This window comes from Canis lupus, chromosome 9, assembly GCF_048164855.1.
Source record: "Canis lupus baileyi chromosome 9, mCanLup2.hap1, whole genome shotgun sequence".
In the NCBI taxonomy this organism is placed as follows: domain Eukaryota; kingdom Metazoa; phylum Chordata; class Mammalia; order Carnivora; family Canidae; genus Canis; species Canis lupus.
This window is the reverse complement of record NC_132846.1, coordinates 62,881,954-63,437,870: the sequence shown is the minus strand read 5'-3', so window position 1 is coordinate 63,437,870 and position 555,917 is coordinate 62,881,954. Positions and strand designations below refer to the sequence as shown.

The following is a 555,917-nucleotide window of genomic DNA, read 5'->3' as shown; positions in this document are numbered from 1 at the left end:
TGCTTTTTCCCAATGGACTTTCCTTCAAAAATACCCCTGCCAACTTCCTCCTTCTTCTCCATTAAAAGACAACATTCTAGGGCACCTGGGTGGCTTAGTCGGTTAAGCGACTGCTTTCCTCTCAGGTCATGATCTTAGGGTCTTGGAGCCGAGCCCCGCATCTGGCTCCCATCCCTCTCCCTCTGTATGCCACTCTGCCCACCTGTTCGTTCTCTCTCTCTCTCTGTCAAATAAATACATAAAATCTTAAAAAAAAAATTCCTCTCCTCTGTTTATTGGACTTGTCTATGGTTTAAAAGAGTTTGTGCATCCCAAGTTGTGACTCTCTGAATCAACTCCTTTTGCTGGTAAAATAAACGACTATTTTATTTTTTAGGTTAACAGTTCTATCTTCGCAACAGTATTCCTTTCCTGTCATCTTTCTCCTCAGTCCATCCTTCTCACTGTTACTGAAGCTAACTTCCAAAAAACCAGCTTTGAAATTGTAACTACTCTTTGGGACTCCCCAGCCTGTACTAAATAAAACCTGCCCTGCTTAGCATGGTAGTCAAGGTTCTCCATTGTCTTACACAGAGCACCTTACCTTTTTGTCTCTCTTTTTAGGTCATTCTTCCATCCAGTCTTATCAATCAATCATTTAACCCACCTTTGCCTTCTTTACTTTTAGGCTGACGCTCACAGTTACCGTTTCTGCATGAAATATCTGCTGCTGGTATTTCTATCTTAAGCTGGTTATCTCAAATTCCTCTAAGTTGGTTATCTCAAATTCCTCCTTGCCCTAAAAGCCTTCCTCAGCTCCCCTACGGTGAATAATTATTGCCATCTGTGCAATTCTGTAACACAGTTTATGTAAGACCTTCCCTCCCCACCCCTGCAATTCTGCTTTCTATTTCCTGTGCATATACAAATTCTTTTCTCACGTTTGTACTGAAATCTCTTTAGGGGCAGGGATTGTTCGTACTGCCATTAACCTCTGTATCCATTTGGTGCCTTGGATGTATGCAGCTGCACAAAATGGAAACGTCTATCCTTTGCAAAAGTCCTTAAGGCGAGCTTGGACTGTGAATTTTTGCAGTGTCTGAGCTACCTGCATTTACGCACAAATTCCACTTAACTGGCACCGGGCACACCGGCGCGAGTAACACCTTTGCAGGACGCGCCGCCTTCCCGCTGGGCACACCTCTGCGGATCCGGATCGCCGCTGGTGGGGACCCTCCCTCCCCCCAGGCACCCCTGCAAACACGTGCGTGAGAAGCGCTTCCCTCCAGGCCCCTCCTCTGTCCATGGTGATTGGCGGGCCACACGCTCCAATCAGCCCTCCCCGCCTCTTTCAGCGATAGCCAATCACAGACGCCGAGCGCCTACTGACTACTAGACACTGTTTACTAACAGATCGAAGCTGGGGAATCAGGGGTGTGACCGTTCTGGGGAGGTCAGGGAAGGGGGTCCCGACTGCGCGTGCGCACCGGCGGGAGGGGGCGGGGCAGAGCCTCAGGCCTCACCAATCGGAGGCGCAGCGTTCCTCCCTCTCCTGCCTCCCCGCCAAGCAACAACAACTCGAGGAGCGGGGCGGGGCGGCACCCGTGACGTCAGACGGGGCCGCCCAATGGGAGCCGGCGTTGCCGGGTGCGCGCGCCCCGTGCCCAATGAGCGGCGGCGGCTAGAATGGCTCCTCGCGCTTGCTGCCTGTGGGCGGAGCGGCCCCAAGGAGGAGGCGGCGGAGCAGGGGGCGGTTTGGTTGCGCGGTACTAGCGGTGCCCGCCGAAGGGGGAGGAGGCGGAGGAGCGAGCCGCGCGGCCAGAGCGGGAAAGCGGCTCGTCGCTGCGTCCGAGTTCTGGAGCCGCCGCACCGCGGCTCCCGGGGCTGCAGCGGGAGCTCGGAGGGGGCCGGGCGTCCGCTGTCACCCGGGTCCCCGCGTAGGACCCCGCGGGCTCGGGGAAGGGAGAAGATGGAGGAGGGCGGCGGCGGCGGCGGCGGCGGCGGCGCGGGGAGCAGCGGGGACGGCGGCGCCGGGGGAGAGCAGCTCCTCACTGTCAAGCACGAGCTGCGGACGGGTGAGCGACCCCGCCCTCTGGCGGCCGGGCCCGGCGCGGGGGCGCGCCCCGAGGGCAGGCGGGTGGCCGCGCGGGCCGGGGGCGCGGGGGCTGGGGAGGGGGCGGGCCGGGGCGGGGCCTCGCGGGCGGGGCGGGAGCCCGGGGGTCCCCGCGGGGGTCAGGAGGGGCGCGGGCCGAAAGTTTGGCGGAGCCCGGGAATGCGCGCTGGGGCGGGCGGAGCGGCGGGCGGCTGCCTGTGGGCGCTCGTCTCTGAGGATGCCTGCGCGCCCCCTTGCCGCACAGGTGACAGATGCGTCGCTGCATCCTGTCCGGGGGCCCGAGGTGCGCGTCCTGCCCTCCTCTGCGGCTGCCCCCGGGGAGGTCCCGGCGGGGGCGTGCGGAACCGCGCGCTGAGGTCCCGGCGTCCTGGACCAGCTGACCCCACGGGGCTCTTCACCTGTCGGGTTAGAGACCCGGGTTAGATCCGCGAGCTGGATCGCGGGCTCCAGGGTCTGCGCGCTTTCATCTGCAATTATCTTGAAACGCTACACTTGGCTTTGAATTCTTTCAGAGAAGAAGGCTCCGTGGATCTAAAGCTCTAAGTAGAAGCGACTGAAGCAGCCCGCTTAGGCGCTCACGTGCCGGTGCCCTAACGTGTCCCATCACTAAGCGTCCTCCCGAGCTCTCTACCTGTTAGATCACTTTATTCATTGTGTGGGTCGGAGTTGTTCATGTTGCAAAATGTTTATGTGGACTGGTTGTGTACAGCTTGGGTACAGCTTGGCGCAGCCCGGTCTGGTGTTTAGAGATACTTTTTCATGTCTGGACGATGCGTCTTCATACGTGGAAAGAGTTTGTTGTCACTATTAAATATTCTTGTGAGCATTTATGAAGGTTTATGATTCAGCTTGTTTGGCATAGAGAGATACTTTTTTAATTTTTTTTTTGTTATATAGACACAGAGCTTATGCCGCAGATCTCAGGTGCACGCCAAGTACACCTTGTTACCATTTTGAACAGATTGTAAAGTTAGATCTGTCACCTGTTCTTTTTTAGTTTTTATTTCTGATGAGGTTGCTAGTCAGCATCCCACTGAGTGCCAGCGTGGTGACTTAATTTAAGGGGCATGTCAAATGCATGTTTTCTTGTTTCAACATTTTAAAACAATTTTTTTCGTGTTTTTTTTTTTTTTTTTGGTCGTTGTGAATTTCTTATGTATCTCGAGCTAGTTGCCCCATAATCTTCTTGAGCGCCTAACATAACCTGTGTGGGTTTGGTTGGTTTGGTTTTTCCTCTCTCATTTTAATAGACAACGTTTTCAAAGGGCCATTAAGTCATTTTTTGAGTTAACGTGTATTCAGTATTAATATTTGACTGGTGCGAGGCTCAGCATCAGGTGCTCTCTGATGTGGAGATTTTGAATTTCTTAAAAAATCTTATGTAACAATTCACTGATTTATATGTGCAGAGTTTTGCTGTATCACAAAAGCTACTTGAAGTCATACGCTCCTCAGCCACTGACCATGGTGCAACAAACAGCTTTTTGCTAAATGACCAAAGAGCAACCTACTTGTTATTAGTAGTCAACCAACCGCTCCGTGTCTGGGTTTTGCAAACAATGCTAGTTTTGTAGAAAGCAATGAGTACTGCTTTACTTCTCTTACCCTGCTAACCATGTGAATCATCACCTTCAAGTTTGCATTTTAGAAATTTTTCTGGTGGTGAGATTATACTGAATTCATTAGTACTGTTAACTGTCAAAGGAAGTGAACAGTCATTTTGATTTATTGCTGAACATTGGAACAACTGACCGGATATAGTGGTCAAAAATACTGTTAAAATATAAATTGAAAGATTTGCTCATCTTTGGCCAACTGCACTCTTGTCAGCACATGATGCTATAATAGGCACCAAAGTAATTTGATCTGATATGGTCCTTTGCTTCTCAAAATGTGGACAGGCATTATAGCCATATCAAGTCAGCAGTTGGTGGTTGTGCATTTGTGCCCAGCATTGTATTGTATGCTCTTGGGTGAATGAAAAGGCAATGAAAGTCGCATGGGAAGTGTTCCAGTTGTTTAGATTGAGTAGCATTCACATGGAATTGGAAGACTTAATTCTGAATCCTAGCTCTGCCACTTACTTGCTGTGTAGACTTGAGCAAGCCACTTCACTCTTTCAGACTCACTTTTCTCACTACAAGATGTGAGAATTGAATGCTACCCTGCTGGAAGAGCAGTTTGCTTGGCACATGTGAGGCACAGAGATGTTGGTTGCATGTAAAATCTGAAAATCACTCCATCATGGTACCTTTTCTTAAAGTATACAGATTAATCCAGTGTAACTTAGAAAACAAATCACTCATTTGGTGTTTAGCCTGAGTCACATTGCTGGCTGTCATCTTTCTCTGTGTATATCTTGCCTTCTGAAGTACAAAGTAAACTCCCCATGATCCCTGCTACTGCCTGTGTGTGTATCTTCAATAACATCTAACACACACAGTACTGTGACAATCGAAGTACATGTCTATGCTAGACTGTAGAGTTCTTGAGGGCAGACACTGTGTGCTTTGTCCATTTTCAGCCCCTGGAATATGGTAGGTACTCAGATATTTGTTGGACGAGTTCATCGAATAGGTGAAAATGCAGGACCAAGCAACAAGCTATGATTTATTGTATTTCCCAGTATTTTGTAGATGTTAGGTGGTTGATACATTTGTAGCATTAATTATAAAAGCTGAAGAATGAAGAGTAAAGGATTGATTAAATTAGTTAAATCTACATTTCTTGACACTTTCTGTTTTCTAGGCTAAGTGGTACTGATGATACCAAAAATGACTAAGCAAATGTCTTGCCTTCTGATAGTAGGGGAGGAGGCCATGTAAGCCAGTAATTAGGATATATTGCCTTAAGTCTAGTAATAGATACAGAGTGTAAAGGTAGTAAAAAAAAAATGGTTAGGACTTTTAGGTTTCAAATAATCAAATCTCTCTGTTGAACAACAGGGGAAAAAAAGAGTGGAAGGATATTGGATTATCACCCATTCATTTATTTCATAAATATTTCATCATCCCCTATGTACTGAGTGTTGTTTTAGATAGTGGGGTCACAGGACAGATGCATTCTTCCCATTGGAAGCGTAGGGTTGCTTCAGGAATCCCTGGAACCAGAGATGTATGTTGTCTGTACTCCCCCCATCTTGAACCTTTGCTTGTTTCTGAGTGATGGGCTTCATCCTCCTCTAATTGCTGTCTACCTTTTCCCATGTGGGAAAGAATATAGCTGCTGACAGACACCGAGTTTTACATCCTACAGCTTGAGGTATTGGAGAGATACTGCCTTTTTTGCAACTTCAGATATAGCAATTTCAGGGCAGGACCTTACCGACTTGGCTTTGGTCAGATGCCTACTTTCAGATCATTCAATTAAGGACAGAAAATGGGATCATGATTTAACTAATGTGACAGCAGCTATAGTGAACATGTGGATGGAGGTGAAACAAACTCTTAGGAGAGAAAGGGTTGCTGGGAAGACATTTCCTTAGATGTACTTCATCAGAAGAGAGAGCCTGCCCTGAAGAGAGGATCAAGGAAGGGGTATTAACTATCTCTTGCTCTGTAACAAATTACCCCAAAATTTAGTGGCTTAAAGCAGCTTGATTTCTGTAGGTCAGAAATTCAGGAGTTGCTTAGCTTGATGGCTCTGACTCAGGATCTCTCATGAGGCTGTAGTCAAGATATTGGCCAGAACTGCAGTATTCTGAAGATTTACTTGTCTGGGGCTGGAGACTCCCCTCCTAAGACAGCTTACTTTTATGTTGTTCGCAGGATGCTTCATTGCCTTGCCATGGGAACCTCTCTTGACTGTCCTCATGACATGACAGCTGGCTCCCTCAGAACAAGTGATTGGAGAGAAAGAGCAAGGTGGATGCGGCAATGTTTATTAAGCCAACTTTTTGAGATCTAATTTACATACCATAAATTCCACTTGTTTCAGTTGTACAATTTAGTGAATTTTAGTATATTTATAGAGTTATACAACCATCACCACAATCTAATTTTAGAACATTTCCATCATCCTAAAAAGAAATGTCTTGCCCATTTATATCAGCCACTCCAACATTTTCACCGCCCATCCCCAGCCCTAGGCAACTGCTCATTCTACTTTCTATCTGTACATTTGCCCAGGGACGTTTCATATAATAGAATTTTACAATATATAGTGTTTTATTATTTATTTATTTATTTTAAAAATATGTAGCCTATTATAACTGACTTCTTTCACGGAACATAGTGTTTTCAAGGTTCATCCATGTTGTAGCTTGTATCTGCACTTCATTTTTTTTAATGACAGATACTGTTCTGTTGTATGGATATGCCACGTTTTGTTTATCTGTTCATTTAGTTGACTGACATTTGGGTTGTTTTCACCTTTTGGCTATTGTGAATAATGCTGCTATGTACATTTGTGTACAGGTGTCTTGTGTGGATCTATGTTTTTATTTCTCTTGGGTACATTCCAAGAGTAAGATTACTGGATCACATGGTAAGTCTGCGCTTAACTTTCTAAGTTTTCCAAAGTGGCTGTGCCATTTTAGAGTCCCAGTAGCAATGTACAGAGCTCCAGTTTCTCTACATCCTTGTTAATACTCATTATCTTTTTGCTTGTAGCCATTCTAGTGAGTGTGAGGTGGTATCTCATTGTGATTTTGATTTGTGTTCTAATGACTAATGATGTTAAGCATTTTTTCATGTGCTTATTAGCCATTTGTGTGTTTGGAGAAATGTCTGTTGAGATCCTTTGCCCATTTTTTAATTGGTTAATTTGTCTTTTTATTATTGCAATGTAAATCTTTATGTATTCTAGATATAAATCTCTTACCAGATATGTGACTTGCAAATATTTTCTTCTGCTGAGTAGGTTGTCTTTTTGTTTTTCTTTTGATGGTATCCTTCTAGGCACACAAAAGTCTTTAATTTTGATGTAGTCCATTTTATCTCTTTTCTTTCATTTCTTGTGCTTTTGGTGTTGTATCTAAGAAATCATTGACTAACCCAACGTTAAGAAGACTTAATGCCTGGGGCACCTGGGTGGCTCAGTGGTTGAGCATCTGTCTTCCTTCCTCAGGGTTTGGTCTCGGGGTCCTGGGATCAAATACCGCATCGGGCTACCCTCAAGGAACCTGCTTCCCTCTGCCTGTGTCTCTGCCTCTCCCTCTATGTCTCTCATGAATAAATAAATAAAATCTTAAAAAAAAAAAAAAGACTTATGCCTGTTTTCTTCAAAGAGTAGTCTTAGCTGTTTCATTTAGATTTTTGATCCATTTGTCAAAAGATTATTCTTTCCCCATATTATTGACTTGGCACCATTGTTGAAAATCTTGACCATAGATATATGGGTTTATTTCTAGACTCTATCCTTATACCAGTACCACACTGTGTTGGCTACTGTAACTTTTTGGTAAGTTTTAAAATTCGGAAGTGCGAGTCCTCCAATTTTGTTTTTTTCTTTTTTCCAAATGTTTTTGGAGATTCTGGGTCCCTTGAATTACCATAGGAATTTTAGGATTAGCTTGTCAGTTTCTGCAAAGAAGCCAGCTGGCATTCTGGTAAGGATCCCGTTGAACCTGTAGGTCAGTTTTGGGAGCATTGCCATGTTAGCATATTAAGTCTTGTGTTCCAGCAACGTGGAATGTTTTTCCATTTATTTAGATCTTCTTTCATTTTTTTAAAAAAACATTTGCAGTTTTTTTTTTTAAGATTTTATTTATTTATTTGAGAGAGGGGGCACCTGCACACATGCAGCGGGAGGGGCAGAGGGAGAAGCAGACTCCCCGCTGAGCAGGGGGCTCAGATATGGGCCAATAGCCTCCTTCCCAAGACCCCAGGATCATGAGCCAAAGGCAGTTGTTTAACTGACTGAGCCACTCAGGCACCCAACATTTTGTAGTTTTCAAAGTATAGGTTTGTATTTCTTTTGTTAACTTTATTCCTAAATATTTTGTTCTTTTTTAATGTTATTGTAGAGGGAATTATTTTTTTCTGGATTATTCATTGTAAGTAGATAGAGATATAATTTATTTCCGTATATTGGTCTTGTATGCTGCAGCCTTGCTGAACTAGTTTATTAGTTCCAACAGTTTTTTTTTAGTGGATATCTTAGGATTTTCTACTAATAAGATCATGTCATCTGCAAATAAAAATAGTTCTGTTTCTTCCTTTTCAATGGGCTTCTTATATTTTTTTGTTTCATTGCCTGGCTAGAACCCTTAATATAATGTTCAATAGAATTGGTGAGAGTACGCACATCTCTGCCTTGTTCCTGATCTTAGGGGGGGAGGATTTAGTCTTTTACCATCAAGTATGAGATTAGCTGTGGGTTTTTTATAGATGCTCTGTATAAAGTTGAGGAATTTCTCTTCTTTTCCTAGTCTGTTTGGGTGTCTTTTATCATGAAAAGCCATTAAGTTTGTCCCATGCTGATTTGCATGATCATGTGTTTTGTTTTTTGTTTTATTGATGTGGTGTATTATGTTAATTTGGAGATGTTAAGCCAATCTTGCATTCCTGGGATTAATCTCAGTTCTTAGTCCTTAAAAAGGATTCAAGTATCTTTTGTATTTGCAGTCTACTGGGGAGAAAAATCTTCTCAGGTGGCAAGTCTCCTGTCATATCAGACCCAACATTAATCTCTACTCCAAAGCAAGAAAGAATCTTGAAACCTCAGCTTCCTGGAGACATAAGTGTTTTGGTGGGCAGGATTGAATTCTTCCTGTGAAAAAGAAGCTGATGCTTGGTGAAAACTCCTCTAGGGGAAAATCTAACATAATAACATCATGTGTTGACTGAAACTTCACAATTAAACACACTGTTGAGAGATGTCAGTCCCAGAATGCAGTGAGAGGGAGGGGTTGTCACAGTTATTTCCTTTGCGTTCCCAGGATGATTTACAGATCTCTTTATGCACCTCAAAGGTGTGAGCACTCCTACATTCCTCTGGTTTGTCAGGGAGGATGAATAGGGTCTAAAATAGAATCTCGCCCTCATTACGTTTGTCCCTAGTAATGTCCCTTTCGGTTCAGGTACAGCTGTTCCTCCGAAAATCGTTAGGTGTCTGGACTTTATACCTTCCTATAAAGTGCTGAGTGAGCTGGCTATCTCACCTTTTTTTTTTTTTTTTTTTTTTTTTTTTAATATTCTGTAGGCATTCTCTTCTGTGATTGCAAAGAGAATAGGGAGGTAAAGTTCCCAATTTTTAGTACAGTACTTGATATTGCAGTTACTTTATTTCACACTCAAGTTTTTGTGTAGGTGTGGCTTCTTTTTATAACCAGTGCGTTCCTGACAAAAAAATTGTGTAAATAAGATTTTTGTATATCAGATTACTTGGGATATAGAAGGTGAACTTGCTACTTAAAAGAATTCTGTGATTAACTCGAATTAAAACTTTTTAAATTAAGTTTCCTATTGGTAGCTTTAATGTTACTATGTAACATTATGTTACTATGTAACATAATGTTACTATGTAACATTAATGGCCTTGCATTACTGTTTGCTGATCCCATCCTTACAATTTAGGTGGCTGTGAATAGATAAATGGTGGATTGGAGTCTTATGTGGTAGGCTGAAAAGAGATACCTACACCCCTCAAGATGTCCGTGTCCTAACCTGAAACCTGTGAGTATGTTTCCTTGCATGGCAAAGAGACCTTGCAGGTGTGATTAAGTTAAGGGTCTTGAGATAAGTTTATCCAGGCGGGCCCTATGTAATCCCAGGGTCCTTATAAGAGGGAGACAGGAGGGTCAGAGTCAGAGAGGGGGATGTGAGGATGGAAGTAGAGGGAGAGAAGGGGACGTGGCAGTGGAAACAGAGCCTGGAGTGATGCCACTGATGGAAGGGGGCCATGAGCCAAGGAGTACAGGCAGCTTCTAGAAGCTGACACTTAGATATTTCTCTCTAGTGTCTGCAGAGAACGCAGCTCTGTTGTCTCCTTGATTTTAGCACTGTAAGATCCAGTTTCAGACTTCTGATTTCCAGAGCTGCAAGAAGACAAATGTGGGTTGTTAATAAACCATGTAGTTTATGTTGATTTTTTTCAGCAATAATAGGAAATTAATAAATCGTGTTTAAGATTAGATAAGCCAAGAGATAATTTTGCCCCAGGCCTGGGTAATTGGGTATGATAACAATGTGAAGCAGTCAGTTATTTAAGCAACTATTTTAGTAGAAACTGGTAACAAGTGTTCTTAGTAGAAGTAGAATGGTGTCCTCTCTAAGGAATCCCCAAGAAGACATTCCTTTCTGATCTTAGTACCAGCCCTAGTTGAGCTGCTTTTGACCAGCTGTTTTGTTTCCATAGGAATGCTGTGAAGTGGGTCCCTCTTTTATCAAATTGGTACTAGAAAGCTTCACAGCTCAAGCCTGTACCACATAAAATTGTGGTCTGGCATGCATCTGGAGCCTCTTTCTTATATCATTTTATGTCTCTAATCTTTCTTCTTTTTCTTTCTTCATTCTTATGCTTTAGTTAATCTGAATAACTTGCCTTGAACCTTTTCTGGACTGGGAGAGGAATTAAATAGAGTTACATAAAAACACATATATACAAAGCATAAATAACATGGACAATATGGGAAGATATTTGACTTTCTATTCAGTGTTTTGCTTCTTCAATAAAATCTTTGTCATATGGTGTTCTTGCTATTTTTATATTTCTCCTAAAAGAAAAAAAAAGTGAGGTCTTTGATTAACTAATAGCACGTTTTTTTTAATGATAAAATGAGAGAAATAATGAGAAATCAATAAGATTAGAGGCATACTTTTAAAAATGAATTCCATTGGCAGCAGGGTGGAGAGCATACACAGGGCTGTCTTTGTACCAGGCAGTTTTCAGGCAGTTTTCTACATTAGTGGAATATCCCTTCATTTGCTGGAAAATTCAGTCAACTGAAGCACTCTGTCCTCCCACCACATCAATGCTGGAGTGGAATTATATGTTTTTCCTAAAGGAAAAACTATTGAAAATATGCAGTGAGGATAATGTTGCACCTTATATCTAAATATGTTGTGGCCTTAAGAGGGTGTGAATACTGAATCCTAGCAGGTTTGCAGTGACACTTTCCCATGAACTTGCCCAGGTTTGTCTTTTATATTAACGTCATCTGTTTTGTAAGGAAGCATCATAATTATGGCTAGATTAAGACAAATCTAATGGTGCACACACAAATTAAATTCATAACCTTGACCTAATTTTGCCATGTATGAGTTGGGCAAAACAGCCACAGTTTTATTCATCCGTTAAGGATTGTTGAATTCCTACTGTGTGTCTGGCACTGTGCCAGATGTCAAGTTGTAGCAAGGAGCAAATTTGGTATGGCTCCCCCTCTTCACTGAACTATATCTAAGAGAAAGACCTTAAATACATTATCGTACCACCAACTATATGTTTGCAATTGTGGAAAACTCTTGAAGAAATACAGGGCTCTGTGAGAGAGTCTAACTGGGTGGCCTGGCATCATGTTAGGGGTGAGGGAAGGCTTCTATGAAGTAATAACATTGAAGCTGAGGCCCCAACTATCACCAGGTGGTGAGTGGGGGAAAGTGACACAGATGGTCCTAATGTGGGAGATGGCTTGGCGCACCAGGGTTACTGGAAGGCAGGCTTCTGTGGCTCCAGCATCATATCCAAGCAGGTGAGTCACAGGAGGTGAGGCTGAAAAAGTAGCCAGGGCCACTTTGTTCAGGGGTTTGAGGGCTATGATAAGGTGTTCAGGTATTATCCTGAGGACAGTGTGAGGCCGTGAGGGATTTTTCCAAGGGTAGTTTTGCAAGGTAGTAAATGGCTCCCACTGCTATGAGAATAGGCAGGAGGACTCTGTGAGGGGAAACCAGTTAGGAGCTGTTGCAGAAGTTCAGATGGAACATGCGGTTTGGAGTTAGGTAACAGACTAAGAATGAATATGTTTGAGGTGTATTTAGAAGATGGAATCGGCCGAACTTGGGGTGGTATTAATGAGGGTTTTCCAGCTGGAAAAAATGTATATTTGAAGATGCTCTTTGTTCAAATGGTGTGTTAATTTTCTCTTGCTGCAGAACAAAGCACCACAAATTCAGGGGTTGTAATAGCATCCATTTATTAGCTCATAGTTTGGTGGTTGAAAGTCCTCCCAGCATGGCTGAAATCAAGGCGGTAGTCATACTATTCTTGTCTGGAGGCTCTGGGTAAATATCCACTTCCAAGCTCATTCTTGTAGTTGGCAGATTTTAGTTCCTGTAGCTGTTGGCCTGAGGTCCCAGTTTCCTCGCTGGCTGGCAGCCGAGGGCCTCTGTCAGCTTGTAGAAGCCATCTGCATTCTTTCTCATTTGGCCCTTCGATCTTTAGGCAACGGAGATTCAGGCACTTCCATGCTTGGACACTCTGACTTCTAGATCTTCTTCTCGAGGCCTGTGTGATTGGGTCAGACCCACCCAGATAATCTTATCATTAGGCTGATGACTTGGGACCTTAGTTACATGTACAAAAACCGTAAGAGTGATATCATATTCATTTACTCAAGGAGAAGGAGATCATGTGAAGGACCAGGGGCGGGGCTCATCTTAGAACTCACAGATGGTGAACCACGGATGATGCATATAAGGTGGGTAGAAAAGATAGGATCCAGTTTTATGTGGATCAAAGCAAGTTTGAGATGTCTTCAACATATCCTAATGAACGTATATGGGAACAGTACTCAGGGATGATGGAAGTATGCCATGTGCCACCTACTAGGTGTTTTCATCAACTCATTTAATCCAGGCAACAACCTTATGAAGTGAGAATTATTATTACTCCAGTTTTATAGATGGGATCTGAGTCTTAGAGAGGTTCTATGACTTTTTCAGGATCACCGGGAAGTAAGGAGAAGAACTAGTTTTGAAACACAGGCAGTCTGGTCCAAGGCCCATCTGAACCACTGTGCTTTAATTCATTAGTGGCGTATGGGTCTGAAGCTTGGAAAAGATGTCTGTGCTGCGGGTAATGATCCTAGCATCATTGGCATTTGGCAGACATTGAGAGCCCAGGTGGAGGTGAGATCATCTTGGGAGAGATTGTAGAATGCAGAGAGGAAAAGGACTCAGAACTGAGCCCTGAAAAATTCTAAAATGTAGTAGAGGATATGTAGAGAAGGATTTGCTGTGAAGGGACACCAAAGGGAAACACCCACAGGAAAAACCAGGAGAGAACCTAGGAGTGCCATGGCTTGTGGAAGCCCAGGAGAAACAGAGTTTCTAGGGTGTGTGTCAGATCCAACTGGTTGGCTAACCACCTTATCTAGAGCAACTGGTGGCGAGCTGGTGGGATAAGCCAGAATGGAACAGGATGAGGAACGGGTGTAAGGGAAATAACTTTGAGAGACTTGGTTCTGGAGGAGATTAAAGACAGATTTAGCTAGAAATGGGGGATTCGAGATGGGTATTTTTTTTGTTGTTTTAAGATGAGTAGTGCTAGAACATGCTAGATACCACTAGTCTGAATCAGCTACAGTGAAAGAGAGTGAAAGTACACCAGCAAGGGGGGATAGCTGATGGCAGGAAGGTCCCTGAAAGGAGGGGGGACATGAAGTGGGGGCAGAGATTGGCCTCTGATAAGAGAATGCCACGGCTTCTAGTATAATAAAAGGGAAGAGGGAGAGGATACAGGTGCATTTGTAGATTTGGTGGCAGGAAGATACGGGAGTTTTGAACTCTTTTTTTTTTTTTCGTCTCTGAATTGTGAAGCAAAGGCAATTCTTTTTTCAAGGAGAGAAAAATAACTTCATTGTTCCAAAAAAAATTGTTATTCTGGTCTTTTAAAAATTCTTAGATATAGAAAAACAAAAAAAGTTGACACAGTGTACATGCTATAAGATGAAAGTTTACGGAATGTTGTAGAACAGCTTACAGAGAAGAGGTTTTCAGGCAGAGCCATTGAAATGCTTCTGTGCTTTCACAGAGGTCAGTTCTCTGAACATGTTCTCTGGATCATGCCAAAATTCTTAGTAAGCATAATGTTCTTTTTCTTCTTTTTGAAGTGTTTTATATTTAGTTCAGTTCTTCTAAGTTAAATTTATTTGGTACACGTATTGGAAAAAAAGGCTGTTTGTTACTGCTTCACAAGCATTTGTTTTCCTGTTGACTCAGTTTTCACATTGGCCCAATCATGTAATCCCAAATCAGTTGGATAAGTAAATATTGCTGTTTTATACACTAAAAGTACAGTGAGTCTTCAAGGTAAGTGACCCCAGCAATAAGAGAAAAGTGGGAAGCATTGTTTTAAAGTACACAGATATTAAATATAACTTTGTTCTGCCTCCAGTAGAATGCTGTCCAGAGACATGGTTTGAGGCCCAACCACAAATCTAAACAGCTTCAGAATAGCTTACCACCTGGCAGTTAAAAGGAACCTGATGTGCTAGCTATTTAGCTTATTTTCCAGCCCAAATACATTCCCTGGAGTTAGGCTAATTGGACCCTGCAGACAGGGGTTAAAGATTTTAGAATCCACAGTTATGTGTGTGCTGTCAATACTATGCCGGACACCCCCTTTAGAGCTTATCTGATAAATTGTTTTAGAAGTAATTTATTTCCACCCTGACAAAAAGAAAAAAAGAACTAAAATAGCAGAGGAAGATTTGTTTCTCACTGCATACAATTGTCACCTTTTGACTGAAACTAAAATTAATCCAAGAAGCTTATGTTTTTGTAATGTTGAGGAAGAAAAGGCAGGATTTCATAAGAAAAGTTATTTCATAACTTTATTAGGCTGGTCTCAGCAAATTAGATGCTAAATACACATTTCCTAGTTGGTGTATTAAAAATAAATCCAAGCATATTAAATAAAGAAGATTGAGTCAGATTGTGCTCTCACACCTCCTTTTGCAATCTTCACTTCCTCGGAGAGCTTACTCCATTTTTTTTTTCCTGCCTTTCCTTCATCCTCAAACTCTCCTTCCCACGAATACATTTGAATCGTCTTGTTAAAAAAAAAAAAAAATCTTTGGTGGCCCTCTAGTTTTTGCTATCATTCTCCTTTACACCAATTATTGAGAGGAGTTTATACAGCTGTTTCTACTTCTTTATCTCCCGTTCACTCTTTGATGTGCAGTCACATCAGACTCCGTCTCAATCTCTCCAGCATAACGGTTCCCTCTAAAGTCCCTGAGGTCTCCCCATATTCCTGATCCAGTGGAAACGTCTCTGTTTTCCTTAACCTCTTTCAGAGCCGTCAGTGCTCAAGTGTTGGTCCTGCCTTCCCTTTGCCCAGGGACGCCGTGCCCTTCTTCCCGGTTCTTCTTCACTGGCTGCCCCATCTCCCTTTTTGCCTGGCCTCCATCCCTCTGCATGGCTCGTAAATGTTTGTAATCCATCGTCAGCCCTCTTTTCTTCTAAGTCCACATGCCCTTCCTGGGAAATCAGACATCATCATGGCTTGAACTACTGTCCAAGTCTGATTTCAGCTTAGCTCTCTTCATTGAGCTTCTGATCAGTTACTTCCAACTGCCTGCTGAGCATAAACCATGTGGGTAGCCACAGGTACCTTCCACTCTCAAGGTGAGTAACGCTTCTTCCTCCAACTTCTCATTTTTTATTTAGCAGCACTGTCATTCTCCATCCTGCCAGGACCCTAGCTAGAAACATCCGGGACTGCCTCCCCTGCCTCGCATTCTCCCTACCCACCCATTTGCCCTTCCTGTGGTGTCAGTTGATAACTCTGAAATACGTCCTTCATCTGTTTCTTGCTCACCGTTGCCACTACCACAGTCTTAGATCAGCGTCTAACCTAATGGTGGTAACTATCGTTTATTGAGCTTTGTTAGATCTGCCAAGCATTTTGTGTCTCACTGAATTCTCATAACACACCCGTGTGGTTAGTATTGTCTCTGACACCTTCAGTGCACAAGCTTCTCTCCTGCCTGCCTCACTGTAGAGTGCAGCTGGGACAAACAATTCTGTGTGGGCTTCAACTCATTTCAGTTTGATGGTGTCTGATTTCAAATATGTGTGCTGCACATTTTTCACTTTCTGCCCCAGGACTTCGATTCCTGCTCTAAGGTTTAGGATCCTAGTGGTTGCTGGCTCAGCAGGCACAAGTGCATATCCCAGAAGTGTACAGAGTGAATGTCCCACGGGGGCAACCTTCAGCTAAAGGGGGATGGAAGCTGATAGTAAATGCTTCTCTGTGTTGAACTGGGAGTGGAAGGTTCTGAGGGCCATTCCGTACATTCCTCAAAAGGTCCCAATTAGATTGAATTGATAATGCATCTTTGTCAATACATTGGCTTTTCCTTCTTCCCTCTTTCACTCTCCTGAGTTATTCCTCACTCCTCACTGGAACTCCCTTCCAGATAAATCACATGCACATGAGGCCCAGCTAAGATAGTACCTCAAGTGGCTCTAGGAAGCATACTTCATATGGGGTATTGGAGTGGGTCACTCACTGGTGAGATTACAGCAGGGGCATCATTGCTGGTGGTAACCCCTGGCATGTGTGACAGAACAATTACCAAGACACTCACCTGCAAGGCATTGGAATTGGCAATGAATGGAAGCATAGAATTGGGTGATGCCATAGCTCTGTGACTTGAGTGGTTTGGGGACGGTGGTAATTATAAAAGGACTCTGAAGTTGACTGAGTCATTTTACCTTTGGAAACTTTGAAAACAAGAGCATGACAGATGTAGGCCAGCCAGCTGTCAGTGCAGGGTATACTGTGAAAAGATCCTCTGTGGCAGCATTTGAAAAGATTGTTATTGCCTGCAACGATAGGACAGATGATACTAAAGAAGCGGGCCTGGAATTTAATCTTGAGTGTGGAAGAGCCGTGTATCTTCTTTGGTGGGTTTGTCCTGTGTCAACTGAGCTAAACTGAGAATTACGTTTCCCAGAACTCCTCTCAGGGTTCTGGGTTAACACTGGCCACAAGAGATATTTTGAGCAAGATTCAAAGGCAGAAGTGAGGCAGCAGCCGTATTTCTTTTACATGTGAAGGTTGGTACTAGGCACTGTTGCAGCTCCCACACGTCATTGCCAATCTGCTGTGTCATATTGTTGGCAAGCAGCTTTAACCAGGCCTGCAGCTCTTTTAGCTCCTGTTAGATCACCTCCACCAACTTCTTAGAATCCTTGGTCAGGATGTGCAGCCTTTCCCTAGGTTACCTGTCTCATCACAGTTGGAGGCGTGAAGGTACTAAGAGATTCTTATTTGTCTTCATAGCTTGTCCTTGAGATTGCATTTTATCCTTGCTCTTTCCCACTTCATGTCCACCTTTCCTTCCCATTTGCCCACCCTGCTCTCTTCAGACTGAGCCCCAGTTGCAGAAGCAGCAATATCATATAGATGATTTAACTTTCATGCCTGTGTCGGATCAAACCCCTACATAAGTCCCTTATTCTATGTTGTTCATAGTAGTTCTGCTTCTTCTGTATACCCTCAACAGGTGTTTAGGGCCAAAGTCAACACCCTCATATGGAAAGAGATCTCTGGTGGGAACATCTGAGTGGATGTTCTGGGTGGATGAACCTGACAATATTGGACTCCTGAATTTCTCTGATCCTCTGGATAGGCTAAGGCCTTGTTAGAACAGGACAGACAGCATTTCCTTGTTTGGAGACCATGCAAAGATCTGGTGCTTGTCCTGCCCTCTACAATTGTTGCCTCTAGAACAACTAGAGGCAGCCCTAGCATAATCTAATCAGGGATATTCTTGTTCTGAGAGGAAATACTCAAATATTCCTAGGACCTAGATAATATGTACCAGGAGGAGTATGTTGGGGAGTGGATCTTGAAGATATGGGGCCAGGAGTGGTCAGATAATGAGGCTGCATGGGGGAGATCTTATTAACGTGGGAGCACTATTCATAACTCAGGATTTAATATCCTAGTAACCTCATCCTAATATACTGTGGGGATAGTTTCTTGAAGCTTGGACATGAATATGACCTACAGCAAATTAGATAAATATGCAAGAACGGCTTTGGCAGACTCTCAAGGTCAGAAGTCATAGAGAAGAAAGAATATTAAAAATGATTTATTGTATGAGACTAGAGAACATACTATCTGATCATGTTCCTTAGGCAGATCCAAAGAAAACACTTAACAAGGTAATGCAGAATGCCTTGGTGAGGGGAAACAGGCTGGGGTTGATAGGAGATGTTTCCATGGAACTGGATTCCCAGGTGTCCATAGAAATGATAGGATTCTGGAATCAGAGAGGCCAGATGGTGGTACTTATCAGGGGCAAGGTGGATGTAATTATCATGATGGGCTGGAGTGGCCTTCAGGGTGCTCTGACCCACAGACATCTGTGGCAATGGCTAACAGATCATGGGGCCATCAAAGATGGACAACAGACCAGGATATTAACTTGTTTAAGACCTTCATCTCTGAGGGATCTGAGCCTTCAGTTGCCTTGCCCTTGGACTGTGGTTACTTCACATGCCTCTTCAGCATTATTTATTAGGCACGAAGCGACAACAAACACCCTAGTGAATTCCTTGGGTTCAAGATAAGCTCCTCCCTGTCACCATTATGTAGTAGTGATGCTAGCTCCTCCTTGAAAGACTCTGTGACCAATTAATTTTTTTCTAGCTTCATTTGAGATATAATTGGCATATAACATTGTATAAGTTTAAAGTGTACAATGGGGTGATTTGATACACATGTATTCAGTGACCTCCATGGAAGGGAATCTGAGCTGTAGTCTGTGGGGTTGCCTCTGAAGCACAGCCTCACATAATCTTTAACTCTTTCATGTGGGCCCAACAGTGGCTTGTCTCAAGTATGCTTACTGCCCCTCTTTTCCTTTCTGCTCCAGGGCTTCTCCAGGACCACCGAGCAGGAGATAGAAGGAGGAGGGCTCAGAGGCTTGTTCAGCCTGGAAGCACCTACAAGTTAATGTTCTTCTTGGGGCAACCCTTAACTAGAGCAGGAGCCAATGGAGAAATTCTCTCCTTGTCTTTGCACAGACAATTCAAACAGCTTTCTAATAATTTTCAGAGAGTCTGGCAAGATTGGGCTCCAGGTGCCCACAGCAATGAGCATCTGAATAAGGTATCCTCGTATTGGCTCATGTTCCTTTCCAGTTTCACCCTCCATGGTCCTCTCCTTTTCCTGCCAATTAAATTGTCTCTATACAAGTCCTTTTGTGATACTTTCCTTTGGGAAGAATTCAGGTTCAGACAAGTACAATTGTTACTTGTGTGTGTACGTGTGTGTGTGTGTGCATGCGTCTCCGTTTACCCATCCATCCATCCATCCATCCATCCATCCATTCAACCACAGATTACAAATAAGAGGCTTGGTGGTAGAAATGTTGCTTAGCACAATCTTAGTAACTGGTAGAGATTGAGTTCATCTGAAGCCAGAACACATGCTCTTCTTCCTTGATTTTACTGCCTCCCCAGCTTTAAAGATGAAATCAGTAGACCTTAGCTTGTCTTTCGAAGTCCTTTGTGATCTGATCCTACCTGCCTGTCCTCAGGGGTGGTTCATAGTTCACTGGTCTGCAAGTTGTAACGTGAACATGCTCATTCCTTTCCCTCATTTCTTTCCTTTTCCTGAGGCTTATTGTGGGGGAGATGTACCCCTCACAGCCTATTTGGAAAAAGTGTACTTTTTCTATTTCTTTTCTGAGTTCAACTCTTGTTGCGTTTCTTTTTTCGGTTGTTTGTTTGCTCATTTCTGTTCTTAGTTTTTGTATTTCTGTTTCAGGATTTTTTTTCATATCACAAATGCTTGTTTGAAGATTTTAAATTAAATTTGGAATGTTGTGCTACCATCTTCAGCTTTGTGGCTTTTCAGAAGGAGAGAGAGGGATTTATCAGCTAAAATGTTTTTATCAGCATTTTCTGATTTTCACAGTAGTTTTTCTGTGTCTATGACCTGCTTTTTTTGTGTATCTGGTTATCCCCTATTGAAGAGTTCTATAGCACCCTTCTCTATGCACTTTCTTTTCTGGTGTTGCGGAGTGTGTGGGGGGGAAGGTGGTGTTAGGGACATGTCTTGTTTTTCTTTCATTTCTGTGGCATCCTTTATTCTTTTCTTATTCCCTTCTTTTTCTTCATTTCCATATTCCCCTGGATACATCTCCTTCCATCTGATTTTCCCTCAGAAGCTGTGCTTCTCAGAGGTTGCCATTTCTGTCCAGTCTGGCTGACCCCTGAGCTGCTTTCCTAGTTAGTGTTTTAAAGTACCAGTCCTGGTCTGTGTGTAGTCTTTTGGCTTTTATTTTGGACACTTTCTGGGCATGATTTTTTTTCTTGCTTTGCCTAAGTCCTCAGTGCTCCTCCATTCTTCTCAATGTGTCTTAGGTGTCCCTCCCTGTCTCCAAATCTGCAGACTTGGCTGTGGGGGTGGTGGGAGCTCCGTGGGAATTTGGTCTGTTTTTCTATTACGGGTCATTTGAAGGTTGCGTTATTCCTTAATCCTGCCGAAGGCATGGGTCGTATGTGGCTTTATTTCCTCTCTTTGTTGGTTTTATGGTAGTTTTGTTTCTTTTCTTTTTTTTTTTTTTTTTTGAGGGTGAATAGAAAGATTTGAAATCAGGAAGCCTTTATAATATTCCTCTAACCCAAAATTTCTCTGTACTTTGAAACATTCAGCTCAGACTTTACATTCTTTTCTTCTTTGAAGTCTCCCCTATAGTTTTCCAGTTTCCATGCTCAGATATATGCTACTTCTTTGTGTTCTTAACTACTTTCACTGCTAATAATTATATTTTTTATATTTCTTTATAATTCTATATTTGTGTTTCTTCTCCCCCCATCAAATTGTGAATGTCTCTAAACAGCAAACCACATTTCTTTGTTGTGTTACCATAGTAGGTACTTACTAAATAGATTAATTTACTAAAGGCAGAATAGAAACAATCAGTTGATGAATGCCAACCTTATCAGCTGTGAATAATATGAATATTTAAAAATCATATTGATCTTCAGTTTTAAAATTTGAATGTACCATTTAAGTAGAAAATTTGAATAATGATCAGCTTTGTATTATATTACTACCAAAGTTGAAGATACCAAAAGTACAACTTTCTCCCATAGAGCTTATAATGCTAATTGATGAAGTCAAAAAAATTGCAGTGACTTTCCTCTATGTCTTTTCTTACACCTAATATTGTTTGCTAGTTAAAAATCAAGAATCTGAAATGATTCATGGTTTGTTCTTTTTTCAAACACTTATCTGTGAAAAAGTTTGGCAAAATTAATGTTTTAATGGAACATTTTAATGTATAAATGTCTTCCTACCATTTTCTATATAAGACTGTTTTATGTGCTACATGGCTAAAGTTCCATACTTATGAAAAAGACAAACTTGGGTTCTTAAATGTACAATGATCAATTGCCTGATTAACTTTGGGCATAGGTGTACCAGAATCCCATCTTGAGGTCAGTTACTGCTACTTTGTAGCACCTTGCCTATGTCTGGCCTGTGCTTTTTCTATTAACTGGTTTTGGAACAAAGAATTTCACAGTAAAGAATTTAAGGAAACTGGATATGTGAAAATTCAGGCCCTTTACATAATAATTTTTTTAAAGATTTTATTTATTTATTCATGAGAGACATAGAGAGAGAGGCAGAGACACAGGCAGAGGGAGATGCAGGCTCCAGGCAGGGAGCCCGACGTGGGACTCGATCCCGGGTCTCCAGGATCATGCCCTGGGCTGAAGGTGGTGCCAAACTGCCGAGCCACCAGGGCTGCCCATACATAATAATTATTAAGCATTCTTATTGATAGACTTTTTTTTTCTACCCAACTCATCATAATATAAACATTTTTTTTTTTAAAGATGTCAATTTCAGACTAAGGAATCCATTTAATCCATTTGTCACAATACTCCATTGGGTTTTGTGGGCCATGATTATTAGACACAAAAATTAGACAAAAATTTGGAAGATTAATCAAGAGATACATAAAACTTTATTGTAGTTCATGGGATGAGAAACAAGACTTCAGAATTCCTTGCAGAAAGATATTGTTAAAAATAGCAAGCATTAGTCAACATTGTGTTGCATTGATTTAGTGATGTACAGGTCAGAAGGGAAATTTGTTTCTGTAAATGAATTTGTTCAGAAAATAGATTTGTAGTCTGAAATTAATAAGGAAAAAGAGAAAAGCGAACAGAAGGGATAGTCATCTGATATTTGCGTGCCATAAGTAATAGGCATTCTTTTCAATATTTTTTTGAAAGGCCATTTCCTTAGTTTTACTAGTTGTCAGAAAAAATTTTGAACTCTACCATTCTGTATTTTAACTATTTTTGCTCTATTCAAAAGAAATACCAAGTAATCCACATGAAGCTAGAATTGTGGAGTAATTTCTTTGGAAACACTTTAATTTCAGGTGGACATGACAAGAAGACCTTTGACCCTACTATTTTTATCAGGGTCCCTTGTGAGCCGTTCAGACATGGGAACAAATCACTCTTTTGAGGCCGTGCATGAGATTTACTATATACTACTAACCAGTTGTGTTTGCTGTTATTAGTAGTTTCACTCAGGCAGGTGCTTGAGCCTATGTATTCTCATTAACTGATCAAGTGCCCTGTGCAGTAAACTGCTGTCACTGTCTTTGTGGTGCAGAAGATGAGACTAAGGTTAAGGGGTTTCTTTGCTTGAGTTTACACACATTGCAAGTGGCAAAACTGGGTATGAATACCGATATTTGGACTCTAGAAACAGCTCTAGACCTAATGTTTTTTTCCATGACTCATTTCTCACCCTGCCTGAGAAGAACATACCTTGATTTATTCATTTGTTTATTTTCAAGTTGGGGGTGGTGCAAGGTCTGTGGTGGTGAAGAGTGAGGGTGGCAAGCCAAGGAAGAAAAGCTGCTTTTGTATCTTTAGACATTTGTCAGTTCTCATTACTTTTTTTGTTTTGGTTTGTTTTTTTTAAGAGGTCACTTTTAAAAGCATGGATCTTTTCTGATGGCTATAATGAGTGAATACTCATAAACCTACCAATTAGTATTATCTAATCTCAGTATTTTGTGATGTTGAGCTCATGTCAGTTTTTCAGGAAACAAAGCATTGTTAATTCAGTGGAGGCCTCTGTACTTCTCCTTGATCCTATTCTCTTTGTCTACCTTTCCAGAAGTAACCACTATCCTGAATTTAGTTTTGGTCATCCTAGTTACGCTTCTCTATTTCTATAGCATTAGGTATATGTCCATAAATTACAGTACATAATGATGTTTTACATGTCTTTCCCTTTACATAAATGATGTTATGTTATATACACATGTTAATTACCCATAGGCATGTCCTTATTACCTATATCATCCACATCCTTCTTTGCTAACATTATAAGTGAGAGTTGTTGTATGGACATTTTATAACAGTTTATTTTCACTGCTGAATGGTTATATAAATGATTTATCTGTTGTCCTGTTGATGAACATTTAGGTTTTTAATTTTTTGCTAAAGTAATGTTGACTATTGTATATGTCTTCACATTCATATGTGCAAAAGTTTATCTATGGTATTTGCTTATGAATGGAATCACTGAGTTGGAGGTATGCACACCTTCAACTTTAGTACCAAATTACTTTTGAAATTAATAGTACCAGTTCGCATCGCTACCAGTTTGACACAGGAATTGATTTTACTTTATTTGCCAACTCTTGATATTATTGGGTTTTCCCCTCCCTCCCTCCCTTCCTTCCTTCCTTCCTTCCTTCTTTTCTTTCTTTTCTTTCTTTCTTTCTTTCAAGATTTTATTTATTTATTCATGAGAGACGCAGAGAGAGGGAGAGGCAGAGACACAGGTAGTAAGAGAAGCAGGCTCCCTGCAAGGACACCCATGCGGGACTCGATCCCGGATCCCTGGAATGCTCCCTGAGCTGAAGGCAGACACTCAACTGCTGAGCCATCCAGGCATCCCTATTATTGGATTTTTAATTTTTATTGATTTGATGGAAGTAAAGCAGTCTCTCTTTTTGAGTTAGCAACTCCCTGAAATTGATAGGTTTAATAGGTTTATTGACCATTTGGTTTTCCTCTTTTGTGAAAGTGTTGGTTCTTGTCACTTGCCCCCTTAAAAACTGGGTTTTCTGTTGGATTGTCTTTGTATAAAAATAGTTCTTTTTAAAAAAAATTTCATTTATTCACTCATGAGAGACACAGGCAGAGGGAGAAGCAGGCCCCACTCAGGGAGCCTGATGTGGGACTTGATCCTGGGACTCCAGGATCACACCCCAGGCCAAAGGCAGGTGCTAAACTGCTGAGCCACCCAGGGATCCGCATAAAAATAGTTCTTTATGCTGCATGTCTTGTGGTTACATGTCTTGTATCCCTAAACTTTAACTTTTTTTCTTCCATATTTTTATTTAAATTCCAGATAGTTAACATACAGTGTGATATTAGTTCTGATGAGTACGGGGTATTGTATATAAGTGATGAATCACTAAATCCTACACATGAAACAGATATTCCTAACTTTCTTACAGAGTATTCTTGATATAATTTAACCTTTTCTTTTTAAAAAATTTCTATGAAAAACATTTATTGTGCTGTGTTTTGATAGCAGTGCTGAAGATGTGTTGCTCCCATACTCAGTGGCCCTAGACTGCTGTGCCTTTTAGAGCTACTCTGTTTACTTTTTATAGTATTTCTTTTTTCTTCCTTTATTTCTTATTTCTATTCTTTTTTAAAAATTAAAAAAAATTATTTTTATTTTTTTAAAATTTTATTTATTTATTTATTCATGAGAGACAGAGAGAGAGAGAGAGAGAGAGAGAGAGAGAGAAAGAGGCAGAGACACAGGCAGAGGGAGAAGCAGGCTTCATGCAGAGAGCCTGATGTGGTACTCGTACTCGATCCCAGGACTCCAGGATCATGCCCTGGGCCGAAGGCAGGCGTTAAACCGCTGAACCACCCAGGGATCCCCAGGTTCTTTTTCTTTTTCTTTTTTTTTAGGTTTTATTTATGTATTTATTTGACAGAGAGAGAGAGTATAAGCAGGAGGAGCAGCCAAGGGAGAGGGAGAAGCAGACTCCCTGCTAAGGATGCAGGGCTCCATTCCAGGACCCCAGGATCACAACCTGAGCCTAAGGCAGATGCTCAACTGACTGAGCCACCCAGGCACCCCTCTTGTTTCCATTCTTGATGCTTGCCGTGTTTTCATTGCTGCTTCTCTGCCGTCTGATTTTAGATAAAATTATCTGGGTGAGGCTCTAAGGATTAATGTTGTCTTCTGTGAAGCGAATGTGCTATGATGAGCCAATTTCCTCAAATCTCGGAGGCCCATCTTTCTCAGTTGGGGGCTTGTATTTGAACTCTGGGTGTTAGATTTGCTGAACTTCCAGATTAGTGTGAACATTGATGCCCTATCAGTAGTGAAGATAAGCTTTTGATACTGGCATGTGTTATTGTAAAACCAACATCAAAGTTATTTTTAAAAATTATAAATCACGGCTTTCCTAAGTTGCTTTTTTTCTTTTGGGTTTCTGAGTGTTACTGGATCAGTAACGAAGTCTTTCTGATTTTATGCGTTTGGTTGGGACCCTTCAACTCTGCTTAACAAAAGCTAGTTGAATTTGTCCGCTCAATAGACTTTTCTGTATGTTTTGTTTTGGGCCTCATGGTATCATATGGCCATCCTTCTGCAAGGGAAGCTGTGAAATTGAGTATTTAGCTTCCGGACCTCTCTAGGCAAGGAAAGAGGTGGTGGAGACTTGTGTTGTTGGCTTGGCCAACATGTGGTGTCTGCCATAAAGAGTACTCAACAAAATAATCCATGTAGATATTTTGTCAAATAACACTACAAGGCTTATACCAAAACAAAATCCTGACCCTCCTGACATTCTATTCCCAGTTTCTACTCTCTTCTACTACAGTTTACTAACCATAAATGACATTTAAAAGCTCTGAATCCTCAAATTTAGACCTTCGTTTCTTTGCCCATCTATGATAGTGGAGTGACATTACAATTTTGGTTAAATTCATATTCAACCCATAATATATGGTTAAATAAATATTCATTGCTGAGCTAAGTGTTTTATGTTTTTGTTTCCTTCATTATATAAAAAATTTTTTTCATGGCGTTAAATTATCCCAATCTTTTCATTTATTTAATTTTCTTTGAGTCTCTGAGTGTTGCCACATGGTTTTAACAACTCTGTAAAATACTTGTCAGTATGATTTTCTGTAGATGAGATAACCCATAAGTTTTACTTTTTTTTTTTTTTTTTTTTGATGACATTCCTTCTGGAAATTTCTGTCCTTTTCCATTAGGATTTGTTGCTTTCTCTGGGACTGCATAATGGGATTTTACTTCACCACCATTTTGGGAATGATGCACTTATTCCTGTTTTCTGGATCCTGTGGGTTTCTTTTTCCTAAAGATTTTTCAAATCTGAAAATGTCTTCATTATGTTCTCATTTGTTGTGATACATTGGATTGGTACAGAATTCTAGATTGAATTGTTACTCAAAAGTTTGAGGCATGTTTCATTATCTTCTAGTTTCTAAGGATTCTGATGAGAAGTTTGATGCATTCTGATTCCCAGTACTTTGTATATGATTTTTTTTTTTTAATTTTAGTCCGGTTTTAGGATTTTCTCTTTATCCCTAGTTTGGAATTTTGGAATTTCACACTTACACCGAAATAAAATTTCACATTTACATGTGGGTACTATATTTTTTTATTCGTTATGCTAAGCACTGAGTGTACCCCTTAAAGCTCAGTTCTGGGAGTATTTTTTGAATTATAGATTTGATAATTTCTTCTTCTTGGCTCTTTTATTCACACTTTCTAGAATTCTGTGAGATGTTAAGTTTCCAAGATTATTCTATCACATTCTTACTTTTCTTTCCTATTGTTCATCTCTTTCAATTTTTTACTTTATCTTTGGCCTATTTCTTTTACTTTATCATCCAGATTTTAAAAAGACACCCCCCCCCCAGATTTTAAAAATTTCTAAGCACTTACTTTTTAATTTATTCTTTTTTTTTTTTTTTTTTAAAGTAGGTTCCACACCCAGCATAGGTCCCAACTCATGACTCTGATATCAAGTCCTGAGCTGAGATCAGGAGTTGGCTGCCTAACTGACTGAGCCACCCAGGTGCCCCTTCTTTTTCTTTTGTTAAGATTTTTATTTTTAAGTAATCTCTATCCCAACTTGGGGCTCAAACTCACAATCCCGAGATCAAGAGTCATATGCTCTACCAACTGAGCCAACCAATGCCTCATCAATTTATTTCTTTTTAATTATACCCCATTTCTGTTTTATGGTTAAAATATATTTCTTTATGGATATGAATTATACTTTCTATAATGTTTTATTTTTCTTTTACCTTGAGTTACCACTCTTTCTTCTGATTTCCCTTTTTTCTTATTTATTTTGATGTCTTATAATGTTAGGTATTTTTCTCAATTACCTTGTGATTCTTTTTTTTTTTTTTTTTAATTTTTTTTTTTTTTATGATAGTCACAGAGAGAGAGAGAGAGAGGCAGAGACACAGGCAGAGGGAGAAGCAGGCTCCATGCACCGGGAGCCTGATGTGGGATTCGATCCTGGGTCTCCAGGATCGCGCCCTGGGCCAAAGGCAGGCGCCAAACCGCTGCGCCACCCAGGGATCCCTACCTTGTGATTCTTGACTGGTAACCTGAGTAAGACACTAAACCTCTGGTTAGAAATTCTGTGTGAAGGATACTTGCCTTGCTAGATTGAGGCTTATATGGTAGAGCTTTCGTGTTGGGAACCCCACATTGTCACTATCAATAAGGCTCTTATGCAGGATTGTCATTCTCCCAAGAAGGATCTTCCAGACTATTATTTGAGGAGCACTAGCCTGGCCCTCTGCTTTTGGAGCCAACAGGGGATATGTGGACTTCTATTTAGATATTTGTTTTTGGTCTCCTGCCTCATCCTTGCCCCTTGCTATATCTGATAACCCCAAATCTGGTTCTTTTCCTCTCCAGATTTTTAATCTTGTGTCATGTGAATGTGGGGACCTGGAGAATAAAACTTGAAAGGCTTTCAGTCATCTTTTGTTTTCCTATTTCACTTCCCTCCTCCCAGTCAGTCCTCTGCTGTCTAAGGTTACCTATGCTTCCATATCCCCAGCTTTGTTACCCCAGGGGTAATTTAGCTTGCTCACGTGAATAGCTCCCTCTACAGGCATTTTGACTCGATCTTCCTCCCCTCTGCTCATTTACCATTCTTCTTTTTTCTTTTTTTAGAAAAATATTTTATTTATTTATTTGAGACAGAGAGAGAGAGAGAGAGCATGAGCCGGAGAGAGGGTCAGAGGGAGAGAAGCGGACGCCCCCCTGAGCAGGAAGCCTGACATGGGGCTCGATCCCAGGACCCTGAAATCCCAGCCTGAGCCAAAGTCAGACACTTAACTACTGAGCCACGCAGGCACCCTACCATTCTTTCAAATGTTTTCCATCCTCACACCTTGTAGGATTATAGAATTCTTTGGGCATTATTAATTGTAGAGTGTGTTTCTGTTTCTTGTTTACCTTGTTTGGGAGCAGTTTTTTTGAAGGACTAGGATATAGAAAGGTCTGGATTGTAACCTACACAGTGAGACTCTAAGCCCCTACTGTTCTGGAATGCTATGTGTAATTAGAAGTAGTTAAATATTTGTAGAATAAATGTTTCAAAGTGTATTCGGGGTTTTAATTTTTTAATTAGGATGAGATTTTTATAGGTATGCTTTTGCTTAGTTGTCGCCCAGTTGCTACCCTTTCTAATTTGAAATCTTAATATCTTTTTATTCTCCATTTTGGGGAGTCGATTTCAATATCATAAGTAAGGGCAGCTTAGCAAAGTGGAAAACCCTTCTTTTTGTATATTTTAATTTTTTTAAAGGATTTATTTATTTTATAGAATGCGAGGTTGAGGGGAGGGGCACAGGGAGAAGGAGAAAGATTCTAAGCAGACTCCCTGCTGAGCATGGAGTGCCATGTGGAGCCTGATCCCACAACTCCAAGCCTGGCCAAAATGGCTAGGGTCATGATTTTGGCAAGATCATGACCCTAGCCAAAATCAAGAGTTGGGCACTTAACTGATTGAGCCACCAGGAGCCCCCGGAAAGCCCTTTTTAAAAACTAGTATGTTTTTCATCTTCATTTTAATAGCTATTGAAACGGAAGGCAATAATTAAGCAAATAACAGGAAGGCAGAATTGAATTTTTTATGTAACTTCCCACAAAGAGTTTTTGGGTATTCAATTTTTAATTATTGTAATATTCCTTTAAAGCTCCCTTTTGCAGGTACATAGCAAAGAAAGAAAAAATCTCTCTGTGGTTAATCTTCTTTCATCATGGATGTCCTTGACTTATAAAAAATGTTTATGCTTATAAACTTATTATCGTCTAGATATTATAGATACTTTTTAAAAAATAGTTTTATTTATATATTTATTCATGAGAGAACAGAGAGAGACAAAGACACAGGCAGACAGAGAAGCAGGCCTCCTGTGGGGAGCCTGATGTGGGACTCGATCCCAGGACCCTGGGATTACGCCCAGAGCCAAAGGCAGATTCTCACATGCTGAGCCACCCAAGCATTCCTTGTAGATACTTTAGAAGTTGCCTGTTTATCTTCCTGATACACAGCCCAAATTAAGAACTACTGCAAATCCAAAATTAAATATCTTCTTTTGCGTTTACCACCCTTTCAGCTGTGCTGATATATAAGTTAAACAAGTAATTAATAACATCTATATATATATGTAGATAAATACCTCTGGGTATATAAATGTAAGCTTATGTGTGTGTGTGTGTGTGTGTGTGTGTGTATATATATATATATATATTAGTGGTTCTCTTTATTAAAACTTATGTAATTCTCTCCGGAAGTGTATTATGGATACAATTATCTTCCACAATTTAAAGCTGGCAATAGGCTTGCTTTGGTAATCGCTAAATTTGTTTAAGGGGAAATCTGATTAAAGCATTTTAATTTCTATCATTTGGCCAACTAAAATATTACATGTATTTGACAGGCTTATTTGATTTACTGCTGTCATTTGAATATCATTAGATCACAATTTCTTTGGTTGTAGTATTGAATCAATTTTCAAATGCTAAGACGTACATTTTCTTATTGCTGTTAACAATTATTTAGCATACTTTAGTTTGTTTTTTTTTTTTTTCATACTTTAGTTTTAAGATGCAGTTTCTATATTAGGGATTTCTGGTTCTCCTGCTGGCAGGCAGGTCTATTTGTAGCTGGGTGGAGTGGTGTGACTAGTTCAGGCCAATGAAGTTGATCAGAGGTCACATGTAAGACTTCAGGCCTTGTGGAGTTTTTTTTTTTTAAGATTTTATTTATTCATGAGAGACACACACAGAGAGAGAGAGAGAGAGAGAGAGAGGCAGAGACACAGGCAGAAGGAGAAGCAGGCTTCATGCAGGGAGCCTGATGTGGAACTCGATCCTGGGTCTCCAGGATCACGCCCTGGACCGAAGGCAGTGCTAAACCACTGAGCCACCCAGGCTGCCTGGCCTTGTGGATTTAATTGCTAGTATGACACTTGTCAGAATGGCTAAAATTTAACAACAAATAAAACAATAAATGTTGGTGAGGATGCAGAAAAAGGGGGAATTTCCTTATACTGTTGGTGGGAATGTAAACTGGTGCAACAGCCACTCTGGAAAACAGTATGGAGGGTCCTCAAAAATTAAAAATAGAACTACCTTATGACCCAGTAATTGCACTATGGGATATTTACCGAAAGGATACAAATATACAGGTTCAAAGGAGCATTTGTACCCTGATGTTTATATAGCAGCATTATCAACAATAGCCAAACTGTGGAGAGAGCCCAAGTGCCCATTGACTGATGAAGGGATAAAGATGTGTATACACACACACAATGGAATACTACTCAGCCATCAGAAGAATGAAATCTTGCCATTTGCAACAGTGTAGATGGAGCTAGGGTGTATTGTGCTAAGTGAAATAAGTCAGAGAAAGACAAATACCCTATGATTTCACTCAAGTGGAATTTAAGAAACAAAACAGATGAAGAGGGATCCCTGGGTGGCGCAGCGGTTTGGCGCCTGCCTTTGGCCCAGGGCGCGATCCTGGAGACCTGGGATCGAATCCCACGTCAGGCTCCCGGTGCATGGAGCCTGCTTCTCCCTCTGCCTATGTCTCTGCCTCTCTCTCTCTCTCTCTGTGACTATCATAAATAAATAAAAATTAAAAAAAAATTTTAAAAAAAACAGATGAACATGAGGGAAGGGGGAAAAAAAAGACAGGGAAACAAACCATAAGAGACTCTTTACTATAGAGAACACACTGAGGGTTGCTGGAGGGGAGAAAGGTGGAGGATGGGCTAAATGGGTGATGGGCATTAAGGAAGGCACTTGTTGAGATGAGTCACTGAAATTTTGGGATATGTTACTGTAATATAATTTAGATGATTCTGAGTGATTAAACCTCCTGTAGGGAAAATCTTATATGAAGTTTTCAGAATTTTTTAAGACTACAAAGCTACAAAGAATATACTTTTTTTTTAAAAAAAAAACAAAAAGGATTATAACATTTAGCTTTCCATTGAGGGTCAGGTGGGGATGAATTGGAGGGTTTTTAACTTTTGAAACACCTAAGTTTTTAACTTTTGAAACACCTAAGTTTAAGAAACTCCCAGATCAAGCTGGAAACTTCCTAGTTGCCTTGAGGATTTTCGTGGGGGTTATAGAGGAGAGGGCTTCAGAAATGATACTTTAACCATGAGCAAGGATAGATCTTTTAGATTTGAAAGATAATGACAGTTGCTTGATTCTAAATCTCTACATATAATCCCTCCCCAAGACCCCCATAATATTAATTAGAAGCTGATATAAAACCACCTGTGACCCATATCATCAGCTTTTCTGGGAGATGAGGAATACCATACTCTTCAGATTATATCTAAGTAGGGGAGGAAAACCACACCAAATTCTGGCAGAGCTCTTACTACAGGAATCCTGTGGGGCATAGATAGAGTGGGAGAGGGCAGTCTTAAAAGAGTCTCTAAAAAAGAAGAGAGAGGCACAGAAAACTGAGGTGAAACACAGGCAAAAATCACCCTTAGAGAATGTCAACAGTGTGCCACAAAATGCTGATTCCCAACCTTGGGACTTGGTATCTTACAGCTTTTGGCCAAGGAAAAGCTTGAAAGCGAGCAGGATCAGAAGTGGCATTGTTAAAGAATTGTTTCTAGAGGAGAATAAATAAGGAAGATGTGAGCATCTTATGGATGTGGCCAGTGAAGAGAAAGAAAGAAAGAAAAGGAGAAAGTTACAGACCTTACAGAAACAAGATACCCACCTGTGCCTTCCTGTCACCCATTAAACAAAGTGAACCCCACTAAACTGATAGGCTCCTTTTATACCACTAGGAACCCTTACACCAAAGACCTAAAAATAGAAAAAAAGAAAAGAATACAAAAACTATTATAAAAAGAAAATAGAAAATGCAAATTAGAGATTCCAGCTGATGCAGCCTCTCCTAAGTTCAGCTGTTATGCAGAAGAAACACAGGAGTACAATCCTCCCAAATGAATAAATATCCTTAGAAAAGCACTAAGTGATGTTGAAGAAAATCAGATATTTAAAAACTAAATAAGAAATGGATGGGGTGGGGGAGCCTCCAAAAACTTAGCAATGAGAGTTGAACACATTTAGAAAAAAAAAAAAAAGAAGGAAAAGAATCATATCAGAATGAAGATTAAATAACAAAGACACCAAGGAAGAATAGATTCTAATGAAAATGAGTAAGGGGCATTGGAGAAAAGCAGATAAACAAATTGCTAAAAGTTAGATAAAGAAAGAAAGAAAAAAGGTCAGAGATAAGATAGTTGAAATGGAGGACAAAGAAGGTGTAGTATGTACAACTGGAGTTTTTAAAGAAGAAAAATAAACTGAGAAATGTAATTCCAAAAGTAAAAGACTTGAGTCTACACACTGAAATGACCAGTGGGTGATGGGAAAAATTGATGATATAATGATTGGCTCCCATAGTGATCAGCTCTAAGACATATCCTAGAACTACTATTAGACTTTAAAGATTAAACAGGTTCTCAGAGCTTTGGGCCAAAAGATCAAATAAATTGCACAGTGGTAGGATAATTAGCTGATACCAGACTTTTCAAAAGCAACATGCACAGCAAGGTAACTTGGAGCAACTTAAAAAAAAAAACAATTTAAGGAAAGGAAGTGCAAAACCAAGAATTATATTCAGCCAATTGCCTTCAGGATTGAGGCTATAGAAAAGGTTTTGAGTATGCAAGAACTCAGAGAATGCCCCACACAAGTGGTCTTCCTGCAGAATCTGCTGGACAGTGAGTTCCATCGAAACATACTGGGGAAAAGGACTGATGATGAGCCCATAATATTTATTTATAGAGTTGAGACTGAAACAAGATGGGACTGCACATAAAAGAACAGCATGTAAGCCTGAAATTACATTGTGTATATAACTCTCTGTAATTTATATTGCGTAAGAACCCTTAGAGCATAAGTATGTGTACATGTTTGTTCCCAATTTTAGATTCGATTTCCATTTTACTTAAGGTCACAGCAAAAATCAAGTTTTTCATGATGAAACACCCAGAAGCAGAACTAAGAAACCATGCAAACCATGTAAATATTCTCAAATTTAAGTGTTTATTTCCAAGCTAAAACGGTGGTGGGAAAGGGGTGTAGGATGTGACTCCTCAGATTGCCCATCCTCTTTTTCTGCTTCATCTTCCCCACCAAGTATCCTCTAGTTGCTGACATTCTGATATTTCTTGGATACAGGGAGGTGAGCATATAGGTGGTTTGGTGGGAAGTGGCTTAGTAATGGCCTGGCAGACCATCTAGAGACATGGATGTTGTTGGTATACCTCACATTCTGTGGGTCCAACATTATAACATGTGGGTTTCATCGTTACTCTTGTACTTATCATGTTTTTATTTTTCTGGGTGAGTTGGCCATATGCCTTTTGGTTCACTTCAGATAAACCAGTAAATAAGATTAAGGTCAAATAATTTCATATACAAATAATTTTCTACATTAGAAAATTGTAAACAAACTGAATGAGACATCTCTTACAGTATTTTGAAACACATATACCACATGTGTATATAGTATAAGTCCATGTACAACATAAGTCCATGTACAATATTAAGTATATATATACAAAAGATTTAAATATATATAAAATGGCATAAATATACATTTCCTAGCTCTGTACAGGAAAAGGCCTAGAAGACAAGATCTCCCAGTAGCAGTGCACACACCTGGCACTCAGATCTTGGCTCCTAATAACATTTACCCTTAAAAGGAATTAAGTCGGCTTGTAAGAGGAAGCAAAGAAATGCTAAAAAGGAAGGAAGGAAGAAAATAAATGAAGGGGTCATGTCAGGACATGGAAGCCAGCTTGAAGATGCTTCCACAGACCAAATCTGGGTTAATTTGTGCAGCAAAATATTAAGGACAGGAATGAATTTTAATGCACTGAAAAAAATGGTAATCCATGAGTAGTTTTCTCACAGTACAATGCTAACTGATAAACATAGAAGAAGTGGAAGCGGTAGAAAATTATTATTACAAAAAATTATTAAAAAAAATTATTATTTTGTATCCATATAAAAGATTGGTTTAGGCAAGAATCATCAATGGATGCTAAATCTAAGTGTGGGAGTGTGATGAGGAACAGGAAATATTAATGGCCTTATAGTGTCTCTCCACAAATTTATAGGGGGTAAATTAGTACCTATATACACAAAAACCCAGACAGCACCTTGACTGGGTGATCAAAACTACTTAGCCAGTAGAGCATGTGACTCTTGATCTCAGGGTTGTGAGTTCGAGCCCCACATAGGGTATGGAGCCTATTTAGTACAATAAATGAAGTAAGTAAATAAAAAATAAATCAGTAAAACCAACATCATCATTATGGGATAAATTGATATTTTGTATACTTTTGGTTGTGATAACTCTGAAAGGCACACATCACTTAGGTAGTACTCCAGCTGGTGACCTGAATTGTGAGCAGACTTCAGTCAAACAAAATTCTGTTTAAATAAACAAAAAACAATGATCTCTGTGCTTCAAAAACATCAGTTATAAAAGACCAAGGTTGAGGAAGTCTTCCAGATAAAATAAATCTAAAGAGACATGACAAAATAAATGTGGTATGTGATTGTATACTGGATGTTATACTCAAGGAGAAAGTGCTATGGAAGGATGTGTTAGTTGAAGTTCTCCAGAAAAACAAAATCAATAGAAAGTGTGTGTGTGTAAAGAGATTTATTATAGGGAATAATAAATAGGCTCGTGTAATTCTGGAGGCTAGCAAATCCAAAATCTGCAACGGTGGACCAGCAGGCTCGAGACTAAGGGGAACTGATGGTCCAATTCTAGTCTGAAGGCAGTGTGCTGGAGAATTCTCTTCCTCAGGAAAGACTGGTCTCTGTGTTCTGTTTACCCTTTCAGCTGATCATATGAGGCCCATCCACATTGTGGAGGACAGTCTGCTTTAAGTCCATAGATTTGAGTGTTATTCAAAAACACCATAATAGAAACACCCAGAGTAATGTTTTATTGTTTGACCAAATATCCATATGCATCTCCTTATTTTTCTTAAAGATTTTGTTTATTTATTTGAGAGAGAGAGCATGAGCAGAGGGAGGGGCAGAGGGAAGGAGAAGTATGCTCCCCACTCAGCAGGGAGCCCAATTCAGGGCTCAAACTCAGGACCCTGAGATCATGACCTGAGCCAAAAGCAGATGCTTAACTGACTGAGCCACCCAGGCGGCCCCCCCCGCAATGTATCTCCTTAAATACTTCCAAGTAAAGACAATAACAAGGTCAAACTTGCAGTTTACATGATTCAGCCACCCTGTGTACAGCAGAAAACACTAGCCATTTTTGCAGAAGAGGACTCACAGTTCTTGAGTGTTTATTCTCCTTGATATCCATCTCGTAAGTTAAATGCTGTGATATAAAGTCAGTTCATCATATATTACATGATAAGGGAATAAGAGAGGGGAGAGAACAAAGATATTTATTTTACACACACACACACACACACACACACACAAACACACAGGCACATACACACATTAATGACAAAATAAGGAAGACATATCCATGATACTTGGGATCTTCATTTCTATAACTGGTCACATGGTGCCTTCCCAGTCCTTCAGGAATATCCTCGGAAGAGCTGTGGTATTGTAATTGTCCACATTCAGGTGGTGGCTGCACGTTGTGTAGAACCATCTGTAACCAGGCCTGGGTCATCTTTTTCCATTAGCTGATCTTAGGGAACTCCCCATGAGGCCACAGGTGCAGGCTGGGAGAGTGAAGGTGGTGTGCTGGGAGTGGGGCCCACAGGCATTTGTGTCACTTGTTCACATGACTTGTTTGCTTTCAGGCCCTGTTCAGCCCCGATCTCAGGTGTACCATTTCTATTTGATGATGGAGTCTCCTCTAAACACCTTACTTTATGGAGGACAATCTGCTTTACTCAAAGTCTACCAATGAAATACTAGTCTTATCCAAAAATACCCTCATAGAAGCACTCAATAATATTTGACCATGTATCTGGGCACTATATAGTCCTGCCAAGTTGACACATAAAATTAACTATCACAAAGAACATTAGACAGTTGACAAATCAGAATAGGGACCATAGATTAAAATATTTTATCAATGTTAAATTTTTTGAACTTGATAACTATAGTGAGGCTATTTAAAAGCATTTTTAGGAGATACATACTGAAATATACAAGGGGCCAGGATGCATGATAAGGGGCCAGGATGCATGAAACTACTCTGAATAGAGCAGAAAAAATAAGTCTTATGTGTGAGAGTATGTGCGTATGTGTGAGAATTTTAAAAATTGGTGATTCTGAATATGAGAGTTGTCCATTAGCAATTTTAGATTTTAAAATCATTTTCAGGACAGCCTGGGTGGCTCAGTGGTTTAGCGCCACCTTCAGCCCAGGGTGGGATCCTGGGGACCCGGGATCGAGTCCCGCACTGGGCTCCCTGCATGGAGCCTGCTTCTCCCTCTGCCTGTGTCTCTGCCTCTCTCTCTCTCTCTCTCTCTCTCTCTCTCTATCTCTCACGAATAAATAAAATCTTAAAAAAAGATAAAATAATTTTCAAATAAAATTAAAAATTTAAGTGACTACGGAGCACTATAATAGTGTTTAAGAGGTACAAAAGCTCTATGACTTATTATAGGGCAACACCATTGTGCTCATACCTTTGTCATAAAATCAGAGGCGTTAATTGCTTGACTTGGTTTCAGGGGAATGGGTTACACACTTCATGTTTGAAATAAGAAAAGGAGGGGACAGTAGGGGAGCATGGTCCTGTAGAGCTCTATTGCCCCAAAGTCCTTCCAGAGCACTCCTTGACCTTTTCTTCTGAATTGCAGGCTTGGTGTCAGAGGATGGTTGTGGTGGAGAAAATAGTTAAAACTGAAATAGGAGAGGAAGGATGGGTAAGACGGGAGGAATTTAGTTTCTTCAGTCCCCAGTGTTCATCCGCATTAAATTTGGTAGTCCACTAAAATTAACATTTTTGAAAGTAGAACTGTTTTTTTTTTTTTTTTTTTTTTTTTTTGTAGAACTGTTCTTGAAAAACAAGTTGGCAATAGCCCCTATGAACATTTCTAGCTCTAGGCACATATTATCACAAACTGATTTGATTCAAGGCAGCTGCATTTAAGTGCTGATAGAAACCAAATTGGCACTATTAGCAGCATGTAGTCTGGAAACTAGAAAAAGGAAAGGGTGTTGATAAAGTTCTTTCTCACAATAGAATCAGGCGTAGAGGCGACAATAGAATTGCAGTGGAAAAATGAGGTTATGGCTTAGGAAGGACAAAGTGCTGCTGTATTTTCTTACATCAAATTGAAATCTGACTCTTGGGAATATTACTTTGGACCGTTTGAAAACTACTTCATATTTTGCACAGAAGGTACAATTTAAAATATGTCAACAGATACCAAAATAAATATTTCCGTGGCACTTTGAAATCTGGAGTGTTTACTTTGCTGTGATGATTTAAGTTTTTATCATTTGTAAGTTATCTAATGTTTTGCTTGCCAAAATACTACAACATGACTTCTACCGCAAATGAAGGTATACCTTAAGAATATAAGGAAGGCCATACAAAGTGTCAGGAGTGTAGCTCTGGTCTTTATCCAGATTCAGGTTCAAAGAGGGGTTGTCTTTAAACTGTCAGAGAGTTAATGATTGATAAACTAGTAGTAAGTCATAAACTAATACTGAGGGAGCTTACCTCTTAAGTAAGTCTTCTAAAAACTTCAGGCAGCCCCAGTGGCACAGTGGTTTAGTGCTGCCTGCAGCCTGGAGTGTGATCCTGGAGACCTGGGATCGAGTCCCACGTCGGGCTCCCTGCATGGAGCCTGCTTCTCCCTCTGCCTGTGTCTCTGCCTTTCTCTCTCTTTCTGTGTCTCTATGAATAAATAAATAAAATCTTAAAAAAAAAAAGTCTTCTAAAACTTCACAATCCTTTTGATGTGCTATATATATTGTTTCCTTAATTAGTTTTCTTCACATTTTTGTGTGTACTAAGTTCAGTCATAGGACATGGCCAGGAAATGAAGTATTCAAGTTGACTATTCTTGTAAAGCTGTATGTTTTACAATATTTGTGAATTCTCAAATAATTTACCACAGTAAAATTTTTTACTGTCCATTGATCATCTTCATTTGGAAATCCCACAGACCTTTCACATACTTATTTTTAATTCACAAAGTTTATGTTCACCAAATCTATATACACCCATACACACATCTGCATATATAAATAATGATATGTTATCAAATCACATGCTGTTACAGCAAGGACAGAAAAACTTGTAACATTTAAGAATAATGCATTAATAAATAATCTATTTTTATAAAATCGAAGAACAAGTTGCTTGGATGATGTGGCATAAGATGTCCCAAAAATGTGTGCATCTTGAAAAATAAGTCTTAGAAACTTTATATTGCTATTAGAAAATATGTGGCTTTTCTAAAAAGCAAGCATTCCCTTTGATAAGCAGATATGTGTGTAAAATAATAACCATGTAAACATCAAGAAAATTCTTGTTAAATCTGAAAATCTTCAAGATTTATAACATCCATGTTTAAAAAATATTTTCATGGGGAAAAAAAACCCCAAACAAAAAGATACTTTCATGGTTCTTTACAGCTCTTGTATTTTTGTATCGAGGCATGATTTACATACAGTAGAATTCACCCTTGACATACAGTTCTGAGTTTTAGCAAATGAATAGGGTTCATATACAACACTTTGAAAATATGTCTTGTCCTCTGTTCCAAGCGCTTTATGATTTCTTTTTTTTTAAAGATTTATTTATTTATTTATGATAGACATAGAGAGAGAGAGAGAGAGAGAGAGGCAGAGACACAGGAGGAGGGAGAAGTAGGCTCCATGCCGGGAGCCCAACATGGGACTCGATCCCGGGACTCCAGGATCGTGCCCTGGGCCAAAGGCAGGTGCCAAACCACTGAGCCACCCAGGGATCTGCACTTTATGATTTCATGGGTCACCTAAGGATTGTCATTTTGAATTGAAGAGATTGTGCCACAGCTACTCCGAATTTCATGATTTTAGTAATTTCCGATGTTTTCACTTTGTGCCTAGCAGTATTAATGAATATTAAGGAATTCCCTTTTTTTTTCTTTTCCTAATTTCAGTGCCTAAGTGTAGCCTTTATTATTTCTGGCCTCAACCATTGCATCAACCTGTGTGTTGGCTTTGGTGTCTTCATGTGAATTCCTTTCTAATTCATTGTCCATGCTCCTGCTACTGTTGCTGCTGGTGTTTCTCAGGTACAGAAATGATTATCTTAATCCACAGTTTAAAATCTTTCACTGGCTCCTATTGCTTTTGGAACAAAATATAGACGTTGGTGTTTCTCAGGTACAGAAATGATTATCTTAATCCACAGTTTAAAATCTTTCACTGGCTCCTATTGCTTTTGGAACAAAATATAGACCTTTTCAAATCGGAGTCTCCATGAACTGGTTCCTGCCTTGCATCTCGCTGTGCTTTCTTGCCCTTTCCTTCTTTTGCATTTGCCTGTCTGCACTAATTGCAGATTCTCAGGTATGCCATGTTCTCTGTCATCTTGGTGCTTTTATGTGTTTTTTTCTGATGAATAGGCTTTTTCCCCCTCCCCATCTGTACCTCACTTCCCCAAACCTTCAGATGTGGCAAGATGCCCTCTTGGTACTCTGCCTCTTACCTCTTTGGTAGTGGTTGTACGTTGGGCTTCCTCACTTGCCTGGGTGCCTCCCCTGGACCCTGCCCTGCTTGGCATCAGGGAGTATGTCTGCTCCAGTATTGCCTCTGATTTGCACAATACTGGATTTGCTCAGTCAGTAGACTCTGTAGTTAAATGTAGAGTATAATGACCACATAAAGCCTACAGTACAGGCAGGGAGAAGAAAAATGTATTATCACAGCAGTGGGCACCAGGATTCCTTGTATGGAGGGAACTACCCTGGGGGCATTGTCTTGATATCAAGCCCACTTAGGGGTGTGAGTATGGATGTTAGTTAGGGCTGAGAGGTCAGGAGTGGAGGAAGCTGCTTGACAGAAGACAAGGGGACCAGTTTGTTGGTTTTTGCTCCTAAGAGGGAAGGAGAGAGAGAAAAGGAGGAAAGTCAAAAGAGCATTGCAAGGCCAGGGAATAGGTGAGATAAAGGCCTCCTCCCTCCAGGCTAGAAGATGGTGGGAAATTAGGACTGTTGGGATCCCTGGGTGGCGCAGCGGTTTGGCGCCTGCCTTTGGCCCAGGGCGCAATCCTGGAGACCCGGGATCGAATCCCACGTCGGGCTCCTGGTGCATGGGGCCTCCTTCTCCCTCTGCCTGTGTCTCTGCCTCTCTTTCTCTCTCTCTGTTACTATCATTAAAAAAAAAAAAAAAAAAAAAAAAAAAGAAAGAAATTAGGACTGTTGCTACTTTCAGGTCCCCTTTAGTTGTTGCCATATGTACCAATCCTCTGCCTTTCTCTGGAAATCTTCCCCGAAGTCTCTTATACTAAGGAATGGTTTCTGCATGTGTTCAGGTTTTGTTCCTGCCTTTTATAGAACTCAGAGGTGAACTCAGTGTTGTGTCTGGATTCGTGTGGTGCAGAATAGAGGTGATGCCTGAGGGACCTCAGAGGGGGCTCTGGACCAGCACAGGCTGTGACTCTGCCCATTTGAGTCCCTTTAGCGTACAGAGCTGGCAAGCAAGCCCCAGCTAGTAACTAGGATCCATACATGAGAAAAGACTGGAAATGAATGTACGGAATGAGAGTAGCTCCTATGAGCATGGTGGGGTTATAATCGCCCGCCTTGGAGGCTTTCTCTGTTACAGGTCATGAGAGAAGAAGAGTTTTAAAAAGAGGAAAATGTCTACAGTAATGTGCTGTGTTCTTATTCACACCAGTACTTGGAAATTAGAGATTAATGTTGATGTTAAAATTGAAGGTGCTAGAAAGGGGAAGGTGAAACAGATCATTGAAGAATAGGGAATTTGAGGCAGGACTGAAACTCCTTTCTTTACCAAAAAAAACAGGAACTTTTTTATTAACTTGTTAAGCTTTGTCCCCTCCCCCTTTTATTTAATTGATGCGATAATGTCTCAGGAAGACAAACCTATTAAGAGCCTGAAAGTTGGACAAGTATTTTTGTAGACAAGAGTGTAGTGTTTAAGCTTCCTAAGTTGATGTTCTGTAGATCACAGATTTATAATAAATTGTAGTTTAATTATTTCGGTTTCAGCTGCGGCAAGCTCTTTCCCTACTTCCTACTGCACTCACAGCTGACTCTCACAACGCTGCTTTCTGTAATTGTTCTCCTTTTCTTCTGAGATGAAAACAGTCACAAAACTGTTGACAAGGTCACAGTACACTGCCGCAGTGTCTTGTGTATACTGCTGTTAATGAGGTGTTCCTCGATGGTGACAAATAGGGTTCAATGCTGGATTGTTCTGTTAATTGCATTTCTTTTTCATGCCCCGATTTCATACAGATAGCTATGATTACAATCTCAAAAGACTGATATATCAACCCAGATGATACCTTACCATTTTAGAATGACACATGAGCAATTACATGAAACACTTGTGTTTGCTTGATTAGTGCATTTTTTCCTTTGGGGTAAGAATCTCAGGTTAAAGTTGGATTGGTTGCTGAGTATGGAATTAGAAAAAAGGGGCAGCCTGGGTGGCTCAGCAGTTTAGCGCCACCTTCAGCGCAGGGCCTGATCCTGGAGACCTGGGATGGAGTCCCACATCGGGCTCCCTGCATGGAGCCTGCTTCTCCCTCTGCCTGTGTCTCTGCCTCTCTCTCTCTCTTTCTCTGTCTCTCATGAATAAATAAATAAATTCTTAAAAAAAAAAAAAAGGAAATTGGCTGAGTGCTTTATGAGTGAAAGGCTTAGGAGCATAGTAAGGCCATCTCCAGGTTAGAGGTGTTGCTTCCTAGGGGACCTGACATTTGAAGCTGGTAATCAGGTTGTCCCTTGGAAAATGCTAGAAACACATCACCCAACTTGGCATTCTGTTTTTTAGCTTTCATTTTTTCCAGTCTACCTTTTGTTATCCATTCTCTAAATATTTTAGTTTGTTTTGATTTGCATAGATCAAGTTCTATGCTGTTATAGTGATTTTATCTCATAAGGTGATTTTTATAGATCTTATTTCATCCCCCTGTGTATTTTAGCCATGCTTATTTCTGAGGTGTTTTACTCTTGCTTCAATTGCACTGCTTCTCAGATACTCCCTTCGGAGACCATTTGTGTCCAGTAGAAAGGCTGTATATAATCTTTTTTTCCATCCTTTACATATCCTTATTCTTCACTGTCTTTTAATTCTTTCTTCTAACTCTTTCTGTCTAGATCCCATTATTTATCACTTCCAACCCTCTCTCTCATCTGACTGCTAAGTTGGAAAAATATTTCATATGATTCTTTCCCATTTTCACTCTATTCCGTCCTTTCATATCTTTAAATGAATTATTTATATCCGTTGTTTTTAAGGATGTTATTTTATTTATTCATCTCCATCCATATCCATATACCCTGACCTCCCAACCTAGATTTGAGGGTAAAACTATGACTCTGGAACAGCCAAGTGGAAGAGATTCTTAGGGCAAGTTATTGATAGTAGGGGGAGGGAATGTGGGACTTCCATGTCCTATCAGGGAGCACCACCATCCCACCTCAGCACCTCTGTGTGTGTACCAACCCGAACCTTTCAGAATCACTGTTCAGGGGTTTTTCCTGGAGGTTTCTTGATATAGGCATGGCTGGTTAAATCACTGGCCTTGGTTATTAACTTAATCCCTAGCCCCTCTCCTTTCCCGGAAGGAGGCGCAGGGGTGGTGGGGGCGGTGAAGCTGAGTCTTCTAGGTCTTTCTAGCAGCCAGCCCCCATCCTGAAGATATCTGGGTCCCCTTAGCCTCCAGTCATCTCAGCATACAAAAGACACTCATACCACTCTGGAGAGTCCTAAGCTTCTAGGAGCTGCGTGCTGGGAACCTGGACAAAGACCAAATATATATTTCCCATTCTACCACATTTGACTTCATTGGTAATTGGTGGTGGGATGGGGGTTGGGGGGGAGTAGTGTTGGCATTCTTTCTTTGGATTCTATCCGCTGTTCATTTTTTCAACTTTTCTCTGGCTCTTTCTGCATCCGAACTTCTGGTCTTCATCAAGATCTGCTCTTCTTTCCATGTAGTCTCCCAAGGGCTTTCTTCTTAAAGCATTTGCTCTTCTCTTAATAACTTTTTCCCTTTCTGCCCTTCTAAGTTTTCTGGGATTCCTGTAACAAAAGACAGATTAACAATTTTATGTAGCAACTTTTCTGTGACATGAGAGCCTCTTCCTACATAAGGAAATGAAAACCCAGGAGACAAACTGGAGCATTTTCATGTTAGGTTTGATGGGGTGGAAGGTTGTAGAATGGGTATGAGAGGACAAAGATACAGTGTACATGTAACCTGGGAGAACTTAGTAAGGCCTGTTTGTTCAGACTCTTCCCTGTGTCCTCTGTCCAGAGATAGGCAAGCTCCTTTCTCTGGGTATAGCGAGGGTGCCTCTTGGAGAGTTTTATGATTTGCTTCATGGGGAGGTCAGAAACTCCTTTCCTGTACCTGATGTCGATTTTCTGATTCCTTCAGTTTCAAATAGTCAATGTGCCAAAGTGCCATGTTTGGCAGGTAGCATGTTCTAAACCCCATCAGCATGCTGTCTCTGCCAAACTTCATTTCCTTGTCTAGAACTGTCTACACGGCAGCCTTTTTGGGATGCCCTGCCATCACTTCAAAATCAGTGTTGAAACCCCAAAACTTCCCCTTTCAACCTTCCTTTTCAACTTCCCCTTGCAACAATATTCGTTGACAACACTACCATTTACCAGACTTTCGTGTCTTGTACCTTTTTTTTTTTTTTAAAGATTTATTTATTTCAGAGAGAGAGCACGTGTGTGCAAGTGAGAGGAGGGGCAGAGGGAGAGGGAGAGAAGCAGACTCTGCACTGAGAAAGGAGCCCTACATGGGGTTCGATCCCAGGACCCTGAGATCACCACCTGAGCCAAAATCAAGAGTCTGACATTAACCTAACTGAACCACCCAGCACCCCATTTCTTGTACTCTAGGTATGGGCCAATGGGGGGGATAAAAGTTGAATTTATCTATCTTTGAACGTGGGGACCCTATCCTGTTTGCATTTGTGGTCTCAGCATCCAAGTCAGGTATTCAGCAAGTGTTTCTTGAACTGAACATTTTTCAGTGATTCTTAGGCTCATTCCTGCCTTTTTTATTCTAGTTTCTACCCAGACCAGATTCTTGTTAGCACACATCCAATTGATTGCATTAACCTCTCCCTCTTTTAGCTTTTGTCTTCCCTTGCTTGCTATCCACATGGCATACCGCTGCCAAAGTAATTTTCTAAAACCTTACTTTCATCTTGTCAAGAGCCATTACTGCTTATGGATTCAGTTCAAGCTAATTAGTCTGGCAGGCTAGGTTTTGAATCATCTAGTTTGGGGAACTTATTTGATGTGATATTTTTGCTATTTTTCCAACATAAGCCCATCATAGCTAATTAGAACAATCCTCTTCTTATTCTGTACTAGGGAAGTATTTATTCTCACTTATGCCTTTTCTCCAGATATTTTTCTAGCCCAGAATTCCCTAGCCTTTCTTGCATTTTCAAATCCTGTGTTTCTTAAAGACCTAACAGCTGGCTTTGGTGTCTGTAGGTACTCAGTGAATATTTGTTAAATGAGTAAATGAGAATTTGTATTCTCAATGAACATTTTTAAGTAGTTTCACATGATAGTGATATTCCCCTTATTGTCCATAGACTCCATAATCTTATAAATTTTATTTCTTGTAGCTTATTGCAAATTTAAGAAATAATTAATCTGTTGAATAAAATCTGGTTTATGAGTATCTCACTCATATACCAACAACTGTCTTTAAATGGCTTCAGAAGCATTATTACTTTTCCTTATTTCTACTTTAATTGTAAAAGTGCTTTAAATTAAGCCTTTTCTTAGCTTTAACACAAGTGAATTATTGGATCTAATCAAATGATTTCAGCACATGCTCTGAGCAATTACATTTATGCAGCTTAGCAGAAACTATGGCAACAAAATGAAAAATGTGTTTTTCCTGATTTTTTTCCTCCATAAGATTGGGAAGTTCTGGCTTAAACATCTCAACTTACAAAGAAATGGTCATAAATAATATGCATTATAAATTACATTCGGTAGTAGAATTGCCTAGAAAGTTGGGTTAAGAAGCCATTTATCATTCATAGATTTATGGCTCAAATCCTGGAAGAATATGCCAAGGAATAACAATAGTAATCTTTGGTGGGGATATGGGAGATTTTCAGGGTCTACTTAAGGTTTATTTATATTGTCTATTTTTTTAAAGCCACAAACCAGTATTATTTTATGATAATAGTATAACAAACAACAAAGTTATTTAAAGTTGGGAGAAAAGACAGTTATCTGGTTTTTCTAAATTTATTATTTAAAAAATTACATCGGCCATATTTTTCTACACAACACATAACCATATTATTATTCGATGAGCCAAAGGAATCCAGTTGTAGTGTCAGAAACCAAGTACAGGGCAGCCGGGGTGGCTCAGCGGTTTAGCACCGCCTTCAGCCCAGGGTGTGATCCTGGAGACCCAGGATGAGTCCCATGTTGGGCTCCCTACATGGAGCCTGCTTCTTCCTCTGCCTGTGTCTCTGCCCCTCTCTCTCTGTGTCTCTCATGAATAAATAAATAAAGTCTTAAAAAAAAAAGAAACCAAGTACATTATATTCATTGTGTAAGACAAGATTTTTCTTTTAAGAGCTATTAATAATTCAGACTGATATCTAAAGAGAATCTGTTAAACATTGAAATTCATTTGAGTTTTGGCAGTTTTAAAAGATCCATTGACTTCTTATTAAAGAACTTGTGAAAATCAGTTTTAAAAGTGATTTCCTAACCAGGAGGTACACATTAAAGGATAATAACACTAATGAAGAAGTGAAGGATTTTCAATGGGGTAGTTTCTGATATTTTAATTAAAAAAAATGGTGAAAACTACTTTATGAAAGCATTACAACTGTTCACACAAATGAATAAACTGAATAATGCATTAATGTAAAAACTATAAATGCTGTCTAAGCTGATGAACTGTAGAGAGAGGCCTAATATAGACTTTGAAAAGCTTAAAAATACTTTCTTTTAGCCCGTGCTTACTAATATTTAACAACTCATGAGGTGTAGGCATCAAAATAGCTGCCAGATAAAAACAACTGACTTGGCAATACTATTATGAACCAACTAAATATAAATAGGTCCAGTCTATGTTTGTTGATACCCTTTGTTATTTTATATATTTGTAAAGAGTCTTCACAAGACTTGTTTCTGTGGAAAGGAGGTAATCCTTTTAGTTGGGAATTAGGAGCTGAGGGTAAGGTGTTGGTGCCAAGTTTTACAGCCAGAAATTCAGAAATGCCCAAAGTGCCCAGCCAGTACACTCTTAGCCCTGGAGAGTCATGAGGGAGCTGAGTTGTCTGTGAGGAGCAGCCAGTGGGACTCAGAGTGCCGCATTGGTAAAGGCCGTGCAAACTTCCAGCTCATCACTCTAAGGCAACTCCTTAGAGATGCCTTGGTGCAAGTGGTTCAGGCTTAAGGCCTAAGTCTGGATTCCTTCCCTCCCAGCCTCATCTAGTCACCATATTGGGACCAGTATGTTAGATGTGTGTGAATTAGAAAATGGGGGGGGAGGGGGAGAACAAACTAGTCAGTGAACACCAAGTCCCAAAGAACCTCTGAATCTGCTTTGTCGACTACAGTATACAGTACCTCCCCCGCCTTATCCATGAGAGAGATGTTCCAAGACCCCCAGCAGATACCCAAAACCGTGCATAGTACCAAACCTCCTCTGTACCATGCATTTTCCTCTGCATGCATTCCTATGATAAAATTTAATTTATGAATTAAGCACAGTAAGAGATTAACAATAACTAATAATCAGGACAGTTACAATATACTATAATAAAAGTGGTGTGAATATGATCTCTCTCTCAGACTGTCTTATGGTACTGAATCCACCTTTCTTGTGATGATGGTGAGATAATAAAATGCTTTCGTGATGAGCCGAGGTGAGGTGAGTGATGTAGGCATTGGGACAGAGTGTGAGGCCACAGCTGGCCTTCTGAGAATGCATTAGCAGAAGGATCATCTGCCCCTGACCCATGGCGAACTGCAGGTCACTAAGAGCGCAGGTCACTGAACCTGCAGAAGGTGAAGCTGTGGATAACGAGGAACTGCTGTATAGTGAAGGAGAGGTGCAAGAGAATAGCCATTGGGCCCTAGTGGGTCAGGCTAGGCCAAGAGTTTGAGGCAGTAAAACAGACCTTGTGTAGAGACCGTTATTTGAACACAGTGACCCCATATACTGCTAATTGTGCCCTGTTAGGATTTTAGATTCTTGAGTGATTAGAGTAGTAGCTTCTCTTACCTCTGGAGAGGACTAGACAGGAGGTGGGCAGAGGTATGCCTGGCACAGGAGAAGGAGCTCCTGCAACCACAATAAAGTGCCATTTATTTTCACATATGGAGGAAAACAATGGACAGTTCTGTTTCTCACTTGTAAAGGCTTCCTTCTGGCACAGTCTGGCCCCAGGCGTGAGTAGCTCCTCACCATCTGATCAGTGTGCATCTGGGACTTCACTAAGGCATGTAATGACTCAGAAATGCAGATTTCTGTAATTGACTGATGTTTACTTCACCTCCAAGGTGAAATACGATGTGTAAATATTTTAGGTCTTGTTCTAATAAATGTTGATGGTGTTCCTGGGAAGTTTGAGCTCTTGATCTGAGGTTAACAATTTAAGAGAAATATAGTTTATTTTTAGACTTTCATGTTCAAAGACTTCTAATTATAATGACAAGTAATAGCATAGAAATGAGAACCATTTAGACACCTAGACTCACATGCTCAAATATGTGTTTGTCAGTGCTTAGGATTCTAAATAATATTCTCTTTACCATTTTTTAAAAAGATTTTATTTATCCATTCATGAGAGACACAGAGAGAGGGGCAGAGACACAGGCAGAGGGAGAAGCAGGCTGCATGTAGGGAGCCCGATGTGGGACTCGATCCCCGGTCTCTAGGATCAACCCCTGGACTGAAGGCGGCACTTAACCGCTGAGCCACCAGGGCTGCCCTACCATTTGTTTTTATGTGTTTTGTTGTTAACATGATGAAAAAGATCTTTATAACTAATAAATTCTCCCCATGCCTAAATCTTGATACAGGATGTCTGATTACTTACTTTGCCTATCAGATGTAATGTAAAATATGTAATGTAAAATATATTAAGTTCAAGAACCCTAAAATGAGTTTAAATCACCTTTTTAATTTTATTTTACTTTTTGAAGTTAACTTACTAGAGTAGTAAAGTAAAAACTTTGTAATTGCAGGGGAGAAGAACCTTTCCCTTCTTCTAGGTTCTTTGGCTGGCCTAATAGTTAAATTGACAACACGAATTAACGGGAGAAAAAACATTTAATTTTGTATGTACAGGAGCCTATAGAAATAAGAGACTCAAAGAAGTCACCAAAGCAGGTAGTTTTGTGAAAATTGACAAGATAGAAGGGTTTGGGTTTGGGGTAGAAAATTAGTGAGGAAGTAACAAAGTTTGTTTACATAGCTTTCTGGGCCCCAAATCTCTTATTTCTGGTAATAAGGATGCCTTTTATCCTCCTGGTACAGGGAAGGTACGTTTCAAATGAGAGATTTATTTCCTGCTTTCCTGGGCAGGTGGGGATGGGGGGCAAGAAGAGGAGGTCTGTTTTTCTTTTCTTTCTCTGGCTGTTTCTTAAGTAACTTTAATTCAAAAGAATCAGCATGCCAAAGTGGCACATTTGGGGGTGGCATATTCTGCTCCCCTTCATCCTGTCTACAATATGAAGACTTTTGTTTCTTGTAATTTCAGAAAAAAGACCCCCTACTAGAGAATTCCTTTGTAGAAAACAACTGTAAAACCTGGATTTAATGTTAAAAAGCAACTATTTAAGGCTCTTGAGAGTGAACAGAAGCAGATAGATTCCACTGGGGAGTACACAGTTGGAGGAGGGAAGGAAGGGAGCTATAAGAAGTAACTTTGCCTTTTCACTGATTTTAGCTTCAGGCTAAGTACAGTCTGTACTCTGGAGACTGGTGGAAAAACAATAGTCTCTCTGGCCGGGGAGACTAGAAAACTGAAACCAGAGAACCCTGCTTCTCTGAAGATAGTAGAGAAATCCCAGAAGAAGAAGAGCCAGGGGAGGAAGAGTCCTCACATTTTGTGAGCATACATCTCTTCCTAATCTCTGAGCCATGTATGAGTACAGTGGACTCAGAACAGCCCAGCTGAAGACAAAAAATCTAAACTGAGCTGGAGCTGCCTCCTAAGAAAGAGTTTATAGTTCAAGCCAACCCAAGATATTTGCCAGCTAAACAAAAGAACTCACTGGAGGAAAAAATAACAATCTTTAGTCTTCACATTAACATTTCTACAGTCCATAATTAACCCCATATATGGAGAATCAAGAAAATGGAAATTTTCTGAAGAGGAAGAAATCAGCTGAGTCCTATCCTGAGATGAATGAAATATTTGCAGTAGCAGACAATATTTTAAAAGCAACTGTTAGAATATCCTCAGTGAAATAAAATGTCATGCTCTCAGTGACTAATAAAACAAGAAATCCTATCAGATAAATAGAAACAATGGAAGAGAACCAAATGGAAGTTCTAAAATTAAAAGATACTACATTTGAAATAAAAATTCAGTAGATGGATTTAACAGTTGAATAGAGGTACAGAAGGAAAAGTACATGAACTTGAAGATGGAGCAATAGAAATTAATTTGAAGAACAGAAAGAAAACATATTGGGACAAAAAATGAGTCTCAAGGACCTTTTTGGTTGATTTAAATAATACAACATGCACGTAAATGGAACCTCAGAGGTTAGAGAGAATGGGATAGAAAAACATTTTTGAAAAGTTAAAGCAGAAATTCCCCAAATTTGTTGAAAAACAGAAACTTATAAGATACTCAGTGAATACCAGGCTGACTGAACCCAAAGAAGTACATGTCAAGACACATCATGGCAAAATTTTGGAAAGCCAAAGATAAATGTTGAAAGCAACACTAGAAAAATGATACATTTCAAATAGAGGAGCAATGATCCATTTAATGACTGACTTCCCCTCGGAAACCATGGAGGCTAAAAGAGAGTGGAAGAGCATGGTTAAAGTGCTGGAAGAAAAGAAAAACCTTATCCTGGAATTCTTTGTCAAAGGACAATATCCTTCAGAAATGAAGAGGATTCCAGAATTTGTTAGTGGTGACAGTGACACAATCTGTAAATAGACTAAAAACCTTGGACAGATACCCTTTAAAAGGGTGAGTTTTATAGAATATAGCTCAATGAAAAAACATAAGGCAAGAAAGACTTTTTCAGATAAAAGAAAACTCCAGAGAATTCTGCACTACCATAGATGTCAAAAGAAGTTCTTTCAGGCGAGGAAAACTTACACCGGATGAAATTTTGGATTCTTGGAAGAGATAAGAAAGATCATCAAAATTGAGAAATATCTATAGAAATGAGAAAGTCTCTGTCTTCTTTCTTTATAAATCGTATTATATAAGTTGTTCATATATAGCATGTATAGAAGGTATTAACTCCATATAATATATGTATCAGTATTCCAGAAAGAATGATTGCAAAGTTTCTATATTTGTAGGGAAATGGTACAGTAGTAATTATAAGAGGACTGTAAGTAATTAAAGAAGTATACTGTAATCCTTAGGGCAACAACTATACTAGTAATGCAAAGAAGTAGAGCTAAAATACCACTGTGAAAATTGAAATGAAATTCTAAAAAGCATTTCAGTGTTTTGTTGTTGTTGTTTTAAGTCAGAAAATATGGAACATGGGAACAAACAATAGAAAAGACAAGTTAAGGGGCCCCTGGCTGCCTTGGTTGGAAGAGCATGTAACTTGATCTTGGGGCCATGAGTTCAAGCCCCATGTTGGGTATGGAGATTACTTTAAATAAATAAAACTTAAAAAAAGTTAAAAACAAATAATAAAATGGTAGGCCCAAATCCAGCCATCTCAGCAGTTACATTAAATTGTTAATAAAATTCAGGGAGTATAGTTTTTTTTTGGAACATTAGAAAAGTTCAGAGATCTATTGCAAACATAGAACGTATAATTTTTTTTTGAAACATAGAACGTATAATTAACACCACTGTATTGTACACTTAAAAGTGGCTAAGGTGGGAAATTTATATTATGTGAATTTGACCACATTTAAAAAAATTTTAACTACGGATTTAGTTAAACTTTGGAAGGCCACTGAGGGCAGCCTTGGTGGCTCAGAGGGTTTAGCGCCGCCTCCAGCCCAGGGGTGATCCCAGAGACCCAGGATCGAGTCCCACATCAGGCTCCCTGCATGGAGCCTGCTTCTCCCTCTGCCTCTGTCTCTGCCTCTCTCTCTCTGTGTCTCTATGAATAAATAAATAAAATGCTTTAAAAAAATGAAAGGACACTGAAATCACTTACCTCCCTGAAACTTTTAATTCTAGAAGTTCCTATTTGGGTCTGATTTTCTCAAGTTGTGTTCCCAGAGCATTATTTACTTACAGACACTTATAGTAACACTTAGTTAAGGCATATAGCAAGCTCTGTATAAATTTAACTCACTGAGTCCTCATCACAACCCTGTGAGGTAGGTATTTTATTTTCTGCCGTTTTATTATGCTATATTTTCAAATATACAGAGAATTTGGAAGAATTACATGCCGAACACCCTTACACTCACTATCTAGATTCTGTAATTAACATTTTATCTGTTGGCTTTATCACATATCTGTCTATCCATACCTATATTCATCCATTAATCCATCTTATTTTTTCAATGCTTTTCAAAGCAAATTACAGACATCAGTATGCTTTGTGGGCAGGTATTTTTATTATCCTCATTTCACATGAGAAGGGACCTGAGACACAGAAGTTAAGTAATTAATTTAAGGTCGGATGGCTTTTAAGTGGTAGAACTAGGATTTGAGCTAAGCCTGCCTTAACTACATCTACAGAATGCTGGTTGACTTAATAGGTATTACCATAAAAAATAATTTTGTGATCCAATAAACTTGACAAGTATAGTATCTCGGTTTTGAAGATTCACATGCAGATTTTCATGGTGTGGAATCTGTGAAGTTCAGCAGTAAAGAAACCTGATTAACTTTGTTTAAGCCAACCATTTCAAGTTTAGCATGTTTTCCTCCAGATATAACATCTATTAACATCTTGTAGGATAGGATCAGAATCAATGGAATATAGTTCAGAAGTAATATGTAATTACTTATGGTTTATAAGATATTCTAATTTTGTTTGTTTAGGACAGAATATGCCTTTAAAGAGTTTACACTTTTTAAACAAATTTTAGAGCTGGCAGAGATCTTATACTTTATTGAGACCAGTGCTTTCATTTCAGAGACAAGGGAACTGAGACACAGGGTAGTCAGATGACTAATGCAGGCTATATGGTGTGCAGGTGTTTATTGGCAGAAATGGGAGTAAAGGGGCACCTGGGTGGCTCAGTCAGTTAAGCATCCAAATCCTGATTTTGGCTCAGGTCATGATCTCAGGGTGGTGAAATTGAACCCTGCATGGGGCTCTGCGCTCTGTGCAGAGTCTGCTTGGGATCCTCTCCCTCTGCCTCTCCTTCTGCTCATGTTCTGTCTTTCTCTCCCCCCCCCCTTTTTTTTAAGATTTTTATTTATTTATTTTAGAGAGAAAGTAGATGAAGGCGAGAGAGAGAGAGTATGAGCTGAGGAAGGGGCAGAGGGAGAGGGAGAAGCAGTCTCTCTGCTGAGCAGGGAGCCTGATGTGGGGCTGGATCCCAGGACCCTGGGATCATGACTGAGCTGGAGGCAGATGCCTAATTGACTGAGCCACCCAGGCCCCCCACCCCGCTTTCTAAAATAAACAAAATAAATCTTTTAAAAAAAAGAGATGGAATTAGAACCTAGCTAGATGCTGGGGATGATATTTAGTAGACACTCAATAAATATGTTAAATAAATGAATACATTGCGTAAATATGTCTAGTTTTCTTTATTCTGCGTATCTAGCTGCATGTTGGAATTTGTGTTTATTTCATATTATCTTGATCAGTAGTGAGTCTATTAACACCTTATTTTTATGTTAACCTTAGGTACAAATGATATGTAGCTACTAAATTCTAAAAAAAGTTTTCCTGTAATATATAACATACGGAAAATTGCACAAAACATAGCTTTTTGTTTAACAAATATTTATAAAGTGAACCTTTGCTTAACCACACAAGTCAAGTGATAAAACATTGCTGGTATTTCAGAAGCCCCCTTGGGCGCCCTCCTGTTGCTGATCCCCTTAATTATTTTTTTCTCTTTCTTTTTTTAGCTAATTTAACAGGACATGCAGAGAAGGTGGGGATTGAAAATTTTGAGCTCCTGAAGGTTCTAGGAACTGGAGGTAAGTCTTAAAACATTTTCTTTTAAGCTAAAGTTATTCTTATGACAAAGGACTGATAATCCTCAATACGGAAATCAGTTAAAAATTTAAAAGCATAAGAGATCCAATAGGAGAACTGTCAAAGAACACGAACAAATGATTCATAGAAGAAATACAAAAGAAAAAATTTGGAAGAATTGGCAAGGATGTAGGAAAACCAATTTCTTTTACCCTGCTGTTGGGAATGTAAATTAGCTCGATCTTTACATAGGACGCAATATTAAAATCATAAACATATATAGTGAGCTTGTTACTTGCCAAGTACTCTGTGAAATACTTTATACCGATTAACTCATTCAGTCCTCACTCCACTTTATTCATATCCAATGGTCATCATGTTTCATGATGAAATACCCAAGAACCTTTGGAAACATAACAATATGAGATTGGTTAAATGGAACAAAGATCTTTATGTTCTGTAATCTATACAATTGGAATGAAATGATCTGTATTTAACATTTTTGAAAGTTCTGCATTCTGTCATAAGCTTAAAAAAGGCTACAGAAGAGAGCCATTACCCTGTACCATTTCTGTAAAAAAAATGGTATGAATCCATGTCTGCCTATACACTTGACCCTTGAACAATGCACAGGGTTATGGGCATCAACACCCTGCACTGTTGGAAATCTGTAGGTAACTTTTGATTCCTCCAAAACTTAACTACTAACAGCCTACTTTGACTGGAAGCCTTACTGATAACATAAACAGTTGATTAACACATATTTTTCATGTTGTATTATTATATACTGTATTCTTATACTAAAGCTAGGGAAAAGAAAATGTTATTAAGAAAATAATAAGAAATTGAGGCATCTGGGTGGCCTTTGTGTCGTGGGCCTTGCTGTATGAGCTCTTCCTAATTTTCCTGAGTAGTTTAGCAGATTCTGTGGAGCCAGCTTCTGCAGCTGCCAGCAAATAAACCCCATGACTTATTTTCACCAACTAAGTGTCTTATTGTCAGGAAGAGTATCGTCTGATTGTCATCTTGGGAGATTTTACTGTGCATTCTCTCCTTCAGGTCATTTGTAAAGATGTATTTTTAAAGCAAACTGTCCTCCCCCTACTATATCCCTAAGAAATCCTGCTTTCAAAATACCAAAATAATGTGTTTTATCCTTATGTTTGTTTACTCTTCCAAAGTCAGTATCGACTCAAAGGAGAAAAAGGGTCACAATTGTACGATGATGAGATTTCCTTAGAAATAATGCTTGTGCTATTTTGTCAAAGGTTTTTCCAGGTCAATTTATGTTAAACCCACAGAATTTGTTTTATATGCATGGTTTTTATTTTAATAGCCTTATTGCAATGTAACCACATGCCTTATTGTTCATCCATTTAAGGTCTACAAATTAGGGGCTCCTGGGTGGCTCAGCTGGTTAAGCATCTGCCTTTGGCTCAGGTGATGATCCCAGGGTCCTGGGATCGAGTTCCAGATTGGGCTCCCTGCTCAGTGGGGAGCCTGTTTCTCCCTCTCCCTCTGCCCTTTCCCCAACTTATGAGTGCATGCTTGCTTTCTTTCTCTCTCTCAAATAAATAAATAAAATCTTAAAAAAATAAAGTGTACATTGGTTTTTAGTATATTTAGAGTTGTACAACCATCAGCAAATCAATTTTAGAACATTTTCCTTACCTCAAAAACAAATTATGAACCCTTTATCTATTACCTCTCAAGATCACCATCCTCCCAACCTTAAACAACCACTAACCAAACTACTTTCTGTATCTTTATATTTGCCTATTCTAGACATTTCATGTAATTGAATCATGTAATTTGTGGTCTTTTGTGTCTGACTTCTCTCACTTAGCAGAACGTTTTTTTAGATTCACCCATATTGTAGCTTCTTCCCTTTTTATGGCTTAATCATATCCTACTGTATGGATATATATATATACCACATTTCGTTTATTCATTCATGAGTTGCTGGGTTGTCTCTCCCTTTTGGCTATTATGAACAATGCTACTCTGAGCATTTGTGTATGAGTTTTTGTGTGAACATAAGTTTTCATTTCTTTTGGCTATAGACTTAGCAATGAATTGCTATTTCAGATGTTAATTCTGTGTTTAATTTCTTGGGAACTACTAGACTGTTTTCTAAAGTAGCCACACCATTTTATATTCCCACTAGCAGTATGTGAGGGTTTCAGTATCTCCACGTCCTTATCAACACTTGCAGCTGTTCTTTTAGAAAATAACTTATAAAAATCAGACTAAGATCATGTTTTATTCCAGATACAACCAAAACTGAAAAACTTTTGTTTAATATTACTAGATAACTTCTCTGAAGCAAAATAGACATGGAACCTACAAATCTTCTCAAGCTACTGTTAAAATGTAATATTAATTAATTTTCATCACTGAATTTTATAGTATGTAACAGAAGCCATGAAACTAATTCTGTTCCTTGATCTGTCAATTTTATATTTGGCAGTATATTCCAAATACATAAGTAGAAATAGGAAGGCAGTGTATGTTCTCTTTCGGATAAGATGACAGCTTGCACATCCTGGAAAATCCCCCTCATTTTTAAACCCCTAAAGTGCTGGATAAAATGCCTCTAAAGAAAGTCTACTTGATGGTACAGGTCGGCTAGTAAGAATAAGGAAAATCCTTGGAATCCAAAAAGAAAATAGGAGCAGGAATCTAGAGAATAAATAAGCTCCCTGAAGGCAGAGTTTATTCTGGGGAAATCTACCAGTAAACTGTGAGTTAGTTATTTGGATTTCTCATTTTCATACGTGGGATGAGAGATAATCAGCTAAGGCTCCCGAAAGGTAGAGGAGGCTACTGCTTAGCAAAAGAATAAATAAGAAAAAAATCCAGCATCCAAAGGGAGACACGAGATTCTTCTGTCTCAGCATTGGCTCTAGGTGAAGGGAATAAAAAAAACTTTCCCCAAGCATTCACAACATAAGCCAGGCATTGTGCAGGTTTGCATCTTGAATTTGTACACATTTGTATGATCCCAAAGACAAAACATAGGTAAGAATTTAGTTTACAGTAAGACCAAGTTGGTACTATTCCCAGGTGTCTAGGAAAGGCAAATGTAAATCCTTTTTGAAAGAATAAACTATTACCTGGACCATCAAGAAGTACTGAAGGAAGTTTTACAGACATGATCTTAATTGTCAATGATCACAAGCATCCAAGAAGCAAGTCATCATGAGTGAAAGAAGTAGAAACAACAAATAGCAAAATTAGACCTGCAGAGACCATTGGAATTATTAGGTATGAAATATGATATATATGTTTTATATGGTTTTAAAATTAAACAGGACTTTGATGGTAATATTTTTTTTTGATGGTAATATTAAGGAAAAAAAGACATGCTATGAAATGACTGGACATATTTGAAAGAGAATCAGTCGTACTTCTGGAAGTGAAAAATGATTCAAATCCTAAATTCAGTAGATGGTTACTAGTAGGTAAAGAGATGGTTACTAGTAGGTATAGCTAAAGAGAATTGGCAAATTGAGAGTTGAATTCGAGGAAAATGTGCAGAATATAAAATGGAGAAAAATGAGATGGCATTTATAAAAGAGAGATGAAGACATAGAAGACAGAGAAAAGATACAAATTTATCTAATCAGAATCCCAGAGGGAGCTAATAGAGGAGGAATAGTAGCTGAGAATTTACTAAGATTGACTGAAAATATGAATTCACAGATTGAAGAAACAGGACAATTTCCAAGCAGACAAGTATGTGGAAATTCTTACATGATTCTTACATCATAGAGAAAGGGATGAGCACCAGAGACAGAGAGATACCCTAAAAGCAGCCAGAGCAAAAAGACTTCTTTATGAAGGAAGAATAGTGATCAAACAGATACCTTTTCAGCAGCAACCATGAAAGCCGTGGAAGAGTAGAAGAATGCCTGCAGAATGCCCAGAGAAAATAACTGTCAATTTAGAATTGCATACCCAACAAAACTGTTTTTCAGATGTGTGAGCAAAATAGACATTTTCAGATATATAAAAGCTGAGTGTGTTTTCCACTAACACATCCTCACTAGAAGAATTTCTAACAGATCTTGATGTAGGGAGAAGGAAAGCAGTCTCAGGAGAGTTTCTGAGAAGCAAAAAGGACTGGTGGGTAAAGAAAATCTAAACAACCAACCATAGTTATCATGGTGAAATTGTGAGGTTAAATAAAGAAAACCAAATCACTGGACAAAGCATACAGTTGGGGGTGATAGGAGTTAGTACTCTGAAGTAGTATTCCTCAAACTTTAACATGCTCAAACTTTAGCATGCTCAAATAAATTTTGAAGTGTGTAAATTTCCAAACCTATTGAGAAAAAGAATAGAAAACCTTAATATCCTATAACTGTTTTAAAAATTGGCAAGTAAAAATCTTCCGTCCAGGACCACACTTGATATAGTTTTAAGAATGAGTTCTGCCAAACATTCAAGACATAGATAATTCTAATCTTCCACAAACTGTTTCAGAGAATGGAAAAAGTGCGATTCTTTTTTTCCAGTTCATTGTATGAGGCTGGTATATCTTTGAATCTAAAAACCACAAAGAGAATATTAGGAAGGAAAACTATAGGCAAGTTTCAAATGTGAGATTTTTTTAATATCAAGTTTATAAAATCAAACCTGGTATATATTTTCTTTCAACACAATTAATACTTTGTCTTGTTATCTACCTCAACTTTTTGAGTGGTGTGATCATGGGTCCTGAAGACAACTGCAAAGGTGAGGAAAGAGTTTATCAGTAAAGTTTTACCTTGCATTTTCATTTCATGCTTTTTCACTATTGTATTATTGGTCTATTGTTAGCTGTAGATACTGCTTCTTCTCTTTGTCAGCTGACAGTGTGCTTGCTCTTATGAGAACATGGGATAACTAAGATGTCATTGCAGGTATTTTTGTATTTAAAATCACATTTTTGATGACTAAATGGAGTAGGTGGAAACTTTTCTTATGAATATAATAAAATCTCAATTTTTATTCAAAAATTTCACCACTAATCTTTCAGTTTCATTACCTTTTTAAGATAATTTTTTTCCAGCACTACTTAGAATAATAGAAAAACCTCATCAGATGTCTTCATGTGTCATGCCAGGTTTTCTTTGGAAATGAAACTGAAAATTCTTCTGATGAATTAATTTTTATGTATTTTGAATTATATAAAATGCTATTCATCCAGTATCTTGAAGACTTTGCAGAATATTACAATATCAAAGATTTGCTTTTTGATCTCAAACCTAAATGCATATATTATTTATTTAAAAATCTTTCTTTTGGGGTGCCTGGGTGGCTCAGTCTGTTGAGCGTTGGGCTCTTGATTTCAGCTCAGGTCATGATTTCAGGGTCATGGGATCAAGCCTTGCACTGGGCTCCATGCTCTGTGTAGAGTCTGCATTATCCCTCTTCCTCTGTTCCTCCCCCCACTTGTGAGTTCTGTCTCTGTCTTTCAAATAAGTTAAATCTTTAAAAATAAGTAAAAATCTCTTTTATTCAGACTGTTGATTTAGTTCTCTTTTCAGCTATCTTGTTTCTGTTGGTCTCTCTTTGATATTTTGATCACTTTCCTAAGATAGGAACTTGGAAATAATTTTTAATTTTTTCTCTATCTTTTTATTTCTTGTTTCTCACAAAAATCCTCTAATTTTTCCTTCAAAATGACCCTTGGGTTGATCTTTTCTGTTCCTAGGGCCATCACTCATGATTACCTTGCATATGGATTGTTATTAGGGTTTTCTTAACCATTCTGCCTTTCTACAAGTTCTCTCTTCCATTTTATGCATTTTACATATATTCAGTTATAAATGGCATGCATCCTCATTAAAATTCAACATTATTGTGCTATTCTTCTATTTCAGAACTTATAGTGCCTTTTTTTTCCAGTTAATTAATTCAAATCCAGATTCTTGCCTTGCTTTTAGCTTAGCTTTGTTTTCTACTGTCTTTTCTGTCCAGTTACCCCAATGTTCTACCTACTTTCTAGTCTGCTTACCTTTTCTTTACTCTCCTACAGTTACACACATACTTTCCCGTATTCTGATGCTCTGCTTTATCTTGATCCCATAACCCTGGTGCTCCTCTTCTCTTCTGCCTGCCTAAATTCTGCTCAGATTGATTCATCTCTGAAGGGGACATTGAAAGTCCTTTGCAGAGAATAGAGCACTGAGTGGTTCTCTGAATTTTCCTTCATACCTGCTTTCTCTTCTTGATTGTAAGCTCCTGGGATCATCCCTGCATATTTGTCCAACTCTGTTTTCCCGCCCAATCTCCGTAGCTCACAACAGCATGAAGTATAGTAATAGTTTAGGAAGTATATAACTCATGCTCTTGTCTCTAACATTACTCTTGAGAGTGATACTTTCAAGCAGGAAATAGCATTGGTTCATCTTTTAGATGACCCTTGAACATGTGGGAGTTAGGGGTGCCAACCCTCCACATAGTTAAAAACCCATGTATAACTTTTGACTCCCTGCCCCCCTGAAACTTAACTACTAATACCTTCCTGTTGACTGGAAGCTTTACCCATAACGTAAATGATCGATTAACACGAACTTTGTGTGTTACATGTATTATGTACTGTGAGTTTAACAAATAAGGTAAGCTAGTAGGACCCCTGGGTGGTTCAGTGGTTGAGCGTCTGCCTTTGGCTCAGGTCATGATCCCGGGTCCTGGGATCGAGTCCTGCCTTGGACTCCCCACAGGGAGCCTGCTTCTCCCTCTGCCTATGTCTCTGCCTCTCTCTGTGTGTCCCTCATGAATAAATAAATAAATCTTTAAAAAAAAAAAAGGTAAGCTAGAGAAAAGAAAGTGTTAAAAAAATCATAAGGAAGAGAAAATACATTTACAGTATTGTGCTGTATTTAAAAAAAATTCAGGGGATTCCTAGGTGGCTCAGTGGTTTAGCACCTGCCTTTGGCCCAGGGCGCGATCCTGGAGTCCCAGGATCGAGTCCTGTGTTGGGCTCCTGGCATGGAGCCTGCTTCTCCCTCTGCCTGTGTCTGCCTCTCTCTCTCTCTCTCTCGAATAAATTAAATAAATAAATCTTTTTAAAAATTTCATTTATAAGTGGACCCGTGTAGTTCAAACCCATGTTCAAGAGTCAACTGTATTGTATTTTGTGATGAAATTTTGGATTGTGAGAATACTGATTCTGTTTTAATTTCTGTCCTTTTCTGCTGCTTAACGTTTAACCATTTGCTTTCTCTGAGACGTGTGTCGCAGTATAAGTGAAGAGAGTTTTTAAGTGTATCCACTGTGTGCATTAGTATTTCTGATGCTAATTGGAGCATGATGCTCTTAGCTAAAAGACTTTAGTATTCTCTTTGAATTTTCTTTATTCATCATACAGGATCCTGTACTTTGGAAATCTTTTGTAATTATGCCAAAAATAATTTTGCCATGTAACCGTAAAGGGTGCAGCTGAGTTGATTTCCTCTTCCAGTTTTGGTGCATTCATGATTGTGAATTACGTGGGTATCCAGGATGACATAGAAGATTCAGGTTTGAATCTTGATGTTATCGTTACCAGCTACTTCTGTTCCTCGAGTAAATCACCTGAACTCCTAGAACCTAAATCCCTATTGGCATAAGTCAATAATACCTATCTCACATGGTGGTTATAGGATTAATGAAATAATGGATATGAGTTGCCAATTGCTAATAACCACTAGCCATGGTATTTATGGAACAGGAAACTGCTATAAAGCTGTACCCAGAATTAGAAAAACAAAATTACTTAGGACTTCTTCATAAGGATGATTAGTTTTTTCATATAGTTACTTGTTAGCATATCTTAGAGTAATTTCAACTGAAGTTATATTTTTATTTTTTTAGAAAGAACATGGGTGTGTGTGAGCAGGGTGGGATGGGGGGTGAGGGTGAGAGGCAGAGGGAGAGAGAGAATCTTAAGCAGGCTCCATGCCCAGTGTGGAGCCCCATGTAGGACTGGATCTCACAACCCTGACATCATGACCTGAGCCAAAATCAGGAATTGATTACTTAACAGACTGAGCCACCCAAGCACCTCTCTGAACACCCTTTTTCTGCTTTAGGTTGACAATCTTATGCTAAAATATACAGAAAATGAGTAATAAAACATTTAGATTGCCTGACACATAATAAATGCTGTATAAACTTCAGCTGTTAATGTAACTGAAAGGGAAAGAAGCCTAGATTCTAAAAGAGCTGATATAGTGCATGACCGAGGCCTCAGATTAGCTTGATATGTAAGTGAATGTCATTTCTTAACAAATATTTTCTTGTAAAGCCTAAAATATGTCCAGCAAGAGGGAAGTACAACCACCAAAGATCTTCCAGGTTTCAGCTGGTTCTTCCTGGTCCATTCTCCACATTTACAGCCAGAGTGATCCTTCTTAAGTGCAAAATTGGACATGATACTTCTCTGTATGAAACTTTCAGTTCATTCCCATTGCTTTGGGGATTGATTCATTCAAATGTATTTATCAAGATGCAAGTACTGATTTGGGTGCTGGGGAGACAGAAGTGAGATATATATATATTACATACAGACTTGCAAATTTAATAAGGATAGGGTCTTCATTTAATATAGAATTATTCCTGGGCTTATGAAACCTTGGAATGAGTACTGGCAGAAGATAGAAATTCAAAATGCCTTGCCACCAGGAGTGTCTCATAAGCAACAACCATTTGTGTCTGCCTCAGTCCCCGGTGCTTTTATTAGGTCACTTTTTCCTTGTCATGTGGATTTTTTTTTTTTTTTTTTTTTTTTTTTTTGTCATTAATCAATAGCAAATCTTGCAGGCTGTTCCATGGAAATACTTATTTATCCAGTAGAGAAACCTATCTTTGGTTACTTTTTGCAATCATAAGTGCCAGCCTCCAAATGGTGACTCTGATAGTTCTTTACTCATCATCCCAGACTCTGAAAAATCATCCCTGATGGGACAGCCTTTTTTATTTTTATTTTGAATTTTTACTGCAGAGTTTTCAGAAACACTACTTATTAAATGAGACATTTCTATTTCTCTTGGGTAATTTGCCACTAGAGGGTGCTGGAAATTGCACTAGGTAATTTAAAGACACAGCTACTTTTTGGTGGTGATAGGGTAGAGGGGAACAACTTTGGTGGAAATCAGGTAGACAACTGTTTTATAAAGTATGATGACTTAGTCATCCTTTGTCATTTTATTCTCTTAAGTGTTTGGGAAGTATTCCTATTAAAATAGTACTTTTCAAAGCATGCATTCATTAAATTGTCAATTGTTATGCAAAAAAGTTTATAATTCTGCATTTGTGTATATCCATTCTACCTTGTGCTTCAATGTAAACCTACAGTGTTTATGGAAATCTCAGAGGTTAAATGTTTGTAGTGTTTTATGCCATAATCATAAAATGATTCCATATGAAGACGTTGGTTGACATTGTCTCCCTAGTGTAAATTCAACTTGATTTGTTACTGATGCTGTCATAGGTTGTGTTTGCTAGAAGCAAAGCCCAGACAGGGATTTAGGTGCCTGTGATTTATTGCAGGAATGCTCTCAGAAGAGAGGGAAGCAGGAGGAGCAGGGGAAGAACCTGAGCAGCATGTGGTGCTAGCTGGGGTCTAGATTCAGCCTGAACCCATGGGAAGTTTTGGAGCCAAAGTGAGGATTCCTGGCAAGCCTTTGTACCTGTGGTAGTCGTTGACCATAGCTGCTTGGGTGGGGGCAAGGTAGGGATGACAGAATGTGACCTCCCAGGAGACGTTGTGACTTCTGTCTTCGACCTTTTTCCAGAGGCAGGAGGAGGCAACTGTGGGCTGTTAGCACCTGGGGGGTGGGTACCCCGGCCTAAACGTGTGGCCTGGGAGAGCCCATTCGAATCTGCTGCAGATGGTCATTAACACCAGCCATTAAGACATAACTATGTAGCTAGGCACATGGCTTGTGGTTGAGGTATAGAGAGAATGATTTATGGATGTGCTTCTTAGCCATTCTTATTTACTTGTTTTTATATGTTTTTCTTTTAGTGAGATTCTCTGGTAATCACATCCTTGGGTGATCATTTCCAAGTCTAGACCTCACAGTTGGACATGGTTTCCTTTGTAGCTTTTTCTTCTTTCTTATTGGACCAAAATCTTTGGTTTTCAAGTCATTTGGCATCAGAGGTAACAAATAGCCTTGGGACACCTGGGTGGCTCAGTGGGTTAAGTGTCCACCTTTGGCTCAAGTCATATCCCAGGGCCCTGGGGTCGAGTCCTGCATTGGGCTCCCTGCTTCTCTCTTTCCCTCTGACTCTCCTCCCTGCTTGTGTTCTCTCTCTCTCAAAGAGATAAAATCTTAAAAAAAAAAAAAAAAAAGAGAAATGGCCTATGATTTAAATGGGTCATCCATATGAAGGTAGTCAGGAGTTGGCCATACCCACTGACATATATGCAATTATGAACTAGTTTAATGCATGTAGTGTCTTAGTGCTTTCTCTGAAACTTAAAAAGTGCTAATCTGTAAGATTAATATACGATTACTCTTTAATTACTCAAGCTAATGCAGTATGCATAAATGATACCTGCAGATAGTTAATCCTGTGACAATTTTTACTTTCAGCCTTTGTGCATACTCTTTTGTTGAAGCTGTTTACCAGCTATGAAAAAATGTACTGATTTGTGTTCCTGATTCAGATGTACAGCTTTTCTGACCCTTGAAGGAGTTCAGCAAATGGGTGAAATGGCCCTGGTTAACTTAAAAACTACAATTGGATTAAATCTAGAGTGCTGACACTTTTACTATGTCTCTTCCAGATCCTCTTTATTATGGATCTTCTGCAGGGTATAAATGCCCCAACAAATGGCCTACCTTGGTATCTTTTGTAAAAATTACTGCTTATGATTTTATGTGCTTTCACTGTGTCTCTTCTGTTTACCTTTAACATCTATTTATTTAATCATGTTTTGGTTTCATAGCTTTTCCTTACATGTTAGACAAATAATCTATTTTCATCAGTCTTTCTTCATTAATTTTAGAAATTTTGGGTGTTCTTTATTTTATAAATCAAAACAGTGGCAAATTAAAAAAAATAGTTACATTAAATGGCTCAAACTCTTTTTGTCTTTTAAAATTATATTGAAATACTTAGTTGTATAGTTTCAAAGACAGATAAAAAAGAGAGCCTAAAAAAAAAAAAAAGACAAAGTGAAAGCTGTATAATATAAAAGAGAAGCGAAGTGTGGATGTCACAGACATCTGGGTGAGACAGGCATTGTAACCGAGTCTTACATTTACCTCTGAGGTTACCAATAGGTAGGGGTGAACAGAAAACTCGGTGACTTACATAAGTTTCTTTTTAAAGCAAAAGCATTTAAATTCATTGAGAACAGCAGCTCTCAAGCTCTTCTGGCTATTACCTATAGGATGAAATAGGCACACTTTTATATTGCAAAAATCAGTATGTGTATTCATGTTATGTATATAGACTTATAAACACATGCACGTGTGTGCACAAACACACACACATACTTTTTCCACTAACATTTACACAGTGTGTGTTATCTGCCAGGATGCTTACATTAATTTATTTAACCCCACACCTTATAATGTAGGAACTATTACTATCCCTGAGGAAATTAAGACACTGTTATCTTTTTTTTTTTTTTTTTTCCAGAGAGAGAGTGAGAGCAAGCAAGCTCAGGCAGGGGGAGAAGGAGAGAGAGAGAGAGAGAGAGAGAGAGAGAGAGAATATCTCAAGTAGACTCCTCCCTGAGCATGGAGCCTGACATAGGGCTCTATCTCATGATCCAGAGATCATGGCCTGAGCTGAAACCAAGAGTCAGACACTTGACCGAATGAGCTACCCAAGCACCCCAATAATGTTTCTTTTTGATTCTAAGGTCTAATTGATCAGATGTTTCAGATGAATCTTTAGAAGTACCAAATTATGGTTATTCAGTTTCACCATTTCCCTGTGAGCGTGTGTTTATTGTGGATAATTGTGCTTCAGTAAACACTGAAGTGAAGCTACTTCTCTGAGACTGATGATGTCGGTTTTACTGCGGTTTCATATATACCACTCTAGTGTTACTCATGGTATACATTTGGCTCGCCTGTTGACAAGGATGCTAATTTCCAAGGGCAGGACAAGGGAAATTCAGAATTCCACAAATGTATTTCTTGCTTGGTTCCATTTCTGACATTGCTGTCTTGGGGAGAAGGAAGTTCTACAGGGAGGAGGGAGGTTAGGTGGCCTGAGAGTGCCCAGGACATATCACATGTGGAAAGACAGAAATTTTTCCTCAAGTTAAATTATATTTGAGAAAGGGAATCGGGCCAAGCATTGTAATTCGTTCTTAAGTGGTTGTGGCAGATTACAAAACAGCGGCCATATATGGATGTCACTATGTTAGGACATTTTCCTGCTCTTGAATGGTGGCATCTAAGTTTCCTGAGTTCACTTTCACCAGGGAATGTTGCCCAGAATTGTATTTAATACCCACATTAAAATGAAAATGAAAGCTCACTGTCCCTTCCTCAGAGGGAAAGAGTCAGCTCTGCACTACAGATCTACATTACTGGTTTCTTTTGTTAAAGACTTAGCTTCAACTCCAGATCAAATTTACCAACTGAAAAGAAGGTATTTGCCTATATACTATAGAGCTCTTTCTGTGGTCTTACCCTGTTCCCTAGCTTGTTTGTTCATTTTTTTTCATGTACTCAGCATTATTTGAGTTTCCATGATGTGGCAGCTGGAGTTACTTGCTAATGATACAAAGTGAGTAAAATCAGTGTGGTTTTGTGGAATTTACAGTCCAGTGGAAGTTAGACAATGAAGCAATCATACAAATAAATGAAAAATCATGTTTCTGATCATCTCTGTGACAAAGAATGCATCGTGTCATGAGAACATAAAATTAGAGGAATTGTGCTAGTCTAGGTTGTCAGAAAAGGTTGGCTGTCTGAAGGAGTCAGCTAAATGAGGTGGTGAGAAGGTGGAGAAGGTAGGTAGAAGCCAGAAAATTTAATTATATTAAGAATTCTCCTTATCTTAAGGGCAGTTGGAAAACAACTGATTTGAGTCAGAAGGGTTAAATTTTTATCAACAATTCAGATGGCAGCACAAAAGCTGTGTTTACCAGTTTGAGGATGAAAGTAAGCTGGGAGGCATAGTCAGTGTGGTTGATGGCCAGGTCACCCTTCCAGATTCCAGTAATCTAGAAGGAGGAGAGTCCCAGAGCTGGGTTCCAGCAGTGATGAACACAATCCTTTCTCATATGACATGATTGGTACTTGTGGTTAATCAAAAAAAAGTTGGTTAAAGTGGAAAATCACTTTAAAAGGGTATATATAAATACTTTGAACATATTATTTTCACTTAAAAAAGATAAATATCTATTCACTTACCAGTTTTAGAATGTAAGCACAGGACCTTTTCTTTGAGAATAATTTCTTAAACAATAGTTTATTTTGTGCAAACCACACTTGTGGTGCATCATCTAAAATTAAGTTTTGGATTCTTCAAAGTGGAGTGAGAACCAGACGCATTTTAAGTACTCTGAGTACAAAATCCTGCTAGATTTCCACAATTTTCCCCCAAGCCTTTTATAGTGTTCCACCCACACCTAGCATTGCAGCAGCTCTTTTTTTTAAGTGTCTTGCTTTTATGTAGTTCTTCCAAAGTATTCAACCTCATTTTTCTCATTTCTTTCACATTTACATTTCAGTGGTTTATGTAATATGTAGTTAAATTACATAATAACTGTAACATATACAACAGGAGTAAATGGCTGAGGCCACGCATGGCCACACTTATCCGTGAGCGGTATGAAGCAGATAGCCGAGCTGCATGGAGACAGAAGCACATGGGTGAAGCAGCCCTAGAGGCAGTCAAGGTGCCGCAGTGTGTTGGACCAAGGGAAGGGGAGGTGTCAGTTGTTTAAGTGGAAGTCACTAAGAATTTTTGCCGTGTATGTTTTTTTTTAAAGCCATTGCTCAAGTAGAGTAGTTTCTGCTACAAGTTTGGTATGAACCCAAAGTGTGGCATGGCTGATAAGCAGTGTGTATAATGTACACAGTTTTAAATAGCATTAGTAAAAGTTTGAGTGACAGGAAACCGTGATGGAACCATTTGGATCCCAGTGAGAGCAGCATGTGCTAGGTAATGAAGTAAATAAACCAGAGACCTTCTAGAACAATGGTTCTTAACCTCTTCCTTCAGAATAATGTGTGTAAACAGATGCGAATTTTGCATGCATTTGATCTTATGGCCTTGTAAAGTGATTGCTTTTACAGGCTGTAAAAATATTTTTTAACACATTTTGAGCTCATTATCATTTTAATACAAAGATTAAATGCTGCTTCCTAAAAATTTTTAATGAATTCACATCTTACAAATAAAGTGAAAAGATCAGTTTAATTGTGCTCAAAATAAATTTCAGCTAGAAGGCTGCTTTTGTTTAGCTTGAAAAAGTAGTTGAAATTGTGCAGTGGCTTTTGATACAGCAGCATGAATGTCATCTTGTTTTAAAACTGTCAGTCAGTTTTAGCTTTTCTTTATTACGACAAGCGCTAAAAACCTGATTCATAATGGTAATTGTGGCAAGTGGAATAAGATCCCTGCATTGGAAAAGCAAACTGAGACCTACGCCAAGGAACTAGACATTTCCCCACAGTTCTTGGTTTTAGTTCATTTTACATTATTTGCTTTATCCTCAAGCCATCAAGATCATTGTCAACAAGGTTTGCCAACAGTGTGTTGACTGTGTCAGCTAGGACAGAATTCTAAATGCACATTTCAGTTTGAACAGAAGTAACCTTCATAAGATAGTTGTTGTTTTCCTCTGAGCTGTGGAACTCTTCCTCCAGCTTTGGAGAAGTTGACTGATGTGTCTTGATCTAGTTCTCCCCTCTGAGATGGCTGCTTAGTTAGCAGAGCATGTAGATCTTCAGCAGAACCCAAAATGATGTCTCCAGGGCCTAGAATTGAAGCATTTATTTCATTCTTATGATCACAGATATCTATCAAGCTGAGTCAGGAATTAATCCTTCTTGTCCTGTATTCTTAGAGTTGACTTTCCCAGGTGCCTGGGTGGCTCAGTTGGCTAAATGCCTGCCTTCGGCTTAGATCATGATCCCAGGACCTGAGTCTCATGATGGAGTCCCATGTCAGGGAGCCTGCTTTTCCCTCTGCCTGCTGCCCCATCCGCTTGTGCCACACACTCTCTCTCTCTCTCTCTCGCTCTCGCTCTCGCTCTCTGTGTCAAATAAAAGTATTTAAAAAATACATAGAACTGACTTTCCCTCAGTCTCAAAGTAAGGAGAACTTCTGCCTCTCCATCAAACACCATAACTGGTGAATTCCATGCCTTTGCTCTCATTTCTTCACTTTTCAAGAGTTTCTTGAAAAGGCCCTGTGCTGATGAAATCGTGAAGATGCACAGCAGTACACAAGACTACTGTGAGGATTGCTAATAAAGCATTTGAAACCATTGCGTGTTGGTATGTATGTTAGAGTCACGCTAAAGCAGGAAGCTCATCTCTTTACCAAAGCAGCAAATCCACATGTGTTGCCAAACATCCATTTTAGGGGCTCCATCTGAGCAGGAAGTACTATTGTTTATTTTTTATGGCCAAAGGAGCTTTCACCATTGGTAGCCATTCCAGTTTCCAAAAGATGCTTTCAGAATTGGAATTCTTTAATGACGTCAGCACACACATAAGGGATGAGAGCCAGGAGCTGGCTGCACTAGAGTCATTCGTCTGGTTACAAACCGAAAAGATCTAATGCTGCCATCGATTCCAGGTTTAGTGGCCCCTCATGGTTCTGGAGAGGATGGTACTATTCAGCAGAAGGACTGCTTTACTTTCTCCCTCTGTACTAATCTGCAAACCAGCTCACCCAGGGAGGGTGGCTTCTGTAAAGCCTCTCCAATAGCGACTGTGTTTTCTTCCGCCTTGCAGTGTGATAAGCAGCTTACGGGTGCTTCAAAAACAAGGCTGTTTGGAGACAACTATGTTGCCTGGTTAGGCAGCCAACCCATAAGATCTTGTTTGTCTGAAATATTTGTTATTTGGAATGTTATAAGGCACTTCTTGAATTTTGTTGACAAAAGCATCTTTGGCGCTTACTCTGTGATAAAAGTACTGTAGCTGTAGTTAATCATGGCAATTATAAAAGCAAAAACAGAAGATTTGTAAGCTTTATCACATTTTCCCCCCTGACATTTTCTGATAGATGAGAAAGTAATTGTATTGGCAGGATATATTTAGACTTTTAGCTTATGTTATTGGTAAGCTTCTGGATATCATCACATGGCAAAGAAGATGACTGTTTATTATTTGACAGCTAGTGTGTAATGTAGCAATAGGATACTTTTATATTATTTGACCACATCCATTATCATCCTCTGCTGATATGTATGTGGAGAGTGTAATACAGCATATTTTTAAAGTAACAGGAAAGAAATCAAAGAAAAAATACTTATAACTCACAGAGCACATCAGTGGAACCTCCTAGTGGTGAGAAGTCTCAAAATCATATACTTTAAAATCGGTTTATGAAATAAGGACATTTTGCATAGGTGAGATGGTATGATAGCATTTTTAAATATTAAAAAAATGATAGAAGAAGGGTAATATTCTTTTTTGTAAGGCCAGATTGTGTAGAAGGACCAACAGAGGGGATCCCTGGGTAGCTCAGTGGTTTAGCGCCTGCCTTTGGCCCAGGGCGTGATCCTGGAGTCCCGGGATCAAGTCCTACGTCGGGTCCCTGCATGGAGACTGCTTCTCCCTCTGCCTATGTCTCTGCCTCTCTCTCTCTCTCTCTCTCTCTCTCTCTCTGTGTGTGTCTCTCATGAATAAATAAATAAAATCTGAAAAAAGAAAAAATAAGGACCAACAGATAAATATAGAAAGGCCTGTTTCCACTCAATCTAAGGAACATTTTCTAATATTTCCATCTCCCCTCCCCATCAATAAAATCGGCTGCTTTACAAGACTTTTTTCTCTTAAAAGTTAATAGCACTGTGTCCATTCCACCAATAAAACACCCAACCTCTTTTGTCACTTTTATTTAATGTCTGACTTATTTATTTACCTATGAGGTCATTCACTGAAGGGAGGCAGATGGAGCTTAGCTCAGAGTGTGGGTACAGAGCTAGGTGGGCAAGTATGTTCTTCTGTGCTTCACTTTTTCCATCTGTGAAATGGAGGTAATCCTCCTCACTTACTTACAGGGGCGCTGTAAGAATGGAATGGGTTAATAGACCTCTAAAGTATCTCACAAGGTTTCAGATGTCAGGTGCTAACACCCTGCATTCTGTCTGCCTCATGGTCAACACTTACTGGAAGACTAGCTGGGAGACTAGCTACAAATAAGCTGAGCAGCCATCTTCCAGTGATGATGTAGGAAGATTTTCTTTGTTGGAGAGGATGTATGGATAACAGTTTCTAAGGAGCATTCTGGAGATGGGAATCTCAGAGAACAGCAATTCAGGGCAGGTGCCATGTATGTGTAGGGAACACAAGAGCCCCATACCTCTAGAGGACTTCACTTTCTCCCAAGTTGATATAATGACTGACTCTGGTAGATACAGCACAGTTCGTTAGAATATTTTCCAGTTTCCTTTCAGTGCTTCTGAATGGATGAGCTTTCAGGTTAATTTGTTAGGTTCTGAAAGTTGTCATTTTCTTTTTTTCGGTTCACTTCTACCTAACTAAAATCTCCATCTCTAATTATTTTATTAACAGTGAGATAAGACACAGGCCTTTTGTGAACTTTTTCTGTATTCTAGAATGTGTTTAGTATGTTCATGGTAATGATTTTACTAAAATCCAGGTCATCCGGTCTTGTGAAGACCGGTATTTGTGAAGAATCATTTTATTAAAATCCATTTTGGTAAAAAGCATGGTTCTCTGAAGCTTGAATCAGTCCTGCCAACATCTTACTCAAGGCTTCTAGCCGGTTCCTAAAGTTCCTTGAGCCCATTCCCTTATCCATAAAGTGGAATTACTAAAAGGACCACCTTCACTGGCCATCCCGAGGATTCAGTGAGCCAACATGTGGAATGTGTTTAGCACAGAGGCTGGCATAGACAAGTTCCTTAGGAGGTATTGGTTTTCTTCCTCAGGAGTATTACAGCCTTCTCCAATCCGTATGTGTGTGTATATGGTGTGTTGGTCCTAATTGACTTCCTGATGGATTGACCTGAGTAACACAGAGGGTACAGAGCCCATCCCTCAAAGCTCTCACTGGTTAGTGGATGCACACACAATCATGTGTGGCTTGTGAAGGTGTAGGCAAAGTGCAGGAATGCACTGCCCTGAGTCAGGGCACAGATCGACTCCAGAATGATGGGCTGGCTAAAGTGCTGAACTGCCGAGTGGGACTGGGCTTACCCAATCCAGCGCCATAGAGAGGAACTGGGAACCTACCTCTTTCCTCCCAGGGTCGTTGCCTGCCCCTCTTCTTCCCCCTCTTTTTACCCCTCCCCCTTTCTCTAGGGAAGCAGCCAGGCACACCTGCTCTGATCAAGGAGCACTGTGCTCGTTCCAGTTCCACCACTTGGGGGAGTGGCACCACACACAGGACTGGCCCAACTGAGCCCCAGAGTGGCTTGGTGCCTTAGTGTCCAGAGATGGAAAGGGACCTCTGTCAGGATTGCTTGCCGGTTAGGGTATTTTTAATACTTTTTAAATTTGAAGATCTCTTTTGTTTCTATAATGTCAGCTTATGTTCCTTTAGATTTCTCAAGTATAGAGGGATACTTGAGGTGCTTGATTCAAATATATGAGATTCTTGTTGAGAACTGTTTTCACTTGTTTACATCAATAGCAAGACCTAGAAATTTTATATGTCTAAAATGTCCTAGTTGTTCCAGAATTGGGTTGTGGTTAATTGAGCATAATAACAGCTAGTTTCCTATAGCTAAAAATATTGAGAGAATACCAGTAACATATAACTTTGTCAGCAGTGGTTAGATAAATGCCAAGGTTTAGAAACCTGGAAATATATTTGACATAAAATTGAAGAAATCTATGAAATAATTCTTTTTTAAAAGATTTTATTTATTTTTTTGCAAGAAAGAACAAGCACGAGTGGAGGTGAGGCACAGAGAGAGAAGCAGACTCCTCACTGAGCAGGGAGCCCAACATAGAGCCCTGTCTCAGGATCCTAAGATCATGTCCTGAGCCAAAGACAGATGCTTAACAGACTGAGCCACCCAGAAGCCCCTATGAAAGAACTATCTGGGACAGCAATGAAGATATTTTTTCATCCAAATAGTGTTTGTTTGTTGTGCATTGTAACTTTTAAGTTTCAATAAATTACTGTTCTGTGTGGTATTTTAATTGTTTTTATTTTTTCTTTTCATTTTCAGCTTATGGGAAGGTCTTTCTAGTTCGTAAAATCAGCGGTCACGATGCTGGAAAGCTGTATGCCATGAAAGTCTTAAAAAAGGCCACAATCGTGCAAAAGGCCAAAACCACAGAGCACACGAGGACCGAGCGGCAAGTCCTGGAGCACATCAGGCAGTCGCCATTTTTAGTGACCTTGCACTACGCTTTCCAGACAGAAACCAAACTTCATCTCATTTTAGGTAAGTGTCCATCATCATTAGACTTTTTAACAGGAACACTTTTTCTTGGGTCTTCAGTTGCAAGGAACTCAAAGGGCAGCATACTTCAGACTTAGAAGAAATAAAGTGTTCTGACACTCATTCTTCTCTTTGTGGTGACAATTCCTAGAACACCATGAATTGCTTTGGATTTGGGACTTCCCAACCTGTAGGAATTTATATACGTCTATTCCACATTCCTTTATTAACCCTAAGAAATACTTGGGTCATTAAGAGTGTCTGCTTCCCTGGGCAGTGTGCTTCCACTTAAATGTGAAGTGCTGAATGGTGAAGCTGCAGTCTCTGCTTTAGGAGTTCTTAGGAATGTCTAGGTTTGGGCTGACAAAGGGATATTTATGGAATTCAGTACCTGGGAAAAATAAAAAAGAAAGACTTCTGTTCTTAGAGATGTTTTGCTTTTCTGGTGCTCTGCTAATATTGTACTCTGTCATTGACTATTTCATTTCTTATAATTTTAATTCCATTCTTGTGATAATTTGCATTTATGTATTACCATCTCCTAGTTATCGAACTTTTCTGAGGATTAGATGGGCTAGAATTTCACATAGTGCTCTGTAAGCATTAGCTATTTCTTGAGTGCCTGTGGTATACCAGTACTGTGCTAAGTGTTACCCATGGTGATCACTAACCCTCACAACAGTGCTGCTAGAGTCCCCTCAGTGATGTTGAAGGTCCTAGAGGCTGTATTTCCTAAAGTTATGTATCTTGTGTAAACCTAGGACTGAAGGTTGAAACTTAGGTGTGACATATTTTGAAGTCTGCCAGACAGTACTGCCTATATTCTTTGATTATTGCTAGGACCAACAGGTTCTTAAATATATTTGGCAATTTTATTGAGTGCATTTTGGAAATTATACTTTCATTAATGATACCTAAAATTGTATTCACTTTTTTAGTCATGAAGTTATACTTCAGGTTCAGTTTGCAATGTTTAGTATCAACTAACAATCCTAAATCTATTACATAGAGGCCACACCCTCCCCTGCCTGTCACAGCCCCCATTAACATCATCATCATCATCTGCTTCTTGTGTGTATCTGCTCACCTATGTTCTTTACTCATTCTTAAATATGTATTCCTGGAGTATTTTTACCCAGTTGTAAGAGAGTAGAGCAATTTAATACAATGGTTTCAAATATTCCAGCAGCACAACTCTTATCCTGAGTAAAAACACAAACATTCAAATGGAAAACAAACAGAAATGAGTACCATAGCCTGAACCTGAGCTCAAGGGCACCAGGCCTTACCAGTTTATTTCTATCCCTGCCCTATAAGAACTTCCAGGGAAGCTTTAGGAAGTCCATGAAGACTGGTTGTGAGAAATAATTATCTTGCTCAGGCTTCTCCCTTTACAGTGAATCAGCTCATAAAAGTTAAATCATGTGCCTAAGATCACACAAGTGATAGAAGCCAGAAGTAGCAAGAACCCACCATCCCAGACTCTGCACATCACACGACTTTTCTCTCCCCTCTCCTCTCTCTTCTTCCTGTTTTCTTATCAGAACTCTATTCAACCTTTTTTTTTCTCTTCTTACTGCTTATTATAAATAGTATAGTTTTTGTAAATCATGTTTTTAACTTAAAAGTAGATGAATGGAATATTTTGTATTTGATTTAAAAAGAATAGTTTTTAATAGTGTTGCTTTTTAGCTGTTGGTTCTCCATGAATTTTGTTCTTTGTCAGTGGCCCATAAATAAACAGCTCTACTCTTGCCAGCTCAAGAGTAGAATATGGACTAGAATAGCACATTGGCTCCATCGTGAGTGACACAGTACATTTGGAAAGCATGCCCTCTACTTCCTCTCTGCATAGATATATTTAACATTTCTGTTCGTGCATGTTTCGACTTGAAAGACAAAACTTTTCAGAATCTAAAACAAGACTTTATTGAAAACTGCCATTATGATTCAGTTTGTGGTGCTTAGAATGCAGAGGTCAGTTTTCCAAATATTGTGCTGCTACACCCGTAGTCCTTGTCTTAGTCTGCCCCAGCTCCCATCACAAAATACCACAGATTGGGTGACTGAAACAACAGATTTTATTTCCTCACGGTGCTGGTGGCTGGAAGTCCCTGACCGAGGCGCTGGCAGGGTTGGTTTCCTCTGAGGGCCACGAGGAACATGTCTGCTCCAGGCCTCTCTCCCTGGCTGGCAGATGGCCTGCCTCTGTGCATCACACCCCTAGTGGTGCTGTTCACCCAGACTCTTAGAAGGATACCAGTCAGATTGGACGAGGGCCCACCCTTGATGGTCTCTTTTTATAAAAGTAACTTAATTACCTTTAAAGACCCAATCTCTAAGTATAGTCACATTCTAAGGTACAAGGGGTTAGGGCTTCAGTACATTCCTTTGGGGGTGGGGTGGGGACACAATTCAGCCCAGAACTGTGTCTGAAGTTTATTGATTAACTGACTTTCTCCAGTTTTGTGTACTATTAGAGGTTAATAGCAAGAATTTTCATGTGGAGCTCTTCAGGGACCCAGCTGACCTTTTTGTCTGAAGAATAATTAAACATTATAGACCTTTTAAAAAAACATGATATCTTTTTAAAACCATTTATTACTACAAAAGCACATCTATGCATATAGAAAGTATGGAAAAGCAATAAATGAAAACATTTTCACTACCTCATTATGTAGCACTTAGTTATTACTTAGTATATATCCTTCTGAATCTGTGTGTCTGTGTGCATTGTACATTTTATCAAATGAGGTTGTCTTGTACCTACTGTTTGTAACCAATGTTTTTTTCAGTTAATGATGTCTGCCTTTCTGGTTAATAAACTCTCATTTAATACCCAGTGGTACCAGTTATCTACTGCTCACAACAAACCACTCTACAATTTACTTTTTCATAGTTTTGTGTGCTGGCTGGGCAGATCTCTGCTATTTGGTTCAGGCATGCTCATGTGGTGCTCAGCTAGCTGAAGAGTTGGCTGGGCTCAAAGCACCAACATGGTTTGACTCTCATGTCTGAAAGTTGGTGCTGGCTGTTGTTTGGGGCACCTCCCTTCTCCTCGTGGCCTCTCATCCTCCAGGGCAATATATCAACTTCTTCAGAGCATGGCAGCCTCAGGGCAGCTCACAAAGCCTCAAGAAGGCTGCCAAGAGGGCAAAGATAGAGGCTACAATCCCTCCCCTGGCCAGGCTCTGGAACTCACACAGACTCACCTCTAACACAAGACCAGCCCAGATTCAGCGGCAGAGAAATAGACTTTGCTAGGATTTTTAAGTTTTTTAGCTTTTTTTTTTTTTAATTAAGATATACTAGACATATGGCATTATGTTGGTCTTAGGTATATAACGTAATGATTTGATGTTTGTAGGTATTGCAAAATGATTATCACTGTAAATCTAGTTAATGTCCCTCACCCACATAGTTACAGAATTTTGTTGTTATGATGAGAACTTTGAAGATTTAACCTCTTAGCAAGTTTCAGATGTACCATACAGCGCTGTTACCTATAGTTGCTGTGCTGTGCATTACATCTCCATGACTCACTTATCTTACAACTGAAAGTTTGTACCTTTTGTCTCCCTTCACCCATGTCACCTCCCTCCCCCCACCTTTGTCTCTGGCAACCACCTAACTGTTCTCTATACTTACAGGCTTGGTTTTGTTTGTTTTTTGTGTGTCACTTTAAGGATTCCACATATAAATGATTTCATATGATACTCATCTTTGTCTAATTTATTTCACTTAGTGTAATGCCCTCAGGGTCCATCCATGTTGTCACAAATGACACAATTTCATTCTTTTATCTGACTAATACTCCACTGTATATTCATATACCACGTTTTCTTTATCCATTTACTTGCTAATGGACACTTGTTTCCGTATCTTGGCTATTGTAAGTAATGCTGCGGTGAACATGAGGGTGCAGATAACTTTTTGAGTTAGCATTTTTGTCTTCTTCAGATAAATACCCAGAAGTAGAGTTGGTGGATCATATAGTACTTCTGTTTTTGATTTTTTTTTAATATTTTTTTTAAGTGAGCTCCACACCCAGTGTGGAGCCCAGACTCACAACCCCAAGATCAAGAGCCGCATGCTCTACTGAATGAACCTGACAAGAAACCCCTCTGTTTTTAATTTTTTGAGGAACCTCCATACTGTCTTCCACAGTGGCTGCACCAGTTTATATTCCCACCAACAGTGCATGAGGGTTCCCTTTTCACCACATCCTTGCCAAAGACTTCACTTCCTGGTGAGGAGACTGCAAATATTTGTGGCTATCTACCACATAGGTCCATATTCACTTTTCACTAATTGTCATATAGTATCCTTTACAGCTGATTTGTCCAAACCCTGGTCCAGTCCAGAAACATACACTTGGCTGTAACATGCACTTCCTTAATGTTTCTTAATCTGGAGCACTCCCTTTTTTATATTGGTCTGAGAAAATATCCTGTAGTATCTGTTAGCTCATCCCTCTCTCTCTGCTGAATTCTAGTAATTGGGTAGTTAGATCTAGTCTTGCTAGATTGACATTAAAGGTTTTAGCTAGAATAAATCATAGGTGATGTTGCGTGTTTCATACTGTATCATGTCAGGAGAAACCTATTATCTGGTTGTTAGTAATGCAAAGACTGAATTACAGAGATGACAGTCTGCTCCCCTTATAACAGGGCTATGTTTTTCCCTTAGGAGTGAAAATAACTTGTGTGATGTTTTGACACTTCATGGCTTTAACAATTAACACTTGATAATTACTTGCTTAAACCAGCTCTTTAATTATGAGTCGCAAAATGGTGATTTTCTAAATCTATCATTTCTTCTATATTTATTGGCTGGAGTTTTTTCTTTTCTTTCTTTCTTTTTTTGTCAAGTACAGCTTTCTGTCATCCACTGTCATTCCTTGGTTACCCTGAGATAGTTTCTAATGGAAAGGCAAGAATCACTCCCTTTACCTGTCAGTATTCAAAGTAAGACGTTAAGAAGCTAACTCAAATGGGGCTATATTTCAGAGTACCTGACACCGACTCCCGTCAGTCATAAGCAGAGGTAGCTTGCTCTGCTTCCTGTTCTGAATGTTCTTTTTTTTTTTTTTTTTTTTCACTTAGCAGGGTATCCTAGAGGTCAGGCTGCACAAGTTTGTAAAGGTCTTGTTCTTTTTTATTGCTTCGTAGTATGCCATTCTGTGTTCCATAGTGTGCATGACCAGCTCCCTATTAGAAATGGGAGAGCTTGCTATATGTTGGCAACTTGAACTCCAATAAAAAGAAATTAAAAAAAAAAAAGAAATGGGAGAGCTAGTTCTAATCTTTTTGTTGTTGTTGTTGCTTTGGGTATTACATGCACATATCATTTCCCACCTCCAGAGGAAAAAACTATAGGCTTGATTCCTGGAAGGGGATGACTAAATCTGTATTTTGCGCGATCTTTCCATTGGAGTTGTACCATTTTACACTCCTGCCAGCAATTGTACTTCCACGCAGCATTGTCAAACTTGCAGATATTTATTTACCTGTCCCATAGATGAAGAGTGGCGGCTCCCTGTTAGGCTAACATGCATTCTTTTTCTTAGTGAGAGTGAATATCTCTGCTTGTGTTTAAAAGGTCTTTTTTTTTTCTTGAGAATTATTTATTTGCAACCTTTGGCTATATTTTTGTTTCTTAATTTTCGAGGAGCTGTTAGAGTAACCATTTGCAATATCATTGTAAAAATTTCCCTGCTTTCTATTTGTCTCTTTACTTTATGATGGTTTTACCATGTAAAACATTTAAATTTATGTGTAGTGAAATTTCTTTTGAAACTATTTTTATGGCTTATGGATTTTCAGTCATAAGCCATGAAAGATCTTCTCAACTTTGAGGTTATAAAAGAGTTCACCAGTGTTTTTTCCCAGTGCTCGTATAGTTTTATTTTTTGCATCAAGTATTTTGATATATGGGAACATAAAATTGTATCCAACCTAATATTTTTCAAATGGCTCCTAGTTTTCCCAGCACCACTTAGTGAAAAGTCCCAAGTTTACACTGACTTGAGGATCTGCCTTTCTCATATTTTAAATTCTCATATATAGTAGGGTCTGTTTCTTGATACTTTGTTGAGTTTGGTTTGTTGAATCATCTGCCATAATCATACTGTTTTAGTTTATCAGAGTTCTACAGGGTGCTTTAATACCTTACAAGGCTAGTCCCCCTTATCTCTTATTGCTCTTATTTTTGAGAACCTTTTGGGGGTGCATCATGTTTGTTTATTTTTTAACAAGAACTTTAGAATCAAATTGTATATTTCTAGGGTAAGGGGAGTTTGTTAGGGTGTTTTGATTTGATTTGATTTTTTTGAGAGAGAGAGTGAGTGTGTGTGTGCAAGGTGGGGTGGGCAGAGGGAGAGGAAGAGAGAGAATCCTAAGCAGGCTCCATGCACAAAGCAGAGCTGAACGTGGGGTGGATCTCATGACCCTGAGATCACAACATGAGCCGAAACCAAGAGTCCAACACTTAACAGGTGCCCTGGGATTGTTATAAATTTTTTTAAAAATTTAGGGAGGGGCACTTGGGTGATGCAGTAAGTTAAGCATTGGACTCCTGGTTTTGGCTCGGGTCGTGATCTTAGGGTCATGAGATTGAGCCCTGTGTTGGGCTCTACACTCAGCACAGATTCTGCTTGAGAATCTCTCTCCCTCTGCCCCACCCACTCATGTTCCCTCTCTTTCAAATAAATAAACCTAAAAAAATATTAGAATTGACATTTTTATGACACTAGTTATTCCTGTGTTAAGAACATGGTAAATCTTATTTGTTAAAATCTACTTCTGAGACCTTTGGGAGTATTTTGTCCTTTTCCTCCTACCCAAATTTAAGTTAATCTTAGATATTCTGTCAATGTATAGCTGTTGTATGTGGGGTTTCCCTTCCACCATATCTTCTAGCTGAGAGCTGATAGTCTTTGTATGTTGATTTTATACCCTACTGTCTCACTGCACTTTCTTAGCCTCCCGCAGTTCTTGTATCCTGCCCTGTTCTTTCTCAGCCTGCCCACAGCACGCTGCTTGGTTTTGTCTCAGTTTTGCTGAAGGAACAGGTTATGGGATTTATGATCATTCTGGCTGCTCTTTGGGAGCAGATGTGAGATTCATGTCTAGTTACTACCATACTTCTCCTAGGATTCATGGGGATTTCTTGACCAGTGTTGTTCCATTAGGATAACGTTTGCCTAATTGATGCCAGCTTCTCCAAATGATAAAATTATTATAATGTCAGTATTATCTTGACAAATGCTTACCTTTGACATTTGCCAGCTACGGAGTACAGTTTTCCAATCAGAACTGAGTGTGTACCATTGTTTCCTACAACACACTTTCTTTAATTGCCATTGCCTTCCATTCATTTCTGTGGTTTCTGTGGTCTTCTAACCCAGGGCCCAGGAGCAGTGACTAGACTTCTCCTATGGGCTGTAATTTGTTGGCTGCTCCTGTAAACCCATGGATTAGGAGTCACATTTCTGGTTTTTTTTTTTTTTTTTTAATTCTACACTATTATATCCTCTTAGGCTCTGTTGTAATTTATATCTAGTGGCATCATAAGGATTTAATGGGTTTTCTCCTTTATATACATTTTTTAGCCTTTCTCAAGTCTTATGACATGCAGACCATACTTCCTTTTATAACATTTTCTGTACCTCTCTCTGGTTACAATAAGAAATGTACAGATATTTTCATCTGTTCTCTCTCTCTCTCTCTCTCAAAACTTGTATTCATTTTTAACAGTGGGAGGGACTTCTATGTGGGAAATAATCTATAAAAACAATCTTTCTTTTGGTGTTCTCTGATCTGTTAGTGGTAATTTTGTCAAAATTCCAACTGATTTTTGACTGTGTAAACTACCGGATTTATCAGTGGAATTAAAACACTAAAGAAGACAGAAGAAGCAAGTCCCAAAGTGTTTTATAAAGGTGATGCCAAGGAGCATCGTTAATAATGAGTGCCACCCCAGCCTTGTAGACAGTTCTGTCACCGTGAATCATCCTTTCAATATGAATTAAAGGTATTTAAAGCATTAAAGTTTTACTTCTGAATATTAATATCATCTCAAAATTTACAAGGTGAGGATGTTGCTGAGGTGGTAAGAGTTGGAGTGGATTGTGATACATTGTAGTCAGTAGTATGTAGCAAAATGGTACCTGAAGGGGGTGCCTTGCTTTGGAGTAAATATGACTGATTCACAGTAGATAGAGATGTCTTAGAACTTTGTAACGATTTGGATAAGCTAGAATGCAGTCACAAGGAGGTGCTATTAGAATATTGAGCTAAAACTAAAAGAAAAAATAACTAAGATGACTGTGGCATGACGTTAAAAAGAAATTATTTTCAGGTGTGTGTGGTACATCGTGTTAAGACTGTACTTGAGATACAAGACAAGACGAGGCATAATCAAGAGAGATTTGGGTGGCCTGGAGGAGGGGAGAGTAGGTGGAAATGAGAACTGGAATGTGTAGGAGTTAACATGTTTGAGGCCAATCTGAAGGAAGAGAAAAATCTGTAGGAAAACAAGATAAAGGAAGGCCAAGTAATAGTGCATGGTGAGAGTAAGGGGGGAAGCGCAGGCATGGGACTAAAAGCAGTGAGCCCTTTGGAACTTGCCACCCTAAGAAGAAACATGAGAGAGAAATGCCAAATCAGAGAATTTGAGATTAAAAAGTTTAGAGGGGTACCTGGGTGGCTTAGTCAGTTGAGCATCGACTCCTGATTTCAGCTCAGGTCATGATCTCAGGGTGGTGAGATCGAGCCCCACACTGGGCTCTATGCTGGGCGTGGAGCCTGCTTAAGTCTCTCTACCTCTGGCCCTTCTGCTTGTTCTCTCTCACTCTCTTTCTCTCGAAATAAATAATTCTTAAGGAAGGTTAGATGACTAGAGGTCAGAGTATTACTAGAAATAAGTAGGTCTTTGGAGAGTGAAAGCAGAACTAACAGATCTTTCTTTGAAAGCAGATTTCACCTTTCTTGTCTGTTCATTTTGCTTCCCCTTCTGCCAGCTGATTTCTCTAAGATTGCATAAACAAAACATAGCCTTAAAAAGTTGACCCAACTCTTTCCATGGTTATCATTTTTTTTTATCCTCAGTGGAAAATAGTGCTATGTAGGTCATTTCTGAATCTTCAGTAACATTTGAGGACTCATCACACTCAGTATCTCAAGTGAATTTCAGTTTCTCCACCTCTTAGTAGAAGCACATAACCTAAGAACAGTGGAGAGTGTTCTGGGTTCAACAGTAAGTCAAGTCAGATGCAGAGGTCTTGAGCTGCTGAAACTGTCCTCTACCAACTAACAATGTATGTTCCTTCTCAACGAAGTTAATTTGTTCTGTGTTCTTAATTCTCTTAGAGCATGACTTCTCAACAGTGATGCTCATAGTGTGAATAGAAAAGTTGTGGCAAATACTTAGAAGTGATTTTAAATACCTATTGTTTTGTTTTGAAATTGAAATAATTAAATAATATGTAGACAGTAATAATTGTGATTGAGAGCAGATGTTATTTACTTTCATGTTAATCCCATGATATATTTTCCCAGCCTAATTGAAATATAGTTGACACATAACATTATTAGTTCAAGATGCACAACATAATGATTTGACGTTTGTATGTTGCAAAATGATTACCACAGTGAATTTAGTTAACATTATCACCTCACATAGTTGATTTTTTTTTTTTTTTTTGACGAGAGCTTTTAAGATCTACTCTCTTAGCAACTTTCAAATATACAATACAGTATTGTTAGTGAGAGCCCCATCCTTCCTGAACTATGTGAATAATTTTGATTTGGGGAGTTGCTGGAATCCTGGAAATTTTGTGGGGATATCCAGTTCCGCTTCTTAAGATTAATTCATTGCTTTGAAAAATAAATTTACTTGCTTAAAGGCTAAATTTCTCTTCCATCTCCACCCACTTTCCTGTACACACACACACACACACACACAGACACACATAACATACAGTGTGTTATTTTAAATCCAAAAAGGAAATATGATTGAAGATGGGGTAACCTTACAACAACAAAATAAAAAATCTACCTGATATTAGTAAATATTTGTGTAAATTAAATGTCATTGAAATAAGACATAAATTGCATCCCTCATATGAAAAATAAAATTGACCTAAAGGAACATCATGTTAGTAAAATAGAGAAAAACTGGGTGTTATATGAAACTGATGAATCATTGAAAACTGCATCTGAAACTAATGATTTAGTATATGTTGGCTAATTGAATTTAAATTAAAAAATAGAGAAAAAGATTTTTTATTTTATTTTTTATTTTGGAGAGAGAGAAAACAAGCATGTGGGAGGGGGGAGTGCAGAAGAAGAGGGGGAGAAACAATTCCAAGTAGGCTCCACACCCAGTGCAGAGCCCGACTTGAGGCTCGATCTCACAACCCTGAGATCATGACCTGAGTTGAAACTAAGAGTCGGATACTTAACCAACTGAGCCACCCAGGTGCTCAGAGAAAAAGATTTTTTTTTAAAAAAAGGAAACTAGAATTCAACATTGCAATTTTTTTTAAAGATTTATTTATTTATTTATTTATTTATTCATTCATTCATTCATGATAGACATAGAGAGAGAGAGGCAGAGACACAGGAGGAGGGAGAAGCAGGCTCCATGCCAGGAGCCCGATGCGGGACTCGATCCCAGGACTCCAGGATTGCACCCTGGGCCAAAGGTAGGCGCTAAACCGCTGAGCCATCCAGGGATCCCAACATTGCAATTTTTAGTCATTTTCTACAAGGACATAATGCACTACAGTATTAGAATTGTTTCACATTTGGTGGGAGTCTTTAGGACCATAACGTGTTATCTCTAGACATAAACTTCACCTAAACTTCTGGGTGAAGCCTTTTCCTCCATAGTCCACGGGCCTAATACCGAGCCACTTTAGAAGCACAGGTGCCCTTACAGGACTTGAAAGTTGAAGAATACGTGATGGCTCATATGAGAGATGTTCTGTGGGTTCAAATTTTTCAGGTTCACTCTATGGGTTTCCTGGAGGACTCTGGGATATTGGCCCCGATAGTACAAGAGGTGAACTCCTTCAAGATATTGTCAGTTCTAAAACTCTTCATTCATGCTAAAAATTGTGCCTGCTTACTGTGTGCCCGGTGCTTGGAAATAGTAGCAAACCACCTAGACAAGATTCTTGACCTCAGAGCCTTGTAATCTAAAAGGGGGAAAGACATTAAATAAGTTAGTACACAATTAAGTAATTAATTGAAATAAGTAGTTGGAAGGAAATGTAGAAGGCACTGATGAAAGCACATAATGAAAACACGTAGGTCTAGTTGGGGTTGTCAGGCAAGACCTTCCCAGAAAAGTGACATCTTAAGTGTAATTTACGAGGAAGAATAGAAAGTAGATGAGGAACAGAAGGGATAGGGAAGAACATTCCAGGCACAGGGCTCCACCAGCCTGTGTATAGTCTGAAGACAGGACACAGCAGTAAGAGGGCTACAGAAGGTCAGTGTGAACCCAGTGGGAAGAGTCCTGTGCAGCATGGTTGTGAGGTCAAATCATGTGGGGCTTTTAAATCTTGGAGTGACTTTGAGCAAGTCCCTTGGTTACAAGCATGATCTGCAACTTACTGATGTTTCCATTAGCCTTTTCTGCGTAACAGACTAGCCCAAATTAAGTGGTGTTAATACAGCCATTTGGGGGTATTATTTCAGCTATTTGAAGGTCCATTTCAGCGAGGCCCGCAGGAATGGTTCCCCAGTCTCATTTTGCTTTCCTTGAAATCTTTCTCTTGGTTTGCAAAGTGCAGCTGAAAAGCCAAATAATGCCAGAACTAAAAAGCATCCATTGACTAATGACACAAGGTTGTTTTTAACCTCAGTCTGTGGTGGTATCATGAAGGTAGAAGTTGTTCTGTAGTGTGTGAAGGAGTGAAGAGAGCCTGCAGTAGGCAGAAGGGTGGCCACCCCAAAATGCTAACATCTTAATCCTCAGAACCTGTGAATACATTGGGTTACATGACAGATGAGAATTAAAATTGCAGGTGGAATTAAAATTGTTGGTCAGCTAACCTGAAAATAGGGAGATTTTCCTGGATTATCTGAGTGGGCCCAGTGAAATTACAAGGGGGTTTAAAAGTGGAAGAGGAAGGCAGAAGAATGGAGATATGATTGCAGAAGAGGTTAGAGTCACAGTGTGAGAAGTGACTGGATTGTCATTGCTGCCTTTGAGGACGGAGGGGACCACGAGCCACAGAGTGTAGGCGGCCTCTTGAAGTTGGAAAAGACCAGGAAACAAGACTTTCCCCAAAACTTCCAGAATAGACGCAGCACTACCGACACCTTGATTTTAGCCCAATGACATGCATGTCAGACTTCTGATCTATAGCATGAAGTCATAAATTTGTCTTAAGCCATTAGATCTATAGTAATTTGTTAAAGCAGCAATAGGAAGTGAACAGAGGGTAAGTAAGGAGAGTCAGATATCCACATAGACACTCCAAAGAAGTCTTTGAAGGAAGAAAGAAGAAAGAAACGATGGGACATGCAAGATTTAGGGTAGATGGTAGTGTGTTTTAAAATGGGAGACATTTTGTGATTTTGAATTTTCACATTATTTCTGTGATTTCTGAGTTATTTTTATGCTTCTAGAGACACAGCATCAGAATGCTCATCTGGCACTCCCAACTACTATCACATAAAAATCTTTAAAAGCAAGTTAATTGCACTTGAATAAAAATCACATATATCTGCATCTTTAAAACTTGATTGCACTAAAATATCAATTCTATAAATTTCTCTTTAGCTTAATACTGACTAAAACAAATTATACCCTAATAGTACTTTATGATAATATATGTTAAGCATTTATAAGCCTTGAAATTATGCTTACATTGAGAAAATAGATGTCCAGGCACCATAAATTTTAATTTTATGTTTAAATCATTACAATTAAACTTGGTGTTGTTTTTCAGTCCTATAAGTTGTAATTGATCTGTGTAAATAATAACAGTAGTTAATAATCACCATGCAATAAGTGCTTACTGTACCTCTGGCTAAGTTTAACTCTCCATAGCTCATTGAATCCATATGATAATCTTACATGGGAGTTGGAATTATTTATATTCACATTTTATGGATATAGAATTGAGCCATTAAACATAAAAAGATCCATTTAGCAAATATAAAAGAATTGAGATAGAATCATTTTTTAATCTTAGGTTGGCTTTATTGTGATTTTTTGTATAAATCTCTGCTTTTTAAAATAATTTTTTAAAATTTGCATATAGTTGCATTAGTTTCAGGTGTTCAACATAGTGATTCAACTTTTCTATATGTTTTGCTACCTCACCACAAGTATAGCTAGCTCCCATCTGTTAACCATGCAGCGCTCTTACAATAACATTGACTATGCTGTGCTTTTTTGATGTGCTGTGCTTTTTTTTTTTTTTTTTTTGTGCTGTGCTTTTTGTCGTCATGTCTTATTCATTTCGTAACTGAAACCTTATTGACCCATTTTGCCCATCTCTCCCCTCCCTTCCCTCTGGCAGCCGTCAGTTTGTTCTCTATATTTAAAAGTCTGATTCTGCTTCTTGTTTATTCATTTGTTTTGTTTTTTAGATTCACATATGTGTGAAATCTGGTAGTACTTCTTTTTCTCAGTCTTATTTCATTTGCTGTAATATCCTCTAGGTCCATCCTTGTTGTCGTAAATAGGAAGATATCATTTCTTATGGCTGAGTGGTATTCCGTTATATAAATATACTACATCTTCCTCATCCATTTGTCTGTCAGTGAATACTTCAGTTGCTTCCATATATTGGCTCTTGTAAGGAATGGTGCAATAAATGTAGGGGTGCATATATCTTTTCGAATTTGTGTTTACATTTTCTTTGGGTAAATACCCAGGAGTGGAATTACTGGATTGTATGGTAGTTTTATTTTTAATTTTTTGAGGCACCTCCACACTGTTTTCCGCAGTAGCTACGCTGGTTTGCATTCCCACCAGCAGTGCACAAGAGTTCATCTTTCTCCACATCCTCACCAACAATGATTATCTTTTGTCTTTTTGAGTCTAGCCATTCTGACAGGCGTAAGGTGATAATCTCATTATGGTTTTGATGTGTATTTCGTTGAAGATTAGTGATGTTGAGCACTTTTTCATGTGTCAGTTGACCCCCTGGTTACCTTCTTTGGAAAAACATTTATTCATGTTCTCTGTTTTTTAATCCAACTGTTTTTGGTATTGAGTTGTATAAGTTCTTTATATATTTTTTACATTGACCCCTTGACATATAATTATTTTCATATAAGAAGCTCTTTTTTCTTTTTTTAAGAAGCTTCTTTTCATTTGCTCTAGGAACCAGGAGTCTATACAGGCATCATTTAAGGGATTCCATTGTGTGGGCCATGAAATATATATATCAAGTCCAGCTGCTGCACACTCTCAGATTTTCTTTCCCTCTTCTTTATTTTGCACCTGAAAAATTTTTTATCTTGGAAATGCTTATCAGATTGGTAAAAATTTAAACATAATGATAATATCAAGAGTTGGTGAGAACTTGTTTTTTTTAAGGCATTCATTTATTGTTGGTGGAGAATATAAGTGGCTATAAGCTTTTTTGAGGAAAATACTTATAAAATACTGTCAGCAATTATGAAAATTTAATATGTAAGTATTAGCAATTTAATTCTGTGAATCTGTCCTACTAATTTATACCTGACCAGGCAAACCTAGTCCAGCTGATATAGAGAAGGTATGGTGGAATTAGAAAATCATCATTGGATTGTAGATGAGTAGGCAGTAGTTTGATGGGAATAGGATATTTCTACATAGTCTCAATTCATCTCCCCACAATTTACCAGTTAATTGCAAAAGGAAACAGAGTAACTTTACTATGGAGAAACCTGGCAAACACCATACTAATGATATGATCTAAACTAACATCAGTATTGGGAAAACTAGCTTCACATGCTTATTGATATTTTCTAAGACAAGTAACATTATTTCATTGATATTCCTTCCAAGAGTGCATAACCTGCACCTGATCATGAGAAAACAAATGAAATTGAGGGTTGAAGTCCACACAATAACCGAACTATTCTTTTCATCGATATAAGATCAAGAAAGAAAGAAAGACCGAAGGTCCAGACTAAAGACCGTATCTCCAGTGCATTGTATGGTCATAAACCAAATGCCGGACTGGAAATAAAAGTAGCTAGAGAGAGCATTAGTGGGACAAATGACAAAATTTGAAAGAGTGTAAACTAGATAATAGTTGATTTTTAAAAAGAAAAGATTTTATTTTTAAGCAATCTCCACACCCAACATGGGCTCAAACTCACAACCCAGAGATCAAGAGCTCAAACTCACAACCCAGAGATCAAGAGTCGCATGGTCTACTGACTCAGCACTCCGGGCCCCCCTAGATAATGGTGTTTTTATCCTAAAGTTTCTGATCTTTATAATTATACTGTGGTTCTAGGAAAGGTTTTTTTTTTTTTTCCTTAGGATATGCACACTGAAGGATTTAGGGGTAGGAGTGTCATGTCTCCAACTTATTCTCACGAGGAGTATGCACATATATGAAAACATGAGAGATAGAATACAAAAGCAAATGAAACAAAATGTAAACAGTTGGTGAATCTGCATAATAGTTACGGAGATTCCTTGTACAGTTCTTGCAAATATTTTTGTAAGTGTGAAATTTTATCAAGATAAGTTTAAAAATAAACACAATCCAGAGGTAAGGCATTATGAGCTAGGAAAAAATTTTTTAAATAGGGCCCAGATGTACTGACAGTTCTCACCAGCCTTCCTTGACTAAAGAGAATGCCAGATTTCATGTCACTGTCTCATATAATGTAAGCCTGTAGAACACGGTCCGAGTATAACAGCAAAATAGCGTTACTGAATTTTATAGCTCTCTTCTGCTCTTTGTCTAAAGCCATTCTAGCATATCCAGAAAGATATATGGATTACATGCATGGCCTTGGTATGTATTATTTCTCACAACTGAGTATTTGATGAGATTTGGACACCAGACAATTTGAGGTTCTGATCTCTGGCAGGAACCTAGATGGTACCACTTCTGTGTTGCCAAATTCAGATTCCTTTGCTTTAACAGGCAGGTGGGCTAAGGTGATGGCGTTTTAGGAAAACTTAAGGTGCCTTCCACAGTTGGGGATATTTCTGTGGGCATGGCTAAGTACCCCCCCCCCCTTTAAAAGAAAAGAAAAAAAAAAACAGCCCAGGGTTCATTCCTGTAAGATAGAAATTAACTCTCTTAAATTATGTGCCATAAATGTATCAGTGATAATTTTAGCTTGGCACATTATCAGAAAAGATTGAAACTCATTATTTACTGTGCCTATTAAAAAAAACAAACCAACCAACCTCAGGGGCTCAGGTTAAGTATCTGCTTTGCGCTCAGGTCATGATCTCAGGACCCTGGGATCGAGCCCTGCATTGGGCTCCTTACTCAACAGGGAGTCTGCTTCTCCCTCTCCATCTCCCCCCCCTCCCCTCCCGCGCTCATTCTCTCTCTCTCTCAAATAAATAAAATCTTAAAAAAAAATCCCCTCAGTATAGCCCCCTAGAATGTCTACTTTTGAGTATTGTGAAATTCAGGTGAACCTCTAAAACTTAACTGTGAAAAAGCATGTAAACTAGCAAAGTTATATGACCAAATATATAGAATTATTGGCTCTAAGCCATTTACACATATTATAGAGCTTAATGCAGTTTTTTGGACAGTAATTAGCAAACCAACTGCATGATGACGCTGCTCCTAGTAAGTGACAGTAAAACCATATTTGGAGGGGGTAAAGGACAACTCTAATACATTTTTAAAAATCACTCTTTGGAGTCAGACTGCCCATGTTCATAATTCCTATTCTCCCACTCACAGGATATGCAACTCTGGATAGTTTGTTTAGCTTCATTGTTATCTAGAGAGTACCTGTTTTCCCCGGGGATTATGCTATTAGAATAGTACCTAAGAGCACTGTTTATGAAAGTCAGATTCACTGTCATATCTAAGTGGAACAGGCACTTAGAAGGTATCCAGTCTCTGTGGTTGTTATTACTTCTTTGCCTGATCTCAAAAGCTGTGTTAAGATACAAATTTTAAAGGAGAGCATAAAACAGAACACTGTTTTATGTCACTGAATTCCTTCCTACCTACCAACAGCCCTTTCCTGCTTCGATTTACAGGTTACTGAGATGTTGTGTCCATACAAACAGCAAGAGCCAGGAATGTTCATTGAATCAATGCCACTTGGTCCATTTGTATCATATGTCCAGAGAGGCAAAAAGACTCAGGAATATCAGTAAAAGCAGAATGTTCTCATACTATATCTGACAGTTTCCCTATCATTAAAGAGAATAAAAATAGCGTTGTCTTAAAAAAAAAAAAAAGACCCAAAATCCAAACTTCATGCTTACAGAGAAAGTGGCAGAGCCTTAAGAAATCTAATTTCCAGAAATCTAATGAATCCGTAATTTTTACAGAAAAGTTATTACTCAGGGTAGACAAGTTGGCGTGGACCAAGAGCCCACCAGGCAGATTGGACCTGAAATAATTCTAGTAGTAGATGGTCTTCACTCAGGGGCTTTATTCAGTCTGAGCTTTTTTAGCAAGTCTCTTATGTGAAGAAATTAATTTATTGCTCAATAAGAAAAGATGGGGTGGGAGGTCAGGTTTCCTTGAATTACAAAGCTGAGAAGAAGAATCTTCCTTTCAGACGTCTGTAAGGATGTGGGTTTTTGCAGTGGCCATCTCCGTGCCATTGTAATGGTCCCAGAATCTGCCTGCATTCTTGAGTCTGGTGTTCTCATTCAAGAGCGTATGAATTTTGTAATTCATCTCATATTTAGCAATATCCCTATGGTCTTTTTTAAATTTTCTTTTATTGTTGTCTTGCGGCCTGGCTAAATTGTTTTTCCTTAGGACAAGCCAGCCCCAACCTTACCCTAAAAGAGTTGCTAGATCTCTTGATAAACACATGGGTGTAGGGACACCAGAAACGCAGTCCCAGCACATCCTCAATAGTCCGAGATCTTGTTGAAAATGAAAACTCTTTACTCTGAACCCTGCCAGTCCAATTCTAAATGCAAATAAGCCCTAAGGCAGTTATGACACACAAGGAGAAAAGTCAGTGAGAAGTGAGCTCAGTGCCCTGGAGAAGCCAGAACTAGGTGTGCATGCTGTAATTTTAACATACATGATGCTGGCCAGCTGTGGGATACCACTCTCAGCTGTTTCCCATGTGCTGGCAGCCAGTACTCATTGGTTTGTTTGTAAATAAACTTGATAGGAACTTTTCTATTCAAATTTATCATGTTGTTTCTAGGGGTGATGTTCCTTACAATTTTTTTTTCTTTTTTGCATACAACACCCTGGAGAATCTGATCAAAGCTGTGGCCCCTCTCTTCTTGGGAGAATGCCCAGATTCTTAACATATGCTTGAAAACAATTGTACATAATTTCAAGGAATTTACATGAAGCATTTTCAGGATGGTTTGTGGAATCTCCTCTTCATGCTCTAAACCAGTCCTAAGAAATTTGTCTTCCTCTCCCTCAAAGGGTTCCAGAAGGGTTCTTTTGTATCTCTCAACAGTTGCAGAAAATACAGTTGAGGGTGATGGTCATGATAATGATAACTACCATTTATTGAGCTTTCACTATTTGTCAGACACTGTGCATTCCTCATATCCAGAAGCGAACTCTGGGTCATGCTCTCATTCTCTCCAAACCTCTTCTTCCAACAGCCTTCCCTGTCTCAAGGAACACCAACCCCATCTCTTCAGATGCCCAGATAGAGCTGGATCCATACCCCCACCACTGCTGTCACCTTCCTCCTCACCACCATCATTGCTCACCTTGCTTTATTGCAGGTGATCTCCATATTTCCAGCCTTGCTCTTCCCAGCACAGCAGCCAGAGCTATTGATTCTAGTAAAGTGCAGGTCTTATCATACGACTCTTCTACTCAGAATCCTGTAAATTCATTTTTTATTCAGAGGAAAAGATGAGATCCTTCCAATGGATGGCTCAATTCCAGAGGCCACAGTTCACTTAGATCACAGTATGTTGAGCAGCTGCAGTGAAGGTCTACAAGACCTTGTACGAGCTGCCCCACCCTGCAAACTCAGTTACTTCTGTGACCATGTTCCTCCTCCTACTTTTTCTTCATTCAGTGCATTTTAGCCATGTTAGCTTCCTTTCTGATCCTTAGGTACACCAGGCCCTCTCCTGCCCAAGAGCCTTTGCACTTGTTACTTCTGCCAGGAACAGTCTTACCCCCAGATAACTGCTTAGTTCATGTCTCCACTTTCTTAAATTCTTTGCTCAAAAGTCATCTTGGTGAGGCATACACTGACCACCTTTATTAAAATGCAGTCCTCAGCTCTATCCTAGCATTTCCTGTCTGCCTTTATCTGTGTTATTTTTTCCATAGTAATCATCATCTTCCAAAATATTCATAGTATCCACTTGACTTTTCCCACTGGAATGCAGCCTTCATTAGGATGGAGATCATTGTCTACTTCAGTATATGTGTGCAGTATCTAAGATTGTATGGTAAGGTCTCAGAGTCTGATGAATGAAATGAACAAACTGTAGGAAAATATATTATTTACCAATATGGTTTTAGATTCAAAAAGATTAAGCAACTTGCTCAAAGTCACATAATTGATGAATAGTATAGCTAGGATTTTTGGATTTTCTGACACTCAAGACCTGTGTTCTTAAATACCAAAAATATTTTTCAAGGATATATAAAATAAGAGGTCAAAATTAAGTCCAGAAGAGGCAGTCTTACAAGGCCAAAGGCTAAAGTTGGAGTTTGGGGCCAACAAAGTGGCTGCAAATTGTGGAGGAGAGGCCCCCTGCCAAGAAAGGAACCATGGGAGAGGTGATTCAGAAATCTTTGTGTGTGGACTGCTTTCTCAGCATTGATTGCATGGGGCAAGAATCCTAGTGGCCCAAAGAGCTAAAAAGCTTAAAGAGCTGGATAAAGATTTCAGCAGCTCCAACCTCAAGGGAGACAGTAAATTCTCCCAAGGTACAGGAACTTGGTAAACTCCACAAAGGTTTCATCAAAATTCTAGAAAACCTGTGCCATAAGAATAAGAACCACACTCCAAGAATCAAAACTAAATGATGGTACTGAATTTTAACTCATTGAATAAAATAAACCCACAAGTCCCTCAGATATAAATAAATAAATTGAATTGTGTGGGTTGCAACAGTTACATGGTTTCAAAGCACCTCTCCAAAATTACTTACTAATTACAAAGGTGAAATAGATAACTTCATGGTAGAGAAGCCAAGGAGACACTGCCTTAATCAAATGATCAAAATGAAAATCATTAATATTAGGATGAATTGAAATAATGCCCCACCTGAGATGATGCACCAAGAACAGTGTCCCTTCCATTATTTCCTCCCAATGATGCACGCCTCCCAATGATGCATGCCAGTACATCAGACAAACTCAGATTGTGGGACAGTGTACAACATATGAAGCTTATAATCTTCAAAAGTGTCAAGGTTATGAAAGTCAAAGGAAGACTGAGAAATTATTCCAAACTGAAGAAAAAAGATAACTGAAGTTAACATTTGATTCAGAACTGGAACCTTTTGCTATACTATTTTGGGAACAACTAAGGAAACTTGAAATTAGGATTGAGGATTAGATGGTAACAGTATATTTAGGTTAAAGTCCTAACTTTTTAAATGATTAGGTTGTGGCATGAAATATAAATGCAAGTATGCATATGAGTGATTGGATATCAAGTTGACAAATTACTTTTAGATGGTTCATGAAAAAAAGTTTTATATACTATATTTGAAACATTTCTTTAAATTTATAATTGTTTCAAAATGACAAAAACAATTATAGTTCTATATTCTAGCATCAAACAACTGGAAAATGAAATTTTAGAATATCCTTTACAATATAATTTCTTTAAACATGAGATATTTGGAAATAAGTTTACTCTGTAAATTATACATTGATGAGAGAAATGAAAGAAAACCTAATTAATAGAGAGATACACCATATTCATGGGCAGGAGCACTCAGTATTGTTAGCATGTCAGTTCTCCTTAAGTTGAACTGTACCTGCAAAATTGTCCAAATCAAATCCAAGCAGGCTTTGTTTGGTAGAGATTGACAAACTGATTCAAATTCTATTTATTTATTTATTTATTTATTTATTTATTTATTTATTTATTTATTTATGATAGTCACAGAGAGAGAGAGAGTCAGAGACACAGGCAGAGGGAGAAGCAGGCTCCATGCACCGGGAGCCCAATGTGGGATTCGATCCCGGGTCTCCAGGATCGCGCCCTGGGCCAAAGGCAGGCGCCAAACCGCTGCGCCACCCAGGGATCCCTGATTCAAATTCTTATGCAAAAACAAAGGAACTAGGATAGTCCATCTAGTCTTTAAAGAATAACAAATATATAAGGCTTAAATGATCTGGTTTAAAACTGACTATAAAGTCATAGTAATCAAGGCAGTATGGCATGAAACATATAGATCGGTGAAATAGAAAAGGGACTCCAGAGATAGGCCCACACTTACATAGCCCTTTGATTTTTGACAAAGCAATTCAGTGGGGAAAGAAGTAGTGATCATGTTAGAATAACTGGGTATCTGTATGGGAAAAAAAGTGAATCTCAACCCTTACTTTGCTCTATACACAAATATTAGTTTGAAACAGATAGACCCTAAACATAGAACTTAAGCCTATAAAGCATTAACAAGAAATCATAGGAGAATATCTTTAACTAGGGTAGGTGAAGACTTCTCAAAACACTAACCAAAAGAAGGAGGAGGATGGAAGCAGGATGAGAAAGAGGAGGAGAAGGAGGGGGAGAAGGAGGAGAAAGCTGAACTAATAAAAATTAAACATTTTCTACACATCAAGAGACACTTTTAAGAAAATTAAAGGCAAACCACACACTCAGAGGTAATATTTGCCATTCGTGTACTTGGCAAAGAACTTGATTCCAAAATATACAAGAATGCCTATAAACAATAATTTAAAAAGAAAACAAGAGCTTGCTCCTAGAATGGCAGTGTGAGGAGCTACATGGACCTGCTTTCCAAGGAAACAAAACATAACTAGTAAAAGTTATAAAAAAAAAATTAAAATCTCTGGAGGTTGGCCTGTGGGCAGTTTAAGAAACATTTATTCAAGAAAATCTAAATTCAGTAAGAACAGCAAAAGTGGGTAACACTTGGGCCATGACCTTCTGTCCTCCCCCACACTGTATGACAGAAGCTCCATTGGGTGGGTGTGGCCCAGAAATTGGGACCGTCTCTCCCCTCAGCTTCCAGTTAAGGAATACAATATCTCATCAGAAGGTTGCAGGACACCAGCATTTCTCATTCATCTGGCTCCGTGTTACAGAGGCTAAATTCCTAGCACATGTGGCTGAGAGGTTGAGAGCTCCCTTCTAACACCTGGGCCCTACTTATAGGCCAGAAGCTTTATTCCAGGCTTGGAAGGTTGAGAATACAGAGCTCTGATGCCCTTACCCCACCTCATTTGTAGAGTGAAGGTTCTGCAAGCTGAGAAGACCAGAGACTAGTGCCTTCAAGCAGCACCTTGTTAGTAAAGCAGGAGTGTCACTCTGAGAGAAGTGGGTCACTAACCTTACACCCCCCACCCCCACCCCCACCCTGCCAGCTCCAGAGCAGAGGATCAGAGTTTTCCCTAGAGGGAGAGGTAGTTCATAAGCACAGAGCTCTGAAGTTCCTATCAAAATAACTGACTACTTGAAGCAGAGTATGTGGGAAGTTCAAGCCTAAGGATGCTTTTGAGGGGGAAAAATGGAGATTTTGGTGGTGAGCTCATAAGAGGAGGGTTGGTAGCTGCATTAGAACAACAAAGTAAACTGTTGGAGTACCAGAGAGTACAAGGAAAATAGTCAATTATGAAGAACATTCTTGAGGTCAGATCAAATCTCAAACACTGACCTCAAAAAATAGCCCTACAAAGGAGACTGAATTTACTGAATCAGACTGTGAAGTATTTTATGCCCCAGGGCATTATTGAAAATAATAGGCTAACCAGCCAGCAATTAGTGGAGCCTAACAACTGGGTGTGATACCAACAGAGGCAGACAGCTTAACAGATCAAGAAAAGAGAGTAAAAAAGAGCCCTGCCAAACCATTGTATGAATGCCCAAGGTTGTGCCCTCTAAGGAGAAGCATCAGAGATTTCTTGTAGATAAAACAGTTCTTATTAGAATATACAAGTTATTTAATGAAGAAGAGGGGGATCCCTGGGTGGCTCAGCAGTTTAGCGCCTGCCTTCACGCCCAGGGCATGATCTTGGAGACCCAGGATCGAGTCCTACATCGGGCTCCCTGCATGAAGCTGCTTCTCTCTCTGCCTATGTCTCTGTCTCTCTCTCTATGTGTCTCTCATGAATAAATAAAATATTTTAAAAATAATAATAAATAAGAATAAAATAAAAACAAGCCTTTGGTGGGGATAGGGAATTAGAATCAGATAAGTTGAGTCCACAAGAAAAAGAAGAGAACCAAAAATATAAATAAGAAAGCTAATGTGCTAGTTATAAATATGTACTTGTTCTCTTCTTAGTTTCTTTGAAAGACATAAAATGTATAAAATAGTAATACATATTGTTGGCTTTGTAACATGTAGTTGTACAGTCTATGACAATAATAGCATTAAAAGAAGGAAGAGGGACACTTGGGTGGCTCAGTGGTTGAGCATCTGCCTTCGCCTCAGGGCGTGATCCCTGGGTCCTGGGATCGAGTCCCATATTGGGCTCCCTGCAGGGAGCCTGCTTCTCCCTCTGCCTGTGTGTCTGCCTCTCTCTGTATGTCTCTCATGAATACATAAATAAAATCTTAAAGAAAGGAGAAAGAAAGAATGAGCTGTATAGGAGTAATGTTTATATGTATCACTGCAATTAAATTGATATAAATCTGAAGGTGTTTTTAATGTTAATGTGCATAATAATAAGCCACAGAGCAACCACTAAAAAATAAAAAATAAAAAATGAAATTCATTGAAGGAATTAAAATATCACACTAGAAAATATTCATTTAGTGAAACAGAAGGTTCTAAAGAAGGAATAGCGAAAAAAAACTATATAAATATATATATATAAAACAAAAAAGTAAAACAGTAGGCAGAAACCCAGCTATACCAATAATAACATTAAATGTAAATATACAAGACCATATAATCAAAATGTAGAGATTGTCACATGGGGGAAAAATTCAGTATTATGCTGTTTATAGGAGGTACAGTGTAGATTCAAAGATACGAAGAGATTAAAGAAGGATGGAAAGAGAGAAATCACACAAACAGCAACCACAAGAAAGTAGGAGTGGCTTACTAATATCAGACAAAATAGACTTTAAAACAAACAATGTTACTAGAGATTAAAAAGGGATACTTCACAATGATAAAAGCACCAATTCATCATGAAGACGCAATTATAAACAACTATGTACTTAACAACATACACCCCAAATCTATGAAGCAAAACTGAAGGAATGAAGAGAGAAATAGACAAGTCAGCAATAATACTCCACTTTCAATAATGTATAAGATTGAGCAAAAGAGCATCAAGGAAATAGAAAATAAACCACCTAGATATAGTAGAACTCTCTAAACAACATAGCTGAACACATATTTTTTCTTTTTGTTGTTGTTGTTAAAGATTTTATTTATTTATTCATGAGAATACACAGCAGAGAGAGAGGCAGAGTCACAGGCAGAGGGAGAAGCAGGCTCCATGCAGGGAGCTGACGTGGGACTCGATCCCAGGTCTCCAGGATCATGCCCTGGGCTGAAGGTGCACTAAACCGCTGAGCCACCCAGGCTGCCCCACATATTTTTTTCAAGTGCACTAGGAACTAATTCTTTAGAATAGATCATATGCTAGGCCATTAAAAAAAAAAAAAAACTCAATAAGTTAAAAAAGATTAAAATCATACAAAGTATGTTCTCTGATCACGATGGAATAAAATTAGAAATCAGTAACAGAAAGAAATTTGGGATAACCACAACTGTGAAATTTAACAACATACTCTTATATAACCAATGTGTCAAAGAGAAATCAAGAAATACTTTGAGATGAGAGAAAATTAAGGCACTACATGTCAAATCTTATGAAATGCACCTAAACCAGTGCTTAGTGGGAAATTTATAGCTATTAATTGTCTAAATTTAAAAAGAAAAAATTATTTCTTTTTAAGAAGAAAACATTTTGAAAAGAACTCCAATCAGTAACTTAGTCTTCCACCCTAAGGCAGTGGAAAAAGAAAAGCAAACTAACCCCAAAGTGAGCAGATACAAGGAAAATAATAAAGATTAGGCCAGAAATTAATGAAATAGTGTGCAAACAATAAAATGAATGAAGCCAAAAGATAATTCATTGAAAAGATAAAGAAAATGACAAACCTTTAGTTAGACTGACCAACGAAAATGGAAGAAGACTCAAGTTTGTAAAGTTAGGAATGGAAGAAGGGACATTAATACTGGCGACAGTTGTAAAGGGTCATAAATTAAAACCATGAACAAGTGCATGTCAACAAATTAGGTAGCTAAGATGAAATAAATTCCTAGAAAGGCACAAACTATTAGAATCAAGTGGAGGAAATACAACTTCTGAATAGACCTATAACAAGTAAGGAGATTGAAGAAGAAGAAAAAGTAGTAGTAGTAGTTAGTAGCAGCAGCAATAAAATTAGTAATAGTAGTAAGAATAGTAGTAATAAACTAACCACAATGAAAAGCCCAGACCCACATGGCTTCCATAGTGCATACTACGAAACATTTAAAGACCAATTAATACCAGTTTTTACAAATGTCTAAAATATAGAAGAGGAAGAAACACTTCCCAACTAATTTTACGAGGCCAGTATTATCTTAGTACCAAAACCAAACAAAAATATCAAGATAAAACAAGAAAACTATGGACCAATATCTCTTAAGAATAAAAACACAAAACTCCTCAACAAAATACTCTCAAACTGAAGCCAGCAACAAATTAAAAGGACCATATACCGTGGCCAAGTGGGAATGCATCCCAGGAATGCAAGGCCAACTGAAAATCAATCAAAATACCTTATCAGTCGAATAAGGGACAGAAACCATATTAACATCTTGGTAGACATAGAAAAAGCATTTGACAAAATTAAACACTCCTTCGTGATAAAAACACTCAAAAAAGTAGGAATAGTGAACTTCCTGAAAGTCAGAAGCCTAAAAATCAAGAGGCTTTCTTTCCCCCTAAAATCAGAAACGAGGTAAGACTATTCACTTTCACCCCTTTATTCAACATTTTAGTCAAGAAAAGAATGTAAAAGACCTTCACACTGGAAAGGAAAACTAAAACCTGTGTTTACAGATGACATGACCTTAAAATAGAAAACCCTAAGGGATCCACTACAAAGCTATTCATATGAATGAACAAGTTCAGCACAGTTGCAGGAGGCATGACCAACATGCAAATTCTGTACACCTGCAGCAGGTGAAAAATCTAAAAAAGGAAATTTTAAAAACAATTCCGTTTACAATAAAAAAGTAAAATATTTAGGAATAAATTTAGCATTAAAAAAGTGCAAAACTGGGATCCCTGGGTGGCGCAGCGGTTTGGTGCCTGCCTTTGGCCCAGGGCGCGATCCTGGAGACCCGGGATCAATTCCACGTCGGGCTCCCTGCGTGGAGCCTGCTTCTCCCTCTGCCTGTGTCTCTGCCTCTCTGTCTCTCTCTGTGTGACTATCATGAATAAATAAATAAAATCTTTAAAAAAAAATGCAAAACTGACACTCTGAAAACTACAAAATGTTGTTGAAGGAAGTGAAAGAAGATCTAAATAAATAAAAAGATCCTACGTTTACGGGTTGGAAGACTTAATATTATTAAGATGACAATACTCCCTAAACTGATCTACAGATTCAACACAACCTCTCTCAAAATTCTAGCTTCTTGCTTTGTAGAAATTGACGAAGTGATCCTAAAATTCATAGAGAAGGGCAAGGAACCTTAGAATAGCTATATAACAATTTTGAAAAGGAAGAGTTAAGTTTGGAAGACTGAACCCTTGCCAATTTTAAAATTTACTACAAAGCTAAAATAATCAAAGTATGGGACTAAAATAAAGATTATATATAATATATTTTATATATATATATATATATATCTCTTCTGAGAGTCCAGAAATAAACTTCTACAGTCAGTTGATCTTTCAACAAGGGTGCCAATGAGGAAAGAACAGTCTTTTTAATTAATGGTATTGGGACAACTAGATAGCCAATTTCATGTGGGCTTGTATGAAATTGGGCCCATACCTCACATGATATACAGAATTAATTCAAAATTGATCAAAGATGAAAAGTAAGAGCTAAAACTCTAACTTTCTTAGAGGAAGGCAAAGGTAAATCTTTGTGACCTTGGTTTGGCAGTGGTTTCTTCTTTCTTTCTTTCTTTCTTTCTTTCTTTCTTTCTTTCTTTCTTTCTTTCTTTCTTTCTTCTTTTTTTTTTTTTTTTTTTTTTTGGCAGTGGTTTCTTAAATATGCTATCAAAAGCAAACAACTAAAGAAAAAACAGATAAATTGGGATTTCTGGTAGGGTGGAGTGGTGAGCGTGTTTTAAAATTCAATGTGGTGATAGTTGCCATAACTCTGAATATACTAAAAACCATTGATTTTTACATGTCAGATGAGTGAATTTCATGACATGTGAATTTTATTTCACATAAAAAACAAAATCAAAAGAGGCAAAAAAAAAAGAAAAGCCAACTTTGACACTTCACTAAAGAAGATACAAAAATGTCTAAGAAGCCATGGAAAGATGCTAAATATCATTAGTCAAGAAAATACAAATTAAAACCATAATGAGATACCACTAGACACTTAACAGGACAACTAAAATTATAATGACTGAGAGTACCAAATGCTTACCTTGTAGACATTCCGACTGACGTCATATCCCAGCCACTGATGTAGAGTACCTGCCCTATCAGGAGGTACTCTATAACAGCTCCTGCTGTTATAGCCCTTTAGTAGCTTCTGTATCTGGTTTACAGCTGTGAATACCTGGGCCCCTGCCCTGGCTGGAGGTGGCTGTTGACCTCATGAAATGTGCAGCCACATACCTACAAATGAAACATGTTTGTCTTATTGGAAGCCAGGTCTTCACCTTTGGCTCTTTGTTCTAAAAGTAGGAAGTAGGTTACTTGATGTTGGTTCAGGTTTGTTTTCTTAGATTTGTAGTTACTTTTTCTCAGTCTTCCCAGCAAATGGAAAGTAAACACTGTCTATGTTCCAAGCAACTGCAATCCTCACTAGTTACTATTCCCATTGTAGGGATAAAAAACTACGGCTGAGAGACTTCATTTGCTCAAGGCAGGACACAGTGAAACCATTGTGTAATCCAGGTCCTGTGGACAATATCCAGGTGCCTTAAAGAGAGGAGTTCTTTTTGGGATTCTTTTTTACAACACACTTGCCTTTGAGTTTCAGAGTGATTTTCTTTCAGTCTACTTAATATGAATTCCACTGTAAAGAATTTTTATTTAATTAATAATATATCTATTGAGTGCTTACTGTATGTGGGTACTGTGTTTGTGGAGGTGAATACATCGATTCAGACTTTAAAAAGCTTAGAGTAGAGCAGAGAAAGCCACTGTGCAAATAAACATTTTCAATACAGCAGAATAATTGCAGTGGTTGAAGTCTTTAATAAGTACAGCAGGGAAGTGATCACCTCTAGAGTGGTGATTGCTGGAGTGGTTATCGAGGATGAGAAAATTGTGTAGGACGTACAGGAGTGGGTAGGAGTTTGTCAGTGGGTCAGCTGACCTGTGGGTGTCTATTTCTGTGTCATGACTAACCGTGGAAACCACTTATGCATAAACATCAGCATTAGATTTAAGCAAATAACTAGTTAAAGGTAGAAAAAATTCATTGTTAGTTGGCAGGAATGCTTGTTCCTTTACACCTTTTTAATAATTAGCTTTGTGTTAAGATATAATTAAAACCTCTTAGCAAAATACAGAAGCCTGAGAAGGGCAGTGCTTTTTACTGGCATGCGCTTCATAAAATACATTGCAAAGCAACCAGCTATTAGAGTTCTTTCATTCTGTTGCATCTGCTTTTTGGAATTTAAACAGACAAGATGAAACAAATTTGCAAGTTTATGAAGATTTTGCTTTGTTCATTTTTCAAACTGTGCTGAACTTGACAAACGAATATACTTGGGATACATGCTTTTCAAGTTTTTAGGAGGAAAGCTTTAAACTACATCTGTGACTGTTTTCAAAGTCTGCATTCTTACACATAAATGTGTGTTTTAAGGTCGCAGAGTTTCTGACGAAACTACTATCAGTTCATCAATAAATGTCTTATCAGAGCTAATTACGAACACAGTTCTGTTATTGCTTTTATTACTGTTTTTCAGCTCACTTAGGAATTTCTCACTGCAGCCTGGGTTTTTTTTTTTTTTTCTTTTTAAGATTTGTTTACTTATCTATTTATTTGAGAAAGAGCACCCACGCAAAAGCGAGAGTGGGGAGGAGGAGAGGGAGAGAGAGAATCCCAGGCAGACTCCCTGTTGAGCATGGAGCCCAACTCAGGGCTCAGTCCCTCGACTTTGAGTTCATGACCTGAGCTCACCAAGAATCCAACACTCAACTGACTGAGCCACTCAGGCACTCCTCACTGTAGCCTGTTTTGTCTTTCATTTCATTATTCCTTTTGGGATAAATAGGTCAAATTGAGAGGGAAGTGGGAATATTTTAGTTTCAGGTGTTTGACTCAGCCACATTGCACCACTTTTACTTTTCGGCTGCATGAAGGGTACCTGCTACCTAATAGACATTTTTTGAAAGGGTACATAGAAAATTCTAGAAAATGAGGCCTGCTTAGAAATAGTGACTGGCAGCTATTAGAAAGGAAAAGCTGGGGTTTTTGTGTTTTGTTTTATTCTGTTCATTTTTTATCTTAGTTATTACAGTGGCTAATGTTTTGGTACTCCACAGCAAGTTAAGTATTATGCAGCGATGGCAGAAGTTTCTGATACACTACATTTGGGAAAACATTTAAATATATGCAGATGCATGTAATAGTTTTAATGGCAGTACTCTAGGCAAATCCACTTGATTGCGACTTAGGGTAGTCATTATCTTATGCAAGTGTATTACTATGTAAATTTAGTAATATGTTCTAGATGAAACTGTATACTATACACAAACAATTGTGCAAAAATAATATATTAAAATCAGTGCCTTCTGGTTAATCCAAAATGATTAAAAGGGAATACTACCTTAAGTTTATGAATACAAGTCAAAGAAAGAAAAAATATATTTCATTTTTAGATTATATAAATGGTGGAGAACTTTTTACTCATCTTTCTCAAAGAGAGCGTTTCACAGAGCACGAGGTGCGGATCTATGTTGGAGAGATCGTGCTTGCCCTCGAACATCTCCACAAGGTAAGATGCTCAATCTTTGGGAGTTCTTTTTTTGAAAAATCTGTTAATTGAGGTAATGAGCTAAAAGAGCTAATGTTTTAAACATCACTGTCTTCGTGGAGATTGTGAAAGCATACTTACACGCTGTTGCCAATTTTCTCAATTCTGTAGTTCCCTTTTTAAAAATCTCCTAATTTTTTTGTAGTTCCTGTGATACAGATGAAAAAGATAGAACCTGGCAGTTTTTTTGGTTTTGTTCATGAAAAATCCTAATGCTTATTACAAAGTATCATTAGAATAAAAGCTTTTCACTTTTATGATAACTTTTAAAATGAAACTACAAGTCATAATATATGTTTCCTTAATTGTGATTTACTGCACTGCAGACTCTGCCTCTGTGTCTGCAGGGCATGTTTCTTGATTAGGTTGGAGAATATGAGTTCCTTGACAGAAGTGCCTGCCAGCTCCCAGCTACCCCACTCTCCCACTCTGGTTTGCCTTGGTGATTGCTTTGTCCTCTAGGTGCTCCCTTGCGCCCTCTCCCTCCTTCTCCTCTACTGCCTCATGTAGCAGGAGCTCAGTTGCTAAAAACTAAGTGGAATTCATGTCTGTGATGCTGTTTGAACTCTGTTAAAATCAGTTTGAACTTAAAAATATATATAGTCTTTCACGTACTATTAATCTTGATCCAGGAAATTTTGAACAAAGTTTTTTGAACTTTTAATAAGGAAGCGTTATGACACGTTATGACAAAAGCAGTCACTCTGTGACAAGGCGTGTGTGTATTCCCTTAGAAATAGAATGCACTCAAGTAATTTTCATCAAAGTATGTGAGACCACGTACTTTGGAGACCAGCACAACCGAGTCTCTATGTTAGGATGAGACAAGTATGTCATGGAGCCCCTGTTCATTGTTGAGAATTCAGATCCTGCACTGGATTAGAAATGAACAGAGACTAAAGTGGTGATTATGGAGCAGAGACAGGGTAGAGAGAGATGAAGGGAAAAGGCAAGGAATGGGGAGGAGGTTTTTAAAGGGGCAGAGAGACTGGAATGGCAAGATGGAGGCCATGGACAGGAGGGGCTGTAAGAAAAGATGGCGAGAAGATACGAGCACGGAAGGAAGGGGTCAGGAACAGGGGAGATCTAGTCCAGAGCAGAGCCAGGACTGGGCAGGCGGGGGCTGGGAGTCAGAGGAGGAATCTGAAGGGAAGTGGGTGGAAATGTATACAAACAGGAGGGAAAGAGAAGAGGCCTGGTGGGCGTGGGGGGCGGGGCTGGGTGATGGAGAAAAGGGACAGAGGAACCAGAAGGGAGCTGACCAAGGCCTGCTGTGAGGGGACAGACACCCATCCCTTTTGGTAGTTGTCAGGTCGTGGTCAGCTTTTGCCTGTGAGTATCTCTGTGGGGTATAAAGTAGTTAGGACATCTTCATAAGTGAACCAAATTAAGCCCAGGAATGGGCTGAAAAGATCTTTGAGTTTTATGCTTAGGGATCTTAATTGTAAGTTTTTATAATATAAAAATGATGGTGGAAATCACCATAAATACCAGAGTAAAAACAAAACAAATACAAAGCTCCGATGGGTAAGCTAGTAAACTCATTTTTTTTGTGTGTGAAAGCTTTAATTCCACTAATTCTGTTTATTAAAGGAAAATCTGTGAACATCTGTTATTATTAAAAGAGGGTGATCAGAACCACAGAAGTAGAGAACATGATGAATACTGGGTATACGTGTGATGGATATGGAGTGAAAATAATATAGCAAATCAGACTTCAGCTAAGTTTTTCTTAATCTTACTACCCTAAAAAGATAAGTACAAAGAGATACATGAAGAGATACATGAAGCCAGTAATATTAACCTTGATACAGCTGCTAACATTGAGTTTCCCAGGAAGAGACAAAAATGGAAGTTTACTTGGAAGTGATGAGGTAAAGCAGATAATAAATGATTTATTTCTAAAATTGCTTCCAAAGAGTTTCTTTAAAAAAAAAAAAAAAAAAGAAGTTGCACTTGTTGTTAGATGCTTATGAGGCTTCAAGTCAGATGTCTGTTCAATAGATTGCAGATGTCATCCTTTCTTATAGAACACTGAAGTTCTGGGAGGAAAATTGCCTAGCATTTTTCCTTGTGTAATTTGTTGTTTCAATTTTAAGAAGTTATTAAGAATCTGCTTTTTCATATACTTAGTGTTGTGGAAAGCAGTGTTTCTAAGTTTAAAAACATTTAATTCAGGCTGACATAACATGAAATGTGCAAAGCACATATATCAAGAACTTCTTGTATGACTTGTGTATAGATTTATTTAGCTCGAGAAATAGCTGAAGTGTTTTACTATAGAACTTACATGCAAACAAAAGGGAAGGATATATAAGAACTATCCAATTGACTTATTTCACTTATTTAGAACTAATGATCAACCAAAATTAACCTATGATCTTCACCCTTTGTGTTTAGGAGCCTATTGTTCAACAAGTCTTTATTAATTATCTATTTGGCACTGTACAAGATACTAGAAAAATGCATAAAAATTGAAAAACAGAGTTAGGGTATGGTTATATTGAGACAAGCAGGAAATACCTAGAAAATATCAGTTATTTTTAGGTGAGTAAAATGTATTTTTAGATAAGTGAAGGAATAAAAACAAATACATGACTAGTGTGGATCTAGTTAGAAAGCTCTCTGAATCCTTTAGGATGTGATGGACATGAATTGGCTAGCAGTACCTGAAAAAGATCATCTGCAGTGATACATCCAGAAGATAGAACAGGAAAAACAGAGTTAACAGTAGTCCACAGAGAGACCCCGTGGAAGCTGGTCTAGTGGGAGTAGATCTTCATTACACAGAGAAGAAAGACGTGATAGGAGAGGTCCAGGGAGCCCAGCAGATGAACCCTGAGATGGAGGAATTCACATTGTCCCTAGAGCCCAGCAGATGAACCCTGAGATGGAGGAATTCACATTGGCCCTAGCCAGTGACTAAGAGCCCTTGCAGCATCCTGAGCAGGAAAATCCATTTTTTGGTTTGTTTTTAAGGTAGATAGAGACTTTCCTAATTCATTTTTTGGAAATTATTATTTGAAAATGCATATTTGTTTGTTTTTACAGTTGGGAATTATATACCGTGACATTAAGCTTGAGAACATTCTCCTTGATTCTAATGGCCACGTGGTGCTGACAGATTTTGGTCTGAGTAAGGAGTTTGTGGCTGAAGAAGTAAGTATTATATTTTAATTTGAAGTTAGTAACAGAATGTAAACAATGATAAAAAAAAATTATAGAGTAAGCATTTATCAGGGTAGTACCATATGGATTATGGATTTTTGTACAAGTTTGCCTAGAGGAACATCTTGACATGAATGACTGTAAAGATTTTTAACTTAAAATTATCATCTTGTTGGAATTACAGTAAACCTTTGATGGCTATATCAGAATTCTCTAGTTTAAAGCAAAACTATGCATTTAACTTTCCCTATAAAATATAACTGAAAATTTTAAATAATCCTTTGGACCCTTGAGGAGGATTATGGCTTAGTTGGTAACCAATAGAAAATTACAAAACAAAGGATAGAGTTTCAATTGTATTTACAAAGTAGTATGTTCTGATGGTCCTTTGAATTCACTTGATAAAAATGACAAGGATCTACTAGAACTACTTTTTTAATAACCTTGCTTTTTTGTTTATATGAATTAAAGTGTAATAGGTAATGTGCAGATTTTAAACATGGAAGACTTTGGATTTTAAGTATTGTTAGTATTTGTTTACTGTTACAGGTACATTTAATGACTTTTAAAAATGTACATCTACTAGTTCTAGTTAAATACTTACATAGCAGTTGTGATAAAAATTATGTTTTTATACTACTGGCTATGCAAAATACAAGGTAAATTTGAATGCCAACTCATTCTTATCTAAGAAATTATTGGTATAGAATACCAATAATTTTTGTAGTGAAGGACTCTGTGATTGTAAAACACATCATTCTTGAGTTCCACATGAGGTGTGTCTGTTTCTGATTGTTTGCTTTTTGCAGTATTGCCAAAGCAGTCCTAGGTGAATTCCATAAGTGCTGAAATTATACAACTAAAGATCCCATTTTTTATCATATCCATATTCATTCAGTTCACTTATTCAATAAATATTTATTGACAGCCTCTGCCATACTAGGTACTGGCTAATGGGATGATGAAGAAGATGGAAATGGTATCTGCCTTCATAAAGTTCTGGTTATAATTATACTGATTATCTGTGACAGAAAAATCGTAAAAGAGATGAATTTTTGAGGAATTTACTTCAAAGTCTGATTTTTAAAACTTTTTCTCCTTTGTAGAACTTTTCATGGCAACTTCAGTAAAATGTGACAGATTAAATATGTTTCCTGTTGCTTCCTCATTAAACCCCCTACACAAAAGTAAGGGAGTAAAATAGGCATGTACTCAAAAGAGAATGAAGAAAATAGGAACCACATTTTGGAGGATAGACAGCAGGAATATTAGTGGTAACCAATATAGCATCCCTTGTCACAGTTGAATCCTAAGCTAGTAACATGAGAAACCTCAAAGCAAGCTAATTTGTACTTCAGGAACTGGCAGCACCAGGTGTTCTTCAAAGTAGGAGCATAGGTTATATGGTCAAAAGTCTGTATAAGAAACAGCCCCCCTCAGATCTGCCACATATTTGGTTCACCTAGGCAACCGTGCTTTCCTTACCTTCAGGGAAGACAGAGGGTTGAATAGAAAGACTGGATTCAGGGCAGTGGACTGAAGGTGAGGACAAAACAAGGAAACTGGTGGTTCAGGTGCAAAATGGCACAGTGAGCCATGGAACTCCCGTGGCCTCTTTCTGCTTCTTCACTCTGAGGACATGACTTCCTAGACAGGAGTTTGGAGGATTCCTCTCTGTGAAACTGAGAGCAAAAACTCTGCAGATGCTCTCAGGTGCTGGTGTCACCAGGGAACTAGCCCAGCCAGATCTTTCTACAGAGAGGTCTGTGACTTGACAAGCCCAGCACATGCTGTAGAACCGTTTTGTGATGATGTCATGGTTTCTTTTTCTGTTTTGATGTCACTGTATTTCAGTGTAATTACTTCTTGTGTCTGTATTCCAATGTGATTATAGTTTCCGCTGTCATACTACGTATTTAAAAGCATTATTCTGAGGAGGAGTCTGTGGGCTTCAACAGATGGCCAAGGGATCCTTGGCATGTAAAGCATGCCTGCATAGAGAGATTTGGTGATCATGTTCTCCTCTCTCCATGGAACCATTCATGCATTTGCTTATTCACTCCATCAGTATTTGTTGAGCACCTTCTCCATACTGGACATTAGGCAAGGTCCTGGTAAGACACCAATGAAAGGAATCACTTAGTGACTCCTGTGGTTATGGGTACATGCGGCTGATCATTTGACAGACTTTGGCCCTGGGAAACAGCAAAAATAAACGAAAATCAGACACGGATTAGAGATGCTGAGTTTTAATACAGAAATACAAATTAATCAGAAATGCTGTGCAACTAAGTCAGCTAGATCCCTCCTCACAGGAGAGACTTCTGTGTTCTGTTAACATGTCAACAGTTCCTCAGCAAGAGAGCAAAGAGAGTTTTAGTTGGATGCCATAGGTTTTAAACAGTTGTGTAGGTACAAAAATGAAATATTGGGTGGTGGGGGCACCTGGGTGGCTCAGTCGGTTAAGCACTCAGCTCTTCTTGATTTGGCTCAGGTCATGATCTCAGGGTCATGAGCTCAATCCCCACATCAGGCCCCTTTCTCAGCACAGAGTCTGTTTGAGATTCTCTGCCTCTCTCTCTGCCCCTCTCCCTACTCTCTCAACTAAATACATAAGTAAAACCTTTTTAAAAAATGAAATATTGGGATTCAATCTGAAGTAGAGAAATAATTTATAGATTTTCGTATTATTCCCTGAATACAACCCAACTGTATTTAATATAGTTATGTGTTAGTGTCTGTGTCATTAAGCTTTCCACTTTCATTTCTTCCCCTCAGACCACCAGCTCATTCTTCATCTTCCCATAGAGGACATACTATCACACTAGGCTTCAGGTTTCACTCTCAGGGCTAGGGTGGTGACTACCCTTCTCTGAGACCCCTACAGTGGGATCTAGTGGTCCTTTGCTCCCCTAATTACACCCAGCACCTATTCAGCAAGTTTCCCTGCCTAGACTCTTTCTACCTTAAAAATATTCCTGTTTTGATTAGCTAGCATTCCTTTTTGGTTTCACATGCCTCCCTGACTCACTTATATCAAAAATACTGTCTTTCCTGGAATGCATTTCTTTTTTGTCTATCCCTATTCTATCTCCTTGGTTTTCAGTTTAAACTCTAGTCTAAGGAGTCTCCTCCTTGGTTCCCAGTGTTTATAGAGAGATTCTATAGCCCTAGCTCCAGCTGACCTCTCTCCTCTTCTTCCTCTTCCTTTTGGACCCTTTTGTCACCATTTAAGCCTCGTCTCTCCTTTCTTAAAATTTTAAAGATGGAGAGATGGATGGATGGACAGACTGACTGACTAATAGATAAAATCTCTCTCAGAATTCTATACTCCCTTCCAGCTCTTGTGCTTTTGTTCTCTGTCAGTATCTGTCTACACACTCTCTTTACTTACCCACATGTCACTCACTCCTTCATCTAGTCCAGTTTGGCTTGCATGCCTACTGATGGACTATAAGTCTTGTCAAGGTTACTGTTGACCTCAGTTTTAGGTGCTTTTTAGTCCTTTCTTACTTGACCACCTTGTAATGTTGAACTGGATATTGCCTCCTGCCTTGGCTCCTATGACACCACACTCCCCAGTTTTCCTACTTTCTATCACTGTCTTTTGCAGGCTCTTCCTCTTCTACCCAAGGGTTCCTCACAGTTCAGTACTAAGTACTCTTCTCTGTTTATGCTCTACTCTCTCTCTCTCTATGCTGGTGCCATACATATTTAGGATATGTATGGCAACCTCAACCTCTCTTCTGGGCTCCAGGTCCAAAGATCCTTGTAGTGTATTTCCATTTGAATAGACTCTCATAGACTCCTTGAGCTCAACATTTTCAGAACTGAACTAATCCTCCCCTACCCAAATCTTCTTCTCTTTTAGTGTGTTGCAGTTTTGTGTGTTATAAATTCTGGCCTCATTTGGTCTGGGAAATATATTTCTATTGAATTTTTAGGAATCTACTTAGTATAAAAAACATATGCTTTTAAAATAGTTAAAAGTTTCTGCTCATGGTGTAATATTCATTTTTGAGTGTATTCATTAACTTAATAATTGAGCAAATATTATTTGAGTACTATGTGTCAGGTATTATCCTAGACCCTAGAAATACAGTGGTGAATATAACAAATTCCTTGCCCTAATGAGCCTGTGTATTCTAGAGGTGTTTGTCAAACAGTCATATAATTATTTCTAGAATTATAGTTTGCTAAACTAGGTTGTATACAGTATAAAATTTATTTATTTTAGAAACCTTTAAAATCTTTTATATGATAATGAACACTTTACAAGTTTGATACTTTTGATATGTTCTTTTCTCAGTCATAGAATTGATAAATCCCTTGAGATTCTGAGAATCAAAGAAGATATTAATCACTATTTGCAGGCTAGTCTGTGTCCTTCTTAAGATATCTTGAGAATATAATTCAGCAAACGTTTGTTGAGTTCCTACTATGAGTCAGTCTGCTAGATATTGGGTATATAATTTTAACATTGAAGACTTAAAGATAATGTTTAAAGGGGGTCTGTTTTTACCTGTTTATTAACAAATAATGTCAAAATGATACATTAATGTCCTATTAGTTACTGTGTACTTACATATGGTATATGCATCCTGTCTTTTCGTAATTTCACATTGAACACTTAAAAATATCACAACAGATTATTAATGTGAGTCTACATATAGCTAACTAAAACTAGAAAAATAATGTCCCCAACATTTAAGATAGAAGTAGCTAAACTAATTATAACATATTGTCTTGGGAGCTATACTTTAAAGGAAAAGCCTATGGATTAGAGACTATTTTCTGTTTTCAGAAAATAGAAAAATACCTTTGCTTAGCTAAGATGATATTATTCATTAATTAATTTTTGGAATATTTTAGTGGCCTTTGTATATAGTGGATAGAACATGTACTGAAGGAAGAGGATCTTTTTCAGTTCTCCACTTTGTGTCTGTGTAACATCGGGCAAGCCACGTAGTCATTATCCATTCTCAGTCTTAGTTTCTTCATCTGTAAAATAATAGCTGTCGTATCTAATGTATAGAATCATCGTATCACACAATAAGTTGATGCTCATGAAAGTATGTTCTAAAGTGTGAAGCAGTAAATATCAGTTTCTGCTTGTAGACATATTGTTTAAATTTTAGATTACTGTGAGCAAAACTAAAATATACAAATGAGAATCTTAAGTTACTCTCCTTTTCTGATTTATAGGAAAGTTTAAATTATGCCTCTCTTTAATAAATGCCTCGTTAATAATATTATCTGCAGTATTCTGCTATTGTGACATACATATCTCAAGATGCCTGGGTGAGGCTCAAGATCCATTAAGAGCATGTTTGCTTTAGGAATCAGATTACTCTCTAAGGCAGCTTTTTATTACTTTTGTCCCCTTCTTGATTGACTCATGACATGTGTTCACAATTCTTTTCATTTGCATATGCTCCTAAGGAATGTAATTAGTTCTCTGTAAATAAATCCTACCAGTCATTCACCAAACCAGTGACTTTGGATAGTTTTAGTTATTTTAGGGTAAACGTTAAGATGGAAGTGTTGGGAAAACAGGAGACCCAGAGACTAGTCAGAACATTTTTCCATTGCCTCAATTTTTCTTCTACTCAAACAGTATTACGCAATATAGGGATGGTAGCACATTAGTTTCAGCCATTTTTTTGTAAAGTTCTGCGAGATATCAGAGTAGATCCCTCACATTTGGATGGGTGGAGGGGAGGGAGACAGCAGGGCTTTGCCCTCAGATGTCTGCCTCACAGGTTTCCTTTATAACCTTTCTTACGGTAGAAATTATTGGCTCTAGTAAGATTTATTGTAATGCTCTTTCTTATTTTAAGGCAGGTTCAATGTACAAGTTCAGTGAGCAAGTTTAATGTAAATGTCATCACAGGGCAAGCAGGAACAACTTTTGAGTGGAGATTGTTTTCAAAGAAACTTCTATTATATATTCCATTTGTTCAAATCAGGTTAAAAGCATATCATTTTTATTTACTTGAAAATTATGTTTAGCAGTCACATTCTATATTAATGTAGAATGTATTAATCTGAAAATAGATCATTTTTTATCTATTTTCCAAGAAAAAATGAAAAATTACTTAAGACCCAAGCCTAACTGTCAGAGACTTTCAAACCCTTTAGGCGAATTTAGCAAAAAATATTCTGAAATATTAACTGACATTACATAAATATGATTAATAAGTGTTTATATCTTCTAATTTCTTTTTACATTTTTTGTTATGAAATATTTAAGCATAATAAAAATATAAAAAATGCTATATAACAAAATCTGTGCACCCACTATTCACATATGCAGTTGTAAACATTTTGCATTTTTCCCCACTCATTTGGCAAATATCAATTTAATGTGTCTGCTGTGATTCATCCAGGCACTGTTCTGTCTGGTGTTGTAATCTAATAATGAACAAAATAGTTAAAAATCCCTCCTCTAGACAGAGAGGCAGCCAATAACTAGTAAATAAGTAAGATATGTATGAAATATGTCAGATAATGGTAAGTTACAAGAAGACAAAGAGAAATAGGGAGTATTAGGGTGAGAAAAGGTTGCATTTTTTTTTTTTTAAGAGAGATGGGGTAAAAGGGCAGAGGAAGAGAATCTTAAGCAGGCTCCATGCCCAGTGCAGAGCCTGACACAGGGTTCAACCTCACAACCCTGAGATCATGACCTGAGCCAAAGTCAAGAGTTCACCCTTAACCCACTGAGCCACCCAGGTGCCTGAAAAAATTGCACTTTTAAATCAGATTCAGGAATGGTTTTGCTGAGAAAGTGACCATTTAGTAGAGACGTGAACGAAGTGAGAGTGTGAGCCATATCGGTATCTGAAGGAAGAGATTTCTAGGCAGAGAGATCAGCTGGTGTGAAAGATCCAGGGTGGGAATATACCCGGGCTATGTGTGGAACAATAAGGATTACAAGTATTAAGTGTTTAGAGTGAGTGAGGCTCAGAGTACCAGGAAGTAAGGGCGCAGGGGTGGTCCTATGGATGAAGGATTGTACAGATCATGCAAGACACTGAAGACTGTTGTAAGGACTGTGGCTTCTTCTAGTGAAATGGGGGCCACTGGAGAGTTTTGAGTAGAGAAATGAGATGATCTGACTTATTTTAGAAGAGTAATTCTGTTTGCCAAGCATGATATTCTTTATAGTGGGACATGTCTAGAGACATGGAGACCCGTTAGGAAACTGTTATACTAATCCTAGCAAGAAATAGTAATGCTTTAGACCATGGGGTGGCAGAGTAAGTTGTAATAAGTAGTAAGATTTTAGATCTATTTTGACATTAGAGATAATGAAATTTCTTGATGATTTGGATGTGGGGTGTGAGAGAGCAAGAGGAATCAAGGGAGCCCTAAGGGTTTTGGCCAGGGTGGCTGAAAGGATGACGTTGCTATCAACTAACATGGGGTGGGCTTCTGATGGAAAGAAAGATTTCAGGTAGGTAGAAGAGTGCATCTGAGCAGCTTGAGTTTGAGATGACTATTAGACTTACAGAGATGTCCGGTAGACAGGAGGAGATCTGAGTCTGCAGTTTGAGGGAGAAGTCTCATCTAGAGATGTAAATTTGGAATTTGCCAGTATAGAGGTAATATTTAAAATTGTGAAAATGGAGAAGAATATCAACACAGTAAGTACAGATAGAAAAGAAAAAGGGACAAAGCTTTGAACCCCGGGCTACTCCAAATAAAAAGAGCAGGAGGTGCCAGCAAAGGAGACCGGGGAAAGGGGAGTGGCAAGCTGAGGAAAAAATAGGTAAGTGTGTTGTCTTAGAAGCCAAGTGAAGAAATGTTTCTAGGATGAACATGATCAACCATGTCAGATACTCTTGTTAGGTCAAATAAAATGAGGACTAGAGATTGAGCATTAGCTCAATTTAAATCTCAGGAGAAAGAGACTGGGAATAGATGTATTGTCCTCCGCAACTAAAGGCAATTCTGGGTTTTCTGTAAAAAGGAATAGTGAAATTGTGTTGGGGAGAATAGCAGAGGATTTGAAGTGGGGTTCAGAGAAGCCTTTTGATTTTAAGGTGGGAGAAATGACAGATGTCATATGCTTGTTGACACATTCCTAGAGAGGAAGTGTAGGGGTCAATATAATAATGATAGAAGAGAAGAGGGAAGATTGCTGGAACGCTGACCTTGGGAGAAGTAAACTCAGTGTACAAGTGGGGAGGTCATCCTTAGCTAATGGCTTGGTCAGTGCATCTTTAGGAAGAAAGAAGGGTCAGTTGGAGGACCCAGATGCATGTGGCTGTTAGGAAGCAGTAGTGGGAGTGATAGAAGGTTTTTTATTTTGTTTTGGTTTCGTTTTTTATTGCTTCTATGTTTTCACTGAAAGTGAGGAAGGAAAAGAAGACATTGGAGTTTGAGGAGAAAGAAAAAGATATAAAATAAGCAGCCACATCCATGGAGAGTGAATGGGTTAGGTAATCAGTGTGTTTGCTGGGCAGCATTAAATGCCCGCTTTGAGGGTCTTGGTCATGGATTTAAAATGAAATTGGTCAACTTGATTCTTTGTTTTACTCCAGCCACATTTAGCTTAACAAGTGCAGGCAAAGAGTAGATGGTGGGTTGAATTTAATTTTATTTTAGTACCTCTACTTCATAGGTATATATCCATAAACTATATTAGTGTTAGCTTATGTTCCTAAAATGTACATAAGTGGCATATCATATGCAAAAGTATTTTATTTGACTTATTTTTAATGTATCCAAGTTGATAAATATGAATCTGTTTCATTCATTTAGCTCCTGTATAATATTCTTATTACTTATCCATTCTCCTGTCGAGATACATTTAGGTTTCTGTGTTTTCTCAGTGTTGCAGGTTTTTCCTGATATTACTGGTTTCTGTAGTTCTTTAAATATTCTATATACCCATCATTTGTAATTATATATTTTCTTTTCCAAGTCTTTCACTTGTTTTTAATGGTATTTTTGCCATCATCAGATTTGACATTTTAATAAAATCAACTTGGTCTTTTCATATTAACATTCTTTGATTATTCAAAAAAAATTGTGGTGAAATACACAAAAAGATTATCACCTAAACTATTTTTTAATATTTTATTTATTTATCCACGAGAGACAGAGAGAGAGAGAGAGAGAAAGAGAGGCAGAGACACAGGCAGAGGGAGAAGCAGGCTCCATGCAGGGAGCCCGACGTGGGACTTGATCCCAGGTCTCCAGGATCACACCCCGGGCCAAAGGTGGCGCCAAACCACTGAGCCACCCAGGCTGCCCCATCTAAACTTTTTTTTTTTTTTTTTTACAGACAATGCTTAGTTTATTTACTGAGAACAGTCCTTACAATAAATAAACCATCTAAACTATTTTTAAGTGAATATCAGTAGTATTAACTATATTCATAGTATTGTGCAACAGGTCTCTAGAATTTTTTTTATCTTGCAAAACTTAACTCTATATCCAATGAACAACAACTTCCCAGTTTCCTCTCCTCCTAGCTCCTGGCAGTCACCATTTGACTTTCTGTTTTTGTGAGTTTGACTACTTTAGATACCTCATATAAGTAGAATCATATAGTATTTATCTTTGTGGCTGGCTTACTTCAGTTAACATAATGTCCTCAAGTTTCATTCATGTTGTAGCATGTGACGGGATTGCCTTCTTTTTCAAGGCTAGATAATATTATAATATACGTATATATCATACTTTATTTATCCATTCATCCGCTAGTGGGTATTTGGGTTACTTCTACCTATTGGCTATTGTGAATAGTGCTGAAGTGAACCTAGGCATACAAATATCTGTTGGAGATAATGCTTTCTGTTCTTTTAGGTATATATCCAGAAATAGGATTGCTGGATCTTATGATTATTTTGTTTTATTTATTTTTCACCATGATAATTTTATTTTTAATTTTTTTGAGGAAAGTCTTTAATGTGTCTTATAGTGGCAACACCATTTTACATTCTCACCATAAGGGTGCAAGGGTCCTGGTTTCTCCACGTCATTGCCTATACTTATTATTTCTGTTATTTTGATAGCAGCCCTCCTAGTAAGTGTGAGCTGGTATTTCATTATAGTTTTTATTTGTGTTTCTCTAATGATGAGTGATGTTGAGCATCTTTTCATATGCTTGTTGGCCATTTGCTTATCATCTTTGGAAGAATGTTGAAATTTTCCTAATTTTTAATCAGATTATTTGCTTTTTTGCTGTTGAGTTTGTAGTTCTTTATATATTTTGGATATTAACCACTTATCAGATGTGTGATTTGTAAATTTTCTCTCCTGTTCTGTAGGTTGTGTTTCCACTTTGTTTTCCCTCCACTTTGTTGTCTTTTCACTGTTTGTCCTTCCACTTTGTTTTAACTTTGATATTGTCCCATTTGTCAGCATTTGTTGCTTATGTTTTTGGTATCATACCCAAGAAATGATTGCCAAATCCAGTGCCATGAAACTTTCCCTCTACTTTTTCTTCTAGGAGTTTTATACTTTAAGGTCTTACATTTAGATCTTTAGTCCATTTTGAGTTCATGTTTGTATTTGGTGTAAAGTAATGGTCCAGCTTCATTCTTTTGCATGCAGCTATCCAATTTTCCCAGCATCATTTGTTGAAGAGACCATCCTTTGCTCATTGCATGGTCTTGACACCTATGTTGAAGATCATTTGACCAAATGCTCTATAAGGTTTATTTCTGGGCTCTCAATTTTGTTCCATCATTCTCTGTGCCTGTCTTAATTTCATTACAAAGCTTTATGGTTTATTTGTAGCTTTGTAATACATTTTTAAATCAGGAAGTGTGAGCCTGCCACCTTTGTTGTTCTTTTTCACGATGGTTTTGGCCATTCAGGGTCCCTTGAGATTTCAATATGAATTTTAATATTTTTTTTATTTTTGCTCAAAAATGCCATAGGGATTTTGATAGGAATTACATTGAATCTCTAGATTACTCTTGGTAGGATGGACATTTTCACAATATTATGTCTTCTAATCCATGAGCCATGGATGTTTTTCCTTTTATTTCTATCTTCTTTAATTCCTTTCAGAATATTTTGTAGTGTTCATTGTCAGGTCTTTGGACTTACTGGCTAAATTAATCCCTAAGCATTTTATTATTCTTGATGCTATTTTTTTTAAAGATTTTTTATTTATTCATGAGAGACAGAGAGAGAGAGAGAGGCAGAGACATAGGCAGAGGGAGAAGCAGGCTCCATGCACGGAGCCTGACATGGGACTCCAATCCCGGGTCTCCAGGATCACGCCTGGGCCGAAGGCGGTGCTAAACCTCTGAGCCACCGGGCTGCCCTCTTGATGCTATTTTATTTATTTATTTATTATTTTTTTAAAAGATTTTTTATTTATTTATTCATAAAGAGACAGAGAGAGGGAGAGAGAGAGAGGCAGAGACAGAGACACAGGCAGAGGGAGAAGCAGGCTCCATGCAGGGAGCCCAACGTGGGACTGGATCCCGGGTCTCCAGGATCACGCCCTAGGCTGCAGGCAGCGCTAAACCGCTGCGCCACCGGGGCTGCCCTTGATGCTATTTTAAATGAGATCTTTTCCCCTTGATTTTTTTTTTTTTTTTAGATTGTTCATTGTTAGTGTAAAGAAGTGTGATTTTTGTATGTTGACCTTGTTTTAATTATTTTTTTTTCTTCATTTTTTGATAGTCACACAGAGAGAGAGAAAGAGAGGCAGAGACACAGGCAGAGGGAGAAGCAGGCTCCATGCACCGGGAGCCCGATGTGGGACTCGATCCCGGGTCTCCAGGATCGCGCCCTGGGCCAAAGGCAGGCGCCAAACCACTGCGCCACCCAGGGATCCCTGTTGACCTTGTATCCTGTAACTTTGCTGTATGTGCTTATTCTAAGTCTTTTGGTATGGATTCTTTAGGGTTCTCTACATGTAAGATTATATCATCTACAAGCAAGATAATTTTATTTCTTCCTTTCAAATTTGGATGTCTTTTTCTTGCCTAACTGCTCCACCTAGGACTTCCAGTGATGTTTTGAATAGAAGTGATAAGAACAGCCTTACTTTTTTGTTCCTGATCTTAGAGGAAAAGCTTTGAGTTTTTCATCATTGAGTATGATGTTTACTGTGGGCATTTCATATATGGCTTTAACTATGTGGAGGTAGTTTCTTTCTATTCCTTCTTTGTTGTTGAGTGGTTTTATCATGAAAGGATGTTGAAGTTTATCAAATGCTTTTTCTATATCAATTGAAGTGATTATGTGGTTTTTGTTCTTCATTCTGTTAATATGGTTTTACATTGATTGACTTTCAAATCTTGAACCATCCTTACATTCCAGGAATAAGCCTCACTTGGTCATATTACATAACCTTTTAATGTGCTATTGAATTTGGTTTGCTAGTATTTCATTGGAATTTTGTATCAGTCTTCATCAGAAATATAAAGTTGTAATTTTCTTGCAGTAGCTCTTGCTTTGGTATCAGGGTAATGCTGGCCTCATCCAATGAGTTTGGAAGTATTCTCTTCAGTTTTTTTGGACTTACTACTTATTTGAATGTTTTTTTTTAGAATTTTCCTATAAGCCATCTGATCCTGAGCTTTTCTAGGGGGAAAGTTTTTGATTGTTGAGTCAATCTCCTTACGGATTATGTGTCTGTTTAGATTTTCTATTTCCTCATAATTCAGTCTTGATAAATTGTATTTTTCTAGGAATTTATCCACTCTAGATTATCCAATTTTATGGTGTATAATTGCTAATAGTAACTTCTTATAATATCATGTTTTATTTCTGATTTTACTTATTTGACGCTTCTCTTTTTTAAAATAAATATAGCTAAGATTTTGTCAGTCTTGTTATTTTCAAAAACCAACTCAGTTTTGTCAAAAATTTTTTCTATTGCTTTTCTATTCTCAGTTTCATTTATTTGTGGTCTGCTTATTTCTTTCCTGATGCTAACTTTTGGCTTAGTTTGTTCTTTTTCTAGTTCCTTGAGGTGTAAAACTGGTTGTTGATTTCTTCGAATTTTTCAAAGCAAAATCTCTTTATCTCCGTGCACATTAAAATTTTAACTTACTAGGAATTAATTTTTGTGTATAAAACAAAATGAGGATCTTATTTTATCTCTTTTTATAGATTAACCTAGTTGACTGAACTATCATTGAATAGTCAGTCTTTCCCCTGATTTAAAAGCAACTTCTGTCATATGCTAAATTCCTGTACAGTCTATTTCCTGTGAGCCCATTTCTATTCCTGTTTCTCTTCTTTCAGTTCCATGGGTCTAGTTGCCTCTCTCTGAATCAAAATAAAAAATATTAAACGCTATGGTTTTTTTAAAGATTTTATTTATTCATGAGAGACAGAGACAGAGAGAGAGAAAGAGGCAGAGACACAGGCAGAGGGAGAAGCAGGCTTCATGCAGGGACCCAGTTGTGGTACTCGATCCCAGGTCTCCAGGATCACACCCTGGGCCGAAGGTAGGTGCTAAACCGCTGAGCCGCCCAGGGATCCCAAAGGCTATGATTTTCTAATAAGTTTTGAATCTGGAAAGGTGAGATCTTTCTCTTCATTTTTATCCTACCATTCTCTCCTCCTTTCATCTGACTCTTCACTATATTCTCTATTCCTGATCTTTCATTCCTCCATGTAAATTATGGAATTGAATTTATATATTAATTTGGAAATAACTGTGAACTTTGGATATTTAATCTTCCTATCAATTAGTATAAATGAATATTCATACTTTCCCATTTATTTAGTTATCTTTTATTTCCTTCAAAGTATTTTATTTCTGTGTAATGCTTTATACTTATAATCATTTCTATTAACTTTATAATTTTTATTCCTATCTACAAAATTAGACTATTTATGACTTTTGAGGCAACACATAGGAATGTTGTTGATCTTGTAAATAGTAATGTTACTGAATTCATACTCCACTAATTTACATATTCACTTGGATTTTTTATATAGATGACTATATTAAAAGAATAAAATCAGAACCACTATGTCAATAATGATGGCTTTATTATATCTTTGTGATTCTTTTTATTTTTATTTTGTGTGTACTTGTGGATGGATGGTTTAGTTTGTCTTCATTGTTCTGCCTACTTTTATTTGTGTGTACTCTTGCTTTTCTACTTCAAGGCAATGTACCTTGGGTTTTACAATTTAGTATGGTATTTACTCTAGGTTTTTGATAGATAAATTATATTCTTAGTTTTTAGTTGTTTACTGACATAAAGAAATTCTTACGGTTTTTCTCTTTAATCACCTAGTGTTTTGAGTTATATTAATAGGATTTTTTCTGTTGAAATACAACAGAATTTGCACCTCTGTAACTATCAGGGTGTATATTTTTTTCCTTTTTTTCCCACTTTATAGGTAAGTGTGAGTAGCTTTTCAAATACTTACATAGTTCTCTAAAAATATTTATAATAACATTTAGGTTTTCAATTTCTTCTTAAGTCAATTTTGGCAAGTTATATTTTTATAGAAAATGAATAAATAAATCTTTAAAAAAAGGTGGGGGGGTAGCCCCGGTGGCGCAGCGGTTCAGTGCCGCCTGCAGCCCAGGGTGTGATCCTGGAGACCCGGGATTGAGTCCCACATTGGGCTCCCTGCATGGAGCCTGCTTCTCTCTCTGCCTGTGTCTCTGCCTCTCTCTCTCTCTCTCTGTGTTTCTCATAAATAAATAAATAAATCTTTAAAAAAAAAAAAGAAAATGATATATGTTGTCTTTTTAAAGTTGTTTGGCATCATGTTGTTCATAGAATTCACTTATTTTTTAATCTCTATTGTGAGTGTAGTAATGTTTCCTGTTAAATTACTAATATTATTGATCTGTAACTTTCCTCCTTTATCTCTGGGTCAGTTTGCTAGAAATTTGCCCATTAGTCTTTTCCAAGAAATAACTTTTGTCAAGCTCCTCATTTTTTCTATTTATTTGATTATGTTCCTTTATTACTTTGTTTCTTTTACTTTTTGGAGTTTTTCTTCGGTATGCCTTTTCTAAACTTTTGAGTTGGACCTCCAGCTCACTAATATTTAATTTTTAATGAAACCAAATTTCTAAGAACAGCTTTAGATATATCTCACAGGTTCTAACATATGGCATGTTTATTATTATTCTAATAGTCTAATATTTGTTGTGTGGTTTTTTTGGGCCATGAATTACTTAGAAATAGATTTTTAGGTTTTCAAATATATAGGATTTTTTGGTTGTCTTTTTGTAAATGAGTTCTAATTTTATTGCTTTCTGTTTGGAGAACAAACTATATATGATTTTCTTTATGTGGACTTTATATTTGCATTGTGACCTATTACATGGTTAATTTCTGTAAATATGACATGTATACCTGAAATGATTGTGTATTCTCTGTTATATAAAGTTTTGTGTATTCTCATAAACATCATACAAATCTTCTATAGCTTCACTAATTATTTTCCTGCTTGATTGTTCAGTTTTAAAAGAGATATGTTAAAATGCTCATTACAGTTGTGGATTTGTCCATTTCTACTTGAAGATCTCTCCATTTTTGCTTTATATAGTTAAAGACTTTTCAAAAAATATTGAGGGTATTCAGGTTTGGAATAGTATTATTTCCCTAGTGAAATGTTCCTTTTATTATTACATAATGACTCTCCCTAATTTTAATAATCCTTTTTGCCTTAAAGTTTATTTTCCTGCTATTAATAAAAATACTCCAGCTTTCTGTTGGTTAGGCTGGTCTGATATATCTTTTTCCATCTCTTTACTTTCAATATTTCTTTGTCATTATGTTTTAGGTGTGCCTTTTGTAAATAACATATAGCTGGATTTTGTTTTTGATCCAGAGAGTTTCTATCTTTTAACTGGTGAGTTAAATCTGTATATTATGATTACTGATATATTTTTTACTTATTTCTCTTATCTTGCTATGTGTTTCTCTTTATCATAATTTCTCTTTGCTTTTCCCCCTCCTTTCCTATTTAGATTATTAGGATTTCTTTATTTCATTTCTCCCTAATGGTCTAGAAGTTATATATACTCTATTTTTATTCTTTTAGTGGTTATTACCCAGAAATTTTTAACTTATATTATGTCTGTAATTGTTATGACCACTACAAGAACGTAGAATGTGTTAACTTCAATTATCCATCTCATTTTCTGTGTCATTATTACTTATTATTTAGTCTCACGTTGTGTTATATTCCCCAATTTAATCATTCTGTAATTTTCATTTTATAAATTCAGTACTTGCTTCTGTTTTCTCTCATGTTTATCTGTTTTCTCTGTTCACTTTAGCTTCCTACAACTTAACTCTTTTCTTGTGAGTTCAATTTATTTCTGAAGTACATCCTTCAGATGTCTTTTTAACAACAATTAATGAATAATAAACTCTCTCTGACTTAAAATGCCTTATTTTGCACTGCATATTCATTGTTAATGTAGCTGTCGTAGATATATCTATTATATAGACTGGTGTATCTTTTTATTTTGAAATAAAACATATATAAAAACAAAAGCAAAATAAATATACAGATTAGGGGATTGTTATAAGCCAAACACTTCTTAACCATCTCTCAAGTTAAGAAATAGGAATTTGCCACCCGTGAATATATTTTTATTTAGTTTCCTTGGGACTTTTGCAATATATTCTCAAATGTATCTTCTAGTTTACAGATTCTCTCTTTAGTTGTGTCTACTCTGTTTAATCAGTCTGGTTTTCATTACTCTATTTTTTTCATTTATATAGTTCTGTTTGCTTTTTCATATCTTTCTAATCTTCCCTATGGTTTTCCTTAATGTCTTTCATCTTTTATAAAATATCAATCTTTTATAGATTGTTGTTCTAGTATTTCAGATAATTCTTGTGTTTGGTTTGGGGAGTCCAGTTCACTTAGTAATTTTGAGATTCCAGGGCTGTGTGTACATGAACCCTGGTCCAGCTAGGTTGCGGAAATTTCTCTGGTTCTGTTGTGTGTTCCAGAGTAGCACCATGTTGACCAGATTTTCTCACTTGCCCATACTATGGAGAGAGTAAATTCAGGCCCCAAATCTCCAAGAGGCATAAGCCTTGGGATTTGATTTCACAAGGGGAAATATTTATGTGTTTGTTTTCTAAGATAAGACCTTCCCTTTGTGCAGCTACCACAAAGCATAGGTCATATGCCTACCTCACTGGTTTTCTGCACTCTCTTCATGGCTGGCATCTAGGGATTCCCTTCTTTCTTGTGGGCACAGTCATAGATGATTAACAGTGCTATATTAACTTCGTTTAAAAATCAAACATTTCTAGATATTTGTTGTGATATTTGTAAAATTAGGATAGGGAAAAAATACAGATGGAAAGTAAGTTTATATTTAACTTACAAATTTATCATAAGCAAATAAGATCAGAATAAAACATTGGCAAATAAAAGGTAGGAATGATTTAATCTAGTATTTATTGAAAAATGCTTAAGAATTTGACAGTTGAGTTTGTATTTGGATTCTTCCTTGGAAGGAAATCATTTTTTTGTCCAGTGCTATCTGATCTTTCTCTCTAAGGAACAGTGAAACCTCCTTGATCAGCTGATCACTTAGCACACAAGAATACTCTGTATTATCTGCCAGGATGGCACACACACACCACTTTTACCATTTTTATGTTCAAGGAAATTCTTGAATAATCTTTCACAATCTTTTAACATTCACAATCTTTTGATTCTGTGCTAGCTTTGATCAGTAATGTTGTGTATAAAGTAGTGTGGATTTAAATGCTAAATAGGTTGATTGCCTTGCCTCCTTGAGAAGAATGTTACCATAAAGATATATTGAACAAATGATAAACAATAGAATTTAGCTATATAATCCTATCCTTTTTATATCATAGTTCATACAACATTACCTAGAAAGCTTTCCTGCTCCCACTACTCACCTTCCCCTCTCATACCTCATCAGTTCATCTTCTTGGTAGAATTATTTGAAAGTCATGCAGTATTCAGTCCAGATGACATGCATCTTCCTTGGCAGAGAAACACAAACTGGAAAGTAAACTAGGGATAGATTTACAAATAAAGGATAAATTCTTGGAAAATCAAGGCTGATACACTATAAGTTAAAACCCAGAGGGAGTAGCACTTCCACTAGGGCAGAGGAAGAGGAAGCAGATACAGAATTGCAAGAGGCTAAAATGGCAATGTTTTAAAGTAACACAGAAATGTAAGAAATGCTTTGTTCACTATTATTTCTCAGTAACAGGAATTTCCCAACTCTTAAGCTTTAATTTTTCTATCTCCTGGAATTTCAGTCAAATAGATATTTACTAATATAGATACTACCTGCTCCCTTCCACCACCTCCACCCGAAAAACCACAGCAAACAAACACAAAACAGAAGCTAAAGTGAATTAAAAGGAAGCTTAAGGGACGTCCAGGTGGCTCAGTGGTTGAGCACCTGACTTTGGCTCAGGGCATGATCCCGGGGTCCTGGGATCAAGTCCCATGTTGGGCTCCCTGCGTGGAGCCTGCTTCTCCCTCTCCCTATATCTCTGCCTCTCTCTCTGGGTCTCTCATGAATAAATAAATAAATAAAATCTTTTAAAAAAAAAGAAAAACATCTTTAAATTTCTTAGGAAATTTCAAAAGTAATATAAATCATTTATAATTTCATACCCAGTACAAGAGCTCAAAAATCACACAGAGAAGTTGGACAATATCTCTTTGTGACTTACTGTGGTTCTCAGCTTTCCCCTCTGTTGAGACAATCAAGAACTGAGCTGCATAGTTTTCTTTGTCAGAGAACAGAAGACATGGGAATTGGTAGTGACTATCAGACCTTTCTAGTAATTGGTAAGATCTATGTGTTTCATGCCCTCTTTACACTAAACATATGAATATCCAGTATTTTGAAGAAGAGGGTACATACTTCCATGATCCTCAGCTTGTAAAGTTTAATCATTGTCTCATACTTACAAGGAAATATGTATAATTTCAAAATAGTTTGTGACATGGAGCTGCCTGTAGATGGAAGTGAAAGTTTATATTTGCTAAAAAAAAAAAAAAAAAGACTAGTTTTCTAAATAAATAAAATCTAGAGAAGCTATCAATCAAAACTCATTGTCTTTTTACTCCTAAACCAGTTTGGAGAATTATTTTTATTTTTTTCAGTATATCTAAACTTGATTTAGGATATAATGTTTTAAAGGTATCTTTTAAAGATGAGATCAAATAATAAATACTGTGACTTAGTAATTTTCATGATTCTGTACATCAGCAACACAGTGATTTTTACTTATCCAAAAAAAAGTCTATGGCATAATAAATAGTATATTAGCTTAAAAAAACTGGTTTTATGAAGTTTGGGGGTTTTTTGAAAGTAATTTTGTAGTATTTTTAATAATTCAGTAAATAGATGAATGCTTCCCAATATACACATTTTTTCTAAGCATGTCTAATAAAGTTATTATTCATTACTTTTTATTTGGAAATTAAACGGAATCAATTTTATTTAGCTTCATTTTTTCCAGTAGTTTGATACAAAATTACCACTTGGTACTGAAATGATGAAGCAGAGAGATAATGGCATTTAACATATGGTTTATATTAGCTATTCAATAACATTCTGCTAGGTAACAAAAAAGATTTTATGCAGATATAAGCATAAGTAAATTCTTTTAGTTTCTAGGGACTAGTAATGTTTCAGCATGTGTAGCATAAAAAGAAAGAAATGAATTATGTAACATTAATTATATTATCATTATATAACATATATATTATAGTTAAGTAATTTTAATACATTTGTTACCAAAATGTTTAAATAAATTTATTATATTTATTTTCTCTGGCTTAACTTTCCCTTAATAAAGTAAAGGTCTTCTACTTAATTCTATAACATTGCTAGAGTAGTGTTCTTTACTTTTGAAATTGGTAAATTAGGGGAATTTGTATTTTTCTTAAAACTTTGCTGGTGGAAGAAGAGTAAAGTGTAAATTGAAAAGTTTCCATTAAAGTAATTTTGTAAAATATTTTGATGGCACCAAAGTGCCTTAAAAAGCTTCAGATACAGCCATATGAATGTATCTTGTTAAAGAGGAATTCTTTTTTCCCTATTTAATGTATCTGTATAATAATTTAGATATATACTCTCCTTTGTTTCATTGAGATGAGTCATATGACACATCATTTAAAAATTCAGATTTTTAAATCTAGACCTTTTTAAAGCTCTACAAAAGAGACACAACTGCTTTAAGAGAGTCTTTATAAAAAACAAATTTGCTCATTATTTCTAAACATATGATTGGCAGTGCCAAATCTAAACAAAATAAGGTAGGAAAAACTTTGGGGGGTCATTTTTCATGTTTGGGTTCCCTATCCCCCTTCTTAGGATTTGGTCTCTTTTTTCCCTTAATGTTTCCCAGTGTTTTCCCAATCTTGCCTATCTGGAAATAAAGTACTAACATATTAGACAGGCCCTATAACTCAACTAGGACAGTTTCGAAGTTTACAAAAAGAGTGGTATGAGAAACCAGTAATTGAAATACACGCACATACTGAAAAAAAAGCAATGAATGGGTGGGTGGATGGGTGGATGGATGGGTGGGTGGGTGGGTAGATGGATGGGTGGAAGGACAGGTGTGTGGATGGACGGGTGAGTGGCTGGATGGATAGATGGATGGGAGGATGTCAGTCATGGGAAGGACTCATAGACAGGACTCACTGTATAAGGGGTGGTGTGTCCTAGTGGAAGGGGATAGTCTGTCAAGTGGATTCTACCACTGCTTTTCTACTGGGGTGTATCTCAACCACTAACAGGTAATACTTTTTTTTGTCACTTTTGTGGTTTGAAATCAAATGCCTTTTTGTTTGACTGTTTAAGGCTGAAAGAGCATATTCCTTTTGTGGGACTATTGAATACATGGCACCGGATATTGTCAGAGGGGGAGATTCAGGACATGACAAGGTATGTTCTACACTTCCTTACAGCTCTGTAATATGTATTAGAACTTAGTTAATACCCTAAGTCCAATCTTTTCAATAGAGCCGTTGTTCTGGTATTGTCTTACCTTCATTGTTTTCTCTCCTTTGCTTTGCATACGTGAACACATGATACCTAGTGTTTTAGAGGAAAAAGATAGACTGTGTTGATTACCTCTTCAACAGAAATAAGCATTGTAACAATCCTTGGAGAAAGAAAAAAATCCTACACTCAAGATAGTCCAAGTTTGTTTTCCTCAGCCCTCTGTAAATGAAGACTGTAGAAGAAGCGTCTTAAGTAGTTTTGTTATAAAATCTAGGACACATATATTTTCTTATTATATTAAAAGGTACAGTGCCATCTCAGTGCTTTTGCTGTATGAATAACTTTCCCCAAAAAAGGAATTTTGACTACTTTTTGTTCTTCATCTTCCCCTTGCCCTCATCCCCTTTCAAAATCCCACATATTCAGCCCAGATATCTTAAGTGTAGAGAATCTTTGGTCTCCTTATTAATGACTAATCAAATATTTATTTTTTAAAATATTTTATTTAAATTCAATTTGCCAACATATAGTATATCACCCAGTGCTCATCCCAATTATATATTTAAAGCCTGTTCTTCAAGTTGGTGTGGTATTGGTTTCAGGCTGTATGATTAGGAATCTGATTGTTGATCTGTATCATCTTAAGAGCTGGCTTCAAATGCAACCACAAAACATTCTGAGGATCCTGACTTAGAGGGCAGTAAAACTGCTCGTAAAAAGAAAATAACTGAATTGCTGGTTTCATTTGCTCCATGGTATTCTTTGAAACTACTGTCCACAACAGTTTGTTAGGAATTTATAACTGTTAAAATTTGAAAATTACCTTCTAAGACCTAATGTAATCAACTTTAGGGACAAAAATCTTATAGAACCTCCTACAACTCCTGCATATCTGAGGTCCAGGATATAGCTAGTCAATAAATACTCTTTCCTGTTCACAGAACACTTTGATGTCTTTGAGTTAATTAAATGTGACACAATATGCAAAGTGCTTATTAGTGTACTTGGCTTTACACTGTTCCTTTTACAGTTGCAGTCTGTCTGATTATGTTTTATATGTGATGCTTATGTATTTTCTTTGAAATGGCTCTAAGTTCATAAATTTCGCATTGTCTCTCTGAAACCTTTGTCCTGAAATTTGGAAGCAGGGTTAAAAATTTTAGCATCCAGTTAATATCTTATTGATAGAAGCTTATGTACTCAACAGATACTGAAATCTTGATTTGCCTAATTATAAAATAACTAATTTTCAATATATCAGGATTCTTTAAATTATGTATAATTTACTATGCTCTCAGTTCAGGTAACTATATTTATAAGTTGGTTTCCAATTCAGATCTCATTTTATTTTATATTATTTTAAGTATCTTCATGCTTCCCCGAACCAAGAGTCACACAAATGAAGATATACTGATAGTTTCTGTAAGAAGAATTGTTTTAAGTGGTTCTGAAAATATAATACTTTTAGAAGGGATTTTTAAAAATTTTTGTCCTTTAAGTTCAAGGAATTTCATAATATTTATTGAACCTAAATAATAAAAATGCAGAGTGCTCCCTTTTTTTCCTATCGTAAGTCTAAAGGTTTTACTTAAAAATTTAAATTATGTATTTAAAAATTAACCAAAGTAAAACCATTACTTAATGATTTAGGAAATAATGAAAACACTTTCAGCCCCTTGATTGACTTTGCTGTGTTTAAATTCTACCCTGAGAATACTTGGGATATTTGTTTCTAAATGTCTTTCTTGCACGTGCTTCATTTAATACTTACACAGAAAGCTAGATACAAAATCTTTTTGTTAAAATATTTTTCAAACATGTAGTTTTATTCTGTTCATTTTACTTTCTTATAGAAATGACATTATTGTTTTATAGGCAGTTGACTGGTGGAGTTTAGGTGTTCTAATGTATGAGTTACTAACTGGAGCATCTCCTTTCACTGTCGATGGCGAGAAAAATTCCCAAGCTGAGATATCTAGGTAAGACTTAACAAAATAAAATAAATGTATTGTTTTCCCAAAGGAACTTATCAAATTTCTGAAATTAAGGCTGATAGAAAAGATAATTTTTTAAATGAGGATAGACAAAATAGTGTTCAAATGGTAAATTTCCGTTTATATTCATATAGAATGTAGATATATAACATTTACATTTCTTTATATTTTATACGCCTATTTAGATCTTAATTCTTCTCATAAGGATAGTGTCAAAATGTTTGTGTGCTCCAAAGCACTTCTTATATTGTCTTTACCTAGTACATCGCATATTGAGAAGTGTCTTTGTTGGACACTTTTTTCCCACTGTATGCTGAATGTAAGTCCTTTGCAAATAAAGAAACAGTAGTGATATTTTCAACTCATGGATATATAGGCTCAATAGAAGCAAACACCATAAAATCACCTCCTGTAGGATATCGTAGTAGCATTATCCTATTCTTTTCTTCATAGCAGCTGTCACAATTGCAGTGTTACATTTGTGTTCATAGTTATTTGATTAAGTCTATCCCACTAGATTGTAAGCTCTGTGAGAGCAAGGAGCACGTCTGGCTTTGATCTTCAGGGCAGTGTGTTCATGTTCCAGCACAGTGCTTACCATGCAGAACTCCATAAATATTTTTGGAATGAAATGAGTTAATGAACAAATAAACAAACAGTGTTAAAACATTATACTAATTACTAGTTATGTTTTTGTCCTGTTTTTACTTGAATTTTGTAACTCTGAGAACAGATTTGACATTAAAAATTAAAAATTGAGACTTCCACTTCTTACCAAGATGGAATAACAGGGACTGGATTAACTTTCCTGCCTGAAACAGTTTTTAAAATGAGCCAAATACATGAAACACCAGTATTGAAGACACTGAACATCTAGCAGTGAAGGCCAGTGAAACGAAAATCAACGAGGTGAGCCCTCTGATTGCCCAGCTGACAGCCTTAGAGAGTAGCCAAGCTGCAGGGCAGGGAGGGGATGCGTAGGCAGAGTTGAGGTTGATCTAGGATTCTGGGAAGCCCCAGGCAGCTAGCGCTTGCAGGGCAGAGTCAGAGAGAGAGGTTTGGAGACTTGCAGAAGGTACCCCCTATGGTATTCGATGAAGGTACTGATAAGCACACCTGTGTGAGAGAGCTGCTCAGGATAGTTCAGATGTGATTTCTCTCTAAACTGATCTCTAGATTCAACACAATCCCAACCCCAAGTAGGCTTTGGTTTTCCCGTAGGAGTTGACAACCTAAATTCATAGAGGTACACGGAAGACCTAGAATAGTCAAATCGCCTTTGAAAAAGTAGACCAAAGTTGATTTCTGGGCTTATAAGCTACAATAATTAAGACACTGGGGTGTTCATATCAAGATAGACAAATCATCAATGAACTAGAATAGAAAGCCCAGAAACTGTTTAGATAGAGACAGAGGCAACTGGTTTTGTTTTTGTTTTTACAAAGGTGCAAAGTCAGTTTGGTGGAGAAAACATAGTCTTTTCAACAAATGCTAGAACCACTGTCATATGGGGAGAAGAAATAAACTTCAATAAATACTTCAAAGAAAAATTAAAAATAAATCATAGACCTAAATGTAAAATCTAAAACTACAACATTTCTGGAAGAAAACATAAAGGAAAATCTTTGTGACCTTGGGTTAGGCAAAGATTTCTTAGATACAACACCAAAAGTGCAGTCCATAAAAGAAAACACTGGTGAATTGGACTTCATCAAAAGTACGTGCACTCTTTGAAGGAAACCAAGAGAGTGGAGAGACAAGCCACAGACTGGGAGAAAATGGCAGATCCTGCATTTGATAGAGGACTGGTGTCCAGAATACATAAGGAAGTATCAAAATTCAAGGGGGGAAACATTCTCCCCTTGAAAACTTCTCAAAATTCTCCATTTTGAGAAATGGGCAAAAGATTTTAACAGCTCACCAGAGAAGATCTATGAGTGGCAAATAAGCACGTGAAAAGATGACCAACATCATTAGTCTTTAGGGAAATGCAGACTAAACCACAGTGGAGATGCCACTGTGTACTCACTGGAGTGGCTACAAATAAAGAGCCGGACTGTGGCAGGGTTCTCTAGAGGAACAAAACCATTCGGGTTTATGTATGTAGAGCCAGCACCAGAACTCTCTTCTATATATAAATTTATTTATTTTGTTGTATTATAAGGAATATAATAACCATATATATTTATATATATATAAATGTATTACAAGGAATTGGCTCACATGATTATGGATTCTCAGAAGTCCTAGGATCTGCCACTTGCAAGCCAGAGACCCAGTCCTGAGAATAAGAGGAACCTGTGGGTATAAATCTCAGTCTAATGGCAGAAGACCAGCATCCTTTATTAAGCTGGCAGACAGCAAGGGTGGAATCCTCTCTTCCTCTGCTTTTTTTTTTTTTTTTCCCCTATTCAGGCCCTCAAGGGATTAGTTGTAGCCTACCCAGCGGGAAGAGGATTCTACTTTACTGAGTCCACCAATTCAGATGTTAATTTCATTGGGAAACACCCTCACAGACCCACCCAGAAGCAGTGTTAAATTTGGGCAACCTTTAGCCCAGTCAGGTGACACTGCAGATTAACCATCATAAATCCACCCCTTGTCAGTTTGGCAGCCAAGCACATCTCCTTAAATTGTATTTAATCTCCAAATAAAAACAATAACAAGGTCATAATTATACCAAACATGATATTCCTATCCTGCATACAATAGGAAATGCCCCAACCCCTTACATAAAAAATTAAGAATACTTAATGCCATGATATAAAGTCAACACATCTTACATAATAAAGGAATAAGAGAGGAAAGACATTGTAATATATTAAAATGATTTATGCACACATATTTCTACACAGGTATATTCGTAACAAAATACGGAGGAAATACAGCGATTTCTGTAATGGTTTTGGGATCGTGGGTGGTATTTATAACTACCTTCTTCCGCTACCCGCTCTGTATTCCCTTTGTCTTCAGCAAGTACCTTGTGGAATGATCCAGTCAGTCATTCCTGAAGAATCTGGGCCTTTAGTTCTCCTGCCTGGATTGGGTTGTTAGAGTTTTCAGTTGACCTTAATCACAGGACATGGTAATACTAGTAGATACTCTAAGGGATCTGCTGTATTTCTGGCACTCTTCCTTACTTTCAGTGTGGAGTAAGTAGTCTAATTTCCCCTCGGTGGTGAGGATCCATCACCCCAGCCGGCACCAGAACTCCCTTCTTTGCCTATTGATTCAGGAGGTGACCCCAAAGTGGCTGGGTGGCTGTCTTAATTTCCAACTCAATGGACTCATTTATTGTTTGTCTCTTGGTGGATGCATTCCTTTGCCTAGAACTAAGACTTCTAGGCTAGCACAGCATAAAGTCATGGGAACAGGAAGCAAACATTTTGCCAGGGAGTCACTGGGGAGTAATAGTGAGTGGTGCAACTCTCAACTCCACCTCATGATTTCTGGGTCTGTGAATCCTGGTATGGGAGAAACAGCACCATGCATTGGATGTGGATTCAGAGCATTTACAGCCTCCTGGAGAACCTTGCTAGAGCCCTGCAACATTTTGTTGCCTAGCTAACACTGTAACTGTCTCTTCAAAAAGCCATTCCACTGTCCTGTCAAGCCAGCTACTTCAAGATGGTGGAGAACTTGGTAAGACCAGTGAATTCCATGAGCATGGGCCCACTGCTACATTTCTTTTGCTATGAAGAGAGTTCCTTGATTAGAAGCCATGCTGCATAGAATACGATGACAGTGCATAAAGCATTTCTTAAATCCACAGATGGTAGTTTTGGCAAAAGCACTGCATGCAGGGAAAGCAAATCCATGTCTATAGTAAGCATCTATTTCCAGTTAGAATGGAATATTGCCCCTTACATAATGGAAGCAGGCCCATGTAATCAACCTGTCACCATGTAACTGGCCGATCTCCCTGAGGATTGGTGCCATATTGGGCACTCAGTGTTGGTTTCTACCGCTCGTCGATTGGGCACTCAGCAGTAGCCATAGCCCTGTCAGTCGTGGTGAACAGAAGTCCAGGTTGCTAGGCCCACACTTAACATCTTTCCCTAGCACCACAGCCACTTTGGTCATGGCCCACTGCGTGATAATAAGGTTGGACTGGACTAACTGGTATCTATAGAAGAGATCATCCTATTCTATAAGAGATTATTAAAATCCTCCCTGCTGAGGTTACCCTTTGGTGAGCATCCACATGGAACACAAATATCTCCACCTTTTTCTCCTCGTTCAAAGAGTTCTATCCTTATACCTCTTACTCAAATATCTTTGGCAACCAAACTTGCTTGTCACCAGTATTCTAATCTTCCGAGTCCTTGACCATCCAGCCAAACCATTGGCCGCTGCCCATCAGTCATTAAAATATTGCATATCTGGCCATTTCTCCTTCCAAGCAAAATGAACATCCAAATCCTGTCTGCTGGGAAGATTTCCCTTCACCATGTCCTTTAAGGGATGTGCCAGAAGGTTGCTGTCCTGCTTCAGCTGTCCCCTTGTGGGTAGTGCCTGCAGATGATGTGGAATGATCTGTAAACAAGGCCTGAGTCTTCTCTTCCTCTGTCACCCATCATAGGGAACAACCCATGAAGCCATAGATAAAGGCTAGGAGACAGAAGTGGGCATCTGGGTTGCTTTTTCATGTAACTCTCTGGTGCCTTCGTGACCTACTCAGGCACCATGTGATGATGGAGTGCTGCTGACAGATAATAGCCATGGGTATCTCAGGTTTCATGGAATTTGGGAACCCATAGTTAAGTGTCTAGTCTCTGTTTAGGCCCAAGAGCAGACCAAGAGCTGTTTCTTAAAAGGAGAGTAGTTATCTGCAGAACATAACACGGTTTTGCTCCAAAATCCTAAGGGTTTATACTGTAAATCACCACTAGGGGCCTGCCAGAGGTTCCAGAAGCATCCCTATTTACCACTGACATGTCAGGCACTATGGAATCTGCTGGAACATAGATCCAAGTGGCAGAGCAGCTTGGACAGCAGCCTGGACCTGTTGCAGAGCTTTCTCTTGTTCTGGGCCCCATTCAACAGCGTCTTCTCGGTCACTTGATAAACAGGCTGGAGTCATACTCCCAAATGAGGAATGTATGACCTCCAAAATCCAAAGATCATTCCTCTTTTTAGTTGTAGGTGGGGTCAGATGCAACAAATTATTCTTCACTTTGGAAATAGTATCCCATACCCCTGGAGCCCTAGACATCTCTCACCTAGAAGGTCCCTGATTTTTAGTTAGATTTATTTTCTACCCTCTGACCTACACATGTCTTCCCAGTCTAGAGTAGTTGCTGCTACTTGCTTACCAGGTCCAATCAGCATCAGGTCATCAGTATAAGAGATCAGTGCGATGAAGAAGAGAAAGACAATCAGGAGCTTCACAAAGTAATTTCTGACATTGGCCAGAGAGTTGAAATACCCCTGACAGAGGGCATAAGAGTACATTGCTGGCCTTGGGAGCCGAAAGCAACTCCTTTCCATGGGCCTTACGGACAGTGGTGGAGAAAAAAGGCATGTGCCAGATGAATAGCTGTGTGCCAGGGTGGTGGTAATTTGTTCAAGCAATGAAACCGCATCTGGTATAGCACTGCTGTTGAAGTCCACACCTAGTTAAATTCATGGTACTCCAGTGTCCTCTCCAGATCCATCTGTCTTCTGTACAGGCCAATATGCAAGGGGTAGGTGGGAATCACCACTCCTACATCTTTCAAGTCTCTGATAGTGGCACTAACCAACCTCTGCAGTCCCCCAGGAACTTGATCTTACTTTTGGTTTGACTATTTCCCTAGGTGGAGGCAGTTCTAATGGGTTCCATTTTTGCCTTTCCCACTATTACTGTCTTCAGTCCATAGGTCAGGGAACCAGTATGAGGATTGTGCCAGCTGCTAAGTATGTCTCCTCCAATTATGCGTTCTGGAACTAGGGAGAAAACCACAGGTTGGAGTCAGGGTCCCACTGAAGCCACCATGAGATGGAGGTGAAACTCCATGGGTCACCTGACCTCCAGAAGCCCCTTTTCTGACTGGTGGGCCACATGATGTTTGGGACTCCTGGAATAAGTGTCCCTTTAGAGCCAGAATCCAGTAGTCCCCAGAAAATCTGGTTTCCTTTTCGTCAATGAACAGTTCCTCCAGTAAGAAGCCATAGTCCCCTTTGGGGAAGGCTGGGAGAAAGATTCACAGTATAAAATTTCAGGGTCCTTTAGTCAACCCACCTTCCCCTTCATTCAGGAGGTTCTGGGGTACGTAAACTGCCTCAAGGGTGGGAGTTGATGGCCAGTTTACTAAGGGAAGGCAGAGGAGATGACAAAGGGACACCAGCAACTTTTGGATGGTGGTTGTGTATGTTCCTTTCTTTGGTCATAGCAGTGATTTCACAGGTGTATACATCTTTCAGAACTTACAAAGCATGCACTTTGTATGTGGGAAGTTTATCCTATATTGGTTTTACTTTAATAAAACTTAAATTTTTCTAAACATACCTATTACAGGACAGATTAGGAAGGAAATAATTTCTCACTATTCCAGTTTATTTAACTCCAAAGTGATCAGTAATATTTCTTGTTAAAATCATAAAGTCATACCTGTCATCAAAATTTTTAAAAATATGACTTTGCTTATTTTAAATGGGCCTCTTAACAGTTTGAAAATGCCTCAGAATTATAGGAGACCTTGGTGATGGCCTTAAGAATTTGGGTCCCTTTGAAAGTTCATTCCTGTCATGGTGACAGGTGCGAAGGGGGCAGCCTTAACCTGGTGGTGTTCACTAGTGCCTCCTCGTACTGATTCCCCACTCTCTGATTCCACATCCCCAAGCATTCTCTTCTTACAGTTTTCCTTTCCTCCGTGGATCTGCCTGTAGGGAGGTAATATATTGCTGACTGGGACAACAGAAGTATTCTGCTGAACCAAGTGATGTTCAAATTTAAATTGCTTTTATTGCCTTTCGATCAGTCATTTGGCATTCTGGTTTTAGAAGGAGAAAGAGCCTGAATCAGCGTGCCTGAAATCTTAAAAGTTAGAACATATTTTCCAAGAACTTAAGTAGGATTCTTTCCCTTTAATCAATTAATCATCCATTTTATCAGGTTGTTAACAATTTTTTTTTAAAGCTTAGTGTTAACCTGTGATTTCATGGGGGTTTTTTTGTTGTTGTTACTGAAGTTTGTAATAGTATAATAATTCAGTTATCCTACACTACCTTTTCCTTTCTAGGTAATCATTCTGATTGTCTTTCCTGGTGTAAAGTCATTCATAGTCTGTTCTTTTAAAATTATGCACCATTTAATATATGTATATGTACAGTGGTATATTATTATTCAGCCATTAGAGAGGATGAGATTTTGGCCATTTGGGACAATGTGGTTGGACCTAGAGGTACTATGCTATGTGAAATAATTCAAACAAAGAAAGACAAATACTGTATAATTTCACTTATATGTAGAATCTAAAAAGCTAAACAAAGAAGCAAACAAACAAACAAACAAAAAGCAGAAACAGACCCATAAATACAAAAAACAAACTGATGGTTTGGGGTAGGGTATAGAACAGGCAAAAACAGATGAAGGGAATTGGGAGATACAGGCTTCCAGTGATGGAATGAGTGAGTCTTGGGGATAAGAGGTACAGCACGGGGAATATGGTCAGTGGTGCAGGAATAGTGTGTGGTGACCTGTAGCCACACTTGTGATGAGCAGAACATAACATACAGACTGGCGGAATTACTGTCCTGCACACCTGAAACTCATTGTGCCAACTCTACTTCAATTAAAAAAAAACCAAAAAAAAAAAAACCATACATTTAAAAAGTGAAAGAAAAGGTACCATTCTGATAAATGTATTATTATATTGTCCTTTGTCTTAATTAGCGAAGGGCTCTTTTCACCGTTGAATTCTTCCGTTCCTTCATTTTTGTGATCTTCCCTGAATGCCACATACTTCCCAGAGCTTTGACCTGGGGAGCTCCAAAATAACATCTTGCCCGATGCTGTTGTTCATAGGTCGCCTACAACCAGAACAAGAATGTTTTTCTGGTAAATCAAATTTTAAAATATAATAAGAATTGAGAAGGAGAGGAAGATTTTCTCTGTGCTATGAGACTCCTTCAGCAGGTGCGGGCAGTCCTCTCCCTTCTGTGGGAGTGCCGGCATTGCACGGGTGGCACATAGTGTAAGGCATTTTCAGGGGAGCCCTTTCCATGACTGAACACCTTCAGGTGTATAAAATCATGCCCCCTTGACATCATCTGAAATCTGCTTCCTCTAAGCTCTGCATGGCAACCCTTGTCCCATCCTCTAAAGAACACAGACCGGTTCCGTTGTTTCTTGCAGACGTTGACAGGGATTTGCGGATCGTTTTATCTAAGGTAAAGCTTTTGTTAGCTTTTCCGAGTCTCTGTCTTCTTTTTGTTTCACTTATGCAGCATGTGCTTTTCTTACTTGTGTGTCTCCCACTAGCTTTTACTCCCTGTCTGCGTAGAACTTCTCTTGGGCCCTGGGTTATGGCTGCGTGGGGAGGTGACCCCACCCCCCAAGGTCTCTATCAGTTCTTCTGGCCGCCCCTTGTCCTTCCTGGGGCTTTGCAGTCCATGACAGTTGACTACCGTGTCCTCACCTGAGAGTCAGTTTGTAGGGGTTCTGTTTGCAGTCCTTCATTGTCTCTAACGGGGTTGTTTCTTTGACTTTGAAATGTAGAAAATATTTGCCATGAGATGTTCATTTGGCATTTCACAGCCCACCAGTAAAATATGCTTCATTGATGTGTCTCACTGTACTGTCGTAAGCATGATACTGTATAAACTCAGGTCTCTACATTATCAAAATGATAATCATATTTGCTGGACATTTTAGGTCAGGGTAACGTTCGTACAACTACAATCGGTAGGCCACATCCATTCTGCTTCCTGTTTTTGGGTGGCCTGTGAGCTAAGAATGGTCTTTATAGTCCATCTTACATTCTTAAGTGGTTGAAAAAGTCAAAAGATGAACAATATTTTATGACATGTGTATATGATATGAAATTTGAGTTTCACTGTCTGCCAGTAAAATTTTATTAGGACACAGCCACATGCCTGCATTGGGGTATCATCTCCGGCTGCTTTTGGGGCCACCGCAGCAGAGGTGAATTGCTGCCCTGGAGACTACATAGCTTACAAAGCCGAAAATATTTATCGTCTGGCCTTATATTCGTTATTCTTTATCCATTGCTAAGTAACAAACTGCCTCAAAACTCAACGGCTTAAAACAACACACATGAACTATCTCAGAGTCTCTGTGTGTGAGGAAGCTGGGCACAGCTTAGCTAAACCCTCTACTTCCAGGTCACTCACAGGCTGCAATCAGAGTGGCCAGGCTGTAGTTCTTTCAAGGCTCATCTGGGAAAAGACTTACTTCCATCCTGGGAGAGGTTATGGACGTGGCCTTCTGCATTTATAACTCCTTTCTGGAGGAATCTTACTGTTCCTTATATACTTGTGGTTTGCTATGATGGCCTCCCCACTACGGCCTCATCCTTTTGGATGATAAGTTTGGCTCTGTGTTCTAGCTCTTTGCTCTAACTCTGGCTCTTTTCTGTTTAGCAGTCTATTTGAAATTCTTTGCATCTCATTCTGCTGTTGACTCAGTACTGCCTTTGCTTACTGTCATGTGCAGCGTCTTGGCCCAGGGAACCCCCAAGGTGTGGTTCTCCAGCCTCTCCCATCCCATTCATCTCGCCCATTTTTAAGGAAAGGTTCTCTGACAGAGATAGTGAAGTGAGTGAAGTAAAAGCCTTAAGAGCATCATCTGGGTCACAGAGAAAAAGCAGAAAGGAAGAGGGGCAGGGATGAGGTGTGCCAAAAACCATAGCCCGTGTAGTGGGGTCCCAGCTTTTGCCCAAACCGCACCTACCCTGCAATTAAGACACATTCAGGCATGGCTGATAAAGTGGCCTAGTATACCCACTGGGTGGATGAGAGTGCAAGGCTCCTGCCCAGGCAGAGCAGCTCAGTTCTCAGAGGGCTTAGCCCTTGGGGGGAGGTAGGGGGCAAGTCTGTGTCCTATCCAGGGAGAAAATGCTAAACATTGAAAAGAAAAGAAACCTCTTTTACCAAAATCTTTACAAGCTCCTGCACACATCTTGACTTCCCCGAGCCTCACAAGGAATAAAAGAAATGCCCTCTCTTGTGCACCAGAAGCCATGGCAGGAGTGAGCACCCTTCAGGTGGCTTGTGGGGCATAAGAAGGCAAGGGAATGCTGAGAGGTGATAAGGAGGAAGAGTATCTATAGCTCACATAGGACGTGCCCTGGGGGCCTTGGGGATTACCGGTTGAGAGTGAGTGGAGTTACAGATTTTGCAGGAGTAGTAAAGAATCTCATTTGATTATTCTCACTGGTGATGTCCAGGGAAATACACGGTGGGTCAAGGAAGAATGCAGTAACAGCCAAAGGGGAGCCTTCCCTCTGGGCAGCCAGTGTGTCAGAGCCGCCACGCTCCTGTGCACCAGCCCCACTGAGGGCCCGGCTCATCAGGGCGCAGCTCTGCACCAGTTTCTGGGCTGAGAAGTCACATCCACCGCTTCCTGGAAGCCTCACAACCTGGAAAACAGATAGCTCTGTGTGCTTGCTTTATGGATGAAGAAACCGAGCTTATCCTCCTCAGGACTCAGAGCCACTGGGAGCTGGGACTGGGGTCACGTACAAAGTGACTCCTGAAAAGTTGCTTCGTGCTCTCCCGTGGCTCACACCTGATTCTGTGCTGCTGGGTTTTTTCCCTAGTGAGGTGGATGTTTACTGCAGGTAAGGGGTTGGGAAGTACTGGCCTGCAGACAACTGGGGGACTGATTCCATTCATCTCTGGAATATGTGCTGAGTTATTTTTACCTCCTAAGGCAGAAGAGAAATCCACAGGCAGAGTTCTTGTTCTAAGAAGGCTTCCACACTGTTTGGGGAAATATGGAATAAATATGACAATTCATGATACCAGGGAGTTTTGATAGATATTTGAGTGGTAAGATGAATGCCACGGAAGTGCAAAGGCAGCGTGGACCCCTGGGGACTGGGAGTGTCAAGGAAGCAGTCACTCAGGATGGAGAGACCCCCATGGGCCAGGCCAGGAGGACCGACAGGCTTTTGGAGGCTGAAGGATGCCTTGCAGATGGTGGGAAATAGCCACAGGATCCTGTTCTCGGGAGGCTCAAGACTTGCTGGCCTCCTAGCCCTGCTTGTGTGCTGTTCTCCATGAGCCTGTGATCTTGTAAATTAAGTTCATTTTATTGCTCCTATTCTAAAAGCAATGTTCACTATAGTGTGAGATGTGCAGGTAGTGTAAAATGCGCATGATAACACCCACAGACAAACACTGCTGATATTTTTATATATTTCCTTTTAGCCTTTTATATCCATATGACATTGTACTCATACTAGACATACAATTTCCTATTTTCCAGTTTTCGCTTAAAGTTATACGCATTCCCAATTACAGGCTCTCTGTAAACGACATTTTGCAAGGACTGTATAACATGCCATTGAACAGATATACCAGAGTCTTCTTAACTATTCAGAGTAAGTGAAGTTGGCTGAAAACTCCCACCTCAGGCAGGCATATGAGCAATCCTGTAATTCTGGGATGAAATGGGAGCCAGGAAGTGAAAATTAACAATATTAAGTCACGAAATAGGAACTTTGGAGGACAAATAGAAATAAACAACCAAAGAGAAAACATGCTATCTGCAAAAAATGTTATCTGCAGGCGTCTGTTGCAACTGAGGAAGAAAGATTCTGAGTGAGCAAGATATCATGAATAAAAAACAATCAGACATTTATTCATTCAAGAAGTATTTGTTGAGGGTTGGCTGTGTGCTAAGCAATGCTCTAGGCCCTGGAGGGGGGAGGGGCAGCAGTGAACAAAATTGCTTTTTAAAAAAAAAATCCAAAAAATTTAAATTAAAATTTAAAAAGGAATCCCTTACATTTTAGTTGGGAGAAATAAGTAATTGGCAAATAAATATATAATAGCCTTTAAATTCCATGAAGAAACAAGAAAGGAAAGGGACGAAGAGGTTGGGTATTTCATCAGGATGGTTAGAGAAAGCTGCGCTGATACAGTGACACCTGAACAGAGACTTTAGTAGAGGGACAGGTGAGCATTACCCATTGTTCTAACAACATTGTTGAGACAGCTCCTTAGAGTTATGCATTAGTGAACATATGAAACATGTGAAATTTCATAGGCTCATTGTTTCCACCTCATTATGAAAATGTTACATCTATTAGAGTGCATACCCACCTGCCTGCTGCTGCCGTGATCCTACTGTGACTGTTTTACTATCCCTGCTTGCTCTGTGTCTACCCATCCATTCATCTTGCTTCCCGTCATAGTTTTAACTTTTAGTCTTGGTGTTTGCACCCTTTAATCTATACATTCTTAAGCTAATCAGTTGTGAATTTCTTTTACCACATTCAGAAACTCAGCAGTCATGCATAGAAATGTTATGTTCATTTTTATATTATAGATGTCAGTGTTATTTAATTTTTCCTTTTTCATGTAATTCCTCAATCCATTTGGAGTTTATTTTGGGTGGTGTTATAAGTCAAGGGTCTTATTTTGTTATTTCCCAAATAGCTGGTTTCCTCAACACGTTTGTCAAACAGTTTGGCATTTCCTATGTTGGCTGGTCCCCTTTCAAAAACAGTACAAGTTTGTGGATGTGCCTAGATATTTTTCCTAGTCTCTTTTCATTTGATTTGGCTGTTGATTTGTTTTGCTAGCACCTCAGTTTTACAATTTTGTTTTGTAACATTTTTTAACATGTAGTTAGACAAAACCTTCCCAGTTACTTTATTTTCTAAAATCTTCTTAGCTGGGTTATTTGCTTATTCTTGCAAAAAAAAAAAAAAAATTAAAATCATCTTATGTTCTAAAATACCTGCTTAAAATTTTAATTTGTATATATATTTCTTGCTTTTTTGAAAGGAATCTTGCCTCACCTTTAAAACAGATAATAATAGCTGCCTTTTGAGAGGATTGGTGTATGGATTAAATGCTAACAAACACAAGAAATGTTTACCATGATATATCAGCCTGTTTTGATGTTACAGAGAGCTCTAACATTTATTTGGGCCCTACCCCATTGCAGTTCACTTCTAGAGTTTCCCAGGTTCCCTTTGAAGCTTAAAAAAAAAAAAAAGCTCTGGGCTGCTATGAATTCTGAAATCAAGGACATTTGAAGAGGTGAAGTGACAGCAACACCCGAGAAAGTCTCCCTGCCCTTGTTGCAGGACGTTCCTGCACAGTCATGGTCAGACTAGACAGGCATGGATGGGCCTCCTCTCCCCGCATCCTCCCTCCACAGGATCTGCATTGTTCGGGCCTTCAGATCGGCCTTCGCTGTCACAGGTCACGGGGCTGGAATCCGGCACCAGGCTTCCTTCGCTTTCTAAGGCACAGGTCAGGAAACAGCATGTCAGCATGACAGCATCAAACCTATCTTCCTCCGCGATCCTTCCAGTCACCTCGGCCTGGCTTCCCAGCCCACAGACGACACACTCAGCCGTGAGAGAGGAGACCACGTGGGTGGCTGTAAACACCCCAGCCTGGGAAGCTCAGCACAGAAACTGTGTCTTAAAAGTCCCCTGTGCACCATTTCGAAGCGCTCTTCCAACCTCACCCCCCGCCAACCCAAGGACATCCTTGGGGTAAGAGAGAACACCCAGAAGCTTGTGTTCTCGGAGTTTTAAATAGTCCTGTCCGCTCACACCTCTCAGGGGTAACTTCGCAATGACCAGGCCCGGCTGTCCCTCACACTTCCCTCGGCCCTGTATGGTTTGAAGGAAACAGTAGGAGAGCAAGGTAGCTCCGAGAGCATCTTCCCTTGGAGAAAACACTTGAGCCTGCCGGGGAGCTTTCTCCTCACCACCCCACCTCCATTTCTGGTCGTCGTCCTGGCCCTCCGGGTCTCGGCAGGATCAGGCCTCAGAGCGTCTGCACGCACCGAGGACACCCTGTGCCATTCTGTTCGGGAAGCTTTCCTGGGGCGGGATCTCCGCAGGCTGGCTGGCTGCTCCTGGGGCCGTGGCCAGCGATTCTTCGTGTTCCCTCGTCAGCCCTGTTCTCAGAAATCCCTTCACCTTCCCTCCCCGTGTCTTCTGATGCGAGCCCCGCCGGCCGCGTCCCAATCGAAAACTCCTCTTCCGGCGCGGGGCGTGTGCCCCACCCCTTGGTGGCCCACCGATGCCGCGTGTGTGCCCAGGCCGCCGCCCCTCGTTGCACACGGGGCCTCCTGCTCCTCTCCCCAGTCTGGCACCTCACGGGCCACCCCCGTTTTCAGGTGTTCCCTCTTCTCTCCCTGTGCCTCCGCCTGTGGATGACCCGCCTTGGCCGAGATGACCGGCCGCGGCTCTCCGTGGCGCCTGGCGCCGAGCCGACCTCCCGCACCTGCCATCGCCTCGGGTAGGACGGACGGACGTGGGAATCGGGACCTCGGGACGGCGGCTCGAGGGCTTGTTCCCAGACCCCGAGGCAGCAGACGTGACCGTCAGCAGCAGCGTGTCTAGTGCCCGATCCTGGCTGCAGAAAGCACATGAAAGGTGGAGAAGGTGGGAGTCTGTGCCCCTTTTTCCCTCAGAAGCAGGGCTGCGGGGTCTCTCTCACACCCGCCGTGCCTCAGCTGAGGAGAGACCATCTGTGACGCTGGACGCGCTGCCGAGCAGTGAGCAGTGGGTGGATACTGAGGAACCAAAAAGATCAAAGCACGCTGCTCTTCCCTTGTTCTGCCAACATTTTCTCAGAGTCCAGGGGTGGAAGTGCAAGAAGTAGGATCAGGTCTGACACAAACAACACTGCTGGAATCTTCGGTCACAGATCACTGCTCATTTCCCTGATGCTCAGTGGCGGCTCCAGGGAGGGAGTGTATACAGTTGGCAGCACCAGGTCAAGCATTTGCTACGTCCCAGGTGCAGGGCCGAGCCTGCCCTTCGTGCTTTCACTCACACAGGCGCCCTAATACCCGTTTAGGTTGAGGAGACCGCAGTATAAAGACGTTAATGAACTCTCCGAGGCACACAGCCAGGGTTTGAATTCGGTCCGGCTCCGGAGTCCGTGTTCTTTTTTTTTTTTTTTTTTTTTTTTTTTTTTTTAAATGTCTTTTTTCTAAGCTCATTCTTTTTTTTATTTATTTTTGATAGTCACAGAGAGAGAGAGAGAGAGAGAGAGGCAGAGACACAGGCAGAGGGAGAAGCAGGCTCCATGCACCGGGAGCCCGACGTGGGATTCGATCCCGGGTCTCCAGGATCGCGCCCTGGGCCAAAGGCAGGCGCCAAACCGCTGCGCCACCCAGGGATCCCCGGAGTCCGTGTTCTTACCAACGACGCCGTCTCTTACAAATGTGTTATCGGGTTTTGTTCCATAACAGTTATTAATATATTAGTGTGCACCAGGGAATCGTTTTGCAAATCCAAATAAAGGAAGAACCATTTATCTCCATGTATACCATGTTATGCTTTTTTTTTTTTTCTTTAAAGATTTTACTTATTTATTCATGAGAGACACAGAGAGAGAGAGGCAGACACACAGGCAGAGGGAGAAGCAGGCCCCATACAGGGAGCCTGACGTGGGACTCGATCCCGGGTCTCCAGCATCACGCCGCAGGCTGAAGGCGGCGCTAAACCGCTGAGCCACCCGGGTTGCCCCACGTTACGCTTCTTAATTTCCACCTGTCCCCTTCGTTACTCTTTCTCACTATTGATCTGCCTTTTAACAGGGGCCAAGGTACATTTGGTTGGATTGATTACTTTCATGCCCTTAGGATAAATTCAAACATTTCATCGAGACACTGGGTTATCTTAATTTTTTACCTGCCATAATAAATAGTAGACAATATCTTTGAGTTCCCTATAGGGCTTGCCTGCCTGCTTTATAGGAGCAGATAATGAAGCAGGTGCTTTCACTCCATGAAAAGCCCCAGGTCCGGTGCTCGTGTTAAGATATTAGGAGTGGAGCCATGTCCAGGCGGCTCTGACTCTCCCTGCCTCGGCCTGCCGTCCCTCCCCATTCCTGCTGGGCCCGCTGTTCACTGGCTCACAGCGGGGAGAAGAGAGGCCAGTATGGTTGCAATTGCTTTTATGCAAATCTGAGTGCTGGATTGACTTCCCTGAGTTCATTAGGAGTTGTTTCCATTGGGGAATCTTCCATCAATTTTAGTATATGTGCTGCCGAAGCGAGCACGGAATCTTCCATCAGAATCGAGTCCATAGATGGGAAGTCTAATCTGTCCTGAGCCTTCACATTCTTTTTTTCCAGTTAAATATTTGGGGTGGTGGCTTCCCATTAGGGGTGACTTATACTGAAAAATGATGCAACGCTTTGTTTCTGCTTATTTAAGTTTCAGAAATTTGATTTCATGGTATCTTGCTTTAAATACCCTTGCTCCATTTTTCACTTCTAGTTCAATTTCAAAGTGTGTTGCATGATACTTGTTTTATTAAGAATACTGTCACTATAACTTCATCCTCTGGTTGTTTTAATAGCAAGTTTTATCTGCCTACAGGAGAATATTAAAAAGTGAGCCTCCATATCCTCAAGAAATGAGTGCTTTAGCTAAAGACCTAATTCAGCATCTTTTGATGAAAGATCCCAAAAAAAGATTGGGATGTGGTCCACGTGATGCGGATGAAATCAAAGAACATCTCTTTTTTCAGGTGAAATGTATTGAACAGATGGTTTTGTATGCCCTGCTATTTGGGGGCTTGACATTCTTGGTGAAATGAGTGAACATGGTCCCTTTTGGAAATCTTTGCTCCCTATTTTCACATACATTGCACCTTTTTTTTTTTTTTTAAGTGACAGGGACCCTGGAGGAATCCAAGGATCAGAATTCTACTGGGAGATGCCTAAAAGTGTGTTTCTCCCTAAATGAAGTGAGAATAGGGAGGACCATAATCGCATTAAGTCTTCCATATGCTTATTGGTTCCAGTTTTCAGTATTGGTTTCTATTTACAATCTTGAAATTCAGGCATATGGTCCGAAGAGGCTTTTATTTTTTACTCTGTTCATGAGCCATTTCCACCAATGTATTCCACCTTTTAGAAAGTGATTTCATTTTTTTCTTCTTTTCTCTGGAGTGATCTCAGACAATTAAAAATCTACCTTTTTCTCAGTAGCATATCTGCAACATAGAGTTATTTTTTTTTTTTGGCATATTCTGAAAAAGCCTAATGAGACCATTTCACAGAGCACCAATACATCTGCTCAATTTAGTAACAACAACAACAACAAAAAAAACCCTCCAAAATTTGAGAAATTTGAGATTAATTGGGGGGTGGGAGAAGTCAAGTTGTCTGACTTGACTAGTTATTTTAGTCTACGTGGCCAGCTTGGGACGCCATGACTTTAGTTTTTAAAACCCTGAACTTACAAGCTTTATTTATTTATTTATTTATTTATTTATTTATTTATTTATTTATTGAGAGGGAGGGAGCCTGTGCAAGCAGGGGATGAGGTGAAGAGGGGCAGAGGGAGAGAATCCTAAGCAGGCTCTATGCTCAGCACAGAACCCAGCTGGGGTCTCCATCTCAGGGCCCTGTGATCATGACCCAAGTTGAAGAGTCAGATGCTTAACCAACTGAGCCACCCAGGTGCCCCATGAACTTAACGACTTTTAAATAATTTCATCACCTCAACAAACATGACCTCTAAATATTTATGGTCTAAAGGGACCATCCAAGTTTTATTTTTATTCTGTAAACTGAGTTTTTACAGTATTGTCACCAAAACAAATGAACATATAACAAAACAAAGAAAAAGCTCTGCTGTAGAGTAACCTTTATGTTATCTATTGTTTTTACATCTAGAAAAACAAATAATGGTTGAAAATAAGAACTACCTCTCTATATTTCTATACTCAAAAAAAGAACATCAGTCTCTCGGTTGTAACCTGTTTAAAAATACATTACTGTGATCTTACAGATTCAGTAACAGAAATACATTTAGAATAAAATTAACTTGTCAGTGTATGCATTTCATAAATTAGCATGGCCTACAAAGATTAATATTTGTACAAACTATTTCAAATATGTTGTTGAGAAATCTGGCTCAAAATTTAACAATAAAAAAAAATTTAACAATAAGGTAAAATTCAAGAAAGTACTCAAGCAAAATATCTCAATCATGTTTTCCTAGGGTCCTATTCTCCATGACTCCTTCTATTTGTAAATATTACAGTATGTCTTTCATATGAGAGAAATTTCTCTTTTCTATAGCTTGGAATAGTAATTTTAGGCTATTTAATTGCCTTGTTTTTTAAACAACAAGGACACTTTAGGAAAAACCAGAATCCAACTTGTAAAGACCTAAATGGAGAGGAGGTGGAGAGGAGCATAATAGCATTCAATCTTTTACACACCAAACGTTCTCCTGCTAACAACATATTTCTTTAAATGACCCCTTTACTCTAATAGTTTCTCTTAATGTGTGTATAAATAGCCAAGCACAAATCATATGCTTGTAATGGAAAACATTACAGCCACCCAGAGGACAGAACACTAACTAGAAAAAATCAAGAGACTGACCCTTCCACTAGCTAATGTTTAAGTAAAAAGGTTATCTCTTGCTTCTGGGCTTCAGTTTCCATCTAGATCAAGTAAAGGAGATGAGCTAAATGATCTCTAAAGCCCACTCTAAGCTAGAAAAAATAAAAAAAGTGAAGACCTGTAATCTAGTGATTTTTTTTTCTACATTGCCTCCACAAGAGGGCATAATAAAAACATTTTATGTTGGTTGATTAAACTTAACGACTGTCATCAACCGTCTCTGAAATCGAAATGTGTCTTACAGTGGATATCATAACCATTCCAGCTGGTAATGCCTTTTCTTCCTAAATGGTACATAAAATAATGGTGTATCTCACTATCAGTGATGACATTTTAGATTTGAGGAAGTATGTTAATAGGATAGCTGTAGAATTCAATTCAATAAGTCTTGTCTGAGGTGGTTTTAAGTGACAGAAGGAGCATAAGTTAAATAGAGCACAGAATTGAATTTGAGTACTCTAAAACATAGCACATAGCAGTTTATCAGGCAGTGAGTGTCTGGCATGAGGGAAGAGGGGACCTGGATTATCCTATGGGGGAGAGAAGGAGCAGTATTTAAAAAGCTAGAATACTAGTTAAATGAGAAACAGATGATTACATTAGTATGATAGTACCATTTTCACTTAGAGACCTAAACAAGTGCATGATTTATAGTGAGTTTTTATTTTCTGATCTGTCCAGAGGACCAGGAGGGAAACCAAGTATAGGCAGAGAGTCACTCAACATTGCCTCTAGAAAACAGGAATATTCCTTTAGAATTAATATTCATATCCATAGAGCATTGAAAAGCCCTTTATTACAGTTCAGTTTTGTTTTGTTCTGGCCTCCTTTCTCAGGAGGGTCAGGACAAAAATAATTTTTCTGTTATCCCTAGGGTATCTCGGTGCCCCCCAGAGGACCCAGCAAGACCCCACAGTGACCAAGGGCAGTCTCATCTTTCAGCATTGGCTGGAGCAATCAACTGCAGTCAGAAAATGTGCTCATGCTTTAAAAAAAATAAATAACCCACCATATTTCTAATTATTGATTGGCAATATGTGTACTTTCCGTATCAACCAATGAAAACCGGAATCTGTCCTTGTTATTCTTAGAAAATTCTCAGAAAATACTCCAACTTTGTTGGTTTCTACTCTGTACCAATTTTCTTTTCTCTGTTTTAGAAAATAAATTGGGATGATTTAGCCGCCAAAAAAGTGCCCGCGCCATTTAAGCCAGTCATCCGAGATGAATTAGATGTGAGTAACTTTGCAGAAGAGTTCACAGAGATGGATCCCACCTACTCCCCAGCAGCACTGCCCCAGAGCTCCGAGAGGCTGTTTCAGGTAATCTCCAAGAGTCTGTTCATGCACAGGGGCCATGTGTGCTCAGAAAAAAAAAAAAAGAAAAAAAAAAAAGACTAATTTTCCCATGAACATGTTCTTGGCATCTTAAAAGCAAGATTCTCTAATCTCTTAAACATAGAAATACTGCACATTATCAACTGAAGTTTATGGTCTGTTACATATTGGATATTATGTGTTTTTTTATATATAAAGAAGTGCTGATTTTTTTCCTTGAAATTTCATTTCTGTTCAGGCTCTTTTATAGAAAAATACAATGCTACTGTATTTTACCTCTATCCATACAAAATTTTCTGCAGTTCATTAAAAGTATTATCTGATTCTTTATCTTCAGCCAACAATTTTAACTGCTTTCCAACTCCTGAAAAAGATCCTAGAAAAGATTTTATACTTAGATCTTTCTCAGACTTGCAGTAGACTCACTGTCAAATGGCATCAGAGCTTTCCTTCTTGAGTCCCAGAAGGATCCCATTATGGCCTCATCTGGTCACCTGGGCTGTGTCCCTGGCCCTTAATGACCCAAATGTGTAGTACATGGCTGGGTACATAGTAGATGTTCAAAAAAACATCCTTCGAACTAGTGAATGTTCTAGCTTGAGCAGATTAATCATCTATCCCGATGCCACTTTTGGTTCAGGCCATCATTCTGCCATTTGATTTTATTTCTTTTCCAAAACTCAATTTAAAATTTGAGTCAAATTTAATAATTGAGTCAAATAACTGCTAACTTAGAAACTAACTGTAGTGAACCTTGCTACAAAACAGTAGCCCTTGGACCACTTTGTCTAATGCCTTAAACTCTACCTTTTTGAGAAGTTAGTTGTGTTTTTATAAGCGAACTTTTATCAGCAATGCAAAAGAATCGCAGCTGTGAGTCAGATACTGGGGGTAGATTAGGAAGTAAGGTTTTTCTGCCTTTAATTTTGAATCGGTTTAATTCTACCAGAAGATGGCATTATCTCCTTCTGAAAAGCATTTTTCTATTGATGTGAAATCACCTTGCATTTTAGATCACAAATAAAATGAGATTCATCTTAACACCTATTTGAATGTTTTTCATTCTTTTTTGTTGATTTAAGGAAAAAATTGCTACAGTTTGGTCTGTGCTAACCTGAAAAATTGCAAATCCTCATTCTTTACTCTTCCTTTTCTTTTGAAGGGCTATTCCTTTGTTGCTCCTTCCATTCTGTTCAAGCGTAATGCTGCTGTCATAGATCCTCTTCAGTTTCACACGGGAGTTGACCGTCCTGGAGTGACAAATGTTGCCAGGAGCGCGATGATGAAGGTATAGATGTGGTCAATGAGATGACATAGTTACGATTTAAATACCAACACCAATTAACATTGTCAAGGCCAGTGAACGTGAGACACTTACCATTTGACTAAGATGCAATTTTAGGAAATGAGTAAGTGGAAATAGCAGCATTTGCCCTAGAGAATTAGTCATATCAACTTCAGTGAACTCCTTTTTGCAATGATAACAAATTATCTATCTTAAAAAGTTATATAGATGAAAGTAGAAATGAGCTAAAGCAAGATGAATCTTAGAAGATTATAAATGTATCCCACACATATTTATTAACATTGATAATGTTCTTTTACCCACAATGTTATTTATCCCTCTGCATTCCTAGTATTTTCTGAAGTTAAGTGATGTTGGTTTCTTATCAGGACTCCCCCTTCTATCAGCACTATGACCTGGATCTGAAGGACAAGCCACTGGGAGAGGGAAGTTTTTCAATTTGTCGGAAGTGCATACACAAAAAAAGTAACCAAGCATTCGCAGTCAAAATAATCAGCAAAAGGTAGGACCATTTCTGGCATTCTTTTGTATGGACTCATCCTGGTCAATGAATTCTGTAAATTAGGATTTTTATTTTAAAAGCAGTGGTTTCTTGTAAGGCTTTTCACCCATGAGTTTAGCCATTCAGCTCATTAGTTGATCCATTATCCTTCTGACTCTAATAGATGTTTGCTAGTAAAGTAATCCATTTGAGACATAAATCAGTGTGACAGGCTTTCGAGGTTACTGCGAGAACATTTTCTGTGGCGGTGGCAGTCAGACTTGCTCAGCAGCTGTTGCCGTGCCTAATAGTTATAGATTCGAGATTCTTTTTTTTTCCTGAAATGACTTAGCAATTTGCCGGTAGCTTTGAGAGCCAGCTCATTGTTTTGGAAACACATTATTACCTCCATGATTATGTATTCTTATTACCAAAATGTCAGGGAAGTAAGGCATCCATTTCTTCATATGATTGGCTCTCTTCTGACTCAGAAATAATCGTTGTCTCAGGGATAATGCATTACTTGTTCTGGTGGGTTGTAGGACTCATTGCTGTCAGAAACCTCGCTGTGAGACTTCAACAGTTACATTCCAAATACACAGTAAATAAACACAAAATTCAGGTTGGGATCATCGGGACATAAAAACTTGGTGAAGAGGTGTGTATGTGGAGGCTAACTGCTTTTGTTTTGCAGGATGGAAGCCAATACTCAGAAAGAAATAACAGCTCTGAAGCTCTGTGAAGGACACCCCAATATTGTGAAGCTGCATGAAGTTTTTCATGATCAGGTATTTCACACTATTTTGCTGTGCAGACTGATTCCCATAGAGGGTTCTGTTTCCCACCAGTTTTGTCGGTGCTGCCGGGTCAGAGTCAGGGATGTGAATGTGACCCAGCCACTAGAGAGGGCAGAGAAACTTCTTACCCATCCTTCAATCCGGTGCATCCTTTCACTTCTGCTCTTCTCACTCAGGAGTGGGCGCACATGACATGGACGAAGGACGGCGGGCAGGGGCCAGTGGCAGTCTCACAAGCCGCTTGTCAACACTCCAGCAGCTACTCACCATAGTGTGATCACTGGACAGTTCTCAGGAGTCAATTAGTTATCAGCCCTCCCCTTTCTTTTCACTTCCAGAATAGACTTTAGAGAGTCTTAAACCTAACTAGTGCAAGCTGGAGAATAAAGATGAACCAGGAGGGCAAAGGTCCTCCCTCTCATAGTACTGCAGAGGGCATATTCTGCCCAGACCTCAGGGCAGGTCACACTGACCCCTCTTCTCCTTGTCCTGCTTTCCAACAGGAACCCTGTGCAGAAGCATGGAACTCTGCATGTGGGAGGAAGGCCACTGGATCAAGTCCATGTCTCCTCAGTCCCTCCATGGCCACCTTCCATGACAAAAATTGCTCCATTACAGTTAACTTCCTCCCCAGGACTGGGTGAGGTGACACAGTCCCACTTGAGACAACATGCTGAGCAAAGGAGCCAAAACCAATCCTGGATGTGGCTTACCCTAACTTTACCAAAGAAGAAACAGACTCAGAAGGATCAGGAGCATCTAGCCGGGAAAACCTGGACTCTGGTCCTGGGCTGTCCCCACGTGCTGCTGTAGCACCATGTCCTGGGCAGTCCATGGCCTGGTTCTCTACCATATACCCAGAGTTCCCAGAGTGCCATGGCCAGCAATGACACATCCTAACCACAGTGACTGCTGTCCTTTATTATTGCCTACCTTATGAGGTCCAGGTACTATACCAGGTTCCACATGTGTTATTCAGTCCTTAGAATAACTGAAACTCACAGAAGTTAAATAACAGGATTTCACCGTTTGTAAGTGGTAATGCTGGGCTCTGAACCCAAGCATCCAGCTTCAGAACAAGCTTTTAATTACTCTGCTCTGCTGCCTAAGGGGAGGCAGAAGCATGGAGTAAGCACCCAAAGATGACATTCTCATCTCCTGGCTCTTTGGTTCTCATAGACAGAAAAATGAGTATCTTGGGAGTGAGGACTTGGAGGAGTTGCTCTCAATGCTCCTCTACTGCCTCTACCCTGTTGGGCTATCCAGTTACAGTGGAGGTAATGAGTCCCCCATCCACTGGAGGTACTTAAAAAGAGCACATCATTGGTCATGGGATTGGAGGATGACCTTTGACCCTCCCCCTCTGATTTTGCACTTGTGCACACTTACGTCCCAGCAAAGACATTCAGTGTCTTATATTCAGGCAGATGTCAGATCTCAGGAACTGCATCCCTAGTTTTTTACTTATGCCACAGGTTAAACTTATTATTTGCTATTTTTATATTAAGGAGTTCCTGAAGGATGCCTGAATGGCTCAATGGGTTAAGCATCTAACTCTTGGTTTCCTCTCAGGTCATGATCTCAGGATTGTGAGAGCCACACTGGGACATGGAGCCTCCTTAAGATTCTCTCTCCTCTCCCTCTGCCCCTCTGCATTCTCTCCCTCTCAAAAAAAAAAAAAAAACAAAAAAAAAAAGAGTTGCTGAAAATAAGTTGTCTCATGATGTAATGCTATATATACCGGTACAGATATATTAAAATATATTATCATTCTGCTGTTGATACCTTGAGTTTTCTGTGTAGGTGACATAGTTGCCTAGATCATCCCCAGGTGCACACAATTTTCTCTTCAGCTAATGGTGAAATCCATTAGGGTGGGTCTTTAGCCTCCAACTCTGCAGCCGTGGAGTTCACTCAGTGCATCATGATCTGTACTCGTTTCCTATTGCTGCTGTAACAAATGACCACAGCCTGAGCAATACCAATTTATCATCATGCAGTCTGGAGATCAGAAGTTCAGAATCAGTCTGACTTGTGTAAAGTCCAGGTGTCAGCAGGACTGGTTCCTTCTGGAGACTCTAGGAGATAATCCATTTACTTGCCTTTTTTAGCTTCTGGAGACTGCTCACATTCCTTGGCTTGTGACCCTTCTTTCTATCACTCCAATCTGTTTCCATAATCCCATCCCATACTGTTGGCTCTGAGAGATAATTCAGACATGCTTCCCGTGTCAGCACCCTTAATCACATCCTAAAAGTCCTTTTACCATAGCAGGTAATGTTCACAGGTTCTGGGGATCTGGATATGGACGTCTCTGGAAAGCCATCATCCAACTGTCTCATATACTTTTTCTCACTGTTATCTATTGTATTGGTAAGGTCCTAAAGTTCATCGAGGTTAAGGAGCATCACCAGGGTCATAAATAGAGTCAAACCATGTTTGACTCTAAAACCTCTTTTAAACCACTTACAGGTATCACCCTCTATTTTTTCTTTTTAAAGCTCGCTGGCATATGCTTGTCACAGACTTTCCACTTTGACTTTATCTGTTGTATGTACAAACTCAAACTATTGGAGAGCAATTCTCTTATTGAAAGAGTTCACCTTTTAAAATTTGTCCAGTATGTACAGGATAATTGCCTTTCTATAAAGGTTCTTTCTTTCTTTCTTTCTTTCTTCTTTCTTTCTTTCTTTCTTTCTTTCTTTCTTTCTTTCGTTCTTTCTTTCTTTCTTTCTTTCTTCTTTCTTTCTTTCTTTCTTCTTTCTTTCTCTCTTTTTCTTTTTTTCTTTCTTTCTTTCTTTCTTTCTTTCTTTCTTTCTTTCTTTCTTTTGAATTTTGCTAATTCAAAAGGAAATGTATTTATTGAATAGTGTTGGTTCTGTGATACATAGCACCTGAATCTGTTCTTTGGGTATCTTTTTTTAAACTACATGCTTGTGTTCACTTGAGAGCTGATACAATCCCTTTGCTTTTTGATTGCTCCTGTGTCATTTTCTTTATGGACTAGTATACAAAGCATAGAAAAGAAGTAATTTTTAAACTATATAGTTAATGATAATGCCATTGATAGCTAAAGTAATCATTTAAAAAAAACAAACCCTGCATTGAGCTCTGGGTACTTGACATGGATATTAATAAGAAACCCTGAAACTAATCCCCTGAGCTCTGACAAAGGTTTAGAGTGCCCTCATGAAACAATACCTTTTTTAAAAGATAAATTTGCCATTCACTGGCTGGGTCAGGCCTCTTGTGGGTAGTTGCCCATACTCTGTCATTAATCTTCTATATCGTTTAAAGCCGATGATTTCACATTCTTATCAGCACTAGGTCACACTTTAAAAAGAAAGATACATAAACTTGATAGAGAGGGTTGGAATGGAATTCAAATGAAAGAATTAGTCAAAGAAGAGATATATAAAGATTTCACTGCAGCACTTGAAATTTTCCATTACCAAAATAGAATTCTAAAAACACCACATTATCCTTCAGTTCTTCCCTCTACACTAGTAAGGATTGCTGTTGATTATTTTAACAAGGGATTATCCAAATTTATTGGTGATAGTTAATAGTCCAGGAATGCTTCATCTGTAAATACACTTCTCTTGGTGAAAGCTCTCTGCACTATTCTTTTTTTTTTTCCTTTCTAGCTTCACACATTTCTGGTGATGGAACTTCTGAACGGGGGAGAGCTGTTTGAGCGCATTAAGAAGAAGAAACACTTCAGTGAGACGGAAGCCAGCTACATCATGCGGAAGCTCGTTTCGGCTGTCAGCCACATGCATGACGTCGGCGTGGTGCACAGAGACTTGAAGCCCGAGGTATCGCCCCTGTCACTCAGGCTGTTCCTAAATATTCCCCTGGGACCTGCAGGCTTCTCTTGCTTTGTTTCTTGGGGCTTTCTGCTAAATAGATACTTGCAGGGCACCTGGGTAGCTCAGTGGCTGAGCATCTGCCTTTGGCTCAGGGCATGATCCCAGGTCCTGGGATTGAGTCCTGCATCAGGTTCCCCACAGGGAGCCTGCTTCTCCCTCTGCCTATGACTCTACCTCTCTCTCTGTCTGTGTCTCTCATGAACAATTAAATAAAATCTTAAAAAAAAAAAAAAAAAGATACTTGCAGATATCCCATTTCTTGGATTTTTTTTCTTTTCTATTTTAGTCTAAATAAATTTTTTTTCTTTTCTTTTTCTCTTTTTTTTCTTTTTGCCAGCAGATCATCTTGAGGTTATATTTGTAAGTGTGAGAGCCTTTTATGGAAGAAATACTTTATGCAACAGTTGTGAGCTAAAAATAGCAATGGAAATGTTTTGTAGCAGAAAATAATATCCTTTCTCTATGTGTACCGTTTGAGAGGGATTTTTTCAAATGATATTTTGTGAAAGCTTATTTTTCATTTTTGTAATCAAAGTGATTATCTCATGAATAGCAATGTATATAATTCTATTATGAATATTTAAACATAAAAGAATTGTCTTGGTTTAACTAGTTGTACAGTCCTTTTATGCGCTTCTTTTTGCTCATGTATGATATTTATAGGATTGTGTAGCAATGCGGAAGCAGCAGCTTTTTATATATTCCTACTTTCAAAAGGTTATTAAAGAAGGTTCTAACTCCAGAAAGCCCCTTTTTAGTATCAAAACTATGAAAATTCCCCCCTTTGAGGAAATCATCAAAATAATCATGAAAATTGAAAAACAAAACCCAATAATTTATGAAAGACTAACAATGACTCATCCTTTTTCATTTGCAAAATTATACATATTTCCTCTTTAAAATAGAACTTCATTTTTAATAGCCACGTGATTATAATGCATTGCCAAATTTATTTTTAAGTAATAATTTCTTTGGAGTTTATTTTTTGTGTTAAACCACAAAAGAATATGTCTCTGAAAGCACCGGGTTTTTTTTTGTTTTGTTTTGTTTTTTGTTTTTTTTTTTTTGCCTGCTTAAGTATCTTGATCATTGATAGGAAGAGGATGTTTTAAAAATAGAATTCTGTGCATCCAGATATAATTGACTGATTCTAAAACATCTGAACTTCTGGCTGTGGACTTCCTATTACTGTTACTCATATTACTAGTAATTAATCAAAAGTGAATTGTTTTATGAACTTGCAACTCTGGTAGCTCCCCCTCTGCTTCCTTCATCCGAGTTCTCACTCTCCTACAGAACACCCACTGAAAATATGGTACTCTGTACATCGGAGATTAGAGATCTATTTTTAAATGTGAAAGCACACCACTTAAATGTTTTCTTGATAGACAAGGAACAAGCATGTAATTTTTTTAATTGAAAAGATCTGTTCCATGACTGTATAGAATTCATTTTCACATGTTTTATTCTTTGATAACTGGCCATCTGTCATCCCACGAGTCTCAGATGAGGCAACTGTCCTCTCCAACAGAATTTAAATTTGCCTTCCTATTTTACCGATCAAAAAGATACTTATGTTGCTTAATTCTTCTTGTTTGTTACAAACCTTTTCTTTCAAATAATCGTTTGAAATGAAGAATTGTCAGATTATTTAGGAGATTCTACTACAGTTATAGCCCTAAATCAAAATAGATTTTGGAGAAATGAAAATGTGCCTTTGTACTAACATCTCCATGATAAAATAACTTTCACTTGGTCTTTTAAATGGCAGAGTATATTATTTCCAGACTAAAAGTTTAATACCTTTCCCATTGATGTCATATTTTAAGATCCGATTATATATTTTTTGGTTGATGTTTATGTGGCCTTGGCTTTCTGCTTAGGCAAAATCCTAAATTCTAAGTGAGAAGCAGACAAATTTAGAAGCTGGCTAACACATTCTTAGCGGGCTGCTTTGTACTTTTCAAATTGGGCCCCATACTCTTGAAAGATTAAGAAAAATTACATCAAATTAGTTTCAAGTGGGACTTGAGATCAGGCTGAAAGGCAGTTGCTTCCTGCCACTCCTGCCCTTGCGCATCCAACTCCACTCAGAGAATGGGAGCGGGAGGCCGCGTCTCCTTCACATCAAGAACTGCTGCTAAGGAAGTCCTCTGCCTGTCTTAATATAGAATAAACTGAAGTCATTTCCCAAGGCTTAGCAGGCTCCATGAGGACGAGGGCCAGGTGTGCTTCTCATGCCTCTGTGTTCATAGCACAAGGCTTGCGCTGCAGAGGGGCTCGGGAGTCGTTTGCTGAAAGACTTCTCCCCAGCTCAAGCGGATGAACCCCAGCTGTGACTGGGGTGTTGTGAAGCCTTACATTCAGTTATATCCACATTTTAATTCCATCACAAATTCAGGATCAAGCATTGTATGATAGAACATTTAAGAAAACTCTTTAATATTTTTGCTTTTCTCTCCTCCCACATTTTGCATTTTTAACTTTTGAATGGAAGGTGTAGAAGATTTTTCTTTGTATGAATGATGCTTTCTGCGGTGTCCTTTATTTTAGCTGGAGTAATAGTAACAAACAAATGATGTTCCAGATCTGAGGGATAATTTAATAAAGATGTCACAGGTTTTGTCAGGATGTCTGAAGACAGTATAATCAGATTCACTTACTGTGGGCACTAGCTTGATAATAAAAAGGATGACCATGCATCAGACTGTTAGCATTTATTAAACATGATAAACATAAACATGAGAACAGTAAAGCCTTAGTGACCGAGAAGGCTTGGTGATGAGAGATTCAAGAGAGCACTGTTTTCTGAATAACTGAGGGATAATATCCATAAGCATCAAAAAAATGTTTAATTATTAACTAGGAGAAAATATTTCTGAAATATAATGTATGTCTTTACCATGTCTTCTTTTTTTCTTTCTTTTTTATTTTTTTCTATTTATTCAAGTAATCTCTACACCCAGCGTGGGGCTTGAACTCATGATCCTGAGATTAAGCTTCACATACTCTTCCAACTGAGCCAGCCAGGCATGCCTACCATGTCTTCTTAAATAGGATGTAGTAGATACAGTTATATTTTTTTATGACTGTATTCAATGAGCAGATATGTACCAGAGCACCTACTAGATGACTGTACCAGGTTTTCGGAATAGAGTCATAAGTAAAGTGGACACATAGTCCCTGCCGTTAGGGAATTACTGCCTAATGGGGAAGAAGACATTGAATTGATAATACCAAGATGCTAAGTACCAGAAAGAATAAGAAAATATAATAGCAGAAAATAGAAAAAGTTCTAACTTGAGTTTGGTGGTACATTAGAGTGGTTGTTTCTCAAAACACAGAGTAGGTGTATGTGAACCAGGTCAGAAGGGAGGCTGATAGAGGAGGTAGAGGGCAAACACTGTGAGCAAGAAAAATGTAGACAACGGCTCTGATGTGGGAAGAAGTGTGTTACAGTTGAACAATGTTCCATAAGACATTATAAAATTGAAATAATACAAAAAAACATAAGGCAGAGAACAACAGTACATTGACATCCAGCTCCCAGACCCTCCGCATCAGACCTCTCTCCGTGTCGGAATCCAGTATCAGCGTGTAGATAGTGTTACATAAATGGCATCACCAAGTCTCAGGACAGTTTCATGTGAGACTAATTGAAATGTTTGTATCTTGCAGAATTTATTGTTCACTGATGAAAATGACAATTTGGAAATTAAAGTCATCGATTTTGGGTTTGCACGCTTAAAGCCACCAGATAACCAGCCTCTCAAGACGCCTTGCTTCACCCTGCACTATGCGGCCCCAGAGCTCTTGAATCATAATGGCTATGACGAGTCTTGTGACCTCTGGAGCCTGGGCGTCATCCTGGTGAGTTCTTTTCATTAGAGCCACTAAACCTAGTCACTTTCCGGATGCCCTCTTGCCTGTCTCTCTCTCCCTGCTCTTTTTCTTAAAGTTGTGGGAAAAAATTGACAAATTGATTTATTTTCTGTACAATGAAAGATCTGACCCAAGACAGATCTTTCCCTTTTTTAAAATTGACATTGGAGACAATATAGGAGTTTTTATTTTGGTTTATTTTGAAATATTGAAGGCACTGCATTTTATGTGCATGAAGAGTTTATATAGTGTTTTTCTTTTTAAAAGAGGCAACAGTATATTTTCAAAAGACAGGCATATTGGATATAATGTGAAAATAGCAAAGTGATTTATTAATAGGAAAACATTAAAAAGTACATTCTGTGAGATTTTCAGACTAAAAATGTAATTATAGAAGATAATTTAGGATAAATTAACAAATTAATAGGTAAGCGAGAAATATTTAGAGTAACTTACAGTAATCGTAAGCATGCTTTTCACAAAATGTCCTTGGCTGCCATGATCAGAAACAGAACATTAAAGCTAGAAAAACCTTGGCATGTTTCTTCTCAAAATAGCTTGACTTTTTCTGCATGTAATTTGTAATGCATAATCTTAAGGGAAGAAATTTCAGACAAATACAGAAAGATTTGAGGAACAAGTGAAATCACTCATAATCTCATTGTGTGGAGATGATGTGTGTGAGCTCCCTGGCTCCTAACACCCCCGCCTTTACCACCGTGTTATATGTGCTGTCAGCTATGTGGGTTTTTTTTAACAAACAAGACTATATTACACATGTGGTTTGGGCCTCCAGCATTCATTTAACCATTTCTTTACTAATGAGCAGTCCGCGTTTTCCAGTGTTTCACTAATTACAAACTACACAAATCAGGGTTGGTTTTTTTTTGTTTTTTGTTTTTTTATATATGTGGCTGCATTTGTCTCATTATTTCCTTGGAATAGACTCCTATGAGAAGGGCATGCACATCTTTATTTTGACATATATGCCTGGATTTCCTTCTAGAAGGAAACAGATCATATTCTCATCAACTGTATGCGAATACATCAGATAATATCAATTTCAGTCTTAAGTAACTTCCTACTGTTGTAATTTGCATACATTTCTTTGATGAATATTTAGTTTTGAGCATCTTTTCATGTATTTGGACATTTGTATTTTCTTTTATATGAATTGCTGTTTTTGAGCTTTGCCCATTTTCTTGTGGAGAAATTTTCCTTGTTTTAAAGCTCAGTGAAGGATTTTAATCCTTTGTCTGCCATTGATATTGGAGATGTTTTTTCTGATTTGTCATTTGTGTGAAAACTTTGTTTATAGTAATATGAGATTTTCTTTTGAGTTTTAAAAGGATTTAAATGGAGAATTTTTTATCTCTATGTAGTAAGATGTCAGTCTTTTCCTTTATGATATTTGATTTCAATGTTAGATTATCCCTCCACCCCTACCCCAACCCAAGATTATAAAAACACTCTCCTAAATTTTCCTCTAGAATTATATTTTATTTTTATACTTAAATCTGCACTCCATCTGGGATTTATTTTGGTGTCAGTTTGTATTCCCCCAGAGGCTAAGCCAGTTGTCCCTGCAGGATGGTTCTTCTTTTATTTTTAAGCTTTATATGGTTTTCTTTCCAGCAATTTTAAGTCATCATTTATAATTTTCAAACTAAAATTAAATATTTATGAATAAGATATTGTAAATAAAAATAAACAACTAACTTCTATAGATTTAAGAGTTTCATTTAAGGACTTAAACCAATGACATTTTCATTAGCATTCTCCTAAAAAATTAATCTAAATAAAAAGGAGCTTTCCAATTTTGGCAATAATATAAAATTACCCCATGTAAAAGAGCCTTTACTTTAAATATAGGTCAATAATAATTGTCATGCTCTTTAACATTTTAAAAGACCGTCTTAGAACGCATGGACAGGTATGTTAGAACTTCTGAATGCATGTCTATGGAAGTAACTTTGTGTGATTGCATGGATGTGGAAGCCATGCTTCTCTCTCAATCTGCTTGTCAAGTTGTTAAGACAAGCAGGGAACAAAGAACAGCTTAACTGATACCACAGGAGTTCAGTCACAATATCCAGACTGTGGAAAGTTCTACAGTACAAATAACCCAGTATCTCCTGTGAGAAAAAAGTCCGAGAGCCTGTAGATTAAAAGACACTTGTAAAACAGTATTTACACTGACTTGAATTCTGATTCAAGCAAATTCTAATTACAATTCTATTTATTAAATTCAAACTCTGAGTCATACAGATGTAATTATAATAGATACCTGCAGTGTATGTGATGCAGTTGGAGAAATCTGAATATTGATTGAATACTGAATGATATAAAGGAATTACTGCTAATTTTTTTAAGGTATGATAATGGTGTGGTTGTGTCTTTGTGCCTTTTAGAGATACACAATGAAATACAGATGAACCAAGTTCATTGTGCATTAAATTGTCACAGAAAAACAGAGTGCTTTGCAAGCCTTTCCAAGTGAATGAATGCATATCTCCAGAAGATCTAGATACAAAGCCTTAGTTATTCCATAGGAAGCACAAAGTTTATTTGGAGTCTCCTAATTTGCTTTAGAAATCTATGGCCTTTTGGAACACCAGGCTGGCTCAGTTAGTGGAGCATATGACTCTTGATCTCGGGTTGGGAGTTCAAGCCCCACATTGATTGTAGAGATTACTTAAAAATAAAATCTTAAAAAAAAAAAAAAAAAGGAAATCTATGACCTCTTTGTGTGTTGTATCTAATAAACATGAATGTGGCTATTATAATTTGAAAATAATTTACATTTCTCCTCTTGAGTAATACAAATACCCCAGGAAGCTGCATCCAATAGTCTCATATGGCTCATCTGCCTCATGTATATTGTAGTCCCTATCTGAAACATGCAGGACTTTAATTAAGATAGAGCTTACACAGTGTCTTAGCTTGGTGCTGCCATAACAAAATGCCACCGATTAGATGGCTTGAACAACAGAAATTTTTTCTTTCACAGACTAGAGGCTGGGAAGTCCAATACCAGGATGCCAGCAATGTTGGCATCTGGTGAAGATTTTCTCCTTGGGTTATAAACAGCCACCTGTTCTCTGTATCCTCCCTCACATGGCCTTTCCTCAGTGAGTGTGCTTAGAGAGAGAGCATGACTGAGCAAGCTCTCTGCTGTTCTTTTTATAAGGGCGCTAATCCCGTTGGATCAGGACCCCACCCTTACGACTGCATGTAACTTTAATTACCTCCAGATAGACCCTATCTCTAAAAATACTCACATTGGGGGTTGGGTCTTCAACATATGAATTTCTTTTAAAGATTTATTTATTTTAGAAAGAGAGAGAGTGTGTGTGTGCGTGTGTGTGTGTGCAAGCATGTGCTTGTGAGCGTGAAGGGCAGAGGGAGAGGGAGAGAGAGATTCTCAAGTAGACTCCCCACTGAGGGAGCCTGAAGCAGGCTCAGTAGTATACCCAACTTCACTCTTCACTCTCCATATATATATATATATATATATATATATATATCTCAATTAGCATGTTTCAGAATGCTCCAAACTGGAAACAAATCAAATGTTCATCAACAGTAGAAAGGTATTCTAGTCTGGGGTCCTCAGGAAGCAGAACCTGAAGCTAAGGTATGTTTCCTCGTGTTCCTAAGGAGCAAAATCCCAGGGAGAAGGAAGAAAGCAGAGAAGGAGGGATTGCAGAAGTACACACCTGGGTTGTCACTTATTGTTATCAAGTGCAGCTGATCACTTGAGTTCATGAACCAGGACCTCTAATGAAGCAAACCCTAAGTTTGCAGGGACAGAAACTTGAGTTTTATAAGTGGGCCATGTACCCATAAAACCTAGATATGGGAGATGGGGTGCCTGGGTGGCTTAGTCAGCTAAGCATCTGACTCTTGATTTTTGGCTCAGGTCTGATCTCAGGGTCGTGAGATCGATTCTCTCTCCCTCTCCTCTGCCCCCGCTCCCTACCTCCGCCAACTTGCACATGCTCTCTCTCCCTCTAAAAAAGAATCTAGATATGGGGGACCTGGCACCAGTGGATCATCCATTGGTTCAATGTTATTCTCAAGGACGGAGCTCCAACCCCACACGGTATTGTCTTGAACAGGTGGCTTCACTGAGTTTTTCATGTTCTAATAGGACCATCTATCAACCAGACCCAATTTCCTTTCTTTCCTCATCAAGGAAAAGTCGTAGGGAATTCCTCCTCAGTGAAGCCATTGGCTTGAGTTGAGGAAGAAGTGTTGATGCAATAGAGATAGGTGAATATAACTTAACTCCTGCCTTTTGGACCTCCTGGGGCTGATTCCAAGTGAGCCGTGTCCACAGTACACTGAATTGCTGCTGTGACTCTGTGAATGAGCACAGCTGCTGATCCTAGCACACAATGCACTGCTCTCGGTGTCCCTTCTGTGGGCACTCATGGTCTACTAGGAAGCAGTAGCATCCAGGGTCTGTTTTGCAGATGGCAGTTCTCTGCCACAGGAGGCAAGAATGCCAGCCCAGAATCCTTCAGTTCTGCTCTGCAACACTTCTCATGAAGTTGCCAAAGACTCCACACAGCATTCTTATCTTGCACAGATACCTCTAGCACAGTCGAGTCAGCCAGATCCCATGGCCTAGGTAGCAGGACGACTTGTGCTGCAGCTAGGACCTGCTGCAGAACCCTCTTTACTCCGGGCCCCCCTTGAACCTGGTAGCCTTCCCAGTTACTTGATAAATGGATTAGAGCAGTATTCTCGAGAAGAGCAATATATGCTGTTACCAAGATCCAAAGAGTCTTCTGCCTCTTTCTCGGTGGTACAAGGTATAGCCATTTGTCTTTTGGGGAGAAGTCTCTATGTCCCTAAGCACTGGAGCTCTAAAATCTTTACCAATGTGACAGTCTGCCGAAAGTTTGTACAGTCTATCCACTGCATTCTGGCATCCGTGTGCTTGAAGGCACCTAGGATACTGCAGTTCCTACTCACCGGGTCTCAATGAAGATGTCAAAACAGAGACATCAGAACCCCAGCACGGGGTTCCTGAGGATGCCAAGGTGATCGAGGTCCTAACAGACTATATTACAGCAGAGCAGGAGAGTTCACACAGCTCTTGGACAAGACAGTGAATGCTATCCTTGCCATGCAAAGGCTTACTGCTTCGATCTTTCCTATTGATAGAAGTCAAGAAGAATCTGTTGACCAGGTCAGTGGGTGCTTATCCATGCCAGCACGGTATTGACTTGTACTACATTGAGCCAGGGCCTGCGGTGCCTCTGGCGTGTACACTATCCGCTGTTCTCAATTCTTCCTCCTCAGGGACTGCACTCTTTAATTGTGTGTTAGCTCTTGCTTTAGACTCTGCTCTTTGGGGGAACCCAGGCTAAGATAGTTGGCGCCGGCAGTGATCTGGAAAGTGGACTTTGAGGAAGGGGCTTTCAAGTTGCATGACTGGCTGTTCTGATTCCCCCACTTTCCGTCAGGAATGGGGTTCCTACTGCCTTCCAACTAGAGAAAGAGGAGGAAGGAAAAAAGAGTGAAGTTGGGTATACTACTGAGCTGGCTGCTGCTCCTACCAAGTGCAACGGGTTGCTCAATCCTGTTACATTTATTGTAAAGATGAAGAAATAGTCTAAGGGAGCTTAACTAATTTGCCCGAGCTGGTAACCAAAAAGCTAGAAAATAGAAGCTAGTAAGTGAAAAAGCAGTGGTTGGAAGCCAGGTCTGTGTGACTCAGAAGCTCATGTTCCCCTCCTGCCACGTGTCTTCTCTCTGGAGTAACAATGGCAGATGGTGGGAGGCCCTGGTTACGCATCCTGGAAGGTTACACGGCAGGGTAGGTGGGCCTTCGCCGGCTCGATAGAAAATGGCCTTCTGAGGAGACAGAATATCTAGGGCACAGTCGGGGAGGCCTAGGGCCTGTGGGTGGGGAGCGTGGGTGGGAACTCGGGGACCTTAAGGCCGAGCCGGACGGGCAGTCGAGGTGCCGGGTCAGGGGCGGGAAGCTGGCACCCAAGTCTGAAGAGGGAGGAGAGACGTAGGCTGTGCCAGCGTCACTGTGTGCAAAGGACAAAGGAGAACAGACTCAGGGAGGTTCTGGGATTTTCTGAAACTGTTTTGTCATTGTTCTTCAGGCGTCCACACCTGTCCCTCCTTAGAACAAATATCTTCATGTCATGTGGCTCCAAGTCAGTAACTGAGGTCTCTTCTCCTTGGCGTCTCCATCTGAGGGAGCAGAGGTTTTCTCTTGGGCACGGTTTTCTTGTACAGAGAGTCCCAATTCCCGCCCAGAGCCTCCTGGTGTCTGGTCACCTCAGAGGGTCCAGGTTCCTTCTCCTCTCTGGGGCTCCGTCCTTCTCACCCGGCATTTGTTGACTACTCTCCTCTCTCCTGCTTTCCCCCCTTTTGATGTCCTTTTTATTATCCTGTCTGGGAGCTTCCATCCTTTCTGGGATCCAGTGTGTAAGAGCAGTATCCCCCCCCCCCCAAAAAAAAGAGCAGCGTCCCCCTCTTGCCTTTGTGAGGGTGAGCCTGCCTGTCAGACTCATGGCCGGAAGAGAAATGGCAAGAGTCCTAGGTCACAGGGACTTGTCTGTGGGTGTGTGTCTCCTCCTGAAGGCTGGGCTTGAAATGGAGACCATCCTCCTTGTCCCTTCCTGACTGATGCTGTGGTGAGCTGGCTCCCACCCATACCAGCACTGTCTCCTCGCTGTGCAGCGCATCTGTGTGGTCTGCGCCCCGCCGCCCTGCCTTCACCCCTCCGTGGCCTCTGGGTCTCTCAGGGAACAGAGAGGAAACCTTCTCCCAGAAGTTTAAAGCTTAAATCCAGTCTCTGCTGCAAAGACAAGCCTCACTTAGCTTTTTCAGTTTTTCTGTTGACTTTTTAAAGGGCAAAAAACCTCAAACATAAATTTTTCAAACACATGGCTACAGTGAAAACAGGTGGTTGTAGCAAATTCATCATATTTAACGCGACGATGAGAGAAATAAAGTGGTAATTACAATCAAAACAGGAGGGCCTAACTTAAAAATGTTTGAAGTTCTTAACCACAGTTAATCTCCTAAGGAAAGGGGGTGTGGTATTGAATGGAAAACTAAACAAAAAAACAATTACTGAGGGGTTCGGCTATCTCTATTTTCTACTATCTTTTCTGAAGAACATCCTTGTTTGGTCCTTGCTCTTTAAATTTTGATGTAATAAGCTGTCTGACCTCTTCACAAGGCCTTGAAATGTGTTGGTCGCTTCAGTGGTAGAAGTCTACATGACCTCCTCAACCCCGGCATGCTGGTTGTAGGAGCCGGGAAATATGTTGATGAAGTGAGTAGTGAAGCTCCCAGCGTGGCTTTGACCGTGACTTTGGCAGACATTCTCTTTTCTTCCCTTTCTTTTTTTTCCCTCTTCATAGTACACGATGTTGTCAGGGCAAGTTCCCTTCCAGTCTCACGACAAAAGTCTGACGTGTACCAGTGCAGTGGAAATCATGAAGAAAATTAAAAAGGGAGATTTCTCCTTTGAAGGAGAAGCCTGGAAGAATGTATCCCAAGAAGCTAAAGATTTGATCCAAGGTAAGACTCTAATGAAAGTTCACACCGTGTAGCGACTGAAGTGGAATCATACCCGCTCACCTATGGTTGTTGGTTGCTCAGGGAATTCACGTGTGTTCTAGAAGGTTTCCAGGTCACTCTGCTGAGCCTTAGGAACGCTGTCCCTTATGAATCTTGTCCACATCCAAGGGGTCCACAGGATCTCACTCTAACACCGCCCAAATGAACTGACACTGTGTTACTGTCCTTTCCACCAAATATGCCTCCACCCACTCCCTTCTCCACTGCCAGGTGGCCAGACACTTGGGTGGCACTGTCCGCCCCCCACATCCTCACCCTCAGTCCCTGGGTCCAGCGTCGGTCCTCACCCACCTCAGTCCCCAGGTCTGGTGTCAGTCCTCAACCCACCTCAGTCCCCAGGTCCATCATTGGTCCTCACCCCCCTCAGTCCCCAGGTCCATCATTGGTCCTCACCTCCCTCAGTCCCCGGTTCCAGCATCAGTCCTCACCCCCCTCAGTCCCCAGGTCCAGCGTCGGTCCTCCTCTCCCTCAGTCCCCAGGTCCATCATTGGTCCTCACCTCCCTCAGTCCCCGGTTCCAGCGTCAGTCCTCACCCCCCTCAGTCCCTAGGTCCATCATCGGTCCTCACCCCCCTCAGTCCCCAGGTCCAGCATCGGTTCTCACCCCTGTCAGTCCCTGCTCCAGCGACAGTCCTCACTGCCCACTCGGCCCCATTCATGCAGCCGCCATCGGTTCTCTCCTCAGATCCCAGGCACTGTCTCCATTTTCTCACTGCCTGATGTCACCTGTCCCTTACCAATCAGCAGAGTGACCTTCCTCATACCCAGAGGTGACTATGCCTCTCTCTACTAAATATCCTTCAGAGAGGCCCCATTAGCCCCCGGTCAGACTCCATGGACGAGCACTGGAATTTTAGGGCCCTCCAGGCCCTGCTGCCTGGGCCTCCTGTGAGCCTCGCTCTGCCTTTGAATTCTTCACGTGTGCCTGCGCTCACATTCCTGCATGACTTCACGCTTGCTCTCTGTAATCCCTGGGGCACCCCTCTTCATGGAGCCCACTTGGGCTCATCCCCCAGGACTCATGTTCTGGAAGCCTTCCAGGGTGCCCACCCTCTAGTCAGAGCCTCCCCTTGGGCCACCCACACCCTGTGCATGGGGACTGTCCCCCAGTGCCGTCAGAGTTGGGTTTTGTCTGCGTCTCCTCCTAGCTCCTCCTTGGGTCTCCATCTCCGTGTCCCTGTTGCCTTCCTGCACTCGCTGACTTGGGCATGGTGTGCATACAGGAATGAAGTGCACCTGGCACCCTGTTCATAGCGACCTTGCCCGTGGCCACTGGGAGTCTATGTGTTGGGTGCTGATTCCCTCCTGATTGAGAAGCCGGTCAGCCTACAGTGGGCCTTGTCATTCGGGTTCAGTGTTTACGAGGGGATTTAGATGTATGAAAATGTAACTCCCTTTGTGGGAGGTTGAAGCCTTATCCAAATCACTGTGTCACATGAAGCTACCTGAGATTGATGTTTGAAACAAATCATAAAAACATCTTCATTATTCCCATAGGACTTCTCACAGTTGATCCAAATAAAAGGCTTAAAATGTCAGGCTTGAGATACAACGAATGGCTTCAAGATGGCAGCCAGCTGTCCTCAAATCCTCTTATGACTCCAGACATTCTAGGATCTTCAGGAGCTGCTGTGCAAACCTGTGTGAAAGCAACTTTCCACGTAAGGCCCTGTGGTCCACACAGGTCGGGCGGGTGTGAAAAGGAATCAGTGCATTTACTCCGTAACCTCCAAGGCACACTCTTAGTAGAATATTTAAAATAATGTGTTCTTCTAGGTGTGTTTTTATAAATCCTTCTGTGATATAAACACATTTATTAGCAGAAAGTATGTGGGGGACTGGAGTCACTGCTACCCCACAGAATACGTGACATTCAGGATGAGTTTGTGAGATGAGACAGTAGTTTGATATTTGAAGAGTTGAAAATTTTCAGTAGATAATGAAAACAATATGCATTATATTGGAGCTTTTATCTCTCGAATAGGCTAAATAATTTTCTTTAACAGCCGTAAATAAACATTAGGAACTAAGGCACGTGTGAAAGTCCATCATTCACTTAACAACCATTTGTGCATAACCTGTCCTAGAGACTGTGAGGGATAGGGAGTAAGATTAGGCGCATTTGTGCCAAGCAGATGCAAATACTTTAAGATAATTGTATAAGGAATCGATGAATCAGGGAGAAATAAATTACCTCTGAAGGGATTAGCTCGAGAGAGGAATAGGAATGGCGTTTCTTCTTCAGCTGCAGAAATGGATTAAAAATTAATGAACTAGGATGCGTTGAGGTGTGAAGGGATTAACTCTTAGAGTTTGTATCCCCATCTTCCCTGGTGACATGTGATGCTAAGCCGTGAAGAATAACCCTGGTGACACCCAAACTTGAGGCAAAGAGAAGTGGGCACAGGCAACTGTGAGGAGAAAGCAAGGCCGAGGTGGGTGGAGCTAACCCTCTCTGTGTAGATGAAGTACTCCAGACACACCCCAAGTACCCCGGCCTGGAAGTGGAGAGGAGGATCCAATGTGCTCTGTGTGGGCATTTTGTGGTCAGAATCTTATTTTATTTTACTTTTTTTTTTAAAAAAGATTGTATTTATTCATGAGAGACACAGAAAGAGAGAGGCAGAGACACAGGCAGAGGGAGAAGCAGACTCTCTGCGGGGAGCCCGATGGGGGACTCCATCCCAGGACCCCGGGATCACGACCTGAACCAAAGGCAGACGCTCCACCGCTGAGCCACCCAGGTGCCCCCATGGTCAGAATGTTAAATCTGAGACACTGAACTAGTAAAAGTAATGGGGGTTGAGAGGTTAGTGGTCTTTATTGAAAAGTAGCACTATTGAAGTACTTCAATAGCACTATAGTAGCACTTCAAAAGATTTATGAGAACCCTGAGTCCTAAACGGCCCGGCTGGTGTGGTTTAACGAGAACCCCCCCCCCTTCCCATGAGCCCTGTACCCTGCCAGCAGGTTTGCACACAGTGGTCTTGGGGACTTGGTTCCAGAGCCGTGTGGCCACAGCAGGTTATCTGCAGGAAGTCACAGCTGCCAGAAAAACCACCGTCTCTCTCCCTTCACGGGGGCTCCCTTTCTCTCTCCCCTAGGCCTTTAACAAATACAAGAGAGAGGGCTTTTGCCTTCAAAACGTCGATAAGGCCCCTCTGGCAAAGAGGAGGAAGATGAAGAAGACCAGCACCAGCACGGAGACGCGCAGCAGCTCCAGCGAGAGCTCTCACTCATCCTCGTCCCACTCCCACGGCAAGACCACGCCCACCAAGACCCTGCAGCCCAGCCACCCCGCCGACGCCAGCACCCCCGACGCACTCTTCCAGTTCTCAGACTGAGCAGTGGGCCAGGGGAGGTCACCGCTGACCACCCCGCCCCGCCAGGGCCCTCAGTGTGCCCGAGGTCACCTCTCACGCTTTTAAAAACCTGTCCTGTTGGTCTTTGGAATCTGCTTCTTAGGGAGTTTTTTCAGGAAAACCCAGTATGTTCCCCTCGTCCCAAAGCACTGGACAGAGAATGTTACTGTGAATAGAGCACCCTGTTATACTGGTTAGTGGCCTAGCACGACGCCAACAGGACTGTTCTGGAAAGAGCAGAGGGTTTGTCCGCAGATCTAACTAGGGACTGCTTAGGTGTGAGCTGCTTACTGAGTCGGTCGCAGGTTTTCCAGACATTTGCCAGCAAGAGTCCCTTGTACTGTGATGGTGACACTTTTCGCTTTGCCTTGTGGCCAGCGTGGGTTTTTAAGAGATTTGCACCCCTCCAACAGGGATTTATCAGAGAAAAAGGCCTGACAGTTTTCAAAATGAATCTGTAGTGAATTTTATGTGTGGCGTACACTTACTTCTTGAGAGAGGATTTTAACTTATTGTCTTTATTTTATGGTTACATGTGATGGTGACCTGTTATTATTAATCTTTTTCTAAAAAGTAAAAACAAAAAAACAAAAGCAAAAACAAAAAAGTGCAGGAACTTAAGGTCCCATGCTCTGTTATTTGGGATCCATCTGAGATGCATGCTAAGCTACATATGTTTTTAATTTTGCACTGCTCTTTCCTGGCAGTTTGTTTTAATGGTTATTGCAAAATCTTAAGGTACATGTCTCTGTTTTAAGTAATATTGCACTTTATAAGAGAATATGGATAAAGCAAACTATTTTATAAAGTGCACTGTTTAAAGCATATGTACTGCATTTTTGCCAGTTTTTCCATTATCCACTTTAAATTTGTTCTCACGTCCCTGTTTCTACTTTGTTTGCACAAGTGGAATGGGCATATCATTAGCCAGTTAGGCACCGATGCGAAGAAAATCTAAAGGGAAATTCTATGAAACACTGTGCTTCACATTTGTACACTGTGTTGTGCTACAGGGAGGCGTGCCCTCCTGTAGTCGTATATTATGTACATAATATTTTAGAATCATGACTATGACTTGTCTTGAAATTTTTCTGTTAAATTTTAAATCCAGAAAGCATATTTTATAAACTTATGCAGAGCACTTTTATTGCTCCAAAGCTCTGAATTCCTACAGAAAATAAGTGCTATGTGATGAAGACATTTCATTGAAAGATTGCTGCATTTTTGAATACAATTAATTCACTCCCTATGCAAAAAAAGAAGTGATAGGATTTGTATGTTGTATTTTCTTTTAAAGCCATCACATGAAATGTCAGGACTGAGAAAAGTGATCTTTGCTATGTTTACAAGAATCATGCTTAAAAAGATAATGCCCTACCTGTTTATTTTATAATTTTTGTTAATGGTAACCTCTTGAGCATTGGTTTGGAATTTGGGCATGATATTTATTTATTCCTTTCTTGAGATAATAGCAGCATTAATTTCAACCAGTTGTGAATACTAAAAATATTGCGCTCTATGTAATAGTAGTATATTTATTACTAAATCAATGTATATATTAATAGCACAGGCAAATTGCAAATATTAAAATATTTTCAAAATATCATATTATTTTGTTCACATTTTTGTCCACAATAGTTATTGGAAATAACTCTTTATATATTTCAGTGGCCCAGATGGCTCTATAATTCTCATGAGTCAGTGAAAGTTTTGTGCTCCTAGCTATCTTGTCTTTCTTTCCTGGTAACGCTGGAAATTATTACCAACCTATAGCAAATTCACAGAACATGATTCCATCAGGCTCAGTGCTATAATAACCAAGAAAATGTCCATTTATTATCTATAATTATATTGAATAGATTTGGAAAGGTGTGAGTTAGCTCTTTGGGTCATTTTTTAAACTGTGCAGTCCTAGTAGAAAATACTAAGTTGTCAAGTATAAACCAAAGGGGCTTTGTTGCTAATGGAAAATGATCCAGAAAAATAGTATACTCTAAGGATTGATGATTTCACTGACTCCCGGGTAATTAAATTGAGGGCTTTTCTTTTCATTTACTCTCAGTGAAGGACCCAACAGAAAATGGATGGGTCAAAAAAAAAAAAAAAAAAAAAAGGGCACAGTAAGAGGAGAAAGGAAAGAGACAGCTAACCCATCACAGTGAGGCTCCCTGAATGACCTAGAGTGGGCGTTTGAAAGAACCTCAAAAACCACTTGGATCTGTGCCCCCTTGTCAAACATCTTCATCCTCACCCTACTCGCAAATTCCAGAGGCCCCTGTACCATGGGTCTGCAGCACTGAGATGGTGTGCACGCTGCTAGTTGGCTGGGGACTTGCACTTGGAAATTCGTGAAGCTTTCACTGCATCATCTTGGAAGTAAACAAAAAACTACTTCATATGAAGATTTTCAAGGAAAGAACTCTTTCTTAATATTAGGAGTAAAACAGAAGCAGATCTAAAGAAAACCAAATACATACACTCAATCGTGTATGATACTTTATGATACTAATTTTGGAGATGAGGCCAAATCACCCCTGCCCTTTTTTTGGCTGATTGATTTTATTTGCATGTAGTTTCAGACCATCATAAATCCTGATTCATACATTCTTTGACTCTCTAGGGCTGATTGAAAGTCAAGCAGGTAAAAAAAGAAATACATTTTGAAAGACCAGTTTCTTCTACTTCCTGTGCCAGGTCCTGTGGCTGACTGAGTTAAATTAGCTATTTTAAAATTCATTCATTCTTCCCAGCTCATAAAACAGCAAGTCCATGAACCTGGAACCTGGAAGCGAAAATCAAGCCGCCTGGAGTTAATTTCATCCTGTTTGTTGGTGTCAGAGTTGCGGATTCATTTACCCATTGAAAAAACGCTTTGTTTTGTTTATATTGTGACCGATTTCTTAAATAACTATGTAAAGGCTACATGTAAAATAGAAGGTAAGTTATTTTAAGGAAGCCTATGAGGATAACAGTACTATTTTTTTTAGTGAGGGAATTTCTTTTGTATCTCACTTTACTTTTTTTTAAAGTGTGTCCTCAAGTACTTTATAAAAGGATAACACTTGCCTCCTTGTTCACCTTTCTCCCATACCAACCTCTGTTATTGTCATATTTGAAGATCAGAGCACCTCAAAATGGTGAGAGTCTCTAAATTACTGGCCCTGTGTGTCTGACCACCTGATTACTTTGAGTCTTCTCCCCATGACCAGTCATAAGAATAGGATTTGGGTGTTCGTTTTATCACATTTGAAATATTCTTTAAGATCGAAATAAGGAAGTTAAATTCAGATATGCCACGTACACTGTAAAACGCGATTGTCTTATAGATGAAGTATTGTAACATAATGACGTATCTTACGATTACCTGACCTTTGGCCCCTCAAATGTCCTACTCCGTGACACCTGACTGCTGGCCTATGACCAGTTGGATCCCCTACATGAATGCCCATCTGCATTTGACACCATTGCCCGGCACTAAAAGGAATGTAACAGGCTCTAACGAAATTTTGAATTTAAGTGCAAGTCATTCCAAAACTCAAAGAAAGGGCAACAGAAGAAGTATGCAGAAATAAATATTTAAAAGTCTCATCTACCCAAAAGGAGTTCCTACACCAACTTTGAGGTTTTATTTGCCATCTGATTACGGGACTTCACTTCCAAGTGTGACGTTCTTTGGGGAGAATATTTTTCTTGAGAGCAGTTCTTTAAATCGTGTGTATGAGTACAAGGTGTCTTTTCAAGGGGGCGGTATTCTCTATCCTAACAAGGACACGTGGTTAGCTCCATTTCACTTCCCATTTCCAGCATTTCTTTCTTTTGAGCCTTCAAGATATCACTTCTGAGCCCTGCTCTTTGGCCACCTCACTCTCAGGTAACTCGGTACATGAAGCCTCTGTCCTCCAGGTGCTTGTCTACCTCCTCATTCATGAATTCGTGAGTGAAGCAGGTGCCAGTGGTTTACATTTTCCCACTAGTAGACAGGAAAGGAGTGTGAAACTGAAGTATCTCCCAGTTCCATCTCTTGGCTTCTTTGCAGTCGTGCAAAATAGGTCCTGTTGACTGCCAGCCATTTTCCTTCCATGATGACTTCCCAATCACATGGTAAAAAGCTTGGTATTTTGTATCTAGAAGACTTGGATAAAAGACAGGATTCTGGGTAGTTACTCATCAGGCTTCACTCTAGCATATCTCTGTGGGGATGGGTGGAAGGACGTTTTGTGATATTTTTATAGTTGGGGTGCTGCTTTGGTGATAAGGAGTTGAGGGCTTCAGGTAGATCAAGTTGGTGTTTACTACAGCAACTTATCCAGAGCACAGGCACCTGGGATACTATTCAGCCTTGTGTCATTTCCATTATTCTTTTCTTTTGCTTTTAATTTGTATGGTTTCATAACATTTGTCTCTTCACTAAAACAAATTCCACTTTCATTCTTGTTCCTTCCCATATGAAGAAGGAGTTTTTAATATTTTCATGGATGTTTTAAAGCCCTGTACTAAGAGGGGCGTCTGAGTGGCACAGTCGGTTGAACTTCTAACTCTTGGTTTTGACTCAGGTCATGATTTCAGGGTCATGAGATCAAGCCCTGTGAGGGTCATGAGATCAGGGCTCTGCACTGATCGGGGAGTCTGCTTGAGGTTCTCTCCCTCTACCCTGCCCCCTCCACTAACACATTTTCTCTCTCTCTCTCTCAAAAAAAAAAAAAAAAAGCCCTATACTAAGAAAGAAGAAGAAAATAAAGAACAAAAAACATCATGACTTAGAAAAGGAAATTTAAGTACGAACAGAATACACACTATAAATTTATTTTTCTGCCATTTCCAATTGCAGATAGTTAGGGAAATCATTTTTTTCTCGTGTTTTCTTTGTTTAAAAATCCAGTTAGGCTAACCAACTTGACATTCTTAACTGCAGTTTTATTTTTAACATTCTAAGAGGCTGGTCATGGAAAATGTGCACTGTTGTGTTGAAAGGATGTGTGACAATTATCCTCATGAAAGACTTGCTAGCTGCATAGACATTCAATCATTCATAACAGTTTATTTTAGGTACTATAGTGCTAGCCTATTTGCTAAAGTTATAAATACCAGTAGAAGGAGACATTAAATATACAATAATTCTTCTTTTAATGAATAAGAAGGGAAATAAAAGGCAGTACACATGAGCTAATGCTTTAGGGCTAAAGTTCTGAAAATATTTCTGAGAACTTTACTGCGTGAATTTTCAGAAAGAGGAAGAGGAAACCACATTTATACATACTCAAGAATTTTTGAAAGACTGGCATTTTAACGTACAGTGGGTATACTTCTGTCTAAGACGGTAGGTATCCTGGGGTGTGGAATTGCACACTTGCTGAAAACAATCTAAGCTGCAGTAAACCACGTAGCTCTGCACACTCTTCCTCAGCTTTACAGAAAGACAGGAATTTGTCTTCCTAGAAAGTAAATGGAATATAGAAAAACTTTTTCTTCTGTGTGAATGATTAAGAGGAAAAGTATAGTCCCACCACAGTTCAGCAGAATGCCAGTCCGCCCATGGCCATCTGTGGTGTCTTCACAGCCTGAAGCAATTGTACCATTTCTTGCTTTGTCTTCTGGCTTTCCAGTTGTCCAACCGCACACCGTAACGTCTCCCCACGCTGATATTTCCCTCACTGCTGCTTAGCATATCCACGTGTTGACTGACATTTATAGATCGTAACTAAGACCGGAGGAATACTTGACTGGGGCAGAGAAGGGAGCATTGGGGGATGGAAAGTATGTAGGAATCAGGAAATGACACTGCTTGAGAGTGAGCAGCCCTACATCTGAGATGCAAATAGTTGACAGGAACATGAAGAGGGCTACTTAATAAAAATGCTATTTTAGTAGCCAGATACATAAATGTCCTTTAATACTTTTGTCTGCTGGGTGGTTAGCAGAACTTATTTAACATGTCTGCACAGGCTTTGTAAGGTGGTTTATGTGTTTTTGTAGGAGGCCCATGTGGTTGCTTTCTCCTCGCTTTCCCTGCTCCCTCCCCAGACTTTTTCTACTGCCTTCTGTCCAGACCATTGATGTTCTGTGGCCAGAGACCAGTTCAAATGGAGCACCAAGACCACGTGTGGGTAGTGATCAGATTCTTTAAGAATATTAATGCAGTATAGCATAGAAGGTGCTCAGATCTTAAGTAGGGAGGTCAATGAATGTCTGTGCATGTATGACACCCTTAAAGCCATCACCTAGACCAAGAGGAGGCTCCTGACCCATACTCAGGCTTACCCACCATTCCGACCATCTTCATGGATTTATTGGCCTGTTCTTGCTCTTACTGTAAATGGCATTAGTGTCTAGTCCTCTTGTGTCTGGTTTTATTTGAGATCATTGTGTCCATGAAATTCATCTACGTTGTTGCAGGCAGCAATAGCAATAGTGTGCCCTTTTATCATTACTGTATTTTCTTCCATCAGGTGAGTATATCCCAATTTATTTATCCACTCTACGGTTGATGGACATTTGGGTTGTTTATAACTTTTAGCGTTTACACCTAAGGCTGCCATGAGCATCCCTGGACATAACTGTTGGTGGATATGTGCATTCATTTCTCTCAGGTTTATATACATAAGAGTGAAACTCACTGAACAGATGTATATTCAGGTTAAAAGATAGGCCCAATAGTTTTCGACAGCAGTTGTACCGATTCACATTCCCACCAATGATGTGTGAGAGTTCCAGTTGCTCTACATCCTCATCAATCCTTGGTACCATCAGCCTTTTTAGTTTTAGCCATTCTGTCAAGTGCGTATTTCATTGTGGTTTTAGGCGTTCTGGCAAGTGTGTATTCTATTGTGGTTTTAATGTGCATTTTTCTGAGAAATGATGATGAGTAGAACACCCTTTTATATCTTTATTAGCCATTTGGGTAGTCTCACTTGTTGAGTGCCTATTCAAGTCACTTAACCAGTTTATATCTTTTAGATTGTCTGTCTTCTTCCTATTGATTTGCAGGGGATCTTTGTATTTTATTGATAGGAGGGTTTTTTAAAAGATTTATTTATTTATTCATTAGACACACAGAGAGAGGCAGAGACACAACACAGGCAGAGGGAGAAGCAGGCTCCTCGCAGGGAGCCCAATGTGGGACTTGATCCTGGATCCCAGGATCATGACCTGAGCCGAAGGCAGGCGCCCAACCATTGAGCCACGCAGGTGTCCTGATACGAGGGTTTTGTTTTTCTTTTGTCTGATATATTGTTATAAATCTCGTCTCTTTGGTTTGCTTTTTTTGCTTTTCAATTGCTATCTTTCGATAACAGAAAGTTCTAAATTTTGTGAAGTTCAATATACTGGTTTTTTATGGTTAATGATCTTTGTATCCTGTTTCATAAATCTTTCCCCAAGATGATTATTCTTCTAAAAGCTTTATTATTTTACCATCCACATTAGAACTGTGATCCATCTAGTGCTGATAATTTATATGGTATGAGGTGGTAGTCAAAGTGTTCACTTGACCTAGCACAGGGTCTTGAAAATCTCAGTGCATTGCAGTTGTAACTTTTATAGTTTTCCCATCTAGTAATATAAGATCCCGAACTTTGATTTCCTTCTGGATAGTCTTGGCTACTCTTAACCTTTTGCATTTCCACATACATTTTAGAAAAAAGGTCCATTTCCTTGGGGAGGTTATCTATTAGAATTCAGTTGATATGGCATTAAATATAGAGATCAATTTCAGGTGAATTTATATCTCCTCAATTTTGAGTTTTGTAATCCATAGACATGGTATATGTCTCTGTTTATTTATTTAGGTCTTCTTTAATTTGTCTCAGCAAGTTTTTAAGATTTACATGTACCAGTTATTTTTAGATTTTTGATGTTTACATTTTTGTTAATATGTAGAAATTACATTTTTTAGATTTTATATATTTATTTTGAGAGCAAGAGAGTGTGCAAACATGGGGAGGGCAGAGGGAGAGGGAGAATCTCAAGCAAACTCCATGCTGAGCATGGAGCCAGATGCAGGGCTCAATCTCACAACCATGAGATCATGACCTGAGCTGAAGTCAAAAGTTGGACACTTAACCAACTGCACCACCCAGGTGCCCTGATAATTGTTGTTTTTTTATAATTGTTTTTTTATACTGCCTTTGCATCTAGCAACCTTACTAAATTCTCTTTAATTATGTAAATTCTGTAGAGTCTTTTGTATTTTTTAATGTATACATTCATATATTTTATAAATAATGATAGCTTCATTTCTCTCCTTCCGATTTTTCTTTTTTTTTTTTTTCACATACGGAGCTGACTTGAACTTCTAGCAGAAAGTTGAACAGAAGCGGTGACAACAAACTTCTTTGACTTATTACTGAACTCAAAATAAGAATTTAGTATTTTACCATTCAATATATTTGCTGTAAATTTAAGAGATTCCACTGGCCAAATTAAGGTTTTTTATTCCTACTTTTCATTAAATGCTTTTTCTACCTCTATTGAGATGATCATGTGATTTTTCTCTTTTGTTCTCACATAGTGATTAATTACACTAATTATTTTCAAACGTTGCATTCCTGGAATAAACCCCATTTGGTCATGGTGTGTTATTCTTGTTTATATATCTGGATTCAGTGTGTTAGTATTAGCCTAAGATTCTTGAGTTGTCTTTTATTTGGAATATCTAGTCCATTTATACTTAATGTGATTGTTGATTACTGGTCCCACAGTTTGTTTTCCATTCATCCCATTCCCTCTTTGCTCCTCTATTTTTCCTTTTCTGCCTTTTTTTGAGTAAACCAAGTACTCACGCATTTTTTTTGCTACCACATTAGTGTATTATTAGAGGTTTTTTTTTAATTCATTTAGCAGTAAACTTACAACATGCATCTTTGACTTACCACAGTCTACCTGAAGTTGGTACATTACCACTTCCCAACAATGTAAGAATTTTTTCACAGTGTAAATCTATTTACCTCTTCCTTCCTTGTGTGTTTCTGTCATGTGTTTTACCTCTATAATCTATGTTTTAAACTTTACAGCTCACTGTTTTATTTATTATTATTATTACTACCATTATCTATTTTTAAAAATCAGTATTCAGTTTTGTTTATTCACATATTTACCCTTTCTGATATATTTTTTAAATTTCATCCTGACTTTCCTTTTCTGTCTGGGGTTATTTTCCTTATACCTGGAGAACTCTCTCTAAAACAAAAACAAAAACAAAAAACTTACTTATTTGAGAGACGGAGCATGAGCAAGGAGTAGGGACAGAGGGAGAAGCAGACTCCCCACTGAGCAAGAAGCCCAATGTGGGGCTCAATCTCAGGACCCCAGGATTATGACCTGAGCTGAAAGCAGATACTTAACTGACTGAGCCTCCCAGGTACCCCTGAAGAACTCTCTTTAGTATTTATTTTAGTGCCAGATCTGCTGTCAATGATTTCCCTAGTTTTTGAATTTTGAAACCTTCTTCTGCCTTTATTTCCTTTTATAACAGCTTTATTGAGATGAAATTCACATAAGATATTGCTCACTCACTTAAAGTGTATGATTCATTGTTGCCTTTATTTTTGAAGGATATTTTTGCTGAGTATGTACTTCTGGTTTTGGTGCTTTCAAGATGTCGTTCCATTCTGTAAGTTCTGTGGAAAAGCCAGCCATCAATCTTAACTGTTACTCCTTTGAGAGTCATATGTGTTTTTATTCTAGTCACTTGGAAGATCCTGTCTTTCCCTTTGATTTTTGACAGTTTGACTGTGATACACCTATGTGTGGTTTCTTTACCTTTCCTAAGGATAGTAAATGGTTTGACCTTTTGGTTGATGTTCTTCCTTAATTTTGGCAATTCTTAACCAGTCATTCTTCAAATAACTCTTCCAATCTATCGTCTCTCTCCTCTTTACTAGGATTCTTACAAACCTTCCACCATGTTCCGTATGTATCTTACACTCTGTGTTTTTCTTCCCTGTTCTTCAATCTGTGTCATTTTTACTGATCTGTCTTCCAGTTCATTTATCCTCTGTTCTGCTAGATCTAATGAATTTTAATCTTGATTTCATATATTGTATTTTCAGATCTAAAATATTCAGATTTTTTTTATAGATTGCAGGTCTCTGCCAAAATTCTCAATCTTTTCCTCTCTGTTCTTGAATATATTAATCCAAGGAATTCTGAAGTTCTTTTCTGATAAATCCAATGTCTGAATTACTCCCTAATGGTTGTTTCTGTTGTTCATATATTTTTTTCTTTTGGTTTTCAGTCATTTTGTTCTGTTTTCTAGGATCCCTCATAAGTTTGGTTGAATACTATACATTGTATATTTAAGATTATAGAGGCTCTTCATGGTGTTCTCTCCCTCTAAGATGGTAACGCTTTCTTCTGATTGGTAGGTGGAATATAGGCAGATTACCATGACCCCCTTGAGTTTGACTTCAGACTTGGTAAGGGCTGGTTTCAGTTTTTGCCATTACTCATGCACCAAAAGCTACTATAAGCTCTGCTCTCCAGCTTCATAGCTGCTGCTTCTTGCTGGGTTTCTGGAGGCCTCACCTCATGCACTTGATTTAGGGATGGCCAACTCCTCAAGGAAATAAAGTAGCAGCATTTCTGGCTCACTTCTCTGTGGTTTCCTCCTCTCTGGGATTTTGTCCTTCACGTCCTAGCTGCTTTAGCAGCCCAGACTCTAACTTTGTTTCTTTGACCAAGTAGAATTGCTGCTTTCCACTTGGAATGCATTTCTGTGTGCCATGAATTTACAGTGCCTTCCAAGAAGTCAGAATGAATGTGGGGCTCACACCAGTGTGCCTCCATTATTTCAGGGATCAGGGCTCCTTAGGGCTTCTGTATGGGCTTGCTCCTTGATGCTACATATTTTATTAGCTTTCATGGTTGTTTTTAGGGGGAATGTTAGTTCTGATTACAAGCGACTCTATTGTGGCCAAAAGCAGGAATGTGGAGGTAATCACTTTTAATCACCAAAGTCATTTCCCCACAGTGGCTTCTTGCAATGATAACTTGATTGTCATGGGTTCACATAGGAGGACACCCAGTTTATTTTGTTCTTTCACCCGCATTTTTAAGCTCCTACAAGCCAGATAATGTTCTAGATGCAAGTAATAACAGTAGTATAAAAGATTCCTGCCACTTTGATAATTAGAGCCTGTTATTTCATAGAAGGACTGGCCACTAGAGGGTTTCTGTGTCATGCTTGTACTATTTAAATGCTTTTTCTTATGTGTGGGTGAATGAGAGACAGACTGAGCTCAAGACCTTTAGGATAACAGCACCTTCCTATTTTATACAAATATTTTTAGACTTTAAAAAGTTCTGCCAAGATTAACCCAGTTCACAGTTCACATCAATACTAGGCCACCTTTTGAAAGCTAAGGCATTATGCTTAATTCCCTCTCTATGAGTTTCTACATCATTCAGACAAGACAAACACATGAAAGACTTACTTTGGAGCAGAAGTATATGGCAATTTGAGTTAAAATTCCAAGAACTGATTTATGGAAAGCAAATGTTAGTTCTGAGAGCAAATCTTTCTGTGAGCATCAACATGAGATCTAATCAGCCTACTTGTGGCTTCTCATTTTAACTTCAGTTTTTAGAAAACATTTCACATGCTACAAAGCACTTATTAAGTGTTTTGAGATACTAAAAAAAAAAAAAAAAAAAAAAGGCTCGGTTTTCCTAGGCTTCCAGAATAGCTTGAATGTCACTGGTACCAAGAGAAAAATAGAACCGGAGCACATGTTTCTCTTAAGACACTGTGGTCAAATCAAGAATTTTACTCCTCTGTTCTTTGTTACTCTTTCCCATTTTAGACACTTCACATATTCTCGGGAATGATAATTTGTAGTTCCCATTTTAATCCATTTCCATGTGATCAAAAGGCAGTCGAAGAACTAGAACATCCTATATGGAAGCTCTGTGGAAGCTACAGTACACTCATGAGGATGGATCAGGAATCTTGAGCGCTTATGGTTTGGTGTCCTTGGAATTCCAACCCCTCTGGAATTAAGAACTACTAGTTAAGGGCAGCCCGGGTGGCTCAACGGTTTAGCGCTGCCTTCAGTCCAGGGCGTGATCCTGGAGACCCGGGATGGAGTCCCACATCGGGCTCCCTGCATGGAGCCTGCTTCTCCCTCAGCCTGTGTCTCTGCCTCTCTCTCTCTATCTCTCATGAATAAATAAATAAAATCTTAAAAAAAAAAAAAGAACTACTAGTTAAAATAGACCAAGCCAGACACCAAAGGCCATTTATTGTATAAGTTCATGTATATGAGATGTCCATAATAGGCATATCCGTAGAGATGGAAAATAGATGAGGTTTCCAGAGGTTGGTGGGAGGGAAAAATGGGGACTGACTTCTAATGCATGATGTAAGTGATGCCTATAGGTGATGTTTTGGGGCGATGAAGATGTTCTGGAATTAAATAGGGTAATGGTCGTACAACATTGTAAATGTACTAAAACCCACTGAATTGTACATTTAAAATGTTATGTGAACATTATCCTAATCTTTCAGAAGTCACACACACACACACGAACTACCAGCTAGAAAACAGAGTTATTTTGATGGAGTCAGTTCTAACACCTTGCTATTCTGAGAATACCATCCCCACTGTCATTTATTTGGCAGCAACTCTAAGGCATAATTAATATTATGGTTAGAAAATCTTCACTTACAAACAGAAATTAAGTTTTGGGGGACAAAGTGAATTGGTTTCTTGCAGATAACACCAAAATTGCAGCCTAACAGAGAGGGCACCTCCTCTGGATCATATTTTTCCCAATGTGGGGTAATACCTGGGTAGATATCAAAGTTCTATATGTTTTAATGATGGTCTCATTTAGTTTATCATTACTTTTATCTCTGTTCTAAAGGTTAATCTCTTGCTTTTGGCTTCTTTATCCTCATGAGATCACCAGGCCATGTACACCCAAATGTTGGGTATACTTTTTGATGAATACTTTTCTCAAATCTTTCTTATCTTACCAATATTAACTTTCAGAAGCTGGTTCATGTGTGCAGTTGACTGAAATATTATTTTATTTATTCATGAAATCATTTGGAGAAGTTGTCTTTTTCTCAAACATAGTACCATCGGAACACCAGAGTCGTACCAGCATGACCTTGCCATCTTACTAAGCAGTAGGAGGCTATACTTGTTTCTCTTAACTCCACTGTATAGGGTTAAAATATCTTTATCCTCGATAATTAATTTATACTCATTAAAAATAGAAGTGTTTTCAGTGTGAGAGGGAACTTACAATTTTTTTTATTCACCGACTGAGACATCACTGAAAACTTAGCTTTTGTTTCTGGCCAGCGATGAACTCTATTGAGGAAAAGTAGACTTTGAAATTTTCAAAATGCTTTCATAGCAAATGTAAATAAACTTGTTTCAAACTGCAAATTATTTCACCTAAATTATTTGTGTGGAGAATATATGTTATAACACACTAAAACAGTACTTTTTATACATTTTGAATGGTAAATGTTTTGAAGGTATTTTTCAATGACTTTTTAGACTTTTAAAGTCTAAAGTCTAGCTATTGAAAATTCTTTCTTAAAGGGGCACCTGGCTGGCTCAGTCAGTGGAGCATGTGACTTTGGGTCTCAGGGTTGTAAGTTCAAACCCCATGTTGGGTGTAGATTATAAAAATAAAATCTTAAAAAAAAAAAAAGATGTTTTAGAATTACTCAGTAAAATAATACTACAAACAAATATTTATCTTCCCAGTCCATTCTTGTTTCAAAACATATATTCCATTACACCAATGATACAACACAATACTTAGACTAGCTTGTACATTTTTGGTATGTGAGAACCAAAGAACCACGAGATGGAGAGTCACATATTCCACCAGCCAAACCAGCCAGGCTCCCTAATTCTGATAAATCTTCTAGATATGGAAGTAAAGTCTGCTGTCAAAGTATTCTGACTTTTCCATTTCAGTGTCCTTGCTTTTGAGCCTAGTGTTAGCTTTCTAAAGTCAGAATAATCAAACCCTACTTCCCTAAAAGTTCAGAAGACTTGTTCTAATGATGTATCTAATGATACATCCCATGGAAAACTCAAGTGTTTAGAAATTCTAATTAGGGTTTAAGCTGACTTCTCTGTGCCCTGTGTATGTTATGAAACTTAAGAAGTACTTGTGGCTATTACACTTAATGTACAGTCTTCATTAGAGAGGCTTTTTCTTTTTTTTTTTTTAATAAATTTATTTTTTATTGGTGTTCAATTTGCCAACATATAGAATAACACCCAGTGCTCATCCCATCAAGTGCCCATTTTAGACACTTCACATATTCACCCAGTGCTCATCCCCTCAGTGCCCGTCACCCAGTCACCCCCACCCCCCGCCCACCTCCCCTTCCACCACCCCTAGTTCGTTTCCATGGAGGCTTTTTCTTTTCATCAGTTTCTATACTGGTTTCATGTTAAGTTTTTCAAATGTTAGCAGACAAAGGGTTTTGTTTTAAGGTATAGCGTATTGAGGGACTGACTAGTAAATGTCAAATTTCCATAATTGCATCATAATTACTTAAGGTGATCTGTCTGTCCTGCTGCGATCCCTGCATGTATCAGAATACTCTCTGGAATGAATGGTCAACCAACCAAAGGGGGTGAGATAGCTGTTTTAGTTTCCTTTTAAATGGAAGCTACCTGGGCCTCTGGGTGGCTCCCACCCAGCATTGAGTCTTGATTTCAGCTCAGGTCATGTCTCAGGATGAGATGGAGCCCCATATGGGGCTCCACTCAGGGCGGAGTCTGCTTGACCCTCCCCGTCCCCCTCTTCCCCCACCCACCCCACCTCGTGCTTGCTTGCTCTCAAAGTAGTTCAAACCAGGAACTCCAGATTGGTCTCCTAAAGAATTAATACGGCTGTAACATTCCAGAGTTCCAGGATTATTTTGATGTAGAGTTAAGGATGGTTAGACTTTGATTTAATGCAAAGACTTCAGAGTGCTAAATGCTGTGTATTTAAAGCATCCATGACGAGTTGGCATTTGTTTTTTAAAGCTGAAGTAAAGAATGCACTTTATTTACTTGGTTGACTTCATTTAGACATAAATGTGATACTTTTTTATAAACTACTTCACTGTTGCTAAGCTATTTAATGGGAAATTTTAGTGTGATTAGTCAACTCTTTCTGCTAGGTTTTGGATTTTTAAATTTTTTGTCTAGTTGGTTTGGGGTTTTTTGTTTGTTTTTTTAGGGCGGTGGAGGGTGGTACCCTAAGAAGTTTCTACAGCAGAAACTATCATGAAACTATATATGTTCCTTATATAGTTGTGGCATTTAGAGGAATTTTTCAAAGCTTATGTTGGGAGATAGGCAAGGTAAGGAAAGTATTCACAACAAATTCTTTTTTTTTTTTTTGTAGTAAATTCTTCTTATGTATAGAATGTCAAGCATATTTTTCACTTTGGGGTAACACTGGACTGTTTTTCATTGGGATCACTTTGCAATCTTATTAATGTTTCTCCCTGATAAGAGTATGACTGGAACTGATTTTTGTTTCAAGATAAATATTTTTAACACAGAGAAGATAAAAGTTGCATGTATGCCTCTCACATGGAAAACTGTAAATTAGCAATATGCCACAGCAGCATCAGATTCCACCCATACTCCTAGCATGCACGTATGCATTCAACTTTACATGGAAAGTGTTTTCGAATCAGATCTTTCCTTGGGTGGGTTTCCTGTGATTGGACTAATACATACATATTGGCTCCTTTGGAAATTAATTTCCAATATTTGCATCTTTGGAAATTAATTATTTGCTTATGAACCACAGACTTGAGGAACATTTTTAGATGAAATTGCCATTCTTAACTTTTTTGTCAATGGATTGCTTAGGCCTGATGCTCTGTTTCTCTATTCTAGGACCATTAGTGAATAAATACTATTTATTTCTTTATATCAACAAATGTATTATTAAATTAGCTCTCTTGTATTTAGAAGACCCCTGAGATGCTGGAGGATACTGTATGGTGAAGTTAGAGGCAAAGTGACCTCTAGTGCAGCAAGCCCCTGGTGAGAACCAGAGCCTGCCATTCAGGTCTGGTGTGGCCTGTGCCCCAGCTCTGCTTCTTGGCACTCTGTTTTTAACAATTGCACATATCAGCATCTTAGGAAAAGCACATTTTTCCTCTCAAAGAAAATAGAGAGGAAGGAAGGAAGGAAGGAAGGAAGGAAGGAAGGAAGGAAGGAAGGAAGGAAGGAAGGAAGGAAAGGAGTGCTCACATGATTCCTCTGTCTTCCCTGAACCCTTGGCTGTCATTGAAGAGTAACAAGTACTGTGTGTGACACTTCTCACGAGTATTGCTGTTGATTTTATGGAAGGAGGCAGGGAGGCAGGTGGTCCTACATTTCCAGACCGGCCACAGACTTGGTGAATCTGAGCGAGTCACTCAGCCTCCCTCTGCCTCCATTTCTTCAGCCGTGAAATGGGAATAACTGTGCCTGCCCATCCCTGCCTCGCCTGAATACTGAAGGGTCAGGTAAAGAAGAGGGGAAAAATACCTGCAAGGTGCCTTGATCCTAAAGATGCCCAGAATATTGATGTTGCCATTGTTTAATAATGAAGACTGACTGTTATACAGCCAACGTAATTGTAAAAGTATCTTTGCCTGGTTCTGTGTAGTGAATGTCAACTGGTAATTTTTAAATAGAACTTGAGAATAGGTAGGTTTAAAATTAAATAGATGTTTAATATTTTCGGCCATCAAATAGTAAACATTTACAATGTGTATTATGGTTCTGAGTGTGAGTTTAAGGTCTGCCATTGCCCTCAGCTCATTTGTAGAAGGTCTTGTTATTTGAACCAACTTTGTGTATCTTATTGGAGCTACTCCATAGTGGATCAGACCAAACCGTCGTCATAGCAGGATTTTTAGCACATCTAGAATCTTAGAGCTCGCCCTGTGCGGTTTCCTACCGGAGGCAAGGTTCCTTCTGGTGCCATCACTTGGGGGGTGTGGAGGGTGCTGGTCTTGCTGAGGACTCTGGGGCAGGGAGTAGGCTGCTTTCCTGCTTGTTGGCTGTGGCTATGTACATTTTGTTCAAGAATTTCCTAAAACTTGGAAGTAGTCGTTACATTAGAACATGCAAACATTTTTAATTTTTAATGGAATACCATCTTTTTAAAAGGCCTAGGTTTGTAATATTTTCTGGGTTTCTTTTCATAGTTTCTCCCATTGATTGCTGGTTTTTGCCATTTTCTTAATAGATAATTTGAAGATATTCTCTTCCCTTTTTATTTTTTTATTTTTATTTTCTTTAAAGATTTTATTTATTTATTCATGAGAGATGCACAGAGAGAGAGAGAGAGAGAGGCAGAGACACAGAGACACAGGCGGAGGGAGAAGCAGGCTCCATGCAGGGAGCCCGATGCAGGACTCAATCCCAGGTCTCCAGGATCAGGCCCTGGTCTGAAGGTGGCACTAATCCGCTGAGCCACCAGGGCTCTTCCCTTTTTATATGTACCTTCTTCCATTTAGCATTTATGGTATCAAGAAAGGAAGGGCTGTTTATTTTTTTTTGAAGTTTATTTAAGTCATCTCTATACCCAACCAGGAGCTCAAACTCACAACCCCAAAACCTGGAGTCACACGCTCCACAAGCCAAACAAGCCAGGCACCCCAAGAGTTGTTCATTTTTAAAATAGACGGAAATCATGACTCGTTCTTGTCTTATGTGGCAACTGGATTGACTACAATCTCATTTAAAGGTCCTTCAAAACCAGAAGCCATTCTTTTCAGGAAATGCCTGGGAAGTGGCATTGGGGAGCTCAGAGGAAGAGGAAGCCATGCCACTCCAGAGTAGAGTAGGGTGTCCCAATGCCCCGAGGCTGTATTTCGTTCTGAGGGGCACATTTCCCGGAGATGTGGCATTCCAGAGGAACTAGCTGCATGGTAGGAAGGATGTGAGACAGTTTGTTGACTTTCCTTTAGCAGGTCAGGTTTGCGGGCATCGTCCAGCCTTGATGTTCAAGTCTACCCTTTGTCTTTGGAAAATGAAGGTTTTGCTAACTTGTCCAAATTTGCATCAATAAAGTAAATCACTTGACTCATACCTTTTCCTTTAGTTTTCACTTTCCTCTCTCTCTCACTGTGGATTCCTTCTGCTTTCTCCCACCTTCCTAACCCCTGTCACTGATTATCTGTGTATAGCCACCAGATGACTTTAGACAGTCTTCAACATCTGCTTGCTGTCCAGTCGCCCCAGCTATGTAGCCGTCCAGGGTGGCCTGTGGGGCAGAAGAATCACCAACCAGAGTGGATTTGTTTCTAAAATAAAAGACCCGTATTCAATGCCCCACTTAAAATCTCTTTTGAGACAGGTGGGTGCATGTTGCCTCTGGCCAAAACTTGTTTCTGGTTTCAAAGGGCTGGTCTGGAAGGTGTGTTTGTAACCTGTGTGTTTTGAGCTCTGTTAGTTGCCTGAGACACAGAAGCAAATCCTTCTGGGGCCTGAATAGGAGAGGAGGGTCTTAGGTTCCCTTCCCCAGGCTGCCTGCTGGGGTTTCCGGCCTCGGACCAAGTACTCACCTGCCTTTGCCTTTCAGGAGGGCACCCAGTCTATTTGCAGAGACTTGCTTGTGTTTTTCTTTTTTTGATCGTTCTTGAGTTTTTCTTTTTTTGACTGTTGGGTTCCGTGACTTAGTAGGTTCCTTGACTGGCATAGCTTGTCTCTTTCTCTCCTGCTCTTACTCCGTTTTCTAATATAGGAAATTCCTTTTTATTCAAGCAAGAAGCAAAAAAGTGCTCTTAGGTGAAGTCTCTAGATAGGGTTTGCTTTGGGAGTAGACGATGTCATATGTTGGTTATAAACGTCAATTTGGATGGCAATTAGGACGGCTTTTTAACCTCTTCGAAAAAGCCCTTCTGGGGCAAACCTTTGACAAAGTCACTCAACTGGCATGTAATTAGAATTTTATATGCATGGCTTTTTTTCTAAGTCTCTCTAGAAGAACATAAGACCTTCTTACAATGCAAGAAATGAAATTATTCTCACATTAAGGATCAACTTTATTTTGTATCTGCCTTTTATGCCACCTTTTATTATTTTTATTAGTATTACTCTAGTACTAAATCTCCCCAAAGGGAGTAGCATTTTTCTTCTTCCTTTTTTTTTTTTTTTTTTTTTTTGCTTGATGCCTCCTGCCTTTAGTAAGGAGTAGCTTTTCTTTTTTATTTTAGCTGCTTTCTTGAAATCCATATTTAAAATATTTTATGGTTGATTTTTAAAAATTGATTAATTCTAGCTGGGCTAGAATTGTCAAGTATTAATTTGTCGTAAACTTTCCCTCTTCTGGGATTTATGTAGGGGAGCTAACTGTTACAAATGTTTCTTTTGTTGCTGTAAATATGCATAGTTATTTTAATGTTCTTTGAATGCTTTATTATAGCGATAACTGGTACTGCCACCGATTAAAGGGAAACAATACGGAGCTGAGGATTTTTATACTATGAACTATTTATTGAGGATTTTCAGAATTCCATAGCTACTTGTCTTGAACACGTATAAGAGGCATGTTATTTTCTTCTCTTCATGGTCTTCAAGTTCGTTTTCCCTTTTTTCAGGCAGGTCCGGGTGAGTTGTATCGACTGGAAAACATACACGTGTCCAAAACCCAAACCGGGTGTATTGTAGAAATGTGACGTTTTCTTGCTCTGGGGGTTCGGCCAGAAAGTTTTGTGTGTGGGTTTTATTTTTAACAAAGCAGTAAGGGCTTACTTTTTACCAACTTTTTGTAGTGCGTAAAGATTTGTTCAAGCTTTAAGAAAAGAATAAACCTGTCGATGTACAAACACCTGATACCTGATTTGGATTTGTGGGTTTTTTTTTTTCTTTTTCGAATTAAATAAGATTCTTAAAGAACCACCACTATATATATATATACCTCAGTAACTCTGTGTCTTAGAAGAATGACTCAAGTTCACTTGTACTAAAACCATGTAGTGGGACACCTGGGTGGCTCAGTGGTTGAGCGTCTGCCTTCGGCTCAGGTCGTGATCCTGGGATCCTGGGATTGAGTCCCACGTCGGGCTCCCTGCATGGAGCCTGCTTCTCCCCCTGCCTGTGTCTCTGCCTCTCTCTCTCTTTCTCATGAATGGATAAAATCTTTAAAAAAATAAAATAAAAAAATAAAATAAAATAAATAAAATAAAATAAATAAATAAAATAAAATAAAATAAAACCATGTAGCTAACTGCACGCAGAGTTCTGCTAACCGCACCTGTCTGCTCTGCTCTGCAGTGTCTGGAACAAGTGGAAGCTTCTCTCTGCACAGCGGTCTCCAAAGGCCTTGTCTTCTACTTGCCTGTCCATCACTCTTCCCTCAGACCCCCTGTCATGTGGCCCGAGGGCTCCAGAAGGGACCAGCCCCAGCACATGTGAGAGGAGGCAGGCCTAGGCCGTCACTACTACTACAGGTCTCTTCGGCTGCTTCTCTGGTCTCCTTGTGCCCCTCTCCCCCCTCCCCAGTGCTCTGGGACTCAGGCCGCCCTGAGAAGCGACCCTCCCCCGCTACCCTGGCCTCTTCTCCCTCACTTTATCCTCTGAAACACCCACCTTCCATCCCCCAAGGCCAGCTTCTCTCGGTTCTCCAAAGAAATAGTGACCCAGCGTGATGGTGTCTCAAGGCAGCAGCAGTTGATGGGCTGAATCTAAGCTCAGGTCCTGTCTGGGTTACCTGTTACTGCATAAGCACGAAACCCCAAAACACGGTGGCTTAAAACCGTGACCATTTCTTACACTGCAGTCCCCGTGGGTCAGGAATCCAGAGCAGCTCAGCTGGACGGTCCTGGCTCGGAGGGAGTCTCTCACGTGTCTGGGTCAGGGTGAGGGTGTTGGCCAGGGCTGCCGGCCTTTGAACACCCCCAGATGGTCCCACGGGGCTGGACCGGCCCCGCAGCCGTATCTTCTGTGTCTCCTGGCTGGGCCAGGGCTGAGGCAGGACCGGGCCAGCCTCTGAGCTGGAGGCCGCTCCGTCTTTCCTTCCGCTTGTCACCCCGTAGTGGCTGGAAAGATGCTCCCGTGCTAATCGCGCACCCCGCGAAGGTGGCCCCCCTCTGTGGCAGAGGAGCCGTCCTGGGGGGACTCAGGTGAGTCTTGAGATGAGAGGTGGTCCGGGCTGACCCAAGGGGGGCCTGATGTAATGGGAGGTGTCTTCCTGTGAGAGGCAGGGGCCAGAGTGCCGGGAAGACGCTGTGCGGCAGGCGGAGGAAGGAATGGGCGCTCTCCGCAAGGGCGAGGACATGGGTTCTCTGCAAGAGCCTCCGAAGAGAGCCAGGCTGCTGCCCGACGTGGACAGCGACATTGGTTTTGGACTTGCGACGTGCACTCGGCCGCAGCCCAGGATGCAGGGGCCGGCCCCCGGGGGAGGGCTCTCTTTCTGGGGGGGGCGGGCAGGATGTCAGCATTTTGCAACTGCCCAGCCACCTGTCGCTGAGGCCAAGTCCTGGGCCTGGGGGCCCCCTTCCTGTGCTCAGCCCCAGTGGTGAGGCGGAGGCCCCACTGTGGGCACAGTGCGCTGGGAACGCGGGGCCCCCACGGGCAGATGTTCCCCGCGGGGGGCGGGGGAGGCCCGGACACCCCGAGGCCGCTGCCCACCCCGGGGCCCACCCAGCACTCAGCTCCTGAGACAGGGTGTCACTGAGGGGGCGGCAGGCCATCACCTCCAGCCGCGGACAGACGGACGGAGACTCGGCCTCGGCTGCCTGGGGCCCGGAGGTGGGGGCGGGCAGCAGGGGGCGGCTCCTGCTGGCAGCGCCTGGCATTTGGGCAGGGGGGACTCCTCACCCACCTTGGGGGAGACAGCTCTTAAACCTCACAGCAAAACAGACACAGCACCAGGACGCAAGGGCCCTCGGAGGAGCACATCCCCCCTTTCCACCGAGCTCCGGGAGCACCCCGCCTCGCACCAATGCCCCCAAGAGCTTTTCTTGACACATTAGATCCTGAGCTCAACCAGCTAGAACCAAACTTGGGAGTGAAAGAAATGCCTCCAACATCATGCTCAGTTCAATATCTGGCCCGGGAGTAAAGCCCCCTTGTCTTCTGCTGACCCCGGAGCCCGGGCCCGGCGGGTCCAGCACAGGTTGCTCATATGCTGCCTCCAGTTTAAAGCCACGAGGTAGCTTCCCTAAGGCTTAGTTTTAAACAAAGTGCATATAAAAGAGCAATTTTTTTTTTTAAATTTGCTGAAACGAAAGCCTGCTTGTCAATTGTTCAGGGCTTCGCAGCCCGGCTCTTTCTGCACTTGAGTTTTTTCTATTTCTCGGAAACCGTGAGCCAACCCCCCGCTTCCGGAGCCCTCCTCTCGGTTCCCATCCCACCCCCCCTCCATCTCTCTGGGCCCGAAACCTCCTGACCCAGGGGGAGATGTTCACTTTGGCCGAGAAGGGTTCCCAAGGGCCGGCAGGGGCTTCCCTGGGGCCTGCAGCCTGAGGCCGTGACAAAGTGACGGGCGATGACACCAGCAGGGTGGCTCGGTGAGGACCCCGTCCTTCGTGTGATGCACCCTGAGCGGGTCCAGACGCAGCCACAGACGCAGGACCGCAGGCTTGGCGCTCTGCTCAGGTGGGCGGCGGGGGCCGGGGCTCGGGCCGAAGGGGGCGCCTCCCAAATCTGAGTGCCCGTGCAGCGGATTAGCGGCTTAGTCTGGGCACATGTCCCACTATTTATAGGGCAAAGAAGAAATAATCCGCAGGGTAGAACCGGGGATGCCACTGGCCTTCCGGACTGAGCCGAGGATCTCATTTTGCAACGATAACAATGTGTGTCCAGCAAGGCCACCAGCCAGGACTTTGCACACCATGGCCCTGTGCTGGTATCGAGGTGGAAGTCCCAGGACACACTGGGTAGGGCCCCCCTGGGTCTATCCCCTGAACACTGGGGCTGAAGAAGCACCCCAAAAGCGTGGATGGGCCAGCCTAGCAAAAACCAGAATGAGCCCGGGGTGGAGGGCCTGGGGAGGACCTCCGCCTGGAAGCCCTGCCTCCTTGGCCGGCTTGGCACCACCGCTCAGCACCGCCTGAGCTCCGACCCCTGGAGGGTAAACTGCTCTCTGGGCCTCAGTTTCCTCACCTGCAAAACAGAGGTGACATTATAGTCATCCTTCTGTCTCAGGCAATTGGAACATTCTCTGGGGTACTTCTTGGTACTGCAAGGGGTCTTGCGGCTTTCAGACCGCTCGGAAATTATAGTTGTTATGAAGAACGACAAATATTGAGGGAGGGTCTAAGGCCAGTCGGAGGCCATGAGCCCAAGAGGGGAGTTGGTGGTGTAGCACCTGAAGGTGCTGGGCATGGCGGCCTGACCCCCCACCCCAGCCCTCTCCCTGCCAGCACTGGGGTCATGATGAGAATAGAAGGGGCCATGGAGCGCTGGGCCCTGAATCTCAACGCATCCACTCCGGAGGCAGAGAGCAGTAGGGATAATCCTGGGAGCGATGTTCGAGACCCAGGTGACTCCGCCGTGTCATCGCCGCTCACACCCCAAAGCTCCGCTCCCTCAAGGCCCACCTTGACCTGCCATTGGTCCCAAACTTAGGAGCAGGTTGCAAACAAAGCTCTGCTTTCGAGTTTGTGGCTCTTTGGGCAAGCCCTGGCACGGGAGGCTCCAGAGGCCTGTTTTTGATGTCCTGAGGTCAGAGCTCCCACACGGGTGGTCGCCGTACCACTCCGGGCGTGCCTCTCTGCACATCACAAGTAGTTGGTGAGGAATTTCCAAAGGACAACGGAGGCCTAGCACTGCCCGCCAAAAGCCGTCAATTCTGGATCTCAGAGCCTGGAGCTCAGTGGTCGGGGTGAGGGAGGGCGCCACCACCCCAGAGCGGCTCCCACCAGTTTTAAAATATTCCCCTGAACAACGGGCAAGGCAGACGGTCTGTCCTGAGCATGCTGGACTGTGAGAGAGGGCCACCCAAGGACTGAAATTTCAGCCGGGGCCCCTGGGCTGTCGAGTCGGTTGAGTGTCCAGCTCTCAGTTCCAGCTCAGGTCATGCTCTCAGGGTTGTGGGAGGGAGCTGTCCCTGTGGGAGGGAGCTGTCCCCGTGGAGTCTGCTTGAGGCTCTCTCCCTCTCCCCTCTTGCTTGTGCTCTTTCTCTCTCTCTCTCTCAAATAAATACATAAACCTTTAAAAAAAAATAAAGTAAAATGTTAACCCAGATGATCCTTGGGGGCACTGAGCAGATGGTACGAAGTTCAGCCTGAGAAGCCACGTGCTCACTCGGGCAGACCATTAGGCGGGGGGGGGGGGGGGGGGGGGGGGGGGGGGGGGTGCACAGGCCTGGCCTGAACGCCTCCTCGGGGCCCACTACGTGGGGCACCCTATAGTGAGCATGCAGGGGGGTAGGCGGGAGGGCAGGGAGGGCATATTAAGATCTCTGCTCATCTGATCAGCACAGGCCTTCTGTGCTCTCCATAGTTAGGGTCGATTTGCTTCTCTCCTCAGAGCTCCTGGCCCCAGGGCCAGCCGTTCTATGCCTGAGTCCGGGCTCTGGACAGTTCTGTCAGTTTTCCTGAGTTTTGGACACGTTCTCTAATCTTTTCCAACCCTGAGGGATGTAAAAATAATCTCCCAGTGTCTCACTCAGGTTCTTTGTGCAAAGGCAATGAAAACTACCTCTGAATAACTTAAGCAAAAAGGGACTGGATGACAGGGACAGGGAGGCAGGCTTGGCGGGCGCCTGAGGAACAAACCCTAAAGGATTGCTTCCCCCCAGGCCTCAGGGCCTCCACGCTGAGCAGAGTCTGAGCCACCGTGGGGGAGTGGGCCATGTGCGGCTGTGCGCGTGCATCTGTCTGTGTCCATCCTTGTGTTCCTCCAGGCAGGGGCCCACCTGCAGGGGCTGGAGGACGGCCGGGCATCTTCCCTGACAGGCACTGCATGACTCCTGCTAGTTTGAGGTCCTTACTCATAAGCCAGATGGGAGCAGAACCAGAAGACAGGAGTCTGAACTAGGGGACAAACATAATCGGGTCCCCCTGCCCCACCCACCGTGTCCACTCTGCCTTGTGATGTTTGTCCAGCTTTTTAATAATGATCCATCTGTCTCCCCGGCATATCCCCAAGTCCAGGACAGGGACATTTCCCTGCACTTTGACTTGCCTAAGGAGTGGGGGTGGGGGGAATCCGGCAGCCGCCTGACCCTCCGAACCCCTGAGCAGTGGCCTGACAACCTCTGATGGGACGGAGTCCGATACGATCAAAGAGCAGAGAAGTAAAATGCGGCTCTTTTGAAGGTGCTTTCTGGTAGCTGGAGACACGCGTGCTGTGTAAGAGGGTTTGTATCTGCGCGGCCCCGCGCCCCGGAAGCCCCCCCACCCCTGGCCCATGGTTCCCCCTCACCCACCCCAGGTGCACGGCTCCCTGTCAGGTCCAGAATACTAGAATGACTTTGCCTTTTACCGCCAAGACGGCACATCCAACGATGGGGGCTTTAAGCCTAGATACAGTATGAAAGAAGGCTCGCTAGATGCCGGGTACTCGTTGCCATCCTTGAGGAAGAAAGGAATGCAAATTACAGCAGGGTTGTGCTGACTTCCTCAGTCCCCCACCCCGGCTCCCATCCCTTTGCCAGTCCCTCGACGACGGTCCCCTACACGCTCCCAGCAGCTGGTGCCCCTTCCATTCCGAGTGCGGACGACGTAGCCTCAGTGATTCTCGGGGCGATCCCCCTCCGGGGCGACCCAGGGCTCGGTGGGAAGACTCCCTGGCCAACTCCTGCACCATCCCGCACTTCTACAGTTTCCATCCCAGAGATACTCACAAAAACAGAACAAAACCAAAAAAAAACAACTTGAAACAAATGAACAAAACCCTATTTGCTCCCTGATGACTGTCCTTTGATAAGTGGTGGTTTCCCGGGGTTCCAGGCCGGGGCTGGAGCCACTCTGGGGTCGTGCAGCACAGATGCACCCCCCTCCGCCTCCTGGGGCTTCTCCACTGCGAACCCCCAGGTGAACCCCGGCCGGTGCCTCGGGGACAGACGCCCAGGGACTCACTGCACTGGGGCTTCTGGCCACCGCCCCACCGGCCACCGACTCGTCCGGGGCGTCCACACGCTCCTCCTCTGGGACACGTTGGGGGCAAGAGAAGTTTGCAACCAGAACACCGAGGCCCAGAAGGGTGAGTGACGTGCCGCAGTCTGGGGAGGAGACCCGCGGGGACGGCTCGCCTGCAGGTCCTGTGGCTCTTGGATCTCGGAAAGTTTTCGGAGAAAGAGAGAAACACAGACATCGCTCCCACTCTGTAGACAGACACCCCAAATAAACAGAGCACGGGGGGGGCACAGGTAATTCAGAATCTGGTTTCTGGACAAGGGGCTGGTTGGACAGCAGCCCCCGCGGTGCAGAGCCCACTGCCTGGGACCAGGTGCCCCGCGCCCCTGTCACAGGGTGGCTCGGAGGCTCTCCCCAGGGCTTCGGGGAGGGGCAGAGGCCTGGGGGGAGGGTACCTCTGCCTCCAGGCACAATCAGGGCCCTGCCAGCCCAGAAATGCCCCTGTGCTCTGTGTCCCGGCTCTTCAGCTGGAAGGGGGGGGGCAGCCTAGGGCGCCCCGACAGCCAGAAAGTCTCCCTGGAGCTGAGGGCTAAGAGTGCGTTTAAATGTCCCCTGGTCTTCAGTAAATAAAACGAGGCTCGAGCTCTGGTTTCTGCACAAGGGCCACTGATCTGCTGGCAGAGGAGGCAGCTGGCCTCCCCCGAGGCCCTCCGAGGTGGGGGGCCTGAGACCTTGCGCAGGGATTTTAGACGTGGGCCTCACCTCGATGGCCATCAGAACATTCAAGTCCGATCATGTCACGTTCCCACTGAAACCCGTCTGTGGCTCCCAGCTGATCCTGGTGGAAGCCCCAGCGCGCCCAGTGGTCCTGCTCACGCCTTACCCACCCCAGGGCAGGCCCTGGGCCCTGAGCTCCCTGCCCTTCCCGCTCCTCCCCCTGCACTCCCCGACCCTTCCTGACAGGACACCTCCGCTGCCATCTGCCAGGATGCGACCCTGGTCCCCATCCTCCCCGGGGGCTTTCCAATTGCTAATCTCCCTAAAGGAGCCTTCCCAGACCCCACACATCTTCCTAACATAACTAGGAGTTATAAGTAAGTGACTTCATGGCCATCGAATGGATGGGTCTCCCCCGGAGTCAGCTGTCAGCATCCCCCTGCAGGTCTCCAGTACCCAGCTTTGTCCCCATGCCACAGTGGACACTCAGTGAATCTGGGAGGAATGGCCACGGCTGGTCCGCAGCCCGACCCATAACACAGAGAAGCTCCGGCCTTCTCTGAGCCGGGCTTACCTCCGTACTGCACGCATGTCCCTTGGATGCGCTGACCCGGTTTCTTCCTCTGTGGTGTTTACACTGGCTGCTCCCTCAGGACTTCCCTCAGGCCCTAACATTCTTAACCACTGGGAACTGGTTAGGGCCTGGTCTGGGAAATCAGGATGTCAGCCGAGTTTCTCCTAGGCGCCCTCCCACACCTCCCTGGGCAGGCAGGGCCTCTGCTGCTCCCTCCCTGGCTTCTCTCACAGCTCCTGCCACCCCCTCCCCGGCAGGACCTCACCCAGGGAGGGGCAGCCCCTGCCCACAGCCAGGGAAACGGAGGGAAGAAACGGACTTCAGCCACCAGACCACGGAGACTAGAGCTTCCGTGTTATCCTCAGACATATTCGCATGTTAGCAGGCACCTGCCCAAGACAAGAATCTCTAAGGACTTTGGGAAGGAAGGGTGAAACCTTGGGGGTAGAAGCCTTTATGGTGGTCTTTAGACAGACATGGGGGGCATTGTTTGCCTGAGTGACTTGATCATTTATGCAACAGAAATATTTGAGGCTGCATGTATAAAAGCCAACCTATTGTGGGCTTAATGTAGTGGAGGTTCCTGTAGACTCAGCTGGGAGCATTTGCTGATCAAGCCTAGGGTGGAAAGAAGCCCTGAAATTGCATCCAGATTGGGGGCCACGAATTCTGGCAATTATGCAGGAGATGGTCCTACCAGAAGCTGAGCCTTGATCCCCAAGGGTCTCTGGGAGAAACGGCAAACCTCTTCTCTGATTTCAGGAACCAGATGCCCAACAGGCCCCTAAAACACAGCAAATCCAGCTCCCGGCCTCTTATGAACAGCAGCAACTTTGCACAGTCAAGGGACACGTAGAAAACAGATGAGACAGTATTCTTAAGATATCAGTACTCACCAAATAAACCTACAGACTCAACACAATCCCTGCCGCCAGCTTTTGCAGAAATGAGCCCAAACTTTACTATGAAACTGCTCCAAATTTTAATATAAAAATGCAAGGGACCCTCAATGGTCAAAATAATCTTTAAAGGACAAAGTTAAGAACTCATATTTCTCAATTTCAAAAGTTACTATGAAGCTATGGTAAGCAAGACAGTGTGATACTGACGTAAGAATAGGCATATAGATCTATGGAATAAGCATCAGAGTTCAGAAATAAACCCTTTATGGTCATTTTATGGTCGACTGGTTTTTTTTTATAAGAGTGCCAATACCATTCAGTGGCGGAATGGTATTTGGTAGCCTTTTCAATAACAGGCGCTGGGACAACTGGATATCCACATGTAAAAGAATGAATTTGAAAAAAAAAAAAAAAGAATGAATTTGGACCCCCACCTCACACCATATACAAAAATTAGTTCAAAAATGGATCACAGACCTAATCATAAGAACCAAAACTACAAAATTCTTGGAAGAAAACATAGGTGCAAATCTTCATGACCTTAGGTTAGGCGTCGGTATCTTAAAAACAATACCAAAAGCACAGGTGACAAAAGAAAAAATTAGATAAACTGGATTTCACCAAAATTAAAAACATTTGTGCTTCAAAGGGGACACAAACAAGAGAGAAAAAAAAATCCACAGAATGGGAGAAATATTTGCAAACCATATACCTGATGAGAGACTTATATTCAGAATATATAAAAAACTATCATGACTCAATAATAAAAAGACAACAATCTAATTTTAAAATGGGCAAAGGATTAAAAATGGGCAGAAGACCTGAATAGACATTTTCCAAAGCAGACATCCAGATGGTGAACAGACACGCGAAAAGATGCTCACCATCACTCATCACCAGGAAAATGCAAATAAAAATCACAATGAGATAATCACCTCACACTTTTTGGAATGGCTAAAATAAAAAAGATGAGATAACAAGTATTGACCAGGAAATGGAGAAAAGGAAACCCTCATGCACTGTTGATGGGAATGCAGACTGGTGTAGCCACTGTGGAAAACAGTATGGCGGTTCCTCAAAAAAACTAAAAATAGAACTACTATATATATGATCCAATAATTCCACGACTAGGTATTTACCTGAAGAAAATGAAAACACTAATTCGAAAAGTTATACACACCTCTATGTTTACTGCAGCATTATTTGCAATAACCAAGGTATAGAAGCAACTCAAGTGTCCGTCGGTAAATGACTAGTTTGGAAGATGTGGTGTATATACACAATGGACTATCACTCAGCCATAAAAAAGAATGAGGCCTTGCCATTTGTGACAACATGGATGGATCTAAAGGGTGTCACATTATGTGAAATAAATCAGAAAAAGAAAAATACCATATGATTTCACTTATATGTGGAATCTAAAAAACAAATGAACAAAAAAACAACAATGACAAAAAAAGTGGAAAAAAACTCATAAATATGGAAAACAAACTAGTGGTTGCCAGAGGGTTAGGGGCGGGGAGATAGAAGAAATAGGTGAAGGGGATCAAAAGGTGCAAACCCTGAGCTATAAAATAAATAAGTCATAAGGAAGAGATGTCCAGCATAAGGAATATAGTCAATAATACTGGAATAACTGGAATAACTTTGTGTGATGACAGACGGTAACTATATTTATCATGGTGAACATCTTCTAATGTATATAATTGTCAAATCACTCTGTCATCACCTGAAACTAATATAATATGTCAACGATACTTCAATTAAAATTTTTAAAAATTAAAAATAGGCAATGGATTTGAATTTTCTGTGGAAGACAAATAGCTAATAAGGACACAAAAAGTTGGTCAATAACATTATTCATCAAGGAAATGCAAATCAAAACCATAATGAGATATACCTCACATCCACTAGGATGGCTAGAATCAAAAAGACAGATAATAGCAAGTGTTGGCAAGACCGTTGAGAAACTGGAACCCTTATGTATTGTGGGTGAGAATGTAAAATGGTGCAGCTGTTTTAAAAAAATGGTTTGATAATTCCTCAAAAGGTTAAATATAGACTTAACATATGACCCCACAATTCCCACTCCTGGGTATATACCTAAGCAAAATGAAAATGTGTGTCTACTCCAAACTCTGCACACAATTGTACACAGCAGCATCGTTCACAATGGTCCAAAAATGGAAACAACCCAATGTCCGCAACTGATGAATGGATGAATAAAATGTGGTATCCACACAATGAAACGTTATTTGACCATAAAACTGAATGAGGGGCTGATCTATGCTACAATGTGGAGAAATCTTGAAAACATTACGCTAAGTCAAAGAAGCCAGTTAAAACACACACACACACACACACACACACATATTGTGTGATTCCATTTATATGAAATGGACAGAACTGACAAGTCCATAAAGACAGAAAATCAACTAGTATTTGCTGAGAGCTGAGGGAGAGCAGGTAGGAATGATGGCTAAGGGGTCTAAGATTTTTTTGGGGGGGGATGATAGAATGTTCTAAAATTGATATTAATGATGGTGGCACAACTCTGTGAATATATTGCTTAACTGTTAAATGATATGCCTTAAATTAAGACTACATGTTGACCTACGTCTAAAACTTTTTAAAAACTTTTAAAAAAAATTTTTATTTGTTTATTTGAGAGAGAGAGATAGCGACAGAGAGAGCACAGCAGGGAGGAGAGGGAGAAATAGGCTCCCCGCTGAGCAGGGAGCTCAATCCCTGCTCAATTCCCCATTCCTGGGGCTCAATCCCAGGAGCCTGAGATCATGACCTGAGCTGAAGGCAGAAGCCTAACTGACTGAGCCACCCACGCGCCCCTAAAATTTTTTTAAATGACACATTCTAACACGCTACACAGATGTTATGGGGGTAGGTGGCCTCTCCTATGACAACTCTATTCCATGAATGTTCCCTCATTCCAAAACTATCACATGCCAACCGTGTACCAGATGACATCAGGGTTGTTGAAGTGACCAAGACCCAGTCCTGGCCTTTCTGACACCCACCATCTCTCCAGAGGAGCAAAGGCACCCCCAGATGCCTCTAGCAGGAAAGGGACTGTCTGTGCCTGTTAGAAGGCACAGAGTGTAAGAAAGAATGACGACGGAGAGAACTGGAAATCCCAACTATTCCTTCCTCTTGGGGAAGGAGATGGGCCTGGTGCAGACGGAAGCAGGGTTAGCAGAAATTTCCCCTCTCCTTCCTTTGGGGGATCTCCAAGGCCCACCCCCCGCCTGCCCCCGCTGGCTGGCTGGCTGAACTGATGAGTACCTGTTGGGTCGGTGCCATGGGGGATACATGGAGGGCTAAGACATGGCCTGTAGTGCCCGGATCCACAGCCCCCCAAGGCACAGACACTGAGTTGTTAAACGGAACCCATGACCTGTAGAAGGTGGCATGTGACAGATGCTGGTTTGGGTGCCCCAGATGGTAAGTGCAGCAGGGGTGTCATATTCTACTTCAGCTCTTCCTCCTTAAGCCCCCCTGTATGGGCCCCTGCTGCCCGGCCTGTCTACGTGGGCCTGGGCTTGCATGAAGGGCTGTGTGGCACTTAGTTTACACTGGGCTTAGGAATGAGATGAGAGCAGGAGAGGGAGGCCAGTCTATAGGGCACCTGACTCTGTTCCCACCTTTAGAGGCCTGACCCTCCTCCCCCTCCTCCTCCATGTGTAAGTACCCTGGCTGCTCTTGCTCATTCAAACTCTGCTCCCAGAAAGGACATGATCCCTGGCCCTGCAGGGTGCATCAGCTCCTCCCCATGTGGGGTGAAGCCCCACTACAGGGACCCCTCAGCTGCTTAGGAGTGGGGTCCCCAAACCCTTCCTGCCCATGCCCCATAGGCTTAAGCCGAGGAGCCCATTCGAATGCACAGAGGGGCAAGGGCCCAACCCACTGGGGTTAGTTGCTTCCATCAAGGTGGAGATGCAACAGCTGTGCTGAAGATGTGGGGGAGGAGGGGGCAGGGAAGAGTATTTTAAGCTATGCTTTTCCTTGTGAAAAGAGAGTCCACCCCCAATTAAAATAATACCTTGGGTGAAGGACTTGGCTTTTTGGGCTCCGGGTGGGAGTGTACACTGAGGCTTGCCCATCAAACCCAAGAAGCCACCCACGATGAGGATGAGGTAGTCCAATTAATGTTCTTTTTTTTTTTTTAAGATTGTATTTATTTATTCATCACACACACACACAGAGAGGGAGAAGCAAGCTCCCCATGGGGAGCCCGATGTGGGACTGGATCCCAGGACCCCGGGATCATGCCCTGAGCCGAAGGCAGACACTCAACCATTGAGCCCCCTGGGGGCCCCAATCGGTGTTCTTGAAGGAAAGGCTCAAAAAGCAGCAAAGGAAAAGCAGCCAGACTTGCAGGAAAACCCTCCAGCCCGTGACCCTCCGGACCCCGAGTGAGGCGCTGGAGGATAGGCCTGCTTCCAGGTGACTTACTTCCCTCCTCATCACCTGTGACTTGGTGTCAAGGACAACAGTGCTACAGTACCTCTCCCTGCCCAAATGCCACTTCCTCTGCCTGGGCGCCCTCGCCCTCTTCTTGCTCCTCCAGCACCTGCCCCCACCCCCTTCTGGAAGCCTCCTCCCTCAGTCCTGCTCTCTACAGAAATCAACTCTCGCTGCTTTAGACGTCAACAGAATTAATCCCAGGTGGCTCACAATCTCTGGGATGACAGTGACCAGGACAGAAGCTGGGGAGCCCTGGTCGTAGGCCAGAAATCCTCTTCAGGACTGGTCTGGAGAGGAGAGACCACGGCCACCACTGCTGGGCGCAGACACAGGGGGGCACCCGGGCCAGCGCCACCCACAGCTGCCACAACAACCTTGGCTGGACTGGGATGCTGCCACAGGCCGAGGTGTCTGCCCATCGGGGCCCAGGTTACCCACCCTCGCTGTGGCCACGCAGGAGTCGGGCATGGTGAGTGCCCAACATGCCCAACCTCTCTGGGGGGAGGATGACTCTCCCTCATCAGGTGAGGGATTCCCCAGATGGAGGAAGGAGATAAAGGTCACAAAGGATGACAGATGACCATTTATCGCTGGATAAATACCTGCCGTGAGGGCATCCAACTGCAGTCTTCCTGCTCCTGGCCTTCCCAAGCCAGCAGGATCTCTGAGCTGGACAACCGCCACTCAGGCCATCACAGCTACTCAACACATATCTGCTGAGGTCCTAGGTCAAGTGCAAGGTGCCGTCACCTGGTTAGCTCCTTAGAAAGGTGTTCTGCACACAGCAGTTACAACTGTTTCCTCTGGGCCAAAGGCTCTGCTTCCCTGGACTGCAGTAAACCAGACGCTGCAACACGTTTTTTTAAATTAAAAAAATTTCAATTTTTAAAAACAGATATTTAAATATATAAAGTTATATAGTTTCAGGTATATTTGTACATGTTGTGAAGTGAGCATAATTAGTCTAGCTAACATCCACCACCACATGGTTGCAAATTTCTTATGATGAGAACCTTAAAGATTTACTCTCTTGACAAATATCAAATATGCAATACAGTATTATTAATTATAGTCACCATGCTGTACATTACATCCCATGTCTTTGTTTTATAACTTTATTTATAACTGGAAATTTGTGCTTTTTGACCCCCTTCACTCATTTTGCTCATCCCCCCACCCACCCCCAGCCTCTGACAATCACCAATCTGTTCTTTGTACCTGTGAGCTCATTTTTTTTTATTTTGTTTCAATTTAGATGCTGCATATAAGAGGCAGTCGTACAGTACTTGTCTATCCCTGTCTGACTTACTTCACTGAGCATAATACCACCAAAGTCCATCTATGCTTGGCATATGGCAAGACTTCATTCTCTTTTTTATGGCTGAGTAATATTCCATTATGTACATATACCATATCTTCTTTATCTAGACATCTGTCTGTGGACACTTAGGCTGATTCCATTTCTTGGCTCCTGTAAATAATTCTGTAATGAAAATGGGGGTGCAGACATCTTTTCAAATTAGTATTTTTGTTTTCTTTGGATAAATACCCAGAAATATACATCCTCAAAAGAGAAATCTGGGTGGAGTGAGGATCAATGTGACATCTGTCATGCTCTTGCAGCAACAGTGAGTTTCAAACCATCCATCCCACTATAGTTCATCAGAAAATAACTTCCTGTGATGGACAGTGCCGACAGCATCTTTCTGCTGACCACTATGCAGAGCAGTATTTTGAAAATGAAACTGATTTATTAAAAGCTTATGCGAGGAGGCAAAAGGCCTGAGGTTGACCCGACTGCTTTGCTGTGGGGAGTGACCCAAGATCATGAAGGGGGAGGGGGGAGTACTCTGGGGACAGAGAAGTGGCCTGAGAGCTTAGTTCTCTTGTCCTTGCTGTCCCACTGACTGGCCACATAATGCTGGGCAAGTCACTTAGGTCTCAATTTTCTTTCTGCAAAGCAAGGGCGAACCCCTCTGGAGTCCTTGGGTGGCAAACATTAGGAATCCACATGGCTTCTTGTGATCAGAGAACATAGGCTGGGGGGATTCCTGCCACCTGAGGGCTGGAAGCAGCTGACCTCAGGAAGGTTGGGAAAGTGATCTTTTCAACTAACATTGACTGAGCTACCCCTCCACGTGTCAGGCCACTTTAAGGCCCTGGGATCTGGTGATGAACAAAGCCCTGGGATCTCTGCTGTCAAGACATTTATGGTGACCTGGTAAGCACCTGTGAGTGCATGAAAGATGTCACATGCGATGAAGACATGAGAAAGCCGGCTGATGTGATAGAGTGTGGCTGCAGGAGGGGCCCGTATAGAGCGTCACTCCCTGAGGAGGTGTCATTTAAGAACATTCCTGATTGTTGGGAATGAGGCAGCATGGGAGAGATAGGGGTAAGAGTTCCAGCCAGAGGGAACAACGTGCACCAAACCTCTGATGGGAATAGGTTGTGCTTGGGCTTGTAGACTAATGTGTCCGGAGCTCGATCAGCCAGAGCTGGTGGCCTGCATTAAGTCCCAGAGGGAAGCAGGGCCTGGCAGTGCAGGGCCTGGAGGGCATCTTGGCGTGGATTCTTTCCCACCTCCCCTCTTGGGGCCTATGTGTCTGCTTCACTGTTCCTTCTGCAGACTGGTTTCCTCTGCTGCCCCGGCCACACGGCACAACAGGATTGCCCTTGGGTACCAAGTTCACCCTTAGTCGACTCACTTGCAGGGACTGTCTCAATCATTTTCCAGGAAAGCACCGGTCACATATGCATCGTTGGTCCAATCACTGTAGCCCAAACCATGGCAGATGCCAGGACCTGAGCTGGGCTCCAGGAGTTCCATGGTGAGAATGGGAAAAGCACCCCAAAGTTACCTCCCCAAGATGGGACTGGACTAGGGGACCCTCTCCCCGACCTGATTCTGAGAGTGCAGAATCCACGCTGCTCTGAAGCAGTCTCAAAGTTCAGGAGGAGCTGATTTAGATCAGTTCTCACACCTAAGTGAGCACCAGAGCTACCTGGAGGGTTTGGCAAAAACAAGATGGCTGCACGGCCTCAAAATGGGCATTTCTAACAAGTTCTGAGGATGTTTTCAGTGCTTTGGTTCCCAAAGCGGGGTCCAGCTCCCTGGCCCTGCCAGCTTCTTCAACCTGCCCGTTTCAGAGCCAGCAGGACTGGAGCCAGGGGTAGGGCCTGGCAGATGCAAGCCCATTCTGGATCCCTCTGTACACCTGAGAATCACGGTTTTAAAATGTTTCAAAACATCAGAAATGGGTTTGAGAATCACGGTTTTAAAATGTTTCAAAACAGAAATGTCTTTGTTCCAGCCTTGAGTGTCACCGCGGGGAAATAAAAAGGTGGCCAGCCATTGGAAGTCTGCTCAGTGTCCTTAAATGGTTAAAATGGCTCGTTAATCAGTGTGTTTGGATTGCAGCAGCACAAAAACCAACCTTCCACTGTCACCGGAGAAGATGAGGGTTTTCTCATAAGAGCTCTTTTTTTCTGGGCATTTTCATTTCTCCCTGCAGGAGGAGACGGGGACCCACTCCTGGCGTGGTTCGCTGCTCAGCACCCTTAAATACTGGGAGAAAGCTCGGGGCGCGCCCTCCCGGCCCGGGGTCCGGTCTGGAGGTCAGCGCCCAGGCCCCGCGGGGGGTGGGGGGGCGGTCCGCCAATGGAGCGCCGAGGAACGCCATGACCTCATCGGGAGACTCTCTCATTGGCTGCCGCCGCGCGCGCCGGGCCCACCCCTCCCCTTAGAGCGCGGGGCGTCCGCGCGGGCCCCGCCCCCTGGAGCGCAGGCCCCTCGGGTCCCTAACCCGGTCTGCAAGCTTTGCAGAAGAAAACTTCTGCTTCCTGAGAAAGACCTGAGCGTTCCTTCAGACCTGCCAAGGCACTGGTTTCCGCGCTGGCTTTTCGCTGGTGTGTTCCTGGGGCGTAGCCGGTGCTTTCATCCTTTCCGAAGTACCTGGCACAGCACACTTATTTCCCACTTATTTTAATCGTGTATTCCCACGAGTTTCGTCTTCCTTCCCAGTGGAGGCTTTCTCAAGCCCCATCATACTGTAGAACGCTAGTGATCTTCCTTCCTCCCACATTTAACCTGGGAATTAACTGACGTCCAGAGAGGAAAGAGGACTTTCACAAGGTCACAGAGCAGATCAATTACAGGGATGGAAATCAGATCCAGGGCTCCTAACTCCAACTTCGGTGTCACACATTCGCCACTTTGGCAAGCAGACCAGAGCAGAAATCACTTTTCCAGGCTTGGCTCAGGGGTTACCGCTGGCAGGAGGACTTCCTGAGGGTTCCCTCAGGCCTCGGTGCTCCTCTGAGTCCAACGACAGAGCTATCCCTGACTTTCTCCTTTTTCCCAATTGGACTGTAAGTTCCTTGAGGGATGGCATCACATTTTATACAATTTTGTATCCTCAGAACCTAACACTGGCACACGATAGATGCTTATCAATGCTTGTTGAATTAAACTGTGGAAACTCTGCACGCTAGTGGCCTTGTCCAGGGAAAGATCAGTCACAATTCCTTACAAAAGTAGATTCCGTGTTTTTGAGGCTCTTTCACACAGAATGAGAATTAGCTAGTAAAGTGTTTGAAATGAAAATGTCACCACTGTTAGCTGTGTAGGAACAACCAGACCCTTTGTGCTCACCTAGTTCCCTATTGGCTCCCTAAAGCTCCAGAAGTGTGAACCAACAACTTTTCAAATTAAACCACCCCACGTATGTACTTTTGTGCATGGTCTGCCAGGAAGCTTACACGTCATTCCAGGTACACTCTTGACTAGGTGACAGGGACAGTGTTCTCGCCTATATTCATGGAGTTTCTGATCTTTGTGTTGCTGTTATTTCATATGTGCAGGTGGGTGTTTTATCCTAAGCTCACTCTTTGCCTTTCCGGGAGAAGGTAGGACAGGTGGTATACAAGGTAACAGGAAAGTGTCCCCAGAACTCTGACTGTGAAAAAAACACTCATGAAGATAAGGGATTCCTATCACACAAGCTTAAACCAAAACCAAATTTGGTTGGTTGTTACTATGGTGTCCAAAGTCTTTGCAAGGTCGTCATGCATGGAGATGGGCGTTGGAAATTCTCAGAACTGGTTAGCTTCTTCCAGAACTGGGCACAGGACACAGATCTGGGACATGTGGATATTCTCAGCCTTGGAGAGGCAGGCTCAAGAATGGGAACAAGACAGTCCTCAGAGCCTTTCCAGGGCCTGAATGATGACCTTTTAAAGATTTTCTCTTCTCTGGTTCCAGAACCACACTCACCAAGCAACCTCTTAATGGTTTCAGCGTTGCATGCATCCTAACACTGGGAACAGGTCTCCAGGGATAGGACACTGGGGGAATGGCTTCCATCATAAATGAAAGTTGCCATGGGGTGTCAACAATGGTCTGTGGTGAGCTTCATTAGCAGGAGTCAGTGGGGCAAGCTCCTGAAGCATCCACATATTTCTGGACTTGGCAAAGCCAAAGGGCATCCTAGGAACATGGTTCTACATGCAGCTCATGCCATGCCCGGGCCCTCCTGGAGTGGCTGGCCAGCCTCCTCTCCCTGGCCATCTGGCTAGCCCCAACAAACGGCAACAGGTGGTAAACCACACACACCAGCTTCAGTGCTTGCAGTGGGGCTGCGCAGGAGGGTTCCACTGGTTCGTCCCTACGGTGGGAACCCTGACTCCAGGCAGCAGCAGATGACCTTTGGGAAGAAACTCAGGAGGCCCCCTCAGGCACGTCAAGGGAGAGGGGCATAGAGCCCTCTTGAGTCATCTTCGGAAACCCTGCTCCTAACAACAGCACTGATGCAGCTTCTAAACGGCAGCCTGTTCATAAAAGTGTGGGTGCTGAGGTACGATACATGGAGGGCGGCCAACAGGGGTGTTACCAGCACCACCACCCCCAAGAGCATTACACACCAGAGATCAGGACGCAATCACAGCCTTCACCAAGGCCAGACCCAAGATCACGATGAGCAAAGAAGCAAGTAACACAACAGGACACCGTCTTTGCAGAGCCGGAAAGCAGACAGCATCACACAATGGGTTACAGACGACATTCCCAGGACAAGGGGCAGCGGAAAGCCGCTTAAGAAACAAAAACGAGGGTAAAATGAATACAAACAGCAAGATTCTGGTTAACTCGGGGAGGGTCTGTTGGGGCCCTGGTATTCATTTTATTATTTTATTACATAGGTGCCCCAATCATGTGTTTTGTACATATTAAATATTTCATAATTATAAACCATCGAAAGGCGCGGCAGCTGTCATCACTCAAGCCCCAGGCCTGCAGGCTCTGGCATGCTTTGCCCGTTGCTTAGGGGCACAGCTATAGGGCCCACCTGCCTACAGGGTGGCTGCTTATAGCTAAATCCTCCCAGGGGTACCAGCAGCCAGAAGACAGGGCTGCTGTCCCGCAAGGTGAGGTCAAAGGTTAGAAGCGACTGTGCAGCACACCGAGGCCTCTGCTACTTCCGGATTTCCGTCTCCCCCTGAAATCTGACCTACCTGCTTTAGTAACCTGATTCCCACTTCCCCTGGGCCTGTCTGTCCTCTGGGATGCCCAGGCCTCGGGTACCCCATCCAGCCCAGCCCCACCACCTTCCTTCCACTCATTCTCACATTCAGCAAACATCTGTGGAGCACCGGCTATGTGCCAGGCACCATACATAATGCTGGGGATACAGCAGGGAATAAAAGCCCACAAACCCCTCTGCCCTCATGGAGCTTACGTTTGAGTGAGGGGAGACTGACAAAGAACACTGAGTGACTACCTAGAAATCAAGAAGAAAGGAAGAAACAACCATGGCAGAGCAGAAGGATAGGGAAAGGCAGGGGGCAGGTCTGGATCAGGTGGTTGGGGAAGGAGGTGACCTTAGGATGGAGGTGACCTGGGCCAGAGGCCAAGAGGGAGGGAGGGGGACCACATGAATATCTAGGGAAGAGACCTCCAGACTGAGGCCACGGGACCCTGCCCTGACCTTCCTCTAGCCTTCTCCTCCTCCTCCTGGGGTTTTGCCGGCCCCACCCCAGCCCACACCTCTCTGAAGCACTCTCTCCCCCTGCTACTCACCTCATCCCCTATTCTAGTCTTAAAGGGGACCCAGGCTTTCGGCGGCGGCGGGGGGGGGGGCGATTGGGAGGTTTCCAGACGGGCTGTGATTTTTCACATCCTTGTCAAACCTGAAATACCAGTCCCTGGAAAAAAAAAAGATGTTGGCTTAATTACTATTATTATCATGAACAACTCGCTACTCCTGAATTTCCCTGAGAGCCACCAGCAGGTAGACATACCTGGAACTTCTCCACAGGCCATCTCTTGTATGTCTCCAGGGTTGTGATGGCAGTTGCGAGGGGTGGGACTGAGTCCAGACCCCATTGGGCCCATCTCCGGGGCTCTGCACAGTGAAGACCCAGAAGGTTCTTCCTCTTGGTAGGTCAGGCTGACCATGTCTGGTAGCTTCTGCTCCTGCCTCCTGTACCCCAGCAGCCGCAGGGCTCAAGCACATGGTCTTGAGTACTCTTTTGGGTGTCCACTGCTTCCAGGGTGGCCTGCAGTGAAGGTGGGGGCCTCAGACACAGTCACAAATACTTACTGTTCCGTGGAGTCCTAAAGGAAAACATTCACAGGCTGATTCCAGACCCTGAAGATCTCCAGCCTCATTCATTCATTTTTTTTTTTTTTTTTTAAGATTTTAGGTATTTATTCATGAGAGACACAGAGAGAGAGGTAGAGACACCGGCAGAGGGAGAAGCAGGCTTCATGCAGGGAGCTGGATGTGGGACTTGATCCCAGGACCCCGGGGTCACGCCCTGGGCCAAAGGCAGATGCTCAACCACTGAGCAACCCGGATGCTCACATTCACTCTTTCGTTCTCGCTCCTACACTGTGGGTGCAAGGGGGCCAGGGACGCAGAACGAGGGCTCACGCTTTGGCCCTCACATCGTGGGCCTCTACCCCTCCAGGTGCTTTACTTGCATCTTCCCGTTGAACTCTCAGCCGGCTGCACCGGGGTAGGTGTTCCCCCTCCAGCTGCGGGCACCTTAGGGATGGAGGGGCTCAATGCCGCAGGCCAGGCAGCACCTGCCGAGCAGGGGTGGCCACCGGCCAGCGTGGCAGCTGAGGCGGGCCTGCACGCTCCTCACTGCAGAGCTGGTGGTTAGAAGCCCCGTCGCAGAGGGAGGTGGCCCCGCCGGGGGGTCACACAGGATCGGTCAGCAGTGGAGCAAGGCTCCTGGGCCTGCATCTCACAGACCACACACCAGTGTCCTTCCTGGACCAGAGGGGAGGGAACATTCCAGGCAAACGTTGCAGAGACAGTTCTCTGAGCTCGAGCTCAGAGGACAATGTGAGGGCCTGAGAGGGAGGGGCAGTGTCCGCTGTGGAGAGGCCTCCTCCGGGTCTCCCTATTCCCTCTTGGTGGAACCCAAGGCACCAGGCACCCAAAGGTCCGTTTCCTGGGGCTGTCCTCAGCATCTGAGACCCTCAGGTCAACCTTCGACATGGGTCCTCAGGGGTGCCCGAAGGGTATGCAGTCACGGCGCAAGTTCCTCCGGACCTTCCCTGCTCAGGTCCAATGGCTCGTTTCAGCTTCCGCGGGGTGAGCCGCCGTCCACCGGGGCTGCTGAGGAGATGAGAGGCGCAGGAACCTGAGTGAAGCTCCTGGAGAGCAGCAAGAATGTTAAATTCTGATGCTGATGAGGACAGCACTTCCTCACCCCCGTTCCAGAGTGTCAGCGCCATCCTCAAATGCAGGGTCCGGAATCCAGCACCCTCACCCCAGCCACAGCTATCATCTGGGGGGGCCCCACCGCCAGCTCTCTCCTCACCTTCCGACAGTATTCTCAGCACAGCAGCCACAGTGAACTTCCTAAAATACAGGTCAAAAGGTCACACCCTTTTCTTATAAATTCTCAGGGACCTCCCATTTCCCTGGAGGAAAAGCCAGGGTATTTATAAAGGCCCTCAAGGCCCAGCAAGAACCAAAACTCCTCCTCCCACCTCTGGGCGCTTCCTACTTCACCTTGCCTCTCCCCCTGCACTCCAGGCACACTGGTCTCTTTGGTGCGTCTCCAACACACCGAATATGCTCTCACCCCAGGGCCTTTGCACTGCTGTTTTCTCTGCCAAGAGCTGTCTTCCCCCAGAGATGTCCTCCCCACGGCTCTCTCTCACCCTTTTTGACTCTTGATCAAATGTCACTTCCGTGAGGCGGTTCCTAACGCCCTTTGAAAACTGCAACATGCTCCACAACCCCTGGCCCCCAACTCTTTATTCTCCTCACTTGGCCCTGCTCTGTTTCTTCCACCTTACCTTGACTTTCTAACTTACTACTTTATTTTGCTTATTTTTTCCCCTGGCTGGAATGAAAGCTCTACCAAGGCAGGCCTTTCGCCTGTTTCGTTGTGCCATATTCCCTCCCAGCTCCCAGCGCCTAAAAGTGCCCAGCAGGTAGGGACGATCCCTACCTAGTCATCCAATAACTGAGAGCTTGCACACCTTGGACACCTGTCCCAGCTCTCAGTCTGCAGAGCCCAGGCAAGGCAACCCCCCACCCCCCCAGGTGAGGAGGCCGCCTCCTGAGAGGCCCGGAGTGGGGGTGGCAGGCATCTCAGCTCAAGGAGCCCCTGGGCAGGTGCAGTGCGGCTGACTCCCCGCTGCCTCCTCTGGGCGGGGGCGGGGTTAGGGCCGCCTGGGGCGCAGGGGGGCCTGCTGGGGGCCCCGGGGGCGGGGGCGGGGGCGGGGGGTATCTACCTGAAACCCTAGATGGCGGTGGCAGGCCAGGCGCAGGGGGCCTCCCGCTCAACCCGCCTCGCCGGGCCCCAGGCCTGCTAGTCCCGTGGGTGACCTTGCCCCGTTTAGGCCACAGGCCACCGCGCCCTCCAGCTTCTCCCCCTCCCCCCGCCCCCACCCCCTGCGCCCCGCCCCCCCGCCTGCCGCTCCGGCCCTGGCCGGCAGGGGCCGCTCCTCGCGGCGCCCGGGGCCCCGCCGCCCGCCGCCGCCGCCCGCCTCCCCGCCCCTTCCCCAGCCGGCGCTCCCGTTACGCCGCGGAGCCGGGAGCCGGGAGCCGGAGCCCGCGCCCGCGGCGGCAGCGGGAGGCGGCGGCGGGGGCGCCCGGGCGGCGGCGGCGGGGCCTGCGGGGCCTGCGGGGCCTGCGGGGCCTGCGGGCGGGCGGGCGGGCGGCCGGGCCGGGCCGCGATGGCGACCAGGAAGGCGGGCTCGCGGCTGGAGACGGAGATCGAGCGCTGCCGCTCCGAGTGCCAGTGGGAGCGGATCCCCGAGCTCGTCAAGCAGCTGTCGGCCAAGCTCATCGCCAACGGTAGGCGCCGGGCGCGCCGCGCTCTCGGCCGGGCCGGGCTCCCGGGCTCCGGGGCTCCGCGGGGTCGCGGCCGGGGCGCGGGGCGCGGGGCGCGGGGCGCGGCGGGGGAGGTGCGCGGGCCGGGGCCGGGGCCGGGGCCGGGGCCGGGGCCGGGGCCGGGCCTGGGCGGCGCGGGGTCCCGGGCGTCACGCGGTCGGGGCGTCCAGCGGCCCGGGCCCCGCGCGCGGAGTTCGGGGGGGGGGGCCCAGGGCCCGGCTGCCCGGCCCGCGCCCCGCCGAGCCCGGGGCCTTCGGTCCTAGGAAGTTGGAGGCGGGGGGTGGGGGGGGAGGGCACGCCGGCAAGTGTGCAGCAGATCACGGGGTGTGCGTGCCCAATGCACCCCCGGGGTGGGGGGCGGGGGTCGAACACGGACCCCTGGGAAATAGGGTTTGTAAACACATGACGTTCAGGGGGCTCCAGGCGGAAGCTCAGACCTGGGGCGTGTGTAGGGGGTGGTGGGGGAAGGCAGGTGAGACGTGTGTCCCGGGGTTCAGCGAGTAGGAGGTCGAAGCTGTGGACCTAGGGAGGTGGGGTTTGGGAAGGCAGGGGAAATAGAGTCAGAAGAGTCTGAGCGACAGTACTGTAGACCAGGGTGGGAATGTGGCGAAAGCATGGGACTGGGTGGGCGAGGGGCCTGGTGCCCGGAGGAGGAAGGGGGTCCGAGAGAGCCCCTGAGTAGGAGTCTGGTGCTTGGAGTTAATCTATGGTCCCATTGACTGAATTGGTTCTTGTACCCAATCGAATCGAAATTGCATCCCAAATCCCATTCAGTGCGCAGCTCCACGTGGCCTTATTTGTTTTGGAAGCAAGTATCAGTTAATATTTGCTGGTCTTTTAGTGCCCGCCAAAACTGCGGGCACCGATGGACTGGTGAGAGGGCAGAGGTTCTGTGTCATTCCATCTCTGGCAGCCCGGGGCTGGGTGAGCAAATGTTGGCCGAACAAATGAATGAAAGAATGAATGAATGAAAGATAGTGCTCTGAGAGAGGACATGGCACTATTTATGACCTTCTAACCTCAAACTACCCAGGAATGGAGACGGACGTCAAGTGTCTTCTTCGAGGGCGGTTTATGATCGTGTCTTTTAACGGTACTGGTGCCTTGAAAGAAGAACTTGGTTTTGCACACTCTCGACTGTGGTCCCTTGCTTCGGGCAGAGGTTTCCTGCGTGGATGCAGGTGCCATGAGTGCCTTAGGGGCATGGAGGAAGCATAGACCCACCTGGGCTCAACTCGGTGGAAAATGTTGAGTCCTCTCTAAGTCAATATTCCAGGAAATTGCATTCAGGGCCATGGGTCCCAATGGCAGCTTGACCTTGGCCTTCCTGTAAGGCTCACCAGCTTGTCCTCTTGCTTCTCCTCTCCTTATCGGCGGCATTTTCTCATTTCCTCTTGGAGTTGGACAGTCTTGGGTCCACTTCCCAGCTGTGCAGGCATAAAATACCTTCAGGACAGGTTGATGTTAGGGTTAAGTGGCTCCATTTGTGAGCCCCTTGGTTCTTTCCTTCCGAACCCACTTGTTTTCTGCTTTATTTACTCAACCATTCAACCGGTATTTGCATGCCCACCTGTGCCAGGAATAGAACAGAGGTGAATAACACTGACCATACTCCTAGCCTCCCGAACTGGACCTCTTCTGAGGAGACAGGCAATGGCAAATACGGAAATCAATAAACGGGATAGCTTCAGATGGTAAGAAGTGCTTTGAAGAAAACAGATGAGGTAATGTGATGCAGAGTGATGAGTAGGGGAGGAGGGGCGACTCACTATGATGGTCTTTGGAATAAGAGGGTAGATGGACTTTGGTGGTATAGGTGCATCTTACTTTCACAGCCCCACAAGGCTTCCTTCCCAGGGCCTGGTCCCTGGGGTCTGGGCCTGAGTCATTATGGGGCTTGTGGGGGAGTGGGTCGTGCAGGGCACTGTGGCCCATGGGCCCGTGTGCAGGTTTGGTTTGGGGGAGTTCATGAGAGATAGATTTCTGCTCTAGACATGACTTGTAGCAGTCATTGAAGGCCAAAGGTCACCCAGACTTGAAAAGGTCAAAGAGATTGCTCAGGAACATAACAAAACAAAATAAAGTGAAGAAAAAGATGAAACACAACCAGAATTATTGTGGCTCTTCTTTGGGGTTTAGAGAACTTTTTAAAGGAGGGTCTTCTCCTTCCTTTGGCCAATGGAGGCTTCTTTAGGCTACTGGTGGGACTTCCTCCTGGCTTGGAGGGCATGAGCTCCCCCTAGACCCTTTTGCAGGCACTGGACTTCACGTTCTGGGCAGATCTGGCAAAGTCCTTAAGCAAAAGCATTTGCTGCTTACAATAAGGAAAGCGAGTTAATGTCATGTTTGTCATAGGAAGACAGTTTGAAGGCAGCCACAGGCAGAAAAGAACACAGTCTTTGGAAGCTGGCAGACCCGGTGCCTGAGCCTAACTCTGTGTCCTTGGCCAAATCGCTTAACTAACCACTTAGAGTTTTAGTCTCCTCATCTTAGAATGCAGGAGGGAAAGACTGAGTTTTCAGGGGAGTTAAGAGAACCACAGGAACTGATGACTCCCAGGTCTAGTCACAAAGTCTGACCCGTTAGCATGCAGACCAGACCCTTCATTCATTCATTCCACAAATATTGAGTACTTGCTACGTGCTAGGCGCTGTTGTAGGCACTGGGGATGTACCAGTGAACAAAACAGACAAAAATGACAGATGTCTCTGCCTTTATGAAGTCCACATTACAGTGGGGAAGGGGCAGGGAGACATAAATCAAAATCACTAAGTAAAATTTATAGGATGCCAGATGGTGATAAGTGGTATTAGAGGGGAGTCAAGAGGGGAAGAGGCAGCAGTGCTTTGGGAGTGGGGTGGGGGTGGGGGGCACAGAGGTTACTAGTTTAACTGGTGGCCAGGGAGGACCTTACCGGGAAGGTGGCATTTAAGAGAGGACCAGAGGCTGCGGAGGGGACATCAAGGGCAGAGGGCTGATGAGGGCAGAGGGATGGTGGGGCCAGATCACATGCGGCCTTGGAGGTCATGGTTAAGGCTTTGGCTTTTCTCTGAGGTGGGAGCCCTCTCTGAGCCGAGTCGCTCGGTTTTCCATGCTCTTGCTTACAGAGGCATCCCTACTCCTCAGCATTTGCTGCTTCTGGGATGGGAGCATGGCAGCCCCTCCCAGTAAGGGCTTGAAATAGTGGACACTTTGAGAGCGCACAGCTCCAGCCTGACTCCTTTGAGATAAATTAGTTTAGACAGTTTGGCCGAGAGGTGGATAAGGAAGAAAAGGGCAAATGCCAAGCTGAAAAGAGACCCGGGAAATCCATTTTCTGCCTCATGCTCCACTGTGGGTACCATTTTAATCATCCATGTCAAAAAGCAAGAACAAAAACAACCCCAACAAAATCTGTGGCAGCTACATGCCAGGCCCCTGTGAGTTCCAGCAAGACAGTGATCACGCAAGGTAAGAAGGGCGCGGTGTGGGGTGGGAGAAAATTTGACTCAAGTCTTGCTTCTGCCTGAGGTGTGGTCAGCGAAGCAGCAGCTTGGCCATCACATGGGAGCATGTGAGGAAGGCAGACTCTCGGCCCCACCCCAGACCTGCATCTTCACCAGGTATCCAGGGGATCTGTGGGCACAGGGGATTCTGAGGTGCCCCGGCCTGGGCTGGGGGTAGAGATGGAGAAAAGCACATCAGCTCCCTGTTGGCTCACAGGTCAGTCCTGGCCCTAGGAGGGCAGTCCCGGCTGCCCTCTCTCCCCAGAATGTCACCTTTTAGCCTCCCAAAGGCGAGGTTCACTAGTGTGTGACAAAATGCAGTGGCTTGGCACCTGGGCTTTAATCCAGACTCTACCTGCGGCTGGCTAGGTGACCCTGAGCCGGTCACTTAGCCTCTCAGACCCTGTGTTCTTCATTGCTGTGATCAGGTTAATAATCGTCCTCCGTTAAGGTGGCTGTGAGGAAGAAATGGGTCGATATATGCTACATGCAAAATGCTGGCATTTACTCCCTCCAGCTGGCTCAGTGTAACCCTGGACGAGGCAGGCCACGTCCTGGATATCACCTGGCTGGGAAGAGAGTGAGAGCCCTGAAATGACACACCTGGTCGAGACTCCCATGTTTTTCAGTAACAGAAACAGGCATTTTGGAGCTTGCGCCAGCCCCAACAGACAGCCACTCCCTTTCTGAGGCAGCGTCTGCTTCTCCTTCATTTCCCTGTCAGTCTTTGTAGGTAAGCTCACCTAACTGAGCTTCTCCTTTAAGGGATCATCACAGTTCTGACTGGGTGTGATTTTGAGACATTTTAATTACCTCTTGGTGATGGACAGGTAGGGAAATGGTGTCTGAAACAAAGAATATTTCTGGGGCAAAGTTTGGTTACAGAATGTATGGAGACCACTGAGTGGGACTGAAGTTTTTGCATTTGCCACTGGCTGGTATTCCCAGTGGCCTTGGTGCCTTCCTCCTGGTGGCATCCCCCGCTGGAGGTGGGCTGACTTCTTGGACAGCCCTCTGGTCTCAGGCCTCTGGAGGTTTTCCTGGAGGTCCTGGGGCTTCTTTGGAAACAAGGTTGAGGTTTACCTGAGAGCCTGCTGGCGAATGGGAAAGAGGCACTGTTGCTTGGATGTTCCCAGGGTACTGCAGACTCCTGGGAGTCAGACTGTCTCCGGACGGTGGGGAGGGACACTAGTGAGACCTTGATGACACTCTGTCCTAGTCTTCCCAGGGCAGCTGTCCTGCTTTCAGATACTCTGTTTTGTTGTCCTCTGAAGGACACACCTTTGTGGCTGACCATATGTCCTGACTTTTGGATTTTCAAAGATTCCCCTATTTGACAATAATGTATTGATAGCTCTGGAGCTAAGCACTGGGGCTCATGGTCACTGTAGTCAGGACAGGAGAACTATGACCATGTGGCTCCATACAGGGGACCAGGACTGCTCAGCTTTCCCCTGGCCTCCTGCTTAGAGGGATTCTAGGTTCTGAGGATTCCTGACATTGATCTGCTTGGTAAGCCAGCCTTTCCAGTGTGTCTTCCCATTACCTGGGCTTCCCTTGTGCCCTGCTCCCACCCTGCCCCCACTGGCTGGTCTGGCCTCTTGGACCCCCTCACTCGCCTTGCTCATTGTCTTTCCACCTGCGCTCATGCTGTTTGCTCTGAAGGCCCCTCTGCAGGCCAGAAGCCTACGTGTCTGTCAAGGTCTGGTTCAGGTTCCTCCCAGCTGTCCTTCTGTCACAGAAAAGGATGTTTGCCTCAGACAAAACAACCATACAGTGTTAGAACCAGATGGGTCTTGAGAAATCACACTGGATAGCAGTTTTCAAACTGTCTTGTTGAGGAACCCCTCTGGGAACGTGCTTTAGGGGCCTGGCGGCTGGGTGGGCAGGCCTCACTCACTGGAGCAGTGATACTTTTTCCTAAGCTTTCCTTTGATTGAGGAGCTAATTGGCTTTTAAAAACACATTTGAAAGCTACTGCTCTAGTCTGAAGCTCCCCATTTTACAGATGAAAAAACAGGCTCATAGAGGCATCTTCCTTAAAGCCACCAGCTGGCGAGCGGCAGAAGCAAGTGAGATGGGTCAGAGCTCTGGCCTTGAGTTCAGTTGCTCCAAGTGAGTTGCTGGTGCTTCCTAAGAGAGGTACTTCACCTTGGGAAGCTCGTGTGTAAAGAACCCCTCTTCTGAAACTCCTGGTGCCAGCTGTGTTTCAGAGTGCAGAATTTTCCAGAATATGGTACATATACCGGCCAGTACGTGACACTCGCAGCGGGTCCAGGGACAGCACTTCATCATGAAACACGTCACTATTTCTGCATTAAAACATGCAAACAGTCCTCAAGAGGATAAATAGATTATAAATAGCTTTTGTTGCCCAACAAGTCAACAAAAACAAAACCAGCTTTTGGTTTTTAGAGAGTTCTAGATTTGGGAAATTATGGATAAGGGATTATGGACCTGTAACAACAGTGACAAACGTGTAGGGCTGTGATAAGGCCCGAATGTGCGAACGGGAGACAAACCGCGGTGCCCGCGCCGAGTAAGCTGGGGGAGGGTCATCGCCGCCGTCCCCAGTTCCTCAGTTGGGGGCTGTGCCCCTTCCCCCCCTTCCCCCCGGTGGCCTTCCAGAGCCCTGCCCGATGAGCCGAGGCCCCTACGGTGCCCTCGGAGGCCAAGGCAGGCCTCTGGCCCGGCCCGGGCTGTTCCCCCCTGGGGCTGGCAGCGACTGGGGGCCAGCCAGAACCGCCCCCCGCCCTCGTCAGTCCGGCATTCTCCCCGCAGCTCCTTTCCTCCTCCCTGCCCGAGCCCCACTTTTGTCTCACGTGGGCACGTGTGGTCACCAGCCCCGCCCCGTGCCACGTGCTTCCCTGTGGGCGGGCCCGGGCCTGGATGGGGCCACCTCTGCCTGTGATTGGTCGAGGCATAGCATGTGACTTAGTTCTAGCCAATGAGACGTCAGGGACGTTGCTGTGGGAGGGGCTTCTGGCAAAGAGTTCCTCCTGCCTCCGGGTGACGTCCGCGCTTTCCAGGTGACCCGAGTGGGCTCTTCCCGCGGGACTCGGGGCGGGCGCTTCTGAGGCTGGGCGCTGCTGCTGCCTGGTGGCCGCGAGGCCGACCCTCCGAGGGCCGCAGCGCGGGGCCGCAAGAAGGATGTGGCCCCACGCCCGGAGGGGCTCTTGTCCGGACTTCGTTTATGTGGGATGATGACCGCCTTCCCGTGGAAGCCACCGAGGTGGATGTTCGGTGGTTCCCCGCTGCTGAAGGCGTTGCATCCGGCACCCCTGCCCCGCCAGCCCCGCACCGGGCACCCGGCGGGCACGGCCTTCGCTCCTGCTTCACACTCACCTCGCTGCGGTAGACTCCTGCCCCTCTGGGCGCCCTCATGCTTGGCAGGTGGTAGAGGGTTGCAGGCCTTTCTGGAAAGCCAGTGTTTCCCATTTGAGAAGCCAAGAAAAGGGAAGAGGTTTTCTGAGATCTCTCAAAACCATCCTCGTCAGCTACCAGGACAAGAACGAGTGGAGTTTGGCAGATGGGTCGGATGGGTACCACATAAAGACATAAAGGGCAGCGGCAAGCCACAGGAAACCCAACAGTGTGGCTCCAGCCCCCATCTGTCTGCCCGTGCTCACCGAGTGTGGTGGAGGTGCAAGTGCCAGAGCGAGGCAGAACAGATGGCTTTTGGTCCCTTTGGAGGCCTGCCAGAGCTGGAGTCAGAATCTCCATGCATTCACCCTCACAGTGACCTTGTGCACCTCACTTGATTCTCTTGACACCTTAGTTTTTTCGGCTTCACGGGTGTTAAAACGTTGTTCAAGCATTGCTTGAACTTTTGCTGTGTGCCATGTGTGGGCCTGAACTTTTACGTGGATTCCAGTTAATCATCACAACAACCACATGTGGAACGAGATCGAGGGTCATAATTCTTATTCAGGGATAAGTAGACTGAGGTTTGGAGATGTTCATTGAGCTGAATTTTAACCCATTTCTAACTCTAGTTGCATTATTCTTTATACCAACAAATGGTTTTCTAAACTTGTTGGATCAAAGAATCACCAAGTTGGCTTGTTGGGCCACATTCCCAGTGGTTCTGATGCAGCAGGTCTGGGGCAGGGCCTGAGGCTCCTGCAGGCTTAGCAAAGCTCCCGTGTGATGCCAGTGCTGCTGCTCCGTGGACCCGCTCTGAGTGGCACTGAGCTAAGGGAACCTGGATGTTACAGGTTCCCAGATCCCTCCTGTGGGGAGGTGATTTCCTTGGTCTGAGTTGGGGCCTGGAAATCTGCATTTTAAAATAGAGCCTTAGGTGAATTGTGAAGGCAGGTCTGAAGCTATCCCCTGAACCGTAATCTTTAGCATTTAATGAGTACGTCCTATGTATGGGGCCTGCACTAGAACAGATAGACTGAGTGGGTCACCAGCCACAGAAGCTAACAGCTCAGAACAGTCACACAGTCTTTGGGCAGCTGAGCACCTGGGGGCTGGTTAGCAACTCAGATTCCCTGGCTGGGCCCAAGTCCTGCTTCAGTCCTGCTTTTTAGTGGGGTTGGGGTTCAGGAAGCAGGATTGGTTTTTGTTGTTTGTTTTTTTAAGGTTTTATTTATTTATTTATTTACTTGAGAGAGAGTGTATGCATAAGCAGGGGGAGCAGCAGAGGGAGAGGGAGAAGCAGACTCACCACTGAACAGGGAGCCTGATGTGGGACTCAGTCCCAGGACCCCAGGATCATGAGCCAGGTGTCCCAGGAAACAGGATAGGTAACTAGTATAGGTGGTTGTAACACATGAGGTTCCAGGACCAGATTTTAGACACGATTGTCCAAATGGTGGGACAGAGTATCACCCTGTGGCTTAGAGGAGAACAATGACAGCATTACTTACAAGGCTTCAGGGTGCGGCTGGTTATTGGGGGGCTGAGGGCAGGGTACGCTTAGTGAGTAAAGCCTGGCAGAGAGCCAGGAGGGGGATCTTGGGCAGAGCTGTGGCTTTCCGGTGACCACCTTGTCTCAGTTGGCCTGAGACTCGCTTGGTTTTAAGCATTGGAGGTCCTGTGCCTGGGGAAGCCCCTCAGCCCTGGGCAAGCACGACTGTAGTTTACCTTTTTGGGCAGTTGGAGGTATTTTCCAAAGAGAAAAGGAACCTGGTGCAGGAGAAACCAGTGGGCTTTGTCCCATTAGATCTGGGATTAGATCCCGAGTCTGGCACTTACTGCTTGTCTGGCCTTGGGTGAGTTACTCAGCTTCCCCAAGCCTCACTCTTTAGCTCAGACTTTGTTTTGAGGAGCAAAAGAGATAATGCAGTTAGTTCAGGCCCCAGCAATCATCTGAAGCAGTCTGCCTGAATCAGGAGTACTCTGTGTAGAAGAAGGGTAGAAAGGTCCAGATACTCGGCCCTTTACAGGTGGAAGAGGCAGGCAGGGTAACAGAAACAGCGATGATCGCAGAGCTGTGCAGTGGGGGTTGGGGGCAGGTTCTGTGGTTTGGAATTGTCACCGAGGCCCAAAGCCGATGGCAGGGTCCCGCACTAGTCAGAGCAGACCTAGGGCCTCAGCCAGACAGACTCCCCAGGCCTCACCTGGTGGCCATTCATTCTGCACTCTAGTGAGTGGGTTAGGATGTGGGGGCGCTGGAACGTGTACTTGGGACACAACAGTGAATGTGACCCTGGGCTGCTGGCCCCACGAGGGCAGGGCTTGTTTGTTATTTTGTACGTTGCTCTATCTCCAGCACCAATAACACCTCTGACACACAGTAGGTACTCAGTTGTTCAGTGAACAACTTGGCTGTTGCCCTTGAGGGCTTACCTTGGATTCATTTGCTCATCAAACACCTACCAAGCACGTACCGGGTGCCTGTCCCCATCCGCCCCTGCCGGAGGACCTGGAGTATAGTGATCATTAAGACCACGCTTACGCTCAAGTCTAGAACTTGGAGACCTGGCATACATGTGCTCAGGGCTGCGTGTGGTAGCAGACGGGGTGGTGGAGGCCCAGGGGAGGGAGTGCCCACCAGAGACCCTAAGACTCTTGGTGCTGTCCCTCTGGTGACCGGATGGCCCTGCCCGCCTAGGGCTCTGGTGAGTTCTGGCTGAGGGATTGCTGATCTGGCTGACTGGATGTTGGTGACCTTCTCTTCCTGTGTCTCTTGTGCACCTGGAGGGTCAATGCTAGCTGAGTGGCCCTTCCCAGGGAGGGTTCCTGGTCTTTCCCTGGCCTCTCTCTGCCCCTCCAAACTCCTCACCTATGGACTGGTGCAGCCCCTGGGCTCCTTCTCTGGCCCTGGAAGATTGGAGGCCTAACAAGAAGCAGTTTTTTTTTATTCTCAAGTAAGGAGTGTTGGGTTGATGAGGTGATATTGCCAGGGATGCTGAGCACAGAGACCTGCAGTAAATGCCTTTCCTTTCTCTGGCCCCTGCCAGGCCAAAGGAGGCAGCTCTCCACTGAGTCTTGGACCTAGAGGCCTGGGAACGTGGGTCCCTCAAGTCTTCTACAGCTGCTGCATGGTCTGTGGTAGCCTCCTTCCTGCCTCTGCCCGACCCCACACACCAGTTGTGGCATCTCCCTTCCGCCTGGACTATTCACTTGGGGAAGTCCTACCTCACTTGGAGAAATTCCTGAGGCCCAGCTCAGACCACACTTACCTTTGACAGTCTTCTGAGTGGGCCTGATGGTCTTTCCACCCCACCATACCGGGACTCGGTGGTCCCTGGCTCTCTATAGACCATACTCTTTGAGGGCAGGGAGTGGCTTAGGGCTTTGAATCTTCAAAAGATGCTTGCTGACTTGGTGTGGGTGTGCATTTCACTTGTCTGTATGGAGCTGGCTTCCTGAGAGAGCCATTTCCAAGCCTTCTGGGCTGGCCTGATAACATCCCCCTGCCCTGTTAGAGTCATTTCCTGCCCTGCGGAGCCCTGGGGACAGGCCAAACCAACTCCAAGATGACTTTCAAGTTACCTTTGCTCTTATTAAACTAGGTTTTCTAGGGGAAGTGTGTGTGTGTACACGTGCATGTGTACGTGTCATTCCAGTATACTTGTCTATTCAGCCAGCGCGGTGGAAGTATTGTCTTCTGTTCCCACATTTTACTCTTTCATCCTGTCCTTCCAGCATCTGCATTGTGTGTGAACATGGGGAGGAGGCTTTGGCATGAAGCCTGGACTCCAGCTACCAAGATTTTCCCAGAGTATCATTTCTGCCAACTTCTTTGAGCTCTTTAGTCTTTGACTTATGGCATCGTTGCCTTTCAGTCAAGGTCCAAATAGCAGGTCCTTTGAACTGGGTCATAATTTAAGTAAAGATATTGGACGGGGAACAACGGGAGCCCTGAGGTAGAAATGGGAAGGCCTGGGTCTTGGTCAGCAGTCATGTCCCAGCTCTGTGCCAGGCACCCTGGGTGGGTGGGTGGGGGAGCTGAGTCTCCAGAGACTGAGATACTTGATTAGGTCCTGTCCATGAAAGGGAGACCTATTGATTGATTCACTCATTTCAGAAACATTTTTTTTTACTTAAATTCAATTAGCCTACATATAATACATCATTAGTTTCAGATGTAGTGTTCAATAATTCATCAGTTGTGTATAACATCCAGTGCTCATCACATCACGTGCCCTCCTTAATGCCCATCACTCAAGGACCCCGTTCCCCTCCCCCTCCCCTCCAGCGACCCTCAGTGTGTTTCCTAGAGTTAAGAGTTTTTCATGGTTTGTCTCCCTCTCTGATGACTTGCCCTTCAGTTTTTCCTCCCTTCCCCTTCTGTGCTGTTTCTTATATTCCAAATATGAGGGAAACCATACGATAATTGTCTTTCTCTGATTGACTTATTTCGCTCAGTGTAATACCCTCCAGTTCCATCCACATCAATGCAGATGATAAGTATTCATCCTTTCTGATGGCTGAGGAATATTCCACTGCACATATATATACACACCACATCGTTATCCACTCATCTGTCAATGGACATCTCGGCTCTTTCCACAGTTTGGCTACTGTGAACATTGCTGCTATGAGCGTTGGGGTGAGCACTACTTGGTATTTACAAAAGGATACAAAAATACTGATTTGAAGGAGCATATGAACCCCGATGTTTATAGCAGCAGCATCAACAATAGCTAAATTATGGAAAGAGCCCAGATGTCCATCAACTGATGAATGGATAAAGAAGGTGTGGTCTATATACAATGGAACATTACTCTAACATCAAAAAGAATGAAATCTTGCCATTTGCAATGGTGTGCATGGAACTAGAGATTATTATGCTCAGCAAAATAAGTCAGTCACAGAAAGACAAATACCATATGATTTCACTCATATGTGGGATTGAAGAAACAAAACAGATGAACATAGGGGAAGGGAAGGAAAAATAAAGTAAGATGAAAACAGAGAGAGGCAAGCCATAAGAGACTCTTCATGATAGAGAACAAAGGGAGGGTGCTGGAGGGATGTGGTAGGGGATGGGCTAGATGGGTGATGGGCATTAAGGAGGGCACTTATGATGAGCACTAGGTGTTAGATGTAAGTGATGAATCACTAAATGCTACACCTGAAACCAAGTTTACCATATGTGTTAACTAACTAGAATTTAAATAAAAACTTAAAATTATAAAAAAAAAACTTAAAATTAAAAAAAAAAAGAAATATTTACAGAACACCCACCACGTGCTAAATCCTGGAGATGGAGCATGAATGTGAGAGTGACAGGCTGGAGGTCAGAGCCAAGGTGAGAAGGTACAGGATTTGGGCTTTCACTTTGGATGAGAGGGGAGCCCCTGGAGGGTTTCAAGGGGGCGGGTGACCTGAACCTCTTCTGCACCCTGCTGCTTGACCATGACCTGCCCCTGCGTGCTGCTGAGCAGCTGTGTGTAGCGGGAGGAAGGCCTCAACCTTGCCGGTCCTTTGCACTTGATGGTCGGTGACCTCAGAGGCCCTGTCATGCATCCGGTCAGTTCGGTTTGTTCGTATCCCTGCTCTCACATATTCTTCCCTTTGTAGGCCTTTTATCTGGATGCCATCCTGTCCCTCCTAGCTCACGGGCTGGCCTCCTACTTTACTGAGGACAAAGAAGCAGTTAGGAAAGCCCCTTGTTTCCTACCAACAAGTCATCCTGTTTCCCCTCCTGTCACTGTGTGGAGGCTCCAGTTCCTTCCAAGGCCTCAGAACCCCTCTGTTCACACCTCCTTGGGACTTTCTCATCTCTTCTGGATCAATTCTCTGTCTCTGTTAGTTTCCTGGTCATTCCCTGGAGGACTCACAGATACCCTAGGGTCGCCTGTAAAAACCTTCCCTAAACCCACGTCTCTCTCCTTACTGCCCACCTCCCTGCGCTGTCTCAGCGAAGCCTCTTCAAAGAACCATTGTCTCCGCAGCCTGCTCCTTTGAGCTTGTACCCCCACACACCCTGAGCCTTCCCATGTCAAGGTCACCCTGTGATGTGGCCTCCCTGTTGCCAAATCTAACGGTCATGTTTGTGTTCTTATCTTCCTCCTTATTCCAGTCGCCTTTATCCCTCTTGGCCACTCCCTCCTTCCGGAAACTTCTAGTCTGTTACTGTAACAAACATGGTCCTGGGTTCTTTTCACTGGATCCGTCCACTTGCTCTCCTCCAGCTTTGATGCCAGCCTCCATCCACTGACTTGATTTCTCTACTTGGGTATCGAAGGGTATTTAAGTCAGAACAGAACTCTTGGTTTTTATTCCTGTTCACCTCAGTAGATGGCAAGAGGGTACCCCTATTTCCGCCTAGTGTTGGCCCAGAACTGAAATGAAAGAATTTCTCTTTGGTCCCTCTCCACTCCCCACCCCTCTTGCATTAGTTTCCTATCGCCCCTGTAACTAATTAATACATGTGGACAGGCTTAGAATAATGCCGACTTGTTCTCTGGCAGCTCCGGAGGTCGGAAGGTGGGAATGGGCCTCATTCGGCTCGGTGTCCACGGGGCTATCTTCCTCCTGGAGGCTCTAGGGAAGAACCGGTGCCCTGTCTTTCCCGGCCCCCGCACTGCACGGGTGGCTGGGCCCTCGGTCCCCCTCTATCCTTAGAGCCAGGAGCCTAGCTTTCTCTGTGACTGGACCTGCTTCTGTCACCACACCTCCTCCTCCTTCTCTGACCCACCTACTTCCCTCTCCTAAGGCCCCCATGTGCCCACCCATGTAATCCAAGATAATCCCATCTCAACATCCGTAACTTCATCCCACCTGCAAAGTCCCTGCTGCCAGGTAAGGTGACACAGTCACCTCTGGGGTCAGGCCGTTAGTGAGTCTTGTTTATCTTACCTGCGGATTGTGTCCTCCCTCTACCTGCCTCTCCCCTTCTACACTATTTCTCACCTCCGCCCCCTTGTCCCAGGGTCGTCACTCCTCCGCTGGACTCCCAGAGTGACCTTCCAACCCTGCCATCGCTCGGCTGCTCCCACCCCAAGTGCATTCTCCACGTAGCAGATGGAGGGGTCTTCGCAAAGCCCAAACCTGGTCCCTTCACCCACTGCTGGCATGCTCCCTGCCCCCTGCAGAGGCTTCCAGGTGCGCCTAGAAGGAAAGCCACAATGCTGACCACAATGTCCAGGCATGTTCACGGCTGCCCTTCCCCTCCGACCGCCCTGCCCGGATCCATCCCCACCGCTCCAGCCTCTCAGCCCCCTGGCTGCTCCTGTAACATGCCAGCTGTGTTTCGGCCCCGAGGCCCTTCTGTGGGCCACAGGAGTGCTCTCCCTGCCAGCGCTTTGTGTGGCTGACTCTGTCTCAAACTCAGACTCCTCGGAGACTCTGCCCCGATCTGCCTTCCCAGTCTCAAGTAGTCACCCAGTTACTCACTGTCACGTCACCCTGTTTAACTCTCTGCTCATCTCTTAACCACTCTCTGGCTTTTTTTTTATGGTTTGTCTCCCCTTCTGGAACATAAGCAGCACAAGGGCAGAAACCCCTCTGTCTCCTTCACTGCTGTGCGTGCTGGGTGCTGGCAGGTGCTAAATAATTGCTGACTGGGGTGTGCATTTGTGCACAGTGCTGCAAGGAGCGTGGGGGTTCAGGCCGGGGGAGCGGGGAAAGCTTCTCCAAGGTGACCCTGGAGGGCATCTCACACGATGCCTGGATTTTGGCAGGAGAAGGGAGGGAGGCACAACCTGTCCAGACACCCTCAGGTGAGTCAGAGTGCCACAGTCTGGGAAGGATTCGGGGGCCTGGAGAGGGTGCACATGGGAGGCCAAGGAGAGCAGGTGACGAGCACTCGGTGATAACCGCAGACTCAGACCTCCTCCACCTGGTTCTGAGATGATGGGCCAGGCTGGGTAAACCCCCCCACGGGGGCAGCAGACAGGCGTTCCAGACTCAGAGCACACTCCAACACGGGCCTCTTCTTTTCCTTTTAAATTAACTAGTTAATGTTTTGTGCAGGTAACGAATGCAATAAAGATCAAATAATATGAGAGAGAGTAGAAACTTCTGGAACCTGCGTCATCTCTGTGTCCTCTTGCTCCTTTCCAGAGACATAGCCACTCTTAAGACTTTCCTGGGGGTCCTTTTGGAAACATTCAGCATATCTGTAGATTTATAAGAAAGTGTGTTGTTACTTTTTGTTTTTATATACAGTGGTAACATACCGCACATCCTATTTTGTGTCTCTCTCTCACATTGTTAGCTATTGCTGTGTAACAAACCATCCCAAACTTCCGGCCTTAAAACAGCCACCTTTTACTATTTTTCACCATTCTGGGCTTGCCGGGTCTTGTTCATCTGCATCTGCTACCAGCTGCGGGTCGGTTCCGTGACATGATGGCCCTTGGCTGGGCTCTCTGCAGGCCAGGCCTGGCTGAGGTGACTCAGCTCTGTTCCCTGTGGCCTTTCTGAGATCCAGGCCAGCCCCAACAGAGAAGGGCAGAGGGGAGCAAGAGGGAAGTAGGGTGGGCACAAATGCCCGAGGGAAGCGGACGTGAGTAAGCGCTTTTCCCAGTGGCTGCGTGGGTCACGTGACAGTGTCCTGTCCATCAGAGCAAGTCACGGCCAAGCCAGGCTCAGCCTGAGTGGCCACAGAGCTTGTAGACGAGGCAGGGTCTGGGGTGGTTTGTGTAGTCGGGCTAGCAGGGGGCTGTGTGTAGATGGCTTTCCTTTGCATCATGGACACGTTATGTCCCATCACGTGGCAGGTACTGTAATTCACTGGACGGATTCCCGCCGAGGACCATGCGGGTTGGTTCTGGTCCTTTGCTGTTAGCACCAGGGCTGCATGGAGCCAGCATCCCTGTATGTGCATCTTGGTGCTCGAGGGCCCACATATGCAGGGGATGTGCTACTACAACTGGACGTTCTGGGTCAGATGTTGCTGACTTGCCCTCTGTGGCACTCGTGGCACTCGTCCTGACCTGTGCTCCTACCAACGCTGTCCAGCACTGTCTGGTTTTTTTTTTTTTTTTTTGGTCACTTTTTGGTGGGTAGGGGGATGGCAAGTACTGCAAGTGCTGTGTCTTACAAGAAGCCGGATAAGTGAGGGACGCAATTCACTGAGGCTGTGCTGAGACCATGGAATGGAGAACCTGGCTGAGTTTGCTGCGTAACAGACGAGATGCTGAAGAACCAGCTCCTACTTGAAAAGGGGTTTGTTTTTCCCTTTGGATCACAGCCATGGCAGGAATGGTATGAATAGACCTAAATACTTCTCTATTGACAAATTCTTGTGGTTGAGATTTTTTTGGGGGGGGGGTATTGATATCAAGTACTCCCTGCATGAGAAAGCCTAAGCTTTTTCTTCCCCATCCTATCAAATCTCTGGGTGTCAGCTGTTTATCCCAGGAGGGGAAGGCTGGGAGGAGGGGGCAGTCACCTCAAGTAGCAAGGGCCACAGCCCCCCATCCTTGGGATAGTCAGGGAGGCTGAGCACCCCCATCCCCCCAGCTGTGGCATGGGGATCGTGTGTTTGGAGGTGAAGCACCAGAGTGCCCTGCTGGGGCTGATTGCCCATATTCTGCTCAGGGAGGGTCCTTAGGAGTGGTCTCTGTTCGGCTTTAGGATTTAGCTCAGCTAAGTCCATTGGGAGCTGGTTTCTGCAGCCTCACTTAAACCCCGAAAAATGCCCATGGGAAAGGTGGAATGAGCCCTGGGCACCCTCAAGTCCCTCCCCACTCCAGTCCCCTGAGAGTCCTAGCAAGTGGAGCAGGAAGGGGACTTAGGGATGGCCTGCTGGGCCCTGCAGCAGAAGGATGAAGTGGTTTGGCCAGGGTCACACGGCTGATTGGGAGGGAAGCTGGGCCCTTTTTCTGGATGCCAGTGTCTCCATGCCAGAGCCACCGTGAAGAGAGACGGCCCAGGTTCAACATCCCAGCTCCAGGACCGACTGGCTCTGTGACATTTGGCATGTGGCTTCGCCTCTTGTGTCCGGTTCTCCATCTGTGAGGTGGGGGTGCCAGCAGGTCCCCGGGAGGTTTGGAGGACTAATGGGATGATGTCAGCATCTCAGCACACTGTGCAGCACATAGTAAGACCCCGCATGGCTTGTCTAGTACTGAAGGTCGCACAATGTTCTTACCTTCCTACTGGCCTCTTGAGCCAGGGATTGTGTCTCACAGAGCTTTCTGACTGGTTAGATCCCGTGTAACCATTCTGGGAAATGGCAAGTCCAAAACGAAAGGCAGTAATAGTAACCATAACTCGCATCTATTCAACTCCTGCTTTGTACTCTATGCATTACATGCATTATGTCTAATCCCCGTGGTAGTCAGGCGAGGAAACTAAGGCTCAGAAAGGTGAAGTGACTTGCCCAGTGCCACACAGCTAGTAAGCAGCGGAGCTGGTAGTAAGCCTAGGGCTGCCTGAGCCCAGAGCTCTGTCCCCCATATAATCCTGGGTTTTGCATTCTGGAAAGTATGTGCCTGGGCCCCCTGTGCCTGCCGAGTGTGAGTAGCCAAACGAGTGGGGGAGAGATACTCAGATTTAAGTCTTTCACGAGGCAGGATCCCTTTTTTTTTTTTTTTTTTTTTAAGATTTTATTTATTCACGTGAGACATACAGAGAGAGGCAGAGACACAGGCAGAGGAAGAAACAGGCTCCATGTAGGGAGCCCGATGTGGGATTCGATCCCAGGACCCCGGGATCACGCCCTGAGCTGAAGGCAGACGCTCAACCACGGAGCCCCCCGGGAGCCCCTTGAGGCAGAATCCTGATGTAAGGGTTCCCTGTGCCTGCAGGGCAGCCGGAAACTCTCAAGACAATCACAGAGCTCCCCCCTTGTTCGCTACCCACTTTTCAGGAATCACTTTTCTCTGTGGTCCCACATCCAGTGTTTTGAAAATTGTTTTTTCACATATTCCATCTTGTGTCTGTGGTTATTTTATACAGAAGGATAAATTTGTTCCATCTTGGCTAGCAGTGAAAGTCTATTTTTACTTTTTTTATCCTCTTTTATTTCACACCTAATTGTTTAATCTAGCTAGAATTAATTTTCTTTTTTAAAAAGCATTTTTATTTATTTATTTGAGAGAGAGAGAGAGAGAGAGAGCGAGCCCATGAGCCGGGGAGAGGGAGAAGCAGACTCCTTGCTGAGCAGGGAGCCTGACCCAGGGCTTGAACTCAGGACCCTGAGATCATGACCTGAGCTGAAGGCAGACGCTTCACCAACTGAGCCACCCAGGCACCCCTGGAATTAATTTTCTTGTATGTCCTGAAGTGCTTTTCCCGCCGTGTCCCTCACTGTGCTAGTATGTAAGCAGACACACTATGGGCAGTAACAGCTGGCTAGGTGACATCTGTTTGTTTTGTCACCTCCGGACTGTGAATTGGGAGCCCAGAGGCCCTTGACAAGAGCAGCCACCCCTGCAGAGTGTCAGTCGGGCTGCTGAGCCCCCGCCTCATGAGAATGGAGCCTTGCAGTCTCTGTGTGATGGGCTCACATCTGGGTTCACAGATGTCTTTCAGACCTTTGCCCTCCTGGTTGGGAGAGTGAGCGGTAGGGAAGTCATCATTTTTGAAGGAGAGCAAGGTAAGCATAGTTTGCCTGGGAGATTCACTGGAGCCTGAAAATTTTAAAAATTTCACAAATTACTTTGCAACCACGGTACTAATTTCAAATTGGGTTGTAAGCTCTTTGCTCAGAGTACACAGCTCCTTTCAGACCTGAGGAGCTAATCCTTGCCCACCTGGCAGGAGACTCTTCGCTCTTCCCCCCTCTGCCCTTCATGTTTCAGCGCTCACAAATTCCTCGGAGTTCCCCAAACAGCTAGACCGTGTCATGCCTCTGCATATTCTGTTTCTTCTGCTTGAAAGAACTTTCCTTGCATTTTCCATCTTATAAGCATGTACCTGGAACATTCTTGGTGAAGGCTTTGTCTCCTCCTCCACGCATCCAGGTCTGTACACGTCTCCAGTAGAGCTTCAGCATGTGGGGGGCTGCTGAAAGCCTAGAACTTCCATGAGGAGAAGGACTGCATCTCCTAATTCTGCAAGAAGTCTCTTCCTCTCAGCTGAACCTTTCCCAGGGCTCACTTGGTTGTTCCGATAGAGTGAGGCTGCACATCTCAGCAGCAAGACTGTGGTGTGTTCCCCTAGTATCAGGAGATCAAGAAACTCAAAGGCTGGGGTACCCGGGTGGCTCATAGGTTAAGCATTTGCCTTCGGCTCAGGTCATGATCTCAGGGTCCTGGGATCAAGTCCCCTAGTCAGGCTCTCTGCTCATTCTGGAGCCTGTTTCTCCCTCTCCCCCATCCCTCCCCCTGCTTGTACTCTGTCTCTCTCTCTTTCTCAAATAAATAAAAGCTTTAAAAAAAAAGAAACTAAAAGGCTATAAATCCTACAAAGCACTAAAGATGGTGGTTTCATGTTTCTCTTTATGTAGTCCTTTGTTTAAATATTTTTTGCAAGTTTAGGATATAAAACCAGTGAAACAGAAGAGGTGATGTCAAAGTGTTGTACCAAAGCCGTCAGCTGGGTTCTGTGGTTTTCCTTCTAGACATAAGTGACGCTGGGAATGAGTATTGATTGGTAAGGGGCTCTCTGATAGCCGTTGTTTGGTGGTAGGGAGACCTAGCTGAGTTAACAGTTTGGCCACTGTAACCAAGCCAGAGTAGCAGTGACTGGAGCAGGAGCAAGGTAGAGGTTACTGTTTCTTTCTGATCACAAGCAGTCCAGGGTGCAGTGGCAACTTCTGGGCATTAGAGACCATGGCTCCTAATGTTGTGCTGCCCTGTGTTGCTCACGATGGCTTCCATCCTGAGGACCGGAATGGATGCCCTATTTCCCATCAGCACAGACCCATTCCAGCTGATGAGGTAGGGTGAAGAGGACCTAGAGGGTAAGCTCATTCCCTGCCAAGGCCCAGCAGAGAAACTGCATATAGGACTTCTGCTCACATCGCACCGGCCATAACAGTATTGTGGCAGCATCCGGCCCCCAGGGAGCCAAGGAAGTAGCCTTTACCTTGGCAGCTCTGTACATGGATAAAACTCAGGGACTCTAATACTAGAGGAAGAAGAGGAGCATGAGTACTTGGGGACAACTGGCAGATCGTGCCGCAGGCAGGACCAGGCCTCACACTGGAGGGTGTAGTCCAAGTGCCTTGGCCTCTCTTTGAATTAAGTCACCATTTATTGAACCCTGACTCTGTCCCAGACATTGGCTCTGAGACTAGAAAGTAAGTGACACAGATTCTGCCTCCGGGCCTCTCAGTACAGTGTGGAAGGGGCAGCAGGTATGTAAGCCCTAGGTTGGGGTGCTCGAGGTTCCTGGGGGCAGCTGGGTGTGGCCTGGGATAGGGCTTGTGTGGGGCGAGATGAGCAGTACTTGAAGAGTTAATATGTCTTTATCAAGATGAATGGTGTTCTCAGCATTTGGAGTTACCCCAGGAGCATGGAGGAGGTTCGCTGGGCCTGCGCATGGAGAACTGCATGTGGAAAGTGCCAGGATCTGTTTTCCATGGGGATGGGCCTGAGTGGGGAGAAGAGAAACGTTAGTCCCATGTTCTGCTCCCCACTTGTCCCCTCACTCACCCACACCCCCTTCTCTGGCCACTTGGTCCAGTGGGCTTTCGCCTTTGTGCTTTTCTTACGCCCTGCTGTTCCCTCAGCCTGGTCTGCCCTTCCCTGTACTCATCCTGTGAGGTCTAGTTGACAGGTGTGGCAGGCCAGGCATTCCCCTTGCTGAGAACGCACCAGCTCTCATCCACAGCCTTGCTGTGGTCGTGGTATTGTTCCCATTTCATAAATGGAGGCTGGAGCTTCAAGAGGGTAAGCAGTCCCCCCTGGGCCCACAGCTAGAGAGAGGCAGCACACACAGAGGGCCCCAGATGCTGTCCTTTCTGCTGCCTGGCCATTTTCAGCTGCAAGGTCAGAGGAGCCGCAGCAGGGAGGTCATTGGAGTGGGGGGAATAACGGGGAACAACGCGGAGAGAGGCATCCTCAGCTCGGATGTACAGAGGGGTTTTCTTAGAATTGCCCCCTAAAACACCGAGGTTAAATCCTGGGGCCGCAGACACAGTGTGACAAACTGGGATTTAATTCTACGACTCTTAATCTCCTGTTATTTTATTTTTTGGAAATTTAAAATATACAGGAAAGAAAGTCAATGTACGCTAAGAGTTTCCCCACTCAGAATAACCACCATCAATGTCCCAACATATATACTTCCAATTTTTAAAGAGCTACAGTTTTTGCTAAAAATAATGTAAAATGATTCTGCTCAATAAAAATAATCGAAACTGCAAAGATGAGACTGAAAAAATTATCCCAAAAACTATCATTCAGAAGTTTTTATTACTTATTCTTAAGCGATACTCATTCTAGACACATATTTTCAGGGATACAAAATAAAGATAAATAGGCGTACTTCTGTAAATAGTGATCATGCTCCCGCCGATATCACAGCCATTAGCCATGGCTAGCTGCTGACCACTTGCAATGTGGCGAGTTCGAATTGAGCTGTCATACGTGCAAAGTACATGCTAGATTTGGGAAACTTTCTTTCTTTCTTTCTTTTCTTTTTTTTTTTTTTTTTTAAGTCAGCTCTACACCCAACATGGGGCTTGAACTCCCACCCTGAGATCAAGAGTCACACACTCTACTGAGCCAGCCAGGTGCCCCTAGGTTTGGAAAACTTAATACGAAAGAGAATGTAAAACATTTTGATAATTTAAAGATATGGATACTTGTTAAACTAACAATATTTTGGATATATTGAGTTAAATGAAAGATTATCAAAATTAATTTCATGAGTTTTTTAACATAGCTCCTGTAACTTCTAAAATAACATGTGACTTGCGTCTATATCTATTGGGCAGCAGCTATTTTAAAAATAAAGTATTGGGCAGCCCTGGTGGCCCAGTGGTTTTAGCGCAGCCTTCGGCCCAGGGTGTAATCCTGGAGACCTGGGATCGAGTCCCACGTTGGGCTCCCTGCACAGAGCCTGCTTCTCCCTTTGCCTCTCTCTCTCTCTCTCTGTCATGAATAAATAAATAAAATCTTTAAAAAATAAAAATAAAAAATAAAAATAAAGTATTAATAAGTACTGATGGGAAGAAGGAAATGAAAGTGAATCTAAAGGAATTGTTGAGCTCTTGATAAATGCTTCCCCATGTGGCATCGTTTCCCAAAACAGGAATAAAGTCTTAAAAAGATTGGAGTCATGTTTTTTTTTTCTTTAAGCATATACTCCCGTGTTCTGAAAGCTGGTCACCTGGAACGCCTCCCGATTTTTATACGGTGTTATTTTTGCCTGGTGTTGGTTTCTCGTAGTTTTTGTCTCAGGCATTTAGTATCCAGTGTGCAAGTGCTCTGGTCCTCACTATCAGGCCTTTGCCCACACAGCCTTTGTCCCCGAGTCCTGCATTTCTTTATTAGTGGCATTTCATTCTCACTAAGGGCTCACACTTCTGGGAGGATGCTGCTTGCCGCTCTCCCACGTGACCAGTGTGGGCAGCTCTGGTGCACTTGGGTTATGCTGTGTGTCCCTGTGCCCTGTGCAGATGGCGCCTCATTTTCTCCTGGTGTAGGTTGCTGCTGTGGGTCCTGTCTGGTGCTCCCCTCATCTTGTAGACAGCGCCCTGGAGAGTTCTTGGGTTCAGTGACTTAACTCAGTCCTGTTCTGGTGTTGCTTGGCCCACTGCAGGACTGAGGTCTCATCCCTGAGGGACTATTTTGGGCTCCCCAGTACACACACGGAGGCTTTGCAAGAACTTTAGATTTGGTAGATTTGGGTCACTGACCAGAGGACTGGGAAGGCTCTCCTTGCAGCTCACAGCTTGCTCTGGGCCTACCACTCAGAAGCTCAGTGGGTCCTCTGTGACATTTCCTGGAGTTAATTTTAGATTACCTAAATAATAGGCAGATCTGGTCTCTGTTGTGGGGCTGGAAAGTTAAAAAGATAAAACTAAAGTATATTGGCCCCTAACTCCAGTTGAGGTCTTCCTGGCTTGGCATGCATTTGAGGTGTATCCTTCCAGACCTCTTATGCTGTTTATATATATATATATATATATACACACACACACACACACACACACACATTTTAAAGATTCAATTTATTTATTCATGAGAGACACAGAGAACAAGAGGCAGAGACACAGGCAGAGGGAGAAGCAGGCTCCATGCAGGGAGCCCCATATAGGACTCGATCTGAGGACTCCAGGATCATGCCCCGGGAGGAAGGCAGGCGCTAAACCGCTGAGCCATCCAGGGATCCCCACTGTTCTTATATTTTAATACAATTATGTCCTGTCTCATCACAGAAGAAATAGGTCATGCTCAGGCTGGTGTATGAATTGTTCTGGGTTTATTCCGAACATCTACATGTGTGGATTCCAAAGAGCTGCTTGGGGAGGGAGCTCTTCATTGTAATTAACAAGACAACACAGACAGTAACAAAATTGTAGCTGTCAGTAGTGTGCGCTTAGGAGTGAAACCCTCCTTGAGACGATCCTAGTTGTCAGTGTGTGTGTATAGCTTCGACTTTTAGGCAGAGACAGGTCATTTTGACATATACTCCTTTTTTTTTTTTTTTAAGATTTTATTTATTTATTCATGAGAGACACACACACACACACACACAGAGGCAGAGACACAGGCAGAGGGAGAAACAGGCTCCACACAGAGAGCACGATGTGGGACTCGATCCCAGGACTCCAGGATCAGGCCCCGCGCTGAAGACCGCGCTAAACTGCTGAGCCACCCGGGCTGCCCGACACCTACTCTTTATAAAAATCTGATTGTAAAAAAAAAAAAAAAAAAAAAAAATGATTGTAGGGGCGCCTGGTGGCTCAGGGGTTGAGCATCTGCCTTTGGCTCAGGTCGTGATCCCGGGGTCCTGGGATCGAGTCCCGCATGGGGCTCGGCGCAGGGAGCCCGCTTCTCCGTCGCCTGTGTCTCGGCCTCCCTCTCGGTGTCTCTGAGCCTGATCCTAGGAGGCATCCGCCGTGCGGATCCAGGTGTGAAGAGCACAGAAGGCAAACGAGCTAGGAGACCTCAGCGGCCCCTCTTGGAAAATACATGGTGTCTCTCACAGACGGTGCCGAGAACTCGGGAGACAGCCGTGTTTCCTGCCGAGCTTGGGCGCTCCGCGTCGGTACATGTCTCGGCTTCCTAGGTCCAGTGACTCTGTGATAAAGGGCGAGCTCCCAGCCGCGCGGCTACAAAGCCTGGAACCTTCCTACTAGTGAGCGGCCGTGGCTGTCGCGTGGGGCCCGCCGGGCCTGCGCCCGAGGCCGAGGTCCAGAGGGGCCTTGCGGGCGCGCGGGCGAGGCGGCGGGGCCTGCGGTCCTTGGCGGCGCGGGCGAGGCGGCCCGGCTCCCGCTCAGCTTCTCCCTGTGTTCTTTGTAGATGACATGGCAGAGCTCCTGCTCGGGGAGTCGAAGCTGGAGCAGTCGCTGAAGGAGCAGCCCCTGCGGCCGGGCGCCAGCCCCCGAGGCCCGCGGCCCCAGCTGACCGAGGTCCGCAAGCATCTGACCGCCGCCCTGGACCGCGGGAACCTCAAGGTACCGAGGGTCTCCGGGCCGGGGAGGGCGGCCGCGGGGGGAGGCCGCGGAGGGCGGCACGTGGGCCGCGGTAGAGGAAGCGGCCGCCCGACGGGGAAGCCGCCGCCTGACGGGGAAGCGGCCGCCGCGCACCCGCGCCCCTGGGGGCCTCCAGTGACGCTCCTCCCGCAAAGCTGTGGGAGGCCCTCCGCGCCCAGCCCCTGCCCGCCATGACGGCCCCCACGGGAGCGGCCCCGCCGCGTGGTGCGGCCGCCGGGACCGCGTGCCCCTGCCTGGCCGAGGCGTCAGCCCCAGGGCCCGGCCGCAGGCGCCGCGCCCTGCTCCTCCCCGACCCGCCTGCTGTCCCTCACCCAGCGCGCCCGCTCGGCCCCGCCCCCTCCTGCTCCCCTTGAGCCTCCCCCATTTCGCCCCCCGCCCCGCCAGCTCGCTGGGCGCCAACCCTGCCCTGCCCTGCCCTGAAGGCTGGCCCTTCTGCTCTTCTGGAGTGATCTGTGCAGGCTCCTCCTGGTGGCCGCTGCGCCCAGCCCCCGCCCGCCAGCTCCGCCAGCTCCGCCAGCTCCCCCAGCTCCCCCAGCTGTGCGCCTGCCGGGGTGCAGCCCCGAGCGTTACCCCGTCTGCAGAACCTTTTTATCATCGCGGACAAACTCCGTGCGGTGAACCCAACCTGCGTTCTCCCCCGCCCGGCCCTGGCAACCCCGCATCTACTCACTGTGTCCCTGACTCTGACTGCTCCAGGTCCCTAGATTAGGGGAATTGTAGAGTATCTGTCGCTTTTTACCACTGGCTTATTTCATTAACATAACAATGTCCTCAAGGTTCACCCATGTTGTAGCATGTGCCAGAAATCCCTTCCTTTTTTTTTTTTTTTTTTTTTAAGGTTTTATTTTTTTATGAGACAGAGAGAGAGGCAGAGACACAGGCAGAGGGAGAAGCAGGCTCCATGCGGGGAGCCCGAGGAGCCCGACGGGGACTCGATCCCAGGACCCAGGGATCACGCCCTGAGCCGAAGGCAGATGCTCAACCACTGAGCCACCAGGGGCCCCAATTCCCTTCCTTTTTAAGGCTGAATAATAGTCCACTGTATGTTTATACTGTGTTTTGTTTATCCATCTGTCAATGGGCACTGGGGTTGCTTCGGCCTTTTGGTACTTTGAATGATGTTGTTTTAATACAGGCTTTTTTTTTTTTTTTCCTAGAGAGGGAGAGAGAAAGGGAGAGACAGGAAGGGCAGAGGGAGAGGGAGAGAGAATCTTCAGCGGGCTCCATGCCCAGTGCAGAGTCTGATATGGGGCTTGAACTCACAACCCTGAGATCATGACCTGATCCGAAACCCAGAGTTGGATGCTTAATGGACGGAGCCACCCCAGTGCCCCGAATAATGCTGCTATGAATGTGGGTTCACAATTTCTCTTCCAGATCTTGCTTTCAGTTCTTTTGGGCATATGCCCAAAAGCGGAATTGCTGAATCATATGGTAATTCTGTTGAAGTCTTTAAGGAACTTCCATACTATTTTCCATAACAGCTGCACCATTTCACATTTTACATTCTCACCAATACTAAGTTACAATTTCACCACTTTCTTGCCCCATGCTTTTTTGTTTGTTTGTTTTTCAGTATTGTTTTGTTTTTGGATAGTAGCTATCTGAATAGTCTTGAGGTGATATCTCATTGTGGTTTTGATTTGCATTTCCCTGATGATCAGGGATGTTGAGCATCTTTTCATGTGTTCCTTGGCCATTTGTATGTCTTCTTTGGAGAAATACCTATTCAAGTGCTTTGCCCCTTTTTTATTCGGGTTGGGTTTTGCTGTTGTTGTTCAGTTGTGTCTCTTTGCTTTTAACCTCGATGATTTCTCTTTCTTCTTTCTTCACTTCCCATCAGAATCCTCCGGGGCTACTTCTTTGGATTTTACTCCCAAGCTTGTGTACACTCCCCTCAGAGAAGCCATGTTTTTCTTGGCTTTACTTTTTGTGTCTGTTTTGGGAGCTTGTGCCGGTTCCCAAATTGCTGTGTGACCCCAAGGAAGTCACTTCCCTCTCTGGGGCTTAGTTTCCTGTTGGTTTGAACAGGGTGGGCTGTTGGAGGGCTGAGCTTGGACCCTCTCAGCTCCCATATATTCTAAGCCTGTGAGCTTTCATTCTGAGATGTTCTAGGAAGACCTCGTCATCTGGTCACCTCCTTGGCCCTAGAGCTGTTGGGGGCTTGGGTAACATTTGAATTAGTATTAGCGTTTGTCAGTTATGTGGCCACAGGCTTCTCCTAATGCTGGCAGAAAGCCTCCTTTCTAAATGGCCTTTGTGTTTGTCTGTCTCCGCTGAACATAGCTCCAGGCTCCTCAGGCTGGCTTGAAAGCATCATTATTTTTTTTTTTTTCAAGATTTATTTATTTTAAAGCTAGAATGAGTGGGGGTGGGGGGAGGAGCAGAGGGAGAGGAACAAGCAGACTCCATGCTGAGCAGAGAGCCCAGTGCGGGTCTGGATCCCACAACCCCGAAACCATGACCTGAGCCAGAATCAAGAGTCAGACACTCAACTGACTGAGCCCCCCAGGTGCCTGGGGCATCACTTGAATATAGGAAGCTCAATTTACTACGCACTTGGTGCTGCATTTGGGCCTTTAAAAATGCATGTTCTCTCTTTCCCTATTTCTTTCAAAGGGCCATGCCACACTTCTCTTCAGAATCAGCTCCTGATATTTGTCGGTCTTCATCAGTGAGAAGGGGTGGAGGGACAGCGGACACGTGGGCTGCGCTTCCCAGTCACGGTGATTAGGCTCAAGCATCCCTTCAGGAGGCGAGTGGGTGTGGCTGTGTGCTGGGGGCGAAAGGTCTAGGATCCATCCTGCTCCAGGCCTGACATCTGGCTAGTCTCTTTCCCCCTTTCAGACTCCTCTAACTTCATTGTGAAAAATTAACTTTTCAGTTTACCAGGTGCCAATGTTTTTTGCTCTGTACCCAGTATAGGAGTAAGAATGTGGACTTTCAAGTTAGAATTCCTGAGTTTGGGTTCTAGTTCTTTCTAGTTTTATAAGCTATGCGATTTGGGGAAGTTACTTACCCTCTCTGAGCGTCACATTTCTCTTCCTTCAGCATAGCTCAGGGTCGTCCTGAGGCTCTGATGTGGAAGCTCCTTCACAACTCTGCGGCACTACCGGCGTGTCACTGACTGCCATGCTATGGGCTCTACCTAGAGAGATTTTTCTCCTGTGGCCATATTTTCGCTACCTCCACCCTATAAAGAATGTTCCCAAGTTGCACCGCTCTTGCGCCGGTGCGTTGCCTCAGTAACTGGCTAAAGTGATGCTGATTCTCTTCATGACCTTAAGTCAGTGTGTCTCCGGGTAGGGCGCTTGCTGGAGCCCAGTGCGGCCAAGGCGCCCACTCCCACCCGCGCAGTGAAGCGGTGGGGCAGAGCCAGCTTGGCCCCGGAGTCCGGACACCTGCTCTGGTTCGAGTCAGGAGGACTGTCTGTCGTGGGCAGGGCAGCACACGCGCGGTGCCAGGGCTTTCTCCCTCGGCCTGCAGCCCGCGGCCGTGGTCCGTGGCTTCTCCCCCGAGTGCTGCCTCCCACGAGGCTCGCTTGGCAGGGCCCTCCCAGGGCCTCCATCCTGTGCCTTTACACTTGGAATTTTGTTCTAACTCCTGCATCTTTTCCATCTGGCCTTGTAGTTTACTTTTCTTTAAAAAAAAAAAAAAAAGTTTTTTTCGAGTTGAATTAAAAATCTTTTTCTTTTGGTAAAATACAACACAAACTTTGCCATCACAACCATTTTTTAAGTGTACGGTTCATCAAATGATGGTAAGTACATCCGCACAGTTGTGCGACCCCTACCGCCACCATCCCCAGGACCTGTTCACTATTCCCGTTGGAAGCTCTGTGCCTGTTACACACTCACTTCGGCTCCCCTCCCCCTCCCATTTGCTTCATGCTCTTGGTCCCAGTGCCCCACGGCCTAATGTCCAACGGAAGCTCTAGTCTCCTCTCTCAGGAAGCCTTTTCTCTGGGCGGAGAACCCCTGGCGCTGGGTGTTTTGTTGTTGTTTTTTTTTTTCATGGCTCTTTTTCTCTTATGTCTGTGTTGATTTCTCTTTTTGCAGATATAATTCTAATTTCTTGCATTGGTCTCTCTCTCTCTCTCTCTCTCTCTCTCTCTCGGCCACTCAAAACCACCTCCCATTTTTTGTTCCTTTCAGGGTGCCTGGCTGGCTTAGTCAGTGGAGCTTGCCACTCTTAATCTCCGGGTCATGAGTTCAAGCCGCATGGTTGGGCATGGAACCTACTTTAAAAATAATAATAATAATAAAATTTAATTTAATTAAGAAAACCTCTTTTGTTCCCATCATTCCCTTCACCCATTTAACCATCTCTCCAGTGCTGCCTGTTGTCCCTTGTCCCTTTCAAGAAATACCTTATAATTTCACTTATATGTGGACTCTGAAAAACAAAGAATCTAAAAAACAAAGGAGTAAACAGACAAAAAGCAGACAGAGACCCCTGAATACAGAGAACAAACTGATGGTTGTCAGAGGGGAGGGGCCTGGGGGTATGACAAAATAGATGAAGGGGAGCGGGAGATACAGGTATGGAGTGAATGATGAGTCATGGCAATAAAAGGCACAGCACTGGGAATATAGTCCGTGGTATCCTAACAGCGTTGTATGGTGACAGCTGGTAGCTGCACTTGTAGTGAGCATAGCATAACTGACGGAGTTGTCCGATCCCTACACTATTATCTGGAAAGTATGTGGCAACTATACTCATTAAGAAAAAAAAGAAGAAGAAAGAAATGCCTGGAAGCTGAGGATCCTGGCAGGCAGCTGCTCTTGCTGGTTACCTGCGCCTTGCCCACCCCATCGCGGTCACAGGTTATAAAACAGTGCAGCTTCCTGGCATGCTTCTGTAAGCGGGAAAATCTAGCCTTGCATAGCTTGGGTTCCAAGGAGCAGGCCTGTGAGAGGGTGATAAATCTGTTTCCTTATATAGAAGGCTAGGCTGTCTCCTCTCTTCCTGCTGATGAGTGCTGGCCAGGGAGTAGGGCAGGGGATAAGGCTGATGGGTGTGGACTGGGGAGGCCAGCCTCTCCTGACGAGAGGAACGAGGACTTGAGGACTCATCAGAGGACTGCTAGAGCTTGCAGCCTCTGTGGGGCGGACTGGGGCTCAGTTACCCTAACGAGCTGGAGTGGCTCAGTGGGAAGAGTTCACCACTGGACAGAAAGCAAGTCCTGGTTCTTGCACCAACTTCAAAAGCCTCTCTCTTTGGCTTATTTGGGTTACAGTCTTGTTTGTTTTATGGCAGTTTTATTGAAGGATAGTTCATATGCCATATAATTCACCCATTTAAAACGCTAGAATTCGGTGGTTTTTAGTATATTCACAGACTCGTGCAATCATCGTCCCTATTTTAGAACATTTTCATTACCCCAAAAATAAACCTGTACCCATAAGCAGTCACCTGTCTTCCCCCCCTGCCCCCCAGCCCCTGGCAAACACGCTTTCTGCCTCCATAACTTTGACCACTCAGGCCATTTCACGTAAGTGGAAGCATTCAATATGTAGCCTTTTGTGACTGGCTCTTTCACTTGCCATAAGTTTCTGAGGTTCATCCCTGTTGTAAGCATGGGGCAGTACTTCTTTTGGTGGCTGAGTAATAGTCTACCGTAAGGCCATGCCACATTTTCCTTGTCCATTCACCAGTGGATGGGCATTTGGGTTGTTGCCACTCCAAGGGCCATCCTGAAAAGTACTGCTCTGAACGTTTTTGTGTGCATTTTTTTGTGGAGAGCCGTAGGGCTTTGTGGCAGCAGGTGGCGGCGGGTCCCCGAGGGAGCATTACTCACAGCACCGTAGGAAAATGTTTTTCTCTCTCCTTTTCCTTCTAGTCAGAGTTCCTACAAGAATCCAATCTGATCATGGCCAAGTTGAATTATGTGGAAGGAGATTATAAGGAGGCTCTCAACATCTATGCCCGGGTGGGCCTCGATGACCTGCCGCTGACAGCCGTCCCTCCTTACAGGCTGCGCATGATTGCGGAAGCCTACGCCACCAAAGGTGAGCCCGTGCCTTCCCTCCCGGGAGGCTGACCCTGGGGCCACTCTGGGTGAAGCCCATGGGCCAACCCCAGGCCCTGGGCCAGCACCTCCCAGCAAGCCCGAGGGGTTGGCCCCGCCACACGCTTCTTCCTCAAACCCTCAGTTCTTCAGTTATCCCTGAAGCAGATGAGGGGTAAATGTATCAGTAGAGGATCCTGATAATTAATATGCAATGAAGGCAAGGAATTTATTTATTTTATTTATTTTTTTTTGTGATTAAGGTACTGCACAGCACACATTGAGATTCTTGTCATAGGGCCCCTTGGCCACGTGTCTGACCAGTTTTATTCATTAATACCGCCTCTGGACTGATTAAGGCTAACTGGTCCCTGCCCATGGCAGTCACTGTGACAGCTGGCCATCCCATGTTTGCTGTGTGCCTGGGGGCTTTGGGCTGGAAGGAAGGGTGAACATCGGCTGGGTTGCCGTGCAGGAACTTGCTATCCCATGTGAGAGAAGGCAGTGCCATGGAGAGGAAAATGATAGACACAGGACACACGCATCGTTTGGCCTTTCCAAGCTGCCACTTCCTCATCTGAGAAATGCGTATAATTACATTCACTTCATAGATTTACTCTAAGGTTCAAATAACGTAGCAAAGCACTGGCCTTGGTACCTGACACATACTACATGCTTATTAAGTAATATTTTAAAATATCAGCCCCAAACAAGGCAGTGCATGATAAAAGCCAGGCTTGGCTGATAGCTCCGTAGAGACCTGAGTGGTCACACAGGCCTGTGGGGCCAGGAAGGCTTCCTGGAAGAGGAGGGGACACTTTGAACTCAGAAGGCCACAGTAAGAAAAGGACCATTTGCAGCAGCTCCTCCTCCCTCCTGCCACCTACTGTCCAAACCATGCCTTGTGCCTGACAGTGCTGGCACAGCGGCTGGGCCCCTGGGCGGCCTGACGCACCAGCACGGCTGTGAGCTGGGCCCTTGTGTGCTGCCAGCTGTCCGATTTGGTTGTCCTGCGCGATGTGGAACAAAGACCCAGCCTGAGGCGCACTTGAGGGCTTTATGTTGGGGGTGACAGAGTCAGCCAGTTCCCAGGGAGCCTTGAGTACTGCCAGGTTCATCTAATTAATTTCCTCAACACCCGCGTGTCCGGGGAAGATGCTGTCACGGTTGGCAAGGCGTTGTGGCGGTCAGCAGGCACCGGCCTGGGAGACCATCGGAGGGGCCCTGAGCACTGGGCCGTGTCTGCATCTGAGCCGCGGGGCATACTGGGGCCAGCCTGCTCAGTCACCTCATGCGCCTTTGGCTCGGGGGGCTCTGTGTGTGATTCGGGGCCAGGGACGATGTTCCGCAAGGGCAGAGCCTCAGCTGGCAGTTTCCAGCCTCCCGGGGCCTGGCGGAGCGTGGCCAGGGTGCTTTGCTGGGCGCTGCCAGTGTGGCTCTGGGGCCTGCTCTGCAGCAAGAGCTCAGGGCCTCGTCTCGGCTCTAGGACGGTCTGGTGATGGCAGATCATCTGCAGGTGGCCCTGCCAGCTCCGTCTGGTGGCTGCAAGTGGGCAGGGACAACAGGAGACTCGATCCCTGGGTCTGGCCCCAGGTCGTGCGTGCTTAGCAGGGGTCCCCCAGCCATGGTGCCCCCAGCCTCGTGGCTCTTGGGACGTGTTGGCTGGCTCCTGGGAGACTCAAGGAGCCTGGCTCCTTCTGTAGGCACACACACATCCCACGTGTACGGGAGAGGGAAGGGTCACTTGTGCCAGAGGAAGTGGCCTGCACCCCAGGAGGCCCTGGTCTTGAGATGTGTGTCAGCCAGATGAGAGGCCGAGTGGAGGGCTGGTTCTGAGCACCGGTGCTGAGCCGTGTGCCTGGATGCAACTCCCACTGCCATCGCACACTGGCTCTGTGCCCTCCTGCCAGTTCCTACCGGCTCTACACCTCAGTTTTTCCATCTATCCTGTTCTCCTTGGATTGTGAGGATTACATGAGATTGTATATATACAAGGCTACAACAGTGCCTGGCACATAGTGTACATGATATAAACATTAGCTATAAGCAAAGTGTGTGATGGGGGGACCAGAAGAAGCAGCTTACAGGGACACCTGGGTGGCTCAGTGGTTGAGCGTCTGCCTTTGGCTCAGGGCATGATCCCAGGGTCCTGGGATCGAGTCCCACATTGGGCTCCACGCAGGGAGCCTGCTTCTCCCTCTGCCTGTGTCTCTGCCTGTCTCCCTGTGGCTTTCATGAATAAATATATAAAATCCTTTTTTTTTTTTTTAAAAGAGTGACTTACAGTAACAAAAATTGTCCCTTTAATTTGTAGAGATGCCCAAAGGCAGGCCAGTTCTCTGGGGCGTTCAAGAGTTTCTTGGTCCTGACTCTATGTAGCAACACTCTCTAGTTCTTCTTTCATCCTCAAGGTCCTTGAGAAATTTTCAGGAGAGACTGTGGACACATGTTCGATGAATGCTAGCATACAGAGTACTCTCCATTGGGAACCACAAGCCCACTGGCCCTGAGGCAGGATGGGTGTCGTCTACTCAATATTTCCAGTGCTTTTGAATTAGCTGCTGATGTTTCCAAATTGGGATCATCCAGTTAAAAAATATGGGTTTCTGGCTTCTTTGGGAAGAAGGGAAGAGCCGTCCCCCCATTCGCCCCAGGCAAGCCCTGGCTGGAGCTGCGCTCAGCTGCCCCTGCCATAGGCATCCACCCAGCCCACACCCCTCCCCGGGCCTCCGCATGCTGCTGTAGGTGGAGGAGCTGGCCTCTCACGAGTCACCTAAACGTTTCCATGACCTCCAGAGGTCCGACTAGACCGGAGCTTTCAGCCAGAGCCTAGAAGTGTCACTGAGCTTCATCCATGGCTGGGAGCTCTTCCCCTGGCCAGATAATGTTAGCCTTGGCTCTTTGTGAATCAGAAGCCAAGATCATTCAGTGATCACGAGGGCTTTACTGTCTCTTAAATCCTCCAAACCCATTATTTACAGACAAAGGAACTGAGACCTGGGCGAGGGTACTGTGATACTCACCATATGCCCTTTATGTGAGTGTCTTGTCCAGTCTTCACCACCACACTATGAGGTGGGCTCTGTTATTCTTTCCATTTTACAGATGAGAAAACCAAAGCACAGGGTGGTTAGATAAGCTGCCCAGGGTCCCAAAGCCAGAAGCAGTTGAGCCAGGACTTGATCTCTGAGACCAGTGTCAGAGCCCATCATGCTCTGTGTCTGAGAGGCAGAGGGAGGCTTCCTTCTGGAGCCCACGTTCTCAGCTGTTCTGCTCTCTCGGCATGTGGATCAGAGCCTGCTTGGGCCAGGTAAGGCTTCCTCACATAGGAAACATCCAGATCACTAGAGAATACCCTTGATTTGCGCCTACACCCTTCCTGGCAGCCTTGCCTTCATTGTTCCTCCACTCTCATTCCTGCCCCTTGCCCAGATTTCTTCCTGTAAATTCTGTGCCTCTGGCTCACATGTCCTATCTTCTCTGAGGCCCTCTGGGACTCATCCATGCAGAGTCAACCATACTCAGTGCTGTCTTTGCGCAGTAGATTATAGATTCCATGTAATCATATTGGACTTAGCTCTCCCATTATCCAGCACCCCCGCCCCAACCGCCCCCCAGTCTGTGAGTTGCCCTAAAGGAGGAGAGCTCCTCCTCCTTTGGCACAGTGTTTGGCACACAATCGGTGCTCAGTTGTTGAGTGAAATTTGTAAAAGTTCCCTTGCTTGGATTCTTACTGAGATGCCCACCTTGTAATTCAGGTGACCTGGGCGCCTTTGCTCCTAGCCTGTCACAGCGAGCCATGTTTTCTTTGCAGATAACATATTGGGCATATTTTAGTGATTTAGAGTCACTCCCTGACAGTTATGGGCAGTACCTATGAGAGCAGGCTGACATCACACGGTAGCGGAGCCTGACGTGGGTCTCTTCCTGGAAGCTGGTACAGTTCAGCTCATTTCCACGATCAGGGAAGTTCTGAAGTAGATCGCTACACCCCCCCCTCTTCCTCCAACTCTCCTTCCTTCAATCTCTTTTTAACAATTTTTAAAAAGATTGTATTTATTTATTTGACAGAGCGAGCACACAAGCAGGGGGAGTGGGAGGGGAGAAGTAAGCTCCCCAATGAGCAGGGAGCCCGATGTGGGGTTTGATCCCAGGATCCTGGGATCATGACCTGAGCTGAAGGCCAATGCTTAACCAGCTGAACCTCCCAGGCATCCCCTTTCCTTCTATCTCTTAAACCTAAACAGGCAAACAGAGAATGGGAGTAGAGGAAATGGAGGTACTCTTTAGCTTTTGGTAGTACTGATTTAATCAAGTGAGTAGATATCTTTGCTCTAGGATACAGACTGGGGTAGCACATGAAATCTCCAGGACACCAAGTGGCCACAGATGTTCTTTTCACAAGTAGGAAAGCTTGGGAATAGTGGACACATGACCACTGTCTATTTTGGGATTTAGATCTGCTGGACATGGGGTGACTTTCTGCAGATAGGACAGTGGGAGCTGCAAGTGGCTTGCCTTCCTAGATGTGGCCTTTATAAATAGCCTCATATGTATCCTGTTGTCTTACGGGGACCAAATATGCTCTGGCTCCAATATGAGGGAAGTGCAGCAACGGTCCAGCTGGTTGGTCCCAGCTGGGGGGGCAGCTGTGTGTCCTCTGAGGTTACGGTTTCTCCCCATCCACTAGGGTGTTATCTTCATTGGTATGGCTGAAGCTGGCGTGCTGGTGTGGTGCTGCTCTTGGGGGGGTGGAGGAGGAAAGAGGCAGATGTCTAGGGTGAGCAGAAGTAGCACACATCAGTTCTGCCAATGGTCCACTGGTGAGAGGTGGCTACAGGACCAGAGCCACCAGGTACTTGGGAAGAAGAAGGCTGGGACCCCACATGAGCCTCTGATTAGACATGTCCAGCAGAGCTCGGTCGGTCTCTCACCCAGCTGGCAGCTGTTGGAGGGTGTAGAGAGAAGGAAGTAGCCTGTACTCGGTGAATGAAAGGGGATGTGGACGACCTGAGGCTCTAGTGCCCAAGAGGAGGGATATTATGAAGCTGGAAATAGTGGCATGGGGTTAAACTTCCTTTCTAGATTGTACAGTACTAAGCAGAGAAGGGCTGATTGCAATGGGTGAATGGGGCCTTCCCAATCATCCCTTGTATAGACATTGTCTTCTCCACTGGGGGAGACTGTGGCAGAGAGCCTAAAGGACTTGCCTGATGACACCCAGTAACCTGGAGGCAGGGCCAGGAGGAGGTAGGAGACCTTTCTGTCAAGTGGAATGACCTCCATGTCCAGGTGGAGGAGGCGGCACCATGTTGGGGAGCTCTCGGGAGCCTCTGTGTTTTTCTCTTCCTCCTTGGCTCCTGGGTTTGAACTTGCTCCTTTGATGCATTGGTGAAGAGCCTGGGCTTTGGAGCCAGACTGCTGGGTTTGATCTCTAGCTTTGTCACTTATTAGCTGTAAGATCTTGGGCAAGTACTTTCAGCTTTCTGGGGCTCAGGTTTCTCATCTATAAAACAGAGATAATAATAGTACCTACATTAGAGGGTTATTGTAGGGAGGGATGGGGTACATGGACAGCTCTTAGCACAGTGCCTGGCAGATCAACAACATTTAGCTATTTGTGTCCTTGGGGTGTGACCTCAAATGGATAGACCTCTTCAGGAGCCCCAGGTAACATCCAGTTATGGGGAGAGGCTAGAGTTGCCTTAGTATATGTGCCTTGTCTGGCAGAGGGTGTGAACCTGGGAGCAGTGCACGTCAGGGAAACGTTAGAGGCAGATCGAGCAGAGATCTGAGGTCTGGAGTGCCCCTCGGGGAGGAAGAGGTGTGGACGGTGCTAGAGGATGGACAGCACCCAGTGGCCAGGGCAGATCAAGAGGTTTCCCTGAGGGTGGGGCCCAAGACACACTCCCTCTGCGCCTCACCGGTCTTGCCCGAGGCTGACCCAGAAGGTCAGAGGTCTTTGGAATTGGCCCCACATTACTGGTTTTTTCCACAAAAGGCCATTCACACTGGAATGGATCAGTTGATTCAAGTAGTGGTCTTTTAAGAGGCGAGAACCACTCACATGGTTCTCAGACAGCTGTCTTCATGAGGAACATGCTAAATCCACTGGCTGAGAAGAGGAGAGAGAGAGCCCAGGAGGAGAAACCATCTCGTGGTTGGGCTCCAGGGCTTGTCTCTTCTGCCTGGACTCTCCTTCCTGGCCAGGGGCCGGGGGCCCATCCTTAAAGATCTCCGCTTCTCTAGTGTCTGCAGAGCTCACGGACCTCCTGCTCTTCCCAGAGTGCAGGTGCAACGAAGACTAGCATTCAGGTTACATAATGACCTCCCCGTGGAAGCTGGTACGGACTGTTTTCCCTGCCTCATGTAGAGCGGGCCCTGGGGCTCTCTTTGGGCTGCCCCCTGTGTGCTTTCTGAGCATCCGGTCTCAGAGCACCATGTCAGGGAAGGAATGAAGACACCTGCCTTCTGCTGTGGGCAGGGCAAAGGGGCCAGGGAGCTCTCCAGGGAGGCTTCTCAGAGGTGCTGCCTTTTCTCCGAAGCTGTTAAGCACTAGTCTTTAAATAGAGACCCCATCTCCAGAAGGCTTGGATCCCAGCCTTGCTCTGCCCAGCTTGAAACTGAGCGTCTTCACACACCCACGGGCTTCAGCATAGCCTATGCAGTTGTTAGACCAGGAGATGTACAACATTCACCCACAGATGTTTTCTGAAGAGGCACCTGGGGATTGCTCTTTCTCCTTGTGGGCTTCCCACCAGAGCAAAATTTAGGTAAGTCAGCACAAGGGACGCAGTCTATTGATGAGGTGTTTTGTCCGGTGTCACTCAGGTGTTTCTTCAGCACACTTTTGCCCGGTCCTGGGCATCCGGGTGACACGGGAAAATCTTGGAACACGTTGAGTTGGAAATTCTTCAGATAGTGGGTGAACTTGAGAACTTACTCCCAAAAGGCTGCCATGTATTTGGACCAGAGAGGAAGCACACATCTTTAATCAGGGCTTCCCTGGATGAAAGAGAGAAGAGAATGAAAGTCTATCTGCTCCCTCCTTTTAGGGCCTGATACCAGCACTGTGTGTTGAGGTGAGGCCAGACCCCCGATATGGTGACTCGAGGGATGCGTTTCCTACAGGGTGTTTTACTTTTCTGCTTCAAAGCTTAGTTGTCCATCCTCCAATATTGGCTCCCAGGAGCAGCCCCCGTTCCGCCCAGCAAAGTGGGAACATTTATTGGGGCTTCTCAGTCTGCCCCTGATGTGGGCTCCATCCTTGGAGATGTTAGTTTGCTGGGCCTGGGGAAGCCTGGCTGTGATGAGTTGGTTGCAGGCTGGTCATGCTCTGCCAAAGGCATCTGGGGGTCACATGCACACATAGCCCCCCCTCCCCACCCCGCTCCCTCCCCACCCTCTCGGGGCCAGGGGTTGTCTTCTGAGCCAGTTGGTCCCTTTGCTAAGCTTCAACTCAGGCATGGTGACCAGGGCTTATCTCTTGAACTGACTCACATAGGCAGGTGGAAGCTTCCATGGATGGCAGAGGGACTACAGAGAAGATGTGAGGCCGCTTGTGTGCTTGGTGGAACAGAGTGTCACTAGAGAGATGTGATGGTTGCTGGGGACCTAGGAGCCGGGAGGAGGTGGACAAGTGGCAGGGTGTCCGTCCAGCCCCAGCCAGCTGCTCAGCAGATGCAGTAAACGAACGTGCTCTGTTGACAGTTGGGGATGGAGGTGGCAGGGCAAATCCAGGTCCATCCTGCAAGGCTTTCTGGTGGATGTGCAGGAGTGGGGGAAAGGGGGGAGCAGTGCACAGAGAGCTGAGGTCCTGACCCCAGATGAAGACTCATTGTGAAGTTCTGCCACGGTCTGGGGGTGAGGGCCCTTTCAGTTGCAGGTGACAGCAAACCCAACCCAGCCTGACCAGTGGCAGCTGGATTCAGGGCTCAAAGATGGATGCTCTCTCTCCATTTCTTGTGTTCCGTGTTGATCCCATCTCAGCCTCCAGGTGGCTGGCTGGAGTAGCTCCAGACTCTTGATTCTCTTAGGTGTAAGTCTCAGAAACCTGGGCCACATCCTCACTGTGTCTCATTGACCCTGGTGCCTTATATTCCCATCCCTGATCTAGTGATGGTGGCCAGCTGTGCCCCGGGACTGGCCCAGGTCTGGCATGAGGGCTGTGATGAAGAGGGTGGTCCCACCAGGACAGAGGGACCGTCCACGACAGACATTCCCAGCACAGCTCTTCTGAAGGGAGCCCCCTCATCAAAGAGGCCCAGGGGCCTATGTGCCCTTCTGTCTTTGGAGACGGTCCCTGTAGGGGAAAAGGAGAAGGGATATTGGGGAGGAGCCAGGTGACCACTCTGTGACAGGGTCACTGTGGACTGGACTGGAGATGCCCTGCCACCAGACCATCCTGTGGGTAAGTGCTGAAAGAATGGGGCTCTTTGGGGAGAGTAGTCCTCAGGGGTGGAGGGCCTCGGGAAGGGGACCAGAGCTGGGCAGTGGAGACTGCCCCAAGTCCAACGTTAGGTCTGCATCTGGACGTCTTTCTCATAGCAGCAGCCATCTCAGGGCTTGGCCACCCTGAGAGGTGGGGGTTCGCAATGGAGTAGTGTTTCTAGAGCCCTGCCCAGAGTCACGTGTGATGCTTGCTGATTCACCTGTGTGATGGCACCTCATTCTGGCAACAGTCCTGTGCCTAGGGATTATCATTCCCTGTGAGGACTCCAGAGGCGGAATTTCAGAGGCGAGGTAGGATTCACATCAAGGCCCACCGACTCCAGAACCCCTCCTCTATCTGCTCTATCGAGGTGCCTTTCAGCTGGAACATAAACTCTCATTAGGAGTGGGGATGCTGTTGACAAGGGGGCAGGTGTCTGATAACCTGGGAACCCGTGATTCTGTTCTGTGATTCTTCAGCCTTTTGATTGAAGTCTCTAGGTCTCACTTTCCTTATCTGCCAAATGAGGATAATACTACTCAGATAAGAGTACTGAGAAGGCTGAATAAAACAAAAGGGGGAAATATACCTTGAAATATATAAATCCAAGGTTGACGGAAGGGGATCTGTGTAGTCCTGCCTCATGTACACTTGCGTTTGGGAGCAGCTGGTGGTTGTGACAGCCTTTCTGTCCCCATGCTCCCCGCCTCCCCGGGGTCCCGTGTAGCATGCTCCTTTCCTTGGGCAGTAGGGCTTCTAGATGCCATTGAGGTTGATTGCCTGCCCCTTCCCCTATGATTTTATTTTACTACTCTTCAGAGAGACAACCTATGTAGATGTTATATAAAAATCAGAAATACAGTCGAAAGAACGTAAAAATACCCATCACCTGGTCTACCCAGAGCCAACCTCTGTTAACATTTTAGTGCATTTACTTTTAGATCTCTATAATTATCAAGGGTGATTTTTTTATATAAAAATGAAATTATACCACACATACTGCTTTATGACCTGCTTTTTCCACTTCACTACAGATCATAAACACTTTTAGCAGCTGTACAGCATTTCAGTATATGGATAAGCTATAATATATTTAACTAAAAAGCCTCTATTTTTGGACATGTAGGTTGTTTTCAGCTTTTTACTGTTACAAGTAAAGCTGTGACGAACGCCCTCTCAGCCTGGTCTTTGTGCTTGTCCTTAATGATTTCCCTAGGAGAGATTTCCAGAAGTGGAGTTTCTGGGTCAAAAGAGAAGTATTTCCAGACTGCTCTGCAGAACGGCTGTACCTTTGTGCTTTCCTGCCCACAGGGTGTGGGACCAGCTGCCTCTCCTTCTGGCCAACACTGGACAGAGTCCCTTTGATCTGAAAGTGAACTTTGATTCTTTGGTTGTGTGTTGAGTATAGACTGTTCAGAAAATAAAGAAAAATATAAAGCAGAAAGTAAAATTAGTCACCATACTACCACTTGAGCTAGTGAACCACTGTCGAAGTTATATATATATATACACACACACACACACACACACACATATATGTCTTTAAATATAGAAAAAATATAAAGATATATATTTATATAATGTTTTATACACAATTAGGATTATGCTACATATACTATTTTATAGTCTATTTTTTCACTCTATATATGTGTGTGTACAATTATTTTTCCATTTGACAAGTTTTTTTTTTTTTTTTTTTTTTAATTTTATTTATTTATGATAGTCACAGAGAGAGAGAGAGAGAGAGAGAGAGAGGCAGAGACACAGGCAGAGGGAGAAGCAGGCTCCATGTACCGGGAGCCTGACGTGGGATTCGATCCTGGGTCTCCAGGATCGCGCCCTGGGCCAAAGGCAGGCGCCAAACCGCTGCGCCACCCAGGGATCCCCCATTTGACAAGTTTTTAGTGACTCCACAGTGTTGTGCCTTGTGGATATTTTTGAACAGTTGCCTATGGAACATCTGTTTATTGTTTCAATTTTTCATATTACAAATAGAGTCTGCAGCTTTAAAAAAAAACAGATTTATTGAGATATAATTCAGATACCATGAAATACAACCTTTTAAAGTATATAATTCAGTGGCTTTTAGTATATTCGGAATTATGCAGTTATCACCACACCCACAAAAGAAATCTGTACTCATCAGTGGCCACTTCTCATTACCTAATTATTGTCCCCTCAGCCCTAGTCAACCACTAGCCTACTTTTTGTCTCTGTAGGTTTGTGTATTCTAGGCATTTTATAAAAAATGGGATCACATAATATTGTGCTGTTTTGTGCCTGGCTTCTTTCACTTAATATGTTTTCAGGGTTCATCCATGTTGTAGCATGAATCCATGCTTCATTCCTTTTTTGGCCAAATAATATTCCATCGTATGGATATACCACATTTTGCACATTTTATGAATCCATATGCATCAGTTGATGGATGTGGGATTGTTTCTACATTTGGACTATCATCGGTAATGCTGCTGTGAACATTTATGTACAAAATTTGGGGTGCATTTCTCTTCTCATTCCTCTTGGATATGTACCTAGGAGTGGAATAACCAGGTCGTGTGACTACTCAGTGTTTAATGTTTTAAGGAAACACAATTGTTTTCCAAAGTAGCTGCCCTACTCTGAAGCTTCCAGTTGCTTCACAGCTTGTCAGCACTGTATTATCCATCTTCTTGATTCTAGCCATCCTAGTGGGTGTGAAGTGGTATCTCACTGTGGGTTTTATTTGCATCTCCCTAATGACTAATGATGTTGAGCAATATTTCTTGGGCTTATGTGCCATTTGTGTATCTCCTTTGGAGAAATGTGTAGTCAGATCTTGAGCCCAGCTTTAAATTGTCTTTTTTTATTTTTATTATTATTGAGTTGTAATAGTTCTTTGTATGTGCTAAATACAGGTATAGGAGACATGGTTTATAGATGTATGGTTTACGGATATTTAGTTTTAAAATATTTGCTGCCATTCTGTGGGTTGTATTTTCATTTTCTTGATGGTAGCCTTGGGTACACAAATGTTTTAAATTTTGATTAAGTTCAGTTTTTCTTTTCTTCTTCTTTTTGGTTGCTTTGTGCTTTTGGTGTTGTAACTAAGAAACTACTGCCTAATTGAGGTCACAAAGATTTACTCCTATGTTTTCTTCTAACAGTTTTATAGTTTTAGCTCTTACAATTAGATCTATAATCTACTTTGAATTAATTTTTCTATATGGTATGAGGTAAGGTTCCAACTTCATTCTTTTGCATTTGACTATCCAGTGATCAGAGCAGCTTTTGTTGAAAAGACTGTTTTCTCCCTCATTGACTTGTTTTGATGTCTTTGTTGAAATCAATTGAACATCAATGTAAGGGTTTATTTCTGGATTCACAATTCTAGCCTGTATGTCTATCCTTATGCTAATAACCACACTATCTTTATTACTATAGTAATAAAGTAGTAGTATCTTTATTATTGTAGTTTAAGTTATGAGATGGGGAATGTGTGAGTCTTCCAACTTTGTTCTGTTTCAAGATTATTTAGGCTTCACTGGGTCCCTTACATTTCCATATAAATTTTAGGATTATGTGGTCAGTTGCTGGGGGGAAAAAAAAGACACCTTACTGGGAATTTGGTAAGGATTCTGTTGAATCTGAAGATCAGTTTGGGGGAATATTGCTGTCTTCTCAATATTAAGTCTTCAATCCATGAACATGGGATGTCTTCTTTAATTTCTTTTAAAAATGTTTTGTAATTTTCATTGTGTAAGCCTTACCTTCTTTTTGTTAAGTTTATTCCTAAGTATTTGATTCTCTTGGTGCTATCACAAATGGTATAGTTTTCTTAATTTCATTTTCAGATTGTTCATTACTGGTGTATAGAAAATGCAGGTGATTTTTGTGTATTGGTTTCTTATCCTATGACCTTGCTGAACTCATTTAATAGCTAATAATGAACTAATTTATTATTAACTCTAATAATTTTTATGTGTGTGGAATCCTTAGGATTTTCTCTATATAAGTTCATGTCACTTGTAAATAAGATAGTTTTTCTTCTTCCTTTCCAATCTGATGCATTTTTTTGTTGCTGTTGCATAATTGCATTGGCTACAACCTCCATTACAATGTTTAATAGAAATGACCAGAGCAGAGACCTTCTTTGATAGGGGGAAAGCTTTCAGTCTTTTGTCATTAAGTATGATGTTAAGGTGTGGCTTTTTCATAGATGCCCTTTATCAGATTGAAGAAGTTTCCCTTTATTGTTAGTTTGTTGAGTTTTTATCATGAAAGAAAGTTAGATTTTGTCAAACACTTTTGCTAATGAGATAGTCATATGATTTTTGTGCTTTATCCTTCTAATACAGTGTATTACATTGGATGATTTTTCATATGTTAAATCAGCCTTGCATTCCAGAAATAAATCCCATTTGGTCATGGCACACACTTTTGTTTCTATATGTTGCTGGGTTTGATGCACTAATATTTTGTTGAGGATTTTTTACTTCTATATTCAGAACAGATAACTGGTGTAATTTTTTGGTGATGTCTTTGTCTGGTTTTGGTGTCAAGGTAACACTGCTGTTATAGACTTAAGTTTTGAGGTGTTTCTCCTTTTTACTCTTTGGAAGCATTTATGAAGTATTCTGTTAATTCTTTAAACATTTGGTAGAATTCACCAGTAAGCCATCTGAGCCTGGGTTTTTATTTTTAGGTTTTTTTGATTACTCAATTCAATCTATTGTTTATATTAATAGAGTTTGATAACCTTTACTTGTTCTCCACTTTCTTTGACATAGCATCTTTTCATTGGAGCTCTGAGCCTCTTGATCATGGCAAACAACCCTGGTCAGAAAGGAATGATGCTTAGCTAGTTAAGGGGTTTCAGAGTGGATGACTTTGAGGACTAGTCTCTGTTTTCTTGTACAGTAGCACTGGGAGCAGCAGCTCATCCTGTGTTCTACAGTAAACTAAGTGCATGTTGCTGTCAAGGGAAGCAGCACTTCCTATATTTGCAATTGATTGACAAAGTCAGCTAGGTGGATGAGACTTGGTTTTCCCTGGCAGGAAACTGCCAGCCACTACCAGGTTTTAAGCAGAAGGAATGATTTCAGTTTATAAGTAAGAATGATCTTTCTGGCACAAAATGGAGAATTGATTAGAAGGAATTAAAGATTAAAGTGAGGGAGACTGACCTGGGAGGTAAGCTGACTTCGGGCCCTTCCGGTACATCCAGGGGGCCTGACTTCTGCAGGCTGTTTCCAGGATGCCCTAGTTAGTTGGTTTCTGCTGGGTTCTGTCTCTCACCCAGTAGCCCCAGCTTCTGGGCTCTTGTGACTCCATCTGTTCCCTCTGTCCTGTCTAGCTCTGAGGATGTTAGTGGCCTCCTGCTGTTTCAGAGTTCTGGGATGTGATACCATCCTGTTTCTCATTGGTTTCATACCCTTAACGCTCCTTTATCTGAAAGAACTCGAGTGATTTCTTTTGTCCTAGCTGGATCCTGACAGATTTTGCAAAAGCCTGGATTCCAGCAGGCCAAGGAGACAGTGTGCTGGGGGAGTTGCAGTGGGAGGGTGGTTGAGGGGGGAATCAAGATGATTGAAATGTTTAGCTTCACTGGCTGGGCAAGGAAGGATGTTAAACTGGGGTAAGGATTACAGGAGGATGAGCCAGCTTCCCTGGAGGGTGGGGGAAGAGACTGGGTTGGAGGTAAACATGGTGATCCCTTTGTGACCGCAAGGGGGTGCTGTCCAGGGAACCAGTCTGATTCTATGGCCTTTGCTCAGCACATGGGTCTCTAGGCTATGGGTTTGTTGGTCAGGATTTAGGAATTGATTGTGTATCAATTTGGTCACAACTCAGCAGTGGCTGAAGCTCCCTCAGAGGAATACAGAGAGTGATGAAGGCAAGAACTGAACCTGGAGCCCCGAGGCCCCAGGATGTACCAGGGGAGCTCTCCTTAGAGGCAGAGCACCCACCAGGGCTCTGGGATGCTGAAGTGCAGGGGGGGATGCAGATGACACAGAGCTTTTCCCTGGGCTTTACATGCCCTAAAACATACAAGCATTTGTATATTTGTTTTTTTATTTTATTGTTTATTTTATTTTTTATTTTTCTTATTTATGATAGTCACAGGGAGAGAGAGAGGCAGAGACATAGGCAGAGGGAGAAGTAGGCTCCATGCCAGGAGCCCAACATGGGACTCGATCCTGGGACTCCAGGATCACACCCTGGGCCAAAGGCAGGCGCTAAACCACTGAGCCACCCAGGGATCCCCTCATTTGTATATTTGTGGCAGATTTATATTCTTAAGTAGATTGAAGTTAAAATGTGGGAAAAGCAGTAAGTAAACAGTGGCCCAAGTGTCAGGACTAGTCAGTCTGAAGTTTAATATACTATGGAAGATTCCACACTCAGGTAATCAAGAGTGGAGCCCTCCTGCCTCCCCAAAGTCTTCTTTTCCTGTATGACGGAAGCTCAGGTTCTTGATGAGCGCTCCTGCTAATCAAGACAGGTGTAGGCATGGCTGAGCACTTTTTTCAGATTCTGGAGGTCCTGTCCTGGTCTTCCCTCCTCTGTCCCGCCTGTGGTCTGCTCCAGGTTGCCGCTGGCCTGCCTGCCTGCCTGCCTGCCCTCACCACTCCCAGGCCCACTTCCTGCCTCTGCTTGTCTTCCTCCTCCAACTGGGGTCTCCTCCCTTTCCCTGCGAGGAGTCCACCCTGGCTCACATGTCAGTTATAGCCCCGCTAGTTCTATTGTCCACTTCCTTTTTTTTTTTTAAGATTTATTTATTTATTCATGAGAGACACAGACTGAGAGAGAGGCAGAGACATAGGCCAAGGGAGAAGCAGGCTCCTCATAGGGAGCCTGATGCAGAACTCAATCCAGATCCGGAGATCACCACCTGAGCTGAAGGCAGACGCTCAACCACTGAGCACCCAGGTGTCCCCTGTTGTCCACTTCCATTTCTCCTTCTCTTCCACTTCTATTTATAGTTAGTACCATCCAATTTGGCATTCGGCTTTTGTGTAATTATTTATCTGTCACTTGCCTCTCTCAAACTAGATGGTATGTTTAGTTAATTTATTAACCTAGCAAATAATATGAGTGCCTGCTCTGGGTTGGGTTCTGAGGCTGTGTCATGTCTAAACTGTGTTTTGTGTCCCCACATTTGCACCAGGAATAGTGCTTGCCACACAGGGCTACTTGTGATGGGATGGTTCTTTAAACATTTTTCCCTGACAATCCTGGGGTTATCTACTCAGGTAGATCAACTCTACCTGAGTAACACACAACTTGCTTAAGCCAAAGTACAGTGTCTTCATTGTATTCTGAAATCCTCTCCCTTTTAGATAAAAATAGATTTTGGTTTGGGCCTGATATGAAACAATTAATCTTGTCTCTAACTCCTACTATGTTCAGTTTCTGATTGGATTATCCCAGTCTGTGGACTACCTTTCAGGTGGTGGGGCTCTAGAAAACCTGTCTCCATGACTCCTTTTCTTTAAAAGCCACTGACTGGGTGTGCTTAATGCTGTTTTTTCTCTCCTGCCTTATGTGCTAGCTGATGTATTTTTCACTCTTAGGATCTGGGTCCTTACTGCTAGGATCTCCTTGGGGCCTAGACTCATACAAAGCGGGCCAGGTTTTAAAAGATCACTTAGTTCATACTCTTGTTTGATATTTTAAAAACCAGGACTCCTTACTCCTGAGACAGTGCTCACTGTGCCACTACCCATCACTTGGCTTCCATCATTTCCAAACCATGTCTGGTGTTCATTTTCTTCCCCCAAATGTTCCTGATGCTTCGGGAATGAAAAAAGCATCCATATTTGGAAAGCTCCGAGCTCTCTGGGGGCGGGAGCAGAGCACAGACTGTTCTGTGGAGAAGGAGGGTGTCAGAGCTGGCTCTCCAGGCTCTCTCCCTTAGGCTGGGGCTAGAGCAGGAGAGTGGGCAGCTGTGGTCGCTGGGGCTGGTGCTCGTGCTCCCTGGGCAGAGCCTTGACCCGCCAAGCAGGCAGGGGCCCGTGCTACCCTGCAGGATACACCGCAGCCCCACAAGACAGGGAGGGGCCTCAGCTTTGGTGAGCTCCTACTGTGTGCCTCCTTCTGGAATACTAGTGGCAAATGATTAATAACTACGGCATTAAAGACAATTCCTTCTAAATACCATTGTAAGCCCTTGCCCCCTAGCGCCCTTAGTCCCCACAGCAACCCTGCTAGACAGAAGTGGGTAGCTGGGTGGGAGGGGGGTCCCCTGTTCCAGCCCCTGGAAGGGGCGCCCTTTTTCTCTTTTGCTGTCAAGGGCTTGCTTCCTAGATTGGGACTGGCGTGTCGTGTAGGGAGGACCGCCCCCACAGGTGACCTCCAGGGACTGCCGTGTGGACCCCGGGGTCCCCGGGGGCCTCTGCGCGAGCCGCTCCCAGGAGCTCTTGGAGACCTTCCAGCTCCCTGAACAGCACAGACAGCATTCGGGGTTCTTGTTTAAGCAGTGCAGTTCCCTGGTGCTGTGGGCACGTCCCAGAGCCCGCACCCCATAGGCCCCGAGCCAGACCACCTGCTCCGGGCCCCGGGGCCGCCGCGAAGGGGACCACCGCCAGCAGCCGCTCCAGGGCTGCCGCGCCGCCTGCCGCCGCCAGGGGGCGCGAGAGCCGCGTCCTCGCCGGACGCCCGGGGCCGCGCATGCGCAGAGCACGCCCCAGCCCCCAACGCCCCAGCGCCCCAGCCCCCCGCGGCTCCCGCCCGCCCGCGGCCTCCCCTGCTCTCGCCGGGGTGACTCGCCGCAGGCCCCGAAATCGGGGTGGTAGTGAGGTTGCTCGCTGGGTCAGGGGTCGGCGGGACTCCCGGCGGTTCTGGAAGCCGTGCCCCCGGAGCCCCCACCGCGCCCCAGCGGCCCCCTGCGGGCGTCCGCGCTCCCGGGGCCTGGCAGCCTGCGGTGCGGGCATCGCGGGGGGGGGGGGGGGGGAGGGGGAGGGAGATGGGGGATAGAGGGGGTGTGCCCGCCGGGCTGGCAGCCAGCGGTGCGGGCATCGCGGGGGGGGGGGGGGTAGAGGGGGATGGGGAGGGGGCGGGGGTGTGCCCGCCGGGCTGGCAGCCTGCGGTGCGGGCATCGCGGGGGGGGGGGGGAGGGGGATGGGGGATAGAGGGGGTGTGCCCGCCGGGCTGGCAGCCAGCGGTGCGGGCATCGCGGGGGGGGGGGGGTGTGCCGGCCGGGGCTGGCCGCCTGCGGTGCGGGCATCGCGGGGGGGGGGGGGGGGGATGGGGGATGGGGGGGAGGGAGATGGATGGGGAGGGGATAGAGGGGGTGTGCCCCCTGGGGCTGGCAGCCTGCGGTGCGGGCATGGGGGCGGGAGGGAGTAAAGGGGGATGGGGAGGGGGCGGGGGTGTGCCCGCAGGGGCCTGGCAGACTTCGGTGCGGACATCGCGGGGGGGGGGGGGGGGGGGGGGAGGGGGGGTAGAGGGGGATGGGGAGGGGGCGGGGGTGTGCCCGCTAGGGCCTGGCAGACTTGCTAGGGCCTGGCAGACTTCCGTGCGGGCATTACGGGGGGGGGGGTGCGGGGGGGGGGCCCGCCGGGGCTGGCAGCCTTCGGTGCGGGCATCACCGGGGGGGTGGGGGGGGGTGGAGGGGGTACCCGCGGGGGCCTGGCAGCAGTTTCAGCGGCTCCCTTTGGTCGTGGCCAACCCCCCCCCCCCCCAGTAAGGACCCCGCCCAGGGAAGGTGATCCCGGGGGACTGCTCAGTTCGGATGTACCAGCCTTCACGTGACGGTGCCTAGGCCCGGCCTTTAGGAAGGGGATGCTTGCTCATGACCCTCTAGGCATCCCGGGGGCGAAGTCCTGACCTGGAATCACTGACGGCGCCTCCCCGCTAGCGGAGTGCTCGGGGGGTGGGCAGTTGGGCCCGGGGCTCCAGGCTCGGGGTGCCAGCGCCCCTATGTGACCTTGGGCCCCTCAGGAACCCTTGGAGCCTGGACTTCAGCTGCAGAGTGAGCAGAGAAGATAGGGGAGCCAGTTTTTTCCCTTGAGAAGCTGCCTTCCTTTCTCTTTCTTTCTTTCTTTCTTTCTTTCTTTCTTTCTTTCTTTCTTTCTTTTTCTTTCTTTCTTTCTTTCTTTCTTTCTTTCTTTCTTTCTTTCTTTTTCTCTTTTCTTTCTTTTCTTTTCTTTCTTTTTTTTCTTTTCTTTCTTTCTTTCACCTTTAGATCCCTTTAGGGACAGTGGAAAAAAAAAGAAAAGAAAAGAAAAGTCGATGGGTGGAGGGAACAGGGTGAAAGAGGTGGGGCCTGGGGAGCCCTCGCTAAGTGCTGGCTCTTGCCAGTGTGCCAAACCCAGAAAAAGTGGCTGCGGGGGCACAAGGGTGGGAGGAGCTTTGAGGGCAGGGCGTTGGGGGGGGATGTCGTGTGGGCACAAGCCTTCCCACTGGTGATCTCAGGCCTCCTCCCAGCGATGTCACGGTGCTGCCATTGGTGGGAGGCTGCATGCAGTGGAGCTGTTCATCTCAGGTTGCTAGTCAAAGCTTCCTGTTTATATTTAGATGGTGTAAGAAGAGTAAGAGCCCTTTTATTGCCACTGACCCATATTCATATTTAATGTTGGTTGTGTTAATAGGCTCCTCGTTGATTCTCCTTTCGGAAGCAACCAGAGACTCAAAGAGCCCAAAGAGAGTTGGGGGGCTGGAGTCTGAAGGGAAAGTCAACTGACTTTCTTGTTCTACTTTTTCTGGGATGCCTGGTCTGTGTGCGTCCCCGCACATCTTACACTGTTTTGAAAATGTCTTTCTCCTCAGTTGCACTGTAGGTGAGCTGCTCCAGTGAGAAGACTGTGGCCTGTTCTGCAAAGCCCATCCCTTCCCAGAGTGCTGCACACAGGTGGTGCTCAGTGATAATTTTGGAAATGAGGAAAGGACAGGCACATCTGTTAACCGGCAGCCTTCATTCCTTGCTGTAGTTCGGGTACCCAGGGCCTACACTTTGCACTCTAGGGGGACCTCCTAGGATGAGGAGTCTACTTTTCTTAGAAAAGAAACTAGAGCTGAGACCAGAGTTTACATGGCATCATGAGTGGTTAAGACTGAGGATGTGTGCTAAAATGTTAAGTGTGTTTAATTCTGAATGGTGGGGATATGGAGGATTGTTATTTTCTTCTCAGTGCTCTTGTCTTTTTCAGACTCCTCTCAAAAAAGATGAGGTTTGTCGTTGCCCCCAGGAAAGGTGCTTGTTGGTGATAGTAGTTACTATTTATTAAGTACTTACCTCACTGTGTGCCAGGCATGAGCTAGTGCTGTTATTCTTATTTACCTGATGAGGAAACAGAGAGGCTCCAAGACCCTGAACAGTTTTCTCAAAGCCACTGAACTAATAAATGAAAAGCAAGGGTTTTTGAGTCCAGATCTGTCTACTGAGAAGCCCTTGTATTTTCACTTCTTAGTATTTTACCCAGAAGTGTGGCAGTTAGATAGTAATATGATTTTTTAGAACACGGGTTGGAAGTAATATAATTTTGATATTATATAATTATAATAATACTCTATGTCATGTATCAGTTTTGTCCTAGGTATATATACCCAAGACAATTGAAAACATACATCCACACTTCTAATGGGCACTGAGTCAAATGTACAGAATTGTGAATCACTGTGTTGTACACCTGAAACTAATACAACAATGTTACTACACTGGAATTAAAATAAAAAACTTAAGGGCAGCCTGGGTGGCTCAGTGGTTTAGTGCCACCTTCGGCCCAGGGCCTGATCCTGGAGACTGTTAGATCGAGTCCCATGTCAGGTTTCCTGCATGGAGCCTGCTTCTCCCTCTGCCTGTGTCTCTGCTTCTTTCTCTCTGTGTGTCTCCCATGAATAAATAAATAAAATCTTAAAAAAAATAAAATTAAACTTAATAAACAAAATGAAACAAAATAAAGACCAAATGTTAGAACGACAATAAGAAAACATACGTCCACACAAAGACCATGAATATTAATAGCACCATTTTTCATAATTTCTAGAAAATGCAAACAACCCAAATGGCCATCAACTGATGAATGGATGAGTAAATGTGTTATACATGCACCATGGAATATCATTCAGCAATAAAAGGAATAGAGTATTTGGAACTGGATAGAGATGTAGGTTAAACAGTATTGTGAATGTGATAAATGCCATTAAATGTTTAAAAATGGCTTATTTTGTGCTATGTGAATTTCCCCTCAATTAAAAAAAGGAAGTTCTGATACTCCTGATACTTGCTACAAGAGGCATGAACCTTGAAAACATGCTGAGTGAAAGAAGCCAGAAACAAAAGGTCTCATACTGTAGGATTCCACTAATATGAAATACAACAGTACAATCCATAGAGACAAAGTGGCTGCCGGGGTCTGGGAGGAGCGTGGGATGGGGGGGACCTGCCCATGGGTATGGGACTTCCCTTTGGGGTGATTAGAATGTTCTTGAATTAGCTAGTGGGAATAGTTTCACGGCTATGAAAGTATACTACCACTGACTTGTGATTTTTTTTTAAAACAGGTAAATTTTGTGGCATATGTGTAATATCTTAATAAAGCTATTATTATTTTTCTTTTTTTTAAATGATTTTATTCATAAGACAGAGGGGTAGGGGCAGAGACACAGGTAGAGGGAGAAACAGGCTCCATGCAGGGAGCCTGACACGGGACTCGATCCTCGGACTCCAGGATCATGCCCTGGACTAAAGGCAGGCGCTAAACCGCTGAGCCACCCAGGCATCACTCAATAAAGCTATTATTAAAATATGTATGAAAATTTAGCACATGGGTAAAATGCTCCCACTTGGAGACCTTCCAGCCTACTGTTACCTAAAGATAATAGTGGTCTTGAGAATAATCATGGTAGTTACTATTTTTTAGGTGCTTACTATATGTTGGGTACTGTTCCAAGCACATAACATTTTTCTGTAGAAAGTCAGCTGTGGATCGGAAACCAGAGCATCTGGCCCAGAGCTCATGTTCTTAACCACTATATAGTATTGCTTTACATATGGAGACAGATAAATCAGAGACATGAGAGAATATAATGAAAAAGCTAAGAACAAAAACTCAAGTAAGAGGATCTGGTTGGAATCCTAGCTCTGTCACTTACTAGTTGCATAATCTTGGGCAGGCTACTTAATAGCACAGGGATCAGTTCCCTCATCTCTAAAATGGAGTGATAGTGAATACTCTCAGAGCATTTTTGTGACGGTCAGGTCACTTATGTCAAACTCTCAAAAGTGTCTTATGTGTAGCTAGTACTACATGTTGTTACTACTATCATGTCGTTACTAAGTAGTGACTTAATGAGCATAAGTTCAGATTGCACACTTAGCAGTGAACATTTCAGGTTGACTTAGCATCTCATCTGTTCACAGAATTATGGAAGGTCATTGAATGATAATCTGTTCTAGCAGGTGAATGTCTGATTCAGGATCTGGCATCTTCTTTTAGGAGTGGTGTGTGTGTGTGTGTGTGTGTGTGTGTGTACATGCACATTTTCTTTTTTTTTTAAGATTTATTTATGTATTTATGATAGACATAGAGAGAGAGAGGCAGAGACACAGGAGGAGGGAGAAGCAGGCTCTATGCTGGGAGCCCGACGCGGGACTTGATCCCGGGACTCCAGGATCGCGCTCTGGGCCAAAGGCAGGTGCTAAACCGTTGAGCCACCCAGGGTTCCCCACATGCCCATTTTCTAAGAAGAAGATGGTGACTCTGGCAAGACAACAGTTTCCAAAAGCACCCAGAAGGGGCCAACCAAGGCTCCCAGCCTAGAGACCACTAAAAATCAGAGAAGCTCTGGATTGACAGGGACTTCATAGGAAGTCTGGGCCAGCTGCCCCCATCCCTGACCCCCCTCCCCCCACCATCATTTTGTGGTTTCCATTGGTTTTTGCTCCTCTCTATACCCTATACTGTGGCTTGTCCTTCCACTGAGTTGAGTATATGTGACACCTGTGGGAACCTGGCCATCTTAGAGGTGACAACACAGGGCCAGCAGTCTAGAGCTGCCTTTGCCAAGACTTTGCTTTAAAGATCTCAAATCTCTTTTCCTGAGTTTCTTTTCAGCCTTGGAAATTGAGATCCCTAGAAATTGTCTTACTGTCTTTGAAATCCATACCACAGGACTGGGTTATCAGAGACAGGGTATTATAAATGAAGTTTTTCTGGTACTTCCAATTATAAAGTCCCTCATGGGTCATGTTACAGCAAAGCATCAGAGTGTACCTGTCCTGAGTCTGGCTTCCAGGGATGTGGTTAAGATAAATGTGGAAACAATGCCTAATGTTGTAGCACATAGTCCATATATTTTATAGCCCTTTCATCATGTTGCATAACTTTGGAAGAAATTAATTCCTTGTTCATTTTAATGCGATTAAAAACTTCAAAATATTTGTTTTGGCTGTTAGTCCTCTAAAGTTATACAGCTCAAGCTGGTATCCCAGTAGTTGAGCCCTTCCTGATGCAGACAAGGAGCGGGAGGCCAGTGAGCCACAGAACTGGTACAGCTCTGGGTGGGAGCGATCACTGCCTTTGGGCTCCAGACTTTGACTTCTGTGCCTTTACAATTTGAAACCCATTTTTATTGTCATTGCTCTTATCAGACGCTGAATATGCTGTCAGCAGCTCAGTGGGACTGGATATTATGAGAAGGGTTTGGTGGTCAGATAGACCAGGGGTCAAGACTTGGCTTTATCATTTACTAGCTGTGGAGCCCAAAGGTCAGCCTTATCTGAAAGGTGCTGTTCACACCTTCCCTGCGAGGTGGCTGTGGGGATTATAAATGGTGCATGTCAAACCCCAGGCAGAGCTCTGGGTGCAGAGGAGGCCTTGATAAATGAACCCTTATCATTATTGAAACTGTTCAGCCTTCCATACCCAGATCAGGCTCCTCATTCATGGTTCTCAAATGTGAACAGTCCTGCAAGAATTTTGGGGTGATTACCCCTCCGTGATCACCAGAGGTTTGGCAGTGTGATGGACAGCTTTCCACTTCCTCAGCCAGACCTCCAGCTATGCAGAGCCCTTGGGGGAATAAGGTGGAGTTCCCTTCCAGAGACAAGGGAGACTAGCTTGGAGGGAAATAAAGGGCGGGGAGTCCAGGGTGCCGTGGGAAGTTCTCTACCCACATCTCGATAGAATGATTCAGAGGCTGCATACGTTTGAGCTTTTGACAGTGTCCAGGGTCCTCAGCCTGTCCCCAGCCACCTAGTGCCCCCTCCCAACTGTGATGTCCCCCTGGTCTGCTGGTGTCTGTACGGCACTCCTCCTGCATCAGACATAGTAGTGTTTGTTTCTTCCCTTGGGTTACTACTACCTGGGGCAGGATGCATTTGCCCCAGCTCCTGGGCCTTCTTATAGTTTCCTTCTGGCCCCTGTACATACCTTCGGCATGTCACTTCACTTTTCTGGGATTTTCTTTCTTTTTTTTTTTTTTTTTTTAAGATTTTATTTACTTATTCATGAGAGACACAGAAAGAGAGGCAGAGACACAGGCAGAGGGAGAAGCAGGCTCCATGCAGGGAGCCCGATGCAGGACTTGATCCCAGGACCCCAGGGTCACACCCTGAGCCGAAGGCAGATGTTCAACCACTGAGCCACCCAGGTGCCCGAGATTTTCTTTTTCCCCAAGATTGGAAGGAAGATGGTCCTATTAAACAGGACCATAGGCCACTGTCCACGGAAGAGCTTTGAAAGCAGTCAGTCTGGTGTGATCTACGTGCTTTTCTTATAATTAATTTATTTAAATGTATTACCCTTCCTAGGAAGGACCTTTCAGAAGTGAGCTTACCTGTGGGAATTCCCTCCTGGGGCAGGAGATACATTTTGGGGTCAGTTGGCTACTCAGCATTCTTTAAATCCTAGCATGCAGTCTGCCACTGTTTTCATCCATGCTTTAAAGTTGACCATGATGCAGGGCCCGCGACCATTTGATTTCTACCCTTTGTATGCAGCTTTGATTTGGTAGGTGCAGAGCTTATCAAGATGTGCATCAGGAATCACTGTCACACCAGCTATTTGTCAAGCCTGTTTTTCACTTTTTTGGTCAGGCATTTCTCTGGAAAAAAGAAAGGGACTAAAAACATTATTGATGATAGCTTTCCAAACTGACAAGGTGTCATCTGACATTTTAATGGGGGCCAGTTTGGGAAATGACCTCAGGGCTTGCTTCTCAGACAGTGTTGATCTGATCCCAGACGCTTGAAAATTTATAGTCTAGTCGAGAGGTCCTTTAAGTAGCTTTTGACAGAGAATGAAATATTCTGGAACTGAGCTGCAGAGCCACGAATTGATGGTGGTAAATCAAGGCTCTGCTATTGCTCTGGGATGTGCCCAGTGACACATGGAAAGAATGTCATAGCATTTGGTAGAAGGAAAGGAATAGTGTTTACCATGAAGGGCCCCCTATCTAAGAATGGACTCCTTGCCAAGGACCCATGTGTCACCCTAATCCTTGTTTGTCCACGTATCTCCCCAGTTAGAACACAGGCCCACGGAAAACACCAGTCTCTCCCCACAGTGGAAGTTTTCATTGTGTAATGAGTTGGATGTTCTTACCAACTATGCATGTGGATGGATCGCAGCCCTAGATGACTGGATTTCAAATATCTCAGACCTCCAAATACAGATGGTAGACAAACTGTTGAATTAGATTTGGCTTTTCTTTGATTTAGGGGGCCTGGCGGGGCCCTGAGGGCCTTGGTCATCTTCAGGAGCATTGGTGGTCAGGGGCCAGACTGCAGTGAGAGCAAATGCCAAAGAATAGACTCATTTATTTCTCCTGGCCCTTTGACACACTCTGGAGAATTTTTTCTTTATATTAAATTCCTGATATTGACTTGCACATTATTTGGTTATTTCTCATACAAGCAGAGGGCAGATTATGAAACAATTTATCTCTTTTTGTTGTTTTCTAGTGGTTTAAATTTTGCACAAGTGAGCACTCAAAGCACATTTAGGAAGCTCCAGTCAAGTGCACGCTTCTGGGTCGTTTTAGAGCTGTTCTGCCAAATGGTAAATTTGTCCAGTTTTGTTTGGTTTTGGAATATAAGACGATTTGTTGTGATAGTAATAATATCTTAATAATAATAGCAAACCCTTGTTGAGTACTTTATATAAATAAACTCGACTAATACTCCCATTAAATTTGTTCAGTTTATCTTGAATTCGCCTCCAAAGAAAATTTCAAGAGGTCATAAGAGAATTCACACTGGAGAGAGGCGCTTAGTGATTTTTTAATTTTTTTTTTTTTTTTGGCAACTGCATAAACAAATTTGGCTCTAAATGGGAAGGGAATGAATATTGAGCATCTAGTAGTGGAGGGGCATTAAAATAGGTATTAGAACTGTATTCCTCCCGTTTAAAAATTTAGTAGAGACATGGAAGGTAAAAATAGACATAAGTCAAGTTTCTAGAAATGAAAACTACAATGTCTGAGATGTAGAATAGACTGGATGTGATTAATGGCAGATTAGACATTGAAGAAACCGATAAACTTGAAGGCAAGTAATAGAAACTATCTATAATGAAATAGAGAGAAAGATATTCTTTGTAAAGAGTGGAGAGAGCATAAATGAGCGATGGGATGACTCTAAGTGGCCTAATATGTATGTAATTGGAGTCCCCTAAGAGGGGAGGGGCGTGTAGATTAGAAATTTTTGAAGAAATAATGGCTGGACATTTTTCAAATGTTATGAAAACTATAAAGCCTCAGATCTAGAAGAGCTCAATGAAGCCCAAGCACAAGAGACATGAAGGAAGCCGAATCAAAACACTTTCATAATCCAAATTGCTCACAACCAGTGATAAAGTGAAAATCTTAGTAGCAGCCGGAAAGAAAGACACACTACATGCAGATGGACACATATAATGGTGACGGTAGATTTATTATCAGAAACCATGCAAGTGAGACTATAGTGAGGGGATACCTTTAGAGTGCGGGATGGGTGGGGGGTGAACTATCTGCTCTGAATTCCATACCTAGTGACAATATCTCTCAAAAATGAGGGCCAAGAAAAGCCTTTTTCAGACATAACTGGCTGAGAGAAACCATCATTAGCTGGACTGCAACAATAAGCAATGTTAAAGGAGTCCCTTTAGGTAGAAGGAAAGTGATACAGTAAAGAAATACGAATCCACACAAAGGAATGAAGAGCGCTAGAAGTCACAGCTCTATTGATGGCTGTATGAGTTCTTCCTTATTATTTAAATGTCTATAAAAGATAAATGATCATTCCAATGAAAATGATAACCATGTAGGGTGGAACTTATAATCTATGTGAAAGTAAAATGTACATAATAAGAGGATAAAGACTGGAAGGAGAGAAATGGGAGGATGCGATTGGAAGGGTGTTGTGCTATATGTGACATGGCGTACTGTTGTTATGTCGTACTGTCAAAGTAGACCATGAGGAGTTCAGCCCTAACGCAACCACTGACAGTTCCTCTCAGAGATGTCAATACCCGTTTCCATCCTTGATGGAACAAGTACACAGTCGATTGGTCAGTGAAGACAGAAGACCCTGGCACAAAACAGTCTACCAATTTGACCTCATTGACATTTATATGACACTCCACCCAACAACAGAATACGCATTCTTTTCGAGGGTGATGGAGTATTTACCAAGATTGACCATAATCTGGGCCAGAAACAAGTTTCAACATGTTGGAAAGGTTCAAGTATGTTCTCTGACCTGTGTCAACCCTTAGGTCAGTGATTGACTAGAAAGACTCGCAGAGTTCAGAAAAGCTGTTATACTCATGGTCTCAGTTGATTGCAAAAAAGGCTTCAGGTTACAATACTTAAAGGGAAAGGTGCTCAAGGTGGAGTCCAGGAAAGACCAGGCTCAAGCTTTCAGTGGCCTTCCTCCACTGGGCTCAAGTGGATAGCACTTAATTCTCCCAGGAATGATGGGGGACAACACTTAGGGAGTATTGCCAGTCAGGGAAGCTCACTCATACCTTGGTGTTTTGGGTTTTTACTGGAGTTTTGTCATGTAGAAATGGAGTGCTCCTGGAACTAACCTTAATTATTCAGTGTTTAGCACTTCCAGAGTGTGATACAGTGTGGCCCAAGACCTTCACCATAAATCACATCATAAATATAACTATCTGGTATGGCCTGAGGCCCCAGAAATACAAAGACACTTATATGAGGTGGGATATTCAAGGGCTTAGAGGATGTTCCCCAAAAGCTGCACAGGAGTCAAACCTTTCTTTGGAATGTGCCTCTTACTGCACAGACTATAATAGAATTAATTTAGGAATCAGTGATAGGAAGATCCCCAAGTATTTGATAACTATTCATTCCTTTTTAAAATTTTTAATTTCAATTCGATTTTATTAACATATACTGTGTAATTCAGTGATTCATCAGTTGCATGCAACACCCAATGCTCATTACTTCAGGCACCCTCCTTTTTTTTTTATAATAAATTTATTTTTTATTGGTGTTCAATTTGCCAACATACAGAATAACACCCAGTGCTCATCCCGTCAAGTGCCCCCCTCAGTGCCCATCACCCATTCACCCCCACCCCCCGCCCTCCTCCCCTTCCACTACCCCTAGTTCGTTTCCCAGAGTTAGGAGTCTTTATGTTCTGTCTCCATTTCTGATATTTCCCACACACTTCTTCTCCCTTCCCTTATATTCCCTTTCACTATTATTTATATTCCCCAAATGAATGAGAACATATAATGTTTGTCCTTCTCCGACTGGCTTACTTCACTCAGCAAAATACCCTCCAGTTCCATCCACGTTGAAGCAAATGGTGGGTATTTGTCATTTCTAATGGCTGAGTAATATTCCATTGTATACATAAACCACATCTTCTTTATCCATTCATCTTTCGATGGACACCGAGGCTCCTTCCACAGTTTGGCTATTGTAGGCACCCTCCTTAATGCCCATCATCCAGTAACCCCATCCCGTCACCCACCGCCCCCCCAGCAACCTTCAGGTTGCTTCCTGTAGAGTCTCTTATGATTTGCCTCCCTCTCTGTTTTTGTCTTATTTTATGTCTCCTTTCTTTCCTACATGTTTATTTGGTTTGTTTTCTTAAGTTCCATATATGAGTGAAATCATATGATATTTGTCTTCTCTGACTTATTTCACTTAGTGGAATACCCTCTAGTTCTATCCACATCATTGCAAATGATTTCATCTTTCTGATGGGTGAATAATATTCCATTTGTGTGTGTGTGTGTGTATATACACTGTGTGTGTGTGTGTGTGTGTGTGTGTGTGTATGCTGCATCTTCTTTATCTATTCATGTATCAGTGGACATCTGTGCTCTTTCCATAGTTTGGCTACTGTGGACATTGCTGCTATAAACATTGGGGGGGAGGTGTCCCTTCGAATCACTATGTATTTATCACTTTGGATAAATACCCAATGGTGCAATTGCTGGGTCATAGAGAGTAGCTCTATTTTTAACTTTTTGAGAACCTCCCCACTGTTTTCTAGAGTGGCTGTACCAGTTCGCATTCCCACCAATAGTGTAAGAGGGTTCCCCTTTCTCCTCATCCTTGCCAACATCTGTTGTTTCCTGAGTTGTTAATTTTAGCCATTTTGACCAGTGTGAGATGGTATCTCATTGTGGTTTTGATTTGTATTTCCCTGATGCTGAGTGATGTTGAGCATTTTTTCATGTGTCTTTTGGCCATTGTATGTCTTCCTTGGAGAAATGTCTCTTCATGTCTTCTGCCCATATCTTGACTGGATTTTTTTTTTTAAGATTTTTTTTTATTTATCTGAGAGAGAGAGAGAGCACAAGCAGGGGGAGGGCCAAAGGGAGAAGGAGAAGCAGACTCCCCACTGAGCAGGGAGCCTGATGCTGGGTTCAATCTCAGGACCCTGAGATCATGATCTGAGCCGAAGGTGACCACTTAACCGACTGAGCCACCCAGATGCCTGTGGATTTTTTGTTTTTTGGGTGTTGAATTTGATGAGTTCTTTATAGATCTTGGATACTAGCCCTTAATCCAATGTGTCATTTGCAAATATCTTCTCCCATTCTGTAGGTTGCTTTTTAGTTTTATTGACTGTTTCCTTTGCTGTGCAAAAGTTTTTTATTTTGATGAAGTTCCAATAGTTAATTTTTGCTTTTGTTTCTCTTGCCTTTGGAGACATGTCTAGCAAGGAGTGGCTGTGGCTGAAGTGAAAGAGATTGCTGCCTCTGTTCTCTTCTAGGATTTTAATGGATTCCTGTCTCACATTTAGGTTTTTCATTCATTTTGAGTTTATTTTTGTGTAGGTGTAAGAAAGTGGTCCAGTTTCATTCTTCTGGATGTGGCTCTGCATGTGGCTGTCCAGTTTTCCCAACACCATTTGTTGAAGAAACTTTTTTCCATTGATATTCTTTCTTGCCTTGTTGAAGATTACTTGACCATAGAGTTGAGGGTCCATTTCTGGGTTCTGTATTCAGTTCCATTGATCTGTGTGTGTCTGTTTTTTTTTTTTTTTTTTTTTTTAATGTGTCTGTTTTTGTGCCAGTACCACACTGTCTTGATGATCACAGCTTTCTGATATATCTTGAAGTCAGGCATTGTGATGCCTCCAGCTTTGATTTTCTTTTTCAACATTCCTTTGGCTAATTAGGGTCATGAATAAAAGAGGAGAAATAAAAAAAAAATAAAGAGGAGAAATAAAATCATAAATAAACAATGTATTTCTAAAGAAGCAATAAAAAGTTAAATGAGTATTGGGAAATGAATGAAAATGAAAACATATTTGTAGGATATTGCTAAAAGAGTACTTAGGGAAAAATTTGTGACTAAATGCTTATATTAGGGAAGAAAAAAGGTCTTAGATTTATACTTTTGTATCCACCGTAAGAAATGAGAAAAGGAAGAATAAATCAAATCCTGTGTATGCAGAAGAAAAGGAGTAATACAAATCAGAACAGAAATAAATAGAAAACAGGAAAATAATAGAGATAAATTGGTGAAACCAAATCAATGAAATCAACAGATCTTTATTGAGAGTTTCAAGAAAAGTGATAAACCATTAGCCAGACTATTTCAGGATAAAAAGAGAGAATACAAGTTGCCTAAATCAGGAATGAGACAGATGCCATCATTAGAGATTCTATAGATATTAAAAAGATCAGGGAATATTATAAAAAACACTATGTCGATAAATTTGACAACTCAGAAGAAATGGACAAACTACTCAAAAGATAAAAACTACCAAAGTCACTTAAGAAGAAAGAGATCATCTGAACAGTCCCAGATCAAAGATATTAAATATATAGTTAAAAAGCTTCCCACAAAGAAAACTCTAGGTCCAGATGGCTTTCCTGGTAAATTCTACCAAAAATTTAAGAACAAAATAACAATTCCACACCAACTCCTCCTGAAAATTGAAGAGGAGGTAATATTTCTCAAGTCATTTTATGAAGTTAGCATTTACACAAATACCAAAACCATTACAGAAAAACTACAGACAGATATGCTTCATGCATGTAGATGAAACACATTTTAAGCAAAAATTTAACATTAGTCAAATCTGACAGCATAAAAAAGGTTAATATATCATGGTAATTGGGGTTTATCTCAGGAAAGGAAGTTTGTTTTAATATTTGAAGATCAGTCAGTGTAATTCACCAGTTGAAAAAACTACAAGAGAGACACCTGGGGACTCAGTTACGCATTTGCCTTCAGCTCAGGTCATGGTCCTGGGATCAAGCCCCAGATTGGGCTCCCTGCTCAGCGGGGAGCCAGCTTCTCCCTCTTCCTTTGTCCTCCACTGCCACTCATGCCTGCTCACTCTCTCTCAAATAAGTAAAATATTTTTTTAAAAAAAGAACGAAAAAAAGCCATATGGTTATCTCAATGAACAAAGAAAAAGGATTTGAGAAAATCCAGCATCCATTCTTGATATAAACTCAGAGCAGAGTTGATGTGTAAGAGCTTCTCCTTAACCTGATAAAGGGCATCTGTGAAATACTCACAGTTAACATCAAACTTAATGGTGGAAAGACTGAGTGCTTTCTTCGTAACAGAAATGAGATAAGGATGTCTGTCCTCACCATTACATTCAACATTGTGCTGGCGGTTCTTGTGTAATAAGGCATAAGGCAATACAGAGGAATAAAAGGCACCTGGATTAGAAAGGATGAAGCAAAACTGCCTGTATTTGCAAACATGATTGTCTTGTATACAAATTCTGAGAGAATCCACAAAAATGATGGGTGAACTAATAAGTAAACTTAGCAAGGTTACAGAATTCAAGATCACTATTCAAGAATCTATTGTATTTTTTAAGGATTTACTTACTTATATTAGGTGGGGACGGGGAGAGGGAGAGACAGACTCTTCAGCAGATTCCACTCTGAGGGAGGAGCCTGGCACAGGACTCTATCCTATGACCCCGAAATCATGACCTGAGCCAAAATCAAGAGTTGGACACTTAACCTACTGAGCCACCCAGGGACCCACAAAATCTATAGCAATGGACCAAAGAGAATTGAAATTAAAATAATACCGTTTGCAACACTATAGTAAATATGAAATACTTAAGGGTAAGTCTGAGAGAAAAGGTTTGCAATACATGTATACTGAAAACGACAAATCATTACCAAGAGATGTTAAAGACCTACATAAATGAAAGGGCGTGTTGTGATCTTGGGTCAGAAAGCTTGATATTGTTAAAATGCCAGTTCACCCCAAATTGATCTATAAATTCAACATAATCTCAATCAAAATCCTAGCCAACTTAAAAATATATATATTGACAAGCAGATTTTATATAGAAGTGTAAAAGACTATGGTTAGCCAAGAAAACTGATAAATGAGAACACAATTGGAACACTAACACTACTTTCAGATTTATAAAAGTACAGTAGTCAAGAAAGGGTGATACTGGCATAAATATAGACAAATGGCTCCTTGGCACAGCATAGAGAATCCAGAAAAAGACTCAAATGTAGATATGTCTATCTGATTTTTCACAAAACTGCAAAGGCAGATCTTTGATAAGTAGCACCGGCACACTTGGGTATCTATCTGTAAAGAAGTAAGCTTCGACCTCTACCTTGCAACATGTACAAAGTTATTTTAAAATGGATCATAGACCTTGATGTAAAATCTAACCCTATAAAAGTTTTATAAGAATATATAAGAAAAGAAACCTCAGGTTGAGCAAAGATTTCCTAGATATGAAGTTCAAAGGACAATTTAGAAGAGAAAATACTGATAAATCTGACTTCATCAAAATTTAAGATTTCTAGTCTTCAAAAGACATGTTAAGAGAATGACAAAACTTCATGGATGAGAGAAAATATTAGCAAATCACATATCTGATAGAAAAGTTGTATTCACAATATATAGAGAACTCTCAAAACTCAGTAATAAGAAAACAACCCAATGAAAATGGCTAAAAGATCTTAATAGACATTTCACAAAAAAAGATATATGGGTAACAAAGAAGCACATGAAAAGATGGCCAGTATCATTAGTCATTACAGAAACGGCCATTAAACCACAATGAGATACCACTTTACACCCACTAGGATGGCTATTATCAAACTGACAATAATGAGTGTTGGCCAGCATATGCAGAAATTGGACCCCCCCCCCCCATAAATCGCTGGTGGGAATAGTAAGATGGTATTGCCACTTTGGAAAACAGGAAAACAGTTTGGTATTTCTTAAATAGTTAAAAATAAATGTATTATCTGACCTAATAATTCCACTTCTAAGTATATACCCATTAAAAGAGAATTAAAAACATATGTCCACACAAAAAATTATGCATGAATGCTCATGGCAGCATTATTCCTAATAGCCCCAAATTGGCAACAACCCAAATGTCCATTTCTGGCAAATGGGCAGATAAAATGCCATCTATCTGTACAGCAATAAAAAGAAATGGAATACTGCTATAATTTGAATGCACACTGAAGACATTCTGCTAAATGAAAGAAACTCAACACAAAAGGCCACATATTATGTAGTTCTGTTTTTATGAAATGTCAGAAAAGGTAAATGTATAGAAATAGAAAGCAAATTAGTGGTTGCTTGAAGCAAGGGTGGGAATTGACTTCCTTGGCGTGGAAGGATCATTTGGGGACAATGGGAATGTTCTCCAACTACACTGTGTGTGGTTGCACAACTCTGAGTTTATTAAAAGTTGTTGAGGGGTGTGCTCAGAGCAGGGGGCCTGAAGAAATGGCCCCTCTGTTTACAACACACCCAACAGGAATCTGGGTTCATTGTGACAAGGGGCACAAAACCTGTGGCCTTCCTATGAACAAATACCCTACATGTGTCAAAAAATAAAATAAAGGTTGTTGAATTGTACCTAACCTAGTGAATTTTATGGCATATAAATTATCCCTCAGTAAAGCTATTTAAAATAAAATGGTGTACAGTAATCACGACAGCATAGTATTGGGGAAATGGGGAAAGAATAGACAAATAAATGAAAGGAACAGAACAGAGATGCCAGAAATATACCCAACTGATTTTTGACAAAGGTGTGAAGGCAATTCAATGGGGAAAAGATAGTTTCTTCCACAAATGGTGCTGGTGCAACTGGACATCCTCATGCAAAAGACAAAAATGTAGACACAAACCTTAGGCTTTTCACAAATGTTAACTCAGAATGGACTGTAGCCCTAAGTGTAAAATGCAAAACTGTAAAACTTCTAGAAGATAACATAGAAAATCTAGATGACCTTGGGTTTGGCACTGTAGTTTTATTTATTATTATTTTTAAAGATTTTATTTATTTATTCAGGAGAGACACAGAGAGAGAGACAGAGACAGAGACACAGGCAGAGGGAGAAGCAGGCTCCATGCAGGGAGCCCGATGTGGGACTCGATCCCGGGACTCCAGGACCATGCCCTGGGCCGAAGGCAGGTGCAAAATCACTAAGCCACCCAGGAATCCCCAAGCAGTGTGGTTTCAGATACCATACCAAAATTGTTGTTCATGCCAGAAAAAACTGATAGTTTAGACAGTATTAAAACTAAAAACTGGGATGCCTGGGTGGCTCAGCGGTTGAGCATCTGCCTTCAGCCCGGGGCATGAACCTGGAGTCCCAGGATCCAGTCCCACATTGGGCTCCCCACAGAGAGCCTGCTTCTTTCTCCCTCTGCCTATGTCTCTGCCTCTCTCTTTCTCTGTGTCTCTCATGAATAAATAAATAAATCTTTAAAAAAACAAAACTAAAAACTTTCATTCTGTGAAAGGCACTGTTGAGAGAATGAAGACAAGTCATAGACTGGAAGGAAATATTTGCAGATATGTGATGAATGACCAGTATCCAAAATATACAAAGAACTCGTAAAACTCAACAATAAGAAAACAAACAGCCCTGTTGAAAAAAGGGCCAACGATCTGAGCAGACACTTCACCAAAGGAAGTATACTGATGGAAAATAAGCATCGGGGGATCCCTGGGTGGCTCAGCAGTTTAGCTCCTGCCTTCAGCCCAGGATGTTATCCTGGAGACCTGGGATCGAGTCCCACATCAGGTTCCCTGCATGGAGCCTGCTTCTCCCTCTGCCTGTGTCTCTGCCTCTCTCTCTCTGTGTCTCTCATGAATAAATAAATCTTAAAAAAAAAAAAAAAGCATTGTATGTCTTTAGGGATTACAACAACAGGGATACACTACCATACACCTATTAGAATGACTAAACTCAGGGTGCCTGGATGGCTAAGTCATGTAAGCATCTGTCTTCAGCTCAGGTCATGACCTTGGGGTCCTGGGATAGAGCCCTGAGTTGGGCTCCATGCTCAGTGGGGAGTCTGCTTCTCCCTCTTCCTTTCCCCCTCCTCTACTCCCGCTTGTGCTCTATCTCAAATAAATAAATAAATAAATAAATAAATAAATAAATAAATAAATAAAATCTTTTTTTTTTTTTTTTTTTTAAAAGAATGACTAAAATCCAAAAAACTGATTAACACGAAATGCTGACAAGGATGCTGAGCAACAGTAAGTCTCATTCCTTGCTGATGAGAATGCAAAATGGTTAACAGCCACTCTGGAAGACAGTTTGGCAGTGTCTTACAAAGCTAACTATAATATTGTTTCAAAGCTATTTGTTCTTTTTTTAAAGATTTCATTCATTCATTCATTCATTCATTCATTCATTCATTCATGAGAGACACACAGAGAGAAGCAGAGACACAGGCAGAGGGAGAAGCAGGCTCCATGCAGGGAGCCAGATGCGGGACTTGATCCTGGATCCCGGATCGTGCCCTGAGCTGAAGGCAGATAGATGCTCAACCGCTGAGCCACCCAGGTGTCCTGCTATTTGTAAACAAAGTATATTTATTTAGCTATTTATTACAGAGTCTCACTCATATTTAAGCATTTCAGTTGAAGGCTATGTTCACACAATAACCTGCCCATGAATGTTTATAGCAGCTTTATTCATGATTGCCAAAACTTGGAATCAATTGCCTTTCAATGGATTAATGAGTAAATGGGATATTATGTAGAAACAAAAAGAAGTGATCATGATCAGTCCACAAAAAGGTGTGCAGGGACCTTAAATGCTACGTGAAAGAAGTGAAAGAAGCCAGTCTGAAAAGGCTGGTACTGAAAACGCTGTGTGCTGCAGGATTACAAGTGTGTGACACTCTGGACAGGGCAAGACGGTAAAGACAGTGAAAAGATGAGTGGTGGGGCCAGGGGCTCAGGAGGAGGAAGGTAGGGATGAATTAGAGGGGCATGGGATGTTTTTAGGGCAGCAAATCTGTACAGTGCTGTAACGGTAGACATGACCTTATGAATTTGTTAAAACTTGTGAACGACAGAACACAGTGAACCCTGATGCAGTTTTAACTGTAGACTTTGGTATTAATAAAAAAAATTAAATAAGAACAAAAAAACCCATCATGATGAAATATTGACAAAATGTTTTGCTTGTTATATGCCAATGTTACCTCAATAACAGCTGTCAAAAAAATAAATAAAATAAAATATAAAATAATAAATAAAATAAAATAAAATAAAAATAAAATAAAACCTTCGAGCCATACCTTCTGCGATGGACTCATAATCTGTGAGCTCCCAGGCACGCTGCCTGCCGTTGCTGGCTCCTTGTGAACAGAAGTGATTTCTCCTCCTTTCTGTTTGGTACAGCTGTCTCTCGTGGATTTTTGCAGCCTGGAGGGACAAGCACTGTTTGATAAGAGCAGCTTGGAAGAGGCCATTCTCAAAATGATGGCACATGAAACTGTGGGTCATTTGCTGATGTGTCTGGCGCCCTGTCTGGAGTGGCATCCGCTCTGAGAGTTAGCAACCAAGTGGATGACTATTGTTTGGAAGGCCAAAGACTTGAGTTCAGATTCCTGTTGTGTCATGGGCTGGCTGCATGACTCGCCAGGTTTGGGGCGAGTCACTTGCGTTACTGTGGCTGATCTCAGCTTCTTGGTCTGTAAAATGAGTGGGTTCTCTGGGGGCATTTCTCTGGCTTCTTCCAGTTCCAGACCCCATTTCTGTCAGTATCAAACCCTATCCTGCGCCATTGCCTGGAGTGGAATGAGTGTCCCATGTGTGTATATATGTGTCCCAGGGCACTCACGGCAGCAGAGGCCCTCCTGTGTGGAGGCACCAGCCCCCCTCCCTGCAGTGTGCCCTCTCTCTACCAGGTTGTGAGTGGAGCCCCGGGGCCTGCTGCTCCCTGCTGGTTGCCCAGAGCAGACCTACAGGTTGGTGGTCATTCAGGCACCAGCTGCTCCTCCCAACACTGGTTGTTTTGTTTTGTTTCGTTTTTTAGCCCTTTGTGCTTTCATACATCCCGGCCCTGAGCTCTCTCTTGGCAAGGAGGATCTCCATCTCCAAAGAAATGCCCACAAAGCAGTTCTGGTATTTTCTTAGCCCATAACTGATCTCTGGTCTGTGGTGCTATGGTGACTGCAAAACTCTGAAGCTCCGGAGATACTAGGAAGATTTTCCTAGTAACTGAGACTCCCAAGATCGTTTAATATCATGTTTATGTTCAATCAGTTAAGTGGACCTTTTGGGATAGAAGATATTCCTTAGCTAGTATTGTGCTGTGAGCCTAGCTTTGCTTTACTCCAAGGACCTTGCAATGTCCTTGGATGAGAAGCTCTGTGACATCTGAATGGGATCATGGTATAGTACCTGATCAGATTCTCCACCTGGATACTAACGTCAAATGTTCTCAGTGAGGGAGGGTAGAAGGCAGAGCATTTGCTTCTTTGGACAGTTGGTGCCATCCTCGTGCCATCTTCTGGCCCTCTAGAGTGATGTTGAAAAACTAAGCTCCACGAAAAACAACTCAACCAGGTTTTGTATTTTTTTTTTTTTTTTAAGGACTTTGTTTAGAGAAGTTGCCTGTTTCCTCTTCTACCAGTAACCTCCACGTGGACCGGGAACAGGATGTCATCACCTGTTATGAGAAAGCAGGGGACATTGCTCTCCTCTACCTCCAAGAGATAGAAAGGGTAAGTGAGGACCGTGTGTTCGTTCCAGTTGATAATTTTTAAAAATTTCCAGTCCGACTCTAGAGAACTGTGCTCATCCTCTGGAAAACCTTCAGCACATCTGCCTCTGGATGCAAAGCTTTACTTATGTTCTTCAGTGCAAAGGAGCTGGTGGTGATTGTAGCACCTCGGGAAAAGCGTTTGGGAAGCGTTTTAACATCCCCAGAGCAGAAATGACAGTGCGCCCCGGAGCTGGTTAGTCATTCACGTTCTCCTGTGCAAAGTAGGTTGAGCTCCATTTGTACTTGTCTGGACAATATGCCAACATGATGTGCATCTGGGGTTTGGGAGGCTTTACCTCAGTAGCTACATGGAAAGGCTGCTGGGGACTCCTGGCTGACCGACTTGGAGCAGGTGTGGATCCCCTGAGATCTTCAGGGAGGGTTTACTGCCAGCAGTCAGCAGTCACCTGTGGTGGAACCAGCAGCTGACAAGGGGGCCACCGGAGCAGGAGGCCCTGAGTTCACACCCTTGGGCAGAGGAGGTTAGAGGCCCCATCAGGCACACCAGCCAGGTTTGCACAACTTGTCCATTTGGAAGGATCGCTGGCTTTTGGCTTTGCTCTTTACTGTTCCTTCATGCTCTGCCTCAATTTCACCATCTATAAAAGGAGCATAATAGCTTCTACTTCATTTCTGGTAGGGACTGTAAAAGATCCTGTAAATAAAGGGATTTTTTCCCGCATCCTGTCCCGATGCAGAAATATACTGGATTCTTCGTAAATGTCACTTACTTTTGCTGATAACAATGGGCTCCAGCCATCTCTGCCCATGGCAGAGTTTCCTGGCATTCGAACCAAGGCTTGACATTAATATTTTCCCCTTCACACCCAGAGATGTGTTCTGTGAGGTTATTTAAAATGACTAGAAATCCCGTGAAACTGAAAATGACTCGTGTGGTTTCCCATCAATTTTTGGATGCTCTCTGTCCCTAAGGATCAGAATGGGGGAGGCTGCCGAAGTCTGGTTAGCTTTGTTTTGCTGTAAGTGTACAGACGGAAGTGATTTTGTTTTCGTAAGTCTTCCAGCGTGCTGATGTGTGTGACGAGGATCAGAGTTTCTGTGTAACGGGCCAGGAGTGCAGATGAGAGCCACAGAGAAGACTAGGGAGGAATAATGGGACTAGCTTTGGACCTGGGTGGCACCAGCATGGGTTATAAATCACGGGTCGTGACAGCTAGGAATTCAGGAAGATACCTGACCATCTTGCCAAAATGTCCTATCGGAAGGCTTCTATGAGAAAGGGAAGTTTTGGTTATTCATAATTTATGGTATGATCTTTAGAAAAATGATCACGCAGCCTGCTTTCAGAATCCACATTGTCTTCACTGTGTGCGTCTTTGGTGGCCAGCACTTGAAAGTGGAGACGTCTGCTTAGCGCAGCCAACCTGTTGTCGCTGCACCCACAGCCCTTGCCATGTAGGGACCCTTGCTTTGTACCTTACTGTCCACCAGTTGTCCAGCCCTGTCATCTTGGCATCTCCTGGCTGGCAGAGAGGAGGTGCATCTGTTACACGGGTCTTTAATGACTTGGGGATTGGCAGGCCTGGGTGTACTTGCCATTGTGCTCACATAGAGCCACCTATTCACTGTTGGTTCTTTGGTCAGACTGTTATATCACGGCATTTTAAAAAATGCTATAATCACAGCATTTAAAAAAATTTTATTTATTTATTTGAGAGAGAGAGAGTGTGTGAGGAGGAGGGGCAGAAGGAGAGGGAGAGAATCTCAAGCACACTTCACGCTGAACATGGAGCCCAACATGGGGCTCGATCCTGCTGCCCTGAGATCACAACCTGAGACAAAGCCAAGGGTTGGACGCTTAACTGACTGTGCCACCCAGGTGCCCCTAATCATAGGACTTAAAAGAGATTTTTGCATGCGTTTTTGGGGAGACAAGGGTCAGAGGATATCAGATTGGAAGATGAAACAGAGGCCCAGACAGAGAGGATGCACAGAAGTCAGGGCTGAAGCTAGGACTAGAACTCTGCCGACACTCATTTCAGGGCTCACTCATGTCATTACCTTGAACCCTGCACACAGGCACACGCTGTGTCATTCCTCATACCCTTACCTGCACGAAGGGCTCAGTAAGTGTTCAGCCAAGCCAGCCATAGTGCTGGGTAGCGTGGGGAAGCTGCCTCAGCTTGGGGTGCAATCTTAGCAGTCAAAGGTGATGTTCACCTTTCTGGCTCTGATTTTCCAGCATGACTTTTCCTTTATGGGAAGCCGCTTGAGGCCTCAGCAAGCTGGGATATTAGTACCAGGAGAGACTGAGCGAACCAAATGCCTGTTTGACTGTAGTAAGTGCTCAAGAAACCATTTGTGGATTGATGGGAAGTCTAGGGGGAAAGCGGTCTTCCTTAAGTGACTGCGGAGAATGGTGGATGTTCAAGGTCTTTAAAGGGCAAGGTGGGGGTGCTATGCAGAAGATACCTGCCTGGACTTTTTTTTTTTTTTTTTTTAATTTTGAACTTAAATAGACTTTTAAGAATTATGCTAAATTGAAAACAGAAATGTTAGGGAAATAGAATCTGAATCTGTTGGGGAAATCTGAATAGAATCTGTTAGGGAAATAGGCAGGCTGGGACAAGCCTAGCTAAATAGTGCTTTGTTTTTCTGGGTCTATAGGCCTTGACTGTAGAAAGCCCCACACGCTCTGTTCCTGTTTTGGTTCTGCTGAGCACAGGCCATGGGTTTCAGTGGTTTCCCTCCATTTCCCAGCTATTCCATAGTGAAGAAAATTCTGTTGGCCAGGACCTTTTGACATTTTACTTATAAGTGTTGGTTCTTAACTTCATTCACTAGCAAGAAAAAATTGGGGAAGAACTTTTGGGGACAGATTGGGGTGTCATGGTCAATATCTTTTCATGATCTGAAGCCCCCAAATCATGTATCTGAGGCAGCCAGATTCTCTGAATAGGGGAAGTGTTTGATGGGCAATAACTCTTCAGGAGGCAGGCGGCCATGGCTGCCCCTCGAGGCAGCTAACTTGAGCTGTGAGATGGAACAGAGCACAGTGGTAAAGTGATGGTCAGTGCTGGGATCCTGGATTTGCCACCTCTGAGCTGTGGGACTTTGGGCAAGTTACTCAACCTCTCTGTGCCACCCCAGGATCCTCATATGTAACATAGCTATAAGGCTATGGTGAGGGAAAGTGGGTTAACTCAGTACTTCCTAGTGTGTGATTAGCAACAGTTATATGGTCTGTATCTGTGTCACCTGGCAGTATACTCTTTACTAATCTTAGAAGATTTCAGATCAATAAAAATCTGGAATACTCTAAACATGCTGTTTTATTAAAAATGTCAAATAAGTTTTTATAAAGATTTTATTTATTTATTTGAGAGAGAGAGAGTGAGTGAGAGAAGGCACAAGTAGGGGGGAGAGGAAGAGGGAGAAACAGACCCCCAGCTGAGCAGGAAGCCTGACCTAGGACTTGATCCAAGACCCTGGGATCATGACCAGAGCCAAAGGCAGACTTTGACCAACGGAGCCACTTCACGCACCCAGAATGTTAAATAATTTCTAACAGAATATTTATGGAGTAATTTTTCTCAGGAGGACTTGGTTCTCCCTTTCCTGTACAGAAGATAATGGGGACAGCAGCTTGCCCTGGAGTCCTGGTATCATATCTAGGTTCTGGACTTGTGTTTGCCTCTGACTGTTGGGCCTTGGTCCATTCGTGTGTTTCTGTGTGCTTCAGCTTTCCATTTTCATGTTGGGGCTCACACCACCTGATTTGTCTGGAACTAAAGAGCCAGCGAGCCACCAGGGTTCCTCACGTGGCATGGGACATTTCCACATGTCCTTGTCCCCCCAACCCCTTGTCCAAAGGTGGAGGCAGGGCCAAAGAAAACTGAATACACAAAAGCAGGGCGATGAAATATTTGTTTAGTGCTGTCCTTGTTATATTAGGGTTATGGGAGTCACCTAATTTTCTCTGATAGTTTGTTCTCTGAAGGGGAATAAGAGATACTTCTAAAATTGTGCATATACCATGATTTAATCAAAAAATTGAATTAGAACAGATAGAATTAGAAATGACAGAGGCTGTCCTTGATTTGTTTATCTTCAGATGGTGGCAGTGTGCCAACAGTAAATAAAGTTACCTGCCCCACGAGGAGCTTCTTGTGGTGCCATGATAGGAATAAAGATGACTTCACTTTTGAATATCATAATATGAGCCCTGCTTTTGGCAAATGAAATCATCCTGTCTCTGTCCTTTGCAGGCATCAGCCAACCAGCTGGTTAGGGCTTTCTTGAGCAGACGCCGTGCCAGGGTGGAACTTTACCTTCTGCCGACAGTTCACTTCTTCACACCCTATTTTAGAAAAGAAGTTAATGCTAAGTTGTGGGATCCCCGCAGACTTTTTATGGGCGGCCTTAGCGCTCAGGTTTTGAGGAGACACAGCTGGTCCCCGTGTGTTGCTGGACGCCCCCCGGAATTCCTCTGTGGCCATCAGAGAGGGGCTCCCTGGTCAGCAAGGCCGGGCCCTGCCTGTGTTACCTCCTCACTAGAGGACAAGCTTGCAGTCACAGGGCCGAGGTGCTGGACACCTAGGTGGACTAGATGATGTCTCAGGAGAAGGACTCAGTGCTGCCCATGGGAGAGGCAGGGTGTGACTCTGGGAGTCCACACAGCCATGCTTTTAGCTGTAAAATGGAAGACAAAAAAAAAAAAAAAATTCTTCCTTCTCATCCCCTCTCCCTTCCTTCTCATCCCCCCTCCCTTCCCCAGCTCCCCACTGGAGCCAGAGCAGCAGGGAACTGTTCATTCTTCCCAAGCTGCTTCCTTAAAACATCAGGAGACTGCCCAGCCAGCCACTAAATGTGCTCTGACCCAGGCCTGCCGTCTGCCGACTGCACGCACTTAAAAGCTGAGTTAGAAAAGTCTGGAAGCCAGAGAAGAACAGTAGCTTATTTTAATTTTCGCACATTCTCGTTCAGTCTTGGCCCTCGTACCATTACGGCGTTATGGAGCTCTGTGTCCGTGTTCTTTCACTCACCATCATGTCAGAAGCCTGCCGTGTTTTCATGGAGAGGTGGCTGGCCTCTGCTGGTTGGGACCCCCCGCTGGGCTCCCTGCGGGTGGCGCCCTCCTGGCCTGCCTTGTTTCCCAAGGGTGGGTTCCCACACCTGGACATATTTTTGACATCCCCATTAACTACATATTATGTCTCATTTGCTTTCCGCAAGGCCTCCTGACATCTCCTCCCTTTGGCAGTTCGGGAGGATAGTGGTTGCTTTGTGCTCCCGACGGGGTTGCTATCCTGCCGAAGTCATTTTTGCTGGGCTGCCAGGTGGAATGGTCCCTTGCTTGAGGTTTGAGTTTGCAGTTCTTTGTCAGTCAGGTTGAAGTTTTTCCCATCTATTCGCTTATGGGTTATGTTTCACTTCTTTTTTGGATTACAGCATAATAGAGCTAGAATTCACATCCCATCTCATTCACCCATTTAAAGTATACAATTCAGTACTTTTTAATATATTTAGAGTCATGAAACTATCACCAGTATTTAACTCTGGACCATTTTTGTTGCCCCAAAAAGAAACCCTGTACCTACTAGCACTCACTCCCCATTTACCCCTGATCTCCCCTAGTCTGAATGGGTTTGTATATTCTAGACATTTCATACAAATAAAATCCCACAAATGTGGTCTTTTATGGCTGGCTTCTTTGGCACGTGCCAGGGCTTCATTTCTTTTTACTGACAAATAATATGCCATTTTATGGATGTACTGCACTGGGTTTATCCATTCATCATTTATCATTTATCATTTATCATTTGGGTTGCTTCTACTTTTGGGCCATTATAGTAATGCTTCTACGAATGTTCGCATACCTGATTCTGTGTGGGCAATGTTTTCATTTTTTCTTGGGTATATACCTAGGAGTGGAATTGCTGGGTCATATGGTAACTTTATGTTTAACCTAATTATATCCCTTTTGTTTCTGTGTATACTTTCTGTCCAGTTTTTGGGTGAAATCTTTTTCTGATAATTTGAATAAAGCCTATATCACAAATATGTTAACCCTTTAATCATATTTGCTCTAAATATTTTCTCAGTAAATTTCCATTTTTAAGTTGCTCATAAATTTAAAAATCTGTATATAGTTGAATCTGATTTTCTTCAGTCACATTTATTTCATTGTTTTAAAGCTGAAATATTGGGATAAGCTCCCTCTAGTATTTAAAAATTTTTCAGTCCTTTTTCATATTTTCAAAAACAACTTTTAATTTCCAAATGTTCTCAGGATTTATTTTGTTGTGTGATATTAGATATGACTCTAATGTTTTTCTCAAATTTTGCTACCACTTTAAGGTGATCTTATCTCTATTTTTTCATATTTGCTGTTATATATTTCAAGTCATTCAATAAAATTTTAGATACAACAGTAATTTCTGGCTTTTGTATTTTGTTCTGCTAATCTTATATCACACCAGTATGACATCATTCAATAACTACTTTATCATGGGTTTTAACATCTGAAAGGATTGTTAACTACATATTACTCCTATTTTTCAGAATATCCCTTATTCTTTTCTGATGATACTTCTAGGTCAATTTTAGAATAATTTTGTTGAGTTCTAGAAAAATCCTGTTAGGATTGGTTGGATTTTTATGAACCCTATATATAATTCGGAGAATTCTATTTAGTCTTCACTCATCCATGACCATGATATCTCTTGCCATTTTACAATACTTTGTTTCAGAGATTTTAGTAGGTCTATTTTATTCCCACATCTTTTCTGTTTGTATTGCTTTGTGAATAGGATCGTTATTTTTTTTTCATATATTTTCCCATATAGCAATGCTTTTGAATTTTTTAATCCGCTTACACAAATATTGAGTGCTTTCTATGTTCTACAGTGTGCTTAACACCGGGAGCACTGTAGTCAATAAGCCTCAGAGCCTGTCCTTAGGAAACGTATGATCTCATGAGGACCCAAGTCCATAGCCAGTGTGGGCAGTGCTTTGGCGGGAACCTCTCAGAGGATTCTGTAAGCCCAGAGAAGGGTCTTGGGGGACCAGCGTGCTAGTGCAGGGATGGCTTCTAAAAGAGAGGACCCTTGAACTGAATTTTGAATTTCTCTCGTACCCTATCTCCAGGTTTTTTTCCCCTATCTCCAGGTTTTCTAAACAATATTAAAAAATAAAAGTGGTAGAAAATGTCATTATTTTGTTCCTACTTGAAGGTAACTCTTTAATATATCTCCATTAAGGATTATAATGTTTATATGCTCACTAAGTTTCCCACTTACAATTCATAACAATAGTGTCAGGTATATATTACTATCCCCATTACACAGATGAGGATAGTGAAAGTCTGAGAGATTGAAAGAATTGTCTTAAGTCCACAAGTAGTGAGGAGTATTAGAACCTGACCTTGAACCTGGGTCTTTTTATTTTTTATTATTTTTTTTAATTTTAGAGAGAGAGAGAAAGAGAGCATGAGTGGAGTGAGGGGACAGAGGGAGAGGGAGAATCCTAAGTAGACTCCATGCTGAGCATGGAGCCTGATGCAGGGCTCGATCCCAGGACCCTGAGATCATGACCTGAGCCAAAATCAAGAGTCAGATGCTTAACTGACTGAGCCACCCAGATGCCCCTAAACCTGGGAGTTTTGACCTAAAGTCTTTGACCTCTGCCTCCTTGCTATCATGCTTCCTTAGTCATTAAGTGTATGCTATTGCCAAAGCAGGCTGCACTTGTTAAGGATGCTTGTTGGCAGTCCTCTTGCAGGGAAGTGTTTATCCTCAGAACAAGTGGCTTCGCCACTGCCAAACAATACTCCTGCCCAGGCCCATGTGTTAGAGATGTGAAGAAGGGATGAAATCCAAGGTGCTTAGACTGAAGGGTAAACCCTGAGCCGAGCTATTCTGTCTCCCTCCCCCCTTGTGTCTTTCCCATTCTTCCCATTTGTAACCTAAACCCTCATCCTAGGAGCTCTGACTTCTAGTCTTTTGGACTTTGTTTTGCAAGTAAACGAAGACTGATGGGACAAGGGGAAGGAGCTGGACTACAGAGTCTGGGGGACCTGAGTTTTCAGCACCAACTCTAACACTTGCCAGCCATGCAATTTGGGCAACCCACACAGTGGAACAAAGCCTCGCTTCCTTCTATAGTGAAGAGGGGGTAGTAGTGTGTATCTCTTTTTGGGGAGGAGTAAATGAGAGAGCCTGTGTACCTACATAGTACCTAGTGCACAGTAGGTTACTATCTTACTGCTTTTTTTCTGCATTTCTGATTGGTCTTGCAAATTCACTCATTCATTCATTATGTATTTCATTCATTTATTATATATATTCAATGCTTACCCTGTACCAAACACTGCCGTAGACACTGAACATATTAGTAAATGAAATAGATGTGGCCTGACTTTGTGTAAGTTTCTGCACCACAGAGGGAGACAGCCAATAATCAAGTAAAAAAATATACTAATAAGTGCAGTGAAGGATTAGGATAGGCTGCTTGCTGTGAGAGGGAATAACAGAGGCAGGCCTACATGATGTTAGGTAGCCAGAGAAGGCCTTCCAACAAGGTGATAATCAAGGTGATGCCTGAAGGGTGAGGAAGATCACAAGGGCAACATGACCCAGACTGTGTTATAGAAAGTGATTCAGGCTGCTTGTAGAAAGTGGGAAAGAAAAGGAGCAGGAGGTGACATGGAGACTCTATTTAGGAGGCTATTGTGGAAATCTTATAAGAAGTGATTACCTTCCATGAAGGTAATGGTTGTAGAAATAGAATAGATTACAGACATACTTGAGAAATAATTAGGAGGGATGTGGTAATAAATTTGAGAGTGTTAGGGTATCAAGCCTTGCTACAACCCCTCTTCCTTTCCCCGCCCCAGTGTCTGATTTGGGCAGCTGGGTGGATGATGTTATTTATTAAGATAACTAGAGATTTATATTTTAGGGTTAATCTGGACTTCTAGGAGCTTTAATCATGCTCAGAGTTTTCCTGGAAGTGGAAGTTAGGTGGTTCTTGTCCCAGAAGGCATTCTGGGAGTTAGGAGGGAGGTGCCCAAAAAGGACCCCCTGAGGATGAACTTCATCCCTGAGCTCCAGCTATATAGACTCTTTCTGAGACTGAAGCTGGACCAGGAAAATCCAAGAATTTCCCCCTCACCACCAACCATGTAACAAACACAGTACCAACTAATGCATAATGGCAGAATGCCATGGGGAAAGGGCCATGAAATTGGAGGGAAATCCCCTCTGTAGTGCAAGCCTACAAGGACTGCTGAAAATAGGATGGAACAGAAACACTGAGAAAAACACTCTGTCATCCCAGGTCCCACAGTAAGCACAAGTTGGTAGCCCACTGCTTGAGGAATTTGAAGTCTGTGGTGCATTGAAGGTATCTCTAGAAACAACAAAACCCAGCCCAACTTCAACTACTGACTAGATTGACTCAAGTTCCCCACATTTGTTGCCTTATAGATGAAAAAGAGTGCCCATTTTCAGGTATAAATATTTACCTCAGTCTATTTCTCCACACACAATCTTCAACATTGAATTTAAAAATATGAGATATACACAAATACACACAGAAACAGGAATAAGCAAACTATTGTAAAGAACAGTAAACAGAACCAAACTTAAAAATGACCAAGGTGTTGGAACTATCAGATAGGAACTTAAAAATGTCAATGAATAATATGTCAGAGGATATTGTGGAAAAGGCATACAACATACATAAAAAGATGGGAATTGCAACAGAGAGATGGAAACTATGAAAATATAAAATTGAAATCCTAGAAATAATAAAATATAAGATATGAAGAAAATTTTTTAAAAGATTTTATTTTAGGGGCACCTGGATGACTCAGTCAATTAAGTGTCCCACTTTTGGTTTTGGCTGAGGTCTTGATCTTATGGGTCTTGGGGTTAACCCCATGTCAGGACCACACTCAGCGGGGAGTCTGCTTGAAGATTCTCTTCTTCTGCCCCTTGCCCCACTCATACACATTCTCTCTCTCTCTCTCTCTTTCAAATAAGTAAGTAAATCTTTAAAAAAAAAAAAAGATGTTATTTTTAAGTAATCTCTACCCTCAATATGGGACTCAAACTTACAACCCTGAGATCAAGAGTCACATTGTTCCCCAGGTGCCCTGAGATAAAGGAAGTTTTTGATGACATATTAGAATACTGGGCACAGCTAAGAAAAAAATCTTTTAGTTGAAGATAGGTTAATAGAGATGATTCAAATAGAAATACAAAAAGAACAAAAAGAGTGGGGAAAAAATCAAAACAGAGCATCCAAGACATACAGAAAAAATATGTATTTGGTGTCCCAAAAGTAGAGGAGAGAGAAACTGAAGCAAAAGAAAAATTTGAAAACAATTGAGAGTTTTTAAAAATTACTGAAATGCAGCAAACCATATATTCAAGAATCTCAGAACCCTAAGCAGGATAAATAAAAACATACATATAGACATATTATAGGTAAACTATTGAAAATCAAAGAATCTTGAAGGAAGCCAGAGAAGAAGAAACTTTAAAGACAGAAGAATAAAGCTAATAGTTAAAGCAGATTTGTCATTAGAAACAATGCAAGTGAGAAGATATCACAGAGATGCCTTTAAAGTAGTGGATGAAAAATTTCAAAACTCCTCTGAAGAAAAAAGACAAAGATTTTGTTTTTTATAGAACAAACAAAAATTGAAAGAACACATTACCAACAGACCTGTATAACAAGAAATGTTAAAGAAGTTCAAGCAGAAGAAAATACAGATACATACAATGAGAGGAAGATCATCATAAATGGTGACAACGAGCATGCATATAAAAGACTTTTTCTTATTTTTAATTTTTTAAAATTATAATTCATCACCTAAACCAACAATGCTAACAACATATTATGGATTATATAACATAGAAGTAAAATGTGTGACTACCATAACACAAAAGTTTAGGGAAGAAATGTAAGTATACTATTATATGGTGTTTATAATATTTATAAATTGATGTAATATTATTTGAACATACACTGTGATAAGCTAAAGAGCTATGTTGCATACTGTTGGGGGGCAGAGAGGAAAAAAAGAGCAGATGGACAGATAGACAAACATAATTAACTGTCATTAGTGAAAATGAAATGGAATCATCAATACAAAAAAAGAAGAATGAGAGAGAAAAAAGGAACAAAGAACAGATGGGATGATTAAAAAAAAAAAAAAAGAGGGATCCCTGGGTGGCGCAGCGGTTTAGCGCCTACCTTTGGCCCAGGGCGCGATCCTAGAGACCCGGGATCGAATCCCACGTTGGGCTCCCGGTGCATGGAGCCTGCTTCTCCCTCTGCCTGTGTCTCTGCCTCTCTCTCTGTGTGACTATCATAAATAAATAAAAATTAAAAAAAAAAAAGAAACAGCAAGCAAGACGGTTCCAATCATGTCAATAGTTACATTAAATAACTATTTATTAAATAACCAAATAAATGGTCTGAACAGTTTCAAATTGGATGAAAATGCAAGGCCTAATATATGCTATCTATAAGAAAACCATTTAAAATTAATATATAGGTAGAAAAAATGTAAAATTATATACAATGAAAACAATTCATTAAAACAAAGCCACAGTGACTGTATTACATCAGAAAGTAGAATTTAGAACAAGGAATATTTACGGGAGATAAAGGGAGATGTTATGTAAGAAAAGGATCAATTAACAAGATATAATTCTAAAAGTGTATGTACCTAATGATAGAGCTTCTACAAATCTAAAACAATATAACAATTTATAACTTTAAATGCATGTCTTAGGAAAATATTCAAATCAGTGGTCAAAATTTACAATTCAAGAAACTAGAAAATGAAAAAATTAAAGCCAAAGCAAGCAAAAAGAAGTAAATAATAAAGATCAGAACATTAATCAGTGAAGTAGGAAGATAAACAGAGAAAATCAGTGAAACTAAAAAAGGATTCTTTGGAAAGATCCATAAAGTTTGTAAACTGTTAACAAGATTGAACAAGAATAAAAGAGAGAAGACATAAATTACCAACAACACCCAAGAAGAAGAGACAATTTTATAGATACGTAAACATTAAATGGCTGCGAGGGAAGGGTGCCTGGCTGGCTCAGTTGGTGGAGCAAGTGACTCTCGATTTCTAGGTTGTGAGCTTGAGCCCCATGTGTTGGGTGTAGATATTACTTTAAAAATAAAATCTTTTTTTTTAAAAAGAGATCATAAGGGAAAATTATGACCAACTTTATGCCAGTAAATGTGATCACTTAAAGAAAATGACAGATTCCCTGAAAGACACAAACTATTGAAGTTCAAAAAGGAATAAATAACCCAAATATTCCTGTGTCTATTAAAGAAATTAATTTTGTAGTTAAAAACCTTCCCATAAAGAAAACTACAGGTCAAGTTGACTTCACTGCTAAATTATACCAAATATTAAAGAAATGACAGCACTACTATAAAAACTTCCAGAATACAGAAAAGGAGGAAAATATTCCCTCTTTTTATGAGATTGATATCCCTTATGAATATAGATGCAAATATCCTCAACAAAATACCAGGAAATGGAATCCAAAAACATATAGAAAGGATTATACACCATGACTGAGCACAATTTGTTTCAGGAATGCAAGGTTGACTTAATATTTGAAAATCAATTAATGTAATATATCAGTTGAATAAAATGCAAAACCTACATGATAGTGATAACTTCAGTCGATGTAGAGAAAGCCCATGACAAAATGCAGCACCCTTTCATGATAAAAACATTCAACACACTAGGAATGGAAGTTCCCATCTTCAACCTGATAGAAGGCACCTATGAAAAATCCATATTTAACAACATATATAATGGTGAAAGACGATTTTCCCCCCTAAGATCAGGAGCAAGACAAGGATGTTTGTTCTCACTACCTCTATTCAATATTGTAGTTTATGTTCTAGCCAATGCAATTAGGCAAGATAAAGAAATAAAAGGCATCTAGATTAAAAAGGGAGAAGTAAGTATCTATTTGCAGATGACATTATCTTGTATACAGGAGACCCTAAGTGATTCACACATACACACTCTATTTTAACTAGTAAAGGATTTCAGCAAAGTTATAGAATATAGGGTCAATATCAAAACATCACTCTTGGGGCAGCCCGGGTGGCTCAGTGGTTTAGCGCCGCACTCGGTCCAGGACCTGATCCTGGAGACCTGGGATCGAGTCCCACATCAGGCTCCCTTCATGGAGCCTGCTTCTCCCTCTGCCTGTGTCTTTGCCTGCCTCTCTCTCTCTCTCTCTTTCTCATAAATAAAATATTTTTTAAAAACCACTCTTATTTCTCTACATGAGCAATGAACAATCTGAAAATGAGATTAAGTAAACAATTCCATTTATAATAGCATCAAAAAGATTAAAATATGTGGGGATAATAAAAAAGTGCAAACCTTATACCCTGAAAACTACAAATCAGTGTTGAAAGAAATTAAATAAATGGGAAGACATCCTACTTCTATGGATCAAAAAACTTAATTTGTTAAGATGTATCTGTGTCTATATCATTATTCTCTCTCTCTCTCTACACACACACACACACACACACACACACACACACATGTATAATAAATATAAGATCTGCTTTTATCTTTAGGACAAGTGCCCAGACCTTTAATGACTACCTATAGAAAAACCCCACATTTTTCTGAAATTGAGTGATTCCTTTGGTCACGTTTTAGTTTCTCTTGTTAAGTTTAAGCGAAATTAAATGTAATGGTTCAGATTTAAAACTCGTACATAACAATCTCAATTTTCGTAAAATGATTTTTATCTTTTTTTCCTTGATTCATATGTTTAGAGGTACCTGGATTCTTGTTCAACATATGTTAACTGGCTATTTCTGTGTGGTAGAATTTCCAGACAATTTTAAAAGTTTCCTTCTGTGCTGTGGCGAATTGTTTTTGCTTTAAAGTAATTGTGGTGGGTTTTTGTTTTGTTTTGTTGTTTTTAAAACGATTCTTGAAAGCAAATGAAGGCTAATTTTTTAACGTTTAAGTGTTGGGCCTCCAAGGGGAGATGTCAAGGAAGCCGTTGCACATATGAGTCTAGTGTTCAGAGGGAAAGTCTGTGGCAAAGAGGATGACTCTGGGAGTTGGCAGCATGTGGACGATTTCTGAAGCTTGGAGGAATGGATGAGATCATCTTGAGAGAGACTTACAAGAGACCACACTCGGTGCATGTGCAGCACTGGGAAGATGCCTTAGGGAGGAGCCTATAGTAGAGCCAAAATGACAGTTCGCAGGGGTAGGAGGAACACCTACCCCTCAGCACTTGCAGAGCCAAGTGCTAAGTCGGGAGGGAGCCAGGCAGTTTTGATAAGATGCTGGGATGGAGTTCAAATCCAAGGGTTGCCCACCTGGATTTCATCCCACAACATCTGCTCATTGTGTGCTTTCTTTGCTATTTCCCGAAGCTCGAAAGTTAGAGATCTAGCAATTGCTTCAATGCTGTATGGAGAATAATTGTGAGACCTCTAGAATGCTTGGGCTTTGGCTTACAGCTGGGCCTCTGAAGGGCTTCTGACTTCAGCAAATGTGGGCAGCAGGTTTGGAGAGCACGTGTAGGGTTTTTTAAACGGGCTGCAAGTAGCTTCTGTCTGATAAATGCTTCATTTGACTTGACAGCTTAAAGAGAATGGCCCCTGTAACAAACAATAGATATGTGTTTACCCTTCGCTATGACCGTCCCCCCCCAACTTGAAGATCTTTCTCGTGATCAGTTGGCAGTCTTTCTCGTGGGGCCAAAAATTTAGACCTTTAAAACCTTGTTATCCGTTGACAAAAGATCAAGTTTTGGGAGAGAGGGAGAGAAAGAGAGAGCTCAGGTTGTTTTTCTCCACACTCCCCTTGAGACTCCATTGGTTTTGACTTTGAAGCCTAGAGAGTTCACCCTCCCTGGGGAATTTCAGGGCCAATGCCAATCACAGCGCTTCTCAGCTCAGCTTTCTTCAGAGTTCATCAAGCTTCTGTAGGGCTGGCCCTGCAGTCCGCCCGTCAGTGACCTCTGCCATCATTGGTGGATGATCCTGGGACCTGTGTCCTTCTCACTCAGACTCTGTCCATATCCTGGCATCCAACAGAGCCCCTCCACCTCAATGCTTCTCCTGGCATCCTGCACCCGTCAGCACCCGCCATGCCAGGAGGGCCTCCCGTGCCCCAGCTTGGAGGTGTCATTCTCTTGGCTTTCCTGATCTCTGCACTCATGTCTGCACCAGTCCCTGGGCACCAATGTGGGTGTGAGGAAGCCGATTCGTCAGGTTGGGCAGTGCGTTTAGAGATGCGGTATGAAGGGACTAGGCTTGGATGTGGATCTCATTAGTTTTCCGATTTTCTCCCCTTCTAGGTAATACTTACCAATATTCAAAACAGAAGCCCTAAGCCTGGCCCTGCTCCCCACGATCAAGAACTAGGTTTTTTCCTAGAAACAGGACTTCAGAGAGCTCATGTCCTCTATTTCAAAAATGGGTAAGCCTTCTTCATTTTTTAAATCAGGTTCCTAAAGAAGGAAAATAGCCTGACCACACCGGCTCTGGTTTAGCTGTTGTAACAAAGCAACTTTAAACATGAACTATGGTTGGAATCTTTTTTTTTTTTTTTAATTTGTTTTTAAATAACAAATGTAGGCTCTTTTGTCTCTTCTCCCCCGGCTCTCCCACTTTGCCATGAGGTTTGAAGGTGGGAGAAGGGAGGAAGGAGGGCTCCTTGGTGAGGATGAGTCACAGGCTGGAAGTCCTGGGCCAGCGGGTGTGTAATGGGAGTGTGCCATATGCTGCCCTCCTTGATGTCAGTGGTCCTTACTGCACAGACCAACAACCCCTTTTGTCGGGGGGTGACTTGGAAGTCCCAGCACACTGGTTCAGAGAATTGGGTCTGCCAAACCTCCAACAGTTTGTAGGAAAGTGAGTGTGGCTGTGACGTCACACAGGCACATTTTCCACCCGAGCTGCCTTGGGAAAAGGTGTATGAAAGTTTCATAATGTGAACGTGAGGGATGCTCTCTGACAAATTGGTCATTGCTTTTCCTTTGTGTGTTGCTCTTACAAGAAATGCGATGAATCTGTTCCAAATTTCTTCAGCTGTCCCTTGTTTTGACCTTGTGCTGCAGGATAGACGTGCACGAAGACCCACAGTAGGTATCCGGCCTCTCACCCATAGCTCCTCGCAGGCCTGTTTCCCTCCCACTAGGGACCGTCACGTAGTGCTTTAAACGAGAGAGGGGACACGAGTCCCAGCCTTTGCATAAATGAACAGGGGTTTGCGCCCTCTTCATTTTTAAGAGCGTCAAACCTTGGGGCAGACCTCATGGAAGGGGCATTTCTTCTGCTTGACGACTCAGAGCCACAGGCACCCATCTTTCATTAGTTGTGGGTAAAAGCTTGTTTTCCAAATCCTGCTAAATTGTTGGTGGAGAAGACCTGCTTGGCCCCAGAGGACATTGGTTCAGATCGGCACGACATGCAAAAGGCCGCAGTAATGCCCCAAGGTTTGGACTGGCTAGAGAAGATGCCCTCAAGTTTGATCTCATCTGCCACTGATCAGATCATGTGAGCAGTAGTGCATGTCCTCCACACTGACGCTTTAGTTCTAGCTCCTGTGATGTTATAAATAGAGGGAGAAGAGGGCAAGCAGGGCATCTTTGAGTGACCTGTTTCTTCTCCCTCTTAACAATAAATGGTAGTCATCCCAGAGGAGCCCCAACCTTGCTGTCTCCCCCTCTAACCTGCAAATGTATGTGGTTGACTCCCAGATGCAAGTCCAGAGGCAGGAATGTGCTCCCTCGGAGCTCTTGGGGGCACCAAACCAATGCCTTCTATTGAAAATGCCCCCTGTAGGACTGGTAAAGGTGGGCTGGGTAATTTATTTTCATCCGAGGCCTGTTCATGGAAGAGGAAGAAGCTAGTCCTCTTGGGCTCCAACCTCCTGCCCTGAAATGTTGGCTGGCCCCTGGAATCCAACTAAAAAATAATAATGATGAGAGGTTTGCACTAGATGATGGATTACATGCCAGCAATTGCTTACCGGCTCATTTCTCTTTTCATTTTTTACTCAAGTTCAAGGAGATTCCCACTGATGTAGCCAAAGTGAAGACACTGCTTAACTTGGAAGCCTTTTCTCCTCCTTTCTCGTCCTCTCACTCTCTTCTTTGGGCTCCAAAGGCCAGGGATAGGATTGGCCAGCCACTCCAGACAGTCCTTGCCAACTGCAATGTCCTTTGCAGCAGTCATGAGACATTACTTTGGGGTAGGTGGAGATGAAGGCCAGTTTGGAGACCACAAAATATGAATGAAAGAAGAGGGAGCAGCAGGAGCTTTGGGGCATGTCTGGTGCTGCCAGACGTCTGACTTAGAGCGGTGGGTTTCTCGGGGCTTGAGAGCCACACCCAGGTCATTTGTCAGTGGACGGATGTTCACAGCCAGTATCTCTGTGGAGGGGGCGAGGACACCTAGAGGTGGCTGCTGCCCCTAAGCACCAGTGGCTTCCAACATCCCATTTTTGGATATGTTTGCTCCTTTTTGTTTTTCTACACTTTATTTTTTTTATTATTCTTATTTTTATTTATTTTTTAGAGAGAGAGATAGAGAGAGAGAGAGAGAGAGAGAGAGAATCTTAAGCAGGCTTCATGCCCAGCGTGGAGCCCGACACGGGGCTCAATCTCACAACCCTGAGATCATGACGAGCCGAAACCAAGAGTCGGATGCTTAACCCACTGAGCCATCCATACGCCCCTCTGCACTTTAAAGATATGTACCTGAAAAGATATTGTGGAAAGGGTTTGGCTGATTTGCAAGGATGAGAAAATGGGCTGTAGAAGAGCTTCACAATGGGAGATGGGAATTGATAAAGCACTTTTTCTTTAGAAACGTACTGTGATGTCTTCAGCCTTTTAGTTGTCATCCCAGAGGACTTAATGATTAGTAATTAATCTTATTCTTGTATAATCCTCCCATCTTTTCCAAGAGTGTGTGCCAAGCTAGTGAACTTGAATCTCTCCCAGAAAGAACCTGAGTTCCAGAGCAAGGCTCTTATGTCATCGTCATCAATGGTCACCAGGCTCTGCCCTCAGCACTTCCAGTGCCGCTCCACTCAGGGGAGAGTCCAGCTGTGTGGAGAGGCTGGGGCCGGCCCCTAGCAACGAGGGGGCTGTCATCATCCTGCCCCTCTGGGAGGAGGCACCAGACCCAAGGACGAGATGTTGCTGGGGCAGGTTGGGGTTTTCTCATCACACTTTTCCTCGTGTCTCATCCAGAGCATCCCACAGATTATCTATCTCCTCCCCTGTCCCCTGCCCCCCAGGCCCCTCCTGCGGCCTGTCTCCCCCTGGAGGGAAAGAATGCACGGTGACCTCCCAGCCCCACACAGCCACATCTATTCCATGTCTCGTGCTCCTATCCCTTTGGATGGCAGGAGCAGGCCTGCTAAGGATGAAAGAGACCGTCTTGCTCAGCTCTGCAGAGGGTAAAATGAGAGAGTGTTAGCCTCCGAGGGCCAGGACGCAATCTCCAGGGGTCTTAGAGCGGCCTTGCCCAGGCAGGCACTCAGATGAGGGGCAGCAAGCATGTTGGAGGCAGAGGCTTTGGGTTTGGAACCAGTCCTCCTCACTGGGTCTCAGTTTCTCTATCTGTCAAATGGGTCCAACCCCACCTATGTCACAGAGCTGAGGAGAGGCACAAGTATGAAAATGCACGTGGAAGCCCTTTGTGAAGCGTCAGGCAGGCAGCAGGTGCCACCTTGTCATTTCCAGGGATGATGATGCCAGATAACCTTCTGGCAGGAGGTGGCACCAGGTGAAGGTCAGCCTCCAGCTGAAGTGGAAGTTCACAAAGCAGACATCACCCATTTGATTGCTGAGCCTCACACCACACATTTTTCGGGGAAGGGCATTTGTTATTTATGACTACTGGTTTAGGTGAGCCCTGCTCATGAGGTGTATCAGTTAGCTGGGATGGTGCTCATGACCAGCCGCCTCGATGTGCACCCAAGAAGGGAGATGGGCTGACTGGTCTGACGTGGTTCAAATGGGCATCCACCAGACAGTGTAGCTAGTGGCCCAGAAACGGCCCCAGCCTGGGGGTCCCTTCAACCTTTTTTTTCCCCCTAAGATTTCTAAAAATTTCATTTTTAAGTAATCTCTACACCCAATGTGGGGCTTGAACTCGCAACCCCGAGATCAAGAATCACACATTCCGTCAACTGAGCCAGCCGGGTGCCCCTCGGCCTTCTAAGGAGAAGAGAAATGATACTCCCCACTTGAGTCCTTGTGGCCAGGATTTCCAGGAAGCTTGGGTTTGGGATGCCAGTTATTGACTGTGTGCTGTTTTAAGGATATTTGACCATCTCTTATAAACAAAGGGTAGCGAAGTCAAGTAACTTTGCTTCATGTCAGATGCACTGGCTGACCAAAATGGGTAGTTGGATGGCAGAGAGTGTTTTGCCCTGATTCCAAATTGGTTTTAATTCAGGGAGGGAGGGGGTTAAGCTAAAACAAAAAGGCAAATGCCCAGTGACCCTTGGGAGATGTGCCTGGGGGTTGTATTCTTGCTGGAGTACATGCCAGAGTCCTGCCTGTGAGACCCTGACATGAAGATGGTGGGAAGTCAGGGGGATGGTCAGACTCTGAGTTGCCCTGTGGTGTTTGGTGCCACGCTGGGGAATAAAGTGGTGTAGAGGGGCTTTTTGGAGTTTTGTTATTATAGTCCATCAAATAAGACCACTAATCACCACTGTGCATTGGCTTTAAAAATCCCTAGACTTGCTCAGTAATTTTGTTGGCCTTTGTGACTGTTCAGCCCTGCTTAATGTAGACTAGAATTAGGAGGCTGACAAGGGGATACTGAGGTCCACAGTGTACCAGGGGCTGCTGAGGAGGGCGCTTCCTGTGCTTCTGGCCCCAGAGACAGCAGCGGCAGCAGCTGGGCTCCCACAGCCCTGCGGTCATGGAGAGGGTCCGGCCAGGACACATGGGGGGCCATGCTGGCTCCCCAGGCACTGGAGCAGCCTGACCCTGGCCTGTACACTCGAGCATTCAGGCAGTCTTCCCTCCCACAGCACTAAGATGTGTTCACTTTTTAAATTGCACACGACTCTGTACATCATAAGTCAAATGCAGTGACCAGGAGAGAATTCAGACACGTTTCCAGGAAGCATTTAATACATATCAACTTTTGGTCCCTGGCAGTTTTTGAGAGATTCAGAGATTGGAAGGAAATGGGCCTGCACTCTAGGAGACGGTAGGAGAAAAGAAAAGGTTAAGACAGAAACGTAAGTAATGCAGTACTGTTTTATGAAGGAGTAAACGATGGGCAAACACCTGATCGCTTAACTGAGCAAGGTGAGCACTTGTTTCTGGGCCCCATTTATTCATTCATTCAGGGAGGTCATTTGTTCATTCATTTGAGGAGGCTTCCTTGCATACTGATCAGGTCCCCGACCATCTCTTAGGCTGGGGTGAAGAGGAGGGACAGAGTCCTGCCCGCCTGCAACTCACAGTCCCATAGGGAATTAAGAATGAAAACAAGCAATTTCAGGATAGCTTGTGCATGTTGACAGGGCGAGTCCAGGTTGCTGCAAAAGCGAAGAAGAAAGCTGCCGTATGGACATGGCTACACCACCTGTAAAGGGGAATAAAGCTTTGGAGGAGAAGTGGGCTTGGAGTGATGTCAATGCAAATAGATGGGGGAGAGCCAGGGCCACCTCCCCAATAGTGGGTAGAGGTACGCCGTTAGAGCTCTGAGCAGCACCGGGTACATTCTGCAGGCTATGAGACCAGGCTGGCTGGGATGAGCATTTATATAGAGATCTGTGGATTTTTATATAACCCTCTCAGCATGGGACCTGGCGTGCAGTGGGTTTGGCCAGGCATCCAAGGATTTGTTGAGTTCTCCTGTGTGTCAAGTACTGTGCTTGGCACTACTTTGTTGAATAGAAGAGATACAGTCAAGGTTTGTGGGAGGCATGCTGTCTCCCAAGGGAAATGGATAATAATGTATACGATTACAAATTCGAATACGTGTCAGGGAATGAATGGGTGCCATGAATGCAGATTAATAGAGGGCACCTGCTTAGGTAGGGTGGTCAGGCCAGGCGTCCTGAGGAGGTGACACAGAGCCCAGGACTGGATGGTGAGAAAGAGGTAATAACCTTGCCGAGACCAGGAGAAGTAGGATTCCAAGTGGAGGATCCAGCGTGTGCAAAGCCTTGAGCCAGGCAGGACCTTGATGTGTTTCAGAATCTGAAAGGAGTCCCGTGTGGCTGAAGCCATTGGAAGGGGAGAGGTGCAGACTGGGTGCAGAAGTCTAGGCTTTTGGTCACCCGAGCTCACTGTGCTGAGCCATCTCACTCTTAAGGAAAATTGCCGTAATAGTTGGACTGATGGGGGGGAGGGGGTACAGAGTCTGGAAGTCCTAGAGGTTTGTCAGACACATTGGTTTTACTCGCTACCCTTTATAGATGTGGAGTCTAAGAGAGAAATCCCATTCAGTATCGCTGAATAAGTATTTCTCGAGAATCTTACTAGGCTACTTAATAGTGCCCAACGCTGTTCTAAGAGAGCAAGTGAGGCCCAGTCACTGCCCCTGTGGAGTTTACATTTTGGTTGGCAAAACAGTCAACAAATAAGGCAACGCGATCTCCTTCAGGGCCATGCAGCTGGTTGGTGGCAGAGCCGGGACCTGTATCTCCTTCTCCTGACCCCCCATCCTGTTTTATCACCACTTGGACCATAAGGACCATGCCTGGTTAGTACCCTGTTCTTGAAGGTGGGGCACCAAGAGCTTGCAGGATTACGTTATACCTAGGAAACAAGGACCTTTAAAAGCCAGTCTAGATGTAATTATTTATGTAACAGAAAGCATCAGCCAAATCTTTTCTGTTTTGTTTAAACGTAGACTAGCTCTGGCTAATCCCTTAATGCCATCAAAATTTCAGTATGGAAACAAAGGAACCTTTGTCAATTTTAATTACGAAACTCCAAGACCACTTTCCGTGATGAATTATGGGGCCTGAATCATAGGGAATGGGTACTTGATTTCAGTGTACTAACAATGAACGTTTAGGGTCCTGTGTTGTCTGGGAGCTTTATGAGCACAACCAGGTGGGGGCATCCATACTGGTCTGCCCTTGTCTTTGGCAAAAGAACAGGGTGGGTCATTGTAGGCTTCCAAAGTGCTGAGGTTGGGGGTGAAGGAGGAGGGACCAGTGAGCTTGCCGGCAGTTCATTGCATCTCATATGGCCCCCTCCCTGCCTGGTTTTGACCAGCTGTGCACTGCCTCCTTTAGCCACCATTTAGAATTGGAATTCTCTGAATGATGAACTGGTACAGGAGTTTATTTTAGTTTTTTTTTTTTAAGATTTTATCTATTTATTCATGACAGAGAGAGAGAGAGAGAGAGAGAGAGAGAGAGAGAGAAAGGCAGAGGAAGAAGCAGGCTCCGTGCAGGGAGCCTGACGTGGGACTTGATCCTGGGTCTCCAGGATCACACCCCAGGCTGAAGGCGGCACTAAACCGCTGGGCCACCGGGGCTGCCCTATTTTAGTTCTTCATGAGAGATTTCTCTCGGGTAGTGACGCTCTATTTTAATGGGGGCAGGAGGAGAGGGAGAGATTATTTATTTATTTATTCACTCACTTATTTATCCATCTGTCAAGTATTCACAGGCTAGGAGCTGGGGTCAAGAAAGCAAATGATCCCCGTGGATTTTCTAGTTCAGCAGGAAAATAGATAATAATGAGCAGGGGGTGAAGCCTTAAGAAAGAAGAAGAAGACAATGCTGACATTTTAAAATTTACCCTTTCATTTTGCAAGTTTTCCCCCAAAGAGGGAGTTGTACGATACAGTGTCTAACCATCAAAATTAACTTAATTCTTTAATATCCCCCATACCTCTTGATATGACTGGAGATTGATCCCCTGGGAATTGCCGATGGCAATGGCAATAGTTGCAGAGCAACTCTGGGTCGTGCTCTGGATGGGAGTAGCACGAGTAGACACACACAGGAACAGGCATTGTGGTATGAGGAATACTACCCACCTCTGTTTGGCTTCAGATATGTTGTGATACTCACTTGTTCTGCCAGCATTTATTCAGCTCCTGTTCTGTGCCAGACATTCTTCAGGTGCTAGGGATAAAATGGTGAGCAGCCAGACATGCTTCTTGCTCTCAGAGAGAAATTAGATCATTATATTCTTGGATGTATAGCACGGAGACAGTGCTCAGGAAGGAATGTACCCATTTCTGTGAGAGTCCATTTTAAAACGAGATTGGCCTAGATTTGGCGGTTAGGGGCGGTTTTCCTGAGGGAGTGATGGAGCCCGAAGACATGACAGCTAACTAAGTCAGGGTGGGGTTGGAGTGGTGCTTATGATATGGACCTGAAGGGATCTTCAAAAGCATCCTGGCCAACTTACCTCTTCTTTTTATCTGCCTTATTTTTCTCCTTAACATTTAACCAGCCTCAAGTATACTATGAATATGCTTACCAGGGTCTTCTTAGGTTCAGTTAAACATTCTGACTCACAAGACTTTCATAGGCCACAGTTGACACCGATCTAAATAGAAAGATCTAGAACAAGATCATAAATTGCCAGCCAGGCAGTGTCAGGGATTTCTCTTCTATGTGAATCATGCTCTCAGCAGTCCATATGGCCACCCAGGAGTTGTTCTATTTGTCCCTCCCTCCTCAAGTGACAGCTCAGCTGGTAGAGAATGAGCCTCACAATTAGTAAGTGTGGGATCTGTCCCAAGTATTCAGGATTTCCCGAGGGATATGCTCAGTTTTAAGTCCTCACATTAGAGGAAGTGCAAGCTATGATGTACCCAACAGATATGTGTGGTTCCTTCTAGTCCAGATGCAAGTTATCAATCAGTGGTCATTTTTATCATAAGCAGTGTTGCCTAGTAACATAATTGACATTTTTATCTTTATTAGGTTTCCAGAGAAACAGAACTAGGAAGTTAACCTCAGGTCAAATTCTCAAGCAGACGAGGAAAAGAATTTGTTAACCCTTTACTCGCATTGTAATTTTTTTTCTTATCTAATTTGTCTGTCTCCTATCACTAGACTATAAGTTCTACTTGAGCAGAAATTTCCGTTTTGTTTGGAGAGGAATCTGTACCTTGAGCAATGTTTGGTATAGAGTTATACATGAATGAACGAATGAGTGGATGAACTTCTCATTCTCAGTGGAGATGGCTGTGGCTCACAGATGCCTAATGGTTGCATGCTTCCTTTAAAATTAGGTAATGCGTAGCATATGTTTATTGAGAGCTAGGTGGAACTCACTGCCCCAGTTACTGCTTCTCAGTGGTAAAGAGAGAGATGTGCTCTGTTCATCTAGGTCTTTCTGCAGATGATGCCTTTCTGTTAAATGAGGGGCGGAGGGGGACAGATATAAAATACTTTCCTTGACCTCGATCAGAAATAATACGTTTTCTGGATAAATCATAGGGACCACTGCTTTCTGCCCTATCTCTGTGATTGAAGGGTATTTAGAATAATGGTGGCTTAATTATCAGAATGTCCTCAGGGCGCTTGGGTGGCTCAGTTAGTCAAGTCTGCCTTTAGCTCGGGTCATGATCTCAGGGTCCTGGGATGAAGTCCCACATTGCACTCCCTGCTCGGCAAGGAGTCTGCTTTTCCCTCTGCCTCTGCCCCCTGCCCCTCACTTATGCTCTCTGTCTCTCTCTCTCTCTCAAATAAATAAATAAATAAATAAATAAATAAATAAATAAAATCTTTAAAAAGAGAAAAGAAAAGTCCTCAAGAAGGCCCTGACAGACTCCTAGCTTAGTGGAATTTCAGTGATTATAGGCCTCCTCACTTAAGCCTAGCATGGACACATCTGGATGGGCATCCAGAGTTCCCACAGCAGGAAAGAGAATGATCGTCTCCAGTGGCTTAGTTGTTAAAAAAGTTTGCTCCCAGGGCCTCCCAGACCTGAATTTTTTAAGCCAGTATCTCTTCTACTTGAAACTTTGTGGGGGGAAGTTGGACCTAGCAGCCTATGAGAGTATTTGTGGGCTTTGTGTGCAGCCCCTGAAGGGCAGACGGTTGAAATGACACATGTGTGTCAGGAAAGAGGAATTTGCATCCTGTCTGGTCAAGAAGGCAGCCAAATTTCACCCTCTGTGAGCCTGTCAGACTGCGGGGAACTGTCCCAGTAATTTGGTGACATCTGTGCCACAGAGTGGGTCCAGATGTATTCGCCCTGGAAGCCGGGTAGATAGTAAGGCAGGGAGACCTCTGGCTCTAGGCCAGAGCAGACTCATTAACCTGCTGTTCTCCTTCCCTGGTCTGGGTGTCAGATGCATTAATATTTCACATGAGAGCAGGGTTGGAGGGGATGAGGGCCCCAGCTCTTTTCAAGGGATACTTCCTACCTATTTCTTTTTAAATCATTGTTTTTCTCTCCATTTTTTCCCCCAGAGGTATTTTTAGTCAACTCTTGGAGTTGCAAAGAGAGAGATTGAGCTAAAGCCCAGAACATGACTAAGATGTCTTTGCAGAATTTCTGACTTTTCTTAGGAAATACTAGAACCTTCTATCGAAAATGAGAGGGGCTATAAATTTTCTTACAAGTATCTGCCTTTATATTGGTATGGCAATGTCCACCATCGATCTGTACACCAACAAGGAAATCTACAATGCAGTTGTATTGCATATTGTAGATTGCATGTTGTTCTCATAGCAAAATCCTGCATAAAATTACTGGATTTTTAAAAAATTAATGAATTGTTTTTTTTTTTTTTTCCCAATTGACATTTGACTTCTTTTTCCACCTTCCTCCCTATTTTTGGCTTGAATTTTTCCTGTTTATTCATAGGTGACTTTGGTGGTAATTAAGCCTGGCACAGACACATAGTCCCTTCCTTCTGCTAGTTCTTCTCCTTTATCCTCTCTCTGCTGGCAGGTGCTTGGTTGGAGGGTATAGTAGCTGGTTCTCCTTTGAATCTCCCTGGCAAATTAGCATCAGAAGCAACAATCTCTGCATGTTGGGAATAAGCAGCTAAAATATCAGGAAGAATCAGATGCTGTGTTTCTTCTGAAGAATACCCCAGAAAAACTCATTAGCCAGACTTGGTAAAACCTCTGAATTACAGGTTTTTTTTTTTTTTTTAAAGATGCAGTTATGTTGCTTTCAAGTACATTTTGAGCTAGTTTTTAAAAGAACCAACTATTGCCCACTCAGTTCCATGCATGTTTATTGAGAGCCTGCTGGGCGCCAGTCACTAGGGTAAGCTCCGTGATATGAGATGAATAAAAAATGTTCTCTGAGCTCATGAAGAAGACACAGATGTCAGCAGATCATTATAACACCTGGTGAAAAAGCACTATCATAAAAGGATGGGCCAGAGAAAAGAGAGAGGAGGAAGAAGGAACCACCTGCTGATGTGAGTTCATCCAGTTTCCTAGAAGAATTGACACTTGAACTTGGTCCTTGAAGGAGGGGTACAATTTCCCATCTTAAAGAGGACTGAGGGGGACAAGGATGTGAGTCATGGGTGAATGCTAGATCTTTCAGGCCAGAAACACTTTATATGTTCATTAGAGGCAGCATTGTCTAGTGGTTAAATAGTGCAGACTCTAGATTTTATAAGAGACATTTGCTTGCACTATGACCTTGGCAAGTTACTTAACCTGTCAGTGCTTCAGTGTCCCCTTTCATAAACTGGGGATAGTAATAGTACCTACATCACAGTGTTATTAGGTGGGTTAAGTGAGTTAATAATCATAGTGTGCTTGATAGTGTCTGGCATGTAGTAAGCACTTATACCAAGGTCTGGTCCGCCCACAGAGTGAAGGATTTGTCCATTCCCTAGAGGGAAAGGTAAGACTTGGCAGCTGAGAAATCTGGGAGCATGATGACAGTAGTAGCAGGATGGTTTTTGAATCTTCTCATATATCCACATAAAAGACTAACCAGGTAGCAAAACCAAAGCCCATGACCAGCATTGACAATAGGGCTAGCTGACAAGGTATACTCAGGAACTCCAAAGTACAAGCTGATGTTCATGTGACAGACCTCTGGACAGCAATGGCCTGGCATGTTACCTGCATTTGGGTGGGAGAAAGCAGAAGGAAGCAGTGGGGCCTCTCATGGGCCTGAGAACAAGAGACCCTGGAAGAGCCAACAAGTATTTTCTGGACAGCTTGTCTGGCCAACTAGGATTAGCCAACTAAGATCCAATGGGCTGGAGCAGCCTGGCCCCTCTGAAGACTTGGAAATGGACCACGGGGCTCTTTGCTGGGACTGTGCCCCACAGTGAGGGGAAACTGGGGAGCATGAATAGAAATCCACAGAGAAGTGACCCAAGAGACAAAAGAACAAAAAGGTAGATGTAAATGTGGGTGGGGTGGGGGGAGGTAGCCAGGAAGGATCATAAAGCAAGCTGCTATATTTTTTAGCAGCTTCATTCAGGTTTAATAGATACATCAAAAATTCACCTGTTGTAAATACACACTTCAGTTGTTGTTGTTAAGATTATTTATTTATTCATGAGGGAGGCAGAGACACAGACAGGGAGAAGCAGGCTCCCTGCGGGGAGCCTGATGCGGAACTCCATCCCAGGACCTCTGGATCATGACCTAAGCCGAAGGCAGACACTCAACCACTGAGCCACCCAGGCACCCCAGTTCAATTGTTCTTAGTAAGTCTTGACAGTGGTGTGATCATCACACTTCAGCTTTAGAATGTTTCCATCACCTTAAAAAGGGTACCTGCCTATTTGTCTGTTCCCACTCCCACTCTGTAGCCCAGGCAACCACTGAACTATTATCTGTCTCTCTTGGTTTGCCTTTCCTACAAATCTCACATAAATGGAACCCTAGTGTATGTGGTCCTTTGTGTCCTGCCTCTTTCACTTAGCATGGTTTTGATGTTCACCCACATTGCAGCATATCTCAGGAGGTCATTCCTTTTTATTGCTAAATAGCTATTTCATTGCGTGGATATGCTATGCTGTTTTTTGTTGACTCATTTACCAATTGATGAACATTTGGGTTGTTTGCACTTTTTAGCTATTATGAGTAATGCGGCTATGAACCTTCATGTGCAAATCTTTCTGTAGACACATGTTTTCATTTCCCTTGGATAGATTCACAGGAGTGGAATTGATGGGTCATATGATTGTTTATGTGTAACTTTTTAAGAAAACTGACAAGCTGTTTTCCAAAGTGGTTGTGCCATTTTACATTCCTGCCAGTAATGTGTGAGCATTCCAGCTTCTTTCCATTCTCTTCGACACTCAGGATTGCCAGTTTTTATATCAAAGCCAGTCTTGTGGGTTTGTAATGGTCATTGTGATTTGAATTTGCCATTTTTCTAATGATTAATAAGGTTCAGCAGTTTCTGTTTGCTTCTTAGCTCTTCTTCTATCTTCTGTGGTGAAACATCTATCCAAATTTTTTTACCTGTTTTCTGTTGGATTGTCTTATTATCAAGTTGTAGGAGTTCTTTATATATTTTGGATACAAGTTTTTTTAATCACTTATATAATTTGCAAATATTTTCTGCCTGTCTGGGGCATGTATTCATTTTTTAAATGATGTCACTAAAGGAGGAAAAGTTGATTTTGATGAAGTCCAGTTTATCAGTTTTTTTTTTTATGGTTCATCCTTTTGGTATCATATCTATGAAAATTTTGCCTAATCTAAGATCACAAAGATTTTCTCCTCTGTTTTATTCAAGAAATATTATGGTTTTAGCTTTTTATATGTAGGTCTATTATCTGTTTTTTTGATATTTGTGTATGGTGTGAGGTAAGGGTCTAAGTAAATTTTTTTGCATCTAGGTATTCAGTTGTCTGACCACATTTGTTGAAGTCTCTTTTCCCACTAAATTGCTTTGACACTTCAGTAAAAAAATTAGTTAACTGAACCTAAATTTAAAGGTTTATTTCTGGAGTCTCTGTATTGTTTCATTGATTTATATGTCTACCTTTAGGCCAATACCATGTTGTCTTTAATATGTAGCTTTACAGCAAGTTTTGAAATTAGTGTAAGTTCTGCACTTTGTTCTTTTTCAAAATTATTTTGGCTACTCTCAGTCCTTGATATTTCCATATACAATTTAGAATCAGCTTGTCAATCTCTACACAAAAAGCCTGCCAGGATTTTGATAAGGTTAGCATTGAATCTCTAGATCAATTTAGGGAGAATTGCCACATAAGTGATAGTGAATCTTCTAATCCAGTACCTCTCCATTTATTTAGATTTTCTTTAATTTCTCTCAGAAATGTTTTGTAGTTTTTATTGTTCAAGTTTTACATTTTTTGTTAAGTTTGTCCTAAGTATTTTATTAATTTCCATGCTCTTGTGAATGGAATTATTTTCTTAATGTCACTTTCAGATTACTCTGCTGTCATATAAGATGTACTGTTGATTTTGTATATCAATATTATATCTTGCAACCTTGCCAAACAATTAATTAGTGTAATTTTTAAATAGATTACTTAGAATTTTTATATATGGGATTATGTCATCAGTGAATAAAAAGTTTTACGTCTCATTTCCAAACTGTAGGTCTTTTATTTCCATTTATTACCTTATTGCACTGACGAAAGGTGGTAACGTTGAGGAGAGGTGGTAAGAGCAGACATCTGCTTAAGAAGAAAACATTTGGGGTTTCACTATAACATAAGATGTTAGCTGTAGGTTCTTCATAAATACTTCTTTATCTCTAGTAATGTTTCATCACTTAAGGACCATCTTACATGATATTAACATAACCACACTAGCTATCTTGTTGCCGTTTATAGAGGTATATTTTTAGACACAGACTCTTTGTGTCTGTGACACAAAATGATGTCTTTGGAGTAATGTACCTCTCTCGTATATTTCTTGTAGATAGCTTATAGTTGGATATTGCTGTTTTTATTCAGTATAAAAATATTTGCCTTTTAATTGGAGTGTCTAGTCCATTTACATTTAACGTAACTGTTGATATGGTTAGAGTTTTGTCTGCCATCTTGCTGTTTTCTATATGTCTGGCATCTTTTTAAATTCTTTATTCTTCTCTATCACATTCTTTTGTATTAAATAAATACTTTTTAATATTACATTTTAATTCTTCTGTTGATTTTTATAGCTGTATTTTAAAAAATTACAGTGGTTTCTCTGAATTATCATGTACATCTTAAATTATCACTGTACTTCAGGTTCATACTGACTTCATTTTAGTAAAATATACAACTTTACTCTAATATAGCTTCATCCCTTCTTTGTGCTATTAGTGTCTATATGATATAAGCAGAACAATGTGGAAAAATAATTATTCCCTTGTAACAATCTTATTTTTATAGAAGTTCAAAATGATTTAAAAATGTATTTATACAATATTTTTTATTTACCCACATATTTACATTTCTAGTGTTCTTAAATAATTTTTTCCTATGGATTCAGATTACCCTCTGTTGTCATTTCCTTGCAGTCTGATGGACTTCCTTTAAGATTTCGTATTGGGCATGTCTGCTAGCTATGAATTCTCTCACGTTTTTTGTATCTGGGAACATCTTTATTTGCCTTCATTTCTTTTTTTCTTTTTTAAAGATTTTATTTATTCATTCATGAGAGACAGAGACAGAGAGAGAGAGAGAGAGAGAGAGAGCAGAGACACAGGCAGAGGGAGAAGCAGGCTCCATGCAGGGAGCCTGACGTGGGACTCGATCCCAGGTCTCCAGGATCACGCCCTGGGCTTAAAGTGGCACTAAACCACTGGGCCACTGGGGCTGCCCAGCCTTCATTTCTGAATGACAGTTTTACTGCGTATAGAATTCTTGGTCATAGTTTCTTCTCTTTCAGCATCTTGAATATAGCTTCCACTATGTCTGATAAGAAGTCACTGTCATCTCATTATTGCTCCCCTCTATGTGATTAATTCGGTTGTTACTTTCAAGGTTTTGTTTTGTTCTGGTTTTTTTTTTTTTTTTTTTTTTTTTTTTGGTCTTTTAGCAGTTTTATAATTATGATTTTCTTCAGTCCTTTTCTCTCTGTTCTTTAGACTGGATAATTTTTATTCATTTATCTTTAAGGTCAGTGGTTTTTCTGCCATCTCAAAGCTGCTGTTGAGCCAATTTAGGGAATTGTTCATCGTACTTACATTTTTAATTCTAAAAATCTCCATTTAGTTAATTTCTATCATTTCTATTTCGCTATTGAGAGTCCCCATTTTTGAATTATCATCATCTGATCCTGAAAAAAATCTTTATATATGGTTTCTATTAAATCTTTGATCGTACTTATAATAGCTTCTTTGAAGTCTTTGCTAAATCTAACATGTGGGCCTATTTGGAGTGAGTTTATATTGATTGCTCTTTTCTCTGTTGATGGGTCATGGTTTTCTGTTTTTTGTGTGTCTCATAACAGAGTAGGATCATATATTTCAAAATGCAAGGAGAATGCTAATAACACATGCAGAAAATAAGTTTTTAACATTTCAGTAATCAAAATGATGATAGTATTATTGGCATTGCAGTTCTGAACCACTTTTGTGTGACATGGAATAAAGCAAGTGAACACTTATGGAATGGTCTATTATCCCCTGTGTCCTTGAGAGCCAGGGATCTTGGTGTGGGAGAAAGGCAAAATAGATTTAAGGTAGGAGAAGTCAAAAACAAACGATCAGTCCTGAATTCAGGTGATTAAATTGGAAATATTGGAAATGATTGAAATCATGTGGTATTGTATATGTGTGCATATGTACACATGTACATGTGTGTATATGCACATAAACACATGTGTGCATGTGATAAAGGGAGAGAGAGAGAGAGAGAGGTCCATATCAGTGACTGACCCAGGTGCAGTGAACATCCCCAGTGCCCGACCAATCTTGAAGTATCATTTACCAATAAAAGAAACCTCATTCCAGTTCTAGAATAAGAAATGAATAGGATGAGCTTGGAACATCTTTCCATACCAGATAGCAAGGAAGCTCAAAAGATTTCTAGGATCACGTTAAAAGAATTCAGGCCAAATATGGGACAATTTGAATTTCAAGAATGATGAAAGTTGCAATAGCCTCATCAAATATGTTTAAATTCATGAGCTCTAAATTAGTGTCTAACAAAGTAAATAAAGAGAACTGGAAAACCAAATATTAGATGAAAGGAGCCACCTTCCCATATGATTTTTCCAGCTAATGAATGAAAATACTGTGAGAGGATCATAATATCACCATTTTGCAACTCCCAGTGAATTCATGTATCTAACCATTGAGCATCAAGGGCTGCTAACACACACACACAAAAAAAAGTGACAGCCAGTTTTGATGTGGCTCCTGAAAGAAGAACCCACCACTGGCAAAGTCTTGAGCAAAAGGGACAGATCCTGGACTGGTCAAGCCTTGCAATCCAGCTGCCAAGTGAAAGAAACACAGAGAACAGAAGAATAATATATGAAGCTGTGCAGTTTTCTGGCCAAGGGGAAACTCTACAGGTCAAACGGGTTAGATTCTTTAACAGATAAATTGTAGAGAACAGAAAGAGCTAGAAAAAGCACCTGCAGATGAAGAGATTTTAAAGACTCCTTGAGTAAGGGAAAAAAGTGGCCAAGACTAAACTCTAGTGTAGACGTGTAGACTAGTGATTAAGCCATAAGGAAATGGAATGAAGTGATTATTCCAAAAGCCAGAGTAGCAGTTACTTTTGGGTAGAGAGGGGAGCCTGTTCATTGGGATGGGGTGATTGGGATGGGAGATGGTTTGTTTTTAGCCCGCGTGGTAAATACAGGGAGTTTGCATGGTAAGAATTCCCCAGGCCACAGCTTTCTTTTACGTGGCTTTCTGTGTCTTTTACACAATAAAAAGGTTGAAAAAGGACGGGGGAGGGCGGGCAGTCAAAGCTGAGATAGAACACTGCCTGACAGATAGGATCCGGGTGCTGGGAATCCAGAGGCTGCTCCCTCATGGAGCTGCTGGGCAGGCCTCTTCCTTTCTGGCTCAGGCATTCTGTTTCCTGCCCTGTTAGTAGAAGATAATGAAACCCTGTGCACCTCACTAAGTTGGTGACAGAACCATCTGGAATAATGGGGTTGGGGGGATGGCATGGAATCGGTTAGTGGTTAGTGTTGCATCAGGAGATGGTGATGGTGGAGCTCACATTCACTCACATTTACTGTTACCTCGTGTTATCCTCACAGTATGCAGCTGGGTCTTGTTCTTCTTGGAGCACGTGAGAACCCAGTCTCTGTCCTGAAGGAGCCAAAAGTGTCTGGGGCGAGGCAGGGAGGGGGTGCTTTCTTGATTAGGGAGTGAAATGTGTATAAATTGTCTTGTCTGGGTCTCCTGGGGGTATCTGTCATTTAAGCGCCTACCTCTAGCTCAGGTCATGATCCCGGAGTCCGGGATCGAGCCCCGTGTTGGGTTCCCAGCTCAGCAGAGAGTCTGCTTCCCCCTCTCCCTCTGCCCATGTTCTCTTTCTCTCTCTCTCTCTCTCTCTCTGTTGCTATCTTTGTAGCTCTCAAATAAATAAATCTTTTAATAAATAAATAAATACATAAGAAATAATCTTGCCAGTGGTTTATTGATAAATGCCAGCTTTTCTGAACAGCTTCGAGGGGCTCGAAAACATCTTATTCCCTCGAGCAAATTAAATATGCTCCTCCTAGATCACTCTTGTGCTCCTGTGCTTGGCGGAGCTCTTTTCCGATAGGTGGCCCAAGGGCACTGTTGAGCTCACCATCTGGGGTGGTTGGTTGCGAATCCTGCCTGGGAAGGGCCAGCTACAGCGGGTGCTCCCGGATGGAAGAATTTGCTTTATAAGCTTGTCCTAATGATAGTGGACAGGCCCATTTCTGTATTGTCATCCTATTTTCACTGTTAATTCTCTTTGTCCCCGTCTTATTTACCCAGAGTTCTGGAGGTCTGCTCAGACCACTCACAGAGCTTCCCTGCTGTCCCTGTGTCACCCACCCCCATGGGAGGGGCCTTGAAGCCCATCCCTTCTTTGGAAACAAGCGTGTCCAGGTGGACACTTGATCTGGGCCTGGCTGCTCCCAGCCTTTCTGGCTTCTCTCCCGACTTTGTCTTTGTGTCATGGAAAGGAGTCACAGTTTCCAGTTGTTCATCTTCAGCGTCTGCCCTGAGTTCAGATACCAGCTCTTCTTCCTGTGGGCTGGATGCTGACCATGGACATGTTACCTAATCTTTTGAGCCTTTGTTTCCCCACATAGAAAACTACAGAAGGTGCCAAATAAATGCTTGTGGGTTGAGAAGGAGATTTTGACATAGCATATGATCGAACCTAGTTCTGATTTTGCAGCATTTTCTGCTAAACCAGAGGTACTCAAACATACCAGTGGCTGCTTTTGGCTTTTGCCCAGTGGATGTTTACACGTGGCGTGGAGGGTCAGGTGGGGGAGGCAGTGGAGGGTTGGGGACTGGGAAGGTTGATGTGATTCTGAACAGAGGGCCAGGAGCTTTACATGGGTCATCTTACTGGGGCATTGAGGGCAGGGATGGTCCCATTTTCTCGGTGAGGAAACAGGCATAGCAGGGCGAAGCCCGATTGCCTAGGTTTTGCTCCTTCTTACACATGCCTTGCATCTGGCACTGTTTTCCCTTCCCTCTGGTTCTAGATGTCTCACATTCCATTCTCCTTTCCTCCTCCTATTCTCATGATCACTCTCAACCTTTGCCCTTTTTTTCTGCCCCCAACTGACTAGCCTCTCCCAGGCCCAAGCAAATTGTCTGGCATGACTCACGAGACTTAATGAGAATCCCAAACAGCACCTGTGCTGCCTCGAGCCGAGCAAGACTGTGATGCTTTAGTCCCCCGAGAAAAATATTGGAGGCTTTTATCTGCCCAGTTGATAGCCAAGCCCCTCCTCCCCTCTACTGGGTGCATCTGCCTGGTTTTGAACCAGATACCTCAGGCACCCCAGGGGCCTGGGCACCGCCCCCCTAGAGCTGCTGCCCCTCCTGCCCACGTCGCTGCCTGCTTGGCTCCCACAGGCATTTGGTCCAGTGACCCCTGTACCTTTAAAGGTCTTTCTTTTTCCTTTTTCTTTTTTTTCAACTGGTCCTTTGGATTTTTTTCTTCCTTGTCCCCAGACGTTATTTTGGAAATGCGGTTGTGTTTCTGCTAATTGAAAGGGAAGTGGACGTTGCCCGCTGACCCTTGTACTTAACGCTCAGGCTCTAGCCCTGTGGTATGTTTGGAAGGACTGTCCTCCCCTCAAAGTCGCTCGTGCCTTTTCCTCTCTCCGGAGCACAACCAATGGGATGAACAGGAGGTCAAAAGTCCTTTCATCTATGTGACTTTGCTGCTCAATGTTGATCAGTATTTGAGGTCGTATTGTTAGCAGTGTCTCTACGTCTGAGATTGGCTTTTTGCCACCTCTTTGTCAAAATATAAAATGTATATTAAATTGACCCAGTGCTCATCAGTGTTGTATGTGATTGTGTCCCTTCCTAGGAAGCAGGTCATGTTGGAACTCCAACCACTCCTGTCCCCCTCACGCTAAATGTGATGTTTGCCAGCTTGGGAGGAAAGCCAGGCAAACGCTTGTCTCAGCAGAAGTCGGTTATGTCAGTGCTGAACTTTTCTCCGGTCAGCTCTGTATTATATCCTTGTGAGACTTTAGTAGTTCCACCCCCACCTCACCACTTAGAGCCACTAAAGGTAGCCACTAAACTACCTTTAGTGGCTCAGCCACCCAGTAACATTTTTTAGTATTGGCCTGGCCCTTGTTGATTGGTTCCAGAACAGTCTCTGGCAGTTGGCTCTGTTAAACAGAGATGAAACCAGGATTTACTTCAACACCCTGAGGTCCTCAACTTTTCAGTGTTGCATTTGCCCCTCCCTCTGGCCATTGCTGGAGACTCTGCACTCCTCCCTGTGGGCACTCTGAGGAGATGTCTCCCTCATTTCCTGGGGGAGTAACCACAGGGTCCCAGAGAAAGAGCTCCCGTCAGCCTCACATGATGTTGGCTGCTACCTTTGTCTTTGAGGACATGGCAAGCTCTCAGTAAATAACAAAGTAAATGAACGAATCATACTAGGGAATACCTTTTTTTTTTTTCCTTGCCAAAATTAAATGTCACCAAAGCAGTAAAACAGACTTTCTTGTTCTATAAATTGATTGGAAGGTAGATTCTGGAATTCCAAAACTGTTCAGAGCAATGGCAGAGTCTTGAGGATAATAGTGGTAATAATGGGGAACTCTTAAAAGCACTTACTGTGTGTATTAACTCGTGTAGTTCTTAGAACCAATAAATGAGTGGGGAGGCACATTGGTTATCACCACTTTATGGATGAGGAAGCTGAGGCATAGGCCCTGGCCCCAGGTCAGCTAGTGAGTGTAAAGCTGGGATTTGAGCCCTTACCATCTGGCTCCAGGGACCATATTCTATTTTGTCTCTCCAAGTGTAGGGATATAGACAAGTATATGGCTTCATCTATGGCTTCTTTCCAGGCCTTCCATGTTAGACAAGTTCCGGTTTGTTTGGTACAAGTGTTATTAAGTTGAGGGACCCAGCCTGGTGGTGAACACCGTTTGGCTTCCGAGGTGAAGTTGAGCGTAGTTGCAGTATGGCTTGTGAGGATGCATGTTTATTGGCTGGCTCACAGTTGTGCCCCTGGGCCCTTTCCTGGTACACAGTAGGCACTCAGTGTATGCTGTTGTAAGGAGGATCGACATCCTCTGACCCATTCTGAAAAGTCAGGGAGGAAGAACACAAGAGGAGGCAAGCCTGTCCATACTCTGTTTCCTCAGAGAGTGGGGCTGGGGCCCTGGGCGAATGTCAAGGAGCAGGTTGTTGAGGGAGGTGGGGTTGCTGTCTCTCGGGGTCTGGCTTGCATCTTGAGCCTCAAGCATGCCACACGGGAAGGACCTGTCTACATGTCCCTGCCCCAACATGGGGATAGCTCTTTCTGCTCTGTTGGACTTGTACCTAGGCTGCCCAGACACCGCCTGGTACCCGGTGGCTGCTCAGCATGCTGCCTGCTGTCTAACCAGCTGACCAAAGCACCTAGTCTACTCTGCTTTTGTCCCAGGGAAGCCTCAGTTGCTGAGGTAGTCAAAAAAAATGTTGTTAAGCCTAGTACAACTCTCATTAGGTTTGAAATGAGACTTCCGGAAGCTTGGCCTGCTTGTTCACATCCCAGCGTGGATGGTTGTCACATCCCCCGTCACCATATCTAGGCGGCAGCTGGCTTGCTCCGGTGATGGGACAGAGTCCTCTGCTAACGAGGCCAAGGTTGTGGGTTTGATCCCTGGCCTCTGACTGCGGCCGGCCATCTGTCTTCACAAATGCATGTTATTGGATACGAGGCGAAGGGTGCGTGACAGAGGGAGAAGCTGGAGTCCATTCTGGGAAAAACAGCTCCCTGACAGCCGGCCAGAAGTGCCCTTTGGGACTGTGAACGATGTCTTTTCCTCCTCCCACTTTCCAGACCTGGATATCTGGTTTTGATTTCAGGCTTTTTCCAAATAGGTGATGCTAAGATTATAGAAATGAAGAGGCAGCAATTCTCAAGCCTGAGAACTGAGAGAAAGTGCCCTAGAGCAACATGGTTTATTTCCGTTTTTTTCTGGGGTTGTGTTGACAACGTCTCACATACTAGTGGGCTGTATCTTATGACGTCAGAAGTGTTGTTCCGTTCGTAGTTGAGAAAATGCTTCTTAGCAAGGAGCTGGGGAAAGAGATTTCAGAATAAAGATGGCTCTAAGCCTTTGCTTTCTTTTGAGGGCACTCAGCTCCCTACGTGTCACTTGGGTGCCTGGTTGGCTCTGGGTAGCAGTTGGGACAAAGAGGGCTGTTGCTTCTAAGATGATCACAGTTTGGTGGGCCAATAGATGTAAATATGAATGAAAATCAGTGTGTTGAGTGCTCTCTGTGCCCAAAATGTGTGCACGCTTGTTGGGAGCACCCAGGAAACAGGAAGCTGGGGAAATAGCTCCCAATGGTGGCCTTTGATCTGGGCCTGGAAGGGTAACTAAGAGTTCCGAGGCCACTTCTGACAGAGGGGCATATGTAAAGGCACATGGGCAGGAAAGCTGCCCAGAAATGTCTGGACGCTTTCTAAAGAGGTCTTCAAAGATCTTTCTTATCCATGCAGTCCTCTGAAAGCTGTCAGGCCAGGCATGCCCAGCTGCGTCACTCGGTCCAGACATGTGTGTCAGTGCTGCCACAGACACCCATGCTGCAAGGCCACCAACGGCGTATGGGACATATTCTGTTTAAGAGGGTGCTTTGCTGGGCTGCCTGCCAATCCAGTGCAGTAAGAAAAAAGGGGACAAGGAACAGGAAGAAAATGCATCCCCCCTTGTGGTCTTGGTGTCTCCTGCTCACAATCGATCTGAAATTCATTCAAAAAGTACTTACTGAGCACTTGCTGTATGCCAGGCTCTGTTTGAGGGGTTTGGGGTATGTCAACGAGCAAACATGGTGCCTGCGTTCTTATGGGGGATGTGGAGGCCTCTCAACTCCCTGAGGTTGGATGGTGTCCCTTGCTCACCAGTGTGTCCCCAGGGATGGATGATGTCCCTTGCTCACCAGTGTGTCCCCAGGGATGAGCCTGGAACCCAATGTACAATAGTACTTAGTCACTGTTGACATGACCTGCTGCTTAAGAGCTTCAGGGGTGCCACTTGGTAAGAAAGGACCTGGGAAGAGCCACGATTTCTAGTCGCTGAGAGATCTATGAGTGTCGACTTGTTCTGTAGTTGATCACAGAGAAGGACAAAAATACCTTGTCCTTACTATCCAGGAGTTTGACTAAACAGCATAAAAAAGTATTCTATTTGCCCCAGAACTTTGAGTTTGCATCACAGTGACAGTTGATATGGAATTGAAGTGCTTTGGTGGCCTGAGCCACACTCCAAGAAAATAATTTGGAAGCCTGTGTTAAGGGGAAGAGTTGTCTCTCCTCCACTTAGTCCCAAGAAATGAAAAGAGAAATAACAACAAAAAAAGTGTATTGAGCTTGCTGTTGAGTGGCCGCCCATCACAAGGTGAAATGTTTCTCAAAGTCTCCGAGTTTCTCCCAGCCCTGGTTTTCCATTTTGGTTTTGATTTTAGAGGTCTGACTTCCTTCCCCAGAGAGCTCCCCCTTGTTTGGTGGCACAGAGGCACAGCCAGCAGGGCAGGCGCTGCCATGGGCTTGTACATGAGAGTGCAGATTTCAGAGACCAGCTTACAGAAGTGCTGCCATGGGGCCCACGGGGTCAAGAGGGAAGCCAAGCACTAGCGAGTCCACCCCCACCTCCCCCCCCCCCCCCGTGTCCTCAGGGCCAGTAGATGAGACCTGGAAGGAAGGAGGAGGAGGATGCAACCAGGTAGAAAAAGGAGGTGGGAAAAAAATGCAAGTAGGTCACCAGGAGTAGCATGTGTCCCTGTGAAAAGTGGGTGGGCTTTCTTGTCAGGACAGGGCAACGGGTTACCAGGGTTTGAATGCGAGCAAGGCGGTGGGAGTGGCCCAGGGTCCCCCTGCAGGGTCGGGGACAGACAGTGCTGTTGGCAAGCGCAAGCAGGGTTGTGGTTGCTCATGGACTGGACCGGCAGCTGGTGCTCAAGGGACGTGCAGGCCCTTTCTCCCTGGTAATAGCTGAGCTGTTGGGAACTGTTCCACGTGGAGGGAAACGCACTCGGCTCGGGAAGCTTACCCAAGCAGGATGCGGGAGGTGAACCCCAAGTTCTGACAGCTTGCCAAAGTGCCCGCTGCTCAGAAGCTGGCAGGAACACTCGTTTTGAGAATAGTTTGCCGTAATGAATTCTGACATCATCGCGCTCTCAGTCAAGGATGTTGAAATGGAATAAATGACCTAATGCGAAGGGTCTATGGAAACCCTCAGGACCAGGGAAAGTCCTTGGCTCCCTTGTCTTCATTTTTGAGTGGAGTTTTTAAGCGACAGTTCATTCTGGATATGTAATGAGCTCAACATTTAAAGAATAAACTAATAGTTCAGAGACATGAAAGCAATCATGTGGCTTTTATTTCCCTCAAAATAGGAGTCTTTCATAGCACTTTGAATATAATTCTTTTAAGTTAATTTACCCTTCTTGCTCCTTTCTATCACCATTATCCATCTAGCTTAAAAAAAAGAAAAAAAAAAAAACTTTTCCCCCCGGCTGTCATAGTGGAAATGATTGGTTGAATAAAATTATAAGATTAAACAAAATGTTTGAATGGTGCAGGAGTCGCCGCTGAGAATGAGATACTTTTGTATTTGAGAAACTTTCTTCCTCTTCTGATATTTAAAATCCTTCCCCTCCTTCCTTGCTGTCAGACCCATCCGTGGTTGTCCTTGAGGGGGCCTGAATTCATTTGCTGAGTGGGGTGTCAGGTCTTTGGGGGGTTACTGTGGATTCTTTATTTACAAGCAGGACCTCCCCTAGCCGGAGGGAGAATTTGATTCCGAATCCTAGGCTCTCTCCAGAAATAATCAGGGAACAGTTGAAAGAAACTATATTTGCTTGAAGGCCAGGCTACCTGCGTAGTGAGTAGGCCCCCAGAGGCAGCCCCCCCACGTCCCAGGCACTTCCCCCAGGCCTCCAGCAGGGGGCGTCGGGCCCGCGCGGGAGAATCCAACCTCTCCAGCCACCCTCCCTCCCTCAAGGCAGCGGTCCCGGGGCAGTACCTCGGCCACCAGACTGCTTCGCCTGCACCGTCGGATTTTCTTTCCAATTTTGAGCCACTTCCCGGGAGTATCTCATCAGCCGTGATCACCGGGACGTGTAAAAATTTGCGTTATGTATATATGAAGTAATTTGCATATATATGATCAAGACCGCAGGCCTGAGCTCTCCTCTTGGTATTTTTGTTCTTTCCTTCCAGAGCGGCACCTCCTCTGTCTTACAGCTGATATTTCTTTTGCCCAGGAAGGTGATAGAATCTAATAGAAAGCTTCCAGCTCACTCTTTCACTGGGTTCGTGAAGCTGAGCAAGCCATTTCGCTTCTGTGTCACAGTGGACTAGATTGGGTTGTCTTGCAGCTAGCTAGAAAATTCTGTGCTTCTCTAACTGGATAAGTATCTCATTCTGTCGGGAAGGCGAAGAGAGATGGTCCCAATGCCCAGTTCTTATCTTGGAGGGTGCCCTGGCTTATCGTATATAGATTTGATGCTGCCTTTTCAGAGCTCCTTGCCACCCTGGGAAAACAGCCCTGTGAACATGGGTCTCCAATTATGTCCCCTTAGCCCCACCCTTATGACACACAGTCCAACTGCTCTCCCTTGTGCACGCAGTAGGAGCTTAGTCTGAGATTCTGGGGCAAAAAATTCGAACGCTGTGTCCATGCCCATCCCTGGTTAGTTATAGCTGTTTGCTTCCCCCTGTTACTTAAGAGCACTGAGCTTCAGTCCAAAGCAAATGTACTTTGTTGCCTGTGAACATGGATCCCATAAAAACAAACGAAGGGAAAAGCAGACTAGATTGAATATCCTGGGGCCCATTACCTGATTTTCATTCATGTCTCTGTTAGAGTTCCTTCAGCACTGCTTGGAGTCCTGAGCACTAGCGTCTCTTTTTTATGCCACCCTGAAGCTTCTGATCTGATACCATCTGATATGTGTGGGTGATAGGAATCCGGGAGTTTATGTACTCATGCCAATAAACTATTATCTTAAAGTTCCGGGGCTGCTGTTCTTGTGAATGAGAGTCCTAGGATGATGGGTAGGTATAAGATACAAATTAATAGCCCTTGTGAGGGCCTGCAGCATGCAGAGCCCATATTCAATTTGATTAAATAGCTTTGCACGATTTAAAATGTCATCCAAGAAGAGAGCCAAATACCTAGAGCATCTGCCACAGCCCGCAGAGGCTGGCTGACAGGTCTGCACCGGCTGACCTGTTCTGCGGCTTTTTGGAAAGATGAGATGTGTCCTAATGAGCAAGTTATAAATATCACCGAGTTATGTCATAGGTGGTGGAGCACTCAATGTAAAGGGTCTGGCTAGGAAGCGTTCTTGGCTGAACAGGCTGGGCACGGCTTTCAGGGAGGACAAGTGGGGGCCTGGATATAGTGACCAGGATGTCGCTATAGAATGATCTGTCCTTTAGTGCAATGTGTCACCAAACGTGACCCGGTGAGGTGTGGGTGGTGAGATAAGATGTGTTCTGATCCTCGTGGGGAAGCTCAATGTTCTAATTCTCATGCATTTGCTCTCTCTCAGAAGGGGCCTTTGACCATTTGCTTCTTGTTGATGCAGATTTGGGAGGAGGAGGGTCAGCTCGGTGGCTTTTGGAGATAGTGACTCATGTTTCGAAGATGCAGAGTGATTGCTTGGTAGAGCCCCTCAGTTTTCATACCTGTTCTCTTTGTCCTGCCCATAAAGATGGCGAGTTATAGGAACCCTATACCACACTGCATTTGGTGCCATGTCACTATTCCTATAACCCTCTTGCCACGGACCTTTTAAGTGAAAAGAGATTTAGCATCATCAGGAAAGCAGGAAAACTATGGAACCATTGTGAGGTCGAAGATAAACTTTACAAGATATTTTCCATATTTTTTCTTCCTTCCTTCCACTCATTCATTCATTCATTCATTCATTCTTTTTTTTTTTTCCTTTTTGCCTCAGAACTGATTTTTTTTCTCTCTGAGAAAATTTGATTGTGGGAGCACAAAAGACCAGGCCAAATTTTTCAGAGTCGAACAAAGATGGACAGGCATATGCAGACTAATTGTTTGCTTAAAATCTAGCCAACAGCTTTTATGTAGACAAAATGCATTGAAATATGTGTATAAAATATTTAATATTAATGCACGCCAGATGGAAACCCTGTCAAATTCTGTGTGCACGCAGGAACTTGACAAGAGGCGTCGGGAGATTTAGAGAGATCCTCAGAGCAGTAGAAACGAGAACAACTCAAAACCTGCGAATGGTGAGTGCGATGGGTGATTTGATTGAGGCCAGAAGGGCACCTCGGGTGTTATCTCCTCACTTCCTCTCCCTGCCTGTCCCCTCCCCTCCATATATATATGAAATATATATGTATATATAGAGAGAAATATATATGTGTGTGTATATATATACATATACACACACACATACTTTAGTGAGATGTAATTTCCACATCACACAGTTCACCCATTTAAAGTCAGCTGATCTTAGTGTACTCACAAGAGTGTTTAGCCATCACTAATATTTAATTTCAGAACATTCTCACCCCCCCAAAGAACCCCTGTGCCTATCAGCTATCAACCCGCATCCTCTCTTTTCCCCCCAGCCTCTGGCAACCACTGTTTTATTTTTTGCTTTTATGGATTTGCCTGTTTTGTAAATTTCATGTTAATGGAATTACATACTAGGTGGTCTTCTTTGTGACTGGCCTGCTTTACGTAGCATGGTATCTCAGGGTTCAGCCATGCTGTAGCATGGATCTGCACTTCGCTCCTTTTTGTGACCAAGTACTATTCCACTGCGTGGATATAAGACATTCTGTGTGTCTATTCATCTGTTGATGGACATTTGGATTGTTTCCCTGTGTTGACTATTATGGGTAATCCCTCTGTGGACATTCTTACACAACTTTTTAGGTGGACATGGGTGTGTTCAGGTGCCTAGGAGTGGAATTGCTGGATCCCATGGTGACTCCACGTTTAACATTTGGAGCAATTGCCAGACAATTTTCCAAAGCAGCTACACCATTTTATATTCCCAGCAGCCGTTGTGAGGGCTCCGATTTCTCCGTATCCTTAACAGCACTTGTTATTGTCTGTCTTTTTTAGTCCTGGGCATCCTAGTATGTATGAAGTGCTGTCTCATTGTGGTTTTTAATTTACATTTCCCTGATGGCTAGTGACATTGAGCATCTTTTTGTGTACTTTGGTAGTGCTACCTCCTGAAACAGAACAAGTGCATCCTGTAAGGCAGGGAGAATATAAGCCTTGCCTGATGCCATTGTGGTCAAGGGGTTGGTTGTATGTTAATGATTTCATACCAAAACCCAGCCTGAGCAAAGCAGATTGGATCCTGAAGAGTACCTGGTTGTTCGACTAATTGCATTGGTGCTAAAACTTTGAGGAGAAATATAAAAGCTAGTTAAATAAACTTGTTCATCAGCATCAAATCAGCAATTTGACTGTCTTGTTGGCATAAGTTCTCTCTCTTCCTTTGAATCCTTAAACTTTCCTGCCTGGGAGGATTATTAATGATACCTCCATATCTGGGTGAAGGCCTGGTGTTTACCGGAGACTAAGCAAATACCCCTTTCACAACTGACATAACAACCCCATATAAGATTCCACTCTTGTCTTGTTACAGTGTACCACTGTCCTCCCATTGTCACGACCCCTTAAAATATACGGGAGCATTTTCAGTTGGGCAAGGCTCAGTGACTCCTGTCATGGGAAGTGAGGCTGTATCTTTATTTTGGTGTCTCCAGGGTTTTAGGATGCAGATATCCAACTTGTGGACGCAGATGGCTAAGCAGTAGGCTTTCCTAGAATTAGGGGTGAGACAAGATGAGCAACTTTATACATGCCCCCGCCACTAAGACCTCACTTGGTCTTTGGTATTTATTTATATATTGATGTGATTTTGGGGGTGCCTTAAGAGGTTCAATCCAGATATTTCAATTTGTAGAGTTCTTTAAGGAAAAAAAAAACCCTGAAAAAATATGGATAAAAATTGTTGACAAGTGTCTTTTCTCTCAAATTGACCTACTCCCAACATTTCATAAAGCTTCTTGCCTGGTCAGCATGAACAGTTTCTTTTAAGATTTAGAAGCACAATAAAGTAACTGGTTGTATTGGCAAGTGTTCTTATAATTGTTTTGAAAGCTGATTAAAAAGCCAATCTTCCAAAATTGCTTAAGTATGGAGCATTTGTTCATATTGTTGTCTCAAAAGCATATATATTTTATGAAGGAGATTAATGGTTTCTCCCCCACTAGAAGGTGTGAGTGCATCCGAATACGCTGTAGGCATATGCCAGCTGCTTACGTCAACGGTATTCCTCACAGAATTCGAGAATATCTTCCATGATTGCCTGAGGTTTATGATATTCAAATCAATGTACTTTAACTTCTAAAAATCCTATGAGGTGGGATTCTGAATAAAGACACGTCAGGAGTGGAGAGAGGTTTCTTCAAGCATTTTTTTCTTTTTTTGAGAAGAGTGAAGAGGCTTCTAGAGAAGTTTGGGTAGACCAGAGCTGCTGCCCCTGGGCATTTTCAGCTGTAAACTGTTTAGTGGTGACATGTGGCGGGGTCACTTTTGCTCTGTGTTGGACTTGAGGTGCAAGTAGGTATTTAGCTTTTGGCCTTGGCTGATGAGCCTCAAGTAACAAGGTCGAACTGCTTCCAGTTCCTTGAGTGCTTAACCAATGGCGTGCATCAGAATTATCTGAGGAACTGTGAACAAATGCTCATCCCGGTCCCTGACCTCAGAAATGCCAAGGAAGTAGGTTTGGGACAGTACCCGAAAACCTTAGTTTCTCATTTCCATGAGGCATTCTTTGCCTTCCCTATTGAGAAGTACTTTGTGGGTCTTATTTACTGGTTTCTTGATCTACAGTGGCCATCTTCAAACTTGTCCAGTTAATGCAGCTCGTAACTATATGATTCCTTAAAATTAGCTGATTTTGCAAATTTATGACACTCCTGTGAGATGGAAAAGTTGCTTTGTAAACTCCATCTGGGGTGCAACCATAGCCGAGAAGGATTTACAAATACATTTACAGCAACCCTGTTCTTAGATAAATACTTCGAAGAACTGAAAGCAGGTGTTCCAACAGAAACTTGCACGTGAATGTTCGTAGCAGCACTGTTTATGCTAGCCAGAAGCTAGAAACCATCTGAATTCTATCAGTTGATGACTAGATAAACAAAATGTGGTATGTCCACACAACAGAGTATTATTCAGCCACAAAAAGGAACGTGACACTGACCCAGGCTACGGCATGAGTGATCCTTGATGCTGAGTGAAAAAGCCAGACCCAAAAGGCCCCATGTTACATGATTCCATTTACATGATATGTCCCCAGCAGGCAGATCTCCTCAAAGCAGGCTTATTATTCCTGGAGGCTGGGAGGAGGGAATGGGAAGTAACCACTACACGGGTGCAGGGTTTCCTCTGGAAGTGATATTCTGGAACCAGAGAGGTGATGGTTGCATAGCACTGTAAATGGACTAAGCACCATTAGCTCAGACACTAAAATGGTTAAAATGATGAGTTTTAATGTTACATGATTTTTGCCACAATTAAAAAAATACATACAAAATGAAAAATTTTTTAAAGATTTTATTTGTTTATTCATGAGAGACACAAGGGGGGGTGTGGGGGTGGGGGGTGGGGCAGAGACCTAGGCAGAGAGAGAAACAGGCTCCATGCAGGAAGCCCAATGCAGGACTCCATCCTGGGACTCCAGCATCATGCCCTAAGCCAAAGGCAAATGTTCAACCTCTGAGCCACCCAGGCATCCCCAAAATGGATTTAATGACCAAGTTTATACATAAAAGTTTGACTTCTTTCTTTCTGGCTCCCTTCCTTTCCTTTCTTTCCTTCTGACTTTATTTGATAGCTACCAACAATTTATAAGCATTTCACTGCAAGTAAATGAAACCCAAGTATAAAAAAGTAAAAGGTCTGATCGATATTGGTGATCTGCTGGTCATTTCTCATATTTATCTCCCGTTCTGAACTTCCGTTTGAGCTGTCAGTGCACACAGCAGACATCTTTCCTGATCGTCAGTGCAGTGGTGAAGTGATACATTTAAAATATGCAATCACATCTAAACCTCATTTTCAAAGTTTCTCTGGAAGGTTAGTACTTGTAGGTAAAGTGAGATCTAGCACAAGCTATCTTGTAATGGACAAGCAAACTGTGGAGGGCAGAGATTTTTATAACTTTAGAATCCCTCCATGGCAGGTATATCCAGAAAATGAAGTTCCTTGTTCATTTTTTTTTTTTCCCTTTGACTTTTTTTTTCTCCACTATGGTGAGTGGAGGCTATTTTTGCCAGTCGATGCTTCCAGCAGAAGTCATTAGCTTATATGACTGCAGGGAGATCGAAATGAAACTGTAATGAAGGGCTTAAGAAAACAGTTCAGGAACTGTTTAGGTCCTGAAAATTGTGTTCTTATGAGATCTTTACAGATGGCTCAGTTGGGGATGATAGGAATGCATTTAATTTCTCATTTTTATAGACATTAAAGCCAGTGGGCCTTGCTTGGGAATAATCAAGAAAATTTGCCTTTACCCAGTGGTTATCAGAAGCCACTGAGCTAGTGATTTGGTTGCATTTAAATTTCCTTGTGGTGTTTTAGGAGATTTCACATGGATGAAAACCCAGCAAAGTTTCTTCTGGAACATATTTATTTAAAAGTCTCACTCTCAGGGAAGATAAGCATTCTTTGCCTGCGTATTTCCAAAGAAAGTGAAAACTTTGTGGAAAAACTCGATGGTTGAAGTTTTATTTTGCCACCTTTGGCTGATTGTGGGGTAGCATGGACCACCCCCTACCCCTACCCCCCGAGGTGCCCTGCTTCTGTTTTCAGGGAGATTTTGTGGGGTTTTTTTGTTTGTTTTTATTCTTCCTCTTCTTTACCAGTGGAAGATTATGAGGTAAGTGAACTGATACGCATCAGCTAACAAAATATTTCTTAGTAGGTGCCACATCCCCCCTCCTCCCATTCATCATCCAGCATCCTGTTCTACTATAGAGTTTGAAGAGCATAGTAATCTGGGTCTTACTTAGGATGACAAGACCCGGATATGGTCTGGGTTTTCACAGCAAAGAAAACGAGATACCTAACCAGCTTTGAAAAGAGGTCTTGATCAGTCGCCACACTCGCCACCTTGCTTTCTCTTTTGCATAGGCCAGCAGTATAGCCTCTGGGCTGGGAGGCCCAGGGTGTAACTGGAGCAGACATTCCGGTGCTGAGTCCCAGAATGGGGCCACTGTGGTACTGGCCCTTGGCACTTCAAAGAGGGAAGGCATTCCAAAAATCTGTCCTGGATACCATCTTATCAGCAATGAAGAGATTTTTCTCCCCCCAAGAATGACATCATCTAGGTTGAGCACCGGCTTTTTCCCAAGTTTGGGTTTTAGCAGGGATCTGTTGGGAGGTGACAAAAAATATTTGCAGTTCACCTATTATAAGAACTTTCAGGAAGGAGCTTAACTAAAGTTTCAGTAGCTTCAGGCATAAAACCCTTGAGCGCTTTAGAGTGCCACAGAGGTAGGGTGGCATGTGAAGGGTATAGGCTTGTCTTTTAAGATGGTCCAAATACCTTAGTGTATTTTCTTTCCTTTTCTTTTTTGCCATCAACTGATACAATTTTCATCAGAGAAGTAAAAACGTTTAGCCATGAGTCCTGGAATAGTGCCTTGCACAAAGCAATGACTGAAAAATATTTACTGAATGAACGAATGAGTGAATGAATGATACAAAATAGATTCATGGCTGTGCCTTTGCTCTTTTGTATTCCCAGACAATAGCCAGGCAATTGGCGGAGATCTTGTTGCGGGGTATGTGTGAACAGAGCTACTGGAACCCTCTGGAGGATCCACCCTGCCAGTCACCTCTGGACGATCCTCTCCGGAAAGGAGCAAACACAAAAACCTACACCCTCACTCGGAAAGCTCGAGTCTACTCAGGAGAGAAGTATGACAGTTGGTGTCCTCACTTGTGGGTTGGGGGATGGGAGGGAAGCTTTGGGAAAACTCAAAGATGAGTAGATGTTCAAGGGCAGATTCTTCTGCTGAAAGAGGAACAAAACAGACAGGTCTCATTTGCTAGTTTGATGGACATACCTCATTATTTTTCATAACATCTGTGAATATCTATGCACCAGTGGGCACATTGTAAGTAGGAAAGTTTCTCTCATCTTAGTGCTTGGCTACCATTCTCAGCCATCACCATTGGTCTTTTGGATTCTCATTCTGTTTGTTATAAGAACCCCAGCATTACCCAGCAATCATTGACAATGCTGTTTATAAGTTGGACTTAACCTTCTTTTTTTCATCGAGTCGTTGATCCTTTTGTTTAAAAATTAGTTTTCAACTGAATTAGCCATAAAAAGAAGGAAGATTAAATAATTTGTGATTGGAAGATGATGTCTTTTTAGAACTTCTTAATTTTTTTAAGTTTTGAATCTAAGACTTGACCAACCTGGAGGAAGATGAGCTAGGGAACCACTAGATCCTCAGCATGGGTCTTCCCCAGGTTGGGGGCACTAGGGGATGGCAGGCAGAGACCATGAGGAGAGCCAGGAGACCAGAGATTATTGACTCACTCTTGATTCCTCATCTTCGAGCCTCACTCTCATATCTTTGCCAGTTCCTGCAAGGACAAGGCATGATGGCTCTTCAGAATCTCTCCATGAGGGGAAGGAGGCATGTATGAATAAATACGGAAACTTCCCTTGATGGCTGTCAAATTGGAAAAATGGGAGAGAGACTGCAGGCTGCTGTTTCTGGGGCCCCAGAGCAAGTGCTGTTAGATCTGCGGGGAGGGGTGGTGGTGACTAGATGCTGACTGGGTATGTGACTTCTGTAAATGATTGTCCCATTTTCCAAGGGGGCAGCACTTCTCCAGCAGGCAGGCTCCTCTTAATCCCCTTATGTTGACCCTAGCATTTCTCTCCCTCATCCTCCTCTTGTTCAGACCCCATTTCTCCTATGGATTCAGACAAATGAGCATATTCTTAACTTTTTCCCTAGGCTTATTTTAGTTTGTGTTTAATCCGCCTTTTAACTTAATCCCCCTTTTTTATGGCCTTGTTGACGATGAGTTTGCTGAATTCACAGCCTGTGTTTACTTCTTAGTCCTTATCTGGATTCACAGAACATCTGTTCTAGCACGTCCTGAACTCTCACTTTAAAAATGCTGACCCCTCATTATGAACTATTTAGTAGCAGGTTTGGGGCTCATGTTTAAAGTGAAATTTAAATCCTAGAAATAGGCCTGAGATTTTTTTTTTCCACCTGCTTTCTATGCTGCTTAATAGACAGGTATATAAGGTGCCAGGTATATTGAGAAACTCAGCTCTTGTTCCCTTCCCTAATCAAGCTGGACATGTGGGTAGAGCTCTGTGTCTCTTTGGGTGTTATTCCAATGTGGCCTTACCTCTTGAAGGCAGAAAAGCTCATAATGTTGGCCACTTCTCCTTTATCTGGTGAACCACTGAGACTTTGTCACTCTTCTGACATCAGCTTTCTCCTGTCCAAGGAGAATTATGGAGGCAATATGCAGATCTAGAAAGTGCAGTTACTAGTTAAAGGGAGATTCCCATAACAGGACTGGGTGCTGAGTCACAATTTCATTCCACACAGATGCAATCATTTTTTTTTTAACCATGTTATTGAGCTATGATTCACCTGCTATACAATTCACTCATTTAAAGTATACAGTTCAGGGGGCACCTGGCTGGCTCAGTCAAAAGCATGTGCCTCAGTCTTGGGCTCATGAGTTCAAGCTCCACATGGGATGTAGAGATCATGTAAATAAATTTAAAAACCAAAAAAAAAAAAAAAAAAAATACAGTTCAGGGGCTTAGTTGTGCTTCCATCACCATAACCAACTTTAGAACATTTTTATAACCCTGGAAAGAAATCTAGCATCCCTGAGCTGTCACCCCCCTATCTGCCAATCCCTTGCATTTTCATATGAATTTTAGTATCAGTTTGTCCATTTCTGGAAGAAAAAAGAAAGAAAAGGCAGCTAGGATTTTGATAGGAATTGCATTGAATCTATAGATCAATTTGGAGGAGTATTGCCATCTTAACAATATTAAGTCTTCTGATCCATGAATATGGGATGCCTTTTCATTTGTTTAGATATAATTTAGTTTCTTCCAACAATTATTTGTTGTTTTCAGGGTATAAGTTTTGCACTTACTTTGTGAAACTTACTGTGTTTTATGCTATTCTTTTGGATGCTATCATAAGTGGAATTATTTTCTTAATTTCATTTTTAGTTTGTTCATTGCAAGTATAGAGAAATACAATTGATTTTCTATATTGATCTTGTATACTGCAGTCTTGCTGAATTTGTTCATTAGTTCAAATAGTGTTTTAGGGATCCCTGGGTGGCGCAGCAGTTTGGCGCCTGCCTTTGGCCCAGGGCACGATCCTGGAGACCCGGGATCAAATCCCACGTCGGGCTCCTGGTGCATGGAGCCTGCTTCTCCTTCTGCCTGTGTCTCTGCCTCTCTCTCTCTCTCTCTCTGTGTGACTATCATAAATAATAAATAAAATAAAATAAAAAGAAGAAAACAAATAGTGTTTTAGATTCCTTAGGATTTTCCACAAGATCAAGCCCCCCAAGTCATCTGTAAATAAGTGTAGTTTTACTTTTTCTTTTCTAACCTAGATGCCTTTTATTTCATTTTCTTCCCTAATTGCTTTGGCTAGAACCTCCAGCACAATGTTGAATAGAAGTGGCAAGCATAGTGGATATCCTTGATACCACTTGATACCTGATGTTACGAGGGGGAAAAGTGTCCAGTCTTTCACCATTAAGTGTGAAATTAGCTATGGGTTTTCATAAATACCTTTTATCAGGTTGAGAACATTCCTTTCTATCACTATTTTGTTGAATTCTTTTTATCTTGAGAAGGTATTTAATTCTGTCAAATGCTTTTTCTGCATCTATCAATAATCATGTACATTTTATCCTGTACTTTATCCTGTTGATTTAATGTATTACGTTAATTGATTTTCAGATGCTAAGCCAACTTTTGTCAAATTTCATTGATCTTTTTGAAGAACCAACTTTTGGTTTTGTTCATTTTTTTAATTCACTATTTCCTTAATTTCCCCATTGATCCTTATTCTTTCTGTTATCACCATCAGTTTTTAGCTTTCTCGTTTTGTGAGTTCACAATGATACTTCTAGTTTTTTAGTAAAGACAGAAAGCGTGCTGGGATTATACTTGTCTTGGGGCTCCCTGATGACCAGGACTATCTGATTAGTCAATTCTATGGCAAAAAGGATGTTATCACCAGTTCAATTATATGGCTTAGCAGGTGAAAAAGGGAATCCACAGATGAGAATGAAACCCCATCTTGGCCAGTAGTCCCAAACACTTTCCCCTCCTCGGTCTCTTATGAGAAATACAAGCACACAGTAGGCTTTAGAAAGCACAGAGCCTTCCAGCTCCAGTAGATCACAAGGACCATTCAGAATAGCTGGTCATAATGGAATATAACAGAAAAACGAACTCTGTCAGAAAACTCCACTCCTTCTCATTGTATCCTGGACCTGAAATGGAAACAGGATGCTCATTCTCTCCCCATCTTGAACTTTGAAAGGAAATCAAATGTTGACAATCCTAGATAGGAAAGAGAGAAGGAGTCACATGCCGTGGGCCTCTTTACTTCCTTCCTTCTAGGTCTTTCTGTGAAGAATTCTTTGACCTTTGCATATATATATATAAAATTTATTTATTTATATATTTGTGAGAGAGAGAAAGGAGAGGGTCAGAGGGAGAGAATCTCAAGCAGACTCCATGCTGAGCACAGGGCCAGGCTTGGGGCTCAATCTCAAGACCGTGAGATCATGACATAACCAGGAACAAGAGTCAGACAGTTAACTAACTGTGCCACTGAGGTGCCCCTGCTTATTTATTTTTTAGGTAAGCTTTTTATTGACACATAGCACATATTGAGAGAAATACACAAACCAAAAGTGTAACACTTGATGAATTTTTACCAAGTGAACACATTCACGTAATTGGTACCTTGATCAAGAAATAAACACTGTTCAGTGGACTTGATCTGAATGAAAGACCCTCATGTCCTGAGGGGGTGTTGACCTGTATGGAATTTTGTGCCTGAGTGATCCTCAGATTGGGTTAGCTGATCCCTCATAATCAACAGGTACTCCTAATGACTGATTTAAGTCCTTTTCCTTTCTTGGAACCCTTATCCTTCCATACAAACCTAGACTGATGTACTCTCTGCCTCTGCATGTTTCACAGGTGACCTGGGGGTGGGGCAGAGCTGCAGCCATTGTTGGCTTTGGTTCTTCTTCTTTTTTTTTTTTTTTCTTAAAAATTTTATTTATTTACTCATGAGACACACAGAGAGAGAGGCAGAGACACAGGCAGAGGGAGAAGCAGGCTCCATGCAGGAAGCCCAACGCGGGACTCGATCCTGGGTCTCCAGAATCACGCCCTGGACTGAAGGTGACGCTAAACCACTGAGCCACCTGGGCTGCCCTGTTGGCTTTGATTCTTTAATTCTTATCCATCGGCTATGGTTCAGCGACTGTAGATCTCTGGGAATTCTCTAGTGGTATCACACCCAGACAAGGCATAGTAAAACTGGAAAGGCAAGGGTACCTAGGCAAAGGCTTAGCTGATTGAGCGTCCAGCTCTTGATTTCAGCTCAGGTCGTGATCTCACGGGTCATGGGATTGAGCTCCTGCATTGGCGCTCCATACTTGGGGAGCATCTGCTGGAGATTCTTTCTCTCTCTCTGCTTCTTCCTCTTTCCCCACTCCTGCTCTCTCTCTCTCTCAAAATAAATAAATCTTTAAGAACCTGAAGAGACCATTGCTGGGCCTTAGGGTTGCTGTTGTCACTTACACATAACTTGCTTGTGGGTTGGAGGTGTTTGGGGCCCTCCTTGGATCTAACTAGAGTCTGCACTGATGTCTGGATGGTGCCATTGACTTCCAGACATCCAACTCGATATTGGCTGTGTAATAGCTAACGATGACAGAAAGATAACCTGCAGTTAGATAAAATTGGATTAATTTCTTTTGTAGGATTGTTTCTACCATGTACAGTGACATCTTTCATCCAGCTGGGAAAATTTTAAGAAAGGGGGGTTATCTGGCAGCCTGGGCAAGGTCATGATCACTGTTTATATTTGAAGATTCTTGCCCTTGTTCCCATTGTATAGAGTCAGACAATGAATCAGTTCATCCAAAATAAGAAAACAAGCAACTTGCCTAAAGGTCAGCCCATGAGTTAGTCGGGTGGCTGGGCTGAGAATGTAGCCATTCCATCTTATTTGGTGTGCTGTGGATCTAGGACCCCAGTTTTTCCACTTCACAGGGTTAAGGCCTGGGTACCCCAATATCTTCCCTGAGGCTCTTGGGCCCCTAGAGGAGATTGTCGCAAAAGAAAAACAGTTTTGGCCCCACCACCACCCTGAGCTCCTTCAATGGAAAACAAGGGAGGAATGGCCAGAAGTAGGTCTGGAGAATCCACGAGCATTGGAAGGGGGTACTCTGGGGTTTAGTTTTTCAGCATGTCTCTTAAAACTACCCTTCCTACCCCTCCGACCCCTCACTTCTTTCTGCCAGCTCTGAGAGCTTGCAGTGCTTGAGAATACCCATCTCACCTGCCTCAAAAGGAAGGGTAGAGGAAGTGGAATTAGAATCAGTTAATGTGCTACTTGTTAGCAGCTCTGGTAAAAATAACACAACTTAGCATTTAAGCAGGCTAGATGGCTCAGATGGAATTTGGGGATTATCCATGGACTGAATTGGCTGGTGTTAAGTCACAATTAGCATGGGCTCTCTCTTCTCTTCAATTAGTCTGGACAATGCAGAACTAGCTAGCCATGAAAAAAAAAAGGTTAATGTTACTGCTTTATTTGTAAGGTCCCAATTGTATGTAAGCAAAGGCCAGAATATCAGGAAATGATTGCTGAGTGGACCCTCCCCCCCAACACACACACATTCACACGAGAGTACTCTTTATTGAAAGGCTGTAGACTCTATTTCTGAATTTAAGGGGAAAGAAGAGTTCCGTCTTTGAAAAACCCAGCTCCTCTCAAACTATCTGTTTAAAGAAGTTCACTGCAAATCCTAGAATCTTGCTCCTCATTTCTAGGTCAGCCTTTTCATCAAATTGCAGCCCTGCAAGAGCAATGGGAACCATTCCACAGGTGGTTTCCTTACCTCTAGTGACGTCAGAGTTGTAAAAAGAGAACCAGGCCCTGTGCTTTTTCTGTCTTTCTCTTCACGGTCCTTTGATGCCATACAAAAGTTGCCAGCACTTCAAAGAGACCAAGTATTTATGATGCTGTGGATGATATGGAAGCCTTTTTTTTTTTCATTTTTTGCCATTTTGAGGTGAGGGCGAATCATCCCATCTCTTAAATTAAATGATTGTGATGTCACTGCTGGGAAGATGTAAGTTTAGTCTTTACTTAATAATCTCCAAAACACCCAGGAGTTTTTTTTTGTTTTTTTTTTTTTTTTTTTGTTTTTTTTTTTTTACCAAGATCATTTTTATTGCACTCTTCTTCCATTCCATGAAAAAAAGAATCAAGTTTGGCTCAAATGGTGATAACACTCTGAATTCTACTCAAAGGATTCAAGAGCTTTTAGAACAGGGAAAAATGCTGCAAGTCTCTAAAAATGTTCAAAGCACACATACAAAAAAAATAGGCTATACAGGATGGAGATTGGGGTTATGTTTGACTTTTTTTTTTTTTGTTCTCTAATCTTGAGCAACATTGAGCTTAAAAGCTTTTTCTTTTAATCCCAGATGTTAGAGCTCGGCCAACTTCAGTAAAATAGATTAATAAGACAGCTAGCTCTTGCATACCACACTATAATAGAACATGTGTGTTTAATTAAGGTGGCTTGCCAAGTTCTTACAGTATTCTAGAAATGATTCAAACTCTAAAATTGCTTCCAATCTCTTATTCCGTAAGGACAATATGAGGTATGGCAGTTAGCAAGTAAGAGGTAAGAAGAGTACTGCTTAGTGAAGTGTCTACATGATGCCCCCATAATGGGTTTAGGAGAAAGCTTTATCATTGAGATAATGGCAGTTTGTAGCAATCTAAATTTCTGCCTCTATAATAGGTGTGTATATTATTTGGGCTTTTAATGTGGTTTTTATAGCTTTATTTCGCTCTGCTGCCTGCTATTAAAATGCACAGTTAGAATGTATAAATTCTGTAGATTACCACAAACATAGCAAATTAATTCAAGTGTCCAAATGAGACAATGTTTTTGTGGCTCCTGCATAAAAATCCAGAAGATTTTAATATTCAGTGCTGTCCATTATCATGCATTTTATATTATTTTGAATTGCCATATATAAAATTTGATTTTCTTCACACAGCATTTTTTGTCCTCAAGAAAATACTGAAGAAGCCCTGTTGTTACTGCTGATTAGTGAATCAATGGTAAGTAGACTGTCCTTTTACATTTTTCTTTTGCCCATTCCTACAGTCCTGTTTTCAATATGGTGACTCCCTCTGTACAGTGGCCGTTTTTCTTGGGAGAAGAATACTTTCTCAAGGGGATACCCCCGGTCAATGGTGGGAGGAACAACGGGTTAAAGGAGGGAGCTGTTTCTTAATTCCTGGACTAGTTAGAAGTATCCCTCATAGGTTAATCTCAGCCTGGAACATGGAGCTTTTCTTATGGTAGCAGCAAACAGGCATCTGAGTTCATTCGCTTGCCCACTGAGTGTTGAGGGAACACTACCACAGTTGTGGATAGGTAAGCTGCAGCTAGAAGGACCACCAAAGGAACCCTGGAAAGAGGAGGAAGCCCCCAGAGGATAACCTTTTTGAGCCCTCTCCACCTGCCTGGGTGGGAGGGAAACTTCAGGGATAAATCACTGGTGGTTTTGTAGCAAGAGCCTGATGAAGCAGCCTCCTCCTCTTGGACCAGCCTCCCGCCTGCTCCCCAGGCACTGCGAGAGCTCTCTCCTATTACCTGGCTCCACTGTCTTGAGAGAGTTTTTGCCAGGCCATCAGATTGCTTTGGAATGTTTTCTTAATGTCTGGCCAGGATATCAAAGTTTACGTCTAGAATTTCATTACTCACCATTTATTGGGTTTCTGCTCTGCGTATTGCTAGGCATGACCGCCCTGGCTTGAAACTGTGGGAAGCAGTCTGTGTCACAGTAGTTATCACCTTGGCATGTAGGTGGTATGTGCTGAGCACCTGAGCAGAATGGCGAGGCCCCTGGCACTTGGAAGGACTGAGCTATCCTCACACCCATTCCCTCGTTCTATAGATGAGGAACCTGAGGACTGGAGCGGAATGAGTGCATCCTGAAATGGTCTGTTGTTCCTACTAGATCACACTGCCTCCTCCCATATCTCCCACCTCACCATCAGGCGGGAGGAGAAGGAGGAGGGAAAAAAAAATGTAACTGAAGCAAGAAAGGTATTTTCCTTCTTCCCCAAGTGTGCAGTGGCAGGAAATACATCCAACTGAAGAGCATTTAGAAATGGAGCACAAGAAGAATGTCCATGTGCTGAGTGGAGGAGGGATCAAGAGAGGCTGGGATGAGTCAGGGAGGCTAACATTCTTCTTTTTTTTAAAAAAAAGATTTTATTTATTTATTCATGAGAGTCACAGAGACAGAGACACAGGCAGAGGGGAAGCAGGCTTCCTGCAGGAAGCCTGATGTGGGACTTGATCCCAGGACCCCAGGATCATGACCTGAGCCGAAGGCAGAGGCTTAACCACTGAGCCACCCAAGCATCCCAGGGAGGCTAGTATTCTTGCCTTAATTTCGAGCTTTGGATTTTCTTGTTCTGTGAAGTGACCCAGCAATGTTTACAAGAGCAAGACTGCTTGAGTTACCACTGCTTTTTATTTGGAACCTCTTTGACGTCATTGGCCTTACTTCCTCTGAGGGATGTAAGGTTGCCCCCCTTGACTCATCTTTCCTTGACTGTCAGCTGTTAACTCAGAATGGTGTCATTTACATTCTCTACTCTGCCTTGGCACAATCAGGGAAGGCATATATGTGAGCAGGCTGGCACTTCGTGGCATTCAGTGACTGCTTTTCCAATGAGCCAGTCTCACCACGCTTTGTCATCCATTCTTGGTGGTGGTGGGGAGCTTATGTTGGCCCCCAAGCTCACATTCCCTCATCCTAAGCTGGGCTCCTCGCAACTTGGCAGTTAGTTTCCCTTGGGCAGACTTGGTTGGTTATGTTGGGGAAGTTCTGAAAGACTGACGACCACACATTTTTGATTTCTTGGACAATTCTGATTGAAAATATTGTGTTCCAGTTTAGAACTTGGAAAACATAGCCACATCTCTAAAATGCCTATTCAAAGTGTAGATGTCTTGGGAATGACATCTCCAACTTTCCTCTCCTTAATTGAAATGATAGAAACTAATAATACTCAAAATTGAGATCCCTTTGAGACCACCAGATTTGGCTCTGTGGTATTTAATTTCTGGAAACTCTCTTCAGAGGATGGTGAAATCTAATGACATCATCAGTAAATGTGAAGGTCTGGGTTTCCAACCAAAATGATTATGCTCTCTGTGTAAATCATTCCATAATTATGTAGGTAGAAGTCTAAATTAAGTTTCCTTTGGAAACCTTTTTTTCATGTTCCTTGACTTCTTGATTTTTCAGTTTTTAGATAGAAAACGCATATGCTCAATTTCAGAATTCTCAATGAGAATTCCTGTGGGATTTTTTTAGTGTCTGAGAAAATTGTATTCTTCGTTGATTCTGACTTTATCTTAGAAAACATCAACTTGTCCATAGTGTCTCCACGTGTATGATTTCGTTTGGCATTGTATGGCTTTCTTGCCTCAAATGAACTTGCCCAGGAGAGAGGGGGTGATCAGAACTACATTTGCACAACTACCTCTGCGATGGTGTTCTGGGGTATTTGTTATTTGTGAATCTGTTTGAGGTTTTAATCAAAAGGCATCAATAGACTTTCTCTAAAAATTTTTTTAAAAATATACTTGGCATAACTTGAAAATCTCTTTTAAGTAGTATTTTGTTTTGTTCTCTTCTAGGCATTGGCCTTAATAAATTTGAAACATTTATAGCAAGTAAATAAAATGCAACTCCTTACAGCAGGCTCCTATTTCCTTTAGAGCTTCTTTTGGTTGGCTCAAAGTCGCTTCTAACAAGAAAACCTTAGAATGAAATCTTCAAAAGCAGGCTTGTATCCATAAGAGATGACTCACTTGGTAGGAAGTGGCCTGTCTTATATATTCTTATTTGTCTTTGACATTTAAGAGCAAGGAGTTCTAAAGTGAGTAAGTACTGATGGGTGGCTAAAAGTGAGTGCCTTGGACTCACACATGGAGAAGGCCTTTCATCTCATTAGTGAGAGAGCAGGTGTGTGGGCACTTCAGGCAGGCAGATGCCTGTCAGCCTGCCTAGACCAGCGACCCTGGTACCTCACATACCACTTTCACAGGAAAAACAAAGGGGCCCTTTCTGTCCTCCTAGGGATGGACAGATCTGGAGACTTCTGCTAATTAGCAGGGGGAGAAAAGAGAGGCAAAATCTAACTTAATTGATTCTGAACTCCCTAGTAGGGAGGAAAGCAAAATGGTTAGAGTGGTTAGCAGCCCTAATACATCTGATGTGTCTGGAGAGTCTGTAGAGAAATTAAATTTCAAAAGTAATGAAAACATGTTGTTGTAAAGAGCATTTGATTTCCAGATAGATGAGATTAATAAGCTTGAATGTGCCTGCTGTATTTCTGTGCCAAGGAGCGGGGACATGCAATAGGCAAGGTGTTCTCTTGAGTCCTCTGGTAATATCCTTTAAAGCAACAAAAAAAAAAATCTGTTTGCTTCTTGCTTTCTCTTCTACAGCTGTTTTGTGCTTCCCTAAACAAGATTGCCTTAGTCTTTATTGTCTGTTCTGACAAAAGTGCCATACAGGGATCTGAATGTTGCTTTAGTGATAGAGGGAAAGTATGATGATGTGTCTCTACAGGACCCAGGGACCTTAATGGCACCATTTGATGATGGCAGTGTGGGGCTGGGGCTGTTCCCCTCTCCCCCAACCTTTAGCAGAAGCAGGACCTTCAAGGGAGGCATAGCAGGACCCCACCTGATGGGTGATTGTACTGCCGCCTGAGCATTGGCTGTGTCTGCAGCGGGGCTGGCTGTGAGCCCGCGCCCAGGAGAAAGCTCCCAAAGCTTCCTCCAGATGTCTGCTGACAGGTACCAAGCATCCTCCAGGACCATACCTCCAGGCCTTTGTGTTTGGATAATACCCCATACCATGTGCTAAGGTGCCCTGGGGATTTTGAATATACAACCCAAGGCGACAAGCCCCTTACTCATTCCTGCCCTTGTCTCCTGGGCAAGCTGCCGGGGGCTGGAGGGCCTAGCCAACTTCTCTACACGAAATAATAGCTGTGTGCCTGGGCTGGCTCACCATCTGCTTCTCTCTTCTATGTTCTCAGGCCAACCGGGACGCTGTGCTGAGCAGAATACCTGAGCACAAGAGCGACCGCCTCATCAGTTTGCAGAGTGCGTCCGTGGTCTATGATTTACTGACCATAGCCCTTGGAAGAAGAGGCCAGTATGAGATGCTGTCGGAGGTAGAGCCCTTGAGTCTGGTACTTCCAGGTGGGGGGTGGTGCTCGTAGAAGAAGCCCTGGGAGGAGCCTTGAGACCTGGTCCTGACCCCTCTGTCACTGGTAGCCATGTGACCTTGGCCCGTCACTTCACTCTGTGGAATGGGAATTGGGCTACATGATTGGATCATGGAATTCACTGGTTGTGACTTCCTACCTATGGCCCATAAACCCATTGGCTGTGGTTTGTGTGTGAAGGAAGGCAAGCATTCCTCAAGGAGTTTCTCTTGCAGGGTAATTTCTACCATCACCCAAAAGTCTCCCATCTGTACTTTCCTTACAAAGCAGGTTTTACTTTATCTAAAGCAGCGATGCATGACTCCTGGTGAGATGGCACCATCAGGCACAGTTTATTGTCAGGGGACCTGATATAGGGATCCGTGTAAATAAACATGGTCTTCATTTAAAGACTTTTGCTCGCTTAGGAGAGACCTGAGTTGATTCCAGATCTTGTATGAGGTACTGTCATTTTGTTCCTTCAGCTTCTAAAAAACGTTGAGGATGGAAGCTTGACTGTTTTACAATTTTCAGAAGAAGCTAGTTCATCTTGGGTTGCAGTCATGCATTATTGAACCACTGCCCAGAATACCAAATTCCACCATGGTCAGGGCTGAATAAGTAACACGATCGGTTTATCCTTTTCTTTAGCGGTGTAAAAAGAAAGAAAGAAAGAAAGAAAACAATTCATTTTGTTCAAATGGACTTTTCCATGTTATTTATCTTTTTCTTTCTAAATTTATCCACATGGCAGCAGTCCCTGGGCATGAAGACAGGGAATGAAATATAGTAACACATTGGCTGGAATCAGATGCGCGCCCGGCTCACCCCCTCGCCTGCCGGTGCATCGCCACATGAGGCAGGAGCCTTGGAGGACAGATGAGCCTGCGTGGCTCGGGTCTTTTTTTAGTCTTCAGTTTGGTGACTATACAGGGCAGTGGTTACTCAGTCTTCCAAAAAAGCCCCTTGCAGGCCGGCTACATAAAGCAGTGTGTCCAGATGTTGTTGCCACACCTGGTCCACCCCTGGGACTCTGCCCACGTTCTTTCCACTGGGAGTGCTTCGATTTCCCAGGACCCTCCCCTCCAAGCTACTTAGTTCCTAGCTGCTCTGGCCACCATGGAGTCTGCCTCTGGGGACAGTGCCACCCAGCTCACAGCTGAGTTCTTCTCAGGGGAACTTTTCTCCCCCCAGATAAACCACTAAAGAAAGCATCTCTCTGGGGCCAAGGTTGGCGGTGGTTGGCATGCCTACCTTCATCCCATCATGTAGCAGCGTGGCCTTTGCTCAGCTTGAAATTCGCCAACGTCAGAAACAGGTGTGAGGAACTTGAGGTGGCTGGCACGCTTGGCTGGCCTGATGGCCCCTGCCCGCGGACTTCTCGTCATGCCATGAATGACTCTAGGGGGACGGCTGTCACCTTAGCAGCATTCCTCTGCAAGCCTGGCATGTGCCTCCTCCCAGCACAGAATCCTGGGACCTGTTTTCACTCCAGTGACTTTCATCTTTGTATCACATGTGGCTTCCATCTTGGGATGACCTGATGCCCGAATCACTAGGTAGTCTGACTGGTTGCTGGAAGTTTTGCAATTCAGAACTTCTCTGCACTGGTCACATTTAAAGCGACGGGGACAGTAACAGAGGTTGCCTCACAGGTGGTGGGGTACAAGAGTAGGGGAAGGGGCAGTTTACCACTGTACATTCCTTGGAGGCTTTTGAACTTTATACCATATCTGTGTTTTTACCTATTAAAACTATAAATCAGCTGATAAGATATGGAAAATGGAGGACATTCATTTCTGTAACACATGGATGTGAGCCAGGGGCTGTGATTTAGGCTGGGATACATCCCTGTGCGAGGCATGGTCCCTGCCCATGAGCAGCCTCCAGCCCCGGGGGAGGCAGCCAAGCAGCAGGCACCTGCTGTCTGGTGTGGCTGGTACTAGGGAGGCCTCCACGCAGGGTCTGCATCCAGTAGTAGAGCATTTGAATACATGGCTTCAACCTTTCTTGCTCTTTCTACTTAGTTTGGCAGTTGGAGCTCCCCCCACCAAACATGTGATGCTCATCTTGTCTCAGATCTTTTAACTAAAACAGGCATTGTAGGAGAAGGTGTCCGGAGGCAGTGGCGTCTGGGTGCTTGGTTTTGGAAGGGCCACCCTTGGCTGAGCATGGACCATCTCTCCCCTAGTCCCAGGCCCGAGTGTCCTGCTTCCTTCATTTGCTGGGATGATCTTCTTCTTACTTCTTCCTTCTTCCTTCTTCCTTCTTCCTTCTTTCTTCTTTCTTCTTCTTCTTTCTTTTTCTTCTTTCTTCTTCTCCTCCTTCTTCTCCTCCCTTCTCCTCCTCCTCCTCCTCCTCCTCCCCCTCCCCCTTCTCCTCCTTCTCCTTCTCCTTCTCCTTCTCCTTCTCCTTCTCCTTCTCCTCTTCTCGTCTGCCCTTTCATTTTCTCAGGCTTCAGGTCAAAGGGCTAACTGTACTGTTTTTTAATTGGGGTAAATTCCTATAGCATAAATGTAACCATCTTAAAAGTGTCCAATTCAGTGGCGCTCAGTACATTTGCTGCTGTGCAGGCATCACTTCTGTTGAATTCCACAACATTTTCAGCACCCCAGAAGGAGATCCATCCCCAGTAAGCAGCTGTCCTACATCCCCCTCCCCCAGTCCCTGTCTACTACCAATCTGCTTTCTGACTCAATGGATTTACCCATCTGGGGTATTTCCTATAACTAGAACCATCCAGTAAATGACCTTTTGTGTCTGGCTTCTCTCACTCAGCGTCATGTTTTCAAAGTCATCCATGCTGTGGCCCATATCAGAACCTCACTCCTTCTGTGGTGGAGTGATGTCCCATTATCTAGATCTAGCACAGTCTGTTCAACCATGTATCTGGTGATCATTTGACTGGTGAGTAGTGCTGCTGTGGGGGCAGCTGGATCTTAAACTCCCGATCCTACTTCTGTGGGCCCCTAAGTGTGAGTGATTATCGTCACGTCGTTCATCGTGGTAGCACAGCCTGTCTCTCTGTCTCCACTTCCCGCATTGTCTCCAGAGCGATCTTTCCGAGGCACAGGAGTGGCATGCCACCCTTCTCTGCAGAAACATTTTGTGGCTTTTCCCATTCCCCTACCCCTGTTTTATTTTTTTCTTTTTCTTTTGTTTCGTTTTCCTTTTCTTCCCATAATGAAAGTGACTTCATCGGCTATCTTTTTTTTTGCAATACGCAGCACCTTGCAGACTCCTTGAATAATCAAACGATACCTACAAGTATGGAAAAGGAAATAAAAGTCACTTAGAGTCCCACCTTCCTGAGAGAGCAGATTGTCTATCCATTGACCTAGTAGAGACCATTTTTTCATGTAGCTCTTTATGAATAGAAGCATGTACACTTATGTAAGTTCCAAGCAATGGGATAGTATATGTGTCATATTGTAGATGTTCCCACTCATTTTTCTCCCCTCCAATGGCACTCCACACACCCTGTCTCTGTCTCATGAGCCCTCAAAGCCAAGGTAGCCATCTGCTGTGTCCCAGGGCCCGGGCATTGTGTCTGGGAGCTTGGGTTTGGGTTCTGGGTCTGCCGTTTACAGGTTGTGTGATCCTGGCAAGGATCACCCTTTATGCCTCAGTTTTTCCTTCTGTAAAGTGGGGATGATAATCATACCTGTCTCAGATAATCATGGGGTCTATTCACTAAACCATGTTAGGTGCTCAGAACGGAGCCCAGCTACTGCACTCTTCCCACTCCCTCTGGCCCAGGAGTTTCCAGGAGCACAGGAAACAACACAAGGTACAGAGAAAGGTCTTTTGGCTTCCAGAAACTTCCAGTCTAGCTTGGGAGATCAAGCAGAAAGACACAAAAAAGACAACTGAATAGAGAAGACTGGTTAGCACAAGGCATGCTCCTTGCAGGTGAACAGACTGGTGAGTTGCAGATGCATTTGGGGTTGGGGTGCCCTTGAGAGAGGAGGAATGACTGGTACGTGCATTGGCTCTTCAGGAGCTAGCAGGAATTAAAACGTCTCAGGGCAGAGAGGCACCTCCATCCTCAAGACCATGGGGGTACGAGGGCATGAGGCCCTGAGGAGCCAGGAGCCAAGGGCTTACCCTCACGGAGGATAGGTGAGAGGGGACACTGAACAGAAAGCACAGGGCCAGGCTATCTGCCCCCCCCCCCCGACATCTTGGTACAGACTTGCTTATTGCCCCTCGCTGATGGGATCTGGCCACATCACCCTTCAGCCTATTGGTGAGCAGGTCTTCCCTGCCTTCATGACACCGCACAGACCTTCCTTGCTGCCAGCTGGAACCTTTTATAAACAGAAGTTAACGAAGGCCAGGCTCTTGTGGGAGAAGACCCCTTACATCCCCCCGCCCCGCAGTCCTCAGACTTTCCTGCCTTCTCTTGTCCCCAGCCAGCATCAGTCACAGCATGCTCTCCAGCTAGCTCGCCTCCAGGGTTGAGCTGGGCCCCTCCGCACTCCTGCACAGACAGGGGAGAGGACAGGGTCCCTCCGCCACAGCACCTAACTTGTCTTGTCATCTTCTCTCCTCCTATCACTGACATCAGTGTGTCGTGCAGCCTTGTGAGCACCCAGCCTTTCAGGAACCGTGCCTTCGGGGGAGCAGAGCCACTCTCACAAGAAAACCGTCCTCTCTTTCATCAGTTGTGTTTATTCCAGATGGAGGGCTCTTCTCCTGTCCCGAGATGGGCTGCCTCAGTGCATGCCCACAAAACGCCTTTCTTCTTTGTAGGACACAGCGCAGCCAGATACTGGGCAGGGAGCACCGTACAAAGGAAATACAAACCAGAGGTTTATCACATCCTCACTCTGACAGGTTTAAATATAAGCACAATGTTTACCATATCTCCAGCGTGATGAGTTTTCGTGTTTTTAAAAGACTAATTGTGAGCCTCGCTGAAAGGCTTGTGTAGGAAGGAACACTTCTTTCTTCCCCCTTCAATTTAAACAGCAGCGCTAGTTGGCATGACAACCTGTGCTATTAAAAGTAAAGCAACAAGCATTGCTTCCTCTGTTTTTGAGAATGAACCCAAACTGCCAAGTAGGTTTGTTTCTTGAATCTGACTATTAATGGCTCCATTTTGACAGAATGTTATGGGGTCCCTTCAGAAGGGTGAATGTGTCCCCTCTACATAGATACGACAGCTTTAAAGACAAATGATATTTTTATCTTTTCCGTTGAACTCCGATTCATTTGTTTGTGGTGTGGGTAGAACTGTCTGGCTAGTGCTTGTACCAAAGGGACATTTACACATTCCTAACCCAAACACTTATTCAATCCGGGAGCATTGTGAGAAACACTTGCACGTCTGAGTCTGCTTAACAGGCCTACCATTTGTCAGTTCCTACTAGAGTTTGGTGTTTTGTGCAGCCCCCCTTGGACCGCCGAAGCCCAGCTTTGACCTAGGTGCCGGGCTCCCTAGGAGGTGTTGGTGTGACCCGACCAATAGATCTGAAGACCGCAGAGGGATCACGGCAGAATGCTTAGGTCATGGTACGTGCTTAGGAAAACTTGCTAAATCAGTGCTTCAAAGCCAACATACCTTCTCATCCTGCTCCCTTCCCTTTGATTTTTGAGAAAAACTCCCTGGATATGCAGTGAGTATATATTCCCCGGGGGACCCAAAGGGTAAAGGTCATGTAACTGGGAAATAGGTAACAAGGAAGAGCTGATCCCTGTGTGGGGCAGAGCACAGTACAGATCCCAACTCTTGTCCAGCTTTGGGGTCACCCAGCAGGGATGAGGACCCTGCATGGCAGGCCTTCCCCAAAGAATCTCAGCTACTGACATGGCCACTGGCACCTACATTTCTACCATTACGAAAGTATTTCTTGAATTAAGGATCGCTGCTCTCTTTTTATGGCTCTCAATGCATTTTAATTTGCCATTTTAACCTTCTTAAGGTGTACAATTCAGTGGCATTGGTTACATTCACAATATTGTGCAACTTTCATGACTATTTCCAAATTTTCCATCACCCCAAACAGAAACTCTTTACCCATCAAACAGTAAAGATTTTTACTTTACTGTCTGTCCCTTTTCTGTCCTCCCCCATCCTGCAAACCTGGTAACTCCGACCTACTTTCTGTCTGCTTCTTGAATTTGCATCATGTAGATGGAACCATGTAGTACTTGTTTCTTATGTCTGGCTTCTTTTACTTAGCCTAACGTTTTCAGGGTTCCACTCTGTTGTGATAACACATCAGCTAGCATGTATCGGGCTCCATTCCTTTTCAGCTACATCATATCCCTTTGTAGGCATATGCCACATTTTGTTTATCCATTCATCTCTTGGTGGACATGTGTAGTGTTTCTACCTTTTGACTATTGTGAATAATGCTGCAATGAACATTGGCGTAGACATATTAGAGTTCCTGTTTTCAGTTTTTTTAAGTATATATCCAAGAGTGGAATTGCTGGCTCATATGGTAATTCTGTGTTTAACTTTTTAAAGAACTACCAAACTATTTTTCCCAGCAGCTGCCCCATTTTCCATTCCTGGCAGCAAGGCACAAGGTTTCCAAGTTCACCACATCCTCGTCAATACTTGTTACTTCCGTTTTGCTTTGTTTTGTCGTAGCCACCTTAGTAGATGTGAAATGGCATTTCATGGTAGGTTATTATTTGCATTTCCCAAATGACTAATGATGTTGAATATCTTTTCATGTGCGTTTTGGCCAGTTCTATGTCTTGTTTGGAGAAATATCTATTCAAGACCTTTGCCTGTTTTTAATTTGGATTTGTCTTTTTATTGTTAGGTTATGGGAGTTCTTAATTTATTGTGGATGATAAACCCTTAACAGATGTGATTTATAAGTATTTCTCCCATTTTGTGGATGTCTTTCCACTTGATAACGTCCTTTGATCCACAAAAGCTTTTAATGCTGATGAAGTCTATTATGTCAATTTTTATTGTTGTTGTTGCTCATGCATGTTGCTCATACTCATGTTGGTATCATATCTAAGAATCCATTGCCAAATTCAAGGTTGTGGAGATTTACTCCTATGTTTTCCTGTAAGAATTTTATGGTTTTTGCTCTTATATTTAGCATATTGTTCATTTTAAGTTAATTTTTGTATTTAAGTAGGGATCCAACTTCATTCTTTGCATGTGGAAATCCACTTGTCCTAACAACATTTGTTGAGTGTTCTTTCTCCTTTGAATGGACCAGGTGCCGTGGTCAAAAATCAGTTGATTAGAGGTGCATGGGCTTGTTTCTGGGATCTCAGCTCCAGTCCATTGGTCTATATGTTTTTCAATATGCCAAAACCATGTGGTTTTGATTACCATAGTTTTGTTATAAACTTTGAAATCAAGAAATATGAGTCCTCCATCTCTGCTCTTTTTCAAGATTGTTCTGCCCCTCTGGGGCCTCTTGCAAGTCCACATGAATTTGAAGATTGGCTTTTCCACTTCGGCAAAGAAAACTGTTAGAATTTTCATAGAGATTGTGTCGACACTGTAGATCATTTGGATAGTATTGCCCTCCCAGTAATAGCTCATGTTTTGATATCAGATGTTTGTTTAAATCTCAGTTCTGCTGCTTTACATGCTGAATATGAACTTAGGAAGATTCCTTTGCCTGTCTAGACCTGTCCCCTTGGGGCACCTGGGTGGCTTAGTGGTTGAGCGTCTGCCCCTGGCTCCGGTCATGATCCCGGGATCCGGGATTGAGTATCACTTCAGGCTCCCTGCATGGAGCCTACTTCTCCCTCTGCCTGTATCTCTGCCTCTCCCTCTGTGTCTCTCATGAATATATAGATAAAATCTTTAAAATAAATAAATAAACCTGTCCCCTTATGGGGAAAATACAGATACTGATAGGACCTAACTCTGAGGGTTATTGTAAAGATGGAAGACATAGTGTATGCAAAGTGCATGTTACTGTTCTTATCCGTGGTCTTGATAATCTGCTTTCTCAAGTAAGCACCACTCTGTAATTACCCTGGCAGATAAGATGATGCTTGACTCTTCACGTTCACGGAATAGTGAAAAAAAACAAAAAAACAAAAAAAACCAGCCTTGGAGTCAAAGCACACCTGAGTTCAAATCCTGGCACTTACTCTTCCCTAGCTTGTGATTTTGGAAAGTGTTCATTTCTGAGTGTGTGATTTGGGGAAGGGTTCACCACTCTGGGCTTCCACCTCAGAAATGGTTACAAAGCTTGATGAGACAATAGAGCATAAAATAGCCAGCACAGCTCTTGGTTTGTAGTACGTACCTTTCTGTTCCTCCCTGGTTTTTAGAAAGGATGGATCTGAAGTTTGTCTTGGGTCACTTCCACCTGTGCTGTGTCTTCGGAGCAACAGGGCAAGTTCATTTCTGCCTCAACAATGAGCCAGCAAATTGGAGGCAACTATTATATTGTCTTCCCTTTAGCACAAAGTATCCCATTCCTTTAGTTTGGGGACTGGCAAACTTTTCTGTAAAGAGCCAGGCCCTAAATATTTTAGTCTTTGAGGACCAAGAGGCAAAATCAAGGAGATGGTGTAGGTATGACAAGAGAGAAAACAAATTTTCACAGAATTTTTATTGATTAAATTCAAAATACAGTAGTGAGTACAACCTTCTGTAATATGGGTCTGCTAATAAGAAGAATGGGATTGTTTGGGAGAATGACTTTTCACTTAATTTGGATTCAAAGTGAATATTTCCTCTCGTCAAACTGATGGCAAATGTCCATCTATAAAATGACACTTAGCTTTTGGACTCTCTGCCAACAGGCAGCAGGTTAGATTCCATCTTAGGCCGTACAGAGAGCACCGACCTCCACTCTCTCTGACACGGCCCCAGCTCCAGAATCTCAACATTTTGTGGGTACTCTTCCCAAGTGCTCTCTCACTTGGGTGGCCCCCTTAAAGGATATCTGGAAGAATGGATCCTCACTTGACCCAGGTTTACCCCTCATTTGAGCACTCACTGAGCAACTGTTCTGTGTGGGACGCTCCCCTGGGCCGCTGTTACCCTGACTCCTCACTCTGCTCCCTCCCTCCTGGCGTGGGCAAAGCTGCAGCCTTGTCCAAGAGCAAACACCCAGTGTCCCAGGCCAGCCAGGACAGGGGGACAGAAAACAGATGAAGACCCAGGGTAAGAGGCAGTAAAGGGGGAGGTGGTAGATGAACCAAACACCCATTTCTTGAGTTTGTTATTCTTGCAAAATGAAAGAATAACAAGGAGCAGCTACATCAGCACAAAGGCAGAGGGAACAGTATTTGAATAGGACCCTGGAGACCCTTGACGGGCTATGAAAACTTGCTCGAGTTGCTCATATGGTGGAGCACTGAGTGTGCCAGAGGATGGCGTCCAGCATTCAAGTTCTATAATAAAGTCCGTGACCTTTGCAAAACAGCCCACTCTCTACTCCTCCCACCATGGCCAGAGGCAATGGTATCCTTTAACTTAAGCTTTTGCCAAAGCAGTAAAGCTTTGAGAACCCTCTGTTTGGAGCAATATTGGTGTTTTAAAGCCAAAAGATAAATGGGATGGGGGCACGGATGTGGGGTTTGCTCTGCTTTATGTCTCATTTCAGAGGAGAAAACTTATTAAGCAAGGCTTGCTGGGCATCATCTGGTTCCTCAAAACCTGGGTAGGGGAAATTTGATTTGTAGCCAAGAGTCCCAAAAGCATGAGTTTTCCAAGCTTTTCCTGGACCCAGACTCTGGTAGAGTAGAGCTCTCAAACTCCACTGTAATTTGTACTTTTATTTTTAGTTAATTTAGAAATGGGAGCTCAGAACTGAGCACCAAAGCTCTAATGTCAGGTCTGCCACTGTGTGACCCTGGGCAGGTCCTGTTCTTCTCTCTGGGTCTCAGTTTCCACATCTATAGAGTAAGGATGAGGTTGGGCAATGCCCAAGGTCCCAACACGCTCTCTGACTGTGTCATTCTGTGGCCTCAGATAGTGAGTGGTCCGAATGTCCCAACTGCTTGGATACTTTTTTACTGCTAAAAGTAAAGGCATGAAATATTGTCTTATATACCACGTTACAGTTTTTTAAAACCCACAGTTTTACACACCTGCCAAGGATTACATTTATCCACAAACTCATTAAGTATATATGACGTAGAAAAGAAAATTTTCCTAATCAGATGAGGGGTCTATGATATGAGAACTTTGAGGATACGGCCAACCTGCCCACTGAGGTGAATAATGAAGACAGTTCCCTGTGTTATTTGTTCTATTTCAGTGCTGATGGATTGTGGACTTAAGCTCCAGGCTGAATTTGCAGGATATCTGATTATTTTCTTCCTGTCCCCTCCCCCATGGGTTCTGGCTGCTGAATCTCACTCTTGAATTCCAAAAATAGGCTTTGGCTTTTCCTTGCTCGTGGTATTGTCCAGCTGTCACTGCCACGCACCCAGCTCATGTCATTGGGATTTGGGTACTCGGAAGGTAATTGCCACATCCCTTCCTTGTGCCAGAAGAGCTTCTCGTTCCCAGAGCCCCCTCAGAGGTGGCTAGGTTTATGAAAAGCCAAAACAAGAGACTGGAAAGGATGAACTCTTGCTCTCAAAAGGAAAGAACATTTTTGCAAGTGGCATTTTGACAACCTCTCTCAATTTAGGCCTCCCTAAATGGGCCTAATTATTGTTGTCCTACCAAATATTCGTGGCATTAAATGAACATTATCTGAGACTTAGTGATGTGGCAAGAGTGTGATTACAATGAACAGACCTGTCTTTCCTGGTGGAAATAACACCTCCACCACGTCCCCCTTTTTTTCTTGCAAGGTAGGTGGCTTGGGGATGTCACCTGCCGCCTGATGTGTGTGACCCAGGAATCTGCCCCATGTCCCTCGGCACAGGCCACCCTGCCACCTCTACACAAGACACTGCAAGTGCCAAAGGGCTGGAATCTCCCTGTCGTCTCTCCTTTTCCATTCTTCCTTTGCCATCCACCGGCACCTGCGTGCCGTTGCCGGGGCTCCTCTTTCTCCTCTTCATTTTCCCTCTGGGTCAAACCCTTACCCCATTGCTATCTGCTACTCCTGTATTCCTCATAAAAGCACCATCAACAGTAACATGTTTATAGCGCTGGCTCTGTGGCAAATACTCTTCTCAGCCTGTGACATCTGCCATTTCATTTAACCCCACAACAAACTGGCTGGTGAGTAGGGAGTGTGGGTAAAGCCTGGGCAGTGGGCTGCAGGGCCAGCACCTTCACCCCATGACTGCTCCCACTTGGCCTCATGCAGCTGCTGCCCCCAGAGCATGGACACCCATGTGTTCTCAGAAGTCGGCTCCATCAGTCCTTCTTTCAGACTGGAGCCATTACAGAAATGTGAACACTTCTGTTTTATTTTATAGCATGTGTTCTGATTGCAATCTCCCCCACTCCATTAAAATTGGAAACTTTTCCTTTCTCACAGAGATGAGTAGGATGTTTATTTATTTATTTAAGATTTATTTATTTATTCATGAGAGACACGGAGAGAGAGGCAGAGACACAGGCAGAGGGAGAAGCAGGCTCCATGCAGGGAGCCCAATGTGGGATTCAATCCTGGAACTCCAGGATCATGCCCTGGGCCGAAGGCAGGCACTAAACCGCTGAGCCATACAGAGATCTGATTAGGGTGTTTAAAAGAGGTGGTCAGACCCAGGTGAGCAAAGGCCCCATCTAAGGAGCCCAAGCTGTGGGTAGCAAATGCCTCCAGGGCCAACCCACGGGCCTGCGACTCTCAGATGCATCTTCGTCAGGGGAGGGCATCCTTTTGTTCCTGAGGTAGTTGACCTGAGCCTGAGAGGCTGTGTACTCCCGACGTGTACAGGGCGCAGGGAAGGACATGCTATGTGTCCAAGCCCATGCTTAGCATCGAGCTTTCAGAAGCATCTGGAGCTATCTGGGCACCTTCTCAGAGCCAGCGTGTCATCACCATGTGTGAGATGCCAAGCATTCCTGGAGGACGGAGCCGTCAGGAGCTCAAATGCCTCAGAATTGGGGGTGAAGGGCTAATTTATACTTGCTGACTTGTATTTCCAGACTCTCCTTATATCACACCTGTGACTTACCATGGGCTGTGGATTGTTTTAGTTATAGGAAGGAGGTCCAGACTGGCAGAGGTCAGCGAAAGACATGGCAGCAGAGGGGGCATGCCTGCCTGACACAACCTGAGCGCCTTTGACGCTGTGGCGCTGGTGGGTTTCATGAGGTCTGTGAGGTTTCTTGAACATTCTGCAAGCTGGAAAGGCCTCTGTGCTGTGTGGCCTCGTGGATCCCAATGAGGCCGTGGGAGCAAGAACCCTGTTAGCGGTAAAAAAATATTGCTGAATCTCCAAAATAGTTCAGGGAACATGTGGCATTTTTAGGGGCCTTTTATTTAGCTATAGTTTGCTTTATGCAGCATGAGTGGGCCTGATAAGTGAAGCATGAGTGGCATGTCTGTAATTAAAGTTGCAGAGGCAGCAGAAGGTTGTGGTTCGGAGCTCCAGCTCTGGAACCAGACCGCCTGGGTTCAGGTCCTGCCTCATCCACCACCTCACTGAGAGCCTACAGAGTCACGCGGAGGACCCCAGACTCTAATCTGCGTTCCCATTTCCCCATCTGTAAATGGAGGACCATAACTATGCCTGCTGGCCCTTGTAGGGTTGGTAGGACCAGCGTGGGGCAGTTCTTGTAAAGCAGTCAGAACAGCTCCTGGTGGGGCGCCTGGGTGGCTCGCTCAGCTGGTTGAGCATCTGCCTTCAGGTCGGGTCATGATCCCGGGGTCCTGGAATCAAGCCCTGCATCAGGCTCCCTGCTCAGCAAGGAGCCTGATTCTCCCTGTCCCTCTGCCTCTGCCCCTCTCCCAGCTCATTCTCTCTCTATCTCAAATGAATAAATAAGAAATTTTTTTAAAAAAGGTTCCTGACTGCACAGTGCGCAGGTTTGTTGCCCCTTCAGACTGCTACAACAGAATACCACAGACTGGGGGCTTGTAAACAGTAAGCATTTATCTCTTACAGTTCTGGAGGACCAAAGCCCAAGATCATGGCTCCAACAGATTTGGTGTCTGGTGAGGGTCCCCATCTAGGTTGCAGACGGTGGACTTCTCCCACCGTGTCCTCCCATGGGGGAGGGGGCAAGGGATCTCCCCTCTTTTATGAAGGTGTTAAGCCCATTCCTGAGGGCTCCACCTTCATGATCTAATCATGTCCCAGAGGCCTCACCTCTTAACACCATCGTATTGAGCATTCGGTTTCAACATGAGTGTGGGACACAGACATTCAGTCCATACCACTTGTTAAGGAAATAAATAGTAAATTGTGCATTCTAGTCAGGTTTTGTAAAGTTGTGCCCTATTTTCAAGGATCTCATATTGAATCCTGAGATAAGGAAGCATTTTGGGGATCCCTGGGTGGCGCAGCGGTTTAGCGCCTGCCTTTGGCCCAGGGTGCGATCCTGGAGACCCGGGATCGAATCCCACATTGGGCTCCCGGTGCATGAAGCCTGCTTCTCCCTCTGCCTGTGTCTCTGCCTCTCTCTCTCTCTCTCTGTGACTATCATAAATTAATTAATTAATTTAAAAAATTTTTTAAAAAAGGAAGCATTTTGTAGAATAAGTGGTTTATTTCTGAGATGGATTTGAACTTTCATATTCAAATTTTTCTTTTAGATAAAGTGATAGATATCATACAGTTTCTTTCTTAATATAAGAATGTTATATTTGGGGGGATGCCCGGGTGGCTCAGTGGTTGAGCATCTGCCTTCGGCTCAGGGTGTGATCCTGGGGTCCTGGGATTGAGTCCTGCATCAGGCTCCCTTCATGGAGCCTGCTTTTCCCTCTGCCTGTGTCTCTGCCTCTCTCTGTGTGTCTCTTAGAAATATATATATAAAATATTTTTTAAAATGTTAAATTTAAAAAACAGCTGATAGTTAACCTTTATCTGGTGCTGAGTAGCTCCAGCTCCCATCTGAGGTACTGTTATTGCTTATATGTATTAACTAATTTAATCTTCCTGATAACCCACTACATCAATTACTATTATATTTCCCATTTTGCAGTGAGGAGTCTGGATACAGAGGTTAAAGGGCTTGCCCAGAATCCACACAGAGGGTGCCTGACTTGACTTCTAGCTACTATTCAGATTGTGAATTCCCTATTCTAGAAGCTTCTCAAGCAGAAATATTATGACTGCCTGTGGGCTAGGTGGCAGGGACTGTTTGTAAGAGCCTGAAGCATATGATCAGGTGTACTTTCAGGGCCTTGGTTGTAGGTAGCAGAACCCGAGTCGTTCGTTCACTCAAGCAGAAAAGGCATTCATCCGTGGGTACTGCTCACAGGATCCACAGAAGGCTGAAGAATGGGTGTGAGCAGAAATTAAGAAGCCAAGGGCCCTGACCCCGGTTGGGAGGACACCATTCACTCAAGGGCCTCCACCAACTCTGCTGCTACTATGGCCCCTAGGCCCAGCCCCTGGGAACGGCAAACACCCCAGGTGCTCCTGTCTCAGCTCTAGACCCCACACTCTGGCAGGAGCATCTGCTTGGCTGTGCTTGGGTCACGTGACACACTCCTGCTTCCTTCATTCAAGGCTTTCTCACTGGCAGGCAGAGAGGCTGCTCTCCTGCTATCTAGGGTATCCCCCACACACACCAACTCCCAAAACAAAACATCAGGAGTTTTGAGGTGAGAGGAAGCCAAGATGACAAATGTCCTTTCCTTGGGGACTTCAGCTGGATGTTCCCAAGTTCCCTGATAGCCCTAGGATCCTCTGGGTCTGCTCTTTCCGAGAGCTGGTATTTTCCTGGTACCATGGCTGGTAGAACAGGGACTGAGCTCTATACCAATTAGGCTTCCAGGAAGTGTTTCTCAGTGAGTATAATGAGTATGTTAGCCTTTGGCACAACAGAAAATAAGGATGCACACTTATTTATAGCATCTAGCTTTCTGATTCAGAACAGCCTGTTTCAGCGGCTGAGCTCCTTTTGTTTATCGGGAAAACAGTTGATATTTATCATTCCTCCTAGCAAAAGGAGGAAGAAAAGCGTTTAAACATTTAAATGTTTCTGTGTATATATTTAAGTACTTAGTGGCTTTATTGCAATGAGCTGGTTACGTAGAGCTGTTAAGACAAACCTCGTTTTTGATCGTCATCTCCGTCCTTCTGCACAAACTGGCTCCTTTGCCTCACTCCAGCAATGTGATCATCATACCTGGTTCCTCCTTCCCCACCATCCCTCATCCCCCAACTCAGTTTCCAAGCACTGTTGGCTCTTCCTCATTGGTGCTCTCTCCAAAGCATCCATCCCCCCCTACTTCTTGCCAGCCCACACCCGGATCAGGTCTCCCCTCTGCCCGTCTTGCCTACTTGATCTTTTCAAGGGAGAGGCTTTCGTTTTTTATTCGCAGGATGCCTCTTAAAGGCACTATGAGGGCTTCTTAAAGGCTTCTTGTTCTTATCGGTAGAGCAGAGCCATTAAGCGGGCTTTGAGGTCAGGTTTGGATCCCAGCTCTGCCATTTAGTGTCTGTGTAAGTGAGCAGTGTAGCCAGATGTTATTAAGAAAACCAGCCCAGAGTGACTTAACCAAATAGAGAATTTATCCTCCCAGGACAGCAAGTCTGGTGGAAGGTTGCAGTCACAGCCGCCACACATCATGGCCTCAGGAACCCAGCGCTTTCTCACTTTCTGCTCAGCCATTCTAGAGAGTGGTCCTCATCCTTGAGCTCCACCGTGCCTGGCAGCCCCACCTCCAGCCCGGAGTGTGGTCCCAGGGGAGGGCACGGTGTGCACCAGCTGAGAAATCCTCCTCTTAGAGACCTCCCTGCCCTCAGCCTCACCCAGCAGCTTCTGCTGGCATCACCTTGTCCTGGATGAAGTCACATGTCCACCCCCCAGATTTTGGCTAAAGGTAGCTGCCGATCCGAGTGAGGGGCCAAGTGTTAATCTTACTTGGGATCTTGCTTGGGATCTGCAGGTGCCCATCCCATCGTATCACGAGGCATACAGGTTGTGCTTATTAACTGCTAACTGCTTCACTTTCTAATCTTCTGTGAGGGCAGGTTTTCACAGTAAACCAGCTAGCATACTATCTGGGGGAACCTTCTCTGTAAATACCACCCCGAAATTCTCTCCCACCTCCTCACACCACCTCTGTCATTTCCTGCAGTCTGTCACCCACTCTGTGGGTCCCCAGCCGCCTCCCCGCCACCCCACTCCCCCACGTGTACATCCATTAATCCCGAGACTCCCATCATCACCCCCTCCGCTCCCGGCTGGCCACGGAGCATCACTAGGGACAGCTGGCAGCCGGTACCACAGACGCTAGTGCCCGACACCCCAGCCTCCCAGGTGACCCTGACGTCAGCATTCTGCACCCTGCAGTTGTTGTTTAAAGCTTGTGTGGCCTTTTTAAAAACTCCCAGCCCTGTTGTGTGTCTCTGCTCCCATACCCACTTCATCCCATCTTTGCAGAGAGAATAGTGACTGGGTGGGACAGTCAGGAGGGGGCTCTCCTCTGCTTTCTGGAGCCTGCCTGAGACCCTATCTGTGTCTCCTTTCCTGGCTCCGAGGTAGAGATGCTTCCCAGGTCCTGCCCCAGCCGCCCTCCCTGGGAGCACTCCTCTGATGTTCTCCAACCTCTTCTGACAGTGTCAGCTGTTTTCACAAATGTGCTTTTCCCCAGGTATTTTTATTATGGTAAAATATGTATCTAACCACCTTGACCATTTTAAAGTGTGCAGTTCGGTTGGCGTTAAATATAATCACAGTGTCATGCAGCCATCAGCACTGTCCCAGCCCCAAAAGGCTTTGCCTCTTGTAAAACTGGAACTCGTTCCCCAGGGAACCCTAACTGCCCTCACCCCGGAGCCTCCCATCCTGCTCTCTGCCTCTGTGATTTTGACTGCAGTACTTCATACAAGTAGAATCATATATTTTTGACTGGCTTATTTCACTGAGCATAACATGCTCAAGGTCCATCCATGTTGTAGCACGTGTCAGAATTTCCCTCCTTTTCCATTTTAAGGCCAGATAGAGACACCTATGTGGCTCAGCTGGTCAGGGGTCCAACTCTTGATTTCGGCTCAGGTCGTGATCTCAATCTGCTTCTCTCCCCTCCCCCCAGCTCAAGTGTGTTCTCTTCCTCTCAAACTCTAAAAAAAAAATGAATCTTTTTTAAAAATGAATTTAAGACAAGATAATATTCATTGTATGCTTACATCATGTTTTGTCTGCCTGTTCATCCGTTGATGGACACCTGGGTCCCTCCTGTGTTTTTAGCTCTTGTGAATAACGCTACCATGAACCTCGATGTAGAGATACCTGTGTGGGTCCCTGCCTTTAATTCTTTGGGGTCTGTCTTTATGCCCGTACTGTGCTGTTTTGATTGTTGTAGCTTTGAGGTAAGCTTTGGAATGAGGAAATGTGAGTCCTCCAACTCTGTTCTTTTGAAGATTGTTTTGGCTATTTGGAGTCCCTTTTGTTCCATGAATTTTAGGATGGGTTTTTCTATTTCTGTAAAAAAAAAAAAAAAAAAAAAAATTGCCGTTGGGATTTTAATAAGGATTGATTGTGTTGAATCCATAGATCGCTTTGAGTAGTACTGACATTTTAACAATATTGTTTGCCAGCCCATGAACATGGGATGTGTTTCCACTTATTTATGCCTTTAATTTCTTTCAGCTCAAATGTATGTCTTTTGTTAGATATTCTCTTGAGGCCTCAGACTATCTCTAATTATCTCCAGTAAGTCACCACATAACACTTCAAGCTCACCACATTGCTTACCATAAGCTCATTAATAAAGAAACTTTTCTTCTCCATTCTCCTTTTATTCTAGAAATTTTCTCTTTCTCTCTCATAAAAACATACATCCACACATGTGCATACACAAGGGTCTTCTCTGCCATGGATTTGCTCCTAAGTATATGGGCCAAAGACTTTGAAGGCCTTCTTTAGTCCCTACACCTCACCATCTATCCGACCCTCTTCCTTGGGTGTCCTGTCTTTGCTGCTTCTAACTCAGACACATTTCTTGGTTCTGTCCCTTGGTTCTGACATCCCCTGGACCATTCTCTGTACCTTATTCCTGGTCTGTCCCCATTCTGGTTGCACAACTCTCCTCCCTCCCCACCCCCAAATGATCTTCCTCACCTCTGATGTGATCATTATGACTCTGGGCAGAAACCAGAGGCCCCTCACTGACAGAGAGTAAAATGTATTTGTAGAGTATCCGAGCAGGCACTGAGGGGACAGAGGAGTCAGGATTTCTGCCCTTGATTGTCTCCCATAGTGAGATATGGCTGGGCTGGGGCAAGAAGAGTGAAGACAGTGACTTAACATACAGTTATGAACTTGAGGGATACAGAGGAAGGAGAACCAAAGCTGGGATGGAGGAGGGAGATGGAACATGTCAGACTCCCAGCTGACATGTCAGACTCTCAGCAACGTGGGCCCAGCCTGATTCCACCCATTCCTGCCCATGTGCCCTAAGTTAGGTTTATATTGGGTCACTTGCCATCGCAGAGTCAGAGCGCACCCTGTTAACCTCCACGTCTCTGTTCACCCCCCTCTTCCAAATAATAGCTGCATTTTTTTTTCTTTCTCGTTAATCAAGGCCCAACCTAAGTAGTAGTTTTCTAGGGTGCCATTTCTGAATTCTGCGATTACTCTCCCACTCTTAGGGCACTTGGCAGTCAGGTCCTTGAGTTGCAGTTGCTTGTATACCTGCCTCTTTCTTTTGTATTGGATGAAAAACTACTTGAGGTCAAGGATTGTGTTTTAGTCAACTGTGGATGGTCCTGGCTTCTGGCAGGTCCCTCAGGAGGGGCTTGGGGAGGATTATGTTTTAAGCATTCAAGAGAAGTAGATTTGGGGATGCCTGGGTGGCTCAGTGGTTGTGTCTGCCTTCGGCTCAGGTTGTGATCCCAGGGTCCTGGGCCCAAGTCCTGCATCAGGCTCCCCATGTTCTCCTTCTGCCTGGGCCTCTGCCTCTCACTCTATCTCTCATGAATAAATAAATAAAATCTTTAAAAAAAGAGAGAGGTGGATTTTGTAGGACTTGATATGTGTAGACACAAACTCACACTTGTCCACTTGTGGCCCTGGCAGTGCTCACATGTCTGCCTTTGTTCTTCCCTCTAACCAGTGCTTGGAAAGAGCCATGAAGTTTGCCTTTGAGGAGTTCCAGCTCTGGTACCAGTTTGCTCTGTCTCTCATGGCAGCGGGAAAAGTGAGTCGCCCCTGGTGATGCACCCTCTCGGTCAGCGCTTCCTGTCTTGAGATTCCAAGGGGTGATATCATTCCTTGTAGAAATCTAAACCAACTATATGAACCTGTCCTGTGGTCATTTATAAAAGAACCATCAAATGTAATGATATGGGAGCCAGCATGGACATACCGTTGAGAAGAGAAATTCTGAAATACTTGTCTCTTTCTGGCCCTTGTAACTTTGTCATGTGAGGACAGGGCTTAAACCAAGCCTGCTTCTTCACACAGACCCTTGGCTCACTTGCAAGCATAAATGTATTCCTGGAGGGGGGGGCATCATCAGTTGTCTTTAGAGTGTATCACATCAAGTAGTGTGTGGTACTGGTTGAAACGGTGGGCCGTGGGGTCCGACTGCTGTAGTTGAGGCCTAGAGCTGTCCTCACAACTTGACCCAGGCCAGGTTAGTTAGTACCTCCATTTCCTCCTCAGCCAAGTGGTGGCATAACAGCACCTCCCTCACAGAACTGTATGGATTAATTAGGCAATACCCACGAGATGCATGGTATAGCACCCTTCATGCCGTACATATGTAATAAAGGCAGGAGCCATTGTTCTTCTTGTTAATTCAAGCCATTTAGTGATTTATCAGATCTGAGACATGAGATTATTTGGACCAAGTAGAGATGAAAATTTAGTATAGTGTGCTCTATTATATAGTTTATTTTTCATAATTAGCCTTCACTGTCTCTTTTTTTTCTTATTTTTACAAATGTTTACACAAGTAAGGAAGAAAATGAGGGTGATTCCAGGGAAGCAGCTCTGCTTGTTCTAACCACAGTTTACTCCCCTGTCACTCAAGTGTCCCAAGCTCTGGTTGTCACCATCCTTGGGTTGGGCTCAAGATTGAAAAACCTCATTAAGAGGATATCCTAACCAGAACCCCTCAGGGAAGGCCCTAGTATTTGGTTTCCTTCAAAAACTTTGAGTTTCACAGAAATAATCTCCTTTTGCCAAGTCTGCTCGTGCCGTGAAGGTACTGAAAGAGTGTATCCGTCTGAAGCCCGACGATGCCACCATCCCACTCCTCGCCGCCAAGCTGTGCATGGGCTCCCTTCACTGGGTGAGTAGGGCTGGGGCCCTGTGCTCACAGGCAGGACTGCCAGTGCTTTCCACATCCAGGCACTGAGAGAACATAGTAGCAATTCATCAGCTGCACAAAAACAAGGCTCTTCAGAGCTCTGGCCCCGAGGCCTCCCACCCATTCTAGGACCCCAAGGAATCATGTTCCCTGGATACTCCCGGTGTTCTTTGTCACGGGAATGTGCTTCCAAAGTAGAATCGATAAAATAGAATCGGAATTCGTATTCACATAAGTCTTACTGTACGCAAGGGATGTGAGACTGTACAGGTGTATGTCACCACTTGACTCGCTCCTAGCAGAGCTGAGTTTTCTATGAAGCAGTCTTCCTCTACTTGAGCTCATGTGGAAACCAACCATGCTCATCTGTCTTCCTTCACAGAGGCTTTCCTCTTCAGGTATTCTTGCTCAAATTTGAATTTGGGAATAATAGTCTGCTTTGTAACCAGCCTAGTACCTCAAAACTATACCATTTGAGTGGAATATAGAAAGACCCAGACTAACCACTGAGGTGGTGGTATGGATAATGACTACATACGATCCAGTTTTAATTTCTTTTCTTCAACTTCAATATCAAGATTAATTATAAGAAGAATTTGCTCAAAAGACCATGGTGCCTTGCTAAGGATTTTTACCATTAGGGCCCTTGCTGCCTGTTTTTTTCCATTTATTTTCACCCAGCAGGATAAAAGTAAGCCCTGTGAGAAAGTGTTCTACTTCTGCTAAATTTTACCAAGGGAAATGTGGAAGGAAGAAGACTTTTTCAAAGAGCAGGCTCTCACCTGAAACTCAGCTGCGAAGGTGTCGTGTGGTCCATGCAGGATTCAACACTTTGGTGCCTTGAGCCAGGGAACAATGCGGGCAGCCTCGAGCAGTGGGCAAGGAGCGGGCCAGACCCTTCAGTTCTGAATATGCCAGTTTCCAGCCGTTGGCTATGTCGCGCCCCTTCCAGCTCTGGCATTGTTCATGGCTATCACATAGATCTCTCTAAGGCCAAAAATAAACCGGACTCTTTTTAATTTTTTTTAAGATGAACATAACAAATCTTTCCTGTATATATTTTTCACATTTTTATTATTAAAATTTCTAAACACCACAAAAGTAGAGCATGATGAACTCCCAGGTACTCTCATCTGGCTTCAATGACATCAACATTTGCCATATTTGAAGGAACAAATCTTATCATTTGGTTTCTAGTGACTTATGCAAAAGGTCTTATTGTGGGTGTAGTTTACAGGTGTGCATTTTCTCATTGGAACCTGCTGATGTGAGGTCCATGGGCTGTGCGTTGTAAAATAAATAGATGGGAGTTCTGAATATTCTAACAGCTTGTAGGAAAGAGAATCCAAGCCTAAATGTATTCTTTTTGTCATCATTTAAAAAGGAAGGACCCAGACACAAAGAGTGTCAAGGAGTTTATTATATACATATACATGTATATGTGTATATATGTAACACATATGTATATTATGTATATAATTATAATTAGTGCATTATATTGTTGTTTTATAATAAAATTAATCATTTATTATATATTCATATATATTCATATATATATGTGTGTGTGTGTGTGTGTGTGTAATTCACTTCTGAATACCCAAAGCCTAACTACAAAACCAATTACTGAAAAATAGAGATGAAAAAGCTAGAACCCTACCAAGAATGAAAATGACTCTGGAAAAGAAGGTAAAAAGCAGTAAGGAAACCTTTGAAGGAGCAAGGCAAGGTGGGAGCCTGAGGACTGTCAGAGAGGCTCAAATACAGAAAACAGAATCACCACAGTGGAACTGGAAGATTTGGGAGTGATTTTCACAGTGACTCATCAGAAATCTGTTTTTGGCAGCAGATGCTTATGGGAACTCATGTCAGAAACTCTGCAGGTTGTTGTTGTTTTTAACTTGTCTGGTTTTTCAGCTGGAAGAGGCCGAGAAGTTTGCCAAAACCGTCGTTGATGCAGGAGAGAAAACGTCAGAGTTCAAGGCCAAAGGCTACCTAGCTCTGGGGCTCACGTACAGCCTGCAGGCCACCGACGGTGAGAGAGGTCCCACTCTATGGGAACTGGGAGCCTCAGGGCTGGGCTGCCTGAGTCTGTCCTACAGGGTCCTCACAGTCCCCTCGGAGGACTGTGGCAGGAGGCCCAAACGAGTAAGCTGGGTCTTCAGGGCGTGCCATCACATGGGGACCTGCCACCACTGCCACCCTGTGTGTCCAGAATGGGTGGGACACAGGTGCTGTGCACCAGGTGCACTGTGCTGGTGATGCCGGCTAACAGGTAAAGGGCATCCACTGTGAGGTCAAGGTGAGCAGGGCCTTGAGAGACAATCCCCTAACCCAGCCCACACCTGCACCCGCCCCAGCACTTGGCTGGGCTGCCCCTGTGGGAGTAGATGCAGGCTCTGAGGCACAGGAATGTGGGAGAGGTTAGGACCAGCCTCCTCCAGGAAGCTTCCCTCAATTCCTCAGAATGCTCCCTCTCTTTTAGTACATTTTAGTTCACAGATATGTATACATGCAGTGCAGCAGCTTTCCAAACACCCACACAGTGACATGCATTTTTGGATGTAGACACAATGTGGCGATTCTGGCTTTTAAAAAAAAAAAATCTTAATTATGTTTTGTATAATTAATGAAGTTTTCAGTTATGTGTTTGCAGGAAGTATAAATTGATAAATTATTTTCCTGAACTCTTAGTATTTCTTTTGCATGTTGTAGTTCAATATGATATGAATGCAAAAACTTTTTTTCAAAAACAAATGTGTCATTAATGAATTAGGATACAGCAGATACCTTTCAGTCACCACCCTTGCCAGCCACCTGGGGAACTTTACATGCACCCCCTCCCCATCACAGCGCCCCCCCAAGAGAAAACACTCTCCTGATTTTTTAGTATCCACTTCCCTTTTCTTTCTTTTCAGTTTTGCTATTGTTTCTTTTACAAATTACCCCAAAGCTGCCTTTCCTCTGCCCTAAAATATCAGAGAACCTTAGAGAAGTTTCGCATATCAGCTGATTTTCAATAATGGCTTTTTTGGCTAATTTTTCATGTGCACATGCTATCCTGGCAACACCCAGTGCGTTGTTTTAACTATAGTAGACTTTCAGTGCAGGATAAGTTTAAGGCCATATATTTATCCATATAGAGTCTTAGCCTGGACCCTAACCTAATTAGCCTTGTAACTTTGGGACAGTTGCCCGACCGTGTTGATCTTCATCTTGCATTCACAGCTCAGTTGGGCCACCTGAGGTTCTCTCTTGTTTAATCGCTGTTGGTGTAGGTTAGCGGTGGCCGTGGCTGCATCTGGCCCTCTGGGACAGACTTCCGCCATTCTCAGTGTGGTGGCAGGTGGGGCAGTGTTAGGGCCTCCTGGGTTCCTCCTCGATTCCAACTGTAAGTGGTTCCTCTGAGACTTTTGCTCTTGCTCCCAGTAAAAAGTGCCTCTACAGTTCCCCCAACAGACCCAGAGGGAGCCATTTCTCACATGCTCGATCCAGGGGAAATGTGGGCTCATGGCAAGATGGCCTCACACTTCTCAGCTGATCGTCTAGTATCAGTGTTGGGTCTGCCTGTTGTATCCCTTGTGTTTACATCAAGATTTTGTCCAGTGTGACTTACATGGGCCTTCTATGGCATCAAGCTAGTTCCCTTGGCCAGGATCATAGCTTCTCCACACCAGAAGGCACTCTGAAGGCCATCTGATCTGAAGCCCCACGGGGGCTTGAACCCCTTGTATGCCACCTGGTAGAAGCAGTCCTTACCCAGGAGCACATGCCTGCGCTTGAGAAAGCAGATGTTCTCCCCTCTAGAGTTCCCACCTGGCCTTTGACAACAAACCCCTATGCCTAGGGCATCAAGGTGACCAGCCAGCGCCTACTGTCCCCTTGGCAGTGATGGCTTCACAGTTGTGCTCACTGAGTGCAAGTGTCTGGGGTTGGTTTAGGCTTCATTTGCTGGCGCCTAGATAGGCCTATAGCACACAGACGCCAGAAATGTGTTGCTTTTCATCCAGTTGAATGTATAGTTTTTATGATGAGCTTTGTATTTGTCAGAAACTCTCCTGATCTTCCATGCCACTGACTAATTGAACCCTTTTCTTAGCTTCTTTGCGAGGGATGCAGGAGGTCCTACAGAGAAAGGCGCTTCTTGCATTTCAGAGGTGAGTGGGAGTTCATCTTTTCACTCGGCTGTGCATAATGACACCAAAGTATGATAAGTATAAAAAGAAGAGATATTTATAAAGATTATGTAAACAGTGTTTTCCCCCTGGGAGTCTTTCATCTCAAAGCACTGAACATACAGTATCAAAACTTGCTGCCTCACTTGTTGCCACGTAAACCTGCACCCTTACTCTGTTTTTCCATTTGGGGACATGTTATTCATTCCTAATGAAATGATTTCAGCTCTAAGAAGATGGATGTAATACTGCATGTCTAGGGAGATGATTCCTTTTATTAAAGGCAATTGTCAGCATCTAGGAGAGGGATCATTCTTTATTTTTTTATTTTTTTATTTTACATGTCACACTCCAGATTTTTATATGAAGAAATGAAAAAAGCCAGATTTTTAGGATAGTTTCTGAAATGCTATGCCAAGACAGGCCAGCAAGTCTCAGGACCCCGCACCTCTGCTGTGCTCCATAAACCTGTGATTGTCTCCCTCATTACGATTTTCATGAAATTAGGAGCGTACCTTACAATTAGATAGTGCTTGAACGCTCTTTCCTGTCCCTCCTTAAACCTGATTGTCGTTGTGCTAACAATGCAGACAGAACAAGCAGTACGTAACTGCAAGGAAGGGACTAAGATGGGCAGGAGGGAAGATAGTTGCCAGAGTCACAGAGCTGTTGCAGTCAGGAGAGAGCTGAGGTCTCTTGACCCCCGCTCAGCCTTCCTTGTATCCTCTGCCACGCTGCCCTAATTTGTTTCTTCCTGCAGGTATAATAAATCACCCAAATGAACCACTGCCTGAAAGGATAGCCCCATGATGTCAAATCTTGAATGGGTATTGATCCTGCCACCTTAAATATATCTGAATTGCATTGACCTCTTGGAATCGTATTCAAAACTTAGTAATTTACCTGAAAAATTCGTGAGGCCCTCTCAATACCTAATAACCCTCGTTCGATTTCTTTCCTTAAAACTGGGGTTGCCTGCAGATGTGTCACAGTACACGTGTCCCTGTGTTTTCATGAAATCATGATCCCTTGGCTTCAGTTACTGAGGGACTCTTGTCTGGTTTCTTTTGGTTGCCTAGCAGGCTTGCTGACAACTTCTTCGCTTTGCCAGCCCCGGACTGGTTAATGGCACAAAGTACCAGTTGACATCTGCAAACAGACCTCCTATCCCTGTGCTAAGCTTTTGTTAACGTTCTTCAGCATGGAGTGTGGAAAGCATTTCCATTTCAAATGATTTGGAGTTTTACGTCCTCCAGCCCTGGTTTATAAAACCCACACATGGATGCCTATGAAAACGGTCATCACATCTGCTTCACTTTCCTTAAATCAGCACATCTTACCAGCTCTCTAAAAACAGCCGTGGTGGTGGTCTGTCTTGAGCTGCCAGAATTTGTAACTTCATGTTATATAACAGCCATTCCATTGGCCTGAAATTCCTTTTTGTTCCTTTTTTACTTAGGTTTCAATTCAAAGAGATTTTTAGAAATACTAGTTCATTTGAGAATAAAGAGTCATAAAACCCTGCTAACCTACGTGATCGTATCGGGGAAAGCTAACCTAAATTAGGTTTGTGTGAAATAAGTAATATTTTTCGTAGGAGTCAAGTTATTTTGTTTCAAGTGCATTCATTACCTGAAACTATTCTAGTGCATCGTAGACTTTAAAAAGAAAAATCTATAAGGGAATGATTTGAAATAGATAAAAATGATTTACATTACTTCTTAAATGTAAATGGGTATTTAAAAACCACTTGGCTGAGAAGTACTTATTTGCTGTGTATTGTAAATCTTCTCCCCACAATTCTACTATGAAGTCTACTATTATTTGACAATTTTTCGTTTAAAGAGAAAACTGTGTTAACTCCAAAGGGATGAGGTTGGGGCTCCTGGCTGGCTTGGTCTGGAGCATGCACCTCTTGATCTCAGAGCCCCAAGTTGGGCATGGAGCCTACTTTAAAAAAAGAAAGGGATGGGTTTATAGTTAGAACATGTGAAAATTACCTCTTAATTATGACCAGAGTCGGAATGCAGAAAGATTTGCTCTCTAGTGGATTCACAAAGGTGATTTTTGAAGACATCTCAGGTGCATGACTGCATTTTAATGCTGAGACCCTCAGCTGTTTGCTGACTCCTACACTCAGCTCAAGCAGCTGAACCAGCAGCTCCTTTGCCTGGTACAGAAGTGTCATGAGGAAAAACAGTGTCGTCTACAGAGCTTCCTGAAGATGCACAACTCATCTGAGTGGCTACCTCTGTGGGCTCTCACATCCTCCAGAGAAAGCAAGCCTGAAAAGAGTTGAGAGCATGCTTCAGCAACTTGACCTAACCATGTGCAAAAATCTGGGCTCCTCCAAAGGAAGGGGTGACATGATATCATTCATGTTTGTCACACAAAGTGGCACAGGGTGTACAGTCTCGCTCCTTTTTTCTCCCCCTCCTAGCTTGATTTGAAGTTAATGTGGTATGTTTTGTGTACATGGAGTGGCCAACCATCCCAGTTTGTCAGGAACTGGGCAGTTCTCCAGAATGTGAGACTTTCCATATTAAAACCAGGAAAATCCTGGGCAAACTGGGACAAGTTGGTCATCTTATGGGTGTAACTAAAGGGAGGTTCCTGAGTAATAACTTTCATCAGGTTTTTTTTTTCTTAATAACACACTGATCCCATGTCCACTGTAATCAGGACTAAAGAGACCTCAAGAACTGGCCAAACAAGGCAGCAGGATGAAATGGTAGGGAGACCAGGCCTGCAGATTTCACTTCTGGTTTGAACTCTTTTGCTGGATATTCTTAGGATTCTTAATAGTAGATGCTTTATAAACTGGATTTGCTGGATTCTTAGGATTCTTAATAGTAGATGCTTTATAAACTGTAGTTATTATTGTTACAAGGTATGTGTCTTATGGGCCAAGTTCAAGTTAGTCAGTCTTCTCTGTATTCTTGGGTCAACTCTAGAGGATGTTGGAACCAGAGTCTAGGAGAGCACTGGAGTGATCTCAGTGCATTCTGAGTTTTAGCTGGGTGGCCTGAGTGGCCCATCCGTGCTTTCCAATAACAGCCTAACACACCTCTCTCAGGGCCTGCTCCCACTGCACGGTAATGGTCACTTTGGGTCTCCCCCTTTGTGGGGCTGGGGGAGCTCCTGAAGGAAAGACACTTGTATAATTTTTTCACTTCTAGCCTTCCCAAGTGGCTAGAACAGGTCCTGGCTTCACAGGAAGTATTGCATAATGTGGATGATTAGATGGATGGGTGGGTGAATGGGTGACTAGGGTGGATGGATGGATGAGTGGATGGATGGATGACTAGGGTGGATGGATGGATGACTAAGGTGGATGGATGGATGAATGGTAGATGGACAGATAGGTGGTTGGGTGGATGGATGAGTGGATGGGTGGGTGACTAGGGTAGGTAGATGGATGATGGATGAGTGGACAGATGCACAGCTGGATAGAGGGACAGATGGATGGATGAATGACTTGGGTAGATGGATGAATGGATGAGTAGGTGGGTGGTTAGATGGGCAACATCAGGGAGACAGCAGTCTGATAATCCTTTCTTTCCTCATGGGAGAGAAATTGACTTAATGGAGATGGAGGTGCTTTGACAAGGGAAGTGCTTTGTGAGCATCCCTGTGTTGACATTTTTAGGTCTCTGGGTTTCTCTTAACAGCCTCACCAGGTGCTCACTGTAGGAGATTGGAGTTATGAGGCTGCTTCAAATCCATGTACAGAGGGGCACCTGGGTGACTCAGTTAAGCATCCGACTCTTGATCCCAGCTGAAGTCTTGATCTCAGGGTCATGAGTTCAAGTTCTGCATGGGGCTCCATACCAAGTGAGGAACCTACGTTAAAAAAAAAAAAATCCGTAAGCAGAGTCTAGCAGGCTTGCAATTTTTAAGATCACTAACGTCCTTCATCTCGCCTGCATTGCTTGCTGATTTCTGCTGAGCAGGTTTTCTGTGGGCATGGCTGTGCCATGGGAAGCCCAGCTGCTAAAGCTCTTCTGCATGACTGAAGCAGGTTTTCTGGAGTCTACAACATGATCTCCTCACTGCATTTTCTCTGGCTTTCTTGGGCATTATCTTTATCTCTTTGTTTCTCTCATAGGCTAAAGTGGTCAGTTTAATTCATTAGTGGAATTATTGAAGTAAAATTTTTCAAATGTGTATGTTTAGGTTGTGTCTCCTTAGAAACCTGACAGTTGGATATCCATTATTGGTCAGGTTGGCAGTTCTTCAGTGTTTGTCCTGATACACCCCAGAAATGCTGAGATTTCTATCACTTTCCGTTCAGATTTCCTTTCACAGTGCTGTGGCTAGCAGTTAATCATTATTTGATGAGGCCAGGGTGGGGCCTTTGGTCAGGACTACCTCCACCCATTCCCTGAACTCAACAGGACATTGCCAGCATCTCCCTTGGTTGGTGTTGGGCAGAGGCAGCCATGATTTGATTTAACTTCATTTGTGGCAAATCTAAATGGGGCTGAGAAAATTAAAGCCCTGAGGAATTTTTTTTTTTTTGAGGGTTGTAGAAACATGACTTTATCAATTGTGAAAGAAGATAAGATAAAGAATGCTAAATAATTCAAAGTCTCTTCATAATTAATTTTGTATTCATTTCCCCTGAGTAATTGGGAAAGAGAGAAACCATGATGACATTCTGATCTCACTTTTTTATGAACACTGAAGGAAAAAAAATTCTTTGATGTACAAATTCATGGAAAACCAATACCTGTAAAATAATAAAAACTGGAGTCCACTGAGTAGGCCTTCAATAGAAATAAGACATTTCAAAGGGCAACACAGGTAACTGGTTTCCGCCTCTTAAACTAAGGTTGTGTCCTGAGGCAAGGTCACTAATGAAGCCTCCCCAGGAATGGGAGTTGAGGTGCTTTGCTGTTGAGATTAATAAAAGGACTGACCTCACCCCACCCCCACCACCACGTTCTTCCCCAGTCCCATACTGGACCTACCATATTTGCCTAAACAATGCCCTAATTGTTAGACTTAGTATTTTCTGGATGCCAAATACCTGGAAGGCTTTTGAGCCTTTTTCTCCACAGCAGACAGTTTCAGCAAAAGGCCTTATTACCACAGAAAGCCACCCTTGGCATGTTTGATGCAGTTGAATCCATAATGGTTTGGCTTCCTTTTTTATCTCAAATTTGTTTTCTGCTGGTAAAAGATCCTCCTTTAATCACAGAGTGTTGACAGAAGAGCACAAAGGGTTGTTTACCATCTGCCCCCCTCCCCATTTGTAATTATTCTGCCCCATGGTACCTTTTTTTTTTTTAAGATTTTATTTATTTATTCATGAGAGACCCAGAGAGAGGCAGAGACACAGGCAGAGGGAGAAGCAGGCTCCAGGATCACGCCTTGAGCCCCCCAAGTGTCTCTCCCATGGTGCCTTTAAAGTAAGTTAAAGTTTTTCTCTTCCTCCCAGAATCTTAAATGCAGAATTGTGTTCCCTATGTAGTCACATTTTGAGTTAGGCTTGGTGAAATGCAAGTGATTTCCACATAAATGCAAGAATGACTATGTTTGCCATCAAGTAGGAGGCCAGGGCGGCCTCCTCCCATCCACTGTCCAAGGCCAGTTAGTAAAACCAAGCCTAGCATCTGGCTGCAGAGTCCTACGTGCCACAGCTACACAGACTACATTAGTAAATTGCATGGAACTTAGTAGAAGCTTCAAAAGACTGAACGAGAATCCTTCTTTTCTTCCCATGGTTCATCAAAAACCAAAACCTCATTTTACAAGCAAAGCCAGGTCTTTGATTTTCATATGGTTTCTCTGAAATCCAGAAATTTGGATGAAGTAGCGTTAAGGCCAAGCCAAAACTTAACCAAAGCAGCTATCGCCCTGCCAAGTACACTCGTAACCTCACCGTGTCCCAGCATGACACGTGGGCCTCTCCCGCTCAGCCCAAGGGAGGCGTCTGCCAGAGGTGGGCGCCCGATCCCAGGGGCTGTGGGTTCCTCACCTCCAGGCTCCGCCTCGAAGCCAGGCATCAAGGGCTGCCATTTCAGGTGCTAGACAAAGCACAGACATGTGCTTCTGTGTCATACCAGTCCATGTCATGAGGGGGGAATGCGTGACATTTGTTTGTGGACAAAAGAGTTTAAATGAAACATCACATAGTTAAATATGTAGCCTTGACGTCAAACTGCAAATGTGAATGACTGTTGGCTAGGAAGGGGAGAATGGCCTGTCCTGCATACTAATGGCCACATCTGTACTCTTTCAGGGCCCACAGCCTGTCACCTACAGATCACCAAGCAGCTTTCTACCTGGCTCTGCAGCTTGCCATCTCCAGACAGGTCAGTATCTCTCGTGTTTCCTAAACTTGGTGGGTGTCCCATCTTGACGCGGCTCCTCCATCGCCTCCGTGAGAGGCAGTAGCTGGTCTTCTTTCATTCTCCTGAGATGGACCTGGAGCCGGGGCCTCTTCTGGGAGGGAGTGGACTCCTCACAGCACAGCCACTGGTGGTTTTGGTCAGTTTGAGCACCTGCTGCGAAGACACAGGTGTCCCAGGCTCTGCTTTGGGAGATGAAGTCCACAGACCTGGAAGATGCTGAGGGCATCGTGGGATGTAGCACACGGCACGTGCCCTGAACCCAGGAGTCACAGCCCAAGGGCCTGTGGCCCTTGGTGGCAGACCTAGTGCCAAGCTGCACCATGGGGCATTAGCCACTGGTTGTCGGAAGGTACCGGTAGTGGGTGGTAGGTCCTGCAGGTGTGGGCAGGAGGTGTGGGAGACAGGCACTCACGGGGGCTCCCTCCCCCACATACAGGACTCTGCAGCATTCTCCTTGCTGGAGACGCAGCTCTGCTGGCCTTCGTCTTCCTCATGGCAGCTTCCAAAAACTGCCTTTGCCATTCTCAGACCCTCCCATCCCCTCCCAGCTGCTCTGAGGCTCTGGCTACAGGCCTGCCCGCCCAGCAGGTGCAAGACACTGGTGGTCACCCCAGCACATTCCTGAGTGCTGACTGGAGGGTGAAGCGGAGGGCAGGTCCCCGGACACGCCATCTCCGGGCAGGCCCGGGCCACAGGCGTGCCTCTGACTCCCTGCAGGCCTGGGAATGGCATGGCCGAGTGGCTTCCAGTGGTGACCTGGGGACCGAGGAAACCAAGACGCCCCCTCTGCACAGGCCCTGTCGCCTGGCTGGTGGGGCTCTCAGCTAGACCCACAGGAGCTGCTACTTCAACAGCTGTGCGCTGGTTCCCCCGCCACTGGGAGCTTCTTGCACCTTCTGCGTGAAGCCTCCATCCTGCGGTGGCCTACCCTTCCCCTTCCCCCTGCTCAGCTCTCCTGTTCAGGATCTGTCTTCTTCCCTAGACTTCCAGAAAGGCAGGGGCCCTCCTCCATCACCCTCATCTCTTGGTCCCGGCAGCTGGAACACGGCCTGGCATGTGTTAGGCAGCCGGTAATGCTCATTCAGCGAAGCTTTGAATCCCTTCAAGTCAGCTCTCCCTTAAGGACGTCTTATCCCACCCTGTATCTGTTTGTCCCTGATGGCTCTGGTCACCCCTGCAGATGGACACCATGAGTGTACCTGCCTTTCGAGCCTCCTTGTCACAGCAGGCTGGGTGCTCTTCACACTGTGGGCGTCACCCTGAGGAGAGGACACATGGGTGGGGCCTCGGGTGCAGCTGCCACTGCTGCAGGCCCGTAGCGTAAGGACACCGGACCTCTGTGGAAGTGTGTCCGTGCTGGCCAGGGGCCCAGGGCCATAGCCCTCTTACCTTTAGAGCCCATGTCATCTGAGCAGGAGGAGGAGACAGGAGAGGAATCAAAAGATCTAGAGCCTCTCTTGTCTTGGTCACTCAATAGCTAGATGGCAATGCTCAAACCTTGTCACATGCCTGGACTCCTGGGCTTCCTCCCTGTAAATGGGGGGCCAGGCTGGATGAGCCCTCCCCTGGCTGTGACAGCCCTGATGCTAGGGGTCAGTGGCAGAGAGCCCCTGCAGCCAGCATTCATAACTTAAATCCATCAAAAATAGGATCTCATAGAGGAAAACAAAGAGGTTTGGGAGGCTCTGGCTTCTTCCTAAGAGAGTGAGGTTACTGAGAACTGGAAAGAGGCAGGGGTGCTGAGAAGAGAGGTCCCATATGAGGACGGGAGTTGGGTGGGGAGAGGACAGGAAGGAGTCCCCGGGGCGGTTGTGTAAGAATGGTTCAGTCCTCGAGACTCTATTTCGAGATCCAGTGTCAGGTTCTAATTCTCCCTGGTTACTGTTAAACCTGCATGGAATCTCGGGTGTTCAAATATCCATTATGTATGCATTTTATCAACCCCAGTGCTTGGATGATTTTTGAAGAAAGTCTTGAACAACCCTTGCATTTTAAAGGTTAAGGTTGTATCTGGTCCTCTTTGAATTTGGATACATCTGCTTTGTATGTGGCATTGCAATTTGTTTCTTGGATGGAGTTATTTTGGGTTGTAGTTTGGAAAGGTGTGGGGTGTTTGTTTGTTTGTTTGCATATTTCCTTGATGTCTAATGGAGATGTCCAGGACAAAGGAACCTGGAAAGGCTCACAGGTGTCAGGTCGTCTGGAAAGCTCTGTTTAAGGCTTTGTAGTAACCTGTTAGGTACTTTAGTTTGGTAATACACTTTAAAAAAATGAGACAAGTTCAGCTAAGTCACTTTAATTCCACTAACAACCTCTGGCAACTTGTATGTGCTTCCACCAAGAGGGAAATTATCTTGGGTATAATCAAGAGTACATCACTTTTGTGGGAAAGGGGAAATTGTGTTTTAGCGAAACACAAAGGAGTGGGTATTGGCAGTTTTACAGAGAAGCAGAGCCTCTTGCATCACTCCACAGGTCACACTGCCGCTTGAAGAGGACATCTGTCTGCGTGTTTGTGGTTGATATCCCGGGGCTGTCATGAAGATTAAAATCTAAATGTGGCACAGGGTGAAAGGACTTTCGATATTTACAGAGAATCAGACGTTGAGATGGTAGCTCCTCGTGTGTGTGCGTGCGCGCCTGCACCTGAGCATGTTTGCGCACCTGTTAAAATTCTTTTTGATTTTGTTTTAAACCAGATCCCAGAGGCTCTGGGGTACGTCCGCCAAGCTCTTCAACTTCAAGGTGATGATGCCAACTCCCTGCACCTCCTTGCCCTCTTACTTTCTGCACAAAAGCATTACCACGATGCTCTGAATATCATTGACATGGCCCTGAGTGAATATCCAGAGAATTTTATGTAAGTGCTCCTGGCCTTTTGTTTACTCTTCCCCTCCCTCCTTCATTCTAAGTTCAGTCCTTTGTGGATATCCTGAGGATACATAGTCCAAAGTTCCCTTGTTCTTGTTTTTCCACGATCTTTGGAAACAGATGTAGCCTGTTAGGTTGCCCTTGTTAAGTTTAAAGATAACTTATGGGGTCTTTATCGGGTCTTTCCCAGTGTGGACCATTGGTGAACTAGCTGATTCTACATGGACGGTGGGTGAACATTTTTATCATAGTAGTTTTACATTTTCAAATGTACTTCAGGAAAAAATACACCTGAGGATCAAAGCGTGAGTTCTGGAAGTTATTGGTCAGGGGGAGACTACTGATTGTGGAAACGAGTTGTCATAAAGTCAATTTGAAAATGAATATTGAGTAAGTGCTCATGTGGATATACAGGGAGATGGCAAAGGTTAGACTGAACAAGCTCCAGTGACTGAAGCCTCCGGAACATGCTTCCTGGCTTGTTTGTCCTCGTTGACCAGAGGCTTTTCCGCTAGGTCGAGGTGGCCACCCTGTTGCAGGCAGCTTCCATCCGAGGTTCCTGACCTCATGGTGCCATGGTTTGTCCTCTGGGAAGTAGAATTCCTTAAATAAATCAGTTCACATCTGTGCCTAACCTAAGAACTGCCAGTAGAAACTGCCATGGGCACGATTGTCTGCATATCTCCCCAGCATTTCTCTAAATCCCTCAATCCAAGCATGTTGGGTAGGCTTTGTGGAGAAGGACATTGTCGTGTGGGTGCCTTGGTTCCCATTTTATCCTCAGTGGGGTCGCCTGGTAACCAGTACACAGTGGCCAGAAACAGTAAACACTCCGCTTGAGCTGGCAGGGTCAGTGGTGGGGCGGGGGCAACTGGGGGGGAGCCCGGGAGGACAGGAATGTAGGCTGGGGCAGCTCTCCTCACTGGGGCAAATCAGCGCTGCGGCAAATTGTAAGTGGATCAGCTTTGGCTTTATTTCTCTGCCTCATCACCTCACTGTTTTTAATCAGCGCGTTTCAGCAGTTCTCCTTGGAAAACTGGTTCACACATTTCCATGACAAACATTTCTTTGTCTTCAAGTGAAAAAGGCACTTCTCTTCTCCCCATCGAGAAAAAAATCTCATTATAATCCCGAAAACCTCTGACTAGAGATTTCTTTTGTAGGTTCGGTTATTTGTGCCGAGTGAATTAAAGAGCTTTGCTGCAGCGTTTCGCTTCTCGCAGGCCTCCAACTTGCTCTTTTGCACACCAAGTGTATTTCTGGGTGTTATCCAAGGCTGGTTAGCCCAGGGGATCTTAACGTGGTTAGAGCACTCTAAAGGGGCCTCGGTCCTTTACCCCCCACTAAAGGACAACCTGATGCAACTGAATTCCGTTTCCCTCATCGACATTTATAAAGCAGCGTTCCCTGCCTCCCACCCCTAACACCTTCAGTACATGTTAGACTCCCGCATGTGTCTCCTGTGTAGACAGCCTGCGGTGTCATCTGAGAGGAGGCTTATTAAACTAATAGCCACGCCACGCAGGGAGCAGTAAACAGTGGTGGCTAATATGGTAATACTTCCAAGTGACAGCAGCTGACAGTCTTTTCAAGTAGAATCAGTAAGGAACAGCAGTAGAGATATTTGAGGAATGTGAGCCTGTTATTTTAATGTTAAGCTGTAAGCTCAAAAAAGCAAAGCATATGGCAACAGGTCTGAGAGCAGCCGATGACTTGTTTGCTTTTTAAATATTTGTATTTCTTCCTATGTGATGGGAAACTTCTTCCCTAAGAATACTTTATTAAAAGTTGGGGCCAGATGTAGTTGGTTCTCGTGGTTTTGTTCCAAGCCCGGGTAAAACATTTCAACAACCCAAACAACATGATGCGGGCACCTGTCCCTGAATGCCAAGTAGTAGTATCTGTTTGTTTGTGACAAGCTTGCCTCCTGCACAACCACGGACTCTCGGAAGCCCGGGAGTGCCTCGTGTGTCTTGTGTCCCATCCGCCATACACAGACTGAGGGCGTGCTTGATGTTTCCTCGGCACCTGCCACATTGGAGGTGGAAGCCACGGCCACAGTTGGACTGAGGCCTGTTTAACCGTTGGACAGTTAAACTGTTGAACAGAGACTTGATTGAGCAAGCCTCTTAGCCTGATGCCAAGATCCTTTTGGTCCCTCTTAAACACCAACTTTTATCATTTCCCGGTGACAGTAAGGATCAGTAATACTTGAGAGGCCAGCTGCCCCTCCAGGACATTCAGCTGTCTGAGCTAGTGCATGTAGACATTTGTAATGGTAACCACTCACTAGTTGGTAGGAATTCGTATTATCCCTATGACTAGTTCTTCTCCAGTGTTCTCAAATATGGTATTTTAGAATCCTTTAAAATTGTTATTGGGGCACCTGAGTGGCTTGGTGGTTGAGCGTCTGCCTTCTGCTGGTACCGTGATCCTGAGATCCTGGAATTGAGTCCTACGTCAGGTTCCCCATAGGGAGCCTGCTTCTCCCTTTGCCTTTTTTTAAAATCTTAAAAAAATAAAAAATAAATAAAATTGTTATTAAATATTGAGTAAAAGCCAAAGGATCTTTATTACATATATTTAAAATAATAATACAACTAATACAGATGCTGACTTCTTAGTTTAAGAAAAAGATTAACATTGCCTATGAATTTCCTGTGTGCCCCTGTCTATCCTATCTCCTTACCTCTCTAACATCATAGGATGTTACCCATATCCTGAATTCTAGGTGGAGCATTCCCTTGTGTTTCTAGACCATATATGTTCGCCCTCCCAAATAATAATGTCTAATGTTGCATATTTAAACATTTTTAATGGAATTACACTGAATATATCCTTATATGTGTTTGCTTTCATTGCTTGACATGTTCCTGAAGTTCATCCTTATTGCATGCAGCAGCAGTTTATTCCTTTACACCAATACATTGTATTTTCATAGATATACCATGACATGGGGCACCTGGGTGGCTCAGTGATTGAGTGTCTCCCTTTGATTCAGGTCATGATCCCAGGGTCCTGGGATCAAGTCCCACATCAGGCTCCCCAGAGGGAGCCTGCTTTTCCCTCTGCCTGTATCTCTGCCTATGTCTCTGTGTTTCTCGTGAATAAATAAATAAAATCTTTTAAAAAAAGATATACCATGATGTATTTTTCCAGTCTGTTGTAAATGGATGTACAGGTGGTTTTCACTTTTCAGCTGTTACGAAAAAAGCTACTGTAGATACTCCTGCAGGTGTCCTGGTGCACATGTGCAGGTACTTCCCTGGGCATCACCTAGGAGGGAGACTGTTGGAGGATATGTGCATCTTCAGTTTTACCAGATCATTTAAAACCACTTTCCAAAGGGGTTGTGAGCCTATGTGGCTGCAGGCACCAACACCCTGTGTTTCAGACTTATTTTTGGCAGTGTGGTTGCTGGTTCATGGTGTCACATTGTGAGTTGAAGTGGCATGACGAGCTTGAACAGCTTTGTATTTGTTTATTGGCCATTTAGCTTTCCTGTTTTGTGAAGCACAGGGAAAAGTCTCTCCTCTTGCCTAATTGGGTTGACTTTTTTATGCCAATTCATAAAATTTCTTTAAATATTATGGTTACAAGTCCTTTTGTTGGTTACATGTGTTATAAAAAATCTTCTAATCCATGACTAGTTTCCTGATGAATAGAAGTTCTTATTTTCAAAGTAGTTGAATTTATCAATCATTTCCTTCATGGATTGTACTTTCTGCATCTAGTTTAAGAAACCTTACTTTCCCTTCTCTGGGGTCACAAAGATAGTCCCCTAAGTTATATTCTAAGAGTTTTCCTGTGTTACCTTTCACACTTAAATCTAAGGGTCCATCTGGAAATAACTGTCTTATGTATGTAGGGTGTGAAGGATTCAGTGTTGGTTTTCCCCATATGGATACCCAATTGTCCCAGCATCATGTACTGAAAAGCTCCTTTTTCTTGTTGCCCCACAGAGCTACATTTGTCTTAAATGCCCATATATGTGGGGAGGGGGGTGCCCATCAATGTATGATTGCCACTTTCTGCATTCTCACAACTTTATTATTTGTGAGGTAGGTCCATCCCTGTTTCTTGCTCTTGAGGAGTGTTATGGTGGGGTGCTGGGGTGGCTCAGTCAGTTAAGCATCTGCCATCAGCTCAGGTCATGATCTCCAGGTCCTGAGATAGAGCCCCGCGTTGGGCTCCCTGCTCAACCGGGAGTCTGCTTCTCTCTCTCTCTCTTCCTCTGCCCCTCCCCACTGCTTGTTCTCTCTCTCAAATAAATAAATAAAATCTTAAAAAAAAAAAAAAAAGTGTTGTCACTATTCTCAGGTCTTTGAGAACACAAATTTGATACAAATTTTTGAATCAGGTTTGTCAAATTCCACAAAAAAAAAAAAAACTATTGGAATTACGTTTAATCTAATAGCTCAGCTTGGGGAGAATTACATATTTATGACAGTTTCCTAATCCATAGCCATTGTACCTAATTACTTAGGTCTTTGAAAAATACTTTTTAATGAAATTTTACAATTTTTCTTATATTTTGCCCATTTTTACTAGATTTATTCCTACTTACCTGAAAAAATGTATGTATGCAGATTTTTTTCTTTTCTTTTCTTTTCTTTTTTAAAGATTTTATTTACTTATTCATGAGAGACACAGAGAGAGAGGCAGAGACACAGGCAGAGGGCCTCCATGAAGCAGGCTCCATGCAGGGAGCCCAATGTGGCACTCTGGGATCACACCCTGAGCCACAGGCAGACGCTCAACCACTGAGCCACCCAGGCATCTGCAGAATTTTTTTTCTTTATCAAATTTATGATCTACTTGTTGCTGTTGTATAGGAAAGCAGCTGATTTTTGTATATTCTTTTTGACCCAACAACTCAACTCAACTCTTGTTAATTCTAACAATTTACATGTAGGTAACTTTGGAGTTTTTTTTTTTTTTAAGATTTTATTTATTTATTCATAGACACAGAGAGAGAGAGGCAGAGACACAGGGAGAGGGAGAAGCAGGCTCCATGCAGGGAGCCCGATGTGGGACTTGATCCCTGGTCTCCAGGATCACACCCCAGGCTGCAGGCAGAGCCAAACCGCTGCGCCACCAGGGCTGCCCCAACTTTGGAGTTTCTATACCAACAATGACTTCTATCTGAAATAATTAAAATTTAATTTATCTCTAATCCTTCAACTTTTTTAAAACTGGCCATACTGGGCTAGGTAGGACCTTCAATATACCTGAATAAAATTCTTTCAATGTTTAACCTTTGAACATTAAGAATTGTATTTGTTACAAATTTGTTTATTGGTACTATTTAAGAGGTTAAGAGAATTTCCTTCTTTGTGGTTTGCTAAGAGTTCATCTTTTTAAATCATGAATTGATACTGAATTTTATCAAATGCTTTTTCTATATTTGTTGACATGACTATATGGTTCTACTCCTTTGATCTATGAATTTTATACTAATTGGTATTTTTAAATGTTAAATTAACCTTGCATTCTTAGAATAAACCCAACTTGATCGTGACCAATTAGCTTTTTTTAGTAGATTCAGTTTACTAATTTTTTTTAGAACATTTATATTTGTTCATGTGTGAAATAGCTTGTAATTTCCCTTCCTCATTGTATACTTGTCCAGTTTTGGCATCACGGTTGGGCCAGGCTCATAAAATGAGTCGGAGTAGTTCTTTTTTGGGTGTTTTAGAATCATTTGGGTAAGATTGGAATTATCTGTTTCTAGAATAAGAAGTTTCTGTAGAATTTGCCTGTAAAACCATCTGGGGCTGGTCTTTTTTCTATAGAAAGACTTCTGATGCTTTTACAAAAATGATTCCAGGATATTCAGGTTTTCTACTTCTTTTATTAAGCCAAGGATAACATAGAAGCTAAAATATATATGGCATATATTTTTCAGGATATGTCCATTTCATGTAAATGTTAAATTTTATTGGCATGGAGTTGTTCATGTTTTTTAATTATCTGTTAATTGTCATACAGCACCTGTGGTTGTCTTTTTCATTCGTAATATTTTTTAAAATATTTTATTTATTCATTCATGAGAGACAGAGAGACAGAGACAGAGACAGAGAGAGAGGCAGAGACACCGGCAGAGGGAGAAGCAGGCTCCATGCAGGAAGCCCAACATGAGACTCGATCTCAGGTCTCCAGGATCACGCCCTGGACCGAAGGCGTCACTAAACTGCTGAGCCACCCAGGCTGCCCCGTAATAATTTTTAATGTGCCTTCTCTTTTATTTTGTTTAAAGTTTTGCCAGAAATTTGCCTGTTACATCGATCTTTTCAAAGAACCAGCTTTTTAATGGTCTCAACTATAAATTTTCTGTTCTTATTTCTAATATTTCCTTTCTTCTCTTTCCTCTGAGTTTGTTCTTTCTTATCTGAGTTTTCCTTCTTCGTCTCTCAAGTTAGGTGTTTAGTTCATTAATTTTTTGTCTTTCTGACATAAACATTTAAGACTAAAAATTTTCCGCCACGTGCTGCTTTAGTTGTAAACCACCATCTCAATATCTGCAATTGTTATTACTTCGTGCCAAATTATTTTAAATTTCCATTTTTCTTCTTTGACTCCTTAATTCTTTTAGAACTTTGTTTTCCATGAAGCAGGCTCCATGCAATTGTCAAATGTATGGACTTTTTCCACTTATCTTTTGTTAATGGGCTTTTAATAACTTCATTGAATTGTGCTCAGAGACTGTAATCTATATGAACTTAAAATGTGTTGAGACTTGTTTTATGGCCCAGCATGTGGTCACTTCTTATAAATACTCCACGTGTGCTTGAAAAGAATGTTTTCTGTATTTGGGGGTACATTTTTATATATTTTATTTGATGAAGTTATTAATTATGCTACTCAGATCTTTATTCTTACTGATGTTTTTTGTTTGCTTAGTTGATTAATTATTGAGCCGAGATATGTTGAAATCTACCACTGGGATTGTGGATTGTCCTATTTCACCACAGAGTCACAGCAATGTTTGCTTTATATAGTTTAAAGCTGTGCTATAAGGTGCATATAAATTTAGAATTGCTATGTCTTCCTGGTTGATTCAAACCTTTATCATTATGTAATAAGTTACATAATTCATTTTGCCTCAAAATCTAGTTTGTATGCTAACACACACATCCACAACACTTATCTACATTTGTGTGTCCATCTACAGATACACATATGCAGTGTGTGTGGGTGTGCATGAGTTTGAGCATTTATGGAATATCTTTCTTCATTCTCTTACCTTGAATTTTTTATGTTCTTATATTTTAGATTCACTCTTATACTCATTATATACAGCTGATTATTTCTTTTTTAACACAGACTGACAGTCTTATCTGGAACATTTAGTTCATTTCCATTTATTGTAAATACTGGTACATTTGTGTTAATATCTCATACCTTTGTGCTGTTTGTCCTGCCCTCTCTTTCATAGGCTATCTTCTCTCTTCCTACCTTCTTTTATGTTAATTATGTTTTTATTACGTTTTTTTTTTTTCTTACAGATTTGGAAAAAAAAACATTCTGTTTGGTTGTTTAGTGATTATCCTAGAAATTTTAGTGAGGGTCTGTTGCTGGCACACTTTCTCAGTTTGTGTCTGAAAATGTATTTGGCTTTACTCTCAAAAGAGATTTTCCAACTGGATTTATAATTCTAGGCTCACATTTTCTCACAGCACAAATGATCTTGCTCCTCTTCTAGTTGTTGAGAAGTGAACTGTTTCTTTAATTTTAGATCATTTTAATGTCATCTGTCTTTTCTCTCTGGCTACTTCCAATCGCCATTGTTGCCGGCGCTATACACCCTCCCCGCGAAACAGCTAAGAGTGGCTCCTGCTCGGATTCACTGGGCTTTCTTTGACTGTGGGTTGGAATTGTTTGTATTGCTTATCATTTCTAGAAAATTCTCAGCCATTGTTTCTTCAAATACTACTTCTCTTACAGATAGCATATGATTGGGTCTTGCTTTAAAAAAAAAAAATAGGCTCTACACCCAGCGTGGAGTCCAACACCAGGCTTAAACTTAAGACCCTGAGATCAAGACCTGAGCTGAGATCAAGAGTTGGATACTTAACCAGCTGAGCCACCTAGGTCTTGCTTTTTTTTTTTTTTTAAGATTTTATTTATTTATTCATGGGAGACACACAGAGAGAGAGGCAGAGACACAGGCAGAGGGAGAAGCAGGCTCCATGCAGGGAGCCTGACGTGGGCCTTGATCCCCAAACTCCAGGATCATGCCCTGAGCCTAAGGCAGGGGCTAAACTGCTGAGCCACCCAGGGATCCCCCCAGATCTTGCTTTTTTATTTAGTCTGGTAATTCCTGCCTTTTGTCTTAAGTGTTTAATCTATTCACATTTAATGTAAGTAATGGTATGGTTGGATTTATATCTACAATTTCTATATGTGTCTTGTCTTATTTTGTTCCTCCTGAAATGACTTCTTTTTCTGTTGAAAAATTATTTTTTTAAACCCTTTAACTGGGACACCTGGGTGGCTCAGTGGTTGAGCATCTCCCTTCAGCTCAGGGCCTCATCTCAGGTCCGTGGATCAAGTTCCTCATCAGGCTTCCTCAGAAGAGCCTGCTTCTCCCTCTACCTATGTCTCTGCCTCTCTCTCTGTGTCCCACATGAATAAATAAATAAAATCTTTTAAAAAAATTAACCTTTTAACTATTAAATACCCAAAGGAATGAGAAATTATTTGCTGATTATTTATTAATATAATGTCTTTAACGCATTGCAAGTTTTCCCCAAAATAAAGTCTAACAAGGAACACATTTGTATATTGAAGAGTGTTTGTAAATTCAGGTAGATTGGCTATCTACTGTACTTGGTATAGGAGCCTTGGTATGTGTTCTTTTGAAATACAGCTTTGCAAAAATTTCCTAATTGATTAATACAGTAATTTTATTTAGTAGTTTTCCTCATTGGCCCAAAAAGGTAGAAGTAGGTGCCAGGTGATGTTTAGAACAATTGTCTCTCCTAAGGACAGTGTGGCAGTCTGCTACCCAGTGCTTTGATCAGACCTTCATAGAATTTGTGTTTCTGCCATGGTGATTCATTTTCAGATAAAATATTGGGATGAGAGCTGACAATTTGTTGCTTTTTGTCTTTGGAAAATATATCAGATAGTATCATACTTACAGTGACATCTGAGACCTGAAGTGTAACTAAAATGTTTTATTCTAATTCAGCAAGCCTTCTAGTGGCCGCTAAGGACAGCCACCGCTGGGTTTAGTCTCTTCCCCTAAGACAAATCATGGTGCAACTCTACTAATTACAGATTTTTAATTGATTTGAATTTTAATCTCTCTTATTTAAACCATCAGTATTACACGAAGCATAAAAAAAGTAATTTTTTGAACTTCTCAAGGATACAAATCCAAGTGGTATCAATAAGGTGTTTGGACAATTCTTTTAAATATGTTTTCCGGCCCATAACTTTGATACATGAGAACATAGTGAAACAAGTCCTGTGTCACCTGACCGGAAGACACTTCTGTGTACGGTCTACTCTCATACATGCGAGAGCAGATCCTGTTACGTGATCACATTTCTTTTTATGCCAACAGGAACTAACTGTGGAAAGAAGTGAATATATATAACATTTATTCACTCATGTAGCAGTAATAGCCACTAGCATTTATATACTGCCTTCGTATAGGCAACTCTTTAGCAGCACTTAACACATTTTTTTTTAAGTGGGCTCCGTGATGGCCCCAGTTTGGGGCTTGAAATCACGACCCTGAGATTAAGACCTGAGCTGAGATCAAGAGTCAGATGCTTAACTGACTGAGCCACCCAGGTGCCTCAGCAATTAACGTTATTTTAAACTAATTTAATCATCATGAGAACCACGATAGATAACATTATTATCCCCATTTTACTGTTAAGGAAATCAAGCCACAGAAAGGTAAACTAGTTTGTCCAAAATTACCCACCTTGTCAGTGGCAGAATTATGATTTGAACCCGGGTAGTCTGGCCTCAACATCTGTGCTCTTAACCACTGTTTTTGAAGCACTGAGTTCCTACCACATTCTAGGTGCTATGCTAGGTATTGGGAATGCTGCCGTGAATGAGAGAAAGACAATTTATGCTTTCTTGGAGCTAGCAATCCACATGAACAGAATTTTTATGCTGTGTTCCCTGTCAATCTTATCAGCAGACTGGAAAACATAGTTAGGACCATTCTTTATTTGAGGGGAGCATACATCTGGTTTAAAAACAATCCTTACTTGGCTAATAAGACTCTTTCTTACTCTTGTCTCACTTATTCAGTTTAGGTTGAAATATGATATTGAGTAATGTTTTGATGCACTGATTACTGAGAGGCTTGGTGCTATGAGCTACTTTTATGCCTGAGCTGAGTGATGGAGTAATGAACACGCCCATTAAATTTGCACTTGATAGAAAGTTGGGCCACAAAGAAAGGTTGTTCTCATTAATTCAGAGAAATGATCCATGGATACCTGAATGATGTCTGGGAGGGATGAGTGCAAGGTAATCAATCCAACCCAGGGCTGCCCCCATTCCAGATACAAGTTGGAAAGGAGGATCTTTGGGCAAAGAAGTGTGGGTAGCAGCCTCAAAGACACCATGGATCAAAGTGCAGCAAGTTTAGTGGTGTAGTAGCTTATTTAAAATCAACTTTCCACAACAAAAAAGACAACCCCCCCCCCCAAAAAAAAATGGGCAAAGGAACTTCTCTCTAAAGCAGAATTAGATCTTGGAAACTAGCCCTTTATCTGATATGTCATTTGCAAATATCTTCTCCCATTCTGTAGGTTGTCTTTGAGTTTTGTTGACTGTATCCTTTGCTGTGCAAAAGCTTCTTATCTTGATGAAGTCCCAATAGTTCATTTTTGCTTTTGTTTCTTTTGCCTTCGTGGATGTATCTTGCAAGAAGTTACTGTGGCCGAGTTCAAAAAGGGTGTTGCCTGTATTCTCCTCTAGGATTTTGATGGAATCTTGTCTCACATTTAGATCTTTCATCCATTTTGAGTTTATCTTTGTGTATGGTGCAAGAGAGTGGTCTAGTTTCATTCTTCTGCATGTGGATGTCCAATTTTCCTAGCACCATTTATTGAAGAGACTGTCTTTCTTCCAGTGGATAGTCTTTCCTCCTTTATCGAATATTAGTTGACCATAAAGTTGAGGGCCCACTTCTGGATTCTCTATTCTGTTCCATTGATCTATGTGTCTGTTTTTGTGCCAGTACCACACTGTCTTGATGACCACAGCTTTGTAGTACAACCTGAAATCTAGCATTGTGATGCCCCCAGCTATGGTTTTCTTTTTTAAAATTCCCCTGGCTATTCGGGGTCTTTTCTGATTCCACACAAATCTTAAAATAATTTGTTCTAACTCTTTGAAGAAAGTCCATGGTATTTTGATAGGGATTGCATTAAACGTGTAAATTGCCCTGGGTAACATTGACATTTTCACAATATTAATTCTGCCAATCCATGAGCATGGAATATTTTTCCATCTCTTTGTGTCTTCCTCAATTTCTTTCAGAAGTGTCCCATAGTTTTTAGGGTATAGATCCTTTACCTCTTTGGTTAGGTTTATTCCTAAGTATCTTATGCTTTTAAGTGCAATTGTAAATGGGATTGACTCCTTAATTTCTCTTTCTTCAGTCTCATTGTTAGTGTATAGAAATGCCACTGACTTCTGGGCATTGATTTTGTATCCTGCCACGCTGCCAAATTGCTGTATGAGCTCTAGCAATCTTGGGGTGGAGGCTTTTGGGTTTTCTATGTAGAGTATCATGTCATCGGCGAAGAGGGAGAGTTTGACTTCTTCTTTGCCAATTTGAATGCCTTTAACGTCTTTTTGTTGTCTGATTGCTGAGGCTAGGACTTCCAGTACTATGTTGAATAGCAGTGTTGAGAGTGGACATCCCTGTCTTGTTCCTGATCTTAGGGGAAAGGTTCCCAGTGTTTCCCCATTGAGAATGATATTTGCTGTGGGCTTTTCATAGATGGCTTTTAAGATGCTGATAAATGTTCCCTCTATCCCTACACTCTGAAGAGTTTTGATCAGGAATGGATGCTGTATTTTGTCAAATGCTTTCTCTGCATCTAATGAGAGGATCATATGGTTCTTGGTTTTTCTCTTGCTGATATGATGAATCACATTGATTGTTTTACGAGTGTTGAACCAGCCTCGTGTCCTGGGAATAAATCCTACTTGGTCATAGTGAGGGCTAGTTTCCAAGATCTATAAAGAACTTATTAAACTCAACACCAAAGAAACAAACAATCCAATCATGAAATGGGCAAAAGACATGAACAGAAATCTCACAGAGGAAGACATAGACATGGCCAACACGCACATGAGAAAATGCTCTGCATCACTTGCCATCAGGGAAATACAAATCAAAACCACAATGAGATACCATCTCACACCAGTGAGAATGGGGAAAATTAACAAGGCAGGAAACCACAAATGTTGGAGAGGATGCAGAGAAAAGGGAACCCTCTTACACTGTTGGTGGGAATGTGAACTGGTGCAGCCACTCTGGAAAACTGTGTAGAGGTTCCTCAAAGAGTTAAAAATAGACCTGCCCTACGACCCAGCAATTGCACTGTTGGGGATTTACCCCAAAGATACAGATGCAATGAAACGCCGGGACACCTGCACCCTGATGTTTATAGCAGCAATATCCACAATAGCCAAACTGTGGAAGGAGCCTCGGTATCCATCGAAAGATGAATGGATAAAGAAGCTGTGGTCTATGTATACAATGGAATATTCCTCAGCCATTAGAAATGACAAATATCCACCATTTGCTTCAGCGTGGATGGAACTGGAGGGTATTATGCTGAGTGAAGTAAGTCAATCGGAGAAGGACAAACATTGTATGTTCTCATTCATTTGGGGAATATAAATAATAGTGAAAGGGAATAGAAGGGGAGGGAGAAGAAATGGGTAGGAAATATCAGAAAGGGAGACAGAACATAAAGACTCCTAACTCTGGGAAATGAACTAGGGGTGGTGGAAGGGGAGGAGAGTGGGGGGTGGGGGTGCCTGTGTGACAGGCACTGAGAAGGGCACTTGACAGGATGAGCACTGGGTGTTATTCTGTATGTTGGCAAATTGAACACCAATAAAAAATAAATTTATTATTAAAAAAAATCTCTATACACCAGTTTTTCCCATTTAAAAAATAAAAATAAAAAATAAAGCAGAATTAGACTTGTCTCCAAAGTGGATATTCAGTGGGCCAATAAGCACAAGAAAATATTCTTAGCATCACTAATCATTAGGGAAATGCAGATCAAACTCCCAGTGAGATACCACTTCATACCCATTAGGATGGCCACTATTGACACACACACACAAAACAGACACTCCCAAGTGTTAGTGAGGATGTGGAGAAACTGGAACCTTTGTGTTCTGCTGGTGGGGATGTAAAATGGTGCAGGCACTGTGGAAAATGGTATAGCGGTTCCTCAAAAAATTAAAAAAAATTACCATATGATCCAGCAATCCCACATCTGGGTAAGTACTCAAGAGAATGGAGAGCAGGAACTCAAATAGATGTCGTACACTCACGTTCACAGCAGCGTTGTGCACAATAGCCAATATGGTAGAAGCAACCCAAGTGCCCATTGATGAATGAATAGATAAACAAAATGGGATATATGTGTTCCATGGACTATTATTCAGCCTGAAACAGGACGGAAGTTCTGACACAAGCTACCACATAGATGAACCTAGAGGACATTATGCTCAGTGAGATAGGCCAGTCACAAAAAGACAAATACCGTGTGCTCACTCTTATATGAGGTTCCTAGAGCAGCCCAAATCCCAGAGACAGAAAGTAGAATAGGGGTTGCCAGGTGCTGGGGAAAAGGGACAATGAGGAGTCATCATTTAATGGGTATGAAGTTTCAGTTTTGCAAGAGGAAAAACATTCTGGAGTTGAATGGTGTTAGTCATCGTACAACAGTGTGAATGGACTTAGTGCCACTGAACTGTATACGTTAAAATGGTGAATTTTATGTTTTGTTTATTTTACCGTAATTAAAAAAAAAAATAGCTTTCCAACCTCTCCATTTTGACATGTGTATGGTAGGAGTGTTTCCAGCATTCTTGGGAGGTTGAGATGAGATGTCCGAGGGCCCTTCTGCTCTTGGATGCTCTGCCTCCGGGTCACGAAGCCACCACTCTGCTGGGAGCAGGGTCCCCCTCTGCCGGCGCATGTATGTAATATTTCTGTGAGGTTCAGGGTCCGTGATGTTGCCTTCAGTAAATGTAGATGCTTGTTAAGAGAGACAGAATACTGAAAAGGCAATGAAAAATGGCTTAGAAACTGAAAATTGGGTTTATGAGGCAAGGGTAGAAGACCCAGAAAAGATGAAATGGAAGAGAAATGTATTTGAAGCCCAAGTTGTTTATAAGAAGACCCTCCCTTCTCCAGGACTAGGGATGGCTTTGTCCTCAGATTGGGAGTTGTGTTGGCCCTACCTCTGCTCCCCAACCCACGTGACCAGTACCAGGCATGCATGCAGCTGTTTGTCACCCAGTCTAAAGTCCTCATGGGAGTACGCTGCTTCCTTTCCAGAGAGTTCCCCATTTCAGAGTATGCTGGAGAGAAAGCAGGACATGCACTCTCTCATTAGCCAGGGGAGAGAGCCTCACGGGAGGCCTGGTGGCTGAGAGAGGCCAGGCTAGGGCGGCCACACCAGAGCCATCTTTCCCCAATGGTGGCATGCAGAAGGTTTATTTTGGCACTTTTCATTACAAGGTTTCAAGCTCTTCTAAGTATCTCATTCAACAATTCAAAGTATGGAATACCATCTTGAGACTTCATGCAAGGTATTTGCTGAAACCTCTGGGTCCCCAGCACCTAGTCCAGTGGTTGACATGCTACAAACATTAATACACATTTGCGCAAAAAATGGTTGAAACCAGTGACCAGGCTGAGTAGTCTGGGAGCCATCGTTCATAGCGTGTGTCTACCTGTGTTTCTCCTGTTGTCCAATGTGGTTGTCATCTACCAATTTTGCTATATAAAATAATGATTCTGCTTGCTGCATGTGGGTCCTGTAATCACCTGCTAGTTACCCAAGCCAGCTATGCAAAACACATCCAGCAGCCCAAATACAGCAGAAGGCCAGTGCGTCCATGATGGTCTTGTTGCATTTTAAGGTCATGAATGTTTTGCTATTGACTATTTGTTTAAAAACAAGAACACCTAAGAAGAAAGATAAAGAAGACACTCTTCCACATTTATTCCCTGACAATTCTTGTGGGAATCCTGAACCAGATACAGATGATCTGATTCACTGTCCTTTGAACACCTCCCTAGTTAAAGGCTAGAGAGCCCAAGGCTGAGAAGAGCTACATCCTCGCCTTCGTGCAGCTCACAGTGCCACATGCAGAATTACTCTAGCACATTCTGAGTACCTCAGAGGAAACAAAGATTGCCACCGTGGCCCCTGTCATAGGCACCACTGGACAACAGGGCTCCCCAGGAGAGCCCCAGCCCCCAGGGACAGGGGTCCTGCTTTTGGTCTGCAGCCCACCACTGAAACAAAGCCAAGAAAAACCAAACCAAACTCTTCGTGGTGCACTCAAGGAGAACACATGGGACGTAAAGTCAAAGAATGTGGGAAATGTAAAACAGGCCAGGATCCACAGCAGCAGGCTCTAGGTTCCATTTGGCATCCAATCCCAGAGGGATGCACTGTCCACCTCTGTCCCAAAGAGCTGGCTCAGCTTCCCAGCATCCTGACAGGTTTTTCCTTCTTTCCGGCTCCCATCTGGACCTTGAGTGGAGGGTGCCATTTTTATCCTACAGAACCTCCTGGATTCCTTTGTCTTTGTCACGTCTAGCCTGGGCTCTTTGCCTTCTAGGTCCAGATGATTGGAGGATTCCCATTCTCTTGGCACCTGCCATCATCCACTAAAACAGACCTGAATGTCTCCTTCCCTCACTTGAGTAGCTCCCATCCTCAGACTAGAGAACATGGGCGCTATGTCAGAAATAAAGACAGGGCAATGTTCCAGAGAGGTGGCCTTTGGGGAGTGGCAGGTTAGTGGAATTGCTTCTGGTTCACTCCTGCCCTCATTTTGGAAATGACCAATGGCTTGGTGGTTCAGAGAGAAGAGGTTCTTCTTTTCACAGCCAGTTGGTTTAATGGGAAAACTTACTTCACATATTTCCTGTTCACATATTTACTGACTAGTTGGCAACTATGCCAAAGGCACTTGTTCACCAGCTTAGCACAGCAGAGAAGGCAGGTGCCTACCGTCACCCAGTGAGACAGCACTCGAGAGGTAGTCCTGACGGTACATGTCCATTCTCTGTTACTTTGTGGACAGCACGACATGAAAGGGCTCCCTTCCCCCAAATACCAAACTCAACCGCGGTAGGAGGGAGGTCTTTGAGCCCGGGCAGTGTGATTCCAGGGGTGCCTTTAGTTCACTGTGTCCGTGTCATTTCCAGTTTGGGTTCTGGTTTCCGGTCACTAGTCCGAGTTGAGCTTAGGAGCCGAAGTGGGAGCAAAAAATGAGCCAAACTGGGGTTTCTTGAGGTGATGTATTTTAGCTAAATATGTCAGTTGTTTGTTTGTTCTAAAAATACCGCTAGAAGGATGGGGGAGTATTCCAGATTGTTGACACTTTGACTGAAACGAGAAGCGAAATGTAACCGATAGGGGCTCTAACAGGAGTTCCTGCCTGTCATGAAGAGGAGGCCGGATTAGGATACGGAGACGCACAGGCGCAGCGGATTCCTCACAGGCCACTGGGTCGCGGCCCCCGCCCCGTTGGGGATGAGGGGCTGCTAAGTTCTGGAGAGCGAGGCTCTGCTCCTGACACCTGAGTTTGTCAAACCAGTTGTGGCGTCGATTCCCCCAGGGGCCAGCAGACCTGGGGGCCTGGGCTGGGCTAACAGCTGGGGCGATGGGTGGCCCATGGGGGAGAGGCCCAAGGGCCTCCCCGACAGGCCGGTGCACGAGGCGACGTCTTCCCGAGCAACTCAGGACCGTGAAAGCGGTTGGGTTGTGAGAACTTCCTCCGTGGCTCAAAGGTCCCGACAGAAGTTAGCCGGTGGGCTGAGGAGGTCAGTTACGGGACAGGCCTTTCTCCCTGGGGAGACGCGCTTATGGGAAGAGCCCTACTCGCCAGACCCCCTCCGGTGGTCGTGTTGGCACACCCACCGGGGGTCAGCGTGTGCTGCCCTGGGCTTTTGTAAAGAAAACCAGGCGCTTGGATCTGACTCCTGGAAAGCTGGTGAACCAGGGGGTGCTGTCCAGCGGCCTACACGGTGGCATTTGCCGGAGGAACCCCGTTAGGTCAGCGCCCATTTTAAAAATGTTCGGGTTTAGTTACCTCTTGGGTAGGCAGGCACGACTCCAACCCTCCCTGACATCCTGAGCTCGGCTCCTGTTTGCTTGCCTGGTTGTGGACGGCATTTGAGTTTTCCATCCCTGCAGGGGACGCACAGTGGCAGCGGCCGTCTGCCTGGTGCTCTGCCCACACAGGGGGTGCCCTCTACGTGGGTGATGATGTGCATGTGCCCCCTGGATTGGTATGCTGACCCTCCCCCGGAGGGGCTCCCAGGGAGGAGCTGGACAGGGTTAACGGCACAGCCATCAGAAAGCCATCCTGGAAATCCCTCCAGAAGGAATGGAAGCATTCCATTCAGGATCATGGGCAGGGGTCCCTTCATTCATTGGCTTAATGTAAGTGGTTGTTTGGAATTCCCACCAAATTTAAGCATAAAGTTCTCCCAAAATTCTTACTGGAGAGAAATAAACACAGGTAGAATTTCCTAGGTGTGGGGACTCTAGGAACTCTTTCCGTTAGAGGTCTTTACAAAAACCAGCCCATGGAAGGTTAGGATGGAGAGTTATGAGCCAGAGTGGGGGTCCCCGAACTTACACATGTGCACAAACCACCCAAGAGCCGTGTTTACATAGAGATTCTGGTGCACTGGCTCTAGAGTGGGTGGCTGGCCTGCATTTCTCACAAGTTCCCAGGGCTTGCTGAGACCATTGGCCCCAGCCCACACTCTTGAGTAGTGAAGCATTACAGGACATCTCAAGGCCTTGTCCAGTTTTGGATTAATTGGAAAACACACACACATATATATATAAAGTACATGTATTTCTTTCCAATGAACCAACGAACCATGTGTCAATACAGCAATTAGGTAAGCCAAATGGTCAAATAAGTTGTGTATTTCCTGCGTGACAGTTAAGTAGACGGATCACTCACCCAGGTGACATTTATTGAACACTCACCATTAGTGAGTCCCCGAGCAGTATTGGATGTCAAGTGGAAGCCATCACATGAACGAGTTCGTTCCAGCTACTGTCAGAAGATCCTCAGGACCATTCGAGGGCTCAACTGTGGGACCTACGTGTCTGTAAACCCAGCTTCACCAGCCCCTCTGGTGGTGAAGGGGCCCTGCTGAGCTGTGTCGGGCTCGACTGCTCACAGGCCAGTAGTCACGGTATTGATTTTCAGTGACAGTGACTCAGCCCAGGATCAGAGGCTGCTTTTTTGCAGAGAACACCACCTTCTGGGATTGGGTTGCTTTGAAGCCCATCCAGGAGAGGCTCCAGGACCAACACACAGTAGGCCATCAGAAATGTTGGTGACAATGAAATTGAGGTAGATTTCCTTCTTGAAAGCCACACTGGAACCTGGAAGAAGCCCCTCATTCCCCTCAGAGGGGTCCATTTGGTTTATTTGATAATATACCTCTCTGACCAGCAATGGGCTTCTCGATCCTTTCAGACTTTGTTCCCGGCTGACTCATCTGGCTTCAAATTTCCATCTATCTTCATCTTCCCCTAGTCACCAGATGCTTTTGGCATGACTTTTGATTTCTCTTACCATTCTGATCTGTGGCCGCCAACGGTCTTCTCAATTTAAAATTTCATTTCAACATACCTGCACCTCCCCACACCCCCCTCTGCCTGACCTGTGTCTTTTACCTGGTGACAGACTCTCACTTTCTTTTGGGTCTTTGGCAGCCAGCCCCCTCTCAGTTCTCGGGTCAGGGCCCCCGGAAGTGAGACATAGGGATGGTTCTCAAGGCTCCCAGGGCCGTTGGCCCACCCGGACAGAACCCACGTGCTCTTCTTCACAGCTGTTTTGCATCCCTGCCTCCATCCAGCAGATAAACAAAGAGCACACTGAGCCCAAGAGCATTCAAACACAGACCAGCACAAAATACCAAATGTTCGAGGTTCCTGTGCTTTTCGTTCTGAATCAGCTGCCTTGAATGCAGCATTTACAGATCGGCTAATTAGTGTGGGTTTTGTGGATTGATAGGCATGTTTCCTCCTTGGTGCCCTTCAGGAGTGCGTTGTTTTTTTTGTTTTGTTTTGTTTTGTTTTTTCTCTACTGCCAGATAAGGTTGGAGGGAGTCATTAATTTAGTATTTCTCTAAACTTTTCTCCTTTACTGTCATTGAGAGTTCTTCACTAGAAAGCTTTGTAAGGCACTTTAGATGTCAGAATTTAGAAATATCTACCCTTGGGGCTCCTGGGTGGCTCAGTGGGTTCAGCGTCTGACTCTTTGATTTTGGCTGAGGTCCTGATCTCAGGGTCATGAGATGAAGCCCTGTGTCAGACTCCATGCTGGGCATGGAGCCTGCTAGGATTCTTTTTCCCTCTCCCTTTGCCCCTATCTACCTCCCTCTCTAAAAGAAAAAAAAGAAAGAAAGGCCCTTTTCCTTTATGTCAAGCCCCAGCCTTATATCCCAGATCCCAGATACCACCTCCCTGCCTATGCTTGTGATGTCTCAACCTGCCTGCCCGGAAGGCCTCACCCAGTGCCTCTCCCCGACACCGTGAGGGTCCCACTTTTCTCTGGCCTCCCACAATCTGCAGGCAGAGTCTGCTTCCTTTTGTGCTGCTACAGAACTTCGTCCATGTGTCCGTTCATCACATGTCATGTGACTAGACCATGAGGGAAGGTGCCTTGTCTTATTCCCCTTGGTGGCCTCAGGGGTGTAATAGGCACTCTTAAAAGGATTGCCACAGGATGAACAAATTGGAATTCATCATTGGACACGTGGACATATAGGTGGCCAGCTGTACAAATACAGCATTCTAACAGATTATTTAAAAATATTTTATACATATGAGGCGAGGAAGGACATAGATTCCTGCCTGAGGCAGGGGTCATGGAAGATGTCAGCCCATGGGATTGGCACAGCTGCGGGTGGGAGAGGCCCTGGGAAGAGGACTTCCAGGGTAGATGCAGCAGCCTGAGCACAGGGGCGATGCGAGAGTCTGCCCTGAGCTCAAGGAGTGATGGCTGAGGTCTGGGGCTCTGTGGGGCAGGGGGCAGGGGACGGGCAGGATAAAGTTAAACTGGAATGTTACACTAGAAGTGAGGGTCTAGGGGTTGGGGGCAGTTTCCAGGGGGTCAGGAAAGTCTTCCTGGGGATGATCATTAGACATTTAACCTGGCTCTGATAGAATGCCTCTTTGATGTGTTCGCTAAGACACGTAGGGAAAAGTCACAATGCCACACGCCCCAGAGCTTCACTGGGGTTGTGCCCTCTTTCTACATCTATACCACGCCAAACACAGGTGTTACTTCAAGAGGTATCTTGGGAGTTGTAAGAAATTCCAGGCATAGGGTAAAATACTATTTCTCTCAGGTTTGATAGAAAGTAAAACCTCAATTAACCGAGTCCTTCCAATGACTAGGATTTTATACTCACTGGGCTTTTGGGTGAAAGAGGCAAATCACAAAAAGCACAGGCAAATGTGAGCATTTTTTTTTTTTTTTTTTTTTTTTTTTTTTGCAGAAGCACGTATGATGTGTCCTAGGTACAATCCCCCCTGAAACCAACCCCTGTCTTTCTGCGGCCCCACTCAAGTTCCAGGGCCATGATCTGTCCCCAAATCAGGGAATCCTGCCTCATATTTGTGGCCAGGTCTTGTCTTCTGCTTGGACTCTAAGTTCTTTGAAGGCAAGGGACTGTATTTTATACCCACTTTTTATTGCACACGTGTAACACAGATCTTTGCACGTCATAGGGTTTTTAATATTTGGCAATGGATTAGAAAATGCTGTCCATATTCATTAATGTCGGGATGCAGTGAGAACATTTTAAGTGACTCTCCTATGTTTCTTGTTCAGTGGGTCTGGTCTGAAGTTCTTTTCTAGCAGTGAGTGACTGGCGGTGTGAACTCAGGCAAGTTACTCTCAACCTAACCTGCAGGGTTGGTATAAGAATCAGCGATTAAATATTTAAAGTGTCTGGCAGCAGCTGTTGTTCTTATTCTGCTTGTCTTGAAAGCAGACATTTCCCTGGCTTGTCGCTTATTATTCCACAGTTGAGAGCTCTCATATTTTCTGGAATTGCATTTCCGTTCGGGAGCTTTAGCTCCCAGTCCCTAAGGTTGGCTTTACTAAGGGGGGCCGGGAAGGCGGAAGGAGCCATTTGACCTGAAAGATGAGTAGATGCTTAAAAAGCAGAAACGGATGGAAAAGACATTCCAGACAGAAAGAAAAGCGTGCACAAAGGCCCAGGGTCATGAGGGAAAGTGACACAGAGGAAGTCGATCACGGCTAGCATGGGAGACGTCCACGATGGGCGGTGAGGAGACCGAGGCTAAGCATTTGAGCAGGAGCAGCATCGTGTGAGACGCTAGACCTGGGCTACCAGTGACCTAGATTTGTTTGTCGACAATTCTTTATTCTTCTTTAGTTTCCTGTAAGTTGCAGTGAGTCTCTGAACCAAAACTATAATTAGGCTGATGAACTTTGAACCAGGTAAACAGGGTAGGGATAGGGCACTGTCCCAGCACGTGGCTTCTTAGCAAGAGAAGCACCACTCAGCCAGGTTGGACTCGGCTGATGGGACCAGCCAGCACTGCCCACCTGCAGGCCCTCTGCCCATCTGCTGGGTGCCGGAGTATGGTCGATGCTGACTTGTCCCGGGCTTCTTCATGACTTTTGTTTTAAGATTTTATTTATTTATTTATTTATTTATTTATTTATTTATTTATTTGAGAGAAAAAGAGAAAGAGAGAGCAGGAGCAGCGGGAGAGGCAGAGACAGAGGGAGAAGCTGACTCCCTGCTGAGCAGGGAGCCTGACTCAGGGCTCAATCCCAGGACCCCAGGATCACAACCTGATCCGAAGGCAGATGCTTCACCAATGGAGCCACTGGGCACCCCTTTTTTCCCAACTTCTCATCGTAGGTTGAATCTGTAATACATCAAGTGTAGCAAACCAGGGCCGATCATTATTTGCGTCCTCTTCACAGCCTATGCCTGGCCAGATGTTTTTGAACACTCCTGAAATGTGTGAGCAAGGGTTCGGCAAATATGACAGGCATCCCTTGTCCTGCTTTTGATATTGTTCTCTGTTTGCAGACAAGCCTGGAAATTCGGGGAGGTGGTGAGGGGAGTCGTACCCCCATGTCCTGCTCTCACACGTGCACCCAAGGGAACACCAGGGTCCGGCTTGTCAGGGCGTTCCACCTGTCATGTTAGAGGCACCTGACAGCAGCTGCAAGGCTGTGCTTTCGCTCCCCTGCCCGTGTCTTCCAGCCCCTTCTGTCTCCTGCTGTTCCTCCTGCTTCACATCCAGGTGCTTTTCCCATCCTTCCTGCTCAGCAGTTCTACTATTGTTCTTCCTGTCTGGGTCTCTTAAATTCAGCCCACACCTTTTCAACTCCATATCCTGACTCAAGTGTTTGAAAGCTGTTATTTCATGTTAATTAGAAGTTCTTTTTCCAGCCAAGAAGACTTGCATGGAACTGTTCCCCCAAGTTGAGGTTTAGAGATGAGCTCTGGCATTTGGCGCTTTGGGTACAGTTAAAGGACAATTGGACAATTGGAGCCAGACTGCCACCGCATGCAGGGCCACCTACCCCACCACCTCATGGCCCTCACTGTGAGGGCCAGAAGAGCTCAGTGCACCTCCCAGAGAACGTCATCACGGTCCTGGGCCAGGAGGACCTCCCGTGGCCAAAATTGCCTTGCATCCAGACCCAGGAAGGTCTCTGGCCTCTGAATAGGTCTCCACTATATGCTGAAAGGTGACCCTTTGGCAGCTCGTCCTCCTTTTGTAGCACATTCCCCAGTTGACCCAAGTTTGGTGGGAGATTCTGGTGGGAAAAGATTCCCACCACTTTCTGGACTGGTGAAGACGTCAGCAGGAGTTGGCACCTGACTCCTTCTCTCCCCTCAGGGAACTTCCACTCCTTGAGATGTTTTTGAGCAGAAGTCGAGCCCTGCCCTCACATCTGGCCTCACCCCTTATGCCCGCCTGCTTGTAGACCAGGGACCACATCCCCGTCATCACCTGACCCTTTGCCATCACCCTGGGCGTCTGCAGACCCAGACTGAGGAAGCTGCAGCCCTGAGCCCTCTGAAGGCCACCAGCACCCCCTTAGGCACCCTGTGTTCCATTTGGAGGGAGTGGGTGGTACTAACCCATTCCAGAGCTTGGGGAGTGATTCATTAGGACCACCCTCTTTCTGTCTTCCACTGAGAAAAAAGAGGCTTTCTTCTTCCAGAGTGCCTTAGAATGAGGTCATTACGTCATGCATGGTTGAGGAATCCCCTTATGTGTCTGACTAAATCACTGGAGATACATTCCTCAGTCTTGTGTGGTTTGCAGAGAAAATAGTCAATGAGAAAATGTGGCTCTAAGGCACCTTGGCCTAAGAGAACAGTCCTAGGCACCATGGAAGTGAGGGATTGGTGTTCTTGTATGGAAGGGAGTTAAGTACCACCTACCGAGGGCTGTTACAAAGATGCCTTCGGTATTGTTGGTGAAGGCCATACCCAGGGCTGGTCATGGAGGGTGGGGTCTCTAAGAGACAGCAGCTGTCCCCCCCTTCCTTCTTTGCATTATTATTAACAGCGAACACCAGCTAATGTGATACATAGTAGAGACGTAAACGGGGCATTGTTTGATGAGGTGGGGTTTTTTGCTGGGTTTAGAATTTAGGAAGAATTAAGGAGAGTGGTAGATTCATACAGATTAAAACTGAGGACACAGCATATATGTTCGCAGAGCTAGGAAAGGAACCTGGCCTTTGGCCAGTGAATTATATTGATAGGAGTAAAGGGTCCAGAGGGATGCTTGTCCCAGAACGAGTAGTGGTGGGACAGGAGTGGCCAGTAGATAGGGTGCCCTGAGTATTCAACAAGGAAGCTTGACTTATCGTTACAAACAGTAAGGAATCATTGTAGTTTCTTGAGCTAGGACTGAAGATGATTTTCAGAGATCTTCATAATGCAATTTCTTAGGGCGAACCAATGTGGTAGACAGGAAGACCACCAGGAAGGTGCCAGTACCCTCCACAGGGACAGTACTATTAGCCCAGGGACCAGTGGAGCTAATGTCTCCAGAAAGGGCATAAGTAGAATTTGGGAATGGGATAACCAGGAGGCCAAGAAGGAGACAAGGGTCTAAAGCTTAGCTCACAGAAGTTGTGGACAACAGAGGGTCAAACCACTGGTGATAACAGAAATAGGGAAGAGATAGTTGGTGATTATGGAGTGAGGTGAAGTCCTCGCCCTTAAGTAGCAGGGCTGGGAAGCTCTGAGGAGCAGACCTGACCCAGATGACCCCTTCTTTACGTGCCTTCGGTTCAGGCTTTTCGAGGCCTACAGGACTGGTTCACCTTCCCATGATGAGGATCTTTGTGGAAGGTTATTTGTAGATCCTTTGTATCAACTGAGTCGAGTCTCCTGTGTGATTTTGTAAGTAAATCAAGATTTTCTTTTAGTGAACTTTTGGAATCTTACAAATAGATTTGTTTTGTTTTGTTTTTAAAGAAGTAAGCTCTTAATAAAATCCCTGCGTTCTCGATAAAATGAGCCTTTAACCCAAACACAAATGTTCACATTTGGTCTTCCACTGACAAGGCCATCTATTGAGTTGAGAGTTCCAGAACCCTTGGCCCTGCTGCCACCGCGTCCCTCAGACCAAGCCTCTGCACAACACCCTCTAGAATGAGTACAATAGCTTTCAGGTCTAGGCCAGGCCACTGGGTTGGGCTGTGCTGGAGATGCTCTGGCTTGAGCCATGTTGTTTTCTCCCTTTGTCTTCCCACTGTAGACTCCTGTTTTCCAAAGTAAAGTTGGAGTCGCTCTGCCGGGGCCCAGATGAGGCACTCCTCACCTGTAAGCACATGTTACAAATATGGAAATCCTGCTACAACCTCACCAATCCCAGGTAAGAGGCCAACAGTTGCTGTTTTGCACGGTTTCTGCAGGGTGCCTGCCTGCTGGGTGCCATCTCTGATGGGCATTTAGCAAGCTGGCATTACCCAGCCACCCTGTGCACCCCTGGGTTGTGGTGAGCAGTGCAGGACAGGAGGAGCCTCACATGCTCCATCTGTAAGGGGATCTCCTTCCCACAGGTGACGAAGCCCCCAAGTTGTGGGTTTCTTTTGCTGTGGCTGCCACGTGACCCACCAGGCCCAAGGCACAAGTGATCTCCCACCCATTCCTCTCAACCAGCCATTTATGTAACTCCTTGGACAAGTCTTAATCATCTTGCTGGTGATTTATGGATAGACTAGTAATTATGTACCCCAGGTGGGGGTCTGACAGTAGTATTCAAAGGACCTGCAGAGACCACAAGCCAGGCCCTGTTAAGGAGAGTGGAAATAGCTATTGGCATGATAAAGTATAATTTTCAAACAGTTAAAATCATGACTCAAATGAATATAAAATAAGCATGTATCTAAGGTTTTACTTACCTCATTAACTAATGAGGAAGCCAGTAAGACATTAAAACTCATCTGGAGAAGAATTGGAGAATAGTTACACTGAAATGCATTTGTAGAGAAATGCAAAAACAATATCCCATAGGACAATGAAAGATATTGTTTGGAGTGGTCTTTTTACAGGGTGGAAACCATTTGCCTACAGATGGAGCTATAAAACAGCCTCAGTCAGTCAGAGTCCACCGAGGGCACCCCCCTGACCCAGGCAGATAACTGGGGGAAAGGCCCACAGGTGGACCCCCCTGAAAGACACCCAGTAACCCCTGGTTCCCATTTTCAAGTCTTGGGCCATTCTTCCTGGCATTTGTTTAAATGACCAAGTGTGTCCTGCCCTTGGGGGATGTCATTTAATGAAAAGGGACCTAATAATATAAGTGCCTTCAAACAACTACTCATACTCTTGGCACATTTCTTCAAGCTCATAGCAAGATGTATGGACAGCCCACACTAGCTCTTAAAAGTCAGGAGCCTAAAAATGTTCAACTCCAGTCAGAGATGTGTACTAACTGAGGGTGTCACTTGCCCCACACTGTCCCCTAGGAGGTGACAGGCAGGTGGCTGTGGTCTGCAGTCCTCGGGCCTGGGGAGAGGAAAGGGGGTGGAATGGGCTTGAGGGCGTTAGGGGAGCAGCAGAGTGCAGGAGAGGTTCCCTGGGGGGATTTGTTTTACAAACGTTTCTGCAGTTAAAAGAAAATATTCAGGGGCCCCTGGGTGGCTCAACAGTTGAGCATCTGCCTTCGGCTCAGGTCCTGGGATCGAGTCCCACATCTGACTCTCCGTAGGGAGCCTGTTTCTCCCTCTGCCTGTGTCTCTGCCTCTCTCTCTCTGTGTGTGTCTCTCATGAATAAATAAATAAAATCTTAAAAAAAAAAAAAATATATATATATATATATATATATATATATATATATATATATATTCAAAATCAGCCTCTTCCCCTTGAGAGGATGGGTCCTGGTGAACTGACATTAGATAGAGTCGTGACCACAGACAGGTCTTGTGGGCAGTGAAGCCAGAGAGCAGCCAGCCTGCAGGCTGTCACCCCTCCCCACCCCAACCAGCAGGCAGCCCCACGACCCCAGCAAAGCCAGAGTCACAAGAATGAGCTGAGAACCCCCTTCGCAGGCGTCACCTGCGGCATGTGACCGCCCCACGCTGCGTCTTCCTCTCGGTAGCAGGATAGTCGTGAAGCCGGCCTCTTCCCTTTGGCAGCTGCATTCTGAAAATAAAGATCATTTTAATTTTTAAACAAATTCTGCTTTCCTAAGTCTGCAAGCAGAAATAGAAAATGCCCATGTTATGTTCCCAAAAAGCCCCCCGCTCCTGGCCCGTCAGAAGCAGCAGGATTTCGGGAAGAGTCTTGGCCACAAGTGCCGCTAACCGGAGACGCTGCCCAGGCTGGTGGCTTCCGCACTGGAGCGTTCCTTCGCCCGTACCCCCCGTTAGAGATGAGAAAATAAACCCATCAGCCTTCATATTGCCAATTTTCCCTCAGTTCTCCACACCTCTCCACCTCCCCTACATTTCCTCCCACTTAGCAACCAAGAATATTGAATGTGAGGAGAAAAAAATAGCAGAATTGGAAAGCTTTTTAAAAATACTTAACCAAATGCCTGGGCTGTGTCCATACTTCCTCCGTTTCCTGAAGGATCTTTCAGGGCCAGAGCAGGGAGGAACCCTGGCTCGGGGCGTGGAGTCTGGATGGGGCACAGGGGTGGGCAGAGGGCCCCCCATGAGCTTGCGGCCTGCTCTGCCAGGATTCCCGAAGCCCTGGGGGAGGGGCGCAGGGGTGGTAATTGAGCAGCCCCCTGATTAAGGAGCTTCTCAATTGTGGGTTTTTTTTTTTAACTTTATTTATTTTCTCTGGGATATAAATAAATGTCTCTCCTATAGGCCTTCCCATTGCACAAATTTAAACCTCCTCCCCCATTGGGTCGGGTAAGACATGACCCTGGAGTAGAAGAAAGAGGGGAGGGCTGCGTCTTGACAAGGGGCAGCATACTTAAAAGTTCTCCACATAAGGGCAGCTCTGGGTCCAACAGCCTCGAGTCTCTGATCGGGTCACACGGGGTTCTAGAAGAGGGTAGAGTTGCATGAACAAGTGCATGAGAAGTGCTTTAAAAAAAAGAAAAGAAAAAGAAAGAAAAACTGGGCAGGGAGCATCGTGGCAGGTGGTTGGTTTCTCCCCGAGAAGGCCCACGCGGACTCCCCGTTTGTGAGCGCGCTCCCCTGTGGAGAGGCCTCTGCTGCACCTGCCAGGGCTTCCCACCGGCCCCACCCCCTCCCAGAGAGCAGCCACAGCCGGCCACGTGGAGAAGGGACCGAGCTTTCGTGCTCTCTGCAGCTCGTTCCCTCTTTATTTTTGCCTGAAGGAAAAAAATCCCAGAGTTAGTCGCTGAACTGAGCCTTAGACAACTTGCAAAGAGCGTCCCACCTGCAGTCTGAGAACGCGTCTCTTGCCGTGAGCAGAGCGGTGGGTGGCGTTCTCTGGGGTGTGCATTTGGCAAAGGTGTGTGTCATTTCAGAAGCCTGGATTTGTTTGCTGGGTCTGCACTTTTACTTGCCTTCAGGACAGACATCCGTCTCGGGTTTCGTCTCCGCTCTGTCAGCAGAGGAGCAGGCCCCTTCCATTCTCGTGCACATTGGCTCAGCGGCCCAGGGCAGTGTGACTTGTGACCAGGGGTCCCCGCGGCCCCCTTGAACTGACTGTCAGTGTTTCAGCTGGGGACTCACTGTGCTGCCCCTTCTCTTCAGTGCCTACAGTGGCCTTGCAAGACCGCTACTCTCCGTTTTATAGAAAACAAGGCTGAATAACTTGCCTAAGTTTTCCCAATTAAATAAGCAGTAGAGCTCTGTCTGACTCCAGCTCAGTCTGTCCTCACGCCCGAGCTCCCTGCACCACGCACGCTGCCTCTCGGAGTTGCCAGCCAACTTCTTTGCCTTTTTATTTATTTTTTTATTGTTAACCACTTCTTTCCCCTCCCCCTCGCCACTGCCACGTGGACCATCTCCATCACAGAGCCACATAATTGGAAGAAAATTGTTTCTTCCTCAGTCCTACGCTTACTCACAAATAGCAGTTCAAGTTTTTTTCTTTTTCTTTTTCTTTTTTTTTTTTTAAGATGCTTTCTTTAACCTCAGTTGGAAGTTGGAAACCCCATCCAATAGTGGTTAACAGTCGCCAGCATTTTGGGGAAGCTTTCTTTTTACAAAATGTGCTCTCATTTCATCTTCGAAGCAGCCCCATAAAACAGGCAGGTGTCCTATTCTTTCACACCCATTTCACTGATGAGAATTGAGGGTCAAGGATACTGGGAGCTTGCTTTGACGCTTGTTAGTTGGCCATCGGAGGCCTGGAAAGGAATAGGCGTCTCCTCCCTACCCCGGCCCCCTCTGGCTTCCCTCATCCCAGGGCTCCTCTTCCATCCAGTATTCTCTGTGTGTCAGATGCTAGTTCAGAAGCTGGTAAGACACTGGGTTGCAACAAAGACCACCGGGCTCTGACTCCCAGCCCACCACCAGCTTGTTTCTTGTGATTAACAACCTGCGTGTGCTATAGAAGGTAGAAGATTTACAAGAGAAGCTTCTAGTGTCCAGTGTAACTTTAACCACCACTAGCATGTACTCTAAATGCTCAGTCCCACCTGTGTGGAGATCAACAGTACCGTGGATTTGGGACTTCTGCCAGCATCCCCTCCATCAGCCCTCTACTAGCACCACTGACCAGGAATGGTCCTCCTTCCTCTCCTGCTGCCCCCCTCCAGAGGTGTTTCTTGCAGCCACAGGCCAGGCATAGTAGAGGTGAGGTCACTGGAAGGCAAGGTGGGAGAGGGGCCCATGGCAGGGGCCAAGCAGGGTCCATAGGGAGCAAGGAAGGCTTTGGTGAGAGACACTGGCCGAAGTGAGAGAGGCAAGGAGACCCAAGGGCTGGCCGGGGCCCCCTCTGCCTCTTCCTCCACATCCCAGTAAAGGGATGCTCCTTTGCTCATGCAAAGGCAAATCTCGAGTGGTTAAGACTCCACGCCCTAGCAGTGTAGAACTAAAAATGGCTTTAAGCAACCAGCAAAATTCTCGATCAGTCACAGCGGGAACCAAAGCATCTCCATTTTGAATCATGAACTGTTGCTTATGTGTGGTTTTCCGAAGGAGCTATGAAGAACCACTAAGGAATGTGACTGCACCCAGTTCCTCAGCTGGTGGAGGGGGAGCAGGTCCCGTGTCATGACCAGTGGGGAAGGTTCGCAAGTTCAGAGTTGGGCTGTAGCTGCCATCTCTAACAGCCAGGGTGGGAGGCCCTTAACTCTGCTTCCTCTCACCTACCGTCACACCAGGAGGCTAGGAACAAGGGGTCTTCAGAAATGAGCCAGCTGCACTGACCTCGGGGGTGTGTGTGTAGGTAGATGTGCTTACAGAGGCCCATGGACTGTACCTAAAGGTTGTAGATTTCTCGGTGCTCTGTCCAAGCTCAGCTCAGTGCTGTATGTGGGAGATGATCCTTATCCTCATCTGACAGGGGAGACACTGAGGCACAGGGACAGTAGAACCAAAGTGACCTCAGTGTTAAGGACAGACAGAGGACAAGGTCCTAGACCCCTGGCTAGCCTCCAGGGCCCAACAGCACTCGGGGCAGCCAACCCCAGGCGATGAGAGCTGATAAGATGGGAAGCCAGGAGGGTCACGGCCAAAGCAAACACTTCTGACCTCATATACGCTCCATCAGAGCCCAGGCAAAGCCTTTCCTTGCAACACCAGCACTTTAGGGTGTCCTGGAATCCCCAAGGTGATGGGGGAAAAAAATCTCTGTATTTTGGGGTGCCTGGGTTGCTCAGTGGTTGAGCATCTACCTTCAGCTCAGGGCATGACCCCAGGGTCCTGGGATTGAGTCCCCCATCAGGCTCCCTGCAGGGAGCCTGCTTCTCCCTCTGCCTGTGTCTCTGCCTCTCTCTGTGTCTCTCATGAATAGATAAATAAAATCTTTAAAAAAAAATACAAAATCACTGTATTTTGAGGTGATATCATCTGAAAAGCTCCCGGGTGGGGAGCCATTGCGATATTCAGATCATAACTCTTCGTAATATTTTTCTAATATTTATATTAAAAACACATGAACAGACCAGTGTTAGGAATATTCAGTCACTAATGCAATTAACATTTGCACATACTTTTTTGTGGTCTTCTGCTCAGAGTCAGTTATTTCCCGATTGTGGAAATAATTAATAGAACAGTTTCCAAAAAACAAAACAAAAAAAAAAACCCAAAACCATGTATCCAATGATGTAATAAGTATAGGCTGACACATAGTCTGTACTGAAGCAAGTTTCCGTCTGTTTCCCGTGGATTTCTCTAATGACATCATTGGACGTGGAAATTACAGCCTGCGAACCATATTAAGTTTCATACCAAATCTTGTTTGTACCACTTTTAGCAACAGCTGCATACAGGAAGGAAATTGTGTCCCTTTATTATAGAATTTGAACTTCTTAACAACAACAACAAAAAAAACAACCCATGCCTGGAGCCCCCAGATCAACAAAACAAAACAGATTCAAAGAATAGCGTTTGTAGACTCAAACCTCAAGAGATAGATGTGCTGCTCTTTGGAGCCCCTTGGATGGAACATCGTGATAGAGGGGAAACGAATGTAACTGTTTTTGCTTTACAGGCTGCTTAGAACAAAAGAAAACGAGAATCTGCGGGAGCCAAGGTCCCCTGCCTGTGTCTCACCCCTCTTAGGCCTCGTGTGGTCTTCCCCACATGACCTGCCACACAAAGGGTCCAAGCCTGCTCTCCAGAAGCAGGTGCGGGTAGCCAGTGGCAGTGCTGGCTTGGGGGCAGGCACCCCAACCCTGCTGCGTGTTCTCAAGGCCCAGCCTTCCCCAGCTATGGGTCACTGGGCCAGCTGGATGGCATGTGCATTGGAGGCAGGTTGGGGGGGTGCAGTCCACCCCCAGGTGATCCCACAACTCCTTTCCCCCTCATCCATTAGCTAGAGACTCCAACCAGGCCACAGCTGTGTTTGCCCTTTGAAAAGCAAAGGTCCGGGGGTTCTCAAATCTAGCTATACCTTGGGCCCCCCTGGGGAGCTGGGGAAGATGTTGAGTACCCACCCCCCGAAGTACATGGATCTGATCTGGAGGGGGGTCTAGACATGAGGGTCTTGTAGAAGTGCCCCAGGGGTCTTCCTTGGGCAGGGAGGGCTCAGCTGTCGACCACCGGTTGGTAAGACAATCCGCAGATGACGGGTTGAGGGCCTTGATGAGTTCTGAGACTTCCAAGGCCCATCGGTTCTGCGTCCTGAGGCGCACAGAGAAGCTGGGTTCGGGTTTTTGGTTGCGTGTCTTATAATGACACAAGAGAGGCTCAAATTAGCAAGGGGCCGGGGGTGTGGTTTGAGCATATTTGTGAAGGTGAACAGGGTAAGGGCTCCCCGCCCGGGCGGAGCCAGGGTGCAGGACACCTTGTGGGAACATCCAAAAGGCACCAAAGGTGGGACCACGCCTCGGGTCAGTGGGTGATGGTTGATGCTGTGTCTTTCCCCCGGCCCCCCTTCCCATGACTGATCTCTGCAGCTGTGTTTTGCAGTGATTCTGGACGTGGGAGCAGCCTCTTAGATAGAACCATTGCTGACAGACGACAGCTTAACACAATTACCTTGCCAGACTTCAGCGATCCTGAGACAGGTGAGAATACTAGACCAGAGGGGACAGAGCGGTATCGGTGAGCGCGTGGGGCCTGCTACCCACCCCCGGGGCGAGGGGCGAGGGGCGAACCTGGCCAGGGATGGGGTTCAGAAATGTACCCCCCACAAAGAGGTTAAACTCAGCAGAGGCGCATTTCCTCCCGTGTCTTTGCAAGTGTGTTCACAGTGGGCGACGCTGGGGTGCCTGCCCCACACGGTCCTTTGAAATCTTTCTATCCCCCCCACCACACCCCACCCCGCCCTGCTCTCAGAGCCTCAAATTCAGAACTAAAATTAAATTGTTCGCATCCCCATGAAGCTTCCCCTCTGCTTTTCCGTTTCTCACTCTCTCTCTTAAGTTTCAGATTTTGCTGAAATCAGGTTTCGATTTTTAATCAGTTGAACATAGGAACACCCCCCCATGTGCCCTCCCCCCACACAAAGGCCCTCTAGGGACATAGGTGCGGCTGAGCCTCTGAGTGTCCCATCCCGACGGGAAGGCCTGCATGACTTGCCTCCGAGCAGGTGTGCACGCTTCATCCTTTGGGTTCCCACATTTGCCTAAGTACAGAGGAGCACAGATGCCTCTGTGACTCCCAAGCCCCAGACGAGTGCTTCTAGTAGTTACGCTGGCTATTCGGTGGCGATTTGGAGGATGTTAAGACGTTCCCTCCACTTAGAGCCTCAGAGGGGATTCCAGAGCATCATTTGAAAGCTGGTTCTGTTGCTTCTGCACCTTCCCCTGCCCCCCGCCCCCGCCACCCCACAGAGGGCCTGTGTAAGCCTTCGTCCCCATCGGGTATGCCTTGCCCACTGGCTTCCTGAAAGGAGCCTCCAGGTCCTTCTCCTGACCTCATGGCAGGCCCCAGCCCTGACAGAGCCCTTCTAGAGAGAGCTGCGGGGCAGCCCTGACGTGTGCACAGCCATCTCCCAAAAAGTCCTGCTTCTGGTGGGACAGGAGAGATGTCACCCTGTAACAGCCAGATGTGCTGCCTGCCCTGGCCCATGCTCACAGCTGCCTGCAGACTGTACTCCTCTACTAGGCTCCCTTTTACCAAATGTAAAGTCAGCTTGAGAAGTGTGATCCCGGGGCCCCCAGGCTCCCAGGTCAGAGGAGTGTGGGGTGTCGGGTGCAGCAGAAATTGCAGATCGGTGGAGTGGCCTGACCCCCCCCTCCCCAATTGACCAGCAGTACTTAGGGAGGTGCCTGTGACTTTGAACAGCACAGCAGCTCTCCTAGAGACACTGTGGAACCCCCTCATTGTCAGAAAGGGAGGATCAGACTGTGGAAACTCACCACTGCGGGGTGAGGCTGGGACACGGCGGCAGAAGGGGAGGCTCTGGGCTGATCCAGAACAGCTGCTGTGGCTGCCCAAGACAACCCTTCTCCCTGCCCTGCCCCCTCCTCAGGATCCTGTGAGGACAGCCCTTCTAAATTCAGACCCCCTTTCCTTCCAGCTGGGCCCAGACCCTAATTTCCCCAGCAGTCCCAAGGCTTGAATGCCACATTGCAGGGAATACAGATTGTGGCAGCACAGGAGCGAGGTACTTATTACGAGTTCTCCCCTTTGGCCCTTGTCTGCCCAGCCAGGTTAGACCTTCTCAGAGGCTGTAGTATCCAGGCGAGGGCATATGTGGCATAGTCAGGACATTGCTGCTCCCTTCTCCCGAGTGGGCTTTGGTGCATCTACCCAGCCACTCACTCCAGGGGCCCAGGTGTCGGAGTTGGGATTGCTGCACCGGTGCCCTTGAACGATAGGAGGATGGCATGGCCTCCCAGGCCTGGCCACTGGCCGTTTTATTGTTGTGGTTGCACTATTCCCATAAGTCTTGTAGGGATTCTTTCCACTGGCCCTGCCCTCAGGCCTGACCAGGTCCACTGTAGCTAACAGAATTGGTTTCATTAAGTGGATGCGGCAAATTGAAAAGCCCCCCCACACACATACACACCAATAGGTCCCAGCCATGGAAAAAGAGGAATCAGATAGAGTGACAGTCTTAGCGTTAAAGCTATGAATCATTGTCTTTTCTTAGGGATAAGTTGGTAGTTCCTTAAATAGAGGATGAAAAAAAAATTTTTTTTTCTTCCTTTTGCCTTCAAAACAGGATGTGGAGTAAGGAGATTTATCTTTAATCATTGGTAGATATTACCAGACCCTTATCCCAAGCAAAAACCATTCTTTTCGCTTGAAAGTTGGGTCCACTGTGTCTGGGACAATTTTTCACTGTAGCCGCAGGGGTCTCTCCGGCTCTGGGTGTTTCTCCAGCTGTGAGACACGAAAGTGGCAGAAACGGCTTCCCTTCCCAAGTGCCCAGCCTGTGCACCAGACCACAGATCAGCCTAGAAAGCTCAACACCCCATTGTCACGACGCTGGGACCATGACAACATGGTCCCACCCCATCGCCCTCTCCCTAGGAAAACCTTAACTTTCAAGTAAACTATATACATAAGCGCTTCTCGTTTAAAAAAAAAAAAAAAAATTAGGACTAGCCGAGGTCTACACCTTTCCGACTGAAAAACGGTCTCCTCTAGGATTGTCCCGGATATTGTAGGTTAAAGATGCATTACTTTCAGTGGATCATGCTGCCGAGTCTGTGCCCAGGTAAATCTGAGTTATTTTTATCACATGATGTTGTTGCAGAACAATTAATTAAATAACCAGTGGAAAAAACAACAAATTTGTTTTCTTTCAAAAAGCACTCATATTCTATTGTCCAGTAGAGGAATGATTGTGTATTACATGACCTCATTTTCTTTGCAGCGTATGTGAGTATATTAAAAGCTAGTTTATTTTTTCCTTTGTGTCTCTAAAGCTTTTTATTTTTTTTTTGCCTTTATCCTTTTTTTCTCTTTCACTTTTTTTTTAGTGTCAGCTTCCTCCTCCTCCTCCTCTTCTCTTTCAAGAACCGAATCTCCTCTCCACCTGTTTATGTCTCCTCATCTTCGTTCTCATCCCAAACTTGACACCTTTGTGTGGCCCCCTGCTGCTCATTCATTCAGAGACCCGGGCCCCCGCCAGGAACCCTCTCTGTGTAAACATGGTTTATGGTTTTTTGGGTTATTTTTTTTTACCTTTCTCATTAGACCTGCTTCATTTGCCTGATGTTTCATTTTCTGATAATCTTCCTAACTGATAAGCTGGATAGGAAACTCCATCAGATTTATCTGCGGAAAAATCTTGCCAATTTGGAAATCCCAAAGCAGTGTGGGGAGAAGGCGACAGTGGTGCCCTAGTTCCAGGCTCCTCTTTGAAAAGTAAAGGAGACCTGTTTTGAGCAGAATAAATAGAAGCTTTTCTAGACAATTGCTTCTAGTTCTCAGCTACTTGAATGCTTTCCCAGAGTTGTTCTACATGCATAAAAATCTCTTTTAAAAAAGGCAAATTAGAACATTTGGCGAATAATTTATTTCTATATGTTTCTGACTATTTAGAAATTAGTTCAAGAAGCATATAGCAATCAAGGTGCTATCATAAAGAGAATGGCCATAGGCCCTTTAAATTTGTGGTTCCCAAGTTCTACTGTGCACTAAAATCACATGAAGAGCTTTGAAAACTGCAGATCTCCGGAGCCCCACCCCTGGCGTTGATGATTCAGCAAGCCCAAGCTGGAGCCCAGGCATGTGGATCTATAGAATACCCACTTAGGATTCCACGGCCGACGGGTTACGTACTTCATCTTGAGAAATGGTGCTCTAAAGTTGTTTTCCATGTGCAAGGAAGATACTGGGTTTGTGTGAAAACCTAGGGAACTATGCAGAGAAATTGGACATTATTTTCTTCTAATCCTGCTTTTAAATATGGAAATTTGAAAGTCTGTTTTACGGTGTTTGGGGACCTGTGTCCATTTAAACAAAACAAAATACATCCCTATGTTAAAATGAAACACTGGTTGATCACATCCTTAAATGGGACCTCAATGTGGGTCTCACCAGGAGGGGCCAGGCTTTCCTTCTTTCACTCATTTATTTGATGTTCCATTTTACTGAAGCACTGCCAGAAAATTTAATCTCTGTATCCACGATTTATAAGGGCTCATCTCTATCCCAAATGCTCACTTATAGGCTGAACAAAAGCTCCTAAGGGGAGCTGCTGTCAGAAAGAACTACTTTCTCTAATGTGCTCATCTTTCTGATGGCTACCCTGCCGGGCTAACCTCATGCACACACAAAGTCGGGGCAGAAATGAGGCTATCATCTAAAATAAATCATTCAAACCAAGAAACACTCTGGCTTTACTTCTCTGCATAGTAAGTGTTCTGAACTTTGCTTTCATGGCAATCCCAGCTTTATGAAATGCAAGACGAAGATAATGTTTATAAACTGCTTACGTTGTTTTTAATCCGTTTCTTAAAATAGACTTTTTCCCTTAATACAATGCCCACGGGTGATTGCCACCTACGGTTTTTCCAGAAAAGTTGTTTTGTGCATTGGTTTTTGCCCAGTTTTTTGTCTGAAAGTGGGACCTTACCCACTGTTCTAGAACAGCGTGACATGTTCCCATGGGTCCATCCACACCTGCTGCACAACAAACTCCCCTGCCTCTAGCCCCCTGCCTGGGTTTATCTGGTCACATGCCAGAGAGCCCTGCGTTCCTTTCAACCTTTGAAGGCTTAAGTCCTGACTCTTCGGTGAGACACCTGACACCAGGTTAATTAGTAAATTGTTAGGGCCGTGAGCACCACTGGGCTTTGTGCTGCATGTTTTGTGTCCCAAGCAGGGCTCAATTGTTTATTCCTTGTGAAACCATGAGTCATCTCCCACCCTTAGGGAGTGCCTCGCCCTGTACCCAGGTGTTTCAACCAAGACTGATAAGCCCAAGAATCTTTTTGTTCCCCCATAGATACAACATCTAGTTAAAGAAAGGGAAAGCATACCAAGCATTACTGATAGATGTAAAATTTCTTGATTAAAATTGTAATGAATTTGAATGCCAGCCCCTTTCACTAGGACAGATAGCCAAAGGCCTGACATTCTCTGAATTTCTCCCTCCAATCCTTTGATTTCATAAAAGCGAAAACTAGCCGAAGTCTACACGCTGTCCGGATCATGATTACGGGTAATGGTGGAAAGATCTGAAAACTGCTTGTTTGATTATTTTTCCCTTCCCGTTGGAATTTCCTGCCCTGGAAACAAAACACATTACATGAATTGGTCAGCTCTCATGTGCTGGGTGAACATTTAAACGTAGAGGGGAATGCCCAGTTGGCCTTTCTTTGGTTTAAAACAAAACAAAACAAAACAAAACAAAAAACAACCAAAAAACATTGTTAGTGGAAAAACATGTGTCACTCTTGAATTGAAATCTAATTTGAGACAGCCAGACTTACAGTTGGAAGGTTATTAGAACTCTGTTTGCTTTTTTAGCCTTAATTTTGATTTTTTAAATGTTTCGTTTCTTGGTTTTAATTTTTGATTTGATTTGTTGTTCCAAGGCAACTCTCCAGAAGTATACTTTCATGGTTTTTCCTCCCTTTTTTCAGTTAGTAAGTAGTTTACCAATCTATTAACTTTTCTGAGGGTCTCCAGAGTCACGCTTCCCTCCACCATGGAACGTGTGTCGTAGTTGTTGGTCGTTGGGAATGCTGAGATGATGTGGACGCAAAGCTGCCACCCGCTTGCCCACTCTGCCACCTGGGGCCCGTCTCTCCTGAGATGCTAGCGCGTTCCCTCCCCGTCCCCACCCCTGCAGCCTGGGTTTCGGTGCTGGGGAGGCAGTACTTCTCTGGGAGGGATTACAGAAGGAGGCAGTGCAGGAAAGATGTCCAAGCCAGGTGTGCAGTGGATTGGTCACAGCCCCACTAGCGCCAGTTGGAAGTATGAGACACTCAGCCTCCCTAGTGCAGGTCATCCATGAATTTGGGCTAGAGAGAACCTGTTGAATCTTGAAAATTTTTTTCCAGTTCAACTATTATTGCCACATAGAAAATTAATTCTAATAATTAATTTTCCTAAAAAAAAAAAAAGCCAAACAGACACCATAAAATTTAACCTGCATCTACCAAAACTTAAAACTAAGCAGTTCTCTGGGTGTAGGACTAGTACTTTTAGGTGGTATTCTTTTAAGGCATGAGTGAATTATCACATTTTCCAAAGGATGTTTCCTAGCTGCTGATTCTCTGTAGTCAAATATTTTTGGGGAAATATTGCATCTCCCTTTTAGAGACTGACAGTTCACGGTAGCACCGTAAAGGCTCTGAGAAGTCCTGCAGTTTAAAAAATTCAAGGCTCTGAAGTTTGACCTCTTGTTCCCAAAAGCTAATTTCATCATTTTACCCATCCTGTGGAATCAGTGTTCCGGGGACTGCATTTTGGGCAATGCTAATGTATATAGTGATCCAATACATTCGAATGATCTGAGCCTTTGCTGCTTAGAGCAAATATTCCTCTCAGGGAGTTGATTTCCCATCTGAAATCTAGCTCAGCTCAGATGTGACTTTATTTCTGGCTTTTAAAAGTGTCTATACAAATAAAATATTTTTTTAATAAATAAAAGTCCATAGTAGAAACATACGTTTGGTATTGTCAATACATTACGGTTCTTCAGGGAAGGAAAAAAAAGTTTCACTGCCAGGGTTCTTTCAAGTCCGGCTCCTTAGATACGTGGAAAAGATTTGATTTTCAGAAATCAGGTCCCATTCAAATCTTCAGGCAGCCCTGATCAGTTCCCGTGGGGCTTGATGCGTTTACACAAGGGACTTAGCTCTCTTCCATGGCCACCTTTCCAGCTCTCCAAGATCAGGACAGCTAGGCTCTGCAGAAGCACCCCGGCAACTCATCTCATCTCCATCCGCCTTCGCTTCCCTGTCTCTAAGGATGTCAGTTTACTAATTCTAGCTCACGCACACCTCTGTGGTCTGCCAGGAGCTCACCCTGACCTCCAGGCCGGGCCAGGTGCCCTCTCCCGAGTGACAGCGGGCAGCTGTGGCTCCCCCCGGGAGGTGGCCACCTGACAGGAGGAGCCCCTTGGGGATGCAGCTGCCCACCCCCCCTCTAGTGGGCTGTGCGCTGCTCCTTAGACCTGGGCACCCCAGGCGCCCCCATCCTGGAGCACTCTCCCTTCTCCCCATCATCATCTTGGAGGAAAATGTGCATTTTATTCGCCTCTCAAGATCATGCTGAGATCAGGAATGCCGACGATGTGGGTTCTCAGCCTCCCATATCCCTGATTCCAGTGAAACCCCTGCTCTGTTGAGGAGCCCATAACCCGGGGAAGAGAATAAGCCGGTTAAAGACCAAACACACCTCTCAAAGGAAATAAGGTGGAGAAACAAATTCAAGGTCATTGTTTTTTGCCCCTTTTCTTATGGCTAGCATTTCATTGTTGACTTTGCATTTTCTGACATTTAGAAATGCCTCTCATAATGAGGAAGTGACTAGACAGTGGGGTGTACCTTTCACCCCTGCCCCTGCCTAAAGGAACAAAGTCAAGTTTTTAAAATCTGTATATGAAGCAGTTACTCTAGTGATGACCCCACCACCCTTGAGGGGTGGCCATCAAAAGAATTCAGCCCTAATGATTCAAGGATGAACCTTTTCTTGCTCTTTTATTGCAATTAAAATGAATTCCCCCCAGCTAGTTCTGTGGTGTCTTTCTTTAAACCAGATTGAGGAGAGTTTTAGGAGATTGGCAAGTCAGTAATAAATGGCAGTCAGAGCTTAAGGAGTGTGTGTCCAGTAATTAGACCATCACCCCAGCCGGGGAGGCTTTCCCCAGAAGCAGCCTCCCCCAGGCACTTGAGTCCAGGCACACACAGCCTCATGAATATGCAACAGCGAGGGTTTCTAATGGAGATGAAAGCATCTGCCTGGTGTAGCCTTCCAGAAGGTACTGTCTCCGGCCCAGAGCCATGGCTCGGCTCACTCTGACAGCTGGCATCTCCCCACATGCTTGTGAACGGCTGCCCTCCACGCTTCCCGTGTGAGCACCTGCCAGCAGCATGCCTGCCCCCCACCCCGCATGCCCACTGGGGGCTGTGCACCCCAGCCCCTCCCTGCCTTAGCGGGATCCTTCCCTAAAGCTTTCCCCGGAGAGAACTTGACCCCTTCAGGAGAAGACCCATCCTGTCAGGTTTCATGTGCTTGATGATTCTGTTAAAAGTCACTTGGAAACTGTGATCTCGTCTTGAGACCGTGGGTTTGGCTGTCCTGACTTACTTGGCTGTCTTAACCTCTTTTCCACTCCGTGAAAAAGGAAAGCATCTCGTGGAATGGGGACCAAAGTTATTTATCAGAGGGACCCACAAGCAGGAGGCCTCCCTGGCAGTGGGAATCGGGTAGGAACGGCGGTTGCCCGTAGAGCGCCACAGCCCCTCGCTCCTGTCGCACTGGTAGACACTCCACGAAGAGGGGATGTGGCGGCTGCGGGGGGGACTGAAAAGGGGCCTGGGAGGAGCCCACCCCCCAGCTCCAAGTCAGCCTCCTTGGAGAAGCACGACTGCCTCCAGCAAACATGGGAACTGCCCTCACACCCAGGGGAAGGGAGGACCAAAGTGTTTAATGTTAAAAAAAAAAAAAAGAAAAGGTATAGGACAATATGCCTGACTTGGGGGGTTGACGTGAGCATGGACTCTCCTCCCCCTTCAAAAAATAGGAGGCACTCATCACTAGCTACTGAGCTGCTGTCTCCCCCAGCCCCGAGGATGTCCTGGTTCTGAGCACAGGTGGCAGGTGGGAGAAGGTCACCGGGCTGCCAGCAGTCTGCAGTGTTGGACTGATTTTTGCTTTCCAGCCCCATCTCGAGAAACAGACCTTCTTCCCCTGTTAAAAATGAAAATCGCAAGCAGAGCTCCCTGGCAAGAATGCTTAGTCACTCGGGTTGCTATTCAGTATTCAGGGTCTTTAAGAGGTTGGAACTGTTGCCTTTTCCTTTTTATTTGAATCGTTTTGGGGGGCAGGGCACACGGCTTCTCAGAACTGGATATTGAATAAACTCTAGTGACAGGTAATATTGAATCATTTCAGAACACGGAGGAAATAGGTGCAGAGATTCATTACCCAGGGCGGTGGGGGTTGCGGGGGGGCGGGATCCCGCGGCTGGAGCGGTTCTGGTTCTTTTCAGAAAAACGTGGGGAGCACAGGTATGTGCTGCCGTGAGGTTAGTCAGGGAGAATATGGGACTTGGGGCCCAGCCGGGCACTCCATCCTTCCACAGTCATGCATGTGAGGCATCCGAGGTAATTCCGGGGCTGGGAAGCAAAAGGCAGCCCAAACCCCAGGCAAACGCGTGCGAGACGTGCAGTAAAGGATTTTTGTCGCGTGTCATGTAACAAACACTTCCCCTCGTTCTGGATGCCGACGCCCGCCCAGTCCCCAGGTGGGCAGAGTCTCATCTAAGATCTAGTCTAGGAAGCTAGGAGGGGAGGGGGGCGCACACCCTTGACAGCTGAACTATAAACATCGGCCGTGTGCTCAGTGGCCTGCCTGTGAACATGTGCGTTACAGAGCATGACCAAGCCGTGTCACTTATCACGCCTTTTGTCTGATGGGACTGTCGCCTCTGAGACCCCTCTGAATGTGAGGTGGGGTTCACATGCGACTGCCACCTTGCAGGTCTGCGTGAAGTCAACCACAGGTGGAGTGTGCTCTGGGAAAGGGGTGTTTGGAAAGGCCCCGGCTGCCTCAGCAATCTGAGCTCACCAAGGCCTGTTGGCGACAGGGTCTTCTAACAGGCTTGAGCACCTGAAGTCGGTGGCCTTGGTCCTGGGTCCTCTCAGCCGTCGGGAGAGAGGCCTATCCATTGCGGCTTCCGGGTCCTCTCTGTGGCCCCCTTCCGCTCCCCACCCCAGCCCCATATGTGGTGGTCCAAGGGGAACCCAGACGGAAGCCCCGGCAGTGGGGCTCACAACAGTTCCTCAGGTGGCACTTTGCCTTCATATCAGGTGTCCAAGCTAACATTTTCTTCCGGGCTTCTGGGTGGCAGGGGAGAGAGAGCAGTTGGCCGGAGGATGTACGGCTCTCAGCCCCAAGGCATCTGGTGCCCCCTGAACCGTCTGGACAATTAGGTCACAGCACAGGGACCAGATGTGAGGGCACGCCCGCCCCGGCTCCGGTCAGCTCTCGGTTCGGCTGGTTTCACAGTGGCTTTTCGGAGCCTCTGTGCCCTGTGCCTGAGGAACTCGGTGCAGCATAGCAGGTGCTCGGCCTACAGGGTTAGGATGGTGATAAGCACGTCTCGAATTAACGTGATAAATAAGAGATGCACAGCAGCCGGACACTCTCCCTGGCTTACCTGTGGAACCTGATTATGTGGCAGCTTATTCCTCCAGGGTCTTGGATTTCCAATTAGAAACATATCTTATATTCCTCCCTCCAGTTCCTTTTTTTAAGCCTCAACTTGTCCATTTCCCCTAGGGCAATAATCCCTTCCACCCCCACATACACTGTGGGAATACATTTGCTTTGGTGAGAAAGACAAGGGTTGCCTTTTTAAAAATATACATGTTGGTTAGAACTAGCATTTCTAGTTGCGTACCTACGGAAATCCAAATCTATTTTGATATTTAGCATTTCAGTCCTAGGGGACAGTAATTCACAGGCTCTTTTTTATTATTATTATTTTTCCATTAGATCTATCCATCCTGATTCATAACGATGCTTACTTTTTTTCCTCTAAATTCTAATCAGATGGAAGACTTTGACTTACTGCATTATTGCCAGGAAAAGTAGATGTTAACTATTCAGTGAGGTTGCTGTGGTTATGGTCATGTGGCATCGTCCACAACTGCACGAGTGCTCAGCTACCCATCCCTGGTTCAAAACAGGAAGGGTCTCTCCCCTTGTGAAGCATGTGTTAAAGGGGATCGACTTGGAGGGGAAAGTCGCAGTTCTGCCCCCCCCCATATTTAAATGGCTTAGTTAATATTAGACATGGGGGAAGGTCATGGAGCGAGGCACAGTGTTCAGTCTACTACGCGCCACTGTCATGGGCAGTCTGCGTGGCTGGAGGTGACGACAGGCATGCCAAGAAGGCCTTTGAGACAGTGAAGGTTCTGGCCTCTGAGCCATTGGGAGGCCAGGAGCGTAGAGCACGAAGGGGGGACCACTGTCTTCCAGACTCCAGACACTGACACATCTGTTGACAGTTCCCATCCATTCTGCAAGCACTCGCCTGCTGGCTCTACTGGGCCCAGCGTTATTAGACCCTAAAAGCACCTCATGTGGGGCCTACCCCCATATGAGAACCAATTTAGGTCACCAAAGTAAACTCAAGGTTGAGAATCCAGTCTTCTAGAACCACACATCAGAATAACTCCGAAAACGGTGGGTCCATCCCATGGACAACTGTCCCCCAGGGAGGTGGGGGTGTTGCTGTAGGAGCACCAAGGACCCAAGGCCCACCTTCCTACAGGACAGTGGCAGGGAGAAGAAACAGAAGGCTCACAGCAAGCAGCCTTCCTGGAGGAGGTGGCATCAGAGCCAGATTCAGAGGCTAGACTTGTAGTTAAGACTACTGGCCGAGTCCTGCTTTTGCCGCCCACTGGCTGTGTGACTTGGGATAAGTCCATAACCTCATTAAATCTCAATTTTGTTATCTAGATAACATAGTAAGCTGTCTCACAGAGTTGTTTAAAGGTTAAATGAAATAATATATGTAGAGTTCTGGCCGGAGTTCCTGAAATCTGCCTTTGCCACGTTCATAAAACTGATACCCACAGCTGTCACCACGTGCCAGGCCTTCTTCACGGTGAAACATACGATCACGTGAATAATTAGCCACCTTAGCTGTGTCTCGCCGTCCCAAAGAGAAGAGACTTTAACAATAGTTCTAATTAACTTGTTTGCAGACCAAATAAAATAGTGAATCCACATAGCAAAATTAGCCCCCCTCGAAAGTCACGGGTCTCCGTTAGCATAAGGACCCACAGAACCTAGTAGAAAATGTGTAGAGTCTTCCTTCGGCATTCATTCATCGTTGTTATTTGTAAAGGAGTTAACGACTAAATATTTTAAGCCTTCCTCAGTTGTGATACATGATGCAGCAAGTACCCATAGATATAACGAACCCCCATAAGCGGAATCCCTGGAAGGAGTCTCAGGAGCTCTGCAGAGCCTAGAAAAGGATCCTGAGGCCACGAGGATCTCCCTGGAACTCTGTTCCCCGGAGTCTTGGGCTGCAGGGAAGCAGGCATGCGCAGAGTCTGCCTCCAGGTTTTTTCTGCAACCAAATGTCAATGACAGGACCGCTCTCTCCGTCTCAAGGTGGGTGGGTTCCCCCTAGGCCGTGCGCAGCTGCCTCACCTGGGTGATGAGCCTGAGGCCTGGCCTCCCCACCACTGTCACTTTAGTGATGTGGATCGTCTGGGGCTTTCGGGGGCCTCACGGGTCTTTTAAATACCCGAGTAGTTCTGATAGGAAGCCACGGATGAGTACCTCTGCTCTAGGTGCCCGATAGGAAGGCAAGCCACGTTGATGACGTCAGAGTATACCAACAGCGGCCTTGTTTATTTAGCCAGCAGTTGCTACTGAAATTCTCAGGGAAAGCTCCATCCTTGTGCTCAAAGCTCAAATATTTCTTGTCCATAGAGAGTCCAGAACAAACCAAGGCCTGCACCGCCCCCCCCCACAAAAAAAAAAAACCCGACAGCAGTCTAATCATTTTTGCTGTTTCGATTTTATTTTTTTTTTTAAGTCGTCAGACATACTCTGTCTAAAGGGTCAGCTCCTAGCTGACCTCCGTGAGCTCTGGATCACAAGGGCATCGGCTGGTGTCTTTTAACCTGGCCTCCAGGTGCCTCCTCCGGAAGGGCAGGGGGGCGCGTTCCCTCTCCAGGACTCACCGTCCATCCCCAGAGGCTCTCTGCCCTTGCTCATCCCCGTGGACGCCCTGCCTGGATTATCGCAGCAGGCAGATTCCCAGCCCGGCTCCCATCCGCCTCCCGTGAGCCCCCTCCGCCAAAGCCCCCGCTTGAAGGATTTGAGTGTATTTAGAGGCACCCATGTCTCCTTCAAGTTGGAACAGTCAAAACACAATATGGATGGCCAGCCTCGTGCTGCAAATACCCTCAAAATGAATAAATTGCGGTGCATTCCGAAGCCCCAACAGAAATTATTTTTATGCTCGCAGTTTTGTCTCTGCCCAACTATAACCAGCTCAGTTCTATTTGAGTGGTCAGCAGTCGTCTTTCCATATTATCACTAGTTGAAACCTTAGGGTGAGTTGATCGTCGCCACTCCCAGTGTCGGACTGTTTGCCTCCATATCGCACTTGACGATGGATTAGATATTAAGAGCGTGGCCCGTGATCTGAGTCTGAGCAGGCTGCAGCATGAAATAACTGGGACTCCTGCTCTCAGCCCTGAAGCCACACCTCCAAGAGGGACTGTGGGGAACAGGTGAGGAGCAAGCCATGTGGAAGGAGGGGGCTCCAACCGCCAGGACCCCTAGGACAACACGAAGACCAATGAGTCTTTTGGTATCTGAGTAGAAGTCGCTTGACCCGCTTGCTTTGACTAGTGGATGTGCTGGGTCTGCTCCTCTCCTGGGCCTTTCAGGACGACAAGCCTGGCCCCAGAGTCAGACAGGTACAACTCCAGAGCCCGGGCACCTCCACGATTGCCCCGCCTTGATAACAGACATTGCTCCTACTCGGGGCAAAGACATGCTCTTCCTCCCATCCTTATATTCTGTTCTAGAACATGGTCCCAAATCTCAGGGTGCAGGCCACCTCTCGAAGGCCATAGAGAGGATTGGCGGGTTGCTGGGTCTGTCTTGAGAATGGACTCCATCCCCGGGAGGCAGGGACGACCCCTCCCGCTGCTGCCCCGGAGGGTTTGTAGGTCTAGGCCCCACCCCCTGCCCTGGGGTGCTTTGTCACCTCCCTTCGTAGGACATCATGCGTGCCATGTTGCAGCCTGAGCTTCATGGCCGTGTGGCCAGCTCAGCCCCTGTGCTGCCCCGACCCCCGCGCTGCCCTACCCAAGGTCCTGGAGGGCCTGCATCCCACAGCAGGTGCTCTAGCCATCAGCTAGCAGGTGAGCTAGAGCGAAGGGTGGAAACTCAGGTCCGAGGCCACGAGGATAGTCTGTATCTCTCCATGGACGTAAACCTTGGCAACATCACGAGGACCGGAGTGTGCTGTCCGTCTTGAACGTGTGTCTGTGTGTGGGAGGGGGCGGAGGGGTGGCTGGTCGGGCGGGCCTGCCCTGTCACGTCTGATGCCGTCTTCTCGAACACCCCCCCGCAGGCTCCGTCCACGCCACCTCAGTGGCAGCCTCGAGAGTGGAGCAGGCGCTGTCGGAAGTGGCCTCATCTCTGCAGAGCAGCGCCCCCAAGCAGGGCCCGCTGCACCCCTGGATGACGCTGGCGCAGATCTGGCTCCATGCAGGTACTGCTATGCCCCCGCCGGGGGCCTCACCCACACCCACTGGCCCACCTAGCCCACGACCCCTGTCTTGAGGGATGTTGAGAGGTCACCACCTTTGTAGTCACACACCAAAATGTCACTACTTCTCTGTAGGACTGTGGGATACTGTGTGACTCCCCTTCCGTCCCTGACCGGACACCCTGGCACAAGGGGGACGTCCAGCAGAGACTCTCCCACTGGACCCTGAGGGACCTGGGGAGGTCTCCGTGTGGGGTGCAGGGTTTGCGTGACAGCAGGAGCCCCACACTGACTCCCAGGCGCTCTTTGCGGGGGCCAGAGGGGCAGGGCATCCTGGGCTCCTTAGTCTGGAAGTCCACGGCTCCCTAGCAGCCGTGTAGACAGGAGCTAAAAGCTTCAGCTCAGCGGGGGCTTCCTCATCTGTGGGGGGGGGGGCGGGGGGCAGTAGCATCCACCTCCTAGGGTGATGAGCGCAGTGCCTGGCGCCTCCCAGCAGTGGCGTATAACATCGTTGTGTTGCTGACTCAGATGTCTTCGTCAAAGCCTGGGAAGGGGCAGCGCTTTCAGTGTCCCTGCCCGCCCCCCACTACCCCCTCCCCCGCCAGCACCCCTGTTCACACACAGAGCGGGGAGCGGGGAGCAGCAGCTGCAGAACTGGAAATCAGCCCAGAAAGCAGATCTGATCACCCCACCTCCACTTCCACATGGCTGCTGCCGCGTGGCTGAAAATCCCCCCAATAAATCCCACCCACAGGCACCGTAGCAAAGACAACCCCACTCCACAGAGGCTGCCGATTTACTTACAAATTTATATTTATGTGTAAACAGTAACCTCAATTCGCCAAGTGTCATCACGGGGTCTGTAGGACCCCGACGGGGCCTCCCCGGGCAGGACCCTCAGGGCACACCGAGGAAATCCAGGTTTGGCTGGGGAAAGTGCTCATTATCCACCATTGTCCGCCTATTTACCCCTTTTTCTGCCAAGGCTAATTGTGTGATGCTGAACCGTGTTTGGAACCACCGGCCAACCTTCATACACAAAAACATGGTCCTGTTTACCTGGCCTTGGCGTGTCACAGAGCCCAGCTCAGCCGGCCCCTCCTGTGTTGGCATCTTTAATGGAGCCATAACAGCTACCATAAATTAGCAAATTACATTCTTCCAAGCAGAAGCACAAAAGAGGGATGATTCATGAATGTGCTGATTATTCTTCCTGCGCAGACGCTTGCCAGCGTGCGGCCTCTCGCTGGGCCCAGATGAGCTGGCGCGCAGGGCGCGGGGGCAGCAGGAAAGCCTTGCTCTCCACGCCCTGCACGCCCGCAGAAAAGCCCAGTCCGCGGTCTAGGGCCTGGTGCCTGGCTCGGTCAGCCGCCCTCACCAACAGTGACTGCGGAGAGCAGAGAGAGGGACTGAGAAGGCTTCTATGTCTGGGCCAGGAGAGACTGGCCGGCCCTGCAGGGCCAGCATCGGGGGCCGAGGTGTCCTTCAGATCCCAACTGAGGTTGAGATTTTGCAGGGCCAGAGTCTAACCAAACCCAACAGGACTGAAGGCAGCCCATCCTCAGCTGGGATGAACTTCCTCGACCCAGTCACAGGCTTTGCTCCTCTTCTCCGCTTCTTGGAAAAGTCAGTGACCTGAGTGAGGGTCACTAGGTTCCGGGACAGCTTCTCCTGCTGGCTTGCTGCCCTTTATTGAGTTATCCAGACTCTCTTCCTTTCTGCATGTTCCACATGACTCTTGGGAGGAAATCTTGTAGCCGCTTATTAGGACGTTGAGGAACTTGGTAGCTAAGATTCAGGCTGGGGCTGTCCGTGGATTTGCACGTGATGGTGTAATATCTGCTTCTTGTTGGCGTAGCCCGTAGCACAGAATAAAGCTCTCATTGTGGCTCTTAACGTGCTCTAGGCTGGTGGGGTTGAACTTTGGAAAATGGCTGCCAAACCTGCCCTATAAACTCTGGACAGAATATGCAGAGTACTTCTGTCGTAAGAATGAATTGAGTCGATTAGAATCTGTCTAGGATTTGTGGCATATTGACTCCTTCAAAGCAATGACCTGGTTTAAGTCAAGATTTAGGATAGTATATATTCATTCATATGGTCTGAAGAGGTAACTTGAGAATGAACTCAGAAAATAAACAGCTTCTTCTGAACTGTAAGGTTTTACCACTTGTGGTGTGAGTTCTGTTGCTCCAAGGGGCAAGACGACAGTGACAAAACATGCCCTCCCCCCGACTTTTGAACCATATATGGTTCCCTCAGTAGGTCTAGCAGTACTGCCAGACTAAATTTTGCAGGCTTTGGAAGAAACTGTTAGATGAAGGCCTAACCCCCCAGGCCATGGCGTTTCTGTGGATTTGTGGGTCTTTCCTGGTGGTTTTCTCTGGTGAACTGAGTCTGGTGGGAGCTCATGACGAGAGTCCACGGTGAGGCAGCCCCAGATCTGAGGTGTGCAGGTGAGGTCACTTGGAGACAGCTTTCCATGTCCAGCCTATTGCATGAGCAGCTCCCTGGGCCACCGGTGTGTCCATTTTAATGGCCAAGAGATCATGAGCCAGAGACTTGAACTACAGCTGCCCTGTGAGGGAAGGGGCCAATGGCCCAGCAGGGAGCACAGATCCAGGAAGACCAATGACATTTGACCACACAGGGTCCCTCCATCCCTGAGTGAGGGGGACCCACTCCCAGGGCACACCCTTTCCCCTGTCCTGGCCCCCTCCAACCCCAGGGTCTCAGACTCTTCACCAGGACACCTGGTGGCCGACTGCCGTGGGCTGTGTCCAGGTTTGGCCCCTTAGTTTGTTGGGACCCATGTAACAGTTTCACTTAAATTATTTTTGAATACACAGTATCTGCATGTGATACACAGTTGAAGAGGTACAAAAGGTGGAGAGTGAAAAGTCTCCATCCTGCCCTGGAGCCGCAGCCACCATCACCCGCAGCAACCACTAAAAAGACCCCATGTGCTTTCCAGAGCAATCGCACACACTCGGAGGTCACTGCTTAGCAGCACACATAACGCTGACGCAGGCTTTTGACTGGCGGCGTGGTATAAATCTGCTGTATGAATTCACCGTAATCTAACCAGTACCCCACTGATTGGCATTTCTAATGTTCTCCTGTTACAGACAATGCATCAGTAAGTATCCTTCTATATATTGTGTGTAAGATAAATTCCTAAAAATGGAATTGATGGATCAAAGGGTGTATACTCTTTAATTTTGCTAAGTTTTGTCACATTGGCTTCCACAGAGTAGTACCAGTGTACAGCCCAGCCAACTCTGAGCGAAGGCCCATTTTCTTGCGTCTTTGTCAATGCAACAGATTCTCTGACCTGTAGACCTCTGCCACTCAATAGATGAAAAATGGCATTTCAGTGGTCTGTGTTGGTGGCTTTTGCTCACTGAGCTTTCCTTTTTTATTTGTAAGCATTTATTATGTGTCAAAGAAACTTGCCTCGTGTCTGTGATATGAGCTATAAATATTTTCTCCTATCTTTGTTAGTGTTTGTGCTTGTCCTTTTTGGGGGGGGGGACTAGTTTTTTAAAAATACGTTTATCGATTTTTTTTGTGTGTGTGTGTGGCATCTGGGCATCACATGATATTTACCCATGTTATGGTCTCCTCTCTGGAAATTCCAAGTATCTTCTGGGGCTGTTGGTAGGGGTTATCGCCTCCCATTTTGCAGGAGGGAAACCCAGGCCAGATATAAATAAATGCCTCTGTGGTCTTACTGGGGAAGGAGTCAGAGTCAAGGGAGTGACATCATAGCATTTGATGTTTACTGTGCCACAAAACCCATCTCCTTAGGAGCCATACAACTTCCTTGGCATGCAGACCTCAGGGTTGGCCGTCGGAGAGTCATACATTCACAGACACTCCAGGCTGGACTGGAGGCTTCGCCAAGACAGGCAGCTTTTTAGTGCCCATCTTTTAATTTCCACATTGGGATGGCAGCTAAAAATGACTTTGCGGTAGGTGGTTAATTTCTGCTTGTTACGTACTAATAATTATAGCTTTCACTTTGGCACTCTCACAGTTGAAACCAACGGCTATTCTTAGATGTGCAAGATCAGATTTTCTGATTTCTGCTGGGAATTTAAAGCCATGATACTCTCACGAATTCCCTGGCCCTGGGCCCAGCCTACCCCCTCGCCCGTCCCAGGCTCCTCCCTGCCTCCACAAGGCTGCATCCGCAGGGTCTAGGGGTAATCCTGCGGCACAGCCTCCATGAGAAATGAAGACAGTGCCCAGCCAGGTGGTGTGTGGGTCACTAAACAGGGAGCACCTGCCGGAGGAAAGGCTCGGTACCTGGGGCTCAGGCCTGCCTCATGCAGGGCCAGTCTAGACTGACTGTTCCTGCCCTAAAAATGGAATTTATGTATCAATTTAGAGCAGGGAGGGGGGTTAATTAGTGGTCTATCCCTTTATCAGGGATAAACTATCCCTGTCAGACTTTATCCCAAGGACTTTCTTTATACATCTTCATTTGTTCTGTTCCATAATAACCTTATGAGGTCTGAATACCTTACCCCACTTTACAGGTGAAGACACTGAGACCCAGCTGTCACATTTTTTCCTAATATTACATGGCTAATAAGTGGGGGAACGAGAACTCAGACCCCAGGAGTGTGGCTCCAGCTGTGACCCGGAGCAGGCCCTCAGCCATCCAGCACAGTGTGTGTGGGCCGCAGTTGGCACGAGGCTCAGGAGTTCAGTGGTCATGAAGATGTCCCAGTCCCTGCCTTTGTGGAGTTTACAGACATGAAACAAAACAGCTACAGAAGCACTTAATTCTCATGGTGCCATGGGCCAGGAAGGGGCAGCGTGGTCCCTTGGGGGAACTGGTGACAGAGGTCCTCCACAGGCCAGGGGCCAGGAGAAGTGTGAGCATGGGGAGCGGGGGCCTGCAGAGTGACCAGCGGAGGTTGGGATGATGGTGGGGAGGCTGGAGAGGGTTGGAGACGTGGCAGGAGCCTGAAGGGAAGGAAAGGACATGGCCTGAGGCTAGGCAAGATCGTGCGGAGAGGGTGGGGCCTGACAGCCATGCTAAGGTCTTTAACTTCATCCTAAAAGTGTTGGAATGCTCCTGATGGGCTTCCACCATGAGGGTGAAAAGGTCAGACACATGGGTGGGCTAGCCGGCCCAACATAGAGAATAGAAAGGAAGCATGAGAATGGGAACAGAGAACGGAGGTTGGAAGGGAGCAGCTCAGTGTCTGAGGTGGAGGGAAGTGGCCCCAAGACACACTATGGCACCGGGCCCAAGGGTGTCCTCGATGGGTGCCACGCTGAGGGGTGGGAGGGAAGAGTCCTGTGTCTGGGGCCTGATTCAGTGAGCCGCTGGTGGCACCGTTCTAGGCAATGGGAAGCCAACACGAGGCGGCGGGGCAAGTGGGGGACCAACGTGTTGGAGTCAGGGAGGAAGGGAAACCAGAGTCGTGTTTGAACTTGGAAGGGTTCAGGGCCTGCGGACACACCCGTGAAGACAGCAAGCAGGCGGCTGGAGGGTCAAGCCTTGTTCCAGGTTCAGGCTAGACACAGACACTGGGGAAGGAGGATTTAAAGCCCAGGGGTATAATGAGAAGAGAGAGGACCAGCACCAAGCCCCAAGCCCCTCCCACATTTAAAATCTATGCAGGACAGGGGTCCTGGGGAACAAAGTGAGAGAAAGGAGGCTGTCAGTGAGGCAGGAGGGAGACGGGAGGGGTGACACTGTGGCAGCCAGAGGGGTTTCCCTCCAAAGGGGCCTGTGCAGCACAATCAGGGACTTGGGTTCTGATGTCAGAGTAGTGAGGATCCCCGTGTCACCTTGTCCCAGCAGCACGACCTGGGCAGGTTCCCCCTCTGCCCCATGAGCCCTAGTTTGCAAAACAAGGGCAGTGGTGACAGTCACACCAGGTAATGCACAGGGAGTGCTCAGTGGGTAGCAAGCACTTGACAACTCTTAAAATCACTGTTATTAAGGAGGATGTGGCTGGTAGGAAGTGCTGCTGGGAGGTCAAACTGGCGCTGACAAATCACTTGTTAGATGTGGCATGTGGGAGTTGTCGGAGGCCTTGACAGGTGAGGCTTTGGGGGCGTGCTGGGGACAGAGCATGGTGAGGTGGCTGCAGGGCGCTGGCAGGTGAGGAGGACAAGGCCGGGGGCGCCTGGTCCTCACGGAGAAGACCCCAGTGCAACACAGGAGAGACATGAGGGGGAACTGGGGAGGAATGTGGCTTCACATCAGGCGGCTTCACAACTGGCTGGCACAGAAGCATTTCAATTGCTGCGGGGATAGTCACATCCTTGTCCCTAAGAGAGAGACAGGATACGTGCAGGTCCAAATCCCCGAAGAGAGCAAGAGAATGGTGGGGTCCAGGGCCCAGGCAGAGGGACTGGCCTCACCTACAGCAGAAAAGGAGTGGAAAGGATAGGCACAGAGGACACCAGAGGGCTTGTCAATCTGGTGGCGAGAAGAGGCTCCAAGTCTGCTCTTCTGGCTTCTGTGTTCTCTTTGAACAAAGAGTCAAGGTCAGCCTAAGGGGTGGATGGCGTTGGGGAAGGATTGAGGCATCGGGAGAGCAGCTGGGCCAGGGCCTGGAGGGGATGGACGTCTCCCAAATGCAGCTAGAGGATGAGGAGCTAGTCCTGCCACCCTACCAAGCACCTGGGGAAGGAGTCCCTCTGGACAGGTTGACCCCACCACTCAGAAACCCAGAAATAAGCATCAATGGTGCAGCCAAGAGCCTGGCAGAGGCATGTGGCCAGGCCTTCACTGAGGAGAGCCTGGGCTGTGTCGCCACAGGGGCTGCAGGCCCAGCCCAGGGCCCAGCCCAGAGAAGCTCAGGTTAGAACCTACACACACATGCAAAGCCCCTGCCTTCTTTTACTTCCAACCTCCCTCAGACAAAGAGAAAGCAAAGAACAGTTCCAGGGCAAGTGGACAAGGGTGCTGCCCCCCCCACCCCCAGGCTGTAATGATGTAGCACCACAGTGGGAAGCTCATCCAGGCCCTCAGGCACACTGTTATATGACAGTGAATTCATGAAAGCAGGGTGGTGCGCCCTGGGAGCACCTGCTGCTTCTAGAAGGCACCTTGTGCTCACCCTGGGGGCTCCTTAGCCCACCATGGGCAGGGCTGTCCCACAGCCAAGCTGCTAGGGTTTATTTTCCAAGCACAGATCAGGGAAGCAAGGTTTGGGGTAAAGGAGTTGGTTTTAAAGGGTCGGGGAGTCAGCTGGCCTAGCTCCCTGCCTGCCTGCAGGCCTCACATCTAAGCCTGGGAGCACTCGAGTCTTTTCCTTCCTCCGTCTCTGCCAGACCTCAGGTGGGTGCAAGGTCTGTCAGCTCCATTATGGGTACAGCCCTCGGGCCATCTCCACCTTACACTGTGGCTCCTTTGCGTGAATTTCAAAACAGGTGTCCCCTCTGAGTAGACTAAGCCCCGGGGAGCAGGCTTTGCTGGCTGGACGCACCTGTGTGAGGAGCCACCTGGGAGCCCTCTGGGCAAATGCAGCCTGCGCCGGGCACACGGCCTGCCCTGCAGAGTTCAGACTGGATTGCGGCCCTGCCATGCCCGGTCACTGTGCACAGTGCGCAACCTGCACGGCTCTGGGCCACTTCTCCTTGCAGCTAACCCATGTCAGAAGCACAAGTGAATGAGGAAACTGAGCCTGTGCAGGACTGTGGGTACCGCTGGCTCCGGGTTCCCCAAACCCTGAGGAGGCAGCTTAGTTGTCAGGCCTACACCACAGAGCTCAGCCCTTTCAGATGATGTCCCCAGATGGTTCCGCAGATGATTTCAGAAGGGCCTCTCTGCACAAGGTGTGATGCCACGCAGGGGCAGAGGGGACTCAACCGGGCTGGTCCAGGAACGTGGCCGGCATGGGAGGCTTGCACGCTTGCAGGTCACGCAGGACAGGTGGACTGGGTGAGCGCTTCCCGGGGCACACACAGGGCAGGCGAAAGATGGGGGCGTGCAGAGAAGGCCCGGGCAGGGTACAGTGTGCTGGGGCCTAGAGCAAGGAGGGTCGGTCTTCACAGGTGCCCATTCAGGGAGGCATTTGGGGCAGAGGGAACAGCACAAACAGGCATGGAAGTAAGATGGGGAACTGAATGGGGCTGGGGCGGGGGTCGAAAGGTGGCAGGGCTCAAATGGACCCACTGAGGAGCAGTCAGGCCACGCATCTGTGTGCCCCCCACCCTGCGCCAGGGGCACTGGCTCCTCCTGTAACTTCTGAGTCCCTGAAAAGAAGTCCCAGGAGGCCTGGTCTCTTTCTCCCACTTGCATAATCGTGGCTCAGCGGGGTCTCGTCTTCCGATCAATTCCTCAGGAAGGAAGCAGTAGCCTCAGACGCATGGCTGGGGATCCTGAAGACCCATGGTCCCATGGAGGACCCTCCTAGAACAGGGCTCACAGGCACACTATCATGCTGCTGTTTGAGCCCCACCCACCCCCCGGCCCCGACCTTGATTCTTGTTATAAAAATTCTAGAAGCCTTCAGTACCCCCTTCCAAGCTGGTCCCTTTTCCATAGTAATTTAGGTGGCAACGGCCCCATGGGTCATCCCCAGTCAGCTCTGGGCCCTGTGGACCTTAGACACAGACACGAGCCCACTGTGAAAATGGGAGCAAGTCCAGAGTCACGTGTCCCCGGCCCCCTCAGGTCACCTAAATCTGCAGCAGGTCTGGCCCAGGGATGGGGTGGCGGCGGGACGGGGTATATCTCCCGGGAGGGGGGTGGGCTCCAGGGCCCAAACCCCAGGCCAGACTCAGGCAGAGTCCCCGCGTGTCATGGGTGCTTAGTGAACACCTGGGGAGCTGGACCTCCACGGGAGGTGAGTGAGGCCGGTGCTGCGCCCGCATTGCTGCCCTTGGGCCTCAGCTGGCAGGGGGCGGCCTGTCACATTGCATTGTGAGCACCCTGGGGGCTCCCCTGTCCAGGAAGCGGCCCACAGGCTGGAAGAACAGACAGGAGGTACGGGCCCATGTTCCCCGAGGCCCCCCGACCAAGCCTGAGGAGTCTGTCATTGGTGGACGTGATCTCCAGGACAGAGGGGCTGCTTTAGGAGAAGGGCCATCCAGGGTGCTTGAGGTCAGTCAGCTACACACCTGCCCTCTGCCAGCCTCAGGGTTCGAAGCCCGAGGTGGGGAGATAGAAGGCTTGCCATCCAGGAGCAAACCCAGGCCCCCCTCAGAAACTCATGCAGGGCCACGGCCCCCAGAGAGTACAGAGGCTGGCCTCCCTCGGAGGGGACGCCTGGGTCAGAGATGGCTGCCCAGGCGGGTAGGCATTGAGCAGGCCTCAAGGGAGCCCGGGGCATCGGGGACAGTGGGTACACAGCTTAGTAAGGGCGACAGAGCCAGGCACCACCGAGGGCTCCAAATTCCAGGCCAAGGGATCCATATGAACGTTACTTGGGGGCAGGGGAGACACTGTTCAGGCCCCAAGCCAAGATCTGCCTCTAGCTGGCCTGGGATCTGGGATGGGTTGTTACCTCATCTGTATGATGGTGCCAGGCACTGGGATCCTGTGGACCATATGCAGATGAAAGGAGAGGGACACCTGGGCTGCCCAGTGGTCCGCATCTGCCTTTGGCTCAGGGCGTGATCCCGGCCCTGCTTCTCCCTCTGCCTGTATCTCTGCCTCTCTCTGTGTCTCTCATGAATAAATAAATAAAATCTTTAAAATTGAAAAAAAGAGAGACTTGAGAGCACCTCCTGGCACAAAGTGCATGTTAGCTACTGTTACTTTGACTGTTATCGTTCATTCATTCATTCATTCAGCAAGTGTTTCCTGAGCCCTGACTGTGCCGGGCGCTGTTCTCATAGCAGTGAGCGGCACAGACACGGTCCCTGGGCTCACGTGGCTCACAGCCTCCATTCCAGAGGGGCGCACATACATCACGGGACACAAATGGGGTAAACCTCCCTGCCCTAGTCGAGGCAACTCCAAAGTGGCCTCCAGAAGAGGCTGGGGAGGGCCACACAGGGAAAATAGCAAAACCTTTCTATTTTTGCATTGTGTTGTTCTGGCCTGCATCCTACTATACGTAATACATCACCCTGTGGGTAAATCGAGGTGTAGGTGCAGACGTTTCTGGCTGCTGGGAGTGGAGGGCCAGTGGTCCAGGCAGGAACCCATGAGCCAGGGCTGCCCTAGAGGTAGGAGAAGGGCCCAGAGCATACCAGCCACCGAGGAGGACTCCGGGCAGTCATCCGGGCCCATATGGCCAAGGATGGAGGAGGAGTGTCCGATGTCCTTGAAGACACAGGCCTGGCACCAGGAAAATGGTGGTGCTAGGATCACAGGGCACTTGAGTGTGCCCAGGAGACAGGCAGGTGGCCAGAGCTGCAGCAACTCAGGACCCCATAGGAGAGCGCTGAGGTCTCAGAGGGTCATTTCCTGGGCGGAGGGTCATTTTCCTGCTTTTTTGAAAGTGACAGCTTGGTATTCAACAGACTGTGTCTGTGCTGGACGTTACTAGTCACGGGGTGTGGTGACCTTCACTGGTTGTCATCCCATCACGGCCTCTCCCTGTGAATGCTGCCCAGCATCAGGAGAACAGGCTGGAGGGCAGAGCCATTGCCCTGGGTGCTGTGTGCATCACTTTACTTGCCCTTCGTTCGGCTTATCCCCAAAGGTGTCAGAGTTGAGGGCAGGCGGCCCAGATCCCCAGGAACTCTAGGTGGGCCCTGAGTGAGCATGTCCTCATAGGGGGGCAGAGGCAGACAGCCCTAAGTCCCCTCTGGCTGATGGTGACACATGTCCTCTCCGAGACCCAATAGCAGGAGTGACGAGTCCCCTCAGGACAGGGGGCGAGAAGTAGTGTCAGCCTGCAGCTGTCTCCAGTCGAGCTGGGGGACTGGCTGGCTTGGGGTCCTGCATATTCCAGAGTCCTGTGGGGCCCAGGGGGGCTGCAAATGCCCCCAACCAGAATCACGGCCTTTCACAGAGCCTCCAAAGGACAGCGAACTGGAACAGCATCTGCCTTCTGCTCTCTCCCCACAGCCGAGGTCTACATTGGCATTGGGAAGCCCGCAGAAGCCACGGCCTGTACTCAGGAAGCTGCCAACCTCTTCCCGATGTCCCACAACGTCCTGTACATGCGTGGCCAGGTTGCTGAGCTCCGGGGAAACCTCGATGAAGCCCGGCGGTGGTACGAAGAAGCCTTATCCATCAGCCCCACCCACGTGAAGAGCATGCAGCGACTGGTGAGTCTCTGAGCCGGGCCGGGACCCTCCTCCTGGACTGGGAGCACCCCTTGGAAGCAGCAGGCGGCTCATGACCCCTGAACCCTCTTGCGGTTGGAAGGCCCTGCACTTAGCCTGCCAGGCTGTCATGCTGCACAGAGCCAGCAGTGCCATGGCCATGTGGCTCACATAGCCGGGGCCCTGGGTGTTGGCAGTGCTCAGCCTTAACAGCCCTCCCTAGCAGTCCCGTTCTCTCGGGGGGGGGGGGGGGGGTGTTCACCGGGTCCCCGGGCACTGCCTCTGTCACCTTAGTCTCTGTGCTGCTCGAGGGCTGTCCACACCCCAAGGAGACTCTAGCTTGTCTCCGAGGCCACTGGCCAGCAGGGGCAGCCCATCCGAGGAGGGAGGATCAAGGTAGGTCACCTAGTTTCCACACTGCGTACAAGTGTGGTGGCCCCCCAGAAGTGCACATGCACCCCAGCAGCCTGGGGCTGCTCCCCTGATCTGCTGTCTCCCAGCCCAGAGCCAGCTGTCCCTCTGCCTGGGTTTCGGTTAGTGGGGGGCAGACTAATAGTCTGCAGAGTTCCGGTCACCACTCTGCGTCAGGCACGTGTATTGAGCACAGCTGCCCCCACAAAGCCAGTGGTCTTTTGTCTTCCCGTGAGAGCCTGAACTGTAACTAAGAAGTCACCAAAGTCTGAGTGGCCAAGGAAAGCCATACGGCTTCTCTGGGCCTGCGTGCCAGGGCCGGGGGCCAGGATTTGTGCTTCTTTCTCAGTGGAAGGCTATGTTGGATTCAATCACCCGCAGGAAGAAGGAACCTTAGAGTGAAACCGAGGTGGCCCTTGGGAGCCCGGTGTCCGTAATCAGGGTTAGTGTGCCGTACGAAGAGCGAACACTGGACAGGGGGTCCGAGAACCAACCCTGTGGGGTCAGTCACTCACTCTTTATCTTTGGGGAGAAAGACCCTAAGCCATCTGCACTCGTTTTTCTTTCCATAAAATGAAAACAAAGCAACCAAGGTGGACGGTGAGTGTCATCCAGCTCTAGGAGTGTACAGTTTTGTACCTAAGAAGTAAAGCGTTCTCGGAAGGACCCCAAAGCCCTTGATCTCTTCCATCTCTCATAGTCATAGTGCAAAATGTGCAAGGGGCTCAGCAGTTTCAAAAATAACTAACTACTGGCTTTCAGTTTTAAAAATAAATCAGACCTTACCATAATTACAGCTCCTTGATTTTTTTCCACCTTCCCTTTATGAGCATTTTGTAGCTCAGTACAGCTTTATAAATAATTTTACATATTATCCAAACATTAGTCTGTTTGATTAAAAATATTACATGGCTTTTAATTTCTGTCTCTCTATTGTAAGAGTGATTTGTAAAGAGCTTTTCAGATCTCTGCGCTTTCGCTAGAGCGTCGCAGAAGAGCTATCACCAACACTGTGTACCCAGCCTTTTTATTGAAAAGGAGCAAAAAAAAAAAAAAAAGAAAGAAAGAAAAAGGGAGCAGCCTGTTTCTACCTCGGGGCCTATGAATTATTCAGACAAGTATTTCTTGTTCATCCCTGAGGGGAACACATGAGACAAAAGATCAAATAGGAAAATCGCACTGGGAAAGTTTTCTGTTTCACCTTTGGAGGTTTTCGAGACACCCGAGCTCCCCAACAAATGTCAGGCGCTTTCCTTTCCAAAGGAGCTGCTGAGCACCCAGCCAGGGGAGCCTGTGAGCTGGGCCCAGGTGAGTTGACCCTCAGGCAACGGTTAAGCCTCTTCTGGCTCGGGGGCATCCTTGCCCCCAGAAAAGAGTAATCAAACGCTGAAGACTTCTCTCAATGCGTCCCAGTATATTCAGAAACCGCCCAGACTGGAGACAGGTTGAGACCAGCAGGCCTACAAATGTTAAGGAGTTTAGATCCTTGGATTCTCATACCGCTCAGCGGTGACTGTGATCAGTGTGACTCCCAAAGGACAGCTTGGATGGCTCTTTCTTGGTGACTGTGTAAGAGATGCACCCTGCCCTGTGTTCCCCAGATGCCCCTGCCCCCGCCCCCAACACATCTTTCCTGCCTCCATCCCCAGGCCGTGCAGGAAAGCTGTGTTTCTACAGCTTGGGGGCTAAGAAAGGACGAAGGTGGCCTTTGCAGTATACCCTCAAAGCCGAGGATGAGGCCCCAGGCTGGAAGGGGTGTGAGATCAGAATCCCAGCTCTGTCACTTCCTGGCTTGGGGACCAAGGGCACATCACCCTCTTGCTGCCCAGTGTCCTCAGATGTATGCACGGGGGTCATTTTAGCACCAGACAAATCGTAGAACGGAAACCTCTTATCAGGACACAGAAGGTCCCACCTCTGCCCCTATGGAAACCAGACGGGTTTGCAGGCCCCTAAGTTAAGGGGAGGGGTCAGCAGAGAGACCCAATGCCCTTTTTTACCAGGCTGAGTTCCAGGGAAGAGCCAGGGGCTCGAGACTTTTGTGGCGGACGGGGCTGGAAACGGCCAAGAGCCTGACACCCTGCCTGGCACTCAGGGCAAGGAGTGTGCAAGCCAGGGGCTGGGCCAGGTCAGGGCGAGGCTCAGAAGAGCCAAGTGAGAAGGCCTTGGAGACAGGGAAACCACCAGAGAACCCACCAAGGGAGTTCCGGGGAAGGACCCGGTTGCAGGCCCATCACAGAAAAAAACAATGGAAAGTGTGTCTGTGCCGGTGGCGGTGGCACGGCTAGGCTCAGGGAGGAAGGAGGGGAGCTGGAGGGACAGTTGGAGGGAGCTGTTGTGGAGGAAGGAAGCGGCGACCACTGCAGGTGGAGCCCAGGTGGCAGCCAGCGACAGAGAACTGAGTACGGTCAGGAGCTCGTTGGTTCGGAGAAGAGCGATGATTCGCTCACTTCTAGGGTTGTTGCGGCGGGAGCCGGTACGTAAGCAGGAGCGCACGCCCCGTAACACGGCAAAGGAGGCAGTGAGGCCTGGGAGGCAGGCGCTACCCGTTAAAGTTAATAGAAGGTCAGACTTGACGAAAGAAATGGACGTTCCACCGCCGTGAAAATTAACACTTTTCTCATAGTTCGAGCCTTCATCAGTGTGTTTAAATTCACATATAGAGAGAGGGGAGAGGAGACATCATGTGTTTACATTAATAATGAGTTGGCACCAGACAAGGAGGCAGAGGGCTGAGAGTGGGCAGGTGGGGGGAGCCGTGAGCAGAAGGGATAACGAATTACAAAGTAACGTGGTTGACCAGGGAGGGCATTCAGTCATCAGCCTTCTTCCAGAGACTCTAAAGGCATATTTTCAAATCATTTTTGCATAAGTGACTACATTTACATACATTTGCATACCCTGTTTCGTTCCCAGCACCCAGAATGAATTAATGCAACACGGAGCAACCGTCTCCGCACCAGTTGTCCTGTGATCTGGAGTCAGGAGTGGGGGCAGCAGGGCTGTCGGAGGCTCAGGGCAGGAGCACAGCCTCCCTGGGCAGGACCACCCAGGCCGAGGACAGAACTACCAGGACCAGGACAGGCTTTGCAAACAGGGGCATCTGCTTAACATGTGGTAACATCAGCCTGGACTCTTGGGGGCAGTGCTCGAGATTGGAGGGCAAAAAAGGGGCAAAAACTTTGAGGAGAGGAACACACGTGGCAGGGAGCCAAGCAGGCCGTGTGGAGAGGAGCTGCTAAGGCTCCCTGGGAGGGGAAAGTATGGCTGAGAAATGAGTGTATGTTAGACTGGATTAGTGGGAAACACGCCTTCCTCCAGAGCACTCGACAGGGTGAGAAAAGGTGCGAAACAGGCAGGTGGCGGAGGTCATCCAGGGCTCCACACAGTGGACAGCATGTGGGACAAGGAGGTGGAGATCCCAGGAGGGCCATGAGCTGCAGGGGCACCCAGCCCAGGGGAGCACGAGGCTAGGGGTGAGCCAGAGCCCGCACGTGCACAGGGGGGCAGGGGGAGGGCTGGCATGTCATCCCGAGGGACCAGCCTTCACCCAGAGCCCGTCGTGTACGACAGAGACCGTGATCATGCAGAGCTGTTCCTCAGAGAGGAGAAAATACAGGCTAGAAGCACCAAGGGGCCATCCTCTTGAATGTCGACGTTCCCAGGACAAGACCTAGAAAGGGACCGAAGGCCGTGAGGCACCCAGAGGAGGGTGGATAGAAGAGTGGGGAGGGCGGTACAGTCCTCCACCTGTGCCAGCCGGAGGAAGTCGTGGGGAGGGGCCTTTGGTGGAGCTCCCCACGGAAAGGGGAAGGTGGCTGAGAAGGGAGGCGGCTGGGGGTGCCAGGTTGGGTCAGGTTGTCCACCCTAGGAGTGGCTGAGGCCTTGCCTTCTGTGGGAGGATCCTAGGGCATGACAACCCCCGAGGTCAGTCGGGGTGGCTGCGTGCGGGTGGTCTCATCACAGGCCATCTTTGAGGCTTTGCTCCGCGGTCCTAGGTCTTCTGAAACATCAGGAGTCTGGAGTAACGTTAAAACGTCAGAAGTGGCGTCGTACTTCTGTCCCAAGGGAGTGAGCACGTTAGTACGCGGCTGGCAGAAGGGCCGGGCCGCTGGCAGAGGGCATGTTAGGGAGACGCGGGCAGCGGGTCTGGAGGGAGGACCTCGGCGCCCAGCGCGGCAGGTCGGGGCTTATGGGCCCTCATGACATTTTAAGCTGTTTTCACAGCCCTGAGGTTTGATTTGCCCCAACTTGGCTGGCGACAGTGCTCAGAGAAGTTCTCGGGGACCCGGAGTCCCTTCCAGGTGCGTGTGCTTCCTGGAGGAAGGCCTGATCCCCGCGCAGGCCAAGCCGTGGGACGAAGAGAGGGTTCGAGGTTGGGGGGCTCAGGCTGGCCGCGGGCAGCTTGCCCTGCCAAGTGACTGAACTCGGCTCATTTTCTCGCACGCGTCTTTTCACGTGTCCGTCTGTCTGACGAGATTTGGGGGGATGTTGCTTGTGTCTCACGTTTCATACGCTGGAAGCATACTTCTGAATCTGGGCATCTGTTGGAGAAGGGACGCGGTGAGCCGGTGAGGAGCTCGCGGGGTGACCCCGAAGCGGGCAGCCTGTGTCTGTGCATCTGTCTGTCTGATCTGTCCGTCAGGCTGGTGACCGGGCCTGGGGTGCAGGCACACCGCGCAGAGGGTGTTCTGCAGAGTCTCCGTCTCCCTCCTCCCGGCGGAATGGTGGGCAGGAGCCTAACCTTGCCTAGTCCAGCGAGAAGGCGCTTGTATCCATTCATTGCATCTGACGTACTTCCTGGGCTTTAGGAAAAAGGATTTTAACGTTGAGAAGAGCAATGTTTTTCTTTGAAGAAGGACTTGCTGCACCGTCTAGCTGTCCTCCCTCCCTCCACATCCGTGTGCTGCTTGATAGGACCCTTCAGTGGACAAGACTCCGTCCCTAGTATCCTCACCCGTGACTGTTCGCCGCTGGGGAACCTGCTCTCCGGGACCCGCCCCAGGCCGCGTCGTATGTTAGGAGCAGAACCAGGGCTGGGCGATGCTAAGTGTGGACATTTGAGGAGTCACCCAGGCGTCTACAGCTCAAGTGACAGCACAGCACAGAGGTGGCAGGGGTGAGGGAAGGGGAGCCTGGCGCTGGGTCCCACTTGCCGGGGTTCCAGGTTCACATCCCAGCCTTGTCCCGACCAGCAGCATGGCTTGGGAGAAGTCCCTCAGCTACCTGTCCGTCCATGCCATCAGCCGTTAGGGCTAACCAGAGTGTCCCTGATGGTGTTACCGTGTGGTTAGATGAGCTAATACAGGGGCACCCAGAGGGCTCCATCGGTGAAGCGTCCACCCTCGGCTTGGGTCATGATCCCGGGGTCCTGGGATCGAGCCCCACATTGGGCTCCTTGCTCCGCGGAGAGTCTGCATCCCCCTCTCCCTCTCCCTCTGTGCTCTCTCTCTCTCTCTCAAATAAGTACATAAAATCTTGGGGAAAAAAAAAAGTTAATTCAGGCCACATAGCATGCCATAAACATTAGCTGTGAATGTTGCTGTCCTCTGTAATTTGGATCGCGTCTATGATGGAAGCCCTGACAGCAAGACAGGCATCTCTTTTCCAAAAGATCTGCCCACGGGTGTGGCTTTCCTTCTGAACCAAATTTCAGCAGCCGGAGGAGCCGAAATAAGCATAGATGATGGCACGTGCTTGGCCAAAAGCACATGCTTTTGCCTTGATGTCTTCCTTTCTGTTTCTCTGGAGCCTGTAGCCCAGCTTATTAGGGTTGAAAGATATAGGAAGGGGGCATGTCCCTTGCAGGCAGAGACAGGAAGCATGTCTCCTGGCTGGGCTGGGGTGTGGGAGGGGGCCAAGTAGGGCTGCTGGGCTAGGGCACGGAGGGTGGGGGTCAGACCCTGGTCCTGAACAAAGCAGAACCTGCCATGGAGCCCAGCTCAAGTGCCATGCCCCTGAGAAGCCTTTCCTGACACCTGCCCACCCACCAGCAGAGGGGTCCCCAGCCCCTTGACTCCCCTCCATTGAAGCACCTGTTGAACCAACATAGCGTGCTCGCTTCACGGATCTGTGCTTTGGGGGAAGGGCACAGACCAGGGGCAGCAGGTAGATCTGTGGGTCAGGGAGAGGGGGAAAACTGGTTCAAAGGCCAGCTTGACCTTGACAGATGCTACTGTTACCCTTTTGCAAGCGAACCTCCCCCCCCCCCCCGCCCAGGGCACTGGGTGCTATTTCCCTTGAATAGATTTTGGGCAAATATCTTTGGAGCAGGATTGTGTTTAAATAATCAGCTTAACTGTGCAGAGGCCTGTGGATGTTGTTGGCTTGGCCTTAGCACTGTCCCTTCCAACGTGGACAGGGGCTGGGGGACACGGTACGTAGTATTGTGTGAGACCATGGAGGCCAAGCAGCTCGTTAATGCGACAGGATGGGAGTGTATTATAGGCCAGATCTCAAAGGGAGTGTGTTGTGCTGTAAGGTGGGGCTCCCCAGGCTGACCTGCAGCCCCTGCTTCGGAGGCCCAATATGGTCGAAGGCCCGAGGGGCAGCCCTGGGACCCTGGAGTGGGGAGCAGTGACTGCCCCTTTCAGGTTCATGCACTCTGCCCTGTGGTCCCCAAGTATGTTCTTCTTTGGGACTGCAGGGCTCACCATCCTCAGGCCAGAGACTGCTGGGGAACAGTATCCAGGCCGCCCTGCTGGGGTCTGCCGTGGCCTTCCCAGGCCCATGTGTGTCCCTTGGTGGTCTCTATCTGTCTCCCTCAGCTCGGTCAGAGAGGATCACCCCCTTAGAAGCTGATCTACCACAACCATGCCCATGAGAGGCCTAGTTTCAGGCTAAGATTTGAAATGGTAACTTCTAAAGAATGGTACTTTTCCTGGAGGAACCCCTGGTGCCCTCTCACCGCCCCTCCTCCCCAGAGGCGCTCACCCTCAAAGCCAAATGCCAGGTTCTACGGCCTGACCCAGAGACAGGTGCCTGGGGGGCTGAAACGGCCATCCCCAGGCAGCCTGGGACACCAAGGCAGGCATGCTGACACAGCAGTGCCATGGGATTGGGGTGGTACAGATCCAGGCGGTAGCCCCACCTCCAACACAGAGAGCCCCTTCCCAGGCCCTGGACTCTCCAGAGGCCCAGGTCCCCGCCAGTGTCCAAGAAGGTGACAGCCTCTGCCCTTGGGAGTGCCAAGGGGGGTGGGGAGCTTGTCTCCCCGGCCTAGAGCAGCCTTGTCCTCTGGCCCCCGTGCACCATACTAATGTCATTAAATATCATTTTTTATTTGAGAAAAACAGACAGCCAAACCTCACGCCCTCTGTTCAGACAAATTCCCTTGTGAAGTTGCCGGCATCCCCCCACCCCCATCACCTCTCCCCAAGGACGCTCCCTCATCCCTTGATGGTGACTCAGGATGCGTCCTTCGCCCATCTCATGTGGCTCCCTCTGTGAACGGCAGGCCTGCTGTGTTGTTCAGGACGCGACTTCTGATGTTGGTGCCAGGCCAAGGGAGACTCTGCTTATACCCTCACCCCTACCCCAAACCCAGATTCAGGTAGCTTCCCTGGTTTCCACGGCATCAAGACACATCCCTCGCTTTCACTCTGGTTTTGAGGGTCGACTCCTCCTGGGAGGGAAGAGAGAACCATGCTGTCGCAGCTGGGTTTGCACAGTGTCTGCACCTGTTTTGGGGTAGGTAGAGGCACAAACCATCCGAGTAAGGGGAGGGACTGGAGATGATTTGGGGGAAGAACCAGGTAACTGAAAGGTTTTTTTATGACTCAAGCTTCGTCCTCACGTTCATTTGAAAATATGTAATTTTTAGCTTAAAGCGCTTTCTGTTGGTTGGGTGTGTGTATCATCCTTGGAGTGAAAGGAGTGTCCCCCTGGGAATGGGGGGCTTCTGCGTCTGCCTCACGACCCCCATTCTTGCCAAACCCCCCAATAAGCTCTCGCACCGCAACCTGTATCGTCGGTGCACAGATACTCCCTGCGGACCATCTCTGCTTGCTCTTCGGACCCCTCCTACAGCTGCGGTGTCCTCTCAGCGCTGCCGGGGAGACACGGCCTCAGGGCCCCTGTGCTTCCATCGAGGGCTGAAATCGCAGACCCAGAAGCAACGCGGGCCCGGCGCAGGCCCCGAACACAGGCCATCACCGGGCCTTCCTTTGCTGCAGCTTAGGGGGAAAATTAATTCTGTGTTGATTTCTGTTTTCTGTGCTAGAGTCTTAGATGACTAATCACAGACAGCGCCATTCAGTGTCTCATTAGTGACTATGATCTAAAATTATTTAAAATCTGACATACTCTACCCAAACCATTTATTCTTAGAAATCCTGCCCCGTTGTTCCAGGACGGTTTGGCATTTCACTTCCATCGCATTCCCGCCTGGCCACAGTCACGGCTCCCTGGCTTGGACCAGACAGCAGGATTCAAGTTTGCCCTTCTCTGCGTTGTTCTGAGTGTTCCCAGATCGCTGCCCCCAACTCCCCAGCCTTATTTCAGACCTCGTTGGATTTCAGCACCTGCCTCCCCAAGGCTGCCTGCCCCGGGGGTCAACAGGAGGGCATGGCTGCCACCACAAGAAGATGGGGTTCGGGGCCACTTGCACGGGCTCGTGTCCCCTGGCCTGTCCCATGCCTCAATGGCTTCCATGTCGTTTGATGCTGGTCCCAGAGACTCCCCACTGAGTGCTCCTGGGAGGATACCCCAGAAGTTTCTCCCAGGTACTGCTTCTAGCTTTTCTTCGTTCAGTATCAGGGATGAGGCCCTAAAGCAGCCAGGATGTCTTTGGACCTGATGCTCACCTGAGCACTAAGGCATTGTGGGATTTAGAACACCAAGGAAGGGATCCCTGGGTGGCGCAGCGGTTTGGCGCCTGCCTTTGGCCCAGGGCGCGATCCTGGAGACCCGGGATCAAATCCCACGTCGGGCTCCCGGTGCATGGAGCCTGCTTCTCCCTCTGCCTGTGTCTCTGCCTCTCTCTCTCTCTGTGTGTGACTATCATAAATAAATAAAAAAAAAAAAATTATAAAAAAAAATAATAATAAAAGATTTAAAAAAAAAAAAAAAGAACACCAAGGAAATTCCCCAGTCTGAGCACCCGCCTTCCACAGGTTGGGATGCTGATGCCGGGGCCGCGGGGCCATGAGTGGCAGACCCACCTGGAATCCCGACGCCCTCACTTCCCAAGGCTCCATGCCCACCACATTCTCTGTCTGCGATACGGACCATAGCACCTGCCTTCTCGTGCTGGCTGGGGCTGGAGAGGAGATGGGCAGACCCTGGCCCCAGAGAACCCCGCTCATTTCTCTGGGGGAGGAGGGGCTGTAGGGCTCCAGGCCCTCTTGGTCACACCGCATCCCCGGAACTTGCATCCTCTCTCTTTTGCCCCCAACCAGAGTCCAGACTTGGTCTCCCCGCTGGCCTCCGACCTGGCCTAGAGGAGCCCCCGTGCCGTGTGGCACCCCTTTCTCCCCCCGTGCCCCATCCATCTGGGTCAGCAGTGTCAGCACTGATTTATGAGCCCCCATGGGCACAGCGGGGTCTCCAGGGTAGCCTTTGGCACCCCTCCTGTTGCCAGGGGGGAGGGGTCACTCAGGAGAAAGGAATGACAAACGTCCCAAAGACAAAATACCAAATATCACCAAGTCTCAGACCCTCGGGGCCTAGGAAGGTGGTGGCTGGGAGCCAAGGCAGGCCCAGCTCTCTCCCCTACCCGCCCCCCCACAGATCACAGAAGCGTGCTCTGGGCCGGGTCCTCAGACACCCCCTGCTCCGGGAAGCCAGCGATCGCTGCCAACCAAGGACTGGGATGTGGGTGCACAGAGGCTCCATTCTGGGGCACTGGGGGAGAGACCGCCTGGGGTCCAGAGGCGACCTTGCCCCTCACGGGCCTCCCCAGGACCCCAGCAGCCTGCTGTGGGAAGAGGACAGAACCATGGGTTGAGGCCCCCCCAGCTCCCAGATCCAGGCTCCCACGTCCTGAAAGCTCCCGGCCCCTGGAGAGCCCCTCTGCCAGCGTTCCCGGGCCTATAGCACACCCCCCTCCCAACGGTTACTTGCCCTCTTCCATGCCCACCCCCCAGGCTTCCCAACTGACACTCTCATCCCTCCTTGGCCTCACCTGCTCAGTATCTATGGGACCCCCCCCCCCATCTCTGAAAATATCTTTGCGGGAGTTGTCTCTTCTTAAGCCTCTTTCAGAACATCCTCAGCTGGAGGCTTGGGAGCAGGAAGGGACCCAGACATGGGCACCTTGTCTGTCTGCGTCGGGTGCTATTGTGGCTTTGCCTCTACCGCGTGTTCACCATGGTGACCCCTCGGTAACTGTCACAACAATTACATGACACAATGTGTGTAAGAGCCCGGCTCCGTACCAGATGCTGGACTAGAGCCTCGAGTCTAGAAGAGGAGCCGTAAACATACAGGAGCCTGTGTAGGAAAAGTCCCAGGGGCTCCCGTAGATGGAGGTACAGGCCACAGGCTATCTGGTCACATGGGGAGGGCAGGGGGGAGGACAGACACGGCTCCACCAAAGGTGTGACCCAGGGCCCAGGTGTCAGCAGCTGAGTGGAGGTGCCGACTCTTCCCAAGCTGGGGACGGATGGAGCTTGAGTCCATAATAAACAAAGCAGCTCTTGGAGATCTGTATGGGACCGTTGGGGCCAGGTGCTAGGTGATGGGGAGGAGGTGCTATTAATTTTTTGAGGGGTGGTTCTGTAAGGAAGCATCCTTATTTTTAAGAGATTTCGGCTGAAGTATTTAGGGACGAAGTGTCACAGTGCCTGTAATTTTCTTTAAGATACTAACTCTTGCCCCAAAAATAGATAAAGCAAGTGTGAAAGAAGTTAACGGTTGTTAAATTTAGGTGATAGGTATGGAGATGCTCATTACATTAGCCTTTCTGATTTTCCACATGCTTGAAATTCTTCAAGATTAAAACAGTTTAGGGATGTCTGGGCTGCTCATCAGTGAAGCGGCTGCCTTCGGCTCAGGTCATGATCTCAAGGTCCTGGGATGCAGCCCTGAGTCAGGCTCCCTACTCAGCGGAGCCCTCTCCCCCCTGCTCATGCGCGTGCGCTCTCTCTCGCTCTCTCTCAAATAAATAAAATCTTAAGAAAAGAGAAGAGAGATAAACAGTTTAAAACTAAGTAACATGATCAGGTTTGCGTTTTGGAGAGATGGTGCTAAAAGCCGTGGAGGATAAGTCAGGCGGTAGCTAAGAGACCCGAGTGCCGGGGCCCAGCTAGTAACTGTCCGAGAGACAGTCCAAGATAAGAGACTTTGAGAAGGCAGATTCAGTGAGGCGTGGTGAGGGAGTTGGAAGGTTCTCGTGTGATTCGCAGCCACCTGGGGCAGGTCCCTGGATGGATGAGACCACCTCCACGGTACGAGGATGCGCAGGAGGAGGAGCAGCTAGGGGAAAGAGGTTGTAAGCCTGTCGTGTGGCTGCCTGGGTCTGGAAGCATTTCCAGGGCAGGGGCCATGGTTGGGAAGCCGCGGTGGCCTGGAGGGGACAGCTGAAGCCATGAGAGGACAAGAGACCCATTCCCAGCTGGACTGTGAATCAGAGAGGGAGAAAGAAAGAAGGCCAAGGGCAGAACCCAAGGAGGGAGCACCAACACTTGCAGAGCAGGAGAGAAGTTTGGCTAGTGAGGAAATGTACCTTGTGGTCACTTGCAGTTTTCCCACCCACCCAGCTGCCTCGAGGGCCTGACCCTGCCAGCGTCACAGGCCCTCTACAGCCTCCACTCTGCTCCCGGCTCGGGGCAGCTGGCCCTGGGCCCTGCGGTGCTTGATGGGAGGCCCGTGAAACCGCCATGCAGAGGAAGGGTGTGGGAGACGGACATGGTTCCACACGGAGGAGCTGGGGGCCTGGGACTTCTCTGGGCCTCCGAGTCTTTCTCCGTGAGAAGGGATGATGATGGGAGAATCAGATGTGATCACTTCGTCGTGGGAGCCAGGCGGACTTCAGCGGCGTCTAACAGTGACTGCACGTGCCTTGGTTCCTAGGACAGACGTGAAACATCCCCTCCCGTGTCTGCCTGAGACCAGATTCTCTTCCCAGGTGACGGTGTCCCCAGGGAGGGCGGACGACCATCAATGATAACCACCAAGGCCTTTTGGGCAAGGAGTCTTAGACACACACACCCCACAGAGCCTGGGATCTGGCTTTGCCAAGAGGTCAGTCTTGATTAGATCCGTCATTGCCACGCTGGCTGATGTCCTTCCAAATGAAGCAGAAACCGCTGGCCCACCCTGCAAGGGAGCCTATGGCACATGACGCGGAGTCTGTCTTCATCAGGAAAGGAGGAAGCATATGTCTCCTGTGGAAAGTGGCCCCTCCCCGGGTAGGGACCTACGTCCCCACAGAGTTTCTCTCACCCTGCGCGTCGGGGCAGCGGGAGTCCAGCCCGAGGCATGGGGCTAGAACCAAAGTGGAAGCAAGCGATCCCCGCGGGGCTCTCCCAGAACGAACCAGAAGCAAAAACCTTCTTCTTCCTAAGGACAACATGCATTTTTCCAGGCCTTTCAAAGCCAGGCAGGTCAATCGAGTTATAATTGGCAATCTAATTAGAACTCCCACAAGCTGTTAAATTCTTTACCTGCTGCCTGGCATCTTCCACGGAGGTGACACACCTGCTTCTGCCTTTGGGATGATCAAAGAAAGCCGACCTACAGTCCCATCCTTGCCGACAGCAGCCCCCCCCAGCCACCCCCTACCACACGGCACGGACGCCCACACACCCACCAGCAAGTGCGACATGGGACACAGCCCAGTCGACAAGAAAATTGGCTTTAGAGAAATCTTAGGCTCGGAGCTCCGTGTTGCTGAATGATTTTTTTTTTTTTTTTTGGAGACCAAATGGAAGAAAACAGGGCCCCCAGCCCCATTTTCCCAGAGTTCCGAGGGCGATTCCGTGACGCTTTCAGCCCTCCCCCAGTCCAGTTGCTCGATCACAGATCTCCCTGTCTGCATCCTTAACCCTGAAGAATAGAGCATGTTTTTGCTGCTGCCCCCACCCACCCACCCTCCAACCATCAAGGTAGCTGTGTGCTTTGGCCGACAGGACAGGCGGGTTTCAGGGCACGGGTGTCACCTCCTGCCTGCTCCATGGTCGCTGTGCTGCCGCACCAGGCCCTCTGGCAGCAACTCCGGGCAGGTGATGCGGCTGCGCTGCTCACCTTTTCCCAGCTCTGCCCGCAGGACGCCAGCCACGGTGGGAGTATTTATACCACGGAAACTGGCAAGCGCTACAAATCACGGCTTTTTCTTTTCCTTCGGGGAGCCAGTTTAGCAGAGCAGCACCGGACTCACAGATCTAGCCGGTTTGATGGGGGGAAGGAGGCAAAGGGGGCTCAGTGCACATGCGCCCAGAAGAACACCAGTGTCCCCGACTCAGGATTCCCGGCATAGAGGGTGCTCGTGGCACAGACACAGCGGAGCTCACCTTGCCACCCCAGATGGAGACAGGACGGCTGAGGGGGACTCAGGGTGCAAGAGTGAGACTCAAGATTGCCCGGGGCAGGTGGCAAGAAGGCGGGGGTGGCTCAGAGCCACAAGACTTACATTTGAGCCCCAGCCTTACCAGATTGGCCATTCGTATGACTTTGGACCTTGTTATCCTACAGAAGTGAACATTCCACCCTCACAGAGCTGCCGTCAAGGTCGAGCGCAGCTCTGAGCACCTGCCTAGCACGTACGAGCTACCGACAGCTGCTCGCCTTCTAGGCCTTCCTTGGCCTAGAAACAGTGTGGCTGTGGGAGCCGTGTGTGAAGCGAAGAGGTCCCCCCGGAGGCCACAGGGGATGGACCTCAGGTCGTCTCCACCCTTCTCGCACCTGTTTTGGAGCCCTGTGCCTGGGCCCTGGGCTGGGGAGAAGGCCCAATGCTCCTCCCACAGCAGGTGGCTGGTGCAAGTTCGCTCAGGCCCAGGGCCTCTGTCTGGGGGAGTGCGCGCAGCAACGCGCTTGTCCCCTTAGGACCGATGGGGGACTTTTAAGGAAATGACGCTAACCTGGATGCTGATTTGTTCCATACTGAAGCGGCTCATGGTTAAGAGCTCAGTTGTGTCGGAAAAGAAAGCACTGGGCTGAGTCTCTGTCCCATTTCCGCAGCGGCCGTGCAGTTCCCTGATGGCAGCTGTTCCCCACAAGGCCCCAGCCGGGCTGCACGGTCACTGTTCCCAAGTCCTAGGACCGGGTCTAGGAGCCCCGGGGAGCAAGTCTTGGCAAAAACCCAGGAGTAGAACTCCCCACTTCTGAGCAAATTGCCTGTTTTCTTTCCTCACTAGATGGTAGCTTTCTTCAGCCCTGGTGCAGCAGGAATGCTGGGGGGCAGGGGTGCAGGGAGGGGCAGGGCACAGGCCGCTGAGCTCCCTGCCTGGAGTCTATGCTCTAAGTTCTCTTGTCATTTGTGGAAAAAAAATTTTTTTTTCCGAGCCCTGTCACTTCCAGCTCTCTCCATCAGAAGTATCTTATCACTTTTGTTTGTTTCTGTTTAAACATGGAAAAAATAGTCCGTGCCAGACCCTGGCAAGGATGGGGAGGCGCCTGCCAAAATGACCGAGTCCCCGGCGGCGGGTAATGAATCACCCGTGTCCGTGTCTCAGTGCATTGTCCAGAAAACAGCGGTGTGACTGTGCCGGGGGTCAGGGGTAACAGGAAGCCCAGGGCCAGGAGCCCCCATCAGGGAACACTCAGACCTGGGGAGCACCCTGGCTTTGGATCCTCCTGGCAGGGGCTTGTGGAGCCCAGGTGAGCCTGCATCCCCAGGTGGCCTCCGGGCTGGGGTCTGGAAGCCTTGCTGGCCATCTGGGCTGAGGAGCACACCTGTCACCCTTCCACCCAGACAGCACCCTCTGCTCCTGAGCCAGTCACTGGGGACACCAACCATTGAGCCCAGGGGTGCAAGTTGGCCTGGCAGCTGGGCAAGGTTGCCACGCCCTTCTGGTGGACCTAGGCCTGACAGGAGGGGGTGACCAGCCCACAGCAGGGAGAGGACACCCCCAATGCCATTGCCAGTAAGCGTCCACTGGGGTCACACAGGCCTCTGGGGATACAGAGGTGAGTCTCCACAGCCCTGCCCCGGCTCCTGAGTTGGCACACAGTCCTCTGCACTGTGGGCTTATGGGGTTTCATCTCCCAGTACTGCCAGGGTGCCCATCCCCTGATGCTCTTCCACGCCGGGCCCCGGGCCTCCAGCCGCTGGCTGCCTCTCAGGTGTCAGAGAGACGCTGCACTGCATGGCCTAGCTGCCTTCGGGCCCCCCCCGGCGCTCAGCTCGGCCAAGACCAATGCAGCGCAGCCCGAAGCCAGGTCCCCAGGACCACCCTTACAGGTCTGCGTAGGCCTCTCCTCCTCCAGGAAGGCCCCTGCCCATCCCTTCCTGGCGTGCTGGGAGCAGTCTCCCCCATCCAGTCTGCAGAAAGAGACTCTGCCCTATAGTGTTTTGTGCTTGTTTCTCTACTCAACACTTAAGGCCTGAAACCACAGGTACAACAGGTGATCCCAAAAATTATTTGTTGGGTGCAAGATTTTTCCAAACCCTAGAATTGTCATCTTGAGCATTTGCTCCATTACTTTGTTCTAGGTTGGAAAAGTGAGGGAGAGAGAAGCTTCTGCCGAAGGTGGGTGCCTGGTGGTGGGCCCCAGAGCAGGCTGGGGTGACATGCCCTTCACGGGCAGGATGCCCCCCAGCCCTGTGCTCCTGCCCCAGGGAAGGCCAGGACTTCTTGGTGGGAAGAGCCGGGACAGGCCTGTGCTGTGTTTGGTGGTAAATGGTGAGAAGCAAGTGCAGGGACACCCCTGGGAAGGTGTGACACCCTCCCCCTGCCCCATCAGAGGCCCGATGAGGGTCACAGGGAAGGAAGCCCAGCCTGGACCTCAGGAATGGGGCGGGCACTTCCAGGCCTCTCTCACCGCTGGGCCCAGGGGGTCCCAGCAAGCTCTCGCCTCAGCTCACTTGTATGGATATTCCCGGGAGGACAGAGAACCTCCAGCTGGGGCCTGGCAGACATGTCCCCCACCACAGCTCTGGGCCGTGTCTCTCCCTCCGTGTCCATCATCTCCTGGGGAGCGAAGCATGTGCCTGCACCACCACCAGTCTCTCCCCTGGAAGCCGGGGTCCCCAGCCCCCAGGGGAAAGCTGGGCCTGAAGTTGACTCAGAGCGTCCCAGAGGCCCACACCTACCTCACTGGCTGGGCAGCCTCCCCAGAGGGTGGGAGGCTGGGCCTCTGTCTCCGGGGAGTGATTAGCACCGAACTTTCCACTGCGCAGATGAGTCGGGCCATGGGGCCGCGGGGAAGCGCTGACTTCCAGGCTGCCTGCACCGTTGTCTCTGCCCGACTTGTTGTTGGGGAAGGTAGATAAAAATACATAAATAAGTCAACCAGGGAGCTGTCGAAATTAGTCAACAGGAGTCTCTTGCCCATTACCAATGGAAAAGTGCGAGCGAGGGAGGCGCGTCAGCACCCACAGAAAATGCTGGCTGGGACGGGGCAGGTCCCATGGCAGCAGGGCCACGCTGTGGCTGTGCTCTCCCCTAGAAGTGGTAGCCGATATGCACGTCCACGCGGGGCTTCTGAGCTAACATGTGCTGCACCAAGGGGGGCGGGGGGGCGTGCAATTCAAACAGCAAATTGGGGGAAGGGATGGTGGAGAATCATCTAGAATTTTACCAAGAATTGCTACAGGCGTCAGAGTAAGGAGGATCCCTGTGTCTTTCTGGGGGAAGGACCCCAGGGGTTCCTCACCCTGCCCGCCCCCCCCACCTTCAGCCTGAGTTGCACCGAGACAGACCTTCTCACCTATGTCCCCTGATAGTGCACGGGACTTGCCCCATCTGACATTTCTCCAGTGGGTCAGTGTACCTTGCACAGCTGTAGAGTCACTGGTGCCGGTGTTTGTACATGCGAGTTTGTGGAGTTTGTGAGTGCCTGGCCCCGGGCTGCGGGGCGGGGGGGGGGGGGGGGTGGGGGGTGGGGGGGGGGTGGGGTGGGAAGCGAGCTTGCCCCAGAGGCCAGTATTTCCCAGTGGGTGCCCTCGGCCTGGCCTCCAGGGCAGGTTCCACCCCCAGGCGTTAGCACACAGATCAAAGCCATTCACCTCCCAGGGCTGGGGGGTGCTATGCTCGGACCTTGGGGGCAGCTCAAAGGGAGGGTGGAAGCTGATGCCTTTTTAGCCTTTACAACACTGAAGTCAGAGAAGGACTCAGACATTTTTTTTTCCCTAAGTCTCCTCCCCACTCCTTATCAAGAAGGGCAGGCAAAGATGGGGAGTCAGAGTGCCAGATGGCCTGGCCCTAGTTAGGGCATCGGAACTGCTGGGGATGCAGGGTACCCTCCGTCTCTGATGTGGAGTGTGACCAGTGTCTAAATGATCTCAGCCGCCAGCAGACAGTACAGGTGGGGGTGGTTGTGAGAGGAGCACCACGGCCGAATGGGAAGGGGCTGGGCTACAGGCGCACGGTGCTGGGGAAGGTGGGCATTATTCCCCATCAGCCCCTCTTGGGCCCCGTGGTGCTTCCTGGGGCTGGAGAGCCCATGGCCTGGCCCCACTGGATGTGCCGGCCCCCTAAGTGCCCCCATCACCCCCGGAGACCCTGATCCCCTGACCTGGAGGATCGTAAGCTGGTCCTTGGGAACCGGGTTCTTAGACCCAGTGTGGCCTCCGCGTGGCTGGGTGCCTGAGCCAGGTGCTTGCCCACCCAGGACCCCTTCCACATCTCTCTGCCATTGGTAAGGCCCCTCCCAGCTGCAGCTGCCCCCACACCTGTCCGCACGAAGCTTTAGAGGTAGAAGTAGCTGTGTGGTTGTGAGCCAGTCACCTCCTGGACGCTGAGCTTCCATTTTCTCATTTGTTAAAAAAGAAAAGGTGGGAGGGTTGTGTTCCGTCTTCTGGAATGTCCTCCCTTCTCCTTCCAGCAGGCCTTACTGTTCTGGACGCTGGGCCTTCGGCATGCACAGCGGGCCCAGCCTGGCTCAAGGGGCTCTCCATCTGGGGGGGGACCCACAGCACAGCAACCCCGCCAGCCCAGGGAGGGGCAGTCTGTGCCCCTGAGCTCCCAGCCCTCAGCACATGGTGCACAGGTGCGCAGTGACATTTGCGATCTAGGTGGAGGGCTTGCCCATTCGGGGCTCCTGTTACCCACCCATGACCCAGGAGACTGGCCCTTGGGGACGCCTTGGCTCTGCTCTGCCATCCTGACCGTGCTCTGGGCATCACTCTACACCAGGACCAGGCTGTGAGTCCTCGGTGCTTGGAAGCTGCTGGCGGGCTGGCTGACGGTAGGCCCTCCCAAGTGCTCTGATGATCCCCAGTGACTGTTCTCTAAAAGCCACCACAGCATGCAGATATTTTGGCACCGAGGCTGAAGTACCCAGTTTCAAAGAAATTAGGCCAGAGGAAATATGGGGCCAAACTGGGATTCCTGCGTGAAATCCACGCGAGGCCAGGCAGGCCCTGTGGCTTCTGGCCAGACTGGCCCCATCCTCACTGCTGGCCCGTTTCCTGCCTGAAAGCCAGCCTGTCACTCTGTTGTTGCAGCTTCAGCTCCTCCAAAATATTCCAAACCATTCTGGAAGGAAGAAACTTTGAAAGATCCTGCCGGGCAGACGAGTCATGAAAAGTAAAAGCCACACTCACATTGTCTTGGAGCTTAAGGGCTCCTTCTTCTGAACCCACAGTGTGGTCCCCTTTGGGTGCTCTGCTCAGTGATGTGGGGGTAGGGAGGCCTGGGGTTCCTGTTCCTGTAACACCCTGGACTGCATGAGAAAGAGAGACAGGCAGAGAGAGAGAGCGCTTCTGGAAGCTTTCTTCCAATTCTAAGGACTATCAGGTGGAAAGGGGAGGGGACTTTTGCCACGTGACTCCAGAGGACTCAAGGACCATCAAAGAGTGGGAATTAGACACAACGCCTAGTGAGGTCTCCACACGGTTCAGACGGCTCAGTGTGTGGTGTGGGCAGCCCAGGGCAGTGGTGAGCTCCCCGTCCCTGGAGGGTGTGAGCACAGTGGGAGGCTGCCTGGGAGGGCCTGCAACAGGGGCTCCTGCGTCATGAAGCAGAGGCCTGGACCCCCACCACCACCACCACCATCCCAAGGCCTTCTGCTTCCATGGATGGTTGGCTGCTGGTTTGGGAAAAATTGGGTTTTGTTTCCTTATGAGTTGAGGTCAATGTTAGAAAGGCCTGGGCTCCAGAAGGCACGTTTCTTCAAATAAAACATTTGACCTGGAAAAGAGGCCCCCCATGAGAGCACAGCCTCCCATGGCCGCAGCTCCCCTGAGGAGCAAAGGTGCCCGCAGCCTCTGGGAAGGGCGGGCAGGGGCTGGGGTCTTTGCCTCCCCCTCCTGGAACACTCGGCATCCAGTTCACCCTGAGGGCAGAGCCCCCCCGGGAGGGGGGCAGGGTCCTGCCCAGGCCTTCCCCAGGCCTGCCCCGCTGTGGCCGCAGAGCATCCATCTCTGGCCCCGTCTTGTCGTCGGTGGTGTGAGGCCTGCTCACCTGGAGGCCTGGCTTCGGCTCAGCTCCTCCGCACAGCCTGTCCCCAAGGGCCCCTCCCCAGGGCCGCTCAGCCCTCATCTCCCTCCTCCCCTTGTCCCCCTCTCTGCTCTGCAGCCCCCATCCCGGGTGCAGGATGGCAGTGGCCCTGGGCTGGGAATGTTCTGTCCCTGCGTGAAGGCCCGGTGGGGTGGCTGGGACCTGGAGGTGCTCACGAGCCTGCTGTCTGTGGTAAGACGGGCCCGAGCTTGCCAGGAAGGGCCGGCCTTCGCCTTTGCAGAAACTGGGCCAGAACTCAGTAAAATGGCCAAAACGAGAAAGGCCAGCCCATACCAGCCTGTGTGGCAGAAGAGCGGCTGACCCTCCGCAGGCCCTCCTCCAGGGCACCCCCAACTCGCTCTCGCTGGCCTAGCAAAGGGGGCTGAGTTACAGCGTGTGAACCCCGCCCGACTCTGGACGTCTGGGCCCGACGCGGGGAAGGGCTGTAGGGCGGTGATGCCCTCGGCTCGGCCGGGGAACCTGGGGTCCCTGGCCCCTCGGAGCCCCTGGCCCGTTGGGCAGGCCCTGGCAAGGCCCGCGCAGTTGGCCAGCACACGCCCTCGGCCCCCTGGCAAGCCAGCGCGCGTTGCCAAGCTCTCAGGACACAGAAATGAAACATAAAACAGAGCCGGGTGTGGAGCGGACCTCACCCGGAGCCGCTGGAATCCAGGTGGAAAAGCTGAGCCCGCCCCCGCCCCTCCAAGTGCGTCTTCAGTTCCTTTTCAAGGCATCTTGGGAAGCAGGGCGGGACGCAGGCTACCCCCTCAGCGGCGCCCGCAAATGCGGGTGCTCAAAACTGCCAGCGCCTTTGATCCTGGCCAAGGAAGCAGGGGCCGCTCCCCAGGAAGGGAGGCAGGGCAGCCTGTCAGCGCCCTCCCCGCCACTGCCCCAGAAGGTCTCTGCAAAGCCGCTGCCTGCTGTGGCCCTCTCAGGGTGGGCCTGCCCGGCAGCCCATTCGTGTTCTCACCTAACAGGAACGTAGTTTTGTGAGCCCGGCCACAACACCCTGCCTCTGCCTGATGGATTGCATCCTCAGGAAGGAACAGACGAGAACCGGGGGGCCCTGCATGCTGGTTTCCTCCGTGGTGCCTCTGCTGCAGCTGATGCAGACTCCAGCCCTGCCAGTGCACAGCTGCTGGGAAGGGGCAGGAGCTCACCCGGGGACCCCGCCCACTTGGGGCCCCCGTGGGCTTCCAGGAGGCGCTCACTGTGCCAGGCACTGGCCCCCGGCAGGCCAGCACAGAGCAGGCGGGGTTGAGGGCAGAGTTCAGGTGTGGGGTGCGCGCCAGGCAGCACCCCAGGCCCCTCCGCCCCGCCCCTGCACCTTTGGGGACCTAGCCCCACTCTGCATCCAGCAGGGTCACGGCCGCGGGCAAGGCCCGTCTCCTCTCTGGCCCTCTGTTTCCTTGTCTGTGAATCTGTTGGTGGCTGCTGGGTTTTTCAGAGGCGTCCGGTCTGTATGTGGCCAGATACCCGAGGGGAGGCCATGGCAATGCACTGGGGACAGAGCACCTGTTCCCGTCGGGCGGCCACCACCCCCCCGAACAGCTGCATCACCGATGTCCCTGGAAGGCAGAGTGAGTGAGTGGGCTCTGACGGGAGAGTGGACAAGGGGGACCTGAGGCCTAGACTTTGGCGCATGTTAGCTGAAAGCACTGGCAAGAAGCCACGGCCACCTCTGTTTTCCTCGCCATCACACAGGGTCCTTCACCATCCACTTGTCTGTCCTTCCATCCATTCACCAAATATTCCCCGAGAACCTTCTCGTGCCAGTCCCACCCTGGGGGCTGGACGTGCATGGATGAATCAGATCAGATGGTACTCGAGCTTCCTGAGCACTATCCGGAGGGACGGTGGGGGGGGGGTGGAGTTGGCAGCGAAGAGCTTCGTAACTGTGGGCATCTGAGGGGCCTCCCCTCCCCTGATCACACCGATGATGGTGACCGTTCGCCAGAGGTGTACTGAGCGCTTCACAAACTTGGTCTCACTTGGGCCTCACGTACTCCTGTGAGTTGGTATTTGTCCCCGTTGTACAGACAAAGCATCTGGGACCCAGAAGTGGCCCAAGTCACGGACGTAGCTCTTAACCTACACTCCCCACTCTCTGAGGGAGCGCCAGGCCGGTCCCTGCACTGGGCGGCCCGGTGACCATAGCCGCAGTCTGCAGAGCTCCTCATTACCCCTCGCCCCTGTGCCGATCCCATCACCAGCCACCTCTGACCAGCGCGGCCACAGCTCAGGCTGCAGCCAGCTCGGCAGCTCCGTCGTTGTCCCAGGGGGTGTCCGGCTGGGGTAGCAGGCTTTCCTCTAGCTGCCATCACGATCCCAGGGTCCTGACAACAGAAGTCCCGCCAGGGGGAGGCTGATGCATCTTTATCCAAAGCCTTGGAGGTGCTGGTTTGGCTTGAACGGCCCAGGGAGCTGCAGATGTGGGCATGAGCTCCCGTCTGCTCCTCCCAGGGACAGCCCTTGGCCTCAGGCCCCGGGCTCACGGGTGCTGGGCACAAGCACCGGCTCTGGGCCAGACAGGCCTGGACTGGGTCAGCGGGGGCTTTAAACATGGTTCTTATTCGTAGATACTCAGGGTCTCCTCATTTACCCGTTCCCGTTCCTCACTGAGTACAGCCCTCCTGCTCGGCGCCACGCCTCACAGCACAGAGGTGACCGCGGCCTGCCGGGTCCCTGCCCTCCAGGCGTTGGGGGCAAGGCCTAGCGGGCGGCCGGGATGGAGACAGAGCTCCCATGAGACAGTTAGGGAAGCGCCTCGCTGTCGGTAGCACACGCAGTGCATTGGTTATGATACTTTGCCCACTAAAACTCAGTGGAGCCTGGTGATCCATACATTTGTCCTCTGGGGTTTATCTGTATTTTTGGTAGAACCTCCTGATGATGCTGCCCCACCTCCCCCCACCCCCCGCAGTGGTGCGATGTGGAACTTCTGACCCAGGACGGGACACAAGACTCTTAAATACTCCGGTGCCACCCCCGACACTGCACGACCTCCCCGTCCCTGGCCTTGGTAGGTCCAGCAGCCTCTGCAAAACCCCGGCCGGCTCTGACGTGGCAAGGGCACCTGCTGACCCCTGCTCCAGAAGCCGAGAGCAATGCCCACAGGCGGAGCCCACAGCCCGAGCCCAGTGAGGCAGGGCAAGCATGAGGGAGCCGCACGTTTGATTTCCAGAGCATCCTGCCTTGGAGAAAGCCACAGCCACAGAGAAACCACTGCTTGACCCCCGGCTAGAGCTGAGCTGCAGAGCTGCTGTTTAGCGGGGGCTCGGCGCTGGGGGCATGCTTCCTTGCAAGGACATTATGTCTCTGTGCCCGTGCCTCTGCAGGGACAGGCAGTGGTCCACGACATGCCCCTGAGCCCGGCCAAGGGCTGACCCGGCGCGTGCGCAGAGCACCATGGGGGTATCTGAAATCTCCCAAAGGGGCTGTTGTCCTGCAGCCTCACTCTGCGTCATCTGCTCCAGGGCTTCGGGTGCTCTCCAGAGCCAGGGCTGGAGCAGGAAGGCCGAACAGGCTCCTCTCCTGCTCAGGTGTCCCCGACACGTGGCGAGGTCTTCAGTCCTCGGGCATCAGTTATCAACACACACAAGACGTGAGCGAGGAAGAGGCTACTTGTCTTCAAATCAGCCAAGTCCATTTTGCCTTGTTTGAAAAAATAACAGGTTTAATTCCCTCATTTACTTCCAATTTGGTGCAGCACCAAGATCTTATTTGTACAGAACACCTGTTTACAGTAATCACGGGCCTGGGAGGCTGTCTTCGCTTGTGCCCAAAGAAAGGGACAAATAAGTTAGCTCTCAGTGATTCCCATCTTCGGGAAGGCCAGCCCGGCTCCTCCTCACCTGCAGTGGCTGAGGAACGCCGGGGTTGAGGCAGGTGGTGAAAGCCCGTTGGCACAGCCGCTCCCGGGAGAAGGAAAGGGTCTGGTGTCAAGAGCAGGCACGAGCTGTCGAGTTCACATCTCAGCCCTGTCACTTGCTGCCTGCATGTGTGTCTTGGGGGTCTTAGACGCACCCAGCACCCGGCACGTGACAGCTGCTCCGTCTCATTAGGATTTTCACTGGGCCCCAAGCTCTGAGAGCCTTGCTCTGTATCCCCAGCGCATGGCAGGGATCTGGGCGATCACCCAGTGGAGTTTGGGATTTTGATATGGGGGAGAAGGTGAGTTATTCTGCTCGTGAAATAGGTCAGCCCTGGAAATCTCGGTCTCCTGCCAGCCTGAGGGCTGGGAGCGGGACCCATGCCTCTGGGTAGGACTGCCTAAGGGTGGGGGGCAGTGTGGCCTGGGCTCTTGGGGGAATGGCTATCAGCAGGGCTTTGAGCACATGGGCTAGAGCTCCAGCGGGAGGGGCCAGACTAGGAATGACAGAGGTTGGGGAGGTGGAAGGGGGCAGGGGGATGCATCCTGCAGAAGTGCATGGGCTCTCCGAGGTCCGAGGTCCGTACTAAGAGAAAGCTGGATCCAGCCAGTGGTGAGGATAGTTAAAAGCCAGCTCAGGAGTTAGGTCTTTGATGGTCGGAGAAGAGAGGAAGCAGGGCCTGTAGAATCAGAAAGGGGGCCAGGTTCTAGTGCGTAGGTGCACAACAAAGCCAAGGAAGGCCTCTCCCCACACATGGGGGCTTGGGTGGTGTGTCCGTCCTGACAGCCAGGTCCCAGCCCACCTCTGGCCAGCCCGGCTGCAACGCTGGCACCAAGCAATAGCCCAGACCCCAGCCAGAGCTGGTCCTGGTTGATCCCATTATGTGACTGATGTCAGAGCTGCTCTTGGCTTGCTGGGGCCCTGGGCAGAGGCCGAGTTTTCATTCCTTTGCCAAAAGCCCGAGCTGGCGGCCCCTGGCAAGCATCCGATGTCTCCCTGAGCAGTTCCAGCTTTAGGAATTAATTCCACTAAACAGATTGCTCAGGAAGCTTCAAGGTCATCTGGAAAGGGGAGCCTGTGCCCACATTAGGAATAGAAGTCCAGGTATATGGGCTGGAAATTTCCGAGCCCACAAGAAGTCTGCAGCTCTGGACAACATGAAGACTCTCAGCTGCCCAGGACTGAGGGTGACAGGTCAGATTAGCCCAGCGGCTGGCTCTCTGCAGGCATTTGGGGGTGGGTAGGCTTGCCCCCTGCCATATACCCTGGAGTCCCCATGATAGGCTGCAACCAGATTGAGCAGCCTGCCATCTTCTGATCAGACTTCCCAGCAAAAAGACCAATGTCCTTGTCCCCACTCCAGCAGGGTGGGGGCAGGTCTTTGCCACTGAGACCAGCGACCTCTGGGCTCCACATCTCATTGGCCCACTCCCTGGCTAACAAGACCCCGCAGACCTTCAGCACCCTCATCCACCCCAGCCTCAGGGTCACAGCCAGCCTGTGGGCCACCCAAGGGAGACAGGGAGCCCTCCTAGCCCTTGGGCAGGTGCCTAGGATGCTCCCCAGCAGCAGTCTGAGTTGGAGAATACCTCTGGCTGGCTGGAGAGGAACCTCTGTCTCGGTCATAAGCATGGGGAGGAGGGACAGAGCCAGTTCTCCATGGTTGGAGAAATGAAAGGGAAGACCCAGCCCACAGATGCCCATTTGCTCAGGCGTCACTGGGTCAGTGCCTGAGGGGTTCCGGGTGCGTCTCTTAAAGCCACAGAGGCAGCAGTGAGCAAGTAAGCGGGCCAGATGGATGGGGGCAGCATGGGGGTTTGGGCCTTGGGCAGACCTGGGTTAGCCTGCAGCCCCATATTCATTGGCCCTGCGACTTTGGGCAAGATCCTGGGCCTTTGTGGACCTTGCCTCTTTGCATCTGAAGTGGTAAACGTGAGATGAGCCAAGTACGGGTGCCTAGCGTCACGCCTGTTGGGAAGGAAGCAGCGTGGGGCTGACTGACAGCAGCCCAGCCCAGCGGAACCTAAATTATGCTCTAAGCCTGCGGCCAAGAAACCAAGGATGCCTCTTTCCACCTCACCAGGGGCTTGCCCCTCGTCCACCCTTGGCCCAGCACGTGCAGCAGGTGTGAAGGGCCACTCAGAAAAAGGCTGCGTGTGTTCGGTAATTTGGTGCACTGAGGAGGTCCTACCTTGAAGGGGTGGGTACAAGGCAACTTGTGTAATCTTCATGGCTCTGCTTGCTGCCATCACCCAGACCCCCCTCCCTCCCTCCTGCTTCTCCGTCAGTTAAATTGGAATGTTCTAGACTGAGCTCAAGCTCATAACCTGCCCTGGAAGAAAAGGAGGCAGGAGCTCATTGGTCCTCATGTTCCGTTGCTCAGAACTTCGGGAAGGCCTCCCGCCCTTTCCCACCTGACCTCCAGGACCAAGGAGTGCGAGTTTCTCTGAAGGAGGGCCGGGGGGGGGGGTGCACAGCACCGCGCCAGGAGATGGAGATGACCCCTGACTCCTGGCCCACCCTGGGCTCTGCACCCAAATGGATTTCAGGCCCTAAGAATTCGGATGTGCAGGAGGCAGCTGTGCGCCCGGGGCCAGCGACAGGGCTGTAGAAGCCAGTTTGCTCACCTGCCCAACGGGGTGTGTGCGTTGGGAGATTTCCCCTCTGGGTGATGGGTGCTCCTCCGTGGCGGGATCTTTCTCCTCAGCAAACAGCAGCAGGCCGGGCAGCCAGGTGAGGGCCTATGCCAGCCGTGCCCAGGAGAAACTACTTCGGGGTCTCCCTGGGTGGGTTAAATGAACTAAAGGATATAAGCCCCGGGAACGGCGCCTGGTGCAGTATAAACACCGGGAAAGCCCGTGTTGCTGTTACCACTATGCACCGTCCGGCCAGGAAGCCACCAGGTCCATGCTGGGCGTTTGCCCCTGCTCCCTTGCCCACGCACGGGTGGGGAATGGCACCTGTCCCTGGTGGTCTCTGCACACCTGACCCTCACCAGCCTGGGCAAGGCAGCTGAAACCCAGAAGTTCCCTCTGGAGAACGGGAAGGCCCGTAGGCCGAGAGAAATTCCCAAAGGCACCATGAAATCCTAATTGCAAGGCCACTGCTCTTGTCCTAATGCTTCAGGGAGGGGGCCACCCTGCTGCCCAGAGCCCTGGCTCTGACAGGTCTGATTTAGGATCTGGACTCCAGCGTGGCCATGGTTTAAGCACGGAGAGACGTTAAGAAAGGGAACGAATACTGTTTCCTTTCGGTTTTCCTCCCAGAGTAGAGCTGACACTGAGGTCCTGCTGCACCAGCCTCCTCCTCGGCCTCCTCGCTCAGGAAGGCAGCTCGGGGGGGGGGGCACAAAAAGGAAGTGCAAGGCCTCACTGGGAGATTTAGGATGAGGTACGAGGGACCGGTGGGCAGGCCACATTCTTGGGAGGGAAGACGTGACCCTGCACATGCCAGGCTCCTCCATGCACCCCTGGAGACTTGGTGGGTGCACGATTCAGCCCTCAAAGGGCACGAAAGAAATGATTCCGAAGTTGGTCTGGCAAGGGATAGAGCTCAGTTGTCAACAAATATATGAAAGCAAAGAGAAGGAGGAGAGGCTCTCATGTCCACCTCCACTGTTGGAAGCCAACATGGGCTAAGGGAGGCCTAAACGGCACAGTCCCTGTGCGAAGGGAAGGTGCTGCCACCCGCGGGAGAGCCCCCGTGTCCCAGGTGACCATTCACTCTGGCCGGGGGCAGTGCCTCGCGGGAGTGGGGAGGTGGGCGGCCGGCCAGCGAGTGTCCAGCCCAGGAGAAGAAACCCACGTTGGTTCCTGTCTGCCGAGATAAAGCAGACAGCTCCTGAGCAGGGTGGAATTGAACACGTGTCAGCTCTTTGAAAGGGTAACTTGCAGAGCTTTGAAGTGACGAAAAAAAGAAAAAAACCCCACAAAACCAGCCAACACAAGTTCAACGAATCCAATTTAAAAAACCAAAAACTTGTGTTCAAAGGAAAGAAATCTCAGAAGTTCAACAACAGTCTAGACACTTGTGATCGTGGGTGAATCGCCGTCCTCTAACAAGGTGTAAACAGAGACGTGGCAAACAGTTCACCTCCATGGCTCCTTAAAAATAAATAAATAAATGCAGGTTTTAGTAAGGAGGGCGGGTCTGTGCCTCCGAAGTCACCGTGGTAGGGGCTGGGGGACCGGCCCCTGACACCCTGCTTGTGGCTCTGAAGGCCCTGCCCCTGTGGGGATCTCACCTGCAGAGCCTTTGGAGAACCCTATAAAGAGGCATATCCTCCAACCCAGTCAGGCCACTGTGGGGACATTTGCTCTAAAAGAGGAACCCCCCAACGGTCGTCAAGCTGGTCCCACTGAGCCCCATCCAGGAGAAGCCTGCGCCCACCCCATGGTCCTGCTCCCGAGCAGTTTCCTTTGTCTGTTCATACCCAGAAGAGGTAGGGTCCCATTCGCCCACAGGGTAGGGGACTGTAGGACAGATTTGACCCGGGCTGCTCTATAGGGCGCAGCGCCACTGTATGGAAAGATGTTCATCACAGCGTGATTTACAGTAGTAGAGAGAGTGGGCACATCCCGAGGCGGCCGGTGAGGGAGAGGTCGAGGAAATGAGGCTCTGTCCTTGGCTCAAAGAGAGCAGCTCGGGAGCATGGTTCCAGTAAAATATCGGGGGACCGTTGCCTACATCCTAATTAAAACTGTGTGAGGTGGGGGCGCCTGGGGGGCTCAGTGGGTGAAGCATCTGAATCTTGATTTCATCCCAGGTCACAACCTCAGGGTCGTGAAGTCGAGCCCCGGGTTGGGCTCTGTGCTCTGAGGGGGGCCTGCTTCTCTCTCCCTCTCCCTCTGCACCTGCACCTGCTCGAGTTCTCTCTCTCTCTCTCTCTCTCCCTCTCTCTCCCTCCCTCTCAAATAAATGAATCTTTGAAGCAAAATAAAATAACATGAAGCTGTGTAAGGTGACAGCCGAGCTTGGGGTGAGTGGGCATGGTGAAAGCAGGGGCTGGTTTCTGGTGGGGGGACAATCCTGTTCCAGTCATTGCAATGTTAACACCACGAACAACGTTTCTTCAGGTGAGGAGCATGGGTCGGTACAGAGCGTCCCTTCCGACGGGCCCCCCCACCCTGGGCCTTCAGGGCCCGCCTGAACCCCAGGAGACTGCAGGTCTCGTCCTTCTAAAGCGGCAGAGCGGGGCCCCCTCCTACAGGGCAAGCCGTGCCCCAGCCGTTGCCCCTGCATGCGGGGAGCGTTGGCACCTCTGGGTGCCCAGCCCCATGGACATCAGCCCCCCCTGCAGATGCTCAGGCACAGGCAAGAGCCTGCAGGTGCAGGGCCTCTCTGACTGTCTGTCTGTCTGTCTGTCTCTCCGCCGCCCGCAGGCCCTGATCCTCCATCAGCTGGGCCGCTACAGTCTAGCGGAGAAGATCCTCCGGGATGCGGTGCAGGTGAACTCGACGGCCCACGAGGTCTGGAACGGCCTGGGCGAGGTCCTCCAGGCGCAGGGCAACGACGCGGCGGCCACCGAGTGCTTCCTGACGGCCCTGGAGCTGGAAGCCAGCAGCCCCGCGGTGCCCTTCACCATCATCCCCCGGGTGCTCTGAGCAGGCACCTGCCAGCCTCACTGCCGCTCTGTCCCCCCCGCCCCCGCCTGGGGCGCCCCCCCACCCCCCTGCACCGAGGCCGCGGACAGACGGGCAGACGGACGGCCGGACGGACGTGCGATTGACCGCAGTGAACTAACCCAACAAGCCCCGATCATCGCTCGCTCTCCTCGCGCATTTCTGTCGTCGTTCCTGGCCAGCCCAGTGATAGTCTTGGAACCTCCTGACGTTCAAAACGGATTACGTGCCATATTTCGTTAGTCGACATCTGCGTTGTAAAGTCAAATGATAATGGACTTAATCAGCAAATGTAGAAGAATATATTCAGAGTTAAAATTCAGTGGCAGAGCAGATTATTTTTATCAGAGCTGTAAAGAAATCTCTCCTCCCCGTCACCACGCCTGCCCCACCCGCGGCCCGGAAAACCAAATGTGAATTTTCTGTTTCCCACCTCGGTCCTCGTCCAAAGCCAGGACACCAGCTGACAATTTCTTGGTTCTGTTGTCAATAATTGTACCATGTGAATTCCTGTCCTCACTTAGAGCAAAGCCTGAGTTCGAGAATGTTTCTATTTCACCACTATATGCCTGTTACAAGAGAAGGAAATAGGAGCTATTTAAGTTTAACTTTTTTATGTGAATTCAGAGTTTATTTATCGATGGAAATATGTACAAAGATGCTTCAAATGGAATATTTACCGACATTCCTTATACATGACAGACACTTGGCTAAATGGGAAGATGATGTTAATAATAAAATGATTTTTAAATGGACTCGCGGCCCGTGTCGTTGCTGGAAGCCCACAGAGCCGAGGGGGTAAGGCTCAGTCCCCGGGGGGTGGGGAAGTTGTTGGCGCCCACACCTGCCCTGGCCGGGTCAGCCCTTGGCGCCAGGGACCTAGCCCTGAGTGTCCCGTGGGAAGTCACTTTTCCCACCACTCCCAAGTCGTCTGGGTCGGGAGCAGGGGACAGGCCCGGGGACATCTGCATTCGTGGGCAAAGAGGATTAGGAACGAGCATGTGACCTGAAGGGGCCCACTAGCGGGGGAGCTGTCAGGAAAAGCTCTTGCTCTCCTGCTGGACTTAACCCCCCACCCCCGTGAGGCTGGAATTTCAGCAGCCCTCCTGCCACCAAGAGGGGTGGGGGCCAGATGTGAAGCCGGAGGCTGACTCTAGGCAGTGAAGTGGATACTAAAGGGCAAGGACCAGAGAGAAGCTGAGCAGACCTCCAATTCCTCACCTTGTCAGGGACCCCAGGAAATGCAGGTGGGGGAGCTGAGTTTCGCCCTCAAGGCCCCCCCCCAGCCCAGCTGAGCACAGCCGTCCTGACTCTCTGGGCAGGCAGGTGATGGGGCAGCTGAGGACTAGGGTGTGACAGTGGTAGCAAAGGCCACGGGCACAGCACCTGCTCCCCACCCTGGCCTCGGCGTTGACGTCACCAGGCGGCACCTGAGGCTGTGGATGCGCCTCGGTGGGACTTCTCAAGCGGAGCTACCGGCAGGAGAGGGCGGGCGTCCAGTGGGGCGGCAGCTCACCGGGGCTGCAGGGGCAGAGCCCAGCCCTGCCATCCGCCGCTCGCGGGAGCGAGAGGCCTGCCCAGATCAGGACCAGGAAGGCAGGAGGCTGGGGCTGCTCCGGGCACCCTAGCGGCCCTTATCTCCCAAGCCAGCCCTGGGCCGGGCCTTCCCTCAGAAAACCCCATGCACGCCAGCCTGTGCAGCGCCCTGGGGATGCTCCTGTGTGCCTGCCCGCCCTCCAGCCCCTCCAAAGTGTCCCAATCCCCTCCCCGACACCCCCCCCCCCACACGCCTGGAAGACAGCACAGGGGCCGGGGCGGGGGTTGGGGAAGCCCTGCCAGCCCGCCCCCAGTGTTAGTGGTTCAGGTTCGGGCAAGTGGTCCGTACTCAGCTGATGGGAGCCCCCACCCCACCCCCAGGACTTGGGTTATGGAAATATTAGTAGAATCTGTCTCTCTGTTGGGTTGGCCATCCTAATAGGATGCAGCCTAGGATTGCTGCTGGCTGCAGGCACCTGTGGGGCAGTCTGCCTGAGAATGAGGCCAACTCAGGAAAGGGGGGGCTGGCTCCCAGAGTCCTAGCCTGAGCTCTGGAGCCCCAGACCTTCCCATCATGGGAGCCTATATGTCTCCATTGTATGTGAGCAAGCAGAGCAAGTGTCTAGGATGCCCCTTCACCCCCACCCGTTCAAGACCTCTCCCCAATCCCACAGGCAGTCCTATTCCTCAATCCCCCCTGCTCCCCACCCTGCACCTTTCAGAGTCTTGTCATTTCTCTCCAGATCACATGTCCAGTGTCCCCAGCACCCTGTCGACCGGCAGCCCCAGCACCTCTGGCTGGGCCACTGTAGCATCCTCTCCACCTCCACTTGGCCTGGCAGCCCATCCTCTGACAGCCCTGAGGGTCCCTCATAAGATGAGGAGTGGGTCTGGCCTCTGCCCCCCAAACCTGTGCTGTGGCTTCCCCAGCTCTCTCCTGGAGTCAAGTCCGTGCTCCGGGGGCCTGCAGCCTGGCCCTGCAGCCCCTCCTGCTCCCCGTAATCTCTCCCTGCTCCTGCTCATGCTCCTGCTCCTGCTCCTGTTCCTGTTCCTGCTCCTGGTCCTGCTCCTGCTCCTGTTCCTGCTCCTGCTCCTGCTCCTGGTCCTGCTCTTGCTCCTGCTCCTGCTCCTGCTCCTGTTCCTGCTCCTGCTCCTGCTCCTGTTCCTGCTCCTGGTCCTGCTCCTGCTCCTGCTCCTGCTCCTGGTCCTGCTCCTGCTCCTGCTCCTGCTCCTGCTCCTGTTCCTGCTCCTGCTCCTGGTCTTGCTCCTGTTCCTGCTCCTGCTCCTGCTCCTGTTCCTGCTCCTGGTCCTGCTCCTGCTCCTGCTCCTGGTCCTGCTCCTGCTCCTGCTCCTGCTCCTGCTCCTGTTCCTGCTCCTGCTCCTGGTCTTGCTCCTGCTCCTGGTCCTGGTCCTGCTCCTGGTCTTGCTCCTGCTCCTGGTCCTGGTCCTGCTCCTGCTCCTGCTCCTGCTCCTGCTCCTGTTCCTGCTCCTGCTCCTGCTCCTGCTCCTGGTCCTACTCCTGCTCCTGTTCCTGCTCCTGCTCCTGGTCCCAGTTCTGGTCTTCTAGCTTGCAGGGCTTTCCCAACCAAGGGAAAGCATTCATTCATTCATTCATTCATTCATTCATTCATTCATTCAAGATCAGGGAGCAGAAGCTGAGTAGGTAAGACACCAGCCTGGGGTCACCTGACAGAACCAGGATTGAAACCCTGGGCCTAGGAGATAAACCTTTGAACAACGTCCTAGGCTGCCCAGCAGAGGCAGTTTGGGGCGGCAGGAGGTGGGAGACACCGTGTTTGATGTATTCCTCTTCCCTGGTCTTAGTCGCCCCATCTGTAAAATTCATCTGTCCATCCATCCATCCATCCATCCATCCAACAAATACCCAGAGTGCTTACAACACCAGGCACTCACTATAGGCACCGAGGGTAAGCAGGACATATAAATGGGGCTTATATTTTTGTGGAAGGAAATAGAGAAATACATAATGCATCTTATGCCATATAAACATAGTGATCCACGTGGGGGGTACTGGGGGGTGTCGGGAGTTCTGATTTTATGGAAGGTGGTTAGAAAAGCTTCTGATAGGGGCACCTGGGGGGCTCAGGCGGTTAAGATCTGACTCCTCCTTTCAGCTCGGGTCATGATCTCGGGGTCATGGATAGAGCCCCATGTAGAGCTCCCCGCTCAGCAGGGAATCTGCTTGAGATTTCTCTCTCCCTCTCCCTCCCCTCCACACATGTGCTCTCTCTCTAAAATAAGTAGATAATTCTTAGAAAAGGAAAGAAAAGGCTCCAATAAGTCATCATGTGGCCAGAACAGGCCAGGTGGATCTGTGGCGGAAAGGCGTCCCAGGAAGCAGGAACAGCAAGTGTAAAGGCTCAGAGGCAGGAGGGGGACAGGGTGGTAAAGCAGGAGAGGGCGGAGACCGCGAGCCAGAGGGTTCAGCGGGGGCCGCATCACGTAGGGCCCCCTGGCCCACATTCTGGGTGTGCCTTAGCGTCCTGAGGCTGCTGCAAAAGATTTAGAAATTACCACAAACTTTGTGGCTTCAAACAGCCCACGTTTACGCTCCCACAGTGTGGAGGTGTGTGTTGGGGGCCGTGTCCTCCCCGGAGGCTCTAGGACAGAACCCGCTTCGAGAGGTCACGCGCATCCTCTGGCTGCAGCCCCGCGGCCCGGCACCTTGGGGCGGGCGTCGCTACATCTCCTCTGCCCCCGTCCTTTCTGCCCGTCGGAGGGAGGGTCAGCGCCCCCCCCAGAGCCCAGGGCAGCCCCCACCTCGGGGCTCTTCGTGGGATCCCATCTGCAAAGTCCCTTTGGCTTGGGGGAGGAGGGCGGCCGTGGTCGCGGGCCACCACCCTGAGGACCGAGCCAGAGGGCGCGCTCCCACGGGTCGGACCCCAGAGGCCGCGAGGCGGCGAGGCCCAGGTCCCGTCCCCAGCCCGGAGGAGGCCGCGGGGACAGCGGCCGTGTGTGGGGGCAGGTTGGGTGTGAGACGGCCCGGGGCGAGCTGCTGGCCAGGCCGGCGACGAGGGCCCAAGATGAGGGTGTAATGCGGGGCCCGCCTCCTGCCGGGTGTAGACACCAAGGGGATCCGGGCCGACCCTGCTGCGACCCTGCGCTTCCAGCCGCCACCCTGAGAACTACCCCTCTGCTGCTCCCACCCCGCCGGGCCCCAGGTGACCCGGACACGCTGCTTGGGCCGCGGGGTGTGGGCTGCGGCCAAGGCTGGGGAAGAAAGACCTCAGTGTAGACGGCTCTCCCAAGGGGTCACTGCCCAGGGGCCGCGGGGAACGGGTGCAGCTGGGGCTTGGGTGCCTCCCGGGGAGCACCTGCCCCTGGGGCCCGCTGGGGTGGCGGCCTCTCCTCGCGGCCCGTGGGGGGTGCAGGGGAGGGTGAGGAGAGCGCTCAGCCTGCGGGAGGGCATCGGGGGGGGGTCAGGGCGAGTGGACCCCGGGGAGGGGGTCGGAGGGGGGTGCCCCTGCATAGGGAGCCACCCCTGCCAGGGACGAGGACCCGGGGGCGGGCAGGGGCCGGGGCCTGCACACCCCCAGGGCTGGGGCCCTCTAGCTCCCGTGTCCCCAGTGGGAGCGAGGCTTCCTGGGCCCTGGCGTGCCTGTCGCCTCCGTGACACCCCACGGAGCTGCCCCAGGAGGCGGCCCCCAGTTCCCTCCCTGCCCCGTCATCCCCCCTGCCCTCCTGTCTGCCCCCCCCGAAGCTCTGCTCAGCCTCTCTGCACAGCACCCCAGGAAACTCTAGTCCCCATCCCCCCAGAGAGGACTCCCCCACCCCCACACACAGTACTCACTAGATTGGGCAGCAGGGTGACATGTGGGGGCAGCAGAAGGGGATTCTGAGGCCGCCCTGCCCGACACTGCACCCCCCAGCCCTCTCCTGCCCTCCTCTGCCCTCTCCTGTCCCCCTGCCCTCTCCTGCCCTCCCCTGCCCCCTCTGCCCTCTCCCACCCTCCCCTGTATCCCCCAGCCCTCTCCTGCTCCCCCTGCCCTCCCTTGCCTTCCCCTGCATCCCCCTGCCCCCCTGCCCGCTCCTGCCCTCCCCTGCCCTCCCCGGTCCCCTCTCCCTTCCCCTCTCTATTTCCTCCTGCCCCTCAGAGCCACCCACTGCCAGCTAACCCCAAAGACCTTTGGCAGCTGCTTCCGGGGTGCAGGGGGGCAAGGTCAGGCCATGCGGACAGCAAGTCCCCATGTCCCCCCCACTGTGACAGAGGGGCGGCCCCAGGGGGCTGTGCCCCGAGCTGCTCCCACCACCAGCCCTCCTCCCCGCTGGTGGTCACTCCTTTCCTGCTGCCCCCGCCCCCGCCCCCGCCGGCTGCCGCTGGGGGGACCCGGAAAAGGACATCCTGCAAACGTCCCGACAAGCAAGGCCTCCTTCTCCAGAAGGTCTTTCGGAGCCCAGCTGGGGAGCCCCCCTCAACGCCATGCCCTGGGAGACCCAGACCCACCCCACCTGGGGTTGACCCCGACTGAGTCGCCTCCCTCCCTGGGCTTCAGGTCCGGCGGGGAGAGGCTCCCCGGCCAGCCTGACTCCGGGACCGACGTGGGAGGCAGCAGGCAGCGGAGGGCGAGGGGCGACCAGGCGGGGCACACTGCCCCGTGGGGCCGCCTTCTGGGGCTCTGGGGCTCTGGGGCTCTGGGGCCAGGCTGGAGCAGGACCCCTCCCGGGGTCAGGCCCTGCGTGGGGCTGGCTACGGGAAGGTGACAGGCCGTCACGGGGCGCCTTTGACGAGTCTGTCCAGAGCCAGGGGGTCCGGCCGCCCATCTGGGCCACCCACGGCCTCCACAGCCCTCCCTGCCTCCCCCACCTTCTGCTGGTTGGCCCCTGACCCTGAGGACAATAGGGTTTCCTGGTGACTGACCGCTGGGCTGTGGGTCACATGGATCTGGCTGGAATTCCAGCTCCTCCTGGTCACGTCACCTCCAATGGAAAAGGGTGTCGAGCCCCTGTCTCAAAGTGGGTGACACTTCCCTTTAGGGGGCTGTTGGGTGCATTAACGTAATGTGCATGGAGCTTGGGGCCTGGTCCTGGGGGGACACCACAGGACATGCTCCTTCCTTCCCTGCCTGGCAAGCGGGTGATGTGAGTGGCTCTGGGACCTGCCAGGCGGCCTGGGCGGCCAGGAGGGGACGTGCGGCCCTCTTCTCGCCCTCGCACACACAGCTGTTTGCAGCAGCATGCCAGGAGTCCCTCTCCGTGGGGAGGAGGAGGTGAGGGCCTGGCTGGGGGCCCTGGGGGCCCAGCTGGTGGCCTCCCATCCGCTATGCCTCCTCTGCCCCATAGGGTCATCCAGACGCCCTGGACCCGGCCAGCCTGAGCAGGGAGGTGACACCCAGCTCTGCCCTCCTGTGCTGTCTGCTGACCTTGAATCCGGGCCTGGACACCGGCTCTCCGTGGACCCATGGGGAGGGTCACTGGGTCACTCATGTTCCCCGAGGCATAGTTTTCTCATCTTCAAATGGGCAGAACAAGGTCACTGCAGAGATTCAGAGTATGTGGAAAACGAGCAGGAGTGTACATGCTCTGATCGTCCCCCCAGGTCCCCCCACCCCGGGGTGTTTATAATTACTCAGGCCAGAGCCAAGCCTCCCCTCCCCACCCCGTACCCCCAGTGGGTCCATTCCCCAAGGTCATGGTGGGAAGGAGAATCCCAGACTGAGCCTCAGCTCCACCCCCAGCCCTACTGCCCCTCGGCAGCACCCAGGAGGGTACAGCTGCTGGGAAGGCGGACCCCCTCAAGTCCCCCGGGGCTCCCCAATATGGAACCCCACCCTAGCAGTAACTAGGCCACCCTTCCTTTGTTAGCTACCCCTGCCCTGGACACAGGATCCCCCCTGTGTCTTCCTGCCCTGATCTGGATGGGGACTGGGGAGGTGGGCTGCCAACAGATGTAAACACATGCCAGGACCTGCCAGAGCAAAATTTTTTTTTTTTTTTAATTGCAGAGAGAGAGAAAAAAAAAAAAAACAAGCAGGGGGAGGGACAGAGGGAAAGAGATCATGATCCGGATCATGACCTGAGCCAAAGGCAGACCCTTAACACACTGAGCCTCCCAGGTACCCCACCTCCACCAGAAACTTTAAGTGATAGGTGGAGGTTTACATGAGACTGGTGGTCAGGGGACACCTCTGTGAGGTGGGGACACCGAGCCTCGGGAAGGGCCCCCCATGGAGAGATGCTGGAGCCTGGGCTTCTCTGCCTCAAAGAGGATTGTGTGCAGACTTCCCGGGAGCCAACCACAGCCAAGAAGCTTGGGGTTCTGTGCTTTGTGCTAGTGGCCGGGCTCCCCCAGCACGCAAAGGGGGCTGCCCATCCGACGGCTGGCAGCAAGGATCTGCCCATCTGACCACCTGAAGAGGAAAGAGCTTCTCTACGCTGAAAATACGGGGTCAGCTTTATTTCATTCAGCCAGGTTGTTCATAACACATACATATATACATATGGTTGTTCAAGATAACTGAGTTCCCTTTAATAAATATTTTTATTTCGTCCACAGTGGTCTTGAAAACAGTGATATTAAATAAGAAACCGGGTAAAACTCAGAGACAAGACTCTTCGGTACAGTGTTTTGAACTCTCTGGCTTTCAAGTGCGTGGAACTAGTTTACAGACTACGCCTCGTTTCGGTTAACATCGCGAACCTGGGCCGTCCCTGTCGACGCTGTGGGTACACACAGCCCCGTGGGGAAATGAAGCTAGTTCACCCACAACATTGTAAAAAATAAACGCATAAATGCGTAAATAAATAACAGCTTTTTCTTTTCTTTTATGACTGTAAAATACACGCCCCCTGTATTAATCTCCCGATCTGCTGCTGTAGCAAATTGCCACGGACGTAGTGGCTTAAAACAACACGTTTATTAGCTTAGAGTTCCAGAAATCAGACGTCGGAAATTAGGTCGCACAGGACAAAAATCAAGGTACCAGCAGGGCCACATTCCGTCTGGAATGGTTCCAGCTCCTGGGGGCAGCCCGTGTTCCTTGGTTCGCAGCCTCCTTACGTCTTCAACGCCAGCGGTGACTCACATCTCCTTCAACAACCTGCGCTCCTGCCTCCTCCTTTCACATGTAAGGACCTGTCATTGTCATCACCTCGATGATCCAGAAGATTCTCCCCATACCAAGATCCTTGGTTTAATCATATCTGTAAAGTCCCCTTTGCCCTGGAAGGTACCATGTGCAAGTTTCCAAAGATGAGGACGCCGACATCTCCGGGAGCTGTCCTTCTGCCAACCGTGCCCACCACGGTCAATCTCAGACGTATTAAGACCAAAATCATTATATTTCACCCTCTACTGTTTGTCTTCTCAGGCGTTTTGCCTGGCTGCCTTCCAGCACTTTCCTATGAGGGTATTTTATAACGAAGTGGAAATTTTACCGCAGATAGTACTTATGGAGCTTGTCTCTTCATATCCGCTTGTCACTGAACTCAGTAGACAATTTAAAGACACCATAAACATCCATCATCCAATGCCCTGTAAGTGATTCAACCCGTCCCCATCGTTGGCCGCTGGAGTCATGGCATAGGCGTGTGGCACGCGGTGGAACGACTACTGCAGTAGCTCACGTCCCGAGCCCGTCCTGCGGCCCAGGCATTGATCTGAGCATCGCGCTCGGGTTAACGCCTCCAGTACTGACAACCCGAGGAGCTGGATACTCTTGGAACAGACACTGGGACAGGTGAGAAACGAGGGCTTCTTCAGAAGGTGAAGGACCTTGCCCCAGGTTGGGTGACGCTGTGATAGGATTCGAACCCAGGTCACCTGACTCCAGCATCCACACTCCAAGCCACTCACAAACTCACATGCCTCCCACCCCAGCACTTAGCACGGTCCCCCGGGAGGTAGACTTCTAGGGGGGAGGTGGGTTTGTACAGGAAGCACCCTGCACACTGTCTGTGGGTTACCTCATTTAAACCCCCACAATTCTAGGAGTCGGTCTTTAAACCCACTGAAAGCCAGCTGGTGGGCCCGGCCTGCCCGCAGCCCTACACGGAGGCCCTTCGTCACCCGCCTGAGTGACGAGCTCACCTTGCCCGCTGAGCCCCCGGCAAACACATACACAGGCAGATGGTGCCATCGGCAAGCAGGTGCCAGAGCGGGTCCCCGGTCTGGGTCAGGTGGCATCCCAGCTCTGAAGCATCTCAGGTGCCGAGAAGCCCTCCCTGGACCAGGCTGGCGCAACCGGGTGCTGATGGCAAGATTCAGAAGTCGGCTTCCCTTCTGGTCAGTTCGGGCAACAAAATCTTCCAAGGGCATCTGGACACAGAAGCAGGTGGAGTCTTTGGTCCTGGGCTCCTCCCGAATTCTGGTCACCTCAGAGGTGCCCGTACACTGTTACCAGCCAATCCACACTAATCGTGGGGTCATTCACACGTTACTGCCACTAATTTCACCATCTCCCAAGACGAGCACTTTTCATACCCCTTATACTAATTCGCACGCCCCCAAGCCCTCTGGACCTGATGGAAGGTAAGATAATGCTAAGCAGGTCATAGCTGCTGTCGGATCGAGGGCTTTTGGTTAGAGTCCTTCAGGTGCCAACCCACCAGCCTGGAGTGTGTCGTCCTGATTAGACTTCTTGAAATACTAAGTGATCATCTCTAGGTGCACATCAAAATTAACATATATGTATGTATATGCACTGAGCTTGCTGAAGTGTATTAAAGTGATTAAGCATAATAAGGGAAAGGAGGGGAACTGAGTGGGGGAAATTAGAGAAGGAGACCTACCACGAGAGACTTCTAATTCTGAGAAACAAAGGGTTTCGGAAGGGGAGGTGGGTGGGGGGATGGGGTGACTGAGGGACGGGCACTGAGGAGGGCACATGATGGGACGAGCACGAGCACTGGGTCATACTCTATGTTGGCAAATTGAATTTAAATTTCAAAAATGTTTTAAGGGATCCCTGGGTGGCGCAGCGGTTTGGCGCCTGCCTTTGGCCCAGGGCGCGATCCTGGAGACCCGGGATCGAATCCCACGTCGGGCTCCCGGTGCATGGAGCCTGCTTCTCCCTCTGCCTATGTCTCTGCCTCTCTCTCTCTCTCACTGTGTGCCTATCATAAATAAATAAAATAAAATAAAATTGTAAAAAAAAAATGTTTTAAAAAAATAAAAAGATAAAAATAAAAAAGTAATTAAACATAATACAAAAGGAAGGTGCAGAGCTTGCCCTCATTTTATGGATGGGAAAACTGAGACAGTGATCAAGTGACTTGCCGGAGGGCACGACCTGGATTCCATACCGGATCCAACTGAATCACGGCCTCCCTCCCAGAGCCACCATCATTTTCAATGCCCTTGATGTGTATACATGAACTGCCCTACCCCTCGACTCTCCCACCTGTGAATGTGACTGTGTCTGCTCACCGTTGGGGGTTCTAGCTCCTAACTGACCACTCAGGGGTCGTCCGTAGCCAGAAGAGGCCCCGTGTCTGGCTTCCGCTAGCCTTTCAGTTGTATGGGTAGCCTGGGAGGCGTCCGGGGTTCCCAGCAGGGGAGAGTGGGCTCATCTACCCTTCAGCATCACTCATTCTTGACTCCCTACTTGGTACAGGTAACTAGGAAGTGGCAGGTGTCTGCATGGAGGTCCATGTTGTCCACAGAGAGACCTCATCGCCTGTGCATTACTGTGCATTTGACATAGACTCACCTCATCTACCAACAAGTACCTACTGGGCATTTACTCCAGGCCAGGACATCCTTCTGGTCCAGGGCCCTGAGGTCCTTTCCCTTCTGATGGCGGTGTGATCACAGATGAGTCACTTCCCTGTGGGCCTCAGTTTCTGTGTCTGTAAAAAGGGCAAGAAAGGGCTTCACTAAATGACCCCTGATCCTTAGTAGGAGCCCTTAAACATTACCAAGTTTAGGAGCTACTGGGACCTCTCCCAAAGGGTCAGTGGTAGGGTTGGGGATTAGTGAAGTGTCAGTGTTGAAATGTCAGGCACAGAAGACTCTCGAAGAAAAGTGAGGCTTCAAGAGTTTGAACAGTGTGGGCTGGACTCAGTGACACAGACCTAAAGAGCAGAGTTTGGAAAGGGGAAAAAGAGTGACATCACAGTGGAGAAACCCAGCCAGATACCACCTGAGCCACGTGATCTAGGCCAAGGTTGCCAGCAGTAAGTCATGTGGATGGCATGTACCCTGGGTGGGGTGGGATGGAATGGGATGGGATAAGACGAGATGGGATGAGATGGGATGGGATAGGGTGGGGTGGGGTGGAGTGGGGTGGGGTGGGGTGGGTGGGATGGGTGGGATGGGATAGGATGGGACTGGATGGGATGGGATGAGAAGGCACCTCACCTCTGGGGTCTGCTTCCCCCATACCCATAACCCCAGACTAGTCATGAGAAAACATCAAAAAAAACCCAGATTGAGGAACTTTCTACAAAATATTTGACCCATGCTCCACGAAACTGTCAAGAGCCAGACAAACAAGGAAAGTCTGAGAAACTGACAGTAGCCAGAGGAGCCCATGGAGACATGACAACCAACTGTGGTGTGGGTCCCGGGGTGGGATCCTAGACCCAGTGTTATAGGTTTGTGATGTCTGAATAAAGTCTGAAATTTAACCAATACTCATGTAGCAGTGTTGGCTCTTTAGTGGCGACATATGGCAGGTAATATAAGGGGTTACTATTAGGGGAAACTGAGTGAAGGGTATGTGGGTATCTGTGTTATCTTTGCAACTTTTCGGCATAGCTAACATTATTCCAAAATTAAAAGTGTTTTTTTTTTTTTTTTTTTTTTTTTTTTAGAGAGATCTGGGCCAACGCGCACAGGAAAAGATGCTCCACATCATTAGTCATGAGGGAAATGCAAATCAAACCCACAAGGAGACACCACTTCCCACCCACTAAGGTGGCTATAATCGAAAAGACAGACAACACCAAGTGTTGGCTAGGCTGTGGAGAAATTGGAGCCCTTCTACACTGCTGGCGGGGCTGCAAGATGGTGCAGCCACTTTGGAAAGCAGTCTGGCAGTTTCCTTAAAACATTAAACATAGAATTTACCCAGGGATTCCCCTCCTAGGTATTTACCCTGAAGAAAAGGAATTACCCGTCCCCACGAAGACTTGCACAGGGGTGCTCAGAGCAGCTTGCCTCATGATGGCCCCAAAGTGGAAAGCGCTCAGACGGTCATCCGCACATGGATGGACAGACAAGGAGGGGCACAGCCCACAGCGGTTCTGGTGGCAAGAGAAAGGCAGGAGCTTTGGAGACGAAGGGCAACGAGGATGGATTTTGAAATAATGAGAATGCGTCAAAGAAGCCAAAAGAGAATGTACTGTGTGATTCCGTTTACAGAAAAGTCTAGAAAATGCAGACTCATCTATGGTGACGGAATGCAGACCGGTGGGGAGTGAGGGGCGGGCAGGGGGGGTCTCGGGGGGGAAAAGGAACTGGGGGATGATGGGCGTGTTCACTACCGCAGCTGCGGTGATGGCTTCATGGGTGTCAAAACATATCAAATTGTACGCTTTAAACATATGCAGTGTATTGAGTGTCGATTAAACCTCAAGAGAGCTGCTTTTTAAGAAAGTGAAGCCTGGGGCGCCCGCCTGGCTCAGTCAGTGGAGCATGTGACTCTCGATCTCAGAGTCGTGAGTTCAGGCCCCGCACTGGGTGTGCAGGTTACTTAAATAAGTAAATATGTAGATGTTAAATTAAATTAAATTTAAATTTAAATTTAAAATATGGGGGCTCCTGGGGGGCTCGGTCTGTTAAGCGTCTGTCTGCCTTCGGCTCCGGTCACGATCCGAGTGACCTGGGACCGAGCCCCTCACCGGGCTCCCTGCTCCACGGGGAGCCTGCTTCTCCCTCTCCCTTTGCCCTCCTCCCCACTGCTAACGCTCTCTCTTTAAAAATAAATAAACAAATAAATCCGTGAAGCCCGAGTCCGGGGACAAGGACAGCATGGCCTCAGTCTCCTGGCCTGCAATGCAGGGTGACCCCATGTGCCCCGTACCCTCTGAGAGCCCAGGGTGAGGTGGGGGCCGCTGTGAGCCACACCTCCGGCCTCAAGTCCCGAGCTGGACAGCTGCAGGGCCCTGGCCACGGTCCCTCCAGGGAGGGGACACCTTGGGGTCCGTCCCAGGGGAAGGAGGGATCCACGTACTCCCTTTCTCTTTTCTTCCTGAAGGAAAAAAAAAAAAAAAAACAACGCATGATGCTACATGTTCTTTGGGGATTTTTCAACACAATTGTCTAAAAATAGCCTGGGCCATCACAGCCCAATTCCTTTTTAGGAAGGGTTTCAGCAGCCCGGCCTGTCCTGGCGGCCCGCTCAGGAAGCGGAGGCTGGGCCAGCAGGGCCTCGCCGGGCCCTGGACGGGGGGCCACGGGGCCCCTCCCCCTGCTCAGGCCAGGCCCACCTCCGGTCTCCCACCTCCCGAGACCAGGCTGCCAAGAGCACGAGGTAGAGGAGGTGGTGGCCTCCTCATCCTCAGCTCCCCCTGGGGGCCACCTCCCTGAGACTGGGCCTCCGGCCCTCGGGCACTTTAGCCTCTTGCTAGGGCACAGCCATGGGGGCCCCGAATGGCTCCTCGGCGCCTTAATTTCTCCGTCGGGCCTCGAATACTGTGCACACCTGCCCTTTCCTGTGGTAGAGGGGACAGGACAGGCCCTGGAAGGCCACGTCCCGACCCACGGCCCACCGAGCCACGCAGCCTCCATCACTGCAGGGTGCAGGCACCAGGGTGCACCCTCTGAGCTGTGAGGGGATCGCGGGGACGCGTGTAGGACCCGGGACAGGCGGCAGCGCCCAGCCCTGCTGCGACTCCGTTTTGTGGCCGCCCGTCCTCACAGTGCGCCCTGTGGAAGGGCCCGAGCGACCTCCCCGCCCTCCACCAGGTTAACCGAGTGCGACTGTGTTTGAACATGGGGTCTGTAAAGCGGTGATGGGGTTGGATGCGGCCATCGGGTGGCCTTGCTCTGACGTCCTTAAAGGAGGAGGTCAGGACACAGGTGCGCACAGAAGAGCACGTGAGGACGTGGGGAGAAGGCGGCCCCGACCAGAAGAAACCAGCCCTGCTGACACCTCCACTTGGGCCTTCCAGCCTCCAGACCGGGAGACAAGACGTCTGTGGCTCGATCGGGGTCCGTGGGACTTTGTCACGGCAGCACGAGCAACCTAATACATGCCCCGTGACAGGGCGAAGGCCGAAGCCGGGGAGTGGCGAAGCAACGTCCCCAGGGTCACAGCGGCCGAGCGCCGGGCAGCCCGGGAAGCCAGGACCCTGTGTCCCCCTCGCTCTTTCCACTGGGGTCTCCGGAGGGGAGAGCCCTTCTCACTGTCTGTCCCCACAAAGGGCCTCGGGTCAGGGCGGGGGGACAGGTGATGACTACAGGAGACTCAGGCCCCCCTGCTGCCCGTGGGCACCCCGCTGGCCAGGGTGGGCCAGGCCCAGCCCTCCGAGCCCTGTCTCCTGCCCACTCCTCGGGGGGCTCCCAGGTCCTCAGGGGCTGTGTGGTCTACACTGTGCCCCTGGTTAGGGAATCCAGCCAGATGGGGCCTCCTGCATGGCTGTTCCCAACTGGTGCCAGGGGGACGGGTCACGGTCAAGCTGGGAACTGCACCCAAGAGCTCCAGACACTAGTCTATGGGGACCGAGAAAAGTGTGCAGTTCGGGGCTGCCCCCAGGGAGCCAGAAGGAAGGACAGCTGGGGCAGGGGGTGGAGCATTACCCGAGGCACCCCTGTCCCCACCCTTCCCGCCCTCCCGCCTCCTGCCCCTCTCCTCCCCTGAGAAGGGCTGACGTCCATTCTCTGCCCCTCCCCAGCCCCTGAGCCGGTGGGCAAGGGGAGCTCTGGGGGTGCCTGGCGCCCAACCGAGAGGCCCACAGGCTGAGCCACGCAACAGGGTGCTCTGCTGAGACCCCACAGAAAACACGGGGACTGAGACACACATAAAGCACTTAAAGCAGGAGGTCCTCATGGGGGGCCACAGCCACGGGCACTGGCGTCAGCTGCCCCGGGTTCCAGGCCCGACTATACGGCGTGTCAGCTGTGTGACCTCGGTCTGTCGTGCCCTCTCGGCTCACCCATCTGTATGAGGGAGGATACTAAGGTTACGTGACGTATCCGCTTGGTATAAAACCCAATCGGGGCCTTACCCTGAAAGCTCGGGGCAGCAGCCCCACAGGCAGCAAGAGAGGGCTCAATGCAAGGAGAGCCGGGTCTGCATTCCCGCCCCCCATCCCCCCTGAGCTCCAGTCCTGGGCCTCAGTTTCTCCAGCCGGGGACTGAGAAGGCAAGGCTCTTGAAGGATGCTGTCTCTACCTCTGGGTTGTCTTCTGGAAGCCAGGGGACAGGACCACGGGAATGTGGGAACAGGCACGGGCGCCTGAGCCGTGATGTCAGGCGGGTCACCCCTCCCAAGCCCCAGCTGCTCACTCGTCTGGGGACCGGCCCCTCGTAAACCCTTTAGTGAGCTGTGGGAAGCCGCAGGGGCCTCAGAGGGCCCCCCTCACTCGGGCCTGCTCTGTGCCAGGCCTCCAGAGACAGCCGACCCTGCAAGGTGGCCGTCCCCAAGGGCCCGGGTGCCCGGTCAAGGCCAGGGCAGGAAGGAAGCTGGACTACAAGGCCCTGGCCAAGGCCACCCCTCCTCTGCCTCCTTCCCTGCTCCTACCCTGCCCCTGCCCCTTCCCCCAGAAGTTCTCTCCAAGTTCCTGGGAGGAAGCCAGTGGCCCTGGCATGTGACAGTGTTTGGCTTTGTCCTGTCAGAGGAGCAATTTTTTCCTCTCCTTGGCCGCACTTGCTTTTAATGACTCAGGGCTCAAGTTGGATCAAAGGCTCCCTGGTGGGAAGGACAGCAGGACAGTGTGTTTGTTGTGAGAAAATCAGGTGGGTGGGCCCGGGAGTAGGACCGCCCTGAACTCCAGGTGGGGCTGAGGGGCCCCTACGTCCTTCCACCAGAGACACGGTGGCAGGGGCAGGGCAGGGAGGAAGGGAAAGGCACCCTTCGGGGTAAGGTGAGAGCAGGGGGGTTTCCCTGGCATGTTTGCCATGACCGAGCAGCCTCCGCTGGAGCTTGGGGTCCCAGTGGACCTCTGTCTTCAGGGACCAGGAAGAGGAGCCTGGAACCATTGCCACGAGCCTCTGACTTCCTTGGCCTTCCTTCTGTCTCACACGGGCCCCCTCCCCCTCCCGCCAGGCTGCCCTTGTTTGGGGGTCTTGGCAGCAAAGGAAGGGGAAGCTTTTCTCAGGAGCAGCTGCACCAATGCTGGTCCTTGAAGATGGCAAGAGGGAAGGGGTTTGGGGCCTGGAAACACTGGCTGCCGGCAGCCTGGAGCCTGGCCGTGAGGCCTACGCAGGTGGTAAACAGGAGGGAGGCGGCCTCCCCAGGGAGCCGTTGCCCAGGCCCCTGATGAAGCTGTTTTGCAGAAGGGAGCGCAGAGGGAGTGGAGGGAGCGGGAGGGAGCCGGAGCCTGTTCCACAGGGACGGCCTCGCTGGAGCCTGGGAGTCGGGAGAGCCTGTGTGACCACGTGCACACACACCCCTGCATGGACCCTGCATACACCCTGCACACGTGCCCCCGTGCACACATTCCCTGCACACATGCAGCCCTCCAACCCCCAGAGTGCTGTGCAAGGCCACACGACAGGGCAGAAGATCTGGTTCAGCTCCCAGCCTCTCCACAGCTTGCCTCATGACTTTGGCATATCACCTAACCTCTCTGAGCCTCGGTTTCCCCATCTGCCAGGTGGAGCTAGGGCTCGTGCCCCTCTTCCTGGTTATCTTGACGCTTGACATAGTAGCTGCCCATGTGGTCAGTCATCCTTATTCCCCATTTAGTTAAGGAAACCACACCTTGGCGTGGGTCGGGAGAGCCCCAAGGACACGGGCCACGTCACAGGACCCGGACCTGAATCACACTCTGACCCCAGAGGTCTCGTGTACATATACTTGACACATCTGGCATCCACTCACGTGTGTAAGCACATACACACAGCGGTGACAATGGCCACCGTGTCCTTTACACACACTCACACTGAGCAAGTCACACGTCCCCGCCTCCCAACCATGTTCGGTTGTGAATTGGAATCTAGCTGTACCTCACGTACAGTAGTTGCTTATCTAACAGGGACCCTGGGCACAGGGGACTTCCGGGCAGTTTGGGGCTTAGTGAGGCCCTCAAGGACCCAGTTCTTTCCATCTCTCCGCCCCATCCTCAGCGTTAACCTGGTGCCGCAGAGTTGCAGGATGGCTGCTGCGGCTCTGGACGTCATGTCTGCATTCCAGCACGAAAGGAAGAAAGGTGGCCTCGGCGAACTCTCCTTTCACACCTGTCTCTTTTATGAAGACATAGAAGCTCTCCCACTCCTGCCCCCACAGACTTTCCCTTATATTGTACAGCCTGGAACTGGGTCATTGGCCACCGAGAGCTACAGGGGAGGCGGGGAGGCCAGAATCCGGCACAGGGGCACGGGGCGGCAGCGAGGCAAGAGTCGGGCCCTGGGCCTCCCCGCACTCCGCCTGTTTTGAAGCAAAGCAGGACTCTGATGGCCCAATGGAGGGCAGCAGGGCCCTGGGTGTCCCCCCGACCCAGGGGGCAGTGCGAGGACAGGAGAGAAGAAGGCACAGCAGTCAGAGCTCCCTGGGAAGGAAGGAGAGGGACCCCCCCAATTCCAGAGCAGCGGGCCCGTAAAGACAATAGGCGCAGCCGGGAGAGGAGAGGGCCGCTCACCCCACCGTGGCCACCGAGGCACCAGAGTCTTGGCCATAACGTCCCGTGTCCTCCAAGGCCGATATCTGGTGCCATGGCCTGTTTCTTCCTCCCAGGCCACATGCAGTGGCAGCAACCCGGGGGGCCTCACACCTCGCCGGCCCCCTCATCAAGACCTGCCACCCTGCAGGCATGGACCTCTCAATCCCTTTCCACTTTGGAAAAACGGCAAGTCACAGAGAAGCCCACATGCTGTGGTGTGACCGCTCCCCACGGCCGCCAGGCCCCCAGGCCCCCAGGCCCCCATGGCCCCCAACCCCAGGATTGCTTGGAGATGAGGAGCCCTGAGGTGGCAGCACTTGGTAAAGACGGTTGGTAGAGGTTGGCTGCCTACCTGGCACCTTCTGGATGGAAGGTGGGATGTCTGCCCTTCTGCTGACAGAGTCTGGGGACAGACAGTCATGGCTGAGCCCGGACGGGGGTGCTTGGTCCTCGGGATCCAACCTTCCCCCCTGGGGACCTGTGACAGGCCTTCTCCCAGAGGCTTCCCTGCCCCTGCGTGTCCTGAGAGCCCTGGGAGCCCTAGGAGCCCTGGGAGCTGAGGCCCTGGAAGCTGAGGCCCTGGGAGCCCCAGGAGCCCTGGGAGCCCTGAGAACCCTGGGAGCCCTGGGAGCTGAGGCCCTGGGAGCCCTGGGAGCCCTGGGAGCCCTGGGAGCCCCGTGAGCCCTGGGAGCCCTGGGAGCACTGGGAGTCCTGGGAGCCCTGGTAGCCAGGGCTTAGGCCACGGCTTCCCTGCCCGCCCAGAGTGGCCTCTTGCTCCACTTGTGGCCCCGCAGACCCCGTCACAGCATCAAGTGTGACCAAATCTTTATGAACCAGAGTGTGAGATGGAAGCACAGGCTCCTGCGTGCGGGTCCCGGCCCCAGGGGGCTTGCTGGCAGCACCCCGGGCAGCTCTCTGTGCACCGGCGGTGCCCGCACGGGACCCTCCTGGCTGGCCCCCCTGCACCTCAAGAGGCACACCGTCTCTGGCGCCCTTCTGGCCTCCGTTCTGAGAACTCAGCTCCCCTACATGCCTCGGGTGTCGAGGATGGGGCGCTACATCTGGCGGCTGCCCCCCGAGACAGCCAGCGGTGAGCCAGGCAGGAGGCCCCGGCACCCGCGTCAGCAGCAGGCCCGCCCCGCGTGCAGGTGAGGAGGGCCACCTGTCCAAAAAGGTCACTGCGGTTTGTGTCACTCAGAGGATTCGCTTCTTTCCACCACTGCGACTTGCAGCCCAAAGCTGGGGGTGCGGGAGGTGCAAGGAGGCCTCCCGCATCTGGGGCAGGCGGGCCCCGGCAGGGGGACTGGGAGTGCTCCCTGGGCCGTGTGTGCTCCCTGCCCCGGAACCTGGCCGGAGGTCCAGGGAGCGCTGGAGCTCCCGTTCACCGACCCCAAGTACAGGCTCCGGCTGGGGCTCGGGAGACCCTGCCCCCAGGGGGAGTGTCCAGTCCTGGAGAGGGGCTGAGGGCCGCGGAGGTCACTCGGAAGCCCTGGTTCCCAACTGGGGCGATCGTGCCACCCCGGGGGAGGTGGGACACACCTGGGTGGCTGTGTCTGGCTGGGGTGCTCCGGGGCCAAGGGTGCTGCTAACCATACTTCAGGATATAGGACAAGCCCACCGCAGAGGATTAGCTGAGCCCCAAACATCAGCAGCGCACCTGTGGCCAACGAGGGACGTGGCCGGGGCTCGAGGCGGCTGGAGACAGGAGCGCAGGCTCTCCCATAACCATGCACTACCCTGGCGACACCCCAGGGTTCCTGATGGGGCTGCCGGGGGACGGCTCCGGGGTGGGAAAGCCTGCTGACCACAGGCCCTCACCAAGTCCCAGCAGGGGCCCAGGGACCAGCTCCCGGTGTGCACCACGGGGCGCCCAGGCTCTAGTGGGCTGGGGGAGACCCACGGAGGAGCTGGCCCGGTGTGAGTCTCCACCTACCTCCCCAGCTGGTCCCCGCCAGGCTTCCCGGCTCAGAGCAGTGAGGACAAGGACAGAGTCGCCGGGTCAGGGCCCGCGCCTGTCACCAGCTCCCGCACACCCTGCTTCTGGCCTTCCGCCCACCGCGGCCTGGCCTCCTCTACTTTTCTCACCCCCGCCCCCGTCCCCCGCCGCCTGGACCCCCTCCTCCAGGATCCTGACCCCCCCCCAGCAGTGTCCTCCGGCCTGACCCTGTGGCCGCCCTCGATGGAGCCTCCCCTCCGCCCCCCTCAGGACTGACCACACCTTTCCTGTCCCCCCCACACCCACCCCGAGAATCCTGATTGAAGTCACTCCACGCGCTGGGCCACTCCCAGACGCAGCGCGTCAGGACACGTTTCCATTCAGCCCTCGGTCCTTTGAACGATCACGAACCACAACAAAACCCAGCTTTGATGAACTCGTTGCAAACAACCCTACACTTGTTTGTGCATATTTTAGTTTCAATAATGCAAAAGGGGACAAAGAAGAAAATGCAGGCTATGGCAGGAGGACAGTCCTGCGAGGACCCTGGCGGATATCCCCACACACGGATCCCACCCCGAAACCACACGGAAACCCCATCTCTTGGTATCAGGTGGTGTCACATGACCCCCTTTGTGCCGCGTCAATGTGGCGTGAGGAACTTTCCATGTCCGTAGGGTCATGTCCACCGTCCCCGATCTGCCTGCCGGGCAGTATTCCATCGGACAGGTGGAGTATAATCTAGCTTCCTCTGTTCCCTATTCATGGACATTTACGTGATTTCTAATTTTTTTGTCTTCACAATGCTCTGATGATTGTGTGTCACCCTTTGCTCGCTTGTCTGATTATTTGCTTAGAGCTGGATCTCGCGGGCACGTTTAAAAGTGGGCCACACGCTTCCAAATGGGCCTTTGGAAAAGTTGAGCCAACTTATGCTTTGAACCAATGGCAACGATACAAATAAATAACTACCGTGTATTCAGCACCTTTTCCTGCCCGGCACTGTCCTGAGCACTTTCTACATATGACATATTTAATCCCCCCACCCCCGCCCCCCGCGAACCTGCCCGGTGGCTGCTGTCGTTCCCACCGTACAGATGAGGAAGGTGAGGCCCCCGGGGAAATTTAGGCGGCTGCTCAGAGTCAGTAAGCAGCAGAGCATTGGCATCTGAAGGCACCCACTTCCCCCACTGCTGTGCACACTCAGACAAACATTCCTAATCTTTTGATAATCTAATGGGAAGGGGGCAAAAAAAAAAAAAAATCTCAGTGTTTCTTTTATTTCCATTTCTGTTACTGGTAAAGTTGTGTTTTCTTTTTCCCCCAGTTGCTCATCAGCCATTCTTTTATGAGTTACTTCTTCACTGCTTTTCTCATTTTTCAACCAGGCCATTCATCCTGTTATTGATTTGTGGTGACACTTTACATATTCCAGTCATCAGCCCTGTGTCTTCACTTGCCTTATGCCCCTTTTAGACAGTGAAGGTCTATGGGGAGAGGGTGTGTGGGCCACCCCGCCCACCCCCGCCTCCCCTGGTGCCTGGCACGGGGCAGGCTTCCAGAAGAGGGAGTCCTCATCGTTCAAAGGGAGCGCTGGGAGTTCCTGGTGCTCTACGGGTCACAACCCAACTATCATTGACTCTTAGCTCCTTGTCGGCCTCTTGGCCTGAAGGAAGCATTTCCGTCTGTCTGGCCTGGGGCACGTCCCATAGGATGGGGTGCCCAGGGCAGGTGGGACAGGTGGGCTCTTGAAGTCCCTGACGGTGATGACACAGAGGCTGGAGGCAGCTTCCTAATGTGCTCTGCAGGGTTCCAGGGTCCAGACTGACTGGAAGCCCCTGCTTCCTGGGTGCAGGAAGCTCCATCCCTGCTCCATCCCTGACCCCTCTGGCCACTTCCTGCCCTGGAGGACCCAGCCCCGGCGATACCCCGGGAGCCCCCACACTGCAGGTCCTGCAGTCGCCCTGTCCCCTAGCAGGTGGCCCCGAGCCAGGCCACCCTGCCTCTCCGAGTGTTCTCAGCCTCAGTACTCCCAGCTGCAGTGTTCCCAGCCTCAGTGCTCCCAGCCTCAGTGCTCCCAGCCTCAGCGCTCCCAGCCTCAGCACTGCCAGCTGCAGTGCTTGCAGCCTCAATGCTCCCAGCCTCAGAGCTCCCAGTAGTAGTGCTCCCAGCCACAGCACTCCCAGCCTCAGTGCTCCCAGCCACAATGCTCCTGGCCTTAGTGCTCCCAGCTGCACAGCACTCCCAGCCTCAGTGCTCCCAGCCACACAGCGCTCCCAGCCTCAGTGCTCCTAGCCTCAGAGCTCCCAGCAGTAGTGCTCCCAGCCTCAGTGCTCCCAGCCCGGGCTGAGCTCAGGGAGGGAGCAGAGGGAGGGCACGGCGGCACAAGGGCCCCTTTGTGCCCGTTGCTAAGGGCCTGGCTGTATTTACTCAGCCTGGGTAAACAGGAGGTGCCTGGAGGCCCTCTCTGTTATGACAACCTACAGAGCATTTTCTTTCCTTCCTGAGGCTGCTGACCCTGGCGGCTCCAGGGGGGTTCCCCACCTCGGAGGGGCTTCCCCAGGACCCAGCGGGATGTCTTCGCATGCAGGGGCAGGGCTGGAGGACACAAGAGGGCTCACTCAGCACCCCCCACCAAGGCTCCGCTGGAGACACTGAGGCCCCGGGCAGGAATGGGGAGATGAGGCGGGGTGGGGGTCTCTGGCCCCAGGTCACAGAGCAGGGGCTGGCTGAGACGGACCTGGCGGGGGGTCGTCTTCTGCATGGGGCTCATGTGGGAGGCGTCCACCTGCCCCTCGAACACCGGTCGTCACCACCTCCTGCCAGCCCTCGGGGAGGTGGGGGAGTCGGGGTGGGGGAGGCCGCCCAGCCCCGCGCCCAGAAGTCCTCAGCACCAGGCCCGGAAGGTGGAAAACCTCCCAAACTGTAGGCGTTTTGAAAGGTCTCACTGTCTTACCCAACCCTTAACAAGACAGGGTTAAGGAAGTCGTGGACTCGTTTCTAGTGCTTGCGATTCGTCAATAATCGCCCTTAACGCCCGTCCCAGGGCCAGAGCACAGGTACAGGATCCCTTTCCTGCAGACACGCGCCAGGGCCGAGGAGGTGCATCCAGTGAGGGCTCCCTCCCTGGCGGCTTGAGCCCCGAGGGTATCTCCGTCCTGCCCACGGCAGTCGCCTCCTTTGCAGAGTGTCAGAGGGCTACCTTGGAGCCCTCGGTGCATGACAGGCCTCCTGCGACCGGCCTGGCCCAAGGTGGCCAGCAGCCAGGGCTCCCGTGTGACCTTCAGCCAGTGCCACCCTCCCTGGCTCCCTTCCTTGAGGAGAAGGACAAACTGTGCTCTGGGCTCTGCCTCTCTTGCCCCGAGGTCCCCGTCAGGCCTCCCCTCACACGGAGGACCCAGAAGGGCCAGGGGTGGGAATTGGGGGATCAGAAACTGATTTCCAGGGATATGTGTGACTCCCGGGCAGGTGTCCAATGGGCTTCCGCCAGGCCAGGTGCTCTTCCTGGCCCGAGCCCCAGCCACCCCTCCTGCCCACACCCCAAGCTCCACAAACAAAGGCCCTGTGTACCTTGGCCGGCGGGACACTCACACGGGGAATCCTTTAGGGAACAGAGTGGATTTCCTCAAAGGTGGGGGTGGGCCATCCTGGGGAGGCCTTCTGACCCAGGATCACCCTTCTCTGGCAAACAGCCCACAGCTCAGGGCCAGGCCCTGGGGTTGCTGTGAGCCTGGCCAAGTGTTCATCAAAGGGCCCAGGCAAGGCTCTACCCTCACAGGAGGAGGTCTGGGCACATGACCCCACCTGAGGATGACACACTTGGGCTGCCCCTCCCCACCCCCCAGGGCAGCCAGCCCTGCACTCAAAGGCTCCTCCCTGGCCCTTCTCTTATATCCCTTCCACCTCAGAATGTTGCTCCAGCACAGTGGTATCAGCACAGACTTCTGAGCCAGCCTTGGCCAGATGGCAGACAGCAAGGAGGGAAAGCCGGATTTGGGGTATTGGACTCCTCCCTGTACCGGCACTGTGCCTCCGCCGAGCTGGCCATTACTGTCCTCACTTACAGATGGAGAAACCGAGGCTCACCAGGTCCTGGGTGGCATAGGAGAGAACTTACAGTGTGCCTTCTGGTGGGCCTAGGACCACTTTGTGCGTGTGCTCCCATGCTGCTCTCAGAAAGAAGCAAAGAGCTCCACTGTGCCCATTAGCCACATGACCTGGGCATGTTACCCCACTGCTCCGGGTCCCAGGTTAATGACTCGTACCCCTGTTCTAAAGGTGGTGCAGTAGGTGCATTCATGCATCTTGAGCGCTGGGAACAGCCACGGTGTATCAACACCGTTACGCAAGCTTACTGGACGATGACAATGAGCGTGACAAAGATTACAAGATGAAACTCTCTGGGAAAGTAAAACATCTCAGGTCTGTGGAATCCAAACATTTTTCTAGCTGAGGTCCCTCCGGGGATCTAGGATTCTGGGAAGTGGGGCAGTTGGTCATCCTCTCAGTTTGTGCCGCCTGCAATGGTCTGGGCTGGGCTGGCCCCTGGGCCACTGTCTCAAAATTCTCCAAAGGCCAGGGGAGCTAAGAGCACCCTTCCTTGGCCTGCCCCTGACCCTACCTCAGCCTGGGTGGGACGCTAGCTGGGGGCACCTGGAGACGTGAGGTCATACATCGGTCAACATCTGCCCCATTGACGCAGGTTGGTTTCTCCTCTACAGTCCTGCACTGGGCGTGGAGCCTCTAACAGGGGACACAGCAGAGGGGCCCAGGCCTCAAGGTGCTTGAAAGTGACAGGCAAGCAAACCTGTACATCATCACCATGGGATTTCTTTGGGGGAGGAGGTAAGAGATTATGGTTCCAGAGAAGAGGGAGACCAACTTCAAGGCAGCCCCAGAGCAAGGCAGAAGCACCCAGTGCCCCCAGGTTGGTACTACTATGCCCATTTCAGAGATGACAAAAGTGAGGCTGAAAGAGGTAAAGGGACCTGCCCAAGGTCACACAGCTAGTAAGGGGCAGAGTCACATCCTCCAAGCCCTCCGGGGGTTCGTGTTGCTTCCAGCAACCAAGCCTTGATCCATTTGACCCTGGGTCAAAGGCCAAATTGTGACACCTCCTCCTTTCCTGGAACCTTCCTTCTGTTTTGTCTGGGGGAAACAAGAAAAGAAGGAGAGGTCTGCAAAGGCAGAGAAGGGGAGCTTATTCTGATTTGCAAGCCCAGGAAGGAAGTCCCAGGGGGATCCGGCTTTGTGGCCCTAAGTTTACTCCCTACACTGTCTCTCCAGAGGTGTAGGGGGCAGCGAAGAGAGGACGAAGCCCCAGGAAGGTGGAGTGTGCACTTGCAAGCACGACATGAGGCAGGGTACGGTCAGCATGGAGCAGCGCAGGAGTAGGGACACGGGGCTGCCTGGGCTTTGGCCCCATGGCCTTAGCGAGTCCCATAACCAGGGTGACAACTCCCATGGACTGCAAGCCTACACCGTGCCAGGCACCATGAAGAACACATTTTACACGTCACCTCACTGATCCCCACGGTCGCTCCAGAAAGACTATGTCCCCGAGATCACAGAGGGTAAGGGACTTAGCCGAAGTCCCAAAGTGAATGAAAACCCGGGTCTGGTTTACTCTGGAGCCTGTATTCTCCGCCCTAGCCCTGGCCTGGCTCTGAGCACGTTTGGCACATGCAGCGGAACCTGCCCCCACCTGGGCCAGGATGACTCTGGAAGAAGAAAAGAAGTGGAACTGGGTGCTCGTAGAATAGGCCAGACTTTCAGGAAAACACCTGTTTTGTGGGCTCTCTGGGGGTCACTGGCTGGGACCACAATGCTGAACCACATCCTGCATGGGCACTGGGACATTTGTCGGGTGAAATCTGAATGGAACAGGCACTGCCAATCGTCTTGGAAAGAACGTTCATGAACAGGATGTGTCGGGGGGGTAGCAGCGAGAGGGATGGAAGGATATTCTCCTCTTCTTGGCCTCACGCTTTTAGCCCCGGGGCCTAATGGGGCCTAACCGGGCTTCGGTGATGGGTGAGCTTTCCTGGATCACACGGAGGCAGCTGGGAGTTAAAAGCAAACTTGTGCCTCTGTCGCCCACCGCAGGTGTTACTGGAGCACCAGTAACAAGAACAATGACTAAGAAAAAAAAAGAACAATGACCAAGGAGCCCTCAGCCTCCATGCAGGGGCATCTTTCTGGTCGCCCTAGGGTTGGGGGGGCACCCACCTGGGGAGAGCCATGTCCTCGTGCCTTCCGAGGCCTGAAGAGCATTGGCAGGGAGCCCTGCAGTCTTGACAGGCTCCAGAGAAGAGGGCAGACCCTACCTCATTGCCTCAGGGCAAGCTTCCAGAGAGTGCAAGAGGTAGCCATGGTCCAGGAAAACGTGTGGAATCAGCAGGACCCCTGTGAGGGGGCTGGTTTCCAGCCAGGGATCAGCACCAAGTGGGGTCCCAGAACGGAGGTGAGCACGAGGGGGTCAGAAACGCCACGCCAGCTTGCTGTCCCTGGATGTTCTTTAGCTAACAAATCACCCCCAACACTTAGTGGCTGCCAACAATAACGTTTTACGACGACACCCCACAGTTCTGGGGGTCGACCCGTTGTCGTGTGGTTGCAGCGACTGGGGCCGGACCTGGTTTTGAAGACTTCTGCGTGCCTGTGTCTGGTGCTCGAGGCTGCCCACCAGCTGGCATCTCCGCAGGGCCACGGGCTGCAGCATTCACCTGTGGCCTCTGTGTGGCTTGGGCTTCCTCACACCATGGAGGCTGGCTTCCAAGGGTGGACAGCCCAAGAGAACCGGACAGAGCTCTGTCGCTTTCTTCCGACCCAATCTCTGAAGCCACATAACGTCACCTCTGACACGGTCACGGGCCTGCCAAGATTCAAGGTGGGGAGAGACCCCTGCCACACAAAAGGGTGAGGGTCGGGATCACACCATAAGAAGAGCGGGGTTGGCAGAGGGAGGTGTGGTGGCACCATCTTTGTGAGAGACAAGCTGCCATCTTCAGTAACTGTTGAGTGCCGACTGCGAATCAGTAGTGACCCCGCAGCGACAGCTCCTGCCTCGCGGAGCCACCATGCTGGTTGGGGAGTACAGCCGAATCGGTGAACTAAATAAACAGGCCAACCAGATAAATAGGTAAACTCAATGGCCTATCAAGTAGGGGTATGTGCTGAGGGGGACAGTAGCATAGGGTGGGGGACTGGGGTTGCAGGGCAGAGGTGACATACAGGTCAGTTGGCCGTATGAACATGGCTGTGGGAAGGTCCAGAGACAGAATTCCAGGAAACACATCAGGCAAAGCAGAGGCATGTGGGGCAGGGGGTCTGGGGTGCAGGAAGCACCCCAGGGCCCACAGGGCAGCAGTGGACAGAGAGGGAGAAGCTTGGGAGGCAGTAGGAGCAGGATGTGCTGAGCTGTTGGTCTGTCTCTGTGGGGCCTTGGGCTTCTGCTCTGAGCAAAGCAGGGGCCAGGGGTGGGGAAATGGAGAGTTTTGAGCAGAAGCAGAGGAATTTCAACTCCAAGAGCAGGAATTGGGCATTGAAGAGCACTCAACCCAATTCTCCTATGCCTCAGCCTTTGCTTGCATGCCCTTAATGATGGCGAACTCACCCTTTTGTTATTGATGGAGTTTGTCTTGTCATGAATGAAAATGAAGCCCTGGTCACTTGCCCTCATTATGGCCGGCCTCTGAGACCACTAAGTGGTCCCTCTTCCATCCCTTGACCTTTTAAGGGGGGGATGTCAAACCCTCTGAGTCTTCTCCATGTTGAACCTCAGGCAATTCTCCCACTAAGGTACATATACCTCAGCCTCTTCACCATATGGGTCATTTATGTGTGTCCTTCTTCTACAGACAGATTGACAAAATATAGCCCAACGGCTAAATCAGGCCCTCGGTCTGCTTTTGTAAATAAAGTTATCAGAACACAACCACACTCACTTGTTTACCATGGCCCATAGCTACTTTGTGCAGAGCTGAGTTGCCACCCCAGACACTGTACCACCCATGATGTTCCAATATTTAGTATTTGGCCCTTTATAGGGAAACCGTTCTGACCCCTGTCCTAAAGGTGTGTGTGCCTCAAGTCTTGCTCTGGCTCCAGTGCTGAAAAGAGATCACCAGGGTCAAGGAGAGACACAAGGAAGCCCAAAGAAGGGTGGACTCTGAAGCAGTAAAGAGCATTCCAAAGCACAGGATTATCATACTTTTCTATATATTTGTCCAACTCAAACATTAATTTACACAAACATAATATTTCAAAATTAGAATTCCTATCTAGTTCTCCGCAAAGGTTTCTAGGACATCTCTGGTTGAACAAATACAGATTTCTGTGTGTTCTTTCGTGACGTAGCAGCGCCAGAGCCCCAAACCTTACCTCGAGTCCCTCCGCTCGGCCTGTAAGGGGCGCAGCTGTTGAGCACAGAGCCGGGTGGTATCCTGAAGTGCAATTAAAAACCACAGATTCTTAACTCTGACACATAACAACATTAAAAACCGCAGCGGGCGTGAGGCCCACAAAGGGCTGAGTGTCTGAGGCTGACCGGCAGGGACCGGCCAACCACGTCTGCACCAAAGAAAGCGAGAAAGCCCACACCCCACCAGCCGGGCCGGCCTCCCTAGGAAACTTGGACTCTCCCTGGATTTTCCAAAGCAGAGGGTTTTTTTTTTTTTTTTTTTTTTTCAGTCTCTATGGTCATGAACCATGAAAAGAAAGCCCTGAATTGTTTCCCAGGGAAGAAAGGAGAAAAAGAAAACACTAAAACCATTGCTGGTTCAAAAATCTGCTTTCGTTCTTCGGCTGCCGTAAAGAAAACGAACATGCAGCAGAACTTAAAAAATTAGAGAGGGAGGCTAAAGAGGCGAAGTCTTTACCTCTCATTGATAGTACCTTCCAGAATCTGCACCCTTGGGTAGTTGAATGGTGTGACCTCACTTGGCCTTTTGTGCTGGGTTCTGGGTCAGGGTCTGCAGAGGAGAAACTCCAAGCACCCCCACTCCAGTGAGAGGGGAAGGTGGAAGAGTTAGGGGAGTAACCGCCGGGTGTCCCTGGCTGGGGCTTTGCATGGAAGGGGACTAGAGAAAGGAGCAAGGTTCCCAGGCCCAGGCCCCCTTGGTCACTGCCACCCACGATGGGATGCAGGGATACAGGGCAATATATGGGTAGCACAGGTGTCCGAGCATCTTCTGGAAGCTTCAATAATGAAATCCATGGGTAAAGAGCTTGGAGAGAGAGGTGAGTGTTACCAAGGGAACAAGGCTGAGGACACAGATAGAGGTTCAGCCTTTGGACCTTGACCGCAGAGGACGGGTAGGGAATGGAGAAGAGGGACCATGGATGCCTCCATGCTCAGACCCTGTCCTGGGTTGGATGAGGGGTGCTCTGACCTGCAGCTCACCTTCCCTGAGCGTTTTCTGGGCACCCAGACCGCTCTCTGCTACTCCCCCAAACCTTTTCTACGCCATGGCCCTGGCAGGAGGCCAGGAAGCTGGCACTGCACCAGATCCTCTTCCTGCCACTCAGGAATGTGCCCAGGGTCATGTTCAGTGTGGAAAAGCAGCTGCCTCGGTCTGGCCTCCCCAGCCTCAACCCCAGGTTGAGATCATTTCCTTTTCTCATTTGTTCCATAAAAAAAAAAAAATCTCTCCCCCAGTTGGTGGATAGGCAGGGCCTGCTCAGAATGAGCCTCTGGGGAGAAGCTTCGAGCAAATCAAAGAGTAGAATGCAGAGCTCTGGAGGGAGCTGGAAGCGCTGAGTTCCAGTCAGATACCTCGGGAGCTGGCTCTGACCTAGGCGGGCTGCCCACGCCCTCTGAGCCCCACTTCCTCTGACACTCCCTTGAACATACTGAGCCTAATGATCTCTAGCATTCTTGGTTTTCTTAACAACCACAAGTAGATGATTAGCTTATTGCCTATGGTCGAAATGTGCAGTGTAAATGTCCCATGCCGGGGCCAACTGGGAGCCCAGGATGCCTAGTGAGAAAGCTGACCAGCTCAAGTGGCGCCAAAACTCTTACATCTCTCCATGAATCACAGCTAAGTATTGATCGTTTCACCTAACCACATTTCCATTCTTCCTCCTATCTTCCTTTACATTCTTCCATCCTTTTATCCCTTTTTATCTTTTTATCTACTCAACCATCCGCCCATCCTTCCATCCATCCATCCACCTATCCATCCATCCATCTGTCCACCTATCCATCCATCCCTCCATCCCTCCATCCATCCCTCCATCCCTCCCTCCATCCTCTATCAACCATTCATTCACCCATCCATCCACTCATCTATCCATCCACCCATCCCTCCATCCTTTATCAACCATCCATTCTTCCACCCATCATCCATTTCACACTTTTTTACTTCCATCCATCCATTCCATCCAACTACTCTTTTATCTTTTCATGCTTTCTCTCTTCCTTCCTCTCTTTCATCTCTCTACTCTTCCTTCTAAGCATCCAAACTTGACTCTTTCCCTCCCTCCCTCCCTCCCTCCCTCCCTCCTTCCCTCCCTCCATCTATCCATCCTTTAACTTTATCCTTCCTTCCTCCCACCCAGCTGTCCATCCTTCATTTCATCCTTGTTCCTTCAATATATCCACCCATCCACATTTCCTCTTTTCCCTCCTTCCGTCTATCCATCTATCCGATCATTCTTTCTTCCATCCTTCCATTTATCCGCTCATTTTTCTATCCTTCAATACATTCATAGATTACATATTTATGAACAGCTACTTAAACTAGACACTGTTTACATTTTAATATTCATATATATTCATGTTCAATCTGAACAAACCATGTGACTATTCTAGGAATACTTCTTCGGGATCAGAAACTTCCAAATACTTGAGGAACAATATGAGAAATGGGACATAAATTGTGTTCACAATAAGTTGTACAAATCTGAGAAGAAATTATACAATTCTGGGTCAGGATTGGTTTACTAGGACTTTGTGAGGGATTTGAGAGATGAATGTTTATCATACAGAGGAGGGAGGCCAAAGGAATGGAACATGCAAAGGTACAGAGGCATGACAACAGCATGGTGGTTCCTGAAACACAAGGGGAATGTTATGAAATAAGAAGGAGAGGGAGGAAGTGGGACATATGCAGGATTCCAGTTTCCAAGGGCCATCCAGGCCTTGCTGAGGAATTTGGACTCCGTCCTAAGGACAGTGTGGAGCCCTGGGAGTGAAAGACCCATCTGGCTGCAGTGGAGAGAATGAAATGGGGTGGGTCAGGGTGTGCCTGGACACAGGTCAGTTGGGAGGTCATTCTGGAAGGCAGGAGGGGAGAGAGGATGTGGTCTGGCAAGGTGATGGAGTTCAGATGGAGAGAGTGGGTAGGATAGAAGGTTATTTAGGAGGTGAGGAGATGAGGGTGAGGACACTGAGGGGACTCCTTCTCCGTGGTTAGGGGCAAAGATGTTGGGGCTAGGAATGCATGGGCAGCAGCGGGGGAGGGAGGGCAGGTGATAAGTCTGGGTCTGGTTAAGGATAATCTGAGGCCTGGAAGCATCCTGAAGCGGGGGTCTACTTGCCAGTGTGTGTGGATCTGGAGCACAGGACCCAGTCGGTCTTTGCTGCCTATTTGCTCATCTGGTTTCTGCTACTGCCCTCAGACTAAGGCTGGGCATTCATTCACTCACTTACTTGACAAAAGCTCTGCAAGCATCACATGTTGTTGGCCCTAGAATACATAGCAAACAGGCTATCAAAGTCCCTGACTTCCTGGGGGCTGCATTCTGGTGATGGGAACCCCCTCTGGACAGTCAGAGGTTGAGAGGTAAAGTGACTTTCCCAAGGGTACACAATCAGCTGGAGGCCAGGCCAGAGCAAAGTGGAAGCTCAGAGGAGCAGGGGAACAACACCGGCCAGCCCTACAGAAGACTCGGGAAGTTCCACGACTGTTCCAGCCTCTGGATGACTCAGCAGAGGGCTTCTCTGCAGCAGCCCAGGGGCAGCGGTGAGGCTCAGAGCCCTGCAGGGACGTAAAAGGACAGCCAGGTGTCCGTGGCCAGTTTCCCCTGCCTCTTGGGAGGCTGCTTGGTTTCCTCTCTCTCTTCCTGCTGGAACCTGCCTCCCCCCACTCAGCCCTGCCTGTCTCCTCAGCTTCCTGCTCCCTGCCCTGAGCTCCCACCACACCTTCACTTGGATCCCACAGCAACTGCCTGTCTGTCCTCTACGGCTGAGTTTGCCCCCGACTAGCTGTCGGGTTTCAGAAATGGCATTTGGCCTGAGTCACCTTCATTTCCTTCTCTGTAAAAGTGAGCCACCTGAGCTCAGGGACTGGAGCAGGCTTTGTGACCTGCGACAGGCCTGTCAGGGTATGCGGGGCTGAGCAGAAGCTGAGGCCAGTGCAGTGTCAAGCCCCAACCATGATAATAGATGCATTTCTTGAGCACTCGAGACTCTTGCCAGCCATTATGCAACTTTATCTTCACAAGCAGTCTACAGAATAGGCCCTTTTGCTACCCCTTTGTCTGCAGATGAGGAAGCAGAAATACAGACAGGTCAAGTACCTTGTCCTAGGTCGCAACAGCCAGCATGGGGCCTGGATTTGAACACCTAGCTCTAGTCCCCACATACTTCTGCATCATGCTATGTTCTTCTGGGAGCTGCCACTAAGGAGCAGAACCATGCTAGCCGTGGCAGAGGAAGTGTGGTGAGAGCTGAGCCCGCTCAGTATGAAGAAGAGATGGCTTGGGGACAGGAAATCCTTTCATCCCCCTCTTTATCTGGTTAACTCCTACCCACCTCTTAGAATGTAAGGGTCTTCTTCCCAGATCACTGTCTTTCTGGATGCTTCTGGGGAACAGGTAATCATCTCTGTCACAGGTGACGATTTCTTTGCATCTAGCACCTGGTTGCACCAGGCACGGGCTAAGCATTTGACATTTTTTCTTTCACTGAATCTTCACAGCCAGTGTGTCAGTACTTGGCTTGGCTGGGCAGAGGTCTCCGATGGCAGGAGCAGAGCCCACCAGAGCCAGCTTAAGAGAAAGGGAGCATACACTGGAAAGCTCCCCAGGTGCTTGCGGGAAAACTAGTCACAAAAGATTGCAGTCAGACCCTGGGAAGATATCAAGAACGCTTGCAGTCCTCTACAGCTCTCTCTTAATGGAGTTTCTCCTGTGGTCCTGAGACCCTGGGACCCAAGTCTGCTCCATGTAGGAAAAACTTCTCTCTCTCAGGACTATCCAGACATACAGGGGTTGCCCTGGCAGATGGCAGTGACCCACCCCTAGAGACCTGGAAGCAATGGTGGGAAATGTGTGGAGGAAATGGGCCAGCCCTGATGGGGACGTGGGCTCAAGCAGCCTCTGACAGGCTTGTTCCATTTCAGCCATTGGGAGCTATGGAAACCAGAATCAGATTTCCAATGCCTCCTTAGTGTCTCCAGCAGGATGTCCAACGAACATCTCAAAAAGAACATGGCCAGACTAGGTCTGTCCTCCCAAACCTGCTCTGCCCACATCCTTCCCCATCTCCGTTGATGGCAACTCCATCTTTCCAGCTGCTCAGGCCAAAACTTTAGTCATCCCTGATTCTTCTCTTTCTCTTCCATTCCACATTTGATCCTTCTGCAAATCCCGTTGGTTCGACCCCCAGAATCACTCCAGAATCTGCTGGCTCCCTCCATTGCTCTGGCTACAACCTTGTGCAAGCTTCCCCACCATCTGCTCCCACTCACCCCTTTTACCTCTTCCCTGACTTCTCCCTGCTATTTCTCCAGCACAGCCTCTGCACGGGCTGTTCCCTCTGCCTGGAGCCCCTTTCTGTCCCTCAAACCTCACGTGTGCATGGCTGAGTCTCTCAACCCCTTCACATCTTTGCTCAGGAGTCACTTTCTCAGTAAGCCTCAGCGTAACCTCCATATTTAACACTGCAACTGCCTCCCCGCTTCCGAGCTCATGCTGGGTGCTCCCAATTCCTCTTATCCTGCCAGGTTTTTTTCCTTTTTCTTTTTCCATAGCATTTATCACTTTTAACACTATATAATTTCAATATTTTATTATCTATTATCTGTCTCCATTCACTAGAATTTAAGCTTTATGGGAATATAGACATTACTTTTTCGACTTAACCGATATATCCTAAACATCTAGAATAATGACTGATCTGACATAGGTGTTCAACTAAAAAATATAATGGAGGGACACCTGGGTGGCTCAGCGGTTGAGTGCCTGTCTTCAGCTCAGGGCGTGATCCTGGGGTCCCAGGATCGAGTCCCACATCAGGCTTCATGCAGGGAGCCTGCCTATGTCTCTGCCTTTGTGTGTGTGTGTCTCTCTCTTATGAATAAATAAATAAAATCTTTAAAAAAATATAATGGAAGGGTGAGACTGCAAGTAAGTCAGGAGCTGAGAGCCTGAGGATGTCCCTAGGAGCTGGTCAGGGAACATGGGGTCCCCTCTCATATTGGGCTTGGGGATCCAGGCAGACTCAGCCCAGCTTCCTCTCTACCTCCTCATCCGCCCCTTCCCTACTTTTATGCATAGTGGATTGTACACTGGGGAGGGACTTGTTCTTAACTATATCCATAAAGATTTTGGGTGTGCTAAATAAAAAAGCCCCTTGAATTGTGCCAAAATTTTAGATTCACTTGAGAGTTTGTTGTTGTTGTTGTTGTTATTGGGGGTGGGAAGATGTCCCCCCCCCACCCAGCATTTACCACCTTCTGATATGCTATGTTATTTACTTATTATGTTATGTTTCTAAATTTATTATTACTTGTCAGATTCTAAAGGGGCTTTCTGATCCTAAACAACTGAGAACTACTTGTCTCAATCATCTTACTGTTTCCCTTGTGGCCAGTAGGAGTTCCTGGGCTCCCAGACCTAGGAGTTGCTCACCAAGCTCCCCTTGGTCTGTGACTACAGCCTTTACCCAATAGGAGAAGTGACACTTGGCACCCTAGGCCTCAGGGAGTCCCCCAGACTCTCCTTCCTCTGCTCGCAGCCTGGTAGTTCCCAAGCCCCCATAGACCCCGCCCTTCTTCATCTCAGGTGTTGGCCTGACTGTGCCCCGCAGGATTAGCCAGACCAAAATGGTGTCCTGGAAGGTTGCTGTGGTGCTCTCCGTGGTCCTGAACCACCACCTCACTAGTCTCTGCTCTGGATGAGATCTCTCTTTGAGAAGTAGAGGCAGGGAGAAGGGAATTGTGTGGCCCCAGAGGACTCCCTCCCCATGCAGTTTACACTTACCTTCCCTGAAACTCTAATTCTGCTTCTTTTGCTTTTATTAAATCTTCTTATCTTTGAGGACTTGGCCGAGTTGTCACTTCTCAGGGATGTCTTCCTGGGCTCTGCAAAACTGAGGGTGATCTCCTCTTCTGTGTTCACATAATGTCCTGTACTTCACATATTCCAGTGTGTGGGGACCACCTGTCCAAACCCCATCAGCCAATTTTAAGCTCCTCGTCTGTCTCCCACACATAGGAAATGACAATAAATCTTGGCTGAACAAATGAGTTAATGAATGAAATGAATGAGTGGTGGACAGTCTGGGGAAGGAATGCTCTCATGTTTGTTTCTACCCTTTGATATAGCCAGGACTACTATGCCAGGCTCTCCATGCTAGTATGGTGGAGAGAAATAACAGGTTGGCATGGTCCTTCCCCTAAGGAACATTGTGGAGGAATTAACAGTGGTTAATATGCTGGGTCTCATTTTACAGGTGGGAAGACTTGGGGGTCAGAGAAATGATGCAATTCTTCTGTAACCACATAGCTCAGGAGTGATGGAGATGAAACCTGGACCTCGTACCCATCACCTGCCTATGCCATCACTTCCCCTTTCTAGGTTATAGTTCACACTCCTGTGTAATGAAGACATTGAACTAACTCTTTCTCTAAGGGAATTTTCCAGCCTATCCTATTCCTTGGGTTATAACTTCTCAGGCCACTAACACTGCACAAAGAAAGGTCTTTGCTCCAAGGCATAGTTACGTCTCCAAGTCATGTTATCAGAAACGAGGTGGGGTGCCGCTGTTTTCCATGAGCTGGGTTCTCAGCATCAACCTAAAGTGTCTACACAGTCAAGGCTCATGAAGTGAGGCACAATACAACCCAGCCTCATCTCAATCTGGTCAATAGCCAGGGCTTATAAGACAGCTCACATCCCACCTGCTGCAGTGAACTTATGGGAACTGGGGGAAATTCTATTGTAGTCAAACCAGGAACCCTCTCCTGCCAAATTTTGAGAGGTGGGGACCATAAGCCCTGAACTAGTGTCAGTTTTCCCTTCCTGGAACTGTCTCACATATGTGCCACACAACCACACAAGCTCCAAGTCTCTGCTTCTGGGGCAGTCAAAGCCTGGGTTCTACAAGGCTTTGATGATCAAAAATGGGCTGTGGTATTCAAAGCTACTGAATAAAGACTGTTTACTCAAGGGACAGGGGTTTTGACAAAATGGGGTCCGCAGAAAAAAAAATCAAGTAAGTACCTGGGGAGGTGAAATGTAGGAGATTCCTCATTAAGCCACGACCTACCAACCCTGAAAGGAGCAGCTGGCCTCCTGCTGGGGACTGAGGCTCAGTCAAGGGGGAAGGCCAAGGACAGAGGGAGGAGCCAAGATAGACCGTGAGACCCTGACAGGGAAGCCTAGAGGGAAGTTGCTAAAGGCTGGCTTTATGACCTTCTTACTCCCATTCTTTTCCTGTGTACCCCTGGCTCTCAGCAGCCTGCCTGTTCTCTGGGGCTGAGCTATCACATAGCTACTCCCATCTGTGTTGTCCTCAGGTGCACCATGACTGCCCGAATCACGGCTAAGCCCTGGAGAGAGGACCTGGGCAAGTCAGGAGGCCTGTGCGACCTTGGACAAATCATCCAAGCCACCCTTCTGGCCCAATGTCCCAGCTGTAAAAAAGGGATGAGCTAGATATTCTCTGAGGGCCTTTGGTGTCAGTCACACCAAGGCCTCCATCCTAGATTCCGAGGGGGGAAGGGCTAGGTCTCCACAGAGAGGCCATGCTGGCCCCAAATCTAGAAGCAGTTGTAGCTGGCCGCCTACGCACAGGCAGGCAGGCGGAAGGCAGGGTGCTGCAGCCTCGTTGCCAAGCAGAGAACTTTCCACTGGGTCCAGGTTTCCATCACCATGGCAACTACTGGGGGTTGGAAGCAGAATTCCTCAGAATTCCAGGGAGATTATATGGGGGAGGGAAGAATAAGAAAAGGAGCCCTAAGCAAGCCCCCGAGTGGACAAAGCTGGCACCCAAATGGGCCCCACATTTCCTCTTTGCCTCTTTTGTTCCCTTCCTCTTTCAATGTTTCTCTCTGCATCTTTTTCTCTTTTCTCTAAACCCCTCTTCCCCCACTCCTTTCCCTGATCCCTCGCTCTTAGGAGGGAGGCTAATTAGTGGCTAATATTTAGTGATCGAGTACTATATACCGGGCATCATTTCAAGTGTTTTACATATGTAAACTCCTATAATCCTCCCATCCTCTGTAGTAGGTTCTATCATCCCCATTTTACAGATGGGGAAGTGGAGGCCCAGGGAAGTTAGGTGACTCACCCAGCTCACACAGTAAATGGCAGATTCAGTCTAGTTGGGCTCCCATGACTACATCCTCAGCCTATGGGGTCTGGATGGTCTCCCTAGTCTGAAAAATTCCAGGTGCTGCTGATGAAATCGGGGGTGGGAGTGACAGAGAAGGGACACAGGCAGCATATGTTTATGCCTTGGAGATCCCACAGGGCCTTCCCTGCTTCCCCCTTCCCTCTGCTTGCAACCTACACTTATCTTCCTGGTTGAGCATACCTTCCTGGCACTATTGGCCAAGTTACCTGGCCCTGGTTGACAGCCAACTCGCTCAGGCCCAGAGATGGCAATGGGTCTAATGTCATTGGGAGGTCCAGAAGACCAGAGACCTGGATGTCATTTCCAGCACCCCTTCATTCCTCTTGAGATACCCTGGGAAAGAGAACCTGACCCAGAAATTCTGGCCTATGCCACATCATGACCCTGCAAGAGAATCATGCAGAGTTCCGAGAGATTCACTTCTCTCCTCAAGACCTTCCAAGTCATAGTGAGAGGCTGGTGGTAGGTCATATATAAAGATATTGTGGCAGCAGCAAATACAGCAACTCAGTCAGGCCAGTCACTTGGCATGACTTTCATGGTGAGCCACTCAACCAGGCTCCTAAAGACCAAAACAGGGGCACCTAGGCGGCTCAGTCCATTAAGCACCTGATGTCTGCTCAGATAGTGATATCAGGGTCCTAGGATCAAGCCCCACAGTGAGGAGGCTGTTTTCCTCTCCCTCTGCCCCTCCCCCTGCTCATGCTCTTTCTCTCAAGGGGACTTGATGGGATGAGCACTGGGTATTATACTACATGTTGGCAAATTGAATTTAAATTTTAAAAATGTAAAAAAAAAATATTTAAAAAAAAAAAGACTAGAACAAAATGGAGATTGGGAAAGACTTGCTTCAGCTCCAGGGAAAGAGAATCCCCTGTTTATGACTTTAAAGATGGCTGATCCTCTCCAGGTTGGCTCTATCTGCTCTTCACTCCTCCTGGCTCCTGCATCTTTCTGGCTCATTTCCTTTTATTCACTACCTTTGGTTGGATTTTTGTCTTCAGATCCCTCATGGATTGTCCCATACTCTATCCAACTCTCTAAATCAAATTCTCAAGAGCAAGATTCACCCTGGATCCCTTAATTGCTGGCACCCCGAATGGGCAGAGCTCCGCCTCCAGACTATTTCATTGGCTGCTGACCAGGCTACAGATTAGTTGCACTTAGTCTCACGCTTCCCTCTGGTCCCATCTGCTGTGGCTAGGAGGTGGGGTCCCATGTTACTGAATATCGTTGCTGAAATTGTGGATGCATTTCTTCATTGATGTAAGTCATTTGGGATTGGGGATTCCTTTACCTGAGTGGCCACCTCACTAACTTGGAGGGCCTCATGCCCTTGGTGATGAGTCAGTTACTTCTCTGCTTCTCTATGGCCATTTGAGTTGGGGTTTCTGTTGCTAGCAATCAAAATCCCCTGGATGGTACCACATTTCACAGGTTTATGGTGAGATTGAATGGTCAGACCTCTCCAAGCTCAGTTACAACTTTACAGAACTGAAGCGAATGGATCCAGAATGTTGCTTCAAGGAACCTGGAGGTCCCAGTTACAACCTTCCTTCCAGGGGCCAGCCAAAACTGATATGGAGGCTTGTGTTTCCATCTGTAGTCATTGGTGGCTATGTCCTGGCCCCAAGATGCTTATGCTCAGAAGGACCAGAGAAATTAACTCATTAAATCCCCTCCACCATCTTGTTCAGGGGAGTGACAAACTAAGCTCTAAATGCTCTCTCAGTCCCAGGCCAGGCTGCCCATTTGAAGAGCCAGCTTTCTATCACCCATGAGGGTAGGGAAGCATATCTGCAGCCAGAGGCCTCTCCAGCCCCCACCAGGCTCACCACAAGTCTCCAATCAAGCCAGCTCTACAAATGTCTCCCTGACTCCTGGAGCCTTGGGTTCTAAGAGACTGTGGCTGTATCTCTGATGTATTATCTATGTCCTGCTGTATGGGCAGGATGGACCAGCTCAGCACTGAGTACTGGGAAAGATGGGAAGACACGGCCATCATGGGAGGCAGAGAACCTTTCCCTCCAGAGCAAAACTGGACATTAAAGAACACCAAGCCCAATTCCTCCATCCCCCATCTCCTGCTTGCATACCTCTGATGATACAGGATTACCCCTTTGTTGTTTTATAGGGTCTTCCCTGACATGAATGAAAACAAGCCTTTTGTAACTTCTTTTCATTCTTTTTCCTCTGGCACCACTGATTAGGAATGTCTACCTCTCCATACTTAATCCCACCCAGTTCTTTTACCAATCCTTATATGCCTCAACCTCCATGGAGAACCCTTACCATACTGGTCATTTATGTCTGTACTTTTACTAAACTAGGGGCTGGCAAAACTATGGCCCAAGGGCCAGATCTGGCCTCCCATCTATTTTTGCAAATAAACTTCTATTAGAACAGAGCCTCATTCATTCGTTTACTACTACTGGCTATGACTGCTTTTGTGCTGCTGAGCTTAAAACGTCATTTACTACCTGGCCCTTCACAGAAAGAGTTTTCTGACCTCTATTCTAAAGCATCAGTCATCCCCTTACTGGCAAAAAAGGCCCCAGGTGTGGCCTGATCTTCAGGATTGACTCCTCCCGTGCCCCTCCTAAGACCCAGTGTGTGGTCCACAGATGCGATGGAGTTTCAGCAGCCATGGCCCAGTATTGGCTCCAGGAGAACACATAGTCAACAAAAATGTCCAGGTCACTTTTACACAGCCTGTTGTTAAGGCCTGTTGCCAAGACAACTTTCCCCAGCACTTGAGTTCTACAGGGCTTGCATTACTTTCCTTCATTTCCCTTTGTTGCCTTTGTCACAAGCTCTCACCTTATAGAGACTATTTGAACCCTGAGTGCCTCATCCATCGATAAGCCAGCCAGCTTTGTGTTTTCCATATATTTATTCAGTTTCCTTTCTTTGTATTCATCCAAATTATTAATGTCACTAGAGACCTCTTTCCAGGTTGTTATTGATTTACTAACCAATGCTCTTTAGGCATCATTAATCTACCTGCTGTGACTTATCTCCACCCACAACCTGCAAGGCTCCATTTTACCATCTTATCAGTAAGGACATTGTGAGGCATTTTGTCAAATAGTTGGCTGGGTTTCTGTTCTCAAGAATTGCTCCTCACCTTTTAGAAAAAAAGAATTACAGAATAGAAGAGACTTTGGAAATCACCCAACTGATCCTCTTTTCTCACAGGTAATGAATCAAGGCCCAGAAAAGTGGTTGGTCCAAGATGACAGACAGCATTGGTGGTCGAGCTAGGAATAGGGTGCTCTTTGCATAACACCTTAATGATTCAGCTTGTGTATTGGTAGTATACTAAATGCTGTAACAAATAGGCCCACACATGTAATAGATCCCTACAACAGAAGTTACTCTGCTCACACTAGTCCTGGGCAGGCAGTCAGGGTGGTTAGTTAGCTGTCCTCCTCACTGTCCTTCAGAGACCCAGGCTCCTTCCATCTTGTGGCTCAGTCATCCTGTAGAGCCTCATCAGAGTGCTCCTCCAGCTGATAGAAGAAGAGGGAGACCCGGCCCAGTCAGGAAAATTCTACTTCTACTTTGCTGAAAAACTCCAAAATTTTTTCTGCAAAAGTGCTGCTCCCCTCATTCTGCCCTTGAGTCATTGCTCCAAACTTCAGCCTTCTCTTGGCTCCTTGTGTCACATGCTCAGCTCCTATACCCATCTAGGAAGGGCCTGGTCTTGAGTCAGGGCTGCCATCCAAGTCACCAGGCAGAGGGAAGCTGGATGAATAAGCAGCTGGTGTGTAATCACTCATTCTGTAAGGAGGAGATGGGGCCTGCTTCCCCCCCCACCGCCCCATCCTGTGGCAGGAGAGAACAGGAAGTGGCAGCTGGCAAGTTCAAAACTGGAGTCTGCTCACATAGAATCACATATTCTCCTCTTTGAATTTAAATGTATCTGTTGCCATGGTGAAAGAAGCAGTTCCTACCCTGATGACACCTGATCAAGATAACGGGTCTGCTACCAGGTCCTGTAAGAGGTGGACTTCTTTTGTCACCACTGCTATTGTGGCTGGATAAGACCATAAAGTCCCGGTCCCAATTCTTAACATCCCTCATCCACCAGGCTCCTTTCCTGCTAGTGTCTTCTGGAAATCTATGTTGGTGAAGTCTGGACCAATACTCTTAACATTCAAGGCCTTTCCCTTCAGGCCCACCCCTCTCATCTCTCCCTACTGTCCCCTCAGGCCATGCTGTCTCCTGAGGCAGCACGGCATCATAGGTCTTTGGAGTCATGCAGTTCTTGTCTCTGTCACTTACCAGCAGTGTGGACAAGTCTCTCTATGACTCAGTTTCCTTATCTGTAAAATAGAACTCATGAAAAGTAGTTAGCAGGGACATTGAATGGACTAAGTAAAATACACGTAGGTAAGAGTCTAACACAGGTCTTCCCCTTTCTCACCTGGATTCCCAAAGCTTCCTCTTCCTCTCTGCCCACCCAGTTGCCACTTGCACCTCAAGCTCTACCCCCAACATCTTCCAATGACTACTGGAGGTAGAGTTTCTCTAACCAACCTATTCTCCAGTGGTCTCTTTGCCATAGTACTAATTGATGGAGAATAATTATATATTGTAACCTGATAAAAAGCAGGGCTCCCCGTGAATCAGTCTTTGCATGAAGTTGTACTCAAAGAAAGTCTGGCAATCAAAAGTAATTTTAAAAGACATTTCAATCCTTGTTTTTTGATGATTAGAAAACAATCAAATTCATAACCCATAGCAGACTTTTCAGAAGCTCCTTCTGGCACTCCTAAGATCTCCTTACCTGGGTGAGCTGCAGCTCCCATAGCCTTCTCTACAAATTCTTCCTGGCCCCTTCCTTCCTATGTTTTTTTTCTTCATTATGTACAGTGTTTGGAGTGAAAAGAGAACATGAACACTCATGGATTAATAGGTCTTGTCCTCTTCATATGTATTTAGGTTTCTCACAGATATCTCACTCATCTAATGGTAAGGTATTGTAAATTTGGGGACTGACTTTTAATTATTTTATGTCATTTCAAACAGACAAAATTTGCAACAATAGTACAAGATTCTCCCTTCTATTCTTGACCAAGAGTCACCAATTTTCACCAAAGTTCACCAATTGTTCCATTTGTTTGCTTTAGCTTTCCAATATATTTATTTATAATATATATAATATATCAAAATATACATAATCTTTTTTTTAAGATTTTATTTATTTATTCCTGAGAGAGAGGGAAAGAGAGAGGGAGAGACAAAGGCAGAGGGAGAAGCAGGCCCCATGCAGGGAGCCCAATGTGGGGCTTGATCCTGGGACTCCAGGATCATGCCTTGGGCCAAAGGCAGGTGCTAAACCACTGAGCCACCCAGGGATCCCCAAAATATACATAATCTTTTATATATTTTATATATCAATTTATTTTAAATTATATATTGTGATGTTTATATATACATATTACATGTATAAAAAATATTTTTCTTAAATCATTTGCAAGTAAGTTGGAGATATAGTGCCTCTTTATCCCTAAATAACTCTGTGTGGATTTACTAAGAAAAAGGACATGCTCATATGTAACAATACAGTTATAAAAATCAGGAAATCAAACTTTTCAACAGTATGCTATGATCTATTACACAGTTCATATTAGAATTTTATCAATTGTCTTAATAATGTCTTTTATAGTCATTTTATTTTCCCAGTCCAAGATCCAATCCAGGGCCTTGAATTGCTTTTAGTTGTCATATTTCTTTAGGAGGAAATGTTCTGCATTTAATGGGGTGTTTTTTTGAACTCTTACCTCTAGCCAGCAATGCTAACACAATGCTGTGAACTTAATAGCAATTCAGCAACCACTTTGAATTGAATTAGAAATACAGGTTTTAAAAGTAATAATTGCAGTTTCTATGCATATCCTATGGCAAATACTGTTGGTTACATACCCAACAGTCATTCCACCCACCCTACAACTTGGGTTGATGGTGTGGTGGTAGTTGGATGGAAAGATGGATGGATAGTGAGTCAGTAGATAGATGATGGAAAGGATGGTGGGTAAATGGGCGAATAAGGAATAGTTGGATAGTGTGATGGATGGATAAATGGTGATGAATGAATGGATAGATGGATGGAAGATAGGTGGTGGATGGCATATTTATATGGATGGTTAAATGGAGGAGTGAGTGAGTTTGTGGGTGGATGATGGATGATCAAGAGTATAAATGGTTAAATTGGTGGGGGGATTGATGGCTGGACATTGTTTGTGCCCAATGTTCACAGTGATATGCTGGATGAAGTACTTGGATGTGAGTCAGAAGTCCTTGGTTCAGGCTCCAACTCTACCTCTTACTAGCTGGGACTCTTGAAGAGCTCCTTCCCCACTCAGGACCTCAGCAGCATCACATGTAAACTAAGTTTGCTGGACTAGTTGGCTTTTTTGATCCCTTCCAGTTTGGACCAACTCTTGTCTGATAAATGTTAGATGATTTCCCCAAGGTCATGGAGCTAGTGCATAGTGGAGCCCATATTTGGAAATGGGCAACTGACTCTAAAGTCCATTCTTTCTAAATATTCTGATTTACTGCTCCTATTAAGACATCAGAAGAAAGGCTCCAAGGCCAACCGGTGGCTCCTTGGTCCCAGTACCAAGCACTCCCCCATCCCATCAAGCTGCTGTCCCAAGGAACTGTTGTGAGGCTCCTACACCAGGAAGCACCTGGGTTTATTCCACATTTTTCTCCCACACCTAGAGGCCAAGAGATGACACAGGTGGCATTTTCCACAAGCCCCTCCCTACTTGCTTTCCTCTCAGCTCAGCCTCTCCATTCCCTGCCTGTAGCCATCCCCAGTGCCCTTTGTCACACCCTCACCCCCACACTCAGCAGCTTGTAAGACTTCCTGCCTCCTCCAGGCATCAAAGAAACTAAAGAGAGGTGATATAACTCTGAGACCTGGCTCCTATCCAGTCACATGTGAGGGGAAATATTAGCACCTACCCACATGGGCAGGAGTTGGGCTCCACTCCCGGCAGGAGTTGGGCTCCACTCCCATGGATACCAGGGATGCACAATTTTCAAGGTGCTTCAAGATGAGTGTCACTTGCCTCTTGGATCCTACAACAGGAGGCCCAGCAGGTGCTAAAGATGATAGCAAACCAGGGTACCAAAAATAAATGAGGAAAAAGAAAACATTTTTAAAAGATTTTGACATGTAATGTTATAAAAGCACTATTAAAGTAATAATCATGAAAAACATCAGAATTCAATTAGACTATGGTATTTTCAGTATTGTTTTAATTTTGTATGACTTGTGGAATGGCAGTAAGCCCCTGAATCTCTTCCAAACACAGTGTCTCAGAAAGTCTTCATGTGGCCTTTCTCTGGGGAGTTTGGACCACACTGATAAACTAAGCTGACCAAGGTTGGGGGAGCTGAGTCCCGGGCCTGTCCTTCTGGCATCGTAGGAATCTGCTTACCTGAGCCCTCAGAGAAGCTGTAGGGCTGCCTCTCCCAACCTCAGTTCCCTACATCTCAGTTTTCCTAGGCCCACCCTCAGGTCAAGAGTGGTCTCCCCACTCCCAGATACAGCTCTCTGAGCCACTGTGTGTGTGTGTGTGCATGCATGTGTGGCCACAGAACCAGTTCCAGACACAGTCAAGATTTGAACCTCATATGCTAGGAAATGAAGGGCCTATGCAACCTACATCATTTGTACCAGTGTAAAAGCAGGAGCCTTTACTGAGAGCTGTCCCTGGCAGTGATTCAGAAGTATAACCAGGCCAACGGTTTGCTTTGAGACTTAAGGTTAGATAAGAAGGTCAATGTGTTATTGCCACACCCTTTTGCAGACATTATCCAGCCTTCAGTCTTTATTTGGAAAGTGTATGTGAGGTATGTACTCATTCCTCACACAATCCACTGACCCTGTTGAATACCAGCCCTGGGCCAGGTCCCTTGAGAAGACATGTAAACAAAGAATTCACAACCCAATTTGTGACTGGGTCATGGCTTGTAAGGGCCTTGGGAGCACAGAGACAGAGTGACTCATTAATTTTGCCTGAGGAGGTTGGAAAAAGTCTCACAAGGGAGCTAACATTTTGAGCTGGGTCATGAGGGACGGGAAGAGGGGAAAGCAAGAGGAAGAAGTTGTGTTTGTTGAACATGGTATTATTTAGGGTAATGCCAATTGTCATAACAAGCAAACTCTAAACTAGACAATGGGTTAGATGTGTTAGAAATTTCTTATTTATTCACGTAAAGTCCAAAACTGTGTTTCTTAACTAGTAAGTGACTCTCCTCCACATAGTGATTCAGGGGCCCAGCCCCCTTCCACATTGCAGCTCCATCATCCTCACCTTGTTCATTTGTATCAGACTAGCAGAAGGAAGAAGAGCACAGACACTTACATGTGGGGAGTTTCTTAACTGGAAGTGGCACACATGATTCTGATCACATTCCATTGGCTAGTACACAGGCACATGGCCATACACAACTGCAAGGAAGAGTGGAAAACATTATCTGAGTCTGTGCCCAAGAGGAAGGAACAGGCGTCTTGAGGGGCTATCATACTTTTAATTGCACTCTTTAACTGTGTTACTCTTATGAGCAATCCTGTAAAGTAAGGCATTATTATAATTCCCATTTTACAGATGAGAAAGCTTTAAAAGATTCTGCAATCGGCCCAGAGTCAGACAACTGGTGTGATTCGATGCCAGGTTGGTCCATGGGAGTCTGAGGCATATTCTTTGCTCCAATACCACCAAACTTCTTCGATATCCAGGAAGGAGAAAGAATGGAAAGCAAACATGAGGGTGAATGGAAAAGACTGAAAAAACAAAGGATAATGAAGTGAAGGAGGCAAAGAGGGGGTATATTATGAAGGCAACAACCAACCAGCCAGGGTTGAAGAAGGGAGAGAAGATGCAAAGCAACGTTCATGAGCCTTTTTGTAGTTCATGCTGTCACCCATAGGTGACATGCTATGGGTACCACAGAAAGGTTATAAAAAAAAAATGGGCCCCACCAATCTCACCTATTAACACAGAAAAATCTTAAATAAAATACCAGCAAATAAAAACAAAGAGCACATTGAAAATAGTACATAGTGACTATTTCACATGCATTGGAGGTATTAGTCAATGCAATTAGATATGAAAAAGCAAGTAGAGGCATAATAATCAGAAAGGAAGAAAAGCAATCTGTTTCCTGATATGAATATATATATAGATATAGATATACATATAGACATATATATATATACATATATATATCTGAAAAAACCAAAAGAATATGGAAAAACTGCTATAAACAATGAGAATTTGGTAAAGTAGTAAGATAATAAAATCAACATGCATGGGACGCCTGGGTGGCTCAATCAGTTAAGCATCTGCCTTCGGCTCAGGTCACGATCCCTGGGTCCTAGGATTGAGCACTGCATTGGGCTCCCTGCTTAAGTGGGGGGCCTGCTTCTCCCTCTCCCTCTGCCCTTCCCCCTGTTCATGCTCTCTCTCAAATAAATAAAAATCTTTTTTAAAAAATCAACACACATAGGGATCCCTGGGTGGCGCAGCGGTTTAGCGCCTGCTTTTGGCCCAGGGCATGATCCTAGAGACCCGGGATCGAATCCCACGTTGGGCTCCCGGTGCATGGAGCCTGCTTCTCCCTCTGCCTGTGTCTCTGCTTCTCTCTCTCTCTCTCTCTCTGTGACTATCATAAATAAATAAAAATTTTAAAAAAAAGAAATAAAAAAATCAACACACATAAACCAGTTATCTTCATAAATATAAAAAAATTATAAGTTAGAAGAAACAGAAGAGCAGACTCCATGTATAACAGAAAAACTTGAAATAAAATATTTAGACATAAACTTAACAAGAAATGTGTAAAATCTATAGGAGGAAAATTTTTAAAGTTCCTGAAATGCAAATATGTACACTTGAGCAAATTGATGTGTATACCATGTTCTTGGTGGAAAAGTTCAACATTGTAAAAATGTCAATTCTCCATAAGTTGATTTATAAATTTAATGGGATTCTCCCCTCCCAAAATACCATCTTTTTTTCTCTCCTGGAGCATTAAAGGTTGATTATAAAATTCATATGGAAGAAAGCTAGTAAGTGTAGCCAGGAAAAAATAAAACTAGAAAAAAAAAAGTAATAAGGAGTTATAGGCTTATAAGATATTAAACATATTTTGAAACCTCTATAATTATAACAGTGTAGTATTGGTGCATAAATATGGATATATCTATTTACACTGCATGGATTGAAAATCCAGAAATAGACCCAAGTACTTATGGAAAATGAATATGTGATAAAGGCAGCATTTCAAGTAAGTAGGGGCAAAGAAGGATATTTCATAAGTCATGTGGAACAACTGGATAGCCATACAGAAAAAGATAAAAGTGGATCCAGACCAGCACTGTAAACCAGGATAAACTCCAGATAAATGAGAAGTCTAGTCATAAAAATGAAAACAATATGAATAATCTTTATAACCTGGAATTAGAAAAATATTTTCCTAACTATAACTAGAAATCCAGAAGCAATGAAGGAAATGGTAAATTTACTATATATTAAAAAAGTATTTAAATGTGTTCATATAAAAAAAATAAATACAGGGAAAAATGCTAAGCCAAGGAACTATTTTTTAACCTATATCACAAAGAGCTAGTATCTCTAACAACAATGAAGTAGAAAAATGGGTGAAAGATGTGAATAGACTGTTCCCAGGAAAAAAAACATGCAGACAGCTACTGAACCTATGAAAACAGAGAAATGCAAATTAAAACTAAAATAAGATACCACTTCTTACCTCTCCCATAGGCAAAACTCCAATATTTAACATTACACTCTCTTGGAGAAGCCTTAGGGAAACAGGTACTCTTATAGGAAAGCAAAAACATGCAACCTCTATTGAAAATTTTGCAATATCTAACTAAATTATATATGCATCTATCTTTTGATCCTGTAATCCCATTTTTAGAAATCTGTCCCAAAAGTACACTGAAAGAAATAAAAAATGATCTAGGGCACAGGGCCATTCATTGGTGTATTACTTGTAAGAGCAACAAGAAAAAAACTGGAAATGCCCACATATTTATCAATAGAGAATTGAGTGAAAAGATTATGTTCATTCATAAATGGAATACTATGCAGCTATACAAAAAATGAGGATTATCTCTAAATGATGTTATGGAGCAATTTCCAAGACGTATTGCTAATGGAGGATACAAGACAGAGTGCATCATTTGCTACTTTTTGTTTAGAACAGAGGGAAATACACACATATACATATGTATATGTTTGTTTATATTTTCAAAAAGAAATAAAGGACTCCCCAAAACTATTAAAAACAAGGGAGGCAACCATAGCTAGAAGCGATCTTTCTGAATGCACCCTGTTTTATGGTTTTGACTTAAGATCGAGTAAATAAGAAGGCCTGGGTGGCTCAGTGGTTGAGTTTCTGTCTGCCTTGGGCTCAGGTCATGATCCCGGATCCTGGAATCGAGTCCCACATTGGGCTCCCTATAGGGAGCCTGCTTCTCCCTCTGCCTATGTCTCTGCCTCTCTCTCTCTGCCTCTCATGAATGAATAGATAAAACCTTAAAAAAAAAAAAAACAAGCAAATAAAAATGAAAAAAAAGTCAAATTCTCTCTATTTTTTTTAAAACACACACTAAACTGGAAGAAATAAACCTAATTCTACATCATAACGGTTATATATCAAGTTGCCAGGGTAACTTGGAAAACTGATCATCGAAGAGAAAGAATCAAGCACTTATTATGCCTTTCTTGTAAAACTCATCTTCAAGATCACCAAATAGTTGATGTGAGAACCTTCCTCTTTATAGAAAGGTTAGAGCTAAAAAAAAAACACAAGAAATTATGAAATCAGACTTTCACCATTGAGACTCCTAATGAAGTAGTGGGCCTGTCAAGTCTATGGCTGCTAACCCTGAAAGTAGAAGATTTGTGGGGAGCTCTATGGTACATCAGGCCGATTGGTCAGTCTTAACATCACTCGAAATGAGACAAGTGGCTAGAACATCCTCCTGACGTGATGCCCACAAGGACACAGCATCACTCAAAAAGACCGTCTTTCCTCCAAACACTAAATCTGGCCTCTAGGTATTTCAGCTTACAGAGAGATCGAGGAGAGAGGCACATGGCAAACAACACTGCAAGAACACAACTGGTCAAAGCCAGAGGCTGGAATTTTTATAGGGCAGATGGTCATGTGTCCTTGACAGAGGAATGGCTTTCTTAAAGAAGGGGCAAGGGGCACGGGGCACCTGTGTGGCTCAGTTGGTTAAGCAGCCCACTCTGGGTTTCAGCTCAGCTGATGATCTCAGGGTTGTGAGATCAAGCCCTTCCTACCCAGCCCACCCAGCCGCCCAGCTCCCCTGTTCTGTGGGTCCCCAGCTCTGAGCATGAAGCTAGGGGTCTATTTGTCTCCACCATTTCTGCCCCTCCTCCCACAAGTGTATGTGTGTGTGTCTCTTTCTCATATTAATTAATTATTTTTTAAAGATTTTATTTATTTATTCATGAGAGACACAGAGAGAGAGGCAGAGACACAGGCAGAGGGAGAAGCAGGCTCCGTGCAGGGAGCCCAACATGGGACTCGATCCTGGGTCTCCAGGATCAGGCCCTGGGCTGAAGGCAGCACTAAACCGCTGAGCCACCCGGGCTACCCTAGTTAAATCTTTTTTAAAAAAATAAAAGGAGGGGCAAGTTACAGATTCAAAGACTCTAAAGAGACACACCGACCAAGTGCAATGTGTGGAAAATCCTAACTCAAACACATGACTGTAAAAAGGCTTTTTTGAGAGAATCGGGCAAAATTAAGGGTGCCAGAAGATGTTAAACAATGAAACACTGAGGTCGGCATGATAATAGTATTATGGCGATATTAGTCACAGATGAAGCAAATGTCAGAATGTTAAGTCTAAATGATGGGTATTTGGGAGTCCATTATACTACCAGCGCTGCTTTTCTGTATGTTTGGAAAGGTTTCATAACAAAAAGTTAAAGAAAACCAAAGGCTCCGGTAGAGACAGAACTGCAATCCTTCCCAGCCCCGGTCCCATGCTCCAGGCCAGCGGCCACCGCAAGTCCAGGCCCGTTCAGGCAGCTGGGGATTTGGCCCCTGCGAAGGCGCATCACTGCTTCTGGTGGCAGAGAAGGGGCTGGCTGGCCTCCGTGAGAACTGGGGCATTTCCGGGGAACCACATGAAGAGAGGCTTAGACTTACCTCTGTACCTGTGGGTATTTCGAGGGCAACTGGGTCGCATCCCATTTTTGTGACCTCACATCTGCTCTGCCCATCCATCTGCATAGCTCAGCCTATTGGAGGGGTCCTGACAGTGCCATGATGCCAGTTGGGGCCTCCTCTGGACTTCTCAGGGGACCCCTGCAGAGATGCCACATGGGCTCCCCAGCCCTGCACCAGGACTACCCGCCAGAACCACCTTTCCACTCAGAGGCTGAATAATACCCCTTTAGGACATCAGGGAGGCAGAGAAGATCACCCCACTTATTCAAATACCTCAGCAAAAAAAGGAGTGAAGAGATAAGCCTTCTTTCCTTCACTTCAAGCATTCCTCTTCCTCAGATTATCCAAAAATCTCCAGTAGATATGAGTCCAAGGCAATAATGATCTTTCAAGCTGCTGGGACCAATGTGGCATATCCTTAATTTAAACCAGGTCCCCAGGGCAGCCCGCGTGCTCAGCGGTTTAGCGCTGCCTTTGACCCAGGGCATGATCCTGGAGGCCCCGGATCAAGTCCCATGTCGGGCTCCCTGCAGGGAGCCTGCTTCTCCCTCTGCCTCGTGTCTCTGCCTCTCTTTCTCTCTCTCTCTCTCTCTCTCTCATTCTCTCCGTGTGTGTGTCTCGTGAATAAATAAAATCTTTAAAAAAAAGTAATAAACCAGGTGCCCAGCTTGAGTTACAGGTCTCAATTTGTCTCTCTCCCATCATAGAGTTCTATCTAAATCTGCACTTACTACAGCCTCGTGGTGGATGGAGGTTACTCCCCCACCTCTGACGTGGGCTGGCCCATGTGACACACCCGGTGACATTGGAATATCCATGGCCATATAGTGGGCAGAGGCTTCAAATGTACTCACCCAGCTGGACTCGCTCTGTTGGGCTCTGGGATTGCCATGGAACAACATGCCCCTTCAGTCTGAGCCCTAGAATGAGACATGTGGAGCAGATCAAATGCCCTCAGTAGCCACTCGACCCAGGAAGACGAACAATATGTAAAGCAGGTTTGAATTCAAACAGGGGCTGAGGCCTGGAGCCCAGGGCCTGGTATCTGGATACCAGCCCAACATAGCTGAGGTACATTGGACCCACAGATCTGTGAATATGATCATAATCAATGGCCATCTTAAGCCCCTGGGTTTGGGAGTGCTGTTTTGGGGTTTGGGTTTTTTATTTATGTTTTGTTTTTTTAACAAGGCTCCATGCCCAGTGCAGAGCCCAAGGTGGGGCCTGAACTCACGACCCTGAGATCAAGACCTGGGCTGAGATCGAGAGGTAGAGGCCCAACTGACTGAGCCACTCAGGTGCCCCTGGGACTGTTTTGTTACACAGCATTATTGTGGAAATAGCTGCCTAAAATGAAAGAATAAAGAGTTTGCTTGGTAGGCTGCAGCATCAAAAGACCTGACTTTTAATCCAGCTCCACCATTAACTGTGTGACCTTTAACCTCAATGAGACCCAAGCGCTTCCCCTATTAAATCTCTGCTCATTTGGGAGCTACATGGCCAGCTGGGCCCACTAATCCCATGATCTCTTGAGCCAGTGACTCCCTAAGACCCATGCCTGTTGCTTTACAAATGTTGACCCAACAAGTAACAGGGAAGCAGGGACTGTTTAAAAGAATTATAAGCTCTTCAGAGCATTTGTTTATTTGATCTCTTAAAAATCAAGCTTAGAATTTTCTGCCATGTATAAAACTAAAAGGATCACCTATTTTGAACTTAATACCTTACATAAAAGTGTTTTTGGGAACTGTTTGTGTTTCTGAACATGTATTTATTTAATCAAATAATTATCCGTGGATATTTTTAAATGTTTATTTGCTCAACCAAAGATTTAATCTGCATAAAAATGGCTGAATCATGCGTAAAAACTCTGGAAAACCATAGAAGAAATGCTACTAAACATTAAAGGAGCAGAAATATAGACTATAATTGGAAGTGTGGGGCGGGGGAAGGAGACCCAAGGTTGAAAAGTTGATTCATCTGAGCACAGGAAGACAGTATTAGAATTGTTATTCAGTTCTATGGAAAAATTAAGAAAGAAATGAAGATTTACTGATGTTTAATTTATAAACTGACCTCTAAGTTATCCAGGGTCAGATGGCCACAGCGTGGAGGGGTTCATGGTAGTACCTGTCTCATTGGGTGGTTCAGCTTTGCCCAGGTAACTGGACTTGCAACTGACTACTTTTCATTAACTCAACTCTCAGTAAGTGGACAGATAGCTTTAAAAAACTCCAGTGAAGGGGCAGCCCGGGTGGCTCAGTGGTTTAGAGCCGCCTTCGGCCCAGGCCTGATCCTGGAGACCCGGGATCGAGTCCCACATCGGGCTCCCTGCATGGAGCCTGCTTCTCCCTCTGCCTGTGTCTCTGCCTCTCTCTCTGTGTCTCTCATGAATAAATAAATAAAATCTTTAAAAAAAAAAAAAAACTCCAGTGAAGAATCTACGGGCAAAGACAGTACTAATCACTTAAGTGCAGGAAAAGAAGAAGTAAATGACCAAACCGAACCTCCTCTCTTCCAAGAACAACCCCTACTTTCAGCTGCATTGAGGTAAAACCAGTGACAAATCTGACAAGCTATTGTCCCTCACCCCCAATTTGGAATTCCCAAGAAGACCATCTGAAAAGTAGGATTATTTTCATCATTTTAAATGATGGCCCTTGCACTACGTCTATCTTGGGCCTTGAGATAGTAATTTCTAATAGCAGTGCTTGAACGTAATTGGTAGGCACTTAAGTATACACGTATTGGAGGGATGGATGCTCAGAAATTTCTGCTGGTGGAGGGCATGATCCAAAAGTCTGGAAATTATGGTGAGGATGAGATGGTAACTGCACTCATCACAGTGAGCACTGAGTAATGCATAGAATTGTCGAACCACTGTGTTGTGCACCTGAAACTGATATAAACGTCGTATCTCAACTAAATTGCAACAAAAACCTTTCTAAAATCACACAAAAAGAATTATTAGCTCTGTGACCTTCGGAAGTTTCTTAACATGCCTGAAGTTTGGTTTCTGCATTTATGAGACCTTTGGAAGTTTGTGGCATAAAGTTGTAGGTATTCTTCAAACATTAGCTATTATTCTTATGATAAAAGGGTTGGCAAAGTGAGGCTAGCACATTCATCATAATTGCATAATATCTTTTGCTGGATTCTGGCATTTGGCTTAGGCAAAGGAAGTACCTGAGGAATTTTGCATTTTACGTAATAAGAGAAAAAGTTTGGAAGCTACTTTGTGAAGATCAGGGCCAGGCATACAACATCAGAGAATTTGGGAAAGGAGACCAGAGAGGCAGCTTTGCTGAAGGGCACTTACTGGCAGGTTTACTTAACCCCTCCACGTTTCAGATTTCTGCAAAGTGTGGATAATGATTGTACCCACTTCGGAGGGCTGTTATAAGGAATCAATGAGTCAGTAAACCAAAAACAGTGTTGGCTCCTAGTGAATGCTCCCTGAGAGTTTGTTATATAAGTTGCAAAATCCCAGAGGATTTCATTGAGTGGAAATCCTGACCATGAATAAACAGTGTGCCAGGGCATAACCCAGCGTGGGGAGTACGCGTCACACGTGTGAGCTGTTGGAAAGATGCAGACACGAATGGCAGATGCCAGGCCGGGTACAGATACTGGAATTATAATCCTTGGACCCTCCCCTTCAGTGGCATGTACATGACATCATCTATTCGGTCAAACTCCACTCTGGCTCCTGGGATGATAGAATGAATAAAATTCAGATCCTGCCAAAGCTCCCGGACTGATGGTGGGTGGCAATGATGCCAACAGACATGACAGCCCAGTGGAACTGAGCTGGGACCTGGAACTAGAGCTGGGACCTGGGAGGGCCTGGATTTGAATAAGCCTTCCCTTGGTTTGTCTGCTTCCCTCTGGTTTGGATACCGCCCCTCCTGACCCGGTCTCCCTCCCCCCTCCCCTCTCCCCTACCTGGAGCTCCAGGCCTCAGCCCCTAGAGCAACCAGGGAACCCGCAGGGAGAGTTCTGACCTTAGTTATCAAGGTGATCAGATGGGGCAGCCACCCTGTGAGAGCCACCTGAAGTCAGGTGAAGGCACTCGGTCCCCAGGAGCAGGGGATACAGGACGCAATGGTGTTCCAATGCGCAGACCTGGCTTTCCCACATGAAGATCTATTATTATCCAAGTGGCGTGGGCTGGAAGTCAATTTGTTTTACAGGAGCCCTGAGGGCTGAGTGTCCTATTCCATCCATCAAAATAATAACTAAGCAATTAGTAAATAATGGAATGGAATTGATTTTGTGAAAGGCAGGCCGGTCTGTGGTCCGTGGGCCGTGACAATGAGAATCAAAGGATGGAGTGAGTGGGAGAAGCCTAAAGAGGATAGAAATCCTAAGGAGCTGGGAGGGGAGGAGGGGCAGGTGGGGAGGAGGAGGGAGCAGGAGCCCCGGGCATCTCTGCCTGCCCCCAGTCCAGAGCCCTGACCCTGCACAGAGACAGGCACAGGCTTAGTCTGGAGCCCCATGTGAGGAGCTACTGGTCAGCATGGAGCTTGCAGGAGGGGCAGGGGTTCTCTGTGGGGTGGGGCCAGCCCGTGCATCCTCCACGACCGCTCTCAGGTATGAGCCACCTCCCCGAACTCACCCCTCAGGTCCTTTCTGACATGCAGGCCTTCCAGGGCCTTCTTCCTCCCATCCCAAGGGCATTGAATGCCAGACAAGGGATGGCCAGATCATCCAAGGCCTCTCTACTCACATTGTAATCCACGGTCCAGAAGTATTGTCGTCTTCACCTGGGAGCATGAGAAATGCAATGCCTGGCCCACCCTACACCTACTGGATTCCAACCAGCCCTCCAGTAGGATCCCTGGGTTGGGGGCGGTGGGGGAGTGGTCCCTGGACACATCAGAGCAAGAGAAGCACTCAGAGTAGTTCTCAACCCTGACCACATATTAGCATCACTGGGAAGCAGGGGGATCAGAACCACTGGGGCAGTGGTCGGCCATCAGTAATTTTTACAAAGTTTCCAGGGTTAAGAATCAGTAACTAGACAAATGCTTTTTCCCTCACAGGGGAGCCAATCAGGGTCAAATCAAGGCAGAGGCAGAGGCAGAGGCAGAACAGGCCACAGAGAACAGGCTCCCTGCCCCCCAGAGTGACAGTGTGGCCATGTGAGAGCTCAGCCACTGCTCAGGACCCCATGGGAAAGATCGTGGATGAGATACTGTCCTGACCCTAAGTTGTTCCTGTTCCGAGGAGGGAGACAGTTGAGTAAAGAGCCAACAGCAAGGCAGTGTGGGAAGGGCTGAGATCTGGACACAAACTCGGGGAGCACAGAAACAGAGTGAAGGACCTGCCTGGGGAAGTCTGGAAGGGAAGTAGGGAGTGGGCGGCTCATGAGCCTTGTCCTGAGGGCCTGGGAATTTGGCAAATCCAAGGAAGGATGAACATTCCAGAAAGAAGGAACAACACTGTGAAAGCAGGGATTCACATTTGGGCTCCTTGGTGAGTGTGGGGACTGGTAAGAAGCTCAGAGGAGCTGGAGCCTAGAGTGTTTGGAGCACGCAGGCTAGTGAGAGATGAGGGGCGTCTGGACTTCACCCTGAGGACACCACCCACACTCTGGTTAGAAAGAGCGGAGACAGGACCACACTTGACATTTATGATCACTGGCAACAAAGATGAGAGTCGATGGGAGGGGACGAGCTGGGGGATGGGGACACGCATGAGACATGAAGAGGGTGTAACCTGGAGCGCTGGCAGAGGGATGAAGAGGAGAAGGCACATGCAGGCCGCATCTCAGAGAAATCAGTGAGGGATGCACGAGGTGGGGACAGGTAAGCTCCAGGGTCCAGAGCAAGGATCTCAGTTTGAATCCCAGATATTTGCCCCCTTTGTGTGCCTTAGGTTCCTCATCCATAAAATGGGACAAAAAGTAATCCATCCACGGAGAGTTGTATCTCAAAGATTAAAGGTATTAATACAGGTGGAGCTGTCACAAGGCTGCCTGGTAGACAGTAAGCGCTCTCTAAGTACTGGCTTATGGCAGAGACGACCAGCATTGGAACACCAAACACTCATGCTTTTCTTTCTCCGTGTGCTGGGGAGCCCCTGGCTAGCTGGGGACCGTATTTCTCAGACACCCTGGCCTTGACACGGGGCCCCATGACTGCGTCCTGGCCAACAGAACACAGGGAACACAATGTACACAACACCCCAACCTGGCCAAGGAAACCTCCCCGCACTCTTTCTTCCTCCTCCTGCCAGGGTGGATGTCAGAACTCAGAGTGACCTTGGGGAGGTCTAAATGATAAAAGATCATTGTACTCTCCCCTCCAAGATTCTAACTCAGATCCACTCACCTGTCATTTATCTGGCATCATGGAAGAAGCAGCTGTTCTCCAGAAGTTAATTATCCAACAAAGAAAGTAAAACATGTCATTAGAACTAAGCTGGAGTTTTCATCTCTGGTTTTAATTGCATGACCTTTGAGCGAGCCCCTTGATCTTTCTGAGCATTATCCCCAAAATGGGGACGAACTCCCTGACGTGGCTGTTAAGAGAATTAGATCAAAGAACATGTACACAAGTTCTTTGTAAATTTATATAAGGATGATTGACTTTCCTTTAAGACGACAAAAAACTTTAAAATGTAATCATCCAATGTACCTCCCTGAAACAATAGATCTAAGAAATAATTTAAAATTTAGATGGCCCAGAACCATAATTTTGGACATTGATTATTGTCCTAAATAGGACTGAATAATTCCCTCTGAGCTTGTAGAGATTTGGGGGGCTGCTTGCCCCTTCACCGAATGGCCCTATATTGCTGTATAATTGGTCTCTGATGCATTTCTGATTTGCTATTGATTACCTTAAGACTATGGTGAGTACCAGAAACCAAAATACATATTATATATAACATATATACATTATATATATTATATTTTGTTATATTTTATATTTAATGTTATATTTTAACATTATACATGTTATATATAATATATATTATATATTTTTATATATCAATCATGGTATGATAGTATAATTTATCATTTATATTTATATTATTTATATATTTATTATTATATAATCATATATATTTATTACCTTTATAATCATATATATATTTATAGCCTTTTGGCCTATGATACAGACCAACATTCAGCCATGATTATGAAGACCAAGCATCAGGAGCTTCCAGGATCTGCTTTACTCCTGAATTCCTGGTACTCTCACACTCCTTCAAAACTCAGCCCAAGGTAACCCTAGAACCCAACCCTCCTGTGTCCCCAGGGCCCCTTTTGCATTCCCACCTAAGACCACTGAGCACATCAGAGTCTACATTTTTTTTGTCTTTTCTGCTGCTAAGTTTTTTTTTTTAAGATTTTATTTATTTATTCATGAGAGATACAGAGAGAGAGGCAGAGACACAGGCAGAGGGAGAAGCAGGCTCCATGCACCGGGAACCCGACGTGGAACTCAATCCCGGGACTCCAGGATCACGCCCTGGGCCAGAAGCAGGCGCCAAACCACTGAACCACCCAGGGATCCCCTCTGCTGCTAAGTTTAAGCATCCTGCAGGTAGGAGCTGGTCATCTGCATCTTCAGCCTGGACCTAGCACAGTGCCTGGCACCCAGTAGGCGCTCAGGAAATCCTGGTAAACAAATAGCCCATAAAGCCAGTAATTTTGATTAGTGATGGGAACTATATCACCTCCCACGGAAAAATCCATTTCTCTTCATTTCGAGTCACATTTAGAGCCTGCACTGTTCCCTTTGTTTCAATTACATTAGCTAATTAGTTCAATGCTGAAGCTTTTTCTTGGACATTTTCCACCGAAGATATAGTTGGTTTCCAGAAATAATTTAGGTGCGCACCGTGTATCCCATTTAGAAAGCAGTGAGAACCTCCTGATAGTTCTGAACAGGCTGAAACTGGGAGGAAGGAGAAGGGGCTTCTTGACAAGACAGATGTTGAAAAGGAAGGACATTCTCTGCCAGGTTGTAGTTTGCAAAGAGAGCCGCAACAATACGTCCCACCTAACATATGTTTCGGCAACGTGACCTTGATGCTCCTCCCAGGAGACAGGGCATCTGTGCCTGCTCCCCTTTGAATCTGGATGGACTTGTGCTTCTTTGACTAAAAGAGATGGCTGGTTACACTGCAATGGTCACCAACCCCCCCCCACACACACACACACACACACCAGCACCACAGAGCCATGATTCCTCACTTCCCATGGCCATCTAGTGCCTCGAGCACCCAAAAACTACCCAAATGCTCGAATTCTGGAACACTCCTGAATCTACTTCTTACAAGTTTCTGTAACCTGATTCCTTTGACCTCAGACATTATCTTCCAGCCCCTCTCCATAACTTAACACATATAGAGAACATCCTCTCTTCAAAGAAGACCTACAAATAGCCAATAAGCACATGAAAAGATGCTCAGCATAGCTTCTTATTAGGGAAACGCAAATCAAAACAACAATGAGATGCCACCTCACACCCATTAGGTTGGCAACTGCCCAAAAACAGAGAATAGCAAGTGTTGGCAAGGATGCGGAATCCCTGGAACCCTCGTGCACTATTGGTGGGAATGTAAAATGGTGTAGCCACTGCGGAAATCAGTATGGAGGTTCCTCAAAAAATTAAAAATAGAACTACCCTATGATCCGGTAATCCCACTTCTGGGTAGACACCAAAAAGAACTGAACGTGGGGACTCAAATAGATAATCAGTTTGTACACCCATATTCATAGCAGCATTATTCACCACAGCTAAGACATGGAGGAAACCCAGGCATCCATTGATGGATGAAGAAATAAACGAAGTGTGGCATAGACGTGCAAAGGAATCATATTCAACCTTACAAAGGAAGGAAATGCTGACACGTGCTACAGTGTGGATGAACCTTGAGGATATTACGCTAAGTGAAATAAGCCAGTCACAAAAAGACAAATACTCTACGGTTCCACTTATATGAAGTACTTGGAATAGTCAAAATCATAGAAACAGAAGGTAGAATGGGGTTGGCCAGGGGCTAGGGGAGGGGAAGGAGGGGTTAGCGTCTCACAGAGACAGAGTCTCAGTTTTACAAGATGAAACAGTTATGAAGAGGGACAGCGGTGATGATCGCACAACGTTACGAATATATTCAAGACTGTTAAACTCTATACTTTAAAAATGATTAAAATTTCATATGCATGAAATTTAACACAAAAAATGGGGGAATAAAGAAAAAAGATTCCCATCAAGTCAGGTTGAAGCAGAGTTCTCAGGGTTCATAACTCACCGTGCTTCACTCACCCACTGAACCTACACTCAAGTTATGTCCATGGCCTGAAGGCCTTTTTGTCTGGTTAGTGAGTCTCAAACATTGTTCATTGAATCAGTTGAGAATAAACAGGGCTGGGGGCCCCTGGGTGGCTCAGTCAGTTGAGCATCCAACTCTTGATTTCAGCACAGGTCATGATCTCAGGGTTGTGGCAGGGAGACCGCTTGAGAGTCTCTCCTCTCCCTCTGCCCTTCTTGACCTTAAATATATATATATATATATATATATATATATATATATTTAAGGTCAATATATATATATATATTTTTTTTTAAGAAGAAGTAGGGCTGGTATTCAGCTAATTTTTGGCTGGTATGTATTAAGATAGCTGGACTGGTGGCTAAAATATTAAAATGCTTCCATATTATGTGCTGCTACACATAATATGGAATACCTGCTGCTACAAGCTCCCCTGCTACTCCCAGCCCTTCATCTGAAACTCTAGCACTATAGCCAGAGTTCATTCTGATTGGTCAGTGCCCATGCCATTCTGGTTGTTAAATATGTTGAAGATCACCCCTGGAATTAGGTTCAGCTGAGTATTAACAGGAAAAAAATGGGCGACTTAAGATAGATGTTCATTTCTTTCACACAGAAAAGTAAACAGGCAGTTTAGGGATATTATAGTGGCTCCATGGTGTCATTAAAAAAATAAAAAAAAAATCAGGCTTCCACCATGCTCCATCATCCTCAATGCACATTTCCTGTCTGCAAGGTCAACTCACACTTCAAAGTGGATGCTGGCGTTCCAGCCCTCACCACAGCATTCCAGTCCAGCGGAGAAAAGAAATCCGGACAAAGGGACTCTTCTCCCAGCTGACTTTCCGAAAGTCCTATGTAAAACTTGTGCTTTCACTTCTTTTGCCAAACCTAGCAGCAAGAAAGGCTGCAAAATGTAGTCTCAACTTTGTTATTAAGAAAAAGGGGGAAATGGATACCTGGGTGGCTCAGCGGTTGAGAGTCTGCCTTTGGCTCAGGTCCTGATCCCGAGCACCAGAATCAAGACCCACATCGGGCTCCCCACATGGAGCCTGCTTCTCCCTCTGCCTGTGTCTCTGCCTCTCTCTCTCTCTCTCTCTATCTCTGTATGTCTCTCATGAATAAATAAATAGAATCTTAAAAAAAAAAAAAAAAGAAAAAGGGGAAGGATGAATATTTAGGGGCAGTTAGTACTTTTTGACTCTCTTATCCATTAAGGTTTAGTACAAGATGCCCCTGTGACACCAGTCCTCTAGGATATCGTATATCATCTATCATTGAAACTACATGGTTTATATCCACTGTTAAACACTCAGGGCTTCATGGAATAATAATTGTAGTCATCGTCGTAGTAACCCTTCATTGGGCCCTACTACATCCCAGACACTAAGTAGTTGGCCTGCCTTATCTTATTTAATTCTGTGTGTGGGTATAAACAGTCATTACCCTCAATGTGCCAGTGAGGAAACTGAGGCCCAAATGGAGATTAAACACTTGCTACGAAGCTTTTTATGAGGCAGAGTCAAGATTCAATTCATGAGCTTTTTAGGACAAGAAACCATGTCGCTCGCCTACAGCACCCAGCACAGTGGTCAGCAAAGAACAGACAAAACAAATAAGGGGGCTGGGCGGGGTTGGGGGGGGCGCCTGGCTGGCTCAGTCACTGGAGCATGTGACTCTTCACCTCGGGGTCGTGAGTTCGAGCCTTACATTGGCCGTAGAGCCTACTTCAAAAGAATAAATAATTTTTTTAAATAAACAAATAAAACCTCATTGGTTGGTCCAGTGATCGACTCAGCGTCACGATAGGAACAGGAACCAGAGAGGGGACTTAATGGAAAACCTGAGCTGCCTCCAGGTTCAGGAAACCACAAGTCCAAGAAACAGGCAGGACTTGAATGTGTGGCCACAAAGACTAGGTTTGCAGAGATCACAGGATGTCCCAGGGCTGAAGGCCCAGGCCTGCTTCTGCCCCCACTGTGGGGTCTTCCAGGGGTCCCACGAGACTATTCTATGCTCTAGGAATGACCCAGGCACCTTCCTAAACAAGCAAGAATTTCCATTTGAAGCCCAGTGTGCTGCTTATTTAGATTCCTTTAATTTTTTTATTGTTAGTTATTGAGCAATGACAACATCAAGTGAAGCCACCTTCTACAACTCAAACACCCAGGCAAGTTGCTGAGCATCTGCTGTCAGTGGCCAATAAATGATTATTATTATTACTATTATTATTAGCTCAACAAAAAATAATTCATGGAGGGTTACAGATGCCTCTGAGAGCTGTTTTCAACTTTTCTCATGACAGTGCTATAATTTTAGTACTAGCCTAGGATATCTCTCTCCCAGGGCAGAGACTTCTGGAAAAGCAGTCATGGACCTCTCCTATTGCTCTTAAAAAATATATTTTATTATGAAAAACACCAAACATATACCGAGAGATTCGTTTGCACCGTGTGAAAATGCCTTTTGGAAGGAAAAAAAAAAAAACAAAAGGTCCAATGTCAGCAATTTCATATGATTCAAATTAATAGGGTGGTATGACCCCCACGTCCCGTCATCACGCCGCTACAATATCAGCTCAAGACCAGCCTCATTGCATCTAATCCTCCATGTCCTCCTCTCCACCAGGGATGACTTCTTTTTTTAAGATTTTATTTATTTATTTATTTGACACAGACAGAGAGAGAGAGAGAGCACAAGCAGGGGAAACAGCAGGCAGAGGAGAGGGAGAAACAGGCTTCCCGCTGAGCAGGGAGCCCGATGCGGGGCTCGACCCCAGGACCCCAGGATCATGACCTGAGCTGAAGGCCGACAACCAGCTGAGCCCCCCAGGTACCCCCCAGGTATGACTTTAAAGCACACTCCAGACATTGTATGTTTTTTTTTTTTGACATCATATGCTTTAATCCATAAAAATTTCAGTATGTATTCCTCAACAATTAGGTGTAGTCCCAATACCATTCTAACACCCCTCAAAAATTAAAAATCATTCATTGACATGATTAAATATTCAGTCGATGTTTAAATGTCCCCCAGTGGTCTCATGAACGTCTCAGTTTTTATTGTCATTGTTTTTTTTTTCAGCTTGTTGGTACGACTCAGGATTCAAATAAAGTCTGTCTGTGATTATTGCCTGATAGATCTCTGGAGCTTCTCTGTTAATTTATAAGTTCCCCTTTCTGTTTTGTTTGGTGGGGTTTTCCTTTTCCCCTCCTCTTATCTCTTTTCCTTGTAATCTTTTATTGATGTAACCTACAGACAAAAATCTAGCTATCTCTCTGGAACCGGGAGTTACCTCTAGAGGCTTGATTAGATTCGGGTTTCATTTTTGGCAGGAATAACTTCATAGGTGGTGTTATGGCCTTCCCATGAGAAGGAACATGATTTCCAACTCTCTGTCCTTTTATGATGTTAACTCACATTGACAATCACTGCCTAGATTCATGGCATTCTGAGTGGTGGTAAACTGGCCTTGGTGACAGGCACGGGGTATGTTCAGTTAAGGGATGCCACTCATCCCCCCCTCTCTACCCCCCTCCTCCCCACCCTCATTCCTGTGGGAAATGCACCATTAATGGAAGGCTGGGGGATTAGAACAAGCCTTGAGTCTGGGCCTCGCCCTGCTGATGCCAGCCTCAGCGGTTGCTAGGATACACGGCTCCCAGAGCCTCCTTGGAGTCACATCCTTGTAGAGTGGCTCGCAGACACTGGACGGGCTGGCTGTGCAGTGGGGAGGGGAAGAGATGGGGGCAGCACGCAATCAACAGGCCTGCCAAGAAGGGAGAGGCCTGGAACCTCTGCATGGAGATTAATTCTGAGTACTCATGGTGAAGGCCACTCTGGATTTTAAAAGTGCCCAGTTGGGCAGCCCGGGTGGCTCAGCGGTTTAGCGCCGCCTTCAGCCCAGGGCCTGATCCTAGAGACCCAGGATCGAGTCCCACATCAGGCTCCCTGCATGGAGCCTGCTTCTCCCTCTGCCTGTGTCTCTGCCTCTCTCTCTCTGTGTGTCTCTCATGAATAAATAAAAAATAAAGAATAAAATAAAATAAAAATTCTTTAAAATAAAAGTGCCCAGTCCTGTCTCTCCCTGATACATTTCTCCCACAATATGCCCTTCTATATTTATTCAGAAAATATAATATGAATGAATGAATGAATGAATGAATGCTGGCCCTCTCCCCAGCCTGTCTGACAAAGTTCCGGTCCACATTAAGGCTGAGCAAAGGGCTTTATTGTGTCTTCAAAGCATCCTTCAGGCTCCTGTGCAGCCTCGGACACTCCCTGTGCTCTCACTCACAGACAGCTTTGCAGTTACCTGTGAAAGTACCTGTTCCCCTGCAGGGCCTCCTTCTCCTCTGTCCTCCCAGCAAAGCTCTTTGCACCGCACCTTGCGTAGGTCAGCTTGGCTGCATGAGTGAAAGCGGGCTGCTTGCTTGGCTCTGGAGGCAGAGCTCACCATCACAGCAGAGCTCATTCTGCTCAGCTTCAAAGCTCTCTGTAGGTACAACTGAAGTCTGCCCACAGGAAGCTTCCACCGAGGACCGGTGGTGAGCCTGCCCGGGGCCACACTGAGCAGACCGGATGCTTCTTTAACAAGACCACCCTCCAGAGTTGAATCTCTCTGCATTTCTCTCTGCAGTGCCCACCAAGAAGGTGTGGGAAATGGTCAGACCTTCATGTTCGAAGTCACCAAGCTTCCATAGAAGCTTCCCTAAGGTCAGAGGCATTGGTCCTATTAAGCACTCAGACACCTGCACCCTGTCCCTAGTGCCACTGGGACAGCACCTCTGAGGGCTCACAATAGTAGGGCCTGGGCCTAAATGCCAGAGAGCTCGAGTGGAGGGCATGGGTTGGGCTCCAAAGGTTTTCTGAGTCTGAGGGTTTCCAACCCATCTTTTTCCTGGTACAGGTGAAGGGGACGCAAAGGCCTAGATCAGAGGCACAGGTTTCTCCGGATCACTCACAGCATCCATAAAGAGCTGGCACTAGAGCCGAGACAGAGATGGAGAGAGAGAGAGAGAGAGAGAGGAGAGGAGGCGGAGAGGAGAGGCAGCAACGTGCCAGCATCGACTGCCACAACTGACCTGACGCCAGCCAGCTCGCTGTGATTTATGCGCCACCATCCCTGGGGTGGCAGAGAGGCTGAAATCCTTTCCGACATCTCAGGACTGACCTCCTCAAATCCCAGCGACACCTTTCCCCATGGCCACCCAAGCTTGCTAGGACAAGCTGGGCCAGGAGAGGCTCCTGCCAAGAGCTGCCCATGGGGCTGGGGAGCTTAAACCAAACGGTGAGGCTAGGCTCTGCGTCCCCCGCACCCGGATTAAGAGCCCTGGAGCAGCCAGCCTGGGTGCCAAAGCTGACTTTCCCACTCACCACTTCTATGACCTTGGACCCTCGGTCATCCTCGCCCAGCCTCAACGTCTGTGCCCTGCGAATGTTTATAATATGAATAAAATAACATGTAAGCCTGAGTGTCCGCCTTTTAGGGACTACTGAGCTAATGCTAAGCACTCTCACACCGGCTCTGGGGACCAAGGAGAGCGAGCCAGGCAAGGCCGCTGTGCCCCCAGCCCTGCGGGAGGGCGTCCCGGAGGGGGAACGGGGGCCCCTGTGCAAGGGTGGCAGTGGGGGAGGATGCTGGGGCAGGAACCTCTCCTGCACGTGAGGAAGACGACACCTGCCCACGCGGCGTCCTCCGCTGCCCCGGGAGACCTCCCCGCCGCTGGGCACGCGGGCTCCGGGAGCCTGGGAGGCGGGGCCGGCGAGGCCGGGCTCCCCACCAATGGGAGCCCGCGGAGATGATGTAATGCTCTGTCCCCGCCGTCATTGGCTGTTCCTCCTGCCACTCCGGAGCCCGCTCGGGGGCGGTGCCTTTCGCAGCCCCGGGTTTTTCTGCAGAAGCGGAGTCGCTGGGCCCGGGCGTCAGGGGCGCTGAGGACCGGGCGGGGGGCCCGAACCCCTACCTGAGCAGATCGAGGCGCAGCGGGGGGAGGCCTCTGCGGAGCCCAGAGCTCCGCGGGTTCTAAACCCCGCACCCCGTCGCCTCCCGAGGCTCCGCGAGCGCCGGGGTGTCTGCGGGCGTGCAAACCCCGGGAGAGCTGGAGCAGGGGGCGCCAGCGCTGGGTGCCCGAGGGAGCAGCGCAGGGCCCGGGGCGCGGGGGCCTGGGCTCAGCAGAAGTAAAGCAGGACCATGGGAGGAGTGCAAAATGCGGCCCGGCAAGGGGAGCCTTGGAAATCATTGGGCTTTTTCAAATAAGATCATTCACGGGCCCTAAGGGCGAGGCACCCAAGCAGGGGAGGGCGACACCAGTCCTAGGGGTGCCTGTGGGGAGACTCCTGAGGGCCCCTTGTTCCTACCGTCTGCCCCCCCCCCCACCCTGAGTCCACACCACAGACACAGACGCCCAAGGACCCTGTCCTTCCCCCAACCCTGGGAGGTCATCGCTTTTTTTAATCCCCATTTTACAAATGAGGAAACTGAGGCACAGAGAGGCAAAGTGTCAGAAAGCCAGAGCCTGACTCAGAGCTGCCTGACTCCAAGGCCCGTGCTCTTTAGCTCACACAGGTAACTAGCCTGGGAGTGAGCCAGGTTGAGGGGAGGGGTCTGACCTGGGTGTAGGGGTCAGCAGTGGCTGTCCTGGATAGGGGGATCTGCCTGGGTGGGGAAGGAAGAGCCTACCTTGCAATCCCATTTCCAGCTGGATCCCCAGAGTCAGGACAGGAAAGCATTTCCTCACCCTCCTCAGCCACAGAGCAGAGGCCTAGGACCACCCATCCCCACCTCCAGTTTCCCTCCTTGGTATGTGGGCCTCCCTTTTGGCCCCTCCCAGTGAACTAGCTCACCTCTCATCTACTTCCTACCTATGCTTTTGCTGGAGTGGGGTCCCAGCTCTGTGGCACAGAGCATCCTCACAGGGCCTGAGGCTGGGGTTCTGGTTCAGCCTTGGCCACTTACCAGCTGTGGAATATGGGCATGGTCTTGGAAACGCCTCACCTCCAACTCCTGGAGAATCATACCCACGAGCAGGTGCAAAGAGTTCCCAACATACATAAGCATTCCACACAGGTAGCCTCCTCGCTTTTCAGATCCGAATCTTCAGGGGCTAGCCTACCAAAGGTGCAGGCTGGAGACCGGACAGGATTGCAGAGCTTCCCTTTGACATACAAAGACACTGAGTCCCTGGGGCAAGGTCTTGCCCAAGAGTGACAGTTGTTGGGGCAGGGCTAGGACTGGGTCTGGCTTCCAGACTCCCAGCTCGGGCTCCTTCCATGCCTGCAGGTCTCCCCACCCCCAGCAGCACTGGGGACTCCTGCAGAGGGGGAAGCATATCTAAGACCCCACCCCACCCCACCCCCAGACCTTGCCTGTCCTGCCTCCAACTTCCTATGGCATCTGGGTTACAGGTAAGACCTTCCACCCACTCCAAACACCTAGAGCAGTAGACATGACCAAGCCCTTATGGACATCATGCAGTGGACACAAAGGAGATGCTTGTCCACTTGAGCTCTTGTAAGAAAATACCACAGACGAAGTGTTTATAAATAGCAAACATATTTCTCACAGTTCTAGAGGCTGGAAGTCGGAGGTCAGGGTGCCAGCGTGGTCCAGTTCTGGCGAGGCCCTCCTCTGGTTTGCAGGCAGGCATTTTCTCATGTGTTCTCACATGGCAGAAAGGGTAGGAGAGCTCTGCGGGGTCTCTTTTATCAGGGCCTTAATCCCATTCATGAGGGCTCCACGTTCACGACCTAACACCTCCCAAATGACCCCACTTTTTAGTTTATTTAATTTTTTAATTTAATTTAATTCCCCAGTAGTTAACATACAGTGTTATATTAGTTTCAAGTGTACAATATATTCAACAATTCTATATACATCACTCAGTGCTCATCATGGTAAGTGTGCTCTTCATCCCCATCCCCTATCTCGCCCATCCCTCCACTCCCCTCCTCTCTGGCAACCACCAGTTTGTTCTCTGTAGTTAAGAGTGATTCTCGGTTTGTCTCTCTCACTCTTTTCCCCCCTTTGTTCATGTGTTTTGTTTCTTAAATTTCGCGCGTCAGTGAAATCATATGGTATTTATCTTTTGCTGACTTATTTTGCTTAGCATGTTACTCTATCTCCATCCATGGCATTTCAAATGGAATGATTTCACTCTTTTATGGCTGAGTAATATTCCATTGTATATCTCACATCTTCTTTATCCATTCATCTCACGATGGACACTGAGATTGCTTCCAGAGTTTGGATATTGTAGACAACGCTGCAGTGAACATGGAGGTGCATATATGCTTTTGAATTTGTGTTTTTGTGTTCTTTGGATAAATACCCAAGAGCGAAATTGCTGGATCCTACAGTAATTCTGTTTTTCAGTTTTAGAGGAGTTTCCATAGTGTTTTCGACAGTGGCCGCACCAGCTTGCATTCCCACTAACAGTGCACGAGGGTTCCTTTTTCTCCCCATCCTCACCAACACTTGTTTCTTGTGTTTTTGATTCCAGCCGTTCTGACAGGTGCGAGGTGTTATCTCAGCGTAGTTTTGATTTGCATTTCCCTGAAGATGAGTGCTGTTGAGCACCTTTTTCAGGTGTCTGTTAGCCATCTGGATGTCTTCTTTGGAGAAATATCTGTTCGAGTCTTCTACCTATTTTTAAATTAGATTGTCTGTGGTTTTGGTGTTGAGTTGTATCAGTTCTTTATATACTTTGGATTCTAACCCTTATCGGATATGTCATATCTCTGACTCAGGAGGTTGTCTTTTAGTTTTGTTCATTGTTTCTTTCACTGAAGATGCTTTTTATTTTATGTAGTCCTAATAGTTTTTTGGGGTTTTTGTTTTGTTTTGTTTTGTTTTTAGTCCTAATAGTTTATTTTTGCTTTCGTTTCCCTTGTCTCAGAAGACGTATCTAGAAAAATGTTGCCATGGCCAATGTTGGAGAAATTACTATCTGTGTTCTCTTCTAGGATTTTTATGGTTTCAATTTATGTCATCAGCCCATGTTGAGTTTATTTTTGTGCATGGTGGAAGAAAGAGGTCCAGTTTCAGTCTTTTGCGGGTAGCTGTCCAGTTTTCCCAACACCATCAGATGCCCTCCTCCTAACACCATCACATGGGACGTTAGGATTCAAACACATGAATTTGGTGGAGGACACAGACATCCAGGCCATAAGAGAAGTCATGAGTGAGGTGCCTAAAGTCACCAATGAGCAGAGCTGAAAGGTGCAGGTTCCAGGCGTTTCAGGAATTCTGGCTCAACACTTAGGAGACAATCTTCCACCAGGATCGACTGAGAATGTGGGTGCAGCCTTTTGGTAAGAGTTCCAAAAGCCTGGCCACTGGCAAATAGGACAAAATTGGCAGAGGAAACATCCTACCCATTGGCCTCCTTGTTAGTGACCCCGGCAGACATCCCACCAGTCGGCTCATCAGACGGTGTCAGGTTTGTGATCACACAGCCAGGTGAGCAGATAATCAATCCACCGTTCAACATCCAGCCACATCGGCCCGCCCTGGAGGTTTCAGGGCTACTGGCTGGAGGGTAATTTGGGGGTACATTCAGTTCTTCCTTTAAATAAGAGATTCTGGGCTACTCTCCCACCCCCAAGCACCTGACCATGTTCCACCCCCAAGTCCTGTCTTTCTATCTGGTCTGCCTTTACTGAGCACCATACTGGTTCTCCATTGTCACAGTAAAGCTGCCTTAGAAACCACAAAACCCAGTGGCGTAAGAGCGTTAGCCTCTGAGCATGTGGGTCAGAGGGGACAGTCCTGACCTTGGCTCTCTCACCCATGTGTGCATCTGTGTTCAGTGGGCCGAGAAGCTGTGGGCCAGGCTCTCTCTCGTGCCAGGACCTCAGCTGGGACAACCAGGCAACTTGGCTCGGCTCCACATGGTATCTCATCCTCCAGGAGGCTAGACCATTCTGTTCACGCTGAGGCCGGCATCCAAGAGAGTGAGTGGCAGCATGCAGGGCCTCTTATGGCCTGGGCTCAGGGCTGGCACACTTCTGCTGCATTCTCTCTGCCGAAGCAAGTACCAAGGGCCTCCCAGGTTGGGGGGTGGGAGGGAGCTGCAGACTCTCATGGCAAAATGTGTGGGTACGGGGAGGCCATTCAGCAGTCAGCAAACACCCACTCCACCCCTCTTCCCTCTACCTGTCGGCCTCGTTCCTATTCTTCAAGACCTATCTCGGTCTAGTTCTTTATTTTTTTATTTATTTTTTATTTTTATTTTTTAGAGAGAGAGTGCACAAGGACAAGCAGAGGGGCAAGGCAGAGGGAGAAAAAGAGAGAATCTCAAGCAGGCTCCACACTCAGCACGGAGCCAGACACAGGGCTCGATCCCACAGCCCAGAGATCATGACCTGAGCCAAAATCAAGAGTCAGATGCCTCAGCAACAAAGCCACCCAGGTGCCCCTCAGTCTAGTTCTTTAAAGCTTTGCCTGAATGTCTGCCCCCCATCCACTCCAAACTAAACTCCAAGTGCTGAATTATTTGCCCTCCTCAGGTTTTTTTGTTTGTTTTTTGTTTTTTGTTTTTTGTTTCTTGTTTTTTGTTTTTTGATGCCTGTCTTAAAGCCCCCAAGTCTGTCCCTGTCCCCACAGCTGTGGCTGACCTTTCTGGCTGTTTCCTTCGCTAAGTGTGAGTGCCAGAGCCCATGAGCTGCATCAGAGTCCCCTCCACACCTCAAAGCCAAGAGTGATATCTGGTGGGGCTGCAAGCTGGGAAGCCAGGGTGTGCAGCAGACTCACTGTGGCAGTTCCCCATCTTGTCCCCAGACACCCCTGTCCACTCCACCCTGATGGGGCAAACCCAGGCTCCCTGCCCCTCCTAGCATGATGCAGAACCGTGCCGTGACTTCCTGGGCAGGCCAAGCCCTCTCTGTGCTGTCGGGCTGGGTTCCCGTGGGCCCCGTGCCCGTTCATACAGACTTGTCCTCATCTGAACACGCCGCCTGGCCAACAGGGACTTGCACGTGCCAGCTTCCCCTCCTCTCCGCCCACCTCCCTGACTGCCCTCTTCTCCTCAGCTGGAGCTTCTGTAGAAATGCCCACCTGGGGCCATTGGGACATTCCCTGGGGGCACCTCCAAACCCTGGAGGCAGCGGCAGGCTCCCCAAGGGTGGTCTCAGGGGGCACCACCCTACATGCCCACCACCACGCTCCCCCCACCCAGAGCCTCCCCACTGCCAGGCATCCGGCCAGGGCTCCCAGGTGGTGTCGTGACTTGGAGAGGAGGGTCTCAGGCTGTCCCGGACGATGCTCTGCTGCCCACCCTCTCTCTGGGTTCCTATTTCTGCTTCTGTTCCTCCTCCTATTCTGCTCTCTCTATTTCTGCTCCTGTCTCTGCTATTTCTGATGCGGCTCTGTGTCCTGTCCACCGCCACCCCCAGGATGTGTGGGGCCCTCAAAACCTGAGCCTGTGAAATCCTGACTACAAAAAATGATGAGTGTGCAGCAGTGTGGCTCAGTTCTGAAGAGTGCAAACACTGGAGTTGGACAGTCTGGATTCAAAGCCTCTGTGATTTTCCAGCTGTGTGACCTTAGACAAGTCGCTTAACCCCTCTGCACCTCATCTGTAAAATAAGGATAATAATAGTACCTGCCTCAAAAAGTTATTATAAGAAGTGAGTGACTTAAAACAAAAAGCTTTTATTAACCGGTTGAGTTCATGTTAAGTGCTTAGAACCATGCCCAGCACTGGGTGTTGCTGCTGTTACTAACAGGGCTGATGCTCAGAAACCCAGCAGCAACTAGAGAAGCAACTAGAGGTTTGGGTTTCAGACACATCCAAATGGTCTGGGCCTGTGTCCTGGCTCCCTTACCTTGGCCATTTAAACACTCTGAGCCTCAGTCCCCTAATCTGTAAAATGGAGATGAAGACATTCACCATCCAGGACGTGGTTGGGAGGGTTCAATGAAACAGTTCGTGGAAGCGCCTAGAAGTGCACAGAGCCAGGCATGGCCAGTAGGCCCTTGTTAGAGGACAGGAGGATGGGACTATAACCTCCCCCATCCCGTTCAAGTCATGGTTTGAACCCAGGCCTGTTTCCAGAGTCCCTATCACCACTGCCCCTGGTCAGTCCCCCTTGAGTCTCTTTGACGATATCTGGGGTTGGCTGGCACCAGGTAGCCTGCCAGGGTTTACAGAAGAACCGGAGTCCCGGGCACCTGGGGGGCTCAGCGATTGAGTGTCTGCCTTGGGCTCGGGGCGTGATCCCGGGATCCTGGGATCAAGCCCGCACAGGCTCCCCACAGGGAGCCTGCTTCTCCCTCTGCTTGTCTCTCTCCCTCTCTCTCTCTCTCTCTCTCTCTCTCTCTGTGTGTGTGTGTGTGTGTGTGTGTGTGTGTGTGTGTCTCATGAATAAATAAATAAAATCTTTAAAAAAAGAGAGAGAGAGAGAAGTCACAACATCAGGGGAAGCTGGGAGAAGGGTATACGGGAACTCTCCTTGCAATTCACTTGTAAATCTAGATGTCTCTCAAAATGAAAAGTTGAAAAATAAAAGAGGCTAAGTGGCTTGCCTGAGGTCGCATGGCTAGTTAGTGGCACCTGCTACAGAGTCCGTGCTGCAACCACCGCTGAGAGGGCCGCTGTCACCTGCCCCTCCCCAGCTTCACTCAGGACTGAGGTGCCCACAGCCATTATACCGGTTGGGGGACAGGCCTCTGCTCAGGGCCTGGGCAGGAGCTTCCAGGGGAGGGTGGCTCCCCAAGGCAGCGTGCAGAAGCGGGAAGTGTGCACCCCTGGATCTGCATTCAGTCCCTGTCTTGCCCCATCCTCATCCCAGGACTTAGGGTAGGTGACTCCTCCCCTTAGATTTCACCTAAAATTATTCCAGAGTCTGACCAGCCTCTGATTTCTCCCTGGTCCTGTTCCTTCTCCTCGGGCATCCTCCTTACATGTGGAACCGAGGAGCTCCCTTCCTCCCACCAGCCGGCTGTGCTCCTCAGTGCCCTTGATAGGTCAGAAATACGCCCTGCCCCTCAGAGGCAGCACCCCAGGCCACCTCCCGGAGGACCCATGCCCCCTGAACGCAGCCTGGTCCCCAAGGTTCTGTCCCCCGCCGAAGGGCTGGCGGCTGCCCTTGCGATTCCTCACGCCACAACTCGACACCTGTTTGCAAAATTTCCTATATTCGATTCTATGGGGAGAACAACCCAGCAATGCTGCATGAGCCCGGGGGCAGCCTAAAGAGGAAGAAGCCAACCCCAGGGATTGCAGCACCTGTGCCTGCTTTATATTTGCCGTCGTCGTTGTTGGAACAACTTGGCAAAATTAAATCACCATTCATTGTTGGACAACATTGTTCTCCACACACCACAAACATGAAGAAGCAAACAAAACGGCAACTTGATGTTCAGGAAAAGGGGAGAAAAAGAAACCTTTTCTCTTCGGCCCCCTTTTAATCACCTCACACAAACCAACTAATTACAGTGCAGCTAAGCACATACACAAAAATAGTTACTACCATACTCAGAACAAGGTCATTGTTGTTTTTGCTCTTTTTACAAGATTTTTTTTCTCCTCTTTGAGATTATAATGAACATGGTCGTACCATAGCCAGAAGTAGGACAAGAGCACTCTGAAGGCAGGTGTTGGAGTTAGGCCGGCTTGGGGTTGAATCCAGACTCTACCACCAATTAGCTGCGTGACCTAGACCTGCTTTCTGAACCTCTCTGAGCCTCACCATTTTTCATCTGTAAAATGGGAATAATCACAGCTGCCCCTTAGGATGGTTGTAAGAATTAAATGAGATGGGGCCCCTGGGTGGCTCAGTGGTTGAGCATCTGCCTTCAGTTCAGGGCGTGATCCCAAGGTCCTGGGATCAAATCCCACATCAGGCTCCCTGCAGGGAGCCTGCTTCTTCCTCTACCTGTATCTCTGCCTCTCTCATGAATAAATAAATAGAATCTTAAAAAAAAAAAAGAAGAAGAAGAAAGAAAGAAAGAGAAAAAGAAAGAAAGAAAGAAAGAAAGAAAGAAAGAAAGAAAGAAAGAAAGAAAGAAAGAAGAAAGAAAAAAGAAAGAAGAAAGAATTCAATGAGCTCATACCTACATGGCTCTTGATACAAGGCCTGGCAATAAGAGTCCAATAAGTAGATGCTCTTGTTGTTGTTGCCATGCTTGGTATTAGAAGAATTCTTACAACACCAGAAAAGGTTCATTTGATCTTCATGCATGATCAGCAGCCTCCCGTGGAGAAAAAACTCACTTTGTAGTTGTATCAGATTAGCTGCTGCTGCATAAAAAAATCATTGGAAATTCTGTGACTTAAAACAGCAAATCACTATTTTCCATGCAAATGGATTGGCCAGGATGGGCTGACGTAGGCTGAGTTGGCTGCGTGCTTCTCTGGGTCTCGAATGGACCACAACAGTCTGAGGGCTGGCTGCCTGGCTGTGCTGTACGTGCCTCGCACCCGGCCCCATGGAGACTAGGCCACCTGAGCCCAGCCTTCCCGCTGCCTTGTCGGAGGTGAAGGGGCAAGACCCGTCCGTCCGGGAAGCCTGAGTCAGGGCTCTGCTTGTGTTACGTCTGCTCAAGTCCTGTTATCTGAAGCAAGTCTCAGGGCCGAGCCCAGAGTCCTTTCCAGAGACGAGTCTGCTGCCCACACTAGGATGGTGCTGCAAAACTGCTGCATGGCAAAGAATGGGGAAGGGTGGAGAATGGGACCCCACAATGCAGTTAAATTTACCACATTCCACCCTCATGGCCCCATCTTATCCAGGTCCTTCCCACATGCAAAATTCACTACGATAGCAAGAATCCAGAACAACCAATGGCATCGAGCTCAAAGTTTGCTGTCTGGTGATCTGCATCAAGTCCAAAAGGAGCTCCTCTTGCTTCAGAGACCTATGGGTGACCTGAGAACAAGATACCTGCAATAGACACCGCCATTCAAAGAGGGAAAGCAGGAGGCCCACAGCAGTCCCTGGTCCCTGCCTATTCTAAATCCCGGTGGGGAAATGTCTCTTGTTACCCCAGCCCTGAAGACAGGTGACATCCCCTGATCGGCTTCTAGGAGAGGCTCCCACCTCCATGTTCTCCACAGCTCCCAGGCCAGCCTCTTGCTTGTCACCCTCCCAGGTCACTTCTGAAGGCACCGGACGATCCATCCTTTAAGCAATCAAATCACTTCTTACCTTGACATCTGCTTGCATTTGGAACAGCTTCTCTTTAAACTTTGGCTGAGGGGCACTGGGGGGCTCAGTGGTTGAGCATCTGCCTTCGGCTCAGGGCATGATCCCAGGGTCCCGGGATCGAGTCCCACATTGGGCTCCCCGCAGGGAGCCTGCTTCTCCCTCTGCCTGTGTCTCTGCCTCTCTCTTGTGTCTCTCATGAATAAATACATAAAATCTTTAAAAAAAAAATTCAGGCTGGGAGCCCTGTTGTCCATATAATCGTTGCTAAGATTTTAGTGGATTCACTATGCCTTTGATTCCGTTCTATTGTTTGTGCCAAAACCACACCAACAGAATAGATGCTAACTTCTCCATAGTCCTTCTAGTTCACTTTGCAAACCAACCAGTCATTTTCTGAGCTCATCTCTTTTTTTTCAGTACCTTGCCAGACACAGCCACGAGGGCCAACTCATGCTTTCAATATTCTGCTTGGAAATCTCTTTGTCCAAGTCCACGAGTTCATTAGATAAATTTTTATTTCCCAAGTTACTATAGACAACAGAGTTACCAAACGACTCAGCACTACCTAATGTGGGTTCCCATTTGTCCAGCCTCCGGCACTGGTTTCCTTACTGTCTGGAATAGTTTGCTCATTCCCACCACCCAGTCCCCAAAACCAATGCTGCATATTTGAAGTTTGGTCGTGGCAGCACACTTCTGGGTATCAGCTGATGAGTCAATTATTGCTACATAACAACATATCCCAAATCTCAGTGGCTTAAAATAACAATAAAATGCATTATTTTTCACATGTCTGTGATGACTCACAAGGGGGGGATTGGCTAATCTGGGCTGAATTTGACTGGCTCTGCTGGTCTCAGCTGAACTAACTTGCAAGTCTGCAGTGGGCCAGGGTCCACTGATTCGGGCTGGGCTCAGTTAGGGATGGCTATGCGCCACCGGCCTCTCATCTTCCTCCAGGGACTAGTAGGCACTCCTGGGTGTATCCATCTGCAGGCCACGGTCACAGCATAACTGAGCAAATTCTTCTCTGCAAACCTGTCTCAAGTGTCTTCTTGAGCCACATCTGCTGTAAGACGTCGGCCAAGTGAATGACTGAGCCCAGAGTGAAGAGGTCGGGAAGGACCCTCCTCCTGCCGGGTAAGGTGACTGCACAGTCACAGGGCAAAGGTTTTGGATGCGGGAAGGAGTGAAGAATTAGGACCATTTATACACCCCACCCCTGGGATCAAAGGCAAATAGTCACTTCCAATTCCTTGCACCCACTGTTTCCTTTTCCAGGAGCATCATCCTTGTAATTGTACCACAAGGTCATATCCTCATTTTTCAGATGAGAGAGGTGAGGTCACTTTCCTCAGGAACCCAACAGCTAATAAGTGGCAGAGCTCATTCTTGAATCCAGGACTGTTTGGACACAGGTTTGGTGCTCAGTCAATGTAGCACATGACACAAGAAGCAAACCATTGTCAGGATGGTTGGATCCACAGGACTGTTGAATTCTGGAACCCAATTCTAACAAGCCGGCAAAAAAAAAAAAAAAAAAGTTTGTTGGGAGGAAGCTGGACAGTGTGCTGCGGTAAAGGAAAAGCCGGAGAAGCAAAGATGGTTCCAGAGAACTCTGCCAGAAACGGGCTTGTTGGGGCACCACTGTGAGGGTGACTCCAGAGCCCTTCGTCACTCGGCCTAGGAGCCAAGCACCAGAGTCCAAGGGGCCTACACTGAGCAGCGGGGGGGGGGGGGGGGGTGTGCCTGTGACAGGCCACCAGGGACTTCATGGGGCCTGGGAAGGGGTTGCTTCTGAACAGGAATGCTGAGTGAGGTTACCCCAGAAAGGAGGGTGGAGGGGTGGCCTTCGAGCAACACCTGGGTGCTTGGACCTGGACACTAGGCTGTCTGGGTTTGCGATCCCGGCTTCTCCACCTACTACGTGTCGCCTCGAGCCACCAGCAGGTGTCCTGGGAGCTGGGGACACTCTCCTGGCCTGCAGAGTCTCGGAGTCCTGGAGACCCTCCTCCTGGGCTCTTGGGTTCTGGAAGGAGGAGCCCCAAGAGCTCAGGGGACATGGCTCCATCACCACCGTGAGCAATCCCCCCGGAGGATGGGACAGTCCCCTCTTCATGCGTCCTGCTCTCGGGGCTCAGCATGCCGTGGGGGCAGCACGGGTAAATGCGCCCGGCCTGCATGGGGCCTTGAGGGATTCCGTCTGAATCCTCACCCCGCGGCTGCTCCCCGTGCGGCTGCGGCCACATCCCTCCGAGTCTGGGTTTGGGCCTCTGTCCAGGAAGGGGTGGCCTCACAAGCCCCTGATGCCACCGCCGGGGCTTCACCCCAGATCACAGCCAGGCTTGTCTCAGGGATGACCAGGGCGCCTCTCCAGGGCCCCCCAGGTGCCCCCCTCTAGGATGACCGGTGCAACCCCAGCAGGGAGGCATGAGAGGCCCACCTACACCCCCTGCCCAGCACCAGGCGAGGCCACAGCTCGCCCAGCATCTGCCACCTGGTCAGAGAGATGCCAAGGGCAGGGGCCTCCAGGGACCCTGGCTCAGTGCACCCCCAGTCCCTCCTTCACTCATGATGTCGTGATTTCAAGGAAGGAAGTCGGGTTAGCCTGACAGGCTTATCCTTTACAAAGCTTGTTTTTTGCAAGGTTTCTTCTGTTGCCCTGTGCGACCCCAGAGTCTGCAGTTCAGTTAGCAGAGAACACCATCCACCATCCCAACCATGGGGCAGGGGAAGGACCCGGAGAGGGCCCGGTCCCATCCTGTCATTATTTGAAACTTTATTCATGAGATACACACAGAGAGATGCAGAGACACAGGCAGAGGGAGAAGCAGGCTCGCTGTGGGGAACCCGACGTGGGACTTGATCCCAGGACCCCGGGATCATACCCTGAGCTGAAGGCAGATGCTCAACCCCTGAGTCCCCCAGGTGCCCCTCCACCAGCCCAATTTCTTCAGCTATTGCTTCTCCTATCTCATCATCTCTCCTCTCCAGGCAAGTATCCCTCTTCCCTCCGTCTCATCCCAGCTGCTCACATCTTCCAAAACCCCAGCGTCTCTGCAGCCGAGGACGTAACTGGCCTGCCAGAAGCCCCGCTCAAGACAATATGAGCAAGCCATTTCCCGCCACCGCTGGGAACTACGAGGGTGTTTTCCATGCCTCTCGAGGTCTGTGGCATGAAGTCAAGGAGCCGAGAAAAGGCAAGAGTGACACGAAAGCCCTGAGGCAGGGGCTGGGAAAGTCAGTCTTTCCAGCATCGAGCTGCTATAAAATGCTGCAATTTTATGTTATGTTCATGTCAGTCTCAGGAGCAAGAGCCTATGAGGAGAAAATGCTAGGCTTTCTTGCAAAAAAAGCTCCAGGGCAACCTGGGTGGCTCAGCGGTTGAGCATCTGCCTTCAGCTCAACCTGTCTCTTTGTGTCTCTCATGAATAAATAAATACAAATCTTAAAAAAAAAAAAAAAAGATAAAAGATAAAAGAAGAAGAAGAAGAAGAAATGCAGAAAATCAGTGTTTCCATCAGTTTAGATTGCTCACCATTGAAATGAGACTTGTGGGTGGACCATAGGTCCTCAGGGGTTTACTTTGATACCTTGTCCCAACTTATATATTAAGAAGTGAAGCAGGAGAAATTAAAAGTGATTGACCTACATTTAGGAAAGCATGGATGGAAGATGTGTCATCGTTGGCTGTCCAGCCCAATAGCACCCTGCTCTTCCTCTGGGAGAATTTCCTCTCCCTCGTTTGTACTCTTGATGGGAGAACAGCTCCACAGCCTGTGACCCCCACTTGGCCGCAAGGGCCACCTCTCTTGTCCTCAGGTTCTTACCCTGCCATTGTGCTGGGAATGAAAGTCACAACCCGAGGTGATGGTTCTGGAAGGTGGCGTAGCCAGGTGGTGTGGCTTCCCGCCCAGCTTTGCTAAGACAAGTTGTGTGACCTCTGGTGTGTTGCTTTACTTCTCCAGGGCGCCATCCCTTCATCTGGATAAACAGACAAATGCTACGATCGTGATTTGGAGTAAAAGAGGCGGACCCAAAAAACACATTCTGTATGCGTCCATTTGTATACAGTTGAAAACCAGGCAAAACTCAACTTTATTATCTAGGGATGCGGACGTGAGTGGCAAACGAAAATGGAGACGGAAATGATCTTCATAAAAGCAAAGCAATGAGAGCCTGTAGGACGTGGGAGGTGGTGGGCGGGAAGGCCACACGCAGATCCCGGCATGATCGTATTATTCATTCTGTCTTGAGCTGGGTGTCGGTTGCATAGGTGTTTGCCTCACAGTTACAACGGGTACAATTATGCAGGCCGCTTACATTCACGTCCTTTTCTGTACGTCTGCTAAGGTGATAAAGAAATGGGCAATGGGGACACCCGGATGGCTCAGTGGAGAGCATCTGCCTTCCCCTCAGGTCGTGATCCCAGGGTCCTGGGATCGAGTCCCGCATCCGGCTCCCTGCATGGAGCCTGCTTCTCCCTCTGCCTGTGTCTCTGCCTTGGTGTGTCTCTCATGAATAAATAAATAAATAAATATTTTAAAAAGAAATGGGCAATGTCATCAAGGAGCCTCAGAAGCTGTAAAGGAATGCACACACGTGAGTAACCCTTGCTGTCCATTCCTTCTCTCTACGTTCACAATCGAGTGTCCAAGTTAGGAGGGACCGTCCTAGTCCTACCTCCCGCATCTTGTGTTGCAGCGGAGCAAATTGAGGTTGAGAAGGCAAGACATTATCTCCTGCTCCTTCTCTCCTACCCTCGCAGGGCTTCCAGCCCTGAGACCAGAGCTCACCTGGAACCCGAGGCTCCCTCCGTGCCTTCACCTGCGGGAGTGTTAGGTGTGCAGCCAGCCACCACCTCAGAATTCAGGGCTAAAAGAGCATTTCCTCTCCTTGGGAACCTATTTCCGAAGGCCCCTCTCTCAGGCTGAGAAAACCACGTGCAATTTCCTCCTGCCCACGACTCCCCCTGGATGCGCTCTGCCTCGGGAGTAGTAGGGGACTTTATTCGTTTCTTAAAAACCCATATGCAGGGATCCCTGGGTGGCGCAGCGGTTTGGCGCCTGCCTTTGGCCCAGGGCGCGATCCTGGAGACCCAGGATCGAATCCCACATCGGGCTCCCGGTGCGTGGAGCCTGCTTCTCCCTCTGCCTGTGTCTCTGCCCCCCCCCCCCCCCCCCGTGACTATCATAAATAAATAAAAAAATTTAAAAATTTAAAAAAATTAAAAAAAAAAACCCATATGCACCTTCCTGGGCTCACATAAACCCTTCTGAGCATCCTTCTACAAACCACTCCAAAGGAATAAAAATCATGCTGGGGAGAGCACCGAGCCCACGAGCCCACGGCAGGTGCATCTGAGATTCTGGCGCAGACATTATGAGCTTGCAAGAGGCCCCCAGGTTGCCTCATCACCTCGACAGATGTGGTCCTCATTTCCCTTTGAATAAGTTGCCTCCAGCTTGAAGGAGCTGGGAACTTTACGAGCAGTCCTGCTCCCCAGGCCGGTTATTTGCCAGGAATTAGCGATGACTAAGATACAGCAGCCTCCCTTTGTTCTAGGCGGTGGGGATCAGCTTGTCTTGCATCTTTCCGTGGACAGAGCCATCCGGAGGCCCCAGGCCTGGGGTGGGGGTGGGGGGGGGGCTGTTCCTTCCTGACATTTTCTTGTGTCCTCCTTGCCTCACTTGGACTGATGAGGGAGGTACCGGTGACGTCCCACGACATTTGTTCATCTTCGCTTCTCCCCCATTTCCCTCTCACTCATCTTCCAGAACAAGAAAGAAACGGAGTGGGTGGACTGCAGGCTGTTTTCACGGCTTTGTCAAAAGCTGGACGTTTTTCCGAAGACTGGTGAGAGCTTCCAAATCCCCAGCCTCTGGGAGCTCGAGGGAAAGGCCACTCAAGGTGGTAGACCTGTCACCTGTCACCTGTGCACTGCCGGGCCCAGCAGGTGTGTGGCCACAGCAAGAGGGTCACCACCCCAGTGAAATGAACTCTATTTTTTTTTTTTTAAGATTTTATGTATTTACTCATGAGAGACACAGAAAGAGAGTAGAGACACAGGCAGAGGGAGAAGCAGGCTCAATCCCGGGACCCCCGGGGTCACAACCTGAACTGAAGGCAGATGCTCAACTGCTGAGCCACCCAGGCGCCCCTGAAATGAACTCTTTTTAACGGAGGCCCATGCAAGAGGAGCCCTGCTCTGTAGCCTACAGGCTGGTTAAGTTTGTGCCAATCATTTCGCCTCTCTATGCCTCAGTTTGTGCATCTGTAGAATAGGTGTGACAGTGCACAATAGGGATCTTCCACGGGGTGATAGGAAGAGGCAGTACCGGCTACATAATTTGCAGGGCCTGGAGCAAAATCAGAATCAGCGTCCCTTCCCAGACTAGGCTGCCATATACCAGAGTATAGGGGGTGGTGCTCCCCAGAGCTGTGCACTGTGCATCCTTCCAGGGAGGCTGGAGGAGGCCGACCTCTTCCCTGAACCGCTGGTGGGGAGTGTCACCCCAGAATGGATAGCTGTGGACTAGCGCCTCCGCCTCCACGCTACAACCGGCCGGCCGAGCCCACCAGCTTCAATTCCTCAAATAGTCTCACCCTGAGCCTTCAAAGCTGGCAGTGAAGGGAGAGTTTTTATGGGGGGCGGGGTGGACCCGGTCCCTCAGATTGTTGAGGGCCTCCCTGACCCCCCTTGGGGTGTTCTCATTGAGCACCAGCTACCCACATGCAGCTCTCAGAGGTGGGGTGCTTCTCCCTGTTCACCATCCCTCCTCGGGGCCCCCCCACAAGATCACAGAATGCCCAGAGGCCTGGAGGACAGAGGGGAGATGTGTGTGGCTGCGGATGTCAGGCTTGCTAGCCTCAGCTCTCTCCAGGTGCCCCAGACCCCAGCCCAGCCCCAGGGGATGCTGCGACAGCGCGGGGAGCTCACCCACCACCTGCTCCCTCTCCCTCTTGCCTTGGGAACCTTCCCCTCACAATCCAAGGGAGGAGGAACCTGCGGGGAGCAATCTAGTTTCTCCTCATGAGGGGACTTTCTCACTTCAGGCCAGAGAAATAGAGGAGCTCGACACAGGAGAAACAAGACTGTCAAAATTCCAAGCAACGTGCATCCTGCTCCCTCTCCTCGGTCTTGCTTTGCCATTTTCCTGAAGTTTGCATCTTGAGAGGCCTCAGGGAAGCAGCATCGGGGTTTGGGGTCAAGAGACCCCAAATTGGGGAGGGGGGGCACCTGAGTGTCTCCGTCAGTTAAGGGTCTGCCTTTGGCTCAGGTCATGACCCCAGGGTCCTGGGATGGGGCCCCACATCGGGCTCCTTGCTTCGTGGGGAGGCTGCTTCTCCCTTTCCCTCTGCCCCTGCCTGTGCTCCCTCTCTCTCTCTCTCTCTCTCTCTCTCAAATAAAATATTTTTTAAAAAACAGAGAGACCCCAGAGGGTCCCCCCAAGATTGGGGGATTTGAATCTTGACCACTGTGAGCCACTGTGTGACCTTTGGCGATCACTTCCTGTAGCACTCTGGCCCTCAGTTTCCCCATCAATAAAGTGGGGACAGTATTGGCCTCCCTCCTGGGAGGATCCTGGGAATGCTGCGGGGTGGGGGAACTGCTTGGTACCTTAGTGTGAAGGTCACCGCAATACTCTGCCCTGTCCCGTGGGGATATGGATGGTGGTCAGGAGCAGGGCAATCAAGGCTCAAAAGCCACCCCCCCCCCCCATGGTTAACCGCGCTTGATTTCTGCTGCCCGCGTGGGTACAGCAGCTACGGATGGGTCTCCTTCCGACCCTGCAGAAAGCAGAGAAGACCTTGCCCTGAGATTCGCACAAGAAGGCCTCTCCTCTGTCGGTTGGTCTGTTGGTCCTCATGGTGCGGTGGGCAGTGGGCGGTGGGGGGCCAGGGGGGGTTGTGGTAACCCGGAATTCAGAGCCACCAGCTCTGGGCCTGTTAGTGAAAAAGGAGGGAAGACATGGGGAGAGAGAGAGGAAAGGACAGCCACCCGAGACACAGAGACAGAGAGAATTCCAGAGAGAGAAGACTGGGGCATCCAGGGAGATGCATGCAGAGATGGAAAGAGACCCAAAGAGGGCCTGGAGCACTGGGACAGTGGCGACAAACAGGAGAGTAGGGTTGGGGGGGGCATGTCTAGTAAACGAATATTAAAAAGAAAACCACGAAAGCAGCTTAGCTTTGTGGCAGGCCTCTTGCCTTCTGCTGCGCTCTCGGGCAGCATCCCTTGCGAGACCTAGGATAGGTAGTTGGCTTGGCAAAGGTACGAAGTATATGTTAAGTACATATTAAGTGTATATTAAACACACGAGTATGAATATATATTACATACAGTATAATTAAAAGAGGTTCAAGGTCGTCCCACAAACAGGGTCACCCTTACTCTCTTGTCCTTCCTAAGGTTTCTGGGACTAACAGGGTCGGGGTGCAGCCGTGGGTGACCCCTGCCCCAGCTGCGTCCCCCCTGGAATTCTGCTTCCTCTGAGAGCCCCATGAACACACTGAAGGGCCCTGGCCGGCCTGGGGGGGAGTGGCAGGAGGGGCAGGGTTCATTCCTCCCTGCTCTGACCTCCCCACCAGCCTGGGGCTCCTGGGGAGTGCCCCTCACTGCCAGGCATCAGGCTCAGGAGCAGCAGGCTCTGGGTCTGAGTCCCTGGCCTCTGCCCGGTGATGCTAACAGCCTTATTGTCCCGGTTGGGGTGGGGGGGCTGCCCCGACTTCCCGGCCCCCGCAGAAGCAGCACGCAGCACGCTAACAGTTCGGTCACTGTTAACCAGTCCAGTGTGTGACGTGCTAAGGAGACCCAGGGCACAGGGCAGAGAATCCAGAGAGTCATGTTAACTGCCTTACTTCATTAAGCAGGTCACTTCCCTCTCCAGGGCTCTTTCTCCCCAAATGTGGAATGAAAAGATTGCAGTGAATGGCAGCGGCTTTCCAACCTTTTTGATGGCAACTCACAGTGAGAAATAGATTTTTTTTTAAGATTTTATTTATTTATTTATTTATTTATTTATTTATTTATTTGAGAGACAGCACAAGCAGGGGATGGGCAGAGGGAGAGGGAGAGAGAGGACCCCGGGATCGTGACTTGAGCCAAAGGCAGACGCTTAACCGACTGAGCCCCCCAGGTGCCCGAGAAGTAGATTTTGACATTGCGGACCAGTGGACATGTAGGTGTTTATGTATCCGTGACAAAACTGGCCCAAGCCAACACCCACCCTAATTCCATGCTAGGCACTCAGACATTTCCTGTTCTATCTTGTGTAAGTGGCGACCTCTACATTGATTTCATGGTGACTGGTGGGTCATACCTGCAGTTGCGGAGCACCAGGCAAGGGATCTCCAAGGCATTAAGAGGCCCCCACGCCCCCTGAGGGAGGAGGGATGCCCATCAGAGGACTCTGGGCCTTCACCACCCACCATCCCTGCCTCACTCAAAACAACGCTGCTCTTCTGTGCTTTATTCACTGGCCTTCCTCACAAGGCTTGGTTAGGAAAAAGTGTCCTCTGATTAGACTCCCCCCCTCCCCCACCGCCAAAGAAAAAGTTAAAACCAACTGGACTGACAGGCACTGAGTGATGTCAAGCTGCAATGTCCAATGATTGTGTGGTTTGAAATGCATTAAACAAAAGGAGTAATGACGAAAACAAAATAAAACATTCTGGGGTCGGAGGTGGTTAGAATTATTTTATCTGGAGAGAAAGACTTACTAATGTATTTCCAGTAAATACATAATTAATTATGCATTAAATAAAATAATTATCTTTTCCTTTTTTTTAAGATTTTTTATTTATTTATTCATTAGAATACACAGAGAGGATAGAGAGAGGCAGACACACAGGCAGAGGGAGAAGCAGGCTCCATGCAGGGAGCCCAACATGGGACTCCATCCCGGGTCCCCAGGATCACGCCCTGGGCTAAAGGTGGCGCTAAACTGCTGAGCCACCCGGGCTGCCCAATAATTATCTTTTCCAAGTGACTTCTGTGTCCCAGCTACACTGAGACATTTGCATTACTCAATGTGATCCTCACTGCAAACTTGCAAGGAAGGGCTCCTGGAGCCCATTTTATAGATAAGATAACGGAGGCTCAGAAACACTAAGAACGGGATCCCTGGGTGGTGCAGCGGTTTAGTGTCTGCTTTTGGCCCAGGGCGCGATCCTGGAGACCCAGGATCAAATCCCACATCGGGCTCCTGGTGCATGGAGCCTGCTTCTCCCTCTGCCTGTGTCTCTGCCTCTCTCTCTCTCTCTCTCTCCCTCTCTCTGTGACTATCATAAATAAATAAAAATTAAAAGAAAAAAAAACACTAAGAACGTGCCCAAGATCACATGGCCATGAAGAACACCCCATTCTCCCAGGAGGAAAAGCTGAAAGGAGGTGCTCCTAAACAACAGAAAGCACCATGGTAGATTCACCCTGTGAGGGCTCAGTTTTCTCCTTTATCAGATAGAAGAATCCAACCCCTCAGAGCTATTATGAGGATTGATCGAGATGATGCAAGCACCTGACTTACAATAGCTGCTCTAGAAGTGGGAGCTCTTGTGGCGGCTGTGATCCTTCCCTTTGGAAAGCTAAACCCACAGGGGCGCCCAGGGAGGCTCAGTTGGTTGAGTACAGGACTCTTGATTTCAGCTCAGGTCATGATCCCAGGGTCGTGGGATCGAGCCCCACAACAGTCGGGCTCCTAGCTCGATGGAGAGTCTACTTGGGGTTCTCTCTTATCCACCTCCCTCTGCCCCTCCGCACCCCTGCCCCGTGCACACACACTGGCTCTCTTGCCCTCTCTCTCTAAAATAAATAAATCTCAAAAAAAAAAAAAAAAAAAGCTAAACCCACAGCACCTGCAAACACCACCACCACCACTCCTGCAAAATAGAAACACACACACACACACACATACACACAGCATATGAGGATGTTAAAAACCCACTCTATGTGTAGCTCAGTTTTCAAGAAAAAGAGACACAGTAATAATGGTCTCTAATCAAATAAATATCACAGTGAGATCAGTTGCATGGCTTTTAAAACACAGCTGAAAGGATGTGTCTACTTCTCCATCATCACTGCCCCCTGCAGATGACACTGGTCCCCTGCCTCCTGCAGATGATACCGGTCCCTTGCCCCCTGCAGATGACACCAGTCCCCTGCCCCTTACAGATGATACCGGTCCCCTGCCCCCTGCAGATGATACCAGTCCCTGCAGATGATAAGAACAGGAGAACAACTTTCCTTCCACACAGGGATCCAGGGCCCCCTGCATCTCTGAAAGGGAAGCCACCACAGACATCACCCAACTGCAACCTCCAGCCCATTTTACAGGCAAGAAAACTGAGGCAAAAGAGGGCAGGGGGTAGAGCCAAGGTCACAAAACACACCTGTGGACTTGCCGGGCCTAGAGGCATGGAAGCCTAGTATCCAGCGCAGACAGCTCCAAAGGGTGGGAGGGTGGCTTTCCTCAGCATCTAGGGCTTTCCCGACATGTTCGCCTCCATACAGGTCCTACCCTCACTGTCCGCTGACTTCCCAACAGTCTCCAGAGGAAGGCTCTGCCTCCAGAAAGGAGCAGGACACACCCTCCCACCCCGAGGTGTCTGCTTTCTGCTGCCTCACCACAAACCCCAAACCCGGACCATAATAATCATCAGTTCAGTCGAATGGACAGGGATGCACGTGGGTTTGCCATTAGCACGTCCTTCTCTGCCAGACCACGTGTCTCCTGAGGCCAGGGACTGGCTCCTTCCATCTCTGTGGTCTGAGGCAGGGTGCTCACAGTCTCTGCTTCCCCTACTTCCTCACAGGAATGATGGGAAAATGAAAGAGCGTATACATGCAGAGCTAAGCACAGTATCTAGAACCTAGTTAAAAGCTTAATATATAAATGCTAACTATTATTTTATTGATTTTTTTGGCATTATCTGTATCCCTAGCACCTAACATATCATGGTGACCAGCAAAAAACACAGATGCTCAGCAAGTTTGCAGGAAATAAAGGTGCCAGGGATGGTGCCACTTATTAATCACCTACTGTCTACAGAATTTCTAGCAAGTACTTGCATCAGTCAGCTATTGCCATGAAAGCCTGTGTAACAAACCATCCCCAAATTCGAGGAACTGGAACAGTCATCGTTTGTTCTCACTGAGATATCTGCAGCTTAACAGGAGCAGCTCTGCCCCCCCATCCCCCATGTTCACCCTGGGGGCCCAGGACAAAGAGGCAGAAGCTCCCAGGGGACACTCCTCACAGAGATGGCTGAAGGACAAGTGGAAAGACACACAGTGTCTTATGGCCTGAGCTGAGAATTGGCTCCCTGGCACTTTTGTCTGCTTGCCATTGGGCAAAAAAAAGTCACAGGGCCAGCCCCATGGCCACTGGGGTGGAGAAATCTCTGCTCCCGTGAGGCCACGGCGGAGGGGGCGGTGCCACATGAGCACAGAGCATGGGGGCATTGGAATCCGTCATCCCACCACAGACCCACCAAGTCCACCCCTAAGGTGCAGCTGACGGAGCGCAGGTCCCCCTACGGCTGGGCCCTCCGGTCCACGCATAGGAATCACCAGGATGCATCCCTTCCCACACCCCCCAGGACCTTGGGGAGAAAAACAAAAGATCTCAGAAAATGAAACGTATTTGGGAGCAGTTTGCAAGTGCAAGGTGTAAAGCACAAACAGGCAGGCAGTAACTCCTCTCGAGTTGCCCTCTGCCGTTAGGGAGGTTCGTACAAACCCTTCCTGACGGGGCGTTTAATTCCAAGAAGCTGATAATGGATCTGACAATGTGTTGTTTACGAGCAAATTTCAGGGAAAGGAAGACGAAAGGATAGTTCAAGCCCACGAATTCTCTCTCTCCTTAGGATCGAGCCTCCATTTTCAACGTGACAGCACCCACCTCCTTTCAGGAACCTTCCACCTCTGCTTCTCGAAGGGCATTGGGCCTGGTCTGGTGGTTGTGGAGAGAGTCAGGAGGGTAGGAGGCCACGTACACTGACTGATGGGGAGACAGAAGCATCTGGAGTGCTTGTGCCTTGTCCCTGGGGGCCACCCTCCATCCTTGGAGTTTGGTCCTCTTGGGCCTCCCTGTGGGGGTGGGGGAGCAGTGGGGCAGAGGAAACAGAAGGGTCGGATCTGGGGACACGGAAGGAAATCTGTCCCTGCTCACTTGCAGCCACAGAGACTGTTTACCTCCCAGTCTGTGTTTTTCAAGGAAATGGAAACGAGCAGAGGAAAAGCGCCCTTCTGAAACATTTCCACGAATTTAGGCTGTTCACCTAGAGAGGCACGGATCCTTCAGGAAAACCCCCGGGATTTCCTGTGGGCAGGATGGGGCCGGCCTGCATCTGGAATCCACACCCACATGGTGAGCGGGCTGCTGGATTCTCCACGGAGGAACATTGCCCGTGCCACCAGGGTGCAAGGAATGAGCAATGGGGGTCAGCGGGTGGGCTTGGTGCCCCAGGTCTCCAGTTCAAGGACGTGTGACCATGGACACGTCAACTGAACTGCTGTGAGCCTCAAGGCCCCGTTCTGAAAGTGGATCAAAACCCCCTACCTCACAGGGCTGTTGCGAAGACCCAAGGAGGACATGGGTGGGCAATAATCATTCTGTCTCCTTCCTGAACAGGGCACAGCTGCAGCCGGGGACAGACATCCATAGGCTCAAGGCCCTTGCTGGATTGGTTCTGTGGGACAACAATAGGTTCTGGGAAGCTACCAAACGAAGCCAACGGATGATACTTGGAATTCATGGACCGGCTGGGGGAGCCAGGTGCATTTTCTGGAGCCCAGAGGAGAAACTTCGGGCAGTTGGGGCAACACATGGGAGGAGGCCTCCAGGAAGACTTCCTGGAAGAGGCCTTGAAAGTTAAGCAGATATGTAGGCGAATAGTACTTAGCAATTAGCAGAAATCTAATCGGCCTATGTGTCTAAGTCCTCTTCAGATAGTGCTAAGGACTTCAATCCTGTACTTCGATGTAGTACCGAGCACTACATACATAGTACTTAGGTAAGTAGGGCGGGCTCTCCAGGTAGGGGGAGTGCTGGGAGCAGGCCGCAGGGTGGAGTGCCTGCCATGCCTTTGGAAGGGGCCCACTGGCTCTGTGTGCTGAGTGGAGGAGTGCAGAGCAGTGAGTGTGGGGGGTGAGGAAAGAAGAGGAGAGAAACAGATGTCAAGGAGCCTTAATGCCAGGATGAGGGGTTGAGAGTCTGTATCAACTAGAACTTTTTTTAGGAGCTGATGACGGGAAAAACCGACTCAAAACTAGCTTAAGCACAAACGGGAATGTACCAGTTGATACAACTGAAATGTTGAGGGGCCGGGGTGGGGGGGAATGGGCGTCAGGTAAAGCTTAATCCAGGCTCGCCTGGACTCAGTGCTGCTCTCCTCAGGGTTGGCTCCTGTCTCCCAGTGGGTTTTCCCTCTTCGTGGGCTGGAGATAGCATCCGGCACATTTATGCTGCCAGGTTCAAGTCCACAGGGGAAGATGAGTCTCTGTCTCAGAACTAGAAGCTGGCATCTAAGTATATGCCACTTGCCAGCCCTCCAACCTGTCCCTGTGGCAGGCAGGTGTCTCCCCAGCACCGGCAATGCCTAAGACCCAAGGCTAGTGGCTACCTGTGGCCACTGTGTTCCCAGGAGAGGGTAGCAGGTGTGCCCCACACCCTCATCCTGCCAGCAGTGGGGAACTACATAGCAAGGGACCCAGCAGGGCAGCGTCCCTCTGGCCAGGGTGACACACTGGGAGACAAGACCTGTGTTCACGGCAGTGATTCCAGGATTTAGGCAGCAGTGGCTCAGTGGCCTCCACAAAACACAAAGTTAGCTCAGTCTCCACTCACCCACGCCAACCCCACACAATCCCGGGGATGCCTTGTGCCGGGTCCTCGCTTCTCAGGCCCTGCCAGGGGGGCAGGTGGGCCCAGTGGAGCTCTAATGACTGCCGGGCCCAGGAGGAAGCAGGAGCCCCTGACCTTCCCCCCCAACCCATCCAGGGGGACACCAGAGGCCAATGGGCCCCAGCAGCCACCCCCTCCCCCACCCTCACATCTTCTCTCCCTTTTAATCCAGCAAAGAGCTTTTATCTTTTTTTTTTTCATCTGCAGTGGAGACTGAGGATTTAGATCTTTTGCATTTCAAATGTTTATTCGTGTTTTAATTTAAACCCCTAAAACTAATTCTGAGGACTCTACATGTCACATGGCCCCCTAACATCCTGAATCCTTTTCTCGTCCCCGTCCCGTCTCATCAGACTAATGCGGTACAGTGGGATTTGTATGTGAGTGCATGTTTTTAAAAGGGGGGGAAACCAACAAAAGGTTTTTGAGATATTAAACTGGTGTGTTTTTTTTTTAGTCTTTTAAATTTTGGATGGTTTCCATGGTAACTGGTAAGTTTGCTGCTTTGTTCTCTCCAATTTTCCAGAGAAGCCAAGGCAGCTCTCGGGAGCTTCTCAAGTAGATTTGGATCAAAGTCCCAGAGTCCAGGCGTGGGAGGGGGCAAGCTGCAGCCCCGGTGGCAAGGAGCCGCCCCCCTGGGATTCGGCCACCAATGAGGAGGAAGGCTGGAGCCAGAACAAGCGCTCCTGTTGACCCCACTCCCTTCCCACGCATCTCCAGGGCTTGGTCTATTCTCTCAGGCATGCTGGAAGCCCAGGTCAGTCCCCCTGGGGTGCAGCAGGCATGGCAGTGGGGGTGGAGACTGAGGCACTAGCCTGCCTGGGCCTTCGTAGCCCCACCTCTGGGGAGCCTGTCTGCCTGCTGAGATGCACCCCTCCCCATCACCACCACCACCACCACTGCCTGGGCTTGAGCAGGGCTATCTTGGGGTCTCTGTCCTGGGAACGAGGACAGTCACCTTTGCTGTGACCCTGGGCTCAGCCCCCAGAGCCCCCAAAAGAGCCTGGGCAGCGGCTGTGCTCAGAAGTCCAGCTGCCCAGTGGAGCCTGTCCTGGGGGTGAACCTGCTTCTTGCTCGCCACGTCCCAGCCTGAGGCCCCAGGGTCCCTGTTACTGCCATGTCTGCTTTGCCCTCATCTTCCAGACCGGGGCTTGTCGACCGGTGGTCCTGACACCGGGGTGAACCCAGCCGGGGTTCCCGCAGGACACAGAGGGCCCCTCAAACACAGGGATTGGGACTATTCACAGGTGCCCACAGGGTTAAGGAAACCTGGGAGGCAGGATGGTCCCGGGGCTGGACTCGGGGAGCCCCCGGAGCAGCCACGTCCCCTCTGCCCAGCCT

The 555,917-nt window shown here is 45.8% G+C and overlaps 2 protein-coding genes, 5 long non-coding RNA genes and 1 other non-coding gene across 30 annotated transcripts; 3 read left to right on the top strand and 5 right to left on the bottom strand.

Moving 5' to 3' along the window:
• Positions 1–1,722: 1,722 nt before the first annotated feature.
• RPS6KA5 (ribosomal protein S6 kinase A5) lies at positions 1,723–173,124 on the top strand. Of its 6 annotated transcripts, none has more exons than XM_072839684.1 (17): positions 1,724–2,054; positions 54,046–54,117; positions 73,449–73,667; positions 104,035–104,150; positions 107,241–107,348; positions 128,152–128,235; positions 130,171–130,274; positions 146,821–146,971; positions 150,023–150,184; positions 151,362–151,487; positions 151,874–152,007; positions 152,681–152,774; positions 156,431–156,601; positions 160,334–160,525; positions 167,938–168,097; positions 169,654–169,817; positions 171,261–173,124. In XM_072839684.1, exons 1-17 carry the CDS (start codon positions 1,949–1,951, stop codon positions 171,498–171,500), a joined length of 2,403 nt encoding a protein of 800 aa, XP_072695785.1. In that variant the 5' UTR covers positions 1,724–1,948; the 3' UTR covers positions 171,501–173,124. The 6 variants fall into 6 exon arrangements, with proteins under 6 accessions (XP_072695786.1, XP_072695785.1, XP_072695787.1 ...); XM_072839686.1 differs by lacking the exon at positions 1,724–2,054 and adding an exon at positions 12,648–12,668; XM_072839685.1 differs by lacking the exon at positions 54,046–54,117 and having other exon boundaries at positions 1,723–2,054.
• A 30,080-nt stretch (positions 173,125–203,204) lies between these two features.
• Positions 203,205–214,084, bottom strand: LOC140640393 (uncharacterized). 7 transcript variants are annotated; one of them, XR_012037112.1, is made up of 6 exons: positions 213,950–214,084; positions 212,914–213,065; positions 211,489–212,819; positions 205,502–211,392; positions 204,795–205,039; positions 203,205–204,479 (listed from the first exon to the last, which is right to left on the bottom strand). It is a non-coding gene; the product is annotated as an uncharacterized lncRNA (long non-coding RNA). The 7 variants fall into 7 exon arrangements; XR_012037109.1 differs by lacking the exon at positions 203,205–204,479 and having other exon boundaries at positions 204,763–205,039; XR_012037108.1 differs by lacking the exons at positions 203,205–204,479; positions 204,795–205,039 and having other exon boundaries at positions 205,406–211,392.
• A 271-nt stretch (positions 214,085–214,355) lies between these two features.
• On the top strand, positions 214,356–464,943 carry TTC7B (tetratricopeptide repeat domain 7B). Of its 7 annotated transcripts, XM_072839675.1 has the most exons (22): positions 214,356–214,514; positions 238,807–238,961; positions 244,843–245,011; positions 282,708–282,838; positions 298,236–298,357; positions 325,632–325,710; positions 331,266–331,438; positions 338,868–338,931; positions 342,946–343,083; positions 362,208–362,291; positions 363,285–363,389; positions 365,322–365,439; positions 367,504–367,561; positions 373,827–373,899; positions 376,638–376,798; positions 401,877–401,993; positions 409,132–409,229; positions 412,098–412,262; positions 414,663–414,713; positions 423,413–423,553; positions 434,547–434,749; positions 463,949–464,943. In XM_072839675.1, the coding sequence occupies exons 1-22, from the start codon at positions 214,394–214,396 to the stop codon at positions 464,168–464,170; spliced, it is 2,748 nt and encodes a 915-aa protein (XP_072695776.1). In that variant the 5' UTR covers positions 214,356–214,393; the 3' UTR covers positions 464,171–464,943. The 7 variants fall into 7 exon arrangements, with proteins under 7 accessions (XP_072695776.1, XP_072695777.1, XP_072695779.1 ...); XM_072839676.1 differs by lacking the exon at positions 363,285–363,389; XM_072839678.1 differs by lacking the exon at positions 412,098–412,262.
• Positions 249,286–254,853, bottom strand: LOC140640392 (uncharacterized). Its single transcript, XR_012037107.1, has 3 exons — positions 254,731–254,853; positions 253,886–253,957; positions 249,286–250,516 (listed from the first exon to the last, which is right to left on the bottom strand). It is a non-coding gene; the product is annotated as an uncharacterized lncRNA (long non-coding RNA).
• LOC140640789 (small nucleolar RNA SNORA11) lies at positions 278,554–278,683 on the top strand. The gene has a single exon (XR_012037422.1). It is a non-coding gene; the product is annotated as a small nucleolar RNA SNORA11 (small nucleolar RNA).
• On the bottom strand, positions 303,064–306,789 carry LOC140640391 (uncharacterized). Of its 2 annotated transcripts, XR_012037106.1 has the most exons (6): positions 306,678–306,789; positions 306,369–306,451; positions 305,954–306,047; positions 305,518–305,634; positions 304,031–304,121; positions 303,064–303,501 (listed from the first exon to the last, which is right to left on the bottom strand). It is a non-coding gene; the product is annotated as an uncharacterized lncRNA (long non-coding RNA). The 2 variants fall into 2 exon arrangements; XR_012037105.1 differs by lacking the exon at positions 304,031–304,121.
• Positions 442,434–447,436, bottom strand: LOC140640390 (uncharacterized). 2 transcript variants are annotated; one of them, XR_012037104.1, is made up of 4 exons: positions 445,281–447,436; positions 444,319–444,438; positions 443,962–444,154; positions 442,434–443,331 (listed from the first exon to the last, which is right to left on the bottom strand). It is a non-coding gene; the product is annotated as an uncharacterized lncRNA (long non-coding RNA). The 2 variants fall into 2 exon arrangements; XR_012037103.1 differs by lacking the exon at positions 445,281–447,436 and having other exon boundaries at positions 444,319–445,198.
• Positions 464,944–472,124: 7,181 nt separating the features above from the next.
• Positions 472,125–501,403, bottom strand: LOC140640388 (uncharacterized). Of its 4 annotated transcripts, XR_012037101.1 has the most exons (7): positions 500,838–501,403; positions 499,596–499,775; positions 492,768–492,829; positions 476,800–476,929; positions 475,393–475,531; positions 473,772–473,999; positions 472,125–473,412 (listed from the first exon to the last, which is right to left on the bottom strand). It is a non-coding gene; the product is annotated as an uncharacterized lncRNA (long non-coding RNA). The 4 variants fall into 4 exon arrangements; XR_012037099.1 differs by lacking the exons at positions 499,596–499,775; positions 500,838–501,403 and having other exon boundaries at positions 492,768–494,560; XR_012037102.1 differs by lacking the exons at positions 499,596–499,775; positions 500,838–501,403 and having other exon boundaries at positions 473,803–473,999; positions 492,768–494,560.
• Between the last annotated feature and the right edge of the window lie 54,514 nt (positions 501,404–555,917).

Coding starts and splice junctions, on each gene's coding strand:
- TTC7B (XM_072839675.1), top strand. CDS start 214,394: ATGGCGACCAGGAAGGCGGGCTCGCGGCTGGAGACGGAGATCGAGCGC. Junction 325,711..331,265: donor CAACTCAAAACCTGCGAATG/GTGAGTGCGATG, acceptor TTGTATTCCCAG/ACAATAGCCAGGCAATTGGC. Junction 373,900..376,637: donor AGCTTGCCATCTCCAGACAG/GTCAGTATCTCT, acceptor GTTTTAAACCAG/ATCCCAGAGGCTCTGGGGTA.
- RPS6KA5 (XM_072839684.1), top strand. CDS start 1,949: ATGGAGGAGGGCGGCGGCGGCGGCGGCGGCGGCGGCGCGGGGAGCAGC. Junction 104,151..107,240: donor CCCTCGAACATCTCCACAAG/GTAAGATGCTCA, acceptor TTGTTTTTACAG/TTGGGAATTATATACCGTGA. Junction 150,185..151,361: donor GCTCCGAGAGGCTGTTTCAG/GTAATCTCCAAG, acceptor TTTCTTTTGAAG/GGCTATTCCTTTGTTGCTCC.